Source organism: Pyrgilauda ruficollis, unplaced genomic scaffold, assembly GCF_017590135.1.
Source record: "Pyrgilauda ruficollis isolate IOZ18807 unplaced genomic scaffold, ASM1759013v1 scaffold77, whole genome shotgun sequence".
Classification (NCBI taxonomy): domain Eukaryota; kingdom Metazoa; phylum Chordata; class Aves; order Passeriformes; family Passeridae; genus Pyrgilauda; species Pyrgilauda ruficollis.
The window spans coordinates 2,065,714-2,533,563 of record NW_024529599.1 but is presented as its reverse complement, the minus strand read 5'-3'; the positions used below and the strand labels follow the sequence as shown (position 1 = coordinate 2,533,563).

The 467,850-nt window shown below is 48.9% G+C and overlaps 24 protein-coding genes and 1 long non-coding RNA gene across 48 annotated transcripts; 9 read left to right on the top strand and 16 right to left on the bottom strand.

The window, feature by feature from the left end:
- The first annotated feature begins 236 nt into the window (after positions 1–236).
- On the top strand, positions 237–4,605 carry TOB1 (transducer of ERBB2, 1). 2 transcript variants are annotated; one of them, XM_041486554.1, is made up of 2 exons: positions 237–470; positions 2,681–4,605. In XM_041486554.1, exon 2 carries the CDS (start codon positions 2,818–2,820, stop codon positions 3,787–3,789), a length of 972 nt encoding a protein of 323 aa, XP_041342488.1. In that variant the 5' UTR covers positions 237–470; positions 2,681–2,817; the 3' UTR covers positions 3,790–4,605. The 2 variants fall into 2 exon arrangements, with proteins under 2 accessions (XP_041342488.1, XP_041342489.1); XM_041486555.1 differs by lacking the exon at positions 237–470 and adding an exon at positions 484–1,241.
- A 20,764-nt stretch (positions 4,606–25,369) lies between these two features.
- On the bottom strand, positions 25,370–29,577 carry WFIKKN2 (WAP, follistatin/kazal, immunoglobulin, kunitz and netrin domain containing 2). Its single transcript, XM_041486605.1, has 2 exons — positions 29,502–29,577; positions 25,370–27,358 (listed from the first exon to the last, which is right to left on the bottom strand). Exons 1-2 carry the CDS (start codon positions 29,562–29,564, stop codon positions 25,847–25,849), a joined length of 1,575 nt encoding a protein of 524 aa, XP_041342539.1. The 5' UTR covers positions 29,565–29,577; the 3' UTR covers positions 25,370–25,846.
- Positions 29,578–44,883: 15,306 nt separating this feature from the next.
- LOC121363904 (ankyrin repeat domain-containing protein 40-like) lies at positions 44,884–52,074 on the top strand. Of its 2 annotated transcripts, none has more exons than XM_041486694.1 (5): positions 44,884–45,128; positions 45,667–45,815; positions 47,295–47,777; positions 48,279–48,454; positions 49,476–52,074. In XM_041486694.1, exons 1-5 carry the CDS (start codon positions 44,995–44,997, stop codon positions 49,617–49,619), a joined length of 1,086 nt encoding a protein of 361 aa, XP_041342628.1. In that variant the 5' UTR covers positions 44,884–44,994; the 3' UTR covers positions 49,620–52,074. The 2 variants fall into 2 exon arrangements, with proteins under 2 accessions (XP_041342628.1, XP_041342627.1); XM_041486693.1 differs by having other exon boundaries at positions 47,292–47,777.
- Positions 52,075–53,544: 1,470 nt separating this feature from the next.
- On the bottom strand, positions 53,545–73,154 carry LUC7L3 (LUC7 like 3 pre-mRNA splicing factor). 5 transcript variants are annotated; one of them, XM_041486476.1, is made up of 13 exons: positions 72,956–73,154; positions 66,413–66,479; positions 65,470–65,509; positions 65,064–65,208; positions 64,024–64,098; positions 63,830–63,934; positions 61,900–62,061; positions 61,194–61,477; positions 60,495–60,655; positions 55,529–55,669; positions 55,318–55,423; positions 54,834–54,899; positions 53,545–53,991 (listed from the first exon to the last, which is right to left on the bottom strand). In XM_041486476.1, exons 1-12 carry the CDS (start codon positions 73,052–73,054, stop codon positions 54,875–54,877), a joined length of 1,410 nt encoding a protein of 469 aa, XP_041342410.1. In that variant the 5' UTR covers positions 73,055–73,154; the 3' UTR covers positions 53,545–53,991; positions 54,834–54,874. The 5 variants fall into 5 exon arrangements, 4 of the variants coding, with proteins under 4 accessions (XP_041342410.1, XP_041342409.1, XP_041342411.1 ...); XR_005956777.1 differs by having other exon boundaries at positions 54,834–55,423; XM_041486475.1 differs by having other exon boundaries at positions 53,545–54,899.
- A 1,977-nt stretch (positions 73,155–75,131) lies between these two features.
- ANKRD40 (ankyrin repeat domain 40) lies at positions 75,132–82,226 on the top strand. The gene is made up of 5 exons (XM_041486692.1): positions 75,132–75,622; positions 78,143–78,291; positions 79,264–79,740; positions 80,556–80,737; positions 81,959–82,226. The coding sequence occupies exons 1-5, from the start codon at positions 75,459–75,461 to the stop codon at positions 82,097–82,099; spliced, it is 1,113 nt and encodes a 370-aa protein (XP_041342626.1). The 5' UTR covers positions 75,132–75,458; the 3' UTR covers positions 82,100–82,226.
- A 3,087-nt stretch (positions 82,227–85,313) lies between these two features.
- ABCC3 (ATP binding cassette subfamily C member 3) lies at positions 85,314–132,722 on the bottom strand. The gene is made up of 31 exons (XM_041486633.1): positions 132,628–132,722; positions 119,836–120,012; positions 118,850–118,975; positions 117,810–117,947; positions 116,022–116,147; positions 115,152–115,213; positions 113,883–114,014; positions 109,590–109,808; positions 107,325–107,502; positions 106,413–106,574; positions 105,304–105,396; positions 103,793–103,996; positions 102,410–102,556; positions 101,927–102,014; positions 101,072–101,138; positions 99,365–99,491; positions 98,884–99,060; positions 97,873–98,040; positions 96,965–97,148; positions 95,954–96,059; positions 95,121–95,274; positions 93,517–93,724; positions 92,431–92,741; positions 91,501–91,700; positions 91,276–91,402; positions 90,248–90,349; positions 89,151–89,297; positions 88,065–88,223; positions 87,527–87,693; positions 86,376–86,570; positions 85,314–85,737 (listed from the first exon to the last, which is right to left on the bottom strand). Exons 1-31 carry the CDS (start codon positions 132,655–132,657, stop codon positions 85,629–85,631), a joined length of 4,590 nt encoding a protein of 1,529 aa, XP_041342567.1. The 5' UTR covers positions 132,658–132,722; the 3' UTR covers positions 85,314–85,628.
- An 11,778-nt stretch (positions 132,723–144,500) lies between these two features.
- On the bottom strand, positions 144,501–286,752 carry CACNA1G (calcium voltage-gated channel subunit alpha1 G). Its single transcript, XM_041486583.1, has 37 exons — positions 286,135–286,752; positions 241,970–242,081; positions 241,343–241,476; positions 231,663–231,760; positions 229,499–229,658; positions 227,427–227,718; positions 226,831–226,923; positions 224,418–225,228; positions 224,286–224,330; positions 222,548–222,912; positions 208,143–208,294; positions 207,424–207,609; positions 206,194–206,308; positions 205,350–205,505; positions 198,210–198,303; positions 197,443–197,630; positions 196,884–197,330; positions 191,278–191,378; positions 190,006–190,129; positions 187,085–187,153; positions 186,017–186,201; positions 179,603–179,729; positions 176,792–176,917; positions 176,112–176,201; positions 175,336–175,549; positions 172,842–172,892; positions 166,933–167,084; positions 164,472–164,581; positions 163,290–163,423; positions 162,041–162,111; positions 161,683–161,761; positions 161,483–161,604; positions 160,886–161,230; positions 158,496–158,636; positions 151,965–152,154; positions 149,361–149,530; positions 144,501–145,707 (listed from the first exon to the last, which is right to left on the bottom strand). The coding sequence occupies exons 1-37, from the start codon at positions 286,374–286,376 to the stop codon at positions 144,853–144,855; spliced, it is 7,146 nt and encodes a 2,381-aa protein (XP_041342517.1). The 5' UTR covers positions 286,377–286,752; the 3' UTR covers positions 144,501–144,852.
- Positions 286,753–301,806: 15,054 nt separating this feature from the next.
- SPATA20 (spermatogenesis associated 20) lies at positions 301,807–313,339 on the bottom strand. Of its 4 annotated transcripts, XR_005956778.1 has the most exons (17): positions 313,243–313,339; positions 312,132–312,269; positions 311,984–312,048; positions 311,466–311,620; positions 311,103–311,246; positions 310,658–310,859; positions 310,429–310,559; positions 310,232–310,336; positions 309,656–309,730; positions 309,232–309,444; positions 308,883–309,075; positions 308,010–308,178; positions 307,394–307,602; positions 307,084–307,283; positions 306,884–307,006; positions 302,874–303,265; positions 301,807–302,152 (listed from the first exon to the last, which is right to left on the bottom strand). XR_005956778.1 is itself a non-coding variant. In XM_041486487.1 (16 exons), the coding sequence occupies exons 1-16, from the start codon at positions 313,272–313,274 to the stop codon at positions 303,095–303,097; spliced, it is 2,325 nt and encodes a 774-aa protein (XP_041342421.1). In that variant the 5' UTR covers positions 313,275–313,339; the 3' UTR covers positions 302,557–303,094. The 4 variants fall into 4 exon arrangements, 3 of the variants coding, with proteins under 3 accessions (XP_041342421.1, XP_041342422.1, XP_041342423.1); XM_041486487.1 differs by lacking the exon at positions 301,807–302,152 and having other exon boundaries at positions 302,557–303,265; XM_041486488.1 differs by lacking the exon at positions 301,807–302,152 and having other exon boundaries at positions 302,557–303,265; positions 306,884–306,964.
- Positions 313,340–313,502: 163 nt separating this feature from the next.
- On the bottom strand, positions 313,503–322,925 carry EPN3 (epsin 3). 3 transcript variants are annotated; one of them, XM_041486490.1, is made up of 10 exons: positions 322,672–322,925; positions 319,451–320,106; positions 318,975–319,093; positions 317,281–317,364; positions 316,895–317,002; positions 316,720–316,804; positions 316,167–316,478; positions 315,196–315,297; positions 314,597–314,818; positions 313,503–314,467 (listed from the first exon to the last, which is right to left on the bottom strand). In XM_041486490.1, the coding sequence occupies exons 2-10, from the start codon at positions 320,019–320,021 to the stop codon at positions 314,148–314,150; spliced, it is 1,923 nt and encodes a 640-aa protein (XP_041342424.1). In that variant the 5' UTR covers positions 320,022–320,106; positions 322,672–322,925; the 3' UTR covers positions 313,503–314,147. The 3 variants fall into 3 exon arrangements, with proteins under 3 accessions (XP_041342424.1, XP_041342426.1, XP_041342425.1); XM_041486492.1 differs by lacking the exon at positions 315,196–315,297; XM_041486491.1 differs by lacking the exon at positions 317,281–317,364.
- Positions 322,926–326,497: 3,572 nt separating this feature from the next.
- Positions 326,498–338,525, bottom strand: LOC121363856 (MYCBP associated protein). Of its 2 annotated transcripts, XM_041486585.1 has the most exons (19): positions 338,086–338,524; positions 337,273–337,400; positions 336,143–336,290; positions 335,938–336,041; positions 335,274–335,448; positions 334,834–334,949; positions 334,023–334,173; positions 333,728–333,843; positions 332,951–333,051; positions 332,202–332,313; positions 331,675–331,864; positions 330,974–331,161; positions 330,273–330,419; positions 329,818–330,099; positions 328,906–329,027; positions 328,070–328,170; positions 327,491–327,612; positions 327,113–327,301; positions 326,498–326,640 (listed from the first exon to the last, which is right to left on the bottom strand). In XM_041486585.1, exons 1-19 carry the CDS (start codon positions 338,129–338,131, stop codon positions 326,575–326,577), a joined length of 2,604 nt encoding a protein of 867 aa, XP_041342519.1. In that variant the 5' UTR covers positions 338,132–338,524; the 3' UTR covers positions 326,498–326,574. The 2 variants fall into 2 exon arrangements, with proteins under 2 accessions (XP_041342519.1, XP_041342520.1); XM_041486586.1 differs by lacking the exons at positions 327,491–327,612; positions 328,070–328,170; positions 328,906–329,027 and having other exon boundaries at positions 338,086–338,525.
- A 22-nt stretch (positions 338,526–338,547) lies between these two features.
- On the bottom strand, positions 338,548–341,249 carry RSAD1 (radical S-adenosyl methionine domain containing 1). 2 transcript variants are annotated; one of them, XM_041486587.1, is made up of 9 exons: positions 341,111–341,249; positions 340,580–340,713; positions 340,298–340,502; positions 339,834–340,199; positions 339,679–339,742; positions 339,443–339,590; positions 339,318–339,372; positions 338,813–338,916; positions 338,548–338,737 (listed from the first exon to the last, which is right to left on the bottom strand). In XM_041486587.1, exons 1-9 carry the CDS (start codon positions 341,243–341,245, stop codon positions 338,566–338,568), a joined length of 1,383 nt encoding a protein of 460 aa, XP_041342521.1. In that variant the 5' UTR covers positions 341,246–341,249; the 3' UTR covers positions 338,548–338,565. The 2 variants fall into 2 exon arrangements, with proteins under 2 accessions (XP_041342521.1, XP_041342522.1); XM_041486588.1 differs by lacking the exon at positions 338,813–338,916.
- A 110-nt stretch (positions 341,250–341,359) lies between these two features.
- LOC121363859 lies at positions 341,360–343,126 on the top strand. Its single transcript, XR_005956790.1, has 3 exons — positions 341,360–341,440; positions 341,824–341,944; positions 342,668–343,126. It is a non-coding gene; the product is annotated as an uncharacterized LOC121363859 (long non-coding RNA).
- Positions 343,127–343,505: 379 nt separating this feature from the next.
- On the bottom strand, positions 343,506–379,910 carry ACSF2 (acyl-CoA synthetase family member 2). 2 transcript variants are annotated; one of them, XM_041486601.1, is made up of 16 exons: positions 379,754–379,900; positions 374,181–374,340; positions 372,334–372,462; positions 371,316–371,369; positions 368,688–368,806; positions 368,303–368,465; positions 367,800–367,895; positions 366,746–366,894; positions 366,034–366,125; positions 364,887–364,963; positions 346,089–346,196; positions 345,830–345,981; positions 345,253–345,394; positions 344,066–344,176; positions 343,843–343,911; positions 343,506–343,751 (listed from the first exon to the last, which is right to left on the bottom strand). In XM_041486601.1, exons 1-16 carry the CDS (start codon positions 379,825–379,827, stop codon positions 343,701–343,703), a joined length of 1,746 nt encoding a protein of 581 aa, XP_041342535.1. In that variant the 5' UTR covers positions 379,828–379,900; the 3' UTR covers positions 343,506–343,700. The 2 variants fall into 2 exon arrangements, with proteins under 2 accessions (XP_041342535.1, XP_041342534.1); XM_041486600.1 differs by having other exon boundaries at positions 343,509–343,751; positions 374,181–374,376; positions 379,754–379,910.
- CHAD (chondroadherin) lies at positions 355,001–363,647 on the top strand. The gene is made up of 4 exons (XM_041486602.1): positions 355,001–355,933; positions 359,582–359,745; positions 360,356–360,501; positions 362,702–363,647. Exons 1-3 carry the CDS (start codon positions 355,061–355,063, stop codon positions 360,495–360,497), a joined length of 1,179 nt encoding a protein of 392 aa, XP_041342536.1. The 5' UTR covers positions 355,001–355,060; the 3' UTR covers positions 360,498–360,501; positions 362,702–363,647.
- Positions 379,911–383,612: 3,702 nt separating the features above from the next.
- Positions 383,613–387,952, top strand: LRRC59 (leucine rich repeat containing 59). Of its 4 annotated transcripts, none has more exons than XM_041486550.1 (8): positions 383,613–383,883; positions 384,231–384,290; positions 384,651–384,690; positions 384,813–384,967; positions 385,273–385,377; positions 385,953–386,025; positions 386,440–386,613; positions 387,150–387,952. In XM_041486550.1, the coding sequence occupies exons 1-8, from the start codon at positions 383,779–383,781 to the stop codon at positions 387,392–387,394; spliced, it is 957 nt and encodes a 318-aa protein (XP_041342484.1). In that variant the 5' UTR covers positions 383,613–383,778; the 3' UTR covers positions 387,395–387,952. The 4 variants fall into 4 exon arrangements, with proteins under 4 accessions (XP_041342484.1, XP_041342486.1, XP_041342485.1 ...); XM_041486552.1 differs by having other exon boundaries at positions 383,614–383,883; positions 384,809–384,967; XM_041486551.1 differs by lacking the exon at positions 384,651–384,690 and having other exon boundaries at positions 383,617–383,883; positions 384,809–384,967.
- Positions 387,953–388,084: 132 nt separating this feature from the next.
- On the bottom strand, positions 388,085–394,100 carry EME1 (essential meiotic structure-specific endonuclease 1). Its single transcript, XM_041486549.1, has 8 exons — positions 393,425–394,100; positions 393,214–393,341; positions 392,944–393,036; positions 392,410–392,531; positions 392,095–392,227; positions 391,460–391,575; positions 390,249–390,438; positions 388,085–389,893 (listed from the first exon to the last, which is right to left on the bottom strand). The coding sequence occupies exons 1-8, from the start codon at positions 394,098–394,100 to the stop codon at positions 389,717–389,719; spliced, it is 1,635 nt and encodes a 544-aa protein (XP_041342483.1). The 3' UTR covers positions 388,085–389,716.
- Positions 394,101–394,247: 147 nt separating this feature from the next.
- Positions 394,248–397,493, top strand: MRPL27 (mitochondrial ribosomal protein L27). 2 transcript variants are annotated; one of them, XM_041486548.1, is made up of 4 exons: positions 394,248–394,322; positions 395,738–395,860; positions 396,571–396,638; positions 397,090–397,493. In XM_041486548.1, exons 1-4 carry the CDS (start codon positions 394,301–394,303, stop codon positions 397,294–397,296), a joined length of 420 nt encoding a protein of 139 aa, XP_041342482.1. In that variant the 5' UTR covers positions 394,248–394,300; the 3' UTR covers positions 397,297–397,493. The 2 variants fall into 2 exon arrangements, with proteins under 2 accessions (XP_041342482.1, XP_041342481.1); XM_041486547.1 differs by lacking the exon at positions 394,248–394,322 and adding an exon at positions 394,509–394,533.
- Positions 397,494–398,142: 649 nt separating this feature from the next.
- On the bottom strand, positions 398,143–403,847 carry LOC121363887. Its single transcript, XM_041486632.1, has 5 exons — positions 403,740–403,847; positions 403,021–403,142; positions 401,041–401,139; positions 400,418–400,582; positions 398,143–399,018 (listed from the first exon to the last, which is right to left on the bottom strand). Exons 1-5 carry the CDS (start codon positions 403,825–403,827, stop codon positions 398,872–398,874), a joined length of 621 nt encoding a protein of 206 aa, XP_041342566.1. The 5' UTR covers positions 403,828–403,847; the 3' UTR covers positions 398,143–398,871.
- A 657-nt stretch (positions 403,848–404,504) lies between these two features.
- XYLT2 (xylosyltransferase 2) lies at positions 404,505–417,441 on the bottom strand. The gene is made up of 11 exons (XM_041486572.1): positions 417,278–417,441; positions 411,667–412,138; positions 411,031–411,206; positions 410,518–410,720; positions 410,034–410,114; positions 409,667–409,883; positions 409,088–409,264; positions 408,022–408,284; positions 407,723–407,918; positions 407,000–407,333; positions 404,505–406,633 (listed from the first exon to the last, which is right to left on the bottom strand). Exons 1-11 carry the CDS (start codon positions 417,428–417,430, stop codon positions 406,311–406,313), a joined length of 2,595 nt encoding a protein of 864 aa, XP_041342506.1. The 5' UTR covers positions 417,431–417,441; the 3' UTR covers positions 404,505–406,310.
- Positions 417,442–419,797: 2,356 nt separating this feature from the next.
- Positions 419,798–424,741, bottom strand: LOC121363852 (CMRF35-like molecule 2). 2 transcript variants are annotated; one of them, XM_041486579.1, is made up of 7 exons: positions 424,596–424,741; positions 424,153–424,497; positions 423,273–423,402; positions 422,240–422,343; positions 421,639–421,712; positions 420,948–421,064; positions 419,798–420,658 (listed from the first exon to the last, which is right to left on the bottom strand). In XM_041486579.1, exons 1-7 carry the CDS (start codon positions 424,633–424,635, stop codon positions 420,524–420,526), a joined length of 945 nt encoding a protein of 314 aa, XP_041342513.1. In that variant the 5' UTR covers positions 424,636–424,741; the 3' UTR covers positions 419,798–420,523. The 2 variants fall into 2 exon arrangements, with proteins under 2 accessions (XP_041342513.1, XP_041342512.1); XM_041486578.1 differs by having other exon boundaries at positions 420,930–421,064; positions 424,596–424,740.
- Positions 424,742–424,793: 52 nt separating this feature from the next.
- Positions 424,794–426,073, bottom strand: LOC121363813 (CMRF-35-like molecule 4). The gene is made up of 2 exons (XM_041486499.1): positions 425,581–426,073; positions 424,794–425,234 (listed from the first exon to the last, which is right to left on the bottom strand). The coding sequence occupies exons 1-2, from the start codon at positions 426,071–426,073 to the stop codon at positions 424,975–424,977; spliced, it is 753 nt and encodes a 250-aa protein (XP_041342433.1). The 3' UTR covers positions 424,794–424,974.
- A 1,058-nt stretch (positions 426,074–427,131) lies between these two features.
- LOC121363812 (protein CD300H-like) lies at positions 427,132–428,567 on the bottom strand. The gene is made up of 4 exons (XM_041486498.1): positions 428,537–428,567; positions 427,811–428,149; positions 427,527–427,614; positions 427,132–427,336 (listed from the first exon to the last, which is right to left on the bottom strand). The coding sequence occupies exons 1-4, from the start codon at positions 428,565–428,567 to the stop codon at positions 427,132–427,134; spliced, it is 663 nt and encodes a 220-aa protein (XP_041342432.1).
- Positions 428,568–440,012: 11,445 nt separating this feature from the next.
- Positions 440,013–450,169, top strand: RAB37 (RAB37, member RAS oncogene family). 3 transcript variants are annotated; one of them, XM_041486705.1, is made up of 9 exons: positions 440,013–440,093; positions 444,230–444,340; positions 446,352–446,393; positions 446,540–446,606; positions 446,694–446,746; positions 447,230–447,295; positions 448,010–448,066; positions 448,326–448,402; positions 448,513–450,169. In XM_041486705.1, the coding sequence occupies exons 2-9, from the start codon at positions 444,233–444,235 to the stop codon at positions 448,616–448,618; spliced, it is 576 nt and encodes a 191-aa protein (XP_041342639.1). In that variant the 5' UTR covers positions 440,013–440,093; positions 444,230–444,232; the 3' UTR covers positions 448,619–450,169. The 3 variants fall into 3 exon arrangements, with proteins under 3 accessions (XP_041342639.1, XP_041342636.1, XP_041342637.1); XM_041486702.1 differs by lacking the exon at positions 440,013–440,093 and adding an exon at positions 442,051–442,348; XM_041486703.1 differs by lacking the exons at positions 440,013–440,093; positions 444,230–444,340 and adding an exon at positions 442,051–442,348.
- Positions 450,170–452,088: 1,919 nt separating this feature from the next.
- SLC9A3R1 (SLC9A3 regulator 1) lies at positions 452,089–461,649 on the top strand. Its single transcript, XM_041486542.1, has 6 exons — positions 452,089–452,530; positions 458,262–458,423; positions 459,162–459,315; positions 459,835–459,875; positions 460,394–460,492; positions 460,604–461,649. Exons 1-6 carry the CDS (start codon positions 452,144–452,146, stop codon positions 460,754–460,756), a joined length of 996 nt encoding a protein of 331 aa, XP_041342476.1. The 5' UTR covers positions 452,089–452,143; the 3' UTR covers positions 460,757–461,649.
- A 2,452-nt stretch (positions 461,650–464,101) lies between these two features.
- On the bottom strand, positions 464,102–467,521 carry NAT9 (N-acetyltransferase 9 (putative)). 3 transcript variants are annotated; one of them, XM_041486545.1, is made up of 6 exons: positions 467,173–467,521; positions 466,324–466,553; positions 465,288–465,422; positions 465,009–465,068; positions 464,739–464,833; positions 464,102–464,651 (listed from the first exon to the last, which is right to left on the bottom strand). In XM_041486545.1, exons 2-6 carry the CDS (start codon positions 466,457–466,459, stop codon positions 464,505–464,507), a joined length of 573 nt encoding a protein of 190 aa, XP_041342479.1. In that variant the 5' UTR covers positions 466,460–466,553; positions 467,173–467,521; the 3' UTR covers positions 464,102–464,504. The 3 variants fall into 3 exon arrangements, with proteins under 3 accessions (XP_041342479.1, XP_041342477.1, XP_041342478.1); XM_041486543.1 differs by having other exon boundaries at positions 466,324–466,472; positions 467,173–467,519; XM_041486544.1 differs by having other exon boundaries at positions 466,363–466,472; positions 467,173–467,516.
- Between the last annotated feature and the right edge of the window lie 329 nt (positions 467,522–467,850).

Genomic DNA, 467,850 nt, shown 5'->3' with positions numbered 1-467,850 from the left:
TAGAGGGGCCCCGCGCGCCGCCCCGGGGGGGGGGTGGGGAGAGGAGGCAGCGGGGCGCCCCGGGCGGGGGGCGGAGCCTCGGCAGTTGGGGGCGGGGCCACCCGGACTGCCTTCAGTGGAGGGTGGGGCTTGGGCGGAGTGGCCGCGCGGGACGTGGGCAAGGGGCGCGGCCGTGGGCGGGGCAAGGGAGGGTATAAGTAGGGGCGCGGCGGGCGGCGGAGCAGAAGCAGAGGGGTTGCGGCTGCGGCGGCCGGGCGCGCTGGCGGTGGGGGTGTGAGCAGCACTGCCCTCCCCCCCTTCCCTCCCCCCCTTTTTTTTTCCGCCCCTTCCCCCTCCCCTGTTTTTTTTTTTTTTTCTTCTCTATTCTCTCCCCTCCCATCCTCGCCGAGGGAGCCGGCGCTCGGAGATGGGGATCGGGTGCTGAGCCGCCACCCCCGCCGGGACTGTTTGCACTACCCCCGCAGCCCTGGGTGAGTACCGGCCGGGCGGCGCAGCGGAGCGCGGGCGGGGGGTTGAGGCAGCGCCGGGCCCCGGCTGCTGGGCGGGGTGTGCTGAGGCACTCACGACCCGGGGGGGACCCGGTGGGTGCAGGGCTCCCCTCGGGGAAGGGGCTGGGAGGGAGAGCACGGCTGGGCTGTGAGGGGTCGCTGCCCCGGGCCGCCCCAGCCGCGCTCGGGCGGGGAGGAGGGAGCGGTGCCGGCTGAGTAATGGACGCTGGGCCGCTCCGGGAGCGCCGGCAGCGCCCTGCGGGACCTGCCCGGCCGTGCGCCGGCAGAGAGGCCCTGCAGCCCCCGCCTGCCCTCCAGACAGCCCCCTTCCTCTTCCTCCTTCGCTTTCTTACGGGCTCAGAAAATGCTCTTCCTCCTCCCGCTGCCGCCGGAGCTCCAGGGCTGTGAGCAGAAATCTAATGAGAGCCGACTGCCTGGTTATGTAACTCGCGCTGCTTAAGGCTCCTGCCAGGGCGCTGCTGCTGGGCCCCGGATGGGCTGGGATCCTCCAGAAACACTGCCGTCCTCCCGTAAATACATAAAAAAGAACAAGCTGGGAATTATCAAGCCAGTATGTTTGGTCAGCTGCTTTTGCATCGTGGATCCGTTTCGCATAGAGAAATTTACAGCGTCAGCCTGGTGCGCTCTGAAAGGAACATTCCTTTCTTAAAGGACATGGGGGAAGGGAAACGGCGCAGATGGATTAATAAATCATTTTTAAATGCCCCGTTTAACCACCCAATCAGCTTTTCGGTACTGATTGTGCCCCTTTTGTAAATATCTTCTGTTTGCCCTTGATCTTTTCCTTATCCCCACCCGGTGCTGATCCAGCAAACGTTTAAAGGTCGCCTTATCATACATGTAGCCTTTCAAACTATTCCCATACCATGCTGGGGAGAACACGAATGGCTTGGAAATAGGGTTCCAGACTTTAAAAGGAGATTATTTGAAGCAAGAAATAAAAAAGCCGTGTAGTCACATTGTTAATGTCAAAATCCTTTAACTTTGATTTCTCTAATCTTTAGTGACAGCTATGCTAAATTTTGTTCTTAGTGATGCAGTGCAGAAAAGCCCACAGTTAATTGAAATTCTCTTTGGGCTTTTAACTTGATCCAAAAACAATCCCCATATGTTGTTTTATTGGATCTTTTTGACAAAGGTGTGTGGTGTGTGTACGTTTATACCAAGGTACTGCAGGATTTGTGTTAGCAGTTTGTGTGCTAATGCCTCATTCTCGTCCTTTCTCTAACTAGACAGATAAATTTCTCTTTTGTCCTTTGTGAAGGAGTGACAACCATATCTTACATTAAATATAAAATGGAGTCATGGAGAAGGAGAAAGGCAATCCAGTTTGAGGCTGTCAAATGCCGTGTTAGCCCAGGAACTTTTTGAAATCTGAGTTACAGACAGAGCGATACAATAATTGAGTATATAATTGCATCTGAAAATAGAGAATAATTTGTAGAAAGAGAAAAAACTGTGAATTAATTATCAGTCTTGGCCACCCTTCTGACAGAACATACGGGCAGCTATTATGTATGTGCTGACTGCATTTCAGTGTGAACTGTTGGATGTGCACAGCAGACATTTTCTCCTCAGTTTGCATCATTTCACCCGCACATAGCTGAGGGAGATTTGCTTGGACTTAAAATAAATGTTGCATCATTTTAGCTATTTGTAAGAAACTATCTAAAGCAACTGTTAGCATTATTATAATTCTGCAGCCTACAGTTGCAGTCAATGTGTTTCCAAATTTTAAAGTGATAAATGACCCTTGGACTAAGACCTTTCAGGCTAAACTAATGGTCTGGTACTAAATTCTGCAGCTGAGTACTATAAATCATCCAAATACAGGTTGATAATTGAACCGTTGACACGCTTGGCAGTTCTGTGATGTCTTCAAAATTATCCTTGCTGCTTTGTGAATAACTAAACACCCAGCTCACGTGATTTGGAAGTGCCTCATGCTGCGTATGTAAACACAGGCCTATCCTCTCTAGTTGTTTGTAAGTCACACTGTGTGGAACTGACATCCTCACCTTCTGCAGGCAGGAACAGAAATAGTTTAATGCACATTTTTTCACTTAATAAGTAACCTATTTTCTGCAGAAAGTGGAGCTAAAAGAATAGGCCTCAGAGCTTGATCTTATGCTGTTCTTATTTGATGTGTTTGCTTTTCTCTTTTCTTAAAGGAACAAGAGCACTCAAGGTGAAGGATAATAATCAACTTGAATCAGCATTTTCAATGAAATTTTGTTTCCCTGTGGCATCTTGAACACTTTCTTCTTTGGGTTTTGAAACAGACTTATAACTCTGTGGCACAGCAGCTATGCAGCTTGAAATCCAAGTAGCACTCAATTTTATTATTTCATATTTGTACAATAAGCTTCCCAGACGACGTGTCAACATTTTTGGTGAAGAGCTTGAAAGACTTCTGAAAAAGAAGTATGAAGGGCACTGGTATCCAGAAAAGCCATACAAAGGATCAGGGTTTAGATGTATTCATATAGGGGAGAAAGTGGACCCAGTCATAGAACAAGCATCCAAAGAGAGTGGTTTGGACATTGACGATGTTCGCGGCAACTTGCCTCAGGATCTTAGTGTTTGGATTGACCCGTTTGAGGTTTCATACCAAATCGGTGAAAAGGGACCAGTGAAAGTGCTTTATGTGGATGATAATGAAAATGGATGTGAGTTGGATAAGGAAATCAAGAACAGCTTTAACCCTGAGGCCCAGGTGTTCATGCCTATTAGTGACCCAGCATCTTCAGTGTCCAGTTCTCCTTCTCCTCCCTTTGGTCACTCAGCTGCTGTGAGCCCGACCTTCATGCCCCGCTCTACTCAGCCTTTAACCTTCACCACTGCCACATTTGCTGCCACCAAGTTTGGCTCAACCAAAATGAAGAATAGCGGCCGTGGCAACAAGGTCGCCCGCACCTCTCCCACAAACCTGGGCTTGAATGTCAATGACCTGTTGAAGCAGAAATCCCTCTCCTCCTCCATGCACTCTCTCTATGGGCTCGGCCTAGGCAGTCAGCAACAGCAACAGCAGAAGACTTCTGCTCTCTCTCCTAATGCAAAGGAGTTCATTTTCCCCAACGTGCAGGGTCAAGGTAGTACCAGTAGCATCTTTCCTGGTGACAGCCCCCTCAACCTCAGTCCTCTCCAGTACAGTAATGCCTTTGATATGTTTGCAGCCTATGGAGGTCTAAATGAGAAGTCTTTTGTGGATGGCTTGAATTTTAGTTTAAACAACATGCAGTATTCTAACCAGCAATTCCAGCCAGTTATGGCTAACTGAAACTAAACTGAAAGTGAAATCCAAGTAAATACTATTGTACAAGTTGAAGTGCACGTACCCAAGGGTGTATCTTTTTTCCCACCTCTTGAGATTTTTTTTAAGGCTTGTAGTATGAATACATTCAGGCTTGGTTAGATAAATACAACATGCATCATTTTTTCATTTGCCAACCAAGCACAAAATTATTTTATACTGACTGTACATTACAAAAAATATACTCTCAAAAATATGGCCTCTTACAGTATTTAAGGTATAGCAAGGAAGTGGCTAATTTTTTCATGTGTATATATATGTGTGCTCAGACATATATGTATATGTATTAAAAAATTGGCACTAATAGGTGGGTTTATTGGTCTTTTTCTAATTGTATAATTTAATTTAGTACAAAGTTTGTAAAATATCAGAGTATATATATTGTTTCTACAACATGGTATTGCATTTATATCTTTTTACTACAGTGATCTGTGACAGCTGCAGCAGCTTCATGTTGTATTTTTTTTACTGAAATTGTAAGATATCCATCTTAAAGACATCAATTCTAAAAAAAGTAAAAAAGTTGTGTACAGAATATTCCTTAGTGGTGGAATTAAAATAATATTTGCTTTTTTCAAAAGAAACACAAATTGTATTTTCTGTTAAAAGTTTAAAGATTTTTGCTATATATTATGGAAGAAAATGTAATCGTAAATATTAATTTTGTACCTACATTGTGCAATACTTGAAAAAAGGTATAAAAGTATTTTGAGTCAGTGTCTTACATGTTAAGAGGGACTGAAATAGTTTATATTAAGTTTGTATTAAAATTCTTTAAAATTACTCGGCTGTGGTGGTGTGTGTGTTCTTTGTGTCCCGCTCACATCTGAGCGCTGCGTTCCCGTGCTGGCACTGCTGGGGATGCACCCGGCTCTGACCCAGGAGCGGAGGGAAGGGTGGCTCTGTGGCTGCCCCTCATGTGGGCTTCCTTCCCCAATATCCCCCTGACAGAGCACATAACCCCATTAGGGGCTTGCCTGCAATTATTTGAAAAAATCCCACTTGTTTTTCGTAACTGCAGCTCGCTGAAGCCAAAATGGAATTAATATATTTTTTTTTCCTTGAGAATTAAGACTCTTAAGCTGTGTGAACATTGAGTTATGGGGTTATGGGATGTGCCTAGCAGGGGCTCAGGTGATTCAGTAACATTTCCTTCCCATGTCATCGGGATTATTGGAACTATTCTCTTGGGAGGTCCTAGACCAGCAAATCAGCACTCTGCCTCTATATTAGGGATTAATAGCTCAGAAACTAAACTGAATAAAAGTGCTGATTTACAGCTTACTAAATCCATTGTTAGCTTGCTTTTTATATGCTCTATTAAAAAGAGAAATGTAATGCAACTACGCTGTGACATTCTGAGGTATTTATTTTAGCAGATTTTACCAATTTTAACTGAATAGATTCTCAAAATCAAGTGGGGAGTGGGAGGGGAAAGAATTCAGAGGCTGACAGAACAACTGAGTTTTTCCAGGTCAATTTTGAAGTTGAATCCTTTACTCTTTTCCACCTGCTCAGCAAATAGTGTTCCTTGCTAATGGACAATGTCAAGGGGAACAGAAACCGCATTAATGTGTAAATCTGACAAAGGCCAGTTTATGTTCCGTGGCAGCTCCAGCCATACAGACCCAGTGCTGAGTGGATAGTCCTTGGCTCTTGGCAGTAAGTTGTGAGCTACAGAGCAGAGGATTAAAGTGACCTGAACTCCAGTGTTCTGACACTGGAATTTGAGACCGAAGGTCAGTCTTTTCCTGTTGGATGCACTTGATGTGGCAAAAGGTGCAACTCCATGCACAGCCCGTCTTTGGTGGGAGCGGAGCTGTGGTGGCAGCAGCCTGTGCTTTTCACAGCAGTGTGACCTCCCTGCTTTGGGCACAGGCTGGCAATGCTGCCTGGGCAGAGGTGGGAGGCTGACAGTGGTATCCATTTCCAGTGTCATGACGACCAGCTCAAAAGCAATAATGGAGTGAAGGGTTTTTTTTCAGCGTTCATCTGTCTCTGTTTAACTGGCTTCCTTTTATTGAGTTTGCCATCTGGTTTATCTTTCCACTCACAGCACAGCTGCGGACAGCACCGGCCTTAAAAGTGCATCATTTGGTACCTCATATTAAGTGGATGATTTTGCTTTTAAGAGGAATTAGAAAAATGCTGGATCAATTGCTGGAAAACAGAATGCCAGCTCTGTGTATTATTCCTGTTTGAATGCCTAGACTTTAAGATTTACTACTGTTTTACTATTTACAGCACGATACTAATACCTAAACTGCCCAAGAGGCCGAGCAACTGACAGTGGAGACTCTTCATGTGTTCTGTAATATTTCTATTCCTGTGATTTAAATTGAGATCATTTGTTTAAAGGTCAGTGAGCTTATCCTTTTCCCAGGCTGATTTGTTCCTTTCCACTGCAACCAGCTCTGTGTCTGAAGGGCCACGCAAGGAAAAATCTTTTGGAACACACATTTTTGCAGCACCTTTCAATATAAAAATTTGACAAGCGGGGTTTGGTTCTGGTGCTTTGAAAGGAGACAGGTCAAAAAGAGAACTTCAAGTTCTCTCAAAGCAAGTGTGGAGATTTTTGTTTTCATGATTTTTAACCTTTAAGCGTGAATGATTTTTAATCTTCTTAGAGGAATGAGAGATGCCTGCTTTGTGTTCAGTCTGCTTCACCCAGATACTTATCTTCTGCTGAGGTTCCGTGCTGAATTTCTGAGACCAAACAGTCACGTTGTAACATTCTGTTCTCACCGAGTGCCAGGTCAATCGCTGGGGTCATTTGTGCACACCCAGTATTCAGCTGTCAGGTAAATGCACTTGCTTGGATCAAAAGGCCATAAAAACAGGGAAAAGGAAGCATTTGCTCAGGTGTGCAAATTCTTTTGTATTTTCTCACGTGAACACGCAGCTTGCTTCCATGGAATTGCCAGTGTGTGTTAAACCTTGGAAGGTGACTTTAATTTACAGTGAAGGAAAGGGTAGAAATTTATGTGACCCCCCTCAGTGCTGCTTAGTGCCTCCTATCACCTCAACCCAGGTCCCCACCCAAGCACAAGGTAAAGGTAACTCTGGTCTGTAAGGCTCCCTGAATTCAGCACAAGTCAATGGCTTTCCGAAATTGCGGTGTAGGATCCCTGAAGCTGCTCAGAGGCTCCAGTATGGTTGCACAGAAAGTTCAGGGGACAACTGCAGTCTGTGCTGTGTTCATTCTGTGGGTAGGGAACAGATCTCTCTTGATAGGAGTCTGGTAATGACCACCAAAATGAAACTGCTCTGTTAATTTCTGCCTGGGAAGCTGAATAGTGGTGGAGTTCACAGAGTAGTGCTCCTTTGTTGTGTCCTGTTCTCCAGGGTCCCTGGAGCTGAGTCCAGGGCCTGGCACTGCAGGTCGATGAGTTCAAGTTCTGCAGTTCTCAATTTCTGCTGTGGTAATTCATACACACTGAGGATGGGGCTCTGAGCCACCTGATTTAACTGAAGCTGTCTCTGCTCATGGCAGGGAGTTGGACTGGGTGAGCTGTCAAGGTCCCTTCCAACACAAACCACTCCATGGTTCTATAAGCTATGGAAGGATCATCCTTCTTTGATGATGCAAAATTAGAAAGCTGCTGAACATTGCTTGTACAATCTCTTGGTGCACAGCCAGGACAGATGATCCCCTGGTGCTGCACTCTCTGCTCCCACTGCATCCCAACCTGCAAAAGCCTGGTGGGAGCAAAAAGCCCAGCTACATTCTGAACTATCAAGTAACCAAACAACGAGTTGTTAAATCAGCTCTTTGGACTGACATGGGATCAAAGCAGAGTTCATGTACTGATCTGATGCCCCAGACTGTTCTATTAACATTTCAGGAATAAATACCTCAGGGTTTGTGTTGGTAGTTTTGGAGCAGATGAAGCAAACCGGTGGTTCAGCACTCTTTTTTATATCATCAGCAAGTTGATTTAAATTGAGTGTACAGAGTTGGCTGCATTCCCCTCATGAGTTGCATAAAAAGTTTGCTAAATTGAAGTGCCAGAGCTGTAAAATCCTGCTGAAGAGACTGTTTCCAAAGATCAGTGAGAGGAACTGTTAAACTGTTATCATGGCAGTGCCTGTGTGACTTTTGTCCTCTTGGCTTTATTTTAGTGACAGTAGTAAGGAGTTTTGCCTTGCAGAAGGGAAAAAGCATTAAGACTCAGAAACATAAACCACATCCCCTTTGGAACTGCGAGTTCTCTATGTCATAGACAAAATATGATCAGTGTGTGGAACAAATGGCAGGTGTACAATATTTTTAGAAAAACCTTGGTGTGCAGTGCAGACATCCCTCAACCTCCATCCTTTATTCTGTCAGCTTTGGTTTGTTATAAACAACCTGTAGTATCGATGGCTGCAGTTTTGGTGGAGCTTGCTGTAGTTTGCATTTGGTGATTTAACACTTCAGAGGCTTGGAATCAGAGCTCCTTTGCTCTGAGTTTTGGGACACTCTTACATTTACACAGTCTGTCAGCCATGGAGCTCATTGTGCTACATTCCCTTGTCCCCTCGGCTTCAGGATTACCAAAAGCATAAAAGAAAAGAGGACTCTGGGAATGCATAGCCTTAATTATTGTTGTTTAGTGCCCCTGTGAGCTTCTCTGAGAATTTTTTATCAGCCGGCTAATGCCTTTAAAACCAGGCCTGGAAATGCACCTTCTTTCCTTTGCAGAAGGTATTCATTCCCTGCTACACCCATAACCATAGCTTTTCTGCCTCCCACAGCATCCTCAGTAGGACCGAGTTCTGTGTTGCCCCCTTTGCTCACCGCCTCTTGCTACTTGCTGTGCTGCTCCAGGCGTTCATGCTGCTCCTCTCTTCTCCCAGGCTCCACTTCTGCCTGGCCTCTGCGTGTGCTGGAGCTGCTGTGCCAGGGGAGACACCACATGCGAGGCTTCAGCAAGAGAGGTGCCCTCTCCCAGCACCTCCTGGCCTCAGGCTCTGCTTGGCTTCGCTTCAAAGATGCGGTGTCAAGAGCTTGGGAATGTCAGAACACAGGGAAGGGTTGCAGGAGGTGCTCTCAGTCCCAGGGAATGGGGTGAATTTGCAGCTTGGGCAGCCTCAGTAATGCAACAATGCAACAGTCCAGGAGTTTACAGGCACGCTGATGGAAACCAGAGGTGGCAGGTTAGAGAAAAGTATGGTGTCATACATAGATGATAGCTCAGGTACTCCACAGAGTACAGGCACGCTGATGGAAACCAGAGGTGGCAGGTTAGAGAGAAGCATGGTGTCACAGATGATAGCTCAGGTACTCCACAGGTCAGAGCTGACTCTGGGCAAGCCATTGCCCTTTTCTGTGTTGTTTCCCCCTCTGTCTCCATTGGAATCCACTGTAAGTGTCAGTCTTTCCTTGGCTGTTTGCTATAAGGAACTTCATCCAGTTTCTCTGTGCCACAAGAGCAAGCTCTGGGGCTGACCTGCAATTCCCTCCTTTTATTGCGCTTAGTCTCTGTGGCCTTGGAGTGCCTCCTTTGTTGCTCAGTTCTCTTAACCTGGATTAGGTAACCTCTGTGTTTTGAACAAAACATGCCTATAAAAGTGAGGCACTGGGTTCTCATTGTCCATGGCATGTAGAGTCTGATTCACCCTCACCAGAGCAGAAGGCCACTGGAGCACTGGAATCTCACAATCTGATTATTGTGATTCTCTAAAAGAATGTCTGTGGATGTTTCTATACATATGAAAGTATATATTCCTTCAGTACAAATCATGTGAAAACTTTGCAGCCGAAGTTGTTGCCGGTCAAAATTAGATCTGCAGACAGATTTTACAAACAAAAATTAATTCACCTTTGATTTTCATTAGACCCTGATGCAACACATCCCACATGCCAGCACAGAACAGGGCTGCTGGGCTCTGCCACAGCCGTGCTAAGAAGTGTGAATCTTCTACAGACAGACTGGGCAAGAGTAGATTTGATGCTTTTAAGCCCATACTTAAGCCTTTCACTCCCTGCTGAGTCTCAGATGTTGTAGGTAACTGCAATGTGTTTTTGAAGCCCAGGGGTCTGTGTTTTCCAGGGTTAACCAGGCACCTGCAGCACCTCTGCAAGTGAGTGGAAGAGTGCAAAATTACTGTTGAAAATATTAACACTTCGGGCAACTACCTACTTTGCAGGTATATGAATACTACATATTGAATCTCATGTTGTATTTATTAACTGCTTTGAGACATATTTTCATATTTTACTTGAGAAAATTGCTATTTCATTTTTGAGTAAAGGGTGTTTTAAGTAACGGATGTTCTGCTCTTTTGCCTTTAGACTGTTACAGTGCTGTCCTTAAAGATTCATTTCAGCATTGCTAAACCAAATCACTTGAGAAATTGTCATTCAGTCTTCCAAGAATATTTTAGAAATTATGAGGTAATCATAAATAATAATCCACCTCACATCACATTAATTTATCTTAGGGGTGTAGAGTTAAATAGATTTCAGAGTTTTCTTCTCTCCACAAGTATACTAAGAACTTATATTTATGTGAAAATTTAGGTTCTTAGGAAATCACAGTTTCTCTGGAACTGTCACTGCACAGGAAACCATGCTGAAGGGAGAGGGATGAGCTCAGAAGTGCCAGCAATTAACCACAGCTGCTTAATGGAATCAGATTTCTAAGTGACACAGAAGGACTGAGACCTGCTACCACCCTCCTGCCTATGTGCTTTGCATGACAGATTTGACAAGGCTGGTGGCAACAACTGCAGGCAACCACCTGAAATTAACTTATACAAACTGATAAGGGACAGAAACGCCCAGTAAAGAGATCAGTACTTCATCTCCAACCTCTCACTCCTGGCCTACAAGGAAGGTCTCCAGAACTGCTTCAAAAGACAATCCAAGTACTAAAATTCCTGACTCCAGGATAGAAAATCACATAGATATTGACTGCATATTATTATGGTTTTTGCCACCACCAGACATTCCTAGGCAATAATTATTCCTATCTCTCTTACTCTCTCTTTGTGCCATAAATTACATCATCAGCTGTCCTCTGGCTAGCATCCTTCCTTTCATCAACAGGAACTAATCACCCCTTCTCTCAAACTGCCTAATTAATTAATATAATGAAGTTTAACACAGAACAACTATTCTCAGTCCATATTTAGCTCTAAGGTTACTGCTTCTATTTCAGGTCTGAAGCAGCCTGATGTGCCTGCAGCCATGTGTGGTTTTTCTGAGTGTGCCCACTGACCTAATAAACTATGTCCCCTGTCCCTGCCCTTGCCTCACTTCCATCTTGCCCTGTCCTTGCTCTGATGCCTCTGCTGCACCTCTGGGCTTGTTCCTGCTGGGCTGAGCCTGCCAAGGAAGGCAGAGCCTCAAGGAGCTGCTGTGGGAGGTGCTCTGCTGGCCCAGTTCAAGGGGGAGCACAGGCATCCTGCGCTGGAGCTGCTCTGGGGGTCTGCACCTCCCACCCCACCTGACCCCAGTGCCAGCTGGCAGGGGCTGCTGGCAGGTAAGGGAAGCTGCTGGTGACAGTGGAGAGCTGGGAGCAAGACTGGCTGGATGATCATTTTGTTGGACAGCACTCATTTGGGGGTGATGAACTTTTGGAGGTCAGTAAAGTTGTCTTTCTTTTTTTTCTTGGTGTCTCCACGGTTTTAAGTATTCAGTGTTTAGAGTCTCTGACCTGCCCACAGTGAGATACCAGAAGATCTGATTAAATTCAGCATCTGGATCTCATCTGGTATACATCCATCTTTTATCCACTGTTCTGCTGTACAACCTCTCTCCTACCTCGTTTAGTCCTTGAAATTTCTAGGTTTCTCCCTCCTAATTTTTCCGTTTTCCTTCAAGGTCTCCCTTAAAACTTGCTTTTCTTAGTTTCCTTCCCAAACCAAGCTGTTCTCCCTTGCTGCTTGTCTGAGGTCTGTGCCTCACCATGTATAATTTGCAGTGTATTATCTGATGGAGACTGTAATCTCTCTAGGGCAGGGCTGTGTCCTGCCCTGGACTCACAGTTGCCTGTTTTACTCTGTGAGACTGAATAAGAAGGACACAGACACTCCCAAATAAACTGTGTTGTGTGATCTATCAGAAACAAATGCAGGAACAATTGTTACTAATAACACAGTTTATGCCATACCACTGCGGCTTGGGAAGAAGTAGATCCTTTAGGCAAAGAAACATCCTTTACAAAACATTTGTGGAATGTATTTATCTAAAAATACAAGGGCTTATGTTAGAGAACAATGTTCCTCTGCTGATTTATAGTTAACTGTCAATGGCAACACAGGACTAAAACTTTTTAACCAGTCATGCTGTAGTAATGTCTTAACTTTATCCCTTTCCTTCTCTGCAACTTCTGTTCCAAGGCTGATTTCCTTGGCCTCTGCTGCTGCTTTTGGAAGAGTCCCACTCGCTTGGCTCTCCCATTGTGGGAGGATCAGAAAAGGAGAATGGATGAGGAGCAGGATGACCCTACTCACAGAGGTAAAGGTTGGGGGTGAAACCTCAGGCATGCAGGACAGATTTCTGCCTTTAGAAAACTGAAACTTCCACTGAAACGTCCCTCTGCACGTGTGCTGGGGGTAATGTGTGGCTAATAATGCATTTTAAAAGGCCTTTTGGCCAGGGATCTCCAGTGAGTTGGACTCCTTGCTGCCTGCACAAATGAGCTGTGCACATAAACCTCTCCCCAGGGGAAGTGAAGGACGAGCACTGTGTGAGTGGAGATGAGGCTCAGCTGAGACCCCAGCCTGGCAATGCCTCCCTCCAAAAGCCAGAACGGTTAGAGAGACAGGATTTTGACTTTGCTTCTTTTCCAGAGAGATCTGAGGCTGTCTAGCTCGACCCTGCTGCTGGGGGCATTGCTGTGAGGTGGCAAGTGGCCCACTGGAACAAAAGGCTCGTTCTGGCTGCGGCCGGGCTCTCGCGCCGCTCGGCTCCCAGCTGCTTTTTGGAAAGAGCAGTGCTGGAGAGCCCAGTTTGAGCCCTCCTGTGGGGCCACTGTCATTTTAGATATTTTGGTCTCTTGTCATGTATAATAATATATCTGTATTATTTGCAAGCAGTTAGTCATCTAGCCAGAATGGGGTTTTTTTTTCCCTTGAGGATGTTTAGGATCACACAAGTCTTACAGGCAGAGGGGAAAACATCTGAAGATGTTTGGATTAGTCATATCACTGCTGAAGTTATCTTCATCCAGAGCCTTTTCTTTCATTCCCTGTTAGAGCTCCTGAACTTGAGGGCTGTATCTGATCTCCAGCCTTTCCCAGAATGACAATTATCAGGCAAGCTGGAAGGCAAAGAGGAGCCCAGGCTGTACAACCTCTATCCACTTATTTCTTTCTTGATTTTCTTTTTTTTTTTTTAATAACCACTTGATAAATCATGCCATGGAGAGCTGGGAATGGGAGCATATGGTCTGCTCTCCTACTCCTGCCTTCCAGCAGCAGTTCTGGTTTCTCTGGGCTCCCATTCCCCTTCAGAATGAGGTGTAACCCCATTTCTGTGTCTTTGAGAGGAGCTCTAAAGTTTCCTTCTTGCCTGAGAGCTCTGGCTGACCCCAGGCTATGATACCACTCACCCACAGGTTTTTATCCTCAGAAAATCCTCCTGTGGCATTGCTTCCCCTGCTGAGGAGAGCCCTGGACATTGGCACGAGGTTGGCCTTTTTCTCCTGTGAAATGTGTGATCCCCCCCACAGCAGGGGAAAGGGAAAGTATGATTTGCTTTCCATCCATTACACATCCTGTGCTTGGTCGGGATGTGCTTAAACTGGGGACAGCTGATTCTGGAGTGTTTTCAAGGGAGCTGGTGTTGAGTAGGACTAAACAGCAGTGACTGTCACTGTAGACAGGGGTGCAAATCCTTTCTCCCGGGGATCACTTAGGCTGTGCCCACAGCGAGGATGTTAATGGGTATTGTCCAACACTCCGTGGCATCCCAGCAGTACAGGGACAAGCCAATTGAGACAAAAATGAAGGAAAATTGGAAATTGGTCACTGTTACTTGTAACTCTTTGAGGTCCTTTTAGAAGCAGACCCCCAAAGGCCACCAAACCCCAATGGGTTTGGGCTGACAGTCCCTCTGCTGCTGTAAGGCTGGGGTGAGGGCTCTGTGCCACACTTGGCTGCTTTTAGTGCTGTCTGCATTCACAGAGAGCAGGTGCTGGGAGGCCACTTGCAGAGCAAACTCCTTTGCTGTGCACCTTGTCCTTGTGAACTGGAAGAACCCGAAGGACTGGTGAGCAGGGGACCTGCAGCCAGCTCCTGTCGGGATTCACTCGGGGATTGCTCTTTCCTCAGTCCTTCCAGAAATGAAGTAACATTTGGTGGGAGGCGCCTTTCCCCGTGGCAATCGGCCCGTGGGGATGTGCTGAGGCACGTCTGGGGCTAGGATGCACTAAAAATATAAGTGGCAGGTGTAAACATTGCCTTTTGCCAGGGTGGGAGGGTGTCAGCAGAGAGGCCAGCAGCTGCAGGTGCCAGAGCAGAGAGAGGCACACGCTCTCTTCCTCTGGCTTGTTCTGGGCTTTTTTAAAAAACACTTATTTAAAATTCTAACGGCTTTGCACATTAAAATCGCAGCTTTCCCCTCGCCGTGTCGCGGTGGCCGCGTTTCGAGAGGTCGGGGAAGAGACCGCAAACAGGAAAACAAGGAAACAAAGAAACAGGGAAAAAACCTATGGAAGGAGAAATGCCTCCCCCTCCTCCCTCCGCTGCAGGGCACTCTGCTTCCTTTCGTTTTCTTTCTAAGCCCTAAAAGCGAATACAAAAATTAGGAAGGAGGTGGCCCGCGCCCCCTGCGGCCGGCCCGGCACAGGGGACAGGACAAGGTGACAGGACGGGTGACAGGGTGGGTGACAGGACGGGTGACAGGACGGGTGCCACGTCAGCTGCTGCCTGTGCCTGCCAGCAGAGGTGGCCACCGAGAGCCACCGAGAGCCACCGAGTGCCAGCGAGTGCCAGCGCTCCGACCCCGCGCGGCGCAGGCAGCTGATCAGCCACGTCAGCGTCTCCTCTCCTCTTCCTCTTCTCCTCTCCCTCCTCTCCTCCTCTCCCTCCTCTCCTCCTCTCCTCCTCTCCCTCCTCTCCCTCCTCTCCCGCACAAGCCTTCTCTCTGCCTGGGGAGCTGCAGCTCCGGGCTCTTGTGGAAAGCAGGCTCCCCCCGGATGAATGAGCAGCAGCCACCCAAACACCTCAAAGCAAACAAAACCGTGCTTTCCCCTGCCTCGCTGACTGGGTATTTTTGTCAGCAGCAGGATAAGGGGAAGCAGCTTTATATTTCTGACTCTGGCCATCCCCCATGTGCAGCTCTAGCAGGCAGGGATAAAATTATTGTGTTTCAAGGCACTCCTGCTCGAGTATAAAGTTACTCAGCATTTACAGGTCCAGGTCCTTAGAAATATTTTTATTCTGTGCCTGTTTTGCTGTGCCTGAGAGTGACGTGTTGTGGATGCTGCCAGCTAACAGTGCCTGAATGTAAATAATGCTTTGCTTGTATTTACAAATCAAGAGGGTTTTTTTCCTTAGCTGTGTTTACGAAAATGTATTCATGTTCTGATTTTCTTCATGCAGGAATGAAAGTACCTGAACTCCAGGGCAGGGAGGGTTTGGTGAGCAGAAGGGGTAGCCTGGGTGCACTGTGTTATATAAACAATGTGCTGGTTTTGAAAGCAGGCCTAGAGGAGTTTGAAATGCATTTATTTAGGCCAGGAACCCATCTGGGCCTACCAGTAATGGATTCACAGAGCAATTGTGTGTTTGCTCAGCTCACAGGCTGGCAGGTTTTACACATGTTACATGATTTACACCAATCAATACAGAACGTGGACACGTGCTCACATCTGGAACATACGGGCAGGGATTGAGTAGTGATCTTGCTAGCACCTGGCACTGTCTGGATTTCAGGATAAAAAATACATATTTTTATTTGTTTATCTTTAATGAGCCGTTAGATTTCTGAGGCAGGGAGTGGCAGTGCCCCCTTCATTGCACGACTCCTGCAGGATGCAGCTCTTCCACACAGCCAAGCTGGGAGCTGCCTCCCTCACCTGGCTGACCAGGAAGGAAAACTCCAAATTCCATGTGAATGTAGCACAGGACAAGGATCACAGCACTGGATCAAGGATCTGTCCCTGCTCACAGCACTGCCAAGGCCATGGCAATGCGTTTTAATTCTGGCTGTGGAAGTAGGGAAAAAGTTTTATCCACAAAGAAAACTTAGTTCTTTATATGGGAAGTGTGAAATGGAAGCAAACCCCAAGGCTGTATGTAGAAACAGCTTTCTGAGCCCTTCAGGGTGCCCACAGCCCTTGTTTCTGGTTACCTGTCCATCTCTTTCAGCTTCCAGAGGCTCTAGGAGCCCCCCATCTTTCCAGACACAGCTCTGGAAGCAGAACTTTTTCCATGGTGCTGGAGAGCACTTCCAGAGCTCCATCTCTGAGGATTGGGCCAGAGCATCTGCCCAAGAGTCTGATTTAAAGCCCTGTGCTCACTCAGCAAAACCCAGGGCCTGATTTGGCAACACTCTCCCTTGAGCAGCCTGGTGAGAAAAGTGGAGGCCAGGAGCTTCAATTGTATGACCTTGTAATGCCAGAGACTCAAGCCTGTGACAAAAATCTTGCTGGTCAAGGCAATTGCTAACAAAAGGGGGAACCAACCAAACCTGTCATCTGTCCAGATTTCTAACTAAATAACCTGTAAGCTGCAATAATTCCGCAAAAGATGCTCTCAGGAGTGTATTTTACTGTGGTAAAATACACTAAAGTGGTTATAAATAATAAAGTGGTTATAAATACTAATAAAGAAATGCATCTGTGTGTACTTCACAAAGCAAGTAAAAAATTTCTTCTTCTTCAAGCCCGTGGTCTGTGAATAATTTGTGAACCAGAGGAGCAGCTCCATCCATCTTACACGGTGTTTGTTACAAATCATTTGCTCATGTGTTTATCTTCCTGTCAGGGCGGGAGCAGCAAATCCTCCTCTGGTTTTTGTCTGCTGAAAAACTCCTATGGATAAACATGAAAAATTTGATTAATAAGTAAAAGGTGTGGGGATGCATCTTGGGGATGGATGTGCTCCTGCAGCCTCTGGTGGAGGGGCTGTGACAGCCTTTACGAGGCAGCTGGTGGAGGATTTCTGGCTGGCACACAGTGCTGAGCCACAAGGGCTAATAATTTTGTAGGAAAACAAAAGCTAAGCCAAAAAGACCATCTCCAAAACCTGCTTCCCTGGCAGGACTCCTACAGCGAGCAGGCAAACAGCCACGGCCCAACAGAAACGTGTCAAAGCTTCCCAACTTGCAGAGAACTCAGAAAAATCCCTAGGTGGCAACACTGCTCCTCCAGACCCTCCTGGGAGCCTCGTCGTGGATGAGAGCTCCAGCCCCAGCTTTGGAGGTTCTGTGGCTGAGAGAGACCTTAAACTTTCATTCACAAAGAAAACTGAGGAAAAGAGCATCTGCTTAATGCTGGTGGTGGCAAAGTGTGAACCTGTGATTGCTGGAAGGCTCTGCCATCTGAAGGCAAACTAAAAGAATGACCAAAAAAAGGCCAACGATTAATTTTTTAAAAGAAATAACATGAATTTAAAGCCAATTTTCTGACGCTGGGAGATGTGACTCATGATTCCTAAATGCTTTGGGTTGCCACACCTGGTATTTCAGGGGAAAAGCACCATCAGAGACCCAACAGATAAAGAGATGTTGGAGTAGGTCCTGCTAATACAACCTGTTAGATTAGTAGATATGAGAAGCCCATTAACTTTTTCCTTTTAATGTGTTTATTTTCTGCTGTCTCTCTGTGCTCACTGAGTGCTCCATCACCAAAATCCAAACCTCACAATAAAAGCAGCAATTCCATTATGTCAGAGGTCAGATACTTTCACCCACCTCTTGATGAGGTGACCTTTGGAGCTAGCTAGCACAGTAAAAATTGAGAATTGCAAATGTTATAACCAAACACACAATTTGAATTTTTTCCTGGGTTAATTACCTGAGTTGTCCACATCTGTTAGTGACAATAAATTTCCAGCAGAAATGGAGAATTTAGTTGCAATGCTGCTGCAATACTAATTTTTCGGATGATCTGCTGGTTGAGTATTATCCACTGAAGAGATTCATGAATAATTTTGAATAACTGGACCAATATCTTTAGAAACTGCAATTTTCAAACAGGGAGAAAGTCTCAAATAAATTATGCATTGTGGCTTTTCCCTGTAGCTCTGGAAATGGATTTAATTGCCTTATCACACTCATTACCAGATCTTTTCTCCCCCTGATAAAGGGAAAATCTCTCCTGTTTTGCTGACAAGACAGTGATGAAACCAGTGAAGCTGGACCCAGCTGCCCAGCTTGGCAGGGTGGTGTCGCTTCCCACTTAGAGAAATTAATAATTCTATTCATGAATAATACAAATTACGCCGCCACGTGTGTGTGAAACGGTTAAATGAAACAGGGCGAGGTCAGTGCAGCCCCAGCGGGAGGATGCTTCCCTTTCGGAGGCAGATGAAGCGGCTGCGAGCGGGTGTCCCCGCCGATGTCCCCGCGGTGTCGCGGTGCACGCGCCATCTCGCGTCGGGCGCCGGGAGCGGCTGGAGCCTCCTGTCCCCATTTCCAGCCACCTAACTTCACGTCAGTGCTGACAGATAAGGGCTTTTTTTTGTTTGTTTGTTTTTTGGGGTTTTTTTTTTTTTTGGTTTTTTTTTTTGGTTTTTTTTTTTGGTTTTTTTTTTTGGTTTTTTTTTTTGGTTTTTTTTTTTGGTTTTTTTTTTTGGTTTTTTTTTTTGGTTTTTTTTTGTTTTGTTTTGTTTTGTTGTTTTGTTTTGTTTTTTGGGGTTTTTTTGTTTTTTTTTTTTCCTTTATTTTTATTTTTCAATCTGCTCCCCAATATTTCCAGAACAGGAAGCTGAGGCCGTGTGAGGAGGACCTGGCGTCACCCTGGGCTGGCTGCAGTGACGGCGTGGCGCTGCTGGGGGCTGGTGTTGGCTGTGGCTCTGTCATTGCATTTTGGGCAGTGCTGGATGGAGAACCTGGCCCTGCCTGTACAGTGAGCATGGAGAGGCCCTGGCACAGCCTGCCCAGGGAGACGGTGGATGCTCCATCCCTGGAAACAGTCAAGGTCAGGTTGGATGGGGCTTGGAGCAACCTGAGCTGGGGGAAGGTGTCCCAGCGCATGGCAGGGCATGGAAAGAGAAGGTCTTTAAAGGTCCCTTCAAACCCTTTGATGATTGTATAGTTCTAGGATATGGTGAGTCCTGCTGAGGCTGGTGACACCCCCTCTGCCCCACAGCTCACCTGGAATATCCTGGTTGCATCTTGCTCTGTTCAGGGATGGAGGGATTTGGTCAAGGCCGGCCTTGGAGGCATTTCCAGAAGGAGCTTTGTGATTTCCAGCATCTTCTCCAAGCACCGGAGGTGCAGGAACTGTGGGGATCTTCTGAAGAGAATCAGGGCTCCACGGCTGGGTTTGGTCTGTGCCTGTTATCCCTGCTGCAGCACAGGCTGCTTGTGGGGGCAGAGGCAGGTGAGGTGCCTGTTTTAGCAAGACTTGACACTATGGGGCTGGGGCGGGGCTGAGGCTTACCTGGTGATCTCAGGAGCACGTTCCCAATTGCAAGGAGCGTTCTCTTAGCAGGGCAGTAACCTGTCCAGCCTGAACTTGTGCCAGTGCTGCTGGGATTTTGAGATGTCCGTGGGCTTTTGTGGTTGTTAATGGGAATGTTGCAGGTTGTCAAGCTGCTGGTGCTCTTTTGAGACGTGTGGTGTGGAGGATCTGCTCAGGGAGCTGCCTGCACAAAGGAACCAGGCTGGACCCTCTGGTCAGACCTATGTGTGGATCATCCAGGTCTGGAATGGGAGCAGCTTCTTGAAGTTGTCATAGGAACACAGAGCCAGGACTCGATTTCCCCCACGTATATTAATCAATATCACATTTCATTTACTGTTTTATCATCCTGTCCCTTGGTATTACTGCAGCTCCTCACAGTCAGCTTGTGGTTTTGCAGCCCTGAATAACTTGATATCAACAACAACCTTAATATCCTACCTTTTCAATCCCTCTCCCAGACCATCTCCACAGGTTCCCTGAGACACTGCTGATGACTTCTCTTCACACTGAACTCTGATCTTTTGGTCTTACCCTTTCTTTCTGATGTTTCAACCAGTTGTTGGCTCAGGAGGCTGTCAGCATCTCTCCCAGACTCAGGACAGCTAAATGACTTTAAAAGCCTTGGGTGAGAGAGCTGGAGCTCTAAGGCTTTGATCCAAGTCAACTTTCACAGCTGGACCATCCCTGTCCTTGTGATTGCTTCAAAGGAAGTGTCACAGAACATCACTTCCCTCTGTTGGAGGACACACACTCTTCCTCCTCAAATTCTATTTACCACCCAGCTGTGAGTTTTAGCCTCTCTTACAGTTTCTACCAGACTTGCTGAGTTTTCATACCCAGCCCTTGGGAACCATCCTCTAAAATTAGCCCCATGTTTGCTACCTTCTGTGCTCTGGTCCTGCCACACACTGAAGCAAAGGTTATCTGCTCAGTTAATGGTTAAGCAATGTTTTATGTAAGTACTTTTACCCTTGGATGAAAACCATCTGATCCTGGAGATTTATTACTGTTGTTTTCCTGTTTATTTCAAGCAGTAGAGGAAGCAATGTCCTTTACACGTGTTACAGTCCCCCCTTGGTTCAGAGGAGTGAGGAGCAGAGCAAAGGAGAAAGAGAAGGTACAAAGCCCTTCATAGTCGTTCTTTTAATGCCAGGTAATCCAGACCAACTATCACATTGTAAAACCAGTTTAAGGTCTTACAATGTTCCCCCCTCCCTCCTCTGGAGGAATCTTTCCCTCTTTCTCTTGTGCCCAGCCTTCTCCTTCCCTCCTGCATACCTGGGACACATGAGAGGGGTGAGTAATTGCCCCATGGCCCTTTCCATCCTATGATCACCAGTCTCCTGCCCCAGGGGACAGTACCAGGGGAGGCTTGTCCCCACCCCAAAGTGCCCTTATAATTCTGAAACATAGACAGTCAATTCTCATTGCCTTTGTCACAGCTGGTCCCTGGCACATGCAGGTCTGTGTCCACCAATAAGCCAGAGGTTTGGAGGAGACCCCCCCCAAAACCTTTTGGCTGGGCCAGCACCAGGGACAGCTGGTGGGAAGAAAGGAGCATGTAGGGATGGGCACGGAGAAAAATACCCGAGTTAGAGAGTTTCCTCACTGAAACCTGACCCACCTATCAGCCCTTGGAAGACTTTCCATTTGCTTTCTAAACTCTCAGGCCTAAAAGTCATATCATTTGCCCAGCCATAAATAGCTGAGAATTAAACAGACTGTGCTGCTTTTTGGCTAATAGATATGTTATCTAGTGCTGCAACCTTATCTTCAAATCCCACTGCTGTTTGTATTGGAGATCAGGACCTTAAGCTGACTTTTTCTTTCCAAGATTTAAAGCGCTGGCAGAACATTAATTCAGTTGTGCAACCTCCATTCAGAGGTTCTCAGGTCTTGGGCATGGGGCTAATTTTTTGCCCTTTGACAGCTGCTGTAAATCAATACAGCAGCTGGAGGTCACTCGTAGTCAATCAGTAACCAGAGAGGCAGAGAGGAAAACACTAAATACTTGGTATTAAAACAGGTTTTAAACTGGATGTTCTTGCTCTGGCTGACATTTTCACAGCCTTTAAAATCTGGCTCCATCCAGCCTCATTGGAGGTACCAGCCTGGCCATGATCTTTTCACAGGGAGAATTTCCCAGCACATGCACACGCACAAATTACAGCCAACTGGGGCACAAGGTGCTTCAGGTGGAGGAAGTGGGTCCTGTGGTGCAAGGTGCTCATTTGGTGCCAGCTGAATTCATCCTCCTTTTTTCAGGAAATCATTAGGTATTGGCTGAAGCCATGTATGACCTTCATCACAACCACCTCCCTCAGGAACTGAGACCCATGGCCAGGGGGGAATTCTTGCAGGTGTTCCTAATTTCTTTTAAAACAAGTGGAAACTGAGCTCTTAAATACCTTTGCTGTCTGAATCATATTCCAGTGGCGTCATAACTGCTGTTTGCTCCTCATTCTGGAACTGGTTGCCCAAAAAATCTTCTGCCTGACCTCATCTGGAGCCCCTGCAATGAGAACATGCTCAATTGCCTCTTTCCTTTGAGCTCAGCAGCTCTGGGCGTTGTGTGATGCAGTATCTGTCTCTGAGTAATCACTCAGCCAGCTCTCCGTGCGTGCAGCTCCTTGTGCCCTGCCAGCTACGTGACACCAGCCCTGTGTGGCACCAGCCCCACGTACAATCTGTGTGCAGAAGCCACACACCATCACTTTGCTGCTGCTGCTGTTTGTCCCCTGTTAACAGAGTGAGTGACCCGTGACTCCTGTTGGGATCCAGGTGCTGGATGGTGTTCGTCCAGCTGCAGGGTTTGCAGATTCGGCGGTTGCAGTTCTCATCCTCACTCCAGGTTGGGAGTGAGGGAGGTGGGCACCTCATGCTGGTTCAGGGCTGTCAAGTATCCATCAGATCCATCCCTGAGCCCTGGGGAACTTCTGCAGGTCTCAGACCCAGCCAGTGCAGGTCTGTTCCCAGTTTCTTGGTTGGACTCGATCTTAGGAGGTATTTTCCAACCTTAATGAGTCTATGATTCTGTGTTGCTTCCTGAGCCAGTGTCTGTGGGGAATGCTGTTTTCCTCCTGTCTGCATGTGCAGGAAAGCTTTGACATCAGGTCATTGGCCTTAGTCATGTGGCTTTGGGGGAGGCATCGATGCCCCAGATCTTCCTTGGAGCCTCACACAGGCGCTGGTGCACCTTCTGAGCCCACAAGCTCAAGGAAGCTTTTCCCTTCCTCTCTCCTCTCATACACTTTATATAAACCAAATACTGGCATTTCCTTCCAGCTTTCTGACAGCCTGAGGAAAGATCCCACAGAGCAAGATGGAACCTGAGCTCATGAGCAACACAAAAGGGACTTCCTGGTGAGGAGCCACATGCACGTGCCCATTAGTCCTGAAAGGTGGAGCAACATCCTTGCACTGGCCCCATGCAGGAGCATCCCCGGGCTGCTGGACTGGTCAGGCTTGAATTTTAGGCTTCTTAAGGGTTTAATAAGAGGCTGAACTAAAATACTAGCTTTGAATGGAGAGCTGAATTCTTCAAGGTCAGAAGGTGGAGAGGCTTGGGGTTGGGGTCAGTCCCATGCCACGGGGAGGTGTGGTGCTCCCAGCACTGCCAGGAACGGGTTTTTTTTCCTGTTGAGCAGGTGAGGGATGCCTGTGGCACTGCTCCTTGTGCCTCAGGGTAGCTGTGATGGTTCTGTGCAGTGGGGCACAGCCAGGGGCACCCCGAGGGGCTCACATGATCATGTCTGCAGGTTTGGGCAGGAGATACACGAGGGTGGCTGGGCTGTGTTAGGGAGTTGGGCTGGTCTGTTCAGTGTCCATCTCACCCCACCACATTGGAAAACTGACCCAGAGTGTCCCCCAGGACCCCCTGTGCAGGAAAACCCTCGCACACCAGGCCTGTGTGTCCCAAGGGGGCTGTCAGGCACCTTACACCTTGCACAGCCCTGGCTCTCAGTGCCTCAGAGCACTTGCATGCTGCATCTTTTAAGTGCCTGATGCCTTCCCAGCGGATTCACCAGGAAGGAAAGCCAATAAAGCACTTTTGAGCCAAGTCTTCAGCAATGCACTGTGCTGGCTAGAACAGCAATGAATCCTCTGCTTTCTGCTCCCAGCTATGTTTGCATTTCAGCTTTCTGAACAACCAGCTCCGTGTCTCCCAAGTCACTCCAACACTCCCGAGCCACTTCAACACTCCCACACTTACAAAATCCTCTAATTTTAGGAAAAAAAGAAGCCATACAAACCCTGTCTTTATTAAACTTTCATCCTCCAAAACCTTTGTGTCAGTATGGCAAGAACATGCCACTTCCTTCAGGCATCTCAAAAAATGGCAGATGAGGCATGGGTCAGTGGTGGCTGCCACAGCCAGGGATGATCTGGTGGACATGCTGGCTGCTTCAGAGGGCAGCAGGGCTAGCATCTCCCATCTGCAGAAAATGGTCTCCACAAGAACATACACAAACATTACGGGCCTTTAATTGGAGTTTTTTTTTTTCACATACACTTAGGAAAGGTACAACAAAAACCCAGCAGGTATTTTCTTGGTCAGCAAAGCCTGGTCCAGACTCCTCTCTCTCCCTCCCACGCAGCTTCTTGTGAAATTACCCAAATAACTGGATATTTAGATCAACTCCTGTTGCAGGAACATTTCAGAAATAAACCAAGCCCAAACCACTGGGAGAGGAGCCCAGTTCTCCATCCTGCAGTGGTCTCTACCCATGGCTTGGCTGCTGGTGCAGAGCGTGGAATTAGGGGGAGCAGAGCTGGGCTCACATCCGACACTGCTTCTCTCGCTGTGAGTTTTCCTCCCTGCAACAACCAAACACTCAGCATGTTCAGGCTTGAGGGGGTGCAGAAGTCCAACATCTGCTTGTTTAATCTCCTTCCCCAGCCCTTGCCATACCTAGCCCCATCACAGGCCTGCAGCACGTCAACCCACTGCCAGCCTCGGCTGCCCTGCAGCGAGCCCGTTAGATGGCACCATGGGGCAGCACTGGCTGCACCTTCCTGCTTCTTTTCCTCCCTTCCTTCTTCTCACCCAGACATGTCTTGACACTTCTACAGCCCTGAACTGGCCCTTTGTGTAGGGCAGCAAGCTCTAAGCCCTGCTACAGTCACTTGGCTGAGCCCACAAAACAAGGAGCAGGGACAAGGCTCACTATGCTACGTTCGCCCCTCTTCCCTGCAATCACAGTCCTCAGCAAGGCAGGATGTGTCCATGATCAGCCTTTTCTTTATTTAAGGATTTTGTATAGGCAAATGTTACATTTTTTGGACAAACAAATGTTAAAATGATTGATCCTATGCGTACTCACCTGCTCCCACCCACAGCCCATGCTGGCTGCCTTAGGGAATTCATTCATACACCTGTATACAGTGGCCTGGTGGAAGGAAAGAGTATTCTGAGCTTTGAAAGACTATAAAAAGGCTCTAAAATGGTGACACTGATAAAAGCCTTTAAATTGTCTATTTTGTCTGCTTGTGTTTGTGCAGTTCAGATTCAGGAGCTTTGTATCTGCCTAATGCAGTTTGCAGACTGTGTTCTCACTTTCCTAGGTTGAATTTTGTTCTGACTCCTCTTACTTTGCCCTCTCATCTATAAAAGCAGGATTGCTACTGAAAATAAGCAATAAATCGCTGTGTATGCACAAGTGTAAAGGCTTTTCAAAAGCAAGAGAGCTGGCAGCACACTTCTGACCTGGCTTGTGATAGACAATATATTGATTGAAACTTAAATAGGGAACAAGGATGTTTGCTGACCTTGTTCTGGTGACAGAAATGTCATTTCAGGGTAAGACTGTGCCTTGAGCTTTTACAGGGACCTGTTGTCCTGGACATAGGATCAAGGGAGTTTGTCCTTCAGTAAGGATTGCAAGATAGGTAGTAGCTGTCATTTAAAAAGGAGGTTTTTAAAAGGAAAAAAAAAAAGTCAAATTGCAATTAAAAGAAGAAAATTCATGCTTAAGTTGGTTAAATGTGCACAATTGTAAATAGACACAATAATTTACAGGCTTTTCTCTTGAAATATTAGTCCTGCTGTAAGAAGCCAAGCGTGTGACTTAAAACAACGAATCAGACTGAAACTGAGACAGATTAAATTGACATTATATATTTCTTAGCTGTGTAGCCCAACAAATGCTATGAATTCTGTCATTTATGATGGAAGCTAGATAAAAATTTTATAATTACTGAAGTGAGTCAACTAGTTAAATGGCACTCCTATATGGAGAAATTGATTTCAATGCAAGATTAATGGCCTTTTGCTGCTGGTTTACATGCCTGCCAAAGACCAAACTATGTTGTTGCTAAGCATCATTAATGGATTAAAATAGGGGTTCCACATAATTCCTACAGTGTATCTTCAAAGAGTGTGTTTAGTTTGGCACTAGCCTAGCACTTGTTAGCCCTACTAACACACGGATCAGGGCAGCTCACACACGTGAGGGAGGTTAATGCAATCCCAGGAACTCTTTCAAAAGCTCACAGGTTTTCTTGTGGATGACTTCGCGGAGCTTGCGCACACGCCGGACGCTGGAGGTGCCCACAAAGCTGTCTGGCTGTAGGATGGCCATGCCATTGTGGACATCCCCCATGATGATGAGCTGGCCATCCACTGTGGTCATGTTGGGACACGGGCAGCTCCAGTCCATGTTCAAAAGCGTGATTTCTAGTGGTTCCTTCCCCAGGAACTTTAATCCCATCTTTTCATCCTTGAGAATCTCCTCCACCGTCACCAGGGCATGTCCTGAGTCTTGGTCTTCGGTCAGCTCTGTGATGCGGCCCAGGATGACAAAGTCACTTTTGCAGAAGCTGGTCACCAGCTTCTGGCGGGGTTTGCAGGCCTTGCAGTGTGTGTTCTTTGGGAAAGGGCACATCTCCTCGCAGGCCTCCCGGCTCTCAAAGTTATTCTCATTGCCTCCACACCCACCGTAGATAAAGGACTGGCACTGCTTTGTCAAGCTATTGTAGGCCCACCTGGGCTCATAGGCCTTGCAGTGGCCTTGAAGGGCAGGCAGGTTGCAGATGTTGATGGGGCCGTTCATGCACGTTAGCATGCAACTCTCGTAGGTCTCAAAGTGGTTGAGGTTGCTGTTACAGTTCCCATAGATGAAAGTAAAGCAGTTGTTTTTCTTGGCATCATAGTACCACCTGGTCTGCTCTTCCCCACAGTCTTCACTGTCCGGCTGCTTCAGGCACTCGTCGGTTGGAAAATGTGTTTTGTTCTGGGAAGCTTCCTTGGATGTGGGCTCTCCTCTGATGACTGACAGAGGGAAATCCGCCCGGAGGAGGCCACCACTGTTCTGGGCAGTGCAGGTGTAGATTCCAGCATCCTGCAGCTGCGTGTTGTAGATGACCAGCTGGGCGATGTTGGTGACCACGACGTTCCCTCTGACGTGGTTTGGCTTCATGATGACTTTGTCCTTCCCATCGACCTGCTTCTCCCATGTGATTTCTGGCTTGGGTCTTCCTGAAACATCGCAGAGGAAGCTGACGGTCTCTCCCACGTAGACGGACTGATGGACGGGGTTGTTCACCAGTGCAGGTGGCAGGATATCAACGACTGTTGTCTCGGAGTAGGCGGTGGTAGGGCGAGCTGTTGTTTCTGGGGGGATAGGGCTGGTGTTTGGCCAGGTGAGATGGTACCTACAGGTGACCACGTTCAGTGTAATGCCTTTGATGCAGGCCTCTGCATCCATGTAGCACTTGTTGTAGTAGGTGAGCCCGTCAGAGGCACAGGTAAAGCTCGGCTCCTTCTCACATCTGTCCTTGCACTTGCAGACGGGCTGCCCGTCCCAGATGTCGCACTCTGAGCCTTGCTGGATGCACATGAAGCGGTCACAGGTTGCCTCTTTGGGCATCCCCACAGGCCCCTTTTTCCCCTTGATGTCCATGTACCGAGCAGCCACACAGCTCTTGGTTCCACAGACATTGGGGCAGCACTTCTCAAAGGTCTCGCACTCCTGCGGGGAAGGAAAATAACCTGATCATTACTGGGAACAGAATCAAGGCCTTTTTGGAGACTCAGCAAGCAGAGAGCCCAGAAACTCAGCTCTGCCACAGATATCCATGGTCTGAAACTCAGTGCCCCAGCTGTCAGTGAGTAGAAACATCCCCTAAGCATTTCCCAGGGGTTTCTGAAGTGCTGAAGAAGACTCTTGAGAAGGAAAATGTATTTCTGTTTGTTAAACACAAACCTCCTCATAAGTCTTTACCCCAGGGTCACATGGATTGCTTGACTATGAACCAACCACCCCCCTTCCATGCTCTCTGAAATGCCTGAGGACAAGCCCTGAGAAACAAGAGCAGATGGAAAGTCTTATCATATGGCTGTAGGCAGTAATCCTTCTTATTTTCCACTGAAGTATGTAAAGTATTATTTGAATTCCCTGAGACTAACAGCCAGCTCTTGGAGGTGAAACTGCCAAGGATTTGTAATTGTTCACATTGTAGAGGAAATAATAGAATATCTCAAAAGTAAGGTAATACTTGCTCCAAAAATAATTTTTCTATGGTATTTAGAAAAACAAACCCCAAACAGCTCATTATGGCTTCTCTGTCCTATTTTAGTCTTATTTTCAAATTCAGCATCGCTCTTCTAGTGATTTATTACGCCCCGCCTTGGCTACAGACAGCTCTAAATTGTGGTTAATTTTAGCAGAATTTTCATCTTCTGTGCAGAAAAGGTATTTGATACGTGTGATCAGGGTTGCTGGGTTGTTATAGATTACTTCAAGGGACCAGGAAAACTGCTACCATGTGCCCAACAGGGCACACTTCCACTGCGTGTTAAACCTCTAAAAGCCCCCTAAAATCTATTAGCTTTCTCCATAATTGAGAACAAAATGGTTTTTAAGCTACCAAGCTAAAGAGCTTCTCCTGAGTCCAGTATCCTTTCCTTACTGGGAAAAAGATGACCTAATATCAAAACTCATTCTCCATTTCCAGCTGCACATTACTAGGTTTCAAAAGCAAAGATGGAAACCAGGATTGTGGAGGTTTTCAGCTGGGGTTAAGGAGTGTGGCTTGGCAGAGTCCTTGGCTGCCTGCAGTACATTCACTCCATCCAAAGTCCCAGGACTCTGTGCTGCCACTAGGCAAAATGAATATTTGTAACCAGTAGCTCCTGGCTTTCAGGTTTTGACCATTAAATTATTAAAACATCATCGTCTGCTACCGTTGCTGCTGCCGGGGTTTTGAAAGTGTTTCAGTGTTCATTGCTGCACCTGGTAGTTGGAACAGAGGCAGCTTATTTGGGAATGGCATAAGTAAAAAGAGCACCTTCATTCCTAACACATGGGATCCATCTGAGTAAATGTCTTTGTTTACTTATGGCCAGAATTTTTGTCAGTTTTTTCCCCCTTTTTAACATTGCAGAAACAGCCTGGCTACAGAGCACAAACCCAAACACTTTTTTTTCAGCACAGTAAATGTTCTGTCAGCCAGGTTTGGGCTGCAGAAGCTTTGTCATGGGACATGATGTAAGAAGTAAGACAAGCAGGTATTTTCAGATGCCAGCTTGAGCTGACAGTGCTGACAGGTTGAAAAATGAATTTTAGGGTGGTAAGCTAAACACATTTTGAGCTGGGAGCATCCCACAGAACATCTGCCTGGTCATTTTAGCCATGCCCTGTTCTGCACCCCAAGCAAGCTTTGCACTTCAGATGCATCAAAGGCTGATGATTTACATGTTAAATTAAACTATTTCATACAGGATTCCTCCCAGGAATGTAAAACATTGATGATGGCCACCGACAACAAAGAGCATAACACTGTGAAAATACTGCAATTGGCCCCAGGGCATGCTGAGTTCTGGAGTATCAAATTCAGATATTTCTTTTGACATGAAAACAAGGAAAAGGATCAAAGAGAGTGAGCGTTATACCCACACAAGCAAAAGTGGCAGCTGGCACACACCTCCCCTTTAACTGATAACCCATCACACCTTTTCTATGTTATATAGGTCACGGGTAAATTCAATACACGCACTGTCTGCACTGGGTCCTGCCCAGTGCCCTTGCAGCTGGGACAGAAGGCTCCCACCAAACACCCCGAGAGCCCCAGCAGCACCCGTGACGCAGAGACACAAAAATGTGCATCACTCACCAGGTCAGCGTCGCACTCCCTCTTGCAAGTGCTCTGCGCGTCGACCCACAGGTTGGGGTTCATGTCATTGGGGCATATCCCAGCGTGGGAGTACCGGATTGGAGGCAGGGCTCTCCCTTTCAGAGAGACCTCCAGAAGCAAGAGGACACTGCTCTTCCCTAGCAAGATCCACATCCACCGAGTGAACAGCACCAACAACATCTCAGAATTTCTGCAGGGCAGTGGCAGTGTCCAAGTTGGAAGCAGTTCTTGTTTGCTTGGGTAGCTTTTTGGGGTTTTTTTTTTGGTAAGCCTTAAGTTTTTGAGGAACCCAGATGCACCTGACTTTGGTAAAAACTTCAGCAAGCTCCTCTGCTGCCTCTGTCGACAGTGCAGTTTGGTCTGGACCTCATTGGATTAAAGGTCCTAGGAAGTCACCCCCTTATTTTAAGAGAAACGCTACTTGTGCGAGCAGAGTTAGCTCTATTTATACCCTGCCTCTGTTAACAAGTCAGAAAAAGTAAACTTGATTTCTTTGACAGGCACACGCTTCCTATGTCCTGGTGGCAGTCAGACAGATTTGTTGCAAGAAAAAAAAGCTGGAAAGAGTTCAAAAGGCTGGAACTGGCATGGTGGGACCCCTGCATGTTTCTGAATGCAGGGAGGCCTTCTTAACCCCTTTAGACCTAAAGTACTTCCCTATGCTAAGAATGGCATTTACTTCTGAAAGGGGACTTGTCTAACTAACACGGACCACAGTCAGGGGATTTCCCCACAGCAAGGGGCTACACAATCACTTGCTAAAAGAAACAAATAATAGGATTGAAGCAATTAAAGCCAGAATATCATATTTTAACAAAGGAAGTAGGGAAGAAATAACTTATTTAAACTTAGGATCAACAAAGCAGAATGTCTTCGTAACTTCTCCCGGGGCTTCTCCAGGCTTTTTCTTCTCTTTGGTTGGGAGATTTCCATGATGCTAAGTTTAATGCTGCCTTCCAGTCCCACCAGGAAGATGTTAAAAGTGTCCCTGAATTCCTCCACATTTCCTGACAGCCAGATCCCATTGTACAGTGGATTGCTGACCCCTTTAACAGCAACAACAAAAAATAGAAGTTCGACTCTATGGAAACCTGCATAAAGGAATGTACAGCATTTTTGCATTGGGGGGTGGGAGAGAAACTCAGTCAAGCTGAGTTCCTCATTCCCTGATTATTACAGCAAGGGGCTGATCCTGCTCATGCTGAACATGTGCCAAAATCCTGAGATAAGTGGCAGAAGTCTGAGTTGCTCAGCATCTTCCAGGATTAGTGCCTCTGGGCTGAGTTTTGGGTTAGCTTGGGTGGATCCTGTGTGTTGCTAAGAGCCTCCTGGGAGAATCAGGTAAGTTTGCATCCCACGTGGAGGTTCTGCAGGTCTGGACCAGCAGTGCTGTGCCTCGGTAGGAGGAAAGGTTGTGCATCCACCCCATGTCCAGTGCTGAGAGCTGCAAAGCCAGTCAGAGTTAGCCCTTACTTTTTTTCATTGGGTTTATAAATCCAGCGTTGTTTTTCATGGCTGAGTTTGGACCTAATTCTCCCCTGAGCAATGATGGCTGCCAACCAGTACAACCAGCAATGAACTGGGTCACCATGGGGCTCCTGCTGCTCCCAAGGGGCCAGGCAGCAGAGCATAGTGACCTGCTGGTGTTTCCCAGGATCACCTCCAGCAGAAAGGGAGGGCAACCTGGAGTCAACCTGCCCCGGGCTGTGGCATTTCTGTAGCAGCCCAGGTTTATAAAAGGGGCTGTTGTAGCTCTGATTTGTGTGCCTGCATTAACCATATGCACAGTATTTGAATTTCATGGGACGTGCAGAGCAAAGTTGTCCAAATTAGCTATTTATAAGGAGCAAGTCAACCGCCAGGCAGCAGTTTGCAGTTGATTTATTCACTCTGAAACTTTAGAAACCTGCATGACACTTGTACAAAGTGTGGCTGTGTGCTAAATGTTTTATTCAGCACTTGTTTACAAACTCAGCACCCTGTGATGCCTAAAAAAGCCAACCAAAAATGACACATTCCCAAGAGGTACTTAAAATTCTTGCAGCTCTATTAACAACAAAATCACATGTATTAGTGGTTCTGTTAACTAAACAAAGACACTTTATATTGTAAAACTGACTACAGATAAGCTTTGAAACCAGCTCTATGTGGGTCTTGACGAGTGCAGGTATTCAGGGTGCTGGGGAAGCTGCCTTGTTGACCTCAACAGCCACTGCCCATGCAGGGAGTTTTCCCTCAATCCATTGCATTGCCACAGAGTAGCCATGGATGTGATTTTTCCCGGCCAGCTTTAATCTTTTATGGCCATTTTACCCCCTTACCTTCTGGGCCAGAGGTGAATCTTACAGTCTCCATCTCCTCTCCTGGTGCCAGACAGCCATGTCCTTGCTAGCTTTGGTGAGTGAGAGACACACTAATGTGGGCCACCATAGGTAGAACTCTGTTCCAAACAGGAAAAAACAGCACTATCTTATTTTTAACTGTCCCTGACCAGGGATCCCTTGCCCAGAGGCACATTTCAGCTGTGGAGGAGCAGAGTGGGGCTCTGAAAAATCAGATACTGGTTTGCATCAGACAGGCAGAGCAGCCTTCTGCTTTGCTATGTCCTTCTCCACCCACAGGAATATTCTCCAGTGACAGGTAAGTCCCATTGCAGCTTTCTGCTTTCAGCTCTGAGGGATCATGTTCCTGGATCTTGGCCACTTGAGCTCAGCCAGGACAGAGGAAAACATTGCCATAAATCTCCCTGTGAATGTGGGCAGACAGCTCCAGAAGACAAGAGAAGCAGTGAGGGGTCCAAACAACCCTTGACAGGTGCCCTGTTCCTGTCAGGACATCCCAGAGATGCTGTTAGCCAGCCTGAGGAGCACATCCAGGAGGGAAACCACTATACAGGGTGCCCCACGTTGGCTCAGGGACAGCAGGGACCCTGATTGTCCCAGCATGGACAGCCAAGCTCTGACTAATGCATTCACTGTCTCCTGGGTTTCATTGAGGGCTGTTTACTTGCCTGTTTTAAGTTAATTTAACTCCAGTGACCTCAGTGGATCTGACTGGACACTCCAAAACACCACCAGTTAGTGCCAGTTGTGAACTGGGGTCTCTATCAAGGTCTCTGTGCCCAGTTTTTCTGTTCCTCCTTGTGTATAAAGCACTGTGCATTTTTTCTTTAATATAAGCAATAAAGAAATCTCCATTCTCCACTTCTATGAACAAATCCATTATGAAAGCTGATTTTACGACTTACCAGCTATGTCAGATACTGATGTGATAAAGGTCTTCCCAAAAGAGATCAAGCCTTAGAAGCAACCCTATTAACTACCCCAAACTCCCCCTTTATGATCAAGATGCTGGAATGAATGAGTCTGCTGCATGGGGAACTGGGATGAACTTCTCTGGATCTTAGATGGACAAACCTGAGCCCTGATGGCACAAAGCAACATCCTGGGTCTGCTCCCAGCAGTGGAGACATCAGTGTGTGACCAGCCTCAGTCCTGAAAAGCCCTCCTAGGGTACCCAAGGTCCTGGTTAGGGTTCTTAATCTAGAACTGGCTTAACTGTTGTTGGGTTTTGTGTAAATTATAGTTTCTTTGTCCTTTTTCCTGCCCTCCTCTTCTGTGCCTTGTGTTGACCGATTGTGTGCTGTGACACCTTTTAATTGAGGATGGAAACAGGATTCTCTGGTGTACAGAAAAGTATAATTTTATTTGGGTATTTTTCCTTAAGCCACCTCTAAAGGAGCAGCAAACTGTTGATCAGATTTACTAGGCCAGCAGTCCTCATCCGGAGTTACTCAGCGGAGGGTGGATTCATTTGCTGGTTTTATTGTGGAAGGCTCTTGGCAGAAACTGTCACCCTGCGATGTCAAAACTCCCATTGATCTCTTCCTCAGCACAGGGGCCCTTCCAGCCCCACCCTCCCGTGCTCCCTGGGCCCACTGCCACTGGCAGCCGGGTTTGCCAACACGAACAGGAGCTACCCCCTCTACAGACAGGCTGTGACTCATCACTGCCGGTGGCACTTCTGCCTTCTGGAGTGGCACTGCCATGGGATGTCCTCAGCACATGCTGCAGATTAAGGCCAGAGGTGAAGGTTGGATGCTGGACCTGCTCTGCCTCTGAGAGTAGCATAAAAAAAAGGATTCTGTCTGGTCCTTGAGGCTGCCCTCCTCCTCCTCTCACAGGACAGCTGGTGACAGCAGGGCCTGGTGCCAACTCCCTGCACTGCCCTCAGCATCAATCAGCCCCTTCTTCCAAATGGGACACCCATATCTGCCCTGCCCACAGGGACCCTGGGCATGCAGGCTGCTCCGAGGACATGCTGTTCTTCAGCCCCACCATCACCATGCACCCTCTGTAGGTGGCTCCTTGTCCATGCACAGCTGAAAATATGACGCCTGTGCTCTAAAAAAATCTGTTTCATTTAGACAGTAACAACGTTCCAGGCTGTATGTAAAGCTCATTGCTTAAAGCTGATAGCCAGACATTTAAAAGGGAACGTCACTGCCAGATCCCTTTTGGTGCACAGCTGCCAACTGCCTCTCTCAAGCAGGAACATTGCTTCCACAGAGAAATACAGATAATGCCTTGTGGCCTCATCTTTATCTTGCTTTGGACTGCAAAGAGTCAAAGCTTCCCCTTTGAGTGATACCCTGAGCCTCGGCAAGACCTGCTAAGTGGATGGCCAGGGATCCCATCTTGGATGTCTTTCGACAGCACTCAGAAAACCACACATCTCCTGCTGGCTGGATGGTTGGCTGAGCAAGGAGGATTTTTGGCAGCATGAGATGCACCTCTGAACACCAAAGCACAGGCAAACGCTGCTGTGCTGGCCACATGCTTTGGGAGCACATGCACACAGGCCAGGCAGATTTGGGCTGAAGGTGTACAATGGGAACAGCCTGTCTGGGTCCTATTTCAGCTCTCTTCATATGCATAATTAGCAGCAGAGGCATATTTCAGTTTTCCCCAAGTTAAGATAGAAATCTCCCTGTAAGCATCCAGAACTAACAAGTGCTGGTTTTGACTTCTGAAATAACATATCTGAGTAGATCCCAGAGAGCAGGGAAGGCTCAGTGGGCATATTTGGTATGGTGATTGCTCACCGAAAGGAGCTGCTGTTGATGTGCACACTGCCTCATGTGCAGCTGCTCGGTAAGCAGGAGTTAATGTGTTAGACAAAAGGGCTCAGTTTGGGGGGGAAATCAATAATGTCAGGGAGTTTATTACAGGCTTATGGGCCACCTGCTAGAACTCAGCATTAGGCCTGTGTTGCATTGTGTTTTGGGAAGAGCTGATGGCACTGCACTCAGACAGGGATAGGGCCAGAATTATTATTTTATGCCTCAGCAGATGGCTTCTGCTCAGGGGTTTTATCTTTGAGTGCAGACATACGACTAATCATCATTTGCTTTCTCTTTCTCTGCTAACGTAAGCTGGGCAGGAAGCAATTGCCAGTTTGATGATGGTTCATTATTGTTTGGTTTATTCTGTCTGAAACAGCCCAGCAAGAGGCACCAAGGATACAAAGGAAGATAATCAATGAGATATCCATTATCAGAGAGATAAGGGGAAAAGCTGAGCGCAGAAGCTAGTCTTTCACCAGCCCATCTCTTTCTGTCTCTGTTTCAGATACAAAGCCTAAGATATCCCATAGATAATTTGGAGAGGTCATGTTGGTATCTTTGGATTGTCAAGATTGCAAAGATGAAATGCTGGGAATGGGTTCATCCTGCCTTAGATGATCTAAATCACTTCTTAAAGTCCCTTCTAGCTCTGCTGTCTGTCACTGTCAATGCTGAGAGAGACCTGCTCCATCAATTAAGCTTTGAGTTAGGGAAATCTGTAATGCAACCTGGAATACCAAGAAATAGCAATCACAGCCACAGTGCCACCACTGCAGGGCCAGCACTTTCTGTGTTTGGCCCTCTCAGCTACCTGAGGTACAGGCTGGACCAGGTCCTGTCACCTGCTGAGCATGGCAAATACAAACACCATGGACACACGGCTGCAGCACGGAGGCTTGAGCACCTTGTTTTGTTGCAGGTTTTAGGAGGTCATAGTTAGTTTTATGGCAAGCTTGAATAACAGCACTTTAGGGAACTGGCACCAAACCTGTGGTGTGCAAATGGTGATGTTCCCATGGCTTGCAGCACTGCTGTGGCTGTGTGAGCCATAGCATAAAATCCTCGGGATTGAACTGGTATATCTGTTGTTGTTCTTTATGACTTTCAGTTGTTCTGCTTGGTTCCAGCTCAGTTTGAAGCAAAGCTCAGAATAAAAGTGAGGTGCAGGCCTGGCACATGCTCAGGCTGAATGCTCAGCACATCTTTCACCAGATCTGGTGGTGTTTCTCCAGGAACCTAAGTTAATTTAGTTCCCCATGTAGAACTAATGAATATTACTGAACCCATTGCACAGATTCACTTCAGTCTACAAATGACCCTAATTTAACCTCCCTTATATTTACTTTTAGGAATTTAAGCTGGGAGGAAATCACTTGCTGAATATCACACAGCAACAGCCACAAAAGGTCAGAGTCCCAAGACTCTGCTGCCAACCCCATGGGCATCATTTCCTTCTCAAAATGCAGGTTCAGTATATAAAAGTCACATTGCTTTTGTTTGTGATGTGATTCAATTTATATAAACAGTAAAGTTTTAACCTGCTGTACTAATTTAATTTAACCCCAAGCCTTAATTCCCTGAGACTTCAGCATGAAGGAACCATCTCTTTTGTCACTCTTTTCTTAGAAAAGATTTGTCACTCTTTTCTTAGGGAAGATCTTTTCTTAGAAAGATTATGAACCTTTCAGTGGAAGAGAGTTTGTGAGGTGAGATTAAACTGCTGCAGATTTGCATGATTTTGTGCTCCATTGTAAGACTTTACCAAACCCCTGAATCTGCGGAATTTTGGAGCCCTCCTTGTGGCTGGGAGCCTCTCCAGGAGATGCAGAGCAGCTCCCAGTGACTGGGCTTTTCATCAGGCATTGAGTGTTGGCTTCTCCAGACAATGTGGAAGTTCCAGAGCTCCTCTGAGGGTTTGGTATCCAAAACTTCACTATAAACAAGCTAATTTTCACAAAATGGAACTGTTTCTATTTCTGCACATACCATGAAATCCCTTTAGCAACAATTCTGTCTTCTTGGAATTTAAATCTAAATTAGGACAAAATTCCTTTTTAACTGAAGTTATTGCCCTGGTTTGGCTTTGCTGGCCATTAGCAGTCCTGGCTGTTACACAGCACATCCTCTGCCCTTACCCAGAGGGTGACCTCTGCCAGGAGCAGTCCCTGCCTTCCAAGCTGGGCACATTAAGAGTCTTTCCAAGAGGTGAACTATTTTATTTTAGTTTGCCCTATGTGCCACCAGATGTAAGGCATCACAGAGTCTGCACCAGCTGGACCCAGACAGTGGCACACAAAGGGACATAGAGCAGCTCTTTGGGGCTACTGATGCTCTTACTGGAAGCGCCCAAAGGAGCCAGAGTTCAGGTCTGGTTTGTAAAGGTGTTCTTCTCCTGGCATTTATTCAGCAGCACTTCTGAACAATAGGCTGGAGGTGTGAGTGATGTCTGCAAACCAGTGATGACCCACTTCCACTGATCTTTTGAGCAGCTAGCCCATACTTCCTGCCCTAACAATGGGATGTTTGTCTGCATTTAATAGCTTTTTTTTTTCACTGTTGCTCTTTTGATTCCAGCTAATTCAACATACATTCTTATTTTGATTTTTTATTTTTTTCAGAGTCCACCTGCAGCCCACAGGATAGCAGGGTCTGCTGAGATGCAGTACTTTCCATGGCAGTTTTGGAGATAATGGGTCCTGTCTGACACAATGGTGGCTGGCAGTGTGATCCTAGGTATAACAGATTCATGTGGTTTAATTGTAACAACTTCCCTGTGCCTTTAGGGCCAGCACATTGGGCTCAGTGCTCTGTCTCACCAATGGCTGGGATTGTGTTTAATGACAGACACAGCAGACGGTCTTTGAGCTGGGGGGTACAGAGGAACCAGAGCATCATTAGTGGTGAGTGTTTCACATGCTCTGTAATGGCCTGATTTTTCTTCAGTTGAAGTTGATGTAAATATTCTGCTGACTTCAAAGGGGAACAGGGTGAGGTTACAGCCAAGTACTCTTGGAAATCCCATCCAGTGCTTGAATTTTCTTGACCTGAATGGCAGTTCAGTCAGCTCTGCTTCCACAAAGGAGCTTTCAGGAGCCCTGGAAAAGCTGCCAGAGTGCTTTTAGCCCTGGGTTCACATGGTAGCAGCATGTGAATTGCGGCAAATTTAGAGGCTGATTCAGCCCTCCCAAGTTTTGATTCCACTTCTGCAGATGTCTGGCTGGCATCACTCTTGCTCTCTCCTCACTGACTGTGGAAGAGTTTAGGGCAGTGGGATTCCTATGGAGGCACTTCAGTTTGGTGGGGTGAACCCCTGCACTGGGGCAGCAGAATGTGGGGTACCCTCACAAGACCTTTGGCTTTGCTGTGCATCAACCAGGAGAACAAGCTGGTCAAAATGCCTGGAAAATCTTTACAATGTGGCATGAGCTGTGGCTCTGTCTCTTCTTATTTTGAAGAAAATGGTCTTGAATTCTTTTTCTCCTTTTTTTCCTTTTTTTTTTTTTTTTTTCTGGGAAGGGGTGTTTTTTCTTTCATAATTTTACACATTTTGTTTTGTGGTTTTGTAACATCATACTTAAAAAGCTCTATGAGAGTGGAAGATCAGACTTTTCTAAACATTTCCAAATATTTCTATTAACTAATTTTCTTTTGAAGTCAATCAGATTTGTTAGTTTGGAATTGTTATCTCCACAGGAACCGTTCCTGTCTTTGCCACTGACTTTTGTGAGCCCAGAGCAGTTGCTCTATGCAGTACAGCTTCCACCTCCCTGAAGGGGACTAAAAAGCTCTCAAGTGGGTCAAGTGACATAAATTTATCTTTGAAACCCCAACTTCTTGCCATTCCCTCAGAGGCATGTGTGAGTGTGAGGTGTGATTTGCTGCAACGGAAAAAACATTGGGAAAAAATGGTGAATGCAAAAATTGTATCTTCAGCCATTTGTTCACATCTCTTAAACTGAAGTTTAAGCCCAGCCCTTTCTAATTTACACACATGTACACACACACACACACACTTTGCTTTTTTAAACTTTGCCATGGTCAGAAACCTAATACTGTAATTCTTTCAGGACATGTATATATATTTATATATATGTGTACGTATGTCCTTTCTCAGCTCCTTTTTGATTTGTTTGAGGAATCTGGTGTACCCTTGGCCATAAAAACCAGGTTAGTGCACAGTAGAGGCTTTCATGGCCACTAATCTTGATGACAAAATTATTCAAACAAACACTTCTTGTGTCACCGATATATATTATGTAAAACCTTGTGACTTTGATTATGTGTCTATAATACAGATTAGTCTGTTTGGGTGTTTGGTGCTGACCTCCAATAAGCTCCTAAAGTATTAGCAAGAATTTGCAAGTGACAGGCAGGCAGAGGTGCTGTTCTGCCTAATCCCATTCTCAAAACTCTGGCTATATATGTCTGATCAGTTTCTGCTGCTTTCCTTGAGGCACCAACCAGGTTCTTTCTTTCTCAGCCCCCTCCCAGCCACCTTTATCCCTCTTTCCACTGCTGTAATGTGTCACAAATGTTTCACTAACCTTATGGATTAGAGCCAGGGAAACAGTGAGAACAAATTTAGAATAGGAGGCAGAGAATGTACCAGCTGGGAGGTGATGCTGTCAATCTCCATGGAGACCTCTTTAGTTACAGCTTTGCTAATAACTCATGAATTGTATAGTGCCTGGTTGAAAGCCTGGCCAAGTCAATGGAGAGTTCCAAACTGACTGGATGTGTCTTGTGCTCATGAGGGATGCACCACAGGGCACAGCCCCTTGGGGTAACCAGTTATGATTTGCACTGGGGTCTTTGATGGCCAAAACACAGCCTAAGGAAAATCCAAACACTTTCATATGATCTTCTACATGAGGCCAGCTTCTTCTAAAGAAAAGAGCTCTGGAGAAATAAATGTATATATTGGTTAGCAGAACAATTATTTTTTTCCTCAGGCATGCAAGTGAAACATCCCTGTCATCTTGAGAACTTTCCACAGGAGTCAGCTCCTGCAGGAGATGAAGTGGGACAAGATCCACAGAAGCCTTTTGACTCCAAATGCCTAGGCAGGATATGCCTCTATGCAGGATTCAGGCAATTAGTTATATTTGCCCCTTATTCCCAGGATGAACGTGTTTCATGGATTAGTACAGCAAAGGGAGGGACTACAGACATTGGCAGAGAGGAATGCAGCCAAAAATCTGGAGAAAAAGCAAAGGCAGTCCCTTTTCTGCACAGTTTTCTGGGTTAGGATGTCTCTGAACTCAGAAGGGATTGGGCTGACACGTGGGGACACTGCCACAACCCAAACACAAGCAACAACCATCTTCAGGGGGAGAAATTTGGCTCCACAACACTGCAGCTCAGGCTTGTCATTACTGGAAGCCAAACTGGCTTTAGGCACTAGTGCACTGAACAATTTCCAGTTGTTATCAAAATCTATTGGACTTCTTAACCACAAGTCCCTGAGCTGATGTACTACACCCAACAGGTTCCAGGTCCCTGACTTGTTTGTTCAGAAATTATTTATTTGTTCTACAAACAGAAATAAGGTTAAATTAACAACTGGGGGGAAAAAAAATCAGCCGCACACCATGCCTGATTTCTAAAGGCATTTGGCTGCCTGAGCTGATCTTTCCCTTGCAGATCACCATTCCCCCAAATATAAATACCATTTTCCAAACCCTTCCTGTCAAATTTCACTCCATGCTGAGGACGTGTGCAGCTCTGTGCATGAGTGTGTGCTCACTCCTGCTTAAATGTCCCTCTTTAGACACTCAGCTCCCTTTGAGACCCTGCAGGATGCTCAGCAGGGCTGAAAATCCATGAGAGAGCTGGTTGCAGTGAAATTCAGGGATGCTTCAGGGTGCTAAAACCTGTCCTGAATCCCAGTCCTCTGTACCACTATCAGCGTAGCAATTCCTTCCAGGTGATTTAGTGAAAAAGCTGTCATTTATGGTCAAAAGAAAGATGACAGGTGAGTTCCCTGCAATTCCGGAATTCACTGGAAGGATTTTTTAATCATCTCATCAAAAATACAGGAACTATTCTTGAGTAGAGCCCTATCCACCCTGTCTCAAGTGCTCATCTTGCCTGGCAGTAGGCAGCTGGAAATTTTTTGCTTCAAAGCTCATTCTCTTTGGATCCTTTGGCAGGGGGTAGAACACAAGGGGCATCTCCAGAGGATGATTTGGCTGTGCTATTTTAGACCCTTGCCCTGGAAGGAGATGCATCTGCCTCTGTGCTGCATGTTTCCCCACGTGGACATGAAGTGAGTGTTAGGTGACACAGGCTCAGACTTGATAACATGGAGGTTTGAATTCAACCTAATTCACCTACAGATGCTCAGAGGGGGCTTCCATGGGGTGAGCACAAAAACTGGTATAGCATAAATTGCTTCTCCCATGGACTTTGACTTCCTCCTTTGAAATTGTCTCCTCTGCCTTCAAACTTATTGAAAGGTCCAGTGTGAGCAGCACAGATTACCTTAAATCTAAGTGAATATTGGGCTTGACTTTTAATTCCATCTTTATTCTCCACCAGTCCTTCCATTTCCATGAGCTTTAATCAGGTAACAGCTTTAAATCTGTGTGTGTGCATTAAGTATCATATTTAATGTTTCTGAACCTAAATCTTGTTTCTCACACAACTGCAGTTGTGTCCACAACAGCAGTGTTGGTTTAAATTGCCAGAAACATTATTTTGGTGGGGTTGGGTGGGGACCGAGTGTTTCAAATATGATTGTACAGCTGTCAGTACCACTGTGCAACTGGGAATTAAGCCTTTAAAAATATGTTTAATCATAACTTTCAGTGACTGAGAAGTCGGTTTAATGTGGACGAATGGAGTTACGTGGGGAATGAAACCTGAAATGCAAAGGGAAAAAAAAAACTTCATAAGCCTTAAAAAAACCAGGAGCAAATAGCAAACAGACAGACCACAGTTTCTCCAAAAAAGCAGAAAATAACTAATGCAGAGGATCAGGCACAGTCAGAAACTTGCATAAAGACATATATTAACACATAACCAACAAAATCTGGAAAACTTACTGCGGGAACAAAGACTGGCCCGAGCCTCCCCTGTGGTTACTGCAAGGCTGTGATAGCGAGGTGCTGGCTCTGCCAGGTAAAGCCACGGGCTCAGGGCTGTGCCCAAGGCTGGTGAACAGGGAGCACTGAGCACCTGTAAATCACTAACAAAACAAAACATCACCGATCTGGGCTCCAGACACAGTCTCAGAGCTCAGTGTGCTCCCACTGAAGGCCAAGGTAATTTAATATTTGGGAGGCAAGGCAGCTGCTCCAGCCGTGAGCACCATGTGCAATTCCCAGCAGCTTCCAAAGGCGACAACCAGCACTCAGCTGGCACCTGCCCCACGCCTGCAGATCCTGCAGGCCCTGCTGCTCTTGGCAGGGAGGTGTGTGTGCATGTGTGCTCTGCATAGGTGCATGCACAAACCCAGCTATGATATGGGAAAGGAGCAGGGAAAGGACAAGTTATTGGCTCTGCTGGGAGCTGGTGAGTGTGACACCAGTGCCAATAAACGGGGAGGGAACACAAGAGTACAAGGGGGTCTGAGGCTCCGTGTGCAGGGCATGAGCAGGAGGTTCATGGGGATGGTGGGGAGGCTTGAGTCAAGTGAACTCGCTGCTAATCCTCTTGCACACAGCCTTCCTTGCAGGAGGAGATCTCATGACTCCAGGGAGAAGTACATTGTGTAACTAAGCAATGGTGAACCCAAGCTCCATTTAACAAGGCTTGGCACAGGTGCAACCGAGTAGGATACTCACCCCAAGAGAGTGTGAGAGAGAGCATCTCAGTGCATCACCCTCTGGCTTAGAGTCCTTAAAAGCCCTGTGTGGCTTTGGGAGAAGAGCTCAAGTAGAGGGAAAAAAAAAGAAAAAAAAAAAGAAAAGAAAAGAAAAAGAAAAAAGCCCATAACCCCCAAGAAAACAGCTCCCTGCACTGGGTATTCCTGTACTTGTGTGGAAATGTTGCATAATGTCCCTTTGCACCACATAGAGCTTTGAAATCTACAGGATCAAAGCTGTATGGAGACACTACGGATGTGCCAAGACAAATTTAAAGGCATTTCACAATTACAGCAAGAAGCACCAAGCCACACTCCAGGCTCTTCTTGTTGTTCCACTGTGACATCTAGTGGCAGTGGCACTGGAGAACACAACAGGAATGGTGTTTCTGGTTTTAGGCCTGTCCCTGCACTCACCTCTTGAGTAGCTTTTCCCCATCCATCTGAGAGTTGTCTTGTATTATTTTGGAAAAAACTCTTTTGCCACTAATCCTACTGGATTTTTACAGATGTAAAAAATTGGGTTTTAAAGCTTTCACAGTGCACAAGAGGGCACCCTGCTTCCTAGAATGTATCACTAGGTCTCCACTTGTGTGTGCCTTGTCTTTGTATTATGGCTTTATGGCACAAACACTGAAAAAAGACAAAAGAGATCGTGGGTTAAAGAGTGGTCATTCAAGATGCCTTTACTGAAAAAGCAAATGAGTTAAAATGCAAATATTCAGGTCACAGCACTGTCCAGTTGAGGGCTGGTCTTCCAGGTCTCTAAGGTTTGAATTTGCACTTGTCATCAGGTAAATCTTGTTTGCAAACCATTCTCCAAATCCAGTTGTTTTTCATACAGTTTGTTGAGTCTTTTCGTAGCTGCTGGGCAAAACTTTTGTTCAATCTCTTGCATGGGATCAAAAGCATGTGATCTGGTGTGAAACACTTGCCACTGAGTCACCTTTGTGTGTGTAACCTTTGCCACAGTAGTTAAAAATGTCACCGCTTGCTTCTCCCTCCTGCTTTCATGAGGGTAGTTTGCCGGGCTGCACCTCTCTTACAGAAACATTTGGCCTGTGGGCCTCTGCCTTCTCTGACTGATTAAAAGGAAGATGAGTGTTTGTGCTTTGAATCATCATTTATATGGAGAGATATTCAGGAACTGTTTGGATGGTAATGCTGCAGGCATTGTCTTCACCTAATGGCCATAACTACCAGAGAAGGAACAGCAGAGCAAAGCAACAGCAACCCAAGCCCTAAATTAAATGGTAGGTTAAAATAATGTCACTAATAAGAAAAGTAAGCAATAAAAGAGAGGCAATGAAAAAAAAAATTCTCAGTGAAAATTGCTCCTGTGGCAGACACTGATGCCAAAACAGAAAGCCTGGAGTTAAATGAGCTCCTCAACACATGCCACAGTGATTTAATTACGAGTGTGAGCAACACACTGGAGAGGGAAGGGCTGGGAACTGGGGGTGCCAGGGCTGGAGGTGTATGGGGAAAGCTGTGGATTTGAACCCATCCTTGTGGTCCTTTCCCAGCCCATGGCAGCCTCACAGCTCAAAGGCAGGAGCCAGGCTGCTGGCTAAAAAACACCCCAAAAAGGGCAAGGCCACTGTGATAGATAATGGGTTGGACTCAAAAGACCTTGGAGGTCTTTCTCAACGTAAATAATTCTATAAGGTGCTTTTGCCAGCAGGCAGTTTTTACCTGCAGCTTTTCCCCTCTTCCCAGGAGCTCTCTCTCCTCAAGCCCCCACACAGGGCTCCGGATGTCAGGTGAGGGTGGGATGAACCCATCAGAGGAAACACTCCAGTCTTGGATTTTCACCCTGTCCAGGCCCCCATCTCAGTGCCCGAGGCAGGGGGGCCCACACAATCACAGAATCATTGGGGTCGGAAAGGACCTCTGGAGATCATCCAGTCCATCCCCCGCTACGGCAGGTCCATCTGGAGGAGGTGACACAGGAATGTGTCCAGGTGGGTTTGGAATGTCTCCAGAGAAGACTACACAGCCTCCCTGGGCAGCTGTTCCAGGGCTCTATCACACTTAATGTAAAGGAGTTCTTCCTAGTGTTGAGGTGGAACATTTTGTGTTTTAGTTTATGGTCATTGCCCCTCGTCCTGTCGCTGGACACTAATGAAAAGAGTCTGACAGCATCCTCTGACACTCCTTGGATATATTTAAATGCATTGATGAGATCCCCTCTCAGTCTTCTCCAGACCAAATATAACCAGCTCTCGCAATGTCTGCGCATCAGAGAGATGCTCCAGACCCCTCATCATCTTCGTGGCCTTCGCTGGACCCTCTCCAGTAGCTCCTTGTTTTTCCTGCGCTGAGGAGCCCAGAACCGGACACAGAACTCCAGAACAAGGCCGTTCCCTGCCCGGGGCAGAGCCAGTGCCCGCCGCCCGCCCCGGTCTCAAGATGGCGGCGTCCGTGAGGGCCTGAACGGGGCCCGGGGGCGGGAAGGGCCCAGCTCCGCCGCGCTGAGCCGCCCGGCCCCTCCCGACGGGCTCCAGAGCGGGGAGGAGGGGCCGCAGCCGGACCCGGCCATGAGCGGAGCCGCGGAGGCGCGGGAGCTGGAAGAGCGGCTGCGAGAGGCGGCGGCCCTGGGGGACGTGGCGGAGGTGCGGCGGCTGCTGGGTGCGGGGGCGGACATCGACGCCCGCAACGAGATCAATGGCTGGTGAGGGGCGGCGGCGTCGCGCGGGGTCCCGGCGCTGCGGGGGACGAGGGGCGGGCCCGGGTCGCTGCGGGGCCCAGCTCTTCCCCCGCTGCCCTTCCCAGGTGTTCGGGGTTCTTGGGCTCGGGGCTCACCCCAACCCATCATCAGGAGGCGGTGAGGGAGGTGTTCTGGGAACGCAGCTCTTGCGTTCCTTAGTTTTCCCATTTGCAAATACAGAAAAGCTAATCTCGGGAGGCTCGGAGATTTACTGCTAAAGAGGATCACGATAAAAGCAGGTCACCCGCCTTTCACCTGTCACGGCGTGTTTGCTTAAGGTCCCTGTCCAGTCGCTTGTATGGGATAGTAGTGGGAGTCACTGTGCAAGGCAAAGGAGGGCCGTGCCCTGCATAACTTACACATTCAGAACTTTAGGAAGTGCCACAATGAAGGCAACTTTATTGCCAGTTACCACTTTATGCATAACTCGGACGAGCTAGGACGGTGTTGGTGAGGAAGAGCCAGGCCGATGAATCCCAACCCTTGTGCTTCCTTCCTGCAGGACCTGCCTGCACTGGGCCTGTAAGCGGAACCATGCTCAGGTGGTGTCCTGCCTGCTGGAGGCTGGTGCGGACAAGCGGATCCTCACTGCTAAGGGAGAGCTGGCGGCACAGCTAACGTCGAAACCAGATATCCGCAAGATTTTGGGAGGTACCGTTCCCATTTTAAGTGTCATCTTGAATTCTTGGTCTAAACACTGAAACGTTGTTAGGGCTTTTATCTGAAGCAGTAATTGACAAAGCCTTGCTAGGACAATTGTATCTCATTAGATAGCTCTGATTTATAACTGGAATTCATATTTGGGCAAATAGACGTGGAGATTTCAGGTAGGAAGGCCTTGTGTTCTGAGCTGTGTCACCAAGAAGTGGAAAAGCTGTATGCTTTGGGAAGTTGTTGCTGCACTCCTGTTTGCTGTCATTAAACAAAAGCTGGCATGCAAGCTGCAAATGGGGGCTTTCACAATTGTACAATTTGCTGCAGTCTGACCATGATCAATACTACAAATCCCCTCAAAACAGTTTTATCACTCAGGAAGTTATGCCTTCTGAGCACCTTGTTATATATAGTGTGACTTGCTGGTATGGTTAATTTTTGCCCTGTAATTATGCCATCTTACACTTTTCATATGCACAGCAAACCCAGTTAGATGTGTGTGGCACTTTTGAACAGCATCTAGGTACTGTGCTCCAGATTAAAATTCTAAGGTGCTTTACCTATGGAAATGTGCTGTCATCTGCAGTTGAGCTTAAATTGCTCTCTGCAGTGATCTGCTCTTACACCAACAGGGCAGGGTTATCCTTCACAAGGTTGCAGCTAAATCGTGACTCAGGTTCCAACAGTTAAGCCTGAAGGAATGGCGTGTTCTTACACAATGCTTTTGCTTTCTTTTGGGTGAGGTTTGTGGCAAACGACTCACCTGTTTTTAACATCTAAACTGTCAAGCACATGTAGATGAACTCTGTTCATAGTCATCTTATTTTTCTGTCTGTTAAGCTTTCTGTGTTTTCTGGAGAGTAAACACATATCACTTACCTTCTCTCTTAGTTTTTATTCTGGGAGTGTGGTATCATTGAGCAGATCTTTCTGAACTGCTTTGACATCAGTATTTATGTTCTGTAATCCTCAGGGAGGAACGTCACTTACTGCAGTGCTTTTATGCAAGAGTTGAGTTTGTTTGGGTATTACAGCAAGTAGACACTTCCTTGAAGAAATAATGGGTTAAATTTGCTGGCCTAGGTCATAATAACTATTTACAGCAGCGCTATTAAGAGCATTTTAAAATTAGGTTCAATAAAGGACTACTGGTCATCCAGTTCATTTGAAAGCGCTGGAACAACACTACTAGAAATGGTGTCTCTTTCAAAGGTTATTTCCCCTCCACACTTTGTTATCAAAAAACAGAATATACTGAAGACATAGGTTTTTCTTTCACTTTACAGCTACTGGCCTCCAAGTGTTACATGCTTCTGGAACATTAGCGTCAATCTTTGATGACCTTGGAATGTGATGTAGTTTCAAGACACAATAGGAAAACTAACTGTATTCAAAATGAGAAAGATCTATCCAGTAACATGATGGATTTTTTTCTGTCTCCATCCCCTACCCCTCCTTTTTGAACTTCATCAGTAGAGGAACAAACTGAATGTCAAGGAGTGAAGGATTTAAATTTATCCATTGTTGCGAACTACTTGGCCAACCCATTCCCTAACATTTACACCGAAGAAAGCATTCAAGGCAGCTTGGCAGAATCCCAGAGTGAAAGTGCTTCCATCTCTTCTGCTTCCCAGAGTGAAACTAGCCATTGTCCATCAGCAGCTCAGGCTGAAAGCATCTGCATACCCACGTCATGCAGCAGCGGCGAGACTTTCCCAGCAGCGGACGCAGCAGCCAGGCCGCCCCCTATGCCCACCGTCACTGCAGCCACAGCGGGTACCAGCCCAGGGATGCCCCATGGCTCCGGCTGCCCCCCGCTCACAACCCCCAGCCTGGGACTCTGCTCCCCAGGAGTGTCTGGCCAGGCCTTGCCTCTGCAGCCTCACACCTGCCCCAGCAGCCCTGCACCCGCCTTCCAGCCCTTCTTCTTCACTGGAACATTCCCGTATAACATGCAAGGTAAAGAGGTGCTGTGTCTCCTAGTTCTGTTACAGTTACTGGGTGAAAAATGAAGTTAAGTAATCATTTCACTTCAGACTCTAGTAGAATAGAGGCAGAGATGTTGAATTCTGTGGCCAAAAGTGCCCTGAACTTTCTTCTGCTCAGTTACATAAAATGTCTGTTATACTGTATTTTAACCGTGATAATACTTTGCAAAACAATGGAAAGATCAGTCCATGTAACACGAACATTTAAATTTTGCACTACATTTGCATTAAATGCAGCTCCGTTTGTTTGGTAATAACTCAGCTTTGTGACTCAATGGATCAGTTTAAACAGTGTTAACATGGTTCTCCTGTGTATTTTTGCTGGAAGCTTCTGTTAACTGCTCAGTATTTCCCAGATCATGGGGACTGTATTAAAAAACCTGAATTCAGAAGATAATGGTAAATACTGTAAATGTTAGGTTTGAGTTTGTTGTCTTTTCTGTTGTTAACCTTTTAATTGTTTCACTGTCAGAACTTGTACTCAAGGTCAGAGTCCAAAACCTGAGAGACAATGACTTCATTGAGATTGAACTGGACAGACAAGAATTGACCTATCAAGATCTGCTCAGAGTGAGCTGCTGTGAACTGGGTGTTAATCCAGAGCAAGTAGAGAAGATCAGAAAACTACCCAATACACTTCTAAGAAACGTAAGAATAGAAACGAGAGATTAACTTGACTTTTCACTTTGCAGACATCAGAGAATGTATTTTTGTAAAAAGACTGGCAAAATGTGAGCTTTGTTAAATAAAAACTGACAGATTCAAAGGGACGGTGGACCTTTCTTAAGACTTCATCATAACTCGTTTAAAAATAGTCTTGTCAAAATAGGCAGAGTATTTTAGCTCCTAAAGCATATGGAACTATTACAGCTTGACTTTTAAAAAATGTATCAGAAACAGTGCATTTAGGGTGCTTTTAACGTAATTGCCAAGTATTACTTCACTGTCTGCTTGCCTAAAAAGAAGGAACAGTAAGGGGAAAAACCTCCACAAATTGGCATATGAACAACTTAAAATACGCTGTTAACAAATGAAACTGCTCTTCTGTTCCGAAAGTGTATATTCCAGAGGTCTGTAGACAAAAGTGGTCCCAAGTCTTGGTGAAGTGACATGAAAAATACAGCCAAATCATAACGAGATTAAAGGAGAAGAAAAAGTTGGAGGAGAAAAACCAAACAAGAAAACCCGCTACAACTTTTAATGAGTATATGCTGGTTGGATTTATTTTTCTAATTCTTTATTGCTATTATTGGGAATGATGTCCCTGGAATTCTAGTTTTTACTTCCTGTAGTTATTTTATAAATAATAACCACCAGCTATGTGTAGGAGTAATAATGTGTGGAGATTCTCAGTTCAGCTGAAGAAAGAATAGAGATCATTTCTCCCAGGCTGAGCCTGGGAATCTTAGAAGAAATAATTAAAACAATTATCTCTCTTTCTGTAACCATGGTTTAGTTACGGTTTTCCACAGTGTGCTATTCATAGCACACCAACAGTGTGAGATGTTTCTACTTTGAAACCAATCAAGTATCATCTTAGCAAGTGTCATTATAAAAAGACCCACTACTTTCATTAAAGTTAGCGTTCTAATCCACCTGAAGACGGGAGTTTTTTTTCCATCCCTGACTCAACAGCATCGATAATGTTGTTCTGTCTGTTCCTTACAAGGACAAGGATGTTGCCAGACTCCAGGACTTCCAAGAGCTGGAGCTGGTCCTTATGAGAAGTGACAGCTCTCCTTTCCGGAACGCTTCGGCTGCACTGATGGAGCGGCCGTGCTACAACAGCAGAGCATCCAAGCTGACCTACTGACCCCGGGAGCTGCATCTGCAACGTGAACACCTGGCAGTGACATGTGTCACTTAAGTGTGTGTAAAACCTTAAGTTATTATTAGGGTTACTATTTTAACTAATATTTTATATTTAATATCCTGTTTGCTTTTATTTTTTTACTTGATACTGTATTCAGGCAAGGGATACCTCATTTGTCCAGTAAAAACCACAGGTTTCCAGTGTATTTCAAGGAAATGTATTGGTTGTATCTGGCAGTGGGGGGCACAAAAGACATAATTATTGATACAAAAATTTTGTTAAGTACACCCACTCTGACCAAGTAAGACTCATGGAAAGATTCAGGAAATTGTGTGTCTCTGCACATACTTCCTCATTAAATTAAAGAGACACACAATGGATAGTTGCTCTCTAAAAATGTGAATGTGCAAGTCCTTAATCTCTTGCCCCTCACACTCACCAAGATGGGTTGTCTAGAAATACTTAATGCTCAGAAGTGGCCGGAGAAACCCTTTTACTGGGCTGAAAATAACTGGAATAAGCGTGTCCATATTTAAATGTTTATTTCCCCTATGAGAATATTGTACCTCCACCAAAAAATACAAAAGCCTCTCCTAAGTTTTCCTTTTGATTTGGAAGTGCCCTTTCAAGAGAAAGCCCTTGTTTCATATGGGGAAGCACACCCAATCTGTGTCCAAGGTTTTATTTACTTTCTGACCGATGTGAGCCTGTGATTTACTCACACCAGGTGTCAGTATTGTCAAGATGGGAAAGCTCTCTGTGGCCCTTCCCTGTACACCAGTTCCAAAGGCATGGTTGTTTCTGCTGTATGAGAAGCACAGCTGTGTCCTCATGAGAGAACACAGCTGGAAGGAACATAGAATGCTTTAACGGGCCACTAGATGCGAAAAACATGAGCAAGTCACTGATTTGTAACTTTACATCCTGCACAGTCTGCTGTCACTGTTACATAGCCTTGTTTCAGCCAGGTGAGTACTGAAAGGGATGAACTGCAAAAAACCTCCAGGTTGAACGCAACCTCCAGGTTGCTTTCAACTTCCTCCCCCTCCCCGCCCCTTCTTCATGGGGAGTGAAAAAAACACAACTCTGGTTAAGCTACAGACTATTTAAGCAATTCAGTAATGAAAAAAATTCACCTGTGGGTTAAAATACTTCAGTCACAGCATTGCTGGAGTATAAACAGCCTGAAGCTTGTCTTGATTAACATGACAGCCTGTAAAGTTACACTTCTGGAGGCTGTTTTCTTTTTTACCAAAAAATATGATGCTGACCTGTGCACCAAAACCCTTCAATGGGTCCTGAGGCAGGTGGACAGGTGAGGGATTTGCTTTTTCTGCATGAGCTGCTTTTTCTCCCCTCTGTTCCCCCCTCCCCCCCCAATCCCAAACTATTGATTTTCCTTCCATCTCTGCTTTGTGAAGCTGCACTAGGCAGAGTTTCTGCACAGCTGACGGACGCTGGACTTTGTTGGTTGATCTGGACTGCAATGTTGACAGTCAAACTATAACTAGTACAGCACCATGTTCTAGGAGAAGCAGCATGGCTGCCACCCTCCTTGTGTCCTGCTTTAGCCTGGACAGACTCCCTCAAGCTGCTGCACACCAAGAGAAGACAGAAACCTCTTCTGTCAGCAGAGAAGATACTTGACTCTGGGCTCAGGATTTCACCAAGTTATTTAGGCTTAAAATTCTTGCTTACTTCAGTCAAAATAATGATCATCCTTTCCTCCATGTTCCATACCCATCACCTCAACCCTGCTAACTTCCCATTCTCAATCCTGGTTTTTCTCTAGCCAGAAGCTATTTTAATGCCAGATTCAACTGATGGGAAGTTCAAGACTGTGATACAGTATAAACAAAAACTTCTTAACTAAGGTTCATGCTTTGTTTTTCTTGCAAGACAGGAAAGAAAGTTCTATTTCAACAATTGTGCATTTACCTCTCCAGCATAGCTTGGAGCCTAGCTCAGATTATGTGCAATAACTGTGTGAAAATCAGTAGTGGTTAAATGGTTCAAAATTAGTAAGAGTATCTAATTTGTTTCCAGTTCCTTTATTTAGGAAGTCAGTGTAAGGACTGTCTCCACTAATTACTGAGCATTCTGCTAGAGGGCAGCTGGTTTAAAAAGATTTATTTCCCTAGTTTCTACCAAGAATAACAGTTAACGTGTTAAGATTTAAACTCTACTTATAATTTGACTGTAATAACAGTATATTTATGCATTCAGAGGAGTATTTTTGTATGTTTTATGCAGTTTGATAAACTCTAAGGCACACTGGTTATGTTAACTGGTTTTTGTCGGGCTTTTTCTTTGAACAATGAACTGGTGGAATGACAACTGAGATAAAGTTTACAAAACTTACTGTTCTTCCAAGGACACCTTTTGTTTGCACTACAAACTTGTGCTGAACTGACACTGCTACTCTTCACTTATAATAAAGTATCAGTCATTTCAAGTACTTTGATCTTTTTCCTTTATCAGGGGTAGAAGGATGTGGAGAATCAATCTAGAGTGGACAGGACATGTAAAATTTTAATGAAACTTTGAAAAATCATAGGCCAGTACACTTTTAACACTTAATAAAGACCGTCAGGCTGTCAAAATCAGTATGGAGAAAGCATGTCAGAGGTGATTACTGAAATCAGCTACTTTTGCCTAGAATTCCTAGAAAATCTGGAATGGTATTTATCCTGGGCTTAAGCTCTGAAGATACTTCTCACAAAGATGAATCTGTGGAGATGTTTGTACAGTCAAATCTGGAGGCAGAAAGGCACTGTGTTTCCTATCCTCTGCAAAACAGAATTTTTCTTCATCTTCAAAGCATTAAAGACTCCCCTATGAGACATGTCAGAATCTGAATCCCAGGCTAATCTACTACAAGGTTCCTCATTTTATCATTTTTTATTTTGCAAAGCAAGGGGAAATGCAAATCCTGTAACAAGTGCGTGCAGTGGAAAGTACAAGACAAACGTTTTCACTGCTGAAAGAAGTAACACATCCAGGAAGAGGCTGAGTCCTGTCTCACAAGTTTCAAAAGGAGGAGGTGTTCATCTAATGTCTCCAATTAGAATTTAGTTATAATTTCACTTGTGCCCACTTTATTTTTTCCCAAAACCACCACACCCAGTCTCCATCCCCTGTGCCCCAGTGTCTGGTTTAGAACAATAAAAGTCAAAAAAGGAACATGGCTGTCTGCATGTGGTATCAAAACCTAGCACTACTGACCAGAGGGACCAAGATGCAGATTCCTCCCAAGTGCACTTCCACACACAGGCCAAATAAATCAGCACAAGTTACAATGGTGTTCTGTCCATGTCTGACTTTGGTTACATATACAGTCAAGGCCTGAATACTAATGGAAAAGATAATGTTCTTTTTAAAGAATGTAAATGCATTGCCTTACAGCCACAGCACTGACTAGTACACGCTGCAGTTCTTCTCCAACCAACACCACTCCTGCTTGCACTACAGCTTCACAGAGAAGCAGGAGGCACATCTCCCTGCCTGTGTGTCTGTGCTGACCAACTGCACAGGGTTGTTAATCAATACCCCAAACCAATACTGCAATGCAAATATGAAGCAGTCTGAACACTCAGTCTCACCACTGGCATCGTTCTAAACATGCTGTCAAAGCTGAACTGTTTTATAAAGAATTAATACTGCCATTTTTATGGCAAGATTTCTGTAATTTCTTAACCTACTGCAGCAAAAGGCACTTTTTTGGGGAGATGCTGAACCCAACAGCATCTAACCGCTGCAAAAGTAAGCCTGAAATTAAATCCTGATGGCACAAAAAAACCCCAAACGCACAAACAGCACAGAATAACTAAGCATCCAAATTAATGAACTAAGCTTGAAGACATGAGAAATTTATTAGGAAAGAAGCTTATTTAATATTAAATGTTCAATGACAGAGACAATCAAATTTGTAACAGAAATTCAAAGATACTTTATTTCCATTTCTCATATATCAAGAAGCTAGGAATTGCTTAGTTGTAAAAATGGGATTCATTTTAGTTCAATTCACACAAATACTAAACATTTATTCTTGTGTTTTAAAGTCCAAGAATGAAAACTTGCAATTAAACACTGAGCAAGCCATGTGTTCAGGTTATGTTGGTTTCTTATCTTAAAAAGTCTTAAAGAAAAAGAAGGATACAGGACTTATATTCTCAGTAGCATATGTGCTATTATCAACACATCTTTTTGAACTCTGGGAGGAAACACCAGTCCTGAATTAAATTTTATAAAAAAAAACCTAACTCAACTTTATATTTTTCTATGCCACTACAGCTTTCTTTCACCTCATTTAAAGCAGATCTTCAGTTTAAGCTCTCTTCCGCTGTCTTCGCAGACTCTTCACGTAGTAGTCCTATAATGCAAAATTTTGGGAGAACAGACGATTAGACAGCATTAGGAGCATTTTGTTTACCATTCCTATACACTCACCCAGTTGTTAGCTGTCATCTTAACTCTACAAAAACATCACCATTGGACATGACTGGCATTAGAAGCAATGATGTAGCATTAATGGTTTAATATCAACATTAAATGTTTAAGAGTTCCTAGCATACATAATGCAACTACAGTAACAAATTATATTGCAAGAAGCTCATTTATCAGCTGTCACCTCCACTGTTAGTTCCTTATTTCAGGAATACAACTAAAAACCTTCTGTAAGAAAGCTATGTCAAGAGTGGGGAAAAAATTTCAAGTTGTCCTTACAATACATAATTGCCTATTGCTTAGCTGCTTAATTTCCCACAAATAGTTTCCAGCATACATTCCTGCCATCAACACTGCCATCATTTGGTGGCATCTGTCTCTGCATTACATCTGCCTTACAAGCCTGTTACCAGCCATTCCACTCTTCTGTGCTATGGCTGACTGCAAAGTCTCCTACACAGTAGGAAATATTAAGCACATACCTCTTAAAGACTTGAATTGCATTGAAAGTAACAAGGCGAATATTATGTAGTGTTTATTGCATTTTAAACTCTTTAAAGATATCTAATTCTGGGCAGCACTGCATCCCTACACACAGTTGAAAGAAAATTCCATTCTGTTAACATCAGATTTACAGTATTCACACAATACACAAAAATTCCTTTTCACTAGCTTCAAAATCAAAAACACAACAGTAAGCTTAAAGATTACAGGCAACAGCATTCAAACATGGATGTGGGTAGAGAAAGGAGTACCTGGCATGAGTACCTGCTTAGTTTGACTGAATCCTTGATTTTTAATTTGGCTTTTCATGGGCCGCTCACAACACCAACGCTGTGTGAGGTATGGTAGTCAGCTGCAATAATTCATAAACCCTACACTTCCATCAATCCAATGCTACTGGCTCTCGAGTTACAGAACAAACTGCATTAGAATGCAAGGCAATAAAGCAAAAAAACTAGAAACATCCTTGACAAAGAAATACTAGCAGTTTATATGAAAACAAAGTAGTCCAACATGTGCCTCAAATATTAAGTATTTAAGCAAAAGTTTCTGCTGATGTACCAACACAATATGGACTTAAATACAAAACCAGTTCAACTTTTTTTAAAAAAAAAACGATAACAAAATCCCTAAAAATAAAAAAGGATAATTAATTTTTCTATGGTGACTATATTACAAATATGTCCCAAAGAGGCACACTAATGGGGGCACGAGTCTGCTACAAAATAGCTGAGACAAAACAATGTACCTCAAAACGTTTTGCAGGACTACACTGTCATTTCCTTCAGAAGGTGCTTTAGTTTGTCTTCTTACTTGACTTACTTCCATCTTCATCTGTGCATACTTACGCTGCACTGTTAAACAGTAACAAAAAGCCCTAATCAAAGTTTGAAATAATGCACTTACCTCTGTCTGATCTGAGGTCATATCAGATCAGTTTTAATTGGACTGAGTGTCACCTTCAGATTTAATGTCTTCATTGGTCCCATTGACCTCATTCTTAGTCTCACTCTCCTTCGAGTCTGTATTTGTGTCTTCACTCTGTTTTTCTCGACTACTGGACTTCATACTACTTTTTTTATCATCAGATCCCCTCTTTTCTGCCATGAAAGAAGACATTGACCATGGATTTCAAAGTAAAAACAAACATTGCACATGTGAGATATATACTGCATACAACATGGGACAATTACTTTCCATAGCAATAACAGTAATACTCAATAAGTTACAGAAATAGGCTTCAGACTACCATGCTGGAATGGAGAGGGGACAAAGTAAAGGTAGAAGGGGACAGTACAGGGTGGGGGAGGAGGAGAAAGGTCAGACCTCCTAACAGAGGCAGCAACTCAGCTCTGTCAAAATGAACAAATTGGGGGTAAAGAGGTTAGGCAGATGTGTAATTATGGTGCATGGCTTCCTTACTTATTATGGGACTCTTCTGGTCCTCAAGTTTTGATTACTGATTGTGTATGGCTTGCTTTGGTTTATAATTCTTGTTAATTATGGTTCTTCAAAGAGAACCAGAAAAGAGTGGTGGACAGTGCTTGACTGCATAATCAAAGAAATTGATACTTGCCAATTAAAAACTAGCAATCTCAAACTATCAAATACTTTGGGAAACAATATTAAGCACTGACAGCTTTCAAGGTGGAGATCAGCGACAACCAAAATTAAATTTGAAGCTGCACATTTGTCAGTGTTGTTAATTCTCAATTTTGTAAAAATAGCAGTCATTTATACACAAGTCATTAAAGGGGCTTGGGGAGACAGCTTGGAAGATATATAAAAAGCAATTTTTTTTCAAAGGCAAAGTAACAGCAAGATGTGGGGGAAGGAGCCCACAATTTGATCACGAATTGGGAAGCTTACTGAAGCATTTGCTACACTAAAATCTCAATCTTCAAAGAAGGAAGGAAGCCAGAAGTAAAAATATTTCCATGGGAAGAAAAAAATTCAGTATTAGAGCTGCGTGCCTCATCTGTAAATTCAGTATTTGCAAATTTAATAAAAATACCAATTCCTGCTGTGTTATTTCACACCGTAATACTCAACTCTTGCTCAGTAAAGACACTCTGAAGAGAAAAAAAAAATAATCCAAAAAACCAACCTCTCAGATGTCATCATACAGAACAACATTCATGCTCTTTTTTCTGATTATTCCCTGCTATCTGGGCAATCAAAATAAATAATATAAATAGATAGATATATCCCTGACACAGGAGCACACAGATCGAACACTCTGAAAAAACTATTTTAAAAAACATTATCACCTAGACTGGCAAAACACACTTTTATATTCCAGGACACAAAGCAAAATATTAAGCTTTAAAAGAGCAGCAACATCCCAACTTCTTTGTTTTATAATAGACTACCAAAGGATAGGGTAAAGCCCTCACAGAGAAATGAGGGCAACTGCCTAATGACCACCAGTAGTGAAGATTCACCTGCAGCAGCACATCCAGTGCAGGGTGCTTGGAGAAAGCACACGGCAACATCACCCAGCTCACTGAAGGACTAAGTCAGTTTGGGTCTGTCTGCCCTCAATTTGGCAACTCCGCAGGTAGATTGCACTCTAACTAACCTTGTTAAAAAGTCTTCTTTTTGTGTCTTAAAGGTATCTCCGGTGCACACGTGGATCCATTGAGGAATAGTAGTCTTGTTTCCCCGCAGAGGACTAGTAGTCAGTCCAATAATCTTATCTTCTGTCCTATGTAGATATGGTAGATCTTAATAGCCCTATGGATGTGCAGTGTGCAGGGTTTTGTTCTGTCTTGTTTGTGTCTTGAATGTGGTCAGGAAGGATGATTTTGTTTAAGGTTAAAAAAAAAACTAATAAACTGTGGTACGAAAGATCAAACTCTTCTAAAAATTTTAGTATTAAAATAGGTATACTATACCAAACCTCCAGTTTGCCAAGCAGAACTGAAAAAGTGTATTCAACAAACAGCCCAATAATTTTTCAACCCCTAAAGAATCTGCAAGAAGTTAAGTTCCTCCACTGTATTTTTAATCAGTAAGAGAAAAGGCACATAAAATTAGTCTGCTGTTGGAACTGGGTGTGTTATTTCAGCTGTGATCTATTAGGTATAATCACATAATATTGACTTTGCTTCCTGGTTAAACACATGCACATTTTTCTGACTGACTTCGCGTGGGCAACTGAGATGCATTTTGTAAGAATTCTTATCATGACAAAGTGAATCGCTTTACTGTTCAGAAAATCAAACATAATATCCAGTATTACTGCTGTGTTCTAGCAGTATTTGCTGATATTTAATCACTAACATTAAAACATGATCATAATTATTTTTATATAGGTATCAGAATCCAGATTAGGGAAGACAGAAAGCCAAGCCAAAGTGGTCTAGAGGCCCATTCCAGTATTAACCCTTCATAAAATGAAGGTACTTGGAAAATAATTTTTGTTTTATTAAACCCCCCTATTTATTCCATTTGCTCTGAAGTTTGTTAACTTGAACAGTAGGTGCACTCTACTGGTTTATATTAAGCTAATGCTCAGCTGCTGTTTATGGCTGGTGGCTCCTTTCTTTAGCAAAGGTATCTTTGCACCGAAATCTCTGTCACAAAGCAAGTGCCCCCATTTTTACACATACTTTTTTTTCTTATAACCTTGGTTGCCATCTTCTACAGTATCTTATTGAACAGGAAACCAGGACTTCTGCATTTTCAAAGTGCGGGACTAATTTAATGTGCAATGGTACACAAGTCTTGGTAAACTGCTCCTTGGGGTTTTTTGGTGTTAATATTCATGTTTATAAAGCAATCTGAGATACCCAGATGAAAGGCACTACCATGAGCAGTTACAGCCTTTACTGCCTACTTTTACAACTGCAGATCAGTGGTGGCTATAAAGACAAGTAGATTCTGAAGACAAGATTCCCAATGTAGTAAGTTAAATCTTAACTTTGAAGTTACTATTGTGTAAAAGCCACACACTTCAAATATATGAATCTCTAAAAGCTTTATTCCTATAAACCTATCTACAGTGCCACATTGCAAATATGACAATGCAATGGTGCTTACAGCTTCAGTACAGAAATTCAGTGCTGCCTTAGTAACTACTACTGGGTTTGGTTTTTTCCTTCCTTCCCTCCTCTTTTATATTTTTTTCTGTTAAAAGATTTTCCCAACAAAAGGAAAAAAACCACAAACTTCTTCAGCATTACAGTCCTGCTCTAAGGCTTATTTGTGCTTTTACAAACGGTAGGATGGCACAGTCAAAAAAAGCAATTGATTTTCCCAGGTGGGTTTTTCATCATAGCACCACCTCACTGTTGCCATTTCTGGTGGAAGAAAAGTAGCAAGCAGAAAATAAAACAGCCAGCAGGGAAATCAGTCAAGTTAAAACTAAAAATACTTGAGATGTTGAAGAGAGTTCACTAGCTCCTCTCTTTATGGGAAGATTAATGAAAGAACTGAAAAGCTCAAAACCAGACCAAATTTGAATAAATAAGAAAACAGTTATTTATATGCATATGTAACACACATTCAGTAGAACAGGACATTCTTCACCGAAATACCAGCAATCTGTTCATAAAGCAGGCAAAAAATCAGGTAGGAATAGTAACAAATGGACAAATATAGGCTACAACACTGAACCTGAGTTTAAAGCCTGCACATCATTTCCACTGCCAACAAGCAAGCAACAAAATCCACTCTCTTAACACAGCAAAGGAAAATGAGAGAAGAATCAATACTAAAGGTGCCCCACAGTATAAACCAGAATAATTGAAACAGTCCAAGGAAGTCAGGGAAGAGAAATACATGAAGCATTACCAACATTTTGGCAACCAATCCACTGGATAAATACAGAGAAGGGTCAAGCAGACAGGTCTATGCAACCCAGACACATGCACCGAGCACCTTTAATTCCAGAGAACCTCAAGAGTACCTTAGAAACACAATTGTTTCATCCATTACTGATGATCAGCCCATGAAGTGGGGTGGCTGTTTCGGACTGGCCATTAGTCAGCTCCCCACCAGAGCCAGAAGTATTACGTTCCTACAGAAGTTCCAAAAGACTTTTAAAGGGGGAAATTTAGCAGTAACAGTGAATTAGTATCTTCTCAGAGAATGTGAATCTAGTGTTCTCACTGTAGCTCTTTGTAATCCTACTTAAAAGTTTCTGAGCTTCAGCCTCTAGTGAAACAGTGAGCCACCATGAATGCTGCGGGTTCATGGCACGTACAGCTACAAAACTGTTCCAAAGACTAACACTTTCTGTTGAGACTCACCTGAATACTGACAAAGCAAAACTCACTTTGTTTAAATAACAAACAAAAAAAAACAAAAAAAGGAGAAAGGTGGGGGGGAAGAGCAGGAGACTGGGGAGAAGGCATAAATTGTCATTTAGAGCATCACAGAGATTCTGCAGTATATTTATCTTGAACTGCATTTATAGATTGGGAAAAAAAATTAAAAGCACTGTTAAAAGGATAATAAAGGAAACATGATAGTGTCGAGAAGTAACAGGTGGTACAGGTGAGAAGCAAGGTACCAACCTCCCCTAAAACATGTACCTGCAAAGGGTAATTGCAAATATACACTAAGAGTAGGAACAGAAGACATTCACTCTTAGAAAATGACAATTACAGGCTTACATTTTTCTAAAGGTAAATAGGTCTTAAAACATATAAAAATCCTTGCACGCTTATCTGCTGATAAAGTGCAATAGGTAAGAGGAGGACACTGGGGTGTAGGTATGCACACACATGTAGTGACAGTAAATGGAAAGAACAAAATTTTTGTCCAATTGCTTACAGCAACACACACACCTTTCAGAACGAGGTCTGATTTGGTACTAAGAACTTTCAGGCACTCACTGAAAAGCTAACAGCTTTTGAGACTCTAAGAAAAGATTTGTTTCAGAACTTGCTTAAGAACTCAGTCTTTATACAAACATACCTTTTTCTTTTGACTTCCTGTCTTGTTCTTTCTCTCTGCTTTTGCTTCTGTGCTTGTAGGATTTTCGATCCCGGCTTTTTGACCGTCTCCTGTCCCTACTACGAGACCTGTGTTTCCTTTCTGATCTATCATGACTTCTGCTTCTCCTCCGATCACGACTCCTTAACATTCAGAGAAAATTTCAAAAATGTAAATCTCAGCTGCTATTTTCTAGCTCAGAATATAAAACAGGAAAACAGTAGCACTTTTAGATACAGTGATTACCTGCAGAAACCAAATCTTAACATACTTTATAGAAATATTTCCCAGTACATAAGGAATATGCCCTCTTCATTTACTGAAACACTTAACTACATAGTTTCAAAGTATCTACCACCGTGAAAAAAAGACCAGCTGAAGGAAGAAACAGGAAACTGTACTTTTTGGGAGCATACTTTGTTTGCTGAAAGCTTCCTCATAAAGATGCTTCCACCACAGTGGTTTCATCTTCCAAAAATGGAGAGAAGACAGTGACACTCAGCAAAAACTTGCTTATCCTTAGAACCAGTAAGGTGTGTCTTCACTTAAGAAGAAAGACCTAAGTGAAGCTAACAAATCAGTGATGTGACTCAGGCTGACAGGTAAGTCCCTACAAGATTTTTACCTTTTGGAAATTTATCTGAAAATCCTTAAGAGACACACAGACACGCACAGAGGTACCTGCTTCGCCTTCTTTCTCTGCTTCTTGACCTTTTGTGGTCTCGTGAGCGGCTGCACCTCCTGTCAGATGTCCTGCTTGAATGCCTGCTCCGTGAGCGGCTCCTTTTACGTCTCTCTCTGTCACGAGCCCTCTCTTTTTCCTTTTCTTCCTCTTCGCGTCGTCTCTTCCTTTCCCGCTCTTCTCTTTCCCGCTCCCTCTCTTTCTCCCTCTCTTCCCGTTCCAGCTTCTCTTTTTTCAACCTTTCATCACGGTCAGGCTCTTCTGTTCTTTTTCGTAACTTTTCCTTAAAAAAGAAGTTCACGGGAAGAAATGAAGATTACTCAAGACACTTAAGCTTACAGATTGAGAGGATGCAAAAGCCTAAACTTTTAAAGTAGTTCAGTTTTATTTTCCAAACAAAGGACAGTGCTTCCTAAAATCCCTGAAATGAAAATCCTTTGTCTTGCAGAACCTTTTTTCGCTTGTCACTCTCAAGAGAACAGAGACCACACTACATTTCCTTAAAAACACCATAAAAATTCCCACCTGAATCAACATCTTTGTTTGTATCTAATGTCACAACAAATTACGTCAGTGAAAGCACAGTACAGGATTCCATTTCTTGGGAGTGTTTCACCCTCTTGAGAAAATCCACTGGACAGCCTTTTATGTACATTAGGAAACCTCCAAACATTTTTAATTTCAATAACTGGAGGAAATACTTACTTTTAAATCTTCTACAGTAGCTTTTATTTTGGCATAACCCATGTGCTGCTTTCCCATTAAGTGGTCATCTACCCTGGACTGTGCATCTCCTACAATTAAAAAGGCTCCACAAACTTCACAAACTTCCATTTGTTTTTCCTGGGCTGCAAAGCTCTCAATTGTCTGAAAAAGAAGAATATTTGAGATAAAAGAGAAGTTTTAGTCAGTTAAGAGGTTTATAACTCTATGTTACTGTTGTCAAACCCCAGGCTCTACTGAAAGCTGAAATTACATCTGCCTGCTTTATCTTTGGTGCACTGCACCCTATCATAGTAAGTAGGGAGAGAAGAGGCCACCCTATGCCCATTCCCACATGGAGGGAGTCCATGAAAAACCACAGAACTACTACTCACTGCATTAACACGTACACAGTCATATCTGCAGCTTCCTTGCAATACCAGAAAAATTAAAGTTCTAAGTTTTTCTTTTAAAGTTTTTTCTTTCAGTTTTAAGATGACTTTGGCATCAACTGAAATGTCAGGAGCTGCAGAACTACCATGGAATATACCTCAAGGAATCAAAAGGATAGAATACCCCATCAAGAAACAAAAAGAAATACTGGCTTCTATTTAAAAGTATGGTGGTCAAATTAAACCACTGTTTCAACAGACATATGAGAAATACAATGAAATTTCAACATAAACCCAGGTTCATGAATCATACAGTATGGACATAAACATGCCATGTGCAACACTGAAGAGCTCTTAAAAAAAAACAAGCAATCATGCCTATCAACATTTTTTACAAGCTTTTACTTCATTAAGTACACCCCAAAAAGTAAAAGCTAACGATAGTCCCACATATGTATCTTAAAAATTAACCACATTTCTAAAAATTTTAAGTATTTGTCACATCTTTAATATGCCTCATTCTCCCACAAATCAAACAATTGTTAAGAGAACACGTAAAACATTAAAACACATTCTTAACCAACAAAAGAATAAAAAATCACATCACAAAGTCATCAAACAAAGCTTTGTATGTTTTTAATTTCTTAAACAACTGTTACAAAACCCAACCCATTAATTTTAAGCATGTTTCAAATAACACACAAGCGAAACTAAAACAAAATCCCCCTATTTTAATAAAAAACCCTAAAAACAAATTAAAAGTCCTTTCCAATTAATCACTTAAAGCAAAAAGTATGCTTCTATCTCTACAACTACAAAAATTAAGTGAGTCTCAATGAAAAACATCAAACCATATCCACAACCACACCCAAGAACATGTTAACAAGACAAAGTTCAAATTAACCTCCTGAAAACTATTACAGCTTTTAAATAATTTCTGCTATGACAGCATTTCTACTAGAATTATCAGGTTTTTTAATAAAAACAGTATCTCTTAATTATAAACAAAACCAACAACAAAATTTCAAGACTTTCAATCCTTCCAGCTGTTGTTTCAATAAATTGTAACGAAGAGCTCTTAAATGCTGCACACAGCAACAAAAGCTCTTAAAATATGGTACAGACATAAATGAATTTAAGAATTCTAACTGAATTCTTAAAACAAGAATCTCAATTTGAGCATTTCATTAAACACCAAAATACAATCTTTAAACTTAAGCTCCTTTTTATTAACCCGAACTTGATACTTAACACACTCCCTCTGGCTTCTGTAGCTCCCAGGCACAGATGCCTGCCACAGCCCAGTCACAGCTCCAGTCCAGGACTGCTGGGTGAGTAATTTCATAATTTGTGCGCAGGAAGCCCACTCCCAAGATAGAATGCCTAATCAATACACTGGATTAACAGAGCCAAATGTCCTGTTACTATGTAATGAATTCTGCACAGACCGTGCATGCCTTCAGTGGACGGACAAGGTTATTTAGAATTTACTGAGCACCAAACTTTGATATGTCTCACAGAACTATGAACACATTACTTACTGAAGTCGTAGACCTCAGCAGTTCTCTCTCTTCCTTTAACTGTTCAACAAGTTTCATCATTCCTTGTGCTTCCTCCACCTTTCCTTCTGAACCTAGTTCTTCAATCTAAAAGGCAATGAAAACATTTCAAGTTTATTTTTTGATCAAGTAACAAAAGCAAGAGATCTCTTTTATGGGGGTTAAAAACCCCTCACCTGTTGAAGCAGTACATCAATTTTGTCAGTTAACACCTGAATCTTCTCCTCGTTTTTACCAGTAGGTCCTGCGCCCTGTAAAAAAATACAAGAGTGAGGTGGGGCTTTTTTTCTTTCCTTGGTTTTTTTTTTTTCTTCTTTTGTTAAAACAGCTTGAACACACAAATGTATGTCTTCTCATATTCCAGAGACACTTTGGGAATAACCTCCCCCTGGCCTCTTCTCCCACGAGAAGCTACTAATAATAGTCTAGTCTAATATAAAACACTCCTTGACACAACTTACTCCACCCTTGTTAAGTCCAGTCACACTAATTTCTCCCAAATCAACAAAAATGTTCAAGACCCCTGCCCACAAAAAGTAAGAAAACCATACTCAAAGTCCTAACTTTAAACTCTGACACTCTCATGCAACTACTACATATCTCTGCAGACATTCAAGTACAACTTAAGAGGTTCTGTAGGCTTTAAATTTCAAACTCTTGAGTGTAAAACGCAAAAAGAATCTCACTTCAAAGATGTATTTGTTAGCAGTGTCCTCTCTGCAGGCTGCCAGAACAGACTTCTTGCTGCCCTCCCACCTCTTCTCTACAAGTGGTATCTCTCAACTTGATATTGTCCACAGGTCCTTCTGAAGCAACTGGACTTTGTACAGTGAGGTGGGGCAGCAGAAAGAGCAAGGCTGTCCTGGCAGTTACAAAACTCAGAGAGCACAGGCCACAGACACCACTCCAAATCCATCACGGGAAAAGATACAGCTTGCTAGTGCAAGGAGGGAGGAATGTGCAACTAGTGGAGAGAATGTAAACTGAGGTTGTCAGGGTAAAGACAACACCTGACAGGTAGAGAACAGATTCGGCTCTTGGTGACTCTGGAGTCACTTGGCTCGTCCATTAATGCCAGATGCAATCTGCTGGCCAACAAACAAAAAATCTTATTCATCAGGAATTTTCTGGATAGTAATAAGTTTCACCTGAATAGATAAGATAGTGAAGATGGTATTTAGAGGAAAAGCTGCCTCAATGACTCCTGAAGACTCACCCCAGAAGACTGCTGGTTCTGTGAGAGAGCCAAACGAGCATGGCCCCTCCGGATCCTGCGCTCCACCTCTGCAAGCAAGCTCTGCAAATAGCGCAGGAAGTCTCTCTCATAGCCCACCTTCATAAACCGAGAGCTCTTCTCATACCTGAGAAAGATTTTAAAAATGAGAGTTCACATCAATCTGCAATAGATGAAAACAAAGTAACAAGACACATAGTATTATAAATTCTTGCTCACAGTAAGAGAATATTACATATTTAAATAAGTAATTTTTATTCAAATAAAAATTTAAATAAACTTTTGCAAATAAAAAGAGCAAGTAATTCATAATGTTTGGGCTGCTAGTAACAAATTGCAAAGATACCAGAAACTCTCTTTACTTTAACATATCAAACAACAAACTTACTGTTTGCGTAGATTTTCATCATGAATTTTTTCACAAGGACCTAAAAAAACAACACAAAAAGCTTAAGTTTGCAATCCTAAATGTTGCATTCATATCCTACCAACATTTGTTTGTGCCTCATGACAGAACAGAGCTATAAACATTTCACAAAGACTTTTATGCTTCTGTCTTTCTGCTTCCTTTGCTTGGAGCTTGAAAGACACACTAAAAAAAAGAATGCCAACATCATCAGGTAATTATAAAAAGGAGACTCTACATACAAAGTCATGATAAAAAATAGAATTTCCAGATCAAGTTTTACATCAGTAAATACACTCTCTAATTTCCAGGGTTCTCTGCAACACACTGGCTACTTAAAACAGATCTTCAGAATAAATCAGGAGGTATGTGTCCTGAGTTCATGAAGGTGACTGTGTAAAAATTCCTCACCTTCCCCAGATTCCCAAACTCTTCAACAGACTTTGAAACTAACACTAGACAAAGTCTGGTTTTGTTAACATCTCCAAACCATGTGCTACCTGTAGCCATCAACTGCCAGTAATTTAGAGCTGGTCTTCAGAAATAACTGTTACAGTAAGTGAGCCTTTCACTTTAGGTAAAGCAGCTCAATAATATATACTCACACAAAAACAGGTTAAAACCCTGGCCAGGCAGAGTAACCCAAACTAGAAACTGCCACTTGAGCAGGAGAAAAGCACCCCACACCCAATAACTTTGCTTACACAGTAAGAAAAAAACTTTAAGAAGCTTTTTCACTTAGACAAAGTAGGATCTGGAATAAATATTACTTTTAGCATAGTGTATCACTAGCAACCCTTGAAATGAAAAAAAAAAATTCCAAATGTTTTGACAGAGCAATTAACAATAAAAACATAGTTTGCAAACAAAAGCTCAACTGTAGTTACTTTTCCGTGAATAAAAATGTCCTGACTTATAAACTTACCTAAATCAGAACGGGTATTTGTAAATAATTCAGCTGGGCAAAAGCCACAAAGGTAGTATTTGCAAACCTGACAAAGAAGAAAGAAACAGGCATCATTTTTTGCGTCTTGAATTGAAAATTTTATTTAATTGCTTTTTTTACTGAAACACAAATTTTAGTGTCAAAGTTTCCTTTGAACATAGTAAAATTTCTAGAAATTTTACACACCTTTTATCTTTATATTTCTTGGCAGCAGCAAGTGCTACAAGATGCATTTTGATGACAAAACACCAAAAATCTTACTTTTCCTTGCAACAGTAATAGTTCTTAATTCTACCACTAAATATTTAAGACTAGAGGAAAGTGTCATCAATTTATAAATATAAATATTTAGTATTTCCAAAGGACAGGAATGAGATCAGAATGGACTATTTAGTAAGTTTCAGTGAAATTCTTAACTGTGCAAGGCCACGAGGTGAGAACAACTGCCAGGGCAGCATGAAACAGGCTTCCTCTGCTTGCCTGGGACTACTCTGTTCAGCCTCCACTTCCTCAGAGCTAGTGGCCTGGAGAACCAGAGCCACCTGGACTCAAACATTAGGTACTGTCCCAAGAACTTTGATGGCAATTAAAAGACAGAATTATCCAGAAGCTTTCCCACTCCGATGCTTTTACAATTCCCTACTTTAAGAATGACAGTCAACAAGACATTATATAGCTCTTCAGGCAGAAAAAGCATTAATTTTAATCTGGTTTCCTGCCAACTAGAAAGGCTTTGGTTTGTTTCTGCACAGTCTGGTTTTACATTATTGAGTCAGGTTCTTTTTCTGATAACAAGAAAAGACCACCAGAAAGTTCAAAACCCCACAAACATGTTACTCTAGACAATAAACACTTAACATATGATGGATAAAACCAGCTTTTGTTAAAACGATTATTCACCCTCACCCATGAGCATGGGCTTAGCTAGTCAAGTTGGTCAGTTCCTGAAGTTTGTGACACAGAAATATCTCCTGTCTATCAATTAGAACAGCTATAAGGGTAGAATGAGAAATACTTTCATCCCTAACTTCATAAATAATCTTAAATAATTAACTTTTCACTAGACCCTCCCCACAGATGTGACTGCCATTAATTAAGGTGTAAATCCAAAACTAGCCTGGACGTTCTTCCAGCACCTCCTTTATGTTACACCGGTTTCTAATTTTTAGCAATCTAATAATTCTGAATGCATTACAGCCTAGTTCTGATCCTCTCACATATCCTGTGGACAAAGACTTGCAGTATCTTATCTCCCAAGATACAGACTGAAGAATTTGAAGAAACAGGGGTAAGGACAGAGACTCCAAACACCACCACCTCACTAAAAAGCCTGTGATACCCATTGATCAAATTAGATCAGCCTGATTTATTTTCCAAGCTAACTGCCAGACTGCAAATCAGCCTACGGAAGTTAAAACTCCACTGACTGCTTTACAGATTACTCAGAAAAACAATCAGGCTTTCTATTAACAAACCACAGGAAAAAAACATAAACAAATCTCTTATTATGTAGTTTGAATACTTCTCCCGTGATCCAGGTTTGGACACTGGTACCTATCTGAAGCAATTTAACAAGAATAGTTAAGAAAACATGTGAAATTACCTTTTTTTTTTTCCTTCTTCTCAGAAAGAGGGAGAAAGCTACTGGACAAAATATGATTTCAGAAACTACTTCCCCTGAAAGCTGCAATATCCCTTGTTTTACTACAGAGTTACTTCAAAGGAGCAGTTTTCTGGGATGGATTTCTGTACTACTCCACAGATATGTAATTTCTCTACACATTCCCTTCTTTGTCTTTCATTTTCTCATACTCACATCCAGGTAAAAGGATTAGTGGAAAGACACTTCCCACAAAATCTGAGAGAAGGATTAAACAACTTCCTACGACAGAGACAGCACAGTAATGACAGTCTGACCACACCATACCGTTAAAAAGGTTGCAGAATATCTTCTATCAAAAAATTAGGCAAACTGGCCTGTAACAGTTTAGAAACTAGTTGTAACAAAAGAAGCAAAGGAAAAGTTACTAGAAGTATGATGAACAAAACAAAAAACCCATCCTCAATAAAACCAGAAAGAATTACAATTATTATGAAACAGCACTACTAGAAAAATCCTCTTTTTAAGAACTGGTTACAGCTAAAAGTTGCAGTAACCAATACTAAATTATGAGGTTTAAACACATCATACACTGTAATAATTATTTATATATTAAAAACCCAAAACAAACACAAACCATATCAAACAAACAAAAAAACTTCAAACCCAAAGTAAGGACAAAACAAACACATACAGCAAAAAGCTGCCATAATTTTCTTCTACCAGCTTTAGATGCTGCCACTCTACCACTAGGATGGCACTCAGTGAATTATTTGACATTCTCTCCTAGGAAGCAGCCTGCAGAGAAATACTCGCTTCAGAGTGGTTCAGGCCACCGTGGCTGAAGCAGTTTTCTTCCCTTCTCATACCTATGTCATTATGCTCTTCAACTGAGTTTGCTTCAACAGGAAAATACAACTTGCTGGAATTCTGCAGAACCTTGCAGCCTCACTCTGTGCAACATCTGCCTTCCCAGGCTGAACATCAAGTGCACTTTCAATCAATCCTAAGTAATCAACGGTGAGTGGGAACAGTAAGGGCCAAGGAACGGTTTAAGCATCACGGAACCATTGAAGGACTGAAACAGAGGTGACTGATAAGCTTCAACAGACAAGTGTCAGTGTCAAACTGCTACTGCAGGATAAGCCACAGCTTGGTCTCAAAGCCCCTGAGTGCTCACGTTTTGGTAAGACACTATGACACTACAAATAACAGGGATGCTTGGAACTTTCCACTTCCTCATCACAAATTCACTAATCCCTGAAATCTCTTGGAGGTGGGAAAGTAGTATCCTATACATACAAATCCACTAAGTTAAAAGCAAGAATTGCAAGCTCCATTGGAGTTTGGGAAGCAGTTCAAAGCTCTCCCATATAAAGAGTTATTAACAGCTCTATATTGTTAATGCTTCTACATTAACATGCTTCTCTTCTGAAAGAAATTTATTTAGTGATGGAGAAGTATCTCTCTAACAGTAATAAACAATTACAAAAGCAAATTCCTTTAGAGAGACGATTCCTAGTAAAAAGGCTAAGAATAAAATCCAGCAGACTGTGGCTTACACATCAAAAACTAGTAAATTCCTTCTCATAGTTGAGTTCTTTGAATCCATTAAAGCTCACATGCAGCAGACATTTTAAGAGCAATGCCTGCCCGCCTAAACTTAAACAAACATCAGCCCTCTCCATAACCCACTCTTAAAGATAAATGTTATTTGTTGTAGTAAAAGTATTAGTAATCAAAGGTTAAGTCCTCTCCCTCTGTCCCCTGGAGGATTAAGTCCTTAAATTCTACCTAGATACAAAGCAATTTAGGTCGGCAGCATTATAAAAGTAAAAGCACAACACATCGTGAATAGCTAAAACCATCCCATCATACTATCAATACAAACCAACATTTTGAGAAACTGCAGTATCAGAGGTTATTGCTCACAGCTCTTCATCCCTCTCCACTTTCTGAAAACCCTGAGTCTGCCTTCAAGAAGCATCAAAATTTCAAACCTTACAGGAGCACAGGCAGCACATGCTGTGCACCTTGTACTACAGAACAGCCTCAGAATTCTTATGCAATCACTATTTCTGTAAGAACTTGCTTTGTGCAAGCAGGTGGCATATTAAAGCAGGAAGGTGTGAATCAATAAAGAAATATACTTTGTCTACAGATATGATAGTAAGCAGGAAGACTAAAATGCATGATACTAATAATTTCTTCCTGCACACCAAACAAAGCCTTCTTGCCAAAACCAGGACTGATCACCTAAGGACATGCCATCACACTGAAATATACTGCAAGTGGAATTCCAATTTTTAAAGATTAAAGGCTTTAAACATGTCCAAGTTTTATAGTAAGAACTTAAGATCTAAAAAAGCTTTTATAATATATGATCTACACGTTTCATTGGCACTGCAACTATATCACACACTGAGGTATCACACCCTCTACTTTCACACTTTCCACTTCCATCTTGTATTTCACTGCACCTTCCAGTTTCTGACAGCCACATGGATGCAATCTCCAAAGAATAAGCAAAATACAAATGAGCTTCTTTTGATAATCTTCCATGTTCAAAACTGATGAAACGTGACACAAAATCCTACACTTTGGGATCAATACAACATGCTGGCATTGAGCAGGCTGCATGTTGATCAATGTCTAATCTCAAAAGAAATTACATTAGCAGATGCATTTCACCTGAAAAGCAGGCAGAGGAATTAATGTTACCATCTGAACCTTATCTGCATTTCCTGTCTTTTAAAACATATCAGCACTGCAAATTTAATCTTTAGGTGACAAAGGAAGTCAAACTGAGACACGTGTTTAACAGCAGTTAATTGTTGGGGTTTATGAACTCATCAGTTGACTATAGAAATCTAAGAAAACATTCCTTGCAGAAGGGTTGTACTTAATCATAAACAAAAGCAGAAGCAGAGCAAACAGCAGTAGATCCTGCAGGACTGAAGGCTCAACCCTACGCCTGTAACCTTCCCACTGCTCTCAGACACAGGACAGCACTCGCTTTCTGAACTGTCGGAGGACTGGAACGGAGAGGCAAGGCCCTGTTTCTAAAACAACAAAACTGACCAGCTTAGGGACTGAGTCCTTTGGTTACAGGCAAACTCTTCAGCCTAAAGCTGTAAGTGAAAAGAAAAATTGAAAATACTCTGTGATTTGCTTAACTGAAGATGAAGAAGGCAATCTGAACTTACTCAAAATGAATGATGGGGAAAACAAAAACCAACCAAGAAAAGAAGTCTTTCTCACCTTAATGAATAAACCAAACCAATCCCCTCATCTGTTCTACCTGGGCCAACATGGCTCAAGCCATTCACCTTGTATTCCATGTATTCCATCTAACTCCTCCTTATTTTAAATTCACAATCAAAGGAAAATATCTAATTGAACATCCAACTGAATTTTCTTAATAAAGTAAGTCTAGAAACACATAAACAAGGTCATGAAAACTTCCTGAACTCACAATTTCTTCCTGACATACACTGCTTACCTACAGAGCAGCATTTTTCAAGGGAAAGAATGGTTCCTCACACTTGAAAAATCTCAGGTAAAACAGGTATTGGTCCTTAGGTCATACAAATTCAACCACTCCAAACAAATTCAAACAAGTATTATCCTCCTTTATAAGGACCTAAATCCCATATAAAAACATGAAATCATGTCTTTGATTAAGATACAATTTAGAACAGCCAAATCCAAGCATTTCTCCCTCCTCCCAAATAAACAACATCCCAAGCAAATGCTAAGGGGGAAGGAGCTAAATGCTTTGTGCGGCTTTAATTACAGAAATTCCTCACTTATGTGATAAATTATTGTAACTGAGACACTTTTTTTTAACATACATCATAACGGAAAAAAAGGTATCATGAACGGGAGAAAATAAAATTTAAAAATTCATCAGTGTTCATCTCTCCCAAAGCAGCAGCTATAGGAACTCTGTAGGTACCACCGAGTTTTCCTGAAATAACTTACAATTCAACCAGGATAGCCAAAACTAACTCATCATTCATTAAAGCTTAACCAATTGGAGAAACCACAATAAATAATAACAATAGTAATAACATTGTGTTGTTTGGGCTACTTATTGCAGAAAATGAATGAACACCACATTAACTAAAGTACGTTAAGTACTCCTAAACAACAGGCTTGTTTAGGATAGTGCCCGTCCTCCCCTCCCAGGCAGATTCCTCTGAGTGAGGAAAAATGGAAAGAATCGAGCTTTTCTTAACCAAATCCTCACTTTCTAAAGTCTTACGTTTTTTCCCCGTAGTACAAGCTCCAGACATTAAAGTCGGTACGCGCGTGCCCTTCTTTTTCCTCCCGCAACACCATCCTCAGGAAGAGACCCAGATAAATGTATCTCCCAAACTAGAACATCTGTCTCACCCCCACTCCGTGCAAGTCAGCAGCTGCCGCTGAGAAGTGTTGAATTCCTTTAACCGCCCCGCCGCCTTATTTTTGTTTCCCTACGGGGAGACCGCTGCCACCAGCAGCTCTCTGGAAACCCCCGTTCCCGTTAACGGCGGCGCCGGCGGGCACAGCCTTCCCCCGCAGACACGCAAACACCGGGGCTGCCCCTCCTGTAGCCCAACAACAGCCCAGCTGTGTGGATCTTCCTCCTCCTCCTCCTCCTCCTCCTCGGTGAGACTCGGCGCTGGTCCCGCGCACGGCCAGGCCCGGCCCGCCCCAGGCCGCCATGCAGGGCCCAGCACGAAGGACAAAACCCGCACCCCGACAACCCACGCGGAATCCCCGCTCCGGCCGGCACCTCACCCCTTCCCTCTTCCCCCCTTCCCGCAGTTATCCCCGGCCAAGAGAAGCCGCCCATATCGCTCCGACAAACCCCCGGCTCCGCGCAGTGTGCGAGAGCGGCGAAGGAGGGAGGAGAGAGGCGGCCCCGCTGCACTCACGCTCTCGTGGTCCCACCGCACGTTGCTGCGCTTTTCATCCGGGGCCAGGTTCCTGTCCCGGCCCATGAGCTCATCGAGGAGCTGGGCGGCCGATATCATCGTGAGCTGCGGGCCGAATCCCCCTCGCCAGACACCAGCTCGGCAACCTCACCCCGACAACCCGCGCCGCGCCTGGCGGAGACAAAATGGCGGCGGTGGCTGGCCCTGCCCACAATGCACCGCGCGGGCCGAGCCCGCCGTGCTCCGCTCCCTCACGGCGCCTCCGTGCCCAGCCCGAGCCGCCGTGAGGCGCGCAGGCAGGAGCGGCGGGGACGGACAAATAGCGGAACGCGGAACCACCGCAGTCGCGTGTGGCTCCGCGTGAGGGGCAGCGGGTGCCACACAGACGGTGTCCTGCCCAGTGAGGTGTCATGACAAATAATGTCCAGCTCCCTGTGGTATCCCTGCGGACGGTAATCTGTCAGGACAGGCGGTGGCCAGGCCAGCGCGGTGTCCGAACGCAGGGACACAGTGCTGGTGGCCTTGCTGGTCGTGGCTGGAGGCTGAGGACACGGGCCTGGGCACAGCTGAAGCAGTGTCAGTCCCCTCTCCATCCTGGCAGGAGAAAAAACCGCTCAAACCGCTCCTGATGTGCTGCTTCTGAGTCCTCGTCCTGGGTGCCTCCACCTGTGCGTGTTCACATAGGAATTCAGGGAATTGTTGGATCGTTATGGTTGGAAAAGGCCTCTAAGGTCATCCAGTCCAACCATCACCACACTCACCAATAAACCATGTGCCATAGCCACACGTTTTTCAAGCACTTCAAGGGATGATGACCACGACTTCTCTGGAAAGCCTGTCCCATGCTTGACAGGTTGAGGGAGAATAGATGTCTTGCATACGTAACAAAAATCTTAGTCTTTGACCTTGGAACCAGCCCATTTTGTTTTCTTTTCTAGATGTGACTTTGTACTCGGTATATACTGAATTTCACATAGCAATTGTCAACTATTTCCCAATTACTCAACAATGTTTTGAATGCCCTAAGTACCTACAATTAATTAAAAATTTAATTATATAATATTTTTTGAAAATCTTGAAGCCAGTGCTCATGCTGATCCTGTAAAACCCGCTTAGATGTACAGCAACTTTGTTCAGCATCACTGAGGGCTTCACACAAGCACCAGTTGTTACCTGAGGAGTTTCCTTTCGGAAACATCTCCCTAATGCAGCACTGTGAGGCACCACCAACTTCTTTCAAGCTTTGCAATTTTGTAATTATTTAGGAACCCATCTGAACGGTTGAAACAGTGTGATTGAAATCAACATAGCACAAGTTATGGTATGAATTTTCAGTCACTATGCTGCAGTCTGGGTTTGGGGATGGGAGGGAAGGTGGGGTGCTGATGCTGGGAAATGGGGCAGAATTGGGCTCTTTCAGTTTCTTTGTAATGCTCTGATTGCACTGAAGAAGCAAACAGGTGCACTGGAGCCCAGCTACTGCAGAATTCCCTGGCATGCTGCCATAACTGCACAGAGCAACCTGTGTTCAAAAGTCTGAGTGAAGTTTGAAATTATTATTTTGCCTTTTTATAGTGGTAAAGTTTTTACTGACTGCTCTGTAACTTGGTTTAGGACAAATCCATGACAACAAAAAAACAGCTTTTCAAACCAAACATGCAAATGGCAGGAATTACCTATAATCTTTCCAGTTGCTTTGCGGACAGATAGTGATCTTTATTTTACTTATGTTTTTTAGGGATTCTTTGACTCTGCTGAGAATGCACAAAGACGACAAGAGTTTCCTATGCAGGATGAGGGGATGCCCCATCTCTGGAAGTGCTCAAGGCCAGGCTGGATGGGGCTTGGAGCAACCTGGTCTAGTGGAAGGTGTCCCTGCCCATGGCAGGAGGTTGGAACGGGATGAGTGTTATCTTCCTTCCCAACCCAAATCATCATAATCTTAAAAATCTCTTAGTACCTCCTCATGCAGTTACCAGGCAAAGCCAGTTTTTCTGAATCCCTCTATTTAGCCTCTTTAGCAGAGGCTAAATTATTATTATTAAAACTATTATTATTAAAACCAATCTTAATTAAATTACCACAGACACTCATTGAGCTATAAATAATGGAAGTGTCCAATACCAGGCTGGATGGGGCCTCTAAATAACCTGGTGTAGTGAAAAGTGTCCCTGCCCATGGCGAGGGATGGGGGGTGTGGAACGAGATGATCTTTAAGGTCCCTCCCATCACTTAACACTCGATGATTCCATAATCCACTCCACGATAAATCGACATCCCGCAAAAACAATCGGCAGAGCAAGAGACGGCACGCACGACACATTTGCACGTCAATTAAACAACGTTTACCGGGGACTGCCCCGTCCGGCCCGTCCCCGGGCAGCGGCCGCGCCCCGGAACCGGCTGTCGGGGCTGGGTTGTCACCGGCAATAGTGTCCCCCGCGCCGGAGCACGGCGGGGCCGCGGCGGGCGCGGAGCGCTGCGGGAGGCGCTGCGGGAGGCGATGCGGGAGGCGATGCGGGAGGCGGGCGGCGGCTGCGGGGAGATGGCGGAGCGGGAGCGCCAGGAGCGGCTGCGGGAGGCGGCGGCGCTCGGCGACGCGGAGGAGGTGCGGCGGCTCGTGGAGCTGGGGGTCGGCCTCAACTCCCAGAACGAAGTCAACGGATGGTAAGGGCGGTGGGGAGCTCGGCCCGCGCGGTCCGGGGCGGAGGCTGCTGCCGGTTCGCTCCGCACGTGAGAGGCGAGGCGGAAGGTGAACTGAGGAGGAAGGAAAAGGTCGATCCGCCTCCGAATACTCTGCTATGGAGCTGTCCTTATTCCAGAGGGGATAACCAGGGCCATAAACACGCGTCCCTCTCCACCTCCTGCCCTTTTTGCCCCTTCTCCAGGTCACTGTGGACTTACTTTGCAGTGTTGGTTTTGATGTTTTTTTTTCCCCAGCCTGAGACGGCGTGGTCTGTCAGAACACAAACCTCAGCTTTACATGCTCTTGCCTAAGCAGAAATATTTATTATTAACTCAAGTTTGAAAATGACTTTCTCTTTCAAGCAGGGAACTTGTTCCAGTGACGTATACAAACACTTGGGATTTATATCCACCTGAGAACATTAAAGAGAAGGCTGTTCTGTAATAGACACTTGTACAAGTAACACTGTAGACACACACACATAATTTTATTAGAAGGAAGATTTTACAGGGAATGCTCAGGGATTTTTGGAGACTGTTTTCTGCAGGTTCAATTCAGCCTGTATTTGCTGTGCTGTCTCATGCTTGAAATGATAAAAAAAAAGGGGGGAAAACTTTTTACACAGACAGTTATGAGACAAGGGGGAACAGTTTTAAATTAAAAGAGGAGAGAGTTAGATTAGATGTAAGGCAGAAATTCTTCCCTGTGAGGGTGTGGAGGCCCTGGCACAGGTTGCTCAGAGAAACTGGCTGCTCCTGTCCTGGAAATGTTCAAGGCTTGGTTGGACAAGGCTTGGAGCAACCTGGGAGAGTGGAAAGTATCCCTGCCCCTGGCAGGGGGTGGAATGAGATGAACTTTAAGGTCCCTTACAAGTCAAACCATTCTAGGATTCTGTGACATTAAAATTAAAAATAGGAAAAATAAAATTAGGAAAGGAGCAAGACTTTTAAAGATGAAAGTTCAATCAGGAGTTTTGAGAAGCATGGAACACTTAACAACTTGAGCTTTAAATTGTGATTAAAATTAAAGCTTGTAAAAATATAAAGCAACTGATTCAAAGGATGCTGAATTATCTTAGTGAGTGAGATGAAAACCAGCCTGTCATCAGAATGAGTTTGTGTCTAAAACTGGAATTGATGAAATAAGTCTTTTAATAAAATTAATTCTTTTTAAAATAATGATCTGGTAGTTTTTAACCATGGCAATAAATGGATCTTCATTGTTGTTTAAGTTTGTACAATTAAAATTTTTGCAGCGAGCTTCTTAGTATGTGTGATTCCTAGAGGTGCTGAGTACTTACATTTGGTGAGTATCAAGTCCATGGGTAGATGGTTCCTCTCTGCACAGGCCACGTGGAATGGCCATGATGAATCCCAAAATGAGGCTGTGCTGTTGAGCTTCACATATCTTCTCTAAAAACTCAACCAGCAAATTTTGTTCTCAATGCAAATACCACCCTGTCTGGCTTTGCAATCTCTTTCTGTAAAGAAACCCCACCAAACCAAACCAAACCAAACCAAACCAAACCAAACCACCTGAAGTGGAAAAAGCTTTTTGAAGCTGGACTTTCAGCTGACAGTTTTTTCCCTTCTAAGTTTATTTATCTCTGCTTTATTTTATATAATTCTTAAAAAAATAAATAAACAAACTTGTAGAAGGGCTGGGCATGTTCATTTGCCTGAAGAATTTCCTTCTGCTAGAGTTAGAGAATTAAAATACAAAAGCTAGAGAAGGGTCAAATATCACTAGAACATGGGTAGGAAAAAATGGTACAACTCTATAGCAAGTTAACATGTGAGTCTGTAAGTACACACACTAAATGGTACACACACTAAATAAGATCTGAGCACTAAGCAGCTTTTATGTTTCCTTAATATGTTTCTCTGGTCAGAAGCTGCAAATAATAATTTGAAAATACAGAAAAGGGATTAGTTGTGTGCATCACTTAGAGATAGCAGAAAATTAGTTGTCTGCAGATCTAAGCCGAGTAACTGATGCAGCAAATGGCAACTGGGCAAAGAACTGTTCTTAGAAACGATGCTTTAAATGTAATTTACTTGCCAGAAAGTGCAAGTAGTTGTGCTGGCAGCATTAATTAAAGAGTACATATCCTAGGGGGATACCAGTAATAAATCACATATACACAAACACGAGTATTCTAAGGACAGCTGATTCTTTCAAAGATTAAAATGTCATATACAAACCTTACTTTCATACTTATTTTTCCAGTAGCCTAAAGACTGTAGCCTAAGAAATGATAAATTTAAAAGGTCCTGAACTTTGAAAATATGACTGCAGTAAAGAGCATTGGAGCAAAGAGAAAATTACATCAGCAGGTGCCATTGCTGACTCCCAATCCAGGGCAAATTTCCAACAAAGTATGCAATTCCAACCTATTTTACATGTACATAGAGTGTTCTTCTCATAGGCAGTAAGAATGAGCGGAAACAAATCTGCCATAACTCAGGATTTGACACAGCATTTGTGTTTTCCATGTGCAGGACCTGTTTGCACTGGGCCTGCAAGCGGAACCACGTGGCAGTTGTGGCTTACCTGCTGCACGCTGGGGCTGACAAGGACATCCTGACAAAGAAAGGGGAGAGGCCAGCCCAGTTAACATCCAAGAGAGAGATCAGGAAGATGCTGGGAGGTAACCTATAGTGACTGTGCCATATGGTCATCAAAGCTTGGTGAAAGGGTGTTCAAAGCATGCGCACTCCAATCTTTGTTTAGCATGTGAAGATACTGTGTTTGGATTTTAGTATTAGCACTTGCTTTCTAGAGTGTTTACATGGTAAGAAAGTTTTAAGTAAAGGGGATTACCAATAAATTCCATACCCAGCTAGCCAAACTTTTTTCAAAACACTGGAAATTTAGAAAATCTGTATTTTGAGGAATGCTGTGTGCCAGGTAGATGCAGTTTCCAGTTTTCAGAAGGACAGCAGGAGAAAAATCTCTCTAATTTGTAGGAAGGTCTTCTATGAGCAACACCTGATTTTCCTCATGTTCTGCGTTGGATAGATCAAAAATTAGCAGCCCAGATAAATGGCTCATTAAAGGACATTGGTAGAGCATCTCTGTCATGTTTTGTAATTGCTGGAACAGAGCAGGTTTTGCTGCTGGAGGTGATAAGTAATTTGAAATGTGGCTGATTAACAATGTCTTGTCTCTCCTGTGTACTCCTGTGTCTGGTTTTGTTTTCATTGTTGTCTCTCCCAGATGTTGAATGGGTAATGCTGCAGCTCTCCCAGTACTGCATGTTCCCTTCCCTTTATACTCTACCTTAATATTAAACAACATAAGACCCTTTGTTTTTCATTGCCTGCTACACTATGAAGCATTATTCCACCAGACACCATGATACAATATTCTGCTACAGATTAAAACAAGCCAAAACAGAAGTACTGCAGTGTTCAGAAGGAATTAGCACCCCCAGAATTATTAGAATCAGACTCAGCTTTTATGTTTGCATGGCAACACCTGAGCATTCTGTTTATTGTAGGAAAAAAAGACACGGTGCTGCTGGATGTATCTTTTAACCCGTGATGCTTTTAATTGTGCATTCCCAAAAACAAGAAACCCAAAATCAGTCTTGGTGAGTGTTGTTTGGTTTGTTTTACAGTGGAAGATGAACTCCCAGACTTAAAGCAAGATTCAGATCTGCCAATCATCCCCAATTACCTCGCTAACCCACCTTTCCCATATGTTTACAACACCTTGAGTACCAGCATTCCAGATCCTGCCCTGAATGGGAATCTCTCACACTTGGAACCACAAGACACCAGCTCTCCATCTGTGCCTGACTCGGACACCTGCGGACGAGCACGAGCACTGCTGCAGGCTGGGAATGCTGCTCCTGAGGTGCCTCCCAACAGGGACATCCCACCCTTGCCTCGAGGGTCTGCTGGGCCATCACACCCAAATCCTGTCCTGCAGAGAGCTCCTGTTTACCAGGGGTCAGTGTCTTGGGGAAGAAGTCCCTCTTTGCCAGCAGGATCCAACCAGTCCCTACCCCAGCAAGGGAACAGCTCCTGCATGGGACCTGTGCCGGCCTTTCAGCCCGTTTTCTTCACAGGAGCTTTTCCCCTCAACATGCAAGGTAACACCAAAAATCTCTTCTGGCTTTGTGTTGATCTTCTGACACCTTGGGAAGTGCAGACTAATCATGTGTTTCCAGAGACTTTCAGATTGCCATGCTTAGGCATTCAGCAAACATTTGAAGGGAATGAAGTAGGCAGATATGCTGTTTCTGCTAGAACTGTTATTAAAATATTGGTGTAAACATTTGCCATCTCTATATAAAAGCATACAGACACCAGGGTAATCTAATTCTCTAAATAGCATAGTCTAAGCTACAAATACAGATCATGAGCAAGAAGCCAGTGAGCTCAAGAGAACCTCACATGGCTCAGTCTGCACTGAGCTGTTCTAGGATCTGCCTGTTCTGCAGGGAAACTCTGCCTACCCAGAGAGGGAAACCTGGAATTCCAGTTACCATTAAGAATTTTGTTCTTTAAGTAAAAGGCATTCTGATACCATGGGTAGCAATGCAAAGTGAACTGAGAGCAAGAAATACCAATAAAGGCAATCTTGGATTGCTCAGGAAATTGATGACCAGTATAAGCTGCTGTTAAATCAGCTTAAATCAATTAAAGAGTATTCGTGCAATGGTTCAGACATGCACACATACATTGCATTAGATTTGCTATGGTTTTTTCATATAGTTTGATGAAAATCAATCTAATTAAAACTGTGGTCATACAATTCCAGGTTTTGCTTTCTGAGGAATCATATTCTTACCAGTGACACAAAAGACATGAATAGAACATAGAAATACCTGGAAGTTGTTATAGAGACATTGTTTCCAATTCCTTTATATCTCTGCCTATTAATGTGACTTTTTATTTCTAATAGAACTGGTGCTTAAAGTGAGAATACAAACCCCTAATCTTAGAGAAAATGACTTCATTGAAATTGAACTGGACAGACAAGAACTGACCTACAAGGAGCTCCTCCGAGTGAGTTGCCATGAGCTGGGTGTGAACCCTGAACATGTCCAGAAGATCAGAAAATTACCAAATACAATGTTAAGAAAGGTAAGAGCTCTACCTTTTGAACTGCAGCAACTTAGAAAAGAGATTTTTAGGTTACTGGTATAAAGAAATAATTTGTTGGTCACCTGCATAGGCCCATGTTGAAAAAGAAAAAACAAACCAAAAATGAAAAATCTCTGCTCAACTTGCAACACTCAGTACTTGTTTGGGATTTCTTCAGTAAAAAGGTTCTCACATTTCTTGATCACCTCCTTTCATAACCATTTGGTGCTGGAGCCAGTTAATACCTGATTTTATGACTCCATTGTAAAATTCAGTACAACACAACACCACTGTGAGCTGCCAACAGCATTTAAAAGATCTGCAGAGCTCAACCAAGCTCTGTGAGTTCAGCAAGGCCTGGCTGCAGTCCTTGTGCAGAAGTGTTTTTCAGGGTTACTCTGAACATAACTGTCCTTCCTTGAGTGACATTTACCCTGTAGCCAGCAGAGAAGAGACCTGCTGACCTGTTTCACCAACTCACCACGGACCTTTCTTTCACTCTCAAATCCTTATAGAGTATTGTTGGTGTCACTCTTGGGGCAAATCTGATTAAGAATAGATTAACAGACTTCACTCTGCTGCATCTTCACTGACTACAGATGTCCTACTCTGTGTTAGTCAAAAAGTGGAGGAAAAAGAAAAGACATAAGCAATTCTGTCACTTTCCAACTTTAATTTTTGTTGAAAGAACTTTTTATTTTCATTTCTAATCACTTCAGGCTCTCTGGCAGGACTTCAGGACCCCTGCTGTTCCTGCAGTGACACAAACCTGACTCTGTTCTGCTGTTGGCAGCAGAGCACTGCTGCAGGGGCTCAGAGCTGGCCTTGCTGGGCAGTTCTAAAGGAAGCCATGCAGGTCCACATGCAGGACCGCCTTGGGCAGATGCAAGCATGAATTCATCAGCTTCTAAGAATTAGCAAAGGGAAAAAAAAGAGGATTTGGGTGCCATGCAGTAGATCTTGACAAGTGTAATCCCACTCATCACTTGCACTGACTGTCAGTGTTGCATTCCTTCTAAAAACAGACTTAAGGGAATAGTTGAATAAGACTCCAGAGTAAATACAAGATGCAACAGGATATTTGCTTTCCAGTTCACTATAAAGAATTGTCATAGTTACGAAAAAATACAAACCCTGTGTTAGTATGAGCTTATTATTTTAATTTACCTCTGCAAAATTAACAGACACTATCACTTAACCCCTTATTGTATTTGTTTAAAGGACAAGGATGTTGCAAGGCTACAGGATTTCCAAGAACTGGAGCTTGTTCTAACAGTAAGCGACAAAAACTTACTTTTCAGAGTTCCAACACTTTCTGAACAGAGTGGATATAACAAGAAGGCATCAGAACTTACATACTAATTAAGGACTAAAACAAAATATTTTTATCTTTTGTTTTACAATTATGTTTGAAAAACATACCTATAAGGGCTAAGGATGTGAAAAAATCTATTTTGTTAACTGTGAAATAAACTGAAGTGGTTATGCACATTTAAAGCTTCTAGTTAATCTAAGAACAGTGAATCTGGTATAAAAGTAGCTCAATGCATAGGAAGTATTGGTAGAACTATCTGTTAATGCAACACTTCCTTACAAAAAGATAATTAAATACTGCGGAGTTAGCAGCTCTCAGGGAAAGGCTTACCTTAAGCTGTTCTAATAATTTGTTTGCTATGAAATAGCAGAGGTACTCAAGCTAAAAAACCTGCCATGAAGCTGATTTAATATTTCTACTGAGTCCATTACCATCAATATTCTCTTTTTAGATCGTGTTTATTAAGTCCTATCTCACTTAGAGGGAAAAAACCCAGAAAGGTTTACATCTGTGGAAGCACAAAACTATGTGAAGTTTAAATTCTATCAAGTGACTTATAGTGATTTCTTAATCCCTGTTTACACTTTTCCCTTTTTCTCAGGTTGAAAATAAAAGTGACAGTAATTATCCAAATAATAAATATGCTCTCAACCAAAATCCCTTTTAGTGTTGTCTGTTAATATATACATGAGCAATTGACATGTAATGACAGCTGCAATTTAATATACTGTTTTTGTTACTGTGTTGACATTTCTTCAATGCTGTTTTAATTTCCCCTTTTAAAAGCACATAAAATGTAATTTTATTTTCCTTTGACCTCTACATTACTGAGAAAAATTGCATCTTAAACCTATAAAGTTACCTGTGTAAAAAGAAACTAGTGAAGTACCCAGGGTTTTCTGGGCTAATAGCCAAACTTGATGTTCCTATGCAATGTATTTTCTTTTTTTCACTGTGACTTGTGTTTACCCATGCAATTTACTGAAAAGAAAATCACAGTTACTTAAAATTCAGAATTTTACTACTTTGCTGTGACATTCTTGAATAAAGAAATTGAAAAGTATTTAAGAGCTGAATTTTATCTGATTTTTTTAGGATTTTAGTATTTAGTCACTTGAATTTGAGGAAGAGTTCTACTCTGCTAGGCCACATAAAAAGCAGGTGCTGTGGATTAGATGAATAAACTAAAGTATGAGATGTAACAGGCAAACAGAATGTACCAAACTGCTCTGAGTTTTCCTGTTTCTTCACCTTCCCCCCAATTTCTTTGGAAACTACAGCTGCCAAAGGAATTTATCTTCTGTCTTGTCTCGAGAGTTCGGAGCCTGAGCAGGCTGTGCAGCGTCCCCACAGCAGCTGGGGCAGTCCCGGGCTGGTCCCTGTGCTCGGAGCTGGGCACCAGCACAGTCTGCACCTGTCCTGGGGCTGCGGCAGGTGAGGGACAGCAGCTGCCTGTGTCACCACCAATGCAGTGGGAATTGTCCCCAGAGCGCCCCAGGCTCGCTGCTCTCGGCTCTGGAAGCGCTCGGAGCACACCAGAGGGAGCTGCCAGCCTGCGGCAGGCACCGGGCGGGCTCAGCGCCAGCACAGAGCCCTGCTGACACCTGGATTCTCTTCGTGCCGTCACCACACTGGAGAGCAGTCTCCCCAGGTGGATACAAAAGGTTTTGTCACACTGAAAAAGCCCCTTCTGCAAAGTGCCACAGGTCAAACCTAGTCCTGGTCATGGACAATTGTTGGGAATTCTCTATGTGTGGAGACACGAGGTTTGACTCTGTGTTTTAGAAGGTTGGTTTATTATCTTATGATATATATTATGTTAAAATACTACATTAAAACTATATGAAAATAATAGAGAGGAAAATATTATCAGAAGGCTTGAAAGAACAAGAATAGAATGCCTAACAAAATCTTGTGACTTTCAGAGTTTGAGTTAGCTGCATCTGTGATTGGCTCTTAATTAGAAACAGCTAACATGCACCAATCACAGATGCACTTGTTGCATTCTACAGCAGCAGACAGTTACTGTTTACATTTCTTTTTTGAGGCCTTCAGCTCCTCAGGAGGGAAAAATCCTAACAAAGGATTTTTCATTAAATATCATAGCTACAGACAATATCAGTTTTTATACCAGATTGCTGGTGGAATATTAACTTCTCTATCATGGAATAATAAAATTGTTATTCCTTATGTCACCCTGGCTGCTGGCTTCTCCCCAGCACAGGATAGTTCAGGCACTGGCTGAATCCAGGACTCAGGGTTAACCAGTAAGACCCCCCTAAAGAAAAGCTCAGCTGTTGGTGCAGCAACCTTGCACAGGTGCTGATCCCTATCTACACATTGTCAGGAATATTTTTATGCCTTGTGCAGTTTATACCAGGAAGATACTATTAACATTCCCCAGTCTCATCAGTGTATAACCATTACATTCTCTGTATGATAAATAATTCATTACTTTGTGCTCTGCTATATGAAATGTTAATGTCTAATAAATGCTTGGCTGCAGATTTGGGTTTCTATTTAAGAAGTATAATTTGTAAGAATTAACAAATTATTATTTTTGTCTTCTCAAAATTTTTCTGCACTTTCCTTCTGGTAAAACATAGGAACCTTTTCTTGCTGGGTAGTTTTCTGGAGTGCTTACTATAAGACACAAACAACTAAAGCAAAAGAGGTTCTAGGAGATTCTAGCAGCAAATGCTGTTTGAATACAGGCCTCCTTTTTATCTGAGGAGGCCTGCTTATCAATAATAAAATAGGTAATTATTTCTGCAAAGCAGATGATGATGATGATGAAGTGTTGAACAAGATAAACTAAATACACACCTGTCTCAGCATGCACGTTCAGCTTAAGTGAAGACTCACTCTTAGTGACTTCCTGCCCAAAGACATACAGCAAACTTCCAATACCTCTGGTCCAATCATGTCCCTGTGAGCTTGTGTGGTGTATACTGAACTAGAAAAATTCTGTGTAGTTAATGTTTTATATGAAGCCATTTGTAGGTTTAGCTTTAAATACATGTTGCTCCTTAGGCTGAAGAGTAATTTTATAATGCTGAAGTTGCCCTGGACAGGGATCCTAAAGGTCCCAGGACTCCCTTGTCCTGGGGGAAATATTGAAAGGAACAGGTTGGAAGCACTCAGAGATTACACAACATTTCACTGTTACTCAGCTGAGTCAGCTCAACTGGGCCTGTCTTTTCACTTCAAATCCTATGAATCCTTATGCAGAAAACACACAACTCAGGTGTATTTTGTACCATTAATATAATTTACTAATTACAAACCTGAATGCAGTACATAATTGTGCTGTGGTACATACATTTTCTTGGCAGAATATTTGTCATTCTCTGGGAAAAAAACCATGTAATAAAATACTTTATGTATATAGACATTATTTTAAAATGTAAAATTCACTTCCCGGTCCTTATAATTGTAAAATTCGTTGTTCACGTATCAAAAGTTGAGTCTACTACAAAAACTGTTTTGTAAATTACAGTACATTCACAAGTCACTTTTGTGGCAAGTCAGTAATATTAAAAAAACCACCAAACCAAAACCCAAGGGGTCTTCTCTTCATGCCAGTCCAGCATCTTTGGCCATACTGTAGAAAATACCTTTTGCTGCTATAAGGTTTGCAGGTTTGTCAAATTCAGCTATGGTCCCATTGTCTAGAACAAGAATCCTGTACAAAACAAAAGATGGCGTGGGGGGAAAGATGTGTCAGAAAATTCCTCACAAGGAATGTGGTACCTGTTTGTGTCACAAAGCAAAGTTCTCTAGTCTTTGCCTTGCTTTTGTTTTCCTCAATTATTTTCACATGTTAAAACACAACAGATGATAAACATTCTCCCTGAGCTGCTGCTTGACTACGAAAGTTACAGGATAGTCACTGGCTCCCAGGGGCAAGAGGAGGAAAAAAAAGCATCTGGAACTGAAACTGTAGTTCCAGAAAGCCAAGGAGAAAAAAGCTCATGAAGAATACTAATATATTTTCAAATAATTAAAACAGCATGCTGTTAGTGAAGAAGTTACAGCAGCTGCTGGTTTAACAAGGTTCCCTAAGCTTCCAGACAGTCTCAGGAGTGTCCCTGGGCAGTGTCCTCTGCACAGCTCTGGTTTCTGAATATAGAACCTGTTTCCTGTGCCAACAGAGGCAAAGTCAGGGCTGGAAATCCTGGGATTATATAGCACATCATTGCTCACACACTGCCCGACAAGAGAACCGGCGTTCATGTCTAGAGACAAACCAGACCCCTCCAAGTGCTGCTTCACATCCCCAGCAATCCCATGAGCCCGCCACGCGCCACTCAGAGATTTTACCTGGTGTAATCCATGATTGTGTTCAGCCTGTGTGCAATGGTCAGCACCGTGCAGTCCACAAACTGTGTCCGAATGGTCATCTGGATGAGGTCGTCTGTCTCCAGGTCGATGGCGGCCGTGGCTTCATCCAGGATCAGGATCCTGGTTTTGCGCAGGAGAGCTCTGGCCAGGCACACGAGCTGCCTCTGGCCAACACTGCAAGCACAGACAGCCTTTCACTGTCCCCAGCTCCCCACGGCTCACAGCCACTTGTGCTCAGCAGGTCACTCATCATGTTAGCCAAAAATCTTTTGCAAGCTGTCTGTTCTGTCAGCCCCACAGCTCACACTTGCAGGCTGCAGCACGCCTACACTAACAGTGAAAGGATCACTTACTGCCTGGCCCTGTGCTGGCAGAGCCACCAAATGTGCCTTTTATCACTGTGACAAAAGCCAGGGCAGCTAATGACAACGTTTCTGCCCAAGCTTTCAGAAACACTCACAGTTCTGGTAACACTGAGCATATGCAAACTTAGGAAAAAGAAAATGTTATAAGGCTGCAAGTCCTTTCTACCATAAAAAATAAAATATATACATATATCTGAGGAACCCAGACTTCCTCCCTCCCCTGCCATAAACATAGCCCAGACTCAGTCTCTGAGTGTCTGCAGCATGAGGAAGGAGCCGAACATTCATCACAGGCAATCTGGTGACACCACAGCCTCAATGAAGCGTATCAGAACATGGCATTTTATCTCCCCAGTCATGTCTTCATAGGCCTTTCAAACAGTAATGGAAAATAAACATTACTAAAGTGTCAGGCAGACAACTCTTACTCAGCACAGGCAGACAACTCTTACTCAGCACAGCAGTAATGTTATCATGGCATTTCCCTTCCTACCAAAATGTGTTTAAGGGGCTGCATGTCCCTAATATCCTGCCATCCTAAAACTTCTTTCTGACAAGATGGGATTTGGGTTTGGGAGAAGAATCAGATCATTTGCGGCAGAGGCAGAAGAGGAGGCAAATGTTTGAACATTGGTGGCTTTCTTGGAACAGAAGCAGGTGGCTGAATCATTTCAGATATGGCAGACCAATGTGCTCAGGTGTCACCCTGTCACTGTCACAGCGGAATGATAGTTCAGTGTATGTTCTAGTCAAGCCATTCCTTACCTGAGATTCTCTCCACCCTCTGAGCACTCATAGTCCAGCATGGATGGCTGACTGCTGACGAACCTCTTCAAGTGAGACAGTTCAAGTGCTTTCCATATTTCTTCATCTGAATACTTATTAAATGGATCCAGGTTCATCCTCAGTGTTCCAGAAAAGAGAACAGGATCCTGGATACAAAACCAATTTTCATTAGACAAGTGCTTTAGCTGTTTCAAGTACAGATACTATGGGCTGCTGCTTCGAGGTGTCTACTGCATTGCAGGTAGGCTACCTCTCAATCCCATCCTCTCTGAAAATACATTACATTATACAGTTCAAACTCAACTTTCAGCTCAAAATATGATTTATCCTAAATCCTTTTTTTATCACCCAGCTTATAAGGTGGCAGGATGGGACCAGTTAAAGTATAAATAGTTTGGTTTTTTTTGAAACCATTTTCTGAGTGTAACAAAACATTTTCCTCTTTGGATAAGCCATTATTTATGGTTTGTTAAGCTGCTAGAAAACAGTCCTTCATTGTGACACACAGAAACAGTACCTGAGGAATAATTGTTAGCCTTGATCGAAGGTCATGGAGACCAATTTCTGAAATTTTCACACCATCAATTTTAATTTCCCCTTTGACAGCTTCCAGGATCCTAAAGAGGCAGAGCGTCATGGAGGATTTCCCTGCACCAGTTCTGCCAACAATTCCAATCTACAACAAATTGCAGGTTTAACAACAAAGCACACGGTTAAGAAGAAAACAACACCCAACAAAAAACTCCCAAACAACCTTCCAAGATTCTTCTAAGAGGTTTGACTGAAGATCTGAATCTAAGAAAGAATATCCCATCCTTCCCTACAAACCCTGGGTACGCTGTGATATACTAACTGCCATTCCTGTAATTGGAATGATATTCCATATAAATATCACATGTTATGAATATAATGAATAACACAGGCCTAGAGCCATCCACATAACTTTGGGTGATTTGGGACAAGCACAGTAGGTCCAGTCACTCAAGCACAAGAAATAAAGGCTCTCTAAGGGCAACTCCTACTTCATGGTAAGCATGTGTATCTCCATGCCAGAAGGATGCTGTCATCCTGTCTGCTCAGAATACGGGCAATTCAATTTTTTAGCAACAGCCTGTTCAGGAAAGGACTTTCCCATGTTAATTATTCTGTCTCCAGCAGGCAAACCTCAGAACTTTCCATCGAAGCATGAAGAAATGAATCTCCCAGAATAAAGACAATTTCCTGATTAAGGAAGCAAAGAATGTCATTTCCTTCCATGCCAAAAATTTCACAGGGGAAGTCAAAGAGAAGAAAAAGCTGGAATTCCTTCTCCCATCTGCACTGCTTCAGAAAAGCATTTTTGTCACTGAATTTTTGTCACTTGCATTGGTACCTCCTACGTGGCATATGGGAGCCTGTTGCCAAATGAACTGTAAAGTCCAGAAAGGCCCATGCAATTCACTCTACTGCTTTCCAGCCAGGAGGATGCTGGCACATGGACAGCACAGGTGTCATTGCTGGCTCTTGCACTGGCATCAGTGTTCCTCTAGACCCTCTCTCTACTCCACCGTTGTCACTGGAGGCCCAGAGCAAAGTTCTAGCAGACATTCAGCTGGTAACTCACCTTCTCCCCACCGTGCACTTGGAGGTTTAGATCCTTCAGCACCAGATCTAGGCCCTTCCTGTACCTCACTGAATAATTCACAAACTCCAGGTCTCCCTTGGATGGCCAGTTTTCTGGGGGACTCTTGCCCTCAATGGTCCAGGGAGCCTGAGGAAAACAGAAGTCAGAAATGCCTCACATAGGTTTGAGAAAAAATAATTCAAGTTAAGATAAAAGCATTTTATCTGATAAATGAAATCTCCACAATCAAATAAATTTATAATAATGTGGAAAAAACATGGATAAGTATCCACCCATGTGTCTTTGTGGTGAAGTTAACAGGAAAAAACTCTGAGCACAGAGGGATGAATTCTTAATGGATATGAATACTTTCCCATCTTTAACAGAACACTGCCAGTTTTCTGCCAGCTCAAGCTGGTTTATAACACATATCACACATCTTGTCTAGCTACCTTTTTTGTTCCAGGTTAAATATTTGATCTCCAGTAATGAACCATTTACTGCAGCTCTCCTCCATTTCTTAATTCTTAGTATGCACACAGGACTAACAAACCAGTGTGTCCAGAGAGCAGCTTTCCTGGCACAGCTCCACCTGCCAGCTTCAGAAGTCTTTGGCAGCGAAGGCAGGCGATTGGATGATTTCCTGGATTAGCAGTACAGTGTTCCTAGAGATGTTTTCTCATGGGAGGTGAGGACTGATTAAGTTGATTAAATAGAAGTACTATTGAAAACATGTGTAAGGTCTGATTAATTGTACTGCAGCTCTGCTCATGAGCAGACCATGGCACCAGCCACACAGATGAGACTGTGCATCAAACACTTCAAACACAAAGGGACAAATATTCTGATGTGAAACTCATCTCCTGTGCTGTAGCCACTCACAGCAGCAGAAAATGCTAAGCACAGGCTGCATGACAACAATAATAATTTGGAGCCGTGATAGAATAAATTACAGTTCAGAGCATGACATTTGTTCAGGTTGAATGATAACTCTCAGAGCAGAAAGCATCTCTCAAGAGACTCAAGAAAGACCATGTAAATGTGTGCACTAAAATTTTCCTCTTGTTGCTGAGCATGCTCGACTCGTGGTAGCTGACCTCTGTTTCAGTTTCTGAATACTCTTTTATTCTTTCCACAGCCACAATATTGGTTTCAAGTTCAGAAGTCATTCGGACCATCCAATTCAGAGACAAGGTCACCTTGGAGAAGACAAGGAACAAAATATCACCCACAGAGGAACAACACATATAATAAAAAACCACACAACCAAAACAACCAAAACAAAGCTTCAAAACAAACAATCCCCCAACAAAACCAGAACAACCCCCCCATAAACAACAATCCCCCCAAAACAAACAAAAACCCAGCAAAAAAGCCACAGAAAAACCTAACTCCCAAAACCCCCAACAACAGCAGACACTGCTATTAAGACATAGATTCACATTAATGCTACAAATGAGATAATTACCTTTGCATTAAAGTTAATACAGTTACTGGGACAAGAAATATACAGATTATCAAGTGCTTACATGAAGAAAATTATGATGATGCTTCTGCTGATTCAACACTTGTCCCTCTCAAAAAAATTGGAAGGAAGTCATTCCCCAAAGCATGTGTTTCACTGGAAAACTGCTAACAGCAACTTTGCACACTCAGGGTATCTAAAATGCTTCTGGCAAGAGTGAGGCCATTAAATCTGCTACATTCTCCACAGCCTGAGTCACTACAGTTTGCCTTGTCTAATTATAAATCCTACTGATGTGCCTGTAATTACCTGGACACACCAATGTGCTGCACAGCAAGATTGATGCACAACACATCAAGCCACGCTGCTCGAAAGGTCTGTTCTTGATGTTCTGGCACTTCTGGGTCTCTCATGCACCACCCCTGAGGGTACTGGGGTGCAGCACAGCCTTGATGCTCCCAAAGGGCCCTGAGATCCTCCTTCATGTCAGCTTGCTGATGATTTCAGCACCCAGTGTGAATCTCTGTTTTCCAAACATCCCACTACTCATTTTAATTATTTCCTTATTAACTCCAGCTTTAGCAAGCACTTAGATTATTGCCAACACATCCACATCATCTACAGAAATGTACTCCCCCCCAATAAAGCTGTAACATGTACCTGTAACGCATAGGACACTGACAGTCCCACCAAGCCAGCATTCAGGCTGTTCCTACCAATCACAGCAAAAAGGGCAGCAAAAAGGACAATGCAGTTCCCCACAAACTCAACTCGGATGCCCAGCCACCTGGAAAGAACGCAGGGGTAAGCAGTATGGGAAAAGGTTGCTTGGGACCAATTCTGCAAACAAGGTTATCTAAGTGGAAACAAGAAATTATGTTTTACCTGTTTGACACGATGCCAGGATAATAACTCTTCTGATTTTCATCTACCTTCAAATCACTGATGTCCACGAAGGCCTTCACTCTCCTGTAGGCTCTGATGACACTGGCCCCTGACACAGTCTCTGAGAAGTGGGAGTAGATAGGGGATCTGCTCACAGACTCCAGGCGCTTCAGCTGGCGGGAGGTTGCCACATAGAATCGCTGCCATTTTTCACAGGAAATTGAAAGGTTCATTAAATACTTTAACTTTTTTAATTAACAGTGAAGAATTTCTTAGGTTAAGGATGCAAAGGAGATTGCTACTAATGCACTTCAACCTTCTAAAAGACTGTCTAAAATTAAGAAGAATATCAAGAAAGTTACCTTTACATCATTCCATGAAAGAGTATTGGGTAACTGCAATTTCTATAGACTGAAAGTTGAATTTATCTATGTTCCTTTACATTCAGTTAATATAATCTAGCAGAATGAATCCATTTGTAGGAGCCTCATTTTCCAAGAAAACAAATTGTGCATTTGCACCTCTATTATGAGGTCTCTATTTATAGTCTGTAAGATAAGCTTGATTATGGCTCAAAAATCAATAAAATTGATGCTTTCTATTTTCAACACTTTAATTCCTCACTACCTTGAAAACTTAGCAGTATGTCAAATATATCCACACTTTAATATATTGACATGCACTGCAGTGCTGGCTCTAGCAGTAAGCTTACTTTTTATTACTTAAAAGCTAAAGAAGTTTATGTCTATCTATTTTATGGCCACATCTTGCAGGACATTTCTTTTTTCTGAAAAATGTAAATAATGTTTCACTTATATAAACACATAGCTACTTCAAGTATTTCCATTTTACCCCCAAATCAATGTTGTTTTCCCTAAAAAGCAAAGGAATGGAATAATTGCAATAGCTGTCACACATTTTTCCAGTTACCTGAACAAAGAAGTAGAGAATTGCCAGTGGGACTATAACCACGGCGAAGAGCGGAGTGCTCGCTATGATAACGATCATGGTGGACAAGGAGGTGAAGAATGTCCCCAGGAACATGATGATGGTGGGTGGGATGACCTCATCGATGATGTAGATGTCCTTGGAAAAACGGTTGATGATGCGGCCAGTGGGGGTGGTGTCATAGAAGGACTGTGGGGTGTGGAATTTGTTCTCCAGCAGTGCAGCATGGAGGGTCCGGGCAGCATTGATGCCCCCCATGGCCAGGGTGAAGGAGCAGATCAGCACTAGGAGCCCTGGCAGGTGAGGAGCAGATGTGTTATCCCATGATGTCCATGATTCTCAGCTCCCTGACCCTTGGCAGCTCCTATTGTGTTCCAAGCTGGTTTTACCTTCCCTTTATTCCCTGCCCACCCTCCCTTCCTGTGCACATCAGCATTGCATCCACTGCTGCCTAAGGTACAGGAACATCCACAGGATTCACCATCTTCTCTATGGAAAACAGACACACAACCATCTTCCTGCTGTTTTCCACAATCCTCCACGATGTCCTAATGATACAACTTCATCCCAACCCTTCATCCCCTTCTGCACTGAAGTTTTCATGTTTTCTTTCCAACTTGCCTCTCTCAAGCTTCCATATCATCTGTTCAACCCCCTCAAGGGCTTCACAACAAAATTAGAAGTGTTGGGCTGAGCTCAGACTGTGTAGCTCCAGGTTACATGAGCTCCCTTGCTTAGGATAGGAGCTGGGGGCAATTTTCATAGAATCACAGAATGGTTTGGGTTGGAAGGGGCCTTTTAAGATCACCCAGTTCCAACCCCACCACCACTATCCCAGGCTGCTCAGAGCTCCATCCAACCTGGCCTTGGATACTTCCAGGGATGAGGAGGCCACAGCTTCTCTGGGCACCCTGTGCCAGGGCCTCACCTCCAGCACTGTAAATAATTTCTTCGTAATATGTAATCTAAACCTACCATCCTTTTGGACCACTAGCAACTACTGCCACGGCTTTCTGACCTAATAGCTCATCCCAAAACATTGGGGCACGTGATTTTACCTGCCCTCACCTTGCAAGAAGCCCAGGGCAGCGTAGACCCCAATCCTCATGGCTGTGTTGTGCTGAGTCCCATTCACTACCGGCTCGTTGGTCCAGTCACTGAGCCACACGTTGGCCCCGATGGCAGCAGCATTTTGACAGCAATATAGGAAACAGATCACCAAAGAAATGACAGGGCTGACAGCCTTCATGTACTGCCAGAACACTGTTAGCTTTACCTGCAAAATCACACACCAAAGCTGGTTTGTACAACCCACACAAGGAGGAGTTTAGAGAGAATTATGAGATAGAAAAATTCTTTGTGAGAGGAACTGCTGACAAAACTTTAACACATTCTGACACCAGCCTAACTCAAAACTGCCCGAACTCCTAAACACCACAGAGAAAGGTGCATCTGCCTGAGATCCCTGTCAGGATGATGGCTTTCAAAACAAGTCAGAAACCTCTCTGAAATACTCTTCTCCTCCATGTTGAGGATCAGTATTTCGTTACTTTTGTGGGGTTTTAGTTTTTGAGACTATGTCAGTGAGCGGGGGGGAAAGGAAAGAAAGAAGCCAGATCAAATAGCAGCAAAAGATGGGTAATCAGAATAGGAGCCAAGATTTTCAGGAAATAGAAGCAACTTGGCAGGAGTATCGTACTCAAGACAACTTTAAATGGCCTATTTAAGGAAAAGTGTTGAACATTCCTCCACTCTGTGTCTTCAGAGCAATTTAAATGAGGTACCAAGTGCTAATGCAATCCACCAAGAACATAAACAGATGATGTTTATGGCAAGAAGTAAAGGTGATGTCTCTAAGGTAGTGCAAAAAGGCAGAGAAGCAAAAAGAGACAGAGACTCAGGACAAAACTCAGTCCTTAGAAAAAAGTGTAAGGAGGAATAATTAAAAGAACAAGTGTTGTTGATTAGTGACTTTGAAGGCTAAAATAATCCACAGAAAAAGCAGGTCTGTGCCATGGACCATGTACATCAGACTAAACAGGACACAGTGAGCCTTCTGAAGTGGAGGGAAGGGGCTTTTTTTTAACCAAACCTCCCTGCTCCTCTTCCATCTGCTGCTCCTTTCTGTTCCAATCTTTTCTTTCTTCTTGTTCCCATTCCTCTCCCTGGCCCTACTCAGGAGGAATACAGCCCCTTTGTGTACCTACAAGCACAAAGTGCTCTGTACTTGGTTTGGCAGGTATTCAGGCAGAACAGCCTCACTGGCACCCAGAGGCAGCTGGTTCGTGTAACCCAGTGCTGCAGCTGGACTCAGCAGCAGCCAAACAGTTTAAAAACCAACAGTCCTGAAAGCTCTGTGAGACAAAGGCAGGGCTGATGGAATGCAGAGCTCTGCAGTACTGGGTGACTGTGGAGGGAACTGGAAGAGATTATTTTTCCTTTTTTTTGTTCTCCTAAGTATATAGGGCTAGCTAGGTGCCAAAATCACTGCCAAAATCCCTAATCTGAATGACCAGTGGCCACCAGATTAATTCCTAAAGCTTGCAGTTTTGATTTATACACATATTTAACAGAACTGGATCTAATGTTAAAATAAAGGTGGTTTATTTATTTTTTTTTTTAAAACAGAAAAAAAAAAAGGTAGAAAAGGGGAGGGGGGAATCAAACCATACCGTGCCTGTTTCAGTGGTTTCGGCCTGAATAAGTTTCTCATTAGCACTTTTTCTTGGAAGAGGAGGCTCTGCTGGCTTCTTCTCACAGACTCTTCGTTTCGTTGACATTTTGTTGGGACGTTCTCCTCCCTCAGAAGACACTACACTAAGTTGCCTAGTTAAAACAAAAGAGTCATTAGGAGAAAAGGGCATATTGTGGCAGTGCTAAGGCAAGGCTGGGGTGTAGTGAATTGGATTTATTTATTCCCAGCTCTTCCACTAAGTTCCCATGCCAGCCTCACTCACAGCTGTGGATGCTTCTTCTACCTCTCTGCATGTTCAGGGATGCCACAAATACAGGATCTAAGAAAGGCTGTGGCAGAGCCTGAGCTCTTTAGGAAAGGCCTTTAGAGGCTTCATGGCAAGGCAGACATTTCAAACTGAACTCTGAGCTTCTCTGTTTTCGTACCAGCAGCAGCTGGACAGCACCTATGGGTATGATTATAAAGACCCTCAAAGATTTTCAAGGCTCCCAATGGAAAAGTGCAATGCAAGTAGTTTATTTTTCACACATCTGGCAGCAGTTCACCATTGTGTGGGTAAATACACACAGTGGTGTTACCCCAGAACTAGAGAGATGCTTTTAGAAATTAGGTCAGTCCAGACTGAAAAGAAGACTGAAGGAAAAGATGTTCGATCTTGTGTGTTCACATTTATTTTTAAAAGGATACTAAACCAATTTGAGAAGAAATTGAGGAAACTGAAGCCCAGATGGAGAAGCAGAATGTGATTGACATCTGAAAGATGTTTTTTACCCCAGACACAGACTAGAAAAACAAGGACCTCCTGTTTACCTAAGAAACTGTTTGCGGACCTCGTTTGTCACGGGCTCGTTATCAGCCAGGTCTGTGTGAATGCTCAGGGTGTCTTCAGCCAGCAGCACTTCTTCCTCCTCCAGCACTGCAAGACAAGATCACACCTCAATTTTCTGCCACAGGAGAGCAGAGAGAAAGGTGGCTATACAAAGGAAGAGTCATGAAAACAAAACCCCGCCAGGAAAATGATAGTGCATAAGCTCCCCCCTAGCTTTGTGTATATCCCTTCTGCGCATCACTTCTAACAAAACTGCAAAGATCTTGTGAGGCAGGTTGGCTGCCAAATGCATTTATATCACACCCCTTTAACCCATCAGAATGGCAGGCTATTGCCTGTGTTAAGAGTTGGTTCTAGCTAAATTAGCTTATTGGGCACATTCTAGGCATGAGCCCGGGCTGGGGGCGTCACATCAGGAGTCCCGCAAGCCTCTGCCCTGGCTGGGAGGTGACCTGCATGCTGCTCTGCCAGGCTGGAGAGCAGAGGTGCTGTATTAACAGAGCGTGGGAACACTATCACACAGGGGAAACATCTACCAGAATGCTTTTATCTTGCATCATTTTGTCAGAATCAAACCAAGCTGAAAAGCAATCCAAGATTAAAATGTCATTTGGACTTTGCTACACGAAAAATACATACAAAGAGCAAACACATGAGACTCTGGGTAGCCCCTTTGATAGCAAGCCCAGTTTATTCTTGGCTATTCTTGTGTCTTCTTGCTGAGCTTGACCTTTCTAATTGTAAAATAAATTTCCAAGTTTAAAATAATTTCTAAGACAAGAATGGCTTTCTTCTAGGACAAACCACAGAAAATTTTGAAAGAAATTTGTGAAAAGATTTCTCAGTAATACAGACCTGACCACAGACAATAATTGTCATGGTAGTACAGAAAGGCAAATGCCATGAAGAACCAGGAGACACTTTACAGAGAAAATATCTGTAATCTTGTTGACAGAAGAAGATATGTTTTAAGAAAAAAAATAATACTGTACATGTTGGTTCATCCTCTTCAATGTCTTCATCCAGTGCATAATTCCGGAGGAATTCTGCAAAGGCCTTGTTTTGGTTCAGAAGCTCTTGGTAGGATCCCATTTCAGAGATTTTGCCATCTACCAGGACAATTATATGGTCTACCTGAGGTAGGAAGCTAATGCCGTGGGTAACCAGGATTCGGGTCTGGATAGTGAAAAGGAAAAAAACCACATATCCTTCATTTGCACTGTGGGGACTGACAGTACTCAGCAAGCCAAATACATTTTTGGGACAGGGAATGAATTATTGTGTCAAGGTGAAATTCCCAGTGAAATAACACTGTCCACATTAGGCAAATCAGCTTGGCATGATGTACATGAACTCGCTTTGCTCCTACTGCTGACAAAAACAAAGAGGAGAGTAAACACACTGAACTATCATTCCCTCCTTCCCTTATGATGATTTTCTTTGCGGCCCTTCCCTTTTGAGCTTCAAGATGGTCTGAGAGGATGGCAGCAGGAGTGGAAGGTGCAGCAAAGCCACTGCAGTTTGGGTTGTTGTTGCCAAAGTCCTGTGTAACATCCATATTTGGTGCAGCTTCCTGGCTGCGCTGTCGCCAAGAAACAACAATTACCACCACCGGCCTGTGCATGTTCCAGCACACGCCTTGTTTTTTGGAGATCTCATAGAGGAGGGATTTTAAAAGACAGGGGGGGTTTCTGCCTCTACACGTTCTGACCAGACCACAGTGTTTCTGGACATGTGTGAGCAGCGTTTTGCCACAGCCTGGGCTGTGAGGAAAGGTACCCACGTTTCCAGCTACACACAGAATTTCAGGAACGAGCTGTCACGCCGGCCTGGGTGGTGAAACAGCTTCCGTGTTCCTGAGTTTGTGTGTGCTTTTAAGAGGATCTAAACCCCAGCTTACTTTTCCCTTCAGGACCCCATTTGGGCCAATGACTTTGTCGAAGATGTGCTTGGCCACGTGTGAGTCCACGGCAGACAGGGGATCATCCAGCAGGAAAATATCTGAGCTGCTGTACACGGCACGGGCCAGGCTCACACGCTGCCGCTGCCCCCCTGACAGGTTGATGCCCTAGATGGAGACAGGAGATAACAAAATATGTCACACAAAAGCTCTGACTTCTCATGGTTCCCACCCAGCCCAGCACTCAGGTGCTAAACTGAAACATGAGATGCTGGAGAGAATAACCCACCCAGAGACAGGCACAGAATGCCTCTAGATTTGCCTGTTCACTGCCAAACTTTCCACTCACCCAGCAAACTGGAGATGCAGTAAGTCTCTTTTTAATAAGCTCCTAAAGGGAGCTGTTAAAACACAAAACTATAAAAAGCAAAACTGTCAACCAGGATGTAAAATGCAAATTTCAAAGCAGGGCTGTGGCACCTGGAACATCTTCCACATATTTCCTTTTACACACAAATCCTCATCTCCACACCACTTCATTGACATCTAGCTCAAACTCAGTGGCCTATGAAAAAATATCTTTGTTGGTAAACACAGATGTATATGTTTCTCATTAAAATGTGTTAAGGGATGATCATATTTTTTTTTCACTTGAAGCACAACCATCTGTTCTCTCCCTTTTTATCCCTACAGGAAAAGGAAGGCCTTCAGTGATTCTAGACAGATGCACCTTTACAATTAATGACAAATAGAGGGTACTCTGATTTTCCAGGGCTGGATTTTAATTCTGCACCACAATACACACACAAACCTTAAGTTAAGAAAACGTTCAGGTCAAGTGCTTTCCAGACAACTGCCCTGCATGTTTTGGTGTTGATTGTAGCAGGGATGCCATTGTGAAGATCAAGTCAAATGAAGTGCTGATTTTACAGTATTCTCTCCTTAGCTAGAGCAGAAATCACCAGGCAGGTCCGACTTGGAAAAAAAAAAAAATCGACCTAAAAAAATTACCTTCTCTCCTATCTCAGTTTGATCTCCTCCTGGCAGCACTTCTAGATCAGTTTTTAAAGCACAGGCCTCCAGGGCATCTTGGTATTTTTCCTCATTAGGAGCTTGGCCAAACAAAATGTTATCTTTCAGCGTGGCATTCTGGATCCAGGCTTGTTGAGGCACATAAGCAACAGAACCCTAAAAAAAGGGGAGAGAGAGAAAATCTCTGACTCATAAAAAGCAGGAATTCATGATCTGAGTAACATCTTCAACATGTATATGGGTCCTATACTTTCACATTACATGTATATGTGTGCTAAGTGCTCGTGTATCATTGATCAAATCAGGAAAGTAACTCCAGATAAAAACTCAAACATGCAGACAAGCTGCCAGAGGAGCAACCAGAATTCCCTCTGGAGCCTGAGGTGCATTCTAAGCAAGGGCAGGCATAAGCAGCACATTTCCCTACCATCATTAAATGGTTTCATAAAAAAACACCAACCTTCACAGCCACTTCTCCTTCCAGCTTTTCCATCTCACCCAGGAGAGCAGACACCAGAGAAGACTTCCCACAGCCAACATGGCCAACAATGGCAACCAAAGAACCGCTCGGGATCAACATATTTATACTGTGGAGGAAATAGACTGGAAATTAATTGAACATTAGTTTACTAAAGACATCAGGTTTCTTTAATCCAGGGCTGCAATACAGTCACAGCCTGACTGGATATAATAAGCAAAGCTTGGTCACTGGTTTTCTCCTCCCTTTCTTGCACACAATCAACTGTAACCAGAATTTGAGAAGCAAATGAAAACCCAGCATATTTATCTTGCTGGTTGCTAAAGCAGCAGGATTGTTAACAAGCCTTCTAAGACTCTTTGCTGTGTTGTATCACTCCATCAGCAAGTCAAATTGAGTTAATAAGCATTTTGAAAACAGACAATCTTCCAGAAGTATTTTGGAGCTCGCTTTTAAAACCAAAAGCAAATGTACAAAAGTAGTGAGTGAATACATCCCATCTAAAAATGTTCAAACCACTTTACAACTGTATTTCCTGTGCTGGTAAATAGGATTCACAATGATACAAGAAAACCAGGACTTCCCCAATTAAAGTCCTTTACTGTTTTCCCCACTGTGTTCTTAAAGGTACTACTTTAGGCCCTGAAGGTGAACTGATACAAAAATGACTGACAAAGAGACACAGACTCTTTGCTGCCAAAGTGCTTTTCACTAGTGAAATCAAGCCAAACTTCTATTTACATATATATGTGGTATTCACATGCCCTCTGAACAGAGAGAGATTTAGCTTTCTCAGGCTCTCCTGAGAGAAGCTGTGAGAGAAGCAGAGAAAGAAATGAACAAAACAATTCTTATCTCTGCATGCTGCTCCTGTTGTTTTGCACATGTGGAATGTTTTGGAAGATCATTTACCTAAAAGAATTTGGTAATTAGATTCTGCTGAGGATTGTTTTGTTTCCTTGGCCAATCACTCAAAGCTGTGTCCTGACTGGCAGGAGACAGTCACAAGTTTTCTTTAGTATTCTTTGTAGTATGTAATTTAGTATAGTATAGTAGCTCTCTAATATAGTTGTAATGTAATATAGTATAGTTTTAATAAAGCGAGTGTTCAGCATTCCGAAGCCTTGGGGTTAGATGCCAATCATTTCCCTGGTCAGGGGTAACCCTGATATTACTATATATATATATCCTGATGCATAACAGAAGGTATGTATGCTTCCAGGCAAATTTTGTTTCTGTTCATTCAAATAGGCAAATGCACAAAACATTCACCCCCACAGTCTGAAGATGGCCTTTCCACTGCCACAGAGATGAATTGGCCACGAGCCTTGTCAAGGAACAGACCACTACTGCTGGCACACCTAGGTCCAAACACAGACATCTCAACTGTCCCCAAAATCCATCAGATCAATTTGATCTATATAATGGTTCAGTTAAAAAATGCCTATTTGATGAATTTGTGGAGCCTGTTTTTCAATAGGCAACTATTTTATGCTGGTTGCTGTGGAGCTAAAGCCTTACAGCCCTGTTCTATAAAGATTAAGGACCATGAGGCATGAGTTCCACGTTTTAAAGGCGAAGAGATGCTGACATGTGATGCATAGTTTTTACCAGACACCTTTCAAACAGGCCTCCTAAGAGCCAGAGACCAGGTAGATATTGCATTGCAACTGCACAAAGAAATCTTACTCTTTCAGCGCTGGCTTAAGCTCCTTTCCCCAGCTGAATGTCGCATTCCTTACACTGATGGCAATGCCTGTGTGGCAAAAACACAACAACAGAGGGGCACAAAACGTGTTAGTCACAACAGCACAACTGAGAACAGGCTGACAGAGGGATCTTTATTTACACACACTGCACTTCCCTTTTCTGTTGGCATGGGAAGTACAGGCTCATGCCTGTGGGTCGCGTGACAGGCTTCTTCAGAGTGAAAATAACTGACTGTCACTTCAGCTATAGACTGTGACCTGACAGATCAGGGAGCTGAAAGGATGCCCTGCTTCACCCTGCCCAGGTGGGGCTGCTCCCAACATGTGCTGTTCAGCATCATCACAAATTTACTTCAGAAACTCTTTTCAAATCAGTAGGAGATCACTGCATGCTGTTTACTTTATCAGATTAACTTTGACACTCTGCAGCTTTTTGCTTGCCACACCTGGCTTGCTCAACTGTTTGGGGCTTCTTCTGTTTTGAACAGAATCAAAACTGTTCACAAAGTTCTTGAGCATTTGTGCAGTGTGAAAGGTTGCAAAGTCGTGCTGTCTGTAGTCAGCAGATGCACTCCATGTTCAGTGCTGTTAGCATCCAGTACATTGCAGATGCAAACTCAGGCCCAACCAGCTCAGAAATATGACCAGAAACTTTTCTAATTTCCACACAGCCTAAACACCAAACACTTTTCAGAACAGCAGCTTCTTCCTTTTTTTTTTTTTTAACCCAAGATTACCATTATTATTTTCTTTTTGGCTTTTTTTAATACTCAACCAGTCCAATAGAGATAAGTCTGCTGCATTCGCATAGTTAGAAAAATATCAACATCTTTACCTGGTGCAATCACTTTTGTTTCCACACAATTTGGATTAAGTTCATCATGACTCAGGAACTGCTGAATTCTCTTTAGGGAAACGCTTGTCTAGGAAAATAATGTGGCATTATTTCATCATTCTTTTAATGAGGACTTAATGCTCTTACTACTGAAAAAGAAAGCATGCACAATGCCTTGAGCTTCCTCCCATGGGCTTCCTGAACAGTGAGTCATTCTTCCCCTGCAATGAGTCTTATGCTGAGATTCAAGCTTTTAACTGTGAAATTTTTCACACCAAGCTGAGTTTATCTGAGCAAAGCAAAATTCACACAAGCTCACTCAGAAGACGTCAGGCTTTCCAATGCAGGACAGCAGGAAAGAAAGGATATTAAAAGGAAAAGCAGCTAACAGGCAGATGCAAGGATCTCTGCATTACAGAAATCAAGGATATGTTCTTTCAGTTCAAGTTTTTCAGAACAACCTGTGCTTCAGGCCCTCCTTACCTGTGCAATGTTGCTAATGACTTGTGGAAGCATATTGAGGGGAAACTTCAAGATATTAAACAAGGACAGGGAGACAAAAGCCTTTTCTGCATCCAGGATATTCTTCTCATCCACAGAGACATACACAGCAAATGTTGTCAGTGCTACCTGAAAGCCAGAAAGGGAGTTTACTGCGAGATGTCTGGTATATTCTGACATTTTAAAAGCACTCAATCCTGACAGGCATCTTGGAAATAAAGTACCAGCCACAGAACTGGGAAAATTCCTTGTTTCTGACCTTTTCAACAGCTTTCAAAATGTCAAGTCCTATGGACAAGCAGGTACAGAAAAAGGGCACACAGAATAAAAGACCTGTAAGGTTTCTAGTGGCTACATTCAGTTGAACTAAGAGTTTCAAGAGCTGAACTCCAGGACTTGCGTAAATGAAAAGGAAAAGCTGTTATCGGGTTGTGGTTTCTTCCAGCTCCACCCAAGCAAATTTTCCAATTGTAAACTGCAGGCTAAGCAAACAAGATTCACTAATCAGTAAAGAAGGAAGTGAAATCCAAGTTATTTGCTGGCTTGCTGTATGACAGGGGCCATTCACTGTGGAAGGATCATCCTGTGCAGCAAACTCATGCAGGAATGATCTGAACAGCCTCAAAAATGAGCAGGAACAGGAATGTGCACTAAAGGAGGTGTAATGACTTTGAGGAAATACAAAAGGGGCAGAACCTCCAGGCTGTTCAGATCATTCCTGCAGGGCTGGGCCTTAGATCTCAAGAAAAGTTGGCTGGGAACAGTTTTGACCATGGACTTATCTGAATGGTTTTATTCACCAAAACCCTTTCTGCAAAAGGGATCACAGTCCAGTGAAGTAGAAAATAGAGGAAAAGACAAAATTGAGGAAAATGCATTTCAGAGTTGGTAACATTATCATTTGGGTTTCAGTTTTCATCATTTTTGAGCTGTAGAATAATTTTAACAACTCCCTCTCTCACTAAAACAAGCAGAGCACTGCAACACGAAGGCAGAAATGAGAGCTAAAGACAGACATTGTCCTGACTGACTCAATTAAAATTTCTTTTGCTATTTTGCTATTCAGAGATTTCTCCAAGGTTTCAAATTCTAGTTTTAATTTGTTATGGGAAATACTTTGAAGTGTTTTGAAATTCTCCTGTGACAGCTATTCCCAGCTTTCACTGGCAGGCTTTATCACAAAATACTTTAATACTGATTAACAAAAGGGCTCTCAAGAACAGGGAACTCTGTATCAAAGCATGTGAATAATTTCTTCAAAAACTTTACATTTTATTTCTATGTACATTAGCAAGCAGAAAGCCTCAGGCTTATCCTTCAAGGGTGCACTTATACAGCTTAGAGAGCCATGCAAATTTAATTTACCAGGAAGGGTGCGCTGATCCAGGCAAAGGTGGACACAGAGTTGAGATAGGCAGATTTTTTCAAAACTCTCAGCTCATTCTTCCGTATCTCCAGGACCTTTTCTGAAAAGGATGGTTCCCAAGCATAGAGCTTCAGCACCTTGATGCCACCCAGGATCTCGTTCATTAATTTAATGCGGGAGTCTTTGTATCGCATTTGCTCCACCTGGGTTATCGGTAAACACAGGAGACAGAGTCACAGCCAGGACCACAGGAGAGTTTTCAACATATGTCTCACAGCTGTGGTGGCCCTCAGGCTATTTCTGGAGAGGATGCAAAAGGTAATTACAGAAAGCCAGACTGTTATCAGCTTATTGTGCGAGTTAAAGTCTACCTCCAGAGACACAAAAAATCAAAGGAAATGCCTGGAAAGCAGAGTACAAAAGCTTTCCACTCATTTTAACTCCTAAGAGCTACATTTTTAAACCATCTTAAAGAAAGATTCAGCCACTTCACAAAAATACTACCCTACAATTTCTTTTGATTTCTTCAGATTTTTTTTCTTCCTTGTTTGCACATTTTATTTCTTATCCCTTGAAAATTGTGGCTACTTCTAGGGTTTTTTTTCCTATGTATTAAAATACAGTGTTTCATTCAGTTATTAAAATAAAAACAAACATTCCTGCTCAAATTTATAGACAAAATTCACACACATATGCACAGGAAGTTATGCATCTCATAATGGGCAAGGGAGAAAAGGAATGTTACTACTAACGTGTCAGCATCCAAGAGATTTAAAAAGCCTGTATGTCTCTTTAAGGTATATAATAGTAAGGCTGTGCTTAAAAGTCTTAATTTATATCCAACTCTTACCTTTTTTTACACCAACAGATTGACTTTTAATTTCTTTTTTAATCTTCTGAACAGTCTGATAGGCTGCATAGCACAAGCCAATTATTAGATTTTTTCCTAGCACAAAGCCAGAGGGCACTGTTATATTGGTATTTTTTCAGCTTTTCCTGACTAGAGAGAACTAAGACTACAAAGAAAGGAATAAAAGATCATTTTCCCTTAAGATAATAAATGAAATTTGGCCCAGCTAAGTAGCAGTGAACATTAACACTGGTTTTTAGCATAAAACTCAAACTGTCAGGTTTTAGCTGCCACCTCTGAAAACATTCATTTGCAGCTTAAAGAACAGTATTTATTTGCCTTTCTCTAGATACTCCTAGAGGAAGATACCAGGTGAAGGGATATGGAGACAAAGAAACCTCTTGCTAATCCCAGAAGCTGCTTGCTCTAGAGGTATGAAAAAGCAACTGGCTCAATGACAGAAGGCTTCTTTCCCTTAAATTGCATTCAATTCACTATGGAAAAAGTATCTAAGACAATACAGTTATTAAATATATCAGTACATTCTTACTCATAAGTAAATTATTGCAAATGGCATCTTATTAACAACCCCAGATGTCTTCATTTCTCACAGCACAGCTGCCAACTCATGTAGTGTTACCTTCTCTGCTTCTGCCTTACCTGGAATGCTCTGGTTTTTATTGCTATTGCAGAGTTAAATGGGATAAGTAAGACCATCACAGCAACTCCAGCCAGCACAGAAGGCCCTAAAGTCTTGATTTAAAAAGAAAGAGTAAGTTGTTGTACCCAAGTGTTCCCTACAGTTGGCACTAAAACAACAGTACATGATAGAAACAGAAATCAATGTTGACAAGTTGAACTTATCCCAGTGAAGTGTTGTGATTCCACAGAGCAACTGTGAAGAGGAGACAGAAAAATAGGACAGGAACCACTCTGAATAATAATGATGATGATGATAATAATAATAACAATAATAAAAATAATTATTGTTGTTGTTGTTGTTGTATCAGTGATAGGAATTTTTCTCTGAAATTTTTCTCTGACCAAGGGAAATGTAGTTACAGAATTAACCCAGTACCCTCAGTGTGAATACAAGCATACAAACTGCTGGCTACCAGAGCTCAGCTTCCAGCACAGCAGTAACTCAGTGCTGCTGCAATTTAATGGCTTTTGAGTTGAAATCAATATCGTTAAGTTTGTGCCACTGTTTTATGCGGTAAAAGACATTAATTGCACAGAAACAAGTCTGAAACCCAGTGCTCAACCTGAACCTGGAATAAGCCTGAAACAATGTCACAATGCAGCGAATGAAAAATTATGGTCATTTCAGACGAGATTTGTCTCACACTGACTTGCACAAAACTTCTGTATGTAGCAGGATATAATCTCTACACGTAACATTTCCTACGTTTGGAAAGGTTTTTGTTTGGTTTGGTCTCTAAACCACTTCCCTCAAGCTCTCATTTGTATCAACTACTGGAAACAAGAGTCCAAGACTGAGCCCATCAAACTGGAGTAAGGACAGGGGAAAGACAAAGGAAACATTCTGTTTCAAATGCCCATCTGGCCTCTCTGCTGAACAAAATAACTGAGACACTAAGTGAGGGTGTACAGAACCCTTTTACTACAGGACAGAACATTTAAAGTTGGTAAAAAATGCAGTGGCAGGTCAAAGTGACAAAAAAAATAAAAAAAAAAACAAAAGGAAAAAGAAAAGGCCTGCACATCATTTAGATGAATTGTGAATAAAATTGTGATGATGTCCGTACCTGCCAGAGGAAATACAAAGCTAGAAATATCTGGAGTGGTGCAGACCACACCATGTTCAGGAAAGTCATCAGGTCCATGAAACGCTGGGCATCCACTGACATCAGGTTGACAATTTCTCCAACAGTAGATGAGCGCTTTGCTGAGTTTGTGATCGCTAAGGACTGACAAGGGAGAGAGCTTCAATGCATTCACAGTCTTGATACACATGGAGAACAATTCCTCAATTATTCGCAAAACGACACTGTCCAAGAATGTGCGTCTCCAAAAATAATAAAATAGTAATTCACTGACATCCATTCCTGATCTCCAAGGAACAAGAGCTCATGAAAGGGTTTTGCTTGTGATCACCTCCAGCTCAAGCAGGGCGTAGCAATCTGAAGAAAACCTTGTAGGATCTGATCCACTCACAGCACAAACATGCTCTTCTCCTAGATCCCTCTTCCAAACCACAGAATGGTTTGAGTGGAAAGGGAATTTAAAGTTCCAGTCCCTCTTCAATGGGCAGGGACAGCTTCCACTATCCCAGGCTGCTCCAAGCCCCATCCAACCTGGCCTTAGACACTTCCAGGGATGGGGCAACCATAGCTCCTCTGGGCACCCTGTGCCAGGCCCTCTCCAGCCTCACATGAAAGAATTTCTTCCTTACATCTAACCCAAGCCTCTCCTCTTCCTGTGTTTAAAGTGAACCAGTACTGGTATGTCTAGTAACCTACCAGAACACCCATATTACAATACTGCTCACTGCAAAATTCTGTAAAGCATTAAAGGACTCCTAAAAACTGAGCAAACCTCCAATCTTTTATATTCCAGGCTACTCCTCTCCAACATGCCTAACCTTCCCTAAATATGTGAGAACTGAGCACACTTGCCTGGCTGGTGTTCCAGCCCACAAAATTAGCTTCCAGCCTTACCTTTCGGTATATCACCCCAGTGATCCCAGTCCTTAGCCTCATCCCAGTAACAAAGCAGTACTGGAAGTGCTGGTGAAGGAAGAGTGTCTGCAGCACAGCACAGATAAACATCAGAGCTGCAATCGAATATCCCCACCAGGCTGGGGCATCTTTGTTCTTAATGAAGCCGATTAATACACTGTCAGCAGAGTAGGGAAAGGAAAAGGAAAAAGAAACAAAAATTTAAAAACCATGCATCAAATTTAATGGGACATAACACAGCTTCTCCCAGTTACAGCATCCTGCCACATCCTCTCCCTAACCACAAAAAGCAAACAGCTCTCTAGGACATAGGCTGAGTTATGATTTCACTCAAACAACATTGCAAAGATCCAACAGCAAAACCTGCAGCTCTGCCAGTGACAACGTCTATTTGTAAATGAGCCTGAAAATAAAATATGAAGAGAAGCTCTTGGTTTCCCCTGAGATTCAGGGTTTAAACACACAGCGCACTGTCTGAGCTCTGTTAGGCAGGGCCCCAGGGCAAGAGGTGAATGATAGGACAGAGTAAGGCAGTGCAGCAGGGCAGGCTAAACCAGCTTCTTACCCAAATCCTCTTCAAGCAGCCTGAGTGCTTCTGCCTGGGGTGTTTTCCCACAAAAAAAAAAAAAAAAAAAAAAAAAAAAAAAAAAAAAAAAAAAAAAAGCTAAATTAAAAGACATCCTCCTGGATGGATGCATAAAGACACCTTCACTCCTACGGGTTTTTTGGAAAAATAGTACCATTAAGCTGGCTATAGCATCTTTTATTGATAAGTCCTTTTTTACTTCTCACAGCTGCTCTCATTGCCAGAACACTGGCACACAGCAAACAAGCAGAGTGACATATGGCAATGTCCAGTGCTCTCAAAAATCACACTTGTGATTTCAGCCTACTGACCAGAATACTGAACTGTCACAATATATGGGAAAAAGAGATTTGGCTCCATAGTTCAAACAATCAGCAGGAGAAAAATGGACCTGGAAACTACAAATCAGGCAACCAAAGCTCTGTAGTAGAAGCATGAGGTTGCTACATCTTTCTTCCTCCAGTCCAGAAAAACCTTATTTCTGCACTGCTCCATTCATTCATGCTGCAAAAGGGAACAGCTCCAGGAAAATGTCTTCTGGGTAGTCCCAGGGATTCACCAATGTTTTTAGAAACACAAAACTATCTTACATGCAGTTTGCCAGACAGCCACAGCTTTTTCATCTTCCCTTACCATCAGAAGAGCATTTTCCCAGACTGCAGGAATTTAGACTTGAGAAGAAATTCACCATAATATGCCTTGAGATATCATTGAAATGTATTCAGGAATTCATACAAATCTGAGAAATTCTCAGAATAAGTTACACTTAATGTGTTCTCAGGAGGCAGCCAGCAGCCTCCTTTTCAGCAGGGGCTCCAGGAGAAGACAGACTGTCAGCTATTAAATGTCACCAAACTTGGTCAGACTCTCTTTTTAGCAAATTTCTGGGTATATCACAAACCACCCACAGAACAACACGATCTCAGAGTTATTTTTAAGAGATACTCAAATAGGAGCAGAGCCTTCTCTTCTCCCTTTCCCTACATCCAGCTGTGACCTCCACCTAAATTCCATTCCTCTCTCATGCATTAATAGGACTATGTGCTTTTCCATTAATAATTGTTAGGTAGAAATGCTGGTAATTCCACTATTGCTTTCTTCCTAGCTAATGATTATCTGGCAAATTCCTCACTTTAAGAAAAATACTAATAAAGAAAAAAATGTGGGGATTGTGCAAATTCCTTTATGGATCAGGCTGAGCAACTGCCCCCCCAGAGATGGGAGGCAGAGGTGCTCCTCATACAAAGAGAATTTGAGGACAGACCACTTCTCTCATTACCTCTTTCTGAGGATATCAGATCTCCAGAGACCACTGGGTCCAACCAGCACTGCTTCACTTTGGTTTCACAGCTAATCCTTTAGAAATGGGGAGAAATTGCTCTGGACTGAATCACAGAGCAACAGGTAATTTGTAAGTCAAAGCTGCCCACGGTGGTGGGAGATTTACAAATGGGGCATTCTAGTGAAGCTTGTCCAATTTACAGCTGAGTCCACAACAAAGTACTCATGTGTCATGGCATTGCAGAGGGAAGGTGAGGCAGCATACACATGTGGCACTGTGAGGGAAACTAACTCTTCATTTCAAAAACAAATGCCCTGTGCCAAAGCCAAGCATCCATAGGGATCACACATAGAAACTACTCACAGAGTAAACAGACCTTAATAGCCGAGGGTTGACAAAAGAGAGTAGGTCTTGGATCAACTTGAAGAAGGAGCCAATTAAGAAGTATGGCCCAAAGGTCCTCAACAAAGCCTTGAGAAAGGAAGGTTTCCTATTGTGCTTTTTGTCTCTGATCAGGACTTCTGCCTCCTCTGAGCCGCCACCAACATGATTCTGCACATGGTTTGATTTCCTCATGTATGACACATCCTCTTTCCTAGGGAAACAAAACAAGTGACAGGAGACAACTGACAATGAGAATGGCACTGTCTGTGTGAATAGCACTGTGGGAACACCCCAAAGTCTCCACCCTCCTCTACTCTGCTACTGAGCAACAGCAAGACTTCCAATACCATCAAGGTATTATCAGGATCAGCCACTCTTGTGCAATTGAGTCTTGCTTTCTTTTCTTTTTTTTTTTCTGTAGTACTTATGGGGTGCAATCCACAGGCCACAAAATCAATCACCATGAGATGAGAATGTGGCCCAAAGGAGGAAGAGAAGAAGGCTGGACAGAATTTAACTTCCTTAGAGGACTGAACTTCCTTAGAGGATAGAATTGACTTTGGATCTCCAATTTCTCGTATAGGAATCCTCAAAGAAGTGGATGGACATCCCACACAAGGCACCCTCACCTACTCCTTCTGAACCTGTGTTTGCTGTTCAATCAGTAGTTGTGCTAAACCTGTACCCTTATTGATCACACAGCTGCTTCCAGAGAAGCAGAATGAATCCCCCTGGGGAGACAGGCACTGCAGCAGGCACAGCACTCTCAAAATACAATGTTTTGCATTTCTGGAAACTTGAAATTGAGTAGAAACCACAGCACCTTCAAAGCTGGGCCATCTGCAAGATCTGGACCACAGCTGCTCAGATTCTCCCAGAAGAGAAATGCTGGGTTTAGGTACCTAAATTTTACTCAGTTGACAATGAAGGCATTTAAACCCTGTTTATCTGCAACCATTTTTTTTTAACCATTGGACTCAATAAATGTAGGGGTTTTTCCCATCTTTAATGATTCCAGGATTCTATGATTCCTTTTGTACTTTTTGCCTCTCTCCCACTGCCAAATAAGCTAACAAAAGTGACTCTTTCACGTACTCTTTTAGACTGACTGATGAAATTTGGCCCAACATGACCAAACTGCTTTCCAGGGCTCCAGGAAAGTTTTGTAGAAGCCCGTTTGGGGTTTAGGTGCCTCACTTCTGTTGCCCATCAACAAAGGGTATGGTCTGGGAAATTATTTCCTCCATGAATTGCTCTCAAACATCAGCCTGGCACCTCTTCTACCAGGAAATATCAAATTGCTGTTGTTTCCTGGGGGCTATGGGACTAGCAAAAAAATTCCTGAATGCCAGACAGGAAAGTTAAGTCCAGGTGGAACAGGGAGAAGGAAATTAATCTGGGGCACATAAGCTTTACAAGAAAAAAAAAACAGATGGAAAAGACACCCTAGAAACAGTGAATATTTACCAGAAGGCATCTGAAAAATAGCTTGTAAGTACTAACAAGTGAGGTTGAATTTACGATTTTTCATAAAGACCGTGCAGATTTTTTTGAGCTGGCTAGCTGCAGAGTCCAATAATTCCAACAGCCTGTGAGCATTCACTGTGATCACTGAATGTGATCACAGTGCTAACAGTCCACATGTATAAACTTGTCCACATCCTCTCAGAAAAAGCCATTTGCAAATGCCAATGTCTTTGCAATAAAGCTAGAGGGCAGGGGGAGAACCTAAAGCAGTCAATTTATTTTTTCCCCCCCAGACAAGGACAAACAGCGTTGTCTTTGTCTTCCAGATCAAACCTGGAGAGTTTATGAGAAAAGCCTTGTTTTTCTGGCAACCAGACTGTTAAACTCATTGAAGGATTTGAAGAAGCAAGACTACTTGCCCCTGACTTTGTGCTATTAAATATGTTTATTACACTGAGCTAATAGCAAAGCAATGGTTCTCTTGCAGCTAAGAGCCCCAAAGGCAGAAAATGCACTTTTAGTGTTTATTAGCTGTAGTTAGGTGAGGTCAGGTTTTCAGCAGTGTGTGGGACTGCTCACACCCAGCTTTTCATCAAAGCAAAGAGCATGTGTCTGGTGGCCATTATTTATAGCATGGAAGATAATAGGTACTGATTTATCTCATGGGAAAACACAGTTTCTCCCTGGTGCTGATACGGCCCTACATCTTCAATAAGTCTTCATAAGAACAGTCTCTAAAATCAGAAGCTAACTAAAAATGAGGGAAAATGCATTCCAACTCTCTCTTTTCCATCCAGCATAGCTCTATCTCAGAAGAAACTGCATTTATCAGTAAAGTGAGTGAGTAGAAACTTCAGCCATATAAGCAAAGAGAACAAAAGCAAGGAAAAATACTCTGTGTGTTTTATTATCTATAGTAACATTTTAAATCCATTCTGGTCTCTCCCGTAACTCGCAAAAAACAAATGAATTTTTAGCAATTATTTAACAGTAACTCACAAGACAGCAGTGAAGCAAAAAAGGTTTGGGAACAACAGAAATGTGATAATCATTACCACAAAACAAATTTAAAGCTTTAGCTATGTCAGAGCTGCAAGTGATTAAGTTTTTAAAAATAAATTACTACTATGTACACTACAAATACTTTTCATCACACTTTCAACATGTGTACAAATTGACACAGCATTTTTAATGTCATAAAAGCTTGCTCAGAGCAGATTTAATGAGAGTTGAAAGAAAATTATTTACAATGACTCTCAAGCAACTACCACTAATGTTATTGACAAAAAGTAATAGAGAATATCTACTTAGAACTGAAGAATAAGCAGAGCTTTTAGAGTTCCATACCCAGCAATTTGGAGTACAGTGTTTTGCTTTGTTTTTGCTCTTTTCCCCATCTTAGAATCATTAATACAGTTGCCACAAAATTTTACCTGAGCTAAATATGACTCATAATTTATAGCTAAATTCACTGCCAGCTGGGCCCAGTTTATATGAATAGTTTCCAAAACGCAATGAATCCCTTGACAAAACTCCAGGCACGGTTTCTGGTTTCCTAGTAAAAGTTTTCCTGGACCCCATGCACTCCTGCATGATGGCTGTGCTCTTACCATAAAATAGCCTGAGGGAGTTAAGATTTATGTCTGTGCAAAAAGATCAGAACCCAGACTATGCACATTATTTGACACCATAAAAATAGAGACATTAAGACAAAGAAAAAACCCCTGAAAATGAACCCTCAAGTAGAACTATAACACATCCACACAGAGCATTAGTGGACAGCTGCTGGTGAAGCGCTGGAAATATTTCAAATTTTAGCTGCAAAGTGGAACTCTCCACATCATATTTAGCTTTGCCAAGAAAATGATAATTTTCTCCTAATATTATCAAATAATAGGGTCTTTACAATTTGGCAAGGACATGCACAAAAGAGAACGGAGGAAAGCTTCCACATGGAGAAGAAATCTCCACAATGAAAGGAAATAGAAGCACAGGCCCCCTCCTTATTGACATTTTTAATTTGAAACACACTATTATCACATCTATTTGCTTGGAAACATTTTGGACACCAAACAGTGAGAGAAGAAAATAGAGTTGCACAATAGATTTTTTTTTAAGATTAGATTAGGACAGAACATGCAATAAGAAGGAAATCCTCTGAAGCAAGGGTATAACTGTATGCAAGTTCTGACCCTTATCCCATTTCCCTCAGAGACTAGGACAATTTTGCTGCTAGTTTTCTAGGCAACAGCAGTAGGGTCTCAGCAATAAAGTGGATGTCTCTTCCCCTCCTGCCTTTCACATGTTTTGAGTTTCTTTACTACTGGGAAGTGAAGGCTTGCTCACTGCTGAGAGCCTTAAGGCTAAAAGTACTGCCAGGCCAAAAAAATCATGTTGGAGATGATGAGAAATTCTTTTTCGTTCATGTGCCCAGAGGCTGTGCTCCAACACACCTGGGAGGGATGCAATTATGCAGTTAGACAACTACTAGCTCAGTGGTGAAAAGTTGTTCATTTTCTACCACCCAACCAACTCAACAGCTTCTTCTCACACATCTTCAGCCCTTCTTGACATGGGAAGTGGCACCACCTGCCCATGGAGATTTTAAGCACCCAAAAAGTGTGTTGGTGACACACAAGCCCCACAGGGCTCCTGTTTGCCTCCGCCTGGACATATTAAAAAAAGGAAGTTTAACTATTAATGAGGGAAGAACAGAAAAGCTGAAGTGGCGGGTGCATTTTTAGTTGGCTCATTTTCATGGATGAGCAATTTAACTCAGATCAATCTCTCAAATTTGCAGACTTGTTCGTGTACTTACTGTTTGCACTCTGCTTTTTCTCTGTCCCACTCTTTACTCAGTTGTTGCACGATAGTTTTTGAAGTGTCATCTTCGTTCAGTGACCACAAATCTTTCTCTTCCAGAGGCCTTTTGTACCCATTAATTACCATGCTGCACATATGGAGAAAAACAGTCAAATTTAGTTTGGAAAACTGAATTTTCAGTTTTAAAGCATTGCCAGTAATTCTAGGACTATTAAGGTAACAAAAGCAAGAAGATACTCCACAGAAAGGGAGATTGGAGAATAATTATCACCCTTTGTTCTTTTTATTGATGTTTGCAATTAAGGAAAAGACATGATGTATTTCTAATTACATGTATTTTATTGAAAACATTATTTCAGGAAAAAAAGGACAATAAAAACCAACTAACAGAAGCATTTGGATGAAATTGTGCTGTTAAATGGAAACAGTGAAGCTTTAGAAGTGAAAATAATAAAGCTGATCTGGAATAACTGTCAGAGGTGAACAAAATGTAAAAGTGGAGCTCACTGGAGTAAAAAGAAAATCAGATTTTTTTGAGAACTGCAGAATTTTGTCAAGGGATACAAACATCCTAGTTGCCAAGAATCTCACTGGGGAAGCTGAACATTCTGTAAGTTTAGCAAGTTTTCATCCTCTTACTAAAAAGAACTTTGCAGGGCTGTTACCAGGACAATAAAGTTACATGGGTGGAAGAATGAAGATGTGAACCACTGTGGAAAAACAGGGTCTTAACACGACTTTTGACAGCTGTTCCACTTCTTTATCATGGAGTAGCAGGCCCAATCTCAAATTTGCATCTTTGATACACATACCTTTTGTCTGTGACCTCAGTTGGCAGCAATAATTTATATACATAACCTAGTTTACCTTCCCTTTTGCACAGAAAAAGTTGTTATAAAAAAGCATTCACCCATGAACCTCAACAGGAACAAAAATGCACCCTCAGCTGGGTGAAAGGCTGCCACAATTCATCTTGTGGAGCACAGAGCTACATCTTGGTTTAGGTTATATTCCTGCACGTGTTGAGCACAGCCAGGCTGCACATCCCATTTGTCATGATACTGTTGCTGCCATACCTTGCAGAGAAAACGTTTGGGCTCTGTGTTTCTAAAAAGGCAAATGCTCAAAGTGCCGACACTACCGTGGGTGAAAGAGCATCCAACATCAACTACTCACAGAAGGAAAATCTCTGTACTGCTCACTCTGTGCAACACAGACCACAAGAAGCAGGTTTTGGGTTTGTCAGCTTGAAGAAAAAACTCACCTGGTAAACCACCAAAATGTCAATCGTGACAGGAAGCCTGAATTTAACTCTGGACATGGATTCTATAATGAATTTATGAGGGGGGAAAACGAAAAAAAATAAAGCAAGACATTTACTATTACTTTAACATGACAACAGTCTATTTTGATAATTTTTGGCATATTATATAGTATATTATATGTACATACCTATGTCCTAATGAGACATAAAATTGATTTCTTTCATTTCCTATTTCCCACATTGAACTCCTTTTATACCTAAAAATTGCTTCATACACTGCCATTAAATCACATCTATAAAGTGAAATGTCATTCTACAGTTTCAGAGATGTTCATTTTAGGACATGAGCTCAACTTCTCTCTCAGCTTGGTTCAAACATAAATCCAATTAGAGGGACTATTTTTGAATTGGAGAAGAAATTTAACCTATGACACTACTAATATCTTCTGTTATTAATGCTTTTCCATATCTGTTCTCAACACATACAGAGCTCATTTATTAAGACAAACCTCACACACTTTTGCTAACTTGAGATGAATGTTAAGCAAGTAGAGCACCATATCCTCAAAAAACCCTCTTGAAATAATTATTATTACACTTCAGTGCTCATAAATATAATTTACACTGCTGTGAAGCAGCAAGAAGGTGAGCTGCTTTCACTACACAGCTTCAAGCCATTTCTGATGACACAGATAATGGAAAAAGACCCCAATATTACTCTTCCTACCCAGTATTTTGTAAGAGGGTCACTAAGCACTGCCATCTCTATGACAATCCAAAGCTGCTTTCAATGACAAGTACTCTCAGTGGAACTCTCAAAACACCATATAGTCTGTAAAATCCAAATAAAGCAAAGTGAAAAATACTTACAGCATCTATATTAGCAGGGGAAAAAAATGGAGGCTTCTCTTTAAAACATGAAAGTATCAACTCAATGATTATCAAAGCAAAGTAGATGTAAAATGTGGTAAACCTGAACCTTTCATTTACATGGCCCTAGAGGAAAAAGAAACACTGTAAATGATTGTTTTATTGCACTTCCAAGTTCCCCATACTCTCTCTCTCCTTTCTCACTGCTTCTCTTGGCAATTCCTTTCTTCCTTTACAGCTGAGTACTGCAAAGCAGCTCCTAGCAGGAATAATCTCACAAAGTATGCTCATACTCTGACAAGTGCCTAAGAACATGCTTATCTTCAAGCTTTTCATTAAATCATGTCAAGTTCAAAGTGCTTATACATCTTCACTGCATGCAGACACCCTGTGGAATCAGGTCTACATAACATCCTTTTAAATTACCTCTGGGGGTTCTTGCACAATCATGTCTTAAGCATAGGAATTGTCAACCCAGATCAGAGAATATCCTTTTATTTTAATATCTTGTCACTGACAAAGCAGTGAGTGCCAAATACTTTCAGAAGAAGCTGCAGAAAAAACACTGCATTGCATAATAAGAGTTCCATCTGCTCTAGAGAGATTTCCTAATCATGAGTCTGCAGTTTACCTAAAACAACTTGCTGTGAGGGTATGTCCTTTATACAGCTCTTTCATGCCCTAATGCTATTCTGAACAGTCTCACTGTTCACTTAAAATGCTTAAACCTTAAGTGCAAGAGAAGGAATATTTGGTTCTGGGCAGCCAGAGGAGGAGAAATGTTACCCAGACTTGTTCTAAGGCTCTGCACCCACAATTTCAAGATGATTATGGATTCAACATTGATAGTCCAATATTTTCACTTATTAAAGCTGCCTCTAAGTGGTGTTTGAAATGGTCTCACCAGATTGCAGCTATTATCTGACAAAGTTCTACCCAGGCTCTCAGTTAAGGTTTAATGCAATCTCTGCTGGAATATTTACAACAGCCTGCTACAAGAAAATCCTTGCTAACAGGATAATGCTGCTAATGTTACAAAGAAGCAAGAATAAAAACAAGAAATTACCAAACAGAATCAACACTGATTTCACTGAGGAGAAGTGATCATCTTAATGTTTTCCAAGCACTCTTTTTTTCTCCCAGGCTTTAATGATCTAATCACTGGAGCAATCTGCCTTGCCCTACTTAGTGAAATTTGTTTCTGTGAAAAACTCAAAAGTTTCTTACTTTAGAAGAACCTGCTGTGTTTTCAAACAGGAATCTTAACAGCCCAGATTTCTTTCCTCTCCCTCCAACTTCCTCTCTGTTTCCAGCCCCAGTGGAGTTAAAATGCTGTCCTCAGCACATCAGGCACTGACACAAGGAAGCACACGGAGCTGTCTAATGTGGCCAATCTGCCTAAGTAAAAAAGGGACTTCACATTTTAAAGTGTGTCCTTTGTGATTACTAGCTATCCCCATTTAAGCAAAAGACTGCAAAAGGGAAAGAGACAAAAAAAGACAGGAGTTTGTTCACATATACACAGTGTGGGTATTGCTCTCTTATGTCTATCAGGTTACCAGTATAGCCCTGGGCTAAGCAAAATCTGCTTTTTGACATTGCCTGGGACATGCAGTTCCCTTCTAGTTACATAAGTCTGAGTTAAAACAATGGAACCAAACTCCTCTCTCTCTCTCTGGCAAAACCTGGGCTCAGATCTGACTCCAAACTCGGGTGATTTATTCTTTTCACAAAGATGTGGGTGCTACATTTCCTATTCTCCAAGTGCTAACAAGGATAGCTTGTTACCTGCGCTGTTGTAGTCATGATCTTTGACCAGAAAGGCACCATGGCACAAAGCACAGACAAAAACCAGAAGATAATGAGCACTCCAGAGGACTGAATTCCTCTCAGCCTTTCGTACTGGATAAGTAGCGTGGCTAGGAGCTGTAAAAGTAAATACAGGAACACATGAACACAACCCCATCCCAGTGCCCCCCTTCTCTGCACTCTCAGCTGGCAGTTCTTAGAGCCACCACTGACTGGAAGGACAGCAGAACAGCAGGACCTCTCGGAAATGAGCCCCATCATGACTTCACAGAAGTCAATGGCAAAACCTCCATCATGTAAGGAGAGGAGCAATTAACACTGAAATAATTTTTTTTGGTGTTTTCAGAGCCTCAACTTCAGAATTCAATTTTTAAACCTTTGCACATAGGGCTGGGAACAATTAAATATTAGCTACAAACATTTTAAACAAATGTAGGAGCTGCTACTTCTCCAATCAGACAGACCATCATAACTTGTTTAGAAAATGATATTTTTTACAAAATCAGCCAAGGGAATTAAAAAACTTAATGGGGAAATTTTACTGCTTTATTTTTCATACAACAGCCACAAGCCTGTTTGTCATCCTAGCCAAAGCCAACTTGTTTTGCTTAATGGAGGAACAACCACCAGATAACAGACACAGCTTTACAAAGTCCAATACTATACTAAACAATGCACAAACCATGCTCTATTGTATCTCTCTATTTAGGCAAAGTCCTACTCAAATTCTCTCCAGACCTGGATCACAAGCCCGGATAAATAGGTGAAAGCAGGCTGGAAGGCAGGACAATCTCTCCATTACAAATATTTTAATTTACAAAGTTGAATCTACTTGAGAGAGAGAGAGATTTGTCACTCCAGCCTTTTCAGTAGCAAAATTTGCTTCAGTGACACAAATACCAATAATGCAATTAAAAGAGGTCCAGATAAGGCAGTGAAGGCAAAGGAGCTCTTCATCCTTCATCTGTCTAAGAAAAAGTTATTCATACTGGTCATAGTGAACAGAAACAGCTACAAACCACAGTGATGCCAACGACTAGTGGAGTTACAAAATAGACTGGTGGAGGGGTTCTGTTTTGCAGGAGCTCGTGGAAGGAGTAGAAGAGATCTGCCCAGCTCACACACCACAGCAGGACACCAAACAGCTAAGAGGAGGGAAACAGAAATGACATTTGGTAAACTCCTCTACAGGGGCAGTCAGAGAGCTAAAAAATCCCCATTCTGATTCACAGATTCCCAGCAAAACAAACCTGTGTAAACACAATCATAGCACTGACCAGCTGCAGTCTGATAACTGTCCCATTGCACTCAATCCAAGGATCTCAACTGTTTTCTGAGGGATTTCCAATCACAACCAGTAGAAAGATTATTGTATTTGCCTGGATTTCTCCCCCTATTTAGTTTTGACTGGAAACACAGGCAGCACCCAGAGTAAAGGCAGAAGTGCCCTGAAGCAGAAGCCTGATGTTTTTCTCCAGAAATAATCCAAGTTATTTAATGGCCTATGGAAAGGAACTTTCTTGCTTTTATTAGACCCAGGCACTCACAGACCTGAGGTGCTGCTGACACCAGAAAACTTTTAAGCACAAGGTGCAGATGAAATCACATTACTATTTCATGGGGAGAGTGGCTTGAAAAAAAACCCTTCTCACGCTTACTTTCACAAAGAGATACAATTCCCACTAGACCTACCTTAACATCTTTGCTTTTCAGCTTTCAGTGGTTTAAACATTACTTAAGGGTGAAGCAGCACAGTTTGGGCTCATAAAGGGAGACTGCTCAAGGCAGAGCAATCAGTTCTTCCCTCTGCCGAGAATGGTGGACTCCTAGGATGGATTGCCTTCCTCAGAGATCTGTATACAAACTGTTTGCTCCTATGAGCAAGCTCTTCAATATGACAAATCAGAGGGAAATTAGTTTAAACCCTACTGCAGCACTTCCTTGGATGCTGAACTAATAAAAATGAAGTCTATGTGGCATGTGGGGCACTGCAAAGAGCTCTCACCGTCTTGAACCTGCTCAGCATGGACAGCACGATGTACCCTCGTTTGTTGTGCTTCAGGTAGAGAAGGTAAAAAGGTAAAGCACTCCACAGGTAAATGCTGGGGATCCAAGCCAGGATGGTGTTCTGGAAACATGGTGTTAGGTCTGGGTTGTCCGTGTGTATTGTAAGGTTGGAATCCTGGAAGAAGGACGAGACACATTTCTAAACAGAGAGGCTGAAGTACTGCCAACTGGAGTATCTGCTTGAATGAAGTTGTATTCAGCTCCTGATGGAGTTACCACATGGCCTGAGTAAGAGCTTTCCCAAAATACTTACCCCAAGCACTTTTGGTTAATCTGCTCTAGTGAAAGGACTAAGCATTTACAGCTATAAAGAGAGCAAAATCTAAAAGAGAAAGATTTCTGCCCTACTGTATTTCAGAGCTGGACAAAAATTTTGTATTAGACAATCCCCTTTTGCTTCTGTCTTTGCTGAGGCTTAGGTGCTGGCAATACCATGTTCCTCAGGCATTCCCAGCCTGGACTGCCTCTGCTAAATAAAGCTCTTGAAGAAAAATCCTCCATCTGAGAACTCATCCAGCAAGAATGTCTTGTCCAGAACAGGACAAAATGATCAGATTTAGACCAATCTTATGCTGACCTGGGAAAATCCCCTCCATTTATGACTAACACTTTGTCTTTCTTACTGATATGCTTCCAACTTTAATTACTTCCCTGTTCTAAACAAAGGCAAAAGGAATGTACTGAACATGCAGGTAGGAACCAGGTTTTCTCAGAAACATTTCAAGTAATACTTTGCAGCTGTGATCCTGGACACCACAAGCCACATATGCATTTGTACCTAAAGATTTGAATGCACTGCATGCAAGCACAGTTACACAAATTCAGACTAAAATAGAACTTACAGTACGGTGAAGGGGAATTTGGTTTTAATCAAACCTCCTGGAAGTTCAGAACTTGGATTTTGCCACCTGATGTGACATCTTACATGTGGTAGATAAATACCTACGTGCAGGGAATGTAAAATGACTTTGTTGTACTGTCATTAACAAGATGATGATAAAACTAAGATATCCCTGTTTCAAATATACCTTATCTCTGCACTACAACAATTTACTTAATCATTTTTGGGTGTGAGCTCTCTGTAGAAGTGTTACAGTTACACGGAGCCAATTCTCATCCCTTGTAACAGATTGCTCTGAAAATCAATTTCTCAAAGTATTTCCAGTCTTGCTTTTGTTTACCAACACGAGATTGAATGCTGAAAGCAGTGGTTGATTTTAGGAGAACTGAAGAGCCACAATCTGCAGAGAATCTTTCCATTTCATTGATGATGTGTCAGAAGGTATGTGCATCTCTGAACCTGTCCACAAACACATGAACGAGCTTGTTAAGTGTAATGAGAGTACAAAGCCTTGGCTGGGTGCAGGACAGTTTGGCTGAACTGTGACACATTTCTCATTCAGTGCTTCAGCTTTGGCAGTAGTGAAGGTTGGCACAAATCCACCAGCTCCACATCTGAACTGCACCCTTTCCACAGCTGGTGCCTCTCCAGCCAAGAAATGGCTTTTTTTGGAGGCACTCAGGCATACAGCATGGGTCAGCAGAATAAAACCAGCCCAAATTTCCTCAACAGGTTTGTCCAGACCTCAGGCAACCTTCAGCCACAAATCAACAACACGGGGCAATTACACAGCAATTCAAACACAAGATCAAAACAAAACTCCAGCCCCACATTCAAACTATTTTTGTGTTTACCTCCAGCAAGCAGGTCTCTGGCACCAGAATGGATGATAACATTTAAAGAGCACCCATTTTTTGGCTCATCATCAAAACATTTCAGCATCTCCAACATAATAAGCTCCTCTAGCAGCTACCTTGCCTGGGGCAGGAGATGCCCTGTAGAAGCTTGGAGCTCTTTAGTTCCCAAGTAGGAGCTTATCTACCCTCATTTATTCAACAAAATACTAATTTCCTCTTTAAATCACATGTGGTTTAGCAATGTCTTGAGCATGTTGCAACTGTGTTCCTTTTGCTTATTGGAAAAAGTCCTAGAAAAGGAAAGCAGATGAAGAATAGCAATAACTGAAGCTCAGAATAAAATGAAGACTTTGTTTAAGGAAAAAGATATTCACAGGACCCTCCCCCCACTTTTTAATTTAAACCTTTCCTACAGGACAAAAATGTCCACAAATAGCTTTCTGTCTGACAGCAACCTAGAAACTGCCCCAGATGTCCATTAACTTCTGAACTGAACACAAGCTGCCTATTGTATCCAAGACACAGACTGCAGGGCTGCCAAGCCATTGGAAGGTTTTCATTTACTCTTATTTAAACAAGGCAAAGGGTTTGCACTTCTGAATGCAAAAATGCGGCTGGCCAGAAAATAAAAATTCAGTAAAAAAAAAAAAAAAAAGGTTGGACTTTGAGATTCAATAGAATTATCCCTGAGAATAAAATTGGAACATTTCCAAAATTATGTGAAGCTACAGGAAGCAGAAGCCACGTGATGGCCAACAAGAACCTACTACTTCACAGCACGTGGAAAGAGGGATGTGGGCTGAAGAAGAGACCTATGGCCAAGGTAACAGGACTGACTATTGGCTTCTTGGTGATGCTTTTCCAGGTCCAGTTCTATCCTGGATCAGAAAAAGCAGCTTTCCTGGAAAAAAGCTTTCCTGTTTCTGTAAGGATCTGCTTCTGCTCTGAGCAGACTGTTCCCATCCTGAACAGGAGAGGGTCTGTATTAGAAGACATAGTGCCTAAAGCACTTCAGTAGTTGAATTCTATACAAGTAACTTGCTCTCCCTGAGACCAGACTGGAGTGGACTAATGTTGCTATGTGTCCTGGGATAGAGTTCTTAAGTATTTAGTTTTTTTAAATATACTTTATTTTCTCCTTGGTAGCTGATACATTGCTCTGTTTCTCTCTTTTTTGGCTGTCTCTCTTTGCATTACAATTATGTTGTTATTATTATATTTTATTTCAATTATTAAACTGGTCTTTTCTCAACCTATGGGATTTACTTTCTTCCCAAGTCTTCTCCCATCCCAGCAGGGAGGTGGAAGGGATTAGTGAGCAGCTGCTGGCTGGGGTTAAACCATGTATGTTTCATGTAACAGGGACTCTACAATTAATTATTATTATTATTACTATTACTTTTAAATCAGGGAGTCTTCAAGTTGTGTTTTTTATCAAGCAGGATCCGTCTTCATGGAGCCAGAAGTTCCAATTAACAGCTTTATAAATCACCACACTGACAGTGTGTATTCCAACATCCACTCCAACCCTAAACGACTCATTTTCAGTCAGAATATGACACAAAGGCTCAATACAATCTCTCCTGAGCAAGCCAACTTTGTTACATATTCAATGCAGCAGTGAAGTTACTGAACTCCACCCTGGAGAACAAACACAAGAAGCAACGGCTGAAGGGAGACACCAGCTCTTGGCCTCCTGTCCTCAAGGTTCCTGTTTTAATCTGGCTTTGTCTTTCTGAACCCTGTCCTGGGAAACAGAGCAAGTTGTAATGTTTCTTGTGTCCTGTTCTGGTTGAGGGTGAAAAGACCCACCTCGGACTGTCTGGGTGTGAGGGTTTTCTTTGGATTTGCTGCTGAAAGAGGTCAAACACACTGATGCTGGGGAGCACCCTTGTTCCTTGGCTCGTGGCTCTGTGCTCTCCTGAGAGCTGCTCACCTTTCCCTGGACATCACAGTTCTGTCCTTCAGTGACAGCCCACTGAAAAGACACTGCAGGCAGCTCTGTGAACCTGGGGGGTGATCCAGCACCAGGCACTTCCCCCTCACAAGAGAAAGTACTCAGCAGCACATGTTGGGAAACACAATTTCATATCCAGTCATCCAGGATGACAGCCAGCACTGCTGTCATCCCACTGACCCACAAGCAAGTGCTGAGGACAGCAACCTGTGACCTATTACTAATCGAGACTCACTGTGCTCTGTGGCTTCTCCTGACTGCCAAACGCAGCAGCATTCCCTTGGATGCAGGATGTTTGGATGCTGGAGGCTCTGCTGGTGAGATACAGTAGTGCAGAAATCACCAGACCACTATACTGAAATCCCTGGGCACACGATTTACCTAATCCTCTAGTACTAAAATACAGTGGGAAGAACCATGGGAAAATATTAGCGATGCTTGTTACAGCTTCACAGAAGAAAAGGGGTCTCTTGAAGTTTAAAACTTACAAATTAGTGGGGTTTTCTCCTGATCAGTTAAGGATATCATTGACAGGGGCCCTCACCACAGCTTTCACTGACACCCTTCACTCCAGTCTGTCTTTAGATAAACACAATTCTTGTATTAAGGGCAATCTGGGCGGTAGGACTTGCATTTAAATTACTAGTTTTAAATGCAACATCTTTAATTACAGGAAGATATTCAACAGGGGAGGCTCTGAGATCTTGCATTTAAATTACTAGTTTTAAATGCAACATCTTTAATTACAGGAATTGTTGAATACAGGGGAGGCTCTGAGCAGCATTAAATCTGCTCTAATACTTCATACTTTCTATTACGTTCTCCCCTCTGGAAAAGAACACTGCTATTGAAAAAGCCACCCTTGAAACTGATAATGCCTTTAAAAGAGATAAAAGAGAGAGGGAAATTCCTGTGGGCTTCCTGCACATCACCCATTACGGAATTTAAAGAACAAACAGAAAGCCTAGAACTCAGCTGCAAAACAGAGAGAGGGAAATTCCTGCCTGTCCCTTTCCCAAAATCCCCAGATGATGTTAAAGAAGCCTGTTGAAAAAGAGCAGGTGGAGTATTGGTCTTGAGTTTAAGTCTAAATCAATTTCTACTCCATTACAGAAGCTTAAAATAAAGCTGCCTCACACTGGCTTTACCAGGCAGTAAAAATAATTATTGATGATGCCATGAAGTGGCTACCTAGAACAGAGGCTAGATAAAGTTAAGAGAATAAAGAGGTATTTATTAAAGGTATTTATTAAAGGCCTTCAACAGGTACACCTTTGGCAGTGCAGGAGCCTTGCAGAGGCCACACTCGAGATGGACAAGGGTCACGAGTTCTTCACACAATTATAAGTTTGGTTTCTCTGCACATCAGGGAAATCCTCCAACTACAGCTTCGGGTAATGAAGTCATACTCCCCCAGTTTTCTCTGCGCCCCCCCACCTTTTCCCCCTACTCACTTTTGTTTATACTTTTCAGGGGCTGAGCCAGAGGGTGTCCTTGGATCTCAGGCCTGGAAGGATTGTTTTGTCTGACCAAAATATGAAGAGAGCTTATTCACACTCTATATGGAGTTCAGAGTTATATACTAATGCAGTACGGGAACTGAAAAATATAAAAGCTAAAATCTTGAAGCATCACTGATGCTGCAGTAATGTTCCTCAAACAGTAACAGAGAGCATCCAAACCCTAGGGAAGACTTACAGCATTTCTGCAGTGTCAAGCAGTTCTCTCCTTTAAATGGATACTAATACACACTTCTCTCTAAATTTCTACAGCTCCAAAAGAAAGGTGAAAAGCACAGGAAACACAAACCCAACCTTTATCTGCTGTAGGGTGAAGGCCATTGTGCTGAGGTCATTCACACCTTACACAAGGCTAACACAAACCCTATCAGTGATTCCGTGTCAGTCATCACTAGTTTGCATGTTATGGAAGATTAACAATCAAACTGGAAAGCTGGCCTGGAAGGTACACATCCAGTGTGGAAGATATGGAAGTGAATAACTGAAAGTAACAATGCTTCCCTGTAGTACATTAACACAGGAATGGTTTCTAACTAGAACAAATCATTAGTGGGAAATAAAATGCAAAGCAAACTCTTCCTGCCCTTCTTTTGCCCTTAGGTCGGGTCAATACCCTGCCACGGACTTTCACTTGCACAGCCTGGGGAAAAAAATAAATAAAAGGAAAAAAAATCAAAAGGAAAGGAAAGAAATAAAAAGGATGTCTTTCTCTTGGCTCTACCACATTGTCTCCTCCCAGGAATGAGAGTGGATCTGAACTGCAACACTAAGAACTACCAGGACTCAGTCTTAGTTACAGTACAAGCTTCAACTCAGCCCCTCCATGTCTCGCTTCCCATTTCTACCTGCTGTCCATCTCCTCTGCTAGGTCCCTGTTAATAAACTCTTTGGGACCAACTCTAATAGTCATTTTACAGCACAAATGCCAGCAAGTAAAGCTCCAGGCCTCCAAGAAGTGTGCCAGTTTCAAATGGGCTTTTCATAGCACCATCACCCATTTACATTTCCAAAGGAACAGCGTCACCCTTACACAAGGAGTTGGATGCTTCATTAATCCTGAGTGGCTTGATTACAGAACAACCTTTCCCCCACCTGGTAAGGGCAAGAGGTAACAACATTCTTCACTGCAGCAACACTGCTCAGAAAGAAGGCGGGGTTGAGGGACATAAGCACTTACAGTTCTGCATGAACCACACAGTTAAAAACCAGAAACGGTATCCTTCTGTTCTACAAAGCACACTGCACCAGTTGTCTACTTAAGTGAAGGACACTGGGCAGGAAGCTAAACTTTATTTTCTAGCAATAAAAAGCTCTTTAGTGGCTTATTTTACGAGATCAAATAGGCCTGGCACAAGGCCAGAGCCTATAGCAGTTAGTTTATGATTGTGGAGTAACTTGTCACAGGTTTTTGCTCAAGCTGAACTTTTATGATACAAATGCTACTAACCACGCCATGTACTTGAGGACTAGACAGTGGTACTAGACAGTAAATTCCTTTTTTATTCTCTTTTCAGTTTTTGAGTTTTAGGATTAGAAGTTCAGAGCTTCTTTGCTGACAGGTACAAAAATAAGACAGGATGAAAAAAGGTAGGTTCATGTTCCCCATAGCCATGGGAGCCAGGTAATAGGCTTTTTTTTTCAGAAAAGCACTTGCAGCCTCAGGGAGATAGTGAAGGAGACCACACTACATATATGATCTAAGACAACATACACCTAAAGTAAAAGTAAAATCCATCTATTTCAGCTGATTCAGTAACACTCAGTCTTCTTGCTTGGACAGAGGGACATTTTTAACTTGTGGAGGGGAGGGCATGGTGCAGTCATACAGGTAAAAATGCTCTAGAATCAAAAGCAGAATTGAGAGGAAAATGAAACAAGATTGTTCCTACGGAAGGAAGTTTCCAACTGTCTTTTAAAGTTCACCACAGCTATATACTGTTGGAGAGTGTCGTAGGTTAAGTAGGAAATGAGTTTTTTGGGAGGTTGTGGTCAAACCAGCCTCAAACCATGACAGAGAGAAATCTTCCTGTTACTGGCATCACTGATGGCTTTCCCTGTTGCCTTGTGCAAGCACCAATAAAGGAGTGGGGTGCCCTGTTGCAGACCAGTGTGATAATGACTGGGATATCCTTGATTTAAGCCATTCCATCTCCTTTCAGTTAAAGGAATTCAGTTAATTTAAGGATCATCATAAATGTAGCTCAATTGAAGAGACAGGAAAAGCAAAAACAGCTGCACATGACACAGTCCTACTGTAATGCCATTTTAGGCTAGCCCATCCAGCTGGGCTGATGTATACTATTAATAAAAAGCATTGTCACAGAAAAGTTGCCATCAGTGCTGCTCTGAGACCAGTTGGAAGATATTCTAGAATAAAAATCTGGTGGAAGAGGAGAGAATTTTTCTTTTAATTGCACAAATGTCAAATGCATTCTCAGTTTCAGAGAGAAAAATGAAATTATTATTTCTGAAACTGTCTTTTGACTTTTGAAACAACTCCTATGAAACAGTTTCTCTTCTCCATCTCCTTCATTCTTCAATCTGTTGTAATTCAAGGCTTTATAACACTGGCATGTAACATTACTGTAATTTACCTAAATTTTATTGCATCGACTTCACCTCTCATGCTACCACAAGATTAGCACAGGGACAAGATGCCAGCTCACACAGGCCCAGCACTGAATCAGGGCTGTTGGGTGTTCAAAAGCCTGGGCACACTCCCAGGAAGATCTCTGTCTCATGGCCATGCTGCTCTCCACAAGCTCAGCCAAGGAATTTTCAAGTGGATAATGGCCCATCACAGTCAACGGATCAGGAGACAAATCAAGCATGAGCTTACTGGGAAAAATCAAAGACCCCATTTAATATGTTTTTCAAAAGATTTTTTTTTTGATTAAAAAAATTAAACACTAATAGTCTCCTAATTTTAATACATTACAAATTTGCACATGTTGAAAGGAAAGGATTATCTCTGTCATGACACAGCAATTTGCCTACCAGGTAGGTGAGGCCCATCTCAAAATGCCTTATATTCCTAAGTACAGTGACTAAATTTTAGCTACATTTTAAAGGGCTCCTCATGCAACTTGGATTTAGTTCCAGTATAATTTCTTCTCAGGAGGCAAACTGTATAGCATTCCAAAGTCCCAAACATCACAGCTACCAGCCCTGTCACATAAGCTAAAATGGCCCAGGGAGGAACAGTTGTGTTGAAAGCTGATGAGTTTCATTAATTGACAATGTCACCAAAGAACTCACTTAATACTGGCAGCTTTCAGTGGCATCAAATTTTGCTCACAGCTCTCAGATCCATACTTTGTCTTTCCCAAAGAGTGTCAAATCCAGGCTCTTTGACTATACAGTCTTGCTATTTACACACAGATGAACAGTATCAGGTCCTGGTTAATACTCCAAATCCAATGCTAAATATTTATATTTATCCTGCTCCTGACATTGAGATTCTCTGGCCCCAACCAATTAGCAGCAGCTTCCATTCAACTCATGTCAAAAATCTGAAAATCTTGGAGAATGGGAGCTTGAGTGATTGATTTGATTAATTGACTTAACTGATTTTAAATTCAGGATGTTGCCAACCTAGCTACCCTTTTGAGAGAGCCTAACTTCACAGATTTGATGTCTGAAGAGACTATCAAAGTCAACTAGTTTGATCTCCTACCTAATATGAGAAAGAACACAGGTACCTCATGCAGTTATTTGTGAAGAGATTTATAGGAATGGGATTCAGCTGAAGTTGGATGCAGTTAGAGATCTATATTATGTTTAAATATCTATAAACAAGGAACATTCTGTGTTTAGCACAGGGTGGCAGAATGGGAAGCTAAAATATAAACAATAGCCAGTCTGGATCATACCGCCCAGCTGCAGGATCCTTCCTTGGCAGTGATCTCCTATCACCTTCTGCTTCACTCATCCTCTGCTGGAACTGATTTAGCTGAAAATATAATGGAATTGTTAAAATTAAATATTTTATTGTTAATTTAGGGCCAAACCACTTAAGTTGTGGGGGGTTTTAAACAGACTTGTACACATGCTACAAGTGTATACACTATTTGCCACATTCCTTGAAAGAAATATTTCTGCCTTACCATCTTACTTACTATCCTGAGTCATCTTCAACTGCAAATAAATTAAACATGATGCAGCAAAAGAGGAAGTTATGCAGAAGGGAAACTTGTGGCACTTTGGAAATGCATTTTCCTGCTCTGCTGGTTCAGAGAGCAGTGTGACTTTTAGCCCAAGTCCACCAAAATTTGACAGAATGACTCAAGGTGAAGGAATACCCACAAAACTAAAGGTTAAAGGGGTGCTTTGTATGGGACTATCACAAAGCCAAGACTGAGGTATTGTTTACTCTTGAGAGTTGCTGCAACTTCCTGCTGGATTACTCAAGAGCTTCTGGATGAAAAAGGAGTCAGCACCCCACATGGGCTGGGGAAAAACAAGACATCTGTCAAGATACCAAGACACAGGGAGAACAAGGAAACTGAGCTGTCAGCTGAGCACTATCAAAAGGAACTGAGAAATTGTGGTCTCTCCTTTGAAATGTTCTATCACTTGTTCTCTCACACCACCCAAAATACAAGTTGCTGGTTAAAGCCCAGGCACTTTGCCTGTCTGCAGACTAAGGTGTTTATTTGCCCCTCATCCCAATATTACTCAACACCAGTGCTGAGCACCCAATGTTTTAATCTCACAGCAGCCACTGTGCCAATTTGTACCCAGAGAGGTTGAGCTGCAGAAAGACAAGGTTTCTCTCCACTGGAACAGAATTCGCTTTTTCCCAAGTTTGTGCTCTTTAATCACTAGGCCACAACACTTGTGGAGACCACTTCACTCTCCACTCAAAGAAGCCACTCACGTTTTACTACAGTGGAGGACAAGAGCAACAAAAAAGTGGTAATTCACCAGTATCTGCTTCTCAAAATGGACATCGTGGGTCACGTTAATTGGCACACCTATTTAGCACTCTTACTATCACACAGCAAATATGTGACACAATAAATAGGAGGTAATTATGGTCACTGGTGAAGAACACACCTAAGGCCTGCCTTGTGTGGGTATGTGCTATCACATTCATCTCCTCCCCAAAGGCATTCAGCATGGGAACACTCCTAGGAGACATTAACAGCTGAAGTAGACAGTATGATTCCAAGTGTTCAGATGAAGAGGTTGTTCATAATGCATTATAAAAACATAATATTCCAGTTGTTCCTCTTTTATATATAAATAATCTACATTTGTATTAGCAATTTGCTGATTCCATGTTCAACAGGTAAAGCAGTAGCTGGAAGACAAAAAGCTTTTATAGATTTCTAACAGCATTCACTTTCCTTTCTTATTTCTGAAATGGGTTGAACAGGAAATTATTTTGCCTCTGCAAAAAAAGCCCCACAAAAAATGCAATCAGCAAAATTTCCAGCAAAATTCCCCACCCTGAACCAGGGTGAGGAGTTGAAACTTCAAAACTTCCAACAAACCAAAAAAATCCAACATAAATCAGTAATCTGTTTAAGTTGATATATTTCAAGATAAACATTTTCATGACCTAATTCTGAACTATTTTGGTTTTATTCTCATCCCATTTTAACAGAAAAGTATTGTAGTTGATTTAAACTCCAAAACTAATAACTGCTTAAACTGAAGCAGCATGTTTCCTTTCACTCTAAACAGTTTTAAAACTGACACCCATATGACATTCAGCTTCCAAAAACTCTAGATTTCCTTTGACAAAAAACAGAGAGTCTCAGTTCATCAGATAAATGAAAAAGTGAACATTAATACTGGTTCACATTTGATCAAGTTCTTGTTTTGAACTGCAAAGCTGAACACCATTAATTAGTTTGGCGCACAGAAACACCAGTTTTTGTCGGCAGATTTCAGATAGAAGCCTCTATCTCATTTTCTTATAAAACAACATATTTGCACAGCAAATCATTTCAAGATGACTGTCATCTACCTGGTCATCACTTAAAATATCCTACAAAATCAGTGCACTGTGTACACTCCTGCTAACAGAAAATACTGCCAAAAATAGGGTAACCACTGAGTTCAACCTGCTGCTCATGGAGTCACAGTGTTAAATTTCTCAGAGTTGTTGAGTTGTTTAAAGCAATTAAAGAGACGGAAAGTTGTTCTGACCCCAAGCACCTGTGGAAGAAAAAAGGAAATAGGTCCACAGAGAGCACAGACCCTGACAGCAGCACAGAGGGCACCATGCTGGTGCTGGGGTGTAACACTACAACATAAAGTACAGAATGATACACTTACTTCATACTTCAAACCAGGAAATCTGTCTGGCTATTAACATTAACATACAAATTAACTGCTACAAGAGCTGCTGCTACCAGCCTTCCTTGAGAAGCTAAGACCTGCTTCTGGAGGCAGCCAATAGATCAGGGAGCATGGTCAATATGTTTGTGCTTGCTCCTGTTCTAGAAGTGTTGATGGTAGAAATAATACATGAAAATACTTGTTTGAGCAAGCTTATCTGCCAGCTGTTGTGGCAGAGAGAGTGCAGAGCACTTGGAAATGAAATACAAACAAAGAAATGTAACCAAGGGACTTAGGAGCCAAACTCCTCTTTTAAATAGTAACATTAGGACAGATATTGAAGGGTAATTAGTTATCTGAGGATAGAACTCAGCATATAGTGCTCAGAGCCAACTGCTTGTGCTGTCCTGTAGTAGCTTCCCAGCAGTGATGCAACTTCAGACATTCCTTTTTATTCCGGTCTCTCATTAGAAAAAAAACCTGCGTTGAGCTAAAGTGGTGTAAGAAAAAGGGATACACAAAAACTGATTCATTGGGAGGCAGCTCCAGATTCAGCGTACGTCCTCAAATCCCCAAGGCTTCTCATGGTCTGAGTGTCTGCCTACACAAGAGAGAGGCAGACACCACGCTGTACCTCGGGGAAACCCAGTAACAGGACTTACACACTCAGAACAGAACATGGCAGCAGTTTCCAAACTTTTGTGCTTACAAACCCAGTGCCCGCTGCAATCAGCCTTTCCAAAGGACTGAGGGCTCCGAGTACCGGCAGAAGTCACCACAATCCGCCGGGGCTGGTGAGCACCGTCGGCTGCCACGAACCCATCCCTCCTCTAGCAGTAACAAAGCACTGAACGGGGAGCAGCCTGCCAGTCATGGAAGTGACTCCGAAGAGCCGAATACGCGCTAAAATAGAAAGGAAGAGCCCTGGGTTCATCAGTGTGAGGTCCAGAGGCTGACTATGCTGGGAAAGCTGCAAGCCCCGTGGGATGCTTTGTGGTCTTGACTCTGGTGTGGAGATGCTGAAGGACGAACAGAACCGAGCGGCCCTTCTGCTGCTCCTGCCCGAGCGGAGGCACCGCACCGCCGGCTCTGGGACGGCCCCACGACCGAGGCACGGTGCCGCTCAGCCCCTCAGCAGCCGCAGGACCGGGCTGCCCGTGCCCGCTCCGGCCCGGCCCGGGGGACACACGGGAAGGCCCGGGCGGAGCGGGCGCGGCGCTGTCCCGGCCCCTCCGTGAGGCGGGAAAGCGAGGGAGAAGCTTACCCAAAAGCGGGACCCGCAGAACGCCTCCATGGCCGCGGCAGGGGCGCAGAGTCGCTACCGGCGCATGCCAGGCACCGGGCGGAGGCAGGAGCCGGCTCCTTCCCTGCTGGGCGGGCCGGGGGCGGGGGCGGCGGGGCCGGCGCGCCCATCGCAGCCTCCCCGCGGGCGGCGGGAGGAGCCCGCCGGGCGGGCCCCGGGCCGCTCTGGGCGGTGGCGCCGCTGGGTGCCGTGAGGGGCTGCAGTTGCTCTGCTCCTGAGCCCGGGCACCTCACACTACGGGTGACATCCCAGCGCCCCCAGCTCAGTGTGACCTGCTGGCACTGCCACGTCCCTGATCATGGAGGGGGGCTTTGGTGGTACCCACTTGTCGGGAAGAAGCTGTGGAAACTGCCATGGCTGGAAGTGTTCAAGGGCAGGTCGGACAGGGCCCTGAGCTACTTGGTCTAGTGAGTGGCATCTGTGCTCATGGCAGAGGGTTGGAACGACATGATTTTAAGGTCCTTTCCAACCCACATCATTCTACGATTCAAGTGAAGTGTGTGCTGAGGAGTGTGCAAAGCTGGGCCACTTGCTGGCTTTGGGCTGACTATGTCCATCCATCCATCCAGACCACTCAGGCTGATGTTAACATCTTGGAGAGGCTTCTTGTCTCCCTTTCAGAGCGCTGTGGAGTGTGATTTCCCCAGCAGGACTTAAGGGAGCACCACATCACTTCTCCATCCATCTGCAGCCTCTTTCTTGATGCTGATTGCTTCTGCTGTAGACATGTGGTTAAACCGGTGGCATGGATCCATTTTCAAAAGCCTTCAGTCAATATATTTTCATGATTATATGTAACTAATAGGTTTTGTAGTGTAGCACCTTGGACACCATCTGGGTTTCACCTCCCCGTGATGCAGAAGCACTGTTTGCTTTCCTCTTTATTAGGACTTCTACAGTATTATTGACCTTCCAACACTTGCTATTTGTTTACCCACTTGCTGCAGCATCTGGTTCAATTAACATCATCTCCCACAAAGTAATCCTGCTGCCACAAATCTACTTCAATATTTTAAGAGTCTGAGTTTCTTTCCTTTCTGTAAAATGCGGAACTCTCAGGTAGAAGGATGTGGTCAAAAATGTTCCCCAGAACAAAAAGGAGTAGAATAGAATTATAAATCAGAGAATCAGAGAATGGTTTGAGTTGGAAGGGAGCTTAAAGCTCATCTAGTTCCAACGTCCTGCCCTGGGCAGGGATGCCACCCACTTGATCCGGCTGCTCAGGGCACTTGAACACTTCCAGGGATGGGGCATCCATCTTCTGCTTCTCTGGGCAACCTTTTCCAGTACCTCAGAGAAGGGCAGTGCTGATGTGTCCCAAAAATATGTCATCTCTAAAGAAAAAATATTCTGCTAATCTTTTATGGAGATACTGGAGCTGTTTCCCACCCAAAGTACTATCAGAGCATGAGCACTGCTAAGAATGTACTTTAGACATTTACTATAACCTGGCTAAAGGTGTGCTGTTCTCATTAGTGTGGGAAGATAAGCTCTTGCCCAAGATAAGGTTCTCAGGTGATTGCCTACAAGATCTGAAATGTCAGACTGAGCCAGGCTAATCAACACAGTCACCTTGCAACCCTCCAGAGGAAACACTGGAGAAGCCCTTGCCAGCTGGGTGAATGAGATCTTCTGAGGACACAGTGGGTTGGCCTTGCAAGTCTTACTGCAAAACTTTTGTTCAGTGGAATTGCACTACAATACAAGTTGTTGTTACAACTGCAATACAAGTTGTTAGAAAACTCAGAAATAGCTGGGAGTTACTCCTTTATGGCTCTCTAAATCTCCTCTCCTGCAGCAATCTCTGAGAGAAGCTACTCTAAGAGAAGTGCTGAGAATTTCATGTTTCCTGACACATGGACATGTTCCCCTGGATTTCTTGCACCAAGGAGCAGGATTGGGTGCAATTTGAGAATATGCTCAAAATTAATACCACCTCTGATATGATGAGATGTCACAGGTACAGAGGCACCTCACAAACAGCTACTGTAGGCTGTGTGTACAGAAAGAGAGAAGTTTACTCTATCAATGACACAGTCCAATTGACATGTGAATTAATTACTGATTAAATTATTGACTTTGGTGGTCTTGTTGAACCTCATATTTTTTCTACCGTATCCATAGAAGAGAGTCCTGAATTAGGGTATTTCCCTTGATCTCACAAGACTCTAAATAAGGAGCCCTAAATAATTCTGCCACTTGTTTCCTCTTCCTAATTAATGGTGGGCAGCTTCTGCTGCCAGTAGCAGTTAATGCCATTAAAGAGGGATGGCGGTGATGAGTGGGTGCCCGCTGGGGTGCTCCTCCTGCATTTCTCCTGAGCTCAAGGGGAGCCACTGGGCAGCCTGGAGCTCACAGTAGACACTGTGACTTGCACTGGCTTTGCGCTGACTTCCGTGCACTATCTGGCAAGGCAGACAAGCAGAGAGGGAAAAATCAAAGGCAGAGGATTAATCAAATTCAGAGGATCTGAATTAAGGAAGTAATAACTTCTCAGACAGACAAGATGGAAGGGGAAGCTTAAAAGCTCCTGGGAAGTGCCATGGCAAAGGATTCTGCTGACACTGGTGAAAAGCAGAGCCTGAAGCACTATCATGGGCAGCTCACTTCGGTCCTGCTTCCTTTTAATGATGGGAACGGAGATGGAGGTACCTAGAACGTGTCATTACTCCTGTGATGTTCCCTCAAATGCAGGCTGGCTCTGCAGGAAAATGAAAAGGCACCTTTGGTGCAAATGTCAGGGAGTCATGAACTCACCTCCTCTCACCGGACATTTATTTTCTGTTCCAGGGAGTGGCAAGATCTGATCTGGATTCATTCAGCAGTAATGCATTTGATTCTTCTTTTTCATGCCAGCTGCACAGTAAGGGACTTTTCACCTGCTAACTCCTTGAGCGGGTCAAGCCAGAGCAATCAGGAAGCACCTCCAGGCACACCCAGGCCATGCAGGAGTGCCTAGATATCAACTGGAGTGGGGCAGGACAGGAGGTAACGTGAGGGAGAAGCTGTTTGTGTAAGCACAGTGCCAGGTATGAGGCAGGCTGCTTTCCATGTCACACCTCATGCCAATTCTCAAAGCATTAACAGCAGGATGAAGTGTGGTCAACTCCTGAAGAGATCTGTATAAAGAAGTACATTCAGAGCTGAGAGCTGGGGATGTCTTGAGCATGTGCAGCTCTGAAAGTCACAGTTTTAGGGTTAGTTGACTATAAATATCACCTTCTTTCTCTGCTTGGAACAGCAGAGGCTCAGCTTCCTTTCCAAGACCCACAGAGGTGTCACATTTTACAGATGGTAAGAAAAAAATGCCTGCCAAAGAGAGTGCATTTACAGCAAGGCCCTATACATTTAATTCATAAAAAAGGGGGGAGACACCTTGTTTTAACACACATAAGATGGGAACTTGTAACAAACTCTGCTTAAAGTTAACATTGAATGAGTAGCAGCAGATCTGGGATTTCTTCTTCTCAATGCTGTTGCGAATATGTGCATTTCCCTTCTTGCACGAAAGGATTTAATTTCCTCATTTCTGGAACATGCAATGAGCAGTTTAGAAGTCCCATGATAAAACAGATGAGGGAGTGAGCTGGGATTTTCAGCCCCAGTTTTTGTTCACTCCACTGCTTTTGGGCACATATCAGCTACATGGCTTTGTAGGAGTGGAAGGCAAGATTCTCTGACTGGAAGTACAGAGGTGGCAGTTCCCTGGGAAGCCAGCACAGGGAACTTGGGTCAACACTCCATTTGGCCTGTAGCTGCACTGTAAGGCCATTCATTCTGCAGGGTGAGGTGGGGTCCACATAATTCAAGTCTTTGTGAAAGGAGAAAATGGTGTTTGTATGACTCCTCCAGGACACTGTGTGTAATACAAACCTGCCCCATTCCATGAGTGCTCCTGCACTTCATACTGAGAGCAATGAGCAGGAGAAGAATTTAGACATGCTGAGTACTGCCGAGATCACCCCAAAGTGATCCTGGAGCTGCTCCAGCTGTAAGTAGCTGAACTCTAAATGCACTGGGCATCTCTCTCACCTGCTAGATTATCCCACAGACATGCTTTCAGGTGCCTGTAGAGGTTGGCAGAAGCCATGGCAGGTGTAACACACCCTGGCTTGTGAGTGGCTTGGCTGCAGGTGGAGCTCAGAGTGACGGACAAACAGCCACAGACAAACAGCACATGGCTGTGCTGGGTCTTCTGGAGCTAAGGCCCAAACTATCCTACTTTAGCCCTTGACAAAATTGTCACAGCTTATCCTCTCCCCTGCCAACTTGACCCCCCACAAACTCCTCCTACTTTTAATGAGCTGAAGCTGTTTAGGATGTCACCAAAATGGGCACATAGTGGTTGCATAAATACAAACATCTGATCCTGCTTTGTTGGAACAAACATGGAGCTGTCACCAGCCCTGAGCCACACTGAGCTGGTGGCATGTGGCAGTGCAGTTCTGTGCTGCCTTTGCAGGTGCCAGCATGGCACATGCTGGCACTTCAGTGTATATTCTTTGTAGAATGACTCCAATGCTCACTTCTTCCTGGTTTCCCCCAAAACAGCTGTAATCTGCTTTCTGTTTCCACAAAATAACTGTTAGCACAGTAAGCAATTAAGTGGTTTAACCATACTTTCTGATTCCCAGCTGGAGCTGTCGGGGTCTCTGGCTGCATTATTTGAAGTATTTAATAGATATGGAAAGATAATCTATTCATGACCTCTGAAAACTTGCCAATTATGGCATCCAGGGACACAAGCAGTAATGGAAAACGCCAGAGGATGCTGCAGGATTATAATAGCGTGTTTAAAATGTAACTAAAACATTGAATACAACATGTGAAAACCAACTTAAGGTCCAATCACCCTCAACTGTGAAAATGCCAGCGAGGTTTTCACTGATGACCACACCAAAGCAAACAGGAGCTGCAAGTTTCGGGGACCTTATGTGCAGCCTGAGCTCGTGCTCACAAATCTGCCGGTGGAATTTCCCACTTCGTGGGATTGCCATCTAGTGACGGGCACTCAGCCTGAGCCCGGCCAAACCGCAAACCCTGTGCGATGGCACAGGGCTGGATTGATCCTCCCCCTCCTCCCGCACTGGGCCGAGCAGAGGTTAAACAGCTCTCTGGAGCTCACAGGCTGTGGATGGATCTGAGCTGCTCCTCAGGGGAACCTGCACTGTGTTGTACATGTGTTTAAAACCATGTGAAGGGACAAGCACACTTCTCGGGGGCTGCCACAGCCTCTGAGATGCCTCTGAGAAGCAGCTAGGGAGCAGCAGTGCTGGTGGATGAGGGACGTGGTGGCTTTGAGCATCTTGCACAGTGACAAGCACACAGGGCTCTGCCACAGTGAGAGAAATCCTTCCTCTCCTCCTCCCATAATTGGGATTTTTATAAATTCAGTGACTGAAAATCTCCTCAGAATCACAAACTATTTTGCCAAGAAGGTCAAATCCGAGCTGATCTATTATGTGAGAGGCCAGCAGAATCTTGGCAGAGACCATACCCCTGTACTAAGTGCTGGTGAGGCCACACTTCAGATTCTGGGGTCAGTTTTGGGCCTCTCACTACATGAAAGACATTGTGGGGCTGGAGGGTGTCCAGAGAAGGGAAACAAGCTGGGGAAGTAGAAGTCTGATGAGCAGCTAAGAGAGCTGGGGGGGCTCATCCTGGAGAAAAGGAGGTTCAGGAGGAACATTTTCACTCCTCAACTCCCTGACAGGAGGGTGCAGCCTGGTGAGGGTCAGTCCCTTCTCCTGGTAACAAGCAAAAGAACAAGAGCAAATGGCCTCAACTTGTGCCAGGGAGGTTTAGATTAGATCTTAGGCAAGATATCGTTACTGAAAGGGTCTAAGGCGCTGGAACAGGAGAAGTGGTGGAGTCACCATCCCTGGAGGCATCTGAAAGACAAGTAGACGTGGCACCTGGGGACACGGTTTAGTGGTGGCATTGACAGTGTCAGGTTAGGTCAATGATATTAGAGGGCTTATCCAACCCAAACGGTTCTGTGATGCCAAACACAGACATACCGATCTGGATTTCACAGAATGGGAAATCCAGAATGCGTACCATTTTTCTACCTTGGTACGCAGCTCCGATCCTGCGCTGTTTCTGCAGCATCAAGCCGGGAGCACAGCACCTGACGGGCGGCAGAAGGGCAGAAGGTCCTGCTGAGCCTTCTCCCGGTTACAGGCGGTCCCTGCCCCGGTAAGGGGGGCAGCTCGCCCGGCCCCTCGCCCCACGCCCGCTAGGTGGGAGCAGAACGCCGCGCTTGGAGCGCGCCCGGCGCTGCCGCCGTGCCTGCGGGACATCGCCGGCATCGGGCCCTCGCCCACCTCCGGGCAGTGGGGCTTGGTCCCCCCAAAACTTCCCTGGCGTTAACCCTCTGATCTGCAGGATCCTCACTTCTGCTGATCACAGCGGGTCCCTTACACGGTGCTGGTGGTGATAAAAGGAACCATCTCTTTAAATTGTTTTTTTCCTACTTTATTTTTTTTTTTGGTTTGGGGGTGGTTTTAGTGCAGGTCACATTTTACACATGTTTCTGTGTCTCAGTTTGTATCTCTGGAACGCCTGAAATACAGAAATATGCCTTTCCTTTTTCTCATCTTTAAGGGCTTAGCAGAGCTCTGGCTGAGGCATGTGGTGTGCACACAGTGGGATGCTGCTCTGCTGAAGCAGGACATGGTCACCTGTCCATGAAATAAGTTAACCAAGAAATAAAATAAGTTCAAAGTGCTGCTTCCCTAGTCATGGTTACCATTACATAGAAAGCAACCTGGTTCCATGTGGCATCCCAATTACTCAAGAAATGGAACAACAAAGTGCCATGCCGAAGCTCAGGAAATTGAGAGCACACCCATAAGCAGCCAGCCTGGGTTGGAGCCTTTGAAAAACCACAGCAAAACTCAGCAGGAGAGCTTCATGCAGGAACACTCACGAAACAGAGAAGAGAAACAAGCCCTCTCACAGGCTGCTCTAAAACCCGATGTTGGAAAGGGAGTGATTTGTTTTTGCCCATAAGGAACTGAACTCAACTGAGAGCAGAGAGGTGTGAAGTGCTTGAGCCTGTAAGAGGTTCTGCTTCCTTGGCTCAGCTCAGCTTACCTTAATGCCCTGTGGATCCTCCAGGATCGGAGGGCTGGGAAGGCATTTCAGTGGTTCCAGCCTGGTGCAGTTTGCCCCACAGCCTGGACAACACAGACATATCACAGAGCTCACCTGGACTGGATTTGCACAGGATTTTTAGTAGATCCACATTTTCCCTCTGTTTAAGGACTAGTATCCTTCCTGCTGTTTTCTACTGAGATATTACTTTATCAAAACATCCTCTAGACAGTACAACTGGTCTGGATGTCAATTTAGGGTCTCTCCTGCTGCAGAGAAATCAGATCATTCCAGGCAGTGAGGAGCAGGGCTGCAGAGTGCCCAGTGTCTGGTTCCTCCCTCCAGTGGCTGCTCCCCAGGGGAGAGGAGATTTCATGTTAGGAGCTACACAGGTCATTCACTAAAAAACCCTGAAGACCCTTTTAACAAGGTCCTGTAATGACAGGACAAAAGGGGGAATGGCTTCAAAGAGAAGGAAGGCAGGTTTAGGTTAGACAGTAGGGAGAAATTCTTCCCTGTGCGGGTGGGGAGACCCTGGCACAGGATACCCAGAGAAGCTGCAGCTGCCCCATCCCTGGAAGTGTCCTACGCCAGGTTGGACAGGGCTTGGAGCAGCCTAGGATAGTGGAAGGTGTCGTGGCCCGTGGCAGGGGGTGGGACTGTATAAACTTTAAGGTCCCAACTCAAACCATTCTATTAAATGTTTCTGGTGGTACCTAAGCAGTAGCTGAACTCTGAGCCCCTGCTGCCCTTCAGCCCCCAGGCTGTGCCATGCCCACCAACTCCTGCCTTGCAAGGAGTTAAATGCCAGCAGGAGATGCTGCTGGATTTCAGGCTGGAAATCCCAAAGATGTAAATGAGTGAAAAAGTCCAGCATCTTCCTCTTCACAGACAAACCAGATCTGCCCCTTCTCCTTGGTCCTTTCTCCCCATTTACTGCAGCTCTCTCCGCTGCAGTCCCAACATCCTCAAGCCTTGCACAGGGCTGTTCCTGCCAGGGCAGAGGGATCCACAAGGGCACAGCCAGTTGTCTTGCTGGTCACTCTGCACACCCTGGGCAGTGTCCAGGGCCAGTGTTGCTTGCAGCCACATTAAACTGCTCCACAAAGGGCCATAATTTCCCAGCCTTCCTTCCAGCCTCCTGGCTGCCGCTGCTACCTGATACCTTCTCCAACTGTTCACAATTAAAACATGACCAAAGACTTGACTGCCTGGAGTGATACAGATTATCATCAGCAACAACAACAAAAAAAGGGAAATGCACCGTTGTTTTTCTTTTCAAAAATTTTTAATAGGACACATTTGTTTTTGTCAGTTGTAAAGATTTACATTGGTTTTTTTCGTCTTTTTTTTTCTTTAAAAAAAAAAAAAGGATTCAATCCTTTTTCCAATTTTCAAATCCAAATGCAATTTTCCCCATGAGTACCACCTTTTGTTCCCCTGACCAAAAGACCTTGTTTTGGCCTATATACCTGATACAGTATAACAATATATTAACTATTAAATACAAAGTTCTGTCATATATACTAGATTATTATGGACATTGCTATGGTACTGCGCCTACTCTACTCACCTTGTGTAATAGTGTACATGGGTTATTATAGCCAAAGGGGCAGAAAAGGGGAGACTGGGGCATAGCCTAATTTACAGTGGTAATGCTTTTGTTGTTTTTTTTTTCTTGTTTTTTATTTTCTCCTTGAACACACCTAGTGCTGAGTGCAATCCACAAAAGTCAAAAACAGTGTTCTTTGCCCTCCTCCAAAATACCTACACTACAAACCTCTAACCAAGTTTTGAAAAATCACTTCTGTGTGCGAGGGGTTGCACGAATGGAATTTACATTTTTCCAGACATGTCTGCAATCTCTTTTCCCCCGTTGTGTCAGATTGGCAATAACAAAATATCCTCCTCCCATCTGCATACAGTAAATCCACAGTAGTAAAGTGCTGGTGTGCTTGAATGAGCTGGAGAGCCATGCAACTACTTCACCATGGACAGGGGCTGAGCTTTGGGGAGAGGGGGGGTGTTTCAGGTGGGAACAGTCCTTGGACAGTAATAGCACTGCAATATCATAGAACTTCAGCTTAGCTGCTGACTCCTGAACACAATCTGGCTGCAGGCTATGAAACTAATGCTCTAGTGTTGTAACAGAGCAGGCCTGGCTCCAGGTTTATGAAAAGAAACTTGAAGATAGGAGCTGCTTCTGTTGCCAAGATGATGTGCAGACTTTTAACAATTTCTCTATAGATTTCTACAAAAATATAAAAAATTCTATCAACATAACCATTCTACAGAATTCCTGTGGATTTTGTACATTTTGTTTAAAAAAGTCAAATTCTATAAAACCCCCCCGCAGGTATTTAAAATCATTTGAGTATAATTGCACGCGCTGCAGTACATTTGTATTTGTCTTTCAAAAGGGCATCTAGAAAAAACTTATCTGGTTTAGAAAACAATTTATTTTACATGTATTTCTTTTCCTGAAAGCATCATCATCGAGGATCTTTTATTGGCTAGTCTTTACTGAATATTCATGTATGACGTAAACTTTTTTGTTACTTCCACAAACCTTGTCAGTAGGCAAAACCCCAAGCATTAAAATAGAAGAGCCTTTAGGCTTTCTGTTACATTTGGAGTTGAACATTTGGATTAATGTCACATCACTGTTTTATGCCATGATTTCAAGCTAAAATGTTCAGTGGGTTTTTTGTAAGGATGGATATGAAAAGTAGCATCATTCCAGCTATGTGAACACAATCCTAATCATTGAGGAACCAGGGATGCCAATTTTAGTGGCCTAGCTAGTTTCTCAAGCTATTTAGCACATGTAAAAGGAAAAGCTAGGCTCACTATGGGAGTAAAAACAAAAAGGGATTAAGAATATTTCTCAGGCTTAATGCACTGTAATTTTATTATTTCCTTAAATATCATTGGGGGAAGAACTGATGAAAGGTTTGTTTGAAATCATTGCTTTAGACAGGCTTAACTCTGGATGTGGGCTGGCATATCAAAGAGAGCGGGCTCCACATGGGCCTGTGGTGCAGAGGGGAAGAATGTCCCAGCCAAGAATTAATCTAACTGCACTAAATAGTAGAGAATGTTAATCCACCTCCTTCAAATACACTGATTGCCTGACTTCCTGCTGAAAGCTCTTGCATTTCTCCTGGACATGTAAATCAGCAGGGATTGTTTATGGAGTAAACATCCTCAAGTGAAACTAAAGGAGCTTAGGACCTCACATAGGCTGTGGGGTACGAACAACATCTTCTCCTTGTGTGTACATTTCAAGCTAATGCAGGTACACGTGGTGGAAACAGCCTAATTTCTGAATGGATAAAAGGCTGTACATCAGCATGGTGGAGTGATTTGCAAAGATTGGTAGTCCTCAAAAAATTACAAACTCCCCACTGACAGAATTAGCACAAATCCTCCTCCTGCCTGTGCTGGCACGATCTGTGGACTTGGTTTCAAGCCTGTGACTATTGGCATACTTCAAAGCATGCCTGCAGTCTAATTTAGCTTACATCTTAATGTGATTTCATGAAAGTGGAGTGGAGTTAATGTCTGGCTTCCATCAGTCATGAGGTGTCGAATGGGGCCAACTTCAAGTGGTTTTCAGGCTGTGCTGTCCAGTTTTACAGACTGCTTTTGGCAGAGGATTAGCACAGGAGTAAACAGGTAATTTTTGAGATGATTGATGTTATAAAGTAAGGGCATGAATTCTGGGTTTATCCACTTTGTATCATCATGTCGCTGCTTAAGGCTATTGATAGATTGGAAATAAAATTGCAGTTGGGGTCATGTAAATTAACTCTAGCAGTGATAGCAAAATACCTGGCTATTTTACTGAAAATCAGCAGTCCTTTCAGTACCTGCAGACTTTCTTCCATGTAATCTGTAAAATAACTTGCAGAAGTGCCTTGATTCAGTAGAACATGAGCACATGATTTTAATTTTCAAAAATTACTTTAATATGATCAACCTCCAGGCATTCTAGGCGAGAGCTTAACTTTAGGCATGTTCTTAAGCCTGTTGTTTTGCCATGTCTGCCCTGATTTCACCCACTGCAAGTCTTAAACTTGATCTCATTCTCCTTTCCACAGAGAGCAGAGAGGAGGAGCTCCACTAAAAACAGAGGGATGAGGGAGGTTTAAAACTCAGCAAAATAAAAAGTCCATCCTGGAGACACTGCAAAAACATCTTGCAAATGACCACAGGCCTCAGTTGTCTGTTTCCTAGGAATGTATGAAAAATAACCATTGACATGATTTTGTGAGTTGCCAGTGGATTATCTCTAACATCCACTATGATCCTTTCTTAATTCAATATATTGTACTGTTGAATGGCTCTGCCTTCACCGTCTTCAGACATCAGCATGTTGGACCTTCCTGGGTCTGAGCACTTGCTTTCATACTCTGAATGTCAATTTTATGCAAGATTGGAATATTATGTTAAAAAATTGTGACTGCTTTTCTGTACTACGCAAACAATTGTTTTCCCAGAATATCATTGAAGTTCAAGGGAAAAAATAAATTACATTAAATAATCCTTATTTACTGCTGACTGTGGGATACATTTCCTCAGTAATGCACTAATTGGCTACATTTTGTGCTTTGCAAAACAAAATGAAACCCAAACAAAAAAAAAAAAACAAAAACAAAACAAAAAAAAAAAAAAAAAAAAAAACCAAAACAAAAGAAAAAAAATAAGAAGGGATTAAATATATACTTTTTAGGTTAAAATATTCATAAAAACCAACTTTATCTCAGAAATATTCCGAAATACATAAAATAGAAGAAAATTAAATGAGTCTTTAGTCACAAAATGTACTACATCCCGTGATACTAGATTCAATTAATTTAATAAAATATAATATACATATAGATTCTGCACATTGTATTGCTTTTACCTAAGCAGAACATATGCTTAAGTAAGCGTGATATAGGTTAATCACTCTTTTAACCAGCTGGTTCTTTAATCTTTCTTTGGAAATTTTTTACCCAGTGCCATTTTGGAGTACAGAGTTTTTTAAAATTTTTTTCTATTACATGAAAGGAAGAAGACATTTGGCACCAACAGAAAAGTAACTCAGGAGTCCATTTCCGTTTGATCAAAGGAAAAGCTAGGAAGGGTCAACAAGTCTTTCTTTGGGGTAGGAGACGTTGACATACTGTCTGGAAGCAGTGAATCCCCTATATCCATCGAATCCTTGGACTCACAGGATGGAGCACGCCTCCTCAAGCAAATGACTCCACTGGCAGGTGAGATGCTGTGGGGTCCCCTAGGTTCCAAACTCTGCCCGTCAGGTGGATCTATAGATATACAGGGAGGGCTCAGTTTCTTCTTCTGCCGTGTACCTTGCAAGCATTCCATTTCACTGACCACCTGACTTATAAAGCCAGAAGAGCTGGACGTGGAATGGTGCTGAGGGCTGTTTTCTATGGAACAAATTTCTATTGAATGTCTCCTTTGATCATCTAACCAAGAGGGCGGTTTTTTTAGCAGACCCTGGGTGTCTGCACTGTGGTATTTCTTCAGGTCCTTCAGTATCACGTTGCCGGTATTGCCCACGTTCCTCTTAGGTGTGAGAGGCTGACCCTCCGAACAGGCACTCGAGGCTGTGCAAGTTTCTGAAGTGAAAGGCTCTGAGGAGCTGTTTATTTCAGATACTTCTTGGTCCATTGAATCTTCAGGGGTCTCCTGATACGAGTCTGCACAAGCACAGGATGCTGGTGCCTGCTTTGAAATATTATACTGATTGTGGGAATGCTGCTGCGTATGGACGCTCGCCCGACTCCAGGCAGCCAAGTCATTCACTTCTGAGGGCATCAGAGCCACTGGTGACTCCTCCTTGGGCACAGTGGGAACATTTGGGTCAGAGAGTTCACTCACCTCGGTGTGGAGATTCTCCTTGCTATCCAGAGAGTCGTTCCTTATAGCCATCTGTATCAGAGCGCAGAGGGGTTGGGGACGAGAGGAGTTGCCAGGTGAGAGAGACAGACCAAACAAAGGTTAGTACAGGCAAGGCACAGCATTTACAGGGCACTCAGCTCTGCTGAAATCCCTCAGCACAGACCCATTGACTCCTACAACAACCTGTGTTGTGGGTTCTACCAGTTCCCATTGTCAGGGATCTGTGGTTTTGTCCCTGTGTGACAGCCATTCACTCTTCCTAAATGGTTGATCCTTAGCTTTCTCCGCTAAGGATGGAGGGCTGCAAAACCAGAATGCCCCCACCCAAACTTACTCCTGTTCTTGTTATGCAAAGGATGAAGGTCTACAGCAAAGCCCTCGATAATTTCAGCAGCCCAGGTGTGAGCAGGAGAGAAAGATGTGCAAGTGAGCCTGTGTATTCCCTTCTCTAGCTCAGGTGATGCTGAGGGCCTGGAATAGGATCCCCAGAGCCAGCAACACCACAGCAACCCTGCTGTGTGCCAGCATCAAGGCAACAGCCTGTCCCTGGCTTTGGTCCCTAGGCTGGAGCCACAACTCTGCACCATCTTATAGCAGGAGCTGGAAACACTGGAGTCCAAAGCTGGACTAATAATAATAATAATCCATAATTATTTAAATTAATTCTGATGCTTAAGTTCAGACTTCCTAAGGCACATTTTGCCTTGGTTGTCTGAAGCCTTACACAGCATCAGTGCCTGCTGGTAGAGGGAACCTTGGGCATGTTTTGAAGGCTTTACCTTTTCACTTGTCAAAAGGCTTTATAAATCAGCCACATTAACTGGCCCTTAAAGGCAGAGTATCCATTTGACAAGACTTTTAAATGATCTTAAAGATAAAAATCTTCACAGGGAAATTTGTAAGAAATGTGTACACCTGATCCCAGTCCTTTAGAAGACTGTAAGGAGATGAAATTATGAAATTCCTCATGCTAAGGAATACTTTTGTGACAAATCACCCTAAAATGATCATACACTTTATATAAATATTGTCCCACAAGAATCATTTGAGCCAAATGATCTCTATTCAGCAAAGCTCTCATCAGCTGCAGCGTGTCCATGTGTACACAGAAACACCATAGTCTAATGCAGCATCTGCACACTGCGCTCCCTTTGTCAGTGGGAGCAGCTCCAAGAATATTTAATATGGCAAACAATTTCATCCAGTGCTGGTGAATCCTTTCTAGTTAAAATTTCACAGCATAATGCTGGCAACTAATCAGTCAGGAGTGAAGTTATTCTGGTCTCCTCAGCACCAGTAGTTTTAATGAGTATTTGGGAGAAGAAATCATGTTCATATCCTGAAAAGAGACACAGACCACACGGAAGTTGAATACAGAAGCAAAAAGTAATTGTTGTCATTACTTTTGCTTGCACACCAACCTGTGTTGCACACCACGACCGTATTAGTCACCACCAGCTCTTTCTTTCTCTATGATACAGGCATCTGTGGTTGTTGTTAGTAGTAAAAGTACAAATGTTTTACTGGTTTTAATGGTTTGTTTGGAAAATAAAAGGACCCTCTGTCATCTCAGAGGGGTGTACACCTGTAGCAGCCACAGCTTGGTGTGGGCTACACCTTTGATACAGAGTCCTGGAACTACGAAATCAATATAGGTTTAATTTCAGGTAGAATTCCTCTGGAGAAAAGGCTTTGTGCCATGCACTGCAATCCTCAGCACGAATGTTTTCCCAAAGTATCCGATCCACTCATCTTCCTCTGCAAGTGCATCGCTAATTGTCAAACATTCCGGAGTCTAAACTGGAAGTTACTGTGGGGGCTGTGCTTGCTCTCCAGTACTCTGGAGGGAAAGGGAGGTTAAACACACAGGTTTTAATGCTCAGGGAAAGTGCAAGGACCAGGTATGTGATGGACAAGGTTTATCTATTATGGATTCAGGAGAGGAGAGGGGGGAAAAGGAAAAGGAAAAGAAAAAAAAGCCAAATCAGAATTGCATGCAGTATATGTAAAGATAAGGATAAATGGGTACTGAAAACCAAACTGCTTTGCCAGTTTGGGCTATTTGATGTGCTAGTGAGATACCAGTGGTAGCAATAAGAAGGAGTGAAGTAGAGAGCACTTGAGCAAGCAGAAGTGCTGGGGCTGTAAAGGGAATTTTGCCTTTTAAAGGACCAAGTTTCCCACTGTCTAGATTGCAATTAACAGTAACAGCAATATCACCAGAACAACCTCACTGCTCCCATTAGCCAGACAGGGAGCTCCTTGCTGCTCAGGAGCCTGCCCAAGGCAACCACTCATGGGCTTGCCCATGGACTGTATCTGCTCACTGCCACAAAACTCTCTGCTCTCTGACCTGTCACTCCACGAGCATGTTCATGTCACTGCATGGGCAGGGAGAGGGAGGAAAGGAGGGCAATAAATTGACTTAAACATATGAAAAGGTCTACAAAAAGAAGCCGTCAAAGATGTGAACAAAATTAGGCTGGAGAAGATGGCTAACATGGTAATTTATTCTGGCTAGATCGCTTCAAAAGGATGAGTCTGTTATTCATTAGAAAGCAAGAGAGAGTGGTTATGAACTGGAATCATGACATCAATTAGTTTCCCCATTAGTGGTGATTGGGATAGATGGCCAACCCCATGCAAATGAATACATGCAAGGAATTTCTTATGTCAATTTAGTATTACAGACTAATGTAATTGTTAACCTTGGTACTTCACATCCATTTTTAGAGCTTAATGAATCAACTGTCTAATTTGTCAATGTTGATTAAAAGATGAAAGAAATGGGAATATTTTTATACGGGAAAGAAATTGCTTTTGAAAAAATAGAACTGATCCCCTTTGTGTATGTAAAATCAGGCATGGAAATACTGAATAAAGCAGAGTTTTTGAATCAGATGTGCTTCTGGTCCCAGTCCAGCTGCACAATCATTGAAATATGCTTAAAAATGTAAGAGTGAAGCACAAGTTTAAGTATTTTACTAAAAAAAGATAAGTCTAACTTATGCTTCCAATCAACCAGACTGGAATCTTTGATTAGATCCCTTAGATCTTTGATTGAATCAGGACTTAAATCAATGCCAGGCAAAAACCAGAGATAAAACTGGCTGTAAAATAAAATATGTTCTGTTGTGCATAAAGTCAAACTTTTTAAAAGCTCACAGTTGATGAAAAAATATTTTAATTTTCAATTCTCACTGCAAAACCAGTATGCTTCTCATGATGGTTTTGCATGTGAGATAACCAATTTCCATGAAATACTCCTCTTTTGGAAAACCAGAGGAGTCAGAGGAGGGGTGGCCTGGGATGGAGCCTGCAATCCATTTGTCCTTTCAAGCACCAAAAAAATCACAGCAGTTAAGAATGAGTTCCTCAACCCCAACGAGACCCTGGGGAGCATTTGGCTTCATTTATGAAGAGGATTAGAAAAAATAAAGTGCTAACAATGTGGAGAACATTTAGGCATGTTGCCAAAGGACATGATACTCATCATGCACATTCTTTGGAGACTCCTGGATGGCTTTCACATCAAAAACCATCAACCATTTTGTTATTTCTGTAGGAGAATTACAGTTCTCTGGAGGTTTCTCTGTGAATCCCTCATTGAATTTAAAGCACGGTTCACCAGGAAATGCATCAATATAAAAGCCCAGCAGGTTTGTGATCATAACTCTGCTTACCTGTCTGCGGAGCAGCCTTTCAGCAGAAGGGGAGTGTGCCTGCTGGGAGACCTGGGGCTTGCTCTCCCCCACCAAATGGTCTTGAGCTCTGACATGGTGGAAGTGGTCCTTTGGGATTTGCAGGAGGGAGCTGGTGTCTGCCGGCTGCGACTGCACCGATGCCTTTGAACCTTGCAAGGGGGAGAAGAGGCAGAAATGGGACATGTTCATCCAAGGGTTGTGTCCCAACCTCAGTGACCTCCCAGGGAAAACTGCTCTGCTGCACCTTGGACCAGACAGGCACAGCGAAACCACTGAATTCAGCAACTGGCTCTCCAGAACTGGGAAAAAAAACCTCCCATCTACTAATAAATTACTCCAGCATTGTCTATTATTTCATTTTTCTTGGCATTTTCCCCTGATACAACTGGGACTAGCTCCTGTTGAGAAAAAAAGACAAGGAACTACGAGTTCGTCTGAGCTGGCAATTCCCGAATCTCTGCTTTTAGGCCAATAAATACACAGGCAGTCTCACTTCTGAGCTCTGCAAACATCTGACTTTGAAGGGCTCTAGGTGTCCCCATGCCCGAACCTCATGGAGACCAGCTGCTGGGATCTCCAAAACAGCATGCACACACTGGAAAGGAAGTGAAAGGGAACAGCACCTGACAGCTCTCAAGGCTGGTTTTACACAGCCTCCCAGAAGGAAACACACTCTCCAGCCTCTTCCTGACCCTTCATAGTTGCTGGCTACTACTTCTAAAAGGTTTGAAACTCTGTGTGCTCCCCTCACACACAGGCTCAATATTTTTCAAAACAATTCATTTAATCTGGACCGCATCCCAGAGAATCTCATTTGTCCTGGAATCTTTCCCAGAGCAACAGCCCCATTACCAAGGAGTATTCAAACAAATGCCTCCTGCAAGTGCCAGTGTTTCTGACAACAAAACCTTCTCAGCTTGAAATATTATGGCTTGGTTGTGGTGATTTATTAGAGGCGCCTGGCACCTCTTGCTGTCTTCACTGCACTCTATAATATTACAAACTGTAAACAGGTGGTGGTGACTTCCCCCACCCTGGAAAGCAGTGACATTGTAGGTGGAAGAGGACAGTAATACGTCAGAATCTGGGAACGTTACACACCTCCCAGCACTCTGGCCTGCTTAAGATGATTGGAATTTCACCAGCAGGAGAAAAACACAAAAGGTTTAATTGCTTATTGTGGTTATAAGACATCAGCTTTACCTCTCCAAAGTATTTCTGCTACTCCTCAGTGGAACAGTTGTTCCTGTGGATTTACAAGGGCGCAATGCCTGTCCCCAGAAAGCCAGGGCTGTCGGACAGGGCTATTCAGGTTCTCCAAATTGAAACTGGGAAGGGAAATTTTGAAAAAGAAGGGACTCATAAATTACCCAGTCCCTTGCTGATGTAGTTTTTGTTCAAGACAGTGCAAATACATCCCAACTGAGGGTCAACAGTGAAGCACTGGAAATTCCCTCTGCAGCAAACATGATTCTTTCATGTCGTCAGGAATTTCTTGACTGTTACAGAGACATAAATTCTAGCTCAGCTGAAAGTAAGGGGAGACTTGCTATTGCTTTCAATGGGATTTTAGCTTCACCATCAGCATTATGTGCAAACAGGTTATTCAAAACACCACTCTTGACCTTGGAAATTGTGTATTGTGGCAGAGATTTCTCACAACACCAGATTAATCTTCCTTCCTTGTGCTCACATATTTTTTTTGCTTCTGTTCAACAGTTGCCATTCATCCAAATTCTTATTACCATGCAAATTTCAACATCTTATATCTAAGCTGTTCAAATCTCCTACCATTGTGAACATTGCTGAAATTATGTTTTGCTTAAAGGCTTTCAAATGGCAATGCTTGTAAAAAGTTCCCTGTCTTATTGGTGACAAATTTCTAAAATGATGGCATGTACAGACAAAATAAAGGTGGCACCATTCACTTCCCAGCTCCAGGTAACCCCTGGCAGGCAGAAGAACTGGGGGCACAGGGACAAGCCCTGGGAGGCAGCTGCAAGCACAGGGACAGAGGTGCAGGCAGGGAGAGCCCTCCCTGTACCTAAAAATATCTCTGAATTAACTCCAAGACATATATCCCAACAATGCACACTGGGAAGAGCAATTCCACACTCTCTAATTTTCCCATTCATCTCACACCAACATGTCTCTCAGTTCAGCACATTTATGTTCATTTTACAGGCATTTAGAGACACCTTCTTCCCATCTTTCATACACGTTCCCAGACAGAGCTTCCGAACAGGTACTGCTGCAAAAAACAGACAGGAGGAAATATTTCTCTAAGTGGGATTTCTCCCCTGGGGCCCGGTGGGACAGACAGAGCCCAGGCTTAGGGAACCAAGCAGGAGACAATCAATGTTGAACCAGGCCATTGTCACATTGCCAGAAAATTCTGAGGAAAGGAGTTATCTTAAACAGGGCTTTGTAAATTGCGGAGGGTCTTTTCACAGCCATTCCACAGGTCTAAACACACGACTGGAAACCAGTGTCAATTTTCTCCTTCCTGCTGAAGAGCTTGGGAAACCACAACTGTTGCTCTGTTGGAAAATCCTGCTCTTGTCCCAGCTGAAGGACATGTACCTGACTGGGACTTGTGATGTGCCGGTTTCCTGTTGCCCAGGGAGGCAGGGCAGGGGCTGGAGTAGGGCGGCTGGAACATGTAGCTGTCATTTGGCAAGGAGTGGGTGCGTCCCACCGAGGGCTTCCTCACGCTCAGCAGGTCCTTGCTGGGGGACAGGGTCAGCGTGTTGTCCTTGGAGCGGAGATCAGCCTGAGGGGAAGAAAAATGTGAGGAAGGCAGGCGTGGGAGGATGGGAAAGAGGAGAAGTACCCAGAAAGGCAGGCGACAGCTATTGCAACCAGGATGGCACGATGGGCATGCACAGGGTGCACGAATGGATCTATCGGGGAGCCATCCCCTTCGCTGGGGTTGTCAATCAACTCTCACACAATGGACCACAGAAACAGGAAGCCACAACGTAGGAATAAACCATGACTATTTCAGAGATATGCAAAGAAGGCATCATGCCTCAAGGCCAGCAAAGGTCACGTGCTTGGCAGAACTTTGACCCTCCCTAGGTGCCCTCATCAGCAAGGCAGGCTTTTGCAAAGGTGAGTAGTTTCCTCTTCTGACAATAAAAGAAAGAAAAACAAACAAAAGAACCCCAACCCAAATGCAAAAACTAGTTTATAAAAAATATTTTCTGTTCTGGCTCACAGCACAATTTTATTGGATTTTCTTCTCACATAATGAATAACTAAACCTATTTTATTGAAAAGGATATCTAAACCTACTGCTTCAGGGTGAAAGCCATTCTCTAATTAGAAGGGATCTAATGCAAGCAAGGGTTATTGTATATATGTTGACTGTGGAATTTTTACAGCCAAAGAGACTCTTGGAATGGGCAGCCCCAGAGGCAATATTGAGTGGATTCAGATCTGATTTCATAAGAAAATATCTCCATCCCAGAAATGTTCTTGGGTGTTATTGTCTTGGAGAGTATTCAAAAAATGGAAGCAGAGTCATCTTTCCAGTGTATTTCTAATGAAACAATTATTTAATTGTTAAAATGTCTCAAGTGAAAAACACAGGAGTAAGTTTATGCCACTGTAGTCTAGTACAGTATTTGGCTGATCATTCTTATGAGATCTTTAGATCTTTTTTTCTGAAAAATTTTCCCTTTACTCAGTGCATCATAGGTTTTCTGGAATCAACACAGATTTTTTTGATCCCAATTTTATCCTTCAGTCATTAAAACCAAAATTTCACTATGGCATTTATTTGCACAAGAAACAGGATGAGATTAAAAGGAATTTGCAAAAAGAAAAAAAAAAAAAAAGAAAAAAAAAAGAAGAAAAGACGGGGAAGAGAAAAAAGAAAAGGAGATCACCGATGCAAATTTAATGAACAAAACAGGTCTGCACTGCCACTCAGCATTTGTTTCAGTCCTTGGGAAACTGCTGATTTGGATAGAGCTTGGACACAGACTAGATAAGGGAGACTGCAATCTCCTGATACAGCTAGGGGAAGGAGTGCAAAACCTGTGCTGGTAAAACTGGGAGTTTGGATTTGGGAACCTCTCTGTCCCTCCCTGCCTTCCCCTTCTACCCACTGCATGCTGTTTTGCTGTCATGCTACTGAGCTTAAAGCAGAAAAAGTGGCCTGAAACCTGAGATCTCAAACTCAGACCCATTTGAATCTGAACATGAGAACTTGGATTTGAGACCCCATCCAAATCCAACCTTCAGTGAACCTTTAGGTTCATTGACCGGATCCAATATAGGTTATTTCCACTTTTGGATCATCTTGGGGGAAATCTCATGAGTGAAATTCATGAAAAACCTTGAAAATGGCTGCAAAATTATCTTCCCAGGTCAGGTTACAGAGCAGTGGGAGCACATGACTTTTTGGTTCAGTGGTACTTTAGAAAAACATGTTGTTTTGGCTTGACTGAAAATCAAATCCAAGTTTTCCTTGAACCAAAAAGACCCACAAAAAACAAACCAGAAAACAAACCCAAAAACAATACAAAACCAAAACCCAAACCAACCAACCAACCAAACAAAAAAACTCAATCCAAATATTTTTCAACTAAAGCCACATCTAAATGAAGTGTAAAAATATTGCATTTAGAAGAGATTTCAATGAAAGTTTGCAGTTTTTCAGGGGTTTGGGCAACTGTTGTGACCAAAAACTTTTTTGGTAGTGATAAAAATTCACAAAACCCTGTGTTCAATGCAGTTTTGCTTTTTTTTTTGGAGAGGGGAGAAAAAACATCTTTCCTGTCTGTACTTTTGAGACTTTGCAGTGCTGTCAAACAAGGTTCTCTAATCTGATTCAAAACTAGGAGGGTTTCTCCTCTGTCCAACTCTCCATGCTAATTTTGAAACAGAAAGCCTCGTACAAGAAGTAAAACAGAGTTTACAAAATCTTTTGCACAGGATGCCATGAAGCATGATGGGAAATATTGTCACGGTTTAAGAGATTTTTCTCAAATAAGTGCTAATTAGGATGACAGTCAACTAATATGGCAGAAAATTTATGAGCAACACAAACATCCAAAGGTAGGTACATGAACAACAACAAAGAAAACAAGAATGATTTAAAATTTTGGGAAAGGAGTTATGTCTGTTGTACAGCAGAAAAAAGCACTTGACTGCTACACAGCTAAAAATGTCTAATGTTTCAAAGAGGAGATGGTGAATGCAGGGTTCAAAATACTGGTTATGTCAGTTAAAAAAAGCACTGAATAGTCAATTTTTTTTCTTTTTCAGCATAGTGACTGCTAGAAAGAATTTGCGAAACAAGTATCATCTTGGAGAGATCCCCATTTGATATTTGTAAAAGAAACAGTCTGGCACCCACCATGCAAAAAGCCTTGTGGTGCCTGTGTTCATAATGACAAAAATCTACTCCAAACTGAAGTGTTGGGGCTGACCCTTCAGCAGAGGACATGGGTCATTAGCTCATGGGTGTCTCTTCACACAACATCACTGATTTGTTTCAGATGGGGAGGAAATTTCAACCTTGATGCTTTCCAAAGCCTTTTTTTTTTTTTTTTTTACTACTTATTTTACTTGTAGAAAACACATTGTTTATACATAAGACACCAAAAGAAAAATTGAAATAACCACTCATTCCTCACAAGGAGCCAAGACTGTGGACAAGAGTGACAAAACCCAGGACCTAATGGCATTAAGGACAGCATCCTGTTCAGGGAAGAGGTTGGTGCTGTTTGGGAAGGGGCTGGAACTGGAAATGCCATTAGGCAGGTGCAGAGAGATGGGAGCAGTATTTCGAACCCTGTAAACATCAGACTACACAGTGACCAGTGTATGTACATTGCTTTCCAGAGCATTAAGTAAGAGTGTGTTAATGTCATCAGGAAAAGAGTCATCCGTCAGAGCTAAGGACCAGGACTTTTCAGAGAGAATATCTGACGTCAGAGATAGAGCCTCCATCTCAGCTAGAGGGATCTAAAGGGAGAAATGATTAAACATAAGAAACCAGGACACAAATCTTTCAGAAAACAAAATTAAAGAAAAAAAAAAGAAAAAAAAAGTATCATAATCTAAATACTTCTAGACACTAAAGCAATATCCCTGCAATGGGAGAAGCTACATCATACACATTGTTACCAGGGACAGAACATTAAAGAAATTAAATATAATGAAGAAATTTAAAAAGGAGTGGGACATTTTTACTTTAGTGCTTACCAAGGTCTGGCAGGGGTTTAAAACCATACACTAATGCTAGCATTGTATTTTGCTGTTCTTCTGTCTACATGAAGAAGCAAAAGTAACACTGCTCTAATAATAGTGAGATTAATTCTCTTGGCTGTGATCAAATACAAGAGGTTTCAAGATCTGATTTCTCTGAAGTTGTTCCCCCTCAATAACCATCCTGGTTTCTAAGATAAACTTGTTGAGTATAAACTTGTTAAACTCCAAAGATTCCCCAACAACAAAACCATATTTTCAGGTGGGGTATGGGGTGTGCCTCTCCCTGTGCCCTAGGGAGGCTGCAGGGACCACACCCCACACCCCCCCAAAAGGCAGGTGGGACCATAATTCACTTCCTCATGGATAAAAGGGCACAGGGAGAAACTTAATACTTTATTTTGGTCAGCAATCACCTTCCTGGTGCTTTCAGCTCATTTTGGCTGGCTATAGAGCATCCAGTGGCACCAATAATTGACTTAGTAAAACAGCCAACTGCGTTTTTCAGCCCCCAAATGCCCCTCAGGGCTGGCCCCAGCTGTCTCCTCTGGCACTGAGAAATCCTGACTTGGGAATCAGCTCCGCACAGCCGCGCTCCTGTTTTCGTGTATCCTGCACAAACGGATCCCCACTGAAGACATTCAAACAATCTATGAATGTTTCATCAAATCATTGATGAAACTCTCTCCCTAGACACAGAGGGTTTTTTTAATAAGAAATGTGAAAATGCCACTTCAGATTTCGGAGGAAGAAGAGGGGGAAAAGGGGACAGTGGCATCTTCCCCAGAGCAGCTGCTCTGCTGCCAGGCACTGTAAGAGGGGGTGTCTGCCCTGCAGCAGGCTCAGTTGTCCCCAAATCCCCTCCCTGGATACAGTGCTTATGACACCAGGAATGGCATTTCACCAGGTAATGTCCAAACCCAGCTCACGCTCACAGGGCCTGCCTGCTCTAGGCAAGTCCCAGGTGCTTCCTTTTAACTGCTCACTGTGCGTTTTTTTGCCATCCTCTGTGCTTGAAAAGCCTTTCAGCAGCAATAAATCTTCCAAGAGAAAACAGAGAGGCCCAGATGTCTTGCACTGAAGTTGTCGAAGGACTGGGTTTTCTCACTCTTAGAAATGGCAGCCACGGGATGGAACAAACCCAGCGATGAGTGAGCCTGGAGAGGCTCAAAATTCAGCTGAGATAAGTAAGAGGGTCGGACTCCTCTCATCTAACCTTGGCTTTGATATCTCTTCTAGCACACTTATCTGCTGGCAATGGATAAGAGAGATGATTTGGAGCCCCTGAATTAATATGAGGCTCCCCTAAAAGGCATCACTGTGAAGGCTGCCAGCCTTAGGACAGGAATCCCTAAGAGGGACCCACCAACCAGAGCCAGGAAAAAGCTGTGGTGGACTCCAGAAGCTCCTGCTTGCTGGAGCTGCCCTGCTGGGAGCTGCTATTAATCAGGTTGCTTTCAGCAAGTCCCAGCACTGCTCTAAATTCCTGAGTTGCCTGAGAACATGACAAATGGTGTGAACAGAAAAGCCAAAATGTAAACAAAACATCACCCCACTTCAGCCTTCCCAAACCCAAAATTCAGTTTGAAGCTGTCAAAACATTTTGTTGGAAACATCCAACTGATTTAGACCAGTTTTAATTATAGACGAGGGGGTAAAAAAATGCTTGAATTTTATAATAAAAAGCCATTGCAAACTGGAATGCTATATTTTTTCATTACAGAATTGTCAAAACAAACCTTTTTTTTTTTTTTTTTTTTTTTTCTGCAGCAGCACGTTCTGGTGAAAAATGTTGTGACAAAAAATTTTCAACCACCTCTCACTGAGCTTCCTACTGACCCTCTGTCTTCCCTGCCAAAGCTTCTGTCTCTATTCCTCTGGCAATTATTAGAGACAACCATTTCCTATAGCTTAATAGACTCTAGGATGCAATGTGGAGCAATCAGAGGGAGACATGTAATCCTGCTATATAAAGATTTGCAGAAGGATTTCATTTTACCTAAGCTTGTTCCTTTCCTCTAATGAACCATCAAAAGTTGGGTAATTTAGAGTGTCAGCGAGCTCATAAACAAGCACACTGTTTTAACAAGAAGACTTCTGCTATTTTTAGCCGGGGGGGTGGGGGTGGGGGGGGGCACAGGAATAGATCAAGAAATATGGAATTTGCTCAATTCCAACTGCAGCAAAAAATAGGTGCGCTTGAATTATTATTATGGTCACTGCTGTGTTTTAGGGAAAATATTTGCTCTAAAGAATAATGCACTTTAAAAAGTAGGTATTTTATTCTAGGAAGTAAATAGACTAATTTTAAACAAGCACTGTCTGCTTGAGGAAGCACTGGAGCACACAGTTACTTCTGTGCATCATTAAGGGCTGCCTCCCCTCCTAAATTCACTAGATCAGAGATGAGGATCTAGTTTACATTGACCCATTTGCAAGAAGGCTCTTTAGGAAAACCCTTCAAAACTGGATTTTCACACAGTACAAATAGGCACAGAACACATTTGATGAGCCCCAGCAGCTCAGGCTCTGCTCTAAGAAAAGCTCAGGCTCTGCAGACATGCCCTGACATTGCTGTGGAGCCTTGCTTAGGAGCCAAATATAAGAACCCCACTGAAGGATGGAAATGGAATTTTGTGCATTTCCCCTCTAACACCCATAAACTGTAAATCCCAATGAAAAACTTCTACTGTACTGACAAGGGAAAGTCCGAGGATGTTCTCTTGCTCTTGCATTGATATACAACATCATCTACTCCCACAGAAAAAGCCAAAGTGACTTATGCTTCCAAATCCCTGTGACTGCATTACATAAAGAACTTTAACTTGCTATTAAAGGTCTCAGTCAAATTGAGTTTTGATGGAGACTTTGCAGAAAATTAGGAATATTAACCTGGTTCTCAGAGTTGTAATATTCGGGAGCTGGGAGGGCATAATGATGGCACACAGAGCCTGACAGGTTGTCCATCAGCTTCAGCTCTCCTTCCAGAGATTCCTGGATCAGCAGTGATATGGTATCAAACAAGTGCCTTTCCTAGGAAGGGTGGTATATAGCATGCAGAGAGAGAAAGAGCAAGCCAAAAAGAGAGGAGGAAAAAGGCGAGGGACAGAAACAGAGAGAAAAAAGGACAGCATATCAAACCCAATGAACAAAATGAGGGGAAAAAAAATAGAAGGGGGAAAAAAAGGTGGAAACATTCAAGGAGAACACAGTAACAGGAACAATGGGACAGGAGAAAAGGAGGAGAGAGAACAGTGCAGTAATATCACGGTGAGCAGAGACAGCTTTCCCAGACATTACGAGAGATGGGGTGATGGCAGCTGCCCCAAGACCATGGCTGCTCCCACCCGGGGTCCTTCTTGGGGACAATCTCCCTCTCAGCAAACATGGCCAGTCATTTCTGGGGGCTGAGCAGCATTTTTCCATCGGTGCTGTCAACTCCAACTTGCTGCAAGACTTCTACACGCATGGTCCATGCTTTTGCACTGCAGGACCTAATACTTGACACTGAAATCCATATCCAGATGGCACAGAAATTAAAATAACCTGACTGAAGAGAAGCTGAGTGTCCTGTCCATGGAAGCTGCAGCTGAGCAGGATGGACATCAGTGTCAGGTCACTCATTCATGTGCCAGACATGGGCTGAGGTGCCCCTGGTCTCCTGGCCAATGTCAAACCAGCTGGCCACAGCACTGGGGCTGTGCATAGCAGGGTCTGCCTTTTGTTGGCAGCAGGGGAGTGATTTCAGGCTGCACCTTCCATGTAGGGAATGCCCAATGCATACAATGAGATGAGGACCAGCACTACAGTCAAACAGCACACAGTGCAAAAATCCCAGGAAAGAGTCAAGCAAAAGAGCATGCTGTCCTTGCAGGGCTGTGTCCTGGGAATTGTATTCCTCTGCTAGCAAGTTCAAGCATCAGATTTGTCCTGAAGATCTTGGTTGGGAAAATAAATAGTCAGAATAAGATCTCCTGGAGTTTTTTGAGGCTTCTGTTTGAGGGAAAGAGCAAGAAACTCTGAAGGTTATGACTAGAATAAACCCTTTCCCAGGCCGCCTTCAGAGAGGGCAGATTTAACAGACTGCAGAGTGAGGGTATCACTCTGACTGATTTGTCTCGCAGTTTTGCAATTTCTCTTTTATGCCAGTTTCAGTCCTGGTGCAGGACAAGAGCACTGAGGACAGTTTGCCAGTACTCTGCTCAACACATGCAGCACCAGCTGGGATGTGTTGCTTCTTCCTAGAGGACATAGTAAACGTGGATTTCCCCATAGGGCCCTGAACTCCTTTTTCCTGAGCCAAAGAGCAGCTTTGGACTCCATCAGAGATTCTAATGGCACCAGAAATTTCCAGTAGCTTAGGAACTGAAACAAAGATTAAGCGGGGATTTACTCTCTTTCACCCTTGGACTAAAAATCATAAATGAGTTTTTCATGCATTAGAATATGCATTAGTCCACCCCAGGCTGCAGCCAAGAGATGCTGTTGTGAAATCATGATGTAATAAAAGTTAATGAGGTCTGCATAGAATTTAACCCAATTTGCAATCAGCTAAGACTAAAAAAAAGGCTGGACTGTATTTCCTGAGTAATTTCAGCTGTGACCTCCCAAATAACTTGTCTGGGACTTGATCTCACCTCTCATTCCTCAAACTGAGTTTTCATCCAAAAACTGTGCTTTAGGGGGATGTAGTACAGCTCGTAGCAGCTCCCACATTACACCCATGCTTCTGCTAGTGGGAATTCTGCCACCAGCTCTGGTGAGCTCAGGTTTAAGTCTCCTCTGGATTATTCTGCTGCTAAAAGAATCTTTTCTTACAAGCCTGACTGTGGGGATGGATTTTAAATTGAGGTTACATAAAACAAATTTAATACCGAAGCAAAGATTAGCCAAGTTTTATTCCTCTTTTATGTTGGTGTTCATGGTCTGTATTAGAAAAGCAAACACATTACGCTCATGATTTTGCTATCACAAAGAACCAGTCAAAACTCTGAATTAGAGTAAATTTGGAGCTAGCTGTGAACTCTGCAGCTTGAGCTGGCACCCAGAGTAAATTGCAAAACTCTCCCCCTCCGAACAGATGCATCAAGATGGGCTGGAGACCTGCCTGGGGTCTCTCCCCTGCAGCACTGGCTCCCAAACCACACAAGAGTCAGCAGCAGACAGCAGGGAATACAAGCCCAGAACATCTGGTACACGCCTCTTTCACTACCAACTCGTGCAAGTCTTCACCAACAAAAATGCAGGTCAAGCCCTCCTCACCCTCCAACAGAGATTCTCACCATATGATAAGCTAGAGAGAGCTGAGAATCCACCTTGATCTGCATGGGATTGGTAAATCCGCGCGGGCTCTCGGGTCTCTCTCCGCTGGCGGTGCCAGTCCACGCAAAGATGTCCGAGGGGCTGTGCTGGCCAGGGCTGATGGTCTTCATCTCCATCTCCAGTTCTGCTTCAAGCTCTGCCTCCTCCTTTGCCTCCTTGTTGCTCTCCTCCAAGTGCTTCATGAGCACGGCGATCACCACATTCACCAGGACAAACTGGGCTGTCAGCACGAAGGAGACGAAGTAGATGGGGGAAATGACGGTGTTGTAACAGGTGGACTCCTGGTCACAGTCACGCAGCGTGTCCTGGAAACAGCGGGGGAATGATCACAGAATCAACCAGGCTGGAAAAGACCTTGGAGATCATCAAGTCCAACCTATCACCTAACACCAACTTATCCACTAAACCATGATGCTAAGAGATGGAGGGATGTGAAGAGATTGTAGCATAAACCACAGTCGGCAATGGGTTCTCCTTTCATGAAGAAAACTGAGAAGATCTGGCAAATTTCATGCCTAGAACAGCAATACACTTGCTGATAAAACCTTAACACTTACCTTCATTATGCCATTCCAGTTGTCTCCTGTGGATACTCGGAAGAGGGTCAGGAAGGCCATCCCAAAGTTCCTGAACGTGGCGTGCCGTCCCAGCCCCTCGCAGGGGTGTGTGTCATCACACTCTGTAAGACCAAGCACAGCTGTGAGAGCCCCCCACTCCAACACCATTCCCACCCTCCCACTGGCACGGGAAGACTCACCGAGATCTCCAAACAGCTCCACTCCAAGAGCTGCAAATATGAAAAACAACAACATGAAGAGAAGGCCCAGATTCCCCACCTGAAAAGAGAAAAAGAAATGGGGGGAAAAAACACACAAAAAAAGAACATTCATTGATTTTTTTTTTTCGTTCCAGACCTGTTTCTTGCTGTATTCTTTAATCCAAAACTTAAATTGCTTCAGGGCAAAAATGACCTCAATGTGAGGACTGTATCTCAGTGCTTCGGGAGGGAAATGTGATTCTCTAATGACAGCAAAGATAAAATTATTAGCATTCCTCTACAATAGGAAATGAGCTGCGGGCCAGAGGAGCTCTGGTTTGATGCGGCAGTGGGTTACCTGTGGTAGCGCTTGCATCACGGTGTCTAGGAGGGCCCTCATCCCCACAGCCATCTTCAGCAGCTTCAGCACTGTGGAAAACACATTTGCAGTATGGTAACAGCAGCATTAGCAGAGAGGCACAAACTCAGTCCCTCTCCCAGGAGCCACAGATTACAGGAAGAGAAACGTGAAATTTTGTCGAGTGTTCTCCATTAGCTGCTACAGTCCTTGGCCTTTTTACATCACTCCTTGTTGCCTGGATACTATCAAAATCCCATGAATAGCAGCATCACCTACTCTGAGACTTGGAGAAAGCGTTATCACTCTGCCTGGCTCTTCCTTCCCCACTTTATCTGTGTTGGACTCATCTCCTTCCTCCGGTTATCATGAGCAGTTCCTTTCCCAGCCCTGGGGCTACTTTCCCACTTCCATAGGCTACCCACTTTCATACATGATTCACTAAGGAATGATTTACACATCTCTTCCAGAAGGATGCATTTCCAACTGGTAGCTGCATGTATTTTTAATTCTGAAAGGGATCCAATGCACAGAAAACCCACTTTTCCCCCCTCTTGAGACACAGCAGCATTTAATATCTCCTCCAGCTCCTTCTCTGCTTAGATGAGGGCTGTAATCAAAACAATTGTTCCTCAGAGCACAATACCCTTCAGGACGGCCTGGAAGTACTTCATTAAGGGCCTGAGCACTCATATTTTGCATCTTCAACATTTGGTCCTGACACCTCCCTCTTTTGAAAAATCAACTTCTTCAATCCCTGAAGAAGTTGGCTCCCTGACTTGGGAATGTGTCTGAGGGGACAGATGGATACAGTGTGACAAGGCACACTTTGTCACCAAGTGGTGTGATGTAAAGCCTCATGGGAATTCAAATTTATTAGATGCTCATCTTTTAAAGCCAATGTACTCAGGCTTGTGTTCTCTAATCCCTGTTAGAGATGACTTTGATTTGACTGGAGCAATTTTCCCAGGTACATCTCTGGGAGTTACTGTCACAGCTACTTCTTAATTTCCAAACTCTCAGCCTTCAAGATCTCTTAAGGCAGAAACACATGGTCAGTTGGCTCAGCTTTTTGGCTCCTTGCAAGTATTTTCCCCCATTGTTCTTTCATTTGTTTACAGCCTATTGATGCCAGAACTATGCACATCATGATGGGGATGTGCCCCAGGACTGTTTCTCAATGCTTAACTCTCTCCTGGTACCAACCATGTACCTCAAACATGAGTCAATTCTGCTTTATCCCTCTCACCTCGGGCGATCCTGAGAACCCTCATGATCCGGATAATGGTGGGGTTAATTGGTAGTGAAGCATTCACCTCGATCTCTTCCAAAGTGATGCCCATGATAGACAGCAGCACAATTGCCAGATCTAATTGGTTCCATCTGGAGACAACACAAAGTGAAGTTTAACATCTACTAAGAAGCTGGCAATGGGAGGCAGCCTGTTTCACATGAATTCCAGTCATTTCAATGGTTTGAGAACTTGGATCTGCAGTATTTTTCTGAGGGTATTATACAAAAGTAGTGATGTTATGAAATCATTATAACTAATGCATCTCATTAGAAAACCAGCCAATTCCAAAGATATCCTTGACTGAGGGGAAAGAGGAACAAAAGCTGGGAAGTTTTCTACACAGAGACTCCAAACCTCAGGACAGACACTGTGCTGTCTGTGTAGCCACTTCTAGACATGACACTTGTGGACCTTAACGTGAGATCTGCCCCAGAGAGAACAGGACCCCATGGCCAGTCCTTATGAAAAAGTTATGTTGGTGAAAGAAAGGCCCCAAGGATTTGTGGCAGGCTGGAGAAAGTCGTAATTCCAGCACAGACACACAAAATGTAGTGACAGGGATGGAACCATCCACTGGATGCTGAAGGGCTCATGTGAAGGTCTGCTTAGTGCCCTGGTTTTGGTTTTACCATTGAAGAAGGCAAAAATGGGAGAAAGATCCACCAAGGACATAAAATGTGTGTTTGTGATGTAAGAGAGTGCAAATCTAGATAAAGACACAATGTCATCCATTGCTCCTCATCTGCATTAAAAAGAGGTCCTTTCTTTCTTTCGTGTTTACTTAGGGATAGATTCTTTCTCTTGACATAAATTTTGTCACTTCAGCAGGTTCACTTGATTATATGGACGCGCAACTGGCGTGAGAAGAGAACTGGCTGCTTGGTGGAGATCTATCCCTGCTTCATCTGCTCCCAAGGGCCAAAACGGTGCAATCCCACTCCTTAGCCTGCACAATCCATCCTCCAGCTTACATCCCATGTCTCCACCTACCCAGCCTTCAACCAGTCACTCCAAAAAGCCTTCATACATACCAGACTCACAGTATGGGCCAGAGCATGGGAATTCAGGACATGGAATGTGGGCAGTTCTCCACAGAGCCTGTTGCTGACCTCATGATCACAACAGAACTTTTGTTACCTGTCCTGGAAGAAGCGGCGAAACCCGAAGGCAACAAGCTTGAAAACAGATTCCATGACAAAGATAACAGTGAAGATGTAATTGCAAATCTTCAGGGCTTCGTCAAGAACCTGGGATGTGGACACAGAACTGGGGTTAGATGTTAGTTCTGCAGAGGTGCTTTGCTGCCTCCAAACCTGACTCTTGCATCATCACTTACCCATTACAGTTAAAAGCCTTCAAACACGGGCTCTCTCTGATGAAAAATGTCCCAGGGAAAAGTCCCAGGGATGCACAGAGTGCACTTGCTGCCTGGTGATAAAATCCCAGGAGGGGCTGACACAGGCCTAAGGCACAACTCACCCCCCTAGCAGCGGCACAGCCCCAGCTGGGATTGCTGGGGTGCGCAGAAAGAGCTGCTGCATTTGCTGGTCTCAGCAGCACAAGACCTCTTGTGCTTTTGTCAGAGAGCTGAATTTCATCCCACTTGTTCATTTGTGCAAGTGCTGGCCAAATGGCTCCTTGGTGACAGCCTGCCATTACTCCTCACCTTGAGCTTCTGGCAAGGAGTGCAACAGAGGGATGACATGCCAGGGGAAGCAAGTGCCTTGCATTTTCCTCTGCCCCCCTTCCCTCTGCAGAAGTCAGTCTGGTCTTTAATCCAAGTACATCCTGGCTGGGACAACTCTTGCACAGTCAGGCATTAAGCTACATCAGGAGTGATTTCATCTCCAAAAGCCTCACTCATGAAGGAAGACTGTGGCAGCAACATCCTTCATGGCCTCTTAAGTAATGTGCATTGAATTTCTCCCTGCTGGCAAACAGGAGGGTAATAACAATGTCCAGGGCAGTGTTAGGGGACAGGGGAGATGTGCCCACAGACCAAACCTAACATTTACTGATCCCTGAGTGGGAGAAATCATAGCAGAAGGAGTTTAAGTCCTGTACTCTGCCTTTGTGCTACAGTTTAGCGTCAAGCATCCATGGACAAAAGTCACCTCATCTGACCAAGAAGCACAAGCCCAGATGCCAAAGGAAGCTGTGGCTCTGAGCAAGCCTCCCTGCCATACTGCAGGGCACTTGGGCTCTGCAGCAAATGAGCACATTTAGCTGGCAGAAGCAGATTTTGCTCAGCAGCTCTTTACTCAGACCACCTCTCTGCACACTGCAGCACTCCCTCCTCTCCAGGAGCTGCAGCATCTCCATCTGGGGTCTCATCCCCAAGGCATCCTGCTATATCCGAAAACCAACCCCTTTCAGCACCAAGAAATCACTAGTTTGGGTATAAATCTCTTTGGTACATATGGCCTTCAGTTATCTTCAGGATCCCAGCCATCCATCACCCAGCCCAGAGGGATTTCCATGCCCCAATTCAGCAGGACTCAAGCATGTGTATGACTCTGACCATGCTGTCATCCCAGCACAACCCAAGCTTGGACTTACTAGCCAGATGCTGCATACCAGAGGCTTAGAGACAAAATGTTATTTTTCTAAAGAAAAAGAAAAACAAAAGCCTGCCCAACATTTCTATAATAAAAGAGAAAATGTAGCTGCAAAGCAACTGTGGTAAGACACGTGCTCTAGAATGACTCCATCCCAGGCTCCTTTGCCAACAACCTTTTTCATCATCTAATGGCTGAACCATGCAATGAGCCTTTCAGAGTATTTAAAGGTGACCTGGACAGAAAAAATAAATTTGGCTTGCTCCCATTAATTTTTGGCTTATCATAAACTGGAGAATATTTCCCCCTGCTCCAGTCATTTGCATGTTTTAGTTGTTTGGGGTTTTTTTTTATATTAAGTATTCACATCCTGTCTAATTTTAAAGAATATTTCCTCCTATTGTGTGTTATATTTATTCATTCTGAAAGTCGCTAATAAAAGTAAGTACAAGTTATGTGGCAAAGGCAGATATTTCCATTTCATTCTTATGCACAAAAGACTTGACATCTCAGGACAGGCTGTTTTTATTTTCACAGTATGACAAAGACCCAGGAATTAAGCTCACTAACATATTAAAATGCATTTGAAAGACCAGCATGGAATCCAATTCCTGTGAAAACTAGGTTCTACGGGACACTGGGGATTTAGAAGAAACTTTGCAAAAAACCCCCATTTCCCAAATTCTTATATTCTTTTCCCTTTTTCTTTTTTTTGTTTTTTTTTTTTTTGGGGGGGGTGAGGGTGGGGAGAGGGTCAGTGTGAAACATAAGTAAAATGAAAGATATTAATGATGATCAAATGTAGCAAAGCAAGCAAACTCACTCCCAGTCTCATTTTCAAAGCAGTCATCTTGCACTGAACTAGAAGGGAGAGGTGCAATGGCATCCTGGCACCAAAAGCCCTGGATTGAGCTGGGGGCCAGCTGAAGGATGACTGCACTCCACTGACAAAGGTGGACATCTGACAGCAAACCTGGCCTTACCCTGCCCAAGAGCACATCCCAGCACAGCTCTGCCTGTCCCCCCAGCTGCCCCCGTACCTTTGGCTGCTGGTAGTGCTCCATGGCCATGGTGATGACGTTGAGGCCGATGACGCCGGTGATGAACAGGTCCAGGTAGTGGCTGGTGCACATCTGGTGAATCAGGAGGCGGAAGCGGGAGTAATCCGAGTAGTAGGGCTTGCACTGAGCTTCTGCAGCAGGAGGAGAGTGAGAGGCAAATCAAGGGATTTCTTTGCATATTTCTCACATCAGTGCACCCTCACTCTCCAGCTCCAGAGATGATAAATTCTAGACCAATCACAGCAACATACTGTCTTTTTTATTTCCTTTTTTCCTTGCTGGCATGTTACCATTTTTAATAGCAGGGCTCCTGTCATCTTATATCCATTAAATATTTTCAGTGGGACATGCTCTATACTCAGCCTTGTGGCATCAGGGATGAGGTGAGCTGGGACTAGTGTGCTGCTAACAATAATTTTTCTCTGTAGGGAAATTTAAGTTGAATTTAAATTAAAATAACAATTTTTTTTTTTTTTTGGTGTTGATCTTAAAAATCCCCAAAGCATCAGAAAACCCAATTAACAGTTAGATGCTGGGGACAGATTTTACTAACAATTGCCTAAAAACACAGGCCATTGAGTATGTGGTGGTCTTTGAAAGAGAAAGAGTGCAGACATAATATGTTCTTTGCAATAAACTGTAGAGACAACAGAATTCAGCACCTTGGCTGTCAGAAAAATGGTCCATAAAAACACCAAGGAAAACTGATCAATGAGCCTTAGTGATCAGAAAATAGCAATCATCCATGTAGACAAGATTATCAAAACACAGATTTCACTGTCCAGCTGTGTCCCATGTTTGGCTGCCTCAGGGGTGACACATCGACTTTAGACCCCAAATGTTCCTAGAGATAAACTCATTTACTCACCTAATATCTAATGAGGAAATGCCAAGGCTGAGTATATAATTCAGTACAATTTTCAAGGAGGCATTATAATGCAGATTGATGTGGAAAGGGCTGTCTTGAAAATGTCAGAGTATAATATTACCCTCATAATTAGATGATCAACTAGTAATGAAAATTATTGAGCTGTAAGAATTGCACGGTTGATATTTAGTGCTCCAGAGCAAATGCACAGTTTGGTAGTCCAAGAAAAAAAGTTGGGCAAGAATGATGCCAGGAAGCACAGGTTTGGGTTGCCCTAGGGGAAAACTAATTTTAGAAGATTTTATTTTGCCTGGAAATAGAGCTCACTTTGTCAATAGCCAATGACATTGCAATCAAATCCATAGATTTAATGGTTTCACGTGCTCCCTGCTTCATAGCAGGATCCTGAAAAATCAGTTTTGTTTTTTTCCATAGAGACAGACCTTTCCCTACCAGTCCAGGGACCAAAGGGAAAAAAACACTCAGCAGTTTTATTCTGTAGGGTTTGGAAGGCCAAAAATTCTGTTTCAGTGCCATCAAATGAAAGGCAGTATTAATACTCACTTTCTGATCTGCAGTAGGCTTTAGGTGATCTGCACCTGAGTGCTAAAGCACAGTATTGATGAAAAGGTCTATGAAATTAATTTTCATGCTGAATCTATTGAGTGCTTATGAAAAAAAGCAGACTAGTAGCTGCTGACTCACTCATAAGACTTTGTCAGATATCTCAGAATCTGCATAAATCTCCATAAAGTCAAGATATCTCGATCACATTATGCTAAATTATGAGTAGCAAATTAACTAAAATGTTTGAATACAATTAGGTTAGGAATAGGACCTATTTTTATGAACCAACTTATCATCTCAGAAAGAAACACCATCATAATTGAATCACTTACTTCTTCTACATTTATGCATAATTCACATTCAAAAAGAAAAATGTCAACGTTTCTACCTTTTCCTGCAATGGATTTACTTATGAATAATGACACTGGAATTCAATTTTTTTTTCTCAGCTTTGACTGACAGGTAATTCCAAATCCTACAGAATAGCACCAATGCTGTTAGAACAGAGAGAGGATTTAGAGAGAGGTTGTAAATGCTCCCTGTGCAGGGCTCCTGCACCTGGATTAGCCAGTGCATGACCTTATAAGCAGGGTTGCTAATTGTTCAGATGTCTGCAAAGGTTTTTGCAGATATCTGAACTTCCCTTTGCACTCCCTCTGCCATATCTCCTTGCCCAGCACCCAGGTCTCCACAGCCAACCCTCTCTGGGTGCTGGTCTCGCAGATGCCCTTGCAGCCTTTGAAAATTCCCAGTGACAAATGTTCCATCCTTCTCCATTAACTTTGTTAAGAGGGGATTTGGCAACCCATGCTTACAAATCATGTCACCCCCCACTACCCCAGTGTCCCCACGGCAGCCATGCATCTTGGTGCCATACAGATGCTCCCACACACAGGCTGACATGCTGCCTGAGGGCTCGGGATAAATCCCCACTGTGTCTAGGTGGGCAGGGAACTTTCTGAAAAGATAAACCAGTTTTTACCATTGCGAAAATACCATTTCTTTAAATTTGACCCCGCAGAGTTCTGCAGAGAATTTGGAGATAGATCTGGTATAATTCCCCCTGTTCAAAGCCCGTGCCTCCTATGACACAGTGCCATTTGTAATTATTGCAAGAAAGAGCTTAACAATACCAACATCTTGGGAAATACAGACATCTGTTAAACTCCGGGTGGTGAACTTCACAACTAACACAACACCACATTACTGTACCGTTACAATACACTGTGTCAAGAACAACAAGAGCTCTGGGTTAGTCTTGGTTATTACTGGAAAGGTTAATGTGGCTTCCAGGCACATATGGCATTAAAGAAAGGCAGAGAGCAAACCAATGAAGAGGAATTGGCTAAATGAGAAAAGATGAGGAAATACAGCAAAAGCCCACGACGAGACATCAGGCTGATAAACAAGGTGTAAATCAAGCTGCTTCACCAGGGCTGGGGGCCAAGGCAGAGGGAGAAGGGGGTCAAATCTGGAGATCATTACATAGGATAAACTCGGCTCAGACAGTGGATCCTGAGAGATCTCCTCCTAAGCAGGTAGGAAGGGGATGTTGCAGCCAGCTGGGAGGTGATCTGAGCAAGTCCCACCTGCCCCTTCATCCTGGGGGTGATGGTGGTCCAAGGGTGCCAGCTGCTGCAAGGGAAGCAGGGCCTGGACTGGGGTGCACTTGGCTTTAGCTCATCATTCCTACGGGCTCTCAACTTAGGTTGTATCCCAAACTTCAGTACTCAACTCTTGGCATCAAGCTGTAGGATTATAATTGATCCCCTTGACGTGGTCTGGGAACTCACCACCGTTCTCTCCTGTTTGGTTGGAAATGAAATGACCATTGCTGTTGCAGGATAAACATTTCCCATTCCTAATCCCTGTCTAACTTTTCTCAGGCCAGGTGCCCTTGGGGTTCAGAGATCCCAGGCTGTGTTTGGGGCACTAAACCCTGTACTGCACTTGTCTGATGGCACCCCTGGTTTTGCTGGGCAGTGCCACTCCCAGAATCTCCCAGGGCTTGGCCGGTCTCTGCCAGCACAGCAGGGAGTGGCACTGGGGCCACTTTCTTCCCATTAACTGTGTTTTTTTTGGGGGGAATCAAGCTGAGCATGCAGCGCCAAAATATCTCCGAGGAGCATCTGCCTCCTAATATAGCCCTGTCAAGAGAGAAATTGCCACTTTCCCCGAGGTGACTTCGAGCTGGAGGTGCGTGGGCACGGGAAATTGGAATTCACGAGAGTGGGACAATTTCATTACTGTCTCCTTCAGCTTCTTCCTTCTCCTATAATAAGGGAATTAACTCCTTTGCAGGTCTGAGTATCTGGAGGACAGTGGCAAACCAGTAAACAATAGAGCCCATGACGCAGCTGGATTTACGAAATGTATCAAGAATTAGGTTAAAAAGTAGTTTGCACTGAAGGAACTTGTTTTACTTAAACACAGAGTTTTACTTGGCTTTTATTGTACTGAATGGATTTATTAAAAAAAAAAAAAAAGTGAAATGGAAAATGATAAATTATTTCCACTGTGAAGATTCCAGTTGTGATAGAATGTAGACTTGGAGAAAAAATAAAGGAAAAAATAAAATTATAAAATATTTCACTAAGCACCAGGCAGCAGCACACACACACACACACACACACATACAATATCATCTTGTCTTCACAGAAAGAGAAAAGATGCCCTCTGAAAGTGCCAAGATGTGGGCAAGCTTTGGGTCACAGCTCCAGACTCCTCACTGAACCACAGGAAGTTCATCTAGTGCACCCAGGGACTGATTCCCTAAATTCCCAGCAGTCAGGTTCAGAATTAAAACCTTCTATTTCCTCATGTTGGTGCCTGCAGAGCAGCATGGCACATTCACTACCACTGGATCCAAAGAAAAGACAGCAAAAGGAAACACACAGCACAGACCTGACAATTACACATCTTAAGGGCAAACGCTAAGGGACTTTCTGAGCCTGCAAGGGATAATGAAAGGGTTTGGAATGAGTTCAGTGTCTTAAAAATAACATAAAATAAGACAGCCTTGATGCAACTCTGTAGGACCAGGAGAGGAGTCACAATCAAGCAAAAAGAAGAAAAAATAACCAGATCACCAAACCCAGTGAGAGCCCCCCCCTCATGCTGCCCCCATTTCACAGGAGAGGTCAAGAGGCTCAGCAAGAGCAGCAAGAAAGACAGCAAAGAAATATAAATATCAGGAATGGCAATGGGAAGGAGATTCAGGATTTATTAAAGCATGTTGTGATAACTTCCAACAAGGCCTTAGAAATACAAGGTAGAACCTCTGTGTCCTTGAGTTATCTCTGCAGTGAAAGCCAATTTTTATTTAATCAAAGCTCCCTGCAATCTAAGCGAGATGGATGGAGCCCTGCACCCATCTTTCACATGCTGCCAGCAGTGGCAGTCTGTGCACAGGTGAGAGTTTTAATGGCACAATTTTTGTAGTGTATTATTTTTGTCGAAAATTACAGCTATATTTGTTTCTATGTTGGTGCCTCTTTAAATATTCAGGCTAATATTCTTAAGTTATGAATTAAACAAAATGCTTTCCAGATCAAAGCTTTTCCTAAAAATAAAAAGAGCAAGGGATGGATTTGCAGCCCTGAGCACCATCCTGAGAAGGGGGCTGGGAAAGGGAAGTGTGAGCAAGCTGTGGGTCAAAAGGGACAGTTCAGACCCCATTAGTGTTGAGTCCAGCTGGTCCATCTCCATCAGCACCTGGAAAGGCTTTGAGATAGTATCTTTATTTCTTTTAATTTACCAGATGCTTCATGGATTGAGCAACTCGTAATGAATGCACAGAATTTACACACTGGGCAGCACAATGACTAAATCCCGTGCCCACAGTGGGGGTTGGTGTGGGGTTGAGCTCCCTGTTGAAGCACTGAGGCTCTGCCTTATGATGAATTCTACCGTGCTGAAAAAAAACTACTCCCTGGAGTACAGTGTTTGTGGAGCAATAAGAAAGGGCTGAAGAAATAATGAAATATCCTCCCTAAGCTTTCCAAAGACACACACCTGAAAATTATTCAGACTCCTAAGCTGGTGGTTGGAAAGCTAAAGTCAACAGTAGAGAGCCCATTTTCACAGTCCAGTCATTATTCTCTTCAGAAAAAAAAACCACAAAAAACCTAAAAGAACCAAAAAAAAAAAAAAAAAAAAGGAAAAAAAAGCCATGAAAAGTCTGACAGTGTCTTAATGAAAACCAGAGGGGAAAAAAACAAAAAAAAAAACTGAATAAAGTAAGATGATCGAGGAGTAAATTAAGGGTTTGCAAGTGTCAGTGCTGAGGCAGGTCTGCAGACCTGCAGCTCAGGATGAGATGCGTGTGCCATGGAGGAAGCAAACGAGCTTTGCACCACACACATGGTTTAGTGGATGCCTCAGCTGCGGTGGCCAGCCGTTAGTGACACAGCACTGCCATTCAGAGGGACGAGACGTGCCAGCTTCCCAGTACCTTGCACTGCACTGGCTGAGCTCTCCATTAATACATCATCCAGCATTAGATCTAAAAGAACGAAATGGCGTTAATCACCCGGCAGGACACACAGCAAGACTCCCCAGCCCCTGTGGAGGTTCCTGTGGCTCTCCATTTCCTCTGCCAGGAGCGTTTCCTTGTGGGATCCTTGTGCCTCATGGAGGGTGGGCTCAGGTATATGTGAAAAAGGAAGAGCTCTTGTGCTTCTCCCTCTTGTGGAAGCCCAAGACATGCCCAAGAATCCCCTCTGTCGATGATGAAAACACTGCAGAAGGACGACCTGGGACCCTTCCTGCTGAGACAGCAATACCTCACTGTGACCACCCCTGCGGCTGCCAACATCTCAGATCTCACACACTTCCCCAGTTTTTAGACACCTGATTGAAAAAAATGCACTGGAAGAGTCTACAACCAAAAATGACGGTGCCACCAGTCAGTTGTCAGTTGTCAATGTCTGTCTATCTGACAACCCAAGGCTGGTTTGAGCATCTGAGGTCACTCAGAAATCCCAGCTGAAAGGAACCCCCACGCAGTTGCTGGCACATTTCCAGCCCTAGTCTTGGTTTCGTCCTCAAGTTCCCACTGTGCAGAACAAAGTTAAGCAATGACATCTGTTGCCTCTGAGGGCAAAGCTGGACACAGTCAATTAAAACTAATGTTTCACTGAGCATGGATTGGGAAAACTGTTCTGAAGAGATCTGGAGGACTTCATACTTTACTCTTGAAAGGTTTTTATGGCAATTGAATACTCAGCAATATCTGATCCTCAGTAAAGTATCTGTTTATTGCATCTTTAATTAGGTATTTCATAGCACTGAATGAATAACTGCATCTCCAAGAATGGTTTGTGATTCCTTCCCTCTGGGAAATTGCCCAGACTTATATCTTTTCTTCATCTAGTTCCTCTAGCATTATAAAGAAAGTAATTAATAATACCTAAACATCTATTTTTCTTCTACAAAAATGTTGGCATTCCAAAACTGCAACTTTAAATAGCAATCATTCTATCCAACCTTTAAAATTCTTTTCTAAATTATCAGCCTGAAACTGTGCTTGGGAACTTGAGCTAAGCAAAAGAGCTTTCTAGGCATTTTCTTGAGAGGGAAAAGAAAATAAAAAAAAACCCTGCAACAATAAAACCTCTTTCCATCTGTATCCCACTTAACTGAGAACAGTCTAATGTGTCCTCCAGTGCTCTTGAGGGAAGCCTCCTACTTTACAGTGGCCAGTGAGGGAAGCAGGCTCTGGCATAAACCTAAGTTTGATGGCCAGGGGCTGGTGTGACATATCCTCTTGGTTACAAAACCAACAGGTGTGAAGCTCACGGGACCAAAAGATGTGACCAAAGGAAATGGCTGGGGAAATGCTTTACTGAGAGAGGCTGAGGCAGCACCGTGGTGGCGTGGTTCCATGATTAAGCCTGCAACTATTAAACACCTTTTAGGCTATTAAAAAAGAAAAACAGACAATATCACCAGCTTTGGCAACAAGCACGTAATCAGATAGCCTCTTAAACAGTCCTGGAGTCTGTCAAAGATAGAGAAGTGAAAGGGGACAGGGAGAGAGCAGGAGGCAGATTGACCAGGGAGCAAAAGTGCGAGGCCGTGGACAGGAAGGGCAATGGAGAAAGTTCAGTCAGAAGAGAGAGCATGCAAGAAGAAGAGAACCTCCAACCTGTGGCCTCTGGCTAACTTATTTCTGAATTGTTCAACTACATTAAAATGAAAAGAGAGAAATGTAATTTTGGAGTCTTTTGGCAGAGTGGGGTCTTTCCTCATTTCACCTGTAGAGCCTCCTCTAGGCAGGGCTGCACACTTGCACATCTAGCTGGGAGTTGGGTTCAATTTGCACCAGCACTATTTTTGTGTAGTTAGTTACTCTCCTTGTCTGGTTGATTTTTTTTCTTCTAATCTGTATTTCTCAAGCAAATGCATCGATATGTTTCTCTATGGAGTTTTAAAGCATTACTAGAATGAGATGGCTCTATTATTTTATTACATTCTTGAATAGCAGTGGTGCTACTGTGCCAATAAATAAACCTGCTTGATAAATGGGACAGGTAACATCACTGTGGCATTACAAGATTGTAATAAACCAAATAGTGAATCCAGTTATCAGCAGCAGTGCTCATGACTGAGATTTATGATGCCATCCAGCACTACTGATCTTTGCAGTTGTCACTATTTGTGTAACACTGAGTTCTGCTATCCAAGAAGCTCCAGGCCTGATTATTATTGTTTTTTAATTTAAATAACCCTCAATGGAAAGGTCATTGCAAATCATGCAGCTATTAAAAAGGCTTCCTTGGCTCCTTGTTCAGCCTAAAATGACACTATTTCCTTCATGCAAATTTTATAGCTGGACATGCTTTTGGGAGAAGAATTATCACCAGACGGGAGGCAGGGAGGGGAGGGAGGAGGGGATTATGTGGAAGGTCAAGCAGGACTCAGAAAGATGTGGAAAGACTACCGACCAGCCATCTGTTTCTCCTTACTCCTTCTCTTTTTCTCCAGCCGGCGGAGCCTTTTTTCCTCCCGCCTCTTGGCTTCTTCCTCCTCCTGGTGCTGCCGACACTTGTGGAAATTCTCCACCACCACCCCCACAAACATGTTGAGGACGAAGAAGGCCACAATCAGCAAGAAGGAAATGAAGTAGAGGAGCATCCATGGATTGTAGTTCATGACTGGCTGCAAAGTGGAGGAAGGCAAATTTCAACTGAATCTCAAAAAGAAGAATGGGATTAAATTGATACAGCTGTGCCATCCACAGAACTCACAGCCCTTTCAGGCAGGCTGCTCTGCTCTTCCTGAAAATTAGAGCTTGCTGAGACATTTTAACTGAATGCTCCTAAAATGTGTGTTGAGGACAGAAGCACTACCTCTCTTCTGCAAAAAGGACAGCAGCATCCTTTGCAGCTACTGTAAATCTCTCATTGCAAACTTCTACCTACAAAAAGCACTACTTATCTCCTGAAATGACCAAACTGCTTAAAAAGTCAAACCATCCTTTGATAGGTGCACTTCTAACATGAGTTACACCAGTCATGATGCAAAATCTGGAGGGAAAGTGTTGGGTACAAATCTAGACTTTTTACTGAACTCATCACATCTCACAACTTGGATTGAATGCCGCCCTGGATCCTAATCCCACAACCCTATTTGACTGTGGAAGCCCACAGTACTTTGCAAAACGAGCTAAAATATGTGACCTTTGACAAGTCATTTGCTACAGCTCTGCTGCAGCCTGTACCTGCTGGTCGACTCCCACAGCATCCAAGCCATCGTACATGATATCCACCCAGCCGTCCTTGGAGGCCAGGACAAAGAGAGACATCAGGGCCTAGAAATGCATGGAAAAGCAGTTAGGCACAGTTGCACTAAACCTCTTTTACTTGTAACACCTTACTCCTCCTTGCCCTTTCCTGCCTGATCATGGGACACTTTGATGACCAAGATTTCTCTTGGCAGCAAAACTTATCAATGCCAATGCCCGGTTCAGCAATGAACAGTAATTCGGAAACCGCAGTGCTGAAGACAAAAGCGGCTTCATTTCCACCCTCCAGCTCTCCACTGCTCCCAACTAATTAGTTCTTACCACACTGCTAAAAAAAGGCTGCGTTGCAGAGATGGCTGAAAATGTCCAGCTCTATTAGACAAGCCCTTCTGCAAGATATATTTGGTTTCTTATGTAGCAGTGAAGCAATTAAGTGCTTCATGAAGCCACGTGTGCTTGTTCTGTTCCGAAAAGAAGTGTATGCCTGCTTGGAAACACTGCCTTTGGGATTTACAGAGACAGAATGCTGTGTATGTGAACGGAATATTTACTGTGGCTGGCAGTGCCCTGTAAGAAAATCCCATGGGATAATAAGCCACAGGTTTTAAGTCAAGGAGGTAAAGGAGCAAAGAAGCAGATTACCGTTCTATTAATACCTGGCCGAGATTATCAAAATTATACTTGTGCCGGACCCATTTGTAGCTTGCTTCTGTACAATCCGATTTATTTGTGATGTTTCTGGTGTCCTCCCCCTGGCACACAAAAAACTTGCCTTTGAAAAGCTGCAAAACACGCAAAGAAGAGAGGAAGTGTCAGTCCACAGGATTTCTGTGCAGGTGATGGGCATTTCTCCAGGGTTCTCCACACAGCCCACGCCAACCAGAGCTGTTGAGGGAACTGACCTCATTCACACAGGTTGTTCAGACTGAGCAGCCTGTATAATGCACACCTAATGTGCAAATGCATGATTTCACATCGTTTAGGACACCCACCTCATGCATTAAGTTGTCAGGTTCAGTGATCTGAGACTTGCCTAAAGGCCTCTGCTCCTACACTTGTTAGCCCAAGTGTAGCCCCAGCCAATAGCCCAGACCAGCTAATGGCTTCTTATCACATGTGGAACCACTCTGGTGACTCTCAGCCCAGTTAACAACAAATGAAGTCTAACAGGGGCCCTCTGTCAGCAGAGAAAAGGTGACAGCAAATAGGGCCAGTGGTGGACTAATCTCTGCTCACAGAGGTCACAAGGGGACACTTCTGAGGGGGGACGAGCCCCTGGGGCTGATGTTCATGTTGAATCAAGACTGTTGTCAGTCCTGCTCTGCTCTCTGATTCTGGGTGCTGTGCCCCAGCTGTCATAAAGCTCTGCAGTCTGCAGGGTCACTGAAATTATTCCCTGTGCACAGTTTAATGAGCCAAACCCAGCCGGTACTGGGTACCTGATCCTGAGCTTATTTTCTTTGGTTTAAGCCTAGGGGGATGCAATTCCTGGAGAGTCAGCTACTGATTTATACCTGCATGGAACAGGAGCCTCCACCTGCTTAATTCTAGACCTGGTGCTTCCCACGCATGGAGCAGAAAGTGGCAGGGGTTGATTACTGCTTCAGACAGGGTGATTGATGCTAGCAGGATGGATGGTATCAAATCTCAGGAGACAGCCAAAAAATCTACTTTTATTTGCTGACAGAAGCTATTGACTTTTGGGAAGGGTGGGGGGAAATGGCAATCTGCTCTCCAGGCTCCTTAAAACACCACCTGGCTATACCGAGAAGAGACACTGATGGGGTTTGATCCGTTGTTCTAGACAAATAACAATAAATAATAGTGAACAAGATAAAGCCACCCACTACTCCATGGGTTTCCTCCAGAAATCAACAGCAGGAAGATGGTCTCTAGGCATTCAAAATTAATCAACGCTCCATGCAAACACAGAATTTCTAGATGTAAGAAGTATTCCCTGATCTTTCCATGGAGAAACACTATCAGTGGTAAGGCAGACTGGGGAGATATAGTCCTCACAAAGAAAAATTTTAATTAAGCAGGAAGGTAAATAACTGGTTTTAGTATATTGTCTGTAAATAGAACTTCTCCAGGAGCTGGACTGTAATGCCACTCAGGTGGGAGCAGTAACAGTGCTCCTGACAGGGTTTGGAAATACAAAGCCCAATTTGTAAAAACATTGATCCCTGTCAGTACTTTACAGTTTAGCACTTCTGAAAGGAAAAGACCCAGTGTTTCTTACTGGACTTGCTTTATCCACTTATTTCTTCTATCTTATTAATGACTATTCACACATGGGCAGCTCTATAACCAAAACAGTTTTGCTAAGAGGACATGCTGTTAGAAATTTTGATGTCTGGATCTTAATAGATTAAAAACCTCTAGTTTGATCCTCAGCTTATATTTAAATGGAAAAACTAACTGTAAGTTTGAGAGATCATCTTTTTATAGAAAATAGCTCTGGCCTCATCTTACACTTAATTAGACATAAATATTAACTGAGAATTTTGCATCCTGAATACAGGATCAGTCTGTCTTGTATCTACCACTGAATCACATCAATAGTCATGACAATTTAACATAAAGCTGCAAGTCACCAGGGAAAGCATCACAATTAGCAGGGATGAAATTCAAAGAGCATACTGCAAGTTTTGTTTTCTGGCATAAATTTTCTCGTGAGTGTTAGATTGTTTTATGGGATATGCTCAGTTTTATGAATCTGTTTAATATAATGGATGGATGCTGTTATGCTATAATGCTAAACCAATCTAGCTGCTGAGGTGGTTATGGATGGCATGATTTTCTTCCCTGTTTATTTTCAATGCTGTATTTATTATTTAAGCAGTGTATTAGTGTAAAATATTACATAAGATACCTTTCCAAAACAAAGCCAAATAGAGTTGCTTTCCAAAAGACAGCTGTGACAGATCAGATAAACTTCAGAAAGAAGTAAATGTTATGTCGGAATATTTATATGAAGCAATCTCTTCTTCCCAGGTAATGAGAAACCAATTGCATTGGAAACTGCCACTTTCCCCCTGGGTTCCTGCATTTTTGGGACTGAGAATATTGCCAGCAGAGCCGACAGGAAACAGACTCAGAAATCTTTGTTTCTGCAAGCGTTCAGTTAGACAAACTGTCAGAATCTGAATGCATCTCCAGTTCAAGGTCTCTCTGGAGTTTACAAGCCAATGATTTCAGCTTCGAGTTTCTATTTCGCTATCAGTTTGTAACTAGAAAAAAGGTGGAGGAGAGGCCATAGAATCATGGAATGGGTTGGACTGAAGGGGCCTTTATAGGTCACCTAGTCCAGCTCCCTGCAGTGAGCATGGACACGCCATCCCTCCTGACATCAGTTCAAGCTCAGAAAGCCTTACACTGTGCCATGCGTACAGATACCCTGACTTGAGGCAATCTGGGGCTTGTTACACTTTCAGGTCAAGTGCTGAGGCTTACAGAAGACTCACCTGAACTCCCAAGATCCCAAAGATTATGAAAAAGGCACAGCAGATGACCACAATGTTCCCAATGGGTTTCAAGGATGACATGAGAGTCTCCACCACCAGCTTCAGTCCTTGGGCTCGACTAATGACTCTGTAGGGGCAAGTAATTACAAAAGCTGTCAGTCCTGTTCCTGCCCAGTTTTGCCTTCTATCAAGATAGAAGATATGAAGAACATAGCATTAGAAAATTTTTTAGAATCAAGTTACAAGTTACTCAAAAATCATGATGGAAAAAGCACTTCTGGAAGACTGACCTGTAAAGTTACAGAGGTCTTGGAGGGAAGGGTCAGCTTTGCGTAAATAAAGAGGAGAAGGAGAAAACATACAAGGAGCCAGGCCAGAAAATTCAGCTGTTTTGCTTGGGCCATCCACAGACACAGACTGTCATGCCTGTAGCCTGTCTAGGACTACAAAGAGAGGGCCTTCCATTATCCTTTCCTATACAGATTTAGGAAAGACACCTGATTTCCCTGTCCCAGTCCATGAAATGGAGCTGCCACTCTTATCCATCTGCTTGCACATCTGTAGCAATTGGAGAATCACAGAATAGTTTGGGTTGGAAGGGACCTTTAAAGGTCATCTAATCCAACCCCCTGCAATGAGCAGGGACACCTCGTACTACTAGATCAGGTTGCTCAGAGCCCCTGATATTTCCAGGGATGGGGCATCTATCACCTCTCTGGGCAATCTGTGCCAGCGTTTTCAGCACTCTCATCTTAAAAAAGAATTTGTTGTGTCCTTATAGTGCTGCTGTGTACAGAGACCTGAGCTACCCCTCAGACCATCACAATTTCTGGTTTATACCCACTGTAGAGCTTCAGCTCTAAAACAGGGCTGTCCTCCAGGTGAAACTTCACTGGCAGGACTGGAAGCATCTGATCTAAATTCTGCCACTCCTCTCTGTCTGGTATCACACAGAATTTCATAACAGAAGGTTAGATCATATCAGAAAGTTGAAGAAGCATAATGTGGACTTCATGACTGAAGAAAAAAAATTAAAATAAGTAGAAACTGCATTATACTCTCAAGGTTAATGTTGCAAAGAAATGACAAGTCTTGTGTCATTTAGAGAAGCCATCTCAGCATGCTGGGAAAGATGAACAAGATGTGCAGCCTCACCGACCTGAAGGTGGGGACCAGGAAAGGCATTTGAAGAGGTTACATGACTCCCTCTTCTTGATGCCAACTGGAATTAAGCATTTCACTAGCTCTGTAAATCAGTTTGTACTGATGCCATAGAAACTGCTTTCATGACTCAGAAGCAGTTAAATGCTATGAAAGTCAGAGGAGGGAAGTGCCTGTGTGTTTCTGGGTGCTGCTGGTGGCTCCTTTGAAAACTTGGCTCTCAAATGTGTCCCAAACTTCCTCACATCCTAGTTTCTGCCTGGGTCTCTCTTTTGCCATGGGAGTCCTCTCACCACCTCTCCCGTTTCTCCCCAAATCTGGCTCCACCTCCTGAAACACTGTTTTGCTGTTTCTGTATGAGTTTTGCTGCCTGGACAGAGTCCAAGGTCTCCTCCACTCCCTCTCCCAGGCATGGTGCTCACAGCAGAGATCCCATGGACACATTCACACTGATCATGTGTGGCCTCATCTGGGACCACAGCCAAACTGCACCATCCCTCTCCTGCCCCAGGGCCTGCAAGTTGAATGAGTGCTCAAAGCACAGCCACCAGCTCTTGCCAAAGCTGTTGGGTTAAACCATATCCTGAAAAGCTGAAGCTTGTTTCCTTTTTTCTCTGGTTAAATATTTACTCAAAATGTCAAGGGTAACTCATCAGTTATCACTTTCAAAAAGAAGCAGATGGTGGTATTTTTATCTGTTCTCTTACCAGTGAAACACAAAGAGCAGATGCTGCTATTCCTCACACTGAGCATCTCTGCCAGGTGCGTGCTGTGGCTCCCTACTTCAGACGCCCCAGCTTTCCTGACACTCAGATCTGGGTATTTTAGGGAAGGAGCTGCAGGGTGAGATGGCTGAAGGAGTGGAAGGCTGGGACTGGTCAGTGTGGGCTGCCAAAGCTGCCCACAGGGATTAGGACAGCCTGGAGACCTTGCTGTTGCTGCCATGGGGCTGAGAGCTGAGCCCAGCTCAGCAAACGGAGGCTGAAGATCAGCTCAGTGTGCCCAACTCAATGAGCCAGGTATTGCAGCTTAACAGGCCACTCTGAGTGCACAAAGCAAGCCTTGGTCTGGACAGGCTGAGGCTGAACATCTCTTCCAGCTTCTCAGATGGACTAAAGACCTTCACACCCCTCACATTCCTTGCACAGTTCTGGGTGAAATACAACGCCTGCCAAACTACAGGTGGGAAACTGAGGCACAGGAGGAGGGAAGCCACATTCTCAGAGGTACAAAGGCAACTCAATTCCAATTATTTCAGTATAAATTAGGTCCTTTGGTGCCTTTAGGGATCCTGATTTTAGGGATCATGGACTTCTGTCCACCGTCATGCAGGATGGAACCAAAGTCAAGTCTTCTAAAATGAAGGTCTATGGTCTGAACTACTGGAGCATCCTTAAATTTTGGGGAACAAGGAAGGAATTTAGTCTTCAGAGTTTAAAGTTGATCCTTTTCTCCAACAGTTATTAAGAAATGCTGTCCTAGAAATAATAAAGTGATTTCCCCTGTGAGGTACTATTTAGTATCCAGCTGAGAGGGAAAATAGGAGGCTACTTGTCTGAATTTGCAAAGTCATGTGCATGTTGAGGAAAAAAGGGCTGAAAACCAGCAGCATTTGGCTGCTTTAAGCATTTTGATCAACCAGGGAATTCCTCAAATTAGAATGCATTAGGGTAAAAGCTGCCACCAGTTTAGCTCCATGCCAGTGCTGTTTTCAGCACTACTGGGAGAAAAGACTTTGAAAAGAATTTGAAAAATAATAGTTCTTGCTAATGGAAACTTTCAGACCTGGGAGCTGCATCAGACTAAGGGCCTGATCCTACACAGAGGCAAGTCCGTGTGAAGATTCCTGATATTCTCCTAAGAGTCTGACAATTCTCTAAGGGGTGTCAATGAAATTCTCAGCTTTTTCAGATTATTAGTACCACCTCCAATATGTCAACATGCAGCATCCCCACACCTCATCAGTATTGCCAAGGTCCTGCTGCTATCAGGCTTGTAAAATCTTATTATCTGACCCACATCCCTGCAATTTACGGATGAAGGATGCAGCTGATTTGGAGCCCTGCAGCTGTGCAAGAAAAGGAGACCTGACAAGGTTCCATTCAGCACAATTCCACTCTGCATTAGGCATATGACAAACAGGGAAATTGAAATGAGACATTCTTTCTTCTTTATTTTGGTGCAAATAAATGCTAATCCCTCTAATTCCCCCTGGTTCTTCTGGTCTGAGAATTCCCAACGCTGTTGAATCCCTGGCATGAGATGCTCCAAACCCACTGCCAGCCTCATTCCAGTTGGATCCTTACCAACACTAAACCTTCCTGATGAGAACTCCCAGAAGCAGCACCACTTAGATGAGGCAACAGATCAACATTAATGAAGACCTTCCTCCACAGATTAAAAGAAAATTAGCAAAGGTGATAATATGATAGATAGAAGAGAGTTATGAAATTACTGTTAGACCATGATAGTATAAAAGTGAATAATTTATCTGTGTGCTTTAGAAGTCAAAGCCTGGGCTCTGTAGAGAGTAAAACAGCCCTGAAGTCCACCCACATTAAATCTGAATACATTTTCAATTTTGATTTCTCTCGTATCTTAAGCTATAACACTTGATCCCAACAATAGCAGATTGAACTCATTAGGAAGGAATGTTATTGTATAAGCAATCCCTTTACTGGCTGAAACATCAGAGGGTCATGGAAACATCTTTAAATGTCATTCCTCTGTGAATTTATTTTTGTAATTCTGGTCATAAAGCTGGGCTTGAATCTTCATGGATTCAATCTGGAGGCTGATAATCAATCATGCAATCAAAACCCCGCGATTGGCATATGGGTTTTTTAATGTCTGGGCAGAGGGCAGAACCGTGTGGGGTTTTGTGTGCTGCATAAATCAATGGGGTGGTTTCCACAGAAGAAAATAAGAGACAGAATAAGGGGGGATCTTTTGCAAGAATCCCCCTTCCAGGCCATTCAGTGGGAAAGCCAACACAGAGCACTAGGGTTGTCTCTGCCCTTGAGCTGAGTGTGACACACACAGCTGTGGCTTGGCTTCTTGCTGAGGGTGTCCTCCTGCAGTCCTGCCCTGGAGTGTCCCCACAAAGGGAGGACAGAAGGTTTGCTCCTCTGTGGTGTGAGTGGAACAGTTGCTTTGGTCTCTGCCTTACGCCTTCCTGAAGAAAAACTGGCTCAGCCTCGACAAGACACTTCACCCAGACATGGTAACTGACGCCACCGTGAGCAAAGACCTCAGGTCACCTGTCCCAGCTGTCACTCCCTGTTGATGCAGCTACACATGCCAGGCTGTGCGGGGAGGACGTGATCCCTGAGCCACATGCTCAGCCTGCAGCAAAGGCAGCGTGGGCAGCTGTGGGCAGAGGCTGCTCAGGGCAGCCCAGATGTGCGGCACAGAGGCAGATGGGCTTCCACGGGCAGAGATTTATGACTTACTGAAAAGCCCCCAGTTTGATGGCTGCTTTTTCTCTTCCTACAAATCTAATAATGGGAGAACAGAACTGATCCTGAACATATTTAAGGAACGGGCTTGTTGCTGTCTTTTTTTTTTACGTTTCTTTTGTAGTAAAAAGCAGCATGTTGGCTGAAAACATGCACTTGCTCTCTTGAGAAAACAAATCAAATAGCAATAGGAATGCAATAGCAATGGGAGAGCCTAATCGCATCCATGCTTCAGATGGCAGGTCTTCCTTCAGCCTGCAGTTACTGCGTGGATTATTCCCCGTAACTGCAGATTATTCATGCACATAGGTGACTACAGAGGAAGGCTCCAGTTAAAAAAGACCCAAGTCCTGGCCAGACAGGCCTACAGATCTATAAAGAAGAATATAGGGCTTTGACCAGATCAGACAGGTGACTCCAGCAGAGACCAGCACAACACAAATGTCTCTCTTTAAGTCTGATTTAACTATGGAACATCAGAAAAGAAACTTGCATTCTACACTTCAGAGAAGTTAAATCAATCCTTCTTTTACCCTGAGCCATCTAGATTATTTTATAGGTTTTCTTAACATGGGTCAAAAATCATCAGAAACAGAGGAGCAGTGCAAATCAACCCAACCAGCAACTGGGCAGAAACTGCCCCAGAAACTGCAGCTGACATGAGATACCAGGGGACACACAAAGAGAGAAGAGCCTGAATTGGAGTCACATAGCAATACAGTCCACTTACATAGTGAGGGAGCTGAACTACCCCAGTGGTGCCAGCTGTCCAGATAAAAATGATTAAAAGCAGCTCACATCCTGAAACTCACCAGGTACAACACACACATACAGACCAATTGAACAGAATGTCCTTTATAGCTGTTGAGAATATCTGAAAGATATGTATAGGCATGGCCATTGTTATTTAGACTTATTATTCACACAGGGGTAGTAAAACAACATCTTCTATCAGAAGCAGGGTCCTATTTTTCTGTTCTGAAAGAGAAAAATCCTGATTCAAAGCAAACCTTTTTATGGAGGAAGCAGCAGTAAGATATGACAGGCACACAAAGATGCTTTGAGCAGGAAGGTTTATTAGCTGCTGCATAACAGGAGCAGCAACAATGGTATTAAAGAGGAACTGCATTTAGCATGAAGAGAAACCTTCATGCCTTGGGGTACAGATCACAAACAGATGCCTGTTTATAAGAGGTTGGTCCTTGGGCAGGTTCTTATTGGAGTGGAGCCTGTCCCTGGAGCATGGGATACTTCCTGATGGCAGAGTTGGGGGGCCAAGTTAATAGAACAAATGTTTTCATCTTGTCCGGGTCATTTTCAAAGTAAATGTCTTTCTAAAATTAATGGGGAGCTGGGGAAAAAAGCTTCTTTGCATTCTAGGTTAAGCAACAGTTGAGTCTCTGCTTCCTTAAAAATGATCTACCACCTGCTACTAATTTCCTTCTTTGTTATGAAAGCCACTGACTGCCTGAAGGAAAGGGGGAGAAGAAGCTGTTAAGCTGCACTTTGCACAGAGCAAATGAGAACATAAATAGCAGGGGATGTGTGTTTTAATGAGCAAAAGAGGCATTGATCAGTTTCCTATTGCATTTGGGGCTGGTCCCAAAACACAGCAAGGGCCCCGAGCTCTTGCAGTTCAGCAGGACCTGCCGAGTGCCATTGTTTGCAGAGCTGCGGGAGGCTGGGATGACACGGGTTACAGGCTGCGCTCGTCTCATCTGCCCCGGCCCTCGCATGAATGCTCAGCCCTACCTTTGGCACACACATCCTTAGATCTTCCCCTGCCCCCACTTACCTGAGGGGCCGCAGTGTCCTCAGCAGCCTCAGAACCCGCAGCATGCCCAGGATTTTCGTGCCGCTGTCTGACACCATCGAGACCAGGATGTCGATGACGGAGATGAGCACCAGCACCCCATCCAGCACATTCCAGCTGCTCTTCAAGTAGGCTTTCTCCCCAAAACACAAGCCTAGTGCCACCACCTGCCCGGACACCAAGTTGCAACAAATTATGACTGTAGTATCCAACGTGTTTGTTGCAGTTAGCAACCTGCTGGGAAGGCGTTATTTACAGACACCAGTCTGTGAGTCTATTTGCTTCCCAGTACAGAAGCCTAATTAGACAAACCAGCAAAGTGTTCTATTGAAAGAATTATGAAAATATTGCTGCAGAAACATCCCAGCTTGTCCTTTACAGCTGATGTACTTTTAATGCAGATAAACCTACCTGCACAAAACTATTCCTAACATTTTTAGCTCTCTCATAAAAAAAAAAAAAATCTATCATATTTTATTCCTATAGACTGCAGGAGAGAAGGTGCAGAGTGGCTGACCCAAGCAATCATGTACAAGCTTTGCAAATAAAGAAACTAGAAAAACTTTCCAAAGAAAGAGCAATTTTTCAGTTAGATGATTACGAATTACTCAAGAGAGATTTACAGCCATGGGTTTCTGAGCCTTCTGCCTCAAATCCAGCAAAGTGTTTCAATGTGCTTAAGTCTCTCCGTCCTCAGGAAAGCACACAGCAGCTTAGGTTGTTGAGGACAACTGGTTGTTGAAGACAATGGGACTTACATGCTTGGCTGAAGTTAAGCATGTGCTCAAGAGCTTTGCTGAATAGGACAGGATTGCTGAATTCAAGGATCCCATTGCTCCTATAATGGTGTAAATCAAGAGCAACTTCAGTGAAATTGTTCTGATGTAAAACGTGCTTGGAATAAGGCATATGATGGGCATTCTGAGTATGATTCAGAAGAGGAAAATGTACACCACGCTTGCAGCTGGTGGACCTAAGGGTTTTGTGAGTCCACCACAATTAAAACCAACTAATATAATACAGGCACACTTATCCTCCACCTGCATTTACCTTAACTGTCATTTCAGTCAGGAAGATGACTGTAAAGATGTAGTTGGAGAGTGTTAGGAAAATCCGTTCCTAGGAAAAAGAAAACGAAAGACAATGTTTTATAGCCTGCTCTCTGCAGCTGTGCATCCCCCCCGTGCATATTTGGGTGGTTGAAAACTGTTCTTCCGATTCTGTGCTGAAACAAGCCTTGGACTGTTTGCTCGCAAAGAGGAGAAAATCCAAATATTTAGACAATAACTCTGCATGGTTCAGCCCTGCCAGTGCCCGGCTCTGCGTCAGCACCATGGACAGGGACAAAGGCCAGCACCTCCGCCCCAAACCTTCCCATTTGCCTCCAAATCCTCCCTGATTTCCCCCAAATAATCCTCCCCCTCATAGCGGAAACAGGGAGATGTTCCCTCCTTGAAACGTGCTTGACAAATCTCTACCTGCCTCTCACCTGCAGAAATCACTGCATTGTGTAAATATCACTGAGCTCCCAATTCTCCCAGAAATTAAGTCAATATTAGAGTGACAGAGCTGTGAGGCAGCAGGACTCGTGGGATGCTGAAGCGCAGCTGGCATGAGTTATCACGGCTCCTGCAAAGCCAGCAAAGCTCCGGGGCTTTATGCCAGCTGAGACTTGACCCCAAAAGGTTAATTCTGTTGCCCAAAGCCATGGTCTAGACCTGGCGTGAAGCCCAACAGCCTCATTTCTCAGTCCCCTGCACTATCCACTAGACCATGCCCTCCTCAGTGCTACCAATCAGCAAGAGCAGCTAGTGATTACAGATGAGCCCTCGGACTGGTTCCCTATCCATAGTTAGCAGAAACCTTTCTTTTTAATGATGATTATTAAATAAATTACACTTTACCCTAACCCCTAGACAGCTTCTGATTCCCTGCACTGAGAAATGGACAGCAGAAGGCAGATGCTGGAGGAATGATGATGTGTGTACACATATGTATGAGCACATACAATTGGCCCCAGTCCTGCTTTTAACAGTTTTGGATTTATTTCTGCCTCTCCCTACAGAGCAGTCCCATAAGAGATGCAGATCTCTCACTCAAAATGAGATGCAATTTAAACAAGACAAAACACCTTGGCAACTCTCTCACTTGCCAGATCATGCTTTACTGGAAGTGACTCAGGAACCACAGAGTAGTTTGTTTCCATACATGGTCCATAATTAATTAGGTCCTAGACCTGTACTGTGATTGCATGAGCTGTGATACGAAACATCTCTGTTGTTAGCTGACTGCCACACAAAAGGCTGCTGTAAGGGGCAGGCACTGGGCAGCGGGGAGAGGACAGGGACCTGCTTGTGCAGCTGGAGATAAAACAGCAACAGAATGGAGGTGAGACTGAGGATATTGCATTCCTCTCTGGCAAGCACGTGGCTGTTTTGAAGGATAATCTCCCCGGTCCATGTCGTTCACTCTGCAGTGGGGACCACATGCTGGCTTGCAATAGCAGCCCCTGTTCTGATAAGCCAACTGAAACTGGGACAGGGACAGAGAACTCACCTGAAGCAGTTAGAAAATCCACAGCTCAGGGAAGCAAAGAACAATTATTTTAAACAATTCAAATTAAACTAACTCTCTCGGTTTCCAGATGAGAGCTCCATCTGCACAGGCAGGGCCCATGCACTCCTCCTGGATCCCCTGCCCCTCTGCTCAGCATTCCCCTTCTCCTCTGCAGCTCCCAGGCCATGGTCCAGCTCCCTTGTAATAACCTAATGGTGATGAACCTCACACCAGCCCGTCTCCTTTCCTCTTAGCACTCTCCCAATGCCAGGGGACATCACAGTTCCTCCTCTCCTCTATGAAATATTGGGTTTGTGTGCTACAGCTCTTTGCTGTGGACTCCTCCAGCTCACACATGTCACCCCATTTCCCTTCTCTGTCTACCTGCAGCTCCTTTCGGAGCCAGTCTTGGGGAGTGGTAACTCTCAGAGGAAATAGCAAGGGGCTCAAAGGAAGCATTTGGGATTTTAAGGGAGGTTTTCAGGGTGCCCCATTTGGGGATCTCCTCCTGCTACATCAGCTGGCAGGGAGCCCTGCTCTCTTCTTGCAGCTGCGAGTTGGTGCACGACTGCAAGGGAACTGAAAAAAAAATGGATTTAGGGAAAGGACTGCTGGGCAAACTGTTACAGTAAGAAGGACTACTAGGGAATGCTTAAAATAGGCAGAGAGCAGCCTAGACTCCAGTTTTAAGATCTTACATTGAAAATCCACAAAAATGAACAGCCTGACACGCCTACATAAACAAAACAGGTTTCTATACAATTGTGATATGAGCAGTCTTGAGTGATAAATCAGCAAGGGCCCATCACATCTCAGCCCCAATCTATGGTAAAATAAAAGAGCAATAGGAAATTCTGAATGCTGGATGCTGGTGCTGTGAGTGTCTAGTTTGAGGAATCCTTATATAGTTTATTAGAACAAAGAGGTTCCAAGAACTGGCATTGCAGTGCCTGCATCAATTCAGCTTTTCTGGTGTCACAACAAAGCTGATACACAAAGGGGAGAGAAGAGTATGAAATGAACAGTTTCCCCCATTCCATTTGCACCACACATACGTGCCTCTGGGGAACAGATGGAAGAAGTGAACATTGTGTTGAGAGAGGAAAAGTGTTTGAAGGTTTCTCAGGGAAGGAAACTGAGACAGATGTCATGCTATGTCATGTGTTAAAACCTTGATCGTGCTTCCAGAAATGAGATATTGAATATATTGCAGGCCACGACCTGTGCACTTGTGCCTTAAAAGGAGACTGGATAGGGGCCACGAGAGTTGCTGCACCTAATTCAAAGGATACTCAGGGGGTGTTGGCACCTTCCCATTTTAAAAAGAGAAAGAAAAAAAGACCGAGTGGACAGCAGTGGGGTCCAAGCACATGTGTTTGCTCCACGAGGAGCACAGGGAAACCTCAGAAACTCACAGCGCTGTGAGGCTCAATTTTGGGTCGTTCCATGGCAATGGTAATGCAGTTCAGGAAAATGATCACCAAGACGACGTGATCGAACATCTTGTGAGTGATGATTTTATTGCACATCAGACGGAATCTGTTGAGACAGGAAAAAAAAAAAATAGTAGACACAGACTAGCTATTAATGCTCAACTGGCTGAGGAGACACGCAGCAGCTCAGTGCATAGCAGGGGAATTGAGCACTCTGCTTGCAAAGCAGATGAGCTCCAATCTCCCAATCCCCTCCCTGGCAGAGCTGCGCACTGAGGGCAGATTGGGTTATGAGCAGAAAGGGATCTGATCTACGGAACTGAGCCACAAATTTCAAGCCCTGGGAATGTTCACAGAGGGATTTGGTTACTTGGAATGGGGCAGCTGCTTCCATGACTCAGACACACAGCCAGGTTTGGATCTGCCCTTCTACCTGCTTCCTAGTGCTCAGGTTTAGCTTAAATAAAGGAAGAAATACTCCCAGTGAGCCCATAAGGGTTGAGCACACACGAAACCAAGAGGCAGAAGCTATTTATTGTGACAGATGGCTGTACACTGACCCAGGATTTATAATACCGTATTACATTTCCCAAAGTCTGTTTCTGAAAATCTCTCTAATCTTTGTATGAATGAACCTGAACGCTGTCCAGGGCCCTCAGCTCCAACACAGGAAACCTTAGGGTGCTTGGGTGCACGTCTGGAGGAATGTGTTCAACAGCACAGAGCTCGCTGGCTCCCCATGGCTAGGCTTTGGGAAGGGCAGAGCTGGGGGCCTTCAAGCAAGGACAGGGTGTTCTCTGAAAGAAAGGGAAGGAGGAGGACAGAGAAGTTTAGTTGAGAGGCAGGCTGAGAAGATCAGGGAGTCCTTTGCTGTGCTGCAAGTCTGTGGTGGGGCAAATTCAGATTTTTCTGCTTAATGCTGCACCTCTCCCCCCTGGCTCCAAGCTCATCACACTCCACCAAGTGAAAAACTTGCAAAGCACTGGCATCACTACCTGAGGAAATGAGGAACCTGATGAAGCTGCAGCCATACCCTGGGCTATGGGTCTTGACTGGACACTCCTGTGCCCTCTGCAGCCAGCAACTGTTTGTTACTCAACCCTGATGTCATGCTGGGGCAAAGGAAGGGCTAGGAGTTTTATGGACTGACATACAGAGACCCATCTGGGACAAACAGGCAGGTGAGCCATTACAATGAGGGCAGGCATTGTTACCACACATCCTACCACACCCTGCCCGAGTGCCCTGCCTTACCTGGAGTGAGGGGCGAAGATGTAGATGGACCAGGAGTCCCTCTCCTTGCAGCAGGTGGGGAGCCGTGCCCGCAGCCAGGCCTTCACGCGGTCCCTCTTGCTCTGGAGGGAAAACGTACAGAGCGGGAGGAAAATACAGAACTGTTAAAACAACAGCCCCCCAAGACTTCCATGTGAAGGACTCGGGGCAGCGTTTCACTAAAAACGTATCTTCAAGTGCTCAGTAAAGCTGAAATAAAATAATGTCCCCAAACCAGGCCCTGCTGGGCAGGGGAAAGAGCTCTGGCAGCCAGATGAGGGCTGTGCCAGCCCTGCGAGCTCACAGTGCTCGCTGTTGGTTCTTTCTCTGCATGGCAACTGCATCTGACACACGCTTATCCAGGAGGACAAACGTGATAAATAAAACCCTTGCCCAAAGGAATGATAACCCACTCAGTGCCTCCAAATACTCGTCAGGTGTATTGCCTGAATCTTCTACGGCGTTTTGGGGAATTTTTGTGGGATATTTTTGTTTGTTTTTTTTTTAAAAAGAATATAGAATGCTTATGTCAGAAGTTATAAAGAGAGCAGAGGGAGGGATTCCTGCTGCTTGCAGGGCCAAGCCCTGTGTCCACGCACCACTGTAAAGCTGAAGAAATCATCTGAGACCTAAGCTTTGGTCCAGGAACACAACGGTGATCATCTGCCTCTCATTCAGCATGAACAGATTAGATGGGAGAATAAAAAGCCAGAAGGGAATGCCATGGTCAGCCTGACCTGCATGAGCATGGACCATCCAATTCATGTAAATTAATTCCGACTTGAAAACACAGCACATCCTCAGCCATGCATCCTTATGTTATAGGCTGTCAGCAAGGTCATTTCAGGTCAGGAGGGCAGACTGCAAAAGCCTGAGCCAACAAGACAACCAAAGACATCAAAAATTGGATGTCAAGGGGAAGCCTCATCCTGGCTGCTACAACTGATATAAGTTTATCACCTTCTCACCTATAGACCTCCAAAGGAAAATCAAGATCTTTAATCCTACTGGCAAAGCAGTGTCAGCACCCTGTGCAATGCACCAGAAGATAAATGCACAGACCAGTGTGTGCACTGTCACCAGAGTGCTTTGCAGATTAATAAAAAACAATTCTTGCTCTTTCATAAGCCTTATTTCTCTGCTACCACCTGGGCTTGATGGGCAGACCTGGAAATATGACTGCATGAGCTCTTTGAAGCTTCTTCTAGAGATTTCAGGGCTGTGAGGCCACAGAGGGGTGTGAAGGACAGCACAGGAATCACCCTCACCCCAGGAGCACCCGCACTCCAGGACTAAGGCATTTTTATTTATTTCATCTAGGAAACAGGGAGGGAGGATTCATTTTGAGGCAAACTGCTGGCACTTGAAGTACTCTGGACTGTAAAAATGGGATTTGTTAGAGCAATTGAATGGAGTGGAAGAAGTGCTTTCTCTTCCTACAGATGCCCAGACTGGGGTCTCATTAGTGATGGAGAATAATTGGTGTAGTGCCTGTTTAAATGAAAGCCCTTGGTGACAAACTGAACCCTTCAGAAAATGAAAGTCACCTTGGCAAAAAAGAAGACAAGTTTGAATAACAAAAAGAAAAGTTAGAGCTTTCTACCCTGCTCCTTCAGCGATCCATCCTTCCCTCAGCTTCTACACACACAGACCATGCACCACACACCAGTGGGGTTTTGATTGTCTTGGATGTTCCCACATCCCTTTTCCAGCTTCAGGCAAAGAGCCAGAACTGCTCCCTTCTCTCTAAACTGCATTTAATAGGGCATGCATCCTTGGGGTTGTGTTATCCCTTCAAGCAGCCTGGTTAGCCCAATTATCCATAGATTTAACAAAGGTAAATAAATGGATAAAAATCAGGTGTCTGCTCAAAGCTGTGGTGAGAGCAGCAATTGCTACCCTAGCCTCTGGACATGGAGTAATAGCTACGACTCAGTCCAGTTCATTTTGTGAGCTGGAAGGTTTCCAGAAGTATCTATTATTCAAAGCAGTTCTGGTATTTATCAAGGGGATTTGTAGTGAATGCTAATGCGTCAGCAGCAGAGAATGATTCTTTATGTTCCTTTTGTCCAATTTTAATGCCAAAGATATTTTGGGGTTTGGCTAATTGTTGCAGCTTGCAGTTAATGGGCTAAATCAGATAAAGGCAAAAAGTGATCTCCCATCGTGTCTGTCTATTCAGTGGGTTACAGTAAGGGTGAGCACCAGGACTCAACTGGGGCTGCAGCCCAGCTGCTCTAAGCCGGGCAAAGCACATCCCCAGAAACCTAAACTCAGAGGAATTACTCCATATTTCCACCATGGAGTGGAAACAGCACAGTTCAGTTAACTTGAGCCAAAAGTAAGGTATTTGTGAAATAAACCCAGAGTGTTTCCAGCCTCAGCCCTGGCCAAGGCTTTCCCAGCGAGGTCGAGGCAGGCTCCAAGTGCTGACAATGGGGCTGATTGCTGCTCAAGCCTGCATTATGTTCAAAGTAAGATATCAATTATATGGCTTAAATCACATCTATTTGTTCATGAACCACACCTGGACAGGATGAACAAAGATGTGGGGGGAGAAGAAAACTAATCTTTAATTCACTTGCCAGTGACTTGGACAAAATCTCCCTGGGTAAGCCCATCCAAATCTCTCACCAGAGGCAGCAGGAGCCAGGGTGTGGGAAGATGCTGGGTGCTAACAGGCAGCAGTGGGAATGAAGCCCCTCAATCCCACAGCAATGAGACCTGCTGATAAATAGCTGCTTCTAAAATTATTATTATTATTTTTAGGAATTTCAGACATTAATGCACTTCTGAGGGTAGGATGAAGGTAGTTGGCAATAAAAGATGACTGATGCACTCCTCAGAGTAAGAGAGAGGCTTAGATTCATAAAAGATTTATTATACGGATGGAGGAACTGCTGAAAAATGCTCTGTGAGCAGCAGAGGACCTCCAGGCAAGCTGGAAGCTGCAGAGAGATGCTTGAGACCTGATCATTTAATTTTAATATGCAACAGGGACAGGCTGAGAGGGTTTGGGAGTGGCTGGACCATACGCCACAGAGAAAAAGTGGAATAGGCAAAGAAAAGCAGCTGCAATAGTAAAATGCAGTGACGTTTTGGAGAGGGGGGGACACATTGGTTGCATATTCAGTATTTTCCTTACTTTCTGCAGTGAGCACTGAGCAATTTGGGTAGAAAGCACCCAAAAGCATCTAAAATCCAGCAGTTGGAAACAACAAAGACCTGGCAGCAGATCCCTGATCCTGGTCACAGCCACAGGAACCCAAGAAAGCTGTGGATCACTCTCTCTGTGAGAGTCTTCTTGTCTGCAGTGATGCAATAAAGAACAGATTTCAGCCCCCTGCTTTCCTAGTTCTGGGGAGAGAAGCTGTCAGGGGCCTGATTCTGGCCCCTCGGAGGGATGGAAATTCAGAATAAAGAAAAGAATTGAAGAAATAAAGAAATTCATCGAAGGCAGAAGAGCTGCACTAACACAGGGGTAGCCTGGGAAATCCAGATGAAGCCTTTGCTCTTCCTTTAATTTCTGCACAGTGACAATCAAATCCAGGCAGCAAGGAGGGATGCAAAGCTTTGATGTAGAAGAGCATATTTAGGATTACTTTGATCTGAGTAATAGTCAAGTTCTTCTCTTCTTTTGTTCATGGGTAGTTTTGCATTTCATTTTTTCAATTTAAAATGTGATTCTCCCCCCTCCCCCTGCCCAACTTTATCAAGGCTAATTTAGGAGCGGAGTTTCTCCTCGAATGTCAGGAGGGAAGAGGGAAGCCCTGCAACCTGGGGGCTCATTTTTTTAATCTAAGCAATATCTTCTTATCCATCTGGTTTAATGATTTGCAAAGAAGACATTTCAGAGCATGGGAAATGCACCAGCTAGCTGCAGGTATCCCAGTTGTGGCTATCCCATGGGCTAAGACACAATTTATTTCCCCTATTCTGTCAATTCTTCCTCTTGGCATTTGCTTCTGACCATTAGATGGAAGGGTATTAAGGTGATTACAACCTCCACAGCCAGAGCTCAGTACACAGAGGATGATGTTTGGTTTATGCTAAAAGCAGATGATAAAAATTAAAAATCTTATTCAACAGTTCATTGTCAGCACTGGCTGGGAGAGGAGGGACACATCTCATCACACCATGCCCAGCACAAGGGGGACTGCTGGCTTTTGATCCTGGGGGGGAAAAAGGAAGGGACTGGTGGGATGATTGGACCAGGTGAGCTGGAAAAGTAGCAGATGTTGGAGCATGAGAAAAAAAACCCTAGCCAGCAACAAAGAGCATGGTCTCTTCAACACTTCTAATAGTGGGAATTTTTTCCAAAAATAATTACTGCTCCTTTTCTTAAAAATTTAATTTATTTTATGGAAGCTAAAAAGCAGGTTAAGACAATGAGTAAAAATCCCAGGCTGAGGATCCACGCTGGAGATGTAATGGGATAATGGCTTTTTGCAAAGGCAGTTCACGGCTGAGTGACTCCATTCTGCCAGCACTAACTCTCCTCCTCCTCCTGTAAGGAACAGAGGACTCTGGAGTCAATGCCACCTTTCACATCCCTTCACATGATCCCAATTCCATTTTCATTCAGTGAAGTCAGTGAAAAAGAGTAAAATCATGTCCACAATCTGCAGCTTTTCTGTTCTCAGAGCAGCCCCTGCTACCATCACACATCTCTACCAAACCCCATCTATTTCCCCAAAGGAAACAGTCACCCCTGGGGATGACACATCAGGCCATCACACTTTTAAATCTGGGAACAAGGTATAATCAAACAAAGAGATAACCTGGGACAAGCAGGAAATACTCCAAAACTGGCCCCAATGCACACGTGATATCCAGAACTGTGACACCCTTGTGCCCAACTCAAGCCCCACTATGCCGGTCATGCAAACAACTTTGGAAAAGCAGTCAGATTCCCCTTTTTTCCATTTAAGATACAAACATCCATCTGAAAAAAGGACTAGGAACCCTGATCCCTTCCCTGCACTTGCAGTCTTTTCAGCTTATATTTCCTAAATGACAATTTTCAGGCCTGTGAAAGAAACACTTGTCAGTGAAATTCCTCTTCAGATGGAAATTAATGCAGAGCCTCTGAAGTTACCACCATCTCCATGGAACTTATGCCACCATGGGAATGGGGGTCCAAGCCATGATCTTTCTTTGCCTACAGAATTTTTCTGCTGCTGGTGTGGAGGCACAAAACTGAATAATAACTGGAAAGCAGGGAGACTTACCTGTTTTGCTTTAAAAAAATAAACAACAAACAAACAGAAACAAAAAAGAAAACCAGAAACGAACCCATAAAAGCATATACTTCCAATAGCCTTCACTCTGCATGGTTTAGTGGAATCTGGACAGTTTTGCCCTGATGTCTCCATCATGAGCCATCTGATACTGTATGTAATACTTGGATACCAATCCCATTTCTGAGAGCATCCACTACCTAGAGACCTTCTTGGGTGACTCTTGTCTAGTCTGGTGGTGATGGCGAGACCCAATCCCTTTTGCACCTACTTGTGCACCCCGAGACAGTGACAAGCTTTGTTTTGACAAGTCATAAAGCCTAAAATGAGAACGTGGCACTTCCTTACCATGCTACCTTCATCATCGCCGTCATCACCATCCTGGTGGGGCTCATCCACGCGGAGCTGGTGCAGCAGCAGACCCGGAGAGGTCCTCCCATTGCAGTCCTGGTGCTCGGAGACAGAAGTTCTGGTGCTGTGCATACTGCTGGTCCGATACAGGGAAGGCACCTGCAGAGTATCCTGGAGGTCAAAGGACCCTTTTGTTTCCAGCGACTCCATGCGGTGAGGCAAAGAGCCATTGAAGCTGCCGGCCCGGCTGGAGTGCTCCTCATCCGAGCTGTCCCCTTCCTCGGAGCTCTCCTTCCCCTCCCCGGACAGGAGGGACCTGCGCTCGCCGCTCTGCCCCCGGCGCTTGAGGCTGGGGGCCCGGCCGATGCTGTTCCAGCTGGAGCGGCGGCTGTTCCAGGAGCTGCTGGCACGCCAGGGACTGTGCGGGGAGCTGCGGGCGCTGGGCTGCGGGAAGGACAGCGACAGGGAGAGCATCAGATCTGTGCCACCCGCCCCAGGATGGACGGATAGCCCCACGGACGCACTGAACATCCGCAGGGAGAGGTGGTGCGAGTACCGGGGATTTGAGCTCATGGACAGCAACGGGGTCCACGGAGACGCCGCTGGCCCGGCGGGACTCGTAACCCTGCGCCGCGTCCCCGAACACCGCACTCTTGGGCATGGGCATGGGCGTGGCGGCCGTGTGGATGATGAGCGGCGGGGTCAGGCTCTTCTTCAGCTCTGGGTGGTCGCTCAGGGCCGTCACTGGAAGACACCAAGCGGGTTTTGAGGCGTCACACCTCAAGGGGGAACACCTGCAGCCTGCTCGCGGGCAGGCGGAGCTGCTGCGCAGGGAAGGCTCTGCTCTGAGCATCAGGGGGATGTGGGCCAGAAAGACCTTCTGGGGAATTGGGTCGTTCAGCCCAGCAAGGGGGTGTCAAACAGGAATGGGAGCCGGTGTCAATGGGATCAGGTATCAATGGTAGAGGACAGCACACCCAAAATGTCACTTGCTGCCCCCTCAACCTCCAATTAACACCCACCAGCTGCAGCCCTGGGAACTTCCTGCCCACTCCCTCCATCCTCTTTCTCCAAACTCCTCCAGCAGAGACACCCAGCAAGCCCAGACCTGGGGCTTGATGCGGAAATTAACTGTTCAAAGGCAATCATGTCTCTCCCTGCCTGCATCCCACAGTCCCACCCCAAGCCTGCTGCAAAGTCAAGCATGACACAACTGGGACTACAGCATTTCCTCTAGGAGGGGTTTTTCCTTTTGGACACACTGTTTTCACAGCAAAGCAAGGTTTCTGTGGAAGGGCCTGTCCTCCCAGGGTTATTACTCACAGGCTGGATTTGACAAGTTTTTCTTAAGTTCTCCCTCCTCTTCCAGGCTGTGGGGGAAGAGATCCCCCTCGGAATCAGACTTGGAAGCATCACCCTGGAGCAAAACAGAAGGCTTCAGCAAGGAGGCTGAGGGGCCACAGTGCACGGACAGCCCTCTGCAAATATGGATTCCTGTGTCCAACACCACACCTTACAGATCCACGGAACTTGGTACCACGATGCAACATCACCTTCCACAAAATGATGCATGCACAGGTTTATACCACAGACTAATTAACCTCCTATCAGGAAGACGGATTGCCTCTGGCTCTGAACACGGTCCCAGAAAGGGATTAGGAAAAAAAAAAAACAAGCTATTGCTTAATTTTTGCTGCTGGAATTGGATATGTGGCAGATGTTAGGGAAGGACCAATATTGATGAACAATTTGAGGACAAAAGGTGATCCTACTAATCTCACTGAATTTATACACCTAAAACTCTCTGGGTGTGGCTCTTTCTAGTGATGCTTTGGTGGAGCAATCCAGGGTTCAGAAAGGGCACAAGAGACCCTGAACTTCCAACACGAAAAATGTGACATGTCCATGGACGCCCCATCAGCACAGAGAGGATCCAGGTGGCAGAATCCAACATCAGCTGCCATGAGGGACCCTCCCAGCTGCCACACACAAGAGAAGCAGGGTTCTGGGGATTTACACTGGATCATTTGGGAGGTTTAAATCGTGCTGTATCATTTCAAACGTTGGCTGTTGAGCGAGGCCTGCCTCCTCTGACAGGTATCCATCCTCAGGTAGAGGAAGATGACGTTGAGCATTGTTCTCTGCATGGTGCCTGGGTTCTTGCTCCGTCTTGTGGCACAGACCCTGATTCTGTCCATTGGCACTGCAGAAAGGCACTTAGGGTGTGGTATAGTTAGGATACACCTAAGAGGGGCAGAGGTGCTCGCCAGAATGACTGATACCCATCCAAAAAGAGGAGGATTCATGGCTGAAACCACTGCTCTGGCAAAGGGCACCAAGCCCTGACACAATGGAGAAGAGGTGGGAAGGTGGGGGAAGATGCTGGGATGGGAGAAGCCAAGCAGATCCTCACTTCAGCAGTGAGAGCCCAGGAGCCCCAGAAAACCCCACCAAGGCTAAGCTGCGTCCACAGGAGCCCTGGCCAGCACTGCTGAGGTTTGGTGCTAGGGTACCCATTGATTGTAAAATCTCAGAAGGACCCCAGCCTGGAATAGAAGGAAAAGATGAATCCAACACAGATCAGTGCCCCATACCTCATTATTAAGCAGAACTCCAGAGGGATGAGTCCCAATACTCCCCCCCTGTTTAGTGTGGGGTCACTAAACTATTAAGGATATTTTTTCCAGGCAGGCTGGACACACAGAGTTATTTTTCAGGCAAAAGAGAGTGTGATGAGAAGTGTTGGCTCAAAAATCCCCTGAAGATTCAGGATTTCTGTGCTTTTCAGGGAAGATCCTCCTGCAGGATGCAGTCTGACAAGGTCAGGAATGCACCTTGCAAGGGGGAGCAGTAAAGTCAGGCTGGCCTGAGCTTTGCTGGAGTCAGATCCAGTTTCTGTGTGAGCAGGGGCTCCAGCTGGCTCCAGGTATGCTCCCCACAGAGGCTCCCAGCTCAGCCTGTCAGCAGGCCTGCCAGGAATTACTCATTTTCCCTAATGGGTTATTAAAAAGAAATAAATACTGGGAAGAATTTTACATGATTTATATTCCTGGAGTGCTCTTCAACAGCCCTAAGGAAAGTTTTAAGGGGGCACAATGAGATGTGTGCCGAGAGGGAAAAGCAGAGCTGTGTGGGGATTTCCCACCCCCTTCCCCAGCACCAAACCCCATGTCTGAAGGGCAGAGAGCATCCCCTCCCAAACACCACGTGCCAGACTCGGGATGGTGCAGGCAAACATCTCGCAGCTGGTGCTGCTGCCCGTTACCTGTTCTTGCACTCCCAGTTTGCCTTTCTGGATAGAAAAGGGGTTATGAGAGAACAGGGAGTTAAAATCCTTTTGGGAAATGAGAGTATGTCAAGCTGGACCAGGCAGTACAACAACTAAACCAGCCTGTACCAAAAGGAACTGACACACTGGGATACAAGGGGAAAGGGCTTTCGGGCTGAGGAAAAAAGCCAGGCTTCTTGGAAAAGACAGAAAGGGAAGTGAGTGGTAAAAAGAGACATGAGTTTGGCAGAAGGTTTGTGAGGTTTGTGGTGTGCTGTGCTTCAGAGACCCACAGCTTCCTCGGACCTGCACGGGACCATTTCACATCCTGCAATGTGACATTCTGCTGGCAGTCTCAGCATTCCCAGAGTGCAACTGCTGCTGTCTTACCCTGTCCTGCAGAGCACAGGACTCCCACACACACATCAACACACACACACACACCCCTATCAAAACAGGTTTGATTCCAGGTCCCTTCACTCCTAGGCATCCTGCATGAGGGAGCCTCGGCACGTGTGCCCTGCAATCAGCATCACCATCCACATCCCCAGGGAGGGGCCTGGGATGTGACCGTGCTGTGGAGAGGCTGTGACAGCCTCTTGGGGAGCCTTCCCCAGGGCAGGCATCCAGAAAGTGGCCAGCGAGAGCTGTTGGCTGGAGCCACATCAGCCACTTTGAAGCACCCACCTTAATTTACCTGGGTCCCTCAGAGAAGGAAGGGACTTAAAATCAGGGCTGACTCAACAATGAGGGTGACAAAAAAGAACGAAAAACCAAAAAATACACTTCCAAAACACTCAAATAGACCCCAAAAGAATGACAGCTACTACGATGAGAACAGCAGCACAGTGTGTGACCAGGCACCACGAGAGAGACAAGCACGGTGGCGGTGGGATGTGCTGTACGTACCCCCGACGAGTCGACAGGCAGCTGAATACAGCTTAACTGCCCACTCGCTTCTTCTCGCTTGGAGATCTCCTGAAGGAGAAACGGGGGGAAGGAAGAGGGAGGAAGGGGAAGGTGGGGTTCAATTTTCAGTTTCAACAGCAGGATTGAGTGGGCAATCAAAAAACACAGGAGAAGAGGCAGGGAAGCAGAAGGGAAGGGGGAGGAGGGCAGTGTGTGGCTACAATGGAGAGCCAGGCACTGGATCCATTTCACTCAGCACAGGGAGAGAGTGGGATCTCAGGTAGCAAGAAGCCCTTTGAAGGGACCAGCCTTACACCCTTTAAATTAAGTGTTTCAAACAGAGTTTTCTTCAGCTCCTAAGTGATAATTGTGCTAATGAAACACCAGCTAATTACTGAAAACATGATTTTTTTTTTGCAGCTGTATAATAGCATCTTTATTTATTATGCCTTCATTAAGCAGCAATGGAGGCTTTTAATGAATGTTTGATTAACATAATATCAGTGCTCTTCCAGGTGAAATGCCTAATTTAAGGAGAGACACAGTCTGCTGTGAGTTCAGATCCCTGCTCAGCCCTGTTAGTGGAAACACCCATTTGAATCAGCAGTTTAAATCAGGAGTCTGCAGTCGGGGGGCACAGCCCCATCCTGGGAAATTTTGCCATACCCATGACCCCAACATTTCACAGCACCAGAAGCCAGCCTTTCCCTGCCCACTTGGAGAACAGACATAATTTTTCACCTTGTTGTGTTTCCCCTTGCTCAGGGGGGGCTCTCCCAGTATTCCTCAGCATTTTTCAGCAGTGTGGCAGTGCCTGGTCCTCTCCCATGGGGCAGCAAGAGGCTCCATGCTGAAGCAGTAGGGCACAGATTATCCCACCAGTGGAATTTCTTGCCTTCAGGGCAATGGATCTTTCCTCTGGTTACTAAATGGTTACAAAACTCATCCCAGCCTAGGCTGGGATGAAGAGTTTAAGACTTGCCTGCAATGTGATGGACACTTAACTTAAAGTCTTTGCTTGTAACAGAGAGAGACATGGAAAAGCCATCGAAAGGGAAAAGATGGAAAATTTCCTTTCGCTAGGAAAATCCCACTGAAGCTAATAGGAATGCAATAGGCAAGGGGTGCAAGAAAAACACCATCCAAAATCTCTCCTGCAGGAAGATTGACTGTTCACTTTGGTGAAAGCCCAGAAGAAGCTGAACATCTGTATTTCCCCAAGGATGCTACCTCTAGAGAGCAAGCAGCATCCTGCAGAGAAAAGGATGGAGAGGCTGGAGGACCTGGGGTGCCAGGGAGGGAGCGGGGCACAAAGGACAGAAAGGATCAAACCCACAAGTGAGGACTGATGGGGACAACAGGACACGAAGTGGGAGGATTACCAATGGAAGAATACACCTTGGAGATAACACTATTAGGAATTCCCTCGGGAGAGGAGCTTTATGCCTGACTAAGGGGAGTCATTCCTTGCTTCAGAGAGAAGTCTCCAAGGCAGGCACCAGAGTGGTCACACATCAATTTCCAGTTAGCAGCAAAATCAGAGTCCCCTGCTCACCTTCCCTGCAACAACACCAGGGTCCAATCCCATCAGGTAATGTGCAGTCAAAAATAACCACATGGCAAAAAGTCCTGCCTGTGCCTTTGATATGAGAGGAGCTGGTTAAAGGAAACATTCCAAATTAAAGGAATTAATTCCAAATTAAAGGAAAAAATGGGGGGGAAAAAAAACTCCTCCACTTCAATCCTGAAAAATATATTGCTCTGTATTTAAAGTTTGGAAGAGGCCCTTTTAGTTTTTCAGCTGCTTATAGTCAACTGCTGCCTGGCAACTGGGGCTGCAAAGTCATGCACTAAAATTAACGACGTGCTTGTGGATTGAGGAAAGGCACTCAAGGACCAGGGAGATAAAGGCAGCAGCCCCAGGATTGTGTTTCAGCCCAGAAATCTCAAGGAGAATGGAAAAAAACTCCCAACAAACTCAACTCAGAAGAGTCAAGTGCAGACACAGGCATTAGACACTGGGGTTTGTTTACAGGGAGAGATGATCTCTCTATTAATTCTGCTTAGGAGAGGATCCTCTGTGTGCTGGCTTGCAAAAACCAGAATGTGATCTTTTCACAAAGCTACACACCTGCAAAGCTGAATAAATATAAACCAGCAGGGCCACACCTGGGGCCTGACCTCCAGAGACATTTGCTCCAGTCTGCTGCAGGAAACCTGGGATGAGCCAAGGGCTCTCTTGCTGCCACTGCACCTTACTGGATGAATGTAGAGAACTCAGCACAACGAGGATGTGGAAGGAAGATTATTATGAAAAAGCTATCATCAAAGCCTGACATATAAAACAGCAGTGTAATCAGAGTCACAAACTACAGAAATATGGTTTGAGTTTGTCAAAATTTCCATGGCTGTGCAGGACTGACAACCCGGGTTTGGTCTTTGGGGGCTGCACTGGTTCCTGATCCCTGTGCATGCCTCAGCACAGGCATGAGCATCACTGGCTTCAGGCTGTCCCAGTGCTGTCCTAAATCCAAGGTTCCTCCCTGATTTACACAGCACTTAAAGCACATTTCAGCTTACACAGATATCCTGGAGCTGGCTTGGACCAGCCCAGCGCTGCCCTGGAACAGGAGACGTGGGGGCAGTTGATGGGGCAGCCCTGCTGCAGAAAACAGCAAGAGCAAATTTGAGGAGTGCTGCAGGCAATTCCCTGACTCCAGGGGAGCCATACCCTCAAGGACACCATTACTGGAATAAAACCACAACACATTAAGCCAGGACATGACTTTACGGGGAGTTGCACCATGGCACAGCTGGCCACAAGGCAAGGGATAATTTGCTGCCCAGGAAGAAGCATGCTGCAGTGGTGGAGCAGGAGCATGTTCCTGCATGGTAAACCAGACTGAGCCAAGGAGCACAGGAGTCAGCCTCCCTTGAGGGCCAGGGGCTGGCAAATTGGCTGCTGCATTTAAAGGCTGTATCCTTTTCTCTGCATAGTGGGTGCAAAGATCCAGGTGATCTCCTGTGCTGGTGACCTTCAAAGATCAATTTGCCAGATTGAACAAAGGCTGGGTTTCAAAGCTGTCACCAGGAGCAGACAAGGAGCTTTGTACCTCTTCTCACTCAGGCAAGGGAACATTTTTGGTATTTGAGAGAACTGGGCAAAGGAACATTTTGCTCTTCGAGAGAACCCAGCAGTGATTGTCCATTTGGCTGAATGGTGGGGGACATTTACAGACAGAAACAGCTACAACAATAACAATTAAAAAAGAAAGGCACCAACATGGAGAAAGAGAGAGATGATACAAAAAAAAATTTCTTCTTGCTATATTCTGGTATGACTCCATTAATTTAACTCCAATCTTCAAAAATACTAATGGTAATAAAAACTGTTCTGTTTGTAGGGTTGTAGGATGTTATAATACACATGCAACAAACCTCAAATAATATTTATTCACCCCAGAATGCTTTAAAAAATCAGAGATAGAAGCACAGGCCATATAAGCAGATTCTAGTGAGGAGTTTTAGGTTGTATTTACCTCTCCAACCAATGCCCCAGGCAGGGTATAAGGGTCCCTTCCCCTTATGGGTGTTCTTGAACAGCTGGAAAACTTCTGCAAGGAGCAGGTGAGCATCACAGGTCCCCACTCTGAAGGGTACTAGGTGACATGCACACCCACTCCAAGCTGGACAGCTGGATTGGCAGTAGGATGGAAAAAAAGGTTGAGCTCACGCCTACATTCCCCCTCAAAGCCTCCAGCAATCCAGGATGTCTCATGGAAGCTCCCATTGCGATGAAGCAGATGGCAGAGACCAGAAATCATGTACTTTAAAATACAGAGCATTGCAGGGCTGGAAACGGGAAGAGCTCCATGAATGCATACCATGAAAAAAGATAATCATGTCACTAATCTCTTACCAGCCTGTGTAAGTTTTCAGGAGGGGCCTTTAATCTGGATGACAAACATGGTGAAAACTGTTTCAAAGAGACTGTCACAGCAGTGATCCATCCGCAGTGCCTGACTCACACCTCAATTCCCACTCCTGCATTAATGCTAACAGTGCTTTTCATTTATGCCCTTCATTTAGAGGGTTTGCTGTATTAAATTGCACCACGGCTACGAAAACAAAAAAAATTTAAAAAATAAGAAGACCTAATAATTCATCCTATTTTTTCCCATTCCACTTCTGTCAAGGTATTGCTGTCCACCTCAGAAATCAGATTCCAGGATCTGGAGGTCCTAAAACTTGAGAAGAAAGCAAAGGCACAAGCATGAGGACATTACCTCTGTCTGGAAACCCTCTACCAGGATGGCCACCAGCAGATTGAAGAGAACGTAATTCCCAAATGTCATGAGAGCGATGAAGTAGAGAGCAGCCCAGGATGAGGTGGAGGCCATGCCATTGTAAAGGACCTTGTTCCAGTCTTCCTGGGTCAAAATCTGCAGAGGAAGGGTATGAGGACTATGGAGATACTGGAGGACAGGATGCTGGGTATCCACGCTCTGGATAGGCCAGACAAGCATCCTGCTTTTAGGGTTTCCACTGTAGCTGTAACCACAAGAAGATAAATCCCTTCTGAGCCAGAGAAGAGAGAGAACCAGAGAGACTGTGATTCCCAACCACCAGCAAGGACCTTGTGCAAACTGCCCTGTCCCCCATGTCCAGGGACAGCCATAAGGGAGGGTAACAGCACACTGGTCAGACCTTTCCTTTCGGCAGCCAGAATGACTTAAAGTCCTTCACAGATCCCAGGGTTAAAGGGCCCAGAGCTAGAAAAAAAACCCCTGCATGTATCGGCTTTAAATCAGATTCCATTATTTGTCAAAATACCACTACAAATAGTCCTGATCTTCTCCTTTCCATCCCTTCCCTCTACATTTACTTTCACCCACCCAGTCCATACCCTGCAAACACAAGAGCCTCCTGACTTGGCAGCCCCTCCTCACCAGGGCTCTGATTTAGTCTGGAAAATAGTCTGAAAGCCCCCATAAACCTGCACTTGTGGTTTTGGGTCATCTTCTTTCCACGGCATGGAGCTTCACTAAACTCTCCTGGATGCGTTGGAAAACAACCCCAGTCTTTGCAGTTTCAAAACACCCATCAGTTGTTGTATTTTCCATTTTGTACCTGGAAAACAGTGACGATGGCCCAGAGCAAGGAGTCAAAGTTCTTCCTGTCGGGCAGAGTGTCACCATCCCGCTCTGAAGCGAACTTACAGCCAAAGAGGTGCATGCCCAGGATGCTGCAAATGACAGGAAGCAGGGGCTTGACAATAGGACCACCACACAAACCAGTAATCATACAGCAGGGTGATTCTCTCCTGATTTCACCTGAGCAATTCCTGTTTATGGTTTTTTTAAAAAAGATGGATCCTTTGTTCTCTGAAAAACATGCCTTAAGATCACGCAAATCAGTTGTGAATTTAGGTCAAATCTGTCAAGGAGTTTCAACCAAAAAGTATGTCTGCTCCTTATTTTTCTTCTGCTTCATTTTTTATAAGTCAAAACATTGTCTTTCAACATTTTCTAAACAAAATGTTTTGACTTTCTGTTTTGCAATGACACATTTTCAGCAAAATATGCTTCAACTGAATTAGGAAGACAAAAAGGGTTTCTGTGAAATGCCTGAATAAGACATATCAGGGGACTTGAAACAGCTTTTTCAATTTTGACAGAAGAACAGAATACCTTTCATTATGGATAGATACTAAAAGAATAATCTGCTTTTCCCTGCTCTCTGCTAGTAACCTGAATAATCAAATTATTTACAGCTCTACTGAGCACCACACCTGCAAATGGCAGTTTTGGAGTCTCACTGGAAGAAGGGACATTATGCCCTGGAAGAGACTGTCTCTCTTCAGCCTTCCCAGTGCCTGCATTGCTCAAACACCGCAGTTGGCTGTAGAAAGAGAAAGGCTCTTCTCAAAATCTAGACCAAAATCTAAAAATACAGGGCTATGCCAACCCTGTTTCTAACATTTCTACTTGTCTGAAGACAAGGCCATGAAAAAGCACAAGCACCATCATGTCTGACATTCCTTTAGGAACATCATCCTCTTCTTGGTAATATTTTTATCACCAAGCTTTCTGATAGTTGGTAAGTAACAGGACTGCTGTCTTGGGGTGATGTCAAGGAATCATCCAGCCTGAAAGATTTTCTTTGTAAACCATTTTGCAAAGAAATCTCATCTGGCTAACTGAGAGAATTTAGGGCAGCAAGCCACAGCCAGCAATGCTGTTCTTGGGACCGTTCAGCGCAGCCATGCTCTGGTACGGACTCTGTCACCTCCTCATCCCATCACAGGATCCCATCTGAAAACCCAGAGCAACCTCAGGACGGGGAACCAGAAACACTCACCTAAAGATGAAGATGAAGAGCATCAGCAACATGCAGAAGGTGGCCACGTTGTCCATAGTCTTCATGAGGACGACGAGCTGGCGTTGCAATGCTGGCATGAAGCGGACCAGCTTCAACACCCGCATGAGGCGAAAGGTGCGCAGGACCGAGAGCCCCCCGCCCTGCTGGCCCACAATCTCCCACACGCTGGGGAGGACAAAAAGTGTCAATGCAAGGTGACAGACAAAGCCTAATTGCAAAGGCCGAGAGGAGGGGCAGTGAACGGAAGGTGAAATTCAGAGAGAAGAGAGATGGAAAGTGGGCAGAGATGTGCTGCCAATGCCCGCGGTGATCTGGACTCTGTCCAGGCTTGCAAAGAGCAGAGCCCTACTTGAGTGTCAAAAATATGCCTGGAAATCAGTGACTGCAGCTGCAGGGGCAATTATAGCCTTTGCATGTGCCAAAAAACCAGAGATACTTAATCGAGCACTGGTTGTGCCATTTGGATCCCAGACTATCCCAAGACATCGGGACTGATAGCTTTCTGCTTGGGCCTCTCTCTAAAATGACCATAAAATAATCCCAAGATATGTATTAGCAATCATGCTTAAGTGCATTAATTACAGAGAGAAGTGTAAAAGTGTCACAGGAAGGTATTTATGCCAACTCTCCATTACTTTCTGTTTAATTAAACACCCAAATGAGGAGAAGCACACATAAAGAAAGCTCAAGGTTTGTACCTAATCACCACAATGATCCCATCAAAAATGTTGTATGGATTCTTAATGTAGCCAAAAGGACCATAAACAAGGACTTTCAACAGCATCTCCAGGGCAAAGAGGCTTGTGAAGACGATGTTGCTGATCTCCAGGGCATTGGTAAGTTCCTCTGGCTGGGGAAAGAAGAGGAGGAAATTGAGAAAACAAACAGCCAGCTCCATATCCAAAAATCACACATGGAAACACAACAAAGCCCAATACTGCAAATGTGAGAATACTGATGCTAATGATGTGGTGAGAAAATGGCAATAGCTCACTCAAAGCCCAGGAGTTGGAAGGAAAATACTTTCAGAGTGTTTAAGGTTTAGAAGTCCATTGTAAATTCACCAGGTAAATCTGGACATGGACGTCATGTTGATCAGAGCTTTAGTACCACCTCAGGAGGTTTAGGCAGAAGTGGCATGTACTGAAGCTTAATGCTTTGACATCCCCCACACTGATTCTCCTTATGCAGAAGGGAAAGTCAGGCATTTTCTCACATAAATATCCCTTTAGGGCCTGTCTTTTTATTTAGTAGCTCATCAAAAGATTTGAGCTAAGATTTTTCAAAAGCAGAGATCTGAGGTGATATAACCAGAATGGCTCCAAAAAAAAATATCTCATTACTCAAAAGAAATCTCATTATCAGGCGGCCCCAAATCTGCAGCTGAGGAAGGGCCCGATGCTGGCATTCCAGAGAGGCAATCTGAAAATAGAGGTATGAAAAAACCACAAAAACTTAACAAACAGACTCCTGGTACTCTTAGACCTAAATTAATGCCTTTTATGTTTTTTTTAGCATGTTTCACAGAGGGTTCCCAACAATGCCTGCAGATGCCCAGTGCTTCACTTTCCCCGACAGGTGGGCAGGCATTATTGGAAAACATATGGCAGAAGACAAAACCTGTAGTCTGCGTGGGATCAGTCAGTGGCAAAGACAGAATCCACACACAGGATCACTTCTCCCCGTTTAACCCCACGACACAGTTGCAGCTGCTTGTTTCTGCTGAAAGGCTTCATTAAAGTCAGGGAGCTGACATCCTGCTGGCAGATGGCGGTGGGGTCACATCAGCAGTGCTGAGGTGGCGCGCAGCATTGGGCTGGCTCAGCTCACCTCACACCTCACACACAGTGGCTGCTAGGTTCCCCTGGGGTATTTTGGCACTGGCTGGTCTAACTTGTAACCACCCATGTGGCTTTAGATGCCTGGACCATAACCACAATGGGTTACGGCCAGATGTGCATGCTTACAGCAGCCACACCACGAGCAGGAGACAACGTGCAACACGTGCAGTTGACTGCACCTTCCACTTACATGAAACACATTCATGACTGGCCAAAAGCTTCCTGTGGCAGACCAGGAGCTGCTACACCACAGCACAGGCTGTAGGGTTTCACTTGAGGTGACCCGACCCCAACATGATGGCAACCACAAGAGTAGAGACCTCAGGGGCAGGATCAACACTTGGTCAACTGTGCTTCAGAGCCTCAAAAAACTACAGTGACCAAGGGGGTCATAAACACATGCTGGCAAAAACACAGATAAATCCATGCAGGCATTCAAATATTTGTTTCCAAGGGTCAAACTACCAGGCCCAGCCTTTGCAGCTCAAGTTCCTCCAACCCAGCTTGAGGGTAGATGGGGACCGAAATCGGTGTGATGTTATCTCAACATGGTAGTGAATCCCTGAGGACTTGCACAGATAATATCCCTGCACGGATATTGGCAGGAGCATGTGATGACACAGGATAGCAAGGGAGGAAACAGCAGCATTTAAAAGAAAATGTAATAAAAAAGTAAAAAAAAGAGGGTGTTGAACACAATTTATACCTCAAACATCCTTGCTGAAGAACAGATCCCTTGGCTAGAGCTTGCCAAACGCACCATGCACACAGCCCAAATCACCTGCCGCTGGTCTAGAGCTAAAATACAAACGCTGCAGCTCCCAATATTAAATTCAGCCACGGTTTAATGCCGTAATACCTATGGGAACACTCAGACACAGGGTAATAAATAGGCCAAGAACTTATATGTCAAGCTGCACCTCAGGACAATTTGAAATAGCTACAATTCTACATTACTCACAAAAAAATGCCAACTCATTCATGAGTGCCTCAGTGCCGAGGCAGGCTGTGCTGTTATTAGTACCTCAGTGATACAGCTGGAAAGGAGATGTGTTCCTGGAAGCTTTCCTTCTCATCCATCAGCACCACTAACCTGGACCCTGAAGGCTGATTTCCACCCTCTGTTCCACCTCTGCAGTGGCACAGTGAAATCCAACTGGAGCCGCAGGCACAACCAAGTTAAACCCCTTGCCCAACATCTCCCACAGTCACATCTTTTCCTCGCAGGAGCTGACATGGAAAATCCAACAGCCCTGGTAGGGATGACATGTTAATAGCATGGATTAATGAAACTCTGGACTTCATGGGCGCTTTCTGGTCAGAGATGTTGTTGGAATGTGCAAATCCAGAAGGGAGGTGCTGGCAGGGCATAGCTGGGTGATGTGGGGAGGCAGAGGGGGAGCAGCATTTACATTGCAACTCTCCCAGCATCCTCAGCACACACTGGAGGGGCTGTGACCCCTCTGGCCCATGAAATTTCCCTCCCAGAGCATCCAACTCAGGAGATATCCAACACCCAAATAGCCCTGGCACTGGCTTGTGAGGGCTATGGGTCAACCTGTGCTGACACAGCAGGAAAAAATCTATCTGCCTCCCAATACTTCACCCCAAAAAGCTACCTGCCCTCCCACTCCTCCTCCACATACTCTTATCCACTTCTCTTGCAGGAAACAGTTTTCAATATCTGAGACACTGGGCAGACATAATAACAATGAAGAGTGGGAACTCCTGAACCAGAGGTGAGAATTAATATCCAAAAAACTAATTAGTTAAACTGGATTGAAAGAGAAAGGGGAAACTTCCATGTCATCCATCCAGGAAAAGTGAAGAGATCCAGAGCAGCCTGTAGTTCTGCTGGGGTGGGTAAGATGAGCATCTACTGAAAGAACACCCCACTCTGACCTGGCTGAAATCAGCTGAGTTATTTTGCTTTGGGAAACTACACATCCCTAAACAGTTGAGATGGGGCGATGCAAATTACTTGGGGGATTTCACAGCCATCTGTGAAGCAGGGCATCCTCTCAAGACCCTCAGTCCCACTCAGGGAACCCCAGGGCAGCTCATGAGTCCCCTGAAGCAGCTCATCATCCCTTTCAAGGGACACAGAGCTGCAGCTGGTCCATGGGGGACCCCTGCCATGACACCACTGGGATTTATTTGTACCAAGAGAGGGGGGCTGTGATCATGATCCTGCCCTGGGGAATCTCAGCCAGGCAGTGGGGATTCAGACCCTTCTAAGAATGCCAGCTATGGGATTTTCATTCAGCCACAGATGTATAAGATAATAAGATTTTTTATAAGATGCTTCTACTCTAGAGAAATCACAAATATGTCTGAGACCTCTTTCCTGAGACATCATTACAGTACAACAGGAACATGATTTTCTCTCCCATGGGAATTGAAATCATCATCCCCTCCCAAACAAGAATTCAAAATTTCTGACTTTGGAAACTAAGACACAATGTACAAAATCTTGGAGGTTCTTCCCTCTGTTTCAGTCCCCATTCCTTCATCCCTTTGCTCTGTACTGCAAATCAACCGAAATTAAAATACATAAATAAAAGTCAGCTTGAAGAAGAACATGGAACTTTTTGTTCCCCAGCTGTCATTGGGGAACCAATGGGAACCATTAGGGAACTAACACCCCAAATGGACATTTCAAACACTTCAGACAGCATATTCCAATAAAGTTGGGGGTTTTTTTTGAGGCCAGTCCACTGAAACTACTTGTCTCCCACAAACAGCTTCAAATGTGATAACCTGACATTTTCTGACAGTAACTGTCTAATCAAAACACTATCGACCAGCTGTAGACATCATGTACCTGAGAGAGTCGCTGACTCCTGGCACACAACCAGCTCCATGGATCCTCACTGGGCTGGGAGGAAAACAACTGGCAAAATCACTCAGATTTTCTCTCTGAGGGCCACAACACAGCAGTTGGGGGATGTAACATCCTTCCTTTGACTAAATGGTATATTGTGGGGAAAAAAAAAGCCTTCCAGGACAACCCTAAAAAGACATTTCTCAGGGAGCAGAAACTGAGGTGCAGAGCCTGGGGTTTCTGTGCCGCACAAAGCCTCTGCCCACCACCCCCATTACAGCACAGCTGCCACAGCCTCAGCTTCTCCATTAAAAGAAGAGTCTGCTAATTCTCTCATCAGCAGCAGCAGTGCCTAATTAAAAGGAAAGCATCCTATGATTAAACGAGCAACACCCAGAAAGAGCGAGATCCAAGTGTAATTCAACTCTGGTACAAAACAGCAGCTCTGCCGATGAGCCCTCAGTAAACACTGAATTTTGTTTACAGGACATCTTGCCTTGCTGGACACACAGATATGTTGTCCTGGATAAATCATTCCCTGTTAGCCTTCTGTTTGTGCAGTGTTGATTTGTTGATGTACTAAACAGCACATTGACAAGTGTGGCAGCACATGAGATCAGAGCAGACAGGGCAGTGCCGCTCAGAAAATACGGAGCATCGCTGGGGCAGCGGGAGGATGTGAGCCCGGGCACCCCCCCAAAGCTGATCCTGCCTGGCAGGGAGCAAGTGTGGCAGCCAGGAGGGCATGCTCTCTGCACTCTGTCTGGAGGATTCAGGCAAGGCTACCTGGCACCAAGCAGGGCACTGCCAGGGGGGATGGGAGGAAGCAAGGGGAGATGTCCCCAGAGTGCCTCAAGAGGTATCTCAAAGCTGGACCAGCACCTTGCCCTCTTTTGGCATTCAGAAATAGGCTGTAATGCATTTCTTTCTCTTTCCCGCCCCCCCCCCCCGCCCCCCCTGTTTTTAAAGTTGAGTAGAAGCTCACGAATGAGATTTCCAATGGCAGAAGCAACATACTCCATTTCTATGTGGGCATATACCTCTTCTTCCTGCACACAGGGCTCCAAGGTGTCTGCTGAGCAAGCGAGGCTCTGGACACTGAGACAGAAAGAAGGTGAGGATTGGAGCTGGGGCCATGCAACCCTGGGGCCTGTGTCCCCCAATTTCTGAAAAACAAGCCCTGCTGCTGCATGAAGTGCAACCAAGTGCCCTGGCAGACAGTGCCCAGAGCTTACAAAGCTTCCAGCTCCTGCCTTCCTCCAGCTGTGACCCATTTAGGGCACAGGGTCCTCATCATCATCATCAGACCTGCATCCAGTGCCATGGGTATGGCTGGCACATTTCCATCCATCCCATACTTCCCTTGTCCAGACAACGAGCTCCAGGCTGCAGGCAAGCCTGGTCTTGTCCAGCCCCTGCTCCTGGGATGCCAACACAAAAGAACAGAAGCACCCCAGGGTCTTTTGTCTCTATCTTGCTAACAATAAAACAGAAAACCCTGCTCTGTCTCACCACAGCTCAGAGCGAGGGTTGGGACAACCAGCCAGGAGGCAGATCCCTCCTGATCCCAAGGGATATCTTTGAGATATCGCTCTACTTCTGTGAGCATATCCAGAAGACCATGAAAACTTCTAACCCATTCAAACTGCTGCAAGAATAAGACCTTTCTGAAATCATTACCATGGCAACTAGGAAAAATAACACAGAAAGAAAATAGCGACCTCAGCTATTTCACAGGAAGCACCAACAACATTTTACTGACTCATCGCTTGCAGATTTCTGATATATATACATAAGAAAGAAAATCAAATGGGTCACACAAAGATAGGATTTTCAACTTGACACTGCTCTGTTAAGATCCTCTCCACCCTCCATGTGGGTGCAGACACACACCAGGTCCACCCCAGAACAGAAGCCAGACCACAAGTCCTGGGGCAAAATGCAAGGAATTCTCATGAACAGAAGCAGCTCTTAATTAACAAAATGAGGTGCCCTTTCTTTGCCCTCTCCCACGCTCAGTTCCCCACGACTGATAGCTCATGGCTGTGTCCTCATTCAACCCACAAGCCTTCTCCATGCACTAACCCTATCACATCCACATTAATCCCCCTGTATCAGTGCACCCACCGAGCCACGACCATCCAAAATACCGCTTCAGTTCCCTCCAGTAAATACAGCTCCTGTTGGCTCCGGAGCTGCTTACAACTTTATAAATAGAAACTCAATCCACACATATTTTCAGAAGTGACATTCATTGTCTTTGGGGCTCCTTAAAAGGTATCAGGCTTTAACTACTGTCCTGTGTCCAGCAGAGCAAACCTGAGCCATGCTTAATCGGGGTATGATAGGCTTCCTCTACTTATCCTTTGCCAACTTGGTTAAAGAAAACAATTTGGAAAGTAGCAGGATTGCTCTGCTCCTCCTGGGGCTGGAGACATGGAAAAGGGCAGCATGCTCACTGCTCAGTGGGCTGGAGAAGGACTGCTGGGATGTTCAGGATTTGCAGGCATTTATTATAAGGAAATGACTTTTCAGACAAGTTAACAAGTCCAGTTACATCCCTTCACTGCATGGGAAAGAAGGATTTTCTTCCAGGCTGAATGGAGGCTGAATATTTCATGCCACAGCAAGTAATGATGTAAGAAAGGGAGGAAAGCAGCTTTCATTTCAGAGAAATCAGAGCTGTCTGCACAGGAGGGATTCCCCTTCCATCCCTTCTGCTAATCTCCTTGTCTTCCACCCAGCCTTTCCCATTCCAATCAACAAGTGTCCCTTCCCAGCCCACATCTGCAGAGAGAAGGAGCTGAGTCCTGTGGACATGGAACCTCCTGGTGCAAGATGTTCCTCTCCGACACATCTTTGTTGAGGAACCATGGCAAAAAAACTGAATTCCCTGGCCCTGATTGCACATATGGGGCTGAGTCCCCAGCCCCCACCTGTCTACTTTGAGAGCAGGGTGCCAGTGAGGGGATGAGCCCCAAATTTGATGGAGAATTTCATCGACCCACCCTGAAGGGACCTTACATGAACCATGCTGCCCAGACCCACAAGCAGGGCATGCAGACCACATCCTCCTCCACCAAGCTCTGCAGCTGGGTTCTCTTTATCATTCTCTGGAGGTACAGCACATATTCTTGCCTGGAGATTTCTGGATGAGTATTATTACAGAAAATGCAAGAAAAACATGAACCAGCTCATCCCTCTGCCCAGGTTTTGCAGGAGCTTAAGCTGAACAAAAGCTGCATTTCTACTTGGTCACACCTTGTAAGTACTTAAGATTTAAAGCCCTATATTTCTGGTTAATCTAAACCAAGTTTGAAACTTATCTCCCCATTAGTACTTGAGAAGGGACCAGGGGGAGGGAGGAAATAAAAAGAGGGAAAGAAAAATGCTGTCACTGTAGAGCTCCTGCACAGTTCTGCTGAACCTGGCTTTCTGATGCTGGTAACACTATCTCTAATGCTGACAGACATCCATGGGGGAAAAGCTGCTCATTTCCCAACATCAGCAAAAAAACAATTATAACAAAGAGCTGAAATCCAGCAGAGATGAGGGAAAAACCACTCGGCTGCTGCCCCCATTCCTGCTGGGGGCTGAGCAGGGTAGGAATGGGCTCTGTGGGGACACGAGTGACAGCAGGGCAGAGTCATGGGTGCCAACAGCATTGGGACAAACCTCTACTAGGAAAACTGAGGAAAAATATGGACTGATCCCTGGGAAAACACCATCAACCAGAAGTGCTTACAGATGAAAGTGTTTGTGGTGCAAGCTGAGGGTGCTCCAGATGCTCTAGCTGAATTTCCTGGATCCCACCCAAGGGGAACAACCACAATAATCAAAGAAGGAACAGAAGGAAATGCCTGGCTATCTGCATAGAGCACTGATTTTTCATCCATACAGGGATGAAGCAAGTTTTGAAAGTGCACACCATTTTTCCATTTCACCTAGCTGGAGTCTCTTCTCAATGCTGTCTAGGCAGAGATAACAGGAGGGTATGGATGGCAGCTGAAACAACAGCTGTAATGATAGGATCTAAGGCAGCCCAAGTATTTCCAGCCTCTGAACTAAATTAACAGGAAAGGACTGACACTTACGGTTCCTCAACCAGGGAGCTGAAGAAAACTTTAGCAGGTGTCAAGGAATCTATATAGACTCATCCCAAAAGCATACAGAGAACTGATTTATCTGATAAAAAAAATAACCTTTCCAGTTGCATGAAATCTCATTTAATTTTCAAATAATTCAGTCTCCAGAACCAGGATAAAGTCTGCTTTGTAGGCACAGCCCATTTTTTAATGACTAAGAGGACCGTGGCATTTCTTATCCCTGGAAGAGCTTCACAAGTGGGTCAATTAAAACATGCTAGTTTCTACAAGATCTCAGAAACTCTTCCAATCCCCTAGAAGCAGAAGTACCCCCAAGGTCCATAGAGGAATTACCCCCTCTAACAAACAGAGAACTGGTTTTGAAGTCAGTAATCCTAGCGATTAACAGCTCCGATGACTTCCATTAGCATCGACTCCTCCAGTCTCCAACAACAAGCCATTAATGAGAGTAATTTCTGCATAAGCAGGAGCCAATTTAATACAGTGTGTGCAAACCCATAGGGCACCTCATTTGCCTGCCATGGGAGTGCCCCTTGCTGCTGGAGTGTTAAGGAATTAAGGTGATGGTAGCTCCAAGCCCTACACTGGGCAAAGCCAGCAGGTGGTGAGGGAGGGAAAAGCCTCGCTGACCTGCCAAGGCTTTGATTGCTTGGCTAAGAGCAGCTGCCATAAGGCTGGAGAGATGTGTAATAGAGTTAAATAGAGATGTGGGATGTGCACCTGAGTGGAAGTGGAGATACCTCCATAGGAAGAGAAGGCAGTGCATGAATGCGAGGCCTTGTGAGCTCCTGGGAAGAGCCCTGGGCAGATGGAGGTTTTCCAAGGAAAGGCTGTTTCATTGATTCAGGGATACACACACCTGTGTAAGTGCCCTTCTAAAACAAAGCCTAATGAATCAGACTCATACGGGGAAGTATCAAATGAGAAATTTCACCACAAAGCTGCTCTGTACCATTCAGTTGGAGTGAGACAGGCGGGTACAGGGTTAAGGAGTACAGCACCAGTTTGCATCAGTGTGTGATGCAGAGAGCCCCTGGTGCAGCACCAGCTGGGACATGGACATGGGACAGGTCTTTGTGTCCCTGCACCCCAGGAGCAACTCAGAAGAGATGGAAGAGATACCAGAAATATTTTACAAAACAAAAGGATTCCCTTCCTTCCTGACCTAGGGACCTGACACAAATCCATGCACATCAAAGAAGCCAAAATATGTGTGCCCTGGGTTGATTTGGCATGGAGCCAGCCAAATTTGAGGGTGGAAGGGATACGGAGCTGTCCATGACTGCCCTATGTAGCCAGACAAGGGTGAGCTGCAACCAATCCCTGGATCTCCCACAGCCTCCTCAGGAGGTGAACGAGCACTGGGCAAGATCTCATTTTAGGACATAGGGATGGCCAAAGGAGCAGCCTCCACACACCTGACAAATTGAGCTGCCATCCACCAGCAGCAAAATGTTCAGCTGGGCTTGAAACTGGTGGGGATTGGGATGCTCTTGACCACCAAGTCCTGGGAGCAAAATACTTCTTACCCCAAATATGCCCTTATCTTTTGATAGTGCTTATACAGGGATCCAGATCTGCTACTCTCCAGTCTGCCCAGAACTTTGGACACCTAAGCATCCTGAAACCTGGGCCACCAACCTGTCACACCCCCATTGCCCAGTTCCCTTACACCATTTCTCCATGGAACAATCCAATTTTCCTCCCGCATGGAGAAATCAATCAGAGGGTGTTATGACAACTAATAATTTTCAGTTACCTTCTTCCCTGCATATTGAATTCAGGCAGAAGCAGAAGTACATAAATACCATGTGGGTGACTATTATTAATACTTGAACCTGCAGCCTAATGGTTGCTCCATGCTGGCAGGTTTTCGAACTGTTCACCTCCCCTCTCCATCATACTGGATATCTAAAAATTTAATGTTCTGTGATGCTGATTAAGACAACCCTCTTGTTCTCAAGCCTTGACTGTTTACATAAATAGACACTTTAATGCATTTTGCCAGCAAGGTTTCCTTTGACTCCTTGGCACAGATGGTTGATATTTCCATGCTGCAGCAGCTATTAGATTGTAATGTTACCAGTGACAACCCTACATCATCTGTACCCTGCTCTCTCCCCTGCAGCAGAAATTCAGCCTGAGATACTGCCATGGGCTTAGGCTGCTGCTGTCTCCTGCAGAAGGAGTTTGCCCACCCTGGCTTCAGGCACTGTGGCTTTGTGGATCCCTACAACATGCTGCTGTAGCGGGGGGTTCTCCACTTGGCTGCATTCATGCTGGGGACATGTCAGGCATCGCCTCATCCCACTTCCTTGAAGAACTGCTTCCCATGGATAATGAGCTTTTCTCCTTGGGTGCTGTCTCAGAGAGTCATTCACCTTTGTCACCTCTCCAATTTGCTCTTAAAAATCAACAAAAGGCTCCCCACAGGTCTGGACCAATTCTTTCTTCCTTCTTTCAGAGACACCAGGGTTTTGGATCAATCTAGATCCAAGTCCACACAAGACCCAGGCAGAGATTTGAAACCATTGCAGTTTTGGAGAGGCCAGTGAAGGACTCTCCAGTCTCTTTCTTGTTATGTTAACAATGGCAAAACACCGCAGAGACAGCAGCTGAAATTCAAGTGCTATTTAAACAAAAGAATATGTAGGGTATAGTTCATACAATGCGAGTTCAGACAAGGAAACTCAGAACAGCCAGGAAGCTCAATGTGAACCAGATTTTAAAAACAAAAACAAAACCCCCAAAGCCCTTCCTCAAGGAAGCCCTTGCCGAATTCTTTCCCCTACTGAGGCGTCCAACATCACGCCTCATACTAAAGCCTTTGCTTTTCACTCCAAGAAAGGAGTTGGAGGAAAAAAAGGAAAATAAAAGCAGCACATTATGGAACAGAGCCTGGCTTACAGCCAGGGCTGGGGGGAAAGCAGCACAGAAACCCTCTGGTTTAGCAGCATATTTTACTCCTGCTCTATGGCAGAACAATCTTTTGCAAAGCCGCAGCTGTTTGAACCCACAGTGCTGCAGAGGCTCAGCTTCCTTAAGGCGAATCAGTCAATTGGTTCAACAGTGTATTTAAAATCCCCCCGAGTCTACCTTTAAATCACATTTATATTCCTCTACCCAAAGGTAATAGTTTCTACCTGCATTTTGCTTCATCTCTGTAGAAAAACAAGCTATTTAGCAGCCACATTAATAATCTGCGGCAATCTGGTTGTCATTTCCCTGATGGAAAATTTCACACTGCTGCCCAGCAGCCGCAACGTGGTGAGTTCTGCGAGCACCTCACACCGTGCTGCCTCCCTCCCACTGCACCTAGAGCCAGAAGAACAGCAGGAGTTGGTTTTGGATGGGGTGGGGTGGGGAGGAAATACAGAATTACAACCAGTCAGGTGTACCTACAGCTCAGGCATGTGAGGGAACCACGTGGAAACAACCAGGTGTTGAGTGAGAAAGTCAGTCAGCTCATGTCAGAAGGAGCCTAGAGGAAACCCAGCTCTTGAAGCCCCAGCCATGTGATGGTAAAATGTGTGTTGACAATTTACTGTGGAAGGTGGCCTATGGAAAAGAGCTTTAGGTGGAAGAGGAGGTTCATCCAGCAGCCCTGGCTATGGGTGCTCAGTCTGGCCAGGTTGACTGATGGGTGAATACAAATAAAGAGCAAGAGGTGGAGGCCAGCGTTTTTAACACACTCCCAACTGCCACTCATTTGTATGTGCCTTCAGAGAACCACTGTCATCTTAAATATCCCAACCAGGCCTACTCTGGTTGCCATGTCTGTTAAACAAGAGACTGAAAGACTTTTTCAGGTCCTCCAAGCTGCCTGTCCCAAGGTGAGATGTCAAATCTCCAGAGGAGCAAACTTTTCTCCCTGGCTGTTATGAGGAGCTCAGCTCACCAGCTCCTGTTTTGAAGTCCAGGATGGTCTGGTGGTCGCAGAGATGCTGAATCCCACCCAGCATTGCTGGGGGCAGATGGGTAGGCAGAAGCCTCTTCCTTCTTGAGTAACCTCCAGCCTGTCCTTCCTCTCAGAGAGGAGCAGCCCCTCTGCCAAGGGGCCGCTAAACAACACAAGGTTTTGACGTGACACCTTAAAATAGGCCCTTAAAATATTTACCCTAATATAGCCCACTGTGCCCAGGGCAGCATGTGGAAAGCCCAAGAGGTAAATACTGTCTAAATAAGCAGAGAGCTTAATATAGAAAGTCATGAAGTCAAGTACTCTTCAAGCGCTCTCACATCTTTGCAAACATCAGTCAGTAAAGATAAATTTGACATGGTTGATCACTCACACTTTTAGGAAAGGCTCTTCTAAATGAAAAAAAAAACATGTTTCAGTGTTTATAATCTCTGCAGGAAGGCCTGGTCCAGCATTTTGCCCCTCTAATTCCTGCTCTCATAACTGTCAGATTATGAAATTGCCAACACTAAGCCTTACAAGCTTACAAAGAAACACCTCTCTGTTCTTTGCCGCCACTTCGAGAAGATGAACTAATAAAAACAAGCTCTGCTATTATCTCCAAATGCCTGGGAGAAAGGAATCTGGAACAGTAGTAGCTTCAAAATACCATTAAAGAAAGCAACCACCCACAGTGTCTGGAGTCCCCCCACGCTTATCAGCTCCCTTCACCCTTGTTACCCGAAAACCACGCAAAAATCTGCCTCTTGTCATCCCGATGTTTGCTGGGACTCAGCACTGGCCAGGGCAGAAACCAGAAAGCTTCTGCCCCACTTTTCCCAAGGCAAAGAATTAAGGAGTTGTGTTTCACTTAGAGTGTTTGATGATGGGAGCTTGCTCAGCCACCCATCCCCAGGGGGTGGTCCCCCTTGATGGGAGCCCACACCAGCATCTCCCAAAAATGCTCCTGGTAAAGAGCAACAAGCTTTGACAATCTGCCCCTTGGGCAGTCCCAGCAAAGACACCGTGGATCTGCTTTCACCCTTCAGCCAAGGGAGGAATAAAAGTGTTTATCAGTTTTTGTGAACCCAGCTTCTTTGGGATAATCTTCCCAAGATTATTAAATAAAGGTAGAATCACTCAAGCTTCCCTGCAGAGCTCCCGCCAAGGGCAGCAAATGAAGGTAAAACCAGCAGGAGTGCATCACTGTTTATTGTGTACTGAAAACAACATCTAGCCAGCTAAACTGCATCAGGGCATCAGGGAGAAGGTGCTGGCTGGAAGGGACACATTGAGCACACCACGTCTCCCTGGCACTCGGTCACTGAGGCATTAATGCCACAGGCTGACAGGGGAATTGGGAGTTGATCCACAGCCACCACTGCTTCCACCAGGAGCTGGGGGAGAAACACCTCTTCTTGCAACTCAGCAAACATGAAACATGCCAGGAAGGGAGAGAACTGGAGTCATGACTTGAGATGCAACGAGCTTCTCAGCCAAGACGGGTGCTGGGAGCACAGAGCTCTGACATCCCGGGAGAAACAACGTGCTGAGAGCCCTCAAGAATGGGAGGGGTTTATAACAAGGTTTTGCAGCATCCCTGCATCCCCACTGATAAACTCTTCACCCAAAGGAAGAGTGCACCTGAAGCCCCAAGACACACGCTTGAGGCAGGATCAAGGGCACCATGCCAGGTGGGCCCCAGCAGCACCCACAAAACTCATGTGAGGCCACAGCATGCAAAGCCTCTGAAAGCAGAGTTCTTGTCATGACACATCATGGAGGTGGTTCAAGAGGAACAGGGCAACTCCTTTTCTTAAAGACTATATATAGGGAAAGCTCTGCTAGGTGACAAGCAGTGAGAGGCTGCAGCACAGGCACTCTCTTGCCTGCAAGGACTCAGATAATTGAGCGAAGGAATAGCCAGTGATGAGTCTATTTTGGACTCATCATGCTGCTGCTGGAGCATTCACCGAGGAGGAAAAGCCATTTTTTAACTCCTCTCCAAGGAGTGCAAACTCAATAGAGTTCCCTGCCTGCAGCTGTATTGACCCCAGAGCCCACAGCTGCTGGCAGCACCTCAAGCGCTGCCAGGCTCACAGTGACCTGTGGAAAAGGGCTGCTTCATCTCCTTGGTTCCCTCACCACAGACCCCAGCACCACCTGCTGCTGCCCAGGGAACAGTGGTTTCATGCTGCTGACCATCCGTGGTAGGGCTAGGACACAGGAGCTCACATAACCAGGTACCAGTCAAGGTGATTGCTGCAACCTGGAAGCAAGGCTCAGAGGAACAAGCCTGCCTTATTCCATTCTGGGACCCTTCCCAGAGCATTTTCATGCCTCTCACCCCAAACCATCCCACCAGCAGCTGGATTTGGACCCATAACTCCACCTGCAACCCCTCTGCACCAGGAGCTGCCAGGACAGCACTCACCTGCTCGTGGTACTCAATCCCCATGCTGAGTGTGTTAATGAGAATGGCCACCATGATCCCACGGCCGAAATATTTGCTGTCCACAATCTTCTGGAAAGTCTCACACACCACGTGCCAGAAGGCCAGCACCAGATGGGCTCTCTTGGCCCGGGCTCTGCCACTTTGTGGGTCCCGCTGGTCGCTGTAGTGGACATCCTGTGTGAACTCGTAGACCCCCTCGCTGTCCGAGTCGGCCGTCTCATTGTCCGACAGCTCGGCCTCGCCCGCCAGCGCCGCGAGGCAGTACGGGCAGCTCTCGGGGCTGCAGGAGCCACCTTCCAGCTTGGTGCAGGGGCTGGAGATCTTGCAAGAGCTTTGACAGGGACCTGAAATGCCAGCAGAGCAGGGAAAGGGAAGCTCATCAGCTGGGACTGAGGGCTGCAGGAAGCAACCCCCGTTCACTGTTAGCACCAAGCCTTTGCCTCTGACATGACAAGCATTTCCTAACGGGAAAAGGGCTTCTGCTGGGTTAAAACCTGGGCTCCCCAAGTGCCTTCTCTCTGTTTATGAAGCTCTCTTTGCTGCCTCCAGACAGATACCACCCCAGCCATGGACCCTAAGGGCACCTCATTACATCTCTAGCCATTACAGGAAGGAGGAAGCAATCGGTTCCCCCAGTCCTGGCAGGCTCACGGCTGTAATTATTGGGAGGACTGTTAGCAGCCTTCTTTCCTGTTCCCTTTGCTGATGCTCCAAAATGACAAGCTTCCCTCTCCACACGTTGGCCTCAGTGGCAGCTGCCAGGTGTATCCTGGGTGAAATACCAGCAGGATATTCCCCAAAATTCCCACCAGCTGGCTGTGAGGAGAAGGGCAATGTGTGCACCTGACTCCTGCATGGCAGCACCCAGCAGTGAGAGTGCAAACCCTGTGCTAAACCAACTCAGAGCCCAGTTCTGTGCGTTCAGTCTCTGGGCAGTGCTGGCCTGGGGGCAGGATTTGGTCTCTTCCCTGCACAGCTCCTGGCTGGAAAGGTCAATGCCATTGCAGTGGCGTGGAAAAGGCACTGACTGCCTGGGAAAGCTTGGCCAGAAACACTTCTTGGAGGCTGAGAGTGTTTGGACTAGCCTGGCCTGAACTCCCAAACTTCAGGATGTGGAGGGGAAAAGAAAAATATCTTCACTTTCTTGAAGTGAAGATGTGAAATCCCTGATCCAAGAAAGATGCATTCAGTGTCTGACTCTTACAGGCTTCCTGAGCAAATCACAGATTTTTAATACTCAGCATCTGAGATTGCCCTTGAGCACTCACACAAAGCAGACACTCAATCTCCATGAGCCTTGTGTCCCACGGGAGCAGAGCTACACAGTACTCAGGCATGTGATAGGACCCAGATCTGGAAGGTGTCCATCCACAAGCTCCAGCTGATTTTGGGAGTACAGGATTTGGGAAGTGCTCTCTGTAAATGGTTTAGGAGCAGAGGGAAATAATGGAATTTTGTCCTAACATTTAATCTAAGCCCATCTCTGCAAAGTTTAAAGATATTCCTTTCTTCCTGTCACTACATGTCCTTGTCAAAGTCCCTCTCCACCTCTCTTGGACTCTTCTAATCTACAAGATGGGGATTGCAAAGAAAATGGATTCACTGACAATCCTCATATGTCTTGGATTATTGTAGATATGAAGTCTGGGAGTTGAAACCTCCCACCTAAATTTGGCTTATAGAATTAGGTAGGTCGTAAGATTCCTATTCATCTCACCTGGAAAGCCATCGCCTTTCTCTGTAACATGGACTGAAAAGAACCCTGCAAAAATTCAGAGAGAGAAGAAAATTAGGACAAAAATTGTATTTCTGGAAAGCAGCCCCAGATGTAGATCCAAGCCCAGCTCACCTGTGCTCTGTGTCTCCAGCAGCTTGTGCATGGTGCTGTAAGACCCGGGCGGGATGTTGAGGCTGGTCAAGGTGCTGCTCCCAGCACCCACTGCCGCCTCCCCCAGGTTCTTCTCTTTCAGCATCTCCTGGGAGGTGCTGGAGTGCACTGTGGGGTACACCTTGCTGCCCACTATGTTCTTGGGGATCCCTTCTGGGCTTGGCAAGCCGAGGCTCGGCTGTGTCAGGGATGACCGGCAGCGCACCGGCTCAAAGTGACAGTCGGCATGGTAGATGCTGTGCACGGACTCGGTGTTGCTGGGTGAGGCACTGGGGGCCCCCAGGGAATTGGGTGCCGAGGGAGGGAGCATCAGCCGGTTAGTCCCATTGTGGAGTGAGCTGGTCTCCACATCACTGATCTCCGGGCTGGCACGGGGTGCTCGCAGGTTCCCATTGCCCAGGTGGTAGTGGTGGTGGTGGTGGTGATGGTGGTGGATGAGGTGGTGCACAGAGGATCTCTTCCTGCTCCGGCGCTTCCTGGTGTGCTGCTCGGCCCTCGCCTTGCTCGTGGGGCTGCTGAGGAAGCCCATCCTCACGCCTGCTGCCTTGTAGGCCTTCACCAGCTGCTTGCTGCCTTTCCGGGCAATGTAAACCAGGTACTTGAGGAGCTCATCATAGCAGCTCCCTGGCTCTGAGAAACTGGCAAGGGTGCTGGCGTTGGACAGGTAGCGCACACGCTGCTCCTTCATTAGCTGGCTCTCACGCTGCTTCGTCTCAGAGAACTGCGTCGCTATCACCACCAGGCACAGGTTGATCATGAAGAAGGAGCCCACCTAAGGGGACAGGGGACATCAGCCACCTCAGGGTGGCTGTGGCACCCCACAACCTGCTGGGGACAAAGAGTGGCAAACCCCAGCCAACCCCACTCCCTTTGTCACCCAGCAGGGACCGCTGGCTGGGCTGACTCACCCCCCAAGCTCCCGTCCCAGGGACTCCCACGCCAGCCCTACACGGAGGACGTCAGAGATCAAAGATGAGGGAAGATTATTTTGACAAAAATCTCTTGCTCTTTTAAGATGGTGTTTTTCTCTCTCCACAGACAGCAGTTGTAATTATCACAATTAGTGACATTATGATGAATGCACTGCGCCTTCCTGATAGGAGCGTTTTTCTGCCAGTGTGTGGGCAGCTTGCGAGCAGATCCCTTTCCCCTGCTAATGGGATTTGCGGGTGACTGTTACGCAAGGGCATCAGCAGCCTGTACCCACAGCTTGGAGATTTTCTTTCCAACCAGGGTTTCATGAGGTTCTGCCTTCTGCAGAGCCCAGCCTGGGTCACAGGGAATTACTGACGTGCTAACGGGCTATCACAAACTGCTAATGCTACTTGCATGGCATCTGGAAAAGTACTGCTTGCTCTTCCTCTTTGTCATCTTGGGGAGGCTGAGAGCAAGGGTTTGTTTCTCTTTTGGGAAAGCTAACAGAAAAAAACCAGCACCATGGACTAAACAACCGTCTACTTTCTCGTCAGGGTTTGAGTCCTGGTTTGATGAGGAGCAGAAATCCCCACAATGACCTAACTGACAATGTGCAGCTATTTTTCTGGACTTAGACTAATTGTGTAGCAAGACAAGAACTCATCTCACTTAGCTACATCTGAGTGAGGCACCTAATGATCCTTTAGAGTCAAGAGAGAAATAGGCGCATCAAGTCTGCAATGCATCTAATTTATTTTGGATGTCTACCTTCAGAGGAGATGAATCACCCCTTTAAAGCACCTATTTTTCTCCCTTGACGATAAAGGGAGTCTAGACAACGAGCTCAGCCAGTCACTGTAGACAATTCTGCTTGCATAGATGAAGCCCATCATGGAGCCCACCCCACAGAAACTCTTTGTTGGCTCCTTTGTGGGTGGTCTCAGATGATGCTCTGAAGTGTGGGTGGGCTGTGGGCAGTAATCTCTTCCCTCCTTTCTTAACGTGCTCTCTGAAGTTTGGGACTGTTTTCCTGGAATATCCCCATGCCACAAAGGACCCAGCCAGATGGGTTCTTTAATGTGAGGGAATTTTTGGGCAGCCTCTTCCCTTTCTGGCACTCAAAAACTGGCCAGGTGAAATTTGCCTACTTTAAAACTTAAATTCAAGGTGGTAAGCAAGAGAGAGAAGCTTGGAGCACAAGGAGAGAAGTAGTAGAAGCAGCAGCAACAAGACAAGTGTATCTACCACCTCTTGAGCACATCTCTTTCCTTCCTCATGTTTGCAGCTAAATGCAGCTGCAGCACAATTCCATAGGGAAGCTGAGTTTCTCCCAGCAGGCTGGTTGCTACTTCAGCTTTTATATTCACTGTATATTCCTCTGCCCTGTTCCTCTGGGTGACTCCACTCTGCTCTCTCCAAATGCCAGGAGGACTCCCTCTGCTCCCCTAAGGCTACTCACAATGATCAGGAGGATGAAGTAGATGAAGTTGTAGAAGGAGTGTGCATCCATGACAAAGTACATGATGTCCACCCAGCCTTCCAGCGTGATGACCTGGTGGAGACAGGAAGGGAAAGCAAACTTCTGAAGGCTCAGTTACAACAAAGTGCACAGGCAATGTTTTTTTCCAGCTGGGTCATATCTGACACCCCACAGTAGGTCCTGGTGCAGTACAAGATGCTGAGCAACCAACTCCTGCTCCTCCCAATGCCAACAGCCACGTTACCAGCTGCCCAGGCTGAATCTAGCCCTTTTCCATCCAGACTTAAGGGCCACTAGTGCATCTTGCAGAAAGAAGAGCAGCCTCTAGGCTCTGCCCCACACCAACATCATCAAACTGCACACCCACAGGGTTTTGTCCATGCATGTGAGGTGGATTCATTCTCAAAACAGGCATCATATTGTATCCCCAACACTTTGAGCACTTGTGCACTACTATGTAGGTGCTCACCAGTACACAACAGCCCGCAGGAGTGCAATTACACAGCCCCTGGGAACATTTTGGGGGTAGGGCCTGCTGTTTGCCCACCTTCTGGCAATTGGCAGCCAGGGCTCACCTGAAATATTGCAATCCAGGCGTAGCCAATGTTATCAAAGTTGATGGCTCCCTTGAAGGGGTTGTGCTCCCCAGCAGAGCAGTTGGTGTAGTACTGGTTCCAGTTCACACAGGATGTGTTGGTGGTGTCATTGTAGGAATAATAATCCAGAGTGCACTCCAGACCCTCTTCCCTCCGTGTTGGGATACTCCGACAGTAGCGCATCCCATTCTCCCGGGGCTGGGAGCAGATGAAGGGATTTTCATCTTCATTCTCTGTCTGGTAGTACCGCTCCAAATCCACTGTGTAGGGGCTGAAAGAGTCCAGACAAGGCTGGGGTTTGCACACCGATTACAAGCAATCTGGCAAAGAGACAGCAGTAACAGCGTAGAAGGCTGACATCTGCTTTTCTGGATCTTAAAGCTATTTTTTTAAAGAAGGAATCCCCTTGGACTTACTGCAGCTCCACAGGGTGAGCTGATGTCCTTAACTGGGTTTTGAGAAACTGAGGCAGTGCACTCAGCCCCTTGGCAATCCCTTTGATGGCATTATTAAAAGTTACTCCCTCTGGAAGCACTCTGGCTATGACTTTAGGAGACTAAGAGAAGGATTCAGCATGACAGGGCTTCTCTGAGCTGTCTTTGCTGCAGTAAGATGGAAATCAGTCCATCTAAGCTCCTGCATGTCCTTCTGAGATGCTGAGAATCGTTTAGGGAGACTCTATGTACAAGGACCTCCCAAGATTCCTAAAAATCAGAGACAGGGACTTCATCTGCATTTCACCGTGTCAGTTCAGCCCACAGGCAAGCTCTAAATTTCCTCTGAGGGTGGTCTTACCACAGCAAACCAGGCAAAAGTACTCTTCAGGGAGATGAAACAACCCATGGTCAGTCAGAAACTGACTCCTTGCTCTGCACACACTATCTCCTTAATGCTGCCAGGACTCCCACTAAAGCTTGCAAAGATATTTTTAAGCCTAGTTCAGCCTGGTTAATTCCTGCAGAATTGCCTGTAATACCCTTCAAAGCCTATCTAAAGCCCTGGAATTCTGGCTCAATTAAACAGCACCCAAACCTGTTGCTCTATTGGATTTACTCAGTGGTGAGGCTGGCCCCCTGCTCTGCTGACATTTACTTAACAGGGACATGTCCTGGTAATGACACTTCCAGCTACCCTTTGAGGGCATGACCTGCAAGAGGGGTGGGAATCGATTAGGAGGTGCGTGGGAGAGGTTGGAAGGTGCCTCGTGCCAGCCTGTCCACAGAGCAGCAGCAGCGTGGTCCTGCTGGGTACAGAGAAGAGGCTTTGGGCTTGCAGGATTCCTCCATCCAGGTGTGAACACAGCCAGATCCCTGGGGAGTCAGCAATCCACTGAAAGGTGACCAGTGTGGCAGAATTGACAGAGCCATCAAGGGTTTGCAGTCACCTGCCTTTCTCCAAGCATTTGATGGGATGGAGGTGGTGGAAAAAAGCAGGTAGGTGGAACAGGCATGGAAACCCTGAAAGAGGCTCTTAGCTATCAGATATTTCAACCACTGTCCAAACAGTGCTACATCAGGCCAGAAAACTGATCTCAACAATTCTTTTAGCCTTAAAATTCAGGGATCTGTAAAAATTAAGACTTTGGGATAGGCACTATCTCTTGCTCTGAGGCTGAAAATCATCTAGCATCAAAAATGCACAGTAGTTCCATTAGCTTTTCCTGGGCTTTAGGTGGGACCACAAAAGTTGTGGCAATAAACACCACCAGCCACTGGAGGGGATTTAGACCACACAGAAAAGGTCACACCTTAATGATATGCTGAATTCAGAAATCCTGAACTCCCATTCCCAGAGGGGTTTTTTGGAGGCTTTTAGCAATCAGAGAGGTTCCCAAGTGCCAGCTGAGAGTTAAGGACAGACTGCAAACGCAAATGGCAAATTGTCACAGCTCGCTCTGTACCCGCTGCGTGTGCCCAAGCAGGAGTGATGGAGTGGTGGCATTTAGGAGCAGGAAGCATTTACAGAAGAGAAGGGCTTTTTTACAGAGGGGATCCTGGAGGGACAGCCTCCCTCAGGCTGGGGAGACACTGGTGTTGCCCACACAGACTCACATGCTGAAGTTCTCAGGGAGGAAGCAGCGGTTCCTGAGCAAACCTGCCCACAGCTGGACTCCCACAATGCCGAAGATGAAGAAGACGAAGAAGCAGAGGAGGAGGACATTCCCCAGCATGGGCAGCGTGTCCAAAAGCAGTGTCACCAGGATGCGCATACCTGAGGCGAAGGGGAAAGGTTTATGTTGAATTTTTTTGCTCCAGCCATGTCCTCCTGACTTCTTCCTTTCCACTGATACTTTTACACCTGTATTTCCTTCTATTATTTTCCTCCTATCCTTATCACCCACATGTGGCTTGTGAACAGTCACATCTTCCCATCCCCTTTAGCTTCCCCTCAAAGCCCCTGGAACAACCCCTTTCATTCATGCCTGGCTCCTGGACACCAGACCTACCTTCCCTGCTCCTCAAGTCCTCCTCTCCAAAGTTTTCTAGTAATTGTTTCCTTTCTTTCCTCAGATTAAATTCTGATGTTCTCTTTTGCTCAATCATATTTCTTTCTCCACCCAGTATATTTCAAAATTCCCTTCCCTCCCTATTTCCCCTCATCTACCCTAAATGCCCTCTCTTCCTTAAAATACAGGACTCTCTCTGGCAGTTAATTCTCACAAGTTCAGGAACAGCTAGTTCTGTAACACGGACAAATTGATAGTGACTTCAACTTGACATTTACACACAAAAAATTTATTTCATCTGACATCTGTGTAATATTCTGCTCATCTCTCACTCTCTTTCTTTCCCCATGTTCTGCACTCTCTCACTTGCTTATATTGGCTTTTATCTAAAGAAAGCTTTACTGTTGCACCCTTTACTTTGATACTTCAGGAAGACTTTTTTCTCTTATCCTGATGCTGTCACCTCCTCTCTCAGGGTTTTTCTTCTACTCCTTTACCAGGAACAACCACCTTGCATCAACTCCTAATTAACTAAAATTACTTTCTGTGGTTATTGCATTGATCATCAAACAAAGCTCATTTTTTATTTTTCCTACCTTGTATTTCTATCCCACTGTAACTACATTGCAGAGAAGACAAGATAAATTACCCAGGATTTCAAAACACATTAAGTGAATTACATCCCCAGTTAGACAGTGGTGGATAAATTCAGCTGTCCACCAGTTCAGCAGTGGGGATAAAAAAAAAAAAAAAAAGGGAAAAAAAAAAAAAAGAAAAAAAAAACAACCAATGCAAACAGGATTCTGAAGCTTCTGTAATGATTGAAACATCAGCAGCACAGCCAGATTAAGTTCGAGAGTCAGGAGCAGGAAAATAAATAGATTCCAGGCACTTCCAGCATCAGCACAGAGAACTGAAGCTGATTAGTTCTCATCAATGCATTGGGCCAGTTCAGATAGGGGAGTGCAGACTTGGATTTAATTTGGCTAAAACAGTGCTGGATTTGATGACCAGGATTGTTGGACCAGGAAAAGGATGCTTCTGGTGCAGTGGTGCTTATAGTTACCATACCTGATCCATCCAACATCTGAGAGAGACCGTGCTCAGTGTCTCCCATGGAGCACTGGGATGTGCCCAGCATGGAGCTGTGGAAGGGTTTGTGACAGCCAGTGCCATGTGGGGCTGGGCTGCCGTGCAGCAGCAGGCAATGCCACCCACTGCTGCTTAAAGCAGGGCTGGGACCCTTGTCCCTGACCTGATACACCAGGACTGAAGAGTCACTGCCCATCCCACCCAGGTCTGCTTTGGAGATGCTGGGGGTTTGGGCTGTAAGGACCAGCTCTGGGGTCTCCAGCACCCCCCAGGGGGCTATCTCCAGGCACAACAAGACTTCCTCACCCCAGTTTCTCCAGGGAAGGATGGAGTATCCCAGGGAGGGTGGGAGCAGCATGGCTCAGACCCCACTGCCTGTACTGCCTGGCAAAGGCTGTTGGCTCAGTCAATCCTGCAGCCCTTTAGCAGCCTCCTCAGACCCTCTCCAGATGAGAAAGGAAGGTGTCTGAAGACAGTCCTGGATAACTTATTGACTCATCTCTGATGCCACAGGTGTCAATAGGAGCCCAGACAGTGGTGGTAGGACCCAGCACTGCCAGGCTTGGGCAAACATCTGAGCTGTGATGTAAGATCAAAGCATCTGGGTTTGCCCTCCCATCTTTGGGGCATGGATGCAGACAGCTGGCCCCAAGAGTGAGGAATAAGATCTGACTTACTGGGGACCCTGTTAATGGCCCTGAGTGGCCGCAGGACTCGAACGGTGCGGACGGCTGAGAAGCTGACATTCTGCAGGTCCAGGGAATACTCCAGCATCCTGAGAAAGACACAACACCACGGAGAAGTGTCACGGACCCAGTGGAGAAATGTTAGATTATCAAACATTATAGAGCAAACATTAAATGCCAACCACTCACAGAGGGACTTGTTACCGCATCTCTCCCATCAGGAAAGTTTGCCCGAGGAATTAATTAAGGCTTGTTTGCGTGTCAGGATAAAGTCAATGAGGGAGAATGTGATACACCAGCTCAAACAGCCACAGATCTCACTCTCTCCCTCTCTCTCTTTCTGCTGCTTTGGTTACTGTTTTTGCACAGGGCCAGGCAGAAGCTTCTGAAAGGCCCTGCACACTCCTGAGAGGAAATTTCCAGGCATAGCCCTGCTTTTATCAATTTTATGGATACTGTAATGAATCTGAGTTTGTTATGCTGAGCACCATCACAGTCCTGAAAGGAAAAACATCTCCTGGTGCAGACCCTTCTGTGGGACACGGGAGATGATCAGCACAGGACACTGGGCTCTGCTGTCTCTGCTCAGCAGACACCCTTGGCAGGTGGGACCAAAACTGGTGACACTTGCAGATAAAAAATGGGGCCAACAGGGACCTAGGAACCTCCCAGTTCTCCCACTGTCTGACAGGGTTATTCCCCAGCTCAGGACATAAAGGAGCAACATTCACAAGACTTAGTCTCAGGATGCACCTGGATGGCTGCAAGTCCCTGGGTGCCCCAGCACCTCTCATTCTTCTCATGGCACCTTTGCTCAAGCACGACAGAGTCATCAGTCACAGTACCTCCAGGACTTTGCTCTCTGGCCATGGGAAGATCCAAGAGCTCTGGCCAGAATATTCTTGAAGAGGCAGAGCCAGGCAAAGGTAAGAAAGACAACCCTGAGGCTCCCTGGACAGTCAGGCTTCCACTACCACAGGCAACCACAGCATATTGATCTCTTCCAAAAATTTCATCTCCAAACAAGATGGGTGGTTCCCTCCCTCCAGCTCTAATGGCTAGAAGCCTAACTTCCAGCCTGAGTTTATTCAGGACAAGCTCATATCCATTTGTTCTTACAGGAGCACTGTCTTTAACGTAGCTTCTCTAGCTGTTATTTATCCCTGGTGTTAACTCACCCATGTATTTACAGAGGACAAAGCACATCTTCTCTCAGGCTTGATTTTGCAAATTAAACACATCAACTTCTTCCAGCTCCATCTCTGCTTCTCAGTCACAATCTTCCTCCACACTTAGGTTCAGATCTGAATTAATCTCACCTGATTAGGCATCACGTTTCTGGAGGAGGTTTTGGTCCTTGCACCAAGGCATCAGTGCTGTCCCTTTCTTCCCTGCTAGAAATCCCGCAGGATCCATCCATGCTGTGTTAGGTTTGCCATGGCTGAAGCACACTGGAGGCTTCTGTTCTTGCTGTGATCAGCCAAACCCACCCTCCTCCCTCCTAGCCCCCAGCAGGTGAGGGGTGTCCCAGGGTTGAGAAGGCTCCCCTCCCAGCCCCCATATAAACAACCCCATGTTCAATGCAGTGAGGCTTTACCTGGTAAAAGTAGAGCAGTGAGGCTCTAATAAGAATGATGATGATGATGATCAAACCATATCTAAGTTTAAAATAACCTCAAAATATTCCTCTCTGCTTAGCTGACCCCCCCAGCACTGGGACAGTCCCAGGAGATGGAGGTTGGACATGCACATATGGATACTAAGTATTTGTTCTCAGCCCCTGGCCAGAAAGGAATGCAGTGTATTCACAAAATCCCACCTGACCTGGGAGTAGAAAACCAGTTCCTTTCTCAGTGCACAGGACTCCCTGCATTGGGCAGGATTTGGCTAAGGTGAAGAGAGGGGCAGTGGTTTCCCTGGCTTTCATTGCTGTCAAGTTTCACTCGCTGTTCAAAAAGATTTCAGTGTGGTTGGCAATATTCAGGTAAAAAGCCCATATCAAACATACAGCTTTTCTTTCATCCATTATTAAAACAGAGGCTGCCAGCAAAATTCAGAGCAGCACGTGGTTAAATGCAACAAGACAAATCATTTTCTTTTTAATGACAGCTCCAGACACACTTCCAGAGATGTGAGTGCTTGTAAGCTGCAAAGGATGTGCTGTAAAATGCATTTTGATTTCATTTATTAAAGAACAATTATAATGCCAAACTTAAAGGAACATGCTGAACAACAGCCCAGAGGCTTAAGCAAACACTTGAACACCAAGACCAAGAGCAAGAAGGTGGTCTCCTGCCTATGCTGCTGGGCACTGCTGCCAGAACTGGTGTTACAGCACTGCCAAGCTCAGCCCCAGACACAGAATACAGGGTCCACACCTTGCTGGTAACCAACAGCTCAAGTGCCTTGAGAGATCTCAGTGTTAGAGAAAAGGATGTCAGTAAAGCTCAGTCACTAAAGAGCAAGTCCAGTGAGAACACCATCAGTCCCCAGCTCTAAGGTCACTTCCCAAGGCAAGAGGAAACATGGGAAGAATCAATCCACATCCCTGGCAAGGCAAGATGCTCAGGGAGAGCAAATGTCAGGATGTCACCAGCTGGTGAGGTGACAGCTACATTTACCAGCACATATAGCATTTATGCATTGGAAATCTGCAGTGTAAAAGGCTCCTGATGAAGCTTCAATTCAAATGTCATCTCTGCTCAGAGGGGAAGGCACGATGCCTGTCAGCACCACTGCCACCAACCTGGTGCCCAGCCAAGTTAAAGGCTCAGAGAGAAACTCAGCATTAAATAGGATGGATTCACAGCTCGTCAGGGTGATTAGCAACCCCCGATCACTGGAGTTATTCAGAAGGAAAGCAGAAATATTTAGGACTTTCTAAGAATAAAAGTAGAGCATCTGCAAAGCCAGACATACAACGGGCTGCTAGTGGGAGGCAGAGAGGGAGCTGATGCAAACCTTTGGCAAATGCTTCTCCAAGCAGGAAAACTCCCAGAGCTCAGCTGACAGGCAATAAGGATGGCTCAAGATGGACCAGGCAGGAGAAATTAATTCCTATTCCACCTGGAGACAGTGAGTCGGAGCATGCTGGAGTTTCTCTCGTGTGAAACCCAACACACTGGGAAGGATTGCCTGAATGCAATGCCAGGCAGCAACCCTGAGGCAAAGGGCTTTCAAAAGTGATGCTCAGGGCATCACAGAAAGGGTTCAGGGGGCTCTGCTTACCCAGAGAGCCCCTAACAGAGCACAGAAATTCCAGAGAAGTCCTTCCCACACCTAGCCAGCATTGCATCTCTGAAGCACCCTGCTCTCAGCTCTGACTCTGCTCCCATCTCCAGGACAAATCCTGCTCAGGAAGTAGAAGATGTTGTGAAAACCCAGCAGAGTCACACAGAGAGTTTCTGCCGAGGCCGTTTTCCAAGGAAAGCTTGAACTCTCCCCTTTCACAGCTGGGTGCTGGGGGTACTGCACAACCAGGGGATGTGACCAAGGTCGCACAAGAAATCGGTGGCAAAGCAGCAGTGGCTGCAGGCAGGGCCACCCCCGAGAGCTGCCCACCCCCTACACACTCAGAGCCCTGCACTGCTGGGGAGAGATAGGCTGAGATTTATCCAGCGTTAAAAAGCTTCCAAAACTGGGCATATAGACACCCTTTATCTACAAAGCACAGCCATCAGTGGTTGATATTAAGCCATCGGTGCTGGAAAAGACAAGGGGAAATTATTTAGGTGGTGTATCTTCAGCAAGCTGGAATGAAATTTCCCCCAGCTCTCGCCAGCTTGGCTGTGCTCTGCTTTCCCTCAGCGGCTGCGTTTGGAGCCTTGCGAGTCTCACCGCATTCGTGGGTGTTGCTTAATTTTAAAAATACTCATTTCAATCAAGCTGAACAGAAGAAAAAGAATAGCACACAGAGAGCATGAACCCTGCAGCCTGCTGGATCTGGCTGAACCATGTGTCCCAGCCAGGACACTTGACTAATGAGGCTTTTGAAGCAGCAGCAAGTTCAGCTGAAGAACTGAAAGAAACGAAAGAATTACCTTTTTAAAAGTCCTAAAACTTAAAAAAACTTCCAGGCTTTTCACAGGTGGATTTGAGTCAGCTCAGCTGTGAGGGAAACTGCTGAGGGCTTTCTTTTACCCAGCAGGTTTCTGTGAGTCAGGGATGCAGCTTGTTCAGGATGCTTTGCTCCAAAGGTTGTGGGAAGGCAGCACGGAGCATCCACAGCCAATGGACTTCATCTGTGCTCAGGTCTTGGCTACCCTTTATCCACCCAAAAGTAACTTAAAACATTAAATTGCACAGCTCAGCCCCAGATATCAAAGTCCTGGGTTTTGAGGTTCATGATGACGACTACTGGCTTGATGTGCTGGCACTTCTTCTCAGAGCACAGAGCACCTAATTTGGGATTAATCAGGACACAGCAAGGCCACGGAGGAGGCTCCCAGTTTCCAGGACACTCATATACATCCTGGAAAGCCTAGGAGAGGGCCAGGCTCCTGGGAGAAGGCTTGGTGCAGCGTTCCCTGTGGCCCAGAGGGGCTGTGACAGCGGCTGCACATTGGGTAATTGTGTGTGCAAATCAGCCTCTTGCATGGGCAATTACCCCCCAGTGCTCGCCCGGGGTGCCCAGGCAGCACACAGGGCACTGCTGCCACGTCCTCGTGTGCTGCTCCTCAGGTCAGACTGCTCAACAGAGGCAGAGGGAATGAAAAAGCAACATTCACCCTGCTTCCCTGTTAGTTTTGTTTTTAAGGGATGAAGAGACTAATATATGGGGAAAATCAGCCTTTGCAGTGGGAGGCTGCAGCAGGGGCTCCTGTAGGCAGTCCCACACCAGCGCTTTCTTCCCTGTGTCTGACCCAGGGAGCTGACACAGCCCCTTGATCAGCCTTGTACAACTAAAACGCCCTTCAGAGGAGCCCTGCCTGCCTGTGGAGCAATCTGGGGCTGTGGGATGAAGGCAACACGCTGGAAGCTTCACCAAGAGCACCCAGCAGGAATCTTGCTCTGGCTGCTTCAGCCATGGGATCACAACTCCCTGCAGAGACCCAACCAGCACCATAGCTCTCCTTCCAGTTTCTGAGCTAAAGAGCTTTTCAGACCCCATCCAGATTTAGATGGAGCAGGGATGGAGTGGGGGCTATGTCATCCCTTTCTCTCCTGTCACCCATGAACACAAGGCGGCTTCCTGCAGCCTATTTCATCCCTGAAATTCAGTGCTCAAAACCAGGAGGGAGAAAGACATCCTTAAGGTTGTTTATGAAGGCTTCAGTGGAGCTGACTGTTTAATACAGCCTTCCACAGAGAGAGAAAAAATATCATAACAAACATTAGAAATGTTCAGGAAGCAAAGAGAGAAAAAAGTGGTGTCTGTTCCTGAATTAAGCAGCCTGCCAACCACCTCCAGCCCCAACTCCTCTTCAATCGTAAGCAAAATATTCCAGAAGTGTTTAACTTTCCTACAAAGTCTTTGAAGAGGCTTGTTACCATTACAATGAGCAAAGCACAAACAGGGCTCCTCAGTCTTGGCCAAACAACTGACTGAGCCTGGAGTAACCACAGACCCACACAGCTCAAAGAGGGGATGATGCACAGCCCTGCTCGGTGGGGAGCAGAATGTGGGCACAGGAAGGCAGAGAGGAATCCCATGAGCTCTGACAGCTCCAAATTATCCCCTGGTGTAAAGCTCTCTCACAGGAAAACAGTAAACCATTAGGGATTTTTGTTGTTTTGGGGTTAGAATCATAGAATAGAATAATAACATCTCCTGAGCTGGAAGGGAACCACAAAGATCAAAGTCTAGCTCCTGGCCCTGCACAGGATAACTCCAAAATCTCACCATGGGATTTTTTGATGAGGATAGCTTAAAGCCCATTTCGATCTACGTGGATGCAGAGGTCATGGAAGTCCTTATCTGAACGAAGCCAGAACAAGCTGTGTTCCTGCAAGCTGCTGGGACTGCAGCAAGTGTGGGGCTAGGGCTCCAGCTGAGCAGAAGGGAGACCTCAGTCTGTGGCTACCCTCTTCCCACAGACTGAGCAGAGAAGGTGCTCCTGTGCCCTGCCAGGAAGACAGATGCTGGGTTCTACAGCAACCAGGGAGACACCAAGTCAGGGCACATCTCCATCCCACAGCTCTGGCCTGCCAGCCCAAGCCCCAGTCAGCATTAAACCAAAACCACTTCTGCATATTTTGGGATGCAAACAAGCATCCATCTTCAGTACATCTGTGTCTTATGCTGGGAGAGATCAGAATGACACCGAATCATCTTTAGAGGGCAAGAGCTGCTTGCAATGCCTGTTAACTTTCAAAGAGTTCTCTCGCAAGCAAACTCCCCAAATGCCCTCCTCTAAAAATAATGCAACATAATTATGCCATTCATCACTTTTTTCCCCTCCCCTTTCCCCCCACACAGCTCTGTAACCTCCAGCCAAAGCCGTGTTTCCCTAAGCAGAGTTTTGATAATACAGCACTATTCTCATCTCCGGCAAGTTTTACTGTAATTACAGAGATGTGTTGCAGACATTACACACTCTATAATTAGCACTAATTGCATTACATTGTCACAAAGAAGTCATTTACACTCCATGAGTTCATGAGATTGGTCTGGACAGTTTAACAGAGATGAGAAGCACTTAATGGCATCCCACAGAAGTGGCCAGCAGGAGCAAGGACAGCATCCAAGAGGCTCTCCCAGAACTCCAAAAGGGAGGGAGATTTGGAGCAAAAATGCACAAAAAGGCTTCTCTACAATGATAACCTCTGTCAGATCTAGGAAGTTCTCAGAGAATGGGGAAGATGAAATGCTATAAATTGGGACTTTTTTTTTTTTTGGGGGGGGGGGGGGGGGGCAGTGTGGGGTGAAGCCTGTTCTAAACTGGTGGTGGCTGGGAAGGATTTCTATGGATGCTGTGCCCGTGGGAGTGTACAGCCCCAGTATTACATGCTTTCCCCACCTGATGCCCCACAGATATAGTTTGCTGCTTCTCTTCTCCCCTGACATCACTTTCTGCAGCCCATGAGAAAGGAAGTGGCAAGGCAAGCAGGAGAGCCGGAGCTCAGGGTCCTGCTGGGTGCTGGGGAGCTCACACTGTGCTGCTGCTTCCCTCCTCCCTTGTCTTGCACATAAAGGGCAGAGAAAAAATGTGAAGATAGAAAGAGAATTGCTTCACTGTGGTCACCAGGACCACAGGAAAACCTCAGTCTCCTCCCTGGCATTTCACTGGGGAACCTGGTTGAGGCCCTTGTGTGAGACTTCCATCAAAACATGACTCACTTTATCTGGTGTCTAAGCAAACCCAGCTGGGTTTTGAAGATTGCCCTGGCACACGCTCTCCAGGGCTCCAGTTTGGCTCTGGCCTCTTTCCTGACACCTGCTCAGATGCAGGATTGCTCCAAGCAGAGCTCGGCTCATCCTTGCTCCTGTGCTCTGCTGTGAGCACCACGGGCTGGGTGCTCATTGGGGTGGTTTGCCCCATCTGGGAACCAAAGAGCTGCACTAAGGGTACCTGAGGAATTTCCCTCTGTCTGGCTGGGATTTGACCCAGCAGCACTTACTTGTTTTTTACCTATATCTTAGGTCCACTAAGGGCTTGAGTCCTTTATTTTTTTCTCTGCTTCAGCAGTGTACCATTCCTGCAGCCCCTTTGGCTTTCCCTGGCCCTCAGCAGGCTCTCCAGGATTGCAGCAATGCTCTGAGTAGGATGCAGCACTCCAGGATAGATGGGCTGGGATTGGAGGAGAGCAAAAGGGCACAAAAGGGAGCAGAGAAAGCCAGTGCTGGAGGAGGAGAAGCTCTGCTTTGTATTTAAATCCAGTTAGATCCTTTGCCAGCTGAATTGGTTTTGACGGGGCCCAGATGGGAACAGTTCATGCACATGGAGGAAAGAGCCATCACTTAGTGAGAGGCAAAGCCAACCTGGCAGAAGGCACGAGAGGGTCAGGCTACCACGCTGGAAAAAATCTCTGCAGCAGAAAAATGTCTCTGCATGATGGGGATGGGGGAGCAGCTGCTGCAGGGGGCGGGATCTGTGCCATGATGCAGCTCTGCCCAGGAAGGAGATAACTCTCACATACCCAAACACCTGGCCAGATGCAGCAGCTATGCAGAGATTTCTTTGCTTAAGCAAAGAGAAGTGTGATTATTTTGGCATAGGAATAAGGATGGTCTCAGCTGGTGTCCCTCTGGAGTGAGGTCCCATCATGGTGGGTCCCCACAGAATGATATCAGGGAAAAGTCTGGCTCCAAAGGCTTTGCAAGATCAACAGGCAAAGGCAGGACCAGGCTGGGAGGGCAAGGTGGCAGTGCCCTGGCAGAGAGGAGTTGGGAACAGCCCAGCATCTGTGACCATGCTTCCCCAGAGAGGATGTCAGGCCTTGCTTGGGTTGGGCTCTTCATCATAATTAATTCCACTATAAGACATAATTAAAGAGAAGAAATAAAGGTGGCTTAGCAAGCTCCAGCCCTTGGATGTGCTGCTGGTATCTACAACCCTACCAGACCTGACTGGACCTGTGGTTCCCTCTTGTCCAGCATCCCATCACTAACATTGCTCAGACATTTCAGAAGGAAACCCTGAGCCTTCTCCTAAATGGAGGAGCCAGAGGCTGGTAGGGCTGGAAAGGAGGAGGTTGTGGCTTCCTGCAGAAGACAGGTTATGGGGACAAATACAGCTCTTGGGTCTGAAGCTCACTGAACCTTTTCACCTCTGCAACAATGAATTTTTCAAGCCAAGGATGCACTGAGAGACCTGGCATGTTTTACTTCTCCCAGCTGACTAGCAGAGGCATGGGCCATGTCCCTGTGACGCCAGCAATGGACCATAAGCAAAACTCATTAAGATGTTGTCCCTTCTTGGACCAAACAAGAAGGGGCCGTTGCCCCTTCTTTGGACACCAAACCCATGCCAGGCAAACAAGCTGGGAGGAGCCTCTGCTTTTTTCCAAGAAAATCTAGTAAATTTGATCCCTAGCTCCATCAAGAGGCAAAACCCAACTGTTTTCACAAAAGTCTTGGGGTCTTGGGGCAGGGAGGGGAGGCAAGGGCCAGCAAGAAATTTATGTATCAAAGAAACTCAGCTCAGGGGCCAGTGGCCAAGGGCTTTTCATGTGTATTTCCAGCCTCTGCCAGGAGACTCTCAGATGCTGGAGAAGCCTTTAATTCAAACCAGGTGCCTCTGAAAGGAAAGCACTCAGAAAGGCGAACTTGATCACTTTCCCTCAAGAAAAAAAAAGGTAAAATAATGAGGGCAATCGTGCACGTTTCGGTGAACAATCCTTCCTGGCACAGCCCTCCATGCTCCCAACTGCCTACTCCAGCCACAGAAACTGAAACCTTTGATGGGCTGGTGGGAGGAGAGCCAAGCACAGTACCCAGCAAAGGAGCCCCAGGCTGGTCAAAATCCACCACAAACAACTTTTGTCACCCTGCCCTGCTCGTCCTGTGAGCTGAGCATCAGCTCTCCCTCAAGCCACTGAGAGGACCAGAGGGGCAGCTGCAGCTCAGGAGTGATCCCTGCTGGGAACCTGGGATGGACAACACCAACAACCAAGACCAGCCAGCCCCCAGCCCTCACTGCTGCAAACCAGCTGCTTCACTGAATCCAAGCAGAGCCATGAGTAACAGCAGAGAGACTCAGGAAGAAGGGGACCTGCCTCCCCAGACCTACCCTGCAATGACGATGAAGAAGTCCAAGCGGTTCCATGTGTCTCCCAGGTAGCACTTCTTCCCAAAAATCCCCAGCGCGATCATTTTGACGATCATTTCCACAGCAAAGAAGGCAAAGATGAAGTCATCAAAGCTCTGCAAAAGAAAGGAAGGGAGGAGGGATGCTCCTGCACACTTGCACCAAGGGAGGGAATTAGAAACCTGAGTCCTGCAAGGTCTCCTCTTGCATCTCTAAAAGCTAAATCCCCGGGAAGAAGCTGTGCTGAGAGCAGCCCTGTGGTCCAGGGCCCAGCCCAGATGGTTCAACAGCACCTATAGTGCCAGGATAATGGGACAAATATATTTTGGGCTCTGCTTTCACTGACCACTAGATGGTTGGCCTTTCCCAAGCACTACTAGAAAGGCTTAGCTAGGCTGGGACTGGCACAGCCTGGCAGGGGCTGACAGGACTGCATGTTCTCATCCGAGCACCAAAACCAGCATTTTCCAAGTGCTTACAGGTCAGACAGTGCAGGCAGGACCTGACATCCTGGGACATCACTCCACTGTGGCTAGAGCCAGCTCAGTCCTTCCCTCTGCACATCAACCTGAGGCTGCTGTTGAGCTTGCAGCAGCGCTGGGGCTGTACCTGGAGGATCCTGCAGCGCGGCGAGTCGCAGGCGATATCCTCGCAGGGGTGGAACATGCCCAGGGTCACGCAGTTGAGCAGAATCACCAGCATGCTGACCCTCTCAAACCATCTGCACACGCCCATCAAGGAGGCAACAGACCCAGAGGTGCATCCATGAGAAGCAACAACTGAATTGGAAAGCTTTTCCTGGTCTTTAAGGCCAGGAGCAGACCAGCTTCCCTGCCTTAGGGAGTCTCTATGTTGAGATAACTGCATGTGCTCTCCCCACGCTGCCATCAGTGGCTACAGCTGATGTGAAAACCACTCTAAAATGGAAGTTGCATGGCAAGAGTGCTGAGCGCTGATGTGATGGATTAAAACATTTAATTAAATGAGTGATATCAACTTTTAGAAAAAAACTAAAAACCTCACCATTAATTTCCTCTCCTAGCGTTTTACAGAAAAGCACTTTAACATTACAATTTCTATTAACCATGTCTCAGCTTATCCCAGGGGTGTTTCCCTGAAGCCACTGCTTAAACTTTCATTCCCAATCCAAATCAAGACTGCCAAAATCATTAATGAACCACCTGAAAGTCTTTAAGTGAGGGCCAGCAGAGCCCCTTCCCTACCCTGCCTCCTGCTTCTCAGAGCAATTTTTAAAGAGCTGAGCTGCTGGGACAGATGTTGGATGCACTTTTGGGGCAGAATAGAGTGTGCTGCTGCAGCACAACCCCATAGGGATGGTTCAAACCTGGTACCCAATTCCTGCATCCTTCTGGGGGCATTTCCAGGAGCACAGAGATGGGAAATCCAGGCACTGGTTCAGTGTGGTGCTGTGGTTATCTTCCAGCCTAGCATGAAAAACACCTTCTCGACTGCCAGAACCCACAGACAGCAGGGCCATGCTCCTGCCTGAGTGCCAGCAGCAGCTTCTATGCTCCAGGAAAATAAGCATGGCCCTTGTCAGACAAGAGCTTTCACTGCAACACAGCAGCGGGTGGTGTTGAGGAGCCCGTGCTGTAGCGTTATCTCCTGGGGAAGCAGAAGGTGAGGATGAATCAGCAGGTGCCTCTCCACAGGGCACACAGGCCTGGGGCTGGCAGCTCCTGCCACCCATCCTGGGCCAGTTCCTGGGAAAGCACACGGGGCTGAGTCACAGTTTGACTGTCGACAACCTGCGTCTTTTAATCGGGAGAAATGTTTACAGGATATTGGGATAGACATTCCAACTGTCAGGGTGGGGCTATGGGCGGGGATGTTTAGCCTAAATATAGTCCTGTGGGGGCATGGAGGGCAGCCAGAAGAAGGGGCAGCTACTGAAAGGAATCCCCAGCTTGGGGGGCTGGGAAGACCACCCAGCAGAACCAGCCGAGTCCAGGGCTTTGCCAGCAAGGAGCTGCAAAGCCCTTGGGAACATCAAGAATTAAAAAACACCCTGTACAATCCCAAAGGGGTGACAGAAGGAATGTCACCTTCATAGGCTGTGCAAGATATGCAGCAGGGAAGTGAGGATGTCCCAGGACAGCTGGGTTGGTTGGGTCAGAACCTGCAGAGACAGATGGACAAGCCCCCAGACAGTCAAAAATCCATTCAAATTCTTCCGTGACAGTGGACAAGAGCCTTCAATGGATGTGGATCTCCTCCACACACTCCATCCCAGCTGGGGGTGCTTTTGCCCCAGTAGGCAGCTGCTGATGCTGGCTGGGCACTGCAGACTCCTGGGCAAGCAGAGACGGGCACACAACCATGGTGGGTACCAGCTTGGAGCCACTCTGATCTCACCTCTTCCCTGTCCAAGACCCAGCACAGCCCTAATGCTCCCCCAGGGAAGCTGAGCAGAGCCAAGCCCACCACAGCCCCATGTCTGGCACAGAGGGATAAGCAAAGGCTGAAATGGAAGAGCACAGGATAGCACCAAAGACACCCTCCCTGTCCTTCCCTGGCATGCCACAGTCTGCATCACGCCTCAGATGCCCCTCAATACTCATTAGAGCGCTGGCACTGGTACCAGTGACTGATTGCAGGTGGAGGGAAGCCAGGTGAGTGCAGCCCCCAAATTGCCACAACCTGCCCCACACAGGGCACCAGCTGTGGCCAGCAGGGAGATTTGGGGACCAGCACCACATCTGTACCTCCAAGAGGGTCCCCATGGCACAGCCAGCAGCTCCTACCTGCCCAAAGAAATGCTGCCCCAGGCCAGAACCTCCCATCTTGGCACAGCCATGGCCCCCCCCCCTGCTGCCCACCGTGGCTACAGTAAAGGTCCCCCCATCCTGCCCTGTCCTCCCCTCTCAGGGTTACCCTCCCCACATCCCAACTTGTCCTGCAGGAACAAACATCTGCAGGCAGAAAAACAGCCTGGAGAGGGAGGGGGACCCAGGGAGCAGGAGGGGGTGTTTATTTGCTGAAGGCAGAGGTTTGTTACCCCAAATTTAACTGCAGACCACTTATCAGCACATTTCTCCCTGGAGCACACATATTTCAGTCCAATACAGCACTTCACCCTGATTAAATATTCCTGGGACAGGCACCCCAGCAGCGCCGAGGGCAGTATGTTAATGTGCAGCTGATAGATCAGAAGGTTGGGGGGGGTGTGTTATTTTTCCCCCCCTCTTTTTTTTCCAGCTGAATGAAAATTCAAGCTCTTTCTTCTGCTAATGGGATTTTCAGAGGCACACAAAGTGCTGCTGGCTATGGCTTTGTACCGACCCTCCTTTGAGCAGAGAGGCTGACAAAGGGAAATGCTTCAATTAGCAAAAGCAGAAGGTGCTTTTTTGAATGCCTCTCACTGCTGCAGGGCAGGCAGGGAAGGGGCAAAGCAGCTTTGGGGAAGCATCAGAGACATCTTGGTCCCTGGCCAGCAGTTCAGGTGAGGAGGAGAATACTTGAAAGCAGGGGCAGAGGTGGCATTGCCACCACCCAGTGTCGCGCTGAGCCCACAGCCCTCGCTGCATGAGGTAAATATTTACTGGGAACAGAGCTGGCCTTCAGGGTCCTGCCCCCTCCTCACACCAAGCAAGGCTGATATTTAAAAGAAAAAGGACTAATAATGGGGTTCATGACCACACAGCAGGCGATTGCCCCATCCACCCCACCCAATGGGTGTCAGAAAGTCACCACTTTTAAGGGTCACTTGCTCATCCCAGCGTATTCTTAAAAATCCACATCTTTACCATCAGCGTGCTCAAGGCAGGCAGCCAAAATCCTCACAGATTCTTTTCAACTAAAAAAAAAAACCTGTTTCTGCCACACAGAAATTTGCAGTAACACTTCTGTTGTAACCTGACTCTTAGAATTCATAAGATAGAGAGAACAAAAGGAAAAAAAAGGAAGGAAAATGTCCAGAAGTCACCCACTTGTTACCAAAGGAGCTCTTTCACAGAGCAAGAGCCCTCAGCCCCTTCTCACCATCAGTGCTCCCAGAGCCACCTGCCCACGATTCCCAGCACCTGACCTTTCGTAATTAAGAGGCAAGAGTCCCAGATTCAATTAGCCAACACTACCCAGCCTAATATAATTAAAAGAGAAAGATATTGCATTATGCTTGCTATGATTTGGTTGCAGAAGTTTGGATCAAATTCACCAGTGAGTGAATTAAATCGGCATCTGTTGCCCAAGGGCAGCAGTAAGCAGGTGAGATGCTCTGTCCAGCTGCATTCTGGACTCTCTGCAAGGAGCTGGAGCACTTGCACTGGTCCCCTCTTTGGCTTGGGGCTGAGAAGAGCAGGCACCTCTGTGCCCCAGAGATGGGGGTCCCTTTCTCTGGGGAAGTGCCACTGACAGAGGGGAGTGTTTGGTGATGCTCTGCAGGAAGACACACTCTTCTGTGGGATTAATGTTTATTTCTTCCCTTGGTGCTTTGCTGTTCCCAGGTAGCTCCCACCATTCCCCCCCTCCTCCTTCCCTGAGCCCCTCTCTCTCCCTTCCTGACCCCTCCTCCCACTCTCCAGAGAAGCAGCAGCTCCAAGGACATTGGAGAGGGTGCTATTGCTGGGAAGTGGGGTGGGGCATCCCTCTGCCCCCAGCCCAAGCACAAGCAGTGTGAGGGGAGCAGGGGAGGCAGCTCTGCAGCACCAGGGGCTGCAGGTTTGTACCACGCCATGAAACTCAATTTTATGCACAGCAGTGCATAAAACCCCCTGGATCCAGACAGGTGACACTGGGCTCTCTTTGCTGCCTGTTTTTTAGGGCAAGGAGTTGTCATTTCAACACAGAGATCACATCCAGGACCAAATCCTCCATCAGCACCCACAGCCATCGCTTCTGTGCCAGGAGAAGCCCTCACTCACTGGGACAGCCGCTGGGATTTGACAAATGTGTGGAAAGCGCTGGCAAGGCCTGGAAATTTTTGTGCAAATGTGATATGAAAATTGGGTTGAAATGACAGCCTTCCCCTGCAGTGTCACCAAGTCCCACCAGCTTAGGAGTGACACCAGGATAAGCTGCAGACGTTAATGAGAGTGGAGTTTTAGGCTTCATTCATATCATCAATTCCAGAAATAGCCCCTTTGACAGAAGCATAATGGGACTTCCAGGGCCTGGCCTTTGGGGGGGTGGAGAAGGCAGGGACTAAAATCCTAAAACATTAATTTAGGCCGTTTGCAAGGGAAGTTAAAAGTTCTCAAAATTAATCTGCCTCACAGATGGAAATAATAACCCCTTCCTAGCCTTGCCTCTCACTGCACCAAGCCAACAGGAAAAGGCTCTTCATGTCATGCCCAGTTGAAGGTTATAGGATTCCCATCACAGTCCTGGACATTTAATTAGATTTTTTTTTCCTACCGCATTCCCTCCAAAGCAAGACTGGCCTCTGTATTTTGCTTTTAGCGTTTGCAGGAAGCATTTCCACCTCTGTGGATGCAGCAGTGCTAGAGGTGGTCTCAAAGCATCTCTGCCCAGTAAATCCACTTCCCTGACCTGCAGCCAAGCACCGGCAGGGATCTGCCCCCCGTGTCATTGCAGCGTGGTCTCTACCCTACAGCTTTGCCCTCCCAGATGCTTTTCCAGGCCTGCTCCAACCTTTCCCTCTGAGGGACACAAGCTTAGGCTGAAGCAGGGAAGATGCTGCAGGGTTTCCTGCAGCATCACTAGGCCTGCTTTTCCCTGGCAGGATGGAAAAGCCCCTGCAGGCACGGCAGCCCCGGCGTGCTCATGGCACACGTGTCATGGAGCACTTGCCTCCTGCCCTGAGGTCTGCAGGGATTTGTGCCAGGCAAGCCCCATCGCCAGGGCATTCCTGGAAAGCAAAGCTAGGAGGCTCCTCCAGTGGGGCTGCACAAAGGGGTTTAAAAATTCAAGCACTGCTCAGAGTGTTTCCATTTCCACCGTGCGGCAGTCTGCCCCATGCCAGGTCACTGCAGCTGGCAGGCTGAGGACACGCTGCCAGGAGCTGGCATGACCCCCCTGAGCCTGGCATATCCCCATCCACAGGCTCTGAACTGGGAAAAAGCCAGGCAGGAGCATCCCTGCCTCATCACTGCTCTGCAGCTCTTCGAAACCTCTTTCCTCCCAGTGCAGACAGACACAGGAGGTTCTTTTAATTCATGCAGCTTCACAATTAAACCTGAGAAACCAAAACAGGGCGATCATTCGTGGCGGTGTTTTTGGGAATGTCATCTCTAATTCATTTTGGCTTGCAGATGTTCAAAGGGATGCTCTGCTTCCCTCTGCCATGAAAGGCAGCACTCTGCTCCCATCCTGGTGAGACTACAGAGTCCCCAGTGACCCCGTAACACATAAAAGGGTCTGTAAAGCCCAGAAGTGGAGGAAAAGGGGGATTTCAGGGAGCAATCATCTTATCATTCTTCTCCCAAGGACTTAGAATCAGCACTGTCAGCTGCAGGCAGAGATGCTCTCCTCTGCCTGTGAGATGCAGCCACCTCTGCTCTGAAGGAAGAGGTAGGATTTGCTCAGCAGTGTGGAGGAGCCCTGTTCAGCCACCCAAGTGATGAGGCAAAGAATGATGCCATATTTAGAGGGGATGGGGAGTGACAAAAAAGGTCGTTTGGTAAAAAAAAAAAAAAAAAAAAAAAAAAAAAGAGACCCTGATGAGGTTCTTTTTTGTCTTACAGTTTTGGTATTGTTTCCTGGTAACCTTTTAGATTTCTACTCTAAGGGCTTGTTTCCAACAACCAAAAGGGTTTAAAATCTTATTGCTTAAAGAGAGAAAAAAAAAAAAGAAAAAAAAAAAAAGAAGAAGATAAAAAAAATCCTGCAAGCTGAGTGACTTGCATAATCTCCAAACTTCAGGAGCTGGAGCTTTTAAGAAAAGCCCTACATACCACTTGCAATTAACTCCTGAGCTGGGAGGGCTCAGCTGCTGGCAGCCTGGCTCTGGGACCAGCATCTGCAAGGATGGGTGCCATAATAAAATAAATATCATATCATACCATATCATATCAGATCATATAATGTAATGTAATAAAATGTCAAGCAGGGGCACTTTAGGCTAAATTTATTTTGGCTTCTCATCCCAGTCCTTCCCTCCTCTTCATGCCTATCTCAGCACCAAGACCAGTGACCAAAACAGCCCAAAATTAACTGGTGCAATGGGTCAGTGCATGGCCCCAGCCCTGGTCCAGCAGGATGGGTCAGGTGGGAGCCCCATGGACTTCACCAGCCAAAGCCATGTGCTGATAGCCCAACTCCCACTGCCCTGCATCTCCTGGAGAGAAGGGCAGAAGAGAAGAGGGTGAAGCCTCGCTTGCCCAACCAAGCTCCACAGAAGCTTCAACTTCCCCCCAAACTCCCTCTCCCAACAGTCTGGCACCTTGAGCTACCATTTGGGTCACTCAGGGACAGGCACTCCTCCCATTCATCCCACCAGAACGGGGCTGCAGAGGTGGGAGCACGTCCCCATCCTCTGGCCAGACCTGTCCCTCCCAGCTCCCAGCTCAGCCTCTGCACCAGCTATCACCTCCAGTGACAGAGCCAGGGGATGGGCTCCCTCCCAGCAGCTCACACGTGGCATTAACAAAGATGTTGTCATGAGCAGTAAAATCCTTTCTAATGGCCAGGTCTTCCACAGGGAGTCTGGGGCTACCAGTTAAATACTCTCTATGTGCCAAAGCCATTGCTGAAGCTCAATTTCTTATTTAAGACCTTTTCCACCACCATGCCTTATAAAGTGCACAGTGGATGGACCCCAGATATATATACTTAAATGTAAATGTCCCTTGATAGCACCTGCCCCTGAAGCTCAGCAGTGCCTGTTGCTCTCCAGGACACATCCCCAGCACCCAGCAGTGCCACCTCCTCACAATGCACAGCCCCAGCCCCACTCCAGGACAGGGAAAACCCACGGAAGGCCAGGGAAATGCTGCAGTACATGCAGGTGCATCTTCCCCTGCTGCTCACACAGAGCAGCACCTCACGCAGAGCTGTCAGAGGCATCTCTTCCTCACTAAGGGACCCCGGATATTTGGGATACTATTAAGTTTCTTTCATCCATGATTCTGCTTGCTGCTACACTCAAGACAAAAACTGTTATGCAAGGCTGCCTAAACAAGTTGCAGCGAAATCTTTGTAACGTCCTACACCGACACATAGTTTGGATATGTCACATATTTGTCTTATTTTGTTCCTTCTTTGTCCTTTTTTAGTCTCCTTCTACTTTTTCCCCCTTGGAAGTACGCTGGTTCCCATGGAAACAGTGATGTTATGGGTATGGACAGAGCTCCAGTGACGTCCACAAGTTCAGTATAAAAGCAGATTTATGTAACAGTTGGTGAAATGAAGGAATTGAAGGGATGGCTCTGCATGGCCACACATGTGGCATCAGGGCTGCTGTGCCAAGGAGGTGGTGGTGGTCAGACAAGTTCACACTGGAGGGGGAAAGAATGACAGGACAGGGAAGAGGAGCTCCCAGACTCATGGAAAGATGAATGAGGATAAAACTAGTCCTAAGCATATATATATATGAAATTGTTATCTATATTTATTATTTATATTTCATATTGATGTATTTCCTTCAAGAGCATCTCTCACTCTGCTGCTGGCACAGAAGGTAGATGAGATCCAGGGTACCGACCCTGGGAACAGAAACTCTCCTGCCTGCACTCACTGGGAGCTGCAGGAGCACAGCCTGATCCCTGCTGCTGCCCCAGCCCCAGGATGGAAGCCCTAGCTGACAGTGCCTGGCTCCATGGCCAGGGAAGGAAATCCCTCTGAGCCAGACCTGCCTGAAGCCAGAAGGGGATCATTGTCAGAAGGCTCCTGCAGGCTTCAAAGCCTGAGCAAATCAGGCACATTTCCTCTTTTTTGTAAACCTGTGATTTAAATCCCTTCCTAGGGCAGTGCACAGATGGAGGGAATGTCTCCCCTCCTCCTTCTCCTCCTCCTCCTCCTCCTCTGCCATCAGTCCCCAAGGAAGAAGCCTGAACAGCTTCCAAAATGAGGCGTTGCCATGCCCAGAGACATGCCACCTTGAACCCCCACTTCCCGCAGAGGCTTCTCTGGCAGGCACCACGCTGCACGGAGCCAAGACCTCCAAATATCCATGTATTAATAAAGCCAGGGAAGCGACAGGCTGATTACATCCCAGGGACGTGCTGGGGAGAACAAGCCTGTGCTAATTGTCCTGGCAGCTCCTCTGCTTCCCTTACCATCCCTGACAAGCTCACTGTCTGCTCCCACTAACACTGGGTTAACCCTCTTTGGCCAGGAAAACTCTGTGCCCACACCTGCAGAGCCAAAATATTCCTTGTGAAGCCAAAGTATTCCCTGTGAAGACTGGCACTCTGCCTGTTGCAGGTGAAACAGGCTCCCTGCCTCCCTCCACAGACCTCTCCCCTGGGGACCACTCTCCTCCCCCCAGCCACATCCCACTGGAGGATGCAGCCCTCTGAGCCCCCAAATTCCCATATGAGCTGAAACCAAATCCCAGCCTATTAAATATACACAAAGTAAGTGCGTGAAAGATTCATCCAGGGCAGAGAATGTCATTGGGGCAGGGCAGGAGATGGGACAGGTCTGCAGGATCACCACCACCTCTGCTGATTAATCCAGCACATTTCTAATCACCCAGACAAGTGGAAGGCAGGATGGCACCGAGTGAGGAGCACAAAACCTGGTGAACATGGGGAGAGACAGCAATTACAGCTGGTCTGCACGTTCCCTGCAGCAATCCCAGCTGGATCTTGGGCAGAGGGAAAGGGAATTCCCTCTGCTGACTGAGGGCCAGGGGAAGCCTCAGAGGAAGAGCTCTTGGTGAGCAAGCTAAACAAACAACCCCATTTCCATCCCAGACACATGACCTGTTTCTACCCTGCCCTGGCCTTCCACTCAGCCCATTCCCATTCATCCAGAGCCACTGGGCAAGGGATGCTCATGTGCAGACTGTGACAGACAGGGGAATGATGGCACAGGGCAGGATCCCAGGTGGAAACCCTCCTAGAGAGGCAGATCATCTGAAGCAGAGCACAGCCACCCCCACTGCCAGACCCACAGAGTCATCACCAAGAAGAATCAAGTGGCAAATAAGAATGAGGACATTCCACAGCACCTTCCACCCACCCTCTCTCACCAAGCAGAGAAACATGCCCACTGCACTGAGGCAAACGCCTTCTAAGGTCCCTAGAGAAGCTCAGGCTTTGGGGTTTGTCCATTTGCACTCCCCAAATGGGCAGCGTAGGGCTTGGGGGAGGAAAAAGGGAGGCAGGAGGAGAGGCAGAGTCCTGGCTGCAGTGGCTCCAAGAGGAGCCAAAAGCATCCAGCTCTTGGCCACATCTGCTGCAGCTGCGCCCTTCATGTCCCCAGCACAGTATTTTGATTGCAAAAGGGTACAAGCTCAAAGTCCCTAAGGAAACCTGGCCAAGCCTTAAAAAAAGCTCAGAGGACAAACCCAAGGACAAACCCAGAATCATTTTAGGCCTGTGGAACAAGCCAGGACAGAAGGGATGGAGGCCCCTTATCATCACTTCTGAAGGATCCAAATGGCTTAAAACAGAGCTGGGGGACACAGACCCCACGTCCCCACACCTTCTCCTTTCCCCTTCACTGCTGCCCTGATGTGGGGACACTGCCCTGGGGGGTCCCCAGGAGTTTCTGAGGGCAAAGCCTGACTTGCTGTGATTGGGAGGGTAGGGAGAGCCTCCTTTGAGGAAACCTTGCTGTGGGAGCTGTGCATGACCAGGGGAGAATCAAGCCCTTCCCACTTACTGGTTGGCATTAGCCAATGCTGGGTACAACTTTCCATTCAGAGTGTTGCTGGAGAAATACAGCTTTGGGGCGACTCAAACCACCCACTGATTTTTGTGTATGTTTTCCCGCTGCAAGTTGAGGGAAAAAGAATATTAAAGAAATTATGTTTACAAAGTCTGAACATGATGATGATTTTCCAAATGGCCTGCTAAAGTGTTTCATTTAGAAACTGAGCCAATATTTCCTTTCTGAAAAAAAAAAAATCAATGTAAAATACAATATTTTGTTGCAGGTTAAGTACTAATTAGACTGGAACCATCTTACACACTTTGGGTTTTGAAGTCTACGATCAATAAAAATAAGAAAAATAGCTGTTTTCAGTGAAAGCAACACAGAGCTTTCACAACAGAGATGAGTAGCAAGGAGGGAATTCTGCAGGCAGGGAAGTGGAGGTCAAGGCTACCCCAGCCCACAGTCCCTGCCTTTTTCCCTGCATGGAAGAGGCTGCAGCCAGTCTGTGACTTCACTGGGAGATGCTGGTGCACCTGACTCCATTTTTGAGGTGTCTACAAGGAACACTCCTCTGCAGGAATGGAAAAATCCTGGCAGCACGTCAAAATCCCACAGTGACTAAAATCCATCCCAGGCTTATGTGGAATGACCAGGAGCCATTCCTGCTCTCCCCAGGGCTGAGCCACAGTGGGCAGCAGGAGCTGGAGCAGGGGCTCAGCAGAATTGGGTGTTTGCTCTAACTGAACCCTGCAGGCAAATCCACGGCAGGAACATATGGATTAGCATCTGGCTTGCAGAGAAGGAGGAAGGTGGTAGAGGAAGGAAGAAGCAGGAGGATAGGGTTGGGGTGGTGCTCAGTACAGGAGCCAAACTCTGCTGTGGCACATGTGGACACAGGGGATGCCACCCCAAAACACCTCCCAGTCTCACATACCCACACAGCTGCAGCCAAGGTGAACAGGGCAAGACCAGCTTAAAAGCAGGATTCACCCCACGTGTTCCAGCCCAGACCTTGGCCTGCACTCAGGTGTGATGTCCTATACATGCCACACCCCACTGTCCAAAAAACAAAGGTAGATGTGGAGGGAAGGTGTATGAGAAGCAGCAGGGGCTCCACTGCAGGGTTTGCATGATGGACGTTAGATAAAATATCTGAAGTCTTAGAAAATATTACAAAAGAGGCTATTTTGTAAAAGTTAAGGTATATCCTATGGAATCTGCTTGCAGGGATGGCACTGCCCCTGGTTTCCTCTGCCCAGGCAAGGACAGTTGCTAGAGAGGGGCACAGAGTCAACCATGTCCTCATTCCTGCAATTCCTTCCCAGCAACCTGCTTGTTTCTAGTGGTAGTCCAAGTGTGATTCCGGTATTCCCAGGGGAAACAGACCAGTCCAGCCTCCCCTGCAGGCAAGGAAAGCCAAGGAGAAGGATGAAGCCTGGCTGGCAGCAGGGGCAGCTTCCCACCTTCCCAGCACTCAAGATGCAGGCAGTGCTCTAGAGCTTCCCAGGGGTTTGGGGCATTGCAGCACTTTGATGCTTTCAGCTTCATGACAGTGCATTGCTGTCTCCTTGCAAAGATGGGAAGTGGGAACAGACAGGGAGCAGGGTGAGCACAGAGCTGGCTGCTGGGGTGGCAGCAAAGGGGGCAAGATGGGACATGGCACCAGGGATGCTCATTCTTCTCCCAGCATTTGACGATCCCTCTGGGTATCCCAAGGTGCTGCTACCACAGGGAGGGGACTTTTCTTCCCAAAGATCAGGTAGAGAAGCTTGCCAGGGTGCAGTGACATGCACCCCTGTGGGGAAGCACCCACAGGGCTGAGGGGTGCAGGAGACTCTAAGGGAGAACCATTGCAGTGCTGCCACCCCGCAGTGACACTGGCAGGCAGCTGGCCAGTGCCCTCCTGCTGGCATGACTCAAGTAGGAATTTAATAAACACAAAATACCCTATTTAATTAGTGTCAGGCTTCAACAGCAGCTAACAATAGCCAGGAAGCTGAGCGAGAGGATGGCACATCATCTGTAATGCCTTGAAGGGGCTCTGGCAGCAGCCAGGGACCAGCTCCGACCCCAAAGGCTCCTCCTGTGCTAGCAGCCCTGACAGTGTGGTGTGACAGTCAAACCTCTACAAAGGGAGAGCAGGGACTGAGGCACTGCCACCTCCTAAAGCCTGTCACCTGTGTCAAAACCTGGCATTTAAAATGGATTTTTTTCCATTAATTCGTTCCTGCAGAATAAGTCCTGGTGCCTACTGGGTGCCCACTGCCCTGGGAGCTTCTTGGTGTTGGGAGAAATCAGGCAGAGAGACCCTGGCAGCTGCAAAGGCTCCATTTCCACATCCCTTCCACAGCTCATCTTTACTGAGATAACTGGGAACAAGGTTGGTTTGAGAACATTTGGGTGGAAATTGTCACTTTGGAGGTCTTTATCTTGCCAAGGGGGACTGGGCACCTTTGGTGCAGATGTCCTGACCCTCACCATCAGCAACTACTGGAATGGGACAGAGGTGAGAACATTCTTGGCACTCAGTGGCCAGTAAGAAGCAATTCATCCTTTCCTTTCCAAAACCTTTACTAGACCCTACTTCTGCAGCTGGATCTGGCCCTGCACACTGCTGTGTCCTGGAACAGCCTCAGGCTGCTCTGGATAAGCCTCACTCAAGGCATTTGGTCACTTCAGGAACCTTAAACCAAATGATTTCTAATGCTTTTGATCTCCCAAAAAGCTTCATGAAAAATGTACACAACTCCCCAGGTTCCCAATCTCCTGCACATCATCCGAGCCTCGCTCACTTTGGCTCAGGAAGAGCAACAAGGACAACCTATGGTATTTCAAAATATCCTTGGAGCTGTTCAGTCCCAGCCCATTCAATTGCCTTCTCACTGGGAGCCTAAGGCCAGCACCACTTGCTTTGGAGTTCAGTGGGGACCAACCCAAAACCAGCTAAAAGCCACAAAGAGTCCTGATATTCAGGCACTCACAGCCCAGCATATAATCATGGGATCAAGGTGAAAAATTCTGCTCCAAGCACCCACAAGGATTAGCAGGCAGGGGAGAAGACTCAGTACAAAGCCAGCACACCAGAAACGCAATGGGCATTCCTAAGTCCAGGTCTGGACTCAAACCTCAGATTTCTTTTCCCTTTTCTTTTTATATTGCTCCCCTCTCTGCATGTGACTCATCCTTAGGCAGCATTTCCAGCCAGCACACAGCTCCTGATGAGCTGCTGTTGATTTACTCCATGTGCGGGCAAGCTTATTGGGGAATAAGGGTGCCTTGTCCCCGTTCCAGGATCCGCGTGTCCCTGCACATGGAGTTAATTAAAAAGAGCTCCGGGTGTAGGCAAGCCTTCCTCAAAGCCCCTGCACCTACCAAAGGCACACAGCCCACCCCTGGCACCTTCCACACCCCCACCCCAGGCTCTGGGTGATGCTTAGCAGGTGTGACAGGAGGGTTGGGTTTGGGGTGACAGCCCCAGGGAAGGACCCCACGCTCCTGCCCTGCTCCCCCAGCCTGGACACAAACATGGGCTCTCCCAAAACCTTCCAAAGGGCAGCTCCTCCCAGCCAGCAGCATGCTCTGGCAGGACACTGCAATGGGAGCAAAGTGCTTTAAAATTTAATGTGGAACAAAAGAATTTCCACAAAATAAAAATTGCAGTTTCTCTTCCATTAATAAGATATTACAAGCCTCACTAAAGGGGCTGCAGGCTCCAGCTCCTGCCCTTCGCTGTCCTGTCTCCCTCTCCATCACAGCCTCATTGCCCGCTCCTGCTCCCTGTGCACTTCTAACTCCTGCCCTGTGCAGTGAAAACTCTCTGAAATGGCCAAGAAAGCTCAAACTTCCCCATCTCAGCCCATCGCTGGTACCTCTCTCTGATCCCATGTGATTTCATCATCTGCCGTCTAATGCAAAATGGATGTTCCAACCAATAAAATGAAAAGCAACAAAAAAGCTGAAAATAAAGCCATCAAGCACGGGACCAATGTATGTTTGTCTCCTTTCTGATCCCATTATTGCTTTGAAATGAGCTCTAGATATGACTGCTCCCTCATTAACAGCTGCTCCGGTTTCCCTCTGAACCCTGGAGACTGGACCCTGATGAATTTTGCAGCCAGAAAAAGTGGTTTTTAACCACAACAACAGCAACACAGACAGAAACTCAGATCAGAGCATCTTGAAGTGCTAATATTTATCTTTCCTCTAGCCTGCAAGGAGACAAGACATTTTGGCTGAGGAGAGGAGGTGCAGAATAAGTATGTGCATGTATGGAGCTGAGCGGGGCATGGATGCTTTCAGGCACAATACATTTACACCTCATAAAATTCTCATTGCTTTTGCCTGTAACAAGAGCAGTGACCGCACCAGGACATACAAAAAATACTGGAATATTCTGCAGCGAGCGCTGGAATGCCGCTGTCCCAGCACAGCTCAGGTCTGGAGATGCTCAGGAGAGAAGCACATGCTTGCAGCCTGGGGTATCAAATGCCTCATTTTACAGTGTAGGAGATTTTGGGGGAGATTTTGATCTCTGCAACACTGCAAAGTGCAACCAAATCAATTCCCTCAGGACTCTGTCCTTCATCGTGTCCCGGTACAGGGCAGCACTCTCAGATGTCTCTACTCATCTTACTGAGTCCTGAGCTAGAGAAAAGCAGCCCTGGGGCTTCTCAGGGAGTATTTTCAAGCATTATGGCCTGGGAGAGCTGTCCCAGTGCCCAGTCCCTTCCCTCAGCAGAAACACCCCGTAGGTGCTGAGGGTCCCTGCTGCAGTCAGGGGCTGCAAGCTTTCCCTGCTGCATCTCCACCTCTGCCGGCTGAGGAGGGAACAGAGAAAGGCTCAGCACTTCATTTCCCCACAGGCATCCCGTATTGAGGGGCTGGGGGCTCCCATCAACTCCCAGCCGTTCCCAGTCCTGTGCCTGCTCCGACACTTCTGTTTTGGCTGTGAACAGTTGCTCTGACCGAGCTCAAAATGCTCCAGGGACAGCGAGCGCTGCCAGCAAATACATTAGTGAGAGCAAAGCAGCTGGGGGGAAGGAGATCAGCTCTGTGTGTCTTGCCAGGCTGCTTTTCTCCTGCTTTCCCTCTCAGCAACTGTAAATAAGGAGAACTGAGCCGGATTAGAGGTTACTGTCCCGATCAAGGGGACTTCTATATGTCCTAATTCATTTTCCCCTGATCTGGTCTTTCCCATCTCATCTGTGCCACAGCCACAGTTCCTCCTGCCCTCCAGTGCCAGCAGGCCAGGAGGAGCATTTCAGGCACTCTTGAGTGGGAGATATGTCTAAATTACAAGAAAGCAAGGGCAGGTGTGTTTCCCACAAGAGTAGCCACCTGCAAGAGGAGTTGCTTCCCACTGAGCACCAAGAGAGCCAGGCAGCCCTGCTGGCAATGCCCGCGGCCCTGCAGCACAAAGGATCATGTCCAGACTGAACAAAATGGGGAGGGAGCAAAAAAATCAGGCATGGGGCCATCAGACAGCAAGCAGAAAGCAAAATGCCGAAGCCTGTGTGCCTTTCCCCTGCCAGTGCTGCTGGGTGCCCAAAGCCTTGCTCCTGGTAAGGGAAAATATTCCTGCACCATGGGTCCCCAGGCTCTGGCAGGGGCAATCAGGCAGGAATCTGCCAGCACTAGCAACGACCAGAGGAGCCAGATTCGTGCTAAAGCTCTGCCTGTCACACTGTGAGCTCCATCCTGAGGCAATGCAGATTTGGGATCGGGGAGTCTCGGGGGCACATGACAGTTCTGGACATGACCAGCCCAGCTATCCCTCTTCAGAGGGAGGTGATTTTGCAGGAGGACAGAAAATAAAGCAAGCTGTAGCATGAAGAGAAGATGCTGGTGATGGGGCTGGGACAAGCTCTTGGTCACAGGAAATATTTATTACAATTCTCACTCATCAGACAGGCCTTGATCACAGAGAAGGAGTTGGTGTTGTACACACATAATTAAATTATAATTTGGTCTTGCAAACAGAGAGGTGCACAAGTGAGCTCAGGGCTGCCCAAGGATGCAAAACACGAATACAGGTATTTTGCCCTCTTCTCACATCACCGCCCAGTCAGCATCTCCCCAAGGATCTCCACTGCCCTTGCAGGAGAAAGCTGCATCTTCCCAGCTTGGACAAGCATTTTGAGAACAGGTCACACTTCCCAGCACAGTTCACCAGCCCCCATTTGCCCTCAGGTTCAACTTGCTCAGCTTTAGGATCCCAGCTAAGCCCCCCTAATTCAAAGCTCCACTTCTGCAAAAATTTCGCTGCTCATTCTTGGCGAGATTGACCCTGGAGACCCAGCAGACTGCTCAGCTGGGAAAGAGAGATCACATTTTCCTTTCAAGGGATTTTGGGTTATATTTGGGCAGCAGGAGCAGGATGGGAGCTGAGACCAGCAGCCTCGGCCCCACCACCACTGCAGAGGTGGGAAATGGTCCATGCATTGCATCCCTGTGCAATTCCCCACACCAGAGCAGTTCAGCTGCTCAGGACAGAGAAGGTCCTTCACTCATTTCCTTCTTTTCCTTCACTATCTGCACTATTTATTACTAAATAAATTTCAGAGGTCGGGGTGTGACAACAGGGCTGAAAAGCCTGGATTGCTTTTGTTTCCCAGACCCAGAGGGATCCAGCCTCTGTCCCCAAGAGCCACCAAGAGATCTGAACTCACATGGCTACAACAAGGCTGCTCCAAACAGAAATTCTCTATTTTTCTCTTAAATTCCAAGAAACTCAGATAGATTCCTTCTCATTAGTTTAATCTTATCCTAAATCTGAGCAAGGCTTGTGGTGACAGTGCCAAATTAAGGGAAGGGGGCTCCCTTTCCAGACCCAAGCCCCCTTTGCAGACCTAGGGAGCCTGACTTGTTCCAGGTTTCACCCTGGAGACTTGACCAGCTGTCTATTAAAATCAGGTCATTTATTTAGGTACTTAGATCTGGACTTCAAATAGCTAAAATTAGTCAGGAAAGTTGCACTTTTCAGGCTTTCTCATCCCCTGCCTCAGTTTCTAAAACCAGGGAAGAGAAGAACAATTATTTCTCTCCAACCCTTTCGAAAGCACTTGGAGATCTTCAGATGACAGCGCGATTTGGTGCAGACGTATTCATTATTCTTCCCCTCCATGGAGCACTGTTAAATCTTTCTCCATATAAAGTCATTTTCTAAATTAGGTAAAGACGGTGAGTTTTGCGCTGAGCAGATGTGGATATTTTTATAAAATGTTTAAAACTTCTTGTCTGACTTTTCCTTCCCTTGAAGGACAACGTACCGAATTAAACCCTTCTGTGACCCCATTTCATTTCACCCTCAAGGAGTTCTCAGCAAGACTTTGCCAAAAAGTAACATTAGCGAGTTCTCTTCCTCACAAATCACAAATGGTAAAGTTTGGCCTCATGTGCTGTTTGGACTTAGTAGGAAGAAAGGGGCTGTTGATGCTCTGGGACAGCCCCCACAGGGTTTAACACATTGCTTCTGCTCTCCAGAACCAGACAGGCGAGTCCACATGAATCCCACAGGAACTGCTGTCACAAACGGAGCCTCAAGCTCATCTCCAGTTTCCATCCCTGCCTTGTTCTGCTCAGCTAGAAATGCTGCCAAAGCAGCTGTGTGGCTGCTGGCTCCACTCCCCAAAATGTGCACCCTGATGGAATAAGCTGGGTGGGTCCCAGGCCAGGGGGAGGATACTCTCCTCACTCAGGTGGGCAGGACTGGGTGTACCCACACACCCTGGGTCCAAGGCTGGGGACAGGCACCCTCGTGCAGAGGATGTTATCCTGGGATTAACCTTTGAAATTCCCTCCTGCAGAAGAGGGGATTTCTTTCCCCTGCTAACAGAGGGTTGTATTGCTGGTAGTGATGCAGAGATGGGGTAGATCAGCCCTTTACATCTAGTCCTTCACTGGGAAATTCACCCCCTGTAGGGAGCCTGGCTGGGGATGCACTCCCTGGCTCCGAGGCGCAGGTGCAGGGGGAGCCCGACTCCCCACAGGGCTCTGCAGCAGGAAAACAAGACACAGTTGGCTCCAAGGAGACAGGCCCAAAGCCAGGAGGACAGACATGAAAAGGGGGAAATGCTGGGTGCTCCTGCTGGGTGCTCCCCATCGCCCACCGGCTGCACGGGGGCTGCAGAGCACAGATGGATCCTAAGCCCAGACAGCAAACACGGGAAAGGTCACCCCTCCTCAGCCCAGCAACCTGCAGCAAAACTGGCACTGTGTCAACGGGGAAAAGGTTTGAGCTGAAGCAAAATAAAACATCAATGCCAAGAAACACACCTGCACAGGGGTTTGGGAAGGTTCAGTGTCTGGGCCAGCAGTGGGCTGGAAGGGGGGTCAGGGGGACACCGTGCCACCAACCAGCTTCAGGCTTTAGGTGGCAAAACCCTTTGGCTCTCCCTGTGCAAGGATGCCAGGAACATCTGGGGGAGTATCTGACTCCCAGCCTGCATCCCACCCGTGACTGGCAGCGAGAGGAGCTGGGAATGCCAGAGAAGACCCCCAGGAAGGTTTTGAAAGGGCTCCAACTGCCAGGAATGGGGCAGCCAGTGGCTCAAGGTGCGCCTGGCTGGCAGCAGAGAGGTAGGAGGCAGAGGGTGGGAACCCCCCTGACCCAGGGGAATAAACAGCTGTAGTGACAATATTAAAAAATATATTTTAAAAATATAAAAAAAAAAAAACCAAAAAACATGACCAGGGGGTTTGTACAGGAGCTGTGAGCACACACTGTCCCCTCCCCACAGCCACCAGGAGCCCTGAGCAGAATGCACCAGTCAGCCCACCCCTGCACCCCCACTTGGCACAGCACAGTTTTGGGGCTTCCCACGGTGCCCCCACTCTCTTTGGGAACAGAGATGATTTCTGAAGACACAAAACAGGACCCAAGGCATTGGGAGGAAGGAAGGGACTGCAGACCCCCAAGGGACCCAGCGTGGGGACATCTGGGACAGAGGATGGCCAGCACTAGACCTGGCATCTGAATACCAAAGTAAAAGTTTCTTATCCTCCAAAACAACTTCCTGAGCTCAAATTTCTGTTATTTTTAACCTCACTGCTGCATTATAAATAACCACTGGGTCCAGTGCTTGCCTCCTAGGCCAGCCACTGCCGGTTCCTACTCCAGCTGGGGCAAACTTTATGGCTTTAGTTTTCCAAGAGCTGATCCGAAGACTTGGAGGAGAGCCAGAGAAAGTCCTGACCTGCAGGGAGAGGCCAAGGGAACCAGAGCTGCCCCATGGAGCTGCAGGGTCAGGAGGAGCTGAGACCATCCCTGGCAGGAGGGGAAGGTGTCACTGGGAATTTTCTGTGGGTGGGTGGGAGAGTGGGTCCAGTGAGGGGATGTTACCCAGGAAAGTCAGCCTTCTTCCATGGAGAGCATCCCAAAAACCTCTCGATGTACTCACGTGCACAACTTGGTTTTTCTCTCCCAAATTTACCACCTTTTCAGGTCCAGCACCCTGCTGGCCACCCGGCTCCCTGGGGAGGGAGCTGACATGGAACAGTTCGGGTGCAGTAAAGCCCCAGAGATTCCCGGGTCTCCATGTCACTGTCAGAGCTCCTCGGGGTCAGTGTGACCCAGGGACTGGGCACCAGAGCAGCGAGAAGGGAGCGTGAGAGATGCTCACCCTTGGGGACAGCCCCACCCACTCCAAGGGACACACTTAGGGGACGGCGTCCTTCCCAGCCCTGCCAGCATGCAGGGAGGGATAGGCAAGGGCTGCTCATCTCTTTGCCAGAGCCTCTTCCCCCTCCAGCACCTGGGGGTGAGCAGAGCTCCCCAGGGCAGGGCAGGCCAGGGAGGCTGCAATGGGGGGCTGCTTCCCCCTGCCACCTTCCCTACTTGTGCAGCAAAGGTCGCTCCAGCATCCTGGCAATTGTTCTCACAGTCTGCAAGAGGGAGATTAAAACCTCCCTGTCTGGCAGACACAAGCAGCAAAGGAATAATTAAAAAGAAAAGAAACCCCACAGCAAACCAAAACAACAACAACAAAAATCCAACAACAAGAAGAAAATATTCAAGCTGCTCCAAGGCATAAAGTCAGTCCAGCTCTCAGCACAGTCCCCATGGCACTGTGGCTGCATCCCTCCCAGTCCAGGGGGTCCTCACACAGGCAGGCTGGAGGAGGGGCAGACCTTTTGTTAGCAGCTCAGAAACTTTTCCTAGTGGAAGTTTCCCCAAAGCGCTGGGAATTTCGGCCCCGAGCTGTTTACTTTCCGTATTTTTGTCGATTTCACTTGTGGTTCAGAGGAATTCAGGAACAATTAGAGCCACTGCCATTCACTTGCCAAAGCCCAGCAGAGCCACAGCAGGACCCTCTGCCCAGGGACACCTGCCCTAAAACCCACAGGGACCAAGGGCTCTGCCCTGCACCTCCTCCTTGCACCAGGGTGATGGTTAATGCAGGAGCTTCCAGGGAAATGCTTGTGGCGGACAGACCCCCACTGCCAATCCCAGATGCATATCCCAGAGCCATCCTGGCAGGAGGAGCAACCTCCCATTCCTTCCAGATGCTTCCTTGCACCGGGAAGATGAGGGTCAGATGAGGTGCTGCAGGATAACAACCCCCCCAGAGATCCCACCCTCTTCCAGCCCTTCATTCCCTGCCACAAGGTGAGTGCCCCATGCCAGGGCTCAGGAAGCAACTTGGCTGCTTCTCTCCCAGCTTTCATGGGGATTTTCCCTGCCTCTGGCACCTTTTCCTTCCACATTCTGTTCCCAGGGATGCCTTTGGAGGTGTCAGGACAGCTTGCACTTCCCACGGGGTGGAAGAGGCTGCTCCTCTCTGCAGACACCTGTGCTCTGAGCAGGGATTTTTAAAGGTGGCCTCAAACCTGAGGGCGGGGATGCAGCATCCTCCTGGCTTATTGCTTCTGCTGGACCTCCTGCTCAGCCTGCAGCCCCTGCCTTGCACACCAGATCTGCATCAGGACTCTGCCCTGCAATGCAGCCCAAAATAACTAAGAGGACACGTCCAGAACCTGTGCACTTGCCAGATATTGTACCCAAGTGGGGCAAAGCAGAACAGGACCCCAGCTGGCCTTGGTCTTTCTGTGAGAAGTCACCTGAGCAAATCCCACAGGCACTGAACAAGTCCTGGAAAAGGAATCAACAGTGGGGTGCCTGGGGTGGTCTGCACCCCAGCACAGCACAGCTGGACCAAGAGGGAGGTTTGTAGAGCACTCAGTCTGGAAACGTGCAGATCCAGCATTCCTGCCCCATCCCACAGCACTGAGAACAGGAGAGCACCAACCACTACCAAAACTAGGCAGGGAGAGCCAGACAGAAGCCTGTACTCCATCCTTCCCTTCTTCTTCCACTTCTGCCTGCTCTTCCCTTGCTTCCCACGGGATCCTCCCATCTGCGGGAGCAGCAGCGGTGAGAAAAATCAGGGATCGGCTGCAGAAAACAAATGATGAATTAAAAAGGACTGCAGCTGCTCATGGCAAAGCCCCGGTTCTCAGAGCAGCATCCCACCCTGCCGGGGGTCAGCCACCCCCGGAGAGAGTTACGTGCCCAAATCAAAGGCAGGCGCAATCAGAGCGATCCAAGTAACACACGCAAATGGGCGATTTGCAAATAAACAGAGCGAGCCAGCGGAAACGGCAGGGGAAGGAATGCTCTCCGCTTTCAGAAGGTTGGGATCTGCTGGTGGGCAGCCCAGGGAAGGAATGTAGTGACGTCTGTCCAGCTAATAAATTAGCGAGCTGAATAATTCAGGGTGAATTATTCGCCTGGTCTTCCTTCCCCCGAGGAGGTGCTGAGCTTGCAGCAAGGACCGGGCAAGAGCCAGGGACCCCAGAGGGAGACAGGGACCCAGGTGAGGCATTTGCTGCTAAAATGCTAAATGCTCCCAGGCAGGGCCTGTATTTGGGCAGTTTTCACCCTGGTGATGGAGTGAGTGGGGAACAACAGAGGCTGGGATGTCATGCCAGGAGATGTGGCAAGTGCTGGGGACCACACACACGTTCTCATGATGGGTGACAGCTAAGGGCACAGCTAGTTTGGTTCACTGGCACTGTAGTGTCAGGGAAGGGAGGGCCAGGGTGGGCAGAGCACTCTGCCTCTGCACTCAGCCCCCGGGGCCATACCCGCTGTCCCACTGCCTGTCTCTGCTCCCCCAAAAGTGGGGTCACACCCACTGGTGACACCCAGAATCAGATTTACTGTATATCCCCCAAGGTACCCCGCAGACCTTAACCCCCCACCTTGCTCACAGGGAGTAAGTGGAATCTGGGTCTCACATCCCCCATCACCCCACAATCTGTCCTCTCCTGCATCAGCGCATCACTCCACAGCTCATCACTTTTCAGAGTCCCTCAAACCAGAGCCACCCCAAGTGAAAAATGTGACTGCACCTGCCCAAGACTCTGCAGGTACAGAGCAGGTTTGCTGTCCCCCATGTGCAATGAAATCCCCCCCAAACACTGTGGTCCCACACCTGAACTGGGGAAAAACCTTGAGTGTGTGTTGAGAGCAGTGGGGAGGTGCAGGAAGCACACCCACCAGCAGCCTTCCCGCGCCCCAGCTCCCAGCCCTGTGCCAAGCCAGCCCCCTTGGGTTTCTTTCCCTCTTTAACAAGCTGTCGCTCCCAGGGAATGGTTTCCTGAGCAGTGACGTGATGGTGCTCCCCAGAGAGGCAGGGACGGCGCTGGGATTCATTCTAAGGGTTATAAAACCCCACAGCCACCCCCAGGCTAGGTTTTCCCTCCGTGGGGCCAGGATGGGAATCCAGCAGCAGGGAGCAAAGGGCAGGAGCTTCCCCATCAGAACCCAGCATCCCCATGAGCCCTTCACTCCAGCAGTAATGAAGAGGAAGAGGAGGAAGACGGGGATGTTCTGTGCCTCCACCACAGCAGCAAAGGGACACGTGGCCACGGCAGAGGCTGCCCCAGCTCCGTGGGTGCTGGCAGGAGGATGAGGGTCCCAAAGCCACAGCAAAAGGCAGAGTGTGGGTGATGTGGGGACAAACTGCAAAGCCCCCGTGAGGGGCCATGCAATGCCTTTGCCCCACCATTGCTGAAACCCAGAGAGGTGCCCTTGGTCAGTCCATGGATCGATCAGGAGGTTATTTTTATTCAAGTCATTAAAATCTAAACCCAAAGCAGCAGCTCCATTCTCAGGGATACACTGGGGTAAACTCAAGAAGGAGATGCTCCAGGACTGAGCCAGGACCAGCTCTGCCCTGCAACCACAAACAACCCAACTGCCACAAAGAGCCCCCAGCAAGCTCCAAGCTGGGAGCAGGGGAAGGTGACCCCTGAGGAGCCTGTCCCTCCACAGCAGGGTCCAGCCAGGAAGATGGTCAGAGGAGGAGAGCAGAGCAGCAGTGAGAATGCTGCCACGTGGTGCCATAAACAACTGCCAGGTTTACAAGGCCTCAGGGACCAGGGAAGGCTGTACCATTACCAAATCCCCATTTTCCCGGGGAAATAGCAGGTGCTGAGGAATAGCAGCTGCCAAGATACAGTATTTATATACACGTATATGTATTTTAAGAAGTAAAATACAAAAATTGTCTGTGTGAGCAAGAGAAAGGTTGTGAGTGATGGGAGAAAAGCCAAAGAGCTGCCAGTTCCCAAACACTCGTTCCACTTCACTGGTTTGGAATTACATTCTCCCTGCAATTCCCGCATTGCTGATGGATAGGACAGACTTCAGGACTTCCTAAGCCCCCTGTAATCCCAGGTCCCCAGGATCTGCCAGTGCAGGGCTGGATCCCATGAGATCCCAGCCCCTTATGCTGCTTGCTCGCAGGGAGGCATTCCAGCAGGACTGCACCAGAGGGACAAGCCAGCAGAGCCAGCCGCCCACTGCAGGGTTGCTTTCATGGGGCTCCCCCAGCTGAGCTGCAGGGACCTTTGGGAGGACCATGACAGCGGGATGGGGGACACAGAGCCACCCAATATCCACCCCACAGGAGCGGGATCACAGGGCTGGCTCAATCCCAAAGGGACCACCCCAGGGATGTCCCCCTCTCCCTGCTACCACCTCCAGGCAGGAGCAGGCACCCCTCGGGGCTCAGCACTGTCCCTCGGTAATCCCCAGGAGGCACAGCAGGAACATCAGCCTCTTTGTCAGGAGTTTCCATCACACATCTTTCCCTCCCTGGGTGGCAAAGGGACTCATAAGGCACGTCCTCCCTGGAGCCATCATCCAGGAGGAGCTTCCAGCACCAGCTGCTCCCCTGGGGAGGAAGGGGAGAGCTAGGGCTAGGGAAGAAGAAGACCATGCACAGAGGGAACAGCATGAGAAAACCAACCCACTGTCAATTGTGCCAAGTTGTGCAACACTTGAAATGTCACTGCGGGTTCCTCTTTTGTTCCCTCAGCCCCAAGCAGGAAAGCCAGACCCCCCCTGCCAACGGGGCCCCCTGCCCTCTCCTCATTTCATTTCCAGCAAAGCCAAAGCTTCTCGGGTTTCCCCACAGCACAACCAGTTCAGGCGGCTGCTGCCAATGGTGTGTGTCAGCAAGAGCGAGCTCAAGCCAACAGGACCGTGCCTGGCCCTGGGGGTCGTGGCAGAGAGAAACCATCCCCCCCGACTGCTGCCGGCACGCTGCAGTGCCGCCCTGCCCTCCCGTCCTGCTTCCCTCCTCTCTCCAAGAAAAATATTTCAGCTTTTCCCTCCTTCCAGGCAGCAGCGCCTCTGCGTATTTTCAGTGGGTGAGCAGCAGCTCAGGCTGGCAGTGCTGGAGCAGCAGCCGCCTCATCCCGCTCCCAGGGCAGCGGTGATGCTCCTGATGCCTTGGGCGCATTCTCAGGTGTCCCTGTCCCCAGCCCCACCACCGACCAAGCGTTAAAAAAACCACTCAAACCCGAGGCGGACGACACGGTGAGCAGCAGCCCCAGCCCCGCTATCCACTCAGCAGCCCTCCTTGGAAAGCAAACCCAGCGGGAATTGCGCGCCAGCTTAATAAAGAGGGGAGAGAGGCAAGTGGCTGCAAAGCGGAGAGGAGGCTCGGTGGAGGTTACGCAACAATTTCTTATTCAAAAGAGCTGCTCCACAGAGTGCGGCTGGCGAAGCCGCTGGGTCTGACCGGCGCCTGCTCCGGGCTCAGGTTGCCGGCAGGGTGGGTGCAAGGCTGTGTGGCAGCGAGCGGGGACACAATCCAAAAGGACAGGATTTACTCTCCACTCTCCAAAAACATGCGTGCGGGGGGTCTCCAGAGCCCACCCAGTGCTAGCTGCCCCCGCCCAGGGCTGGTGCCCCTCTATCCATGGAAGGTGCCGTGCCATCAGCCTCTCCAGCAGCGAGGAGCTGCTGAGGAAATAGGGCGCACGGCACCCTGCGAGCAGCTTCCCCAGCAGGGAGCCTGCCTCAGTAATTTTAGATCATGCCAGTTTGCTAAAGCACTCTCCGCACCTCCAGCAGCAGCCTGCAAGCTCCGTGTTCTCCCCAGCTTTTATTTGGGCCGGCGTGGGCCAGCCACGAGGAGTGAGGAGTGCCCGGCGGTGCCAGCTCGCCCAGCCAGCTGCTTCCCCGGCTGTCCCGGCAGCTGGAGTCATGGGAACACACCAGAAATTGCTAGAAAAGCATGAAAACAAATCACACTTCTCATCTGCAGCTCAGGATGAGGCTGGAGGCAGAAAAAAAGGCGCTGCTTGTGCCCATTCTAAACCTGTTGTGCCGGTGCTGGTTTCACTGACTCCCTACCAACACGAAGGGAAAGAACAGCCAAGGACAGGGCCTGAAGCACTGAGACCACGGGCACTTCTAGGAGCTCTGTTTAACTCCCAGGGACACAGCTGGAGCACAGTTACACCAGACCTGGAGCCCTGACCCCCCTCCAGTACCGCTGCCTGCCTGTGCTGCTGCATCCTGCCCCGCCCTGGTACCCCATGGCCTCACACCCTGCAGCATCCTCAGCCTCGAGCTGGTCACAGGGCACTGCAGATGGCGAGGTGGGAGAAGGAAGAGGGGAAGGAAGCTCCCACTGACACTCTCAGCCGGCAAACAGGCAGTTTTTCTACCTTTTCATGCACAGAGTAAACCCCACCTATTTGAAGGTGATGAGGTATTTCAAGCCACGCTCGTTAGCACCTGCTGCCGGCGTCTCCGAAGGCACGGCTCATTCATCCCCTCTGCCCACGCGTCTTCGGGCGGCGACAGCGGAAGAGGCTGGGGGGTCCCCAGGATCTGTGTCACCTTGCAGGGAGCGGGTACGGGGACACTAACACCAGCTTCTTGTCCCTTGTGCTCCTCCAGCCAGGCCAGGTGAGGTGCCTGGTGAGACGCGCTGTTTCAGCACCCTGCAGAGACCTGACGTTCTCATCTCCCCCACTGCCCAAGCAGGGCAGGATCAAACCCCGTGGGGGCTGCCAAAGGCATTTTCCCCTTCCCCCTCCTCCAGCCCAGCTGCAGCGAAGGGCTGTGGGAGGTGGGAACGAGGCAGCAAAAAGCGTCGAACATGTCACCAAACCCGGCCATAAATAATCTCCTGAGCACAGCCAGGTTTTACAGCCTTTCCCTCACCTTCCTCCAGCAAACCTGAGAGCGTCCTGGATTCCTAACCTGGAAACGGAGTGAGACGGTGGAAATAGAGACTTTCTCCCCTCCTCTTGAAAGCATGGGGGAAGAAAGCAGCACTGTTAGGGCAAGCTGCAGCCTCACCAAGCTTCGTGGTACAAGGACAGTGTGACCCCAAGAGGACCCAAACCACAGCTCCTCCACCGCCTTCCCATCCCAGAAGATTTCGTCTCACTTTTAAGATGCACGATTGCCAAAAAGATCCTGCCTCGCATCGCTTTTCCTGTGTGCCTGGAGGCAGATCATCTCATCTGCCATATGCATCAGTTCAGCGTATAAAATTTGTGGAATAATAACAACAAGGGTTTTTTTGGTTTTTTTTTTCCTCCTCTTTGCTGTGCTCTCCTGCCTGCTGGGGGTGCAGACTCCCCGGGAAGGCACTGGCTGCCTCCACAATGTGTTACCCAGCACGGCTGCACCCATGGGTGCCACATTCCACCAGCACGTGCTGCCGCTGAGCCCGGCTGTCCTTGGGAGATAGACTAGGAAAAACAACCCGCCCTCCCCACCTTCCCTCGGGGTATTTAACGCTAACGTGATAATCTGCGCTTCCCCCCCCCCACACACACACCATCCCGGGTTTTCTTGGAAGAGCAATAAAGGAGAATAAAAATGTGAGTCTGGGAATGCTGCACATTTTCTAAGCCACCACGCTGGAAAGACTCAGCTGGCCAAAAAGTGAGGGGAGGGATGTCCACAGCTCCCATCCGTCCTGATGGGGACCTAGGTGGGGAGCGCTGCTTAGCACCTTGGCTGCACCCCACCTTTCCTGGCTGGGAATCTTCCCCACCCCCTCAGTTTAATCTGCTCTAGCCTGAAGAATTGGTTATGGAAATGTAGTGGGTGAGGGACTGTGGTTTGGGGGTGTAAGTAGATTTTCACAGGTTCCTGCAAGGCTGAAGGCAGAGGAAGCTGCCCACCAGTGCCCTCGACAGCCAACCAGCAGCTTCAGCATCCTTCAGGGCTGCCAGTAACAACTCTGCCAACACCAAAACCTCTGTCAACAGCAAAGTCTCTGCCAACACTGAAACCTCCACCACAGCAGCAGCTCGCTCCAGGCCAGCTCTCAGCCTGTACCAGCCCTTGGTGGGGATGTGTTATTTCTGTCACCCAGACCTATTGATTCAGGAGAATTAATTGATCTTCACTGTTCAAATACTGACCTCAATTAGAGCTACTTTTCCTTTTTTCCTCTTTTTTTTCCCCCCCTTTGCTGTCTCCTTCCCCTCGGCTCTGCTAGTTTAAATACCAGAATATCTACACTGGCCTTAGGGAGATGTGGTGTTAAGTGTACATTTGTATCTCATTTATAGCCAGGCTCTTCACAGCCTTAATAAGAAGGTCCCCAAAAAACAGGGGGAAAAGACACCCACTGCAGGGGATGTTTGCTGCCAGCTCAGAGCTGCCCAGTCATTTAGGGGGTTTCAGAGATGGCACTGCCAGCTCTTAGCTCTGGATTTGAACAAATCCCTGACCTGGACAGTGCTCAGCTGGAGTGGCAGCTCAGTCTTTCCCTGGGAGTGATCCCATCAACGCCACGCATGTATCAAAGGAGCACCACAGCTCAGTCTCTCTGAATCCACCCAGCCTCCAGCCCCCCACTCGCCGGGAGTGCAACAGCCCTTGAAGTTGCTCTAATTATCTTTATTTCCTTTCGCTGATTCCCTACCTGTGGCATCCCAAGCCAAAGCCCAGGAGAAAAGAGCCGGGATTTCAGATTTAATTAAACCTCGCAGAGCGGGCTGCAGCCTTCCTCTGAGGCGGCGCTGATGCCGCTACCACTGAGGCTGCTGCACGCAGCAGGACGGGCACCAGGGAGCCAGAGGGGCAACTCTTGGCATGGGGGTACCTGCTGAACCCAGGGGCAACTCCCATCCCAGAAGCAAATACTTGTTGGGGTAAGAAGCCCAACAGTTGGAAATTTTATCGCAATTCCCTATTTATTTGCTTATTTAACCAGCTTTCTGCTGCTTGAATGGAGGCCTGAGGTCATCAATCAGGGCACAGCACAGCCACAGAGGGGTCTCTTTGCTGCCAGCCCCAGCAGCCAGAAGAGCTTCAGCACAGATTTTCCACTTTTAATGTTCATCCATCACGGCATCAATTTCATGTTTGACCAGGATGGACCGACAACCCCACAGAAAACACCTCCCCCACAGCACCTGCTCTTGACTCACATTTATCTTCCCCTAACACACAAACCACAGGGTGAATTCCAAAAGTTTCTCAGTTCCCCGGTCCCACTCAAAAAGCACTTGAGCAAAGTCAGAGCTCCCATTCCCCAAAACTACAGTGGGATTTGGACACTGCTGAAGGTGTTACCTAAAATGTCTCCCAGCCCCCCATAGACCAAACAAAAGCTATGAGGGGAAAAAAAAAAAAAACAAAGAGACAACAGGTAGGTCTGAAAGACCAAAAGAAAAACAATTCAGTTCATACCCTTTAAAACACCAAACCTGTAAACCTTCCCAAACCCATCACATTTATTCACATGAATGTTTACAGAAACCAGGGATACTCCTAAGTGTCCATGTAGGCTTCCCATTAAAAACACATTGCGACAACGGGGAAAGAAATGCATTTGCAAGAAATGCTCCAACAGCTCCAAATAAATGAATTCCTAAAATTTTCAGCCTCTTAGTGGATAAATTTGGGGAAGGCTGCATTTGCTACAGCGGTTCAGAGCAACTGCTGCAGCCAGCATGTGTAGGCAACTTGACATCCACAGTGTTTTACATGAACCTTGGCACGTGTGACCCCAGCAAACCCTTCACACTCACCAGCTACAAATCCTAATTAACCTGTAACAGCTCAGGCTGGTTAATGAGCTGCTGAGCAAGAAATGGCAGAGGCTGCGTGTAGAGACAGCATGTGTCCTGCTGCCTCCCCCTTGCTGAGTGCTGCCCACAGAGGAGGGGCACTCCCAGCCTCTACACCTCATTTTGGCAGCTTGGGAAACCCCAGCTTGAGGATGAGGTGACTCCAGAAACCACAAAGAAAACCCAGCTGTGAGTATCCTACTGTGACACCATTCTGCCTGTGGTGAGGTGGTTTCCAGCCCTCCAGCCCTGAGCATCCTTTATATTTCTTTTCCTTCAGTAACCCAAAGCCCATCAGATTAAAATTCAAATTATTGTCATGAGGAAAATAAAAACTAGATAGCAAACACCTTCCAGATCTTCACCAGCCTGGCAACACCCTACTGGACTGCCTGCAGTGTACCTTACATGCCTGATTCCCATAAAGCCCCTGGTTTCCTGCAGCCCTTGGGAGCCTGCTCCCCAGTTTCAGCCCAGCCCCACCTCCCCGCAGCAGTGGGTTCACCTCGGGACAAACCCCACCACCACCTCTCAGAGCAGAGATCTAACAGAGGATGCTAAAAAGCTACCGGGCCGTTTCTATGGGTACATGAGGCACATGTTGCTATGTGATACTCGGCCCGTTGCCATGGAGACAGCAGGGCTGTCACCATGCAGGGCTTATTAGTTGCCATGGCTATTAAAAGGCACTTGTCCTCTGGGGATCTGTAAGGACCGAGGCTGCCACCTTTCCCTTTTCTCTCTCTCTGGGATGGCAGCAGGATGCCGGTGGGGACCTGGCCATGCAGGTCTCTGACACCACAGGGATGGGCAGCTCCAAGATGAGCTGAAGAGGGAGACCAGTCCTGCCCTTTTCCATGCATGCAGAGCCACACATGCCCCAGCTTGTGGGGTGTCTTCTCCAAGAGTGAGCAGAGCACCCCAGCCTCGGGCTTTCACTGGTGCGGTTACAGCCGACAAAGACTCCACAAAGCAGGGTGAGCACACAGAAGGGCCCAGCTGCCATCTGCCCACCGAGCCCTGTCACACCTGCCCACCAGCAAAGCAGGGTGAGCACACAGAAGGGCCCAGCTGCCATCTGCCCACCGAGATGGGCAGCACAGAGGATCTTTGCCCCACTTTGCCTGGTGGATTTGGTATGGCCAAATCCATGCGTCACCAGGCAAAACCACCACGGAAGTCAGTGCTTACAGACAAGGCAGTGCTGCAAAATGCAGACAGGAGAATCATCTGCCCTGCTGTGGGCCACCCTCCTGCCTCCCTCAGCCTGATGCCAAGTAGCATGCCAGGGTGGCGTAGACCCTGCATGCTACTTCCAAAGCATTTTTCCAAGCTTGGAGAGCTTCTTCCTCCTTTCTCCAGCCCCTGGAACAAGATCCAGCCCCCAGTCTCACCCTGCTTCAGCAGTTCATGCCACAGCCCTGCACCCACCACTCCATCATCTCTCTAACTGCATCCTAGGAGTGGAAATAGAGATGCAGGAAAGTCCTGGGGTTTATTTATTTTTAATTTTCCCCCTTAGACAGTCCCAGGCCCTATTTCAGAGCCCCCACACTGCTTGGCCAGGACAGCAGCTGAATGCATCTCCATCCTATCTCAAATCACCTTCCCAACAGGCCCTAAAATGGGTTTTTATGCAGCTATATAAACCCTTATGGAAAATACTCACATGTCTATTAAATAAATTGAGGGTATTATTTTCTCATCATTCTGTTTGATTTTCCTAGGAAGGATGTAATTTTTTCATTTAACTCCAATGGACCAAAAAAAAAAAAAAATTAAAAAAAAAACCACCACAGCCAAAAACCTATAGAAAGGTATATTACCCTGTAGTGGAAAATTAGATTCCTCCTACACGATACTATAGGATGATTTATATATAACATATAGGAATATAACATGTTATTAAATTGTATAGTATCTTTCTAGAAAGACCTACAGTATAGGATTCTAAAAATTACTCCCAAAACCTATTATGCTTCAATCTAGCTCAGCTGGTTTCCTTTCTATTATATGCTGCAACTTTTCCTAAAAGGCTCAGGTTTTAATTGTGTCTTGAAATGTTGCTGCAATCACACTCCAAGAACGGCTCTAAACTCCTCCAGAAATGACAGACCCAAGTGGGAAGCCCCTGGCCTTGGGTGGGATGAGGTGGGGGTGGATGGGGCTCTGCACTCTCCACAGTCAAAAACCACTATAATTAGCAGAGGGATGAGGGGTCCAGTGAGGGCCCAGGTGCTTGGCTTCATGGGCATGAAGCAATTCTGTATTTCAATTCCATTGCTCTCTCAGCACTCACCACCCCAAATATTTGGGGTGTTCAAGTAGTTATCGGTGCTTCAGCACCACACATTCATCCTCTTCCCCCCATCTTCCAAAAAAACCCAAAAAGGGTTACAAAAAAAAGTTGCCTGTAGCAGTTGCCATAGAGACTCTCCGGCTTGGCACAGAAACCCAAAATCTTCTAAAAAAATGGAAGAATTTAAGATTTTAATCAGTGAAAACACACGGGAGGCCAAGAGCATCAACGCACATCCCTGCCTTAACAGCAAGATGTGTTCACCCCTCGTTTAGCAGCATCCAAAGAGCCAGCTGAGCACAGGGACAGAAAGGGAGAGGAATGAAAACAATGAAAGCCCTGTCCGCTTTCGAGTATTTTCTGTCCCCAGCAAAGCAGCCTCTTGCTGCCCAGGCTGATTCTGGACCAATACCCTACCGGCCAATCTGTTTGTGTTCCCGTTTCCTTCATCTGCTGCCAGAAAAAGAAAAATTCAACAATACAAGCGAGGCAAAATATTTCCCAGAACCGCGCTATTTCTCCCATAAACTTCACCTCACCGCCAGCACAGCCAGCAGCAGGGGAGGAAAAACAAAGGAGAAAATCCCGACTTCTAGCAGCAAGAAATGTTTTTGCGACTGCCTTCAAACTGCTCTTTTCTGCTGCATCCTCCTCTGTCACTCCTGACCCAGCTTCCACCGTGACCGCAATCAAACATCGTGGGATAAACTCACCACTCTGGCATTTTCACTGCTTGGCTCCAGTTGCGGCCACTGGCTAAGACAAACACGGCCCCAAGCACGCTCCAGTGGCTGCCTTTCCACTGGCGGCACGCTGCGGCACACCGAGGCGGCCAGAGGATCCTGTTTTACCACCTTTTAAGCCTTGTGATGAGTTAGGGAGGTGATGGCTTCCACCAGCAGCAGCTCAGGGACGGGGCAGTGGTTTCACCTGGCAGCAGGGTGCGGGGGATAACCAAAGCCACAGCATCAGGGAAAGCATCCAGTGCCAAGGGGTGTTGTATTTCATGCCTGAGGAAACAGAGCTTGAGGAACACCAAAACAAGGAACTTCAAAAAGGAGCGGTGTTGGCCCAGGGAATATTGTTGTATGAGCTCAGCCGCTTCAGAGCGATGGAAAAAATCACGCACAGAGCCGAAGGGGCGATGGAAGGACTCGGTGTGCGGGGGCTGAGCTTGAGACATGCCACCAGCATCCACCCAAGGGGCCCGAGGGGGAGCAGGGTGGGAGTGCAGGTATCTGTGGCAGCACCCCAGCACCCCAAGCTGCTCCACAGCCCTGAAGTCAGGGAAGGACCCAGACGTGGGGGCTCAGGTAACTGTCCCCACACTGCCCCGGCACGCTGACACAGGGCAAGGTTTCTGTCAGCTCCCAGCTTAGGCAGACTGAGGTATCTCACCAAAACCTTCTACCAGCGCCAAGTCCCCATCTTTCAGCTCCTCACTTTTACCCTCTGCTGCACATTTAGATGCCCACCCGGATGTAGGTTCATTAGCTTTCCACTAACCGCATCCCTAACAGCACTGGGAGATGCAGGATGCATCTCCCACCAGCTCCTCCAGAACCCAAGAGCTGGAGTCAGGACCCAGCTGGCAAGGAAGGCCCTGCAGGGTGACAGCGTGGATGGGGAGACTAAAGGAATCACTCCAGCACTGGCTCATCTTTGGAAACAGGATCATTTTGGCTTGAAGATCGCTGGGAAAGGACTTTTGTGACTTCTTTCTATGCCTTTGCTCTTCTCCATTGCAAAAGCAGGTCTCACCACAACGCAGCCAGTCCTAGGCTCTGCTCAGCCCATGGTGGAGACGTGTATCTACCCACACACACACGGTGGGAAATTCTAAAACTGCCCTGGAGTCCCTCCAGATGCTCTCAGGGCCACTGCCAGGCTCAGGGCAAGGGCTATGCTCAGGGACCTTTGCTCCTCTCAGCCCCTTTTTGCTCTGGACTAAAGCAGCCAGGCACTCACAGGACCACCGAGCATCTGCAGGAAAGAAAAAAAAAAAAAAAAAAAAAAATCAAACCAGAGGTGAAAAAAATCAAGGTGTTTGGCAAATGAAAGAGGGAGATTGGGGAAGAGGTGGCGGGGGGGAGAAGGGCTGGGGGGAAAGGCACTACAAAGCACTTTCCTTTCATCCCCTGGTTCACCGTGAGCTCTGCAGCTTGACCCCCGCTTGCTCAACCCTCTGAGCTGCCAGGGCTGAGACAGCCCAGCTTCATGGGGCTGCAAGACAAGAGAAAACAAAGCCCAGCACAAAGCCAAGCCCAGAACCCAGCTGAGATGTGAACATCCGCTGCTGGAGGAGCCAGAGCCCATTTACTGGGATGAAGGCAGAAGTGTCTCCTCCCTCACTGTGGATACCCCGTGCTGGCCTTGGGCTCCTCTGCTCTTCTTTTCCTGGAAAAAGACAGGATTCCCCTGTACTGCTGCCACAGAGCAGTTTCTGAAGAAGGGGCTGTGATTTGCCCACAGCAGGAGAAATTGCTCCCATGGGAACAGTGTGTTGATGTATGGAGGGGGGTGCTGTGGGGCAGGATGTGCACCATCCTAAGGGACAGGATGGAAGGAAAAAACAGAAGCATCCTGAAAAATATCCTTACCACAGCAATGCCCCATCCAGGCAGCAGGGCCTGAGGCAATGGGTGAGAAGAAGAGATCTGGGGACTCAGAGCACCATTCATGGCCTGGAGACTCCTGCACTAACGTTGGCTGTGCCAGAGAAAGGGGTGAGCACACACTGTGAAAGGGGAGTCACACAGGAGTTATCCCCTCCATAAAACAGCCCAGGAGGTGGAAACACCCACCACATCTAGAGGAAGGACATCCTGCCACAGCTCAGCCACACAGGGATGCTCCAGCTCAGCTTCACCAGGGTAACATGACAGGTCAGCTTGGCCCCTGCTGCCACCATCCATCTGTTTCCCAAGCTGCTGGCCCTGTGTGCACCACACATGCGTGGGTACAGAGCCCCAGGACACTGACTGAGCTGTGAAATGCCCTGTGCCACCCCCATGGCCAGCATGGTTTTGGGTGCCTGGGGTCAGCTCACATCCACTGGGTATCAAGAGAAGCATCCACGCAGCAGCAAGGGCTGAAAGGGAAGAGCTCACCCCTCTCCCCAGGCTCATGGATACCCAAAGCCCTGGGCCAGGGCTGCTGAGGGGCAGGGTGAGAGGCCCATCTTATCTCCCCAAGCCATCCTTAACCCCCAAACAAATGCCTAAGGGGCACAAAATCCCAAGGAAAGGGAGAAAGGCAGTGGATAAGAGTATGACACTCCAGCTGTGATCCATCCCAATTCCAGAGCCAAGAAGCTTCACCTGTACCTGTCCTCTGAGTTGAATCAGGCTCCACACCCTCCAATGCTGAGCCAGCCATGGATCAAAAACAATAAAGCAATTTATACAAGGCAGAAGCCTTCAAGAATTATGCTGTATGCTTGCCATATAGTGCAAACACGTTCCCCTCCACACGTGGCTAGGTCCTTTGTCAGAGGAATTTGGATTTTTGACCCTAGAAGTCAGGATGAATCTCTGAAGGAACATCAGAGACAGACCTGCACAGTGATCCTGAGCAGATTATGGTCTCAGGGGTATATCCTGAGACATATTTATGGCCCTCCAAAGCAAGATAAGTCAATAATCACATACAGTAGCAGTTACAAGTCAGATATTAATTTAATTCCTTTCCTCCCTATCTGCCCGGGTAAACATTAATTCAATGGAGCATCAGAGGGCTCCGTTATTTATCATTCTTACTGAAGGTTTTTTTCCTCCCATTAAGGTGGAATTGCTACAGCCAGCCTATCTAGACATGATGGTTCCCAAATTAAAGATATTTTGCATCCAACACAGGCACAGGGACCACCAGCCCCGCCCTGGGATTGGTGTTATTAGCAGCTAGCACTGATGCAGAGGAGGGTGGTTAAAGAGCAGCCCATCAAACACACTTAGCAGAAGGAACATTTTATTCCTACAGACCCTGGAGCCGAGAAGGAGCAGAGACATTTGCTCCCTTCCACAGGATCCATGCAACCTGGCCCTGGGAGCTGCACGCCCACCCACAGCAGAGCTCCCACCACTTTCTCCCCTTCCCTGAGTACACCTCTTCCCAAGACTGGTCCCAATCCAGAGTTAAAAATGAACCTCACTCATGATTAACCTCTTTACTTGCATAGCGTGGCTGGCAGCTTAACACCAAATAAATATTTTGGCAGCAGGAATCGCAGGCATGGGGGTGAGCCCTGCCCTCCAGAAGGCAGCTTCAGCCTCACCACAGGTCAACAAACACTTTCTAATTGAATTAACAAATCATTAACGAGCCCTCTTCGACAAGTGGGCAGGGGAGGGCTCTGCCTCGGGCTGCTCTGTCCACCAGCATCTCAGGAGGGAGCACAGAGGCCATCAATAATGCAGGAGGAGGGACTTCAAAACGTGACCTGATTAAAGTATGAATCACAGGAAATCCTGGAGGCATAAAACCCCCCGGGGCGGCCAAGGTGGGTGAAGCTCTGTAGGTCTCCTTGCCCAGCTCCACTGCTGCTGGCTGAGGGTTTGCCTTCAGCCCCCAGGGTTAGGGAGCACCTTGAAGCTGGTTCAGTGGATGCGTTGGGAGAAACCTTTTGGAAGAGAACCAAATTAAAGATAAACGTAAGGATGATTTGCACCAGAAACCCAGTAAGCATGGGGCTAGCACCTGGATTACAGTAAATAAATCCCCTTTTCTTTATAAGCTAGTCTGTGCCAAGCTCCCAGCTCTCAGTCATCACCTCTTTAGCATTTTGTTCCCATTTTCAGCCCTCTTCTGCTCTTACCCTTGGATTTTGCATCCTGGCAGAGAGAGGAGGGAGAGAAAACTGGGATGACACGGGTGACAAGAAAACCCCAACACCAAACAGCCGCCAGTCCCTTGCGCCTAGGAAACATGCTAAAAACCCCAACCAAAACAACATTTCAGGCACGGGAGCCAAACCAATGGACAATTTCCATCCACTTGTGACTAAACCAATGAACTTCATGGGCACATCCCAGTCCCCCACACGGCTGCAGCTCCCGCCAGGACCTGCCCAGCTGTGCCACACCCCAGGCACAGGATGCTGTTCCTGGCACCCCAGGCACGGGATGCTGCTCCTGGCACCCCAGGCACGGGATGCTGCTCCTGGCACCCCAACAGCCCCTTTCCCGTAAGGCACTAACCAGCATCACCGCAGCCAGCACAGAGAGAAAGCCTCAAAGCTTCCCTCAGCAAATATTCAGGCTGAAAAATGTGTTTTTTCCATCTGCTTGAAGCTTCTTTGCTGGGGCTTTGGTAGGAAGCAGATGTGAGAGCATCCCAAAGCACGACCAGTCGTTACTCACTCCGTTATATAAAACCATGTGAATATTCGCCTTTTTTTTTTTTTTGGGGTTGTTTTGGGGTTTTTTTTTTTTTTTTTTTGGTTGGTTGGTTGTTTTTTTTGGGGGGCTTTTTGTTGTTGTTTTGTTTTGTTTTTTGTTTTATTTCTTAGCATCAGGCCAGATTCCTGGGTGAGAGGCCAAGGCTGAAGAAAGTCAAAGCCAAACGAACCCAGGTTGGGGGAAACCTCTGCATGCATCACCATCCAAAGGGAACATTCCACGTCTAGGCTGCTCAGTAGAGAGCCAAGGCACAGAGGAAGGGAAAGCCATGATCTGGCCTTGTAACAAACCCAGAAACACTTAGGCCTCCTAGTTAACTAGGAAATTCAACCCTCTCCAAACCACAGTGAAGCTTCAAAGCCCTCCCAACCTGACTCTGGATGGTCCTTCCACAGCTCCCCAAGGATGGCCCCGCTCCCTCAGACTCTACTCCCAGCCAGCAAAGCTGCCGGGGGCAAAGGCTCCCCATGGGTCCTCTGCCAAGGGAAAATGATTTCATGATCCAAGTGAAAAAGCCATCAGGGAGGTTCATTTGGGCCTAAGGTTTTGCTCCCTTTCAGCAAAACAGTAGAAAAAAAAAGGAGAGTTGAGTAAAACCTGGGCAGGGAACTTGGGGTAATCTGAAACTTGGTCTTTTCAGAATGGGGGGAGAAAAAAATGAAAGAGAGTTTAGGCAAAAAAAATGAAAGAGAATTTAAAATAAAAAATGAGAAAGCAGAATTTTTCAGCACAACGACAAAGCTTCCACAGGGGGTGCAGCGGGAGAAGAAAGCAGAAAATTTCCTGTGCATCATAAAATCCTGGGCATTTCCAGACTGGCTCCAACAGCCCTGCACAGGGCAGAGAACACAAAAGCCAAACAGAGAACACAAAAATCAAACTGAGGGCAGGGAGTCTGATGGGAGACACGTCAGCCCCAAGGGTGAGTGGGCTGGGATGGTCCAACCCCACGTCTGCCCCTCCTGTCCTGGGCATGGGGGGCTGGGGGAGAGCTGGGATCTCCTCCCAGCCGCCCTGTCCCGGCTCCTGGCCCCAGATGAAAAGCGACCCCATACGGGCCATTCACTTAAGAGCTGGACTCGATGATCCATCCCTGTGTGTCCCTTCCGGCTCAGACTATTCTGTGAACTGATACCAAGCGAGTCTCCAGAGACGCTCCCCCACCCCACACGGGAGCGAGCATTCTGCATTTCCTACAAGAGCCGGAGCAGAGCTGTCCCGAGCAGCGCGGGGTCCCCAGGCAGGATGGGGCCACCCCTCCCGGCCGGGGCTCCCTGCTCTGGGATGACATAACCACGAGCTGCATGAGGCCGAGCCTTTTGTCTGTGAGCCGCGAGAGAGGGACAGAAAGCAAGAAAGGAAGAAAGAAAACTTCTGGAAGTCATTACGATTCCTCGGCTCCAGTCTCCTTTTTGGCAGACAACTTCCCTCTCCCCTTCCCTCCCCCCCCACCCCACCCCAGCCCGCTTCAAAATGCCAGCCTATGATTTTTAAATGAGAAAAAGCTGTGCTGTACTCCAGCACTTGGATAAACTCCTACACAAACTTCCAGATGTGACACAACAGCCTGGAAGGGGGAATTCGCAGAAGAATCTCCTTAAAAAACATATACACACGCAGGGAGCAAAGGAAGCGCCTGGCTGCTGGCACAGCTGGGCGATGGACGGGTCCAGAGATTGCTGGTGAGATGAGGTGTCACCTAGATTAGGATCAAACTGCTCCTGGCTCTTCCAGGGAGGCAGGGATTGGAGGAACGCTGACCACTGCACCCAGCTCTGGGAAGTGAACAGCGCCTGCTGCTCCTGCTGAGCTCCCAAAAGGTTTGTGAACAGCAGGGAAGAGGATTTGCAGTTATTTGTCTCCTGGGAGGAGGGAAATAACCACAGCACCTCTGTGCTGCACTTGCTAAAGAGTGATGGGCTGAGAGCATCAGCAGGAGCTGGAGCAAGCCCAGGGAGGGCCAGCACCTGCCCTGGGAGCAGCAGGATGCTCCATCCCAGCCAGGAGTGCCAAGGGGCTCTGGAAGACCCCTGGGTCAGGCATCAGCCAGACAAACCAGGTTTCTTTTCTCCCCAGGAGCAAAGGCAGGGGCACAGAGACAGTAGAGGCTTGGCCACAGAGGGAGAAATTCCATCTGCCTAGGGAGAGGTGGGAGGCATCAGCCGGTGAACTGGGTCAGGGGAGAGAAACAAGCTCAGGTGCCCTGGGATGGATCAGACACAGGTGAAGCAAATGGATTCTGGTTCCTTTGTGAGGTTTTTAAATGAAAACAAGATCCATTTCAGGTCTGACCTGTCAAATCAAAGCGTTTTGCTTTGTTAAACTCAGAAGTGAGGCTGGAACAAATGTATAGAAGTGTAAGGACACCACATGCACTTGTCCCAAAAAACACACCATTTTGATAACAAAAAAAAAAAAAGGACACTGCATCACACTGAACTCTTCAAAGAGCAGCATAAGCAGTGTCTGGCTCTCCCCATGAGCTGCCATGACTGAGGAGAGGGTGAGGGCACCCCAATCTCCCCAAGGTGACAGGGGTTCCACTTGCCCACTGCCCTCACAGGCATTCCCATGAGAAGGGATACTGGGGGGCACTGCTGGGGCTGGGGAGCCCAAACCACAACACAGCTGAGCAGCCTCAGGTCTCACCCCCACCAGGCAAGAGGGTCCTGGCTCTGGTACAGTCAGACACACGAGCACTTCCTGAGGAGCTGGATCCAGCCAGACCAGCACAGAGTGGTTCCAACACAGCCCAGGCACAGTGTGAGCCCAGCAGGGGCTGACTGTGCTCTCAAAGGGGCCAGCACTGCCTTCCATGAGGAACCAAGCTCTAGCACAGCAGCTCCAGCCATCCTGTGAGCCAGCCTGCTGCAGATCTCAGCTACACCTTGGCACGAAGGCATGGAGATTCCAGACCCATTCCTGGGCATCTGCAACTTCCAACAGGAGTTGGGGGCAATCAGTCCTCCCCAGGACCCAGCTTTGGTCACCCAGCTCTCCCTGCTGGGGGGTGAGCAGAGCCATCTGAGGCAGCTGCTGGAAGAGCCCTCTCTGTTTTACTGCTGACAGAAGGCAGGGCTGGCTCCTGTGACCGGATCAAGACAAGTTTCTTTGCCAAAGCCATTCCCAAAGCCCAAGTCCCAGGGACTGTGCCACAGAGCAGCCAGGCAGGATGGGAGCACTCCTCCCAATGCCACCCAAACCTCCCTTCCCAGAAAGGGAATGTGCAGAGCTGCCCTTCACCCTCCAAACCAGGAGGAAAAAACCAGGATTTCAGGCAGTGTGGGTACGGCACCTTCCAGCAGGGTTTTGTAGCACCCCACTGCCGTGTGCTGCTTTCCAGGCAGCAGCACTCTGCAGGCAGCAGGCGTGGGGGATGAGGCAGTTTTCAGTACTACAATACATATCACAGGCCCTTTCAGTTACACTGCTATTTCTCTATTCAGAGCTCTTAATGCCAAGTGGTAGCATCCTCCCCACTTTCTCCATCCCCGCTCTTCAGTCACTCCTCAGCTCTCAAGAAATAGCCTCGTTTCTTGTCTCTGATCAGAGGAGCAGCCTGGCACAGACCCTGACACAGCCTTTCATCTTCCCATCATTCGTGGTGCTTTCATTTTACAAGTGAAAGTCAAGTAACCAGCTTGCCTCCTCTTTTCTCCCCCTCACAGACTCCTGCTTCTCCTCTCCCAGCCTTGCCAGCACACACACCAGGACACCCTGCATGTGCCACAGCCCTTCCCGTCTCTGAGCCTCTGGGTCCAGCACTGTGACCACTGAACTTGTCCCTGCTCCTTCTTCCCTCCTGACCCAGGCAGTTCTCACCCAGGGAAGAGCCTTCTACCCCAGAGCCAGCAGGAATATTCTGGCTGTCATCCAGGCTCTGGTCCTCATGGCTCCCAGAGAGGTTTTCACTCAAAGATCACAATGGAGTGGAGGGAGAAGACAGTTTGACATCTGGTACATGTTTAGAGTTAAAAACCCCAAGGTTTCAGGCTCTGGAAAATTTCTGGACCAGGACAAACTTCATGACCTCCTTCTAGCCTTAAGGGAGAGGAGGAGCAGGAGAGCAGCACAGTCCCCACATCTCTGCTGCAGGCAGCAAGAGAATGCTCTAGACAGAAACATGGCAGAAAACCCTCAAAAAACACATGGACAGGACTTTGCATCCCTGCTGGATACTCAGCACCTCAACCATCACCCTCCCCTAACCCGGCCTCAGGTACCACAGTCACACTGACTGCCTGGACAGGGATATGGAGCAGAATCCCAGGAGTTCCAGCTGCACTTTGGGGGCACAAACTGTCCTTCCTGGGCAAGAGTGGGTCCTGCACCTCCTCCTGATGCCCCATCAACAGTAAATTTTATCAGTCAGATTAGAGCACCACAATCTGCTTGGAAAAGCCCCAAGCTCTGCATCTCCAAGCTCAAACCAGAGTCCTCCCATCCAGTTTCTGAAAGGTAAAATCCACCTCAGAGAGTGGCAGAAGGCACTGAAAGCTCCAAACTCCCTGGAGCTGGGGCAGGATTCACCACCCACTCAGCCAAAGCACTGTCACTCCTCTTCAGGGCAGCTGGTGGCAACAAAGACTTTCCAGCAACATGATTACATGGTTTTAACACTGAGGCACAATTCCTAGAAGGTTACAGCCTGAGAAGGGCCACCACACTAAAGAAAAAAAATAAAAGTAACAAATATAAACAAGAGCAGGCTCAGCTCCAGCACTGGAGTGGCAGAAAGGCAAAGGGATGAGTAAGACAATGCTCTGCTGAACAGCTCAGCAAGTGATGGGGGACACAGTGCAGGTACCAAAGTAGCTACTGTGTTCCTCTCATCTGAAGGCTGAACTGCCTTCTTTTCTTTTTCTTTTTTTTTTTTTTGCTTTTTTTTTTTTTCTTTTTTGTGTTGTTTTAAAACAAACTCCCCCAATTCTGGGTCAGTGACCCTGAAAACAAACAGCTGCATGCAGCCACATGACTCAAAGATCCACAGCACCATCCTTGTGGCCCCAGGACTCCCAGCAAGACCCTTTCTCTGTCAGTAACAAGTGAAAAATTGGTGACAAAAATCCCAGCTGGTGGGACTGCACTCAATGTTCAGCCCTGACTCGCAGTGCTGTTTGCAGGTGCCCACAATACCACTAATTTTCCAAGGACAAAAGTTAATCAGATTGTTTTTGCAGCCACAGAGGAGAAAACATATTTCAAGCCGTTACTGGGGTGGGGGATTTTACTGAAAACACTAAAACATGCAGATGTTAACAGCAGATTCAAAACATCATATCAAAGATTAAAAATTTTTTAAAATTAAATTTTAAAAGAAACAAAAAAAACCCAAAAAAAAAAAAAAAAACACACAAAGGACCCCATAAATACTTGGAAACATATTTAAACCAGCAATCATAAATATTATTAGTCATAGTAGGCAACAAGAACACACTGACTTGCAGCCTGTCATTAATATTTCTTTCCAAAACAGAAGGCTTCACAAAGTTGTGAGGTTTTCTAAGATGTTTAAATAAAGGCAGTTTGAACTGCTTAGTTCGTCTGAAAGAGATCTGGGGAGAAGCTGCTGAGAGTATTCATCACTGGGAAGAGAAATCTTGGATTTTTCCCTCCTGGGGGACATTTTAGGAGAGAAGGCAGCCTGTTTATCAGAGAAATCTTTGCTGAAGCTCAAGTAAAACAATATTCACAACTCCAGCAGAGCCTCACCAAGCACACCAACCTCAGCTGAGATGTAATCCCTAACAGCCCCTGCATACCAGGAGTGGAGAAGGACCAGCACAGGATATTCTGGTCCTCTGTACCATTTAACATGTCCTCCGTGCTGCTGCACAGCCTCTCCCCCTCCAGATGTGGGGCTGCTGCCCAGCCTGCTCGCCTGCCTCCTGCGCCGGCAGCACAGCACGGACGGGGAACTTCCCGGGAAGCGGCTGCCTCTCCTGCACCAGCCCCTGCTGGAAGCCACATCGCTTCGTTTTATTGCATTTTGGGGTTTTGTTTCTACAAAAAATAATAAATGAAACTGGAATTTGGGGATGATAAAATACTCGGAATGCTAGAAGCCATGCGGAAGCCATGTGCTGGTTGCAACTCAACTCCAAAGGGAAGCCTTAAAGACACCAAAACTGTGGAAAGAAAAAATTTTTCTATTGTCTGCTCTATTTCTTTTTTTTTTTTTCTCCACCCCCCTCCTTTTGAAAGCTTAAACTTGACTAAAGCGGCTCGGCCTGTGCCAGAGCAGACAGGGAGCTTGGAAGGAGATCAGAAGCCTTTGGGGGGTCGTGGCTCAGCCTAGGATGTGACAAACAGCTGCCCTTGGCCAATGCACGCCCGGGACCACGACCCCCGCCCTGCCCCGACCCGTCCAAACAAGGAGCATCCCCGGGGACTGCCGAGAATGGGCCCTTCGACGGGCCTCAAGCACCCTGAATTATTTAGGGACCCTGGAGCTGGCCAGCAAACCAACCCCCCAAAACCTCCGCCTCCCTCCGGACTGCACCCGTCTCGCAAACCCTCAGAGAAGGGACCAGGGAGCCTAAAAATGGGCGAGAAACGGGGTCAAGAAGGAAAAAACCGATCCTCAAGGCAAGAGAGCGGGGTCAGGGTCCCTCGGTGTGTCAGGGGAGCAGGACCAGAGACGGTCGATCCCCGGGGGATGGTTCCCAGCAGCTCCCATCCGAGTCCCTGTGGAACGGAGCGCTGAAGCCCGCGGCAGCGCGGCCGAGGGAGGGGAGCCCGGCAGGAGGGGAGCCCCGCGCCACGACACGGACCGAGCCCCTGCAACAGCTCGGAAAACTTCCCGGGAGAGCAACGGGGAGACGGGGGAGCGTCTCCGGGTGCCGCCCGCCACCCTGGGGACGGCGGGTGACGGCTCCTTCCCCATCATCCGGCGGGCTCCACACAGGAGGTATTCCCCGCCCTGCCGGCCGCTCCGGGGGCGTGGGGGCCCCGTGGGGCTTACCTCGCCGCCGAACACCTGCAAAGGATACGGGTTACAGACCAAGCGGAGGCACCAGCTCCGCGGCCGGCTCTCCTGGCTCAGGTAGAAAAAGACGACGGGGGCCAGCGCCGGGTAGGGCAGCGCCTCCGCCTCCGAGTCGCCGCTGCCCGCCTCCCTGTCCCCCGGCCCCGGGTGGCCCCCGGCCCCGGACAGGTCATTAAGGCGGATGAAAGTCTTGGCTCTGCCCGGCTCCGAATCCTCCTCGGCCGCTCGCGGTCCATCTTCGTCCATCCTCCGGCCGGCGGCCCCGGGGGAGCCGGGGCGACGCGGGGCGAGCCGGTGGGACGCCTAGAGTGGCGCGGCCATGGCGGGGTAGGGGGGCTAGGGGATGCGGCGGGGCGGCTTCAGCGCCGGGGTGGCATGGCCGGGCGAGCCACTGCCTCTCCCCCCGCCGGGGCCGGGCCGCCCCCCTCCTCCTGCCCTGCTGTCTGCGGGCTCCGTAGCTCCTCCTCGCCGTGCTTTCGGGGGCCCGAGCCGCGGGCAGGGAGGCGGCGGCGGGGCGGCCCCCGCTGCCGGTGCTGGCCCCCAGCCGGGGGGCGGCCCGCCCTTAGCTGCTCTGCCTGTCCCCTCTGCTCCCCAACATCTGCCCGGGGCGATGGGATGCTGCCCGGCGCCCCGGGGACGGGCGGCGGCGGAGGATGCTCCCGCGGCGGCCGCGCCGAGCCGAGCGCTCCGCACAGCTGGATCCCTCACTCCAACTTCAAGTCCCGGCTCCTCCTCCCCCCGCCGCCAATGGGGGCTCGCCCGCGGCCCCCCAGAGCCTCCCCATTGGCTGCCGAGCCTGTCCGTCAGGGAGCACAGCTGGACGGGCAGCGCGGTCCCCGGCGGGGCTGGACGGGGCGCACCCGCCCGGGCACCCCCTGCCCTGCGGGGCTGCGGGGGAGAACGGCGAGACGAAGCGCCGAGCGCTGGGGCAGGGAAGAGCGAGAAGGCAGCACGACGCGTTAGACAACCCTCGGTGGGACGCTGCAGCACCGGGAGAGGGGGAGCCGGGGGGAGGCAGGAGGGAGAGATGCGGCGGGAATGGACTGCCCCGCCCGGTCTCTCCTGCGGGAGAGAAGAGCGCCAGGAGAGCAAGGCCGGCAGGGCCAAAGTGCCGAGGGGACTGCAGGAGCCGGTATGGAGCCCTCCGAGCGCTGCCTGAGCCTCGCACGAGATCCTCGCCCTGCTGCGGGTTCCCAGGGGCTGCCTTCTGCCCCGTCCCCGCCGCCCAAGAGCCGAGGGCGTGCTGCTGGGCTCGGTGCATGTGGGTCACGGCCCGGTCTTCCCCCCTTCCCAGTCTCCGGCTGCTCGAGAGTGCTCACGCCGTCCCGAGCCGGTCGCCCCCGGGCTGAACGGGGGTACACGAGCCCGGCCAGCAGCTCGCAGAGGGGCTCGGCCCCGAGGAGGGGAGGGGGACCCGTCACCCCCCAAGCATGGGAGCAGCCGGACCCCCGGTCCCCCCTGCTCGCAGGACGCGGCCGGAGCTCCCTCTGCCGGTGCGAGTCCCGGCCGGAGCCGGCCCCGAGGACGGGGGACCGCGCCGCCAGCGCCCCGGGGGACAGGCGGGGGACACACGGGCACTGCCGAGTCAGACTTTCTTCCAGCGGGACCCGAGTAAAGGATTTTCTGCCAGCACCCGGCGTTTGGACATCCCCAGGCTGAGCCAGGATCCTGCTTCTGAATGCTTGGAATTTTTTTTCCACTTTAGAAACAGCTTTCTCACTCTTCCCCAGTAGCTGCTCCATCATATTTTTATAAATATGAACATGTCCTTCCCAAAAGCTCCAGCTAGGCCAAAAACACCTGCAAGAACAACAGGCAGATGCTCCTGTCTGACCCAAAATGCCTTCTCTTGGCCAAATCCTGCTGGCCTAGGAGCACACTTGATCTTGGATTCACAGCCTGTGCTGTCCAACCCGAGACAAATCACATTGCTATTGGCAAAACTTCAAGGCCAGCCAGACTCTGCTGCAGAGCTGTGAGCGACAGTGTCCAGGCAGAGGAGATTCAAATCCCACAGCCCTCTGTGCAGACCCTCCCGCAAGCCCAGAGGGACACTGGTGTGACAGCACACGGCACATGTGCCACCAGGCAAGTGGAGAGCTCATGACACAGGTGCTAAGGTCAGGCAGTCCCATTTTTTCTACAGGTTTCTGAGCCATTCCCTGCTCAGGATGCATTGTGTGCACGGAAGGGGCAGAGCTTGGCTGTCTTTGGCTTCTTCCTGCCACAGCCAAAGCACAGGAGCACGCCAGGAGCTCCTGAGCCCCCAGCCAACCCTTCCACAGTAGGGCACGCACCAGCCCTGGCAGAGCACGGCCCAGCAGCTCGGCTGTGGCAGAAATCAGTTCCCAGGAAGGTCCAGGAACACATTTGCATGTACAAGGTACAGTCTTAGATCAAGCAATTTCCTCGCTACATATGTACAGCCCGGGCACAGCTGCTTTTGATCCGATTCTCTTTGTATCCCAATAATGTACAGAGAGCCTTTGTGTGTCGGTCTGTTTATTTAAATGGATTTGGAGCAAACATTTTTTTAATGCTGAAGCTTTGAGCCTCTAAGTGGGTTACCAGATTATATGCTGTCTTCATTTTAATTACATTTGGCTCGTTTTGTTTATTGCATACATTTTCAAGAATTATGCTTACCGTGAGAATTGAAAGCGTTTTGCTTTAGAAGATACCTTCCCTATAAAGGGATCCAACATCACACACGAGAGACGATGAAAACCTTCCCATCTCCAATAGCATTCTCCCTTCAACTAGGACAGGAAAAAAGGAAGAGGATATACGGTCTGTCAAGCCTATATTTAAAGTGAAGCACTCAAGGAGGATCAAGCCTGCACCACCAGCCTAACAGGAGTTTGGCATGAGCTAATACTAAACGAAAAAGATGTTCTTGCTAGGGGAAGAGTGATCTTGGTTGTGGATCTCAGAAGGACGAGGACCCAGAGCCCGGCACAGCCCAGCCAGGGTGTTCATTTGCCCACCCTGAATCAGGGAGTCCTTTCCAGCACTGCCCCAGCCCACGGCATCTCCCCTGGGAGCCCTTCCCTTGTGCCCAGGCTAGACCAGGAATTTGTCTTCCTCAGACAACAGGGTTTGTTTGAGGGGGGCTCAGCTTCCAGACAGGAGTGGAGTGATCTGTCAAGGACAGGGAACAGAGCTCCAGCCCAGAGCCTTGATGAGAAGGATGGAAAGCAGCAAGAAGTGACCCCGGGGACCAGAGCTGCACATTTAGGGATTTGGGATGTAAATGAGTAGAAATTTCAATACAGCATAAGGAACTAACGAGGTCGCAGTCACCTCACATGCACAGCCCTGGCCTTCTAATTAGACCAAAGATAGCACAGGAGAGAAGGGATGAGGGTGAGCCAGGGACAGCTTAAATAGTGGCAGGAATTTTAGGGATATGGTGGTTTTGGAGGGGCAAGAGGAAGGGGATTCGTGCACTACAACATCAGTTATGCCCTCAACAGCAGTTGTGATGAGCCCCAAATTACTCAGCAGACCCCTGACAGGGACACCTGAGGAGGAGGAGGAGGAAGAGGAAGCTTTCATTCCAGCACAGCCCTCTTGTTCTGCTCTTCCACATAGTTTAGGAGGTTTTTGGGGGGAGCACAGCCCTGCACTCTTTACCTTAGCAGTCCTTCTAGGAAAAGCATTATGAGCAACATTTCACGTCACGGGGGAGACTTAGCCAAGCTGACGCTCACCAAAAATGGCTCCAGCCCCAGCATGGTAATGGGATTTGGAATCAGCCATACAGGAGCTACTCGGAGCTGCAATAGGGAAAGCCTACATCTGTAACCACTTTGGCAGGAGGAGGATTGAAGACAGCCTCAGCAGAGAGGCTGCAGCCCGATGGGAACCAGTCGCTATTTGTTTTGCTGTTGACACACAGCTGCAGTAGCTGTGGGTGATTTTAATAAGGCAGGACAATATTTCTATCAGTTCTGGGAGCTATAGATGGAACCCATACAGATCCAGCTCAGGGCTGAGTGATTAATCACAACAAGGTCCAAAGCTCCTCTCATGCCTTGGAACCGGATGGAAAACACACATTTCGCTTCGGATGTCACAGTCTGGGGGCAGAGCAGGCCTCCCACAACCGATTCACAGACTCAAGTGCTGGGGAAGAGCACTTTGAGAGCAGCAAATCTGCTCTGTCCTTGCTCCCCACCCCGCCAGTGACAGCCAGTTCTGTGGGATCAGAGTCCTTGCTGTGCAAAGGGGCTCCTGGCTGCCCTGTCAGTGAATTGACTCCCTGAGAAACACCATTCACACTATTTGAGCTGACACAGCTACAGCAGGGGCACCCACCAAACCCAGCCTCACACACACCCTGCTTCCCTGCCCTCCCTGCTCCAATGACCTGGCTGCTCCTCCCAGCCCCAGCCCTGACACAGCCCTGATGGGATGCTCCTGTACTCAGTACCTACAGCTCAAAGAATACTTTCCCTCTATGGACAGCAGTGGAGGATCTGTGAGGAGCAGCAAACCAGCCCCATGTTCCAAACAGCACAAACTAGCACCTTAACTCCTCATAAACCCATCCAAACACCTGATTTCCCCCAAGAGGTCCTTTTGCTAATTCCCTCTGTCATCATCCAGACACTTTCATGCTCTTCCCAGTTATCCCATCAATGCCATGGTCTTCCCAGTCTGGTGCTGCATCCCCAAGCCCCAGGGGCTGGGTACTGGCACCAGGAACCACCACGGAGGCTTTGGGAGAAACTTAATGAAACCAACTGCTAGAGGCCATAAGCAGGGCTTCATCTTTCTTTTTTTTTTTTCCTCTTTAATGAATGTGTTTATTGTCTCTCTCAATCTTTACTAAGTGAAGAGCCAGACAAGTAGTTGGAGGGAATATGCACTGTGGCATAAAGCACCACCACTGTGCAAGGGGACGTCCGTGACCAGCGCAATCCACTGGGTGTCCATGAAGGAATTCATCATTTAGGCTGGGGAATGCTTATTGCTGGCGGATGACCAGCACTCTCCTACATGATCAATGTTTGCACCTTGACTTCTTGGCACACAGTCCATCCATGCCCGAGCACGGCCCGAGTTTTGGGAACTGCTTCGTGTGCGAGGGCTGAGCCCCTTGGGGCTGTAGCACCGATGTGGCTCATTCTCCTGAGAGAGCAAGGAGCTGAGCCGAGCCCATGTTTCAGCTCTGGGGCTCAGAACATAATTTATAATAAAAATCTCTCTGCCCCCGCCATCTTTAAAAAATTTACATTTCCCTCCACAACCTCTATTACCTCGGGAAAACATGAAGAGGAGAGGGAAGTACCCTTTCAAGGCTATTCTGTCTGGGCAGATTGGGTGTTTTAGTGGCTACATCCTGGCTCTGACCATCATAAGGCACAAAACCAGACCGCCCCCCCTCCCAGACAGCACACAAGGACACAGCACTACACTGGATATTGTCCCTGTTAAATAGCCTCTCACATTTACCATGGCTTCCTCCCTCCAGCAGGAAAAGAAACTCTGCTGAATCCAGCAAAGATCAAGGCAGGTCCTGTCCAGTGCCCTGGAGAGGTTCTGCCTGGCTCTCCCCCTGGACATGGAGCCTCACCCAGCTCCTGGCTTGCTCCCTACTGAAGGCCTTTATTAAATACCTGCTCTTGTTCTCCTCATCTTGTCCAGCCTCTGTTCTAGGCAGCCACTCCAAGGCATCAGCCCCACCTCAGGTAGGTCAGAACAATTAAAGCCCTGTGCAAGGGCTGTGCTGCTGTGGGGAAGGGGGTCACATCCCTCCCCAAAGAGGCCAACTCTGTCCCCTAACTCCCAGCTCTGGATGGCAGGTCAGGCACCCTCCACACCTCTTCCCCAGTCCTAACACAGCAGCTTCCCTCTCCAGCTGGGGAGAAAATTACCCAAATGGCTTTAAAATAAATGAATATTAAATGAGCATGTGGCACTGGTAGCAGTGACCAGCTGACATGGGACAAATGTCTCCCTTTCTCTGAGGAGCAGAGAATAGCTAGGACAGGGGAGTGGAGAAACCTGTCCCCAGGGGAACCAGGAGGAGAGGGCTCAGGGCAAGAGGGATAGTGGGGCTTAACCTGGCATCTGTGGAGGTCCAGAGCCAGGTATCCTGGGGCCAAGGCAGCAGGGTGCTGGGTCATGAGCAAGAGCTAGTGCCCTCCACCCCTCTGAACATCTCATCCCAGGGAGTGCTGCCCCGGGCTGGCAGCTGCAGGCTGGAACATCTGGGATGGCTGGGATGGCAGGTCTTTCCTCCAGGAAGGGGGCCCTGTGCCCACAAATGATCTTGGCACCCCGAGTGCCACTGGCCCTTACACACCCCAAACTTTGCTCCTTCACTGCTTGACCCCTGTCAATTTTATTCATATTCCAGTTTACCTGTAAGAACTCTTGATGTGAAAAGCAAGGTTTTTTTACTCCTTTTCTTCTGATACTTTTTTTTTTTTTTTCATATAAGGCCTCTGCTGGGAAATCTTTGTAATTAATAGACCTTTAAAATAAAATATAATTAAAAATAATGTGGAACATGACAAAGCCTGCCAGCAGCTCGCAGTGGGGGTGGCTGATGGGGGGGCAGTGCACCTGAGTGGCTGCAGACACAGGTGCCCAGGTTGGGGTGTGGGGGTACTGCAATATGCTGGGGTGGGGTCATCCCGGCCTCACTTCACCCTAAAGCAACTTCTACATCACCAAAAGCACTTGGACTTCTCTGTCCCACCTGTGGGGACATTGGGGTCCTTCACATCACCCTCCTGTGGGAGATGGGGCACGGGTGGCTCTGCTGGGGCAAGGTGCTGAACAAAGTGCTGGGGCAAGTGGAGAGCAAATCCTACCCTGCAATGGGTCCATACAGACCCAGGGAGCCTTCCTGGGGAGAGAAGTCTGATTTTGACACTCTTAGAAAGCCAGGCATGGAGATCTGGCATGTTGAACCCCCACTGAAGCCTGTGCACCCCAGCCACCCTCTTGCAGGAGCTGAGAGCTGCAGAAGCATGGAGGTGAGGACTGGCTCATTTAAATTTAATGTTGGTGAGGAGATCTTCCTCCTCCTTCCAGCAGAGAGCAGATGCAGCAAGGCATCTCTAAACCACTTCCCCAGCAGCAATGTGTATGGTGATGTCATTTTGTTACTATTTCATAGGCAAACCTGAAATTTTTCCCTTTTAAAGACACATTGAGATGGAGCCTGGGCTTCTGTCACCAAAAATATCCTGTTGGTCCCATCATTAGCCTCCTTTCAAGATCAAGGCTGTTTCCTTCGTGGCACATAATCAAAAGAGCACTTTGAATTTTCAGCAGCTCACAGCATCTTCAGGACGCACGGGAACCCAGGCAACAGAGGCAATGCCCCAAAGCCATGCCAGGCACGGGGACGTGCAAGGGGCGAGGGATGTGCTGTGAGGGGCGGCAGAGCAGCAGGGTGACCCCGGCAAGCCCGGCAGTGAGCCAGGAGCCCGCAGCCCGTGCGCTCCCTCCTCTGTGCCGGGAGGTGCTGGTGGCTCCCGGGGTGCTTTTAGCCAGCTCCACACGTTGTAGCTGGCCTGTCCCTGGCAGGAATCGTCACTGCCTTAGCGATCCCACGGGCAGCACAGCAGCTTTGCCGCTGGGTTAACCCTGCGAGGGGGAGAGCTCGGTTTGGGGCTGCCCAGCCCCTCGTGAGCGCACACAGAGCCAGCAGGGACAAAATGAGATGCTTGGGTGCACAAGGCGCTGGGTCCGGTGGGGCAGGGCTGTCAGCTGCTGGGAATCCAGCTCTGTGAGGTGCAGGGAACACAAGGGAATGTGGTGCTGAGAAGCTGCACACCACCAGGGCAGTCCAGCACCAGCCCCACGGCACTTCTCCTGCTCTGCACGCTGGTACCAGACCAGTATGTCCCTGCATCCTCCCTTTTCTTGGGGAAATGGGTGGGCTTGGAGATTCCAAGGCATCATAGCCCCAGCCTTTCCCACGGCAGCTCTCCAAGGAACTGCCCAAGTCTTCACAGCACCCAGGGATGGGGCAAAGGACTAGCAGGTGTCACACCAAACACCAGCAGCCCCACAGCAAAGCACAGGACATCAGCAGGATCAAAGCCTGCCTCTGCCTCCTGAGAGTTGTTGCAGTGGAAAGCCTGGACACAGCTGTGTCCCTAGTGGCTTCATCTCCCCAGCACAGCCCTGGGCAAGCCCCCACACACCAGACCTGCTACAGCACTCAGTCACCCTCAGCAAGTCCCAAGACCTTCCCCAAGATTTACCTTCCCACAGGACCCAGGTCCTCTTTGCTTAGGACAGACACAGCTCACCCTCATGGGGATCAGCTACCACCCAAAAATCACCCAGGGCATCCCCCCACCCTGGGCTTGACCCGTTTCACCACCTGAGTGTCCAGCTGTGACAGCCCTGACCTGGCCCCAGCACGGACCAGTGATGCTTCAGTCCACATCCCCACCCAAGCAGCAGCACAGTGGAGACACGATCCTGGCTTTATTTCAGCCCAGCTGGGTCCTGGCCCTCCAGGACCAGATCTCTCCCAGCCCTGGAACTGCCCCTGCCCTTCTCCTGCCCCAGTTCCTGCCCATAATACTGTGAGCAGACACAGAGCACTTGCGCGCACAGAGGAGCCAGCAATGAAAGGGAACACATTAATGCTCCCCTAACCAACAGAGGGGAGTTAATGACATCAAACTGGTTTGTTGTTGTTGGTTTTGATTATAATTTTTTTAAGCTCTGGCTTCTATCTGTCATTACTGTTATATTGCATAACCTGGGAGAAATCTGAATGAAGTTAATACCTGCGGAGTGTAGTGCAGAATATTCATGTACCGTGAACCAGAATGAGGCAAATGTGAATCTTTATTACCAGTGGAGGTTGTTAAATATTTTATTTTCTGTTTGAGACACGCTGTGACACATGAAACTCAATTAGAATATAACTAAATCCCACTCTAAATTATAGATAAATGACAACAAATGAAGGGGAACAGCCTGAGCTCCCCAGTGCACAGCCTGGGGGAACAAGGGGGACAACTTTGAGAGGAGGACAGCCCCCTCAAGACACCTCCATCCCAGCCAGCAAGCAACAACACAGCAATGTGTTTTCTCTGCAGGGCTGATTTTTGCCCTAAGACATCCTGAGGGAGACCCTCAGGGAAGCAGGATGGATCCCATTTCTCTGCTAACCAGTTCATGCATTCACCTGAAACAGCCTCAGACTTCCCCCTCCCAATGCACCACAAGAACTCCTGAGCCCCCTGTGCCTCAGCTATATTTCCTTAAATCTGACTGTGCCTGGTAATAAAAACTACAGTAAAAAGGAAAGACAGATGTTAAGGAAAAATATGTATCAAGGGCCAAAGGCTGCACTGGTGCCGTGCTACAGAAATGCTGGGATTTTCTATCCTAAGCTAAGGACATGGTCAGGGATGGAAAATTAGGGGCTGAAAGGCCTTTGGGGTTAATTCTTTTTCTGGAATAATTACCTTGGGGTAATTATTGTTCTGGGAGATGCTCGTCATCACTGGAGAGGTTGCATGGACTGAGTTTTAAGTGGCTGCTGCTGGGATCAAGCAGAGCCTCTGTGCAACATCCACAGACAGGCATGCTCTTAACCCAGACAGGCATTTTCTCCCTGACCCTGCCAAAGTTCCCAGGCTGCTAGGATTCCCCTTTGGTGGCCTTGTCAGAGTACCCAGCAGAAGCATCCCACCGTGTTGCCATGGAGATGGGATTCAGGAGGAGCCTGGGGGCTACACTCCTCTGGGGGGGCAGCAGGACCCCCACTGCACTGCAGCCCTTCCCCTTGGCTGTCCTGGGAGATAGAAGGGATTTAGGGACTTCATTAGTGCCACAAGGATCTCATCCAGAAACAGAAGGGTCTGTGGAGGTGATCAAAGCCCTTCATTAGTGGCAGTATCCAGGACCTTCACCAGCAGTGATGGGGGAGCCCGGAGCAGCATGGCAGACAGGAGGGTCGGGAGGGGGCGTGGAGAGAGAGCAGCACCTTCCTCAAGGGGTTTTTGGCCTGTGAGTCTCAGACCTGCAAGCCACAAAGGACACCAGGCCCTTGCTGTCCCCTCCACCCCACTCCCCTGGGGGGGCTCTGCAGTCACAGAGACAGTGGCACTGAACCTCTGCCCTGCACTGACCTGGGCTAACCCAGCCATGCTCAGTGCTTTCCCTCCCTGGGGTGTGTTTCCAGCCTAATTGTCCCCTAATTTTGCCTCTTGTCTCTTTTTGCTCTGCCTCACTGCCTCTGCCTGCCTGCTCCCAGCACAGGGTTCTCCTCCTCATCCTGCCTCCTCCTCCTGCCTCCCAGAGCTCCTCGCCACACAGGCCACAGAAAGCAAAGCAAGAACCCTTCCCCTGCCAGAGTTTAACCCCTGGCCAAGCCTGCCCATGGGCAAAAGGGTTTCCAAACACTATGGGGACACCTGCTCTTGCCAGGGCACATCCCATCCCCATGGGTTTTCTCCACTGATGCTCAGGCTGCAGCTCTACATGACAGCCAGGACCCCTCCAGCACTTCTGTCTTTGTAGACTCCTTCTAAATTAGATTCTTCTCTTTATTATCCCTACCAAACCCTTAGGAGATGAGAAATAACTTTATCTCCGTATTTTTCCTCTTTTAATTTCTATTTGTTCACCAAAACATGGATTTTTTTTTTTCTTTTCTGGGAGGTATACACACCTGCTCTGGCTTTCTGGCTGCATCCCAGAGGCAGCACATCCCCAGCACATGGAGGGGGTAGCAGCTCCCACAGCAGTTGATGGAGACCTCATTCAGAGCCACTAAATTATGAGTTTTAAAGCACAAGATGGTGAGGAAGAGGAGCCCAGAGGGGCAGAAATCGGGGTGCTGTCAGCACCCTGAGCAGGCTCCCAGGAGGGACGAGAGGCTGCACGAGAGAGCAGGGTCCGGTCCAAAGGCAAGGCCTGAGAGCTGCTCATGCAGCCCCAGAGGGACAGGCATCCCTTGCTCCATCCCATCCCAGCTGAGAGGCCATGCCACTGTCACCTGACCACACAGTCAGGGTGACATCAGTGCCACTGCACCCTGCCTCTGTCCAGGGCCCCGTGACTAATTTGGGATTCAGCGACCATTTTTAATAGGCAGATATAAATACTCACGGGCTGTCAGCTATGAAAAAGGACCCTGCCTCGTGCCCTGCTGCCAGGCCAGGAGGCAACACGAGGGACACAGACCAACCCTCACTGGTGGCCACAGGAGAGAGCAGAAACCCCAGAGGTCACTGGGACATCCCCAGTTTCCATCCCGCTGTGAGGATGTGGTGCACACCTTGCAGGTGGCCCAAGCCAGCTCGTATCCAAATTGTGAACATCAAACCAGTTTCCCGGCGCCCGTGATGTCCCCAGGAGAGCGGGGGCGAGGACACCGGCCCCGGCCCCGGCGGGGACTGGCTGTCACACCTGCGCCTCGCATCCCACAGAGCCGCAGCTCACGCTGTCACGGCGGCCTCGGCTCTGCTGAGCGGCACAAACCCGATGGAAGCCTTGTGCTGAGTCGTCCCTGGGGACTGCCTGCTACCGTACGTTCCCATGTCCCCGCCTGTTGCAGTGTGATGTCATGACTTGCCTCAGTTTCCCCTGGTTTCTCCCTGAAATTTCCTTCCCCAGGTGGGTTGTCAATCACCTTTTCCCCACCCTTGACCTCTGCTGGACACTGTCCATCAACCCAGAAATTCCAAGGAGAGCGTTGAGCAATTGGCAGGTTCAAAGGATGCTCTCCTCCCCCTGGGGGGCCATTGGCCCACCCAGGTGTCCCTCTCACCTGAGACCCCCTCCCCCTGTACCTGGCTGGTGCTCCCTGGGTCCCCTCCCCTGCCCCTCTGCCCAGGTGAAAGGACAAGCAGAGCACGCAGTCGGGGTTCTGGTGGAGTTCTGTTGGAGAGTTCATGGGAGTTGTTGGAAGATGCAGAGGCCGTGCCACCAAAATAAAAACTCTGGATTAAAAACTCTCCATCAGGACCCACTCCTTTCTTCCCCTCGCCTCAAAGGTTTCTCCAGCTCAGGAAGGCCTGAGCAGTGACCCCCTCTGCATGCCCGGACTGTCCCCACGTGCTCAGCTGTGACCACAGGCACTGAACAGCCTCTCTGGGGAGAAAACACCACAGGTGCCCTATTCGGTCAGCAGCCGAGCCAGACAGCCCAAGGCAGTCCCGCAGTAATATCGGTACACTCCAATACCCGCCGCTCCCTCCCAGCCCCACATCCCTCAGGCAGCCCCCAAAGCCTCATCCATCCCACAGGGATGTGCAGCCCGATTTCTGCACGCCTATCGATTCCTCCTTTATACTCTTCACCCCGTATTGATCCAGTTTAGCTTCTGCGACTCAAACTAAATTAGCTGCCGTTAATCCATGGATAATTGCAGCGAGCTCAGCTCTGCCTGTCCCAGATTCAGGGACGGGGAGGAGAGTGCTGGGTCACACAGAGACATTCAGGTTTCTCCTCCGCGGGTAAAAACCCCAAAAAAGCCAGCAGGCATCAGCCCCGAGGCACGAGGGAAGTTGTCTCAGGACATCCGTGCTGCAGCCAGAAACTATGGCTGGGAGCTGCTGTTCCAGCAGGAATTTGGCCCCAAACCCAAGCATTGCCTTCCAGCTCTGGATTTCCCCAAGCCTCAGAATTCCTGTGGGTTTTAGTCTCAGGTGATACCATAAAATATTGCTACTTGCTCCTGCCAGGCTGCAGCACACAAGGAGTTAACTCCAAATTCCACCCAGCTATGGTGAGAGGCGCAGCCCCAGCGCTCCTGGAGTCTTGGATAAAACCCGATGGAAAGCAGAGCCTGTTCCCCTTTGATCAGCAGCCCAGGCTCCCTGGGAGCCCTCAGCATCTCTTGCCTCCAATTTAGCAGCTCACAAAGTGCCGAAGGCAGTGGAGATGCCACTGTCACCTCACCTGCACTGACAGCCTGGCACAGCACCTGGGGATGTCCCCATGCTGATGGCAAGGCCATCTCTCCACTGCAGTTCTGATTCCTTTGTACACCCCCAAAACCCCCTCCCACAAACCTGCACCCTCAACTCTGGACATCCTCCTTGCCCTTTTGTAAAGCCTCCAAAATAAACATTTAATTTTGATTTAATGCAACAGTTACCACAGTCAGTAAACACCAAAACTATAATAAAGGAGGATTAATGGCCACATACACCCCCTGCCCTGGCCTGCAATGGCCAAGTGTCCATTGCATAACCCTTAATTGGTGCTGATGATCTCCTGCTATGCCACAAAGCCTTCAGCCATCCCTCCCCAGCCCTCCCTGCCTTCCCGGATGTGGCCAAGGTTGGCAGTCCCTTGAGAAATGGGTGGGATTGCTGTAGATGCCAGGCAGGAATGGGAGATTTCCAAGTGGGAAACTGATTCTAAGCATTGGCCTGTGGGCGCAGAGCCTGTTCAGAGCAGCTGAGCATTACATGGGGATGACAGTCCCCAAAATACCTTGGCCAGTGCACCTGCAAAGGCAGCCAGCCTGGGGTGAGCTGCGAGCTCCCCTGCACAGCTCTGGAGACACAGGGGCTCTGGGAGTGGCCAGGCAGGGCACATGCTCCAGGGCCATGCAGAGGTGGCACAGGGTTTGGATAGAAAAGGCCAGGATTCACTTTTGTGGGAGAGGAAACTAAAGCAGAAGCTGAGCCACAGGGGACACCCCCCCGGAGTCCCCACAGCACAGCCTGGCTGTGTCCACTTAGTCCCTGGCAGCAATCTGCACAGAGGGTCAGTTAAAAAAGAAAGAAGCGTGTTTTGAGCAAGCGTCAGCCAGCCTCAGCTGCAAATTCACTTGTCAGGAACATTGGAATTACTTTGAGCTGGATGGTATGAACAGCTGTGCAAGGCAAGTGCTGAGGCAGGGAAGGGTGGTAGGAGCTGCTGAGCCCCCCAGCCCCCTCCACTGCCTGCAGATGCTCCATGGGATGCCAGAGGAGGGCTGGTGCAACCCAACATGTACCCCCACCCACATCCTGCTGCAAGGGGACAGTAGCAAACACCCCAAATTACCCAGGAGAGGAGGCTGGAACTCAGGGGATTCTCCATGGCAGCTTGCTGGCTGCAAATTCTCTCTGGATGAATACTGGAGTAACTGGGCTCAACAGTACAGGATTGGCTTTGGAGGGACTCCTCATATCAGCCCCACATCTCCTGCCCCCCTGCACCTGCCTGTCATAGGTTCCCCTGATATTTTGGGGCATTATGAAGCCTTTCAATCACTTTCAGAGCAACCAGTGAGCAGCACTTCCAAACCCCCTCCTGCAGCAGCCCCCAGCTACCAAAATCTGCCTGTTCATGCCCAAAATAACCCCCAGGCAGGAGCTAATCATCCACTCAGGCATAAGCAGATCAGTGCTCAGGTGCTGTTTGGCCACCTAGGTGTGTGGCAATGGGGTGCTCAGCTGTGCCAGACGTGGGTGTTCATGTATGAATTAACCATGTGCCCAGCTTAAGAAACCTCATTATTTCGCCCAATGTACCTTCTCAAAGGCATTGCAAATTGCACTCCCACATATGTTTCGGATGGGGGTGTTGACACTGGAGCAGGATCCAGGCTTAGGACACCCTTCTCCATTCCCTTTCTCCCACAGATGCAACATCCCCCACAACAAACAGCTTTCAGAGCCCATCTCCCACTGATGTCACTTCAATGCCACAGGAGATAACAGCTGAGAGATCCAGAACCAGTGCTGGGTTTTCCAGGGAACATTATTTAGAGGTAAAGCCTCATTAGCACAGCAAGGGTGGCTGCTTATGCTGCCTCCCCCTCACCCCATGTGCCCCAGAGCCCCAAAGGGACACTGTGGGTGTCAGGCCTCCCGTCTGCCTTGCTGGTCTGAGCAGTGGGGCGCCCTGCACATCCCCCAGTGTAAGTTTTAAACGTTAAAGCAGGTGTTTATACAAAAAAGATGCCAAGGGAAAACCTGTTTCTCCCCATCCATGGCTGCTGGGGCTCCCACGTGAGCCCAGAGCCCTGGGATGGAGGAAGTCCCCCTGTGCCATCTGCAGCAGCCTGATGGCAAACCCAAGTGTTTGTGGGGAAAAATCAGCACATCAGTTTTCTGATGTGTTTTTGGAGAGCTTTTTTGACAGCTCTGCAGCTGGAGGAGCGGGGGAGCACAGGATGCTGCCTCCAGCCACCCTGAGCCTCTGCAGTGGTGGAGAAAGCCTCTGCATCTGCCACCAAAGGGAATGTGGGAAGGGATCAGGCAAACAGACACTGGGAAGTGGCACAGGACCCCTGAGCCCGGAGATCCCACTCCATCGTCCTCCTGAGGGCCTGGGTAGGCTGGGCAGCACACACCAGTCCTGTCTTCTGGTAACTGCCCCAGAAAACAACCCTTGCAGCAAAACAGCATTTGCCATGAAATCAGCAGGCTGGTGACAGGAAAGGACAGGAAGCACCACTGGGAGGGTTTAACCACTGCAGCCACTAATGAGGAGCAGCACCCCTGGGTGCCCCAGCTCCGAGCCTGGCCAAGGGCTACAAGGGTCCAAAAGGGGAGCTGCAGTAGGACTCAAGCAAAGCCACCCCCTGCTAAGGCCATAAAGCCCAGGGGTGGCTCCAGGGACAGGCAGAGTGTGGGAAGCATAGGACATGGCCACCAGCACCCAGGGACAGCAGCAAGGCAAAAGCACTGGGAGGACAGAGGTGCCACAACAACAGTTATTCATCACAAAGAACTTCTCATTCTTTTTTGTTTTGTTTTATTGAGAGGTGAAGCCAATTCATCCTGACAGAGGTTCACAGCATAGCTCTGCCTGGGGGCTGCTCACAGAGACACCAACGAGCAACGCAGGATGGGAGGAAAGCACCCTGTGTCTGTGCTACAAGGGGCTGGTGGGCACCAAAATGTCACCCCAGCACCGTGCCACCAGGGGGACAGCTGCCACTGTGGCATCTGTGTGGGCTTCCCCACAGGCACTCAGCACCAGCCCTGCTCTCCGAGGATGCTCTCCCGGCAAACACAAACCAACTCACTCTGAGCACTTCTGAGGACGGGTGTCAAATCAATCCCCACAGCAGAGATGCCAAGCTAAAAAAAAAAAAAAAAGATGGCAAAAAAACCCAGCAGAAAGTAGGCGGACATCTGCCAAACCAGCAATTTTCAGCTGGATTTCCAGAAACACTTCAGGCTTTTAAAACCAAGAGAAGAGAGAAAACAAAACCCCTCCACTCAGATGAAGTGCAAAATTCCGACGTGACTTCAAAGGCATTTCTCCTGGCTAGTTACTCCCAAATCCTGGCACAACCCACTAGAAAGCCAGTGGGCAGTACCATTTTGCTGCCAGATGACAGCACCCAGCCAGCTGGGGTGTGAGGTACTGTGCTGGGGGAGCCCAGGGTGTCAGAGGGATGCTAAAAACCTGGTACTCACCCATTTGGAAGCAGGGAGGACAAGAAGGGAAGGAGGGGAGAAAAGAGAGGATAAACTTTACATCAGTTGTAATCAGCAGGTTTTATCCATGCACTATATATTAAGTTAATGTATGTTACAATCTCCTCTGTAAAGGAAAAATACCAGCTGTTGTAGCCAGCAACATTTTTAAGAGCACTTGACTCCCAAGTCATCCAGGTGCTTTTGACAGTGTTACCCTGGGTTGCTATAGGAACCCTAACAGTTTTCCCATCTGACTCCTCCATTAACACTGGGATTTATATTTAATTTGGTTTCTTTTTCCTCAGCAAGAAGAGGTGAGAAGCAAGCATGCATACAGGGCAGGAGATGCTCCTCCATGGGTGTCTCCTGGACATACCAAAAACAGGACCCAGGACCACAGTCAGTTGTGCTGAGACACTGCTGAAGCAACAGTGCAAGCAGTCCCCAAGCCACTGCAGGTGGGGAAGGGCACAGCCCCACTGCAATGCTAGGAACCATCTGGGGTAGTGATCAAGTTGCCTCTGTTATGGCGCTCTCCCATGCTACCATGCCAGTCTGTCCCACTCTTCCCTTCCCACAGGCAGCAGGATGAGAGGCTCATGGGCTGAGCATCCCACGCAGCTCATGGACAGAGGTGACAGGCAGGGAGCAGGTGAAGTTGCTGCAGATGTAGGCAGTGGCTTTCCCATCCTTCCTCTCCAGGGATGCAAGGAAAGGCAGCTGGCGGTAGAGGAACCCGGCGCTGTCTCCATCTGCGACCATCAGCACCTGCCCAGAGAAGGAGCTGTGAGAGCCAGAGCACAGCCAGCTGGTCCTTCCTGCCCCACTGACATGCTGAGGGCTGGCAGTGTCCCCCCACACACTCTCTCAAAATGGGGAGGGGATGGGGAGCTGAAGGGATCCACTCCAGCCCTCTGCCACGGTCCCACAGTGGTCACATCCTTATAATGCCAGTGCAGGAAGAAGCATGATGGAGATGAGGCAGCTTTGCCTTCCTTAACCACACCAGACACTTGGCAGCCAGGATGAAGCACAGGGATAGCCAGCTCCTTGGGGACACCTACCCAGCCAAAGAATAGCCCCAGAAACAGCTGCAGCATTGCCCCATCCAACCTGCAGCCCAGTTCCTCCTGCCCTACCCACACCTCCCAGGAAAACTCAGGCAGCAATGAGCAGTGGGTCAGGGGCTCTCCCAGTTGACACAGCAGCATCAGCCAGAGGTGATGACTGGGCTGCCAGGATAATTAGCTTTTCTGAAAGGGAAAATGTTTGTTAAAGCCTCAGGGCTTACAGGCTAATCAGGAGAAAGGCCAGGAGCTGGCAGCGAGCCTCATGCTGAGGCAGATGCAAAGAGTGAGCAAAAGGCTGTCTCTTCCCAAGGCACAGAGGGAACATCCTGCTGCTGGAGCACACAGCTCTCCCTTGCCTGCCCCAACCCAAGCCCTGCATGTGTCTGCTGAGCATGGACACACCTGCAACATGTCCCTACTACTCACGCCAATGCCAAGGGATGCTGACACCAAATGCTGCCTCCCACAGCACACACACTGTAGCACTGCTCACCTGGCATGCAGCATCCTCTACACCAGAGCCAGCAGAAGACCCAGCACTGACATCCAGAGACTCCCACACAGCCTCACTCATGCCTAGCAGGGGCTGCCCACACCCTTGTGTTCCCAGGGGGGCACCACATCCCCAAGTCCCTGCCCTGGATAGTGGCTGCTGCAGTTCTGTCCTATCCCCCATCATCCCACATCTGCTCGACCCAGCTCTGGTTCAGCCTGTCTCCCTGCCTGCCTCCTGCTCCCCCCAATCTCCTCCCCCTTTGCCTTTGTCTGGAATTAATTCCAGGAGTGATTAATTACCAATTCATGTCTAATCTGAAATTCATTATTCATTTTTCTCAGAAGCTCCCCAAGGTCCTCTCACAGGGCCAGGATAAAGGCGAGTGGCAGGCGAGTACTCTGCAGAGGAGATAATGGGATCCTTCCTAATTACCCTAAAGACCATTAACAGGGCAGGGATCCATACCAGCAGCTGGGATCCAGCTCCAGAGCAGGGAACGAACCCTCACTGCTCCCAGCACCAGGACACCAACAGGAACAGCTACCAGCATCACCCCTACTTGCATCCCCAAAGAGCTGCCTGCAGCCAAGGGCTGCTCCAGACCCAGGGTCCATTCAAAATCACAAGCTCAATGCAATTTTATCATTAGCATCTTGTTACAGCAAGGATTTCAGGGTGAGGTTTGTAAGGAATTAATTACTGGAACAACCTAATTAATTGTGTTCCTGCACGCAAGCCTGGCCCCCAGAACTCTGCTGGCACAAAGGGAGTGGGGACACAGGGGACACAGATGTTCCCCCAACTCCTTGGCAAAGGCAATTCCCAAATCAGCCATGTCCCTGGAGCAGTGACCCAGGGCTGCTCTGCTTAGGGCAGCTTCCCGAGGCAGGGAATGAGATCTGAGGAGCAGCTGGAGGGGGATGGAGGCAGATGGGAACGGGAGCATGCTCATGTCTGTGTGATGCAGCATGGAAAGAGGGACAGCTATTGGGAGGCAGTGGGCTGCTCCCAAAGGCAGTGCAACTCTCTGAGAAGTGGGATTCTCCCCCCTTCCTCCCATCACCTCTGCAAGGTGAGGAGCCATTGCTACTGCCAGAGATCATGCTCCTACCACTCCTGCACACTCATGCTTGGGGAAGGGGAGATACATGTCCACAGGACTATGCTCCTCTGGGGGAAAGCTTTTCCCTCCTGCCACAATTCTTCTTCCAGGAAACAAACCCAAGCTGGAACAGCTTTGGCTCCATCCCATCATCACAACATGAGGAACACACAAGGGGCAAACAGAGCTAGACTCCCACCCTGCCTGCTGCCAGCTTCCAGCTGCAGCCTCTCACGTGCCCCTCAAAGCATAGGTCCCCTGCAAGCAGCCCTGGCAGGCATGACCCCATGGAAATACCATCCAGAATACCCAGCCCTCATCTTCTCCCTTCACCAAGGAATGCAGAAGTTTGGAGGGGAAAGGAACATCCCCACCAGCCAGGCTTGTTACCAGCTCTGCAGGAGGGAGCCAGACTGCAGGGAAGAAGAGGACATGGCTGTGCTATTTGTTCTGCTCCAGAGCCCAAAACTGCCAGTGTGGGCTCAGTGGACCAAGGGCTGAACAGCTGTGGGCAGAGGGTTATTAACAGTGGTGCTGGGCTCCTGCTCCTGCAAACTGGGTCACCCAGTGTAATCCTTCAAAGGACAGAGGATGAGTGCGGGAATAGAGGCCTCGCACACAAAACAGGGACCTGCATGCAATAAGAGTGCTGCTGATGGGTGATGGCAGAGGAAGGACAGAGAGCTGTGTGCCCCACTCGTGCCCCTGGAATGAGTCCCCCCTCCTCCAATGCTGACATTAAACATCACTGAGCACACAGGCCAGGTCAGGAATGACACCCCTGTGGGCTGAGCTAACGAGAATACAGAGCAGAGGATTCTGTGCTGATGGCCCAGCCCTCCCCAGTTCATCCTAGCTGGGGTTACAGAGGCAAACTGCTTTGGCCTCAGCTCCCCAGACACTGAGATTGAACATGCCAGTCCCTGGCACCAGGACCCAATGGCCAGGGATGAATCCAATCCAAACACCAAGCCCCCTCACTCACAGCCCAGTCCTATTTCCCTCAGCTCCACAGCTTTGCTGAGGTCAAAGGCAGCATTCCCAAGGCAAGGACCCTGCCCACCAAAGCTGATGGACACCAGCTGCTGTGCTGCCCTTCCCTGGCAGCTCCAGAGGCAGCCAACAACTCCAGCCCCTCTGTGGGATGCACTGATACATCTCAAAGCAGGGATGAGGACAAGCAGAGCCAGGCAGGAACCCCAATACACAGCAACAGCTGCTGAATGGGAGAACAGCTTTGGGAAAATCCAGCCTCTCCCAGCTGGTGGTACCCAGAATTGGAGTGAGGCACTGCCTCATCCCTTCCAAGGATGCGAGGGTGTCTCCAGGCAGCAGGTGACCCAGATACTAACTGGGTCTGCACAGGACATGACACATCCACACTAGGCATGACACATTCACACCGGAATGAAAGGTTTCCCCTTGGGAAAGAACTGGGCTTTACACTGAGAGCAGTGTAAACAGCCAGCAGCAATAACAAGCACTCCTGCAGCCACTTCTGGGCTGGGCTGCCCATGCTCTGTGCAGGGCATGAAGAGTGTAGGGCTCAGCCGTGGCCCTGTGGCTGTGCTTAGAAATGAAAAGGACAGGATGCTTCCCAGACAAGAGGCAGAGCAGAGGAGGATGGGTGCAACAGCTGCACTGAGAGAAAGGATGAAACACCAGCAGTGCAGTCAGCAGAGATCAGGGAAGGGCTGGCAGGCAGGCAGCACCTCTACCTTGTTTGGGCTGAAGACAGAGCGGATGCAATGCAGCATCTCTTTGGTGTCTTCTCCTTGGGGGTCCCCACAGATGACGACCTGTCCAGGGGGAGGGTGGGTGGCAGGAGGGAGAAAACAGAGCTGTGACCACACCCATGCCACTGCCAGCCCCACGTCCTACAGCAGGTCCTGCAGGGACAATGAGCCCCAGCCCTTACCTGTTTGAGGGTGTGATGGAAGACAGCGGTGGCCCGGACCATCTCTGGGAGGGTTATTGGGATCTTCTGCAGCCTCTCTGAGAAGGCAGACAAGATCTTGCCAGCTTTTTCTGCCCAGTCCGTGTGACCAGAGTAACAAGCTGCTCGGAGCAGGTTTGTGACAGCGACAGAGTTAGGGGTGGGCTCTGCTCCATCTTGGTCTGCAAAGGACAACATCTGCCATCAGCCCAGTGCCTCACCACCATCTGCCACCAGCCGGGTCCTCCCACACCACAATCCATGGAACACACTGCCAGGTCCCGGAGCTCACCGTCCTTGAGACGCAGCAGCAGGGAGGGATCGCCGGCCTCAGTGGAGAAATAAGCAAAGCCTTTAGGGTCCCAGAAGAGCTTGTCTTGCATGTGCTGGAGATCAAGGGCCCACTCCAGCCAGCTCTGCTCCAGTGAAGCCTCATACAGGTCAAAGAGTGCCTGGATGACAAAGACATAGTCCTCCAGGAAGCCCTGGATGGGCACAGTGCTGCAGTGGCAGAAAGGGAAGGAAAATCAGAATCTCTAAACTGAGCAGGTTAGAAATGTTCTCCAACCCAGCAAAGCCCTGATTACTGGTCTCTGATACCCAAGGAGATGCCACCAAGCAAAGCAATGGCTGTGGCCATCACACAGCTCAGCCCCAGGGTTCTGTACAGGAGAAGGTAGGTGAAGACACTTGCCAGCATGAAAGATGAGGAACAGGAAAGGTTTTGACTTCAATTCTTCCTCACTGGCTGGGGGACACTAATCCTTCCTAAACTGCACCAGAGCTCTATACAAAACAAACAGCCTACCTCCCTCCCAGTTCAGTCCTGCCTGGAAGAGAGGACAGGGACTGCTGGGGGTCTGGGCAGCACCTGCAGGTGGCCAAAGTCTGTGGAGTCTGATACTCACCTCTGCTCCACTGAGTTGTGCTCGCCCCGGTAGCAGCTCCGCAGCAGCCTCCCACTGTCAGGGTCGAAAAGGTGTGTCCTCAGGAAGGCAGCTGCCTGTGCAGCCCTGCTCACATATCCCTGCTCAGACAGGGTAGCCCCAGCCTGGGCAAAGCCTGAGATCATCAGCCCTGCAGAGGCAGAGACAGCAGGACAGGTCAGGGGGGGCACACAGAACTGGTGAGAGGGTCACTGTCAGTCTTCTGAAGGAGGCTCAGCATAAAGCTCTTCCTCCCTGATGCCAGCAGGTCAGGTCTTAGCCCTTCTGGTCAGCTCCAATCACTAATGAAGTCACTCACTGTCACCAAAGACATGGGCCAAGAGCCCTCACTTGTGGGCAGATACAGGGCTCAAGCCTATTCCAGTTTGCAGGATAACTCCAGCCCATGCCAGCTCCAGACCCAGGAATTTACTGCTGGGAACAGAGCCGGGGGTCCTGCAGTGATTCCCTGAGGCAGGACCCCCAGACAGACAAAGTGCTGTGTTCCCTCACCCATGCAGCAGCAGGGATGGGCTCTGTGCCCACGAGGGTCCTAGGTCCCCAACTCAGGCTCCTTCCCCAAAGCTCAGCCAGAGGAGCTGGACTGAGCCAGGGGAAGAGTTTTGCTGCTCTCTGCTGGCAGCTGGGGAAGGAAATAAAGCCAGAGCAGTATCCCGACGCTCCCAAGGCTTGCAGGTGTGGGGCTGCTTCCACACAGCCCCTGATCACAGGTCCTGATCACAGCCTACCCAGTGCCTCTGTGGGAGCTTCTCAGTGCCAGCAAGACCTGGTGCTACCGTGCCCTGGCGGGGGTCCAGCCAAGGCAGGTGTCCTCAGAGCAGAGCCACCTCTCACCATTCCATGCTGCCAGCATCTTGGTGTCCAGGTGTGGCCGTGGCCGCTGTGCCCGGGCTGAGGACAGTCTCTGTTGGCATTCCTGCAGCAGGGCACTCAGCTGGCCTGGCTCCAGCCCAAATCGGGCTGCTGTCAGCTCCGGGGAGCCGCGGGCAATGAGGACGTTCTTTCCCTTCAGCTCCTGATGGGGGTCCTGAAGGGAGAGGGAGACACATTCTAGGAGTGCCATCAGACTTGGGAGGTGTTGCATTCCGAGTGTTTTGGGGCTGCTCTGCCATCCCTCCATGCCTATGGATGCAGGTCCCTCATCAGTGCTCCTGACACTAGGCAAGTCTTTGTTCTCCCTCACCTTCATGGGGTCTACGTTGCCAGCCTCTTCCACTCCATAGTGGTGCATGAAGACATCTCCCAAGGTTGTCCCCTCTGTGGCCCCCTCGACAGGGTCAGGGAGGAGAGCCCGGAGCTCCTCGGCTGCCCACACACAGAAAGCTCCTTCTCGCTTCTCTCTAGATGTGCTGCTTGGGTAGGAATCTGCATCTTCTGCACTATAGAAACCTCCTGCCTGGGAAAAGCGCAACAGAGAGATCCTCCAGCTCCAGGACAGCACTTTCAGCCAGCTCCCCATCCCTGCAGGGCTGGCAGTCTGGCCAACGAGCCTCAGTAGTGCTCCAGACTGAGCTCAGCTGAGATGGAAGGGAGGGAAAAACAGCCTCAAGCCACATCCCAGGGTAGGGTAACTGGCTCCCTTTGGCTCACCTCAGGGAAGAGCCTACCTGGTCACTCAGGTCACGCGAGACGTAGAGTAGAATGTCTCGGACAACATCAGCAAAGAATTCATCACCAGAGATCTGCGGGAGACACAGGGTGGACATCAGTGGTACATGGATGGGAGAGGACAAGAGACACAGCAAAATATGGTGAGATTTCAATTTGAAGAGTTGGCAAAGGAGCATTTGAAAGTCCAATGATTTTAAATGAGGGATGGATTCAGAGTAAGACCTTCAACAAAAATCTACTATCAGAGAGTACTGCATATCTACAAAGGGCAGTGGAGAGTAATGCTGGAGTCACACCGAGGTCAGAGGCAGCAGCATTGTCTGCTGATTTGCAAAGACCAGCCCAAAGCCTGTTTCCTCCCCCATTATGCTCAAAGCCCTGGGGCCACACGGTCATGGGTTTGTACAGCACTTCTGGATAAACAACAGGAGATGAAGGGTAGCATTGGATTGCTCCATGCCCATGGGATTGGGAATATCTTGGGGAAGAGGCTTTGAAGCTGCTCCCCAAACCAGGCCAGTCCTCGCAGCCTGCAGGAGTGGGAGCCACACAGAGGGATGCCAAAGCTGTACCTGGAAGGCTTTGCTGTACATGGCTGCCAGCTGCCCCTGGTCATAGAGCATCTTCTCAAAGTGAGGTACATGCCAGTGCTGGTCCGTGGAGTAGCGGTGAAACCCCTGCAGAGACCATGTGAAGACATCTCCACCTCACATCTCCACCTCACGCCTCCTGGCCATGACAGGGCTTACCTCCAAAGATTTACTCCTACCTGACCAATGTGGTCATGAATGCCCCCATGGGCCATCATCTTGAGGGTGTGCAGAGCCATCTGCAGTGCCCGGGCACCTTCTGGAGTTGTTCGGTGCAGGGCCCAGTATGTGAACAGGAAATTCAAATTCACTGAAGCACAGGGAGATAACGGGAGGCTGTAGGGTGAGCTCTGCCCCCACACTGCTGTCTGCCCCACAGCAGGTCTCAGCAGAAGAGACCAGACTGACCTGGGGTGGGGAACTTGGGGGATCTGGAAAATCCACCATAGTCCTCATCATAGGATCTGGAGAGCTGCTGGAAACAGATGTCCATCACCTCTTTGGCTGGTGGGGGTGACTCCTGGCCCTGAACACGGATCTCTGATGTGTGTCGCAATGCTTCCAGAATCCTGTGGCTGCTCTCCAACAGGGCATCTTTGTTCTCCTTCCACTAAAATGCAAGGAGAAAAAGACAGTTCTTCTTGCCTTGCACCAGTCCAAACCACACCTCCAGTTCTCAATCACCCTCCCCAAATCAGCTCAAACCCACTTCTAACCAAGCCAAAGCTCTGAGTGGTTCTCTGGGCTACTCTTCCTCACAACTGAATCTCCTAAGTTACCCTTCAAGCCCAGACCAATTTCCCTGTGCTCCCTTTGGTTCAGCACTATCTGCTGCACCATTCCTGCCCCGCACCTGCTCTGCAATCCGGAGCAGCACAGTCCGAAAACCAACACGATGAACTCCATCCTCAGGAGGGAAATACGTCCCCCCAGCAAAGGGCTTGAGGTCTGGGGTCAGCCAGACACTCATGGGCCAACCACCTCCACCACTGGTGGCCTGAAAGACAAAAGGCATGTGCAAGGTCACGCAAAAAGCACCTGCTCTGTGCCCTTCCAGCACATCCAAGAGCCTCACTCAAAGAGAGATGTGTGCTTCTGTCCGCCTTTGAGACCCATCCAGACCACCCCATGTACTGGTTCTGCTTGCTTGAGGAGCACGACAATGAACAACACCCTGAGAGAACCAGTCAAAGCCTTCTGCCCGTGCCTCGCTAACCTGCACAAAGGTCATGTACACTTTGTCCACATCTGGCCGCTCTTCACGATCCACTTTGATGCACACAAAGTTATCATTCATGATCTCCCCAATCTCCTGGCTCTTGAAGGACTCCTCCTCCATGACATGGCACCAGTGGCAGGTGGAGTAGCCAACTGCAAACAAGCTCAGATGGGTGAGGAATGGTCCTTTGCAGGAAGCAGGAAAGACATGATGGGGAGAACACTCAGAGATGGGGACCCTTGCTATGGGCAAGAGCTACCGCCTCCCTGGACAAGAGATGGAGGGGAAAAGTCTCCTGAACTCTCCAGCTCTTGATCCTGAAAGCTAGCCAAGGACTCTGGTCCTGCATGTAGCCCATTTTCACAGAGAGCTACACCAGCACATGCTCCTCTCTTGCTTGGTGGTCATCCATCCCTACATGGCTAATCACACACCAGCTCAGGATGCAGCTCAGCTTATCTGATCATCTACCGACCAACATATGGAGACGTGAAACACGCCTTGTTTCTGGTTACCTGACAGGAATATCAGCTTGTTTTCTGTCTTTGCTTTATCAAAGGCTTCCTGACCCCAAGGGTACCTGTGGGGGGAAGACAAGAGTCCCTCAGCCCCATGGGCACAAGGAGAGGAAGAGGAGGAGGAAGGGCTCCCCATTGCTCTTACCAATCCACGGGGTTGTGGGCGTGCTGCAGGAGGTACGGGGACTTTTCGTTAATCAGGCGGTTGGTGTGACGAGGGCGGCTGGGGGGGCCGGGTGTCCCCACCGTGGCCATGGCTGCGATCCCCGTTAGAAACGTGCGCCTGTGACACCAAACAGGCTCAGGGGTTCCCTGCTCACCACAACAAAGCTCAGCCTCTAGACAGAGCCATGACACACCAGAGCATCAGCACCACCACCCCAGCTCCTGCTGTGCCCCAGGACAGGGTGCTGCTCCCCGCTATCCGCTCCCCATGCCGAGGGAAACCGCCTCAGCCCCAGGTAGCTCTGCTGGGGCTCAGGACACCCCGATCCCTCCTAGGACGTTACAGATCCTTCCCACTCACTGGAGGCTCAGAGGAGGCTGTTCTCCAGTTTGGCACACCCCACCCATGGTGGGGTGAAGGCCATTCCCAGAGCTGCCCCCCACCAGCACACTTTGGGGGCACACTGAACAGCTGTAAATGCAAGAGCAGCATCTGCGGGACGTGACCTGCGTGTCCTCAGGGAGAACACCCCATCAGAGGGGAAAATCCCCTCGCGTAGGGTGGATGTGGACGGCGGATGGGGCACAGGCTCTTTATGGTGACGGGAGTGAGGGGCAGGAGAGGACCAGGGAGACCACTCTGCTGCTGGGTAGATGAGCGTTTGGGTATGAGGATGCAGAAGGGATGTGGGCTGGGATGCAGGAGGTGGGAAAGCGGTGCAGAACGGGAGTACAGAGTATGCGAAGTCGTGCAGGGGCTGCGGTACTGAGTGGAGGATTTAGGGAGGATACAGCGGGATGAAAAGGGATATGGGGAGGATGTCGGGGAAGGCAGAAGTGTACGGGTGCGAAAAGGCCATATGAGGGACTCAGGAAAGTGCTGGGAGAATCTAGAGGAAATACAGGAAGGGTACAGGGCGTTGCAGGAGAATTCGGGGGACGCGGGCGCTGCAGGGAGGGCGCGGGGGGCACAGGAGAGGTGCGGGGAGGATTCGCGGAGTGGCGGGGACGCGGTGACGGCGCAGCGGTGACGGCGGGGCGCGCGGCCACCGTACCCAGGGCCGGACCCGCCCCCCCGGCCCCTCCGGTACCTGCGGGCGCAGCGCAGCGGCGCCGCCAACATGGCGGCTGCTCCCCGGGCCCCGCCCCGCTACCGGCCTGGCCGCGCCCCCGCTGCCACCGCCCCGCTCCGTCACTGACCCGGCCCCTGAGGCGCAGCCTCGCCCTCGCTGGGATCCCGCCCCTCCGGGTTCCGCTCCCGCCCCGTTACCGACCCGCAGCCGTTACCGCCCCGCGCCGCACGCTGTGGTCACTCAGCGCAGTTTACAGTCGCACGGGGCACTCACAGGCGTACACTGGGTCGCTCAGCGCAGTTTATTGTCGCACGGGCACCCGCAGCCGCCGCCGCCGCCATCGCAGCGCCCAAGCACCGCCGCCCCCGCCCCCGCGGCGGCGCCCGGCAGCGGGCGGGGGGCGGTGGCGGGGCGTGAGGGGGAGCAGCCAAGGGAGGGCGAGCCCCGTGGGGTGGGAGGACCCGCGGCTTCCACCCCCGGCCCTGCGCTGCCCCAGATCCCCGCTGTTCTGGGGCAAAGCCCCACCACGCCGGGGGTCCATCCAGCAGCCGGACGCCGTGCGCCCTCCCGGCCCACTGAGCAGAGCCCCCGCACCACAGCCCTTCGTAAGGCCTCCGCCATGGCCCCTCACAGGGGAAGGGGGTTCCCTCCTGCCCGTCAAGCACCGGGGCTGATGCTGGCTGCCCCCCAGCCAGCCCCACCGTGGTCCCCCACACCGGCCCTCGCAGGGAAAGGGGTCCCCTGTTGCCCGTCAAGCACGGGGGCTCATGCTGGCTGCCCTCCATAGCGGGCACGGGGAGGGGGCTGCGCGGGGGCACCCTCCCGTGCAGCTTAGCAGACCCCCAAGTCTTGGTGGAAGGAAAGATCATGGGGATTGTAACAGCCATGGGGAGGGGGTCCACATGTCCAGATGTCCAGAGGGTTCAGAGGAAGGGGTTGAGCCCCCCGGGCGCGGACGGCGGGGCCGGGGGGCCGCTCAGCGGCAGTAAAGGCTGCGGCAAGGTGCTGGGGAGTTCGGGGAAGGTGCCAGCCTGCGGAAAGGCACTGGCGGAGGCGGGGAGGGCAGCGGTGGCAGCGGGGACGCTGCTGAGGGGCAGCGGCAGGGATGCGCTGTAGGTCATGGAGTTGGCGGGGTGGCCGGTGGGCAGCCCGGGCACTGGTGAGCTGGTCCGCATCTGGTTCAGCGTCGGCTTGGGCTGCTCGGAGAGGTTGAAGGGGTTGGTGGGGGACGGCGTGCTCAGACCTGGCAAGGAGAAGACGGGACATGTCAGGACAGCCAGGCAACCTCCAGCAGTTCTCCTCCTCCTTTCTCCCCCGCCCACCACCTGTCCAGCGCAGGGAAGTCCCTGGCCAGCAGCCCTGCAGCACCTACCCGAGAGAAAGGGGTTGCGGGTCTTGGAGGCCGGAGTAGGTGCGACCAGGGAGTCCAGGTTGACCAGGGAGGAGGCGGCAGGGCCAAGGAAGGCCTCGGGGGTTTTACAGTCCTTCCGATCCTTGCCGGATTCAGGCAGGGAGTCAGCCAGGTTGGCAAGGTCAAAGCTCTTTGCCCCATCCTGCCTGGTGCTGGGGAACAGGTCGCCAAAGGGATCGGGCTCTGAGATGGAGGGAGGGGAGATGAGACACATAAGCCAGCTGGGAGACACCAAGGGTGACAGCATTCTCCCTTGTCACTGCACAGGGTGGCTGAGAACACATCTCACCCCATGTCACAGCGTGGGGCTGAGCCTGCAGCACTGGCCAGCCCAAGGATCCCCCAAGCCACCATGGGAGACAGCAGAGTTAGGGACATGGGTACACACAGAGACTTGGGCTGCTCCCTCAGCTGTGGGGCAGACTGAGGCCACAGCACGTGCCCATGGAAACAAGATTTGGTCACACCAGCAAGCAACTACACACAACCTGGCCAGCCCTAGAACTGCCTCCCTGCCACAGGCAGGGACAGGTCACCACCTGCCCGCTCCCAGCTCTTACCCACAGGGCTGCTGGACTTGGCCGAGGAGGGCGGCTGCGAGGGCTCCTGCTCCGGCGGCTCAGGCGGCTTTGCAAACGGGTCAAAAGCGTTCCCCCCTGGAGCTGGGGGGAAGAGGGGACACTCAAGGAGGGGAGCAAGCAGGGAGGTGGGAGGCAGAAGATGGAAGGGCAGGAGAGAGGCAGGGGTGGCTGCCTGCAAGGAGATAGAGAAGAGGGGATGCAGTGTGGTGCATGGGGGTGGGGGTCAGGAATGTGCACTGGGGAAGGCTTAGATGAGCTAGATCATGGGATCATTGCAGACCAAGACACCCCTACTGCATGCAGCCATTACCCCCTAACAAGCAGGTCCCTTTCCCAGCCCCAGCAGGGACAGGTGGAGGGAACAGGTCTGCAGGAATGCTTTAGCAATCAGCACTGGCCCTCAGACCAGGTTCTGCAACCCTCACCAGGGACCAAAACTGGGGGCATCACATGCAGGACCTGCACAGGGCTGGAGGAAACACCCAGGAGGAACTGAGAGTGACACTGAGCTTTGAAACACAGGCTGCTCCTACAACTGTTTCCCCATCTGCAGCATGGCACCTGCGACCAGCAACGGTCCTGTCTAGTCCTGGCAGGGTGTACAGGGGTCATTTGGGTTGAGAAAATAGTATCACTAATGGGACACAGCATCACGCCGCTGCTGGAGGGGCGTGGGGCTGCCATCCGCTCCCATGGGATGGCTCTATTAACTGCCATGTTAATTAAAGCAGCCTATTCTGTACAAAGATGAAGCCTAAAAGTTCCTTGAAGTCTTCAGGATGCTGAAGGATGAGCAGAGGTCCTGCTGAGGGTCAGGGGAGGGGGTGCTTGGGGAGCTGGTTGAAGGAAGAAGCGGGGAGAACCCAGAGATGCCCACTTGCAGGAGGGTAGTGATGGTCAAGGCTGTCCTCAATCCTCAGCAAAGCCAAAAGGTCCACTGAGCCTCTTACCAGGGGTTGGAGGCTGCTCAGGCACAGCAGCCCAAGGGTCAGGAGCTGGTGTAGAATTGGAGCCCTGGGGGGCTGGGGGGGATGCTGTTCCCCAGGGGTCTGCAGGAGGGAAGCCAGAAGACATCGGTGCCTTCCCCCAGGGGTCAGAGGCTGCAGTGGTGCTGGGGGGAAAGTCCCAGGGCCCAGCAGAGGTTTGCTGGGATGAGGCGCTCGCCTGGGAGAGGGGGTCCCCTCCAGGGTCTGGGACTGGCACCCAGGGATCCGCTGCACCGGTCCAGGGAGAGGCCACCGGCTCCACTTTGGGTTTCATATCTGGAAAAAAAGGGAAACTCTGGGAGAGGGGAACAATGCAGAGCACAGAGGAATGCTGAGTGGTGGGTATGTGGCCAGGAGACCATGGCTTCCAGAAGTACCACCTGGGACTGTAATGGAGTAGGCACCAGAGGGAGAAGAAGACAGAGGTCCTCCTTGTTGAGCTGCTGGGGAGGAACAGCGGCAAGGGACAACTTTTTGCCACTGTCCCAAATTTTGGCAGCCTGCAAGTTGTCCTCACCTGTCATATCCCATGGGTCAGCAGACGTGTGGCTGGAGGGGGCTGGCGCCGGCCCGAATATATCTGCCAGCTCCAGAATAGAGGACTGCAGACAGGAAGGGAATAAAGAGGTGAGAGGAGCCTGGGGCAGACCTGCAGGATCACCCGTGTGGCCACCCAGCCTCCAGTGCTGTACCTGGCTTTTCTTCATCTTATCTTCTTCTTGCTCTTCTTCCCTGCCTGGGGCAGTCTCCTCCACAGGTCTCTGCTGCAGGGAGTTCTCCCCTTGCCAGGTCCTCACTTCCTGTGGGGACAAGGGATGGGGCCTGTGAGCCCAGCAACCCTGCACACAGCACCTTCTCCAGGAGACACACCCAGCACAGGAGCTGCCACCCACAAAGTCCCAGCATCTGAGCAGACAGCTCCTCCAGGGCCGAGCCCCCAGGAGAGCACTCAGCAGACAGCCCGGAGCAGCGAAAGCAAAGCGGGCATCGGAGCGAGGTGATGTTTGGGGCTCCGGTGCCACAGAGAGAAGACCAAGTGCAAGGAGAGCGGAGCGCCAGGACTGCAGGACACAGGTACCTTCTCGTGCTCCTCTTTGCTCAGCGCGAGCGCGAGCTGCAATTGCCTTTCTTCGTCTGTACTGGAAAGTGGAGGAAGTGGCTTCTGGCAACAGAGGAAATTGGGTGACATTTCAGCTTGCCCTCAAGTCGCAGGACTGCTTGGAGGTTGTCCTTCTCCTTGCCACTGCCATTCCAGCGGCCCCCTGCCTGCCTGCACAGCATCTGTGCCCATCCAGCTGGCCTTGCCTGCAGACCCCCAGCCCAGCGTCCCTGTCCTCCCTAACCAGCTCCTGCTCAGGTTCCCTGCAGCCCCCACCCAGCTCCTTCCCCAATCCCATCACCTGCTGCTGGATTAAGGCTGGGATGATGCTAAATTAGGCAGTCAGCATCTTCCCTGGGAGGTTTTTGGGGACCCTGATGCAGTCAGTGAAGGAGAGGAGATGAGTAAGACATCCCCTTGCCCTGGCAGCCTGCTGGGGAAGATGATTTGTGACACTGACCAGCCTCAGTTTGGGATTTCTGCCAGCCCCACACCTAGACCTGAGTAGACTTTGGGGAGAGGCTGTCCCTGTACCACTATGGTGGCCCTGATCACTGCCCCATGACACTTTTCCAGAAGTGTGGGGACTCATGGGAGCTGGGAATGGGTACCCTGATAGGGGTGTACATGTGTCGACACCCATAAATGTGTGCACATGACTGTGCAGCCCAGATGGGCTCCAACAAAAAGGCAACACTTTCCAGAGAGTGTTTCTTCAGTGCTCATTGGAGCAGTGTGAGGAGGCTATAAATACTCAAATTCCAGGACAAAAATAGGGATATACACCCTGCTCTGCCTCCAAAAGAGCCTCAATCGGGCAGGAAAGACTGGCAGCAACAAGCACCATCTCCAGAGCACATCCCCTGCCCTGGCAGGACTGAGCTCATGGTGCTGGGTGCCAGCTCCAGGGGATGCCCACCAGTCCAGCCATGCAGCTCCTTGGTCCCCATGTCCCTCTGATTTTGTGTACTGGCTGTACCCACAGGCTCATGCACACTGTGCTAGCTGGTTGCTGGTGAGAATGGATTATTTAATCCATTCTTGGTGGAAAAGGGACCAGCAGACAGGAGAAGGGACAGCCTGAGGCGGCTTCACACTGGGCACAATATCGCACTTGCTTGATTCCTCCTGGGGCTGTTTCCCAGTGCTCCTTCTAGCCCAGTTTCAAAGGACCAGACAGTGGGAGCAAGCACCTATGTGCAGTGAGCCCCCAGCCCTGGAGATGCTGCTGGCCCTGCACCCACACAAACTGGTGGGCAAGGCTTTGCCTCCTAAACCAAACTGGTGGGTAGGCAAGAGGAATGGGGGAGCTTAGACCAAAAGTCCTCGGCAGAGGAGGGCAGCCAGGTTGGGAGGGTGGGCTTTGGGGTAAATCCAGAAGACCCCCCAAGTTCACCCTAGGGTCTGGGAGGCTGGACAGATAGATCCCAGCCTGGTGCTGTCCTCTCTAATATGAGAACAGGGAGCAGGGGCAGCCCACGTCTCCATCTGCCCGCTGGTGATTTTGGGTGCCAGACACAATGCGAGGAGCCTGGTGCAGTTGCAGGTACATGCACCAGCCTCAGGCAGCCCCCAAAATCCTGCCTCTTCCCAGGGAACTGACCCACTGTGTTCACAGACAAGGCAAGGTAAGGGAGGTGCCTCACACCCCAGGACAGGCAGGGCCACTCTACCTTCTCTGCCTCCTCCCGACTCATGGCCAGTGCCAGCTGCAGCTGCAGCTCCTCCTCTCCTGTCGTCTGGGGCCGTGCTTGCTCCAGGTCAGAGGCAAACCGTGGGGATGAGGATGATGCTGGGAGATAAAAGAGGAAAAGGGGAAGGAGTGGCATCAGGACTGAGGTATTTTGGGAAGCACATCACCAGTTTCTAGGCCTCCATCCCAATGCCCAGCCTCTCCAGGAGATGTACCCATGCATTATAGCTCCCTACCTTGAACAAGCCATGAGTTTAAGGCTGGAGGCACCACCAGCTGCCACTGCTGCTGGGGTCCACCACTGGCCCAGCCAAATCTCTGCCCTGTGCTGCAGGATGGGCTTCACCACCACCATCCCAAAAGATGCAGAAGAATGACGGGCACCAAGCAGGTGCAAACCAAATGCAACACCTGCCTCCCCTGAGAGAGCCCAAGTGAGCCGCCAGTAACACTCACAGTTGAATGAGGAGGGTGAGCCCCGTGCCCGGCTGTAATCTTCACCGTAGGGTGATGCCCGGCGGCCGTAGGTGACCTGGTGGCTGCCACTGCCCATGCCCTCCAGGGCCATGCGCTCCTTGGTCTGCAGCGCATGCGCCCGTTCCTGCTTCAGCCGCTCCTCGTCCTTCAGCAGCGCCATCACCTGCTTCACCTTCTCCCGGATGTTGATGCCCTGGTCCTTGCCGTCACGGTCCACGTACTGGAAGTCCTTCAGCGTCTGGATGGTGTAGAGGTTCTCCCGGCACTGGTGGGTCACCTTCTCGGAGCCGGTTTTGATGAGGTAGTCCAGGAGGGTGAGGGCTTTGTAGACGTGACGCCAGTTCTTGCCGCTGTCGTTCAGCCGCCGCCAGATCATGCCCATGACCTCAGCGAAAGCCACTGTGTTGAAGGTGAGGTCGGCGATCTCTGACATCAGGGAGCTGGGAGGACCCCAGGGATCATTGGAGGTGGCCTCCCGCACCTTGATCTCTGCCTCTGAGTAGTTGTGCACGATGTTCTTCACCTGCCGACGCAGCGCCGAGGTTGTCATGGCTGTGTGGTGCTGGAGACCTGCTGGTGGCAGGCAGGAACAGTGGAGAAGGGATGAGTGAGCACGGCCACAGCCTCACCAGCACCTGCAGCAGCGAACAGTGACACAGAGATCTCAGCATCACCCCAACCACCAAGACCCACTCCCAGAGTCCTCCACTGGCACCAGGGACATTTCTCAAGGTGGATGTGACCATCATAGGGGCATCAGGAGCACCCTGCCAGGCTGCCACGACTCACCAACTCAGACACACAGGATGCTCAAGGGGAAAAGAAATCTCACGGTAAATGATACCCAGAATTGCCAAGCCACCACAAGTTTTGGCTCTGGATTCAGCAACATTTGGAGATTCTACCCTGCACTTCTGTTTCTAAAAGTAATCATCTGAAAATGGCAGCTCCCTCCTCCAGATCCTGTCTGTCTCAGCTCCACTGTCCTGGCAAACTTGATTTCAGACCCTCCCAGTCCTTGTGCAGCCAGGAATTCCCCTGTACACCCAGATGCAATACCTGCAGCTGCACGGAGCCCTGCTTGTCCCAGTTGTCAGCCCAAGGCTCTCAGTGCTGTCAAGGCTGCATCGTGCAAACCCAAAACCTCATCATGAGTCAGAGCCTATAACGACTCACTAGTGCTGGCAGCTGCTCAGGCAGGTTTTCCCAGCAAATTCGGTAATTTTGCTCCCTCGAATGGCTGGCGAATTCAGGGTGCTAACAGCCAGTGCCAGGTTAGCCAGCAGGATGGATAATGCAATGCCCCTCTCACCAAAATCCTGAGCTGTCTGAGCCTCCTCTGGACCTAGACACAGGGGCTGCAGGGGTTGGCATGGCCGGGAGCTGCCCTGGTACCTCCCCATGGGCAATGCCTGTCCTTGGGATGTGCCGCACTGACACAGATGCAGTGACGTGGGGCAGTCTGGACCTGTCCTCACATGAGCCCATCACAACCCTGTGCCCTGCTCCATGCTGGTCCTAAATCCTCACCTTGTCCCTGCATGGTGAGAAGACACTGTTCATCCTCATTTTATCAGAGAGCCAAGCTGAGGGAGAGGCAGAGGCTGCCTTGCTCTCGGCAGGGCTGCACCGCAGGACTGGGCAGCTGAGCTGCTCCCAGAGCCCTCACGGCAGCTGTGACAAAACTCACTGGTAATTTTTCCCTATCCAAGATAACACATGCGAGCAGAGGAATATCTCCCCCACACACAGCCGTCTGCAGACAGCGGTTATCAGTGTCCATTTCATCACCCACCTCGTGTTCCAGTACCTCCCTGGCCTGCAGCTGCTGCACCACATCCAGCCCTCTCCCAGCTCAGGATACCACTCCATCCCACTGGAGATGGGCCAGGGCTGTGCTGATGTGCCCACAAGCCATGCACGGCACCCACCACAGTCCCACACAACCCGTGCGACCAGTCCAGCACCTCCTGCTCCTGTGGGCCAGCAGCCAGGCGCCCCACAGCTCCACCAGCAACATCTCCCGTGAGTCAGAGAGGAGCCTGGCACCGCCACGCTCGCGGGTGGACAAAGTTTCTCTCGAGTCAGTTCCCTGCACCGATTCCTTTCGCAATGCAGCCTGTCAGCGTGGCCTTTGGATGCCGCCGGGAGAGCCCATGGTGCAGTCGGCCAGGCCACTGCCCGCCTGGCACGGAAACGCCTCCGGGACAAGGGCAGCAACACAGCAAAGTCCTCCAGGACTTGGCTCCATGCTCTGCTTTCCACCAACACCCAGGTGGAGATAAAGTCACATTCTCCAAAGGTGCCACCAGCCTGGAAAGCACCAGCAAACACATTGGCAGTCCGAGGAGGCAGGATGGTTCCTTCTGCCTCCAACAGGTTTCCTAACTGGACAAACCCCAAGGTCCAGTGACAGGCTCCCGGCATTGCTCATCCTGGCCAGAAACCTGACCTCAGCTGGACTTTGCCCACCATGAGATGGCCTGGGAATTCTGAATGGAAAGAGATGGGAAACATGGGCTGGGGCAGGGATGAGAGGAACGTAATCAAGGCTGGAGCTGCCAGCGGCGTTTAGAGCTGTGGGTTTATCAAACACAGTATCATCCCCCCCCTCCCTGGAATATAAAGGGAGTGAAACAGAAGCCGTGTGGGAGATAAGGCGGCAGCACCCAGCAGCTCATATGGAATTACTGCAGTGACCTTGACCAAGAGTGGCCAGGTGGGAGAAGGACACGGCTGCGGGGCTAGGTCCCCATCGCCCGCGGGCCGGCGCGGGGGGCTGCGAGGGCAACGCGGGAGCGGCGAGGGGGCGAGGAGGAACGGCCTGGAAGGGGAGCGGCAGGGACGGGGGGGATGCAGGGGGGGCAAAAGGGGCCGGCGAGGGGAGGGGGGCCGGGAGGGGGATTTACAGCTCCATCCTTAATCAAGTGCAGGGCTGAGAAGAGCAGCGACTGCTATGGGGGAAACAGCACGGAGCGGCCCCCGCAGCGCCCTCCGCCGCGCCGCCGGCTCCCGCACCGGCCCGGCTCCCGCTCCCGCAGCCGCAGCTGGGGCCCGAGCCTGGCCCGGGAGGCGTCCCGGCACCGGGCTGCCCGCCGGGGCCCGGCATCCCCCGCAGCCCGCGATGCTCCAGCGTCCAGAACCTTCCTCCTCCTCCCCCCCACCGCAGTCCGGTGCCAGGGGCGCGCAGCCCCGCTTACCTGCGCGGTGCTGCCGCCGGTGCCGCCGCCGGTGAGCGCGGGCTGGAGGCGGCCGCAGCCGCCCGCTCCTGCTGCGCGCCGCCGAGTTGCCGGGCTGGCTGGGCAGGTCCCGGCGGCAGGTCCCGGCTTAACCCCTTCGGGGCCGCCCGGGCACCGGCAGAGGCGCTCAGGCCCCCCCGGTGCGGTGCGGCGCAGCGCGGTGCGGTACCGGCCGCGGGGGATGCGGCGCCGAGCCCCTGCCCCGCCGCATGCGGGAGGCGGGGATGCTGTAAATGCTCAGTCACTGCCCCTTCTCTGGCAGCCAGCCAGGCGCTGCTCGCTGCTGCCTGCGCGCCTGTATTCCTTTTTCTTTTTTTCCCTCCTCCCTCCCCCCCACCCCCCCATTATTTTTAGACAGAAATCCACGTCCCCGGGCGCGGAAGAAGCTCCGAGGGATGTCGACCCTCCCCACCACACAGCTCCCTCTCTGCTACCCAAGGCCACACTCGCAATTTGGGTTCTTTAAATTATTTTTTTATTTCTTTATTTTGCTAGGATCTAAATTTGGAGCGGGTTCTTCCCCTGCTCTGAACAGCTCCCGGAGCCTGGCTGGGGGAAGAGAGGGAGGCATCAGATGACATGACAAAATAAGTCATGTCTCTCGATCATTTCAATGCCACCCCCGCTCTCTCGGCCTCTGCCTTCCATTTTAATCACTGACAGCCCTTCAAGTATTATGGATAGATATAATCTTTTTAATATCACTGACATTTTTCACGATGGAAAACATCTCAGGGGTGCTGAGACATCTGGGGTGGGAGGGGGGTCATGCCTTCCTGCTGCTGCTTCCACTAGCCACACAGAGTGCTGAGCTGAGATCCATCTTGCCCCAGGGTCCTGCCTTAGGTCTCGGGGGAGGCCGTGTGTCCCTGGGGGCTTTGCAGATCTCAGCAGCCTGACATTCCCAGCAGGCCCTGGCCGTGCAGGCTGAATAAGCATCTCATCCCGCTCCCAGGTACAGTGAGGGAAAAGAGCATATCCAGCATCCAAACCCTCTGCAGGTCAGCCCAGAGAACATCCCAGCTCAGGAAGTGGCAGGCATTCGTCACGGCAGCCCAAGCTCCAAGCTTTCCTCTTCCTCCATTCCCAGTGCTCCTGCTTCACTGTGTCAGATGGTGAAGTAGACAGCTTGCCTTTCTTCAGGCAGTGATTTTTTAATAAGCAAAGTGAACCTCTCCATGGGGAGAACATCCCAGGAGGTGTTTTTGGAGCTGTACAAATGTGGGGCTTCTTTGGTGGGGGTCCCAAAACCCCACCATGGGTATAGGACCCAGCAAAGCACTGCTTGCCCTCAGCAGGGCCTGGCCACTCACCCAGATCCCCTCTGCCATTGGAAACATACTGTCATCTTCTGCTTGCTGCATTTGCCTGCAATTCCCCCTCTTCCCATCCTCACTGGTGGTGATGGTGTCTTCAGGCCCCACTCACGTGATGGGTTTGGAATACAACTCCCAAGGCCAGGACGGTTTCTCACCTTGGTTATTTAGCAAACACAACACAAATCATTAACACTAATACAAATAATGCCCACGCTTGGGAGAGGAGAAGGAATCATTTCCTTGCCTGGCTGCAAGGACTCAGCCTTACAGTATCCTGCAGAGTGCAGGGCTGGCAGCCCTGAGGGTCTTGTTGCTAAGGACAGAGCCCACATCTCACTCAAGGCCTGTAAATAAGGGGTATATGTTTCTAAAGCTACTCTGTGGAAACCACCTCTAACTCCACTGCAGTTCCTGTTCTGTTACTTCCACAAATCAATGCAAAAGGAAAAAAAAAAAAAAAAGCAGCTGGCTCACAAAAAGCTGCAGCAGCCAGACAGCAGAGTACCACAGTGTTGGCCCAGCATATCCCTTCCTGCATGCTCCTTGTACCTTGTCCTCTGAGGACACTCTTGTCCAAGGCTGGAAGAGGCACTGGCAATATTTATGACAAAAAATTATGACAAGAAATTAGACGATTCACAGGTTTGTTCTCCTTTGCAGAACTTTTATGCCGCCCACCTGCCCTCTGCTACCAGTCTCCTCCCTGGAAGGGAAGATGCCAGCACAGGACATTCTTCCATTGTACGTGACTGATGTAAAACTTTCATCTACCCCGTGTTGTATTAACAGATTTTCCAGTGGGTAGATGAACACATGGAGCCTGGTTTCAATCGACTGCAGATATGGATCCATGGAGACATGGATGGGCTTCGCCATCCTTTAAGGTAAAACTACCAAATGAAAGGATTCCTGCCTCTCTGACAATCACGTTGCCTCTAGAACATGCAGACTCCCTCTCTCCTAGAAACAGATGGCTTGAGCAGTTTGAGTTGGGCAAATTCACAAAGCTGATAATCATCTCCAGGGAGGCAGGAGCTATTGTCAGAGCCTGTGAGACACACCCCAACTTCAGGCCTTTTTCCTCCTAATTCTCAAAATGTTGCTGAAATTCTCACTCCAGGAATGCTGAGCAGAGACATTCCCTTTGTGGGTCTGTGCCCACTGAGCCAGAGGAGGCTCCTGCTGCTACAGAAGCCAAAATGCCTCCCCACACCCCACCATGAGAAAACATCTCAAAAGATGAGGAGCCTCACCTGGCCAGTGAAAAAAACAAGCTGTGCTTTGCCATGGTATTGCTTGGAGCCAAGAGGAGAAATAGATCCTCTCCCCAGGGACAGCACAGGAGTTAAAATGAGAAAGCAGAAGACACCAATGCAGCAGAAGGAGCAGTGATTTCACACTACATGTGCAGCTGCAAGCTGTGTGCTAGCCCAGGGACAGGGGCATGTGCCCAAGGGGCACACCTGGAGCCACTGAGCTCATGGCTGAGCTATGCTGAGCATGGATAGGCATCTGCTGCTTAAGAACTCCAGTGGGATCACCATCCCCAATTAATGATCTACACTGATGTCACTGCTCTACAGGGCCAAAGCCTTTCTGGGGAATGCTGTCCAGCTACTTTAGCAGGAAGGTGGCACTTAGTGACACCAGGCCAAGACAGACCCCACACAGAGCTCACTCTGCCTCGAGAACCTGTTTCAAGTCCAATGTGCCACACTCAGGCCTGGGATGCCTCCACAGAAAGCCCCATTCCAGCAGTGATGCACAAATGGAAAATGGTGATGAGCCCAGACACACAGGCAGATGGACAGACAGGAGGGGTGGCTCTAACATGAGGACTTAGCATGGCTCACAACTTTTATAGCACAAATTTCACTCATTTAAGAGTGATTAGTCTTAGAAGGAAGAATGTAAAACCTGGCTCAGAATGGGGCGTGGGTACCTGGAGCTCAATGGAAAGAGATGGCAAGATCAGCACAAGAAGGAAATCTGTGAGTGCAAAACCAGGCAGGGTGGCAAATCCCTTGGGACAGTGTTTTTACTGGGATCCAGAATGCCTCAGAGAAGCCTCCTGTCAGCAAGTCCCAAGGCGAGACTGGACAAGATGCCAAAAATATGATAAAACCCAGGATGGATTTGTCTGCTCTCCTGGTACCAGTATTCATGAGTACAAGTACATCCTGCTCACTCATCTGCTAGCAAAGCACAATCAAGACACAAAGAATATACCTCATGTTAACTAGCACTTTTAAATTCTCCTTTAGCAGAAATACCAGTATTTTCCAGTCTTAATGTTTTCTGAAGTGGTGATCCTTCTTGCCTTGTCTCTTCTTGGCAAGCATCATCTGTAGCAGTAACAGATGATCTAGCAATAGTCTCACATCACAGTGTGTCAGAAAAGAGGCAGCCCAGTATTTGTAACCACTGAATCACTTGAGAAAGAAGAATCTCCACTCCATCTGTGTAAATATGGTTATTTATTGTATTTTTTTTAAAGCAAGTCTATTTCTACATACAAAGGGCTTCACTCCCACTTCAGAGCATGTTAGTGCTTCAGATCCTCAAATAAAGACACCATTTTGCTCACCATTGAATCCAGCAGCCTGTAAACCTGCAGAAATTCAAAGGCAGCTGCAGTGAAAATACGTGAGGAAATTCTGAGGCTGAGATTGACAGAGATGGTTTCTGAGGTACATTTTCATATGGGCACACACACAACCACATAGAAATGGGAGCCTGCTGCTGACAGAGCTCTAGTAATAACTTCCCCGGCTATGAAGTGTGTTTAACATTATCCAAGGTAAAATTAATTCAGCTGATCCCTCCAGAGTCTGCAAGCAATGCTAAAGACATCCCAGATAGAAGTCCCGCATGTGGCTATGTGATGGCTGGATTTCTGCTAACAGATTCCAGGCTGAAACAAATTAATTTGGATTTCACACTTACCTTGCTGCAGCACAAGGGACATATGTCTGCCAGTTTTCTGAGTATAACAAAATGTTTGCTTCTCCCCCTAAGCCTCAGTGTGCCTTACAAGAAAAGAACAAAACCAAGACAATGATACAAGCTTTGGTGAGACTCACTTCAGTGTAGAGCTTTTCCCGGTATCTTGCAAGTAAAATAGAGTCCTCCTGAACAGGTTCTGCCCCAACTGTAGTTGCAGCTTCCTCTTTCACCTTCTGCTTCTCACCTCTTCCTTTGATGGACTCTGCTCCCCCTTTCATATCGTGCACAGAAATGGAACCTTTCAGCTTTCTGCTGCCTGAATGATCCTAATCAGGGACAGACCAAGGGAAAAACGGACACAGGTCAGGACACTGCTCAGACTGCTTCAAGATCCATCTCCCAGCAGCAGCACCACTTTCACGGGGTTGGAAATGAGCTCAAACTCAGGATACACAACCTCAGGATGATCACACTGTCCCCAGCACTCAGGGTTCACCAGACATCCCAACACCTACCACCTTCTCCTTCCCTGATGTCCCTCTACTTTTTTTGCCTTCTTTATCCTTTTTCTCTTCTTTCTTAGCAAATACTTTGTCTTCCCTTCCTCCTTTTTTTGCTCCTCCTTGCTTTACTTCCTCTACAAAAGAAAGGATTTCAATTAACCAAAAGCATCCACACATCCAGAAAATCCATCCCACTGCACTAGCACAGTGGGAATGTGTTACTTTTGCAGTATATTCTCCTCTTTTTATTAATCTGAGATGTACTGCACTGAAAAACAATACCTTGAAGACTTCTTTGTTTAAATAAGGAATGAAGAGGTCTCATTGAGGCAGTATTTGCTGGGTCAGTCTGTGTGAAAACCATTGCTAGACCTAGCTGAATTAAAAGGTTTTTTTTGTGGGGATGTTTTTTTGCTGATGTCAAACCACAGATCCCAACTAGTATTGTTACTGTCACACAATCTGCCAGTTTTTTTCCTGATGCTTCTTCCTCAGGGAGACATGTTGAAATTGACAGTTCAAATTCATCATGGTTTTTTGTATCTCCAACAGGCCACAGAAAGCAGTTGCTGTGCTAAAACTACCATTTACCTGTTTCTGCATAGGCGTCCTTCTTAATCAAACCAAGCACAGATCTCAGCCTCAGAGAGTGACACACCAAGTCATCAATTGCTCCACGCCACAGCTGGAGGCTGAGAAAATGGTCAGGATCAGAAGGGAGACAGTGCAGCAAATGCCACCTTGTTTGACCCTGTGCCCAGAAGTGAAGGCACTTATAGCTGACAGCTGCCCTGTGCAACTAAACTAACAAAACAGCACCCACTGCCTGAATATCCGTGCAGGGGGATGCTAAATTGCTTTCCTCATGTTAGAGCCCTCCGAGGTCTCAATGGTTTGCAAATCAACAGGCTCCCAGGAATCCATAAACATTACTGTGAAACTAGGTCTGCTCTTCAACATGACACACGTTGGTAAATCAACCTGCTCTGTGTTTACCAAGAGGAACCTGCATCCTTCTAATTTAGAACCAGCTCAAAGCTGTTGATATGTTTACAGTCTGAAAGCCTGAGCAAAGAACAGAGAGACTGTATGAGGGAGGAGACAGTTATCTGAGTAAAAGGGTACAGAAAATACCCAAAGGTTTCATAAATACAGACTGGAATAATCTTGCCAGAAATAATCTTGTGCACTCTCCAAAATTACATACATTTAATATTCTAAACTTATCTCCAGGAAAAAAAAAAAAAAAAAGACATTTGGGTCCTAGACAGCTGCTACAATTAAGCTATAAAAAACCAGAGTGTAAAGATGACTTCTAGACCTCATATAATTATGTGCACTCTGAATCACAACACTTGCAAGAGAGCTTGCTGAGGCTGTTGATCACACAATCTTTTCACAAGCTTTTCTTTGCAAAGGTAACCCACCAGAGTGGATACAGAAGGTCTGACTGAGTGGGCCTCTGTTCAACACACAGCTCCAGAGCTGCCTTATTGAGCTGGGTCAGTGCTTCTTCCCGCTGCTCCTCCCCAGAGATTGACATTATAGCCTGTGAGAGAAAATTCACAGGAGCTGTGGAACACTTCTCAGTCTTATTCCCAGTCCCTGAGCTCAGTGGAGCAGCCCACAGCTCTCTTCCTGGACACCAGTCTGAAACCAGGCTGCACTGGGCACTTACATACCCAGATGGGGCTTCCTACACAGCTAGGATATGTCCAAGGTACCCAAGATCTGCATAACAAACCCAGATTCCCTCATCAGACCGATACTAAGCCCCTTTGCAACTTCAGGTGTTCTGGGAAACAGGGATTCTATCAAGCTAGAAGTCTCCCTAGTAAAGCTCAGTTATAAAAACAACAGAGAGATTTCCAAGAGAGCACTACAGAAAAACCACTGACAGAATCCAAAGCACTCTTGCTTTAATCTAAGGAGGTCTGTACTTTATCCACAGCCTGCCATGAGTGCCCCCTTAGTTCTCTGATGAATAGGAAGGGCTCTCCAAGGAGAAGAGCCCTTGGGGGAGCCACAGGAGGCTGTAAGCCCAGCCTGCCCCCACATTCAGTCCTGGGATGACAGAAAGCTAACAGGGGAAGAGCTTAAAATATCTATTATATTGTGTGCTTCTCTTTTCTTCTTCACACAACAGCCCACAAAGCCTCTCTTGGGAATCTCTTTACAAGAGCACTGAGGGTGTGGTCAGCAGAGCCAACACACATCGTAAATCTCGCAAACTCCCAGCAGATTGGCAGCAGCCCTTTAGGTGGGCTCACACTGGGGCAGGCTGGGCTGTTTGTAGGGGAATTAACACACCATCAGCTTGTGGGAACAGAGGTAACCACCTGTTTAAAGTCCTCAATGGAAAGGTTCCATCCTGAAGGACCTGCTTCTTCCTCCTCAGTGCTCTTTTCCCTTGGAGCATCCTGTAATGCGTACTTCCCACGTGGGGGCTCAGTAGTGCTGCTCCGGACAGAGGGAGGCTCCAAGGTGCTCTTCTGGTACTCCATGCCTTCTGCAGTGCTCCTCTGGTCCAAGGGCACTTCCTCCTCCAAGCCTGAAGGCACAGTCAGGTGCTGTCTCCATAGTTTATGCAGCTGCTTTATCACTTGATGTTGATAATGCAACTGTGACAATGGGGGAAAAGGTAAACATGAGCTGCACCTTCCCTCTTCAAACCCAACTGTTAAAGCCCCATGGCAGATTCTGCCAGCTCCAGAATCCCAGGGACACAGCAGCCCCATGGGTCTGCCCTCCCCACTTATTTCAGCTGTGCAGTCCATCCAATAGCAAACATCACCTCGGGATTTTTCCTGTGGAACAGCTCTTCCTCTGTGACACAGGCATCCACAGGAGATGGGGTGCATTCGGGGGTCCGAATTTGGTCAAGAAGTTCGTTCAGGCTTTCTTTCACTATAGAAGCACCTTCTCGAGCAGCCAGCTCATTCTGAGGCACCACAACAAGAACAACATGTGTGAGTCCCCATTCCCTATGCAAACACACAAACTCAATCCCACCTGTAACCACACTATTCATTATACAGAGTTACAAGGACATGAACAACTGCAAACCCCGCTGAGCAGAGCAATACTTCCAACAGCTTTTCAAATAAACTCTACAAATCCTGCCCCCAAACTATACTTTTCAAAGCATAGTGTAATTTTCAATTTATACCTTAACTGCTATCATAGTGTACAGCAGTCAATCTCCTTCCCACTAAGTAAATAATGAAATTAATTACCAACAGAAATTTAATTCTTTAAAGGACCAGTGTGAACACTTAGGAGACACAGTCATGTCTTTAGTAACAACATTACAATAGACTGTAGAGTTCCTCATGTCATTTAGCAAACCTGCTCAAGTTTGTGCAGATATTCTGTAAGTCTCACTCTCAGCAATGATTGCACAACAATAAAAATACCATGTTGTCCACTCCCACCCTTATCCTCTATTTGCATATAAAGTTCAAAGCTCAGTTACCCAGCTACATGCTTGGTTACCTCCAATTTCTCTCTGAAGTCAGCCAGTTTATCCTCATACACAGCAATTCCCCAAAGGGTCACCTGAAGCAGAGCTCCTCCTAATAACAGAGGATGTGTCCTAAATTCCCAGGGTTCACTGAAAATGCCTGCTCTCTCTGACTTGAAAATAAAAGAAAACGTCCGAGTTTCTCCAGGCAAAATTACACCTGAAATAAGAGAGAAAATGCATTGGTGTGCAAGAAGGCACCTGGTTAGCCTGACCCTTTTCCAACACCACCCCAAGTGTCCTTATCTCTCTAGGAGACTCTTTCCCCACAGTTTAGCTGGTTATCACACTTCATCCAGCTATGCAAGTTCATTCTCCTTCCAGACCCTATGTTCCTGAACTGGCATTATTTTCATTGCACTCTCCTACAGCAAGCTCAGTTTTCTCTCCAGAAGATTATGACCCGTTTGCCACCAGAAAATTATTCACTTCTCAATATTCCACCCATTTACACTCAGAGCAGAAGTAACCTCCTTTCCTTTAAGTTCCAGGAGAGGGATCTGCCTTGCACAGCTCTTTTGGGATGAGTCAGCACTGACACTCAGGTTGGCTTCCTCAGGAGAAATCACCCAGCAGTGCTCTGCCATTAGTCAGACTCCACATCCCAGGCAACTCCCAAATTCCTGCTCTATGTTTGAGGTACAAAGGTCTTGGAGACCAGCAGGTCTCATACCTGGTCTGGTATCAAAGTAAAAGCAGGGCCCTCTCCTCCCCTTGGTTTCTCTGGAGGGGATCTGCTGGGGAAGCCTCATCCAGTTGTACCAAATGGAAGCTATGCCATCATTGGTCACTGTCAGGAAGCTTTCAGCCTTCTCACTAGCCAGAGTCTCAAAGGTGAGCCGGGCAGCAATACCAATTTCCTCCTACAAGGAAGAGGAAAAAGATAACAATTTCTACTCTATCTGGTAGGATTTATCTTGCATGAAATCATAGCTCAAATAAGGGGTTGAGCCTTGGTGGAACTTGTAAGGCAAGTCCAAAGAAGTGGCCATTATACAGAGAAAGCCTAGGAATCTGAACCACACACCACAACCAGAGCCCTTCTGTTCCTAGATCTCTCTGGAGCAAACATAAGGATACACTACTGTGTTCAGAATAAGTCCTCCATTCTCTGGCCTTGGAGTGACACTTATTGTACAACTGTGACTTGGGAGCTCAAATAGGCTTAGTTTGACTAAACAATTAAAATCTCACAATTACCCTGCAAGCAGTGATGCCCTTGATCCAACGAGCAGGCTGGCCACAGAAAACTAAAGATGGAACCTTTTCAGCTTCTGGAACCACAGTGAAGGAGTCACCTAAGGGGTCACTCCTAAAGAAAACAAAAGCCAGCATTTTCATGGAGTGAAATTCACTTCCAGAGAGGGGAGAACCAGGGGTGATTTACAAGACCCTGTAAGAAATAACCCCATTTAATATTTTCTCACACAGTAATCTCTTTAGGGACAGAGCCCTGCAGATGTGGTGAACCCATCTAGCTACATGTCACTGGCAAGGAGGACAGGACAGCCAGAATATTAAAGAATGAGACCTGTCTAAGTACATGAGTGAAAAAGGACAAGAAGCCCTTAGGGTGTGCCTGTTACAAATGGACAGGACAGGGAAAACTAGGAAAGTAATGATGGAAAGCTAGAAAAACATAATCAAATTGAAGTAATTGAGAGTAAATCCCACCCTGCCTGATCTAAGCTCTGAAGCTGCACAGAGTGAAGACTGGAAGAAGAACCTCAACAAAACTCTTCTCTGATTCTTGCTCCTTAGACACAAGGCCCCAAGGCACAAAGGCACCTAGATCTGGTGATTATAATATAAGAATATGCTTTTTATTGTGTCCCAGTGGAGACTTTCTCCATCCTGGATAAGAACAGCTAAGGATATCCTCACAGACTGGTGGTGCACACCCAAAACTCTTTATTTTGTCATGAAGTATGCTATGAAGTAGAACTTACAGGATCTCAATCTCTTCAGAAATGGTGGTATGTAGAAAAGCCTCAGCTGAGACAGATGTGAAAGGCTGCCCTTTCCCAATCACCTCCAGTCCTTCCAGATCCTGGACACACACAGAAATTACCAACTCACAGTTGCTCTTTTACATAGAAAGGACATTAAAACACCAGACAAATGCACCAACTCAGCCAAGTAAAGTGAAGTTGTGATATCTTGCTTCTACAATGGCTTTTAGAGGCATTTGAAGAATGCTCAAGGGACATGGGAAAGAACCAAATTCTGAGATTCCCAAGACTCCTAGATGACTGTATCCCCCACTAGCAATGTCCTTCACATGTTTCTCATCCTCAGAGACAGGTTTCAAAGACAAAAAAAGTGAGGTTTGCTCTGTTTGTAGGAGGAGGGGCCACCTGCCTTCAGGAGATTATTTCAGTGTGTCTTCCCCATGGGTAAAGATCTCTTCCCTCTGGCCCACAGCACTAAATCAAAGTTCTGCACCAGTACTTGGCAGGTTTTTCTTTGCCTAAGTCCTGGAAGCTGCATGCTGCTGGTTTGGGATCTCTTCTGAGGCCCCTAGATCACTCCATGCAGCACTTCAGGAGGTCAGACAACTCTTTCATAGGTGTGGCCCTTTGGAAATGTGGGAACTTCCACGAAAAACACTCTGAGACCAAGTTTTAGTTACCTAATGCTTTTTTCAGATCCAACTCCTGACAATTTTGTTACTCTACAGCACCTGACAAGAGACACAAAGAATGTCCTTGTTCCTCTGGTCTTACCGGCTTATAAAAGCCCAGCTCCTCTAGGAGAGATTTTAGCTCCTGCCGTCGATGTTTCAGGAAAAGACTCTTATCCCAGTTTACGTGGTAAGGAATCTTCTTTGGAGGCTTCAGACCTGTGGAAATACCAATACAAGAGCTCACTCTCTACACACCCACATGCCTAATCAAATTTCATTCTCTGCCAAACTTTGGCCTTGTAGTGGTTTAAAGTGGAGGCTCAACAGGGAAGGAGCTGTTTCTCCACACTTGTGCCCCATTTCTTTGGAATCACCTCTCTGCAGTGTTCCCTTACCTGTTTCCCTCTGGATGGTTCGGGGCTTCCCCACATGAGTGAGTGGTTCTGGGTGCCCACGTTCTGTCCGGGTCAGGGTCAGAGTCAGCCCGGTGAGATCATCCCCAATTTGCTCAGGAAGGCTCCAGAACTCACTTCCCACTCGGTATCCCTAGGGTGGGAAACAAGGCTCCCACTGATTGTTGTGGATAGTTGTGCAGCTACCTGCTATTTTCAGAGGCACCTGAAGCTAAAATGAAGAGGTCTAACCCTGACTATATGAGCATTTTAAAAGTCTATGAATTATCCATTTCTGCAGAGGAAGCCAAAATTTCTATCAGGCAAAAGAACTTTCTTCTACCTAGTGCACGTGAAGGTTGAGTGTTATTAAAATAAAGCCTCACACAAATGCAAATTCTTTCATAGTGCTATAAATGTGAAAAAATAATTTTAACATGATACTCCCATAGCCCTCCTGCCTTACCCATGCCCTTTTCTCCATGGCAATCACTAAAATCCAAGCCTGAAGCTACCAGATCTTTCTGCCCCTGGAACAGCAATTGTGACATGTTCCCATGCCACTTCCCAGGGCACAAAAGTCTTTGGTGAGAATCAAGAAATGCCACTTGCTCATCACCACTTTCCCCTAGCTGGTATGGATAGCACAATTCAGGTTTTTATTTTTCATGTCCCTGAAAGCTCTGCTCAGACACCAAGCTGAGTGGCTTTGATAAACATCTCCTGACAGCACTTCAGAGACTTACTTAGAACAGTGTCTGTGCTTTGTCGCAAGAGCAGCACAATCAGGACACACGAGAAGTGGGGCTCTCACCTTTCCAGGAAATAGGGCAGGGAGACTCCGGTCAATGAGGTCACGTTCTTCCTGGATTTGCCTGTAATTGTCTGACATGTTCATCAGCAGTTCATTCTCTGGCTTGTGAAGAATTTCTGTAAATAAAAAACATCACATCATTGGTGCTGCGCTTCTGGGCACACCCTTTGCCACTGTTATTGTTCACCTGTAACCCACTTACACTGTTCCCTGCCAAATCCACTGCCCTCTCCTCAACCACAGCCACCAGCTCACCCTCCCACCACATCCAGAGCCAACACCATGAGCAGTGTGGGAGCTCTGAGAACATGGACTCAGACTGCAATGGCAATAGGATTAACCCTGGTGGGCAGTGACTGCTGCGATTTGGGGTGGGGACATCAAACTCCTCCACCTGCACACAGAATTTCACAGAATGAGACCTCCTTAGCTTTTCTCACCTCCTAGGTGTTTCTCCTGCTTTTTCCTCATTGCCATATGATGGCTCCAGTTCTGGAAAGCTTTGTGCTCTGCTAGTTGGGCCTGATGTGACTTTTCTTTCTTCTCTTCTCCATGTTCCTCTTCTAAAGCTGCTGCAGTAACATCTGGATGAGGAACCTTAATAGCATCTGCTAGCTGATGAGAAATGAAACATTAAATGAACCTCTCCATGCACACCAAAACAGGAATGGGAGAGTGGAGGAGAGAAGAATTCTTCAGATTGACAGCACTGTTACATTAGCAATCTGAGAGGAAGGAAACCAGGGCAGTGGGGACACACTCAGATACAATGGAAGTATTTATCTGAGTAATGAGACTCCAGCAATGGCATTGCTGCAACACCAGCTCTTCCCTGACACCATCAGCAGGGCACATAGGGAAGAGGAAGCCTGTGTAATTGTTCCCTCCATGACCTGGTCCTGCACACAGGACTCCAAAAACCTGCTGGTGCAGTTTCTCCAAAGGCAACCCCTCCCCCAAAGTGTGACGAGGCTGGGAAAACCACACCTCAGGCCTGCCCTGCTCCTGATAGGTGCTGGAAAGCATCGAAAGGTACTGCAGGCACCACACTCTACCTCTAGAAAAGTGCTATGCAGCACCATTTTCCCAACTCTGCAAACGAACCTGAGTGTTTCTTTTGGCCAAGGCTTCCATCTTTAACTCCTGGAGACTTCCCAAAATGTGATGAGGGAGGATCCCTTCACAGCCATCATCAAACTGTCTTGGTCCTACAACACACATATAAAAATAGCCAACCCCAGAGCCAGGTCACTGAAGTTTGGCTAAGCAAAACCAAAACCCAGAGGTAAGATGTGAAGTTGAAGCCTACCAGGAAAAGTCAGTGGTCCTCTGGGTGCCTTGGGGGGAACAGGATGTGCCACGAGATGTGCCACCTCCTTGGGTCGGTATTTTCGGACAAGGTAATTCCTCCGAACTGGAATTCTCCCAGCACCATAGGCAAGGCATGGAGCATGGAGCTTCAGGAAGTAAACAGCCACAGTGCAGTTAGTACACACTGACCTTTATTCCATCTGATCCTTTTAGAATATGCACAGGAGTCATATCAGTACACTTCCTGTAAGGGCCCTGTGAGTCCTGGATAGGGAATTTTCACATGGACATGGAATGGAATGGGAATGGATTCAACATAGAAGAGTAGGTTGAGATTACACATTAGGAGAAATTCTTCCCTGTGAAGGTAGTGAGGCCCTGGCACAGGGTGCCCAGAGAAGCTGTGGCTGCCCCATCCCTGGAGTGTCCAAGGCCAGGGTGGATGGGGATTGGAACAAACTGGGATAGTAGAAGGTGTCCCTGCCCATGGCAGAGGGGGGGAAATAGATGAGTTTTAAGGTTCTTTCCAAAACAAACTTTCCAAAACTTTCTATGATTCTTCCCCTCCAAGACACCTTACACAGCTGTGCAGATACCAACGCAGCTACTGTCTTACTCCTCTTGGTTTATAATCTTCTATGATTCTTCCCCTACAAGACACCTTACACAGCTGTGCAGATACCAATGCAGTTACTGTCTTACTCCTCTTGGTTTGTAACAGGGGCACAAAAGGAGAGTTTTAAATCTCTTTCCACAAGAGAATTCTGCTGCTGTGTCACTCAAAAGCTTCCACTCACACACTGTGATCTGAGTTTTGGAAGGAAAGCCATGAGAGCTACTAAACAACTTACAAGTCTTATTAGATCAGAAAGTTGAAGATGTAATTTTGAAGATGCAGATGACTTATCCTTCCATTTGAAAGGACTGTATAGGTACTTATAGTCCTTTATGTTTAGCAACTGAACCTGATGAGCTGACATCTTATGATAAAAAACCTGACAGACAAAATGGCATGAGAACTGAGCTGCAGGAGTGAGTTTTGGCTAAAGCAAATGGGCAGCACCCTCTGTTAAACGGAGAGTGTCAGTTAAGGCAGCTGTTTCTAGAAGTAAAAATACTCATCCATACTTTCTCCAGGTCCTCCTCTTTAATTTCAAGTGCCTGGAAGTCTTGTCGTTGGAGAACATATGGAACAGGCTCAGGCTCAGGCTCTTCCATTGTTAAAGAGGGTCGTTCAAAAGACTTTTCCTTCTTGCCTAAAAAACAGATGAAGAGACTTCTTCAGTCTCACAAAAAGAACCATATTCCTCTCAGGCTGGTTAATGATTTCCAGCTGAACTATGCTTTGGGATTATTTCTCTTTAAGGTTGCAACGAACAATTCAATTCAGCATTTCTTGTAATTGAAAGAATGAACCTCTGAGAAGCTGCAAAGACCAAAGTGGGTCAAGTAAGAGCGAACTGTCTCACTTTATTCAGATGAAAGACAACGGTAAGATAAATGCAAATAAATACAGATCCCTGCAGGTGGAACAACACATTCCTGGGAAGTTTCCAGCTCCAGCTGCAAGTACAATCTGCACACAGATTGCCTGCGCTCACCCAGCACGACTCGGATAACAAAGCACTGGGTTTCAAAAGCTGCTCAGTGGCACAACAGCTCTGAAACACCAAACCCGGGCAGAGCCGGGCGCGGGGCAGCTCCGCCGGCACCTGCGGGCGAGGCCAACCTCGGGGGATCCCACCAGGGACCGCTCCCCCTCAACCTGCGGAACCTGCTGCTTTTAAAAACAGAAAATCACACTAATGACAGGAGGACACTGGCTGGGGAAGGAGCTGGCTCCGGCCGCTTCCACCGCGGCCCCGCCGAGGCCTCAGACCCGGCCCGGCCTGGCGTGGCCGGGCCGCCCGCTGCCGAGCCGCGCCCTGCTCCCGGCCGTACCAGGAGGACTCCGGTTCCGAGACCGACTCCCCCGCCGCGACGCCATGTCCCTGCCACCGGCCCCGGGCCCGGCCCCGCCGCAGGCCGCGACAGGGAACGACAAGGAGCGACAGGGAACGACAGGCCGCGACAGGGAGCGACAGGGAGCGACAGGCCGCGACAGGCCGCGCGGCGCACCGCCCCCTGCTGGCGCTCCGCGGCACCGCTCAACCGGGCGGGGCGCGCCAGGCGCATGCGCCGTATTGCTGCGACACGGCCGGGGACAACGGGACAGCGGGATACCGGGACATTGAGGATACTGGGGCTTCGGGACACCGGGGACACGGAACTCTGGGCGACTAGGAACACCAGGGCGCCGGGACACTGGGCCTCAGGACACCCGGAACACCGGGATACAGGGGCCTACCGTGCAGTAACACCTCCCGCCGACCAGCGCCCCTGCCCCAACACCCTCAGCCAGCACACTGCTCCTGTGGTTTATTAGTCATTATTATCCATTGTGGCCCTCGCGCCCCCGCCACCTGCTCGTTCCTCCGCCGGGGTCCCCCTCGGTGGGCCCTGGGCAGCGGCCAGCAGCCGCTGCAGCTGCCAGAGCAGGTCGGGCAGCAGCGAGTCCAGCACGGCCAGGCCGGCCCAGGTGCACCGCAGGCCGCTGGGAAAGAGGCGATGGTGAGAGCCGGTGCCCCAGGGAGCCCCCCGGCCCTGCCCACAGCTCCCCGGGGCTCACCCACTGTCCAGGACAAGCCAGCCCTGCTGCTGCAGTGCCTGAGCCTCCCCCGGCTCCCCGAACACGGCCTGCAGGCTGAGCTGGGGGGAGAAGTGCCCCCAGCGCTGTGTGCCCAGGGCAAGAGAAGGATGTTAGTGATGGGGAATCGGCATCCCAGTGCCCAAAGGGGCTGCAGGAGAGCTGAAGAGGGGCTTTGGAAGAGGGAATGGAGTGACAGGAAAAGGGATGGATGGAAAGGGCAGATTTGGATTAGATATTGGGAAGAAATTCTCCTGTGAGGGTGGCGAGGCCCTGACACAGGTTGCCCAGAGAAGCTGTGGATGCCACATCCCCAGAAATGTTCAAGGCCAGGTTTGACAGGTCTCAGAGCAGCCTGCTCTAGTGGAAGATGTCCCTGCCCACGGCAGGAGGTGGAACGAGATGGGCTTTAAGGCACCACCCAATCCAAACCATGCTATGATTAGCATTGGGTCGATGTGGGGTGTCCCCACAGGTGGCTCCTCACCTCATGTGTGATGCCTTCATCCGTGCGCAGTCCCAGGGTGAGCAGCTCCTCCAGCCTGTGGGGACACAGAGAGCTGTGGGGCAGCAAGACAGGGAGGGGGCATGGTGGGGGACCCCAGTACTCACTGCTCCAGCGGGCTCAGCACCACCCGACTCCTGGTGCCGTGCCCCTGGCTCTGCACCTCCCGCATCCAGGCGACAGGCTCCAGGGTCTGGACACGGGCTTCCCGGCGGCAGCCGCCCTCACCCCGCAGCACGAAGCGCCCATGTGCCCCTGCAGCAGCCCGGTAGGGGGACAACAGAGCTCACAGGGCACATGGCCACACGTTCCCCCCCACACTGGCCCCCCATCACCCCCTTACCTGGCCCCACACCAATGTACTGCTCAGCCCGCCAGTACGAGAGGTTGTGGGTGCTGAGGGCTCCCTGGGGGGAAGAGTTCTGGGGTGAGGAGAGCGGCTGAGCCTGCTGGGGGATCAGCCTAACATTGCGGGACACAGCATGGGGGGCATCCCACCTTCTGTGCAAAATTGGAGACCTCATAGTGGCGGAAGCCGGTGGCCACCAGCACATTCCGGGCAGTCTGGTACATGTCAGCCAGCAGATCCTGGGGGGGTGCGGGCAGGGCCCCGTCCCTGACCTGTGCTGCCAGCGCCGTGCCCCGCTCCAGCGTCAGCTGGTACAGGGAGATGTGGTCGTCACAGAGCCCCAGGGCCGCCTCCAGCCGCTCGGCCCAGGCGTCCCGGCTCTGTCCCGGCAACCCAAACAGGAGGTCGATGGAGGTTCGGCCAGGGAAGAGCCCCCGAGCTGCTTCCACAGCCTTCCGTGCCTCCGCCGCTGTGTGCTCCCGGCCCAGCATCCTCAGCTCGGCGTCATCCAGCGACTGCAGAGGGAGCACGGTGACAATGGGGTCACGGGCGGCTGGGTGACAATGGGGTCACGGGGGGCTGCGGCGGCTGCGGAGGGGAGAGCCCCTCTCACCTGGACGCCGATGGAGAGGCGGTTGACCCCAGCTGCCCTGAAGCCGGCAAGGGCAGATGCGCTGGTGGAGCTGGGGTTGGCCTCCAGCGTGACCTCAGCACCAGCAGGAAGGTGGGCAGCCCCCGCCACAGCCTCCAACACTGCCGCAACAGTGCCGGGGCTCGCCAGGCTGGGGGTGCCCCCGCCGAAGAAGACGGAGGTGACGCTGTAGGGCAGAGGGTGGGAAGCTGCAGGTGGGCACGGAAGGGCCCAGCACTCCATGAGCCCACCCCGAACACCCACCTGTGCACCTGGCTGAGGCGGAGCAGGGTCTGTGCCTCCCGCACCAGGCAGGCGCGCACGGCCGCCTCGTCCACGGCCGGCACCACGAACGTGTTGAAGTTGCAGTAGGAGCAGCGCTTGCGGCAGTAGGGCCACTGCGGGCACGGGCCGTGTGGGGACCATGCCCTCACCCCCAGCCACTCAGTTTTGAGGGGGAACACCCCCAGCCCAGTGCATGGACCTCAGTGCCCCCCACATGCCCCACAAGGCACACGAGCCACAGGTGTGACCCTTCATGTGCACGGCTCGGGGACCCCTCAGTTCTAGCCCCATGACATGTTCCAATGCTTCCCGATGTGTGTAAGCCGCGGTGTCCCACATGCACCCACGTGTATGTGAGCCCCAAGGAGCCACATCCACCTTCCACCCGCGCCAGCCTCGTGCTCCTCAAGGTGTACAAGCCCCAGGACCCCCGTGTGTCCCCACGTGTGCACACCCGTGACTCCCCCGCACCCCCGCAAGCCCCGGGGTCCCTCCCGTGTCCCCGCTCACGTGCACGTAGAGCGCGGCTGTGGCGGGGGCGGCCGTTTCTGGGACCGGTCCCGGTGCTCGTCCCGGGCCTCCCCCGCCGGGCAGCGCCCCAGCGACAGCCGCCACCTTCCGCGGCCAGCCCCGCGCCGCCGCCATGGCCCCGCGGCACCGCCCGCCCGCGCGGACACCGAGCGGCGCCGCCCCCGGGAGCGGGACCGGGGCGGGGCGCGGGGCCCGGGGCAGGGATCGGGGCAAAGCCCTTCGCTCCCGACGGGGCTGTGTGCGGGGTGCTCGCTGTGAATGACGGGGGTGCTGCGGGCAGTGTCCTCCCTCGGAGCCGGGAATGCAGGAGTCAGTGTCCTCTCCCGGTGCTGGGGATGCCAGGGCCAGTGTCCTCCCCCGGTGTCCTCCCCCAGTGTCCTCTCCCGGTGTCCTCCCCCGGTGTCCTCTCCCGGTGTCCTCCTCACACGCATGGTCCGAAAGAGGTTTGGGACCTGCTCCTCGCGGCCGGGAAGGGTTTTCCGGAGTTTCGGCGGAGGAAGGTGGCTTGTCCCCACTCAGGGTCGTGCAAGCCCGCAGCTGACGAACCTCGTGACTATTAATAGAAACGAGGAACTCTGAAATGCCCATGACAAAAGCTGGGAATGCAGGTTCCCTTTCCCAGGCCAGAAATGTGTAGTTCGGTGTAAACCACCCCTGATGTAACCTTCCCTCTCCGGGGAAATTCCGAGCAGGCAGCGAGGACTATAAGAGCGGAACTCAGGCACGGGCAGGGCAGAAGCCATAGAGCGAGCCTGGAGCACTGCACGCACCGAGACTGCCCTGGCAGACAAAACGGCTACCTCCTCCTCTTCCGTGAGTATTTACAGCCGGGGGTGCATCATTCCAGGGGCTGGGAAGGGGCAGAGGGTACTGCGGAAGGTGTCCTGGCTGGCGAGGGTTGGATGTGCTCTGGAGAAGGCATGGGATGGTAGGGAAGGCTTCCCTGGGACCAGGCTCAGCCAGGGCTCATACTCATGGATGGTGCTGCCCCACTCCCAGAACAGGAGCAGGAGTGGGGTGGCAGGGACTGTTCCCCCTGTGCTGGATGTGACCAGGACCCCATGGCTTTCTTAGTCTGTCCTCACCAGCCAGGGCTGGTGGCACTGTCACTTCCTATCCACTGCTCCCCATCTACAGTGAGTACATGGGGCACCTGTGGGCAGGGCATGGGTTGTGCCAAGGGTGGGAGTACTGATCAGGGAGGGGAGGAGAAGCTCCACTCACTGCAGGCCTGTCCTGCACCTGGGTTAGTGCTGTGGGAAGCAGAAGAAGGTAAACAGTCCTTCCCTAGACATCAGTCACAGAGGCCCTCTTTGTCCCCAAGGTCCCTGACTACAGTTGCTGTCAGGCAGGTAACAGTTCTTCCCTCAGGAAGGAAGGTGACAGAGGTAACCAGGGAAGGGAGGAGACCTGAGTGAAATGTGCAAGGATTGGTGCTGAAACCAACCCCACGAGTACTGTGGGAACAGGAGAGGAATTGCTGCAAAGACAGTGTACAGGAGTCTGACACAAACCATCCATGTTTTTGTCTTCCAGAGTGCAGACGTGGACAGGGGACATGGCCCCGCCGTCTGCTTCCATGGGTAGAGCCCACAGTCCAGCTGGGAGATGAAGGACTGAGACCTCGCTGACGCTTCTTCTTTCTCCCTGCTGCACCATTGCCCTCCACCCGCTGGAGGAAGCCGCAGCATGGAGGGGGCCCAGCCTCAGCTCTGCTCGGGAAGGAAGCAGGAGGGAGACAGCGGGAGCTCAGCGGGAACGGGCAGCAACATTATCTGCCTTCCAGCTGGGGTGGGACACTTCTGCTGGTAAAGAGGAGCTCTGCCATCCCTCTTCTCACAGGAGTGTTTCATGGTTGGGAGGTACCAAATAACTCCCGTAAAATGCTGTCCCAGGTACACTCCACTCTGCCGATGGGACAGGAATTTTGGTATTTCTGCAACAACCTTACTCTCTGTCTTGTCCAAAACAACAAAATAAACAAAGCCATGTCTACCTTGGAGAAGGTTTTTTTTTTTTTGGGAAACACCTGGGGAAGGTGTGGGAACAGAGTGAGCTTTCCCAGCTAGTTTTAGAGAGCCCCAATGCAAAGTCTCATTCTCTGAAACCCCTGCCCCTCATTTCAAGTTCAGTTGCTCTTAAGTGACCCAGGAGTCTCACAACATCCAAGGAGAAAAGGCATCACCTATCCCGGGAAGCCAGGCCAGGGCATTTGGACTTCAAGAGTGTTAGTAAAATACCCACCAGCACATGTTCAACTCCTGTGAAATGGCTGCAGCCAAGCTGCTCAGAGACACACAACATTTTTAAACCTTCATAAGGTCTTTCAGGAACTGAACGAAATTCCAGAAATAAGCATCCCTTCCTCACACCACAGTATTTCTGTTGGCAAAGAAACAAGCCCAACTGGAAAAGAAAGGCCCTTTGTTTTATTGACTAAAAGTGCCATCCGCCTGATGTCAGGCAGGGAAAGTCTCCATGGCGTGGCCCAAGGCACAGGTGAAAACCAGACTCAGAGCTGACTGAAATGGGGCTGATTTATCCTGCTTTTTGCTCTGTCTTCCCAATCTCAGAGCTGCAAGTGCTTTTCCATCTGCTCCTTCAACTTGTATTTCTGAATCTGGAATAGAGGGAAGAGAGCAGGGAGAGAGACTCAGAGAAGAGCTGGGACACAATGCCAGGGTTCCTGCCCTGCCCCAGCCCCCTCTTACCTTGCCTGAGACAGTGAGTGGGTACTGGCTCACAAACACAACATAACGTGGGATCTTGAAATGCGAGATCTGGGAAGAGAAAAACTAGGGCTACACCACCTGAAAGGAACAGCCTGGCACTGCCAGGGCTGGGTCCTGCAGCGCTCTAAATCCATGGGCTTTCATCCACCCAGCAGCCACTGGGTGTACTGATCTGGAAGGAAACTGAGGACTGGGAACCCACCTTCCCTTTGCAGAAAGCTTTAATCTCTTCCTTGGTGCAGTCCTGCCCAGCCCGCAGTCGGATGCAGGCACAGATCTCTTCTCCCATCTTCGAATCCTTCACACCAACCACCTGGTCAGGACAGATGGACAGTGTGACCCTTGGGGCTGTCCCTGGCCTCCCACAGGGTCTGTGTGCTGGCCCACGGTGTGTTTCCTGACCCCATACCACAGGTGCTGGAGCATTGTAGATCCAACATGGACCTGTCATCATCCCTCTGCTTCCAAAAAAATGGGGCAAGAGGTTTCACAAACAACAAGGAGACTTGGTAGGCTGCCACGAGTGCTTCGGGATCTCCAGATGGAATGGCAGGGGAGGGATGAGGTTGAATTAAAGGATTATTTTAAACCCTTATAATCACAGATCTTAGTGAGCCTCTGCCTGTGACACCAGGAAATGGGCTTCCCAAGCCTGAGCTCTCTCCAAAGTTTGCTCCCACTATTCCACAAGAATCCTACTGTCATTCCCTGCCTTGAACCACTATCTCCAACTGCTAGAGACACGTTGATCCTTTTGAGTCCAGAGCAGTGACATAAAGCCCTAGAAACCACATAAACAGGGCTGGTTTGCAACCCATCTGCACTGGGAATATTCCAAAGAGAGATGATCGCCTGGCACAGGCAGAACTCTGACTAAATAAGCAGTTTATTTATGGGGAAACTTGTCTGGCACAAAACCTGAAGGAGAACAATCCCAGCAGACAGGGAGCAGCTGCTCAGTCCTGGAAATCTTTGCTGTCTTGCAAAGGAGTTAAACTAAGTCTCACTCCTCATCTCCAGGGGCTTGCTTGTTGGAAGAGTCTTCCTGGATGTCAGAGTTGAGCAATTATCACTAAAAACTGGCCTTCCAGACTGCTTTCTGAGTAAGAATTTCAGAGGGAGTTATGGAAGTGGACAGGCAGTTCAAAATTGAAGAATGACAAGCACTTTGCAGATATGCAGCTGGAACACAAGGGGGTTGCCACAATCCATATGCCCCATTCCCCTTCCATCCCATGAGCCTCTCCCCCCTCCTTGCTTACCAATATTACATGGAATTTGATGCTGAAAACAGGGAAAGACAACCAGGTTCCAAGCAGCAATCCCAGAAGCTTTACGTACAGGATTCCCAAAAAGAGATTCTCACCCACCCCACCTCCTCCCACTCACCTGGACCTCCTCAACCTTGGGATGGGTGTGGAGGAACTGCTCAAGTTCTGCTGGATAGATGTTTTCTCCTCCCCGAATAATCATGTCCTTGCAACGCCCTATAATTTTACAGTAGCCATGCTCATTCAGGATCCCGATGTCCCTGCAATGAGAACACCCTTCTAGTCCTGTCCCAGCTGGGTGGAAGAATGGCTGATGCTCCCACCCAGCCAGGGTGGTATCACAGGATAATGGCTGAGATGCCACCTGAGCACATGGAAGAGATCAAAGAGCTCCTGTTACAGAAACTGGCAGCATCCACACGAGCTCCAGGGTTTAGGGGAGAGGCAATGGCTGGCCCTGCCCTGTACCCCCACAATCCCTGCAGGCACAAGTGGCCAGTGACAATCCCCTCTGCAGGGACACTCAGCACCAAGGGCTCTGTGCTAAAAGCAGTTCTGAAGTGTCACAGACAGATCAGAGGGATAAACTGGGACATTTTGCTTTGGAAATCCCAGCCAAGCACTCCTATACACACCCATGCATCCTCATCCAGTGCCACCCTGTGGGACCATCTGGGAGAAGTTGTCAGGCTCACCCTGTCTTGTACCACCTCTCAGCAGTGATCACTTCACTTGTCTTGACAGGGTCATTCCAGTAGCCCAGCATGACGCAGTAGCCACGGATCTGAAGCTCCCCAGGAGTGTTCAGAGGCACAGATTGCCCTGTTTCTGGATCCTCAATTTTTGCCTGGAAGAGAAGAAGGGCTCAGTTGGACATCAGCACCAGACAGGGAGGATGGAGTGAGGTCTGCTGCTGGCAGAGCACCTGGATCACGTGGGAAAGGTCATGGTCACCTCTGTGTGGGGAATGATGTATCCCACTGTCTCAGTTTTCTGGTCGATGCTGTCATTGGGGAACCCCATGAAGGTGACAGGGCTGTTTTCTGTGGTCCCATAGGCAACCTGCAAACACAGGAGAGGAAATGTGTCTCAAGGGGAAAGGGGACCACACAGCTTCAGGCACAGGAAAGACAAAGCTGGTCATGACTGCAGGGGAGAGTGGGTGTGAGGAGGATGTTCTCCCAAGCCACTCAGGTGACAGTAAGTCCTGCTCTGCTGGCTATGGATGGGGCCCTCCAGACCCTTCTGCCAGAGTCTTGGAGAAACAGGAGATAAAGCATCACTGCACCTGCCTGCCATGGCCTTCTTCACCTCCCTCACAGTACTCCTGACCCCATCACCCACAACACTTGGGATGTCATGTGCTTTTGACACCCTAACTGCTATTCTTGGAGGACTCCAGGGTTTGCCATCCTCTTTTTCAACCCTTGCTTCTCCAAGCCCTGTCCTGTACCGTCTCTACCAGACACTGACTTTGCCTTGGTGCCTTGCAGCCAAGGTACTGAGTTCACCTTGCAACTCTAACAACTCAGGGAACATAGGACATCATTTTGGAAAAACCCTGGAGCTAGCAGCAGACTTCTGTGGGAGACAGTGTGTCCTGCAGCACGGCTGCTTGCTGCAGATCCTTTTGCAGACATCAGCCCCTGTAATCCTTGTAAGGGCATCACGAGGCTGCTCAACACTTGGCACAGCTGCCCTTACAGACCCAAAGCCTCACAGCAGGACAAAAGCTTCTTGCTGCTAAACCTCCCTCACAGCTAATCCCGACGGCAGGCTCTGAGCCACCTCAGCTGAAGGTCACTTCTCCTCAGAGGAAAATTCCAGTGCTTTATGCCCAGCTCAGTGGCCACGCTGAGCCGGCAGGAGCTGCACAGGAGGTGCCCTAGGCAGCACCTAGGTGCACCAACAGCACCATTGCTGGGATTGCTGCTACACCTCCAGCTCTTGGGAGCTGTGTTTCAGCAGTGGGAGCTACTGGTGCACTGCTCTGGTGTCTCTGACCCACTCAGAGTAATGTCATCCCAGTAATGTCACCTGTGGCTGCTTTGCTGGGAGAGCATGGCTGTGAAAGGGCTGATGTGGGAAGTACTTCCTCATTTCTCCTGCAGTTTTCTAGACTGACACGTGAGCAGCTCTGATCCCCAAACTGCCCTGGCACCTAGATCTGGTCAGTTCCTTCAGAGTAAATGCCCAGGTGTGCCTACATGGTCATGGTGCCCAGGCCCTGTGCCCCAAATTAATGTGGAGCTTTGCAAAAGACTATGATGAAGCATGTGAACCAGGATGAAAATATTGTGGATGAGCTGAACACAACACTGGTACAGGGTACAACTGTGTGCAATAACACTGGAGCACTTGGCGCTTTCCACTGCTTGGAGCTGCTGCAGGAGCTCACGTTGGGCACAGGCTGTCACAACGCCTGATGCTCTTGTTGACTGCACCAGGGTCAGCATGAAGCTAAGCTGGAGCATGCTTTTATTCAGGAATCTGGAGGAGAACTTCTCCAGGATGCTGCAGGGACCATCTGGTGCAAACTGCTCTGCTTGGAGCCTGGCAGCCCCCTAGGAGCGACTGCGAATAGGCTTCTGCTTCCAGACACAAGGACAACTTCCCAGCTGGGTGCAAACCCACAGCATCTCATGCTCAGACTGGATTTCTCTCCCACCCACTAATACAAATCCTGTGGCTGGATCAAATGACTGACCAGACCCAAATCCGAGACTTAAAACACTTATTAAAAATCCCAGTGCCTTGTTTTTTTGTTTTACTCTGCTGGATGAATTGCAGTGTTGGTCCCAGGATCCCAGCCAAGCCCTGAGTCAATCCTTGCTGCCTCTCTGGGTTGCTCCAGCAGTTTAATTGGATGCAGGAGCAGGCAGCTCCCTGGCAGGATGATGCTGGGAGTGCTGTGGTTCACCAGGCTCCTCCAGATGCCTAGCACTGTGCCCTATACCCCAAACACCAGCTATTGATGCCTTGGCCTGTGGCTTGTCCCCATAAACACCCTCACACTCTCAGAAATGGGCTTCCCAACTGGCTCAGAGGGCAACACAAGGTCTGAACCTCCAGCCCCTCATCTGCCTCCCAATTACTGCCTTCCCCTACTGCCTTCTCCTGCCTGCACCAGCACACCACTCTGTAGGATGTTGCTCCAGATCTTTCCAAGACGTTGTCTCCCTCTTAGGATGGTTATCCACAGCTGTATTCCTGGGATGGAGCAAATGCTTGTGCCAGCACAGCTGTCTTCCCAACCCTTATCTGACACGTGGACCATCCAAGCTGTCCACTGTCAGAAGCAGATGAAATGAAACAACACTTCCACAAAACTCCACACACCAATTTAAACTTGGAGATATCCATGAAGATTCCTAGCCTTCACGACCCAAAGGGACACTTAACATCATTCAGCCTTGTCATCTGGTATAATTCAGTCCAGAAAACCTCACCCAATAATTTCAGCATCAGCTCCATAATTTCCACTGGAGCTGTATGTGGTGTCAAAGCAGAGCTTTCCAGAGGCAAAGGTTCCAGCTTGGGCCCTTGGCTTCAAGAGAAGCTACAAGAATACAAAATATAATTGACTGCAAAGCCTTTTTTTACTGTAGGACCACAAGTGACCACCCAACACCCAGATCAGTCCTGCCCTCAGTGATGACAAAGACAGCTCCAAAACAAACTGCTGCCTAACTTGCTCCTACCAACAAGAGATTCATTCTTTGTGAATCCCAAGCCTCTGTATAAACCAGGAATAAAAAGAACATCTGAGCAGAACTGTGTTTTTTAAAGCACATTTCCCAAACATTTCCTGCTAGTGCTGTTCAAATACTGGTCACTGTGGAACAGGCAAAACAGCCTGAAGAGGGAAGCGTCTAAAAATTAAAAATAAAGTAAAAACAATCAGACTCCAGTCTCTTTAGTAAACATTTGCGAGGCAGGCTGATCTGGTGGGGACTGTGGGGACTCTAAAAACCCTGGGTTTTTCCCAACTGTGCTGCTTATTTACTGCATAACTTGGAAGAAGCCACATCAGCCCTCTGCTCCTTGATTTTCCCTGGCATTCAACAGCCATAAAAACACCCAGTGTCCTCCACATTCAACTGCTGCTGAAAGGCTGTAATGAAAAGGCTGGGGTTTTAACCACCAGTACCCCAAGTGGGTTATACTGGGTGGGACTGGAGCAGAAGGTCAGGGCTGCAGAAAGGCAGGAGTTCCTTGGAGGACACCCTACCCTGGGCCTGAGCACTGCTCAGGGAGCATCTTCATACTCCTCGTCACCACCCTCCGGTTGTGCCACGCTGGAGGATGATGATGGCAGGGCTTGAACTGCCAAACTAAAGCCTACAGAAATTGAGCTTTGCTACAGAAACTGAGCTTTGCTGGAGACAATACTGGCCTTGGAAAAAAGCCCAGCAAATTGACCGTGAAATAATAGAGATTTTCAGACTTCAAAGAGGGCATCATGAGCAACAGAAAGCAGACTGGCAACCCAAGAGATGTGTTCAGGGACCCCTAAGAGGCCCTTTGAACCCCTGTCAGTGTAACATGCAGGATGGATCTAATTATCCCTAAACCTGTGCCGAGTGCGTCTGTCTTGGACATCTCCACCTGAGTCAACCCCATCCCTTCCCATCACAGCCAGCTCCAAATCATTCTCAATGAGCAAGAACCTTCCCTCACTCAGATGCTCATTGCCAAGATCACCCTAAACTTTTCTGTCACCTGGGGACATGTGTTTCCTTGCTTTAGAGATATCCCACTACCCCAAATTGTATTGGAATATTCCTGAACCTTCAGGTCAACTTTGCTGCTGCAAAAAAAAAACAACTTCTGATCACATCCAGCCTGTGTCGCACTGAGATCTCATTTCCTTCCCCAGCAACAGTACCATCTTTGTGTCAAAAACATCAGGACACAAACAAACAAGTCTTGCAGGACAAATCTCCAAGGGTAGCCACCCTGCTGACATCTCTCTCCACCAAGAGAGCTACCAGACAGTCCCAGTTTGGATGAGGCTTAATAGAGATCCCAGAAATATTAGGTGCCCAAAGCACCTTCTTTGTGCTGTGGCACGCAATGGCTTTGCCTCAGGAGGAGCCCAAAAGGACAACCCAGTGTTCCCAGGCTGTGACTGCACTGGGAATGAACCTCCTGCTATTGCCCAGGCAGGACAAGCTGCTCCTCGTGGTCTTGAGTTAAAGTTGCCTCTCTTCTTTCCAGGCCAAGCAGAAGCCTTGAGGCTGGGAAGTGTTTTCCCCTTCCTGCCAGCAGTGCAGAAGTGCTGCCCAGTGGCAGCCAGCAAAGGCCTGGGCAGTTACTGGTTTATCCACAGTGTGATAAAAGGTCTTTGCTGTGCAATTAACTCCATCCTCCCTAGTGCTGATGCCAATGCATTTGGGAAAATTAACATGAAAAAGTGAGAGGAAATGTACAAAGTGTCACGTGAAGGTAGAAAACCACTGGTGTGGGGGTATTGGGATGCTATTGGACAAGGAAACTCAGCAAAAATTCAGGGGCAAAGATAACATCCCTATGGATTTGGAGAGCTCAGCTCCGACAAAGCACATGGCTGGAAGTCCAGAATCTTGTTGCTTCCATGACACATTTTAAATGTTTTCACATCCCATTTCCACAGCTACAGAAACCACCTACTCATCAGGTCCTCCCCAAAGCAAGGTGGGGTGGGATGGGGAGGCCAAGGACAAGCAGAAATGTTGTCACCACATGGAGCCCATTTTCAATTTTGAGCACAGAGGGGTCTAATGTTTGGGGAACATTTGGGCAAGTCAGAAGTCTTGCATGGATCAGTGGTGCTCCACACAGGAAGAAGGCTCTGCAAACCAGGACAAGAGCCCTGGCCAGAGCAGTGGGATGCTAGGGAACATCTGGTGCCTCACAGGGTGGACACAGCAGGGCTGGGAGAGGCTGTAAGGGCTGGGTGAGCTTCACAGGAGAGGCCAAGAGCTTCATCCAGCAGCTGCTGGAATCAGCAGAAGGGAAGGGTGGGTGGACATCAATGGGGAGCCAAACTGGCAACAGATCAATGGGTGGAGGCCATGCTGCAGTGGAAGAAAACCATCAGAAGGAAGGAGGTAGACCCACCATCACCTCCTCCATCTCAACAAGCAGCCCCCACACTGCAGTGATTGGGACTCTTCAAGAATTTAAAATAAAAATGGCAATTTAGGTCTGAACTCAGAGCCCTGGATGCTACTGCTGGGACAGAAGCTGCCTGGAAGAGAGGGGAACCCAGGAAAGCCTCTGGGACTCCCCTTTGCCCACCCACCACAGCTCCTCAAACACTGACTGGAGTGTACTCTGCCCTTGGGACAAATCCAGGGGACACTGCTGAACTTGCACCTTCTCCCACCTTATCCCAACCCAGCACCCTGTGCCAGGGGCTCAGCTCCACAAGAGCTGGGACACTCCAGGACACCCCCAGATGCTGCCTGAGCCCCACCTTCAGCCAAAATGAGGAGGGCAGCACCCAAGGCCAGCTACACTGGTGTCACTCCAGGAAGGTGACTGCAAGTCTGCACTGTCACGGGAAACCAGATCTGGAGCCCCTAAAAGCTACAGAATCAGGCTTAAAAGAGCAATGGACTATTTTAATGATGGAGCTGTCTTGATATGCCAGAATTGTTCATGCTTATAAAAATAAAGATTAAACATGGAAAAGCCTATCTCCAGTATTGTATCAAACCAGGTCAGAGCTGCAACATCAAAGGAACACCCCAAATCTGTGTTTATACTGCTTCAAAAACTGTATTCATTTGCTTAGCCCACAACGCCTCTAAGGAGAGGAGGGGAGCCCAGCATCTGCAAATCACCAGGAATGTTTGCAGAACTGTTAATCAATTAAGAAAGAGAGGTGGCAGGATAATCCTGCCTCTCCTGCAATGTCCTTGCAGTGCTGGTCCCAGGGGATGTGTGAGGCAGGAGCTGGCCAGGACTCGGCTCCCCTTGACTGCGGCACAGGGACACCAACACTGCTCCATTGTCACCTGCAGACTGCAAACCACCCACGAGTGGGACCCAGGCAGGATTTTGAGGATGGCTGGACATTTGCTGGCCAGTTGAGGGCTGCAAAACCCGGTGTGGGAAGAGCAGAGCCGTCCAGTGAGCAGCTCAAAACACAAACAGCCTGGAGCCAGGGGAGAGGTGCCAGCTCTGGCAGATGCCAAACAGCTCCCACCACAGGAATGTGCTTGCCGAGGCATGGAAATCAAAAAATACTGAAGGAAATAACTTCCTTTTATTCACCATTTGAGTCTGGAGAAATGGATCTGAGGAGCAGACACCTTTTCCCTCCTGCCACTCCACTGTGGCACCAACAATAACCTAAACTATACTTCAGGATCAGGACTGGCAGGAGTGCTGAAGCAGGGACAGCTTCCCACCTCACACCAGCATCGTGGCAGCTATGTCCCAGCATTTTCACAAGGAAGATACACTTCACTGGTGTCCCCAGCCACAGCACACACATCCCTGCAGGGAGAGTGTCTCTGTCCCCCCAGATCTGCAGTTTCAGCCAGCAAACAGAAAAAGGATGGAAGTGAGAGGAATAAAGAGAAAGAGGTTTGAGGTTTGAGCAGTTTAACCTTTGAAAAGGGTCTTGTTCCAGAAATACATATGGGTAGGATGTATTTGTGGATGGGGTTTGCAAGGCCTCACCAGCTTTTTGCTCCAACCTGACCCCCACTGGCCAAAATCTCTGCAGACGCAGTAAGCTGTTAGATGACTTTTTTGCAAGGGGACGGGAAACCCAAGTACCAGACTCTCAGCGAAGGAGCACAGATTCAGTCCCCAGATTCAGTGTCTAGCAGAAACAGGCAGGGTTTTAAATATCACCCACCAGTTGCTCTTGCACAGGATAATATAACTGCAGGAATTGTTAATCAAATTATTACAGTGAAAATTAAAGTGGCTGAACCTGCTCAGAGAGAAAAAATAAAATTAGTAAATAGAAAATGATGTTTTAAAGGTAATACTTTTTCTTTTCCAATCATTCCCCCAGCTCCCTGCCTGAGCTTTATGAGCAGAGCACTCTCAGGAGCACTATCAGAATCATGGAACAGCAAACTGAAGAGACAAAGAAGGAAAACACAGAAGGTTCTGTCTATCTCTTGCTTCTCTGTCTCAAAGGTCCTGATCAAAGCACTCAAAGAGCTTCTCCAGAGAGAAAAGTATGTGCATGACCATTGTGGTGCCTACTGAACCAGGCATAAGCCAAAATACCATGGTTTTGATCAAAGAGTTTTAAATCCCACAGTAACCAGGAGGTCCCTCCAGCAGAAGCATGGAGCTCTCAAGGTCAGAGCATCTCTCCAGAGGTGAGAAGCTCTTGGTGCTGAGGTGAGCTGCTCCACAGCATCACAGCTCAGGGCTGACAAACACTGAAAGCCTGAGATGGCCTGGTTTGCACCACGGTCCCACATGACATCATCGTTTGGCCACAGGCTCACCAGAACCACATTCTCACCCCAGAAGCCTATTTTCTCCCCCAAATTAGTCCTGCAGTGCAAACACTGCTCAGACTGACAGCTGCTGACCAGAGCAGGGCTGCCAGGCCATTTGCATAACACGGCCCAGAGCACGCTCGGCGGCGCCAGCAGATTCCTCTCTGCAACAATGGAAAAACCCAGAAATCTCAGTGAATAAGTCCGTCTGTGTCCTAAGTCAGCCCTTGGATTTCCTCCCTTTCTTGAGCCCGTCTCGCCTCGGCACAGGCTCCACTAGGGCTCTGCAGCCAGCCTCAGGAGCAGAAATCTCAACAAGCTCACAGTTATATGCTCAGCTCTCAGCTGTTTGCTGCAGCCAGGAACTGGCTGGAAATCAGTTCAAAATGTTCCAATTCCAAACCCCACCCTGCAACCCCTGGATCTCTCTCTTCACACTCACAGAAGCAGGCGCTGGGGCTTTTAACTGCTTTGCTTTAGCCTTCTTTATTGGGAGAGCAGGGGACATCCCTTGTGGTGTTAATTCACCTTTGCCACTGCTACCCTAAGACAGGAGCCAAGGCAGATGCCACTCCCAGCTCCAGCAGTGACTCTTTTGTTCTTCTAACCCCTCCATCCCTTTACCAATGCCAATGCTTTTCCCTTTCCACAGCTCTGCCTCGAGAGCCACAGGCACTGCCACCTATCTCCACACCAGTGCCTGGCATTTCATATGCACCAGCCTGTGTCCCACCACTTCCCTGCAGGCTCTGATGCTGCCCCATCCCTTGTTGGCAGGCACCAGGTATCCTGGCCATGACCATATCATCCTCAACTGTTCATAAGAAAAGACACAGCAGAAATTAAGACTGTCTTTGCACTCCCTTTCTTGGCCAGCTCTCTCAAAATTTTGCATTGCAAGAGCAACTGCTGCGCTGTTGGCCTTCGGCATGACCCCATTGTACTCCCACTTTCTCCAATCCCTGTTGAGGCAAACCCCTCTTGAATCAGTGAAAAAAGGCACCCACCCCCCCCACCAGGAACACCCCTCTGTGAGAACAAGACCAGGTGCTTCTCCCCAAACCAGCCGAGGCTAAACAGAACCTCAGAATCTGCTGGAAGCTCCAGCAGGAGGTGGCTGTGCAGCTCAGCAGTGCTCCCTGCTACGCTGTTCAACCAAAGCAGGCTGTTTTCCCCCAGATGAATCTGGGCCCTGCTCAGCAGGGACCAGAGAGTTTCTCCACAGAGCCGGTCTGCATTGGTTCTTCCTGGGTATTTGCCTCCCATTTTCCTCCAGAGATGAAAACTACTCCTGCACATCGCTCAGCAGCAGGGCCAGGAAGGGCCGTGGACACTCCTCTGCCTGGTGCCAAGGGGTTAAGCTCACAGTAAGTTCCCAAAGCCAGTTGTTTCCAACTGGCTGCTGCCTGTGGTTTGTGGGAAGGGATTTTGCTTTTTAATAACATTATAAATAGGGCTGTGTTCAGTATGCTGCAAACCCGGTTACTCTCTCTCTCTCTCCCACCCGTCGCTCTCCTCCTCCCGCTTCTCTTCCCACCACACTTAATTCCAGATCTGACCATGAATGGGTCAGGCTTCCTCCTCAGTGTCCTCAGCCTGCTGGCATGTCTCGTCTCCACCATGCAGGCATGTCCCCCCAGCTGCCACTGCCACGGCGGAGACCTGCAGCACGTCATCTGTGACAACGTGGGGCTGAAGAAGATCCCCAAAGTGCCTGAGCAGACACGGCTTCTCAACCTGCAGAGGAACAACTTCCCCATCCTGCCGACCAACGGCTTCCGTGACATGAAAAAGCTGGTGTCCCTGCACCTCCAGAGCTCTCGGATCAAGGAGATCTCCAGCGGAGCCTTCCGGGGGCTCAAGAGCCTGGTGTACCTCTATCTCACCGACAACCAGATCAGTGTCATAAAGCCAGGAGCCTTTGATGATCTCTCTGATCTCACCTACCTATACCTGGACAAGAACAAGATCCCAGACCTATCCAAAGGGCTCCTCTCCCCTCTTGTCAACCTCTTCATCCTGCACTTGGGCAGCAATAAAATCCAGGAGCTGAAACCAGGGGTCTTCAGTGGGGCTAAAGATCTGCGCTGGCTCTTCCTCTCTGACAACTCCCTCACCAACCTCCTACCTGGGGCCATGGAGGATGTAGAAAACCTTGCTGTCCTCCACCTGGACAAGAACCAGCTGAGCAGCTACCCTGTGAATGCAATGAGTAAGCTGAGAGTGCTGGAGGAACTGAAACTTTCTCATAACCCAATTGAGGTCATCCCCGACAATGCCTTCCAGTCCTTCGGGCGATACCTGCAGACACTCCACCTGGACAACATGAAACTGAAGAAGGTGAGTCCCTTCTCCTTCCACTTGCTCCAGATCAGAAACATGGGGCTTGCTTTTCTTCCCCTTTACAAAACCCTTTGTTTTCTGACCCTCCCTTACACAGGAGAGGGGAGATGCAGGTCTGTAGGCTCTGCAGGCAGCAAGGCACTGACTACACCCTGATGTGGCTCAAGCGAGGGATGAGAGAGCACACCCCACCCCTCTGTTGAGTTATTTATGCAAAACAAAACTATCTGGAGCTGATTAAGCCCTCTGGATGGATGCAAGGCAGTGCATTCACTCCCAAGCTGGAAGTGAGACTGGACACTGAGAAAGGTATCTGGGATGCTCCAGGACAATTAGGAACCTTCCATACTCACACAAACAAGGTGAGGGATGAGAGATGAGCATGTCCCTCATAGTGGAGGGCACTTCCACCTTGAGAGCTGAACTGCTCTGCCTCCTCTGCTCAGCCCAGATACCTGCTGTAGGTCAGGAGAGGGAGACTCCTTGGAGGGGCAGTGAACAGCCTGGTTCCTTACCCCTGCCTTGCAGACAGGTAGGGGTACAGACCTTCACCTCCCCACTGCCTCCCAGCCTGACACGTTACAAAGAAAGGTTTGTTTATTGATGCTCTCCCAAAAGGAACTCTCGCAGCATCTTACAAAGGAGCCCTGTTCCCACTGGAGGGGAGGAGGGACATTCAGGTATTCTGAAGGGCAAAACAACCCCCTCCTTTTTCTGTGAGAAAGCAGGACCCACAGGCAGGAGTATCACACTCAGGGAATCACTTGTATTAGGACCTTTGAAAAGCCAGGCAGTGCTGCAGAACCCAGCACAGCATCCTGATGCAGCCGGATGTCCTGGGTGAATCCCCCATGGCTGGAAAGAGAGGGAGCTGCAGGCAGAACAGAACAGTTCTCCCTGGGATGATGCTTTGCCAGGAAGCCCAAAGAGAATCCAGGTGAGCCAGGCTGGGCCTGCACAGCAAAGCAACACCCACCACATGCAGGAAGATGTGATGGAAAAGAGAATTTCTTCAGAACTCAGACAGTCTCACAGTGATGAGCAGATCACATTGAAAGCTACAAGAAAGGCATAAAACCAGAGTTTTCAAAGGGAGATAGAATTCCAAAAAGCTCAAAAACTGGAATTACAGCTTGTTCAGGTGCAGAACAACACTAAGCAAACCAGTTCAGTAATAACTTCAGTATTTAAGCCCTTGTCCACTCTGAGCATTAACCTCTCCAGTATGGGACTGAGCAAACTTAACACTTGAAAAGGATCTATTGACCTTACTAGGCAAGACCTTAGATATTCTGTGACAGCACTTCTGTAGACCCAGTTCTAAGGCACTTTCAGTCAAGTATTGTAGCATAATGTTGTACCAGCTAGAGATATCAGAGTTCCAAGTTACATGTTGAAGAAATTAGATTTTGGGGTGTTCCAGGAAAACAAGCATCCTTGGTTTGACCAAGAAGCAATGGTTGACAATTCTAGCCAGCAAAAAGGACTTTTTCTTTTTTTTTACAGTGACCACCTGTGGATAGGAACTTAAAAGGCTCTTGTGCAGCCAGTGCCTCCTTTCCTCCCCAGCAGCCCAACAGGACATCAGTTTATGGGCTCAGCACTCACAGGGGTGGCTTCTGCAGTTTTAGGGCTTGCAAATACAAAGTTTCCAGCTCATTTTTCCTTCGAATCCTCAAAGGCCCCATACCCAAACAGCCCACGTGTGAACTTTGCACTGCCAAGAGACATCTAATCACAGAGGCCGCGTGATCCAGGAAATCACCACCAAATGCTCTGAGTGCTGCTGGCACTTTGCTGCAGCCCTTCTCCTTCACAAACGTGCTGTCCTTAGCTCTTCCCTGCATGGCTGCAAGATTTTTGAGCTGATCAAGCATAAACCCATGCAATTCTACTCCAGCCTAAATTACATCTGAGCAAAAGGAAGAGCCTGAGCAAAAGCTGGAGCTCAGGCTCCAGCACAGAGCTCCCATTTCTCCCCAGCATCCCAGACCCACAGGGCTGTGTTGCACAGGCCACGACCCTCCTTGTACCTCAACACGAGACAGGCACCCCTGTCTGTGTATTCAGTGTAAAATAACTTAACAGCAGTAATCCTCCATCTAAACAAGGGATAAAAACCACCCTTTTCTTCCCAAACAAACGGTCTGGCAGGGCTCTGTAGCTGTCAGCAGCAGATGTGAACTCTTCTCATGGGGCTGGGAGAGGAATGAGCAGCTGAGACAGTAACACCACTGTCCAGCCCTCCCGCCCCTCTGCACAGCGTGCCAGCATCCCTCAGAGCAGCTCCACTATCAGCACAGCCCAGCCTCCTGAGGTCAGCCCACTTTTGGAAGGAGAAGACCAGCAATGCTGACTGTCCAGCAGCTACAAGGATCTGGGAGTCTCCTAGCTAAGCTCTAATCCCATCCAGCAACGCTTCATTTGGAAGATGACAAAAGTTCACAGCTTAAAATAGTGCATTTCCTCTGTCAAGCTTTTCAGCTTAGAGAGCATGAGCACATGCCGATGGTCCATGAGAAGTGCAAGGTTCTTTTCAGAAATGGGAGCACAGCCCCTGGGGCTTTGGGAATTCCTAGTGAGTGTCCCCTCCAACCTTTAGAGTAAGCTTTCTCCCCACTATGAGAGGGGGAGAAATGGTTTGTCATAGCTAAGAAGAGCTTTGTGCTTTGTCAGGGATCCCGTCCCCAATCCATCACTGCCAAGGAAGTTCCTGTTGAGAGGTTTGCTTTCAACAGCTTTCCAACTTGAGTAACCATGGGCTGAAAAACGTCAGGGATGAGGCCTCAGGGAAGAGAGGAGAGGGCTGCAGAGTCAGGTCTACAGCCTCTCTTGCTTTTTGACAGCTTTCTTAAGGGAGGCTCTACCTTAAAGCCTCCCTGTCAACCAAGAAAGCACAGATTTTACAGCATCCCTTGCAAAAAAACCCACTGGAAATGAGAAAAAATGGAGGAGGCTGAGGGCTGGAAACCTGCCTGTATTTCTACATTGCTCAAATGCCAAGTGTAAATTTCCACTCAGAGCCCCCAGGCACTGCCAAAGTCTACAGCCCCTTCAGAGGCCACAAACACTCCTCTTTCAGTCGCTCCAGGCAAGGCAACAGGCCTTGGGAGGATTTCCAGCCTTAGAAAGGAATATACCAGAATATATCTTCATTTAGAATGAAGAATTTTGGCTCAAAAATAAAAAGGGTTGCCAGACTTCAATGTATTTAGGGATGTGGCTGCAAAGGCAACTCCACATGGATTTGGGATGTAGCTCTCCCTGCAGGAGACTCCATCAACCATGAGCCCACCATCCTGCTGCCTCTCAAGGGTATAGAGCATCTAGCAAGCCAGCTCCCTGTTCACAGCTTCTTCTCTTGCTCTCTCCATGCTTCACAGAATGACAGAATAGCCTGGATTGGAATGGGCATTAAAGATCATTCCTTTCCAAGCCCCCTGACGTGGGCAAGGACACCAGGTTGCTCCAAGCCCTGTCCAACCTGGCCTTGAGCACTTCCAGGGATAGCACACTCAAAACTCCTCTAGGCAACAGTCCCAGTGCCTCGTTCTTATGCCGCTCAAAGTCTGGAACAGAGGCTGCCAGGTTTGCAGTCCCCATTCCCCAACTCCACGCTCCTCACCAGAAACCTTTGTGCTTCAGTTTGCAGACAACGCGTTTGCTGGTGTGACCGCGCTGAAAACGGCCCACGTGGAGAACAACCGGCTCACCCAACTGCCCCGAAACTTCCCTTTCGACAAACTGGAGACGCTGACCATCTCCAGGAACCCCTGGCACTGCAGCTGCCAGCTGGCACCTCTGCGCAAGTACGGCACCGCCACACCCGCGCTGGGCCAGGACACTGTCACTGCTGCCACAGTCACTGCTGTCACACCCGTGCTCCCTGGGGCTCCCCGGGCTGGGCCAGGACACTGTCACTGCTGTCACTGTCACTGCTGCCACAGTCACTGCTGGCACTGCTGCCACAGTCACTGCTGGCACTGCTGCCACAGTCACTGCTGGCACTGCTGCCACAGTCACTGCTGGCACTGCTGTCACTGCTGTCGCTGTCACTGCTGGCACTGCTGTCACTGTCACTGTTGTCACACCTGCGCTCCCTGGGGCTCCCCGGGCTGGGCCAGGACACTGCTGCCACAGTCACTGCTGTCACTGCTGTCACTGCTGTCACTGTCACTGCTGTCACTGTCACTGCTGTCACTGCTATCACAGTCACTGCTGTCACTGTCACTGCTGTCACTGTCACTGCTGTCACTGTCACTGCTGTCACTGTCACTGCTGTCACTGTCACTGCTGTCACTGTCACTGCTGTCACTGTCACTGCTGTCACACCCGGCGGCCCTCTCCCCACCCTGCCCTCTGATGCCCACAGTTTGCCCCTGTTTCGAGCTCCTCTCTTCCTTCCTCCCCGTGTCACAGGTGGCTGAAAGGCAACCGCACCCGTGCTGAGGACAGCTGCTCCACACCAGTGCAGCACCGGGGACAGCCCATCAGGGACACCCCGGCCCTCCGCTCCTGCAAGCTGCCCACCAAGAGGTCCAGGAAGGGGAGCCGCCATTAAACAGGTAAGATGGTTCCCTTTTAGTGGCAACATCAGCCCCAGCACCTCTGGTGGCACCAGTCTTAAATGCCAGCAGGGTTTGGCTCACAGCAGCTCATCCATCCGCGCACAGATGTCTCTGCTCAGAGCTGTGCCATTGCCTGGCTCCATGAGCTCCCAGAGCAGAGGACCTGCCTGTAGCATCAGTCAACTCTGTGAAAAAAAACATAGGGCTAAAGACAGGCCTGGGGCAGAAATTAAGGGCAAAACATGTAAATAAATATGAAATAGAGAAGTAAGGATTCTGAAAATACACACAGAATAATTTTGAAATCTTCAGACCTTCCATTGCCACATGGGAAAAAATGTAATCTCTTTTTGCAGCAACCACTGTACATTAGGAAAAAAACCAAAAGCCCTACACTGTAACAGGGTTTAAGCCTCAATCATGCTTCAGGCACTATGGTGACATGCACCCTGTCCTAACACCAAAGCCCCACATCAAGTCAAGGTGTAATTGTTATGCAAAAGGGATAAATATATATCAAAACAAGGGTGGATTTAGCCAACTCCTACCCTGAGCTGGGACCACACAAGCTTTACTTTTCTAACCAACTGGAGATGCTCAGCCCTTTGCCCTGTAAAGGTCCTCCAGGTGTGGTGTGAAATCCAGGACAGGGTGTTGCTGGGAAGTCCTGCCCAGCCCATAGGAAAGTAGATATCTTTCATAAGGAGCAGCTCTTGACCCAGCACTTCCCTTTCCACAACTACAATTCCCTCCAAGACAGTCAGGTATTTAAAAACAATGGTTGTTGCCCTCAAATGAGTATCCCAACAGAGGGAGGCTCAAGACAGCAAATATTCTTTGGGTGAGGTGTCCTGAGCCAGGAGGTGATTCAGAGACCAGGCTGCCTTCCCCTCCAGAGATGAACTTTTGCTGACAGCTCCCAAGGCAAACACCAACTGTGAAAACTGATCACACAGACACCTTCCACAGCTGGAAACTACCAGGGGTATTAAGTTCAGCCTGCAGAGGAGCAAAAAAGCCACAACTGTCATCACTCCACCCCAAGCATTTTACTTTTTCCCAACCCAGAAATAGGTCTGGAGTTTGTACAGATTCCAGAGGACTTTAAACGAGCCTGCAAGTTTGTAAGCTCTTGGGGAAGGGACCTTTGCTCATTTGTTAAGGAAAGTGCAGTGATCCTGCACTGCATTGTGTGAAGAGAGGTGGGCATTGTGCCATGGTATGGCCTTTTGATCCCCACTTCACTAAGGATATGCACATCAGGGTGGAGAAAGGAAATTCATGACCAAAATGTCAGGGATTATGCCAGCTGCTCTGTGCCTTTCTAAAGTGGTTATTTCTCTCATAGTGCCAGAGGGTTTTATGGATTAGAGATGGAAATACCAGTCATTCCACACAGAGCAGGAAAAGTTCTGCTCTAAGCACGGAAAAACTTCACTTTTCTAAACCACTTAAACATAGTTTATTTACAGGTCTGACCCTTCTTAATCTTCTTTCCCTGCCTGAACTCAATACCAGTTCACTCCTCCATGGTGAGAGTAAGAAAACCATGACAAAAATACCTGGGTTTTTTTTCTGTAGCACTTTTCATCCAGCTCCTTCAAACAAGTTTACAAATGCTAATGAAATAGGAATTATTGCAGTCTTGCAGAAGACAAAGCTCAGTGCCTTCAGGTGTCAGTGCCCGAATGCAGGTACACAAACCCACCCCAGTGTGGTGAGCATGAATTTTATGAAAGCACCTCTGATTTCATCATGTACCTTTTGAGAGCCAGGCAGCTGTCACATACAGGGGTCAGGTATGAGGACTGACTTGGGTCACTGGCTGCATTTAAGATGAAAAGCTGCTTGGTAGTTCCTAAGAAGACTACTCCTGCCCTGGATTTTCAGAATCAGGGCATCAAAAGAGTCCACTACTCTCAAAAATTTCACTCTGGGTTTCCTTCCTTTGCCAATAAGGTGTTCCTTGACCATCAGCACTTTGGGTAAGATCATCAGGAGTTACACAGAGAGTTGGCAGAGTAGCTCAGAGATAGGACTAACCCATTTCCTCTGCTGTGGGAACCTGTAACAGCTCCTTGACTCCAAACTCTTCAAGTATGGGCTTCATCTAATGATTTAATAATAGACAAATGTTACAAGTTTACTGCTCTGCTGGAAAAATCCCCTTAAAGGTGTGGTCTTCTCTCTTTTTTAGCGCTAGCAGGCTCCAGTATGGCCTGTCCTGGTGACCGGTCACTCCAACCATCAGAAAACTACTGACTTCTGAGTCCTTCCTTGAGCTTCTCCTCCCTGTCAGGAGGCACTTCTGATATATATGAACACCTGCAGCCTCCTCTGAATCCCTGCTTCTCTGCTGATCACAAGGATGGAATCCACCTTCTCAATCTTTTCCGACATCTATGTATTTTAAAAGAGGCCTTTTTACAAACTAAACTATGCATGACCATACTAAGACAAGCTAAGCTAGATCCTGCCGGTAAAACACAGCCATCTTTCCCAGAAGAAACATAACCCACACACCTGATCAACCAGCTGGGTGCTGTCTCTCCCATTCCAGAGAAGAGGGAGCAAACGGGAGGGTGGGAGCATCCCTCCCCCCAGCTGCTTGACAAGGAAAATTGGTCTCAACCCATGCCAAGAGACTCCCCTGCCTTCCCACAGAGGGGATCCCTGCAGGCCAGGGCTGAGGGGACAGGTGAAGCAGTGACCAAGAGCCAGTGGCCCTGAGGCAGCAATCTCCCAAAATTGGCCAGAAGTCCTTTAAGGGATTTGGGAACCTCCCAAACTGGAGCCAGCTGAAGATTGGATTTCCCTCCCACTTGGTGGGGTCACCAAGATGTCCAAGAGGAGAAGGTGTGCATGGTGCAGTTGGCTCAGGCACCCCTCCTCTCCTTCCTACCCCTATTCCAGAGGATCTAGCAGGATACCAGGATGACTATGGTTTATTGTCACACCTATCTCAATGCCACAGTTGCAATTCAACTACGTTTTTTAATCCTGAAGAGTTATATAAATATATGTCTATTTATTCCTCTGTAACAGTGTAAATTACCTTTAAGAGGGTGAAAACTCCTCTGCCTCCTATATAGAAATCAAATTGTATATTTTCTTATGTACATCTTCTGTATAAAGCTCTTGCTGCAAAGATGAAATCAACAAGTCTCTGTGTGTCTGTCTGAGGGCTGGAGGGATCAGGAGTAACATGAGACCAGTGGCACAAATATAGACTTAATCCTCTTTATCCCATGGGCAGAGCAACTGTTTGGGAGGGTTTTATTATTTCTCTTGCTACAAAACAGGAACATGTGACACCTAATGAGTCCTGGGCTCTCACAGTAATGCTTGAAAATATTTTGTGAGGCCAAACTCAAGTTTACTATAAAAATAGGTAGCTGTCACCTGACAGAGCTCAAGCAGCAGCACCAACCCTAGTGTTTCCAGCTCAGCATTAAGAGCACCATATCCAGGAAAAAAACCTGGCTGCATCCAAGACAGCTTCAGGACGGATGCCCTGGATTCCCCTGGTGTGTGGCAGAGCACTGAGCTGTCCCTGTAAAACCCTACTGCTGGTGCACTCGGGGTCTGCCAACAGCAACAGCCTAATCTGACTCCCAGACCCACGTGTTTACCCATCACCACTGGCTGCTTCCTCAGCCTTGGGAAGCAGCATGGTACCAAATTAATTTACTTTAGGGCAAAACAAAACAGTCCTTTTCTGGCTCAGCCACTGGCATGCAGATGGCAGGACATGCCTAGGAAATGTGCAGCCTGGCTGGTGGCCTGTCCCCCACATGCAGCACGTGCTGGTGGCTCCTGCACAGGCCCAGGGTGGTGGCAGTGTGCTGGGGCAGCAGGACACGTGGCCCAGCACACACTGCCCTGCTGGCAGTGCAGCATTTGGTGCAGCACATGTGGATGGCACCATCCCCACGACCTGACTCGGGCACGACAAAAACCACACAATGAGGTTTTACATCCACAGGAAACCCAGGATGGGGAAAGAAACTTGACAGCTCTACACCAAGAGGAGTACAAGCATCCACCTGCACCAACAGGAACCAGCACTGCCTCTGCCACCATAATCCTGGCAGTGTGTACAACTGAGTGTCAGTAAAAGTTTTGAAATGAGCAGCAGAATTTCACTTAATGACATTGAATGTGATGCCTTGTCTTCTTCCAAAGCTTCCTCCCCAGACACCTCAGCAGCAACAGGCAGAACCCCCACTTCTGTCTGCCAGGTCCTCTGAGCCCTCCCTCTTCAGCCTGATCCCAGCAGCTCCAGGACCACCAGGTACCACCGTGGTCCAGAGACACCCAAACTTGGTGTCTCACCATGGCAAACACCCCTTGCAGGTCTGGTCACAGCCACCACAACTCACCACAAGCTCTGGCATGTGCATCTTGGTGATAATTGTCCTCATGATCTCAGGGGGAACAGGAGAACCTGCAATAATTCCTGGAAGAAATAGGAAAATACCTTGGAAACCAGCTATTTATTCCCAGGAGTGGTCCCTCAAATGGCTCTCCACTCCCAGATTTAATGCTGACAAGATCTGTGGGATACACTGGTTCCTGTCAAAATACTTCCTAAATCTTTTGATACAGGCCCTAGTTGTTCTAGAAGCAAAGGCTGCAGCAAGGCCAATTTGCCTTTCTCAACAGGAAAATAAACTCTCTAACTCAAACCTAGTCCAACCTACATTTCTCCAAAAATAGAAAGATTCATAGCAGAAAGAGGCACAGTTTTATAGTGGGACAAACACTCTCATTGATCACCACCATAAAACCATAAACCTTTCCTCTTGCCTTGCACAGAGCAGCCCTTTTGGGAGAGGGTAATTCCCACTGCCACCTGTTCCAACTAGGATGACAGAGCAGAAGAGTGGGGTAATATATGGGCTTTGGTGGGAAACAGGATGAGACAGGATCATTTTGCACATAGCAGAGATGATTAGGTAACTTGCTAAAATATTTTCTTATGCTCCAGCACCACCTTCTCTCCATACTATCATTGCCTCAAAAGGACTGGTGGTCTGCCCAGCTATTTCCAAGGTGGGCTGTGACAAGAGAGGGAGTTCCAGCACATGGTATCACACCCTCCAGCACGGGGATGAATGACTTCAGAAACAGGCAGGAAACTTCAGGCCTGAGAAAGAAATCCGAGCTGGGCTCTGCTTTATGGACTGCACTAGTCTGAGACACAGAAAGCATCTGCTGCCACATGGTGGTGGCTGGAGAGACAGGGAAAATCAAGCTGTTCCTGACACCTCCCCTTGCAGTTAAAATAGAAAGGTCCTTCCCTAGGCTGCCTTCAGATGAAGGAGTCCTAAAATACATAATGATGGAAGGATTCCCCAAGGAAAAGAAATGTAGCATCAAATTAACAGGGGAAACACAAGGCTCATGCAACTAAATTCTTCCCACCAGAAGAGATGTGTGCTCACAAAACTAAAAATACGGCCTCCCAGCAGGGAACCAGGAATATCCTGGTTCTCAGGATTTTTCCATTTGAATTCTGGGACTTACCTCCCCGGAGAGTTGACAGGTCATAGGAGTCGAAGTCCGGCTGGGAGAGCATGTCTATGAACATGGTGGGTGTGCCGAGGAGGAAGGAGCATCTTGGGGAAGAAGGGATAAAAAGGCAAAGCTGCAGAGGTGGAAACTGGGGGCAGCCCCAGCTCAGCAGCCATCCCATCCTGTCCCATCCCCTCCTGTCCCATCCCATCCTGTCCCATCTGGGGCTGCAGAGCAGCAGCACGGAGGCAGGCACAGCAGATGTGCTGCTCACCAGCACACACAGACATACATCTGCATAAAACACAGAGACATATGTACATGTATGATGCAGACACAGCAACAGCTCTTTTGTTTCCCAAGCTATACTTGAGGAACAGTATGGGAACACCATCCCAGCAGCAGAGCTGGACTTGGAAAAGGAGGGCAGGTGTTCAGTTGTGAAAACACAGCAGCCACAGCAAACCAAGACACTGCTATGCTTCCCAGCCAAAGCCCTATGGTGACAGGAAGGATTCCTTAATTCAGGAGAAGGGTGACGCTCCCAAGCACAGCTGAAAAGGCAGACTTTGGCTCCTGAAGTGCCTGTGCAATTGAGTGCAGCAGCAAACCTGCCTCTCCCCCTGTGGGAAGGAAGAGCACAAGCCAGGTGCTGACAGGTGAGGCAAGGGAAGGAGCAGAGCCACGAGGCCAAGAGCTGCTCCTTAGCAAAAGGGGCTCTCACTTCTCTCGAGACACGGCTTCCAGCGCAGCCTTGCCCTCGAAGCTGGGCGATGAGAAGACGCAGGAGGTGCCGTGCAGAGCCATCACCATGCAGCCTCCCACCGACGCCAGGCAGTGGTAGAGAGGCGCAGGGAGCCCAGAGCGACTCTCCTGGGACCGACCAGAGAACAGTGAGAGAGGAGAGGAGAGCTCCCAGCGAGTGCCCAGCCCAGCTCCCTGCTCAGGAGCAAAGCTCTGAGCAGTGACATTTTTCCTGATCCCCTTGGCTGGAAATCTGACACTCTGCTGTGCTCCTGTTGGGTGAAAACACAACTGACACATCCTGCCTTTAATATAAATCAGTTTGGGAAGTTTTTTGTGTCAATATTTCATCTCGTAATTTTGCAATGTCTCTTCTTTGCTGGACTCCTTGGTCTGCTATTGCTTATACATTATACACCAAAAGAGACGAATGGGAGTGCTGTGAGAGGCATGAAATATGCAGGACTTGGCACATGCTATTCATTTTATTTTCTTTTTTTTTAAAATCACAAAAGGCTCTGAAGACTGATTGAAACAACTCATCTATTCTCTGGATCAAAGCTGATGTGTTAGAAATAAGTACTTGAGAACTTCAAAAGAAAATATTTGTCTTTAACCTTTTTTTAAGAACCCACAAAAAGAGAGGTCATACCCTGATAAGAGTTATAAGACTGTAAATATGACATGAAACCAAGTCATGTAAATCAAATTAAAACCTTAGTCAACAGAATTAAAAGCTAATATCCAGAGTCTTGTAATTATTTGAAATGAGTATTCACCAAAATGAAAAGTGATTAATTTCATGGTTTTCCCCCAGAAAAAGATAGCTTTTTTGCCTAAAAAAAAGCTTCACATGAAACTACAATGAAAGATCAAGGAACTCCATTGAAATGCAAAATGTAATGCATTAATATCCCTCAATGTCATTAGCAGCAAAACATCCTTCCCTTCCACTGAGTGAACACCAGCACTCTCCACACGTGCTCAGTCCCTTGCAGTGGGGGCCCCCCCAAACCCTGTTCCACCAAACCCACCTGGTCTGTGATACCCAGCCTCAGACCAACCAGATTGGCATTGTTCACAATGTTCCTGTGGGAGAGGGTGGCTCCTTTAGGGCTTCCTGTTGTTCCCTGGAAGACACAGGGAATTATGCAGTAACACCACTTTTTCTGAGGGTGAGCTCAGGGGAGATTCCCCCTGGCAGACTCTGGGGTGATCTTGCTCTTTTTTCTCCTATCAGACCTGGGAGCCTGTTTTTACCTTTTTAACAGCACCTGAATCCCAAAAAATAGCCCAATTTCAGCTGAACAGAGTTCAGAGTGCACCGTCTCATCTACAGCAGCCCTTGACAAAAGGCTACACAAAAAGAATGGAAGAAGGGGAAACGGCGGAACACTTTTTCCATCCTACTGCAGAAGCTGGAAGCTTGGTCCCAAAGAGAAACAGGAGGAAAACGTGACGTGTGGCATTGCACACATCTTTCCCCTTGCTCCCAGTGAGGAACCCAAGCCAGGCATGGAGCTGGCAGAGCACCCACCGAAGTGAACTGGATGTTGATGGGCTCATTGCAGGACAGCGTCTGCTGCACGGCCCTGAGCTGCTTCAGGTGGCTGCTGTCCCCAGCCTGCAGCACTTCATCCATGTGGAAGGTGCCAGGCAGCTTCGAGTCACACATGATGACAATGGATAGGTCAGGTAGCCTGGCAGAGAGGAAAATACCATCAACAATATCAGAACAAGGAGAAAAGTGCCCAGGCAGGCGCACACTGGTCAGGGGAAACCTCTGGGCCAGCCTAAATTGCTCTCTTCAGGTGAGACCTCCTGTGGGCCCTCTTCAGCAAAACCTGCTGTGCAGCTGAGGGGACACAAAGCAGGACACGCTGTGAGCTCAGCGCAAAAGACACCAAATGTTCCTAACTCACCTTTTGCTCTTTATTCCCCCTGGACTGGATTTTTCTAGCTCGGGACATGACTGCTTTAGAATATCATAGTATTTCTGTGTTTTAAATTGACGGGGGAACACCAGTGCCTTACAGCCAACCTGTGAAGGGAGACAGAAACTTGTGAAAAGTCATGTTGGGTTGATGGTCAGGACATGATAAAGAGCAGCCAGCCCCAACAGAGGAACAGGTAGGTTTCCCAAAGATTAAAGCAGATGAGCCCTTACAGCTGTGCATTCCCAAAGCAGTCTGTGCTGCCACTGCACACCCAGCATCCCAAGCCTGGATCCAACTGTGCAGCCAGTGCTTTGCTCTTCCTCAGTGCTGGATTCAGGATGAGTTTTGCTGGTCAAGAAAGTAGAGCTGCAGCCTAAGGTTCCCTCCTTGCCCAGGACTGACACCCTTTGTTGTGAGCACAGGGCAAACAACTGATTTTTCAGATTATGAGTCTCAACTCCAACAAAAATCCCAGTGCAAAATATGAATAAATAAATAAATAAAGTTAAAACAAATTAATTTGTGTTGATCTGGAATGAGGATTTTTGAGGAAATTTGGAAAAACAAGGATTTCTAAAATCTGCCTCTAAGAACAAGCCAAGTTTTTTTGGTGGAATTTTTGAGGTGTTCCTTTTCCTAAGATTTTTCCACTCTTATTAAAGCAGTAGCTATTTTGAAAATGAAAACATTTTTCATTCAACCCTTACATTTACATAATCCCAAAACAAAACACCTTAATTACCCCAAGAATTTTTATTTCTTTTTCAGCAGCAGAGATTTCGCTGAATTTGACCCAGATTTGCAAACTGTTTTCCTCTTCCAAAAAATGTATTTGTGTCCAATAAACTATTCACATATTTACTCAGCTGTTCTCATTATTTTCCCAGAGTCTGGGAAATAAGGAGACAAAGGCTACTCCAATAAATTATTTTTAAGTACCCTCTGGGCTTTGTCAGAAAGGAAGATAAACATTTGCAGTATTTTCTGGAAGAGGCTGCCCAGAACCCAGGGGATTGAGGCTGTTTTGGGCCTCTGCAACTTTTTACTACTAATTCCTTTAAACTACAGTTCTGGTTGAACCAGCTCTGAGAAATAGATGCTGTGTGGGAAGAGGAGGGCTGATTGAAGGGCTGATGTTGTACAAGATAAAGAGCCTCTGGTTGGGCCTCTCCCCCTTGGTCTCAACCTGAGTGGCAGCAGACCTGTCTTTAAAGAATGTAAAATATGAGAACTCAACATCAGTTTGCTTTTACCAAGCCCTGGAAATACAGTAGGAATCCAAGGAATGGTTATTCCACACATATTTCCATATATATCAATCAGACTGCACAGATGGACAGGATCCAACAGGAAAAGCCCTAAAGTCCTCAGAAATTTTATTATGGAAATAAACAAACAAACAAATCCTCAGGGTGATGAGGAACTCCAGAGATCCCAGTGTCAAAGGTGCATAACGAAGCTGGGAATGCTGGCAAATCTGGAAGGGCAAGACAGGAGCAATTCCCAATGGAACTGAAGCACATTCCTGCTTTTACCCCATCAACATTCCAGATTACATCAGAGAAGAAAATCAGAGGAGATGAAAACGAAAGCCTTGCTGGGGAAAAAGGGAAAAAGGGAAGAGCTGAGTTGCACATTCCAGCAGGACAGAGAAGCCCAAGGACATCCAGCCTGGAAGAGATGGTGCTCTGCTGCATGAGAACAGGAGTGACCAGCAGCACTGCTGAGAGGATTAAAGAAAGGATGAAACAAGAATTCAAACTACAGCCCAACAACCCATTAGAGAGTTACTGATACAAAAGAAATTTGCTAAAAATTATCCACTTTCTAGGTAAAACAAACTTGGATGGTGCTGGGAGCATTCAGAAGTGGCTCCCTCTCTTCTAAGATCAGCCTTTCATTTATAGCTGAACAAACCACAGTGAAAAAATTAGCTGCTTAATCTTAATTTTTAGCCATCAAATATTTAATAACCTGAATTCCTCATTATTTGAGCAAGGGAGCCTGAACAGTTTAAATTCATCAGTGCTCCACATGTCACAAACTCAAACCCAGGCAGGTATTCAAGGGTAGATGAGGCAGCAGGATCAGACAGCAGAGAGATGTTAAACAGTGGCAATACCTAGGACTTAAACCAGCTTAAATGCAAGGCCAGCCTCAGACAAACCTGGGAAGGAGAAATCAAGCTACCAAGCACACTGGTCCTTCTGAGGTTAAAAGTAGGTCCTTTCTGAGGTTTTACTACCAAGGCTGAGATCCCAGATGGTGATTTTTGCCCTGAGCAGGAGGGGCAAAGAGGAGATATCAAGTCCTACATTTTTTCGTTCATTCCCTGGTAGATGACTGCTGACAGTGGGGTTGGGTTGGGGTAATACTGGCAGAACCTGGCTGTTAGCAGAGAGAGAGGGATGAGAATGATGCAGCAGTTTCCACCAGACAGGGTGGCAGCCACAGCAAGGAATGTGGCCACAGAATTGCAGCTTCATCCCCTCTACACATCCAACACCAGCCCTGCTCTCCAGCCAGCTCTTCCCATACACCCAGATCTTAAGCAGCTCATCTGCACCATGTCCCCACCAATCCCCTCCAACACACAGCTGATGCCATACGAACCTTCCTGAGCACAAACTCCAGCTCAGAGGCCTGGTAGGCTGGATTCACAGATACCTGAAGAGCCAGAAACAAGAATTTGATCACCTTCTTGCCTTGAACACGCTCCCCCCTACACAGATTCCAACAGAAAAGTTCCTCCAGGGTTAAGCCACACTCAGAGCCTTTCCTCCAACACAGAACTAACAACTCACCACCACAGGGATTCCACATTCACAGAAAACATATCTGAACTCTGTGTTTGTGTGAAAGAAAACAATTGGAAAAGAGATTTATGTGAGGTCACACAGTCAAAACAGAGCTTCAGGAACAGAAACCAGATCTCCTGTCTCACAGGAGCTGATCTAGTTATCTAGCTGATCCCATCCACTAAACTAGATCAAAATTCTTGTGCAAGTCAGGTTTCTTGATGGACAACTGTGATAACACCTTCTACCCAGCTCTCCACAGAGTGGCCACTGCAGTTAAGTTCACCCTCAGCTTCCTACTGAGCCATGCTCTTCCACCCTATTCCTTCAGACACTGGAATGGACCAGGATGGAGGAAATGGAGCAGAAGGCAGGGTACAGACCTCAACCCAGTGCACTGCCTAAATAAGGTGTATTTTGGTCATGCTATCAAATGAAAATTGGCTTTAGGGATATGCAGCCTGGCCAAGTCTTTTAAGTGAGCCTTTGTTCCATGGAGCAATAGATTTCAAAGGGATCTAACCAGCTGGTAACTGGTTAGGGCAGCAACATCCCACATAAAAATGGTCCTGTAGAGAAAAGAACATCTCCTATTAACTGTTGTAAGCATTTTTTTGCTCCTCCTCCCTCTGCAGCCTGCTTCCCTAGAGAGTGGACAATGAAGATGCAGGGAGATGCACAGATCTTCCTTAAATACTCAATTCAGCTAGAGATGACATGGTAAGAGCATGGGAAAGCAAACAAACCTTATTCTCCAGTATTTCCTATTGCTTCTTTGTCTCTATTCCCTTTCCCAATAGATTGCTAAAACCTAGACACAGCAAACTCCTTACCAGGATGATTCCTGCCTGGGCAGTTGCAAACTGCATAAGAACCCACTCGTATTTGTTGGGTCCCCACATCCCCAGCCGGTCTCCCTTCCTCAGGCCAAGGGCCAGAAGTCCAGCTGCTGCTTGGTCCACCTGAAAAATACAAGAGCCTGAGGATCACACACCAGATGCAGTGGGGAATATTGGTCTCCAGGCACTGCTTTCTGGAGAAAAAGCATCATCTTTGTAACTGAAATGCAACAGGCTGTGTCTGCCCAGAACAGCCCACCAGCCCACGGCTGCAGCAGCTTCTGAGCCTGGAGCACAGACCAGCCCCTGCTCAGCAGGTTGACTGAAAGCATAAAAATAACAAACCTGGAACAATACAGCAAAGCAGGAAGGAAATCAAAACAGGCAATTATGTTGTTGCAAGTTACTTCTTGCCCAAAGACGATTTATTGCCAAGTTTCTCATCAATTCCACTTAGGACCAAGCTTTACCCATATGCTGGGCCCATCCACACTGTTGGATCTGCCTCCCTTCTGGGTATCACTTACTTCAAAAAGGATTTGGGTGAAGAAAATTCTATCAAGTGATTTTTGACCAGTTTTGGGTTCCTGTCCTCGTAAGTCCTGTGAGGAGTGACTGGGGAAGCTGGAGGGGCTCAGCCTGGAGAAAAGGAGGATCAGAGGGATCCTTCATCCTCTCTACAACTCCCTGACATGAGGGTGCAGCCAGGTGGCAGGCAGGCTCTGCTCCTGGGGAACAAGGTTCAGGATGAGAGGAAGTGGTCACAAACTGCACCAGGCTAGGATCAGGCTAGAAACAGGAGGAATTTTGCACTGAAAAGGTTGTTAAATATTGGAAAGGACTTCCCAGGGAGGTGTTGGAGTCCCTGTCTCTGGAGGCATTAAAGAAATTACTGGATGTTGCACTCAGTACTCTGACCTACTTGGCAGTGTTGTGATCGGCCAAAGTCTCAGTCTTTGAAACCTTTCCCAACATTAATGATTCTGTGATTCTGTGACTCCTTAATTCAAATTCAGCCACTATATTAACAACTACTTTATTTTGCAGGGTGGTAAGTGTGTTTCAGGTTCACAAATGTATGTATAAATACACTGAGACATTCAGGAAAGATCTTAGAGTTTTGTTAAATTTTCAAATGAATTTATAAAATCTGCCTCAGATATGAATCTGAGGAACAATTTGATTTAGTTCTGAATTACAGTCTACTTCTTAAAATTAGAGTGAACACAGCTAATCTTGTTTATGTGAACGGATGTGACCAAAACCATAGAACTCCTAAAAACCTACCAAACAATTCTTTCCTATCAAAGATCATATCATACATTTATTAGAAACTTTCCAGGTAGTTAGTCCCTCCATTCCAAAAACAGAGAACCACATATTCACATATGCACACACCCACACACATCTGTGCATATGATACTGAGCCCTAGTCCTTTACTTTGCTCCATTGCCTTCATGCTTGGATAAAAACCTTCCCCACACTCAGGACCTCTGACAGTCAGAGTGACTAATCCAGAAGGAGGAGTCCACTCCAATAGAGAAAAACACCATGACTCAGCCCACAACCCCTCAGATAAGTGTGATAATTTTTAAGTGTGAATGTTCATTATGGGATGTTAGCATTTTGAGTACACCACTTCCCTCTTTTCATCCCAAGGCTCGGAGAAGGATGAAGGCAGCACATGCTGGAATGTGCTGCTCCCTCTGCAGCAGCATGAAGGTCCGCACGCAACTCATCTCAGTCCTGAGCTGAGCAATGAAACTGAGCAATGCTTCCCATTCCTCCATCACACCTGCTGCTGTCATCCAATCACCTGAGGGGTGAGCAAGGCACTCACCTCCTCTTTGAACTGAGCAAATGTTTTCCGAACCCCATCCCGGCAGAAGACCAAGGCCTCGCGGTCAGGAAAGCGCTCCACAGTCTGGTCCAGGCACTGGCCCATGGTTTTGTCCAGAAGGGGAATGTCTGTGGGTCCCTGGATGTAGCTGTTGGTCACCCTGGGAGACACAGAGGGCATCTTTGTGTGCAGGGCACTGGGGAAAAAAGAGAAGAAGCTGTTTAATTTAACCTGTCAACGCAGTTCTCCCCATCTGGAGGGATTATCAGCCTGCCAATGGCTTTGGGAATACCTGATGCACATTCCTGCACCAGTGGGAACCACAGGCAGCTGCTTCAGTGGGTCAAGATCAGGAAGACTTCCAAAAGGACTCGGAAAGCTTATGCAGTGGCTTGGGGCACATGGACAGCCTTGGCAGCCCCAGGGCACGCACATGTGTGTCTGTAGCAGCAGGCAGAACAGGCAGAGCCTCCATCCCTCCATGGGAGAGCTGGTGAGGAAGAAGCCTGCTCCAGCCCTGCAGAACTGGCACAGCCTGGTCCTACCATCATTCACCTGCACTGAAAACTACGTGGATATATCAGCATGCCCAGACAGAATATGGGCTCTGCAGTTCACTGAGAGATGGGCTTGGTCTTTCTGCAACATTAAAAAGTATAAATAGCTGTGAAGTAACACAACCAAACCAGTTTGTAGATAAATTCTCCCAACCAGCTGAAAAGAGCAAACAAATGAGAAAGAGAGAATTAAAATTAAAGAGGTCATTCTCCAAAACAATGGGCAGAGAAGAGTCCAATCCTGCAGAATGAAAACTGTTTAGAAGAGTTCGGAGAAGCTAAGCTGAAACTGAGGTGTCTGCAAAGGAATGGTCTGTGTTTACAACAGCGAGCAGCTGTACACATTCCATCTCTGACAGCTGGAATGCAAAGAGCTTATGGGACTGAAACAGCATCAATAAAAAGAGGAGATACCAGCAAGATGAGGGGGGAGAAGCGCAGAGGCAATACCACAGAAGGGAGGAGATGGCCCCCACTGCAAATTTGGGACAGGTGGGAAGGAGGAGAGCAGGGATGGGTTTGAGAAGTACAAACCAAGCAGGGTAGAAACACTGAGACATTGTGCTGGAGGTCAAGGGGGAGGTCAATGAGTCAAGAGAAACAACAATAGGGAAAATCATTTTAATATCATTAAGGCTTTCTTTGAGGTCTGATCATTGGTGGAAACATGGGCAGAAATGTCCCCTTGAACCACAGCTTCTGACCATCTGAGCACTGCAGTTCCTACCTTGGTTTCTCTCTCCATCTCCTACAAACCTCTCTCTGCTCCAGCAGCCATCTCCCACCACGCTGTCTTCCTCCCCAGGCAGCCCCCCATGCTCTCTGTCCCTCCTCATTTCTCTCTGCCTTCCTCCATGACTTCACCTCCTCCATTCCAACATTAGGAGACAACCAGGAGGGACAGGCTGTGGATAATGCAGTGAATAATGGGGAAATCCCTGCCTTGAAGAGGAAAAATAGCTCAGCCTAAATGCCCATCTACCGCGGGATCAATATTCTGCAAAGACTTGGCGTTACTGTGACAAATTATTTGTTTTCCTGCCCACAAGAAACAAGCCTGAGCCTGGAGTTACCTCCTATGCGGAGTGGAAGGCGGTGTTCAGAGAACAAAGCCAGATTTTACCTTCGGGGAGTACAGCCCCAAGAGACAAGTGAATGACCTGACCCTTTCTCCCCCACTGCTTTTCGGCAGAGGGAGGATTGTGCAAACTCCCACAGGCTCTGTTCACACATCCCTCCTCACCAAGCTCTTGGGCAACTCACATCAAGGCTGCAAGGCTGCCTGAGGAGGAGGGAGGACAAGTGCTAAACTGAACTACCTTTTATTGCTTGAAAACTCCTGGGCAAAGCCTGTGTATAAGTGAGGAGATGAAAGAAAGCTCTGAAGAAAGGCCTTTATAAACATCGGTTCTATGAAGCAAAAGGTAGAAAAAATTCTCCCTAAAGCAAGGGCAGGATGAATGCTCCTGGCAGAGCAGTGAAAGCCAGGACAGCCACCCACAGCCACTTGCTGGCTGAAACAGAAAGTTAAGAAGTCCCTGTCCCCTGTCATAGCTCACGAGGGTGGATGAGGAACCCTCAGGTTGTTTGTAAAAATGCTTAATGGGGCCAGCCACACTCTCATCTCCCTCAAGCCAAGTCATCTCCAGTGTCAGCAGAGCCTGTCCTTAAATTCCCTGACCAGGAAGGGCTGGAGAAGGCAGGGAGCAGCTGCTGACCTGGTTGCTCAAGAGCTCTTCTCCCCAGCATCAGCTCAGGGGGCACAAGGAGCCAAGCAGGCTCAGCACTGGGAAAAATAAACAACAAAAGGCCATCACAAAAAGAGACTGCAGAGAGGAAGAAATACTACAAAATTCAGATTCAGAAAATTCAGTCAGAATCCAAAGTGACCAGCTGGAAAGCAGTCTCCTGCTCTCTGCAGCCAGCCTTCAGAGGCACTTGCACAGCCCTGCATTGCCAGTGAAAAGGGGAATATCTTACACTGTCATGTCTTGGCAAAGCATTACACCAATCAGGCTCTCTGGGCTTACTGCCTCAATATTTTCCAGACCTGAAGAGCCAAAAGGTTTCACTGACTTTTCAGAACCAGACTTTTACACTAAATGCAAAAGGGCACAAAGCTCCAGGTTTCATGGTTTGGCTTCCTCCCTACCCCCAAACGTGAGGATGAAAGTGCATCAAAGAGCACTAAAAGATATCATTACAAAGCCACATGCTGAAAAATGCTGAGAAAATACTGCAGTATTTCACACTGGGAACACAGCTTGCTCTCAGAGATCCCAAGTATTCACATTTTAAATGAAAGCACCAGCAGCACTCAAATTAGAGGCTAAGAAGGCTGAGATATCTCATGCTCATAAGCCAGAGTCACTGACTCCTCTCAAAGCACTAACATAATTTCTTCAAATGCATTAAAGCAAAATTCTCAGCTGCCATCTAGTCTGAGCTCCCTGAATTCTGGTCTAACATTCACATGTGCTTCAGCATTTCTGTATTCAGCAATTCTGAATTCAGCATTTCTGAATTCAGCATTTCTGAATTCTGTATCGCTTTGACAGTGGCAGAAGTGAAAGGTGTGGGATAAAACACAGCAGCCTTTTGGAAGCACTGGGGATCAGGAGTGGAATGAAGGAGGCAGACACAAGATATGTTCATTATCAGCAGCATCATGCTGGAAATCACACAGGGCTGGTCTCCCTCCTGCCTACAGCCAGCAGCAAGTGTACGTATCTGATCTGAAAGAATGCATCAAGAGACCTCTAGAAAGAAAGGGTCTAAAGGATTTAGAAATAATCTCTGTGTTCATCTTTGTTACAGAAAACAAGCAATTCACCCTTCACCTCTTCCTACAAAGCATCTGGTGCTGCTGGAGATAAAACAAGACCCATAGTCTGATATTACACCAGCTCTCATTTCCCTGACTCAGCCAGAGGCGAGCAGATAAAACTCTGCTTGCTCTTGGGCGTCAGCACTGTAAACCACAGCTTTTGGAGAGCACAGGCCTTTGTTAGCAGCACGTTTCAGCAGCAAGACAGCCTGCAAAGGAGCCAGCCTCGTCCACAGGCTGCTCCTACAAAACTCCAGAACCCTCGAGTTCAGCAACACAGCTCAAGAGAGATCTGGGGAAAATGCATCCTCCTCCTCTTCCCTGCAAAAGGCGGGAGAGCAGCCAAATCCCAGCAATCCCAGAGCTCATCTGCCTGATGGCAGGAAGCAGAAATTACAAGACTGAAGCAAGCACTCTGGGCTAATCCTAGGAGCTGTTTGTATTTTTCTCTGGACAGCCTCAGTCAACAGTCTGGAGTTGTTGACATAAGATAACCAGCTCTGTTTTCACCTTTAACTCTTTACCAGTCTCTACAGAAATTATCAAAATGGATGAGAGAGAAAACAAAGGAGTGTAAGCTCCTGTCCCCTTTGTAAAGTGAGGGACACTGACCTGCCCTGTGGTGCCATCACATCTGCACCTGTGGGAAAGGCCCTGCCTTCCCAGAGCTTGGGAATTGTCCCAAATACAGAGTTCATACTTGGAGAGGTTCACAGATTCTACCAGTTCCTTTGTCCATGGACATCTACCAAGAGCGTCTCTCCCCAAAGCAAGAGCTTTTGGGTCTTTTCTGTAATATGACTGCAATTAAAGGGTGGTGAAAATTAAGTCTGCTCTGTCCTCACTTCTGCTTTGATCTATTGACTAAAGAGTTAACCAGATACCTATTACTTTTTTAAAATATTATTATTTTCGTTTAAGGAGAGATCAAGTTCACAGGGTTTTCAGACTCCTCCTGCAGCAACTTTCTGGTTTTGTTTTCCACTGCACCTCTCTGACCTCTACACTCTCCCTGCCAAAAGGATAAACAAGCCTAGGAGCAGAATTTAAACTTTTTTTAAAAAGTTTAAATTAAAAAAATTTAAAGTTTAAATTTAAAAAATTTTTAAACTTTTTTTATAACATTACTAGAAAGAGTATACTCTCTAAACACATGTTCTCTCTCTCCAAGGGCTTTGTGTTGTTATCCCTCAGTTTCAGTTCTGGGCTGGAGTAAGCTGCAGTGAATGCTATCATGCTTCCTTTCTGATCCTAAGAACAGATTCTGAGAAGGCAATCTTCACACACCTATGATGAAGTGGCTTCAACACTTCACTCCTAATGTCAAACCAGCTGAAAAACCCCACTTAAACCCTGTCTGTGAAAAACAAGGAATGGCCCACCTGGTTCTTGGAATTGCTCACTGGAAGTCATTCATCCTGGTGATTATTACCCCGAATATCAGCTAATCCTTCAGAGCCTTTCCCAAAGCCAGATACTTCCCATTGCTGTTTCTTTACAGGAACTTGCTCCAAGAGGCAGCACTGAAGAAGAGCAAGGCAAAGAACTGGCCTGACCACCCAAGCCCCAGAGCTTCTTGGTGTCCCGGACCTGCCAGGTCACCCAGCTCCCTGGGGGCTGCAGGACCACCAGGGGACAGGGACACTGACTGCAAGTCAGAGCCCTGCAGGAGCATGGGGAAGCCATTTGATACATTTCACATTGCTGCAATCTAGATGGAGCTGCTGCACAAAGTTCAGCCCTGCCATGCCTTCACTTCCCTTTGCCCGCTGTCCAGGGCTCATCCCTGCCCCTGGCCCACTCACAGGCTGGGGCAAAGCAGATCCAGGGGATATAGCCTGCCTTCTGCCACTTTGGAGGGGGTTTAGGGGAGCCAAGAGTTACACACTGAGATGATTATGCCCTCCCTGCATGCAGCCACTGCACAGCACACTGCAGCTGCCCTAGAGTTAGTCCCTGTCCCCCATCACACATGGTCGCCATCCTCTACAGCCTCTGTACCCTACAGGTGCCCAACCCCAGAGCCCTCTGCCCCCTACAGCCCCCACACCTTCTCATCCACGGCCCCCTATCCCCTATTCCTTCTCACCCACACCCACTTTCCCCTTTAATTCCTATCCCCTACAGCTGCCCGCCCCCATGGTCCCACCGCCCTGTACCCCCACAGCACCTGCCCAGCCCACCCCTACCTGCCCGGCGGGGCTCCCCGCCGCAGGAGCTGCAGCCCGTGCCGGGGCAGGGCTGCCAGGCGGGCCGTGGCCATTCCTGCAGCGCCAGCGGGACCCGTTCTGTCCCGTTCTGTCCCGTTCTGTCCCGTTCCGGTGCTCGGGGGCGCGGCGCTCCGGGCCCGCCCCGGCCCCGCTCCGCCCCGGGACGCCGGGAGCCTTCTCGGGCGGAAGGCGGCACGGCGGGAGGGGAAGCGGGGGAGCTGTGAGCTCTGCCCGGTCCGCCAGAGGGACTGCAGGCTCGGACGGAGCCCCCAGAGTCCTGCCGGGCACCTGCCCCGTCCACTGCCGGTCCCCAGCCCAAGCTGTCCACCACAATTTCTTCCCTGTACATTTCCACTCCATTATCTCTTCATCCCAGCCTGTTCCGTCAGCCCGACCCAAGCACTGGTACACCCCGAATAAGCTCCCTCCACTCAAACGAGTAGAGGTGGACTTTGGTGCAAGACAATCACTATCATTTGCCTCCAGCTGTCTTCACTTGTATCACTTGGTGCCCTGGCCCTGTGAGTCCCCAACTGGCCTCCAGCCCTATCCTCTCAATGAATTACCAGTTAGCACCCCACTGACACCTTTAGGCACTCCCTGTGGAGGAGAAGAGACCAGCTAGGAACTGCAGAGCTGCTCCAGGGCTGGGCAGGCTGAGATCCCCTCGCCTAAGTGCAGAGGTGTGGGCAGGCACCAGGTAAGGAGTGTGGTGCTGCTGAGCTCTGCAGCAGCACTGATGTTGAAGATGTCACACAGTCTATCTGTATCACATCAAGCACAATGGTGCTGACAAACAAGAGTATAAATATCAGCCTCAGAATGGTGAATCTCAGACATCAAAGCCAAAAATGTGCTTGTAACAGAGTGAAATATCAACTGCCATGAGATCTCTAGTGTCTGACACTTGCTTTTAGAAATGAAGGATTTTCCTCAATGTGCATCTAGTTCACAAGGAATTCGTTTGGTGGCAGCAGTGACAATGTCTTCTTTGTTAGGGAAAGGGAGACTTTTTTCCCTTGAAATGTGAAAAATTTGCCTTGGCTGCAGAGGGGTCACAGAGAACTTCCAAGAGTCTGGGAATGGTCTTCAACCACAGGCTGGCATGGTCAGCTCAGGCCCAGTAAGGATCGTTAGATCACAATTAGATCGACTGTGTTCATCCCACTGCCCTCAGCATTTCCTGCTCCCTTCTCCTTGCTAATGTTCTTGCAACCCCTAGCAGAGTGCACAGATGTGCCTTGTGCTATGCTTTGTCTTTGTCCTGTGGAGCTCCAAAGTCTTTCTAGCCTACATGCACGGATACCTCTTCCAGTCAGTCCCACTGAACTCAGCAGCGAGGTGAGTTTCTGGATTCCCACAGGGGATGAAAAGCTGTGTGACATCTGTGGCCAGAAGTTGTCCTTCCACTTTTTGGCCAGGGCAGAGCAAATGTCTTTGTGCTGATGGAGCATCAGAGCTCTCGGTATTGTATAACCACAGAGGAAAAAAATTTTATGCAAACCTGTAATAAATAAAAATAAAGAAGACTTTTGGATTGATCTTCCCACATTATGATCATTAACACAGAGGGTGAATCCTGGTTAAAGAAAGAATTAAACCAAGAATTATGCAGAAATTAATGTGACCTTAATATTTGGGTATGTTTGTTTGAGATTGTAATGGTTTTGGCTAGAGATCAAAGCAAAGAACCCCTGAAGCAGTAACATTTCATACACCATTGCATAAGGTACCATTCATTTCTAATCAAGATTTTAAAATCAACAGATTTTAATCACAAATAAGTAGGTAGGTTTTGTAACCCATCTACACCCTTGTTTGGTTTTGCTAGGAGCCAATGGCTCTTGCATTTGTGGAAACACAGATTTCAGTCTCTGTAGCATTGCATTGATGAAGACCTTTCCCAGATATACAGAGAGTCTTGCTCAGGCCCCCTCAGAGCCCCTCTGGGTTTTGTTCTCCAGAGCAGGACTGTATTTGGTGCCTCCCAGCCATGGAAGGGAACAGCACATCACATCACAGCCCACGAAACCCCCGCTGGCTCAGGGTAACGAGTGGATCAGTAATCAGCTGCCTGCCTCGCAGATCTGGCTTCCCCACCACTCCCTGGAGCAGGTCTTCCCTGGCCCTTCCTTCCAAAAACAAACATTTTTGTGAAAAGCTGAGGTATGCGGGGAGATCCTTGGATAAGTAGACCTCACTCCTCTCAGACGAGGGCTCTGTAATTTCTGCTCACATTTGGAAGAACAATAAAATGCTCTTAAAAACTTCCATAATCTCCTGGACAGGAGCACCTCAACCTCAGGCAGACTTTGCTGTAGTTTCTATGAGGCAAAACCTTGTGTGCTGCTTTGGGTTGCCTTTGTTCAGAGGATCCTGTGGCCTCAGTTACCTCAGTACTGAGCTAATGCTAGTTTCTGGGAGTTGGAAGAAATTCACTGGCAGCTTAAAAATGAACCAATGCATCCAGAGGGTAGATGTGCTGCAGGAGTGAAAACATCTTTGCAATGTCCCAAACATCACAAATAGCACAGAGGTCAGGAAATTCATGGTTAGTCCTTGCTGTAATCCCAGTACCAGGTAACACTAATTTGGCTGTAGCCCAGGCTCCTTTCTCTTTCACTGACTTTCTCCACAGAGGAGAGTGCTCTGCTCCTGTGGGACTGGAGCCTTGGGAGCAGGAATATCATATCCATCAAGTGTTCCTCCTGTGAAGAGACATTGTGGGGTACTGTAACAGCCCAAATGAGAGGGAATTCACCCCCTGCATTAGGGAGAGTGTGGACAGATAGAAGCAGCTGTATCAGATATTGCAAAACAAGGTATACATCCCTGGGTTTCTGTTGGGATTATTGGCAATAAACCGGTTGGGTCTCTGTGGGGTGGTGTGTGTCAGGTGAGGTGACTGGATGCAAAACCTCCCCTGCTCATGGCTCTTGGCTGGGAGCTCTCCTGCCTTCTGCAGGGCTGTTTCATCTAGCCCAGATCTAAACTCCTGCCAACCTGGCCAGGGTTCCAGGGCTGGTGGGACAGCTACAAGAATGCCCTGAGCTGTGCCAGTGTGTCCCAAAATAGGCTCTCTCACCCAGTGTGCAAGAGGCCAACCCACACCCAGAGTTGAGGTATTTGATTTATTTACAGTTCTGCACTGGATTGCAAATCCACAAAGCCAACATGACAATGGTCAAAACTTTTGACTATATATTTCAGCAAACAAAAGGCATTAATGTTCATTGGCTACAAGTTACCTAGTTCTCATATCAATTAGTATTCTGTCTTCCATTGCTTAATGATTCTTTCACTTCCCATGCTAATTAGTCCACAGTCTTGGTCTTTCTCTTCTTTTGGGTTGGTGGGTTTCTTGGGTCTGTGGCCATGAGTAGGTGGTCACAATCTGCCCCTGACAGAACTACCTTTTACCTGCTTGGAGCTGATTCAACCCAATTGCTGAGTTAGCATTATTAGTTTCTTCCTTATCTTGGGGATTCTGCATAATGTCCTTGTAGCCCATAAACCCTGCATTCCTTGTTCCTGCTATCAGTAGCACATCCTTCTTCTCAAGCTTTGTTAACCTCCCATTAAATCTGAGATCATCGGATCAAGCCTTAAACCTTAACAAGACAATTCTACCAACAAGTAATTCGTCCTTCAAGACAGCGCTTAGAGCTTATTAGCTGCTGTCTGCTTGGGGGATTAAATCTCCTTTCTTTTTGCTTAGGTTTGAAAGCACGCAGAGATCAAACATCAGATGCCATCCTTTCTTAAGACGATCGCTAGGCGTTTTGCGGCCCCGCTCCGGGCCGGCAGCGGGCGCGCTCGGCCCCGCGGCGGGGCTGGCGGGGCCCGCGCGGACGTGGCCGCGGAAGTGGGTGGCGGGGCCGGGCCGTGCCACGCCGGGACGGGACGGGCTGGGCCGTGCTGAGCCGCGCTGAGCCGCTCCGAGCCGAGCCGCGCCGCCTCCCCGTGCCGAGCCGCATCCCCCGTGGGCAGCCGCCGGCGGAGCCATGTCGCGGGGCAGCGGGAAGGGGCTCAGCCTGAAGGACAAGCTGGACGGGAACGAGCTGGACCTGAGCCTCTGCGACCTGAATGAGGTGCCGGTGCGGGAGTTGGTGAGTCTCCGGCCGTAGGCTCCCCGGCAGGAGTGGGGACCGGCTCCCGGTTCCCGGGAAGGGGCAGCGTAGGGGAGCCGGATGTGCTGGGGGCTTGTGACCTGGCCTGCAGGTATTTAAAGCAGCGTGGTTCTGTGTCCCGCGGGCCCGGCAGCCGCTAGTCACTGCTGTCCTGGGAATAAGAACCTTTTCGAACACAGAGATGGATCCGGAGATGACGTGACCTCGGAGCAGCCGCGGGGGATGGACGGACTGACGCGGGAGAAACCGCAGAGGCCGAAGCAGAGCAGGTGTCAGAGGGATCGGGTGAACGTCTATGGTCATTCAGTGCCTTATTTGTTTTTCAGGCCGCTCTTCCGAAAGCTACTGTCTTGGATTTGTCCTGTAACAACCTCATTTCCTTGCCGGTAAGGTGCTAGAGAGCCTCCACGGGGATGAGTCTGCTGGGCGATATTTGGAAAGATAGCTGGTGCTTCAGTAGAGGCTCACCAGGCACTGTGGAACTGGCACTTTCGCTGCCCTGGGGTGGCTGAATGACTCAGTTTTCAGTGACAGGTCAGTGCTGGCAGTGGGTTTGGCTGAGGCAGGAGAGAGTACAGGGTTGAACTGTGTGAAGATTGCAGTGCATTCCTTCCAGAGCATCCCCAGGTGAATACAGAGGAGTTTCATCAGCAGTGGAGGCTTGGGTTTGTTCCTGTCATATTGTCATCCATAACCTTCTCAGTCTGTCATATCTGTCCCATTGTGTCTCACCTCCATCTTCCAAGACGAAGGAGGAGAGTGATTTTCCTCCATCACAGTCCTGTAGTAAGTCAAGGATTTGTGCCTGGTGTGAGTTGCAGGCTGTCTCCACTTACTTCCCACTTAGGTTGTTCCATAAAAGTAATGACCAGCTTTCTCTGGGTTTTCTTTGCTTGGGTTTTAGTCAGACTTCTGCAGTTTGATGCATCTGGTGAAACTGGATTTGAGTAAAAATCGGTTGCAACAGCTGCCCTTGGACTTTGGCCGCCTGGTCAATCTGCAGCACCTGGACCTTCTGAACAACCGCTTGGTGACCCTGCCAGTCAGCTTTGCACAGCTCAAGGTAAAACTGTTTGCTGGGCAGTTACGTAAAGCTTTGGGATGCAGCCCAGGGTCTTGTGATCCTGCTCAAGTTGATTTCTCTGGTAAAGCATCCATCCTGCTGACTACCCATTCCAAAATTCAGCTGGGTCTGCACTGCAGCTCAGTGAAAATCCTCTCAGTGTATTGAAAACATCTCTGCTCATCTTCTGTATCTGTTTCATTAATGTGAAAACTAAGCACTTCTTTGCTTCTGCTTTGGCTCTCTTAAATAATTCCAAGACTTCCAAATAATTACAGCCTCCCCTTTGTTGTGCCTTTTTGCAGAACCTGAAGTGGCTGGATCTGAAGGACAATCCCCTGGATCCTGTTCTGGCTAAAGTGGCAGGAGATTGTCTGGATGAGAAGCAGTGTAAGCAGGCTGCTGTCAAGGTAAGGAGTCTGGTTTTATTCTATTTTTTTTTCCTTTCATGGCTTTGCCAGTGATTCTTCCTCTGCTTGCTTAGCAAGCTGGGCAGCTGCTGCAGGAGCCTGAAGTTTCTTCAGGGAGTGAGGTGCAGGTCCACTGCACTGACTCCCCTACTGTGTTGCCTGTGGAGAGCAAACACCTGGCTGAGGAGGATGCTTCTCCATTCGTGGAGTTAAGAGAGGATTAAATGCTGGTTGCCAAGAAAGTGGAGGCATAATCAGACATAGTAATCCATGCCTGTGCTGATAGTACAAAAACCTCTGGAGAAGTTCTGGCAAACATAAATAGAAATGTTCTGTGATCCTCTGTATCAGTGAGCACCAGTTTGCCATGTTTGTTTTTAGTGAGATTTGTTTTTTAACAACAGAGACTCACGTAAGTTGTGAGTTCTTTTCAGAGCCCTAGCTGTAGGGATAGGTGAGGGTTGAGGGTCAGCCCCAGCTGCCTGTCCTCAGCCACACTCCATCTGTTCTGTTCTGAACTGACTGTGCCACTAGGCTTCTGCACAGCTCTCAGGTTGTTTTCTTGGCTATTTAAGGTACTGCAGCACATGAAAGCGATCCAGTCTGAGCAAGATCGACAACGGCAGCGGAAACTCCAGGCAGAGAGAGGTAGGGACAAGGAGCCCCCACGTGCTGTCTGCTGAGGACTGCTCTTGGATTGTCTAACACACCCAAACATTCTGATCGCCATCTAATAAATTGCCATCTAACACATACTTTTAGCCACCCAAACCCAAAGTACTCAGGGAATAGTAGGGTAAAAGGGCTGGAGGGAGAAGTATAGCAGGGGTGTAGTGTGTGTGATTTCTTGGCCTGAGGAATAGTTAAATCTCTAGATGGAATGTGCTATAGGTTACCTATAAAACATGAAAGAAAAGCACAGCAAAATGCAAGGTATGTAATGCTAAATAAAATTATAAAAAGAGGATAGTTGTTTAATTGGTTTCCTCATTCCAGTTGGGATAATGAGTTAATAAGGAAAATGGCAGTGATAAAAGGGAAAAACTTGCTGTTAACCCCCAGAAATGGAGAAGAAGCGTGAAGCAGAACAGCGAGCAAAGGAGGCTCTGGAGAGAGAACTGCGGAAGCGAGAGAAGGCAGAGGAAAAGGAGCGCAGAAGGCGGGAGTACGATGCTCAGAAAGCTGCAAAACAGGAGATGGAAAAGAAAACTAAAAAGGAAACAGTGCACACCCGAAGTAAGTAGTGTCCATTTTGGGTGGGATTGTGTCAGGTTTCATTGTCATCAGATTGTGATGCTGCCAGAATTGTTTTCATGCAGCCCAGGTACTGGGAGACGCTGGGAGAGGGTAGGGTGGAACTTATAGAAGTTCTGATAAACTCTGCTGCTGTGCCCTTTTCCCCTTTTCCTGTGTTCCCATGAACTGTGAGATACAAGTCAGGAAGTTCTCCAGCTGTTCCTAATGAGAACTTCCCTCCACTCATTTTTTTCTTAAGTCTACTGAGCTACATTTGCACAATCAGATCTTGTGCAACACAGAGGTGTTTTACACCCTCTGCACTGCTGCCTGTGAAACTGGACCTGAAACTTTTCATCCCAAGCAGTTACATCCTGCACATCTACTTATTTATCAGAGCTAAGTGATGATAATTCACACCAAAAGCCAACTGCAGCAGAGGATTAAGTATTTTACCTGAACAGTTTGTTTGTGAGCATAGCCTGTTAGAGTTGACTAATTCCTCACATCCTGTCCTATTCCCGTTCTCACTGCAGAGCCAGCCTCCAGCTCCCGTCCCCCTCAGCCCCCCCGGCACAAGCCCTCGTGGTCGCGGTCAGTGCTGAGGGTCCTGCTCTTTGTGCTGTTCTGCATCCTCTGTACTCTGGCTGCCTGCAAGCTGACAGAGCTGCAGCATCAACCTCTCTGCATCAGCGTGAACACCCTCTACGAGGATGTGGTGGCTGCTCTGCAGAACCACAAAACCCTGCAGAACATGCTACAGCACAACTCGCACCAGTGATTGTCCTGGATGGGCACTTGCTTCGTCAGCATCTCCTTCCGCCATCTACGCAGCCAGAATTCCTATGGAATTGTGTTCTGATGAAACTGCTTTGAACCAGTCAGCGTTGGTTTGCTGGTCCACTCCACAGAGCAGAGCTATTGTTCAAACTATCTTTGTTGTGCATGTCTCTCAGTCGGCCTGTAACTCCCATTAATTGTGCACGTTAACCTAAACTTGTTACCACTCCTTGCCTCCAAGTTGTGTCCACCAGGATTGTGAGGTACAGGAAGCTGACAGTCTATAGGAATGGGAACAAGCAGCCCTCGCATCATCTGGGTCAGACAGCTGTAGCTCTGAGCTAGAGGTGGAAGGTTTTTCATACATATCCGTTCCTTGCTCTCTTTTCTGTTTGTGCTAAAACTGGTGGTATGGCTGTATGGGAATAATACACTAAGGCCCCACTCCAGGACCAATTACAGGCATGTAGGATGGCTGTGCATCCCTATGTTGGAGCAAAGAGGCTGATGTGCTATTGAAAGAAGCTGAAAATTTTCAATACAACAGTTTTCACAGCAATTTGTCTGAACTGGATGTTTGTTGTTAACATAACTTTCATTTTAATTAGGCCTTTTAGGAACAGCCACAAATGATTTCCAAGTACGTGGGACTATTCCTGCCTGCTGCAGCTGCAGAAGCAGCACTGGGTGGCACTGTGGGAGCACTGCTGGCAGGAAAGGGGACGTCTCGGGGCTGGGGAAAGGCTGGGAGGTTTGGTGGTTTGCACTCAAGAGGAAAACTCACCTCTGCAATGGTCTGTGATTTATTTAGAATTTCCTTTAAAATTATTTAAAATAATTAATTTTAAAATTTCCTTCCATCAAGCAGAATTTTTTCATACCCTTAAGGGCTTTGTGAGTACTTAAAATGAAGTGCAAGTTTCAGAGAATATCTGTGCTACAGACTCCACTGAGACATTCTACACTGGTCTCCAGAATCTTCCCTCTTGTCACACCTGGGATTATTGCTGCCAGGAGCAGTGCTATGGGGAAACCATCACAGCAGTAAACCTTCATTTTTCTGTAAGCTGATGATAAGATTGTGGTTCCCTGAATATCACACAGGAGATCAGCAGCACAAGTATCAGATTAAAGGAAGGAAGGGCTGCCTCTGCCTTAGGAGGGTGCATGTTTTCAAAGCTTCCCTCAAACACCTTTAAGCTCTGCTTTGGGTGTCTAACTCATCCCATTCTTTAAAATGTCCTTACTCTCTATCCAGAAATGTTAATGAAAATTACAAACAGCATCTAAAGCAATGTTTCTTCCATGCAGCCCTTCCTGCCAACATCCAGATGAGTGTTGCATAGGTTGGTGAGCATGGGTTTACACATTTATAGATTCAGGTCAACAGCACTTCTGGTCAGGTCAGGGCTCCAGCTGGATGCCTGGAACAAGCAGGGCAGGTAGGGATTTTTCCACTGGTGGCAGCAGGGTTCCAAAGAGTTAACTTCCACACATGGGATGCAGTTTAATTCTCTGAGCACTCAGCAATGCTGTTACAAAAACCCTCAACTGTCCTTGTGTGCACACAAGTGCTGATGGCTGCACGGACAGGCTGTGGTCCCCAATCTAATTAAAAGGAAGCTTTTTCTGCCAACTGTTTAGACCTCATAATTCCAGCACATATAATCAGATTTCAAGACCTTCTCTAGATTAAGCCGTCTGGAGACTGAATCAGAGCACTCTAAACTTCTATCTGAAAATTAGTCTTACTCATTCCCATCTGCTGCAGCGGAACAACGAGAGGCTGTTTTGTGAGGTAAACTTCTTTCACCTCACTGGAGCAGGTGCTGGGGGGAGCACCATGTTGCTCTAGCTTCAGGATTTGTCCCAAAAGAGGGAGAAGGTAAGTCCTTGCAGTTCAGGAGAGCAACAGGAATTATTTCTTTCAATAGAGGACATACCTGTCTATATTCATGACACCATGTTAAGAAGCAAAGGTTATTCTTCAGAATTATTTATTTCATAGAAAGACAAATAAAGCAACATCAGTACTATAAGTTGTGTGCAACTCGTGTGCTTAGGGAAGATGTTCACCACCTTTCTTGTGTAAATTCTTGCTATTCAGCAACTTTATCCAACTTTTTTCCTTCTACAATAAAGTCTAAATGCGTTTCAAGTCTTTAAACAAGGATCAGTGAGTGTTATCTAAGCACTTCTTCACAGAAGAAAACTGAAAACTTGACCAGACAAATGGTAAAAACCCTTATTCCCTGGAGCTACCCAGTGAAATGCAAACCTGAACACTTAACTGAACAAACAGTACAACCCCTTTTTCCCTGTGCTACCCGGTAAAATCCAGAGAGAGGTCGGGATCGTGGGATGTCATCTGCAGATAGATGCGTCGGGACAGCTCCGGCCCGATGCGCCGGGAGGTGGCCGTCACCCCCTCCCCACGGTGCACAGGGATATTGGCCAGCATGTTCTCCCGCTCCTGGTCCGAGGAGCATCTCTCATAGGCCTAAAAGCAACACAAAAGCAACAATGGCATCACCCACTTGCATCCATTGCTCAAAAACCCAGTCAAAGCTATGCACCTGTACCTGCTCTGCCCTTCCACAGTGTCCACTCATTTTTCTCTTGGTCCCTGCCCAAGTCCCATCTGTGAGCTTGGAGAGTGGAGCCAGTGCTGCACCCTCAGTGGGAAGCCAGAATAGTATCCTTGGCATCCATCCAAGGAATCAGTTCCTTTGCTAACCTACTGAACCGCAGTGCAGAATCACTGTCTAATTTAGTAGTGATTCAATTACTTCTTCCGCTCCCTGCGTGAACTGGCTGCCTGCACACAGTGCTGGGTATCCCTGAGGCATCCTCACCTGGATCAGAAGCTGAGGAGAAGGGTAGGCAGACACGATAGCCTCAGCCATCTCAGAGCTGACACGGTTAAATTGCTGTATCTGCCTCTTCCATACTTTCAAGAGGCCCTTTCCAGAAGGATCCACCTTCACCCCTTTGCAACAGTCCTTCTCCAAGTAGAAGGAGAACCCTGTGTTCTCTCGCTCTCGCCTAGGGAGAACAAGGAATGAGGAAGCAAATGAGACAATGAGGCTGTGAAGAAAATCCTGTCCCTGCCATCTGTTGTCACAGAGCCAGAGCGCCACCCCTCACTTGAGCTGTCAGAGACACAACTGGCATCAAAAGAAACATGAATAATTTGACCCTCTTTTCTTTACATGCACTACCAATTTCTTTCAGACCCAGATTGCTCCAGAAAAAGAAACAATCCTGTACTCAGCAGCAATCCTGACACAAGCCAACTTGCAGACAAAGTGGTAAACAAGAATTCACCTTCTGGCTGTCAACCATAACAAAACACTTTTAGATGTCATTTTTAATGACAGCTCATCTCTTGTCATGGCTGACATGGAAATCCAGCAGCTGCTGTGATAGGAATGCCAGGATTGTGTGAGACTGCACAAGATGGCTTTCTTAGCTATCATTGTGCAACAAGCTGCTGTCCTCCCTTATCAATGGAAAGAGTCAAGTGGTTCATTCTCAGGCATGTCTCTGCGTTACACACTGAAGAAGAAAAGCTGGCACTCTAACAGCCAACCCTACTTGCATTCCCTTCCCACTCCAAAAATCTGGCTCAGAACAAGTGCTCTACTTGATGTCAAGGCTCCAGTGTGAAACCTGAAGGTGCTGAGGCACCAGAACTAATTGCTCAAAGGAGTTGCAGATACCCAAAGGAGTTGTGGATACCCCGTCCCTGTAAGTGTTCAGTGCCAGGTTGGATGGAGCACTAAGCAAACCAGTGTAGTGGAAGATGTCCCTGCCCATGGAAGGGGGTTGGATTAGGTGATCTTTAAGGTCCATTCCAACCCAAACCAGCATCTGTCCTGATCCCTCTGTGAGCAGGACATCAATTTCATGAACAAGTCCTGTGTTGAAGGAGCTGTAACAGCAGATGCTGTGTCACCTGCACCTTTAAGAACCATTATACCCTGTGTTGTACCTGCTATTCCTTCCCAGTAGCTTAAAGTGCAGCCTCTCCAAAGGTAGGACCAAACTTACTCTGCTTACTCACTTGTATGGTGCCTCAGCCACAGCTTTTGTGAACATAGTGGCATATTCCCCAAGCTCCTCACTGCTCTCAAAAATGCTGATTTGGACTTGTGTACTCAGCTGCAGATCCACCAGGGCCTGTATCACCATTGGGAAAAACAAATGGCACAATCAGTCTTGTTGTATCAAATTCCATATTTGCCTGAAGCAGAAAAGGGTCACAAACGTCCTGCTGTAGGACAAGAACCTTCACTCTCTCTCCATTTTGGAAGCAGTTAACTTAAGAGATTGAAGTATTTAGGGGCAGTCTGTCTCCTGACAGTTAATACCACCTCAGTGTCCTCTGAGCTGCTTCAGCTCCTCAGTGGCTCCTGTTACGAACAGGCCAAGACCAGCAGGCTTTGCCAATGGGCCATGAAGGGCAAGAGATGCTGAGACTGACATCAGTATCCAGGTGAATGAGACACATCAGTCTGTGTGGGAACAGGTACAGGACTGAGCAGGGGGAGCTGAACCCACAGAGCTCTGTCCACAGACTGGTGGACTAATGAATAACGAAAGCCACATACTCCCATTCAAAAAATTGTGTGACTGGGTCAAATGTTCAGACACTGGGAGATCCCAGATGATGCTTGCACGCGTTTTAAAAGAACTCACTTCTTTCACATCCATTCTGGATAAGTCCAAGCCAGAATCCTTAACCTCTTTTTTTCTCCTTTTTCCCCGTTTCTCTTGATTCCCACTCGCTGCTGTCTGTCGCAGCCTTTGTTTTGGCTGAACTTGGAGAGACCTAAAAAGAGTAAAGTAAGACTGGGGTGACAGTCTGGATGGACTTGGTGTATAAAAAGTGGTAGAGCAGTTCTGGGAATACCTCTTATACTCCAGTCTTTGCTAGATGGAATTAACATAAACACACATGGCATTTTCAAGGCCAAAGAAAACACAGAAACATTTGGAGGGAAGAAGTCTGACCTGAAATAATTTTCTACTCCAACCACTGCCAAAGCCAGAATTCTCCCAGGCATTTTCTCCATCATATGAACTACATAGCTCTGCAGGGTCTCCTTCTGCTTTTCTGCACAGCCATCAGCATTCTACAAAGATGAATGGGAAAAATAAGGAGTTAAACCATTTTGAGATATACAGAAAAGCACAGCAAATTATTGCCCTGCTCGTAGGTCTGCAGATGAGTCTTGCTCTTCAGGGCAAGCAGGCAGTACTTGATCCCATGTAAAGTTAGAGCAGAAAGAACGAAAAAAAAATAAACCCACTTGATGTGACAATGTAAGCCTTCAGAGGAATGTGTGAAAAATTTTAACTAGCAAAGAAAGCTTGTCAGAACTGTACATTACACAGCCCATTAATGGCTTCTACACCCAGATTTCTGTTTCAGTGAAACCCTGCATTCCTCCCACACCAAAACCTTCCTGCCACTAAGAGGGATGACAAAACAGCGCTTTTACATCAAGACATGTTCAGGAGCATAAAAGTCATAAGCATTCTCACTTGCTTGTAGCTGTGAGCCATGGACAAGAACTCCTCCAAGCCAAGCAGAACTAGAACATTTGGTTCTTCTGTCCATTCATCTCCTCCTCCCATCTGTTCAGATATGAAAACAAACAGGCCACAGTCTGTTTAGAATTCACTCAGACACCCACTCAGACCTCTGAGCAGGGAAATTAGAGGGTGTTCACTTGGGTTGCTAAATACAATTATTAACAACTGCAAATAACACATGAGAAAAAGGACAAGATCATCAAAATTTTGCTCGCATACCTGTGATGTCACTGTCTTTCTCCTCCAGGTGATGCTGCAGGGAACAGCGTGGTTCTCAAACACACAGGAATAATTGGCAGCCTGCAAAGCACTAAGGATCTGCTCGCCACCTTCTACCTGTAAGATGACTGAAATCGATGCATGGGTCAGGCCTCCAGAGAGAGGAGACAACAGTCAGTACAAGGCAGCTGCAGGCTGTGAGGACAACTACCTGGATCTAGCACCACTGTTATGTATTTCTGGCATTCTCCTGGCCGCTGAGCTTTCAGCATCTTGGCAACGGCTCTCTTCCTCTCTTTCTCCTCCTCCTGCTCCCTCCTCTTTGCTTCTTGCTCCTTCTTTCTCTGCCACGCATTCTGGCAGATTGCCTCCTGTTCCTTCTGACTATATTGTCGCTTCTTGAGAGGGAGCGATGTTTCCGGCCTTTCTCTGCTTACGGGAGGGCTACTAGGCCTGTCAGAGTTGACTGGCAAGGAGCACCAGGAGGATGTCTCAACACCGCGTGTGCCATTCTCAGTATCACAAGCTGCTTCCCCAGACGACATCAGGTCTTCCCGAAGCCCTTCGCTCCCAGGAGCCATCAGGTCACCACTAGCACAAAGCCCAGATGCCTCTCCTTTATCACCAGCGCCCAGGTTGAAAGGCTCACGCTCCGCTCCCACACTCATCTCGATCCTCTCGTTCAAAGGGACAACGTCCATCATCTCCTCATCCCCCTCTTCACTCTCGCTGCTCACCATCTTGACAACCTCTGCCGCTTCAGGATCAGGAGATGGCGACCGCGGGCGGCTGGGCTCGCCGAGGCATGGGGACGGCTGCAGCAGGTAGGCGAAGGAGGGCAGATTCTCCTCCTCACTGCTCTCAGATCCTGACTCACTCTCCGCCATCTCCCCGTCTCCTCAGGGGCACCGGCGCCCGCCTGAGGGGAAAGCCCGCGCCGGCCGCTGATTGGCCCGGAGGCGCGCGCAGTGGGCGGCGATTGGTCCGAACGTTAGCGAGGGCGTGCGCCGGGACCAATTGCCGCCCAGCGGGCGCGCGTGAGCGTCGCCTTCCCAGCGGGTGGAGGCGGGGAAGCGGCGCCATCAAGATGGCGGCGCTGGGACGGCTGTGTGAGTGAGGGCCCGTGGCAGCTCGTTACCCTCTGAGGGGTGGGGAGCGGCGGTCTGGCCTTGGAGCGGGAGGGATGAGCTCGGGAGAAGGTGCCCCAGGGAGATCACCCCGCGGGACGTCGCGCTCCCGGTGGGATGTCACCACCGAGGGCGCGAGGCCGAGGCTTTCGCTTTTTCCTCCGCTGGGGCGGAGCTGTGGTGATGGCGATGGGTGGGTTTGTGTATGTGAAACTGTAGCTATGCTTCGTCTTTGTCTAATTTCCTGAAAATCGTCACGTCTCGGAGGCTTTTACTTAATGGGTAATGTCCTGAAATTAATGGGGTTTTGTACCCTTTCCTCAACAGTATTGCTTAGAATTATGGACAGGTTTGGGTTGGAAGGAACCTGCCATGGGCAGAGATGCCTTCCATTAGAGCAGGTTGCAGTAAGCCCCATCCAGCCTGTGCTTGAACACTTCCAGTCGTGGGACATTTCCAGCTCACTGAGTATCCTTGATGATTTAATTTAGTTAAATAGCGGTTTTGCTCAGGTTGAGGAAACAAGATAACCACTGTTCTGGACTAGCCTGCTGCTTAATTGGCTAGAGGGATTCAGAAAAATTAAGTTTGTCTCCTACCTGCATAAGAGATGGTACAGAAGAGATTTTTAAGATAATGATGATTTGGGTTGGGAGAGAACTTAAAGATCCCCCCGTTCCTACCCCCTGCCATGGGAAGGGACACCTTTCACTAGACCAGGTTGCTGCAAGCCCTCTTCAAGCTTAAACACTTCCCTTAAACTGGGAGGATTAATGAAAAAAACTCTGCTCCAGACTCCCTTTTTGCCATTCCCAGGGCTCTACATTCCTTCTTAGAGCCTTTAATCATAGAATTACAGAATCATTAAGGTTGGAAAAGACTTCCAATACCAGCAAGTCCAACCTTTATACTCCTGGATACTCCTCAGACTGTTTCTGGCTGGTCATAAATGTTTATGTATTTTCCAGAATTGGAGTCTGCTCATTTGTAAGATTTCAGGATGTAACTGTGTAAGTAAATGCCATTTGGTCAAAGAGGAAACTGAAACAAATCACAACCCATCTTTTCTCAAAGCACTGTAAGAGCAATCCACAGCAACCAATGACATCTGTGCTGCATTTTACAAGAATGAAACAGAAATTTGTGCACATCATTTAACATGGTTGCTCAGAGTTTTATTCTTACCTAGGCAGCAGCAGCAGCACTTGAGATGTGGCCTTTTTTCAAGGAACTTAGGCCATTTTGGTCTAATTTATCTTGGAAGTACTTTTTGTTTCTCCCAGGGCTTTCTTTTGCCTTTCATTTTAAAACCTGTCTTAACTGATATCCTTACATGTGACAGAAGGAATTACATATGATATTTTTTCCAGCTGATGTTGTTCTTTCTCCTTACCTAGTTCTAACCACTCACCATACCAGCCTGGTTGCTGTCAGATGGGCTTCTAAGAAAAGTGGGGGGAGCTCAAAAAACCTGGGTGGCCGCAGCCCGGGGAAACGCTATGGCTTCAAAAAAGTCGAAGGTAGGCCTGAGTATCTTATTTGCATTTCACTGGGTTCTTCACAGCTTCTCTCCCCTGCTGTGTGTCAGTTGTTGAGTGTTTCAGGAGGAGGTGGGCAGGGCACTTTTCCAGGAGAAAGGGGAGGATCAGTGAAACCTCATGATCAAGGGTTGTTGGTGGGAGGGCAGGCTGAGTCAGATCCCCCCACCACGAGCCCGCCGGCTGCCAGCCAAAATTGCCTAGAGGAAATGTACTTTGGTTCTAACTTTGCCTCTCCAGAGAGCCCAGGAGGAGGGAGCACTGTGAGACACCTCATAACTACATTGCACTTTGGAAAAACTGAGCATTTCCAGTGTTTACAAAGGAGAGAAGTACAAAGCTTAGCAGAAGCCAAAGTGCAGATTCTTGTGGTTGAGTGCTTAATAATTACTAGCTTTGCTGATGGAAACATATCAATGTAAATGTAATAAAACAAATGCCTTCAGCAGCCAGAAAAAAACTTGTACCCTAGAAGCAATCTTTTCAGAGATTTGACTTTTTGCCATGGTCTAGCCATTGCCCTTTTATTTCCTGCTAACAGCATTTTCGTTCAGATGCTTTTAACATTTGAAGTAACTTTTCCTTAGAAAATGCCTACAGAAAGCTGGGATTTGTAATCCTGGAATCATTTGTGTTCTGCCAGGGCTCTGGAAGCTCTTTCTCTGCAGTCTGACTGTGTCACTCTGTTGCAGGTGCATTTGTCCATGCAGGAAACATTTTGGCTACGCAGCGGTTGATCCGCTGGCATCCCGGCGCTCACGTAAGGCCTTTCCTCTCTCTTTGGTTCTCAGAGAACAGCAGTCCCCCCCAGAGTGCCACACTCACTGCCTCCTCTCTTTCAGTCTCATTCTGAATGCTCATCCCTGTGTTCTGTGGTATTAGTCACAGTCTGCTCAGAGCCTCACCTGTCAGGTGATGCCAGGTTCCCGTGTTCATGGGACTCAGGGAAGGTCTGCAAGTAACTGATATCCCAGAACACTTCTGTGACCTGACTGGGCATTTGTGCTTCAGGGTGGAACGGGTGTCTCATGTCTCATACTGAGCACCATTGCAAACTGGTTGTTGGAAGCAAGTTGTGTGGTTTTATTTTAAAAAATAAAGCAACAGATGCTGTTGAAGCCAGGATATCAAACAAGGCAGACCAATGATCAGATCTGCTTTAGTTGTGGATGTCCAACCTCTCCTTTCTAATGCTCCTCATCCTCTCCCAGGTGGGGATGGGCCGTAACAAGACACTCTATGCCCTGGAGGATGGGATTGTGAGATACACCAAAGAGGTCTACGTGCCCCCACCCCGCAGCAGCGAGAGCAGGGATGTGATCTGCCAGCTGCCCAAAGGAGCAGTCCTTTATAAAACTTTTATCAGTGTTGTCCCTACCACAGAGGTGGGAAGCTTCAAACTCGTCACCATGCTGTGAACCTGCTGTGTCACATGGGCACAGATGGAAAGGACAGACCACTACAGCTGTGCTGGCATCTGAGGACAAGAGTGGCTCTGAAGATACTGTTTTAGGACTTGGTTTTGTTCCTGAAGTGCTTGTGATCTGTGTTCAGGCACTGAGATCACCAGCTGGCATTTTTAAGAGTGTTTAATAAATGCTGTGGGGCAGCTGAAGATCTTGGCTGCTCATGGAATGTGTTACCATGGTCATGTAGTATCTGGAGAGCCTGGTCTGTTGTGCCATTGGATGAATTCCCTCTACAATCACTCTTGTGTCAGTACTTGTCCTGCTAATAATTCCCTCTATTTTTGCTCATTTTTAGTCATTACTGTTCTGTTTGTACCTTAATTCAAAATACTGCAGAACAGATCCTTTTCCACATGCATGTATGCTGTGTACCCGGAAGCTGGATTTTGTCTCTAGCTCACTCACCTCAATGATTAACTTAAATATCTGAGTGTGCCATGTAAGGTGAGTTCACAGGCCTAATTGTAACTCATTACTGAGTTCAGGGGGCCTGGCAAGATGCCCTAATCTGGGCTAGTATTTGAAGCCTCAGCAGCTGGAGGTGTATGATAAAGCATTATCCAGGATACTCATCCTTTTATCTTTGAGTCATTATGTGACATTTTTGAGCTTGTATTGCTCAAAATAACGGAGCCCCAGTGTGTTGTGCCCAAACTGATCTCATTTTATCTACAGGTTTGTAAACAATTTGAAACATTGACTCTGCAGTAGAAAACAGGTTATCAAAATCAGTAGTGTAAGGACACTGGTGTTGACGTTATTCAGACAGTTCTTCTGCTCTGCAGAAGACCAGGTGAACTGGGTCAGGCACATGTGTCCACCTGTGCTTCACAGTCTTCATGTAGACCTCCAGCTGTTCAGTCCGTGCATCTGTCCTTTCCCAGCCTGCAGATCCAGTCCCGTGGTTCATCTTGGTGGTCTGTATTTGGGTATAACCCATGGAGCCTCTCCACATCCATGTGTGGGCTCTGTACAGAACCACTGTCAGTCACAGAGGCCGCTGGTGCCAGAGCATGCAGCAGTGCTCCAAAGCCCATCCTTTCTGCCACTCACAGGTGAGGATTTCCACCTGGCAGGTAATCCAGATACAGTAAAACACCTGATAACCTAAGAACAGGTGAAGCAGCACAATACCACCAGTGCCTGAGGTCTGATCCTTTGTGCAGCCAGCAGTGCTGCCTCACAGAGGTATGAAATGCTGCTCCTGAGGAGCTCTGGCCTAGCAGACATTCCTTGGCTTTGCCCTGTGCAGCTCCAGCAGCTGGACCTTTGTCTTTGGTGTTTGCCAGAGAAGAGTGAGCAGATGTCCCTGGTTCCTCTGCTCAGCGCAGTACCCAGCAATGGCTCTGTGGTTGTTCTTGTGCTGCAAGAGGGATGTCACTAATGGCTGGGTTGGTCTTGCCTGTGTTTCAGCTGATTGTGGATCTGGGTGAAGGTTTGGCCATTCACTGTGGAGGAAAATGGTATCCCAGGCACTTCTGTTGCTGACAGCACGGGAAGCAGCAGTACACTGAGGCCAAGGCCTTACACCGCAGTGTTCCGCTGAGTTTGGTAGCTGAAGGGGGCATGGAAAGGGTCTGGAACACCATGTCTGTCCAAGGTCTCTGAGCTTATTCCTGTTCCTGAGAAAGCTGGAGGATGCCTCAGAGCATGCTCATAAGGAGGTGGCATCTATTAAGGAGAGAGGAAGAGCATTATGGAGGATCAGAAATAACTAGGAGATTATCCCACCTCTTCTTACAGAGCAGATGAAAAGGCTCACAACTGCCACCAGCCTGAAATTAAACCCCCACAGTCCCCCAGCACAGCCAGCTGTAGGCTGGGGAACACCTGGAGATGACAGCATCAGTCTGGAACATGGCACAAACCTGCTGAGAGACACATTCTCCCCTCACATTCTGTGCCAGGTTCCTGCTCTTCCCTGTTCCCCTTCAAGGACTTGGCAGAAGGCCAGAACAAACTTGACTTCTGTTGGGAGAGGGCTGTCATTTGTTTTCCCTTGACTAAAGAAAAATTACTGGGATTTCCACAAGTACCTACAAACCAGGTGTTGTACCCAGGTTTTGGCAGCAAGTCTCACTGCACAGAGAGAGGAGCCTCCAGGCCTTGTCACATTTCTTTTGGCAGAGCTGGGCTAGCTTTCTCCCCACAGGTGACAGGAAGTGGCATGACAAGGAAGAGCTTCCAGTGCTGTTCCTCAACTACTTGTCTTTGGAGCTTTACTCTCCTGTGCCCTCAATGCCCAGGTTTCATAGAGTTACAGAATGGCTTGGGTTGCAAGGGACCTTAGACATCATCCAGTTCCAGCCCCTGCATGGGCAGGGACACCTCCCACCATATCAAGCTGAAACTTTTCAGGCAGGTGTCATTAGATACAGCTCCAAACACGGAGTGGCAAGGGCTAAATATGCCAGGCTTTATGGTACAACTTTAAGAGCTCAAAATCCAGGTAAATCAGTGAACTTTTAATGCTTTACTCAGGGTTTCAAAAGTTTTTGTCCTGCTTTAGACAATGAGGTCTCTGAATGGGAGCATCTCAGGATGCTGCCAAAGGACCTACTTGGCAGGATGCACTCACGTTTCCCTGTTCATTGTGGGAGTGCAAATCTTAAAATATCATAACAAGCAAAGCCTCCTGCTCATAAATAAGCCATAAACACTTCAAGGTAATACCAAGGCATCTCCCCAGGAGTGTCCTGCAGGGAGAAAGAAGCAAGAACCCATGAAAGCCTTAGAGATCCAAAAATAACACTCCCAGCCTGGACTTGTATGGAGCAGGTGATCTGAGGAGCCTGCCGTTTCTCTGTGGGGCTCTGCCCTGCCTCCTGGTACAGGCATTTCTGCAAATGCACGGGGGGAGGGGAGATGGTTCATTAACCAGCACAGATGTACACCAAAGGAGCCTCCCGATACACTTTGTGCTTTCCCAGAGATAAAAGCTATCAGGAAAGCAACCACAGAGCACAGAGTCCTCAGCTACCACCAACTGTGAAGCAAGACACAGATATGAACCACAGTGGTGACTGCCATGGGCTTCTGCCAGCCCCCCACTGCAGGGAGGGGAACTCACCTCCTGGGATGGCTCTGCCCACAGCCCAAACCTGTCAGCAATCATCTGATGGATCTCCCGCTGGCGATCCTTCTTCCGCACGCTCTCGTAGCTAGGCAGGCGGGGCTGCTCCCAGGACGGGAGCTGGTACGTGCTGGGGGGTCCGACACAGAAGAGCTCGTCTCCCTAGAAACGTCCATCCCCAAAAAGGGTCAGTGTGATGGTGGCTGTCATCACTAGAAGTTTATGTCCTGCTGCGACCTTGAGTTAATTCAGGGTTCAAAGCTGTAGGTAGTTGTGGGCTCCTTTGAACACCCAGAGAGGATATCCACCCTCCCAGGGGGCAATTACCACACGACCTGCGCTGCAGGATCCCAAAGCCCCCAGGATCTACCATTGGCACTTCCTGCACAAACACTTCAGGACACTGTGGTATCCTCTGCAATATTCCTTCCCTCCACATGCCGCCTACCCCCGGGGTTTTTACATACTGGCAGCACTTGCCAAAGCTGTGGGATAGCACCAGAAGATTCTGCCCAGCACCTTTTGCCCCAGGCAAACTCCATAACTAGAGTGTCTCTCCAAGCCCTTGAGCACCTTTGCTGTCATTCCCGCGCAGCTCCCAGCAGGGAGCCTGCCATCACCTGCATGCCGGGGTTCTCAGCACTGCTCTCCAGCCGTGAGGCTCCACGCTGGGGTCCCACCAGCTGCTGGCTGCTGCTGAAGTAGGGCGGGGGGCGGTCCTGGAATGAGGAGGACATGAGCAAAGCCAAAATCCCTCCCATCCTTCCCAGCAGAGAGCAGAGCTCAACCAGCTCTCATGGGACAGCAGGACCCTGGCAGAGGAAGAGTTGCTCCCTCTGCCCATGTGGCTCCTGCAGCCCTCCATGCTGGCAGCAGCCCCTTCCTGTTCAGTGACACCAACTGCTCCAGGACATCTTCCCAGGCAGCGCAGGGTCTGCTCCGAGGGCTGGAGCCAGCTGGAGCAGAGCACAGCCAGAGGGACAGTCTGGGCCCCAGGGCAGGGTTTTATTGAAAATCAGCAGAACCATCTCTTTTTGAGGTACAACAAAAAACAACTCAGCTATTCTGCTGGTGTAGATAAGAGCTCCATCACATGCTCAGAGTTACAGAATTTGTTAGCTCCTATCTACTGAGCTTGACCTTTCAGGATCATGCAGCAAGCAAATCCATAGGGCAATAGTTGTACTGTTCCCCAGTTGTCTCACTCCAGTTAAACTGGATTTCCTGTCAAGGTGTTGAGCAACAGAGAGCAGAAATCCTGTTCACAGAGAACAGCTCCTCGAGCCAGAGCCAGGACTTGAGCCATGGCTGCACCTTGCTCAAGGAAAACCCCATCTCTGCCAGCAGAAACCAGCCCAGAGACTGCCAGAGCAACCAGGGATGTGCAGGGAGGACTATGAGGATTTACTGTTGCTCGTAACAAGCAAGGAACTGTTTGTCTTGGCCCTACAGCACAACTACAGAAGCTGCAGGAAAATAGCACCCAACTGTTTGTTCAATAATTCACGAGCAAAACCAGTGCAACTATTCCTGCCTCACACACTACAACTGCTTCTCTTTTTCTGAAGGAAATACGTTATATGTTCCCTTTCCTTACATAATTCTTTGCATCTATTTTTCCGCACAGTCCTTTGCTAAAGGCAAGATGCCTGCTTGAAGTTTCCGCCTCAGAGCTCAGGGAGCATCTCTTACTGCCCCAGAGAGCAGCTCCACAGGGCAAGGGAGCACAGCAGCAGGGCCTGCTCCCAATGTGTGGCATGGGCAGGCAACAGGAGGGAAGAGAGGGAAAGAAGTGGAGACAATCAGACAAGGACACCATCAGTGCAGCCTATTTCCACTGTGATTTCTGATGGGGACTTCTCAGCCAGTGCTGGACTGTTAGATTTGCCTTTCATAGCACTAGTCTGTCCACCTCTTGCTAGTGAGGCTGAATGTCCACTCTTCTCCCAGGGACTGCAAAGTGGTACCTGCAGCACTCCCCTCAGAAGCCATCCTTGCAGCTCTGTAGGCTGAGCTTTCCCCAGGCAGTTACTGCCACAAAAGCAACACTGGCTACACACGCTGCTCTTTTTTCATCAGCTTCCCCAGCTGAAAGCCAGCCCTAGGAAATTACAGATGCAAGCGAAAGGGCTTTGTGTCTCACTGCTCCTTCCCCAGGAGCTGTGCACAAGAGAGCCAGTTGTCAGGGATGCGGGTGGCTTTGTCTGCCTTTGCCCTGAGCTTCCAGCTCCATTCCCTGCTGGGCCCCTTCCTATAAAGCACAGCCCGACCCCACACATGACTGTGTAGGGGGAGGAGAACCTCCCTCCCGAGCTGTGTGGAGAGCAGGGAAGTCTTTTAGTGTTGGGTCTTGGAGATACAGCCACAATGGCACAGCCAGGCAGGACCGGGTGGGTGGATGGATGGATCTCTTGGACAGAGTGGGAGCAAGGAGGTGGCAGAGCCCAGCTCTGCTTGGAGGACCCATGTCCATCAACAATCCCAGCCAGGCTGCAGGACAGTAACCCAGCAGTGCAGCCCCACAGACCCAGCACAAGGGAACAGGAGCTCGGGGGACTCGTGAGCAGGGGAAAGAGAGGAAGGACTCTGAGGACACTCACATACTGGCTGGGGGTCTGGAACAGGCGGCAGGAGCAGAGGAATTGGCAGCACATGGGGTCCCGGTGGTACAAGAGCAGCAGCAGAATGAGGATCGCCACGATGAAGACGGAGGTGGACACCGCTGCCAAGAGACGGGCGAGGCGAGAGAGCCGGTGGTTCGACGGGCTCGCGGGCCTCCTCCTGCCGCCCGCTCTCGCCCCACGGCTGCCTCTTGGAGAAGCCCTGAGAAGCCGACTCCACCTGCTGCCCGTCTCAACAGCGCTAAAGCCCCTTTGTGCCCAGCATCTCTCTCCCTACCAGACGCTGAACAACCTGCAGAGGCAGGAGGGGCTCACCCCATCCCGGACCGCCCCGTGGGGACCAGCACCGGCACCCACCGTCACTCGCCCGGCGCCTCGGCTCCCTCAGCACCACGGCAGGGCGCCGGTTCGCCAGTGTTCCGATCTCCCGGGAACCCGCGGCTCCCCCCCGGGCCACCCGCGGATCTGCGGAGCCCACCCGCACCGCCAGCCCCCGCCGCCGCTCCGCTCCGGCCACAATCCCGTGAGACAGCGGGGACCCCCGAATTCGGGCCGGCTGCTGCAGCGACCTCTCCCCTGCCCTTCCCCAGGTATCGCCTTATCGGCACAGCCCGGGAGGCACCGGCAGAGGCCGATCCCGCCCGGCGGCCGCCCCCGCTTCGCTCCCGGCACCGCCGGAGCCCCCGCCCGCCACTCACTGGCGGCGATGACGATGGCCAGGACGTTGTTGTCCATGCTGGCGCTGGCGGTCGCCGTGTGGCCCGAGGCCTCTGCGGGCTGCGCCATCCCGACCCCGCAGCCGGCAGCCCCTGCCCGCCGCCCGCGCCCCACGGCCCGCGAGGGGCGGGGCGGGGCGGGGCCGAGCGAGCGGGCTCAGCCGCGGGGCTCCCGGGTCTCCCCCTTCGGGCTCAGCCGCGGGGCTCCCGGCGCTCCCCCTTCGGGCTCAGCCGCGGGGCTCCCGGCGCTCCCCCTTCGGGCTCAGCCGCGGGTGCCCCGGCCTCGTGCCGCGGTTAGCAGAGTCCCGCCGTGCCAAGCCGCGGGTCACTGCCGGGGTCAGCGGGCAGGGGACAACCCCAGCGCTGCCCCGCTCCTGCAGAGGGAAAGCTGGCCTGTGCCGCACGGGGCTTGGCCCCGCAGGCAGCAGGAGGTGCTCGCTATTAGCCGATTAACACCTTAATTAAGTGCCATGTCAACGCTAAGTATCTGGGTACCTTCAGGGCACCGCTGGCAGGGTGTAACCGGGTCACTCCCGAGCTCTCATCTCATCTCCAGCCACAGGCTTTGAAAACACCAAGCTTGCTTTTGGGTTACACATCACCCATCTGAGGAAGGCGACCCTGCCCCAACACCCTCACAGCCCCTGTTCCGGTGCCCAGGAAGGATTTACACTCTCACCGGGTACGGCCAAACTTCCCCCACCCTCCACCAATTCCGTAACACCACAAAAATCAGACACACCAAACTGTAGAGACAGAGATGTATTTGTGGTGATGTTGCATATTTAAGACAATTTTACATAATGGTTCTGACACAGAGTTTTGGCGTCCTCCCGTGTGCGGCCCTTCTCTCCCCACATTCCTCCACTGCCCCAAAGCACCCCAGGCAGAAGTGAGTGCAGGACAGGGGGGCTGAGTGCCAGCAGGTACCTGCCCTCACACACAGGGGTCTCAGCCCCCTCCGTTTTACAGTACACATCTTGCAACACCCACATCCTTAAATTTGGAGATTGGGAGTGTCAGACCTGCTGGGCGGAGAGAGCTGGGAGATGGGAGAAAAGTTAGGATGGCACAGATCCATGGACAGCAGAACCCCACCAGCTCCTGAGACCCTGCTTTGAGCAGAGGGTTGGGCCAGATGGACTCCAGATTGTCCCCAGCTGTGAGGTGTCTTCCCAGGACGAAACCAAACCTAGACTTCTCCAGGCAGCATCAGTCTTGGAGAGAAGAATGTTGGAGGCAGAGCCCAGGGACATCCTGGGGGCACTGCAGGGAAGGGGGGGAAGGGGGATGCTTCACTGCACCCCTTCCCAAGAGGAGGTGGCGCCTCTTCCCTCTGGAGCAGTGGGAAGCAGAAACAGCGGAGGGAAGATGGGGCTGGCCAGACCTCGCCTCGCCGCTTTGCTTTTTGCCCAGGGAAGCACAGCCAGGTCTCGAAAGCTTCTGCTGACGTGGGAGGAAAGAAAAAGTTGGGTCAAGGAGCTGTGGCACAGGGCAGCACTCCAGGCACGGCTCATCCACAGCAGGACATCGGCCTGTGGATGATATTTTGGCAGGGGATCAGGGCGTCCTCTTGCTGAAGTGGAGACAGAAGTGGCAGGATCTACAGCGCAGCTTGTTGGACCTGAACCACACACTGAGCACTCCCCGCTCACTGCTGCACAACACACCAGGGCTCCAGACATTTGGCATAGTTGGGCAGCTGCCCCACAACCTGGGGGCAACCCTGCCCTAAGGCCAACAGGTTACAGGTCCCAGCAGCCCTCAGCAGGAAATGGGCAAACAGCAAAACAATAATAGTAATAATAATAAAAAAGGATGTAAACGACCCAGCACCCTGTCCTGTAGTACCAGGACACCCAAGGGAACAAGGTATGTTACAGTCTGAGGGGAAATGGAGACACAGGGACTTCCCGGCCAATGCGGGGTCTTGTCTCTATTGCACTTTGCATCATATATATTTCTATATATATATTTATAAAAATACAAACTAAAGGGCTGGGGCGGACAGGATGAGATGTAAACCCTAAGACAGCAGCAGCTCTGTGCACATGGCAGGTTTTGACCCATTCTGCTTCTGCCTATCCCCAGTCCCTCATCAGCCCACTAGGGCAATAGCCAGCAACAAGGGTCCATCCTGCCAAGTTCTAGTCCGGGGCTGGGCAGGATGCTGAGCTGGTCCAGAGCCTTCCTCACCCACCAGCCATCCCTCCCCTCCCACATCACCCTTTCCTGAAGCTCCAAGGCCTGGAGTAACAAACACACAGCTTTTCCCAGGTGCCTGCCATGCCCCCACAGGGATGGGCACTCCAGCATGCTCTCCCTGGCCAGCAAGGACTCATTCCTGCAGAGATGGGCAAGACCCACCTCACGCCTCTCCCTCTGCCCAAAATACCCCACAGGAGAAGGTTCTCCCCTGCCTGGAGGTTCCCATTTTCTCTTCCTCAAGTGACTACGGTGCAAATGGCACAGGGTGATGTGGTCCGGAGACACCCCCCAAATCAGAAACAGAGGATGCTCCCTGCTCCCAAGGCTGCCCTCAGGCTGCTCCTGCTACCTCAGCCGCCCGTCAGGTTTGACGGGCCCCAGTTCTGATTTGGGGTCTGGGGAGAGGGAGCTCCAGGAGGTTTTGCTGCAGGTCTCCAGGGAAGCGCAGGCAGAGGGGCTGCTGACACAGACATTCGCTGCGGACCAGAAGGTGCCGATGGCAGCATCTGCCCAGTCCTCCAGCTCCTTGCCCGTCAGCCGTGCCTTCTGCGCCGCATCCTCCTCTGCTGCCTCGGAGCGCGGCAGGCTGAGGATCCCGCCCAGGCCCTGGAAGTTCTGGTCCATGTACTCATTACGGGGGGGGCCACCATGCAGCCAGTTGCTGTCATCTGGGAAAGACAGGGAGAGAAAAGAGTGAGGATGAGCAGTGCAGCAACATTCTGGCACCCTGCATGTCCTACCCCCAACTCCAGTTGGGGCACAGCACCCCATTCCTTTGCAACCCCAGCTCCCATCTGGCACAAGGAAAAGGACACTGCTGCAGGAAGGATCTGACTGACATGGGCCAATGGGCTCTCCACAGCTGCCAAGAGGATAGCCCAGTCTAAGGATTCACATGGGCAAAGGGCACCAGTGGAAAATTGGCTCCAGCCTGGTCATCAGCTGCAGCCCAGGGGCCAACACAAGGGAAAAGCACTTTGGACTGCCCACAGGGACACCCTCTCATACAGCCCCAAACTCCAGAGCATCCTCACCTTTCCTGAGAGGCTGCTTGCGGTTAAAGGTCTGAGGCACCACCAGGAACTGGTTCTCCCCCAGAGGCTCCCAGAACTGGAGGAGGCGGATGGTCCAGATGCCAGGGCGCAGGGGGTGGTTGAGGGGGGGCTTGTACTGGGTGAACTCTGCCTCAGCATCCACCGTGATATCGTAGGAGGCAGCAATGACATAGGTGGGGTCAATCCACACCACCGTGGCCGTCAGGTTGGGGCCCCGTGACCACTTCTGCATGGCCACTGGCTCATCAAAAGGCCCCATCAAGCCTCCAAAATTGCGGAAGAGTCTTTCCTTGGGGTCCCACTCTGTGCCCACCTGGAGGGACAAGAAGCACAAGCAATGAGACACTGGGCAAGGAGACATTATCAGCTGAGGTTCTGTGTTTCACCTCCCCAAAACAGAGAACACATAAACCTTGGCATCCAAAGCAATGGACACTCCGTGGATCACGTGCCAACACTAATTCAGCTGTGCAAAGCCTCCTGCAGCTGCAGGCACTGGATCTCACCTGCCTCTGAAAGATCCCCTGAAGGCCTATTCACCAACGATCAGCTCCTCACAAATAAACCAAACTCCCAGACAAAGGTTTGTTCTCAGACACAATGGCAGTTCTGTGTCCCTTCTGTCCCCATGGCATGCAGGTGGGGCAGAGGAGGAATGGCAGCACAGTGTGGGAAAGCCAGGAAGGAAAGTGCCGCATTTACCTCTAGGTTCTGCAAGCGGTTTGCCTGCCCTCCATGACCTGACAGCTTCAGAGCTCCTTGGGGCATCATCCACACCTCCAAGGATTCTGTCTGCCCAGTTGCCAAATTTTGCACTTCCTGCATCACCAGGTAACCCTGGAAACGGTCGTCATAGAAATATAAGTGCACACTGGAGGGGAAGCCTCGAGGCTCAAATCTGGATAGACAGAGAGATTGCATATCTGAGCATAAGCATACTTCCAGCACAAAATAAAGGCCTCCATTTGGAGCCTGGGTTGAGACCACAGAAAATACCCCACCTGCAGAGCTTGTCAGCCTTGGCTGCCGGCGTGGATGAGGCTTTGTGGAGCCCCAGCCTGGAGAAGGCTGTATAGAAGGTGAGGGTGACATCGGTGAGACCGCCGAGCCCATCGACACGGTCATAGACGTTTTCCCAGTAGGCCTTGAGGGCCGGGGTGTTGGCGGGGTAGCTGCCATAGAGGTGTGTGTCCAGGATCTCCAGCACCTCCTGATTCACCGTCGACTCAAACTTGCGGGCGAAGAAGGTGGGTCTGGAGAGTTGCTGGAAGAGCACAGGCATTTCTAACAATGTTGGGGGCAGCCACTCTGCCCTCCCACTCCCTCAGGATCCATCCTACCCACTTCGAAGGCACAGGCTACGGAGCAGCACAGCACAGCCAGCCTGAATGTGGGATCCTCTATGACAGGATCAGTGGGAGTACACCGACAGTTACTGGGAATGCAGATGGGTCCCCATCTCTCCCACCACCTCCCCCTTTCTGTGCCCAGAACCAGCCATGTGTCATCCAGCTCCTTTGTTGCAACCTCTACCCTGATGGGCCCCCACCCACCAGAGCCAAGTGGCACAGCCTGCAGGAACAGTGTCTTGGGCTATGCAAGCTTGGAACTGCTGGAAAATCCTGCTCTTTTCAGGGCTGGCTCTATCTCCCCCAAGCCTCCTGTGTTCAGTCCACATCCCCATGCACTGAAAGCATGGGAGACATTTTGTCACAAGGCATTTTGACCTGCCAAAGAAACAGCACTCTGAAAGGGTTTTACTAAAAAGGTATTTCCCTCAAGTGATACATTTGCAGGGAAAAAGAAGGAAAACAGGAGAGAAAAGTCTAGGAATAGGAGCAACGCTGCAAGCAGAAGCCTGGCTGAAGTGCAGGACAGTCAGGATAATCCCACTACCTGTTTACAGACACATCTACACTGAGCCCCACTGGGGAACCTGATCATGCTCCGGTCTCTCGTAGGGACATGCACCGCAGCTGGTACTGCAGCCTGGAGTGCCCACAGGACAGCTCAGAGAGGACAGGGAGGAGGGGAAAGAGCAGGAAGAGAAAGGAGGATCTTTTTCACCTGTAGCCGAAGGAAGTCCTGGGGTTTGAAGTCATTTGGGGAGCACCCGCACCAGTCGACTATGTGTTTATATTGGCACTTACAGCCCAGCTTCCGGTTCCAGTTGGTCACTCGGAGGTTGTTATCGACCAGCGTCTCGCAGGCATGGCTGTTCTCCAGGACCGTGTGGAAGAAGGACTGTGCAAAGAAGAAAAGGGGCAGGACACCCAGTGGGATGGAGGACAGGTGGTTAATGGAGATCCCCACTCACAGAGAAGAAGGACAGACTTCAACTGCTACTGAACAGAAACTTCCCAGCTCCTGGTAGACGACAACACTAAAGAGACCAGGCTTGCACCAGTCCTCATCTGGCCCAGAGGGTGACTGGACCTAAAGCTGGCCTGTACATAAACACAACCCCTGACCTGTCTGCTCCTCTCTTCCCTCTTTCATACCTAAGTCTGGAAAAGGGGAGGCACAAAACTGCCTGAGCAGGACCAGCAATACCCTTTGCAGGTACCCAGAGCAGGGATGAAGCGGTAAAGAATGTTAAGCACAGTGGGAAGAAAATCTGTCCTGTGGCCCATAGCCAGCACCCACCTCAGCTGGCAGGAGTGTGTAGGTGTAGAACTGGCGCAGCTGGGACACCAGCTGGTCCTCAGCATAGACCACATATTCCACAAAGCTGCGTGTCAGCGAGAACCAGTCAGAGCCCCCGTCCACCACGATGCCCTCGGGGATGTGGCGTTCGCCCAGTCGCCACATGTGGGAGTCACACTCGTGGAACAAGCGGTCCAGGCCCTGCTTCTTGATAAACCTGGGCATGGGGATGAGGAGTTCGGAGTGTCAACCACCTTGCTAAGCGCAGATGCAGAACATCCCCCCCCCGCCACAGCTGTTTCAGTTCTTTTCTGAAATCCCTCATTTTCTGTTCCTCCAGTTCAGCTCTGCCTCTAGCTGAGATTACCTGGCGTTGTCTCGGCCATGTGACTTCAGGAAGTTCTTATCTCGGTATTTGGACAGGAACATCACCAGTTCATCATTGGTCCTGAGGTGGAAATCAGGAATCATTAATGCTCCTGGGGTGAAGCAGCCCAGTAAATACTTGTTCTCCTAGAGCCATTAGACACAAGGAACCCAAAGCTGCTGACTCAAACCCTTATTCCATCACTGGGCAGACACAGACACAGCCTCTCTGCTGTCTCATGCTTCACATTCCATTCTCCTGCAATTCCCAGACTATAGGAAAAAACAGCTTTGGAGGCACTTGCTGGGCTCCTCTGCATACACAGGTCCAGCCTAGCACCAGAGCATCATCACCAGCATGTGGGTGCAATCTCCAACCCCATCTCCCTCAGCTCCCTGCACCTCCCTGCCCCTCCCAAGGCTTCTGCAGCATCGCAGAGCGCCAACACCTCCAGCCGCCTCCCCTACCCCAGTAAGGCACTCACCTTGTGGGGTAATCAGTGGCACTGAGATTGATGAAGAAGTCCCAGGGCCACTCAGACAGTTCCAGGAGGTCCTTCATGCTACGCAGGTACATCTTCAGCAAGCTGGCACCTCCCCAGATGGTCACCATGCGCCAGGGTGTCACACGGATGTTGGGGTAGTGCCGGGCCAGCTCCACAGCCTCGCGATGGAGGTAGTTGGAGCGCTGCCAGGGAACATGGCTCACCCTCAGCAAGGAGCACATCCTCCTAGGGCCCTGTTTTCCTTGCCACCAGCCCAGAGTCAGCCCTTGCAGCAGCCTCCACAAGGAGAGAAGCATCAAATAGGACAGGGGAGATAGATCCTACTTCCATGGGGTTGCAGAAGTAGCAGCAGAGGGTCACAGCCCCACAGCAGCAAAGGCTAACCCTATCCAGCCACTCTCCTCACTTACCACCACCCGTGCCTCAGCTCTGCTCCCTCTCCCAGGGACCAATGGAGCAGTTAGCACCCACTCCCTCACCCCTGCCACACACCTTGTCAACGTGGATGTAGAAGAAGTGCTGCTGGTGGTACACGGCCTTGATGAGCCGCTTCAGCTGGCGGACGGCCCTGCCATGCACCACCAGCATGTAGGCAATGCGCACAGGCTTGCTGGGGGGCCCCTGCTGCAGCCGGCTTTCGTCCCACTGGATCACAGGGCTGACTTTGCCTGCATGGGGAGGGAGAGGGCTGTCAGCCACCCCCATCCTTGGTATCTGCTACCTGGAGCTCCTGAGCAAGGCAGGGGACAGCAGGGAAGCACTCGGCCTCAAGCAAACCCCAAACTGGCTGCAGTGCCAAGGCATGGTGGCACATGCAGCCCCTTGTGTTACATTGATGGGGGATTTTGGGAAAGGGGGTGTCCTCCTCTGGTGCCTCAAAACAGAAAATGCAGCTGGGCCTGGCTCTGAGCCCTGCAGAACTGCAGACTGGGATAAACAGCCCAACTTAAGAAGGCTGGCACAACTTTGACTGGATTACAGAGGCAGCAGTAATCTGGGAATCAGTGACAGATTGAGGCTGCTATTTGCCACATGGGACAGTTTGGTGACATAAGGAAGGCGGCCTACCAGCCTCCCTGGGATATTCCCGATGCCCAGGGTGACCAGGACCACTTCAGCAGGACTCACCTGAGAGCTGGCAGTGGCGAGGCACGGACTGGGGCATGAGGCTGCCAGCCCGATGCAGACACACCACGTTGGCAATCTCCTGTTGGCACTGTTTGCTGCTGGCCCGGGCCAGCGCCGACAGGGCGTCTTTGCCCGTGATTTCGCACTTGGGGGTGAAACTGTTCTCAGTAGGCTGGGGAGCCCCCTCCACGCTGCCCGTATCACCCTGCTGGAAGACGGCCAGCTGGGCTTCCCCACGCAGCTCCGTCAGGTTCCTGTGGCTGGAAGAATCCAGCATGGCCGGCAGCCTCCATCCTGGCTTGTGCCTGGCTGTGACAGCTCTCACCACCTTGGACACCATGGCCCCGGGGCTGTCCAGCCGGCCCCGCCATCGGCCATGCTTCCGGCTGGCGCTGCTCCGGCGCCCAGCAGAGCTGTCCAAGTCCTTGGAGCCATCGCTGCTCTCGGGAAACCCAGCTTTTTTCTGCCGCTCCTGTTGCGTTCATGTGGATGCAGAAGAGAGGACAGACAGCATTAACTCAGGCCTGCTTCTCCCTAGATCTGTCAGCATGCTCCTCAGAGCATCCGTTCCCAGTCCCCACAGAGCTCAATGCTGCAGCGTGACAGGTGCTCCAGGAGCAACCACTGTGCGGCACAGGACATTACACAGCCCCTTCACACCCAAAAGCCAAGGCTAAGACCCAACAACAGCCCCCTGACTATGCCCCCATCATGAGGGCACCCAGACAGTCTCACTCTCTGTGGCTGGGCTCACTGCAGACTAAATGGACACAGTGGGTTGTGTCTGCACCAGCCACCCTCTGAGGTCTGCCCATCTGCAGGGACATCCCTGATGCTGGAGATGAGCACTGGGCCGTACTGGCTGGTGATGGTTATTTCACTGTGAGGTTATTGGATCAACTCTTCCCTGCAATGACCATGCTGTGAGCCCAAGCCTAGCACAGCCAGAGTCCCAGGCGGCCACAGCTGTGCTCTCTGGGCTGAAAGCACTGCACAATAGACCAAGGCCCTGCCCATGCTCCCTTCCCTGGACCCTGACTCCCCGTGCTGGGCTGGAGCAGGCACTGCCATCACCACGTTCCCTAGAAATCCAGTCATAAACCCTCCTGTGGACCCAAGTGGATGTGTAAAGGGAGCACTTAATTACGCTTCATTACCTCTGCCAGGCTGGCTGAACAGCAGAGTCAGTCAGCCTTGCGGAGAGCAGGGAGCTGGAAAGTTTAGATGCCACTCTTGTGGGGAAGAACTTTCCCAGTGAATGTACCCACGATGTCAGGGCCACATGCCCCAGCCCACTGCAGGCACTCCCGGCTGCCTGCTCCAGCCCAGCCTCCCAGGGCTGTCTCACAGCACCCCCAAACTCTGACTGCCCAGTGGACGTGCCAGGCTCCACAGGGAGCTGTAAGGAACAACCAGGAGTATTCCTGAGCAGCGGCGCCTCACAGGGACAGACAGATGCCTCACAAGGACAGCAGGACTGAACTAGCCCCTGGCACAAGACTCCCCTGAGGGTGTAGCTGCTGGGAAGGTCACAGCCAAACCACTGCTGAAATCCCGAAGGGTTGGTTCAGCGGGGATCAGCCAAGCCTGCCTCCACCCAGACAGGCGTCACAGGCAGCCCAAGACAGGCAGTGAACCCTTCATTAGTCACCACACAGGACCATCTGTTCCAGAGCTACAAACCTGTTTTCCCCACAGAGCATCACAGGTGAGGGCAGCTGGAAGGCCACAAGTGAGGAGAGAGTATCTTCCATGTTCGTACAGGAAGAGACTTGCTGATCCCACTCACATCCTGCACTCCCCAACACATCTGACTCTGGGGACACCCCCTATTCTATGCCCACCTGTGGCTACAGTCCTGCTCGTCCCCCTGGAAGGAGGCCTGTTCCCAGCTCAGGTGCATGCCTAGCTGCCTTTCCCAGTAGGGAAGTTGTTAGAAGCACTGCCAGCCCTTCCAGAGCTGCCAGCCAAGGAACTCAAGGGTTTCTAATTACTGCACCACAGCAGAGTGATCCCTCCACCCCAGCCTGGCAGGGAATGGCTCCAGCCACATTGTTCTGCTGTATGTAAGACTTGTGTGGGACAGTCAGTGAGGGTCCCCATCCCCTCCTTCTGACACACAGATGACTCCTGGTACCAGCCAGAGCTCACTGAGAATTACAGAATCATTTAGGTTAGAAAGACTCACTAAGATCACCCAACTGTTAAACCCCTGTCAAGGCCACCACTAAAACATGTCCCCAAGTACCACATCTACCCATCTTTTAGATACCTCCAGAGTCTGTGACTCCACCATTTCCTCATCCAGCCTGTTCAAGGGCTTCACAGCCCTTTTGGTGATGAAGTTTTCACTAATATCCAACCTAAACTGCCCTGGTATAACTTGAGGCCATTTCCTCTTGTCCTATTGCTTGTTACTAGAGAGACTTGTCCTATTTTGCCTCCCCCAATGCAATACTGCCAGCCCAGAGTGAAACAGAGCCATGGGTCACACATCTACCTGCACCCCATCCCCTGCACAGGTCCCACTGTGCCACTGGGAGGAGTAGAGCTAACAGCACCTGGTTTCTGCTGAATTCCCTCTCTGGCTGTCTGACTCTGGTTTCTGCCACACACCAGCACTCATCAGACAAAACCAGCACCAAAATGCTTCAAAGTCATCAGAGGAATCCCGAGTTAAAATGGCTGGAGTAAGTCCCCTAAAAACAAACTCTTTGGCAGGAGAAGTAACTATTGAGGAATCTCTTCTCCGGAAGAAAACACTTCATAGGAAGCTTCTCTTGTAGCCACAGCATACAGAGGACACCAACACACAAGCCCCAGAGAGCTGCCACCTCCTGCCTGGACAGACAAAGACAGGAGACCAAGTGGCTAAAACACTGCAGTGACAGATCCTCTTCTCCACCCACAAGGAAACTTTTGTGGTTTTAGTTTTACTAGTGCCAACTCCACCACGGACTAAGAGCTTCAGGAAGGTCGTGTGCTCATTCAGGAGCTGTGGGTGTCACAATGACAGAGGCAGGATCACTCTGGTCTCTCAGGCTCCCACTTGTGTGGGGAGACACTCAAGCTGACCACAGCAGGAATGGGAATTTCCTCTCTCATCTGTCAGTCTGGATAGGGATTGTGTTGTTTGATCCTGGTGGAACAAGATTAATTTGGTTTCCAGGAGGAAACACAGTGCTGACTTGGGCAGATGGAGACAGATCCAAATACTCCTGGTCTGCACTCCATCAAGCTTGGTAAACACGGGGAGCCTTGCAGGACCCCAAAATAGGGCTTGGGAAGAGAACTGATAGATCCAAGAGGCACAGCCAACTCCACAGCACTTCCAGGACTCGAGTGTTCTTTCTTTCTCCACAGCCAGTCACAGCGCATTCACGGAGGGGATGAGCTGTGTCCATTAGTGGGAAGGAGCTATTTACTGTGGCAATTAAGAAATCCCAAACTTCCACGGATCCTTTCAGGCCTGCAAGGTCAGACTCTCCCGGGACTGTTCCTCTGGCTTTACCAGAAATGCCCTTAGGGAAATGGTGTCTCCTCTAGGTCTGGCCAAAATCAGATGGCAGGATGGCACAGAAATCAAGAGTTTTGCATTTTATAAGAACTAAAGGTTAAATAGACTTTTCCCAGCTTGCTAATGGGTTCAGGCTGTCCATGAAGTTAAGGATGCCTCTTGTCTTCCCCAAAGACAAGGCCTGTCAATTCCCAGGACTGCTGGTGGTGAACTAATTCCTCTCCAGGAAAGGGGACTCACAGCCAAACCTGTTCAGCCACTCAGCTCAGTTTTGGGATGAGACATGGGGAAACCAGGCAAGGACCACGCAGAATGAGCCAACCCAAGAGGCTGTGAAGGGCAGGAGCAGAGAACAGCAGACAAAGAGTGCAGGATGGCACAGAGGGAAGGAGAAGCCAGGACAGGTGAAGTAATTTGATCAAGGTCACAGAACAGGCAGTGGAGCAGTTAGGCACTCCTTGGTGCCAGTTCAGTCTACTCTCAGGCTTCCAGTGCCTCCAGATCATGATCCTCTCCTTGCCACATTCATTCCCTGGTTCAGTGATGGTGATGGGCGTATGGCAACACATGAGGGTGCTTGCTCTCCAGGAAAGGGGACTCACAGCCAAACCTGTTCAGCCACTCAGCTCAGTTTTGGGATGAGACATGGGGAAACCAGGCAAGGACCACGCAGAATGAGCCAACCCAAGAGGCTGTGAAGGGCAGGAGCAGAGAACAGCAGACAAAGAGTGCAGGATGGCACAGAGGGAAGGAGAAGCCAGGACAGGTGAAGTAATTTGATCAAGGTCACAGAACAGGCAGTGGAGCAGTTAGGCACTCCTTGGTGCCAGTTCAGTCTACTCTCAGGCTTCCAGTGCCTCCAGATCATGATCCTCTCCTTGCCACATTCATTCCCTGGTTCAGTGATGGTGATGGGCGTATGGCAGCACATGAGGGTGCTTGTGGCCATTTCCCGTGCCCAGGAGGAGGCCTAAGGCTGGGAATTCACCTGCTGACTGAGTGGTGTCACTCTGGAGACCTTTCCCACTGCAAGGGGCTGCCCTGTTCTCCTTCCCACATCTTTTATCTCAAGGAAAGCCTTCTAGACCTGCTGCCCATGGGATCACCCTCCACACCAGGGAGGCAATAGGAGGCTTCAGACACTGGTCCACACAGATACAGCAGACCTGGATACAGTCTGAGCAGTTTCCAACAAATAAACAAATCCAAATTAACAACCCACAGGTGCAAGCTTTGTTTGAAGGTGCCAGCAACGTGCTTCATCAGCCTGGGTCATCTTTGATACCTTCTCTGTGACCTTGGGCAAACTCCTTTACCAGACTGTGCCTCAGTTTCCCCACACTCACAAGAAAGAAGTAATGTATTTGGCCTTAGCAGGGTACTCTGGTATAAAGACATCAGTGACTCCAAAAGGTCCCCCACTTCACAGGAATACCTCCTACCAGAACAGCTACACAGGAGCTGACACAAACCTGCCAGCTCTCTGAACTCCATGTTTTTTGGTTTGGTGTCCCTGACCCCAACTTCCCACAACATCTCCCAAACCACAAGTGCAAGATCCCCATCAAGCCCCCCACCCTCCCCACTGTATGCCAGACCCAAAACAAACCCACTGGGCCACAAGCTCCCCTTCTCAGGTGCTGCGATCTGCACCGCTGCACCCAGCGGTCCCTGGGCAACATCTCACTGCCCACCCCACCACCAACCCCTCCAGCAGCCTGAGGCTGCAGGACCCCCCACCCCAGGAACCCCATCCTGGGCCTGGGCCTTGCCAGCCCCACAGAGCTCACCCCCTTTGTCCCCATCTCAGCCCCTGAGCAAGGGGACAGGCGCCAGCCCCAGGGCACTGTCCCTCCCAAGGGCTCCTCCACGGAAGCCCCCTCCCAGCACCCATCGCCCTCCCATGAGCCCCCCTCAGGCCACCTCGAGCCCCTCAGGCCTCCCCGGCCTCCTGCGTCGTCCCCAGCCCCCTCACGGCCCCCCGGCCCTTTTATCGCCCTCATTCAGCACGGCCCTCACCCCCGAACGCCGCTCCCCCTCCCCTCACCGTCCCCCCGGCAGGCCCCGGCCGCCCCCCTCCCTCCCGCGGCACACCTCGGCCAGGCCTTCCTCATCGAGGCCGGCGGAGCTCCAGAGGACGAGCCCCTGGAGCAGGAGGATGGCGAGAGCCGTGGCGGCCGCCAGCCGGTAGCGCCGCACCAGCTTCCGCGCCCGCCCGCCGGCCACCATCGCCCCGCCGGCCACCATGGCCCGCCGCGCCGCCGCCTCCCCGCGCATGCGCGGGAACGGGAGGGGCGGGGCTGGGCTGCGATGGGCGGGGCCAGATGGCGGGGGCGGGGTCTGCGAGAGAACCCGAGCGTGCAAGTAAATGAGAGTAAATGAATGTGTGAGCTAATTAATGTGGGTGTGAGCTAATTAATGTGAGTAAATGAGAGAGTAAATTAATGTGTGAGCTAATTAATGTGAGTAAATGTGAGAGTGAATGTGAGTGTGAGCTAATTAATGTGAGTAAATGAGAGTGAATGAATGTGTGTGAGTAAATGTGAGTGAATGAATGTGTGAGCTAATTAATGTGAGTAAATGTGAGAGTGAATGTGTGAGTGTAAGCTAATTAATGTGTGAGCCAATTAATATAAGTAAATATGAGCAAATTAATGTGAGTGTGAGCGAATTAATGTGTGAGTGAATGAATATGAATGAATGAGTGTAAATGAATGTGTGTGAGCTGTTGGTAAATGAGTGAATGAATGTGAGTGTCCAAATGAATGGGTGAATGTGAGTGTCCAAATGAATGGGTGAATGTCAGTGTGCAAATGAATGTGTGAGTGTGTGAATGACTTTGAGTGTGAGCATGTAAGTGAATGTGTGAGTGTGTGAATGACTTTGAGTGTGAGCATGTAAGTGAATGTGTGAGTGTGAGTGAACATGAGCGGATGCGTGGGGACTGTGAGTGATGGGAGCTGTGTGTGGCACCTGTGCACTGCCGTGTCTGTGCCACTGCTGTGGACCCCCCTGCCATGGCAGGGACACTTCACTAGCCCAGGCTGCTCCAAGCCCTGTCCAGCCTGGCCTAGGACATTCCAGGGATGGGGCAGCCACAGATTTTCTGGGCACCGTGTGCCAGGGCCTGCCCACCCTCTCAGGGAACAATTCCTTCTCAATATTCCACCTGGCACTGTGAAACCATTCCCGTTGTCCTGGCACTCTGGGCCCTTGTTCCCAGCCACCCTTCAGCTCTCCCAGACCCCTGTAGGCACTGAGGGGCCTTTAGGGGCTCTGAGGTCTCCTTGGAGCCTTCTCTGCAGCCTGAACACCCCCAGCCCTCTCAGCCTTTCCCTGTGAAAGCTCCAGGGGGAAGTCTTTCAGAGGGAATAGGAAGCAGTGGCCGGGTGGCGATAGCAGCCCCGGGGAGTTCCATGGCTCCTGTGAGCTCTGTGGGCAGACTGTGCCGATAAAGCCGAGGGAGCACTGCAGCCTGGATGCCCCTGAGGATTTTAAGAGGAAGAGCTTTTGATAGCAGGGGCCTCCCCAGGCTGCAGAAGGGCTCAGAGCAGCCTGCTGAGTTCTAGGAGGGCTTCCCCTTTGTGAGGAGCAATTTAGTCCATGCCTCAAGAGCTGAGAGCAACAAGATTGCCTCAGCATCTCCACAGCAGCAGGAAAAGGCTCCCTACCTAGAATACTTTGGGCTGCAAAAGATCCCTAAGAACATCAAGACCACCCATTAACCCAGCCCCACCAAGGCCACCACTAAACCATGTCCCCAAATGCTACATCTACATGTCTTTTACATCCCTCCAGGGATTGTGACTCTACCATTTCCTTCACAGCCCTGGGAGAAATTTTCACTAATATCCAATCTAAACCTCCACTGGCACAATTTGTGGAGTTGTTTCCCCGTGTGGCACCCTGTTTTCCCTTGTCCTGTTGCTTGTTACCTGAGTGAGGAGACCAACTTGCACCTGACTACAACCTCCTTTCAGGTATTTGTAGAGAGTGAGAAGCTCCCACTTCATCCTCCTGGTTGTAGCATAAATCACCATCCCTGCCCTGAAACCAGATGGGTTGCAAAAAGATACAGTGCCCAAATTCTCATGGCAAGGGAGAATTCACCTCTTTGTGCAAAACCACTTGCATGAAACCATGTATGTGTAAGAGCTCAGGTTTTCTGCTCCCAGCCCATCACAAGTGGACACCCATTCCTATGGCCTGTTTTTCGTGGGAATGGATGGATAAATTGCCTGGCACTGGGCTGGAGAAGGGTGAACTCTCATGGGGGAGGGCACCAGCACGTTCCAGTGGGGAGTGATGCTGCAGTAGCTGCTGGTGCAGCTGTGGGTTTGTGCTGGAGGCCCAAGAGCCCTTGTCCTTAAAGATGAGAGTTCTCACACTGCTGGGCACCAGCAAGGGGCTGGACCTGCTTTCAGGGTGACACTCTGCAATAAACCCTTCAGCAGGTGGGTGACACTCTGCAATAAACCCTTCAGCAGGTGGGAGCTGCTGTACAAACACAGTCACACACCACGGCCCATGCTATCGGATTCTTGGTGTCACTGATAAAGCAGCAACACTTCTCACAGAAAGTATTTAGTGGGTCCAGAAGAAAAAAAAAAAAAAGTTATCAGCAAAGCAGAGAAGAGCAAGGTGATGGTTACAGCCCATCTGTGTGCTCCAAGGCTGGGGGTCCTCTGGGCTGGTGGGAGACAAGGAGCAGGAGCAAACTGCCTGGGGGCCTGTGGGACCAGGGGCTGGGGAGATGCCATTTCTGCACCCAGATCCTGACACAGCTCACCCTCCACACGAGCACCCCATGCAAATGCACTTGGATATAACATTTCCCACTGTCCTGGTTCCCAGGAGCTGCCAGCTGGCATTAGCATGAAAACATGTCAGTCTGAGGTGAACAGTGGGTTTGGGAGCCTCAGCCCACATAAGCAATGCAGCCAAAGGAGCAAGTGGGATGAGTGGTGAGCAAAGGGAGCCAGCTCACCCACCAGCCCAGCCTCACCTCCCCTGCCCACCTCTCCCACACCTTGCCTGGTGGGTCTCTGGCCTGGACTACCCCACTACAAGGGGGAGAGCTTTACTCCCAGCACCACTGCTGTACGGATGAGAACTCCAAATTGCATTTGCAAAGGCATGACTTTATCTTCAGCCCTCTCTATGCCTCCACACAACCTCATCCTCTCTGATGTTGCCTCAAAGAAACATCCAAGCCTCGGAGAGCAACAGCTCTGCTATGGAGCTGGCTCCTGCCTGAGCAGAACATCAACCCCATGTCCTCTGTGCAAGTTTCACTGGTGCTGCCAGCAGCAGGAGCAGCCCATGGGGCTGGGTGCTTGGTCATCTACCCCACACTGTGCTGTAGAGCTCTTCACTGGGCTGTGGAGCTGATGGCACGTTGGCGTAGATCTGCTCCTGCTGCGGCATGGGCTTCTGCACTCTGGCATATAACGCCTCTCTTTCCTCTTCCAAAAGCTGGAAAAGGAGGGAGATAAACAAAAACATCCTTTGTGCGACTGCTCCAGGCAAACACTGTCTGCTGGAACCTCTCTGTGATGTTTTAAGCACCCAGGAGCAGCCACAGGGACCAGAGAGGGCACCCACATTAGCCAGGGACACTCGGACCCCGGGTTGGCATTTCCCTTTGCAGTCCTCCCCTTCCCCACCCAGCCCATCCTGCTGCTCATTCTGTCACCCACCCACTCCAGCTTTCCTCCCGGCTGGGCAGTGCTTGGCGTTCTCCTACCTGAGCACTCAGCCTGACCTCTGTGTACTCCACCGGGAGCGTTTCCAGGCGGCGCAGAGCCTCAGCGCTGCCGTGCTGGCTCCCAGCCGCGCCCGTGCCGTGGGTAATGTCCGCATAGTTCAAGGCTTCTGCTCCCTGATGGAGAGGGATGAGCTCTTACCCTGCTGCCTCTCCCTGCCTGCAGCCACAGGGGTGGGAATGTCTCCCACCCTGCTGCCTGTCCTGATGGGTGCTGAGATGGCTGCAGGGGCACTGGGTGGAAATAAGAATTGAAGCAAGGGCTGGCTCAACATTCCCCAGGGGAATTCTTGTGACACCAGCCCCTCCTCAAGAGCTGGCAGCAAAAAATCAGAAAATACTTTCCAAGCAGTAAGCAAGGAGCAGCTGCCCTGCAGCCACTTCAAGTGTGATTTGCTGTGGGTTCCCACGGCTGTTTCACCCAGAGAAGTAGCTGCCATGCTTGGAGAGGCTTGGAGAGAAACCTCTCAGATCAATTCTAAATTCCTTTCCCAGGAATACTCTGTGATAGTCACAGAAAGTCCCTGTTTGTGTCTTTCTGTTGGCAAGCAGAGCCCAAAGGATCCCTCCCAGCCTACAGTGCCATGAACCTCAGTGAAAGCAGCACCTCTGGCAGCTCGGGGTGCAATGTTTCCCTTCTTCATGTGAACTTGGGGCACAGAATCCCAAGAACTCGTGAGGTTTTCCTTACTGTAGGTGACATGGTGCAAGTCCTGTCCATCTCTATGGCTGCTCCAGAAAGGGCTGGATGAAGCATGGATGTGGCTGGACATGAGTGAAAACAGAGGAAAAGAAACATATTGAGAAAATGCACTGCCACTGCAAATCTTGCCATAAAGCAGGGCAGGAACCTCACACTCCATGAGCCATCTAACTGGAGCAGTTCTTCAAACAAAGCCAGACCCCACCTGCCAGCTGGCAATGTCCTCTCCTGTCCCTCCCCATCCTTCACACTTCCTTAAACTTTGCATCAGGCCTAGTGTAAACCTGGCCCATGCAACTGACAGTGCCCAGACAAACTCAAGCAGATTCTGTGCCCAGCAGCACCCACCCCAAGGGCTGTCATTCCCTGCTCCCAGGGGACAGCACCCATGGGATAACACCCATGGGATAGACCCACTGCTGCCTTGAGGGAAGGAGATCCCATGGTGGAGGTCTCAATGATGGACTGAGGAACTGGATGGATCAGGAAGAGAATGGGGGAGGAAAAAGAAACAGAGAGAAAAATAAGGGAAGCAGAGCAGGCTGTGTTACAGAAACAGGATGTGTGTGGCACTGACAATTCCACTCACCCTTTTTCTTCCTGGAGAGTACTACTAGAACACCAGCAGCCACTGCAAGCAAAAAAAGGACCACAACAATGGCTGGAGTGAGGATGTGCTCAACCACATTCATGCTGCAAGGAAAAAAAGAATGAAGAAGACAATTTATGTTGCCATGCTTCTCAGGATGAACCAGCATGGAGCAGGGTTGCAGGGAGCAGCTGGGGGTGACACAGAAAGTAGCTGTGGCAGTAGAGTGGCAAGGCTTGCCCATCACAGCAGGCATGGGATGGTCAGGCTGCCAGCTGGGCATGGAGCAGAGCAAACCAAAAACTGCAGAAGCAAAAGGATGCTTGGGTCTGAGAGCCACTGTGGCTTCAGTGATTTAAGGATGGGTTCCTGCATTTGCATTAACTTCACTCTTTGTTAACCTTGTTTGTAATGGGCAAGCAGGAGAAGTCGGTGAGCCAGCACACCCTTCAGCGTGCTGATGGGGAGTCTCAGCTTTGTCTGCTGCTGGCATCACCTCCCACAGGCAGGAGAGGAACAGGGAAGGTCTAACACCCTGGTTTCATGCTTTTTCAACTGTCTCTACCAGGCTGTGTGTAACTACAAAGAGCAGGACACTTGGCTTCCCACGGACAGTCTCACTGAGTTTTGGGGAAGGAAATGAGGTCGGTATTGCAGCAGAAACCACTACTCCCATGTGACTAGAGGCACTGGAATTACCGTCATAGATTTAGAGATGATTTGGGTCAGAAGGGGCCTTAAAGATTATCCAGTTCCAACCCTCTGCCATGGGAAGGGACACCTTCCACTAGGCCAGGCTGCTCTCAGCCCCATCCAGCCTGGCCCTGAACAGGGATGGGGCACCCACGACGTCTCTGGGCAACCTGTGCCAGGACCTCACCACCCTCACAGAGAAGCATTTTTCCATGTGGAGTGGTTTCTAAAGGCAAAACCAGCATGTCTGGATCCTTAAGGGAGGTGTGAAGAGTCTGATGGTTACAGGGCTCCAGCTCATGGAGGAAAGTGGCTGCTGTAGGCAGGAGCTGCTACTCACAGTTGAGGGGTGGAGGGATTTGATGTTGATTGCAAAATTTCCCCCTGGGAAATTGTCTGTGTGTGGCTTGAGAGAATGAGATCAGAGGACGTGGAGGTCACATAGATCGATGATGGGACGATGGAAGGAGCTGTAACAAAAAGAGGAGAGGAATGGTTGATCTCTGCAGAGAAAAATGCTATGGGTTTTGCAGTGAGTCAGAAGTGCCATACGTGCTGTCACAGAAGGAGAAGCTGGGTCCCCTCTGCCACAACTCGAGGTCACATCTCGAGGTCAGAGTGCTGTAAGACTCCTCCTCTGCCTGTGAGGCTTTTCACAGTCTCAGTCCCCCCCCAAACCATCCACAGAACAGATTCACCTTACAGAAAGGGGTCTAGGCACCCCATGCCCAGTTTAGTTCTACCACAACAACAGCACATATATATTGTCCTGCTATGCAGGCTGATCCCTGGAAAGGCAATGGACAGGGATGTTTTCCAAGCCCAGGGCCTGCCTGTTTTCCAAGCAGGGGTGCTGCCTCTCCCAATGGGAAACTGGGCAGCAGAGTGCAATGAGGAACAGCCAGTGTTACACAGGAAGGCAAGGAGGGCAGAGGCATTAGCAACAGCTAATGAGGAAGAACAGTGGGCACAGAGAGCACAGTACACCTCAGTAATGGAGTTGGCACCGGGGGTGCCAAGAAGAGGCTCTGGGTAGAGCAAAGGAGAGGGAATGAGTGGTGGTGGCACCTACTGCACTCTGGTAGCACACCTTGGGGCTGTCACACCTGCATGGACACCCATCAGCTGCAGGCGGCCCACACCGCAGCCCCTGCTCCAAGCAGCTAGAGTAGGACATATCCATGCTGGATCTGGGGGCCCTGCAGCCCACAAGTACTGACCTGAGAGCACGATCACCTTCACAGCAGCACTCTCATCAGGCACAAGTCTTTGCGTTCGCACTCCACAGCGGAAGGTGCCCGCGTCCTCCTCGGACAGAGCATGCACGGTCACCGTGAATGCCCGGCGTGTGCGGTTCTCCCGGATGGAGAACCGGCCCCGCAGCACCGCGGGCTGCGACTCCGAGGTGATGACGATGTCGTTATCACAGGTAAAAACAAACTTTCTACTTGGGACGCACCAGAATTTCGGCAACTCCTCCAAGCCCGACCGGTAGGTGCAGGTGACCGACAGGGAACCCCCCAGGAATCCCCAGACGGTGCCGGGCCCCGTCACCGCCCCGCAGCCTGTGGAGACACACGGAGCGCGGGAGTGCGGCCGCCGCAGCGGCAGCTGCCGCCCGACGGGGCCGCCCCGGCAGTCGGGGGCTCCGGCGCAGCCTTACCTGGCAGCAGCGCCCAGGCGAGCAGAGGCAGGAGCTGCATGGCCGCTGCGGGACGCCGGGGCTCAGCGCGCTGCCGCTCCCGGCCGCTCTCGGCGGAGCTCGGCCCGCCCCCGGGGCCGCCCCCGCGCCGCGGCCACCGCGGTGGGGCGGAGAAAGGGAACTGCTGGGCAGCGGGGGCTGCCGAGGAGACGGGGCCCGGGTAATGAGCGGGGTCAGGGAGCCTTTACTGAAGCCTTTACTGAAGCCTTTACTGAAGCCTTTACTGAAGCGGGAAGGGCCCGGCGGGGCCCCGGTGCGGCTCCGCCTGCCCGCGCCGTCGGGAGCGGGGCAGGCGGGGGTCGAGCGGCGCCGGCCGGGGCTCTGGGGTCCCGGCGGGGGCTTAGCGGAGCCGCAGGCTGACCCAGAGCACCGCAGCGCTCATGGCCAGCAGCGCCAGCAGCTGCAGCCCGGCCAGCACGGGGAAGTAGCGGAAAGTGCCGCGGCTCCTCGGCGGAGCGTCCGGAGAGAGCGTCGGGGCTGCGGACGCGGAGGAAGGATGGATGCAGCGAGTGCCAGACGGGCACCGTGTTCCTGTCACGCTCGGGGTGAAACCTCCTCCCGCAGTCTGGCCCCAGTCCCGCGACGTGGGGGTCACTCTTGCTGTGGGGGGAACGTGCAGAATCTGACACAAGAACGCCATCCCCTTCCCAGCAGCGCTCTCATCAAGCAGGTACATTCCCCATTGACAGCCCGCACCAGAAGGTGCCCTTGCCCTCCTTGGCCAGACCCTCCACAGTCACTATGAACATCAGGTGTGTGTGGTTGGACCGGCTGGAGCGGCGGTGCGGCAGATGGGAAGGAGAGATGGATGCAGGGAGTGCCACATGGACACCGCGTTCCTCTCCATCTTCCCCTCTCGCAACCTGTGCTCCACCTGGCCCCAGTCTGGCCCCAGTCCTCCAACCCTGTTGTCGCTGTTGCCTTGGGGGATTCGTCAGGGACTGACCTGAGAGCACGATCACCTTCACAGCAGCACTCTCATCAGGCACAAGTCTTCGCATTCGCACTCCACAGCGGAAGGTGCCCGCGTCCTCCTCGGACAGACCATGCACGGTCACCGTGAATGCCCGGCGTGTGCGGTTGTCTCGGATGGAGAACCGGCCCTGCAGCACCGTGGGCTGCGACTCCGAGGTGATGACGATGTTGTTATCACAGGTAAAAACAAACTTTCTACTTGGGACGCACCAGAATTTCGGGAACTCCTCCAAGCCCGACCGGTAGGTGCAGGTGACCGACAGGGAACCCCCCAGGAATCCCCAGACGGTGCTGGGCCCCGTCACTGCCCTGCAGCCTGTGGAGACACACGGAGCCCGGGAGCGCTGCTGCTGCCCAGGCACCTCCCACTCCTTCTGCTGGATCCGGCGTGGGGTTCCAGCCCCAGCGGTGCACTGAGACCCCCCTGGCAGCAGTGCCAAGGCCAGCACCAGCAGGAGCCACATGGACGCGTCGTGGCAGCCCTGCTGCTCCTCTTCATTGTGTCTCTGGGGCTTTGCTTCCTCTTTTGCCTCTGGTAGCACTTTCGTTGCTGCTGGAGATCCAGCAAGATCGTGGCGTTTCCTGTTTCCTAGAGTTTCAGCTTCTCCTGGTCACTGAGATTACTCACTGTGCACGGTCCCCCGTGCCCTTCCCCAGAGTCTCTGCTTTCTTCCTCCAGCATGGCCCCCATGCGGGACACAGCCTGTCTCTCCCTGCCACACTGCCCAGCCCCTCTGGCTGGGCAGGGCACCCGGGGGAGAGGTAGCTCAGAACAGCACAGGCACCACCTGAAGCCCACACAATCCTCCAAGCTGGGCAGTGCTCCTGCATGGCCACCCTGTCCTTCCCAGGGGAATGAATTGGGTAACCCCATCCCCTTATCTTGGTGCAGCTGGACAGGAGCACCCATTTCTCTTGCCAGCACAGCCCCTCTGAGGCTCAGGCGCCCCATGCTCTGATCAGGTCCCTCCAGGCCTCCCCCTGTGTCCCCAGTCCCTGCAGATGCTGAGTGGGGGCAGTGTTGTGGAAGAACACCCTTGCCTGGCTATTGCTAAGCTGGAGATGGGCATTTGCTGGACCAGGCAGAGGTGGCAGGGCTGAGGCTCCTGGGGCTGAGGGCTCCTCTCCCCATGAGGAAGCTCAGCTGGGCCATGGTGGAACCTGCACGGCCCCTGTGAGCCCATGTCCCCCCCCAGCCACAATGCAGCTGTCCCCACACAGGTATGTGCATCAGCCTCAGCTGACACGGGCATCCTGGGCAGTGCTGGCAGCTGAAGGAAGGAGCAGACAGACAGACAGACAGACAGAGAAGCAGAGAAGGCCCTGCAGGATACCCAGACTTTATTGCAAAATTGTCTTCCATTGGCAGCTGCAGCTCAACAGACACAGGCTCTCTGCAGTCCAAGCCCTTCCCTCTGCAGCGCAGGGGCTGCCAGGAGGGGCCGAGGCTTTCCAGGGCCAGAAGGACCCGGAGCCGAGCGCCTCCCGGCACGGGGCAGGCACAGCCCCAGCAGAGTGGGGGTCAGGGGGCAGGAGGGCATCCCTGGGGCTCGGAGGTGGTTGGGACGGGTGGGCAGCCCCGTGCCCTGGTGCTGCTGGGTGCCTCCAAGCGCTGCAGGATGTCCTGGTCACGGCTCCTCAGCCAGGCTGCCCCACCAACCACGGCTAGGGCCATGGGCACCTTGATGCTGAGCAGAAGCAGCAAGTAGATGACACTGGCCTGGGACCTGTGTAGGAGAAAGGAGGTTATGCTAGAGCTTTTTTAGGCTCTGGGGAATGAGGATGGGGACTGGGGCACTTGCATGTCTGCCAGGATGCTCCTTGGGACTCAAAGCTAGGAGATACACGCATGGGAAATGAAGGTGTTGTCAAGGGGATGCTTTTGGGGGTTTGCCTGGATCCCAAGCCCTAACTCACAGCACTGGAGGCTCCCCACAGCCCCTGGGGCACAGAGGGTTGGTGGTCAATGGGCTCAGGTTGCTGTCCTCAGTTGTGTTTGAAACAGCTGGCAGAGAAAACAGAGTCAGAACAAAGTGGATACCCCCATACCCCCTGTCCTGTACCCTGCACAGGAGTCTCTGTCCCCGAGACTTCAGCAATGAAGGTGCAGGGGTGGATATGGAGGTATCTGGGCAATGCCCTGAGCACTGCAGAGGAAGAAGAGGAAAAAGGGGGAAGCTTTGCTTCCAGCCCTGATTTACCTGCAGAGACCATCACCTTGGTGCTGTGCCATCGGCTGAGCCCCACTTTCCTCTTCACCCCACAGGAGTACTGGCCTGCATCCCCTGGTGTGACACTGCTGAGTGTCACTGTGAATGAATTCGCTGTGTGGTTGTCCCTGATGGACACCCTGTCCCGTGTCACTGTCACCTCTGAGCCATCGGTTTGGATGATGTAGGTCAAGCAAAGCCAGAGGGAGCTTTTGCGGCACCAGTACTTGGAGTTGAGCTTGTAGCGTGGCTTGTAGCTGCAGGACACTGCCAGTGAGCTGCCCTGCTCAGCTGTCACCTGCCTGGGGCCTGTCACTTCCCGGTCACCTGCAGGGGACAGAGAGAGGAGCTGCAAACCCATTCTGGCACTGCCTCAGGGAACCATGAAGGATCTGAGCCCGGGGAGTACAGCCCGAGGAGGCTGTGCCTGTGCACTCACTCTGCTGGTGAGCAGTCACCAGTCATTAAAGAAAGAGCCCCCATCAAGGGTGAATGTTAGTAAGAGAATGAAAAGCCTTATTCCCAGGGTTCACATGGCAGGGAACGAGCAAATCTCACAGATCACACTCTGTAACTACCAGAGGAAAAGTTTGGCATCAGCTGGTCTTTTGCCATGACCACAGTGAGCTTCTCAGTCTGCCTCAGCCCCAGCCTCTCCACAGCTCTGCCAGAACCCCTGATATAGATTTGCCTGACCTGTGCTCGTGGCTCTCATGAGGAAAAGGGTCCAAACCAAGAAAATCTTCATTTTCCAGCTTCTTGCTTCTGAGGTGGAATTTTCCCCGTGGTTTTTCACAAGAAATCCTTCAGGATGAAGCCAGGCCCACATACACATGGATGTCCTAAGAGTTTTCCAAGCTGTGTTCTCCTGCTACTTCTTTGGGCAGTACTCACCCACAGACCCTGGATGTTTTCTTTTTAAGACAGTTACTTCCTCCCCTTCACCCACCACTCATGACTCACCCTGGGGTGTTCCATGACAGAGAACTCTGCTTTTTCTCTGAAATAGTCACTGGGTTCCCAGGAAAATGCCAAAATGCAGCAGGTTCCTCCACTGTGATGCCCAACCCAGCAGGGACCAAAAACCCTTCCCCTGCACAGAGCCCAAATGATTTTGGGGAGTTTTGAGAGGGCCTGGCCAGAGCAGGATGCAGGGATTGGGGAAGAGTGAGTGCAGCTCAGCCCTTGCTGATGGGCTGGTTGGGATGCTGGCTTGCTCTCCCAGTTCTGATGGACTGGGATGATGGACAGCCATCCAACCCCCTGCACTGCTGCTCTCTGACTCTGGCTGCCAGCTTGAGCTGCTTTTGTTTTCTCAAGCAGAAAAATCTTCTTTTCCTCTCCAAACAACCTTTTTTGGCACAGCTGTGGGGTTTTGAGTGACAACGCTGTTTTTGCCCAGAATTAGATGCTTCCACTAAAAGTTTCAGAAACCCAAACACACAAAGCAAAGCTGCTTCCCTGGCTTTCTTCCACTATGACCCTTGGAAAGAGCAGAAAGCACAAACCTCCAGAATCCCCTTCCCTCTCAATGCCTTGCCATGGCAAGAGGGAGCTCTGGGTTTCCCTTTGGGTCATCAAGTAACTCCTTCCTTCCCAGCTGACTGGTTGTGAGCCAAAACGCTGCAGATAACAGCAAGATCTAAATTCAAAAAGTGGCTGGAGATGGCAGATCTGCTTTGTGCTGAGACACTTCCCACTCCAGCCACCTCATCTTCCTTGGGAATGCATCCCTGCCACTGCCTGGAAAATCACAGTGCATCCTTCCCACCCTTCCCTTGGAGTGAGGGGAGGACTGGCAGAAATGGCTTGGAGGTAGAGACTCTGGATGGAATGTGTACAGGGAAGGTGCCTACAAAGGTATTTTCTGCATGAGGATTTTGAGGGCAGCTCAGTTACCTGAAAGCAGACAGAAGAGCCACTTTGGTTGAGTTATTGGGGAATATTTCAAGCCACATCCCTGTGGTGTCATTACTGTGACGTCACCATCAGATGTGAGGTGTCATTTCCCTATTTCCCAGATTTGGGTTCTGGACAGAATGAGCAGCTGCCCGGTCCAGTGCAGGGGTTGGGACCCCCAGAACAGACTGAGGCCACTTTCTCCCCATCATGGCAGTCCCCAGGACTGTGTTGTACCCCAGAGAGCTCCTGACTGTGTCACTGGAAGATCTCCTTCCATCCCCTGAGGATACAGCAGTGATTTACAGCCGCCCAACATCAGCACTGCGACTCCCACATGGGCTTTTACTCTGACACTTCTCCTCTCACCTGCTGTGTGAAGGGTCCTGGCAGAGTGGGACACTGGCCAGGGGCTGTCAGTGAGGGGTTTGCAAAGGGGATGGCTCCAGCTCAGTGCCTCAGCCCCAGACAAACAGCAGTGTGTGAACATCCTCCTGGAGCGGAAGGTCAAGAGGCGAGCAGGCAGGAATGAGGAACCCCAGAGTGCTGACACAGAAGTCTGTCACAGGAGGACCTGCCCGGTTAAAGTGAGTGTCAGCTGGAAGGCAGAACCAGAAAGGGAGTGGAGCAATTCAGGGACAAATCTGTACAACAGAGTGTGATGAGGAATCACTCTGTCCACAGTGGGGAGGGCCCTGCAGAGAGCCCTCCAACGCCCTCCAGCCATGGCACGGGTGCTGAGGTGCTCCAGAAGCCCGGGGGGAATGGATAACCAGGGCAGGGGAAGGCACTCTGCTCTGAACCAGCATCTCTGGGGGGCTGTGGAAGGATCCTGCAAGCCAAAACCTCTCTCTTTTGGCAGAAAGAGGCCCGGGGAGCACCAGGCAAGGCTGCTCTGTGATAGAAGAAGCATTGCTGGAGTGCTTCTCAGGAATCCCACTAACACACCCTGACAGGAGCACATCAATTTGCCTTTTGGTCCGTGCTGCACGGGGCTGGAGCGAGCACCCTGGCGTGTCAGAGCCCCGGAGCGCCGTCCTGATGTGCTGTGAGCACGGCACAGGGGCTGGGGTGACACCGGGTCCTGCAGCCCTGCCTGCCCCTGGGCAGTGCCAGTCCCACCCTGCAGCAACGGGACCCTGCCCGGCACCACCAGAGCTGCTTCTGCTCTAGTTCTGCTTCTGCTCTAGTTCTGCAAGATTATGAATCTGGGTTTACTCTCCGGTGTTGGTCCTAAGAAAAAGCCTCAAAGCCTTTGTGAGACAGGCAGTAATTGAATCAATCAGAGTGTGCATCTCCTTGGTTCAGGGCCCAGATCTTCCCCAGTTCTCATCCCACTGTATTACCCACCACCACAGCTGAGCCTTTCCAGAGTCCTCTCTTCCCTGGACTTCAGTGATATTTCCAATCCCCGATTCTGTTATTGAATCTAGGGCCTTTGAAAAATAATCAGGTCATTTCAGTCTGTTCTTCACGGGCAGATTTAGCAAGCTTGGTGAAATTGTCCTTAGGAGATAAGGCTGAATATTGTAGCTCCTTTAGTGCTGACTGATTGAACAGGCACTGTCTGATCTCTCTTTCCGCTGCCATCTCAGATACCCGAGATAAGTCTGGATCATTCCCAGATCTCCCGATTCAGCAAAGCCAGTAAAAGTGGCAAAACATACTCACCGAATTTGTGGTGCTGGAGGATTTGCTCTGGGCTCCCCCTGAGGCTGGACTCAGCCAGAAAGGACCAAGGCAGAGGTTATTTAATGCAAGAAATTAAGAATCCGTACTCAGTGGATTCAGAGGACAAAATTCTGATTCCTTCCTAGCTCATGGGGAAGGAATTACTTCAGCACGGCTTCAGTTTCCCCTAGATGTATTGTACAGGCAATCCAGGGAGATACTACAGCAGTTAATAGGGTTGGGCAGCAGAGAACAAGCAGGAGCAGGCCAGGAAGACAGTGAAGCAGAAACTCCTGAGATGGATTTAAGTCTTCCACTATTAGAGCTGTACTTCTCAAGGCAAATACACAAGTAATTAAGCCACCAGAGACACAGTCTGTGAGCAAATACACCAAACAATGGACCTAAATTGCAGGTTGATTTGGAATCATTGCAATTTACAGTTCATTCCCTCTGATTTCATTGCCCTGCATTGATTTCAGCTGGTCAGCACTTGCTCGGGGCTGTAGACTGCTCACTGGCTGCCAGAAACCTCTGGGAGGTTTCTGTAGACTGCAGACTGGCTGCCGGGTCTGGGGGAGGCTGGTAGAGTAAATGGTTTGCTCTGGGTGCTGGGGAAATGCACTCCCCAGTGTGTGAAGGGAGGCAGTGATGCAGGTGTTGGGCTGTGGGCTCTGATAAAGCTGCTGTTATCACTTATCTACGATGGATCAGGTCCTCCAGCGTGATAAAGTGGGATAAAGCCCTTGGAGCAGGGCCAGGGCGTGCTGGTGCCTGGGTTCTGCCAGCAATCTGCGTTGTCTCATTAGGCTGCATTACATTTGGAGATACCATGACAGACAGGAGAATTGTCTTCCTGCTGAGTGAGGTTAAACCTGCAGGGCCTGTCTCTGGTGCAACGCCAGTGCCTGCAGGGGGAATGGACATCTTGGCTCGGTGAAGCTCCTCAATCCCTCCCTGCTCTCCTTTGTGATTCAGGGTCGTTAACAAATGTTGCTCGAGCTAAAAAGTCAGAGAATGCTCTCTGAGCCCCAGAGCCTCTCCTACAGCAGGTACCTGCCAGAAATTCCCACCAGGGATAAGCAGACCTGGAGCCTCAGAGCCAGTGAGGTGTTGGGGGCTTACCCTTCTCTTCACCCCCACCTTCCAGGAGAGGTGTGTCTGAGTACCTGCCCCGTTTGGGAGCTCAGGGCAGAGCTGTGCAGTCCCTGCAGCACGTCTGGGTCCCTGGGGTCTGTGGGGCCCAGCAGACAGCTCTGGGGCAGGAGAGGGCTGAGCATGCACTCAGCATGGTGGCATGAAATCTCCATCCTCAACGGGCCATGGCAGCACTGGGATATCTGAGGGAAGGATTACGCAGACATCAATGGGAGTTTGGGAGTTTTGACAAGTTCTTGGTGTGTTTAAAAGTTGCTCTGACTTTGTTGAAGCCCCACTGAGTTTTGCTGCTCTCTTCTTCTTGGCCCTGCCTGCTGTGGGGTGTGTGCACTACGTTGAACCATTTGTTTATTTTCTGATCCAGACACCAGGGCTTGTGATATCATTTGTTTTTGTGTCGTTGATTGTGTTCCAGTGCATGAGGCCATGGTCTGGCTGCAGGATGGTCTGGGTTGGGTTGAGCGTTTTGGCCTCAGGCAAGCCTGAACTCCACTGTCCCTATCGAGTTTTAAATTTTTTTCTGGCTATTGTTTCTGGGTCCCATCATCTGACCCAGCAGAACCATCTCTGCAGTCAGAAGAAATAATGGGTAGATATAATTAGGAATGTCAGGCCCAGGCAGTCAAACAGCAATCGGATGGGTGCAGATGGCTCTTGGAAGCATGGTCTGTTCCTCTGGCTTCAGGCCATCTGCTGCTCTTGAGCGAGGGAATTGGAGACTGAATTGAGTCTCTCTTAAATAAACTTCTGAGTAAAGATTAATTTATTTCCAGTGCAATCAACAACATCAGATTGTTCTAAAGGGAGTTGTAAAGAAAAGGATCTCAACAAGATATTGATTGTCACCTTGAGGTTTAGGTACAGCTTCATCCTGTTTCTAATAACATTTTTTTTTACTCCAAGCAGGGTCCTATCTGGGCTCTGTAAATACAGTGGAACCTCAAAGTGGACCTGTCGGGATAAACCAGGCTCAGCACCAGTTTGGTAAAGAAACTAAAATGGCCTGGCTGGCAGGAGCTGCTGTCCCTCCCTGGGGTGCCACGGCGGTGCCCACGCAGCTCTGTGCTTCACCCCTGCCCGTGGGCTCTGTGTCTGCAGGGGCATCAGGTGCGGGCATGAGGCTTCTGCGGTGCCAACGAGCCTGCTGTGAATGCGGGCTGGGCAGGGCAGCGGACCTGGCTCCGTGCTCTCAGCTGGGCACTGGCCGGAGCTGGTACGGGAGCTGGTACCGGAGCTGGTACGGGAGCTGGTACCGGAGCTGGTACCGGAGCTGGTACCAACCCTGCCGGGGCTGGCCGTGCCCCGCGGGTGCCTCAAGCGGGGAAGGGAAGAAGGCCAGCGATTCCCGGCGGCGGCGGCAGGGACCCCCGGGCTCAGCGGAGTCGGGGGGCTCTGTGGGGCGGGCAGAGATGGGGAGGGGCCGGTGCGGAGGGACCAGCGGCCGTGCGGGGCGTCCGGCGGGCTCTGCCGGCGCGGGGGCCGCTCCCAGCGCCTCCCCGCCCCCGGGCGGGACCGGCCTGTGCCCGCTGCCCGCCGCCTCCTCCGGGCGGGGAACCCTGCGGGGGGCGGCCACGAGCCCCGAGCAGCGCTGCGCTGCGGTGCCGAACCGGGCCGGGCGGTGCCGAACCGGGCCGGGCGGTCCCGGCGGGGCGGGCGCTGCCCGCGGTGCTGAGCGGGACGGGCGCTGTCCGCGGTGCTTCAGGGCCGGCCCGGACCGGCCCGGGCACCCCCAAACCCCCCCGGCCATGGGGGCCCGCGCCGCCGGCCCGGGGGGGGACGGCTACAACGAGGCACTGCTGCACAAGGTAGGGCTGGGGATGGGGACGGGATGGGGATGGGGATGGGGATGGGGATGGGGACGGGGATGGGGATGGGAATGGGGATGGGAATGGGAATGGGGATGGGGGCACCCAGGAGGGGGCTGAAGATGGGGAAGAAGGGGCAGGGCTCCTGCTTGAAGTTCCCGACAAATTCCGTCCCTCTGCCTTCCTCGCTGCTCTTCTCCCGGCGGGCTCCGTCTCTCACCCTCATCCCGGTGCGGCGGCAGCTCTCTGTCCCCTGCGGGGACGGGCAGCCCGCAGGGATTGGCCCCGGTCCCAGCCCCATCCCGGCTGATGGTGGCAGGATTCGGCGTGTTTGGGAAGCCAGGACTGCTGGAGCGGGGCCAGCCCCGCGGCACAGCCCCAGCCGCCCTTCAGCCGCTGTCCTGTGCGGGCTCAGGGCGGGCCGGGGGCAGCGGAACCCCGGGGCTCGGTTTGCCAGAAGCACATTAATGAGCCAGGACTTCCCTGCCATGAAATAGCCGTGTCCCAGAGACGTCCATTCCTGCCCTTATTGCTTTGAAATCCTCTCTTGCAGTGCTCCTGGGACTGTGTTTTGTAACTGCCATTGCACGCAGGGTGGTCAGGGTTGGTGGTGTCCCTGCAGGACGCGGGGTGCTCGAGCTTTGCTGCGGGGACAGCAGCAGCAGGGATTTTGCTCTCTGCAGTCAGGCGCTGCCCTGCAACTCCTGGAGTGATGGAGGAGATGCTGATTTATCACAGATCCACCCATCACTCCTTCCTGCTGTCCTCACACTGCTTTCCTGCAGTCCCCAGTGACTGTGCAGGAACTGGCACCCTCAGGAAAATCAGGATGGGACATGACAGGAGAAGGGCTGGGCTTCTGTGGATCTCTCTTCACAAATCCCAGTCTGTACTGTATCCTGCTGCACTCAGGGCAAGGTGCCCAGCCCTTGATTAGTAGAAAAATATCAATTACTAGCAGCTCTCATTTCTGTTGTACATGGAATACATAGAACATGCCCCCAGGGATGACTTGAGAAACTCTGATTCTTTGCAAAGCCTTAACTGTCTATTCTCCAGGAAGCAGCTGCAGCAGTTCAGGAATTACATTGGTGGAAATGAGGCTCTGGGCAGAAGATCTGCCCAGGCAAACAACCATTCCAGTCCCATGTTCCCTGCTGTTTCCCTTGGTATTTTTCTGCTTCTCCTGGCTGGGCTGCTTGTTTTGCAGAAACAAGGCTGCTCTCACTCCAGGGAAGTGAGGCAGCAAATACCTCACTAGATCTTGTGTCTGAGCAAGCAATCACATTTCACATGTGTTGAAAAACCTCAAGAGAGCTTTGCAGTCTGGAGACAAGGATTAAATGATTTCTATGGTTGGTGGCTAAACCCAGGCCGGGGGAGGAAATGGGCCAGGAGCTAACCAAAGCAGGAACAGCAGAGGTTTGTTCTGGGCTGTTCCAGAAAAGTTTTGCTTGGTACAAAAGGATGAATTCTGCTCTCAGGTGGTTTGACCCATTGCCAAATCATTCCTCCCCCTCTGTGATTCCTGGATCCATTTAGCTGCAGCAAGCCCCAAAGGCAGAGGGATGTGGTTGATCCAAGGTGTTAACAGGGGCTGCAAACAGGGATCTCCTGAGCCAGGTTTTGTTTGATGCACAGCCCTAGAGCTCATGTCTGCAGGGCTGAGATACAGCCTCTGCCAAGGCAAGGGCCCAGCCAGGCTGGCAGAGGGCTCCAGGCTCTCTCTCAAGCTGGAATAAGAGCCTTGGCCATGGAGAAACAGTGTCTGGGCAGTGGGGACAGCCCTGAACTGTCCCTGTGGCACATAGCAGCTTCTAGCATCATCCAACTCTATCCCTGGAGTACTACCTGGAGCAGGGGAGAGGCAGCACAATTTTCTATAAAGAGCAGGTTAAAAATAAGTCTCAGGGACTGAGAGTCTCAGCCTGAGAGGCCACGAGAGTGGTTTGGCAAGGTGCTGAAAGCAGACATGTCCTCACCCTCAGACCTCTCCCTGTGCCACGTCCCAGCTGAGCTCTGCAGGCAGCTGTGCTGGGGGGCAAATGCACATTTGCCACAATTTGTTGTGATAAATCCTGCTCACCTGGGCACAAACCTGTGGGTTTGGGGCTTCTTCAGCTCCCTGAGAGCAACACCAGAGCCTGTGGAGGGCACTTCTCCCTTCCCTGCACCCCCTGACTGGGTTTTTACCCTGTCAGGCTTCCATTAGCTATATTTAGCTCAGGTCCAGATTCTGCATGTTAAATCCCGAAAATGAGCTGGGAAGACAACCTCACCCCACATGCACTGTCCCAGATCTCCTCCCATCTGGAATTGCACTCACTGCCTCCCAGTGCTGCCTTGACAGCCATGCAAAGCCTCTCTTCCCTTGGCAGGTTAGACCAAAATATCTCTTTTCCTTGCAAGTATGGGAAGTTTGAATTATTTTCCTTGTCCCTGCAGCCCGTGCCAAGCCAGCAATGATTTTGACTGGAAGTAATCCATCTACATTAGAATTAGCCCCAAAACTAACTCAGGGTGTAGGGAGGGATGTTTGCTCTTCCCCTAAGGCAGAGCAGGCAGACAAGTCTTTTCAGGAGGGTGTTGCAAGGTGTACCTGTTTTTCTCTGGGACTGTGGGGTGGTGGAGAAGTCAGGCTACCTCTGGCAGAGAACTGTTCCATCCCCACACCACTAGGCAGAGAGGATCAGCAGCACCAAAAGGAATCTTGCAACGTTTTACTTAAGTTTCCCATGAAAAAAACAAAAAGCAAACAAACCCACCCCCCTAAAAACCAAAAAAAAAAAAACCCAACAAAAAACCCCCCAAAAAACCAACCCCAAAACAAAACAAAACAAAACAAAAAAAAAACCACACAAAAAAACCCCACACACACACAAAAAAAAAAAAAAAAAAAAAAAAAAGAGAAACACCAAACCAAACACAAAAAACTGGGAAAACTTGAGGGGATGAGAAGTGTGGAGGAGGTCTGTCTGTGGCTGAAGATGGGGAAAGAGTCAGGACAGCTGTGGAACTTCATCTCTGGGAGACTTTTTGCTATCATGACTCAGTCATGTCCAGCGTGAGATTTCAAGGGCTAACAAGCCACATCTTCTCTACAGTGGGCTTTTTGCTCTTGTTTTTTGTTTATTTGGTGACCAGGAAGGCCACAGTGATTTCTACTGTGCTGTCCCTCCACAGAGCCCATGAGCTTATCCTAAAGCCATTAGGAATGTTTCTTGGCTGATCCAGGCCAAATTTTACTGTTATTATTAAGTCATGAAGCAATTCATGAGTTGTCTCTATTATGAATCCCATTTAAATTATTAATAGAGGAATCTGCCTTTTATACATGTACTCTGTAAACCCTGGGCTCTGGAGGCTTTCTGGTGCTCATTCCAACCAGCTCTTCTCCCTCCATAATTAATGCTGTTCTCTGCATTAACTGCTCCCAAAGACAGCACTGCAGGGTGCACCCAGCCTTGTTGCACATCCCAGCATCAGATTTTACCTGGAAATAGTATGTGACACCAAATTATACAGCACTGAGGCGCAGGAGCCCCATGGCAATGAATTCTTGGGGTGCTTTCTTATCCAGCTGCTCCTGGGCATATCCTTCCCTCTGCACAGGGAAGAGTTCTGGGCCCTAGGGAAGAGCCAAGGGGGGTTTGGGCAGGGAAATTTCCCCCAGGAAAGGGGTGAACCAGTTCCTCTGGCCCAGAGATTTCTGCCTCCCGACATTCCCCCGGACGCCGTGCAGGCTCCCAGCTCACGCGGCTGCTCTGAGTGTACAGGTGACTGCAAACAGCCCAGGCAGGGAGGAGGAGAAGCCTCTGCCTGCAGGTCTGGGCACACTCTCAGCACACAGCAGCAGCCTGCATCTGGCAGAGGTGCAGGGCTCCCTCCTGCCAACAGCTCTGCTCTGCAGGGCAGGTTTTCCCAGGACAGGTTCAGTGTCTGGGATGCGTTCTCCAAGGGAAAGTGCTGGTTCACTGAGGCGAGCCCTCACTGAAGTGTATCAGCACGAACACGCTCCAGGCAGGTTGTGGGGTGTGCTTTGTGCAAGGCAGGATGCTGATTTCCTGCCAGTCCACATCCTTGTGTTGTTTGTGGTCCTCAAGCTCCTGGGTTTTGGTCTCAGCCCACTTCTTTGGGATCTGTGGGGTGCAGGAACCGTGGTGCCAGGTGCTGTGAAGCCCACATGGCCTCCCATGTAAGGAATCAAGTCTTGATCTGCTGGGGCTGCTCAGGCATTTGATGAAACATTCCTTCACACTCGTGCTGTGTTTCACAAGGGGAAGTGCAGTGCCTGAAGTAGTGCCAGGATTGGTGACACCCCAGGGCACTTTGGGACAGGAGAGGGATTGGACCAGATGTGCACAGAGGCTCCCCTGAGTTTTGGGGAGATCCTGAAGCACCTTCAGGCTGGAGACAAAGGACTGAGGTGTTGCAGGGTGGAGCAAGGCTGCTGGAGCTGCACAAACACAAACCGAGCAGGGGTAAAGCAGACGCAGCCACGTGCAGCAGAGCTGGATGCAGAGAGCGGGGAGGTTTAGTCCCAGCACCTCGCTGCCTCGTCCCTGCAGCCTCAGGGGTGACAGGGGACCAGTGACAGAGGGGACACTCCATGTTTGCCAGAACTGCAGCTTCAGCAACACCCCTGTCCTGAAAGACAAAGCCCAAACCACTTCTAAGCCAGAAGGCTGGTAGCAGAGTGTTTATTTTAATTAGTGTCCTGCAAAATGGCTGAAAGTGCCTCAGTTTCCTGAAAGGATGGGAATGTTTGCCAGTGGCTCTGTGAACAAAGCCCAGATAGCAGCAGAGGGAAGGGAGGGGTTCTGTTTGCACTGCAGGTCTCCCTTAGGTCAGGAATTCTGGGGGACACGAGTAGGAGCAGAAGGCAAGATGAGCTCCCCAGGGGTGTGGCATAGGTACCAGGGCCATGGGCTGGCACTGTGGCAGCTGCTTCAGAGGTGACAGCTCTGACACCAGCACAGCTCCCTTGTCCCTTCTGCGCAGGGATGGGAGCAGTCTGGGGTTTCCCATGGAGGCTGGAGAAGCAGAGGGACCCATGGATTCCAACCCATCACACTGCCAGGAGGGAGTGCTGTGGGTCCATGGCATTAAGGCAGCACAAAGCCAGCCCAGTGACCCAGCGGGGTTGTGTGGCTGTGGTAGCAGCTGTGTGCAGCAGCTGCAGGAGATGCTCTCTTTACTAAACAGTTTTGGACTTAAGCCAGTGACTCCAAGGTCCTCCCAAAGAGGTTTTCCAACAGGCCTGTGTGAGCCAAGGCTGCTTCTGCCCAGCAGCTTCCTGAGCTGGGGTAGGAGCTTCTCTCCTGCTCACTCTCCATGACAGGCTGTGCTTTGCTTTCCCTCCCATCTCTCTTGGACAGGGTGCAGTGGGTTTCAGGCCTGAAACTCATCCCAGAGAACATTTCTTTAATTACAGAGATGGACAAAGGGGTGGAAATTCCTCTCTGGGCAAGTGGCAGAACCAAATGTGACAGATCCAGGGGCTGGGTGGGTCCTTCTTGATCCTGCTGCATTTGCTGCCACATTCCCCCAGCACACCTACCCAAATGTCTGGCCCCCAGCTCCTCCATCACCTGCACCTGCACTGATGCCTCTTTATCTGGTCCTTACAGACAATCCTGGTTGGAGACAGTGGCGTGGGGAAGACATCACTGCTGGTCCAGTTTGACCAGGGCAAGTTCATTCCTGGCTCCTTCTCTGCCACCGTGGGCATTGGGTTTACGGTAAGAGCCCAGTCCCTGCTCCCTGGGCTGTGCACCCACCCTAGGGGAGCAGCTTTATTTGGGGAATCAGAATCTATGAATCTGTGGTAAGCACAAAGAATTGGATACTTTGCTTTGGTGCTGCTGGATGAGGAGTTTGGTTTGGCTGTGTGCTTCTTGGCATGCTTTGGACCACTGCGAGGGATGTAGGATGGGTAAAGCTCCATATTCCAAATCCCTCGGTGGGGCTGTGTCTGAGTGCAGCCTTATGCTTCATACACAGAAAGCTGCTTTTGGAGCTGCCCTGCTCTGCCAGGGAGATGCCAGCCTGTGTCCTGCCTGTGTCCAGCCTGGGGCCCTGGTGAAACTCAGGCAGATGGTGATGGTGCTGGGAAAAGCACTCGGCTGCCATCCAGAGCTATTTGCAGAGCTGCCGTGGGGTCTCAAGTGGCTCTGATGTGTGTGTCCCTTCTCCTGGGGGAGATCAGGACAGGGACAGTGCTTGGGACCTTACTCCAGAGAGACTGTCAGCCCTTCAGCATTGTGACAAAGCTGGAACTCAGCAAGGGGCTGGTGCCTATGGGGATGTGATTACCCACAGGAATTTTCTTTTTAGTCCAGGCCAAGGAAGCAGGAAAATGTGGCACCAGTGGGGATGGTCTGGGGCCAAGCAGCCCAGGGACCAGCAGCCAAGGGTGCCCCTGCTGAGGGGCCTGAGCCGTGGGCAGGCAGGGGAGGCTCAGCCACACCACTGATCTCCACCAGCTCCTGGCTGCCTCGTTTCTCCGGCAGCAAATGCCTGTGTGTGGAAGTGATGCTCAGCCAGGCATTTTTCCTGTCCAGCATGGTTTTCCATATCCTTCCAGCCCCCTCCCCATCTTGCTGCAGGGAAGCTCAGCCACTTCCAGGAGCTCCAAGCGTCCAGCCTCCAGCTCAGGGCACTTTCCTGGCCAAAGAGCACATATAAACTACAAATCCCCCAGCTGGGTCTGAGCGCAGTTACAGGACTGGAAATACAGGTTCTATTTCCCGGGGGGCAGAGCAGGGCTTGGCTGGTGCAGGAGCCAGCAGCCCCAGAAGGTGTGGAGGTGGATGCCATTCCAGAGGGCATCTCTGCCACTGGATCTCCTGTGGCCACGCATGGCTTTCACCTGGAGAGCAGCGAGGGGCACAGCACAGGAGCGCTGCCCCCCTGAATCCCAGTGAGCACAGATGGGGGTTGCCCTGAGATTAGCCCTGAGGTGGGAGAGATTGAGATGAGGTGAGGTGAGGTGAGGTGATGAGATGAGGTGAGATGAGATGAGATATGAGATATTCCAGGGAAAATAGATCAGGGAGGGCTCAAGGCTCCTATACATGAAGTGATGCCTGTAAGGCTGAAGACCTTGGCTAGCTGTAGTGCATGGACTTATATGAGGTTGGTACGGGATGGGGTTTTGGGTAACACAACATCCCTCTCCAGGGATTTCTCCCACATTCCCATGCTTGGGCTTTTCCTAAATGAAGTGCAGTATGAGCTGGGCCCCAGTGGCTGGTGTAGGATGCAGGGGGGAGCGGGCGGCCGGGGAGAGCGGGCGGCCGGGCAGCCACCCCGGCTGGGATGCAGGCTCCGGGGAAGCGGCTCGGCACAGCTCGTGGCTGCCGGCCAGCGGCTCCTGCCCCGCTTCCCTCCCGGCTCCGCGGTGCTCGCCCGGGGCCCAGCTCAGCACCGCTGGGGCTGCAGCAGAGAGGCAAACCCCCCACCCTGGGGTGGGCTGGTGGGGAGGGAGTGGGAGCTGCCACCCGCGCTGTCCCGGCGTGCAGGGTGGGATTTGGTCCAGCGGGGTCTCCACCCCCGCACTCTGTGAGGGATGGGGAGACTGGTCATTTGCGGGGTGAGCCCTTCCTCCTCTCCCCACCCAAACGTGCGGAGGGATGGGCCGGGGCTCTGCTCTGTCCAGCGCAGCCAAGCCGGCAGCAAACCCCAGGGCTGCGGGGGTGCACTGGGGCAGGTTCCCGCTCTTCAGCCTCTTCCTCCTCATCCCGTGCCCGCGCTGGGCAGGGAGGCGACCGGGCCACGGCCTCGGGGGAGGCATCGGCCGGGGAGGAGGAGGAGGAAGAGGAGGAGGAAGGCGGGTGGGGCCGCAGCTCCCGCAGGCTCGGCGGCTCCGCTCGGACGCAGCATGGGCGGCCCCGATGGGGCGGCTGGGAGCGAGACCCCGGAGGGGAGCGGGGAGCCCCCGAGGAGCGGCGGGGAGCCCCCGGCCGTGCCCCGGGATTACGAGCTGTCCGGCAAGGTGGGAGGCGGCGCGGGGGGAGCGGGGATGGACCCTCCGAGCTCTGCCAGAGGGGAAGGTTCGGGTTCCCCCCCCGGCTTGGGGGAGGCCAGGAGGGGTTTAGGGTTTAGGAAGGGTCCCGAGGACCGCCCGCTTCCTCCGCTGCTGCGATCGCGCCCAGGAAGCGGCCGCGAAACGGGGAGGAAGGCGAAGGAGGCGGCGGCCCCAGCTGACCCCCCCAGCCCTCCTCTGCCCCGCAGTCCCCCGGGGCAGCAGGTGCCGGGATTGGGGTTTTCCCTCCCCGGGAGGTGGGGATGGGGGGTTCCCTGCCCGAGGGTGCCGTCTGTGCCTGGAGGTGGCAATAGGAGGGACCAGCTGCAGGAACAGGATTTTGGGGTTCCCGGGGAAGGGGAGCATGGCCGAACTCTGCCCCTCAAAGCCCGTCAGACCTTTCCAGGGCAGGGGCTCCTGCCAGCCCCGCGACAGCAGCACAGGGCAGTGGGGGCAGGACCCCGTCCAGGCCATGGCAGCACCCCAAGGGCTCCAAGGTGAGAACAGCATTTCAGCCCTGGATCCAGCCCAGGACCCCCTTCACCCACACTGCAGCATGCCGCTTGTGAATGTCTCTGCAGCTCTGCCGGCCCTGGGGCAGGGGGGAGCCCTCCTTCCTGAGTGCCCCCCTCTTCCCCACCCCAGCCCAGGCGAGGGTTGCCTCAGGAAGCACCTTCCTCACCAGAGCAGCTCAGGGGAGGCACGGGACTGATGAACCTTTTACCCCCAAAATTTAATATACAGCCCCAAGGTGAGCCCAGTGATGGTGTCAGCCCCGACACCCCCTGCTGCCTCACAGAGCCGGTTCCAAAGCAGTCCTGCACGCTGCCACCTTCTCTAAACTGCTTTTATTCTTCTGCCTTTTTCCTCCCCTCTCTGACTCCTCTTTGTGGAGGGCAATTTCCATGTTTGAGGGAGAAAACCAGTTTTCAGCTTGGTCTAGAGTGAGGTGGAGGCAGAACTGAGCAGTGTTCCCAGCTCCCCACAAGTTCTGGGGAAGGATTTGACCAGCAAAGTGGTAGCAGGAGGCAGAGCATTTCCAGCCACCAGCTTTGGCATTTGCTGTGCCATCCCTGTGGAAGGTGGCCATGGCCCAGAGGCAGCAGGGCTGCAGAGATTTACTTTGCAAGCTCCAGCATCCTGTCAGGCGGGCATGCAGGGATGGACCTTCCTGCTGAAGTCCTGCTCACTGCTATTTTTCATAAGGGTGAAAAATGATGCAGTCAGGTTAATGATTGCTGGGCAGGAACAGGTTGCTGCAGGTAGGCAGAAAGAACACAGCATCAGGAAAGGCTGTGCTTGTGGAGCCCAGCGTTGGTCTTGGCTGCTCCCTGCTGAGTCCGGCAGTGCTGGAGCAGCTGGGGAGCCTGGGCTGAGCCTGTTTGCTTAGCAGGAGGGGAAAGGCACCGTGTTTGCTTTGGTGTCTGCAGCAGGCAGCGACAGGGAGAGAGTCCCGGACACGCAGGGTTTGCCCAAGCCATGCATCAGCCCTTGGGCTGGGCACACCCGGGTCGGGGGCAAAGCGTGGGTGTCTCCACACATTTGGGAGCCGTGGCTGGTTCTCTAGGAGCCTGCTGGGCTGGGAGATGGCCAGGGGCTGGCTAGGAGATCTCTCTTCTTGCTGCAGTACTTGCTTTCACACAGCTCTCCCCCTCTTTCGTGGCTGGGGGCTGCCCTGGGGCGCTGCTCGGCCGCACCCTCAGGGTCCCATCCCACACGCAGCTCCCACGGGGTTTTCCAGACCCATCAGGACCAGCCCTGGGGAGAGAAACAAAGGGAGAGAAGGAACTGGGAAGGGCTCAGCACCAGCCAGGGGTGCTGCTGACGTCTCTCCCTGCGCCCATCTTGCAGGTGATGTTACTTGGAGACTCGGGCGTGGGGAAAACCTGCTTCCTGCTCCAGTTCAAAGACGGGGCCTTTCTCTCCGGGACGTTCATAGCCACCGTGGGCATAGATTTCCGGGTGAGACCACCACAGCTGCCAGCCCCTCACCCCCTCAACCTGCAGCTTGGCCAGGACAGGGTGCTGGGCAGGGGGAATGGGGGTTTCCAGCCTCTCTACCCCAAATTATCTCCCAACCAGCTGCAGGTGCTTGCTGGAACCCTTCCACCCCTCCCTGGGAGAGCAGTAACAGACAGAGGAGCCCACTGGTACCTTCGCCTCTTGCCTTTAAGTCAGCCAACAGTCTAGGTTTAGCCCACCCCAGCTGTGTTCATGGTCTGGGGGTGTGTGCTGGGCAGCCAGTACACTCCACCACGCAGGCCAAAGCCCACAGCTCAGGGGATAAACAGTGGTTGCTGTACTTTCATGCCTTGAAAGGGCTGAAATGGGCTGCTGAGAAGTTAATAGGGTTACCAGATTCTGTTTAAACCCCCACACTACTACACTGCTGTCTGCTCATCAAATTTCATCTCCCTCAGGGTGGCCAGGGAGGCACAGCTGTTTGCAGCACAGGGCAGAGCAGGAAGGAAGCCACGGGGGTGTCCCCGGGCAGGGCTGTGCCCACAGCCACCGACACGTGTCGAGTGCGGTCAGTGCTTCCTCTGCCCCCGCAGCTGCAGCTGCCACTTCTCTGCCACCCCTGCTGCCCTGGCTGTCTTCAGCTTTTGGTGGAACTGGGGCCTTGGTGATCAGGGGCTGGGGAGAGAGATGGCTGTGGGTTTGGTTTGAAGGGGCCATGAGGCCTGTCCTGACGGAAAAGTCATGAAAGAAGGAAAATCTTCTGTGTCCTGCTGCTGGGCTCAGTGCTGGTGTCCCAGAGGTGTTGGCAGCCTGTAGGTGCCTCGTGCAAGCATCCCCTCCAGCAGCTCATGGCTCACTGCTCTAGGTAATCTCCAGAGCCTCCTAGGGCATGTTTTTGTTTTATCCAGCCCATTTGCTCAAATGCTGTCATCGCCACATGGGCTGAATTTCCATTTCAAACAATTCCAGGCAACGAAATTATTTATAGGGGTCTTCTCTTTCTACACTCCAAGTATGATTCTTTAAGAGTCTTAAAATAGCTTCTCAGTAGTTTTTGATTTTCTTTTTTCTGGCCTCTGGAGAGAAGCCCCTGTGCTTCTGAGATGAGAACAGCGATTGCTTTAGCCTCAATAGCTGCCTCCCCAGCTCAGTTGGAAATACCTCTTTCCTTTCTGAGTCCCAGCCCAGCCTTGCTGCAAATCATCCTGACCCAGGAGATTTCCTCCTGCTGTGCTGGATACAGCTGTGTGCTACAAGCAACCCCTCCAGCTCAGTGTTTTCTACCTCCTTTAAGAACCAAGCAAGGCTCCACCAGCAAGAAAACCTGAGCAGGACACCCAGCATCACCCAGTGCCCAGGCAGTTTGTAGCATCCAAAACCCTTAAATTAGTGCAAACAGGCTAAATTTTTGGTGCAGCAGTGGTTCCTGAGCACATGGAACTGAAGAGTTCCATCAGAAAGATCAAGGCTTTTTGGTGAGCAAATATAAAAGCACACCAACGTGTTATTAATAAATGCAAGGTTGTGTGTGGTTCGTCCATCCCTCCCCACTTCCGCAGCTCTGCCAACTTCCCAGGGGCTGCTGCAATCCCTGAACTTCCCAGCAGGAGCCAGAGCAGGTCAGTGTTCCTGGGATTTGCTGGACAGCCAAGGTCATTAACTGACTCATTAGGGGACTTGGGAGCCAAGGACAGGGACTCTGGCTGTGGGAGATGAACGAGGCACTGGATCCAAGGCAGGCTGGGATCTTGCTGTCTCCTCTCCACTGATTCTGCTCTTCACTCTGACTCGAGGGTTTGCTGCTCGGGGATGTCCCTGTAGCTGCCAAGCAATCAGGATCACGGTTTGTAGCAATGGGGCTTCAAAGTCCCACAGGCAGCCTTGCCTCTTTCCACTGGCCCAGGGAGCGCAGCTGAGGGGCTGTGGAATGCCAGCTCAGTGCCAGGGCTGGCTGGCACATGCACTAGGACATGCTTTGGGCTGATAAACCTGCTCTCCTTGTCTTCTGCAGAACAAAGTGGTGGCCGTGGATGGTGTGAAGGTGAAGTTGCAGGTGAGCTTTGGGAGGGGGGAAGAAATTTCCAGATGGAAACCCACCTCAGGCTGAGCGTGGTGGTCCGGCAGGGCTGGGAGCCACAGGAGCAGACCCAGCTCGGGGAGGTTGCTCTCCCTGCTCTCACCAGGGCAGTTTCTCGGCAGATCTGGGACACGGCAGGACAGGAGCGTTTCCGCAGCGTCACCCACGCCTACTACCGGGATGCCCAAGGTGAGTCTGGGGTCCAGCAGGGATGGGGAGACCATCCAGAGCACATTCCTGCAGTGTAGCAATGCCTCTGCCCCTCTTCCCCTCCAGCCCTGCTCCTGCTGTACGATATCACCAGCAAGATGTCCTTTGACAACATCCGCGTGAGTCCCGCCGTGGGTTGGGAGTGTTTCTCCCCAGGGCCTGGGAATGTGGGTGCCCTGCTTGGCTGGCTGGGTGTTGGGAGCAGTTGGGAGCCTGCTTTCCCCGTAAGCACTGGCTGTTCTGGCCAGACCCAGCCAGCTGGGAGCTCATCCCAGGGCACCTGGCTGGGTGCTGCATGGCTGGGTGAGTTTTGTTTAAGGACATGGTGAATGCCTGAGGGAGAAAACGTGGCTTGGGAAGGATGTGAACTACGGCTTGGGCTGTAGCCAGGAGACAGGGCGTTTTCAGGACTGCTCATCTGTGATGTTGGAATGATTCCTGTGCCAAGAAAAGTCATTATCCCTGTCCCTGTAGGGGAGAGATGGGGGTGCTGAGGGGATGCGAGGGCTGAGAGGGAAGGGATGGGGGAACTGAGGGGTGGGGGGCTGAGTTGGGAGGAACGGGAGTACCCCTCACCCCGACACAGTCCTGCTGCCCTACAGGCCTGGCTGACGGAGATCCATGAGTACGCCCAGAAGGACGTGGTCATCATGCTGCTGGGCAACAAGGTGTGTGCAGGGTCCCCGTCCACGCTGGGGTCTGCTGTGCTGTGCCGTGCCCTTGCCATCCCCATGGCTGTGCAGGGATGGGGCTCTGCCTGAACCCTCCGCCGGGCTCTGCTTCTTTCTGGGCCCAGCCAAGCCCAGAGGTGGTCCCCGGGGTTTGGGGGGTCGCGGAGGGCAGTATTCCCGGTATCCAGCGGGTGGCAGCACGAGCCTGAGGTTCCAGGTACGGGATGCTCCTCGTATGGGATGCTTTGGTATGGGATGCTGCTGACTCTGGAATGCCCACCCAGGCCTGGATTCACCCCTGGACCTCAGGTAACCCCAAGCCCCAGAGGCCCAACAAGGTCCCAGATTCTCTCCAGGGGTTCTACATGCTGCTGGGTGCCCAGTGCCCAGCTGGATTTCCCCTTGGGACTGGATGTCCCCTAGATCCTGGATGATGCCCAGCAGGGTAGCAGAGCCTCCCTGGGTCCTGGATGCCCTCAGGTACTGCCCCAGGTCCTCAGTGTCCCCAGGTCCCAGATGCTCCTTGATATCCTCAATGACACCATGTCCCAGATGCTCCACAGATCCCAGATTCTCTGGGCAGTGGATACTTCTGGATCCATGCTGCCCCTCGTTCCTGTCAGCCCCCTGAACACCCCGCAGTGTGGTTTGCCAGATGCCCCAGGGTGCCAGCTGGTCTGGTGTGCGGTGACATTTTCCTTCCTTTGGCAGGCTGATGTGAGCAGTGAGAGAGCTGTGAGGACGGAGGATGGAGCATCACTGGCCAGGGTGAGTTGTGCCATGGTCTAATCCAACTTGAGCCCCCCCAGACAATTTCACATCACTCAGGGTTCCCATGCAGCCATGCCATCCCCTCTGAGTGCCCAGACCTGCCTGGCTCTTGCAGGGGCAGCACAGCAGTTACTTGCATGCAATACCTGGGGAAAGGCAGGGAGGAGATGACCCTCAAGCCTTGTCCAGGGATGATTCAGAGGGCCAGGAGGGCATCCTGGGGATAGCCACTGATGGGGTTGTGCTGCTCTTGCAGGAGTACGGAGTGCCTTTCATGGAGACGAGTGCCAAGACAGGCATGAACGTGGAGCTGGCCTTCCTGGCCATTGCCAAGTGAGTACCTGGGGCTGGGGCACTGAACAAGGAAGGTGTCCCCTGCAGCCCCACCACCTCCCCCACACCAGCACAGTGTGGGAGGGGGTAACACAGCCTCACCACTCTAGGGAGCTGAAGCAGCGCGCGGTGCAGCCGCTGGATGAGCCCCAGTTCCAGATCCACGATTACATTGAGTCACAGAAGAAGAAATCCAGCTGCTGTGCCTTCTCCTGAGGGTGGCCCAGAGGAGCTGGCAGCCTGGGGGCCCAGGTGTGAAGCAGAGTGGGGCCCCATCCTGCCCTCAAGCACTGGAGGGAACCAAGCTCTGACAAGCCGAGGCGGATGGCACAGCACAGAGTGAATGAGGAGCGCCCTTGTCCTGGTGCCAGGACTCAGATCCTGCTGCCCTGCAGAGCAATGACCCGTGTGCCATCGTGGGAATCACTATGGTGTGGTGACTGCCAGCCTGGCCTGCAAGCCATGGTGATCCATCACCTCCAGCACCTGAGCAGGGTGCAGGACACAGCCACACACCTCACTGAGGGACCCTTGGAGCAGCTGGAGGAGCTGTGCCATGGATGAGCCCCCCTGCAGCCCCCAGTCCTGTCCTCTCTTGCAGCTATTCCTGCTCACAGTGCTGCTGTTGTCCAACTAGAAGGGCCTGGTCCAGCCCCCATGTCCCTGGTGCTGCCAAGCTCTGGCTTCCCTCCAAGGAGCCTCAGCTCTGTCCCCCCAGGCTGCCCCACACCCCAGTGCCCACGCTCAGCTGTGGCTCCTCATTTCTGCAGTTGCTGCCAATGGCTTTTATCCTCCTGCCACCACAAATGCAATGATGTCCCCATTGTATCCTGGCTCTGCTCGAGGGAAGGGCTGGGATGGGGAAGGGTCCAGCCAAACCTGCTCCCTGCCCACACAGCTGGTGTGAGAAGTAAAATTCCCCTGGGAGCATCTGAGCACTGCTTGGAGCGCTTCTGGTACACACAGCAATTTGGAAAAACTTTGCTTACACCATGTTGTAGCCACAGAAATTAGAGAATTTATTTTTTTTTTAACAAGAAAAGGCTTTTTCATTTCAATGCCTCCAGACTGAACCATCTCCAGCCTCATGCAGGAGATGCCCACGATGGCATCACCTGGGGTGATGCTTCAGCCGTGCTGTCTCCCAGGCCAGGCTGGGTTTCCCTCCTGTCACTGTCCATGGAATACAACTATGCCTTCCTGCTGCTGGCAAATAGCAGCTGGAACCCGCTTTCTGGAGACCAGATGTCTGAGAGCCTTCATGCAGCAAACTCTGCTGTGTTGGGCACTGGTGGGGCTCAGGGACATCCCTGGTGCTCAGCCCAGCTCTGTTGCTCCCTCGAGCACTGTCCACTCCCCTGAGCAGTCAGATGGTGAATATTTGGTTGTGTAGCTGAAGCACTGATGCAGAGAGCAGCTGTGGAGGGTATGGCACTGCGTGTAGGAGTCAGGGACTGTCCAGCACATCTGTCCTCATCAGCACCTTCCCTGGCCCTGCACCTGACTGCTCGTGTCTCACCTGCCCTGGTGCCTCCTTCACCTCTGCTCTGCCCCTGGGTCTCTCTTTGCAAGTTTACAGATTAAAGCTGAGTATTTTTTTGAGGCTTTGCATCTGTCTGATTGTTTATTGCGTGAGAAATCCCTGCCCTGGGTCTGCGACGTGGGAGGCTGAGGCTGCTGCGCAGAGGCGCCGCAGAGCAGCCGGGCTGGGGGCCCTGGGAGCAGCCGTGAGGAGGGGGAAGCACCCACGGGCCCTTCCTCCCTGCCTTCCTGCCGGGGGGGGGCTTTCATTGCACATTTCAGACAGACCAAAGGTGAGAGGGGAAGAGTAAACATGGCCTGTTAAATTAAAACCAGCCTCCTCCCCTGCTGTTCTCATGGTTCGGAGTCCAGCATTCCCCAAATAACTCCGTCTTCCCACCAATGGCATTGCTGCTGCCGCTTGGCTGATGTCTGCAAAAAAAATGCTGGATGGCTTCAACACAAACAGACGTTGGCTCTTTTCTCTTTCCCCCCTCCTGCCTGAGCTCCCTTAACTTCACTGCAAGATGCAAAGGGCAGGAGGAGGCAGCTGGGGCGCGACGGTCCTGCCCGTGCCCTGCCATCCCGCAGGCACTGTTGGACCCAAAAGCAGTTCAGCTGTTTCCTTTGCTGCTGCCTTTCTTCCTTATCACGGTCCCGTGCTCAAACCAGCCCTGCCGGAGCTGGGTTTTGTTTCCTGACTGAGCACAGGGTACCCAAAATGTGCTCTGCATCTGCCCTTCCAAAAAGCTCACTTGCGGGGCTGTGAGCAGCACAGCCAAGGGGACGGCTGTGACACGGGCTGTGATCCCCCGGTCCCGGGGCCGTACCACATCACGCTTGCCCTGGTTTTCCCCTCCGAAGGCATTTGCCGTGGGATTCCTCTCCGCCGCTTTTCTCAGCGCCGAGCGGGCGCGGGCGAATGCTCAGCCGAGTGGAGGAAACAAATGAGCCCACCCTCCGCTCCCAGCTGCGTCCCACGGGCTGGAGCACGGCCACCCCGAGCACACAGGGGGTTCTTCGGCCGCTGGGGTCCCTGAGCAGGTTTTTGGGGCAGAGCGCCTTGGGACAGATGTGTCCCACGGCGTGCAGCTGTCCCCTCCTCGCTTGCCGGTCTGCAGCTCGGTTAAACGCGATGCTGGCGGCCCCGAGGACCTTTGCCCAGGAGCTTCAGCCCTGCGCTGGGAGACACCTCTGTGCTACGCTCTCTGGGACAACCCCAGGAGCCAGGAGGCAGCTCCGCCTGGCACCAGCAGCCCTGCGGCATGGCCGGAGCAGCCCAGGCTGGTTGCTGCCTTGCTCTGCCCTGGCTGAGCTCAAACCCCGGGATCTCGTATGCTCAGGACCCCCTGAAGCTACTTCTGCTTCTCAGTCCGTGAGCAGAGAAGATGCAGCCAGGGCAGAGCAAATCCCCTGGGTTCCCTCCACCTTCCCCACCTCGGGTCCCCACCTCTAGGGTGCTGAGCAAGGTTCAGAGGCTGGGGAAACAGGACTGGCATCTCGTTTCCGCTGCAAAGCGAGTTACTTGCCCTCTTCCCGGCCCGCCTTCCCGTGCAGTTTCGATTTGGGGATTTTAATTTCACTTATTTTTATTTTACTTCGAGCATCCCTCCCCTCTACGACCCTCTACGCCGGAGAAGTGCTGGGAGCAACTGCAGCCTTCAAGGACTGGGCGAGGGTACGGGATGCATGTTCCCCGAGAGGCCACCCGGGATGTTCCGCGGAGCGGGAACAGCTGGGAGCGTCCCGCCGGAGTCGGGGCTGTGACCGGGACGGTGGCAGAGCCGATCCCCGGTGGGGGGAGTTCAGCAAGGATCGGGAGTTGCCGCGGTGGGCTCGGGTGGCACCGGGAGAGGCGGGGGTGGCTGCGGGGGAGCGGCCCGGCCGCACGGGGGAGCGCTCGGACCCGCCGGGAGCGGCCCGCTCCCGCGGCAGGCGCCACGACCCGGCGGCGCCGCGCCCGCAGCGCCCCAGCGGGGCGGGAACTCATTTGCATACCCATCAGCCTCATCTGCATAACCGCACCTTTAACATTTGCATAGACACGCCCTATTACTGTCCTTATTTGGCGGGAATCATCCCATCCCGCGCTCTGATTGGCGGCCGCCGGCCCCGCGCCCCGCCTCCCTATATAAGCCGAGCGGCGGGCGCGTTGCCGCGCAGTGCGCTGAGTGCGGGTGGCGGGACGGGCCCGCTGCTGCTCCCGCCGCCTTCCCCGCCATGAGCAGCGGCGCGGGCCCCGCCGCCCGGCTGTGCCGCCTGGAGCGCGGCCCGGATGGGTACGGCTTCCACCTGCACGGCGAGAAGGGCAAGCCGGGCCAGTTCATCCGTCTGGTGGAGGCGGGCTCGCCGGCCGAGCGGTCGGGGCTGCGCGCTGGGGACCGGCTGCTGGAGGTGGACGGCGAGAACGTGGAGCGGGAGAGCCATCAGCAGGTGGTGGAGCGGATCCGCGCCGCCGCTGGCACCGTCAGTCTCCTCGTCGTAGACTCGACGGCCGAGGATCAGCTGCCGAAACGCGGCGGGGCCGAGCCGCCGGTGGTCGGCGGGCAGGCGGCTCCGGTGCCGGCGGAGCCCGCGGCGCGGGAGCCCGGCGGGGGCGACCAGCGGGTAAATGAGCGGCCGGGGCATGGGGCTCGGAAGTTTTCGGGGCAGAGGGTGTTGTCCGAGAGGAGGGGTTGCGACCTTCCAGGCGAGCGAGCGGGAGCCGCGTCTGCCCTGGGGGTTATGTGTGGTTTCGGTCTCGATTCTTTCTTTTTTTACTTTGCTTTAAAAACGGCTCCCCAGTAGCCGCGGGTGCTGCCGCGCCCGACTGCTTTGCCTATTTTATTTGAAATAAATAGAGCAAAAATCCTGTGGCAGAGGGTGTTTTTTGGAGCCCAGACTGCAGGTATTGGTGGTAGTCACTCCTGCTTTGAGTGTGTTCAGTCTCTGCTGTGGAGTGGAGATAGCAGAGCTCTTCCCGGGCTGGGGGCTTGATCCTGGCAGTCAGTCCCACAGATGCTTCCCAACTCAGGAATGTCGGCCTTAAGCACGCGTGGGAGTGAGCAGTTGCACAAACAAAGTGATGTAGAAAGGTGAGGAATTGAGAAACAGCTGACCTTTCATGCCCCAAGCGGTTCCTAAGAGACGCTCGGGGCTCCGGGAGATAATACTGCTTTTTATTTACCCAGCAGAGACGTGTTTGTTGTCACAACAGACATGTGGATGGCTCCCTGGGCAGCAGCCTCTTGAGTTCCCGGTGTGAGGAGCCTTCTGGGGAAATCTTATGACCTGTTCCCAGAGAGGTTGGTGCAGTGGAGCCTTCCCGGTGTTGATGCTGAGTCCCAGGAGGACCTTGGTGCTTCACTGAGCTGCTGTCACATAGGGTTTTGCTGAGGATTAGGTGGTTTTGAGCTGTATCTCCTGTTGGACTTTAGCCTGTGCTTGTTCTCTTGGTTGGGCTGATCCACTGCAGGCACAGCTCTCATCCCTGCCTGGCTAAAACATCACTCCAGCACCTCCGTGATGGGCTTATTTGGGTGGGAGCAGCTATGTTCTATCCCTGTGCTGTCTGTCTTGCTCGCTGTCCCCTGTATCCTGCCACGTCCCTCACGTGTGGCCCCGTGCTGGGCTCAGGTGCTGCCCCGTGCAGGGAGAACGTGCCTGCTCTCCTGTATGTCACAGTGCCAGTGCTCCCTCGGGGCTGGCGAGGCTGTGCTCTGCTTTCTGCTCCCAGACCTCTCCATGGGCTGGGAAAAATAAAAGGGATGTTCTTAATGCAGCTCAGGTGAGTCCCCTGCCAGGCTGGGGGGCTCAGGACGTGCAGTCCCCAAAGAGGATGGAGCCCTCTCGTGCTGTGGGACTGCTGCCTGCTCGCTGTGTTGGCTGGAGTGATGGAAAGAGCTTAGGAAGCTGGAGAAGCCTCACAAGGTCTTTGGGAGACAGCCCCAGCTGGAGATACTCTTGGGCTTTGGGGGACAGTCTTGGCTGAAGGTTCCCCACAGTCTTGGGGAGCAGGGCACGGCTCTTGCACAGTTACTACTGGCGGTTTCTCTGCTAGCGGTTTCTCTCCTCGCCAGATCAGGAAGCAGGTGACATGGGGTGACATTGCCACAAGGCCCCAGACGGTTTCTCAACAGGTAGCAGCAGGAAATCTTGTGGCTGGGGGCAGAGCCCAGTGGAAAAGTGGGTTTAGAGACATCGCCAGGCCAGGCACCCACCGAGCAGGGTGGGAAGATGCCTCGTGGGATGCTGAGCCAAGCCGGAGCAGGCAGAAAGGGATTCTGTCCAGTGAGGCAGGAGCACACTGGTGGCCTGTTTCTGGCCACTGGCAGAGAAGCGGTGCTGGCTGCTCCATCCCCCTGCAGCCCCATCCCATCTCTGTGGGTTGGTAGGATTCCCTGGGATCGCAGGGGAAGTGGGAGATTTGCACATGTCAGAGTTCTGTTTGCTTTATTGGGCTGGACTTGCCTTTATTTGTTTAACAAGCCTGGAGACGCTCAAGAGCTGGGAGAGCTGCTTGTGGTGAGCAATGTTTGATGTCTCCCACCTTCCAGCAGAATCCATTCTCTCTCCAAACTGTACTGGGTCCTGCATGATTGGGGCTGCCAGGGGTCTCAGACACCCCACGGGTCGCTGGGGCAGTTGTGGGAGACTGGTCATGGGCTCCTTTTTCATTCCTATCAAACCTTGAGTGTGCAAATCCCCCCGATGGTGTGGTGGAGGTTTTGAGCCTCCCTGGGAAGCTGGTCCATGCATCCCTGTCTGCGGTGCTGAGCCAGTGCAGTGGCAGTTTCACACCCTGGGGCCCTGTGCCGTGGGGGTGTCCCCCAGCCAAGAGCTGTGACAGTTTGTCTGCCTCCATCTTTATTTCCGGAGGCTTCAGCTGCTCGGGAGTGTCTTGAGAAAGTTTCATACAAACTGCACAGTGTTCCCAGGGCAGCACCGGATGCTGCCAGTAAAGTGCCCTGGTACCAGGGCAAGGCATTTGCTACCAGCCCCAGGCTTCCCTCTTACAAATTTAGTGTTAAATTAGAGCCCTTCCTGCCAGCAAGGCTCATCCCTCCTTGTAAAACCTGGGAGAGCCTCCCAGGCTGGGTTTCAGAGTGTAACAGGGAGCAGTTCCCCCGGCATTGGGAGTGTTGCACTGGGGTAGCTGGAGTTTAATTAGGAAATGAATTAAATTTCCTCTCAAGGCAGCTGCATGAAAAGCAGCTCCAGTCAAACAGGACGTGACAGGGATGCTGCAAGGAGGCTGCTTTGCATCCCCTTTGTATGAAGCCCGAATGTGTGCGCCAGATTTTGGGACCCGTGTGAATTTGCTGGCTCAGGCATCCTCAGAGCTCTTGTGTTTCTCTTTGAGTAACTGGGAATGTTGCTGCTGCCAGCAGGCTTGATGCTGCTTGTAGGGCTGCAGGGAATTTCCTGGGACTTGAGGCTTCAAAAGCTGTCCTGAAATTGCTGTTGAGTGGCTGGGAAATGGGGAGTGAGTCCTGACATGCTGCGCAGCTGGAGTCCCCACAATCCTGGGACTGCTGGTGCTGCCAGGTGACTGAAGGTGCTGCGGAGGAAGAAGCACCTCTGGGTGTGCCCCAGATCCTGTTTCAGGGTAGGAGCAGCAGTGCAGTGCTGCAGAAGTCCTCATCCCAAGCGGGCATCTCTGCAGACAGAGACCTCTCTGCCTTCCCTGGGTGTACAGGACAGGGGTGGAATGGGATGCCTCTGCAGGGAGCTGATTCCAGCTTCCCCCACTGCCCTCCCTGACAGAGGTTGTAATTGCTTGTAACAAGGCTCTGCCCGCTAATCCCAGCGCGGCAGGAGAGCTGCTGGCCTTGCAGGACAGGATGCAGCAGCTTAGAGAAATTAGGGGCATTTCCACTGCCCAGCTCCCAGCTCCATAGCCACGGGTCTCCTTGGGTTGTTGGCCCCAAACCCTCTTGCCTCACGTTGTTCAGCCCAAAGGGGACTTTGGGGCTGAAAGGATGCCCTGCCATGGGGTGCTCACCGCATGGATGGGCAGGATACGGCTGCTGGAGGATCAGATGCATTTGTTTTCCTCTCTGGATGGCAGAATGGTGGCTGCCCGCAGGGTTTCTGTGACTTGGGGGGCGCGCAGGCAGCCTGGTATGCTGGGCTGGAGGAGCTGCCAGCCGCTGGTGGGGGGATGCTGGGGGGCTGGGTCATGGCTTGGCCAGCTGCCTTTGCAGGAGCAGTGCCTCCCTCACTGCCGTGACCTGTCCCTGTGTCCTGAGACATCTGCCCATCCTGCAGGGCTTCCCCATCCCCCCAAAAAATTCATGGCACCAGCATCTCATGGAGCCCAGGCTGCCAGGGCTTTGTTGGTATGGGTGGGAGCAAAGCCCTCCCTCCTCCTCCTCCTCCTCCTCCTCCTCCTCCTCCTCCTCGCCCGGGAGCGCTGCCAGCACCGCTTGCTGGGTGCTGCCTCTGGCTTTGTCCTGAGCTATCGGCGTGGAGCAACCCCGCAGTGCTGCCAAGGGCACCAGCAGCATGGGTGGGTGCTCCAGAGCCTGAGCCCCTTGCTCAGAGCTGAGCCAGGGCAGGGGTCTGGGGAGGTGCTACCTTCATCCAGCAGCTCCTGCCTTTTGTCGTTATTTTGGGTATTGTCTGTCCCCACCACTGCCTGGGATTTCTGCCTGGGTGGAGGATGCTGTCACACCCTGTGAACCTGCTGCCACCATGGGGGTGGGGACGGGAGGGTGGAAGGGGCGAAGTCGAGGGGGTCACAATCCTCCACCCAGCCAGGGAATCCACAGCTGGGCTGTTGTGCTGGGCATGTGAAGCTGACACACGTGGAGACTAAGTCCTGCCTGCCAGTGCTGAGGCATCTCAGGATCACCTTCACTCCTGGCAGATGTGCTGGGTGCTGCCTGCATGTCCCTTCCCAGGGCGTTGTCGAGTGGTGCTGGGGTGGTGGCTGGCCTTGACCATGGAGGAGGGTGTTGTGCAAGAGGATGGGGCTTTATCAGGGCTTTATTGCAGCGTTGGGCTTAGCAATTGTAAATGTGTCACCCCGGCCCATGTGGGACCCTGTGCCACACCAGTGTGTCAGATATGGGGTGTCAGCATCCCAGGACCCAGGTTTTCCCTGCTGTGGGCAAAGGTGATCTCGTGGCAAGATGCAAGAGTGCTGTACAGGGGGTAAAGAGCCACCCTGGTGCAGGTGTGGGAAGGCAAATTCCTGCAGTGCCTGTCCTCAGGGATGCTATGGGTACCAACAGAGAAAAAATTATTTCGGATGAAAGATTAAATACTAGCCCTCTTGGTGAGGAATATTCCAGCAGTTTGAGTGAGCCTTGGCTGCTGGGAGAGCCCAACCAAAGCCCAGGTTCTGGTGGTCAAGGCGGGATCAAACCATTTCATATCTAAATTGTAAAAGTGTTATTGGGTGCTAGGGTCAGAGCAGTTCTGACAGTGCGGCATGCAGGTGTCTGGTTTGTGTCACCTGGTTCCTCTGATGCTTCCTGGACATCCCACTCCCCACTGGGTGAGTGAAGGCAGTTCCTGTGTGCCATGCTCCCGGGGATGCTCCTGCTCCTTCCTGCTGCTCACCGTGTGGAGGAGCTTAGAGGGCACCAAGGGGGGCAAGTGAGTGGCTGCCCCAGCAGGGTTCTCTGGCTCCAGGTGCTGGTGGATCCACAGGTCAAGGTGAAACCAGGTGCAAATGAGCTGGGTGTTGCCTCCTGCAGAGGTGAACGTCCCAGTCGCACCACCCCAGTGGAGCTGGTTTCTGTTTTGCAATCCTGGAGGGTCATGCTGGGGCATGGAGGTGCCTCAGCATTACAGCTGTGCCTCTGGGCTCCAGCTGCCTGCCCAGCCCTGTGTGCCCCTGCCCTGTGAGGATGGCTGTGGGGTGCTCTGGGGTGGGGGATCTCCCTGAGCCCGTGGCTGGGTTTGCCATGGAGAGGGGCACTTGGCAGGAGGGTGATGCAGGGGACCTGTGCCAGCACCTGAGACCTCTCCAGTAGCCAAAGCTTCCCGAGTGGGATGGGGTGGAATGGTGGGGTGCTTCCCAGCCACCTGGGCTGCGTTTCCTCCTCCACCTGCATGGCAGTTGCAGTCCTGATCCCAAAAGGAAGAGCGTGGTCTGCGAACACACGCATAATAACAAGTTTCTTCAATGTTTCACTGCAATTAGTGTGCCTTGCACCTAATTAATTAATTAGAGCCGAGGATCATAGGGTGTTTGGCACCCTGCATCCTATCTTGAGGTGTCAGTGCCCACAGGTGGCCACCTGAGGATGGTGTCCCTGATACTTCAGCAGCTCTCTGGGGTTCCTGGTGCTGTCCTTGGCTGTTGGGGGGTCCGGAGCAGTTCACCCACAGATTGTTCCCATTGCAGGAGGAGCTAAGACCTCGGCTGTGCCACATGAAGAAGGGCCCTGATGGCTATGGCTTCAACCTGCACAGTGACAAGAGTCGCCCAGGGCAGTACGTGCGTGCCGTCGACCCCGGCTCGCCAGCTGAGGCAGCAGGGCTGGCCCCCCAGGACCGCATCATCGAGGTGTGCTGGGGTGAGGGAGGTCTGAGGGGTCTCTCTGAAACGCTTGGCACTCCCTCACATCCTGGTGCCTGGGAGACAGCTGCCCTTGGCCAGGAAGGCACACACGCTGGTGACTCACAGCACAGCCACCCAACCTGCAGCAGCCTGCCGGTCCCCACCCACGGGTGCAGCACTGTGGAGGGCTGGGACTGAACATTAATTAGCTGTCTGGGGGTTAATTAGCAGTGGCCCTGTCCCTGGGGATCCCCTGGGGTGGTGCAGGCTGGGGACAAGGTGCATGATGGTGACAAGTGCTGCTGTCAGGTGTGACCGGGGTGGGGACGAGCTCAGGTTTGTGCCATGTGGGATGATGATCTGCAAGAGCAAGGACCAGCTGAGCCCAGCCCTGCTGCTCACCAGGGCGTGGGGCTGCTGCCTCTTCTGGGGTGAACCTTGTAGGGTTTCTGGAGACCGTAGCTTGGCATATGGGTTTTGTGCCAGCCCCGGGTCCATGTGCTGCTGGGAGTTCCCTGCCAGCTTTGCCCATTCAACCCCATGCCAATTACTCAGAGGAAAATCTGCTTTTAATGAGGTTTTTCTGGCTTCACTGCTAATCCCTGTGAGGCTGTGAATGCCTGTGGGGGCTGTGGGGTGTCTGTGCTGGGATTATGACTGGTACCAAGGCTGGTACCTGACCCCTCCATGGTGCTTCCGAGGGATGGATGTCCCCCAGCTCCAGTGGTGATGTGGTACCTGCAGGTGAATGGTGTGTGCATGGAGGGCAAGCAGCACAGTGATGTGGTGGCAGCCATCAAGGCGAGTGGTGACGAGACCAGGCTGCTGGTGGTGGACATCCTCACAGATGAGTTCTTCAAGAAGTGCAAGGTGGTGCCCTCGGAGCAGCACCTGACAGGTGGGCTGGGGACGGTGCTGCTGGGAGGGTTTGTGACACCTCTGGTGGCTCTGTGTCACTGTCTCACCAAACCCAAGGGTGCTGAGCCCTGGGAGGTGGCCTTTTCACCTTGGGGCCATGCAGAGTCACCTGGCTTTGGTGTCTCCCTGCTTGGCTGAAGGCCCCCCTGACATGGGCAGGTTTATGGCCCTGGGTTGCACTTTGGCAGGGTTTATGGCTTGGGGAGCAAACAGGCATCAGCTGCCCTTTGCTCTCCTCTGCTGTCACAGTGGTCCCCAGGAGGATGGGGAAGGGGTCTCACTGGGCTCCACACCACGGCTGCCATCATGGGGATGTGTCTGGCAGCATTCCCCTGTGCCACGGGGCTGGCTGCAGTTGGTGGTTAAAAAATTCAAGACCTGGCCAGACCTTGGGCAGTGTTGTGTGAGCATTGGCCATGTGCAGCCTTGGCTTGCCCTCCACTGGCAAGGGGACAAAGCAAACACATCCTCACCTGGTGCTTGTGTCCTTATCCCACAGGTCCCTTGCCAGAGCCAGTAGCCAATGGTGATATAGGGAAGGTAAGAGCCTCGTCTTGATTTTAATTCCATCTATGCCCATCTCCAGTCAGGGACCCTCCTGTTCATGTCCCCTCTGCCCATGGGTGGGTAAAGCCACCAGATACCACAGTGGTCTCAGCCTGCCACACAAGAGCTGGTGCCACTGGGAAGGGAACTGGTGTCCTCCAGGAAGGGGGATGCTTGTGGTGCTGAGTGTCATGGAGGTGGCTGTTTTCCTGCTCTCTTTTGCCATCTGATGCTCCAGGGCTGGGAGCCCTCGTGCTGCAGTAGGGAAGTAGCACCCAGCCCTGCAGCCACCCTCCTCCTCCTCCTCCTGCTAAAGCCAGGGCAGCAGGCTGGGGTTTAATCCTTCCCCGCCCTGATGGGCAGCGCTGGAGGTATTTATGTGCCTGGAGCTTGCAGGGGATTACGTGCGGGAAGGACGGATTTCATGGCCCCCCCTGGGTGGGACTTGCAACTCTGGAGGCTGTTCTCAAGCCCCGGGGCTGGAGCTCACACTCCCTCCCTGCTGCCCTCAGGAAAACGGCGGAGAGCCGCGGTCCCACTCGGTGTCCGAGAGCCCGTCCAGCCCCGCGCCAGCGGCCGTGTCCCCCAGCTCCAGCGAGACCCACAGCGAGGTAGGGCTGGGAGTGCTGGGGGGGAGGCAGGGCTGGAAAGCAGATCTGGGCTGAGCCACACACACGGTGGGGCTGACACCGCCTCTCATCCCCTCTCAACGTCACGCACAGGAGGGTGACAAACGCCACTCAGCATCTGGCTCCCTCCTGGACCTTGACATCCCGCTGGCCGTGGCCAAGGAGCGGGCGCACCAGAAGCGCACCAGCAAGAGGGCACCCCAGATGGACTGGAGCAAGAAAAATGAACTGTTCAGCAACCTGTGAAGGCCCTGAGGCAGGGTGGGTGTCTTCTAGCCCCTGCCCAGCCCCATAACCCATCTCTCCTGCACTCCTCTCCTCCCTGCCATGGGCTTCTGGTAGAGATGTGGGGCTGCTCCCTACCACCCTGAGCCAAGTGCTGGGCTTTGGTGGCCAGTGAGCATCCCTGCAGAGGAGTTCTGGGCTGGGGGTGCTGGGGGTGCCCCCTCCCGAAAGCTCATCCCCAGGGTGCTCCTCCAGCCCTGCCCTGAAGCCCTGCACACCCTGGTAGGCACAAGCAGGGGTTTGGGAGGGATCAAGGATTTGGGGTGGCCTGATGCCCAACACTCCTGGTCCCTACTGTTCCCTGTTTTTTCCCCCACCCCAAACCTCATCTCTATTTGAGATCCTCTCCAAATTACCCTTTAACTGCAAAACCTGGCTTTTAGTGTCTTCTCCCAAGCCCCACCTGCCCAGCCACTGACCACAGCCAGGGTATTTGACCCTGGCCTGGCAAGCTCCGTCCACAATGACCCTGTCCCTTTGCCTCTTCAGCTGCAGGGAGGGGTATGGGTGCCCAGCACTGGGGAATGCCCAGCACTCTGACCTGGGGCAAATTTTGGGAGAGGAGAGGGTGTCTGGAGCCAGCACAGCAAGCAATAATAGTCTCCTTTGCTACTGCACACTCCTGGAGACGGAGCCAATCAGGGTTTGAATCCAACACTGTTTAATTTAAAAGCTTCTCACAGACTTCTTGTTTTTTTCTGAAATGAGTGTTTTTCCAATCACATTTTTTTTTACCTGTATTTTGTGGAAATTCTTCCTGTGGATGTTTTGTTTCCATGTGCTGCAATCAGGTGTTGTTGTACTGTTGAGCTCAAGAGAAATTCTGTTTACTGGAATAAACCTTTCTGACTTCACGAGTCTGGTTTAAGGCTAAATCCTTCCAGAGCCTGGGTGCGGGGTGCAGAGGGCTTGCTGTGGCCCTCTGGGGTTTGAGGGAAAAACACTGGGGGACACTGGGCCTGGTTTGGGTACCCCTCAGCACGTGATGGGGACAGGTTGAGGGGGTTGGGGAGGCACGGGCTGCTCCCAGTGGGGGCTAATGCCTTGGGGTGATTAATGAGCTTTAATCCCCTGGGGAGATGGGGGGGAGGGAGAGGAGGGTGATGCAAAGCTCTAATCTGGGTCTGCTGGCCAGGCTGGAGTGCAGTAGCTTTGGGACAGCCCAATGTGCCCCAGCCCCTACAGGGGTTTTAGGGATGAGCCTGGGTTGAGGGAAGGCAGGGGCGATCAGTGAGGAGAGACGGGTGCTTGCTCCAAATGAATGGATGTAGCCTCGGGTGGCTCAGTGGGGCCAGGCTGGTGGCACAGTAGGACAAGGCAGGGCTGTGCCTGGCCTCTGTCTGGTATCTTTGCTTCCCCCCATTCTGCACACTCTTGTTTTGTGCTCCAAATCTGCAAAGAAGCTTTTCCACCTGAGCACACGAATATTCACAGATCTTTGCGCTTCAAGTGACACCCAGGTGACAAAGTGTCATCAGATTTCTGGGGGATGTGCAGGCTGTCACTTCCTCCTGGAAGCTGGGGGAGCCCATTCCAACTTGTCTCATCCTCCAAAGACGTGTCCTCTGAGGGAAGGTGAGCCCCTGTCCCGTTTTCCCATCCCCATCCCATTGGGGCAGCAGGACACCCCTACCCGGGGCGGATGCCCCAGGGTGGGCAGGAGCAGGGGCAGCCACTGGGGCCCAGCAGCATCTTTTGCCTCTTGGCCTGGTCAGAGCAGCTGGGCACTGATTCCCTGTGGGAACCCTGTTTGAGCCCTGCCAGGACTCTTCCCCCCAGCCTCTGGGGTGGGCTGAGCTCCGGGACATACCCAGCTTAGCTGTGGGTTGCCAGGGAAAGGCTGTTCCCCGTTCCCAGCCGCCTGCGGAGCCGGGGCAGCGCAGGCGTTGCCGGGCCCGGGGATGCCAAGCAGGGCCCTCACTGGCTCCAGAGCAACCAGCTGGGCACAGGAGCTGCGACAGGAGATCACCCTGCCCCTTCCCCCTGGCAGCAGAGGTTAAAAGAAATTATTTTTTCCACATTGGTTGGGTTTTTGGGGAAGCAAATCCCAGCCCAGCTACATCTCTCCTGCCGGTTTGGCCTTGCTCCTCTGGCAGAGGGATGAGACGCTTCACAGAAGGAGCACCAGAGCCAGCAGTTCACCCAGCAGGTTCTGCAAATCTTGTGCTGGAGGACAATCCATTTCTGCTTGCAGCAGGTGATGAGGACCAGGAGGATTAGTAGCCCTTGTCATGGTAATCCCAGCGGGAAGTAGAGCAGCTCTTCACTTTATTACCACACAAAGCTTTCACTACAACTAAATCCACACTAAATACTTGTTTAAAATGCCATGATGCACTGTTCCCACACTTGGCTTTAATATTAGTCACAGGAATAATGCATTTAAATTAGCTAAAACTGGAAAACTAAAACCCCCAGGCCCTAAAAATACAGGCATGGCAACACTAAAAATTCCACAGACTGCCACTCTCCAAAACATCCCTCGGCAAATCTGAAAGTTATTACCTGACCTATCACTGAAACAGCTAATTTGTGGTCTAGGATTAGCCACTACAGCTGCTATTACAGTATGAAAACACACAGGAGCATCAGTTATCCTTCTTACCTTCTGTCCTCTCCTCTTAGCAGCTTCCCTGCTGTGGACAGTGTGTGTAGGGCAGGCCAGCTCAGGCTGAGTAACTGCACATGGAAGTGTGTCCAGTGGGAGTCAGGCAAGTGCCTCTTTTTCATCCATGGATCTCAGATCTATTGCAGCAGAGGCTGGATAACTCCTGCCCTAAATATATCTCCCCCCAGTAAGAGGTATTTCCCCCACATTCATCTTTATCTTAGTGGAGAGCAGCAAATGGACCCTCCAGGCTCAGCAGAGCGAGTCCTGAGCTGGTGAAAGAAGGGAGCTGTCTTCTTTCAGTGTATTCTCCTTACTTTCATCAAAGCAGCCAAGGAAAATGAAGTGCAACATCACTGCTGGCCTGAGGTTTTCAGATCTGGAGCACAGCTCTGAAGCTGAAGGGAGTTTGTCTCAGAAGTCTCCTGCAGCTCTCAGCCCCCTCATAGTGGTGGGGCTCAGCTCTAGCCTTGATCAGCCAATATCAACAATTTCCATCATATTAACTTGTCCTTTGTTTGTGCTCACCCACATCTGAGCTTCTCCCTGCCAGGACCCAGCAGTGCCCCCCCCTGCAACCTACCAGACCCCAGGAAACTGGGTTTAAAGAGTCTCTGCTCTCTTTTACAACTTCTAAACCACTTTTTGAGCTGCCAAAGAAAGCAGCTTAGCCCCACGTAGTGCTCAGGAACCTCAGATCTTTGTGATTTTTTTTATTCAAGAGTAAAAAAGAATGAGCTGCCAGTATATGAAACCTCCTCGCTGAGGAATCTGGATTTGAGAGCAGTGGGAGAAGTTTCTGCTTGTCCAGGAATCAACTGCTGGTGATTTTAAGCTCTGTTGGAACAGCAAATCAAAGAGTAATTCCCAGCCAAACCTGTGAGTTAGTGGCTGTTCCCCAGGTCCAAATTTCAGGCAGTAATCCTGGCTGGTGGAGCAAAGTGCAAAGCTGACAAGATGAGAAAGCAGCTGAAGGAGAACAGTTCAGCTGTTGGGGAACAGAACAGTTCCAGTGCTGGCTCTCTGGTGTCCTCCACACCCAGACTTAGCAACAAGGTCCAACTTCTCCCTGGAAACCCAGCTGGTGTCTGGAGGTGTCTGTCAGGTGTCCAGCACCCCAGCTGGCTGCTTCAGTTCAGCATAACTCTTCTCCTCCACGTGGTTTGTCTGCTCCAGGAGCCACTGTCTCTCCTGGTCACTGACATCCAGCCTCAGCGTCACCTCCTGGAAAATGCTGTTCACAGCAACCTGTAGCACACACAGAGAAAGCAGCTCAATCCCAGCCACAGGGCAAATGCTGCTCACATTCTCTGAGGAGATGGGCTGTTACTGCACCTCCTTAAAGTGAAGCTTTTTGAACATGCAGATACTGGCTTCATTTTCCTGACCAATCTTAGCCTCAAACTTGGTGATCCCCAGTTTTCTCACTCCTGCAGGAGAAATCAGAGAGAGAGGCACTTCCGTTACATGCCACATCTATAAAAGCACAGGACTCCAGTTGTGGGGCAGATGCATCCCTTACTACCCTGCTGTATCACTGGGAATTGTGTGCTCCCAGATCTCAGCCCCCCACACTCCTGTTCCTGTGCACTGAGCCACCCTCACCGTAGGCCATCATCAGCAGAGTTGCCTCCTTGCCAAACCCTCTGCCACGGCAGCTGGGCTCTGAAAGAGACAGCACAGAGTCAGCACCAGTTAGGGGAGACAAACCAGCCACACCAGACACTTCTCAGAAGAGGCTGTGAGCTGGACACGCCATGGACTGATCAGGGCTGAACAGCCATGGTAAAGCATGAGAATAAAAAGCTGATGCAGGAACATCAACATCTCTCTGCAGCACGCAGCCTCAGCGACAGAGCCCCAGGCTATGAAGCACAACTTGACCTGCAATCATGATTTCAATCTCGCCCACAGTCGGGTCCTCGGCGTTGGTGAGGAAGAGATTCACATCCCCAACCATGGAGCTCTCCTCCGCCTGCCCAGGCCAGCGCGCCGAGTCCAGCACAATGAAGGTGCACTCTGGGCAAAACAAGAACGTGGCAGCATCTTCAGAGGGGGCTGATAATTCTTCATCAATTACCAAAGAATGAAATTAAAGGTGCGTAATGGACAGAGGAATAACAGTTTCCATGTGTTAACAGCAAGGAAGAGTTAATAATTTGGCTTCCCACAACAGGTGTGCCTGTTCCCACCTGCAGAAATGAAAGAAAGGAAAAACCTGTTGTGAGGGTGACACAGACACCAAGACTAGAGACAGCCTGTGGAAGAAGTGTGAAAACTTCCTTCCCATGTTTGAAGTCTCCTTGCCTTGTCTTACTCAGCAGCAAGTTGGGGCAAAGAATTGTTTTGGTGCACAAGAGGCTGAGTGATTCACCTGGTCCATCTTATTGCTGCTCTGAGTAAGGTTTTTTTTATGCCACCTAAGACAAATGCTGGAGACTGAGGTCTTTGCCAGCTTCAGTATTTTCCAGCTCACTAAATTTATACCAGGCTTTTATGGGCAGTGATTCACTACCTGTAGGAGAGTCAGGGAACCAATTCAGTCAACATACCTCAACCAGGTGATCATAAAATCATCCAATTTATCAAGGAGAAATACAACCTCCTTCTACCTTTTTGCAACAATCAGACCTGGGGAGTGTTGGCTGTGCAGGAGTGATGCTTAATGATTTTTAGCTCAGCACAAAACGCTGTGGGAAATGAATCACTACAGTCTCTGGAAAACTGCATGAAAAAGACACAAACAGCTCGAGGAAGTGGATATTCTCCACTTCCCTGAACATATACCAGCTGTAATGAGAAAACCAGTTCAAGCTGCTGTTGTATAAAGTGTCACATCCCCTCTGGTTTACAGGAACTCGCTCGCAGAGCACTCCCAGTTCACTGTGGGTCTTTCCCAGCATGGAGAGGACCTGCTCACCACTCCCACCCTCCCTCGGGAAGCATCCCAGATGCTCACTGTCAGCGTCATCCCGCCAGCTGCGCTGCATTTCGTACTCCTGCTCCAGGCTGAGGGGCTCCGAGGCTGTCAGGCGCTGCAGCTCCTCCGACTGCATCCACTCGTGGTACCTGGCAATGGCAATGCACCCCACGGCAGCACCTCAGCAGATCCCTCCCGCTGCTCCAGCGTCAGGCCATCACAAAGCAGCTCTGGGAACACCCACCCGGCTTTTGTGGCAACTTAAAATGTACCCACAGGCCTCCATGCCTTATGGAACACAGCGCTCTCTGGGAATTTAGGAAGTTTGCCCGTCCTGTGGCTTTGTCTGGAGTGCCCAATGCACACCTGATGTTTCTGAGTTCTGGTGCCTTTCATCCCGAGCAACACTGACACAGCCCCTCCTGGACACTGACAAAACACTAACGCTGTTTGTGCCGATTTACTTTACAAACTCTTGGCAGCCTCATTTACCCAACATCCACCTGGCTTTACGCGCTGAAGCTTTGCTCCTCCACCGCCACCGGGGCAAGGCCTCAGTGGCCGTCAGAGCTCTGCGCTCCCTCACGGCCAGGCACTCCCTGTGGCTCAGGGGACAGCAGAGCTGGCACGGAGCTCAGGGGACAGCAGAGCTGGCACGGAGCTCCGGGGACAGCAGAGCTGGCACGGAGCTCAGCCGCCACAGGGAGGGCATGAGGGCACCTCAGGGACTGATTCCCGGGGAAGCGGCCCTGCGGCCGGCAGTCACCTTTCCTGAGCCCAGCATGGCTTTCAAAGGGACAACTGGAACCAGACCGTGCAGGAGCGCCCGAGAGGGCACGGGGCACGTACCGGGGCACGTGTGCAGCGGTGTAGGGCACCAGCGTCACCTTCTTTCCTCGCAGCACCATGTCCTCGTTAATCTTCATGGCCTCTGCACTGAGGGAGACACGCCGCACCCCGCTCCGTGTCTCCGGCGAGACCACGGAAGGGGCAACGCGGCCTGGCGCCTTTCGGGAGCGAGAGGCGGCTCTCACAGTGCGGCTCTCCCAGCTCGCACCAATACGGCCGCGCTAACACGCCCGAATCCCGGCTCCCACATCCCGACGGGACCCCCGGGGCTGGGGAGGAGATCCAGGACCGCGCACCCGCCCTACCGCCTTCCACGCATGCGCACCAACCGCGGCGGCCTTCCCGTTACGAAAGGTGTGGCGTCATCGCTCCGCCCCGTGTGACCCCGCCCCCTTCATGCCGCGCCCACGCCCCGCCTCCCCGCTCCCCGCCCCCACTGCCCCGCCCATGTTCCAGCGGGGCTCCGCCTCTGCCTCGTTCCCGCTCCTCCCGTGGCCAATCACGGTCGGTGCCTTCCCCCTGTCCCCGCCCTTCCTCCGCCCCTGTCCTTCTCCTGCCTTCCCTGGACACGCCCCTTCACGGTTCGGCCACGCCCCCTCTCCCCACCCCGTTTTATGTACCACGCCCCTTCTGGGCAGCGCCCATTTGTGCCCCGCCCCGTTCCCCCTCCCGTGCCCC

Coding starts and splice junctions, on each gene's coding strand:
- TOB1 (XM_041486554.1), top strand. CDS start 2,818: ATGCAGCTTGAAATCCAAGTAGCACTCAATTTTATTATTTCATATTTG.
- WFIKKN2 (XM_041486605.1), bottom strand. CDS start 29,564: ATGAACCCCAACCTGTGGGTCGACGCGCAGAGCACTTGCAAGAGGGAG. Junction 27,359..29,501: donor GGGAGTGCGACGCTGACCTG/GTGAGTGATGCA, acceptor CCTTCCCCGCAG/GAGTGCGAGACCTTTGAGAA.
- LOC121363904 (XM_041486693.1), top strand. CDS start 44,995: ATGAGCGGAGCCGCGGAGGCGCGGGAGCTGGAAGAGCGGCTGCGAGAG. Junction 47,778..48,278: donor ATTCCCGTATAACATGCAAG/GTAAAGAGGTGC, acceptor TTTCACTGTCAG/AACTTGTACTCAAGGTCAGA. Junction 48,455..49,475: donor CCAATACACTTCTAAGAAAC/GTAAGAATAGAA, acceptor GTTCCTTACAAG/GACAAGGATGTTGCCAGACT.
- LUC7L3 (XM_041486473.1), bottom strand. CDS start 73,054: ATGATATCGGCCGCCCAGCTCCTCGATGAGCTCATGGGCCGGGACAGG. Junction 66,480..72,955: donor TGCGGTGGGACCACGAGAGC/GTGAGTGCAGCG, acceptor CTTCTTTGTCAG/GTTTGCAAATACTACCTTTG. Junction 55,424..55,528: donor TGAAGACATTAAATCTGAAG/GTGACACTCAGT, acceptor ACTGTTTAACAG/TGCAGCGTAAGTATGCACAG.
- ANKRD40 (XM_041486692.1), top strand. CDS start 75,459: ATGCGGGAGGCGATGCGGGAGGCGGGCGGCGGCTGCGGGGAGATGGCG. Junction 78,292..79,263: donor GATCAGGAAGATGCTGGGAG/GTAACCTATAGT, acceptor TTTGTTTTACAG/TGGAAGATGAACTCCCAGAC. Junction 79,741..80,555: donor TTTTCCCCTCAACATGCAAG/GTAACACCAAAA, acceptor TATTTCTAATAG/AACTGGTGCTTAAAGTGAGA.
- ABCC3 (XM_041486633.1), bottom strand. CDS start 132,657: ATGGAGGCGTTCTGCGGGTCCCGCTTTTGG. Junction 116,148..117,809: donor TCATGACTACAACAGCGCAG/GTAACAAGCTAT, acceptor TTTTTCCTCTAG/GGCCATGTAAATGAAAGGTT. Junction 88,224..89,150: donor AAGTGCACGGTGGGGAGAAG/GTGAGTTACCAG, acceptor AATTTGTTGTAG/ATTGGAATTGTTGGCAGAAC.
- CACNA1G (XM_041486583.1), bottom strand. CDS start 286,376: ATGGACGAAGATGGACCGCGAGCGGCCGAGGAGGATTCGGAGCCGGGC. Junction 225,229..226,830: donor ACTTCATCCTCCTGATCATT/GTGAGTAGCCTT, acceptor CTGTCCCCTTAG/GTGGGCTCCTTCTTCATGAT. Junction 175,550..176,111: donor CTGTGGGAGTCGACCAGCAG/GTACAGGCTGCA, acceptor TCCACTTTGCAG/CCAGTCATGAACTACAATCC.
- SPATA20 (XM_041486487.1), bottom strand. CDS start 313,274: ATGTTGGCGGCGCCGCTGCGCTGCGCCCGCAG. Junction 312,049..312,131: donor GCCCACAACCCCGTGGATTG/GTAAGAGCAATG, acceptor TTCCCCCCACAG/GTACCCTTGGGGTCAGGAAG. Junction 303,266..306,883: donor CTGTCTTCAGCCCAAACAAG/GTAGAGGTGCTG, acceptor TTCTCTGGGCAG/GTGCTGATGGTCGCAGATGG.
- EPN3 (XM_041486490.1), bottom strand. CDS start 320,021: ATGACAACCTCGGCGCTGCGTCGGCAGGTGAAGAACATCGTGCACAAC. Junction 317,003..317,280: donor GCAAAGAGGAGCACGAGAAG/GTACCTGTGTCC, acceptor TTGTCCCCACAG/GAAGTGAGGACCTGGCAAGG. Junction 316,479..316,719: donor TGACCCATGGGATATGACAG/GTGAGGACAACT, acceptor CTTTTTTTCCAG/ATATGAAACCCAAAGTGGAG.
- LOC121363856 (XM_041486585.1), bottom strand. CDS start 338,131: ATGGCGTCGCGGCGGGGGAGTCGGTCTCGGAACCGGAGTCCTCCTG. Junction 337,401..338,085: donor TCGGAACCGGAGTCCTCCTG/GTACGGCCGGGA, acceptor TCTGTTTTTTAG/GCAAGAAGGAAAAGTCTTTT. Junction 334,950..335,273: donor GCAGGAGAAACACCTAGGAG/GTGAGAAAAGCT, acceptor TTTTATTTACAG/AAATTCTTCACAAGCCAGAG.
- RSAD1 (XM_041486587.1), bottom strand. CDS start 341,245: ATGGCGGCGGCGCGGGGCTGGCCGCGGAAGGTGGCGGCTGTCGCTGGG. Junction 339,373..339,442: donor GTGCTGAGCCCGCTGGAGCA/GTGAGTACTGGG, acceptor GTGTCCCCACAG/GCTGGAGGAGCTGCTCACCC. Junction 338,917..339,317: donor ATGAAGGCATCACACATGAG/GTGAGGAGCCAC, acceptor CTGGGCACACAG/CGCTGGGGGCACTTCTCCCC.
- CHAD (XM_041486602.1), top strand. CDS start 355,061: ATGCTGCAAACCCGGTTACTCTCTCTCTCTCTCCCACCCGTCGCTCTC. Junction 355,934..359,581: donor ACAACATGAAACTGAAGAAG/GTGAGTCCCTTC, acceptor TTTGTGCTTCAG/TTTGCAGACAACGCGTTTGC. Junction 359,746..360,355: donor CAGCTGGCACCTCTGCGCAA/GTACGGCACCGC, acceptor CCCGTGTCACAG/GTGGCTGAAAGGCAACCGCA.
- ACSF2 (XM_041486600.1), bottom strand. CDS start 379,827: ATGGCCACGGCCCGCCTGGCAGCCCTGCCCCGGCACGGGCTGCAGCTC. Junction 345,395..345,829: donor GAGAGGTGGTACAAGACAGG/GTGAGCCTGACA, acceptor TTCTCATTGCAG/GGACATCGGGATCCTGAATG. Junction 343,752..343,842: donor CACTCACTGTCTCAGGCAAG/GTAAGAGGGGGC, acceptor CCTCTATTCCAG/ATTCAGAAATACAAGTTGAA.
- LRRC59 (XM_041486550.1), top strand. CDS start 383,779: ATGTCGCGGGGCAGCGGGAAGGGGCTCAGCCTGAAGGACAAGCTGGAC. Junction 384,291..384,650: donor ACAACCTCATTTCCTTGCCG/GTAAGGTGCTAG, acceptor CCATCTTCCAAG/ACGAAGGAGGAGAGTGATTT. Junction 385,378..385,952: donor GTAAGCAGGCTGCTGTCAAG/GTAAGGAGTCTG, acceptor TGGCTATTTAAG/GTACTGCAGCACATGAAAGC.
- EME1 (XM_041486549.1), bottom strand. CDS start 394,100: ATGGCGGAGAGTGAGTCAGGATCTGAGAGCAGTGAGGAGGAGAATCTG. Junction 393,037..393,213: donor GAAAGACAGTGACATCACAG/GTATGCGAGCAA, acceptor ATATCTGAACAG/ATGGGAGGAGGAGATGAATG. Junction 390,439..391,459: donor GTGGCTGAGGCACCATACAA/GTGAGTAAGCAG, acceptor TGTTCTCCCTAG/GCGAGAGCGAGAGAACACAG.
- MRPL27 (XM_041486548.1), top strand. CDS start 394,301: ATGGCGGCGCTGGGACGGCTGT. Junction 394,323..395,737: donor GGCGGCGCTGGGACGGCTGT/GTGAGTGAGGGC, acceptor CTCCTTACCTAG/TTCTAACCACTCACCATACC. Junction 395,861..396,570: donor TGGCTTCAAAAAAGTCGAAG/GTAGGCCTGAGT, acceptor ACTCTGTTGCAG/GTGCATTTGTCCATGCAGGA.
- LOC121363887 (XM_041486632.1), bottom strand. CDS start 403,827: ATGGCGCAGCCCGCAGAGGCCTCGGGCCACACGGCGACCGCCAGCGCC. Junction 403,143..403,739: donor GGCCATCGTCATCGCCGCCA/GTGAGTGGCGGG, acceptor GTCTCTTGGCAG/CGGTGTCCACCTCCGTCTTC. Junction 399,019..400,417: donor GGGCAGAGCCATCCCAGGAG/GTGAGTTCCCCT, acceptor TCTCCTTAATAG/ATGCCACCTCCTTATGAGCA.
- XYLT2 (XM_041486572.1), bottom strand. CDS start 417,430: ATGGTGGCCGGCGGGGCGATGGTGGCCGGCGGGCGGGCGCGGAAGCTG. Junction 410,115..410,517: donor GCCACTGATTACCCCACAAG/GTGAGTGCCTTA, acceptor TTTCCACCTCAG/GACCAATGATGAACTGGTGA. Junction 407,919..408,021: donor AAGGCTGACAAGCTCTGCAG/GTGGGGTATTTT, acceptor CTGTCTATCCAG/ATTTGAGCCTCGAGGCTTCC.
- LOC121363852 (XM_041486578.1), bottom strand. CDS start 424,635: ATGCAGCTCCTGCCTCTGCTCGCCTGGGCGCTGCTGCCAG. Junction 422,344..423,272: donor AATCCCTCCACCCCTCAACT/GTGAGTAGCAGC, acceptor TTTTCCTTGCAG/CATGAATGTGGTTGAGCACA. Junction 420,659..420,929: donor AGGTCAGGCTGAGTGCTCAG/GTAGGAGAACGC, acceptor CTCCTTTTCCAG/CTTTTGGAAGAGGAAAGAGA.
- LOC121363813 (XM_041486499.1), bottom strand. CDS start 426,073: ATGTGGCTCCTGCTGGTGCTGGCCTTGGCACTGCTGCCAGGGGGGTCT. Junction 425,235..425,580: donor GAAGGTGATCGTGCTCTCAG/GTCAGTCCCTGA, acceptor TTCCCCCCACAG/CAAGAGTGACCCCCACGTCG.
- LOC121363812 (XM_041486498.1), bottom strand. CDS start 428,567: ATGAAGATTTTCTTGGTTTGGACCCTTTTCC. Junction 428,150..428,536: donor CTTGGTTTGGACCCTTTTCC/TCATGAGAGCCA, acceptor CTCTGTCCCCTG/CAGGTGACCGGGAAGTGACA. Junction 427,337..427,526: donor TGTGGGGAGCCTCCAGTGCT/GTGAGTTAGGGC, acceptor TCTCCTACACAG/GTCCCAGGCCAGTGTCATCT.
- RAB37 (XM_041486702.1), top strand. CDS start 442,235: ATGGGCGGCCCCGATGGGGCGGCTGGGAGCGAGACCCCGGAGGGGAGC. Junction 446,747..447,229: donor TGTCCTTTGACAACATCCGC/GTGAGTCCCGCC, acceptor GCTGCCCTACAG/GCCTGGCTGACGGAGATCCA. Junction 448,067..448,325: donor ATGGAGCATCACTGGCCAGG/GTGAGTTGTGCC, acceptor CTGCTCTTGCAG/GAGTACGGAGTGCCTTTCAT.
- SLC9A3R1 (XM_041486542.1), top strand. CDS start 452,144: ATGAGCAGCGGCGCGGGCCCCGCCGCCCGGCTGTGCCGCCTGGAGCGC. Junction 459,316..459,834: donor CTCGGAGCAGCACCTGACAG/GTGGGCTGGGGA, acceptor CTTATCCCACAG/GTCCCTTGCCAGAGCCAGTA. Junction 460,493..460,603: donor CCAGCGAGACCCACAGCGAG/GTAGGGCTGGGA, acceptor CGTCACGCACAG/GAGGGTGACAAACGCCACTC.
- NAT9 (XM_041486543.1), bottom strand. CDS start 467,249: ATGAAGATTAACGAGGACATGGTGCTGCGAGGAAAGAAGGTGACGCTG. Junction 465,069..465,287: donor GATTGAAATCATGATTGCAG/GTCAAGTTGTGC, acceptor TGTCTCTTTCAG/AGCCCAGCTGCCGTGGCAGA. Junction 464,652..464,738: donor AAAAGCTTCACTTTAAGGAG/GTGCAGTAACAG, acceptor TGTGTGCTACAG/GTTGCTGTGAACAGCATTTT.